Genomic DNA, 576,716 nt, shown 5'->3' on the forward strand with positions numbered 1-576,716 from the left:
AAAAAGCATTTGACTCAATTTGGCATGTGGGTATGATATGACATTATAAATGTCATATCATATGACATTATAAAATCAATGTACACAAACAATAAGTGTGCAGTTAAAATTTGCAATAAACACAGATGTATTTTCCATTGGGGCAGTGGGGTGGGACAGTGATTCAGTTTGAGCCCCATCCTCTTCAACATATACACTCAGTAGTCAGTTTATTAGGTACACCCATCTCGTACCGGGTCGGAACCAACCTTCGCCTCCAGAACAGCCTGAATTCTTCAGGGCTTGGAAACGTTGTTCAGTTGGTATCAAGGGACCTAACGTGTGCTCGGTTGGTATCAAGTGACCCCCACACCATTACACTACCGCCACCATTCTGTATCATTGACATCAGGCAGGATGGGGCCATGGACCAAATCCTGACTCTGCCATCAGCATGATGCAATAGGAACTGGGATTCGTTGGTCCAGGCAATATTTTTCTACTCTTTAATTGTCCAATTTCCCATTGGTGCCTCTTCTTCTTGTTTTTAGCTAATAGAAGTAGAACCCGGTGTGGTCGTCTGCTGCAATAGCCCATCCGTGACAAAGACTGATGAGTTGTGCGTTCCGAGATGCCGTTCTGCACACCATTGTTGTACTGTGCTGTTATTTGCCTGTTTGTGGCCCGCCTCTTATCGTGCACGATTCTTGACATTCTCCATCGACCTCTCTCATCAACGAGCTGTTTTCGCCCACAGGACTGCCGCTGACTGGATGTTTTTTGATTGTCGCACCATTCTCGGTAAACTCTAGATACTGTCTTATGTGAAAAGCCCAGGAGGTTGGCCGTTTCTGAGATAAGGGAACCAACGAGCCTGACACACGACAATCATACCACGCTCAAAGACGCGTAGGTCTCTCGTTTTGCCCATTCTAACGTTCAATCGAACAGCAACTGAATGCCTCGATCCCTGTCTGCCTGCTTTATATAGCAAACCATGTGACTCACTGTCTGTAGGAGATAACCATTTTTGAGAACGGGTGGTGTACCTAATACACTGAATTGGCGAAGGCACTAGAACAGTCTGCAGCGCCCAGTCTCACCCTACTGGACTCTGAATTCAAATGTCTACAGTTTGCAGATGATCTGGTGCTTCTGTCCCCAACCAAGGAGGGCCTACAGCAGTCAGACTTAGGCCCTGACAATGAATCTCAGTAAGACAAAAATAATGGTGTTCCAAATAAGTTGCCAGGACAACAAATACAAATTCTATCTAGACACCGTGGCCTTAAAGCACACAAAGAACTATACCTACCTCAGCCTAAACATCAGTACCACAGGTACACAAACAAAAGTATGTGGACACCCCTTCAAATGAGTGGATTCGGCTACTTCAGCCACACCCGTTGCTGACAGGTGTATAAAATCGAGCACACATGGACAAACATTGGCAGTAGAATGGCCTGTACTGAAGAGCTCAGTGACTTTCAATGTGGCACCGTCATAGGATTCTAATAAGTCAGTTTGTCAAATTTCTGCCCTGCTAGAGCTGCTCCAGTCAATTGTAAGTAATGTTATTGTGAAGTGGAAACGTTCCACGCATTCCACAACAAAGCCCTCAACTACAGAGAAATGAACCTTGAGAAGAGTCCCCTCAGCCTGCTGGTTCTGGGACTCAGTTCACAAACACAAACAGACCCCACAGAAATCCAGGACAGCAACTCAATTAGACCCAACCAAATTATGAGAAAACAAAAAGATAACTATTTGACACACTGGAAGGAATCAACCAAAAACAGAGCAAATTGGAATGCTATCTGGCCCTAAACAGAGAGTACACAGTGGCAGAATACCTGACCACTGTGACTGACCCAAACTTAAGGAAATCCTTAACTATGTACAGACTCAGTGAGCATAGCCTTGCTATTGGGAAAGGCCGCCATTAGGCAGACCAGGCTATCAAGAGAAGACAGGCTATGTGCACACTGCCCACAAAATGAGGTGGAAACTGAGAGGCACTTCCTAACCTCCTGCCAAATGTATGACCATATTAGAGACACATATTTCTCACAAATCACAATGACCCACAAAGAATTTGAAAACAAATCAAACATGTTGTTTGTTTATTTCACTTGATTTGGCAATGTAAACATATGAAAGAGAGAGAGAGAGAGAGAGAGAGGGAGACAGAGAGAGAGAGAGAGAGAGATAAAGGGGTAACTGTACACTGCAATCAGCAATAGGCCTTCCTCTATTTGAGACCAAAGAAGTATTTCAAAACATTTACTTTTTCTCCAGGACTAAGCTCTGTGAATGTAAATCTGTCTTTGGGGAGTATAATTGAGAACCATTCTCATGTCAGTTGAGTTTGTATCTTTATGACAGAGAAAAGTAAACCAACTACTCTCATTGATACACAGAGTGTATACAGAGCAGTGTGTCATCATAGCTAGCAGTTTCTCACACATTCTGTTGAGTATTGCACAATCATCGGAAATAACTATTTATCAGACTTGCCCGAGTTCGAAAAAAGAGGGAAGGAATATATATTTTTTCTTCTAATTTAACAGATTCTAATACATGTTAGTGTTAAAAGAGGGGAAATGTATACAATCAGCAGAACAAGTGTTCTTTGTACAACAAACCCCTAAAAAACTATGGTGAATACCACACGGACTATGTCATTATGTGGGATTTATTTGGAATAGGTTCAGATAACAACTGGTATCTTTTTAAGGGAATGGTTGGTTGTGGGGGAGGGCTTCTGGATACCTCAGACTGCAGGGTCCTCATTTATAACCATTGCATACATTTTACACTAAACATCTGCACAAAAAATATTGAGATTTATAAACCTGGCGCAGCCATACAAACACATTTCCTGTTATGAATCAGACCAGTCGTAAAAATGTGCGCGTGTTACTCCGCCGGATAAACACCCATCATTCACCTTTTATGGTGACAATTAACGCCCTTATTTGCTGTATACTTTGAAAGAATTGGAATCAGGCCAACACAGTATGGCTAAAGGAAATATCAATGGTGAACTTGATGAAATGTCTTTGGAAGTATTGGAATCAGGTCAACACAGTATGACTAAAGGAAATATCAATGGTGAACTTGATGAAATGTCTTTGGAAGTATTGGAATCAGGTCAACACAGTATGACTAAAGGAAATATCAATGGTGACCTTGATGAAATGTCTTTGGAAGTATTGGAATTAGACCAACACAGTATGGCTAAAGGAAATATCAATGGTGAACTTGATGAAATGTCTTTGTAGGTGTTGGAATCAGGCCAACACAGTATGGCTAAAGGAAATATCAATGGTGAACTTGATGAAATGTCTTTGTAGGTGTTGGAATCAGGCCAACACAGTATGGCTAAAGGAAATATCAATGGTGAACTTGATCAAATGTCTTTGGAAGTATTGGAATCAGGCCAACACAGTATGGCTAAAGGAAATATCAATGGTGAACTTGATCAAATGTCCTTGGGGATGTTGGAATCAGGCCAACACAGTTTGGCTATAGGAAATATCAATGGTGAACTTGATGAAATGTCTTTGTAGGTGTTGGAATCAGGCCAACACAGTATGGCTAAAGGAAATATCAATGGTGAACTTGATGAAATGTCTTTGTAGGTATTGGAATCAGGCCAACACAGTATGGCTAAAGGAAATATCAATGGTGAACTTGATCAAATGTCCTTGCAGGCGTCGGAATCAGGCCAACACAGTATGGCTAAAGGAAATATCAATGGTGAACTTGATGAAATGTCTTTGGAAGTATTGGAATCAGGCCAACACAGTATGGCTAAAGGAAATATCAATGGTGAACTTGATGAAATGTCTCTGGAAGTATTGGAATTAGACCAACACAGTATGGCTAAAGGAAATATCAATGGTGAACTTGATGAAATGTCTTTGGAGGTGTTGGAATCAGGCCAACACAGTATGGCTAAAGGAAATATCAATGGTGAACTTGATGAAATGTCTTTGGAGGTGTTGGAATCAGGCCAACACAGTATGGCTAAAGGAAATATCAATGGTGAACTTGATGAAATGTCTTTGGAAGTATTGGAATTAGACCAACACAGTATGGCTAAAGGAAATATCAATGGTGAACTTGATCAAATGTCTCTGGAGGTGTTGGAATCAGGCCAACACAGTATGGCTAAAGGAAATATCAATGGTGAACTTGATCAAATGTCTTTGGAGGTGTTGGAATCAGGCCAACACAGTATGGCTAAAGGAAATATCAATGGTGAACTTGATGAAATGTCTTTGGAGGTGTTGGAATCAGGCCAACACAGTATGGCTAAAGGATGAAATGTCTTTGGAGGTGTTGGAATCAGGCCAACACAGTATGGCTAAAGGATGAAATGTCTTTGGAGGTGTTGGAATCAGGCCAACACAGTATGGCTAAAGGATGAAATGTCTTTGGAGGTGTTGGCAGAATGTTTTCTTTTGTAGTGACATTTGCTTTATCTGACCGTTTCTGAAAGACAAAAACAATTGCAAATAGTTGTGGACCTGTAAACAGATTGTTTGAATTCAATAATGTTTTGCATTTCATTTTCTATTCTGAAACATTGTCTACTTGATCGTTTTACAGTAGTCCTACTTACAGTGGTAGCCAAAAACATACAATTATCAAATAAGCCCAAGTAAATGGGATGTGCATGGTCATTTGTTGTATGGCTAATTCGGGAATATGAACTCATCATGGCCAGAAAAGGTGAGGAATTTAGTCTGTAATAGTTATGACAGGTATATTAATTATGCATTATGTTTATGAATTAAATATTGTCTACTTGAGAAATTTGGCATTACAGTATTCAGATGTAGACCAGCCTAAAAACGTCAATGGAAAAGGTGAACAGTCTGTTCCACAGTTAAACTGCGCTTTGGATCGCAACGCATAGAGCAAAATACTTAAAATAGCTTATTTATTTACTACTGTGAAGTAGGTCCAATTTCATGAGAGATGGGAGGAATGGTGGCCTTTCCTAACTTGTTGTAGGCCTATAGGCTATTTCGTGGGAATGAAACCATCCCAGTCAGAAAAGGTGAGGAATTTATTCTGTAATGGTCATGGAAATAACATAAACAATAGGACCTGGATGCCGATTTATAATTATTTTAGAACACAAAGATAAAATCAATAGATTTTTGCTCTTCTCACTAATGGCAAATGATTGCATCTTATTATATTTATCTACCAGTTTTTTGGTATGAATAAGAGTGTCATCATATATTCATGCACAAGGCTACTAGGCCACTGTCTCCTTGTTGCAATGCAATACTTCAACCACAAGACACTGTGTGAAGAAAGCATTTCCACAGTTTGCAGGAAGATAAGCACATTCTCACATCAAGTTCAGTTTTTATAAATGCCAACTTTTGCGTGAAAACTGGTGCATGCATGTTTTGGTGCATATTTTGTGCGTATTCAACGTTTTAGTGAGACAGATCTCCTGGAGGGGTATGGAGACAGATCTCCTGGAGGGGTATGGAGACAGATCTCCTGGATGGGTATGGAGACAGATCTCCTGGAGGGGTATGGAGACAGATCTCCTGGAGGGGTATGGAGACAGATCTCCTAGAGGGGTACGGAGACAGATCTCCTGGAGGGGTACGGAGACAGATCTCCTGGAGGGGTAGTGAGACAGATCTCCTGAAGGGGTAGTGAGACAGATCTCCTGGAGGGGTAGTGAGACAGATCTCCTGGAGGGGTAGTGAGACAGATCTCCTGGAGGGGTAGTGAGACAGATCTCCTAGAGGGGTAGTGAGACAGATCTCCTGGAGAGGTAGTGAGACAGATCTCCTGGAGGGGTAGTGAGACAGATCTCCTGGAGGGGTAGTGAGACAGATCTCCTGGAGGGGTATTGAGACAGATCTCCTAGAGGGGTAGTGAGACAGATCTCCTAGAGGGGTAGTGAGACAGATCTCCTGGAGGGGTAGTGAGACAGATCTCCTGGAGGGGTAGTGAGACAGATCTCCTGGAGGGGAAGTGAGACAGATCTCCTAGAGGGGAAGTGAGACAGATCTCCTGGAGGGGTAGTGACACAGATCTCCTAGAGGGGTAGTGAGACAGATCTCCTAGAGGGGTAGTGAGACAGATCTCCTAGAGGGGTATGGAGACAGATATCCTAGAGGGGTAGTGAGACAGATCTTCTAGAGGGGTATGGAGACAGATGGTGTGCGGCCACCGTGCAGTGCCACTTCCTTTTGGCCAGCCCAGTGTCGTCACAGTCACACACAGCTGTCCATTTGTCCTCTGATGTGAACCCCACTTGGAGGGTAGTCTGAAGATTAACAAACTCCACTGGGCTGCTATAGTCCACACTATCTGCTATATCACTATAACCTAGGAACACCAGAAGAAACTCAATAGGAAAATACAGAGCCAACTGGCTCAATGACAGAGTCAGTCTGAATAGGCAGTCTGATAGAGTTAGTAAGAACTGTAGGTATGATGCTGTTGTAGTGTGTGTGTGTGTGTGTGTGTGTGTGTGTGTGTGTGTGTGTGTGTGTGTGTGTGTGTGTGTGTGTGTGTGTGTGCTATCTGCGTGACTGACTACACTTAATGGAGGGCTTCAGAGCCAGGGGACCGCATGTCAACCATCCAGCCAGCGCCCAGGACACAAACGCACACACACGAACACACACACACACACACACACACACACTCTTCCCGACCACATCTGGGAGCTGTAAATCTCTCAACGCCACTGCTGCTCTCCACTCCCCCCTTCTCCTCTCCTCCCCCCTTCTCCTCTCCCCCTTCTCCTTTCTTCCCCTCCCCTTCTCTTTTGCCCCCCTTTCCCTCTCCTCCCTTCTCCTCTCCCCCCACCTTTTCCTCTCCTCCCCTCCCCTCCCCTTATCCTTTCCTCCCCTCCCCTCCCCTTCTCCCCCACCTCCTTTCCTCCCCTTCTCCTTTCCTCCCCTCCCCTTCTCCTTTTCTCCCCTTCTCTTCTACTCTCCTCTCTTCTCCACCCGTTCTCCTCTCCTCCCCTCCCCTTCCCCCTTCTCCTCTCCCCCTTCTTTCCTCCCCTCCACCCTTCTCCCCCATCTCCTCTCTTTCTCCTCTCCCCCTTCTCCTGTCTCCAATACTGAGAATATTGTTGTTGTTCAGCCGGCTACTTGCAAATGTATTTTTATATTTTAAGGTACAAAAAACATGTTTTTTAATGAAATACAATACTTTGCAAAAATATGTTATATTTTATTTTGTTACATTGGTCTTTATGGAATTTTGTAATTGTCATTTAATCCTGTGTGTGTGTGTGTGTGTGTGTGTGTGTGTGTGTGTGTGTGTGTGTGTGTGTGTGTGTGTGTGTGTGTGTGTGTGTGTGTGTGTGTGTGTGTGTGTGTGTGTGTGTGTAGTGGTGTAAAGTACTTAAGTAAAAATACTTTAAAGTACCACTTAAGTCGTTTTTTGGGGTATCTGTACTTTACTTTACTACACTGAACAAAAACATAAATGCAACACGTAACATTTCCTAGAAATGTCCAACATTTTGTGCACATATTTGTTTACATCCCTATTAGTGAGCATTTCTCATTTGCCAAAATTATCCATCCACCTGACAGGTGTGGCATATCAAGAAGCTGATTAAACAGCATGATCATTATTCAGGTGCACCTTGTGCTGGGACTCTAAAAGGCCACTTTAAAATGTGCAGTTTTGTCACAAAACCCAATGCTAAAGACGTCCCAAGTTTTGACAGAGTGTGCACTTGGCATGCTGACTGCAGGAATGTCCACCAGAGCTGTTGCCAGAGAATTTAATGTTAATTTCTCTACCATAAGCCTCCAACGTCGCATTAGATAATTTGGCAGTACGTCCAACCAGCCTCACAACTGCAGACCACGAATAACCACGCAAGCCCAGGACCTCCCCATCTGGCTTCTTCACCTGTGGGATCGTCTAGGGGGGGGGGGGGGGGGGGGCGTGGGTGGACCTGGTCCTTCTCAGTTCCATTTTAATTTGTTTAAAAACGGTTTAACTGGGAATCAAGAAATGTTAAATTGGCATGCGGCATCGGGTTTTCCAAAGCAGCTGTTATAGGAGTGCCCACGTCCCAAATCTGTTAGAGCGTCTGGCTCAGCCTTACCCATGTAGACCAGAGATATGGGCATGTTCCATGACACAACCACACTAGCACTTGATAGTTGGTGAAACATGTATTATATCACTGATTATAGTTTTCTCAACACCACACATTCCCTCAGTAATAAACCATACATCATGTCTGGGGGGCATTATTGTATGTGTTGACCTACAGCATAGTACAGTGATGTTACAGCAAGTAGGCCAAACCCTTTCGGTGATATTAAAGGATATCACACACAAAAACATAATTCACTTCTAAACACTATCAAAACACAAGCCTAGGCAGTGAACTACTACTACAGTGTAACTTCATACACTGGAACATGAACAGTACTGTAACTACACAACTACTGTACCAATAAAACATACAGTAACTGGAGTACATCAGATATGCTTTTGCAGCTTTAAATGAAAGGGAACATAGCTACACATAGTGGTTGAACTGAGTACACTGAGTACAGTTCACCCACTGTGAGATGAATAAACTGAGTACAGTTCACCCACTGTGAGATGAATAAACTGAGTACAGTTCACCCACTGTGAGATGAATAAACTGACTACAGTTCACCCACTGTGAGATGAATAAACTGAGTACAGTTCACCCACTGTGAGATGAATAAACTGACTACAGTTCACCCACTGTGAGATGAATAAACTGACTACAGTTCACCCACTGTGAGATGAATAAACTGACTACAGTTCACCCACTGTGAGATGAATAAACTGAGTACAGTTCACCCACTGTGAGATGAATAAACTGAGTACACTGAGTACAGTTCACCCACTGTGAGATGAATAAACTGACTACAGTTCCCCCACTGTGAGATGAATAAACTGAGTACAGTTCACCCACTGTGAGATGAATAAACTGACTACAGTTCACCCACTGTGAGATGAATAAACTGACTACAGTTCACCCACTGTGAGATGAATAAACTGAGTACAGTTCACCCACTGTGAGATGAATAAACTGACTACAGTTCACCCACTGTGAGATGAATAAACTGACTACAGTTCACCCACTGTGAGATGAATAAACTGACTACAGTTCACCCACTGTGAGATGAATAAACTGAGTACAGTTCACCCACTGTGAGATGAATAAACTGACTACAGTTCACCCACTGTGAGATGAATAAACTGACTACAGTTCACCCACTGTGAGATGAATAAACTGAGTACAGTTCACCCACTGTGAGATGAATAAACTGAGTACACTGAGTACAGTTCACCCACTGTGAGATGAATAAACTGACTACAGTTCCCCCACTGTGAGATGAATAAACTGAGTACAGTTCACCCACTGTGAGATGAATAAACTGACTACAGTTCACCCACTGTGAGATGAATAAACTGAGTACAGTTCACCCACTGTGAGATGAATAAACTGAGTACACTGAGTACAGTTCACCCACTGTGAGATGAATAAACTGACTACAGTTCCCCCACTGTGAGATGAATAAACTGAGTACAGTTCACCCACTGTGAGATGAATAAACTGAGTACAGTTCACCCACTGTGAGATGAATAAACTGACTACAGTTCACCCACTGTGAGATGAATAAACTGACTACAGTTCACCCACTGTGAGATGAATAAACTGACTACAGTTCACCCACTGTGAGATGAATAAACTGACTACAGTTCACCCACTGTGAGATGAATAAACTGACTACAGTTCACCCACTGTGAGATGAATAAACTGACTACAGTTCACCCACTGTGAGATGAATAAACTGAGTACAGTTCACCCACTGTGAGATGAATAAACTGAGTACAGTTCACCCACTATGAGATGATTAAACTGAGTACAGTTCACCCACTGTGAGATGAATAAACTGAGTACAGTTCACCCACTGTGAGATGAATAAACTGAGTACAGTTCACCCACTGTGAGATGAATAAACTGAGTACAGTTCACCCACTGTGAGATGAATAAACTGAGTACAGTTCACCCACTGTGAGATGAATAAACTGACTACAGTTCACCCACTGTGAGATGAATAAACTGAGTACAGTTCACCCACTGTGAGATGAATAAACTGACTACAGTTCACCCACTGTGAGATGAATAAACTGACTACAGTTCACCCACTGTGAGATGAATAAACTGAGTACAGTTCACCCACTGTGAGATGAATAAACTGACTACAGTTCACCCACTGTGAGATGAATAAACTGAGTACAGTTCACCCACTGTGAGATGAATAAACTGACTACAGTTCACCCACTGTGAGATGAATAAACTGAGTACAGTTCACCCACTGTGAGATGAATAAACTGAGTACAGTTCACCCACTGTGAGATGAATAAACTGACTACAGTTCACCCACTGTGAGATGAATAAACTGAGTACAGTTCACCCACTGTGAGATGAATAAACTGACTACAGTTCACCCACTGTGAGATGAATAAACTGAGTACAGTTCACCCACTGTGAGATGAATAAACTGACTACAGTTCACCCACTGTGAGATGAATAAACTGAGTACAGTTCACCCACTGTGAGATGAATAAACTGACTACAGTTCACCCACTGTGAGATGAATAAACTGACTACAGTTCACCCACTGTGAGATGAATAAACTGAGTACAGTTCACCCACTATGAGATGAATAAACTGACTACAGTTCACCCACTGTGAGATGAATAAACTGAGTACAGTTCACCCACTATGAGATGAATAAACTGACTACAGTTCACCCACTGTGAGATGAATAAACTGAGTACAGATCACCCACTGTGAGATGAATAAACTGACTACAGTTCACCCACTGTGAGATGAATAAACTGAGTACAGTTCACCCACTATGAGATGAATAAACTGAGTACAGTTCACCCACTATGAGATGAATAAACTGACTACAGTTCACCCACTATGAGATGAATAAACTGACTACAGTTCACCCACTGTGAGATGAATAAACTGAGTACAGTTCACCCACTGTGAGATGAATAAACTGAGTACAGTTCACCCACTGTGAGATGAATAAACTGAGTACAGTTCACCCACTGTGAGATGAATAAACTGAGTACAGTTCACCCACTGTGAGATGAATAAACTGACTACAGTTCACCCACTGTGAGATGAATAAACTGACTACAGTTCACCCACTGTGAGATGAATAAACTGACTACAGTTCACCCACTGTGAGATGAATAAACTGACTACAGTTCACCCACTGTGAGATGAATAAACTGACTACAGTTCACCCACTGTGAGATGAATAAACTGACTACAGTTCACCCACTGTGAGATGAATAAACTGAGTACAGTTCACCCACTATGAGATGAATAAACTGAGTACAGTTCACCCACTATGAGATGAATAAACTGACTACAGTTCACCCACTGTGAGATGAATAAACTGACTACAGTTCACCCACTGTGAGATGAATAAACTGAGTACAGTTCACCCACTGTGAGATGAATAAACTGAGTACAGTTCACCCACTGTGAGATGAATAAACTGACTACAGTTCACCCACTGTGAGATGAATAAACTGACTACAGTTCACCCACTGTGAGATGAATAAACTGACTACAGTTCACCCACTGTGAGATGAATAAACTGAGTACAGTTCACCCACTATGAGATGAATAAACTGAGTACAGTTCACCCACTGTGAGATGAATAAACTGACTACAGTTCACCCACTGTGAGATGAATAAACTGACTACAGTTCACCCACTGTGAGATGAATAAACTGACTACAGTTCACCCACTGTGAGATGAATAAACTGAGTACAGTTCACCCACTGTGAGATGAATAAACTGACTACAGTTCACCCACTATGAGATGATTAAACTGAGTACAGTTCACCCACTGTGAGATGAATAAACTGAGTACAGTTCACCCACTATGAGATGAATAAACTGAGTACAGTTCACCCACTGTGAGATGAATAAACTGAGTACAGTTCACCCACTGTGAGATTAATAAACTGACTACAGTTCACCCACTGTGAGATGAATAAACTGAGTACAGTTCACCCACTGTGAGATGAATAAACTGAGTACAGTTCACCCACTGTGAGATGAATAAACTGACTACAGTTCACCCACTGTGAGATGAATAAACTGAGTACAGTTCACCCACTGTGAGATGAATAAACTGAGTACAGTTCACCCACTGTGAGATGAATAAACTGAGTACTTAGGCGTTCAAGTACTGTACAAGTGTCACGACTTCCGCCAAAGTCGGCTCCTCTCCTTGTTCGGGCGGCATTCGGCGGTTGACGTCACCGGCTTTCTAGCCATCGCCGCTCCATTTTCTCATTGTTCCATTTGTTTTGTCTTGTTCCCTGCACACCTGGTTTTCATTCCCCAATCACACTGCATGTATTTATTCCTCTGTTCCCCTCCATGTCTTTGTGTGAAGTTGTTTCGTGTTATGTGTGTTATGTGACGCGCCAGGCTGGTTGTCCAATATCCGTGTTTATTTCACGAAGTATGTTATTTGGTAAACTATAGCTTTTGTGACTGTTTGAGCGCTTTGCACTTTTGCCATTGTTGCTGGAGGTTTTGACGCAATTGCGTCCGTCTGCTGTTTGCTCCTGCCTCAATAAAGTGTGCGCCTGTTCACAACTCTCTGCTCTCCTGCACCTGACTCCGCTACCAGTACGCACACCCGTGACAACAAGAGTGTAAAGGAAAAGCGCCATCTACTGTTGGGAGGGAGAAAATTATAATTTGAGCTTTAGACACGTCTTCACACATCCCTTATAAAAGATCCAAGACATCTTCTATTATTCACATGATCTCATATGATCCCCTTCATATGTGAAGTGTTCAAGGCCAGCAAACAGCCATATTCAACAGCGTAGTGTTCAAGGCCAGCAAACAGCCATATTCAACAGTGTAGTGTTCAAGGCCAGCAAACAGCCACATTCAACAGCGTAGTGTTCAAGGCCAGCAAACAGCCATATTCAACAGTGTAGTGTTCAAGGCCAGCAAACAGCCATATTCAACAGCGTAGTGTTCAAGGCCAGCAAACAGCCATATTCAACAGCGTAGTGTTCAAGGCCAGCAAACAGCCATATTCAACAGCGTAGTGTTCAAGGCCAGCAAACAGCCATATTCAACAGTGTAGTGTTCAAGGCCAGCAAACAGCCATATTCAACAGCGTAGTGTTCAAGGCCAGCAAACAGCCATATTCAAGGGCGTAGTGTTCAAGGCCAGCAAACAGCCATATTCAACAGTGTAGTGTTCAAGGCCAGCAAACAGCCATATTCAACAGCGTAGTGTTCAAGGCCAGCAAACAGCCATATTCAACAGTGTAGTGTTCAAGGCCAGCAAACAGCCATATTCAACAGCGTAGTGTTCAAGGCCAGCAAACAGCCATATTCAACAGTGTAGTGTTCAAGGCCAGCAAACAGCCATATTCAACAGCGTAGTGTTCAAGGCCAGCAAACAGCCATATTCAACAGTGTAGTGTTCAAGGCCAGCAAACAGCCATATTCAACAGTGTAGTGTTCAAGGCCAGCAAACAGCCATATTCACCAGCGTAGTGTTCAAGGCCAGCAAACAGCCATATTCAACAGTGTAGTGTTCAAGGCCAGCAAACAGCCATATTCAACAGCACATAAGGGAATGCTACATAAAGTAGATTATGGCGTTATTGTGGACACAGTAATAGAGAAAATTTGGATTTTGTTAAAACAATATATTGCCAAGGGAATCCGAAACTGCATGACAGTCTTCTAAACTTCATTGAATCATTTTTCCATGGTTGGAACTATCAGATTTGTGATGCTCAATACCATTTGGATAGTTGTTTGTCAGCTTATATAAGATGTCACACTTCAGTCACTCCGTTTTGATGCAGATGGAGTATATCATTAGAGTATAGGGGGTGGGGGGTTAGTGGGTTATAGTAATAGTGTAAAACCAAGCATGCAGTACAGTACCTTCTTGAATTCAAGTGGTGAGTTGAGACTGAGTCCTGGACCTTTGCCATGAACGGGCTGGTCAACAAACTGCAAGAGAGAAGCATTTGTGTTCCTTTTACAAAATCTCTAGGCTGGGTGTTTGTCAGGAGAGGAGGAGGGAGGGAGGGAGGGAGGGAGGGAGGGAGGGAGGGAGGGAGGGAGGGAGGGAGGGAGGGAGGGAGGGAGGGAGGGAGGGAGGAAAGAGATTGAATCAGAGGAGGAATGCAGAATGAGAATGGTGTTAGAGGTGGTATTGGATTAGCTGGGCTGGGGAAGAGGTCAAGAGGAGAACAGAGAATGCCTACTGTGTGGTGTGTGTACACACTGAGAGAAACACACTCTCACACACATTCACAAGCACAAATGCACGCACACACACGCTCCCCTTTATACTCGAGTCCATCGCATGTCTGTGCTCCCCCTTCCCAAAAAAGGAAATTACATATAAATACATTCAATTTGTGTAAATAGGTTATGTCCAACACTTCACTCTACAAACTCTGCCATAGATGGCTAGTAATAGGGTTAAGAGATGAAACGGCTCAAGACAAATTACAACAGATTTCCTAATTAAACACATTTCTAGCTGAATTCTCTGTGATTTTACAGTCTTTCTTGACCCCCCAAAATAAAACAGCCCAGCAGACCACTATCATCATGTAACAACTAGCCAACTAGTCACCTTGTAAACATGTCCCCAACAAACTGGGCTGTTTTCTCCAACTCTAGGATAATCCCTTATTTACCGTTGTAATAACCAGGGTTTCAAGCACTCAATATGCCATTTAACCCTCTAGTGAGTTGAACAGAGCAGCTTTCCATTGACAGGAAGGGCACTTTGGCCTAACAAAAGGCTTTATGCCCTATGGAGTAGGGATGTACCTCTGTAAGGGGCAGGGAGGCATCTATGGGGTAGCCCTTTATGCTCATACCCGTATGTATACAGGTTGAAAATGGCAGATTTGGACACTGATAAGCGCCTAAATTGGAACACAGTGGCTGCACAGTAACAGCAAAACATGACATCAAAGCTCAGGGTCTCCGCTTCAAATCTCTGTATGGTTTATGACTGACAGCCGTTCTGAACTTGAGCACCATCCCTCACGGTAATTGGGCAACTTTTGGAAATGTTATGTTGTCTGAGTGAGGGAAATGCTGTAAATTATGAGGATTTGATGTATTTTGAAAGATAAGACGTTGAGGATGATAATAAATACCACTTTGATGTCATTCAAGCAAGACAAACAACACCCTTGAGAACACATTTCCATATCATAAAACTCAGATAATATAAAGTGTCAACATGTAGTATCACTATGTTTGACGTACAAGATGACATAGGGTTATACCATGGTTTTCCTGAACAGAATGAACTGTTGTTTGTTGTATTGTGAAGAAAATTTGCTGCAGCACACGCATCTGAATGCCCTCATGACTCCAGTCTATGTGCACCAAAATGACCATCTGCTTCTCTGAATTTCCTAGTGAAAGCCTAACACTGTAAGATCGTATTTAATAACTTAGCTAGTCATGTCGGCAATAGAACAAGCTTTCAAATGATGCCCACCTGACCCAGACCGCAATTTATAATGGACCGATTTTGTGTAAACATCAACAATAATTCTGTAAGGTCCGGATGCAGGGTTGTGTTCCAAACAAAACAACTACAAGTGTGCTTGCTCTAGTTCCTCAACGGCAGAGCTAAGAGAGCTAAAAAAAGCACCTTATAGTTAAAGATTTCTTTGTGTCATAAAAGTGCATTGAAATGACTTAGGAACTGTGCACACTTTAGAGAGGTGTGTGTCCACTTGGAGACACCAGTTAGTCCTCTCACTCAAACCCTTGTCATTTGTATTGTCTTATGTTGCACCTACAACACATTTTCTTATCATGTTACTGAACGTTTCAGAATATTTCCAGATTTTGTTATCAACAAATGTGGCGAAAAGTACAGTACATGTAAAATGCACATATAATCAACAGTGTAATTTTGGATTGTTTTGTCCTCACCTTTAGTCTAATAATTTTCCCATAATCTCCAAACTGTTCCCTTTTAACTGGTGCCATGGTTATACATATGCTTTCCATATTTCTTCTGTAAGAAACATTTCAATTTAGCCCTATCCATATAGGCCAATTCCCACGAGTGTAAGGGGTTAAAAAGTTCATACGGGTAAGAGCATGGGTACAATACAATGGCTGTATGGAAGAGGAATGTGAGGTAGATGTTCTGTAGTGTAGTGAGTGACGGGGTAGTTAGGTACTTACTGTGATGCGTCTGTCACCACGGGTAAAGGTGTGTCTTCGCTGACATAGTCCATGTCATCACTCAAGCTGTTGCCCCGGGAGATGCCTATGGAAGGCCCGTCCAGGTTTTTCTTAACTGTGCGAGACAATGCAAGAGTCTTGGTGACATATTCAAGGATTTAGTTCAATGCAAGTTCCAATTTTCTAAGTGAGAAGAAAATACACTCTTAGAAAAAAAGGTTCTATCTCGAACCTAAAAGGGTTCTTCGGCTGTCCCCAAAGGAGAACCCTTTGAAGAAACATTTTTGGTTCCATGTAGAACCCTTTTCACTGAGGGTTCTACATGGAACCCAAAATGGTTCAATCTAGAACCAAAAAGATTTTGATTTAGAACCAAAAAGGGTTCTCCTATAGGGACAACAGAAAAAAAAAACTATTTTGGAACCCTTTTTTCTAATTTATAGGCGTATTTATTGAAAAGTAAAGAGAAAGTACAGGATAGCTAGTAAAGAAGTGTAAGGGTCTACCTGGAGAGGCAGTACAGCTCAGATTGAAAGAGGACCATGAGTGCTGAACGCCTGCAGTCAACAGCAAGAAAGAAAGAACGTGTGAAAGACAAGTGGAATAGACACACAATGTGCTGACTAGTCAATGAAGTGTACAGTCCACCATTGTATTGTATCATCACACTAAGATGAGGTTGTTTTGGTGTGTGAACATGATGATTGATAACATCCCTTCCAAACCTCTACAGCAGGTTTGGTTAGTGCAACTAAAAACCATTGCAAAGGTTTGTAAGGACCAGGTCCAACAGTCCGCAAAGCCTACCATCTCATCCTCCAATGGAGACGTTTCTTTAGAAGTGCCTAATTGTCTTTTTGTCTATTGTACTTTGTTTCTTGAGTATGCATACATGTGTATAGATGATGTAATGTATTATATATCACACCTGTGCCATGTTTGACTATGATAGTTTTTTAGTGTCTCAAAACTCCATTTGAGTGGTCCACAATGTGCATTAAAAATAATCTGTATTATTTATTATTGTATCATTGTGGAGTGACAAACTTTTCTAATCTAATCTAGTTTCAGGAACTGGGTTCTGTGCAGCTACTCCACCTCTCTCTCATTCAAGGGGACCGGGGACGCGAGCGGAATTATCTGCTACACAAACACTGCAGGCTTATTAATATCTGGCTTGTCAGAGCAAACACACACCCCAGAGAATGAAAACAAGCAGGGCCCAGAGAGAGAGAGAGTGGGGGGAAAGAGGGAGACAGAGAGAGTGAGAGAGTGAGAGAGAGAGCAGGAGACTGGCTGGAGAGAGAGAGCCCCATTGAGAAGGGAGATTCTCACAGACGACGGCCGGGCCAGAGGGCCAGACAGATAAGTGGAGCGATAAGCCGGACGTTGACTAAATCAAACAATGCCCAGTTTATTTCTGACCACTGGAGCTCCACAATGGCCTCTTATCACCCGACCTCCCTCCCAGTCCCCCGGCCCTTGGCCTCTGTCCCCTGTTCCAGCCCTCACCCCGGCTGGTGTTGGCTGGACAGACAGAAAAGAAAACACCAGGGCTGATCGATAGGACAGGAGGGAGTCCAGAGCCTGCCTGCGTCGGTCTCTCTGCTGGCTTCCAGTTTGCTCCGGTTTGTGACAAAGCGCCAGTCTAATTAAAATAGTGTCTGGGCAGTTGTAAAAACCAAATAACTAATGATTAACACAGAGGATCTCTTAAAAGGACAAAGGATTGAGTCATTAACTGTGTGAGTTGAAGCTGGAGTGCGTCAATAAGACTGGAGACCATGGAGTGATGTCATCTAGGAGATATTACACTTGTGACACGTGTTAGAGAGATAGTGTTAGTGGGAGGAGCTATAGGAGGACGGGCTCATTGTAATGGCTGGAATGGAATCAATGGAACAGTATCAAACACATCAAACATACGGAAACCACGTTTGACTCCGTTCCATCATTTCCATTCCAGCCATTACAATGAGCCCGTCCTCCTATCGCTCCTCCCACCAGCCTCCTTGGTTACAGAGAGGTGGAGGACTCACCTGTTTGTCTGAACATCCGGATGATGCCTGAGGAGGAAAATAAATAACATTTCAAAATGATGTCCTCAAAAACACTAGCTTAATATGACATAATGTTTACAGAGAAATCAATCTACACAACCGATGGCGTGGGATATGGACAACACGAGATCACTTTTGAGGTCAGAAAACATATGATAAACTTAGATGTTAGCATCATATATGACTTTAATTATGGATGTAAGAGAGTGCAAATGTCATTGCTGTTCTATAAACCCTTTTCATCAGCAACACAGTTAACACTTGGTTTCTGCAACAAAATAATCCATTTAAACAACCCATCATCTGCAAGGACATTTGAATCTGAAGATGTCTGTTTTTCTGCACTGTTAGCAGTAGAACGTACACCATGTTGCCTGGACTCTAAATATTATCATTAGTGACAACATGCTGTTGAGAGTGTGGTGAGCATGGCTACTTAAAAGTCTTTATGACATCAACAGACAGCCTTTCAAAAGCCGTGGCTCCACTAACTAGCCTCAACATCCAAAAAACATGCAATTTGACAAATGTGCATTTTTTCCCCACTCTAAAGTTCAAAGGCAGTGAGACATATGTTCCTGTTCATTATCTAAGTTATATCCCACCAAACAAGATAGCATTTTCCCCCATAACTCCTTTTTCTACTGGTGACGTTCTGCGTTTATGTCCCTCTCCCTCCTTTTATGATTATGTGCTTTGACAGGAAAAACTCATAAAGGACACTTATTAACCTCCAGACTGGGACGATTCATTTGGCAGGGGTTAGAGGTTTACACAGGAAGTCCCCCCCACCGGTAGATGGTGCAATGGAAAAGTCCAATCTATCATTAATATGGAGTAATGGGCCTCAGCAGCACCAGTATGGACCACTGGATTTCATCTGGAGGTGGATGGACAGGGCATGAGAGTTTGGGAAAATAATCATATTTTTAGATAGCAACTTAGACAACAACAGGTTAGACTACGTGGTCTATCAGGTGAATACTGAGTAACTGAATGTAAAATCTGTGGGAATGTAATCACTTATTCAACACAAAACACTATAGCTTTCTGACTGACTCTTGCCACAACAGGTCTACCTCCTAAGTATTTTTTTATTTAAAAAAAATGTACAGTACCGTTCAAAGGTTTGGTGTCACTTAGAAATGTCCTTGTTTTTAAAAGAAAAGCTAATTTGTTGTCCAATAAAACAACATCAAATTGATTAGAAATACAGTGTAGACATTGTTAATGTTGTAAATTACTATTGTAGCTGGAAACAGCAGATTTTTAATGGAATATCTACATAGGCGTACAGAGGCCCATTATCAGCAACCGTCACTCCTGTGTTCCAATGACACGTTGTGTTAGCTAATCCAAGATTATCACTATCAAAGGCTAATTGATCATTAGAAAACCCTTTTGCAATTATGTTAGCACAGCTGAAAACGGTTGTCCTGATTAAATAAGCAATAAAACGGACCTTCTTTAGACTAGTTGAGTATCTGGAGCATCAGAATTTGTGAGTTCGATTACAGGCTCAAAATGACTGGAAACAAAGACCTTTCTACTGAAACCTCTCAGTCTATTATTTTTCTGAGAAATTAAGGCTATTCCATGTGAGAAATTGCCAAGAAACTGAAGATCTGGAACAGCGCTGTGTACTACTCCCTTCACAGAACAGCACAAACTGTCTCTAACCAGAATAGAAAGAGGAGTGGGAGGCCCGGGTGCACATCTGAGCAAGAGGACAAGTACATTAGAGCGTCTAGTTTGAGAAACAGACGCCTCACAAGTCCTCAACTGGCAACTTCATTAAATAGTACCCACAAAACACCAGTCTCAACGTCAACAGTGAAGAGACGACTCCGGGATGCTGTCCTTCTAGGCAGAGTTCCTCTGTCCAGTGTCTGTCCCTTTGCCCATCTTAATATTTTATTTGTATTGGCCAGTCTGAGATATGGCTTTTCTTTGCAACTCTGCCTAGAAGACTAGCATCCCGGAGTCGCCTCTTCACTGTTGACGTTGAGACTGGTGTTTTGTGGGTACTATTTAATGAACCTACCAGTTGAGGACTTGTGAGGAATCTGTTTCTCAAACTAGACACTCTAATGTACAGTTGTGGCCAAAAGTATTGAGAATGACACAAATATTAATTTTCACAAAGTCTGCTGCCTCAGTTTGTATGATGGCAATTTCATATACTCCAGAATGTTATGACGAGTGATCAGATTAATTTAAATTAATTGCAAAGTCCCTCTTTGCCATGCAAATGAACTGAATCCCCCAAAAACATTAGCACTGTATTTCAGCCCGGCCACAAAAGAACCAGCTGCATGTCGATTCTCTCGTTAACACAGGTGTGAGTGCTGATGAGAACAAGGTTGCAGATCACTCTGTCATGCTGATTGAGTTCGAATAACAGACTGGAAGCTTCAAAAGGAGGGTGGTGCTTGGAATCATTGTTCTTCCTCTGTCAACCATGGTTACCTACAAGGAAACACGTGCCGTCATCATTGCTTTGCACAAAAAGGGCTTCACAGGCAAGGATATTGCTGCCAGTAATATTGCACCTAAATCAACCATTCATAGGATCATCAAGAACTTCAAGGAGAGCGGTTAAATTGTTGTGAAGTAGGCTTCAGGGTGCCCAAGAAACTCCAGCAAGCGCCAGGACCATCTCCAAAAGTTGATTCAGCTGTGGGATCGGGGCGCTACCAGTACAGAGCTTGCTCAGGAATGGCAGCAGGCAGGTGTGAGTGCATCTGCACGTGCAGTGAGGCTAAGACTTTTGGAGGATGGGCAGCAAAGAAGCCACTTCTCTCCAGGAAAAACATCAGGGACAGACTGATATTCTGCAAAAGGTACAGGGCTTGGACTGCTGAAGACTGGGGTAAAGTCATTTTCTCTGATGAATCCCCTTTCCGATTGTTTGGGGCATCCGGAAAAAAGCTTGTCCGGAGAAGACAAGGTGAGCACTACGATCAGTCCTGTGTCATGCCAACAGTAAAGCATCCTAAGACCATTCATGTGTGGGGTTGCTTCTCAGCCAAGGGAGTGGGCTCACTCACAATTTTGCCTAAGAACACAGCCATGAATAAAGAATGGTACCAACACATCCTCCGAGAGCAACTTCAACCATCCAGGAACAGTTTGGTGACGAACAATGCCTTTTCCAGCATGTTTGAGCACCTTGCCATAAGACAAAAGTGATAACTAAGTGGCCCGGGGAACAAAACATAGATATTTTGGGTCCATGGCCAGGAAACTCTCCAGACCTTAATCCCATTGAGAACTTGTGGTCAATACTCAAGAGGTGGGTGAACAAACAAAACCCCACAAATTCTGACAAACTCCAAGCATTGATTATGCAAGAATGGGCTGCCATCAGTCAGGATGTGGCCCAGAAGTTAATTTTACAGCATGCCAGGGCAGATTGCAGAGGTCTTGAAAAAGAAGGGTCAACACTGCAAATATTGACTCTTTGCATCAACTTTATGTAATTGTCAATAAAAGCCTTTGACACTTATGAAATGCTTGTAATTATACTTCATTATTCCATAGTAACATCTGACAAAAATATCTAATGACACTGAAGCAGCAAACTTTCTGGAAATTAATATTTGTGTCATGCTCAAAACTTTTGGCCACGACTGTACTTGTCCTCTTGCTCAGTTGTGCACCCGGGCCTCCCACTCCTCTTTCTATTCTGGTTAGAGACAGTTTGTGCTGTTCTGTGAAGGGAGTAGTACACAGCGCTGTTCCAGATCTTCAGTTTCTTGGCAATTTCTCGCATTTCTCAGAAAAAGAATAGACTGACGAGTTTCAGAAGAAAGTTCTTTGTTTCTGGACATTTTGAGCCTGTAATCGAACCCACAGATGCTGATGCTCCAGATACTCAACTAGTACACAGCGCTGTTCCAGATCTTCAGTTTCTTGGCAATTTCTCACATGGAATAGCCTTAATTTCTCAGAAAAATAATAGACTGAGAGGTTTCAGTAGAAAGGTCTTTGTTTCCAGTCATTTTGAGCCTGTAATCGAACTCACAAATTCTGATGCTCCAGATACTCAACTAGTCTAAAGAAGGTCCGTTTTATTGCTTATTTAATCAGGACAACCGTTTTCAGCTGTGCTAACATAATTGCAAAAGGGTTTTCTAATGATAAAATAGCCTTTTAAAATGATAAACTTGGATTAGCTAACACAACGTGCCATTGGAACACAGGAGTGACTGTTGCTGATAATGGGCCTCTGTACACCTATGTAGATATTCCCCAAAAAATCTGCTGTTTCTAGCTACAATAGTCATTTACAACATTAACAATGTCTACACTGTATTTCTAATCAATTTCATGTTATTTTAATGGACAAAATATTAGCTTTTCTTGAAAAACAAGGACATTTCTAAGTGACCCCAAACTTTTAGTGTAGGTAAAATCGGTAGCGTAGGTAAAATCGGTAGTGTAGGTCAAATCAATCAGATAGTGTGATTGTCTGATGTCTGTGAAGTGTACAAGTGGAGCAGTAAAGAACTTGTATACATAACATCTAATCACCACTGACTCGAATGACTTCCATTTTGCTTGTTCTGGCCCTGCTGGGGCTGGACCCTAACCCAGGCACGTGGCAGCCATCTTGTGTCTGACTGTCTGTCACACGGTCCCTGTGCTGTTCTCTGAATGACTGACTGACATTCAAGCTCTCTATCTTGAGAGGCTAGTTAAGGACCATATCACCTCCATCTGCGCCGATATGCTAGACCCACTGCAATTTGCATATCGCCCCAACAGATCCACGGACAACGCAGTCGCCATTGCACTGAACACTGCCCTATCCCGCCTGTACAAGAGAAATACCTATGCAAGAATGCTGTTCATTGACTACAGCTCAGTTTTTAACGCCATAGTACCCTGATCATATTACTCCAGTGCTAGCTTCCCTACACTGTCTTCCTGTCAAGGCAAGGGCTGATTTCAAGGTTTTACTGCTAACCTACAAAGCATTACATGGGCTTGCTCCTACCTATCTCTCTGATTTGGTCCTGCCGTACATACCTACACGTACGCTACGGTCACAAGACGCAGGCCTCCTAATTGTCCCTAGAATTTTTAAGCAAACAGCTGGAGGGCAGGGCTTTCTCCTATAGAGCTCCATTGTTATGGAATGATCTGCCTACCCATGTGAGAGACGCAAACTTGGTCTCAACCTTTAAGTCTTTACTGAAGACTCATCTCTTCAGTGGGTCATATGATTGAGTGTAGTCTGGCCCAGGAGTGTGAAGGTGAACGGAAAGGCTCTGGAGCAACAAACCGCCCTTGCTGTCTCTGCCTGGCCGGTTCCCCTCTTTCCACTGGGATTATCTGCCTCTAACCCTATTACAGGGGCTGAGTCACTGGCTTACTGGTGCTCTTTCATGCCGTCCCTAGGACGGATGCGTCACTTGAGTGGGTTGAGTCACTGATGTGATCTTCCTGTCCGGGTTGGCGCCCCCCCTTGGGTTGTGCCGTGGCGGAGATCTTTGTGGGCTATACTAGGCCTTGTCTCAGGATGGTAAGTTGGTGGTTGAAGATATCCCTCTAGTGGTGTGAGACTGCTAACCTATGTACATAGTCATTGAACACTGGTCACTTTAATAATGTTTACATACTGTTTTGCCCACTTCATGTGTACAGTTGAAGTCGGAAGTTTACATACACTTAGCTTGGAGTTATTAAACTCATTTTTCAAGCACTATAGTTTTGGCAAGTCGGTTAGGACATCTACTTTGTGCATGACTAAATTGTCTGTGCCTTTAAACAGCTTGGAAAATTCCAGAAAATGATGTCATGGCTTTAGAAGCTTTTGATAGACTAATTGACATAATTTGAGTCAATTAGAGGTGTACCTGTGTATATTTCAGGACCTACCTTCAAACTCAGTGCCTCTTCGCTTGATATCATGGGGAAATCCAAAGAAATCAGCCAAGACCTCAGCGAGCAATTTCCAAATGCCTGAAGGTACCACGTTCATCTGTACAAACAATAGTACGCTAGTATAAACACCATGGGACCACGCAGCCATCATACCGCTCAGGAAGGAGACGCGTTCTGTCTCCTAGAGATGAACATGCTTTGGTGCAAAAAGTGCAAATCAATCCCAGAACAACAGAAAAGGACCTTGTGAAGATGCTGGAGGAAACAGGTACAAAAGTATCTATATCACAGTAAAACGAGTCCTACATCGACATAACCTAAAAGGCCGCTCAGCAAGGAAGAAACCACTGCTCCAAAACCGCCATAAAGAAGCCAGACTACGGTTTGCAACTGCACATGGGGACAAAGATCATACTTTTTGACCTGATGACACAAAAATAGAACTGTTTGGCCATAATGACCATCGTTATGTTTGGAGGAAAAAGGGGGATGCTTGCAAGCCGAATAACACCATCCCAACCGTGAAGCACAGGGTTGGCAGCATCATGTTGTAGGGGTGCTTTGCTGCAGGAGGAACTGGTGCACTTCACAAAATAGATGGCATCATGAGAAATGAAAATTATGTGGATATATTGAAGCAACATCTCAAGACATCAGTCAGAAAGTTAAAGCTTGGTCGCAAATGGGTCTTCCAAATGAACAAGGACCCCAAGCATACTTCCAAAGTTGTGGCAAAATGGCTTAAGGACAACAAAGTCAAGGTATTGGAGTGGCCATCACAAAACCCTCACCTCAATCCTATAGAAGATTTCTGGGCAGAACTGAAAAAGCGTGTGCGAGCAAGGAGGCCTACAAACCTGAATCAGTTACACCAGCTCTGTCAGGAGGAATGGGCCAAAATTCTCCCCCAATTTATTGTGGGAAGCTTGTGGAAGGCTACCCGAAACGTTTGACCCAAGTTAAACAATTTAAAGGCAATGCTACCAAATACTAATTGAGTGTATGTAAACTTCTGACCCACTGGGAATGTGATGAAAGAAATAAAAGCTGAAATAAATCACTCTCTACTATTATTCTCACATTTCACATTCTTAAAATAAAGTGGCGATCCTAACTGACCTAAAACAGGGAATTGTTACTTGGATTAAGTGTCAGGAAATATGAAAAACTGAGTTTAAATGTATTTGGCTAAGGTGTATGTAAACTTCCGATTTCAACTGTATATACTGTATTCTAGCCATGGCTAATCCTATATAACTTGTATTTTTCTGGGTTATGTGTGTATTTTAATTTTAATTTGATTTTTTATGCTAGTTATTACTGTACTGGTGGAGCTAGAAACACAAGCATTTGCTGCACCTGTGATAACGTCTGCAAATCTGTGTACGCAACCAATCATCATTGATTTGATTTGTATCATGAACAACCAGCTTCACAACACCTCAGTCAGTCCTCATCCCTACCTACCATCCCTATTCTCTCCCTCGCTCTCTTTATGGGGAAGGAGAGAGTCAATCACACCACTGTGTCATGTCCCATCCACATGACATATATTGCACAGATTCATCATTACTTACAATTTACACCATGAGCATTAAACTGGATGGTAAATAGCTACGGATAAGAACATTGTATCCTCACGTCTGAAATATAGTCTACTCCCAAGGGGATTGAGTTCCTCCTATTTCTATATCACTGTTGGAATCTCAAACAGAGGACTCCAACTGTGCCATGCAAATGTTTGTCTCTCTTGTCTCCACTGGCCCCTAACCAGTCAAGTCACCAGGGTTTACTCACCAAGCATCCAATATCTCTGTTTTACTGAAATGATGGATTTTCAATGCGCAAAACATAAGGCTGCATGACATCATTTCAAGGGGCATTTAAATACATTATTTTGTCAAATGAAGTTTGAAAAGGAAGAAAAAACTGTTTCATAACTGTGGTAATTCACTTTGGAAAATTCTCCTCATAGGACATCTGCTTCTATCACAGCTGGCTCAAACATGCATGACCCATGGTTATTTCTCTGAAAAATACCTCAACACCATTCAACAGTATGCCATGCTCTCAATTGAGACTTATCGTCAATTAAGGCATGGGAGTCCGTTTGTAATGTACTGTAGTGTCAAGTACTGGTTTTCAGTTCATAGTTTTAACAGTTCCTAGAAAGCACTAGTATTGTATATGCTGGTTCAAGTAGTCTATGTGTTCCTCGTAAAACAAACCACTACATATTACACATTATAAACTGGGAGGTTTGAGCCCTGAATGCTGATTGGCTGATAGCCATGGTATATCAGACCGTATACCACAGGTATAACAAAACATTTATTTTTACTGCTCTAATTATGTTGGTAAACAGTTTATAATAGCAATAAGGCACCTCAGGGGTTTGTGCGTCATGCATAAGAACAGCCCTTAGCCGTGGTATACTGGCCATATAGATCCAAGAGGCATCTAAACATATATATATATATATATATTTGAACTGCATTGTTGGTTAGTGGCTCGTAAGTAAGCAATTCACTGTAAGCAATTCACCTGTTATATTCGGCGCATGTGACTAATAACATGTGATTTGATATATCACACCCCCTTGTGCCTTATTGATTAATTCCAATACCAATGAGCTTGTTACCTATACACCTTTACACACAATGTGTTCAGATATGCCCAGTATAGCAGTATCTATCTTCACTTGAAGACAAGCAATAGGAGCATCTGTAAGATGACCAACTGCATATGTACAGAAACTAGGGCCAGGACGATACCACTATACCACTATCGCAAACTGTTTGGTCCTTTTAAAAAACTGCTATATGTAAAATAGCATGTGCTATAACTTGGAAAATAAATGAAAGTGACTCTGGATTACAACATAATGATGTTTGTTTCCAGCATTAGGGCTGTTTTCCAAAATAAGTTAAATCCGCTTCGTGTTTTGATTCAAACTCCCTAAGAGAGGGGGTGACCTCTTTATTGTTAAAATGAGAGGCTGCCTGGATCTTTAACTTAAAGACCCTTGCTCCCTTCGGTCTCAACGTAGACTTTGATCTGAAGCCATTCTTGTGATTATTGTGACTTTGCCATTGTAATTGTTTGTAAGCTTGTGTAGTCTAAAATGAATCTATGGTCGTATGCTATCCATTTGTTGTTTGTATGCTGTTCTTTGTATGCCATTTTAATATTTGAGAATTAACCAATGATATTAGGCCACTCTTGGCCATGATTACAGGCACCTGTGTGTCGAGTCTTCCCGCAGTGTTTGTGACTATACCCTGATGAAGACAGCTTGGCTGTCGAAACGTTGGTAATTCAATTTTTGCATCTGAGCTCCTAGAGTGTACTCTCTTTTAGAGTGTGCTCTCTTTTATTTTCAAATTGATTCAGTTATATACCTTGGGGTTCTTCTAGAAAGAAGGGGACCTCTTTCTTCTCGTCGTTATCTTCGATGTGGTCGAAGGTGATCTGAGGAATGGACATCTTCCTCGCTCCAAGGATGGTCATGGAGCCATTGTCACGAACCATCTTCAGTTTCCTCTTGGTGCGCTTGATCAACACAGACAGACACAAGAATGCATCACCAGGGCTTTCCTGAACACAAACTCAGCATTGGTTAAACTCAGGGCCAGGAGTTTTCCTAGTCAGGTTAATGTTCTCCTGTTTAGAGGAAAGTCTTTGTCCTCAGGCCTGGAGGGAAGCCAAAGTAATTCCGCTACCCAACAGTGGTAAAGTGGCCTTTACTGGTTCTAACAGCAGACCTATAAGCTTGCTGCCAGCTCTTAGCAAATAGTTGGAAAAAATTGTGTTTGACCAAATACAATGCTATTGTTAAATGCGGAAGACAGATTTCAGTTGTACAACTGACTAGGTATCCCCCTTTCCTTTAATAAACTGGTCCTGAACAGCATTGTATTTGTACAAATCATTCATTTTGTTCTAGACCTGGTAATGAATGGTGTGGCTGTTGAACAAATTGAGGAGACTAAATTACTTTCCATTACCTTAGACTGTAAACTGTCATGGTCAAAACATATAGATTCAATGGTTGTAAAGATGGGGAGAGTTCTGGCCGTAATAAAGAGATGCTCTGCTTTTTTGACACCACACTCCAAAAAGCAAGTTCTGCAGACTCTAGTTTTGTCTAATCTTGATTATTGTCCAGTCGTGTGGTCCAGTGCTGCAAGAAAAGACCTAGTAAAGCTGCAGCTGACCCAGAACAGAGCGGGACGTTCTGCTCCCCATTGTAATCAGAGGGCTGATATAAATACTATTCATGCCAGTCTCTCTTGGCTAAGAGTTGAGGAGAGACTGATCACTTCTTTTTATAAGAAACAATAATGTCTTGAAAATCCCAAATTGTTTTCATAGTCAACTTACACACAGCTCTGACACACACACTTATCCCACCAGACATGCCACTAAGGGTCTTTTCACAGTCCCCAAATCCAGAATAAATTCAAGAAAGTGTACAGTATTATATAGGGCCCTTATTGCATGGAACTTCCTTCCATCTCATATTATTGCTCAAATAAACAGCAAACCTGGTTTAAAAAACAGATTGACCTAGATAGTTAGTGTGGATGCATTGATATGTAGGCTGTGTGCTTAAATTTTTTAAAATGTAATTCTGTCCTGCTGTTCTTGTTTATTGATGTTCTGTATTATGTTTAATGTTTTGTGTGGACCCCAGGAAGTGTAGCTGCTGCTTTTGCAACAGCTAATGGGGATCCTAATAAAATACCAAATACCAAGTCACATGTGGCCATTGCCTACCTTCATATGTTAGACAAGTTGTTGTGGTTGTGTTTTTATGGTTTAGCACTATCACTTGTCATTCATTCCTGATTTGCTATTTTCTAACATGGCTTATACTACCCAGTAAACTTTGATTCCTAACCATTCAGAACACAGAAACCTCAGTATCTGTTTTGTAAGCAATGATTTGTGCACCTTTAAACCTTCAAATAATACACTGTGTTAGTAATTTCTTCTTGTACTATAGCATGGTGATTAAGGCCATGTCTTCAAATCTGTGCTGGTTTAACTGAGGTCAATGCTCTTTGAGTCTCTGAATTCCTCGGGGCCTTCATTGTGCTCCACTCCATCACCTAGAGGCAGCACGTCACTAACTGACTGCTTTATAGAAACACAATGATTTTTACTCAATGACACACACAGTGTCCTGGCATTGACACTGGCCCATAGTCCTGTCCAAATACCAGAATGGGTCTGAATCCTGAATGACTCATTAGGAGCAGAGGGGAGAGAGAGGAGAGAGAGAGAAAGAGAGAAAGAGGAGGGAGAGAGAGGGAGAGAGAGAGAGGAGGGAGAGAGAGAGGAGGGAGAGAGAGAGGAGGGAGGGAGGGAGGGAGAGAGAGAGGGAGAGAGAGAGAGAGAGGAGGGAGAGAGAGAGGAGGGAGAGAGAGGGAGAGAGAGAGAGAAAGAGGAGGGAGAGAGAGAGAGAGAGAGAGAGAGAGAGAGAGAGAGAGAGAGAGAAAGAGAGGAGGGAGAGAGAGAGATAGAGAGAGAGGGGAGAAGTCACATGCCGAAACAGAAAGTGACAGAAGCAGCCTTCACTCTCCCCAATGTGTGGGTTCAATGCCAAACAATTTTTGTTGTTGTTGCTGTTCTACCAACACAAAGGTTTCCTCCCATGAGAAAGGCGGCAATGACATCATCTCAACTGACTGTGTCTTTGTGTGGGGGAGACAAAGGCCCGGAATCATCCTGGGGGGCTCAAACACGAGACGTATGTGGCAGGGTCTACAGTCAATCACGGATTACAAAAAGAAAACCAGCCAAGACATCAACGTCTTGCTCCCAGACAAATTAAACATCTTCTTTGCTCGCTTTGAGGACAATACAGTGTCACTGACACGGCCCGCTACCAAAGCCTGTGGCCTCTCCTTCTTCGTGACCAACTTGAGTAAAACATTTAAACGTGTTAACCCTCGCAAGGCTGCCGGCCCAGATGGCATCCCTAGCCGCATCCTCAGAGTAGGCGCAGACAAGCTGGCTGGCGTGTTTACAGACATATTCAATCAATCCATATCCCAGTCTCCCTATCCCAGTCCCCACATGCTTCAAGAAGGCCACATTGTTCTTGTTCCCAAGAAAGCTAAGGTATCTGAACTAAATGACTATCGCCCCGTTGCACTCACTTCTGTCATCATGAGTCTAGTCAAGGAGCATATCACCTCCACCCTACCTGATATTTGCCTACAGCCCCAATTGGTCCACTGACGATGCAATCGCCATCACACTGCACACTGTCCTATCCTACCTGGACAAAAGGAATACCTATGTAAGAATGCTGTTCGTTGACTACAGCTCAGCATTTAATACCATAGTATCCTCTAAACTCGCCATCAAGCTCGAGACCCTGGGTCTCAACCCCACCCTGTGCAACTGGGTCCTGGACTTTCTGATACACCGCCCCCAGGTGGTGAAGGTAGGAAACAACATCTCCACCCCACTGATCCTCAACACTGGGACCCCACAAGGGTGCGTTCTCAGCCCTCTCCTGTATTCCCTGTTCACCCATGACTGCATGGCCATGCACACTTCCAACACAATCATCAAGTTTGCACACGACAATACAGTGGTAGACTTGATTACCAACATCAACAATGAGATGGCCTACAGGGAGGAGGTGAGGGCCCTCGGAGTGTGGTGTCAGGAAAATAACCTCTCACTCAACGTCAACAAAACAAAGGAGATGATCGTGGAGCACCCCCCCTATGCACATCGAAGGGACAGTAGTGGAGAAAGTGGAAAGGTTTAAGTTCCTCGGCGTACACATCACGGAGAAGGAGAAGTCACAGACAAACTGAAATGGTCCACCCACACAGACAGCATGGTGAAGAAGGTGCAACAGTGCCTCTTCAACCCCAGGAGGCTTAAGAAATTTGGCTTGTCACCTAAAACATTCACAAACTTTTACAGATGCACAATCGAGAGCATCCTGTCGGGCTGTATCACCGCCTGGTACGACAACTGCACTGCCCTCAACCGCAAGGCTCTCCAGAGGGTGGTGCGGTCTGCACAACGCATCACCGGGGGCAAACTACCCCGCTATCATCCAGAAGGCGAGGTCAGTAATGGTGCATCAAAGCTGGGACTGAGAGACTGAAAAACAGATTCTATCTCAAGGCCATCAGACTGTTAAACAGCCATCACTAACATAGAGAGGCTGCTGTCAACATACAGACTCAAATCTCTGGCCACTTTAATAAATGGACTTAATAAAGGTATCACTAGTCACCTTAAATAATGGCACATTAATAATGTTTACATATCCTACATTACTCATCTCATATGTATATGCTGTTCTGTACCATCTACAGTACTGCACCTTGCCTATGCCTATCATTAGTCACTTTAAATAACGCCACTTTAATCATGTTTACATATCCTACATTACTCATCTCATATGTATATACTGTACTCTATACCATCTACTGCATCTTGCCTATGCCGCACGGCCATCGCTCATCCAGATATTTATATGTACATATTCGTATTCATCCCTTACATTTGTGTGTATAAGGTAGTTGTTGTGAATTTGTTAGATTACTTATTACATATTACTGCATTGTCGGAACTAGAAGCACAAGCATTTCACTACACTCGTCTGTCTGTCTGTAGGATGGAAGGCTCATATCACCAGCAAACAGCTTTTTCCTGAGGGCAGCTCTCTTTCTGACATCTCCTCTGGGAATTGAGACAGGATACAAGCTCTCCAAGAGACAGGTTGACAGATATGTTAGCTGTTGATTGACAAAGCAGCTATAGTGCATCATTAGAATGCCTCTCTGAACAGGGATAAAGGTGTATAAAGTGTGTATAGACCTGCAGTATTATGTTTGTTAGAACTGAAGAAGTGAGGTAGTGTTTACCTTGTTTCTGAGGTTTGGGTTGTTGTTTTCAGAGTTCATGGGGGGAATGTAGTCTCCGGTGAGGACATACATCTTCCAGGTGGCGGGACAGCCTTCTCGTTTCTCTGCTGCATAGCAGCGCCACAGCGTCTGAAAAAGAGGATGGACAAACTGAACCAGTGTGATAAGTGTCCTAGCATATTTACCCACGGTAAACACAGATGGTGAGCTGATCACCTGGACATTATCTCAGCTCTGGGTAGAAGCTGCCCTCAGGCACAGATCTAGGATCAGACCTGTCCTAACCTTAACCATAAGGGGGACAACAGCTAAACTGACCTTGGATCAGCAACAATGTGTTCTGACAGAGAAAACTCTTCCCTCTGAAGTAGATTCCTGGTTTAACAACTTCATATGGCCATTCATATGCCCAATCACATGTAGCCATTCACATATAAACATTCACACATAGCCATTCACATATAGCCATTCAGATGTAGCCATTCACATGTAGCCATTCGCATATAGCCATTCACATGTAGCCATTCACCTATAGCCATTCACATATAGCCATTCAGATATAGCCATTCACATATAAACATTCACATATAGCCATTCACATGTAGCCATTCACATATAAACATTCACATGTAGCCATTCACATATAGCCATTCACATATAGCCATTCAGATATAGCCATTCACATGTAGCCATTCACATGTAGCCATTCACATGTAGCCATTCACATGTAGCCATTCGCATGTAGCCATTCACATATAAACATTCACATATAGCCATTCACATATAGCCATTGACATGTAGCCATTCACATATAGCCATTCACATATAGCCATTCACATGTAGCCATTCACATATAAAAACTCAGATGTAGCCATTCGCATATAGCCATTCACATGTAGCCATTCACATATAAACATTCACATATAGCCATTCACATGTAGCCATTCACATATAAACATTCACATGTAGCCATTCACATATAAACATTCACATGTAGCAATTCACATATAAACATTCACATATAGCCATTCACATGTAGCCATTCACATATAAACATTCCCATATAGCCATTCACATATAGCCATTCACATATAGCCATTCACATGTAGCCATGCACATGTAGCCATTCACATGTAGCCATTCGCATGTAGCCATTCACATATAAACATTCACATATAGCCATTCACATATAGCCATTCACATATAGCCATTGACATGTAGCCATTCACATATAGCCATTCGCATATAGCCATTCACATATAAACATTCACATGTAGCCATTCACATGTAGCCATTCGCATATAGCCATTCACATGTAACCATTCACATATAAACATTCACATGTAGCCATTCACATATAAACATTCACAAATAGCCATTCGCATATAGCCATTCACATATAGCCATTCACATATAAACATTCACATATAAACATTCACATGTAGCCATTCACATATAAACATTCACATGTAGCCATTCACATATAAACATTCACATGTAGCCATTCACATATAAACATTCACATGTAGCCATTCACATATAAACATTCACATGTAGCATTCACATATAAACATTCACATGTAGCCATTCACATATAAACATTCACATATAAACATTCACATGTATCCATTCACAAATGGCCATTCACAAAAGGCCATTCACATATAGCCATTCACATATAACCATTCACATATAATCATTCACATATAACCATTCACATACAGTATAACCATTCATATAACCATTCACATACAGTATAACCATTCACATACAGTATAACCATTCATATAACCATTCACATACAGTATAAACATTCATATAGTCATTCATATAACCATTCACATTTAACCATTCACATACAGTATAACCATTCATATAACCATTCACATACAGTATAACCATTCACATATAACCATTCACATATAACCATTCACATACAGTATAACCATTCACATATTACCATTCACATACAGTATAACCATTCACATATAACCATTCACATATAACCATTCACATACAGTATAACCAGTCATATAACCATTCACATACAGCATAACCATTCATATAACCATTCACATACAGTATAACCATTCACATATAACCATTCACATACAGTATAACCATTCATATAACCATTCACATACAGTATAACCATTCACATACAGTATAACCATTCATATAACCATTCACATACAGTATAAACATTCATATAGTCATTCATATAACCATTCACATTTAACCATTCACATACAGTATAACCATTCATATAACCATTCACATACAGTATAACCATTCACATATAACCATTCACATATAACCATTCACATACAGTATAACCATTCACATATTACCATTCACATACAGTATAACCATTCACATATAACCATTCACATATAACCATTCACATACAGTATAACCAGTCATATAACCATTCACATACAGCATAACCATTCATATAACCATTCACATACAGTATAACCATTCACATATAACCATTCACATACAGTATAACCATTCACATATAACCATTCACATACAGTATAACCATTCATATAACCATTCACATAAAGTATAACTATTCACATACAGTATAATCATTCACATATAACCATTCACATACAGTATAACTATTCACATACAGTATAACCATTCACATATAACCATTCACATACAGTATAACCATTCATATAACCATTCACATATAACCATTCACATACAGTATAACCATTCATATAACCATTCACATACAGTATAACTATTCACATACAGTATAACCATTCACATATAACCATTCACATACAGTATAACCATTCATATAACCATTCACATATAACCATTCACATACAGTATAACCATTCATATAACCATTCACATACAGTATAACTATTCACATACAGTATAACCATTCACATATAACCATTCACATACAGTATAACCATTCATATAACCATTCACATATAACCATTCACATATAACCATTCACATACAGTATAACCATTCACATATAACCATTCACATACAGTATAACCATTCACATACAGTATAACCATTCACATACAGTATAACCATTCACATACAGCATAACCATTCATATAACCATTCATAAAACCATTCACATATAACCATTCATATAACCATTCACATATTACCATTCACATAAAGTATAACCATTCACATATAACCATTCACATACAGTATAACCATTCATATAACCATTCACATACAGTATAACCATTCATATAGTCATTCATATAACCATTCACATACAGTATAACCATTCATATAACCATTCACATATAACCATTCACATACAGTATAACCATTCATATAACCATTCACATACAGTATAACCATTCATATAGCCATTCATATAACCATTCATATAGCCATTCATATAACCATTCACATACAGTATAACCATTCACATATAACCATTCACATACAGTATAACCATTCACATATTACCATTCACATACAGTATAACCAGTCATATAACCATTCACATACAGTATAACCATTCATATAACCATTCACATACAGTATAACCATTCATATAGCCATTCATATAACCATTCATATAACCATTCATATAACCATTCATATAGCCATTCATATAACCATTCATATAACCATTCACATACAGTATAACCATTCACATTTAACCATTCATATAACCATTCACATACAGTATAACCAGTCATATAACCATTCACATACAGCATAACCATTCATATAACCATTCACATACAGTATAACCATTCACATATAACCATTCACATACAGTATAACCATTCATATAACCATTCACATACCGTATAACCATTCATATAACCATTCACATACCGTATAACCATTCATATAGCCCTTCATATAACCCTTCATACAACCATTCACATACAGTATAACCATTCACATAACCATTCATATTACCATTCATATAACCATTCACATACAGTATAACCATTCACATAACCATTCATATTACCATTCATATAACCATTCACATACAGTATAACCATTCATATAGCCATTCCATGTTTAGCTCTGTACCGTCATCCTCATCATCATGTAGATTCAGTGACTCTATGTTTCTTAAATGTCAGCACAATAAGGAGTCTCTTTGTAAATGTAGCTGTGGGCTTCTTTGTATGTTCAGAGTCAATGTGATCCTTGTGATGGCCAGCTCCTGGTGAATAAACTGGCTGCTATTTGCCTGTCTTCTCTGCCTAGGAGAGAACAGGACAGGACAGCTCACCTTTTCCAGGACATGTGCAGACTACAAACACTGCTACTCATCTATTTGTACTAGACTGCTTTTTGAAGCTTACATTGGCAAGATTTGAAGGGAACAAATGTGTTATTTAAAGAATTCAGGAAATGTAGTGGTCCTGGACATGTTAAATTGAACCTCTCCTGGCCTGGAGTTGTTACATGAGTAGAGCACTGAATCAAAGATGGCGTCCGTCAGACCAGACCAGACCTGGCCCTAGAGAGGTTCAGCGGCCTACAGTAGGTCCCATGTGTCATCACTGTGCTTAAGCACTTTCTACACACTCATTCCTATACATATTCTCTCCTATACACAGCTGTTGAGATCCCAGACAGGACAGAGTGATTGTTTGACTGCAGTCTGTCTGTCTGTCTGTCTGTCTGTCTGTCTGTCTGTCTGTCTGTCTGTCTGTCTGTCTGTCTGTCTGTCTGTCTGTCTGTCTGTCTGTCTGTCTGTCTGTCTGTCTGTCTGACTGACTGACTGACTGACTGACTGACTGACTGACAGTACCTGGATTAGTGAGGCTGCAGCCGGGATCTGTCTGTTGAAATGTTTCTGTCTCTGTTTCTGCTGCACCTTCAGAGCAAAGCCCGAGCCCAGTATACCCTGGAGAAGGGGAGAGGGAGAGAGAGAAAGAGAGAGAGCTGCATCATGACACTGAAACCACAGGACAACCTGGAGCTGCACACTGATGCTTCCCCTCAGAGGACTAACTGGGTTACTCACCAGACAACACAGTAATGATGGAAGGCAATATTGTGTATTATGAATTATGTACACATTATGCTATTTAGTTTATTGTGGAAGAAGAGGAGGAAGATGAGGGGTAATTACTGCAGGCAGAGCGAAGAAGGAGATGGCGAAGATGCTGAAGCAGGAGGCAATGCACTTCCCTATCCACGTCTGAGGAATCTTGTCCCCGTAGCCAATGGTGGTCACCGTCACCTGGGGGCAGTGAGGACGGGATAGGTTAGGGAAAACAAGGCAATGTTTCCACACACTGATGTTATTTTTATTTACACGATCATTTCCCATTATATATATCTTTTCACCATTATTACATTTACATATGTACTAAATAGGTAAAAAAAAGTTTGTTAAAGGCTTCTAATAATGAGCTACTTGGTCGTAAAGAGGTAATTGAGCACAGTTTGGCGATAACAACAAGGAGCAGACCATGAGGAGAAAGTTCATCACACGTATTGGCCTGCCTCCAAAACTGTCACCACTCAGCATTTGAAATTCACTCAATAGGAATACGATTCTGACTGGGACTAATCCTCGGTGAGGAGAGGATTCTGGGACTAATCCTCAGTGAGGAGAGGAATTTGGCCAAGCGGAGCGCAGAGGAAAACAAATACCCCTGCATTTCCATGTACATCCACTCTGAAAGCTGAGCCAATTGTGACACATTGAGAGAAGCACAGTGGAGTGTCTTTGGGGCGCCGTGTGACCTTGTGCTGTGTGCTTATACAAAGAGGGTGATGTAAGGTGAGATACTTAAAACTTTTTGGGAGTAAATAGGAAGAAGGAGGGAGGGAAGAAAGGAGGGAGTGGGATGGTTAATCCTCATCTACACATTCTATGACTAAACAATGGGCCTGACGTCAGTGTGGAATAGTCCACTCAACAACACCCCCGCATTCAAACCCCTGGTGTAAGCGCTGCACTCCAAGTGTGTGGCGAAGGCTCTCCATGTCTTCACAAAGGTCAAACACACCATCTTGAGTTCTCATTGGGGCACAGTCCATTTACTCTTTCTCCCTCTCTCTGTGGAAGTGTGTGTCATTGCCACACCACACCTGCCATCATATGGTTCATAGTAAACACCATACACCCTATAAACAACATCAACTAAATCTCTCTCTCTACCCCTCTCCCTATCCATCCAGATATCAATTGCTTCTCTGTCTCTCCCATTTTCAGAGGTTGAGCAGAGTGCTGGTGAATCTCCAGATCAAACACTCTTCCCTTAACAACCTCTGAGTGTGAGGCAGATGAGAGGAGAGGAGAAATATGAATCATGCCATTAGCCTGTGGGCTCTGGGCCTGTCCTACAGCTGTGCCCTGCACCTGCACACCCCACAGTGGAAAACAAGCTGACAGGGAATACACTGGGAAACACGCACACACAACACTCTCCAAACAGGCTCTCCCTTTACTGCTGGACAAACTGATCTCAGCACACACACACCACACACACACACACACACACACACACGAGTGACCAAACCTATTGGCACGGCATATCACAAGTCTCAAGTTTACAGTCTCTGTGATTAACAAAGGAGAGCAAAGTTCCTATTGGGCTGTTTTGTTCATTGTGGCTATGACACACAAAAACAGCTTTTCTTCATGGTTCCATTGGGCACCAAGGACCCCTGAACCTTTCTAACTCTCATTACAAAACAGCTAGTAATCCTGCAATTATAGTTTTAATTAAAGGAACTGACACTTTATAGTGGCAGAGTAAAAGGTATTTGAGACAGAGAGCAGTGAGGTGGTTTATTGCGTGTAGATCCCTCTAGCACAAGACTACCATAGGTTTTTTATTACCCACAGCCTTACATTGAACTGTTTAATTAACTGAACTGGAAACTTGACCCGCCTGATGGAAACAGCCAAAACAGCCTTCACTCGGATGCTGGGTTGTTTAGATGACCCAACTGCTGAGTTGCAAGCATTGGGTCACTTAGTTGTATTGTTTTCTTTAAAAAGAGCAGGGTTGGGTTGTTGATCAAAACAAATCAAATTGTATTTGTCACATATGCCGAATACAAGTGTAGACCTTACCGTGAAATGCTTACTTACAAGCCCTTAACCAACAATGCAGTTCAAGAAATAGAGTTACGAAAATATTGACTTAATAAACTAAAGTAAAAAATAAAATAAAAAGTAACACAATAAAATTACATAACAATAACGTGGCTATATACAACGGGTACCGGTACTGAGTCAATGTGCAGGGGTACAGGTTAGTCGAAGTAATTTGTAGGTAGGGGAATTGGGACTATGCAATAGATAATAAACAGCGAGTAGCAGCGGTGTAAAAACAAGGGGGGGTCAATGTAAATAGTCTGGGGGGCCACTTGATGAATTGTTCAGCAGTCTTATAGCTTGGGGGTAGAAGCTGTTAAGGAGCCTTTTGGACCAAGACTTGGCGCTCCGGTACCGCTTGCCGGGACTGGAGTCTTCGACAATTTTTTGGGCCTTCCTCTGACACCGCCTAGTATATAGGTCCTGGATGGCAGGGAGCTTGGCTCCAGTGACGTATTGGGCCGTACGCACTACCCTCTGTAGCGCCTTACGGTCGGATGCCAAGCAGTTGCCATACCAGGCGGTGATGCACCCGGTCAGGATGCTCTCGATGGCACAGCTGTGGAACCTTTTGAAGATCTGGGGACCCATGCCAAATCTTTTCAGTCTCCTGAGGGGGAAAAGCTGGTGTGCCCTCTTCACGACTGTCTTGGTGTGTTTGGACCATGATAGTTAGTTGGTGATGTGGACACCAAGGAACTTGAAACTCTCGACCCACTCCACTACAGCCCCGTCAATGTTAATGGGGGCCTGTTCGGCCTTCCTTTTCCTTTAGTCCGTGATCATCTCCTTTGTCTTGCTCACATTGAGGGAGAGGTTGTTGTCCTGGCCCCACACTGCCAGGTCTCTAACCTCCTCCCTATTGGCTCATTGTCAGTGATCAGGCCTACCACTGTTGTGTCGTCAGCAAACTTAATGATAGTGTTTGAGTCGTGCCACACAGTCGTGGGTGAACAAGGAGTACAGGAGGGGACAAAACACGCACCCCTGTGGGGCCCTGGTGTTGAGGATCAGAGTGGCAGATGTGTTGCTGCCTACCCTTACCACCTGGGGGCGGCACATCAGGAAGTCCAAGATCCAGTTGCAGAGGAAGGTGTTTAGTCCCAGGGTCCTTAGCTTAGTGATGAGCTTCGTGGGCACTATGGTGTTAAACACTGAGCTGTAGTCAATGAACAACATTCTCACATAGGTGTTCCTTTTGTCCAGGTGGGAATGGGCAGTGTGGAGTGCGATTGAGATTGCGTCATCTGTGGATCTGTTGGGGTGGTATACAAATTGGGTCTAGGGTTTCTGGAATGAAGGTATTGATGTGAGCCATGACCAGCCTTTCATAGCACTTCATGGCTACCGACGTGAGTAGTCGGTAGTCATTAAGGCAGGTTTCCTTCACATTTTTTTACATCAGTTTTTCATTCATCAACTCATAATGCAGAATAATGGTCCTTTAAGTATGTATGACCGCAAGGGCCAGGCCATGAAGTTATATATTTCACAATCATATACCCTTGAAAGCGCCTCGGCTACAGCATGTTAGTTTGTCTGTAAGGGTACAAATTATCAAGGAACCTACCAGGTACAACCCTAAATCCATAACCATGGGCACCCTCTTACATATCATCCTGACCAACTTGCCCTCTAAATACACGTCTGCTGTCTTCAACCAGGATCTCAGCGATCACTGCCTGCATGCGTAATGGGTCCGCGGTCAAATGACCACCTCTCATCACTGTCAAACGCTCCCTTAAAACACTTCAGAGAGCAGGCTTTTCTAATCAACCTGGCCCGGGTATCCTGGAGGGATATTGACCTCATCCCGTCAGTAGAGGATGCCTGGTTTCTCTTCAACAGTACTTTCCTCTCCATCTTAAATAAGCATGCCCTATTCAAAAAATTTAGAACTAAGAACAGACATAGCCCTTGGCTCACCCCAGACTTCCCTTGACCAGCACAAAAACATCCTGTGGCGTTCTGCATTAGCATCGAATAGCCCCCGCGATATGCAACTTTTCAGGGAAGTCAGAAACCAATATACTCAGTCAGTTAGGAAAGTTAAGGATAGCTTTTTCAAACAGAAATTTGCTTCCTGTAGCACTAATTCCAAAAGGTTTTGGGGAATTGTAAAGTCCATGGAGAATAAGAGCACCTCCTCCCAGCTGCCCACTGCACTGAGGATAGGAAACACTATCACCACCGATAAATCTACAATAATTGATCATTTCAATAAGCATTTTCCTAAGGCTGGCCATGCTTTCCACCTGGCTACCCCTACCCCGGCCAACAACACAACACTCCCTGCAGAAACTTGCCCAAGCCACCCCCCGCTTCTCCTTCACGCAATTCCAGACAGCTGATTTTCTGAAGGAGCTGCAAAATCTGGATCCGTACAAATAAGCTGGGCTAGACAATCTGGACCCTCTCTTCCTAAAATTATAGGCCAAAATTGTTGCAACCCCTATTACTAGCCTATTCAACGTCTCTTTCGTATCACCTGAGATCCCTAAAGATTGGAAAGCTGCTGCGGTCATCCCACTCTTCCAAGGGGGAGACACTGTAGACCCAAACTGTTATAGACCTATATCCATCCTGCCCTGCCTTTCTAAAATCTTCAAAAGCCAAGTTAACAAACAGATCACCGACCATTTCGAATCCCATCGTACCATCTCCACTATGAAATCTGGTTTCCGAGCTGGTCATGGGTGCACCTCAGCCTCGCTCAAGGTCCTAAACGATATCATAACCGCAGTCGTCTTCATCAACCTGGCCAAGGTTTTCAACTCTGTCAATCACCACATTCTTATCAGCAAACTCAATAGCCTTCACTGCTCAAATGACTGCGTCACCTGGTTCACCAACTACTTCTCAGATAGAGTTCAGTGTGTCAAATCGGAGGGCCTGTTGTCTGGACCTCTGGCAGTCTCTTTGGGGGTGTCACAGGGTTCAATTCTTGGGACGACCATTTTCTCTGTATATATCAATGATGTCGCTCTTGCTGCTGGTGATTCTCTGATCCACCTCTAACAAGATGACACCATTCTGTATACATCTGGCCCTTTTTTGGACACTGTGCTAACAAACCTCCAAACGAGCTTCAACGCCATACAACACTCCATCCGTGGCCTCCAACTGCTCTTAAATGCAAGTAAAACTAAGTGCATGCTCTTCAAATGATTGCTGCCCGCACCCTCCAGCCCGACTAGCATCACTACTCAAGACGGTTCTGACCTAGAACATATGGACAACTACAAATATCTAGGTGTCTGGTTAGACTGTAAACTCTCCTTCCAGACTCAGATTAAGCATCTCCAATCCAAAATTAAATCTAGAATCTGCTTCCTATTTTGCAACAAAGCCTCCTTCACTCATGCTGCCAAACATACCCTCATAAAACTGACTACCCTACCGATCCTTGACTTCGGCGATGTCATTTACAAAATAGCCCCCAACACTCTACTCAGCAAACTGGATGTAGTCTATCACAGTGCCATCCGTTTTGTCACCAAAGCCCCATATACTACTCATCACTGCAACCTATATGCTCTCATTGGCTGGATCTCACTACATATTCGTCGCCAAACCCACTGGCTCCAGGTCATCTATAAGTCTTTGCTAGGTAAAGCCCCGCCTTATCTCAGCTCACTGGTCACCATAGCAACACCCACCATTTGCACGTGCTCCAGCAGGTATATTGCACTGGTCATCCCCAAACCCAACACTTCCTTTGGCCGACTTTTTTTCCAGTTCTCTGCTGCCAATGACTGGAACGATCTGCAAAAATCTCTGAAGCTGAAGTCTTATATCTCCCTCTAACTTTAAGCATCAGCTGTCAGAGCAGCTTACCGATCACTGTACCTCTACACAGCCAATCTGTAAATAGCACACCCAACTACCTCATCCCCATATTATTACTTACCCTCTTGCTCTTTTGCACCCCAGTATCTCTACTTGCACATCATCATCTGCACATCTATCACTCCAGTATTAATGCTAAATTGTAATTAATAAATAGGCGTCTATGGCCTATTTATCGCCTACCTCCCTATTCTACATTTGCACACACTGTACATAGATTTTTCTATTTTTATTTTCTATTATGTAATTGACTGTACGTTTGTTTATGTGTAACTCTGTGTTGTTGGTTTTGTCGCACTGCTTTGCTTTATCTTGACCAGGTTGCAGTTGTAAATAAGAACTTGTTCTCAACTGGCCTACCTGGTTAAATAAAAAATAGTTTTGTGTAAAAGTAGCTTTGTGTAACTGAAACTGGATTAGCAACTTGTTTCTTTATGGTATTCCAGAACCACTCAAGCTAGAGGGGGACCCCGACAGATACACACCACAAAACAAGCGCAATGGTGGAAATTGTTGTTTAATTCCTTACTTACCTACACACACACACACACACACACACACACACACACACACACACACACATTTTTTTTGTACTATTGGTTAGAGCCTGTAAGTAAGCATTTCACCTGTTGTATTCGGCGCAGGTGACAAAAACACTTTGATTTGAAATAGAGGAGATTCAATCTAGGGTTGTGGGTTTGAGTCCCGCTTGGGTCACATATACTAAAATGTGCAGTGTATTCTGAAAGTATTCAGACCCCTTCCCCTTTTCCACATTTTGTGACATTACAGCATTATTCTAAAATGGATGAAATTAAAAGTGTTCCTCATTAATCTACACACAATACCCCATAATAACAAAGCAAAAACAGGTTTTTAGACATTTTTACAAATGTATTAAAAATAATGCACTGTATATCACTGTTCTGTAAGTTGCCTTGGATAAACGTGTCTGCTATATACAGTACTATCCTATTACTATGCCTTACCACCAGTGGTGGCTGGTGGCACTTTAAATGGGGAGGACGGGCTCATAGTAATGGTTGGTTTCCATGTGTTTGATGCCATTCCATCATTCCATTCCATTGATTATTTTGAGCCGTCCTCCCTCAACAGCCTCTTCTGCTTACCACGCCCCACCACAGGACATCAGCTCTAATACTATGCCTTACCACGCCCCACCACAGGACATCAGCTCTAATACTATGCCTTACCACGCCCCACCACAGGACATCAGCTCTAATACTATGCTTTACCACGCCCCACCACAGGACATCAGCTCTAATACTATGCCTTACCACGCCCCACCACAGGACATCAGCTCTAATACTATGCCTTACCACGCCCCACCACAGGACATCAGCTCTAATACTATGCCTTACCACGCCCCACCACAGGACATCAGCTCTAATACTATGCCTTACCACGCCCCACCACAGGACATCAGCTCTAATACTATGCCGTACCACGCCCCACCACAGGACATCAGCTCTAATACTATGCTTTACCACGCCCCACCACAGGACATCAGCTCTAATACTATGCCTTACCACGCCCCACCACAGGACATCAGCTCTAATACTATGCCTTACCACGCCCCACCACAGGACATCAGCTCTAATACTATGCCTTACCACGCCCCACCACAGGACATCAGCTCTAATACTATGCCTTACCACGCCCCACCACAGGGCATCAGCTCTAATACTATGCCTTACCACGCCCCACCACAGAGCATCAGCTCTAATACTATGCCTTACCACGCCCCACCACAGGACATCAGCTCTAATACTATGCCTTACCACGCCCCACCACAGGACATCAGCTCTAATACTATGCCTTACCACGCCCCACCACAGGGCATCAGCGTAGCTGGAGAAGCCAGTCTTTCCCTCCTCGTCCACAGCATCCTTCTCCGCCAGGTACACAAAGTAGGAGGAGAAAATGAGCCCCAGGAAGCCGATGTACAGCGTGGTGATCAGCTCCTACAACAGAGGAAATGCAGATAGAGAGTGGAGTATGTCACTTGTAATGTGCAGTAGACCATGTATAGGTGTTACATGTATTTACATTATTTACACATTTTACATTGCAAGTGTGAATCAAACTAAAATGATATCTGTCCATAACATCAATCATTACAACACATAGTCGGATCAAGACTAGAGCGTGCAATGACTACATAGAAAGAGGAGGCATATGACTCTCTCTCGATCATTTAACACAGACAGAATAATTCATCTTTAGGAAGAGTAGCTGCTGCTTTCCCAACAGCTAATGGGGATCCCAATAAAATACCAAATTCCTAATCTCCCCTATTTATATAAACCCTAAATCCTCAACCCTAAAAGAATAGCAGTAGACCCATTGCACATCACAGAGAAATAACCCACAGCTTCCTGTTAAAGATAGAAAAAAAAAACAGAAGAGGATGTCTTCAAAAGAACCCCAGGTGACTGAAATGAGAATACAAACTCTCTACCTCTCTCTCCTTATAAAGCCTTGCAGGTCCTAGTGGGAGTATCAGAGGAATCTGTGATTGTGCAACGGGCCCTGTGATAATCACTGGTGGCAATATAGCATGGACAACATGGACAGACGTCTGCCTCAGTCTACCCATAACCAGACAAGCCAGGCAGGAGGCAGGGCAACTCAGACAGAACAAGTGCACTAATCCTTTGGAAGAGATGGCAGCAATGTGAACCCATCATCTGACCACAGTGTCCTTATTTGGTTAAGAAATGTCCAACAATAGTTGTTTTATGTTTTATTTTCAAAGCCATGACTAACCACGTCTTTAGCCATCTCATCTACCTTGCTTTTTATTTTAATCTGCTTGATTGACTGAGGATTTATGAGAAGCCTACTCAGGGTACAGTAGACAAGTAGATCAAGTTAGATCAAGTAAGATCAAGTAAGATCAGGGTAGATTAATTCACTCTACTAAAAACAGCATTATACTCCAGATTACCTTTTGATATTTAACTTCATGTAAGCTCATACTACTGCACATCATTATGATATGAAATGAGCCAACAGATGTAAAGGGATCTCCACCTGTCTATGGATGAAGACTACCGATCCAAGAAGCCTCCATGTTCCTCCCTGACGATCCACGTGCAGCATGCGTAGAATCTGGAGGAAGCGGATTCCCCTGGAGACAAAAGGCAACCAATGTCAATCAAACCTTAGCCTAATATACCTCTACTCTCTTCCACCTGTTTTATTCTGCAACAAAAACACAATTACAGTACAACACAAAATGTTACACTAATATCACAATATTATATTATTTGTAATTATGGTTGCAAAATTGCAGGAACTTTCAATACATTTCCTGGTTTTCCCTAAATCCCGGTTGGAGGCTTTCCCGCAATCAGGAGGTGAATAAGCAGGATAGCTGGGATCCTCCAACCAGGATTTCTGGAAAACCAGGTCAAATATTCATTTTTACCACACCCAGTACCTGATAGCAGATGTGGCAAACACTTGGCCATTGGAGCCTACACCCAGCACTACGACGGAGGCAATAACCACTATCAGATCTGGGGGATACAGGGATACACCTGTACATTAGCATTGCCATCTAGCTCATAATCTTCAAATGTTTAAGTTGCCATTGAACAACAAAAGTAGTAGACATAATAGTAGAAGAAGTAAGAAGAGAGCCGGGACGAAAGTAACACAGGGCATAATTAACACACTGCTCCCTGCAAACCCCCCCCCCCCCCCCATTTAAAAAAAAAATTAAGCACAGGCCATTGTCTCCTCTAGTTTATATTGCTTTTATAATGTTAGCAAAATATCAACAGGTTAGAAAATTATATATGACATCATTAGAATTATGCCTTAATCAAATGACTTGATGGATCAGCTTCCAACATAAGCTTTTATTGACATGTTAGTGGTTAAAAATATATATGATTCTGGGGGTTAATTACCTTGTGTCAAGCCATGGAAATGTGATAAGCCTGATTACTTTGCAGTTTGGGAAAATAATACAAACGTTTACTCTATCAAGACACGAGGAGCGGCATGACAAGGACAACTGGAGCACAGCTGATTGGTAGGGCTAAGCATGAATAATTGAAAATGTTGAAAAACCTCTCCTACTATGGTTAATGTAGCTATTATTTGATCAATTTTAGTCTGATTAATATTGTAAGGCAAAATATTGTGGTTGCGCAACATTGAGATGGCTCCTTTTCATACATGTCTAACCTATAGCATGAATTATTCATGAAATGATGGCTGATAGTACTTTTGAAAGTAAAGAGCACTACAAACCAGAAACATGGAGATAAGATCCTAGAGATATTGTGCACTTCTCGCCAGATGTTACTCCCAAGGCTGTTACTCCCGCCCCAAGGCTGTTACTCCCGCCCCGCCGGCAGGTGCAAAAGTAACTATGCGGCAGTCTATTTAATTTCATCTCACTTACCTCAGAAATGAAATTACAGTTGCTAATGGTAGAGGACATACACAAGTTGTTTGTCATAAAATATAGTCTCTCTAGCGCTATCGATCTGTGAGTAATTAAGAAACAAAAAGTGATACTTTTGTCCCGGTTCTCCCCTAGTAGACATAACAGCAGAAGTAATCAAATTTGACCCCCAAAAAGAAGGGGTAAAAACATGTAACAACGGTTTCTGACTGCATGTGGCACGGCTGTGTGAGATTTAACAAAGGATAAGCCAGGTGCACCTATGATAGAAATGGGTTTCCTGATGAAGCGGAGTCGTCCCTTGATCCCTGCATATTTGCTCCTGCAGCCGGCAGACCAGAGCCGCACCACGTACTCTGTCCCAAAGAACAGCACCAGGACAATCTCCTGTGGACCAGAACACAAGCAGTTACAGACAACAATTAGGAGAACAGGGCTGGGGAAGAAGGGGAGAAGACACAAAACATTCAAACTAGTTCATTAAGACCAAAGCATATTACTATCACATTTTATTAAGACTACTACACACACACTATCTATCTACCATTTCATACTATGAAAGTAATATGAGTGTTTTTCTAAGTCCAGTGCCAAGCAATGCATTGAGATGTCAGGCTTGATAAGAGCTTGGTGGGACTGGGACTTGACAGGTGTGCTGACAGAGAGAGGCTGAGGTGGTCTAGTAGTAAGGGAACCATTCACACCAGCCCACCCAGAAGAAGGTTAGATAGCATCTCTGATGACAGAGGATATTGAGCCAGGGTCAATGGCTCAGTGATTTGAGCCTCATGGCTGTGACAGTGCCTCAGCAGGATGTGCAGGTAGGATAAATAGTAAATCAGCTGGGTTGTGTTGGAGCCCTTTCCACATCTGTTGGGTGGTTCAAATATAATAGGTGACATTTTGCCACAGTGCAAATATTGTGTGTATGGTGGAGAGGTGGGAGTGTGTTTGTGTGTGTGTGATAATTCTTCATGAACCAATATCTTTTTCATTAGCACCATGACTCCATAATATTTTGCCACCTAACACTCAGTAATAGCTGTCTTAGTGTGGGTGGCCATCCCATTGCTTGCTTGAATTGGCTGCCCTACCAGCCCCCCTCCCCCTTGTTGAAACCTAATACCACAGGCCCTGCTGCAACAACATAGCTCCATAGTCACAAAAACAATCCCCTGACTGTCACTCACCCTATAGACACATTCACTTACTGCGAATGCAGTGACAGTGTCCTTCCTTTCCTTAATAATACTGTGGCTTGGACTGATCCTACAGGAACAAGTAGCACTGTTGCGTGAATTTAACATAAATAGCTACCGTGTTTGTGACTGAGGGAAAAAGTGAGAAGTGGGTTAATAACATCTATTTCAGTTGGACTTGACCGACCAGGCACAGCCCTACTTGTGTATACCGCGGAGAGAGTGAGAGACCAAATTTCATGGCTCTGTGCTGTGTCTATATAACATTGCACTATTTGTGGGTATTTGTGTCTTAAGGTTGGCCAAGGCAATTATCCCACACCTGTCCAAACTGCTCCCCAGTGGCCAGCACCTCTACACAAAAAAAAGTGCTATCTAGAACTTTAAAAGGTTATTTGGATGTCCCCATAGGAGAACTATTTGAAGAAACGTTTTTGGTTCCAGGAAAGATTTTTTTTTATTCCAGGTATAACCCTATTCAAATCAAATCACATGTTATTAGTCACATGCACCGAATACAACAGGTGTAGTAGACCTTACAGTGAAATGCTTACTTACAAGCCCCTAACCAACAATGTCGTTTAAAAAACATGAATAAGAACTAGACACAAAAGGAACAAGTAATTAAAGAGCAGCAGTAAAATAACAATAGCGAGACTACATACAGGGGGTACCGGTACAGAGTCAATGTGCGGGGGCACCGGTTAGTCGAGATAATTGAGGTAATATGCACATGTAGGTAGAGTTATTAAAGTGACTATGCATAGACAATAACAGAGAGTAGCAGCGGCGTAAAAGGGGGAGGGGGGCAATGCAAATAGTCTGAGTAGCCATTTGATTAGCTGTTCAGGAGTCTTATGGCTTGGGGGTAGAAGGTGTTTAGAAGCCTCTTGGACCTAGACTTGGTGCTCCGGTACCGCTTGCCGTGTGGTAGCAGAGAGAACGGTCTATGACTTGGGTGGCTGGAGTCTTTGACCATTTTTAGGGCCTTTCTCTGACACTGCCTGGTATAGAGATCCAGGATGGCAGGAAGCTTGGCCCCAGTGATGTACTGGACCGTACGCACTACCCTCTGTAGTGCCTTGCGGTTGGAGGTTGAGCTGTTGCCATACCAGGCAGTGATGCAACCTGTCAGGATGCCCTCGATGGTGCAGCTGTAGAACTTTTTGAGGATCTGAGGACCCATGCCAAATCTTTTCAGTCTCCTGAGGGGGAATGGGTTATGTTGTGCCCTGTTCACGACTGTCATGGTGTGCTTAGTTTGTTGGTGATGTGGACACCAAGGAACATGAAGCTCTCAACTTGCTCCACTACAGCCTCGTCGATGAGAATGGGGGTGTGTTCGGTCTTCCGTTTCCTATAGTCCACAATCATCTCCTTTGTCTTGATCACGTTGAGGGAGAGGTTGTTGTCCTGGCACCACACAGCCAGGTCTCTGACCTCTTCCCTATAGGCTGTCTCGTCGTTGTCGGTGATCAGGCCTACCACTGTTGTGTCATCGGCTCACTTAATGATGGTGTTGGTGTTGTGTCTGGCCGTGCAGTCATGAGGGAACAGGGAATAGAGGAGGGGGCTGAGTGTGCACCCCTGAGCGGCCCCTGTGTTGAGGATCAGCTTGGCGGATGTGTTGTTACCTACCCTTACCACCTGGGGGCGGCCCGTCAGGAAGTCCAGGATCCAGTTGCAGAGGGAGGTGTTTAGTCCCAGGGTCCTTAGCTTAGTGATGAGCTTTGAGGGCACTATGATGTTGAACGCTGAGCTGTAGTCAATGAATAGCATTTTCACATAGGTCCAGGTGGGAAAGGGCAGTGTGGAGAGCAATAGAAATTGTATCATCTGTGGATCTGTTAGGGTGGTATGCAAATTGGAGTGGGTCTAGGGTTTCTGGGATAATGGTGTTGATATGAGCCATGACCAGCCTTTCAAAGCACTTCATGGCTTCATGATGCTTACTACTTTAATTTTTGCTTGTAAGCAGGAATCAGGAGGATAGAGTTATGGTCAGATTTGCCAAATGGAGGGTGAAGGAGAGCTTTGTACGCGTCTCTGTGTGTGGAGTAAAGGTGGTCTAGAGTTATTTTCCCACTAATTGCACATTTACCATGCTGGTAGAAATTTGGTAAAACTGATTTAAGTTTCCCTGCATTAAAGTCCCCGGCCACTTGGAGCGCTGCCTCTGGATGAGCGTTTTCCTGTTTGCTTATGGTGGAATACAGCTCTTTGAATGTGGTCTTAGTGCCAGCCTCAGTCTGTGGTGGCATGTAGACAGCTAAATCAAATCAAATGTATTTATATATCCCTTCTTACATCTGCCATTATCTCAAAGTGCTGTACAGAAACCTAGCCTAAAACCCCAAACAGCAAGCAATGCAGGTGTAGAAGCACTACAAAAAATACAGATGAAAACTCTCCAGGTAGATAGTGTGGTCTACAACTTATCATGAAATACTCTACCTCAAGCGAGCAAAACCTTGAGACTTCTTAGATATCGTATACCAGCTTTTGTTTACTAATATACATAGTCTTCCACCCCTTGTCTTACCAGACGCCGCTGTTCTATTCTGCCGATACAGCGTACAGTTGTTAATGTCCCGTTGTAGGTCGTCAATTTTATTTTCCAATGATTGCACATTAGCTAGTAGAACGGAAGGCAGTGGGGGTTTATTCAATCGCCTACAAATTCTCAGAAGGCAGCCCAACCTCCGCCCTCTTTTTCTCCGTCTTCTCTTCACGCAAATGGGGATTAGGGCCTGTTCCTGGGAAAGCAGTGTGTCATTCTCGTCGGGCTCGTCAGACTCGTTAAAGGAAAAAAAAACTTTGCCAGTTCATGGTGAGTAATCTCAGTTCTGATGTACAGAAGTTATTTTCAGTAATAAGAGACGGTAGCAGCAATATTATGTACAAAATAAGATAGAAAATAAGTTACAAACAACGCAAAAAAATGAACAAAAAACACAGTGGGTTAGGAGCACATAAAACGTCAGCCATCTTCTCCGGCGCCATGATACATGATGGGTACACTTGGGTTCCATGTAGAACCCTTTCCACAGGGTTCTCCTATGGAGACAGCCAAATAACCCTGTTGGAATCCTTTTTTCTAAGAGTGTAGGAGACAAGTCTTGCTGTGAGATTTAAAGGAACCCAAGCTAGAGTGGGGATACGTGATGGGAACAGCAACATGAACAACAACATGAAAACGTAGGTGAACTACCAGGTCAGGTCAGTGCTGGGTGAGAATAAAAACTGGGTCATGTTTTATTGTAGAGTCCTATTTCACCTTGTGTTTAACTGATGTTACAGTGGGGCAAAAAAGTATTTAGTCAGCCACCAATTGTGCAAGTTCTCCCACTTAAAAAGATGAGAGAGGCCTGTCATTTTCATCATAGGTACACTTCAACTATGACAGACAAAACATTTAAAAAATCTAGAAAATCACATTGTAGGATTTTTAATTGATTTATTTGCAAATTATGGTGGAAAATAAGTATTTGGTCACCTACAAACAAGCAAGATTTCTGGCTCTCACAGACTTCTTCTTTAAGAGGCTCCTCTGTCCTCCACTCGTTACCTGTATTAATGGCACCTGTTTGAACTTGTTATCAGTATAAAAGACACCTGTCCACAATCTCAAACAGTCACACTCCAAACTCCTCTATGGCCAAGACCAAAGAGCTGTCAAAGCACACCAGAAACAAAATTGTAGACCTGCACCAGGCTGGGAAGACTGAATCTGCAATAGGTAAGCAGCTTGGTTTGAAGAAATCAACTGTGGGAGCAATTATTAGGAAATGGAAGACATACAAGACCACTGATAATCTCCCTCGATCTGGGGCTAAACGCAAGATCTCACCCCGTGGGGACAAAATGATCAAAAGAACGGTGAGCAAACATCCCAGAACCACACAGAGGGACCTAGTGAATGACCTGCAGACAGTTGGGAGCAAAGTAACAAAGCCTACCATCAGTAACACACTACGCCGCCAGGGACTCAAATCCTGCAGTGCCAGGCGTGTCCCCCTGCTTAAGCCAGTACATGTCCAGGCCCGTCGGAAGTTTGCTAGAGAGCATTTGGATGATCCGGAAGAAGATTGGGAGAATGTCATATGGTCAGATGAAACCAAAATATAACTTTTTGGTAAAAACTCAACTAGTCGTGTTTGGAGGACAAAGAATGCTGAGTTGCATCCAAAGAACACCATACCTACTGTGAAGCATGGGGGTGGAAATATCATGCTTTGGGGCTGTTTTTTCTGCAAAGGGACCAGGACGACTGATCCGTGTAAAGGAAAGAATGAATGGGGCCATGTATCGTGAGATTTTGAGTGAAAACCTCCTTCCATCAGCAAGGGCATTGAAGATGAAACGTGGCTGGGTCTTTCAGCATGACAATGATCCCAAACACACCACCCGGGCAATGAAGGAGTGGCTTCGTAAGAAGCATTTCAAGGTCCTGGAGTGGCCTAGCCAGTCTCTAGATCTCAACACCATAGAAAATCTTTGGAGGGAGTTGAAAGTCTGTGTTGCCCAGCAACAGCCCCAAAACATCACTGCTCTAGAGGAGATCTGCATGGAGGAATGGGCCAAAATACCAGAAACAGTGTGTGAAAACCTTGTGAAGAAAACGTTTGACCTCTGTCATTGCCAACAAAGGGTATATAACAAAGTATTGAGATAAACTTTTGTTACTTATTTTCCACCATAATTTGCAAATAAATTCATTAAAAATCCTACAATGTGATTTTCTAGATTTCTTTAAAATTTTGTCTGTCATAGTTGAAGTGTACCTGTGATGAAAATTACAGGCCTCTCTCATCTTTTTAAGTGGGAGAACTTGCACAATTGGTGGCTGACTAAATACTTTTTTGCCCCACTGTATGTATAAACTATGTACAAGAAATGGGTATTTTCTGGTTCTTCACTATCAAATAATTTCATTATAACATAACTATTTGACCATGACATTTCCAGGTAAAACCAGGTGAACATGGAAATCAAATCGGATTACAATAAATCCCCAAAATTCTAAAATGGTTCACCTGGATGTCCGAAGGATTTTGGTGTCACGAACCGGTAACTCGAAGTTTGCAGAAAACAGCTAATAGTTTCATTTTGTAGTGTTCCCTAATCTCATAAAACTAGGACAGAGCTGATTCATAGGCCTGGGTATTAGCAATCTGAATGTAATTAGATGGATTAGAGATGGATTGGGCCATTTGGAAACGTTTGAGGGAGCTCTGTGTTAATATGGTGGAATGATGGTGGAGGCCAGTTTCTGATCAGATGTTTGGTGGTGCCACTGTGCCACATAGCTGTGACATTAATGGACCTGGAGTAGACTGGAGGACAGGACAGGAGAGAGAGACGAGAGCGTGTGACACATGATGGATGTCGGTGCGTCCTGCTGGGCCTGGCTAACTTTACTTTGGCAGCTGTCTTGAAAGCCAAATATCCTTAAGGACTAATGTCCTCTCTGCCATCCAAAACAAGCACACAGATTCATGGATGTCAGCTAACCCTGAACTCGCTAAGTATAGCCACTTCACCATAAGTACGTGCCATGATGCCAAAGACTGTCTCTGACTCACTCACGCACGCAAACACACATACACGCAAACACACACAGAATATATGAAATACACAAACACTATTACATCATACACACACATGCAGGTGCACATAAAATGGGGTTGAACAGTTTAGTAACTAAAATATTCCCCTCAGGACATTGCCACCTGTCTTCCTTAATAATACTACCTTGTAGGTTTTGCAACTCTCATGTTTTGAGTTACAAATGTTTTGTTACAATGGGTAACTCTACCTCTAATGCCCTAATGTAACTACTGCTTCCTAGCTCATCTGTTATAGCTTTCTTCTGTCCTACCCACTGGGTTACTACCTACTGTTCTAACTGTCTGTCTTCTGTCCTACCCACTGGGTTACTACCTACTGTTCTAACTGTCTGTCTTCTGTCCTACCCACTGGGTTACTACCTACTGTTCTAACTGTCTGTCTTCTGTCTTACCCACTGGGTTACGACCTACTGTTCTAACTGTCTGTCTTCTGTCCTACCCACTGGGTTACGACCTACTGTTCTAACTGTCTGTCTTCTGTCCTACCCACTGGGTTACGACCTACTGTTCTAACTGTCTGTCTTCTGTCCTACCCACTGGGTTACGACCTACTGTTCTAACTGTCTGTCTTCTGTCCTACCCACTGGGTTACTACCTACTGTTCTAACTGTCTGTCTTCTGTCCTACCCACTGGGTTACTACCTACTGTTCTAACTGTCTGTCTTCTGTCCTACCCACTGGGTTACTACCTACTGTTCTAACTGTCTGTCTTCTGTCCTACCCACTGGGTTACTACCTACTGTTCTAACTGTCTGTCTTCTGTCCTACCCACTGGGTTACTACCTACTGTTCTAACTGTCTGTCTTCTGTCCTACCCACTGGGTTACGACCTACTGTTCTAACTGTCTGTCTTCTGTCCTACCCACTGGGTTACGACCTATTGTTCTAACTGTCTGTCTTCTGTCCTACCCACTGGGTTACTACCTACTGTTCTAACTGTCTGTCTTCTGTCTTACCCACTGGGTTACGACCTACTGTTCTAACTGTCTGTCTTCTGTCCTACCCACTGGGTTACTACCTACTGTTCTAACTGTCTGTCTTCTGTCCTACCCACTGGGTTACTACCTACTGTTCTAACTGTCTGTCTTCTGTCCTACCCACTGGGTTACAACCTACTGTTCTAACTGTCTGTCTTCTGTCCTACCCACTGGGTTACTACCTACTGTTCTAACTGTCTGTCTTCTGTCCTACCTACTGGGTTACTACCTACTGTTCTAACTGTCTGTCTTCTGTCCTACCTACTGGGTTACTACCTACTGTTCTCGATCTAACCAAACTGCTGATAGGAGAGCTCTTCTTCCAGAGTGCAATAAATGAATAACTCAGCAGCCAGGGAATCCTCCAAAGGGCACTTGCCAAAAGTTTAGAGAACACTCTGTACAATCCTGTCTTCTGATTGCCCCCACACTGGTGAGGTGAGTGTGTGTGTGTGTGTGAGCATGTGTGTGTGTTTAGATGCAACGCATGATGCAAAGTCTTTATCCTGCACCATATCAGTATTTCTCTACCTGTGAGAATAGGACTGATAGCACTGAGAGTAACAGTAGCCAATATAATGTACATCAACCAAAATCCCCAACAGTAAGCTCTGAAGCATGCCAATAACTAATAGATATAGTCTCATGCAACTATATAGACCCTTTCCATTTCATTTGAGGTTCACAATTTTTATAATACTGTTGAACACTGAACTCGAAGTCAGTGGAATTTAAGATGGAGGTTAGTCTGCGTCCCACTCAATATGTTCTACTCCCATCATGTGGATGTGGATGGTATTACAATAAAACAAAATCAAAAGGTAGGTCACTGATTTGGTGAATCCATCCCAAATCCACTCACCATCACAAAGAGTGTTCCGCTGGCAAAATCGGCATAGTGTTCTATGGTGGACAGGACACTGAAGATAAGGCATACCAGGACCATGAGGAAACTGTGGAGGGAAGAAACACATGTCAAACTTAGAATCACGTATACAGTTGAAGTCGGAGGTTTACATACACCTTAGCCAAATACATTTAAACTCAGTCTTTCACAATTCCTGACATTTAATCCTAGTAAAAAGTTCCTGTCTTAGGTCAGTTAAGATCACCACTTTATTTTAAGAATGTGAAATGTCAGAATAATAGCAGAGAGAATGATTTATTTCCGCTTGTATATTTTTCATCACATTCACAGTGGGTCAGAAGTTTACATACACTCAATTAGTATTTGGTAGCATTGCCTTTAAATTGTTTAACTTGAGTCAAACATTTCGGGCAGCCTTCCACAAGATTCCCACAATAAGTTGGGTGAATTTTGGCCCATTCCTCCTGACAGAGCTGGTGTAACTGAGTCAGGTTTGTAGGCCTCCTTGCTCACACACGCTTTTTCAGTTCTGCCCACACATTTCCTATGGGATTGAGGTCAGGGCTTTGTGATGGCCACTCCAATACCTTGACTTTGTTGTCCTTAAGCCATTTTGCCACAACTTTGGAAGTATGCATGGAAGTTAAATTGTCCATTTGGAAGACCCATTTGCGACCAAGCTTTAACTTCCTGACTGATGTCTTGAGATGTTGCTTCAATATATCCACATAATTTTCCTACTTTTTAAATGTATTTTACCTTTATTTTACTAGGCAAGTCAGTTTAGAACAAATTCAGTGTTAACTGAACAGTGGGTTAACTGCCTGTTCAGGGGCAGAACGATGGATTTGTACCTTGTCAGCTCGGGGATTCATTTCGGGTTACTAGTCCAACGCTCTAACCACTAGGCTACCCGGCTACCCAACTCATGATGTCATCTATTTTGTGAAATGCACCAGTCCCTCCTGCAGCAAAGCACCCAAACAACATCATGCTGCCATCCCTGTGCTTCACGGTTGGGATGGTGTTCTTCAGCTTGCAAGCATCCCTCTTTTTCCTCCAAACAGAACGATGGTCATTATGGCCAAACAGGTCTATTTTTGTTTCATCAGACCAGAGGACATTTCTCCAAAAAGTACGATCTTTGTCCCATGTGCAGTTGCAAACCTTAGTCTGGCTTTTTTATGGCTGTTTTGGAGCATTGGCTTCTTCCTTGCTGAACAGCCTTTCAGGTTATGTCGATATAGGACTCGTTTTTACTGTGGATATAGATACTTTTGTACCGGATTCCTCCAGCATCTTCACAAGGTCATTTGCTGTTGTTCTGGGATTGATTTGCACTTTTCTCACCAAAGTACGTTCATCTCTAGGAGACAGAACGCTTCTCCTTCCTGAGCGGTATGACAGCTGCGTGGTCCCATGGTGTTTATACTTGCGTACTATTGTTTGTACAGATGAACGTGGTACCTTCAGAACCTGGACTTGAACTCGATCGAACATCTCTGGAGAGACCTGAAAAAAGAGGTGCAGCGACGCTCCCCATTCAACCTGACAGAGCTTGAGAGGATCTGCAGAGAAGAATGGGAGAAAATCCACAAATACAGGTGTGCCAAGCTTACCCAAAAAGACTCAAGGCTGTAATCACCGCCAAAGACACTTCAGTAAAGGGTCTGACTGCTTATGTAAATGTAATATTTCAGTTTTTTATTTTTAATACATTTGCAAAACTGTATAAAAACCTGTTTTTGCTTAGTCATTATGGGTTATTGTGTGTAGATTGATGGGGGGGGGATGTAATCAATATTAGAATAAAGCTGAAATGTAACAAAATATGGAAAAATACTTTCCGATTGCACTGTAGGTAGATCAAGGCTATGTCGATAAATCAACTTTTGACAAAAATGCAGATAGAATCTTATATTTTCAAGTTCTCGATCAGAGAGAAGGGGGGGACTAGAATACTGCTAAAGGCAATGCTAAATTCTCCAAGTGCTGAGTTGTAGCCATTGTAAATCCTATGAACTGAACAGAACATGGAAGTAGAATTCCAGTATTTAGGCTATGATGGATTTTCATCAAACATGTATGGTTTTATACATTTACTGATGTTGGGATTAATAAACACACTTATGGAGGAATCATGAAAAGAGAATAAAGCATTTCTGTAATCTGAAAATACCTGTCTTTCAATACCCTTGCCCTAGTACAGTAATATTATGAACAAAGTAATTGTTGTGGTTTCATCTCTTGGTGTAATTTTTGTATTTCCTAACATCTGGGGAGGAAGTGAAAAACTGAAATTAAAAATAATCCCTTTCTCTTGTCATAACACAGGATCATCTTAACTGGATTTATAAAAATACAAATATGATGTCATATGTCATTGTTAGTCAGGTTATACACAAGTGTAAATTTTCTGCAAAAACACAATTCCCCTGAGAAAATGACGTTATGCAGCAGTATGAAACACGGCGTATCCTTTCGATGTTGTTTCTAACTCTAATTTCCCCAAAAATTATTTGTACTGTAGACTGCTGACATTTCCGGTTGTGTAGTAATACCTGCAAGAGTATCAATACAAAAACAACACAAATTAATAAAGAAATGGCCAGTCAAAGCTCTTGGAAGAACAAAATGAAGGGAGCTACTAGCTACTGTAGTAAAGTGATAAATTGATGGGACTGAAGTACATGGAAGAGAAAACGACCGACTCCTGACCTCAGCAATATCAATAACACTTACCCACTGGAGCCAAATATGTAGCACCTTCCAAACCTCTGAGTGACGTCTGGTAACAGCATAAATGCAGAGTACGATATTGAAGTACTACACAGAGTAAAACCAAACTTCAAGCCCGACATGTATCCAAAGTTCATACACTCTAAAATCACTCATGCCTACAAAAACAGAAGACCATAAGACTTAAAAAAGCAAAAACAGAAAACAAATCCTCCTGATCAAGGTCCCATGCCGAAACAATCACAATTACATAAGACAAACTGTCCTATTTTAATTCTCAAACTCTGAAAAAAGCATATTTGGGTTCCAGAAAAGCACCGTAAAAATACTATGTATTATTATTTGTTTATCATTTATATCATTTTTTAAGCTGGAATCCTTGATGTTAAAACTGACACATTACAACAACAAAGAAGCTACAGCAAACAACAAAAACAGTGTTTTTTCCATTCGGGAGTCATTGCAGCTGTGATAGAACCGCAGAATATGTACTTTGTTTCTTTTTTTACTGGGTGGCGCGATGCTCCTCACCTCTGCGTTGTCAACAAAACAATACCAATGACCGTGGGGCAGACAGTGGCGCTGTTTCCCCTACTGCGGATTCTACTTACAGCACTTTGTGATTGTTATACAATGGAATTTTACTGTTTAATTTAATTGCATTGAATGCATGTGAAGTGTCAGTCTTGCCCATCTGCCATCTCACTGCCAAAAATGGGGACCACAATGGAAATAAGCTTCCGGACTGTATAGTGTTTTTATCTTCAATAATAGTTGTATGTTTGTAATGATGTCTCCGGCTGGAGCAGCCTACTACTTTTAATGATCTAATAAATGAAATCAATCAATAAATCAATATCAGCTAGACTGAGGTACTGTTTATTCCTCCTACAGTAATATCCTAAAGGACCTAAAGCCTCTCTGTGTGTATCCTGACGCCCCAGGAGGTTTTGTTTTAGAGTGGGGACAAACCAGGTCACAACCAGGACAAAACCCCTGGGATCTGATTAAAACAAAACAGCTGGTGGTTGATCCAGCATTATTACAATAACTGCATATCCCTCAGACCCACTACAGAGAGCGTGCAGTGGAGTCCCGATCCCCCCCTACAATATGAACCATGACAAAAACAGTAGTTTCTGTGTGCGTGTGTACAGTGGGGCAAAAAAGTATTTAGTTAGCCACCAATTGTGCAAGTTCTCCCACTTAAAAAGATGAGAGAGGCCTGTCATTTTCATCATAGGTACACTTCAACTATGACAGACAAAATGAGAAAACAAAATCCAGAAAATCACATTGTAGGATTTTTAATGAATTTATTTGCAAATTATGGTGGAAAATAAGTATTTGGTCACCTACAAACAAGCAAGATTTCTGGCTCTCACAGACCTGTAACTTCTTATTTAAGAGGCTCATCTGTCCTCCACTCGTTACCTGTATTAATGGCACCTGTTTGAACTTGTTATCAGTATAAAACACACCTGTCCACAACCTCAAACAGTCACACTCCAAACTCCACTATGGCCAAGACCAAAGAGCTGTCAAAGGACACCAGAAACAAAATTGTAGACCTGCACCAGGCTGGGAAGACTGAATCTGCAATAGGTAAGCAGCTTGGTTTGAAGAAATCAACTGTGGGAGCAATTATTAGGAAATGGAAGACATACAAGACCACTGATAATCTCCCTCGATCTGGGGCTCCATGCAAGATCTCACCCCGTGGGGTCAAAATGATCACAAGAATGGTGAGCAAAAATCCCAGAACCACACGGGGGGACCTAGTGAATGACCTGCAGAGAGTTGGGACCAAAGTAACAAAGCCTACCATCAGTAACACACTACACCGCCAGGGACTCAAATCCTGCAGTGCCAGACGTGTCCCCCTGCTTAAGACAGTCTGAAGTTTGCTAGAAAGCATTTGGATGATCCAGAAGAAGATTGGGAGAATGTCATATTGTCAGATGAAACCAAAATGTAACTTTATGGTAAAAACTCAACTCATCGTGTTTGGAGGACAAAGAATGCTGAGTTGCATCCAAAGAACACCATACCTACTGTGAAGCATGGGGGTGGAAACATCATGCTTGGGGCTGTTTTTCTGCAAAGGGACCAGGACGACTGATCTGTGTAAAGGAAAGAATGAATGGGGCCATGTATCGTGAGATTTTGAGTGAAAACCTCCTTCCATCAGCAAGGGCATTGAAGATGAAACGTGGCTGGGTCTTTCAGCATGACAATGATCCCAAACACACCGCCCGGGCAATGAAGGAGTGGCTTCGTAAGAATAATTTCAAGGTCCTGGAGTGGCCTAACCAGTCTCCAGATCTCAACCCCATAGAAAATCTTTGGAGGGAGTTGAAAGTCCGTGTTGCCCAGCAATAGCCCCAAAAACATCACTGCTCTAGAGGAGATCTGCATGGAGGAATGGGCCAAAATACCAGCAACAGTGTGTGAAAACCTTGTGAAGACTTACAGAAAACGTTTGACCTCTGTCATTGCCAACAAAGGGTATATAACAAAGTATTGAGATAAACTTTTGTTATTGACCAAATACTGATTTTCCACCATAATTTGCAAATAAATTCATTAGAAATCCTACAATGTGGTTTTCTGGATTTTTTTCTCATTTTGTCTGTCATAGTTGAAGTGTACCTATGATGAAAATTACAGGCCTCTCTCATCTTTTTAAGTGGGAGAACTTGCACAATTGGTGGCTGACTAAATACTTTTGTGCCCCACTGTATGTGTTTCACAGAAGAGGAGTATTCCTGTGGGGTAGCGATGCCTGTGCTGTGTGTATGGTGGTATACCTAATAAATAGGGCTGTGACGTAATTGGAAAAACCATGTTACTGATGGTTATGGATGAAGATCATCATGAAAATAAAATAAACAGTAATTTTAGGATTACTAATCCCGGAGTCGCCTCTTCATTGTTGACGTTGAGACTGGTGTTTTGCGGGTACTATTTACTGAAGCTGCCAGTTGAGGACTTGTGAGGCGTCTGATTCTCAAACTAGATACTCTAATGTACTTGTCCTCTTTCTCAGTTGTGCACCGGGGCCTACCACTCCTCTTTCTATTCTGGTTAGAGACAGTTTGCGCTGTTCTTTGAAGGGAGTAGTACACAGCGTTGTAAGAGATCTTCAGTTTCTTGGCAATTTCTCACATAGAATAGCCTTCATTTCTCAGAACAAGAAAATACTGAGTTTCAGAACAAAGTTCTTTGTTTCTGGCCATTTTGAGCCTGTAATCGAACCCACAAATGCTGATGCTCCAGATACTCAACTAGACTAAAGAAGAACAGTTTTATTAACTGTTTTCAGCTATGCTAACATAATTTCAAAAGGGTTGTCTAATGGGTTGTCTAATGATCAATTAGCCTTTTAAAGTTATAAACCTGGATTAGCTAACACAACGTGCCATTGGAACACGGGAGTGATGGTTGCTGACAATGGGCCTCTGTACGCCTATGTAGATATCCCATAAAAAATCTGCCGTTTCCAGCTAAAATAGTCATTTACAACATTAACAATGTCTACACTGTATTTATGATAAGTTTGATGTTATTTTTATGGACAAAAAATGAGTTTTCTTTTCAAAAACAAAGAAATTTCTAAGTGACCCCAAACTTTTGAAAGCAATTTCTATACCACAATGCAATTGTGAGCATACAAGGCATTCTAAATTATACTACAACATCAGTCTAACTGAATATGGATGTTGTATTGGTTGAATGTTCCAGAATGTTCTTCAGCTGGTGAACCTCTTCTTGTGTTCGGTCATGGCAGTTAGAAACACAGACATTTTGATATTTCTCACATCAATTGTATACACATCCACGGGGCAGTCCTCAACGTCTTGAAATACACATTGAATTCTGGATATTGTGGTTTGCTTACAACCAGGAAATGTATCTGGCCCGTTTCTACTGGTGAGATGCAGAAACGCTCGTATTTAAATTTAGCAGAAGCTCTTATCCAGAATGACATACAGTTAGTGCATTTATCTTAAGAAACCAGGAGGGCCAACCACATCTCACAGTCATAGTTGGCTCCCGAGTGGGGCAGCGGTCTAAGGCACTGCATCTTAGTGCTAGAGGCGTCACTACAGACCCTGGTATGACAACCGGCTGTGATTGGGAGTCCCATAGGACGACGCACAATTGGCCTAGCGTCGTCCGGTTTAGGGTTGGGCCAGGGTAGGCCGTCATTGTAAAATAAGAATTTGTTCATACAGTGAGGGGGAAAAGTATTTGATCCCCTGCTGATTTTGTACGTTTGCCCACTGACAAAGAAATTATCAGTCTATAATTTTAATGGTAGGTTTATTTGAACAGTGAGAGACAGAATAGCAACAACAAAAATCCAGAAAAACGCATGTCAATAATGTTATAAATTGATTTACATTTTAATGAGGAAAATAAGTATTTGACCCCCTCTCAATCAGAAAGATTTCTGGCCCCCAGGTGTCTTTCATACAAGTAACGAGCTGAGATTAGGAGCACACTCTTAAAGGGAGTGCTCCTAATCTCAGTTTGTTACCTGTATAAAAGACACCTGTCCACAGAAGCAATCAGAAGCAACCAAACTCTCCACCATGGCCAAGACCAAAGAGCTCCCCAAGGATGTCAGGGACAAGATTGTAGATCTACACAAGGCTGGAATGGGCTACAAGACATTCGCCAAGCAGCTTGGTGAGAAGGTGACAACAGTTGGTGTGATTATTCGCAAATGGAAGAAACACAAAAGAACTGTCAATCTCCCTTGGCCTGGGGCTCCATGCAAGATCTCACCTCCTGGAGTTGCAATGATCATGAGAACGGTGAGGATTCAGCCCAGAACTACAAGGGAGGATCTTGTCAATGATCTCAAGGCAGCTGGGACCATAATCACCAAGAAAACAATTGGTAACACACTGCGCCGTGAAGGACTGAAATCCTGCAGCGCCCGCAAGGTCCCCCTGCTCAAGAAAGCACATATACGGACGGCAGGATAGCCTAGTGGTTAGAGCGTTGGACTAGTAACCGGAAGGTTGCAAGTTCAAATCCCTGAGCTGACAAGGTACAAATCTGTCGTTCTGCCCCTGACCAGGCAGTTAACCCGCTCTCATTGAAAATAAGAATTTGTTCTTAACTGACTTGCCTGGTTATATAAAGTATATTTTACCTCAAAAAAGTAGCTATCAGAAAAGTCAGAACTAGTAAGGGGTTCAAAAAGTTGAGTGTTAGTTCACAAAAGCTGTGGGATTATTTAAGATACTCTTTGAAGAGGTAGGGTTTCAGATGTTTTCGGATGACGGGCAAGGGACTCTGCTGTCCTAGCTTCTGAGTGAAGCTGGTTCCACCAATCGGGTGCCAGGACAGAGAAGAGCTTGGACTGGGCTGAGCGGGAGGACCAAGGGACCAGAGGTAGCAAAACGGAGTGCTCGTGTTCGGGTGTAGGGTTTGAGCATAGCTTGGTTGGAGGGGGCAGTTCCTCTTGCTGCTCCGTAGGCAAGTACCATGGTCTTGTAGTGAATGCGAGATTTGACTGGAAGCCAGTGGAGTGTGCGTAGGTGCTCGGTGACATGGGAGAACTTGGGAAGGTTGAACACTCGGTGGGTATTTGCGTGAAATGAGGAAATTCAACATTTTTATGACATGGACATATATGGACGTATATAGTTAAATAGAGGAGGGGTGACGTTTCCCTTAAAACATCTCATCTTTCCAACTGTCCTTTGATGTTGGACCAGCTGATCTGCTACTTGCACAGGGATGTAAAGTGCTATAGGCTCAAACGCATCAAACTAAAAATAGTTTGATGCGTGGACATTATTTTATACAATGCATGTTTTCATTGCTTGCGAGTAAATAAATAAATTGATCTTCTTTTAAAAAAGGTTGAATGTGTCTGATTATATATGAATTATTCAACAGCAGTGGACAAGGTTGTTCTGGCTCTGAGGCCTATAATGCGATAATGTTGTGTCCAATAGACAATTCGTCAGTCTTCTCCAAACTGGCATGGTATAATTTGATACAGAATATTTTTTTTAATTTATAGACTAATCAACCTTTCTTTTGCTGATCAGGCCCGATTCTGGCTGATATGCCCCCCTAGGCGCGGCAAAAAAAATGGCCACGCTCCTATCCCCACACAGTACAATAGTAGCCTAGGCTATCTTCATACTAAAGAATAGCTGTCCCCTTCATACTTTCCTTGTCAATTCAAATCTTATAGAATAATTCCAAAAATCCGAAAGTTTTTTAATGTGTTTTATGGAAAGGATAAATATTGCTTGTGTCTGACATACACTGATGGCTTTGATTGACTGGTGCTTTTATAGGAGTGTGCGTGTGTCCACTTGACTTATTCCACATTTTGCTGTGTTACAGCCTCAATTAAAAACTGATTTAATTTTAAATTGTCTCACCCATCTACACATTATACTGGATAATGACAAAGTGAAAACATGTTTTAAGAAATTTTTGCACATTTATTTAAAATGAAATACAGAAATATCTCATTTGTGTAAATATTCTCAAAACGAAGTAAATACTTTGTAGAAGCACTTTTGGCAGCGATTACAACTGTGATTCTTTCTGGGTAAGTAATTAAAGAGCTTTCCACAGCTGGATTGTGCAACCTTTTCCCAGTAATCTTTTCAAAATTCTTCGAGCTCTGTCAAATAGTTGTTGAGCATTGCTAGACAACCATTTTCAGGTCTTGCCATAAATTTTCAAATCTGTAACTCGGCCACTCATGAACATTCACTGTCTTCTTGGTAAGTAACTCCAGTATAGATTTGGCCTTGTGTTTTAGGTTATTGTCCTGCTGAAAGGTGAATTAATCTCCCAGTGTCGGGTGGAAAGCTGACTGAACCAGGTTTTCCTCTAGGATTTTGCCTGTCCTTAACTCCATTCCGTTTATTTTATATCCTGAAAAACTCTCCAGCCCTTAGCGATTACAAGCATACCCATAACATGATGCAGCCACCACTATGCTTGAAAATACGGAGAGTTGTACTCAGTAATGTGTTCTATTGGATTTGCCCCAAACATAACATTTTGTATTCAGGACAAAATGTTAATTGCTTTGCCACATTTTTTGCAATATTCCTTTACTGCCTTGTTGCAAACAGGATGCCTGTTTTGTAATGTTTTTTATTCTGTACAGGCTTCTTTTCACTCTGTCAATTAGGTTAGTATTGTGGAGTAACTACAATGTTGTTGATCTATCCTCAGTTTTCTGTTTTAAAATCACCATTGCCCTCTAAGCGGTTTCCTTCCTCTCTCGCAACTAAGTAAAGAAGGACACCTGTATTTTTGGAGTGACTGGATGTATTGGAAAACCATCCAAACTTCAATGAATAACTTCACCATGCTCAAATGGATATTCAATGTCTGCTTATTTTCTTTTACCCATCTACTGTACCAATAGGTGCCTTTCTTTGCAAGGCTTTGGAAAACGTCGCTGGTTTTTGTGGTTGAATCTCTGTTTGAAATTCACTGCTTGACTAAAGGACCTTACAGATAATTGTATGTGTGGGTTATAGAGATGAGGTAGTCATACAAAACATGTTAAACTATTATTGCACACAGAGTGAGTCCATGCAACTTATTATGTGACTTGTTAAGTTCATTTTTACTACTGGGCTTGCCATAACAAAGAGGTTCAATACTTATTGACTCAAGACATTTCAGCTTTTCATTTTGTAATCATTTGTAAACATTTCAAAAAAGATAATTCCACTTCGACATTATGGGGTATTGTGTGTAGGCCAGGTATAGAAACATCTAAATGGAATCCATTTTAAATGCAGGCTGTAACACAACCATATGTAGAAAAAGTAGTGCTAGGCGATTATTTCTTTTTGAGGTCGGTTCGTTTAAAAATAATCACGGTTTTCAATTTCAATTATTTAAAAAAAACATTAAATGCACTATGCAACACAGAATAAAACAATTGATAAAGGTCCCGTGATGGTAGGGGCTGCCCATTACTGCTTATCACTTATTAACCATAATTTATTCACATTACTTTAATAAAATATTGCAGTTGTTGTGTAGCCTATATTACATTTGTTTTATTTGATTACTTTATTATTTCATTCCAAGTCATCATCTCATCTCCATAGGGCTGCTGCCTATGCTGTCTGACAAAATCACTATTTTGTATTCCTTCAAAGTAAATAAGGAATACTTTTATGACTGCTGAACACCAAATATCAATCATTTAGATCATGTATTTTCAGGTAGAGATACCTGGGCAAAGCATCAGGCTGGGTCTGATTTATCTCTAGAGAAACTGTGCAATGTGCGCATTGAGCTAAAAACAATTAGTTGAACAATTAGTTGTTTAAAAATCTAAAACTAATTCAGAATGTTTCCTAAAGTAGCCTGTCTTTAAATGTTTAAATGTTCCGGTCATGATTTAATCTTGTAAAATGACTATTTTCAGTAGCTTAGGCTACGTTACTTCTCTCATTACGGAGTCCTCTCTTTGAAGAACATAATGCCAATCCCAATGCCACTGCCATTGAATGACCGCAGCAGCAGGGTTTGTGAAGATTTGCAAATATTTCAGGAAAAATGGGTGAAAACCCATCAGACTTCATTCGAATGGTTTTGTGCTTTGAAATAGGATCTGTATTTTTATTATGCAGAAAATCCAACAGTCAAAGACAAGGTAGAAATATATATTTATTTTGACTCAGTTAATGTGTCAATACGAATATGGGAGAGATCCTCTCCAACCTGGCATTTCTTCATTTGTTGATAAATATTTATAAGTAATAACCTGAATAATAATAATGAAATGCCATGATAATAATGAAGTGTAATGGCTAGTTTCTCATATCCATGTAAACAAGTGTACACACAGAATTGTGACCTCCCCTTTATTGAACAGTTATGTTGGTGACCGTGTACAACCTCAAATTCCAAGACCCTCACAGCCATAGTAATAAATGTAGCCTATTGCATCTGAGCAATAGATTATTAGGGACATCCATCAATGGCTATCTCCCTAATAAATTACAGCTTTTTCCAAATGAGGATTTCTTAATCAAAGTGTGAAATTATGAATCAGCTTATGTAACTGGAAAGATACTGAGATACAATAAGATAATGCTAGGTCAGCTGGCAAGTGTCTTCACTGACATTTTCAACCGCTCTCTGACCCAGTCTGTAATACCTACATGTATCAAGCAAACCACCATAGTCCCTGTTCCTAAGAACACCTATGTAACCTGGCTAAATGACTACCACTCACATCAGTAGCCATGGAATGCTTTGAAAGGCTGGTCATGGCTCGCATCAAAACCATCATCCCAGAAACCCTGGACCCACTTCAATTTGCATTCCGCCTCAACAGATCCACAGATGACACAATCTCTATTGCACTCCACACTGCCCTTTCTCACCTGGACAAAAGGAACTCCTATGTGAGAATGCTGTTCATTAAAGCACAGTGTTCAATGCCATAGTGCCCTCCAAGCTCATCACTAAGCTATGGACACCTCCTTCTGCAACTGGATCTTGGGCTTCCTGACGGGCCGCCCCATGTGGTGAGGGTAGGCAACAACACACCTGCCACACTGATTCTCAACACGGGGGCCCCTCAAGAGTGCGTACTTAGTTCCCTCCTGTACTCCCTGTTCACCCACAACTGCGTGGCCACACACGACTCCAACACCATCATTAAGTTTTCCGACATCATGACAGTGGTAAGCCTGATCAGCGACGACGATTAGACAGCCTATAGGGAGGTCAAAGACTTGGCAGTGTAGTGCCAGAACAACAACCTCTCCCTTATCGTTAACTACTGTCACACCAGCCTTAGCTTTGGCTCCCCCTCCTGTTCAGCACAGGCTTTGGGCGTTGCCAGTCTTCTAGCTGCTGGCAAACGCCCTTCACTCATCAACCCCGGACTTGTCTCGTCATCATTACACACACCTGATTCCAATCCCCACTATATCACTGTATATATATATACTCCCTCTGCCATTTGTCTTTGTCGGTCATTGTAAATGTTGCTTGTTTTCCTGAGAGGAATTGTATTTTTATTTATTTTTATTTCACCTTTATTTAACCAGGTAGGCTAGTTGAGAACAAGTTCTCATTTGCAGAGTTACACATGGAATAAACAAACATACAGTCAATAATACAGTAGAACAAAATAAAACAAACGTCGATATACAGTGAGTGCAAATTAGGTAAGTTAAGGAAATAAATAGGCCATGGTGGCAAAGTAATTACAATATAGCAATTAAACACTGGAATGGTAGATCGGCAGAAGATGAATGTGCAGGTAGAGATACTGGGGTGCAAAGGAGCAAAATAAATAAATAAATACCAGTATGGGGATGAGGTAGGTAGATAGATGGGCTGTTTACAGATAGGCTAAGTACAGGTGCAGTGATCTGTAAAATGCTCTGACAGCTGGTGCTTAAAGCTAGTGAGGGAGATGTGAGTCTCCAGCTTCAGAAATTTTTGCAATTCGTTCCAGTCATGGGCAGCAGAGAACTGGAAGGAAAGACAACCAAAGGAGGAATTGGCTTTGGGGGTGACCAGTGAGATATACCTGCTGGAGCGCGTGCTACGAGTGGGTGCTGCTATGGTGACCAGTGAGCTGAGATAAGGCGGGGCTTTACCTAGTAGCAGAGACTTGTAGATAACCTGTAGCCAGTGGGTTTGGTGACGAGTGTGAAGCGAGGGCCAACCAACGAGAGAGTACAGGTCGCAATGGTGGGTAGTGTATGGGGCTTTGGTGACAAAACGGATGGCACTGTGATAGACTGCATCCAGTTTGTTGAGTAGAGTGTTGGAGGCTATTTTATAGATGACATCACCGAAGTTGAGGATCGGTAGGATGGTCAGTTTTGCAGCATGAGTGAAGGATGCTTTGTTGCGATATAGGAAGCCGATTCTAGATTTAATTTTGGATTGGAGATGCCTAATGTGAGTGTGGAAGGAGAGTTTACAGTCTAACCAGACACCCAGGTATTTGTAGTTGTCCACATATTCTAAGTCAGAGCCGTCCAGAGTAGTGATGCTGGACGGGCGAGCAGGTGCGGGCAGCGATCGATTGAAGAGCATGCATTTAGTTTTACTTGCGTTTAAGAGCAGTTGGAGGCCACGGAAGGAGAGTTGTATGGCATTGAAGCTTGTCTGGTACTATCTGGTAGTTAGCTGGCTAGCTTCAGTTGAGGGATTCCAGATCCGAAGTAAATATAAATACTTTAGGGGGAAAAAAGCAGATCCACGCCACATTGGGTGAGGCGGGTTGCAGGAGAGTATATGAGATGATGAGGTTTAGCAAAATATTTTATATGTATATAAGGATATGTATAAGGATATGTGACGAAAAATATGTAAAACGATACATACAAGGGACACGACAGGACAAAGACGTCTTGACTGCTTCGCCATCTTGGGGGAAAAAAAGACGGGAATCTCTCTGACTATTTCCTGAGTACTTTATACTTTGCACTTTGGGTTGTTTTTTGTTTATGAAGATATATTTTGAGCACACCAGCGTTTGGGTTTCGTCCCGCTTTGATCTATGGTCCTTAAATAAATTCAGTAGTTCTAAACCTGCGACTGCCTCCTGCTTACTCCTCCCTACACCAGTGACAGAAGGACCGACCCAAGAAAACAGGAAGCAGCAGGACATCCCAACCTCTCCGCTGTATAAGCCACCACCACGACTCGTGCCTGGAGCCCTTCTGGACTGCCATGGACGAGGTGCTCCGGGCCGTACACCAACTGCAGGCTACACCACCACCTTCCCAGCTCCCTGCGGTCGTTCCAGCCACCCCACCACCATCTACATCACCCGGTCCGATCAGCAACATCCACCTGCTACTCCCGGAGCCGTTTGACGGAACCCCAGCTCACTGTAGGGGATTTCTCCTGCAGTGTGACCTCCACCTGACCCGTCATGCAGAGACGGCCTCAGAGAGGGACAAGGTGGCCTTGGTGATCTCGGTGAGACAGGCCGGACTCTGGAGTGGGCGCACGCCATCTGGGAGAGGGACGGACCAGAAGTGCAGTCCTAGGAGTGCTTCACCCAACTCCTCCTTACCGTCCTCGACCATCCTTCAGAGGGCCGAGAGGGAGGTGAGTGTCTCCTCCGACTACACCAGGGGTCCAGGCCAGCGTCAGAGTACGCTCTGGATTATCAGATGGTGGCTGCGTACACTGGCTGGAACAACCAGGCCCTGTTGACGGTTTTCTGCAGCGGGCTACAGGCATGGCCATCCGCCTGGATAAACTCCTGCATGCCCGTCGTTGCCCATCCCGGGGGTTCAGGTCTCTCCCAGGAACCTCCAACCAGACTGAGCCCATGGAGGTGGGCATGACGCACCTTCCCACTGGGGAACGTCAACAGGGTCTCTGCTCCTACTGCGGGGAGTCGGACCACCCCTGGAACACCTGTCCCAGAAGGAGAACCAGGCGAGGAAGCAACGGGCCGAGGAGCGCTCCTGCACCTTCCCAGGTAGGCATGGACATGACTTGCTCCTCTCTGTCCACCCAGCCCGTCCTCCTCCTTGTCACCTTCCCTGACTATCCTGGTCCCCCAATGAGTCCTGCCCTAGGGGACTCAGATGCTGCAGGCAATTTCCTAGACCGGTCAGTGGCCTTATCATTACGCATTCCTCTAGACCCTTTACAACCCCCTATCCCAGTCCATGCCCTAGAGAACTGTCCCCTAGGAACAGGACTGGTGCTCCAGACCACGATTCCCATTTCCCTCACAGTTACTCACAACCACCATGAACGCATCACTTTACTCATCTTAAACTCTTATGCACACCCCATAGTTTTAGGTTTCCCCTGGCTACAGTTGCATAACCCCAGTATATCGTGGACAGAGAGGAGGTTGTTGGGTTGGTCGCAGGAGTGCAGGGGAGGTGTCTCTCTGTGTCAATATGTGCCACCTCCGTGGAAAGTCCGGACCAGGCCACCCACGTCCTATCCTGGAGGAGTACCGGGACCTCAGGTGGCCTTTTCGAAGCCTCGTACCACGTGCCTGCCCCCACATCTCCCATGGGACTGCACTATCGACCTACTGTCTGGTTCTACCCTCCCTCGGGGGCACATCTACCGTCTCTCGCATGAAGAGACTGAAGCCATGGAGGCCTACGTCCAGGAGGGACACACCCAGGGGGCATTCTTTTTCGTGAAGAAGGAGGGAGGTCTCCACCCTTGTATCGATTACATGACACTAAGGCTACTGCTAAATTCAGTTATCCCCTGCCTCTCATACCCACTGTGATCGAACAGATGCATTGTGTGAAGTACTTTACTAACTTGGATTTAAACAGTGCCTACAACCTGGGGCGCATCAGAGGGGGATGAATGGAAGACCGCCTTCAGCACCAGCTAGTCAGCACATAGCTGACTATGAAATAGTGTATGCCTATTCTGATCATAACATCTGACCAGCAGCCTGCTCTGACAGGCCCTCACCCATTCACCATGGGTTTAGGCAGGATACCTCAGTGTCCACAGCAACAGAAGAATCCTCCTCGCTTAGTTATGTAGCTGAAGATGAATAGATGGAAAGATCAGAGATAAGCAGCATCACAGTTCACAGCCAGCCAACCTCATAGGTAAAAAACAATAATCAACTGTGTGTGGTTGTATCAGCTGTGTGTGGTTGTATCAGCTGTGTGTGGTTGTATCAGCTGTGTGGTTGTATCAGCTGTGTGTGGTTGTATCAGCTGTGTGTGGTTGTAAACTGCATTCAGTGGTGTAAAGTACTTAAGTAAAAATATTTTTAAAATACTACTTAAGTCGTTTGTTGCAGTATCTGTACTTTACTTTACTATTTATATTTTTGACTACTTCACTACATTCCTAATGAAAATAATGTACTTTTTACTCCATACATTTTCCCTGACACCCAAAAGTACTTGTTACATTTTGAATGCTTAGCAGGACAGGAAAATGGCCCAATTCACACACTTATCAAGAGAACATCCCTGGGCATCCCCTGCCTCTGATCTGGCAGACTCACTAAACACAAATGTTTCATTTGTAAAGGATGTTTGCGTGTTGTAGTGTGCCCCTGGCTATCTGTAAATTAAAAATAAAATACAAAATTGTGCTGTCAGGTTTGCTTAATATAAGCAATTTGAAATTATTTATACTTTGACTTCTGATTCTTAAGTATATTTTTGCAATTACATTTGATGCCTAAGTATATTTACTGTTACTTGAGTAATTTTCTATTAAGGTGTCTTTACTTTTACTCAAGTATGACAATTTGGTACTTTTTCTACCACTGATTGCATTTCCCCATTGGGGGCTACGTCAGTCCACTGCCATTGAGGAAAGTGAGAGGCTTGGCAAGCCACGGATCAAAGGAGCCTGTTTTCTGAGGGGCTGAGTGAGGCTGAGGTAACACATGTCTTATCCCCTGTGTTAGGTAATGTTATATAAAAGACTCACATCTACTGGGTACTGCACAAGACATGTTCGTCAGAGATCCAGGGTGTCTGTTCTCTGGTGAGCCTGCAGCGCCTGCTGACAGCACTGCATAATACTCTTTATTTAACTAGGCAAGTCAGTTAAGAGCAAATTCTTATTTACAATGACAGCCTACCCCGGCCAAACCCTAACGACGCTGGGACAATTGTGCTCCACCCTATGGAACACCCAATCACGGTCGGATGTGATTCAGCCTGGATTCAAACAAGGGACTGTAGTGACGCCTCTTGCACTGAGACGCAGTGCCTTAGACTGCTGTGCCACTCGAGACACACCGATCCTGTAGAGGTTTTAACCTCAAGTTCAACACCCCCTGTTTAAGTCAATAAACAGTAGAAGCGGTATTGTCCAACCTCTTGAATGATAGGGCAAGAATTAGGATCCCGCCTAAATAGACATACCCAAACGTAATTATTTTTCATGAGATGGCCATCAACAATAATTGGTAAAGTTGCCTAGTTTTAGAAAGGTCTGGAACTCACCTTTCTGAGAAAAATAGTTCTAAATTGCTAAGGTGTACTCACTTTTGAGGACACAAGCTCAAGTACATAGTACAAATATTAACAAAATATGAAAAATCATACATTATTTTTTACTATTCAACAAATGTGAGGAAATAGGAATTTAAATGACTGAAACGCTCTCTAAATATATTAACAATCAAATTATAAAATACTTACTATAAGATTTCACCTTTGTCATAAATGTAAAACAAATATGATCATACTTAGGGACAGTACAATATTGGCACTATTTCATATAACTGACGACAACATCCACTGAGCAACTCAGAGACCCCATTCAAATGTGTGCAGACTCGTTACAACTTCAGCTTTAAGCACAAAGTGATTTAGTCCATCTGTGACCAAGAGAAATGGATCTTGTTTCAATTCTATTAAATTATTTTGTATTTTTTCATGTCAAGACTGTTTCATATGCGCTATTGCAAGCGCAGCTGTGAGTGTCACAGGCACAGGAAATTGTTCCTTTGTCTGGATAGGCCAGAAAATGTGACACGTCACTCCCTATGCAAATGTGGAGGGGGGTTCAAATAGAAAATGTGTGGCTTTCAAACATTGCAGAAAATGTAAATGATAATATTCATAAAGATATATTTAGAAATTAGTGTTTTTTAGGGCAGTGGTTGACACACCTTGATATAGAAAATTCTGCGGCTCACCTAAAATGTCCTTATTAATTTATATAGTGGTAATGACCTCCCTCTCATCTGAACCATACTGCAAATTATCTATTTTCTGTGACAAACTTTTAATAGATCAAATAGTGTTTATTTGAACTATTGTAATAGTTTACATAGTTCCTTACTCATGGTGATTCATTTGTGTGTACCCCTTTAAGAGCGTCCCGCAATCCACACCAGAAAGAAAAAAATGTAGCTCTGGTAAAATATGTCTTCAGTTTTGAACAGTTTGAGCTGGAGACGAGAGGTTTTCTGCATTGTAAAAGGTGCAACCACGGACACAAGGCCATGCTCTGTTTTCTATCTATGGCAGAAACTGTAGTATAGCTAAGCTTAGTCCGACTTGCATATGCTAATGATTCTCACAGGTGAAGTCAAATTATACAAATGACTTTGCTCTTCATGCGCCCCCCTCAGATGATTCAAATGTAACAGCCTGAGCACAACAGACTTGAAACAATAATACAGATGTAATCATGCGCAGTAAAATGTATTATCTGAGCGGCAGTCAAAATAACATGTACATTCCACAGGTCACATTTGTGAGATACATTTTTTTAAATCAAGAGTAGCAAAAAATGTATGGCACACCTGAGAGTTCCTCAAGGCACACCGGTTGAAAACCACTGATCTAGAGAAGCTGTCTACCCACTGGGCACAGATGTCAATTCAAAATCTATTCCACGTTGGTTAAATGTAATTTCATTGAAATGACGTGGAAACAATGTTGATTCTACCAGTGTGTGTCAAGTGGGTAGCCCTTTAGCTGCCTACATGTATGTTAAAGTGACCAGCAAAGGATGAAAATGTACTGTAGGTACTCACACCAAGAAGTGGTAGAGGAAGCATCTCCATCCAGCGGGTCTCTCTAGGAAGTTGTAGACATCCCCCTGCATGCTAGTCTTGGTGACGTAGGGGCTCTGGGAGTGTATGGTGGAGCGCAGCCGGATGGCTGGAGGGAGAGGAGGGTTAGGGCAGTAGGCAGGGGGCCGGCCGTCGATCTGCAGCGGTAGGTCCTTTGTGTCCGTCTGCGGGCTGCATGGAGTGTCTGACCTATTATTCACCACTGTGGGCTCCAGTTTCAGTGAAACAGGAGAGTAACGTGTACTGTCAGCAGTAGCAGCGGCAGCCTCATCCAGGGCCAGGGACCTGTCACTGTCCATGGTGCCCATGCCTTGGCTCCTCCTACCCATGGGGCTCGGTCCCGGGTTGGTGGTGGCATGACCATTTGGCCCGAAGGTCTTGGATCCTCCACCACCACTACCATCGTAGTCTCTGTGCGCACGGTTCAGCAGCTGAAAGGGACATCCTCGCTTCTCGCTCATACTGCCAAAGAGAACAGTTCGGTTCAAAGGAGCAGGAGGCTGGGTTAAAGGTCAGACAGGTCCAGGTGGGAGGAGATAAACAGCTAATGACGAGGCACGTCCACCCCAGAGGCTAACGAACTCTTTGTTAGGCTACAGAATTGCAGAGGAGCAGAGGAGATCAGATAGGTTAGATCTAATGGGCAGGGTGATCACAATGACAGTTGAACCTTGTAACACAGTACAGTACCAGTCACCAACCCGCTGAGATGGTTGGCACTTTGCAGGCTTTGGTTCTGACCAAGCCCGACACTTAAACCCTAAATAGCAACTAATGAAATAATAATTAAGACCTTGATTAGATGAAATAGGGTATTAGTGCTGCACTGAAGCAAAAGCTGACAGCCACAACATGTAGCTCTCCAGGAACAGCCTTTCAGCCTCCGACCACAAGGACTTGTTTCCATAATCTGTTCACCACTTTTAAGACCCAGGTCAGTCTCCTTAAGGAAAAGGTATTACCCCTACTATACTGAACAAAAATATAACCGCAACATGTAAAGTCTTGGTCCCATGTTCCATGAGCTGAAATAAAAGATCCCAGAAATGTTGCATAGTGACAAAAAGGTTATTTCTCTCAAATTTTGTGCACAAATTTGTTTACATCCATGTTAGTGAGCATTTCTCCTTTGCCAAGATAATCTAGCCAACTGACCGGTGTGGCATATCAAGAAGCTGATTAAACAGCATGATCATTACACAGGTGCACCTTGTGCTGGGGACAATAAAAGGCCACTCTAAAATGTGCAGTTTTGTCACACAACACAATGCCACAGATATCTCAAGTTGAGGGAGCATGCAATTGGCATGCTGACTGCAGGAATGTCCACCAGAGCTGTTGCTAGAGCATTGAATGTTAATTTCTCTACCATAATCCGCCTCCAACGTCATTTTAGAGAATTTGTCAGCACGTTCAACCGGCCTCGCGCCAGCCCAGGACCTCCACATCTGGCTTCTTCACCTGTGGGATCATCTGAGACCAGCCACCCGAACAGCTGATGAAACTGTGGGTTTGCACAACCAGGAATTTCTGCACAAACTGTCAGACACCGTCTCAGGGAAGCTCATCTGCATGCTTGTTGTCCTCACCAAGGTCTTAACCTAAATGCAGTTCGGCGTCGTAACTGAGAAGTGTGCTCTTCACGGATGAATCCCGATTTCAACTGTACTGGGAAGATGGCAGACAGCGTGTATGGCGTTGTGTGGGCGAGCGGTTTGCTGATGTCAACGTTGTGAACAGAGTGCCCCATGGTGGTGGTGGGGTTATGGTATGTGCAGGCATAAGCTACGGACAACGAACACAATTGCATTTTATCGACTTCATGTTTCAGCATGATAATGCACAGCCCCATGTCACAAGGATCTGTACACAAGTTTGGGATGCTCTTGATCGACGTGTATGACAGCATGTTCCAGTTCCCGCCAATATCCAGCAACTTCGCACAGCCATGGAAGAGGAGTGGGACAACATTCCACAGGACACAATCAACAGCCTGATCAACTCAATGCGAAGGTGATGTGTCATATTGCTTGAGGTAAATGGTGGTCCCAACAGATACTGACTGGTTTTCTGATCCACGCCCCTACTATTTTTTTAAAAGGTATCTATGACCAACATATGCATATCTGTATTCCCAGTGATGTGAAATCCATAGATTAGGGCCGAATGAATTTATTTCAATTGACATATTTTCTTATATGAACTGTAATTCAGTAAAATCTTTGAAATTGTTGCATGTTGCGTGTAATTAGTGCATTTTCCTATTCAGGTGGATGACGCTAGAGAAGGAGATGGAGAGACAGAGGGTAAAGGAGCTTGGATATGATAGACTATGCCTGAGATGGCATATCTTACCTTGTATTCATCCTTCATATGTGCCGTTGCTATAACTCACTTGTTTACAATAGTAAATCAGACATTAACACTTCCAGGTCTCAGAATCTCAGAATGTTCTGTTCTTGTCGTCAGATTCATATTTGAACTTTGGACTTGTGCCTGTACATAAGTAGAAGTCACATCACAGGCCTGAGCCCTGAGAGCTCACACAGAGGATTCTGGTCCATTAATGTTGCAAGGGGATGAGGACGGACAGGGGATTACCATTGTGACTATGGATTTGGAGAAGTGTGTCATCTCTATGCGTCATCATTATAGCTATCTCCTTTCACATGTGATCTGTTTACATCAACACAACCAACAGACACAATACTGGTAACTTTACTCAAACTGGTAATGATGATGGATGTCAAGCGGTCCGAAGTTGAGAGGCATTAGACCATCTTGGTAACAGATGTGTGTGTGTGTGTGTGTGTGTGTGTGTGTGTGTGTGTGTGTGTGTGTGTGTCACCCTGCATGATAGATTCTTTAGCCAATGGTAGAGACCAGAGGTCACCACACACAAGGTCTACAACACATTTATAGAGGATCACACAAGAGCTTTACCTCAGGTGTAATACCACCCTGATAGCATTGACTGAATTTAGGCCATAGTCCATCATGTCCAAGCTCCTCTACCCACTCTCTCTCCCTTTCCTTCTTATTCTCTAAAGACCAGCATCAACCACCATAAAAGTCATGGCCACTATTCAGTAGGCGTCAAAACCTTTTCCTTAAGGAAATTGACCTGGGTATTGACCTGGGTATGAAGTGAACGGATCATGGTCACTAAATCCATCGGAAACAAGTCTTTGTGGTGTGAGGCTGTAATGTAACAGGTTAGCAACCCTCCACCGTATCTGTCCTCCACAGCAGATAATGCGATGACAGTCTGTTCTCACAAACACTGCTGTTGTCACCAGGCCATAGATTGAGTTTCTCTGCTACGCTGGACAACCATCAAACACACAAAAACTCTGTCAGGCAATGGAGTCCTTTGGCACAGGAGTTACCTTCAGTTAATCCATCATCAATCATTCCATATAGGAATATCTTCTTAACCTTACAGTAGCATCTTATTACTTTGAATATTCAAATACTTAGGACCAAACATGGTTATGCAAAACACGTTTGTGAGAGGATGTTGAAAATGGTCTTGGAAGTGAATTAGAAGCTATTTGAGCCACTGTAACAATGATGATTAGAGCACATCTGTCAATATGTTTCTCTTTACCTGTATAAGAAACTGACAACCGACCTATAAATGTATGAGCCATCAAACTAACAGATCAGATGTGTTGGATGAGCTTTCAAAAAAAGGTATCTGCCAGAGAACACAAAATACAGAAGTATTTGCCATGGAATATTAGGATGTTTCAGCTATTAGTTTTTTAAAATGTCCTATAGGGATATAACTCTTCACATATTTTATTGTAATAAAGTAATAATTTCAGATAGCCCAAATTCATTTAATGTAAAAAAAAATTTAAAAAAAGAAGAAAAGTGAACTTACCTTTCAGCTGAGGACATTCAGTTAGCCTATCTTCCCTTCAAAGTGGTACCCAGATGTAAGACCTGTTTGTGCGTAAATTACAGTGGACACCATTGAAAGTTGGAACATTAGAATACAGAAATTAGAAGAAAAAAACAACTCAGGTCATTGTTTCTATCCTTTCGCAGCTTGTCTCTGAAGTGCGTCTGTCACGAACTGGATAGTGTTGTGCTTGCTAAAAGCAACAGCTGGTGGCAGTACGCGCACGGCGGCAGTGATGCTGCTGAAATACACTGGAACCTTTCATCTTGTGCTCAACATGATCCACCTGACGCACGTGACCTCAGCGGCGCAAATAAATTGTATTGTCTACCAAGGATGAACCAAGTAAGATTATGAATACAATCAGAAACACTAGCGTACTTTTTTAGATAATTATCAAACTGACTTTAGTCTGCCATCTTCAAATATGAATATTCTGATTAAATATTAATCTTATTCGATAAACCTCACACCTATCCTCCAATCACAACGATTATGCAAATATTGGAACACCTTTTTTTCTCCACAGAACACGTTGGTATCCGGTTGCTAAGCAACATTTTTCTGTTTGTCCAGAGATGAAACTGGTCTGTCAAAAGTTGCTAACTCATGTCTAAATTCTCAAACTAAATACATACTGCAATTCCAACCACAAAACGTCTTAGGGTTAATTTTAAGCCTCGAAATACAACAACTTGCCTAGCTAACAGGTAAATGTTTATTTTTGACGTTGTTATACATTCTAATTATATTTTCTAGGCTGGAATTGTTGCCATTGAAAATAGTCATGTTATATCCAACAACCAGTGAGCAACTCCGTTGTAAATCCAGCACATATTGAACATTGAGATTGCTGAAAGGCCAGTATCTTTGGTAAGGAGTGGCATGAACAGGTTGGTAAGGAGTGGCATGAACAAGAGTGGACTGTTAGCTGAGGAGACTGGTACTCAAACTACATAAACACAATGAAATGTTATTTGAGCTCGTAAAATGTAGTCTAACAGATAAAGAAATTAGGAAATTCTAAAATAGGCCTACATTTTTCGAAATATATAATAAACCTTTGTTGGCTAAATTCTTTCACCTGTTCGCAAATTGCAGTTCATTATCTATATCAAAGGGGGGCACTGATACCAATCTTGTCTGCGCGTTCTGTTTCGCTAAAAAAAACTGTCCCTCTCGACTTGCCATAGGTTGACATAACATGGTCAAATATGGCTGCACACACAATGAACAAATACATTTTGTCCTTAGGACAAATAAATGGTCGCATTTATGGAATTCATGCACGTTAAATAGGGCTACATACGCGACGGCCTTGTCTACTAATAATTCTAGTCAGAATAAAGGTGAGTTTACATGCAATATGCTGTCACGACGAGGAACCTGCTAACATGGTCCCGATTATGTCTAACTGTTTTCTAAGAAAATGAGACCTGGTTAGCTTAATTTATTTTACTAGGCAAGTACGTTAACAAATAATTTTGCACGCCCAATTTTTCAGTTTTTGATTTGTTAAAAAAGTTTGAAATATCCAATAAATGTCGTTCCACTTCATGATTGTGTCCCACTTGTTGTTGATTTTTCACAAAAAAATACAGTTTTATATCTTTATGTTTGAAGCCTGAAATGTGGCAAAAGGTCGCAAAGTTCAAGGGGGCCGAATACTTTCGCAAGGCACTGTATATAGACTACACAACCCAACAAGCATGCCAACATGACTCTTTCTGGCTACAGCACATTGTGGTCCCTGGGTAGAGGTTCACGTCATGAAATCAGCCCAGATAATTTACCAATAAAACAAATTGTGAGGAATGTATTATCAAGTTTAGACGAAGCTGTATATTGACAGAAATAAAGCTATATTTTGAAGTTGTGACATCTCTAATTAGTCGTCTTTTTCTCTGTTCCCTGTCTCCATGGTGTGTCATGCGGGTGACCCCAGGACAGATAGGATGCTTGTAGACCAGGACTGGACAGCAGTGTACCTGACCGCTGCCCCCTTCAGACAGGGCTCTGTGCCCCTGCCTGTCCGCATGGGCTTCCCAGTGAAGAGAGGGGTGCCTCCGGAGAAGAAGGGCAACCTAGAGCTCATCAAGGTCAGGTTGGAGGTGAGGAACTGACATGTCAGAGCTTTTGATTATGCATTGGGATGGAAATCATTTGTACCATTTAAGGCTATATATTGTGCTGTCAGATCATACAGGCATTTATGAAAACTCTTGTCTGTTTCAGATTTCAAACTTTTTGCTCTTAACTCCAGCAGCCACAAAGAAACACTGTGAAGCTCTGAAGCGTAAGTCAAAGTGCTTATTGAGTGGTAGTATTTAATAAAAAATTATACAACGGGTGGGTCTAATCCTGGATGTTGATTTGGTTAAAACCGCGTTCCAGCCGGTGTCTATTACACAGTTGAAATCTGACTGCGCAATCCACTGTCATCAGCCCAGCCAGGCAGGTTACTAGATCTCCACTGTAAAAAAGCATCTAGATATTATCTCACTTTTTTTTTTTAGACTAGCGTTTGGTTTTCAACAGCGGAGATTTGTATTAAGCTTGCTGTCTTTGAAATTTGCAACATTGTTTCAATATTGAAATTCGACCTCCAGCTGTCCCATAGTTCTGATTGGGTCAGGACGAGACAGATTTTCTCAGCCAGTCAAAATCATTTTTTATTTTACCTTTTATTTAACTAGGCAAGTCAGTTAAGAAGAAATTATTATTTTCAATGATGGCCTAGGAACAGTAGGTTAACTGGGACAGAACAGATTTTCTTTACCTTGTCAGCTCTGGGATTTGATCTTGCAACCTTTCAGTTGCTAGTCCAATGCTCTAACCACAAAGGCTACCTGCCGCCTCATGAATTGGCATCATTTTGTACACTACAATTCAAAAGGTTGGGGTCACTTAGAAATGTCCTTATCTCGAAAAGTTTGTAAAAATGCATCCATTACAATAACATCAAATTGATCAGAAATACAGTGCAGACATTGTAAATGACTATTGTAGCTGGAAACGGTAGATTTATTTTTTTCCTAGCTACTGTGCTACTTCTGCATTGCTTGCTGTTGGGGTTTTAGGCTGGGTTTCTGTACAGCACTTTGTGACATCAGCTGATGTAAAAAGGGCTTTATAAATACATTTAATCTTTAATGGAATATCTACATATGTGTACAGAGGCCCATTATTAGCAACCTTCACTCCTGTGTTCCAATAGCACGTTGTGTTAGCTAATCCAACTTTGTTTTAAAAGGCTAATTGATCATTAGAAACCCCTTTTGCAATTATGTTAGCACAGCTGAAAACTGTTGTGCTTATTAAAGAAGCAATAAAACTGGCCTTCTTTAAACTAGTTGAGTATCTGGAGCATCAGCATTTGTGGGTTCGATTACAGGCTCAAAATGGCCAGAAACAAATAACTTTCTTCTTGTTCTGAGAAATGAAGGCCATTCCATGTGAGAAATTGCCAAGAAACTGAAGATCTTGTACAACACTGTGTACTACTCCGTTCAGAGAACAGCACAAACCGGCTCTTAAAAAAAAGTGGGAGGTCCTGGCGCACAACTGAGCAAGAGGACAAGTACATTAGAATATTTAGTTTGAGAAACAGATGCATCACAAGTCCTCAACTAACAGCTTCATTAAATAGTACCCCGCAAACACCAGTCTCAACGTCAACAGTGACGTTTAGCAACAAAAAGACTGGCAACCGAGCCGATAGAACGAACGACCAGCCGGCTTGGGTAGCAACCCTAGATTTGTGTCGGACTATATCTCGTGGAAGGATGAGATGGTATGAATAAATTAATAAATCAGTATTTGAATATATTGGTAACACATTGAAAAAAGTGATAATGCCCTCTAAGCCGGTGTTTGGAGGATACAGTGCCTTGCGAAAGTATTCGGCCCCCTTGAACTTTGCGACATTTTGCCACATTTCAGGCTTCAAACATAAAGATATAAAACTGTATTTTTTTGTGAAGAATCAACAACAAGTGGGACACAATCATGAAGTGGAACGACATTTATTGGATATTTCAAACTTTTTGAACAAATCAAAAACTGAAAAATTGGGCGTGCAACACCTGTGCCAATATATCCTCCAAACACCGGTTTCTCTGGCATTATCACTTAATTGTCTTTCTGTGTTTCTACTTTCCCTGCAGCATTCTGCACAGAGTGGCCCTCTGCCCTGGACACAGATGCTAAATATGATGAGCACTTCCCTGTCAAAGTAAAGAGCAAGGACTACATGTCTGCCGGCACCGCCCTCAGAAACCCATCTACCCGCATAGTCCACCTCAGAGTGAGAGTCTGTCTTCCTGTGTTGTAGGCATACATGGTCTGGGATTTGGGGGTTTGAGGTAGATTAAAATGTTAGCTAAGAGTTCAGTTAGACTCTGACCTGTATTTGACCCTTCTCAACCAAATCCATATAAAGTGCAGGGTTATCCTCTTGTGTTGAAGGGATCTAGAGGTTCTCTAAACAGCTCTCATCTCATGTCTGGTTGACCTTTCAGGAAATTACTCCACTGTCCGGATCTATGCTCTTAAACGAAAAATCCATCCAAAACCACTCATTCCTATCATTTACAGTGTTAAATAACACTGAGAACAATATTTTTTTGTGAACAAATGTTTCATTTTGACGTTTATATTAAGGTTGGTAGAAATATGAAAATCGTTGTGGAAATCCATAAATGCAATGCTCTTTGGGCTGGCTGGCTAGCTAGCTAGCAAATGTAGCTACATAAACTCAGCAAAAAAGAAACATCCTCTCACTGTCAACTGTGTTTATTTTCAGCAAACTTAACATGTGTAAATATTTGTATGAACATAACAAGATTCAACAACTGAGACATAAACTGAAAAAGTTCCACTGACATGTGACTAACAGAAATTTAATAATGTGTCCCTGAACAAAGGGGGGGTCAAAAGTAACAGTCAGTATCTGGTGTGGCCACCAGCTGCATTAAGTTCTCCAGTGCATCTCCTCATGGACTGCACCAGATTTGCCAGTTCTTGCACCAAGGGACCTGCAAGTTCCCAGACATTTCTGGGGGGAATGGCCCTAGCTCTCACCCTCCGATCTAACAGGTCCCAGACGTGCTCAATGGGATTGAGATCCGGGCCCTTCGCTAGCCATGGCAGAACACTGACATTCCTGTCTTGCAGGAAATCATGCACAGAACGAGCAGTATGGCTGGTGGCATTGTCATGCTGGAGGGTCATGTCAGGATGAGCCTGCAGGAAGGGTACCAGATGAGGGAGGAGGATGCCTTCAACGCCCAGCGTTGAGATTGCCTGCAATGACAACAAGCTCAGTCCAATGCTGCTGTGACACCGCCCGAGACCATGACAGACTCTCCACCTCCAAATCGATCCCGCCCCAGAGTACAGGCCTCGGTGTAACGCTCATTACTTCGACGATAAATGCGAATCTGACCGTCACCCCTGGTGAGACAAAACCGCGACTCGTCAGTGAAGAGCACTTTTTGCCAGTCCTGTCGGGTCCAGCGACGGTGGGTTTGTGCCCATCGGCGACATTGTTGCGGGATGTCTGGTGAGGACCTGCCTTACAACAGGCCTACAAGCCCTCAGTCCAGCCTCTCAGCCTATTGCGGACAGTCTGAGCACTGATGGAGGGATTGTGGGTTCCTGGTGTAACTCGGCAGTTGTTGTTGCCATCCTGTACATGTCCCGCAGGTGTGATGTTTGGATGTACCGGTCCTGTGCAGGTGTTTGTTACACGTGGTCTGCCACTGCGAGGACGATCAGCTGTCCGTCCTGTCTCCCTGTAACGCTGTCTTAGGCGTCTCACAGTATGGACATTGCAATTTATTGCCGTGGCCACATCTGCAGTCCTCATGCCTCCTTGCAGCATGCCTAAGGCATTTTCAGATGAGCAGGGACCCTGGGCATCTTTCTTTTGGTGTTTTTCAGAGTCAGTACAAAGGCCTCTTTAGTGTCCTAAGTTTTCATATCTGTGACCTTAATTGCCTACTGTCTGTAAGCTGTTAGTGTCATAATGACCGTTCCACAGGTGCATGTTCATTCATTGTTTATGGTTCATTGAACAAGCATGGGAAACAGTGTTTAAACCCTTTACAATGAAGATCTGTGAAGTTATTTGGATTTTTACAAATTATCTTTGAAAGACAGGATCCTGAAAAGGGGACATTTATTTTTTTTGCTGAGTTTACAATAATACAAAAGACACTATCAGCAGGTGAGGTAGCCAGTTAGCGGTAAAATCACTTAAACAACGACACTATCAATTTAGGAGTCTACAATCTCACCATGTTCAACTTGCAGATTGATGTGCCACAGAGTAGACTTTGCAATGACACCATGCAATGCACCCTGGACTGAAGAGGCAGACACAGGAGAAATTTGCTAGATCCTCTTTTAAATAACACATTTCTTGAGGTAGGAATAACGCAAAAGTATGATCAATGGCTCATTCGAGAGAAGACAACCTTGCGAGTTGACATTGGCCAGTATTGAAATCTAACATGTATGATAGACAATTTCCCCATCTAAAAGTCTTTCTATTAACTTCCAGTGTAGTGAGAGTGGCTTTATTGTAATGCTACTTCATACCGGCCAAATGTCTGCCTGCTTGAACGCCAATACCTCCGATAAACATGAAATGACCTAGGGAATCGATAGGACATTACTCAGATGCACAAAAACAATAACATTCAAAATGGGTGAATCTTTCCTTTAAGTCTTTAAAACGCTGCTCTAAGATACTTCTACAATGCATACCTTTTTCATAGCGCTGTATGACTGCAATATTCCATCATATGAACATACTTGTCACAAATGGAGAATGGCAATAGGCGTGGAACTTAAATACAATTGACAGTTATCTCTAGAAGAATTTTGTGATTAATCGCCAGCCATCTGCTCCACTGACACTTTCCCCTTAGATTACGGCCTCGACACAGGAATTATTTAGCCATTAATCCCCCTAGATTAGCATGAGAATCAAAGATAGATTGCAGGATAAGCAGGGTCCAGGATACAGCCGGAACAGACTGATACCATTTCAGCCCACTGTTCTCAGGCTTGCCACACAAAACTCCCAGTTTTATGATATAATCTGAATGAAAAGATAATACTCCTGCATCCCTTTTAGTTGCTATCCAACTAAGTATTCAGACTCTTTACTATGAGACTCTCAGCTGCATCCTGTTTCCATTGGTCATCCTTGAGTTTTCTACAACTTGATTGGAGTCCACCTGTGGTAAACTCAATTAATTGGACATGATTTGGAAAGGCACATGCCCATCTATATAAGGTCCCATAGTTGACAGGGCATGTCAGAGCAGAAACCAATCCATGAGGTCGAAGGAATTGTCTATATAGCTCAGAGACAAGCTTGTTTTCGAGGCACAGATCTGGGGAAGGGTACCAAAACATTTATGCTGCATTGAAGGTCCCCAAGAACACAGTGGCCTCCATTTATAAATGGAATAACTTTGGGACCACCAAGACTCTTCCTAGAGCTGGCCCCCCGGCCAAACAGGGAAATCAGGGGAGAAGTGCCTTGGTCAGGGAGGTAACCAAAAATCCGATAGTCGCTGACAGAGCTCCAGAGTTCCTCTGTGGAAATGGAAGAACCTTCCAGAAGGACAACCATCTCTGCAGCACTCCACCAATCAGGCCTTTATGGTAGAGTGGCCAGACAGAAGCCACTCCTCAATAAAAGGCACATGACCGCCTGCTTGGAGTTTGCCAAAAGACATCTAATGGACTCAGACCCTGAGAAACTAGATTCAAGCGTCACGTCTGCAGGAAACCTGGCACCATCCCTTCAGTGAACAGTGTTGGCAGCATTCTGTTATGGGGTTGTTTTTCAGTGGCAGGGACTGGGAGACTAGTCAGGATCGAGGTAAAGGTGAACGGAGCAAAGTACAGAGATCCTTGATGAAAACCTGCTCCAGGGCACTCAGAACCTCAGACTGGGGGCGAAGGTTCACCTTCCAACAGGACAATGACCCTAAGCGTATAGCCAAGACAACGCAGGAGTTGAGTGGCCCAGCCAGAGCCCGGACTTGAACTTGATCAAACATCTCTGGAGAGACCTGAAAATAGCTGTGCAGCGATGCTCCCCATCCAACCTGATCTGCAGAGAAGAATGGGAGAAACTTCCCAAATACAGGCGTGCCAAGCTTGTAGCATCATACCCAAGAAGAGGCTGTAATCGCTGCCAAAGGTGCTTCAACAATGTACTAAGTCAAGGGTCTGAATACTTACACTACTGTTCAAAAGTTTGGGGTTACTTAGAAATGTTCTTGTTTTGAGGACTTCTGTTTCTCAAACTGTTAGCTTCATTAAATAGTACCTGCATAACACCAGTCTCAACGTCAACAGTGAAGAGGCGACTCCGGGATGCTGGCCTTCTAGGTAGAGTTGCAAGGAAAAAGCAATATCTCAGACTGGCCAATAAAAAGAAAAGATTAAGATGGGCAAAAGGACAGAGGAACTCTGCCTAGAAGGACAGCATCCCGGAGTCGTCTCTTCACTGTTGACGTTGAGACTGGTGTTATGCAGGCACTATTTAATGAAGCTGCCAGTTGAGGACTTGTGAGGCGTCTGATTCTCAAACTACTAGACACTCTAATGTACTTGTCCTCTTGCTCAGGTGTTGCCTGGGGCCTCCCACTCTTTTTATTCTGGTTGGAGACTGTTTGTGCTGTTCTGTGAAGGGAGTGGTACACAGCGTTGTATGAGGTCTTCAGTTTCTTGGCAAGGTCTCCCATGGAATAGCCTTCATTTCTCAGAACAAGAAGAAAGTTATTTGTTTCTGGCAATTTTTAGCCTGCAATCGAACACAAAGGCTGATGCTCCAGATACTCAACTAGTCTAAAAAAGTTGTATTGCTTTAATCAGGACAACAGTTTTCAGCTGTGCTAACATAATTTCAAAAGGGTTTTCTAATGATCAATTAGCCTTATAAAATTATGAACTTGGATTAGCTAACACAACATGCCATTGGGACACCGGAGTGATGGTTGCTGATAATGGGCCTCTGCACGCCTATGTAGATATTTAAAAAATCTGCCGTTTCCAGCTACAATAGTAATTTCCAACATTAACAATGTCTACACTATTTCTGATCAATTTGATGTTATTTTAATGGACAAAAAATGTGCATTTCTTTCAAACAAGGACATTTCTAATTGACCCCAAACTTTTGAACGGTAGTGTATGTAAATGTGATATTTCAGTTTGCCAAATTTTCTAAACAGTTTTTGCTTTGTCATTCTGTGGCATTGTGTATAGATTGGTTGGACAATTTGAATACATTTTAGAATAAGGCTGTAACCTTGCCTTGCAAAAGTATTCGGACCCCTTGGATTTATTCACATTTTAATTTATTACACGGTGAAAAGAATACAAATATACAGATGATAAATAAATACAGAACTTGCATGTTGTATGCAACAAGGCACTAAAGTAATTCTACAAAAAATACACATCATAGCCTAAATGCAAAGCCTTACGTTTGGGGTAAATCCAACACATCACTGAGTAACTTCCTCATTTTCAAGCCTGTTGGTACCATCATGGTATGGGTATGCTTGACATCATCAAATACTGGGGATTTTTTAAGGATTAAAAAGCATAATCCTAGAGGTAAAGCAGATTGAAGTAGGTTTTCAACAGAGACTGGGAGAGGAATTCACCTTTCAGCAGGACAATAACCTACAACACAAGGTCAAATCTACACTGGAGTTGCTTACCAAGTAGACAGTAAATTCTTGAGTGGTCAAGTTAGTTTTTACTTAATTATGCTTAAATCTAGGGCAAGACATGAAAATCGCTGTCTAGCCATGATCTCTAACATCTAAATTAAAATAAAAAAATAAATAAAAAAGAATGGGAACATATTGCACAATCCAGGTGTGCAAAGCTCTTATAGACTTACCCATGAAGATTTACAGCTGTAAACGATGCCAAAGGCATTTCTAACATTTAATGACTCAGGAAGCGGAATACTTATGCAATGACTATTTTAGTTAGTTCATTTCCGTGCACTTTTGTTTTTAACATGAATTCTTCCACTTTGACAGAGTATTTTGTGTAGATTGTTGACAAAATGATAAATCAATTTGAATCTCACTTTGTAACACAGTAAAATGTGAAGAAATCCAAGGGGTCTGAATACTTTTGCAAGGCACTGTATGTACACGCATTTCCTGTCAACACGCGTGGCAACCGGTTCTCACACACTCACTCACTCACTCACTCACTCACTCACTCACTCACTCACTCACTCACTCACTCACTCACTCACTCACTCACACACACACACACACAGTTGTAGAACATGCACACGTGTGTACATGTCACATTTCTATAATATACTTGTGAGCCTTGTGTATAAACTCTCCCATGTGAGGTACATGCATAGTACGTGTGAAACCCATTCCTAAGCCTGAAGTGTTCCCACTTGCGCTGCCGAATAGCTAGCTTCTCCGAGGCGTGAATATTCTCTGGTTTCTTTCTAGGTTCCTAACTTTTCTAGGGAGTTTTTCCTAGCCACTGCTTATGCATTGCTTTGGGGTTTTAGGCTCGGTATCTGTATTTCACTCTGTGCCAACTGCTGTAAAAAGGGCTTTAGAAGATGCATGACATTGATTGTAAGACGCTTCAGGAGGGTGGTTACATGTGTTTGCAAGGCAGATATCCTGTGTTTGAGTGTCCGTATGAGCCAAATCAGAAGGAAGTGGTACTTGCTAAGCAAGCAGCGCAATGTCCGTTAAGACCTGCAGTAATCTTTTGTTTTCCACCCGATCTGCAAAGGGCTTACTGATCACTCAGTAGCATGGCCTCTCTTTAAATAACTATGTGACTAATCTGATGAAAGTAAGGAGATTTGACCAATGGGGGTAAGGGTCTTAGTCTCAATAATGAGAAATGTGACCTTTTTTAAGGTTTTGTTTTGGTTGACATTGTGCTGGAACAATGCGAGAGAATAGCCTATAATCCTTCTCCTGAAAAGCCTCTTCACGTCTCATTATTCACTTCTTCTCTTCCATGAACTTCAGCTGTCACAAAGCTGTAAGGAGGAACAATGCTTTTTGCAGCATGAACCATATCTGCTTGTCATTTTCCATGATTTAAATTCCATTCAGTAGACTGAGTTTAAACATTAACTGACTTACCGCTGCAGAGTTTCAATATTTAGTGTGGCACAGTGCATATTATTTCAGATTGAGGGATGACTGCATCTGTTTCTGGTGTGTTTCTGGTTTTATTTGAATCAATTTGCCAAAGCCAATAAGTTTCAGTATTATAATGTCAGATGTATGTGTCTTTGTCCACTCAGGTGAAGCTCTCCAGTCTGAACTTGGACAACCATGCCAGGAAGAAGATAGTTAAACTGGTAGGAGAGAGGTACTGCAAAGACAGACACACTCACCATCACCACTGACAGGTAAGCAGCACCCCCTGTTGTTCAATGTGCTGTTACCAATAAGGTGTTGGTCCTTCACTACAGTTGCTTTACAGTAATATATTTTAAATGGGGGCTCTATTTCAACTAATACTATTTTCTGAAATGTTTTTCTTTCTTTTCTCCCCTTTGCTCCTTCAGCTGCCCTGTGAGACAGCAGAATTATGACTACGCCATGTACCTCCTGACTGTCCTTTATCACGAGTCCTGGGTAAGTGTCTAATTCTACTACTCTGACTAGTCAAGTCCAGAGATGTGCTCAACAGGACAGAATATGGAAAGGTCAGATGTACAATAAATTCCCAGCTCTATTCATGACATGTCTAGCTGCTCCGTTCAGTATGTAGCATCCTCCCAAATGTGACCCTGGTCAGTACCAAAGAGCTTGAGTAGTCATGATCCTCCGCCTAACCTCACTACCCAGCCAGCCCATCTGCTAATAGGTAGACAGTGAGTGGACAGATGGTCAGGCAGCCAAGGCCATCACTGTGCAAAGCATCAGAGACCCCTAATGGACTAGGAAAGAGATACATGATACCATAAACCATCCCTACAGGTAAAGGGCGTGTATAAACATTAGGGCTTTGTAAATAGAAAGTGTTACAGGCTTTTATGTTGCCTTTCATCCAAGTCATTTCAGGGATTCACTATTCAAGTGAATCATTATTTCTCCCCTTCGTGTGAAAGAGTAAGGCCATAAGGGAGGTATGATGCATGAGGAGAATAGGCAGAGGGATGGCATACAGCAGCATTGTCACCACTGGCATTTCCCCTCTAAACAGGAGAAAACAGACTCCAGTATCTGATGCTGACCCTGCCACTTATTCACAGCACTCCAACCAACACCTGAGATCTCCACCGTCAGGGTCACCAGCACAGGCTGTTTTCACATGAGAGTACAGCCACAAGGGACTTAATGGCTCTCCCTATTGTGCCTTTGGTAGTTCTCTCACCAAGGCAGCAGGATTTAGCTGGTTAAAAAGCCTTGGCTTTTTGTCTCTCTGGGGAATGGCGTAAAAGCCGGGAAGCGGAACACTGTCTGCTGCCCTTTGCATACACAATGGAAGGCACAGTGCAGCCCACCGGTCGGGGGAAGCTGTGCTCAGGTAGTAACGCTAGCCCACAAAGAGGCCGCTTGTTAGCCGCCGCTTGGGTGATTCTATCTATTCACTCAGTGAGACAGACTCTGGGCCTGTTGCTAATTCCACTGTGGGCTGTTGATCCAAACCAGTGCTCCACTGTGACAGAGCACAGTCCTCCACCACAGCACAGCATGTGCCTCTAGTGCCCAACATCTCCCCTGTTGGGCACTAGAGGAACTCCAATCCCCAAGAGACTATTTCATCTGTCCATCTCTTATTTGAGTGCTCCAGTACTCTGTGCTCCACTCCTCTGTGCTCCACTCCAGTAATAAAACCCACAAATGTCCTCCTGTAAATATATATATATATATAAAATGTATATAAATAAATATATATATATATATATATATATATATATATATATAAAATGTATATAAATAAATATATATATATATAAATAAATATATATATAAATATATTTATTTATTTATATATATATTTATATATTTTTTTAATAATATATATATATATATTTATAAATATATATATATTTATTTATATATATATTTATATATATTTTTTATAAATATATTTATATATATTTATAAATATATATATATATATTTATAAATAATATATATATATATATATATATATTTATATATATTTTTTATAAATATATGTATATATATTTATAAATATATATATATATATATATATATATATATATTTATAAATATATATATATATTTATATTTATAAATATATATATATTTATAAATATATATATATATATATATATATATAAATATATTTATATATATAAATATATTTATATTTATAAATATATATATATTTATAAATATATTTATATTTATAAATATAAATAAATATATTTATATATATATATATATATAAATATATATATATATATATAAATATATTTATATATATAAATATATTTATATTTATAAATATATATATATTTATAAATATATTTATATTTATAAATATAAATAAATATATTTATATATATATATATATATAAATATATATTTATATATATATTTATATATATAAATAAATATATTTATATTTATATATATATATATATAAATAAATATATATATTTATATTATTTATACATACATACATGCATACATACATACATTGGATAGGTGCAGTGAAATGTCTTGTTTTACAGGGTTAGCCATAATAGTACTGCACCCCTGGAGCAAATAAGGGTTAAATGCCTTGCTCAATGGCACATCGGCAGATGTTTCGCCTTGTTGGCTTGGGTATTCGAACCAGCAACCTTACTGGCCCTACGCTCTAACTGCTAGGCTACCTGCCGCCCTGTCATCACCCAATAGAAGATATGGAGTCTGTCCGACCAATGGTCACCTACCTGTTTTAACTCGGATTGATTAAAACGTGAACTACTGTATGCTGAATCAAATGGCTTAGATTCTAAAGCAAACTAACTGAATCGATGTGATTGAAAGGGACTGCAACACTAGTTGACCCTGTGAAGATAGTGTAATGACCCTGACAGTCAGGCTAAAGAGGAGAGAATCTCTTCTCCAGCCATCCCCATCCTACCACCCTGTCCGCTGGAGGGGTTGGGCCTCAGCCAGCCTGGATATTAGGAACCATATAGATGTAATGAGGGTCATTAACCCCAAACACCAGGGCTGCAGGGGATCTGATGAGGCTGTGACTGCCCCTGCTTTAAGCTCCCACACAACGGGCCTATTGTCCTCTGGGGGATGTGATCGGACAGAGACAGGCTGTGATGGAGGAACTCCGTACCACGTATGGAGAAACCCTATCTCTTTGAGAGGACAGGAGAGCCGAGCATCACATCACTGACCAGGGCATTCAAGGGGTTCCACACTGCTCTGTCCCCAAACCCACAATCCCAAGAGGGGCAATCGCAGACCGTTATCTTAATGTTTCACATACCTATCATTTGTCATATATTGAGTCATAAACTGATGAATCCTGGTTAGCATTTTGTTTGAGCTTATGTAGCGGACAATGTTGTACTGTTCCACTTACTCTGTCTAGAAAGCGGAGGCCTGGGAGTCTGAGAAGACTGTGGCAGACATGGAGGAGTACAGCTGGGAGAACAGCCCCTCTCAGAAGAACGCCCTGTCCACGTTGGTCCACATGGGGTTAGCAGGGGAGGGAGGAAAGCCAGAGGTACAGGGACTCTGTGACCAGACTGAAGAACGAGGGTGAGAGTGAGGGAAGCGTGCTCCAGTACAGAGAAGCTGTGAAGAAACTACTGAAACTCTAATATGTCTAACACACACTAAATACTTCATTTGAATCCAATCAAATTTACAAAAAAAGGATCCAAACATTTCAAAGGTCCCTGTATGCATGACACTCAAAGGTACAGAAAGCACCTCCTTCTCCATACAGCTAGGCTGCCCACAACAGCTGAAACAGAGCAGTACTTAGCCAATTGCTTTACCCTACCCAAATATCAGCTTGCACCTCCACCCGAGGCTGGTGTGCCACGAGGGACTGGTATTTAAGCAAGCTTCTCAGCAAAGGTCTGCGCCATGTAGCCATCAAATGAGCAGCCCACTTCCAAAATGAGCTGGCACACATAAAAACACATCAACATCAAACCAGCTTCCCCCTTGCACAAGAATGTTTATGCGTGTGCTGTTGGTGAGACAGTCTCACCTCGCTGGCTATCAGGTCAACAAAGTGTGTCATGTCTAGCAATGTACAAGTCCTTGTATGAACAGCAGCCCTTCACAACAACAATGGACTCCATTACATTTGACTCATGTAGAATACAAAATTGCTCATGGTTTGCAGGGTACCAGAATGCTAGATTATATTTTGTTGGTAGAACTTGCAGCCTTAACAGTAAACAGGAGGCTTCTGTCACCCATGATGGAACATCTCATCCTACATCCAGGACGACACTCCTTGGTTTCAGACGGATGCAGCTACTGCAGCACTGGACTGTGCTGACCACTCTGTCTCCCATTCCATGTACCAGAATTCTGCCATTGGCGAGGACATTCTAACAGTGTTCAATTTTCCATTGGCCAGTGGAACCTCTGTAGGTCCAGAAGTAGGGAGGCTCTGGCTGACTCCCTAACTGTCACATCGTCACTATATTGAGCATGTTCAACAGGTGAGTCAACAGTAGCAGCGTAAATCCACTCAATATTCGGGACACCTAAACCCCCCTTTGGCTCAGGAAGACATCACATGGTTGTTAAGCATAGTTTAAGCAACTGGCTGTGTTTTAAGCATAGCCACCTCACCACTTGAACAGTTTTGCAGCGTTATCACTTCACGTCCAATTGTGGGACAGTGTAGTTAAAGGTAGTGTAGTACAAAGACCAGCATTTAATTTCCACACCCTGATGTTGACCGGTGCAATGTTAAGAGACCAACCTCTCTGATTTCACCACACAGCATTTGATACCTGTAACTGTCTGTTGTGAAATATTTGACCAAGCCCCTCCGGCTCAGGGAGAGAAAGAGAAGCACCCTACTGAAAGGACGCATTCAACAATGTGCCAATTTTTAAATAAAATGTAAATATTGAGGCAAGTGACCTCATGCATCAGCAGTTACTCCAAGTCTCAAGCTATTACCTCACAACAGTAACCACGATCCTCACAGCAAATTTGATCTTACAGTTTTGACACGTTCTTCAATTTATTCTCTATGCAGCTCATCTCTCCAAGAACACAAATATAGTTAGCGATACAGTTGCATGAAAATAAGTTGCAGGACTATCTACACCACTAATGGTTCCTGGATGATGTAGGGGGCAGCTGTGGTGGGGGCATAGGTCCCCAAGGTGGGCATTACGGTGGAGGAGGGGGTGGATGTGATGAATCGTGCCCTGAGTAGAGCTCTGGGGTGCGATGGTGGCGCTGGGCATCCTGCCCTGCTTCTAACCAGGGCTACGGGGTGGTGGTCAGTTGAACTGGCGCTTGTCTGAGGCCAGGGGCTCTGAGGCATTGAGTTTGGTGTGGAGGTGGAGTAACACCCGCACGTTGGAGGTAGAGTACTTCCCAAACACCAACAGGTCTGGAAACACACCAGAATGAGACAAGAAAACTAACCCCACAGTCAAACTGTGTAGCAGGTGATAGGTCATCTCACTGAAGCCTATAGGCTACATCTCAATCACTCAATGTAAGCTATAACAGTTTATAAATGGTTTTCAATAAGTACATGATTAAGCTTTTTAAATGTTTTATTAACAGAAATAAACATCAGTTTGTCTTGTTTTATTATAGAAACAATCACCACTAAAGTAGCCTACAACTTAGTTCCAGTGTCTAAATTGTATCATATGGAGGCTCACCTTTCGTGATGTTGTACAGGATAAAGTATGTGTGGCTGAGGATGCAGCTCTCCAGTGTTGGACAGGGCAGATGAAATGCAAAACTGAACAAATACAGTAAACTTACAATGTCTCGTAAGGCAACAGTTTCGGCTGCATTTCAGAGCTGCCTCTTGGTAATAATTCAGAAGCTGTGCCGCCTTCTGAGATTCTTCACTATCGACGAATTCAACAGTATAGTAAGAAGTCGGTGAACACCTCAATTCCGTGTGGTACACCAAACTCATAATTGTTATCAAACTGCATGGAACAGTCATTGCGCGTGTAATATGTAATCAAATTATTTTAAAATTCAAGTTGAAGAGAGGACCGTGAACATTTTCAGACGCATCTGCAAGGTTTCTTGAACTTGGTCGATTGACAGAAATGAAGTCTGACTGCATGCACCAGCTATGAGTGTCCCTTCTCATGTGTGTCATGACTACATAGGCTACCTCGAGATAAGGACGACCGGAATCTCTCCATGCTTCAAAACCTAAATGTTTTCTTCACTTCTAATTGCAAGGGCATTGTCTGATCTCTGCAACCGATTTTAATTGATGTACCCTACTACTAGTAGCAGTACACAGTGTAAACGTACATTTGTTAGCAGTTGCTATTCGCATTATAGACTAATGCCGAAAAAGCATTTGAATACTTCCTTTGGCGTATATTATTAACTTTAAAACAACTCAATTCAGTAAACCTGATATTTTACCGTAATAGATGATCAGTGCACACTCAGCACTAAGGCAACCTGACCCTCCCTCAATGCAAGTAAGCAGTGAGTCTAGAGAGGGAATGCCACAACCCATTGTTCCCCCTCCCCACAATACCTGCTGTTTTTAGAGGCAGACAGAGGATTACCGTAATTATAGCTAGCAGCCTATTCTTAACTAGATTAGGAGATTTAATATTTCTCCCTTGCTCTCTTTTGTTCCACTCGCTTACAAACTGCCATGTTTATGCAGGGTTTGGAGTTCAGCTCTCAGGGTGAGGGAGGGAAAGGATTTTAGTAGTAACATGGACCCTTTGAGACTACACAGTAATGTAGTCATGACATCAAATGTTGAACCCACCGATCAGTTCAATGGTCCAACATTTTAAATGTTTAATATTGCACATTTATCTACCTCATCAGAGGATTGTTTTGCATAGAAGCTTTCTAACATCACAAACTAGAAAACTGTCAAGAAAGAGAGAACACGTAAAGACACTTCAATGAACAAGGTTATCAACATTTATTATGTTGTGAATAAAACACACCATCCCTGGATGAAGACAAAATACAAGGTTAATTTATATGAATGGGCCCACTTAAGCATATCAATCATTGCATCTTAATTGTCTCTCCCATGTGAGTACTTTTTGGATTTGTGTCATTCCTGAAACATCAGTCATCAACACGGCAATGATATCATTTCTCCCATGTGAGTACTTGTGTATCTTTTGATGGTCAATCGGATTGAAGCCTGTGCCACAGTTAGGGCAGTAACAGTCTTATTTCTCCTCTGTGTGAATTAATTTGTTGATCGAGCTGTAACATTAGTGTTTTGCCACAATCAGGGCAGTGAAATGGCTTCTCTTCCCCCCGTACAGGGTTGGGGTTAATTCCACAAATTCAGTTCTAATTCAATTCCCTCTCCCTGTAAATTCCATTTAATTAAATTCAAATTCCAGATCAGTAATTCAATTCCTCCCAATTCCAATGTTAGGTAAATTCCAAGAACTAAATTCCCAATTCAATATTATCCCCAATTCCACAAATTCCAATTCGAATTAAATTCATTCAGGCTTCTTTCTGGCTGATCATGTCACTGTTCAGTGTAAATATATAATTACAAGTTGAAATGATTTAAAACAAATCCTGCAATAAAAAAATGCTAAGTGCATAAATTCCATACATTTTCATTCAATTCCAAAGATTAAATGTTTTTACAATTCCAACTCAACAGTCTAGTTCCATTACTTAAAGATTGTTGAAATTTGAATTGAATTCAATGTAAATTCTCGAATTGAAATTTCTAACTAAATTGGAATTGACCCAAACCCTGCACCTGTGTGAATCCGTATGTGTTTTTTCAGATTACTGCTGTTGCAGAATCCTTTGCCACAAAAATGACAGTGATAAGGTTTCTCTCCTGTGTGAATCCTCATGTGTCTTTTTAGATTTCCATTCTGGTTGAATCCTTGGCCACAATGACGACAATTAAAAGGTTTCTCCCCTGTGTGAATCCGCATATGTATTTTTAGATGTCCACTCCGAATGAATGTTTTGCCACAATCATGACAATAATATGGATTCTCTCCTGTGTGGCTCCTCATGTGTCTTTTCAGATCTTCATTCTGGTTGAAGCATGTACCACAAACAGGGCAGGAACAACAATAGGAAGTAGCATGACTTTGACTGGGTGATTTCAGGAGGGAGAATTGTGTCGATGTCTTACCCTTAGTATTGATACGGGACCTTTGTCCTTTTGCCATCTCTGATCTCTTTGATATGACTGGCTTAAAACCTGACAGAGGTCCTCCAGTCTCCATACCACCTACACTTTCAATGTTTTCACTCTGAGCTGCATCTGGATTTACTGCAGAGAGGGGCTGGGAGACACTGATTGGTTCTGATTCTATGTACTCTCCATCAGGTTGTGTTGTGATCTGTTCAGTTGTAGGGTCTCTCTTGCCATTTCCTTCCTTTTGGGCTTGATAGAGATGTGAGGGATGAGTTGGGTCCTCATCACAGTCATTTTTCACACAGCCAGCAGTGAATATGGAGTCTTTAGTATCATTCTCAAACCCATGAATCTGCTCTTCCTCCTGAGTGGTCCTGAGTTCCTCCTCTTCCTCTTTAATCTGTATGGGCTCTGTGTCCTCCGGTCCCAGACTGGGGCTCCACTCCTGCTCACACTGCTGCTGCTCAGAGGGAACCTCCTCTTCAGATACAGAGAGAGTACGCTGTTGGAGGTCTGGAGGAAAGGAGAAAGGATGAAACAGAGAACTTAATACTGACATTATTACATTTAGGTCTACCCGCTAACTTTAATATTACACTTACCAAAGTGTTTGGACCTTTAAAAACCCTGCTGTATGTAAAATAGTGTGCTTTGAATTGGGAAATAAATCAATGTGACTCTGGATGACAACATAATGATCGCTTCTCGGCCTTTTGGCTCAGATCAAGTGTAGTATCTGTTCTTATCAGTTTAATATCTGATACGTCCCCCATCGGGGGACTACATATTAAATGGATTTTTCGAACAGGGAGTCGGAAATGGGGCTTGCTCCGTCCGCTCCACGCATCGACCCGGTATTGCAGTACCTCCGGGAACGGTGCAACACTTTCAAGCATTTCGCTACACTCGCATTAACATCTGCTAACCATGTGTATGTGACAAATAAAATTAGATTTTGATTTGATAATGAACATAATGTTTACAACATTAGGGCTGTTTTCTTAAAGTTACATCCACTTCGTGTTTTGTTTACTTGCCACGGTACTAACGAGTATCACTGAAAGCGAAGATTCTCAGGAACATGAGTCTTCGGTTTCCCTCTACAATGCTCATAAGTTGCAAAGGACTCCGCACAGAATGACTGGGGGAGGTTAATTGGATGCAGTTGTGATCTTCTTCCTATGAAATGTTTGAACGGTTTGGGCTATTGGCAATTATGACCCCATCCCTGAAAGCTAAGACTCATGAACATACAGGTAACTGCATCCAGTTTTCATAACTTTGACCTTAATTGCCTACCGTCTGTAAGCTGTGTGTCTTAACGACCGTTCCACAGATGCATGTTCATTAATTGTTTATGGTTCATTGAACAAGCATGGGAAACAGTGTTTAAACCCTTTACAATGAAGATCTGTGAAGTTATTTGGATTTTTATGATTATCTTTGAAAGACAGGGTCCTGAAAAAGGGACGTTTCTTTTTTTGCTGAGTTTATACAAATGTGGACACCCTCTAAATTAGTGGATTTGACTATTTCAGCCTCAACCATTGCTAACAGGTGTATAAAATCGAGCACACACCCAAGCAATCTCCATAGACAAACATTGGCAGTAGAATGGCCTTACTGAAGACCTCAGTGACTTTCAATGTGGCACCGTCTTAGGATGCCACCATAGGATGCCAAGTCAATTCGTCAAATGTCTGCCCTGCTAGAGCTGCCCCGGTCAACTGTAGGTGCTGTTATTGTGAAGTGGAAATGTCTAGGCGCAACAATGGCTCAGCCACAAAATGGTAGGCCACACAAGGTCACGGAACGGGACCGCCAAGTGCTGAAGTGCGTAAAAATTGTCTGTCCTCAGTTGTAACACTTCATGAAATGGGTTTCCATGGCTGAGCAGTGCCACACAAGCCTAAGATGAGCAATGCCAAGCATCAGCCGGAGTGGTGTAAAGCTCGCCGCCATTGGACTCTGGAGCAGTGGAAACGCGTCTTCTGGAGTGATGAGTCACGCTTCACCATCTGGCAGTCCGACGGAGTAATCTGGGGTTGGCAGATGCCAGGAGAACGCTACCTGCCCCAATGCATAGTGCCAACTGTAAAGTTTGGTGAAGGAGGACTAACGGTCTGAGGCTGTTTTTCATGGTTTGTGCTAGGAGTCCTTAGTTCCAGTGAAGGGAAATCTTAACGGTACAACATACAATGACATTCTAGATGATTCTGTGCTTCCAACTTTGTGGCAACAGTTCGGGGAAGGCCCTTTCCTGTTTCAGCATGACAATGCCCTGTGCACAAAGCAGGGTCCATACAGAAATTGTTTGCTGAGATTGGTGTGGAAGAACTTGACTGGCCTGCACAGAGCTCTTACCTAAACCCTATTGAAATGCAGACTGCGAGCCAGGTCTAATCACCCAACATCAGTGCCCAACCTCACTAATGCTCTTGTGGCTGAATGGAAGCAAGTCCCCGCAGCAATTTTCCAACATATAGTGGAAAGCCTTCCCAGAGGAGTTGAGACTGTTATAGCAGCAAAGGGGTTTTGGAATGAGATGTTCGACGGGCAGGTGTAGTGTATATTTGTGTTATTTATAAGGTGCATTGAGCTACTGTTGCTTCAGATGTCACGTGTCTTTGACAGTACACTGTTTACAGTTGCGCACTGTAAATGTAGCCACCAGTTCTAAGGACGCACAAAGTTACTTATTTTCAAGCTCATTTTCTGTCTCATGGGATATGGGTTGCGTTTTACATGAAAATACATTTTACTATCATACCGCATTTAGCCCTCCATTCAGCCATGACAATTGTATGCTATTTTCCCAACTTCAAATAGCAATTAGCCTACAGCTGTGCACCAACGGAGGGTCCAAGACTTGACACTGATCAATGAAAAACACTCACCAGAAAGTTTAAAAAACAGAATCAGTTCCATGATGGTGAACATCATCTCAGCCGAGGAAAAAAAACAAACATATTATTCAAATAGTGAAATAATTTCAAATTCCCATCCCTAGTTAATAGGGAATTAATGTTACACAGAACATGCTTAGTATTCAGAGGATTGCACTGTACTTCAGCACTGTAAAGGTCTGCCACATCTGCCTCTGGCTCTCACCATACCTAAAAAGTGGTTATCAATCAGAGCCCTAATTAAGGTACTTGTCAAACCTGATAGATCAATGTCATCACAAAATGCAGCCTAAATATAACATGAATTAGCCAATAACTCCTCCTTCAGATAAAGGCCTATGCAACTCCTGTTTTGAGCACATCATAAGCTGAGGGTATAAAACTAGTGTTCAACTTGAGCCAACAGTGATTTAGCCACAACTTTTGAACATGGTGCCATTCTTTAAAAAATGTTATGGTTAGAAGGGCAATGGGTCATGTCAAAAAATGTTGAAATGCAATAAATTAGTTTTAAGTGGCAGAAATTTGAGTTGCGATGAGTGTCCACCAACGACATCGAGTCGGTTAGAATCTATACTTGAAAATGTCCATTCTTTATTTATTTCTTTGTACCTATGTTTGTGCCGTATAGCTGCAAGCTTTTCTTTGCGTGCTGAAATCTGTATGTTTATTTTTAGAGTTTTACCCGACCTCTGCCAAGGGAGGCTTTGTTTCTTAATGGAGAAAGAGATGCAACGATGCTTTCTTTTTTGCAAGGGACACAAACATTTTAAAAATCAAAAAAACTATAGATTCCAAATCCAACTGACAACTCTATAACAATCAGGACAAGCACAAGTAGGTAGTAAAAGCTTTAAATAACATTGGATTATGGTGCGCAGTTTAAAAGTCAGGGTCTAAATTTACTATTGAGAATTAGAAAAGTAGAATAGGTAAATAAGGTGCGATTAAAAATAAAATAAATATTGTTCTGACAGTCACTCAATTAGCCCATGTTTTAGCTGGCTTGACTAATTTACCAATCTAAATTAGTGGTAATCATGGTTGAATTACCGACTGGGGAGCCACCATTGATTTTGTTATTCACTGTCACTCAATACCATAACCAAAAACATTGCACACATTTCTCACCACCCTATGGCAAAATGTGTAGAATTTAAGGAAATTAGCTGTAAAACTGCAAATTGTTCTCTACGCCCCATGGCAAGATGAGTAGAATTGCAGTAAATTAACAAACAAAACAAAAAAACATTCTCTCTGTTGCCTGTATACTTTTCTCAAAAGTCACTAGAAATTAGCATTTAAAACCTGTTTTTCAACAAACCAAAAAAGTCTGGGGGCATGCCCCCGGAACCCCGTAGCAAAGTGTGTCTCACCCCTAGGATTTCACATTTTGGGGAATATTGACAGGAATATATGGGAAATAACAGAAATATATGTAAATATTAACACAATTTAAATGCTTTTTACATTGGATATATTTACCATATAATATGGAGACAGAAACAAACATTTTACCTTATCATAAGTACACACATTTGCAAATGATTAAATCTTTCCAATAGAAAAAAAACCAAATCATTTTAGTTACGAAATTGAACTTTAATAAAATTATATGAATTATATGGGATGATTTCACTGAACAACTAAAGGGAATATTGAATGATCCCCAATGATCCATCGCATCTCCCAAAACGTTTTCAACATACATCTGTAAAATGATGTCTAGAAACTAAAGCTTTGGTTGTCTTCCTCTCAAGCTTCACGTCTTCTCCCTGGACCTCAATGTCCACCTCATGACCATCAGACTCTGAGGCCTCATCTTCACTGTCACTTTCCATTTTGTATTGGTCAGCCTGTTTCGTGCTTTGGTGTGTGTGTTCGCAAACAAGGACCAGTTGTGCTCTGAGGCGGCTGATGTTGGTGGGATTTGGAGGATGATGGAGGCAACAGGGGAAAGAGCCTCAGATCCACAAAGTCCCTTCCACCAAGTGGCTGATGAGGTATGTTGGCATGACTGCCATATGCATCTCCATCCCAAAGCCCTTGCTTGGAAGTGTACTTTGCCAGACTGCCAAGAACCTTGCCCTCATCCAGGCGGCAAGACACGGTAGTGATGACACCATAGGCCTTGTTGATCTCTGCACCAGACAGGATGCTCTTGCCAGCATACTTTGGTCCAGTATGTATACTGCAGCTTTTATGGGCTTCAGGCAGAAGTCTTCATGTTTTTGATGTATTTCAGAACTGCAGTTTCCTCTGCTTGGAGCAACAGTGAAGGGCAGTACAGATTTCTTCTCTTAAATCTAAACATCAGACAGGATGGCATTGTCTCCCTCAATCCATGCAATGGCTACTGCTATAGGTTTCAGGAGGATCCTCTAGATGGGGCTGTCCATATCAGCAGACTGTGATATGGCCATTTCTTGGAGATACTCATTACCCTCCAGGAGACTGTCAAACATGATGACAACACCACCCCAAAAGGTGTTGCTGGGCAGCTTCAATGTGGTGACCTTATCTTCTCACTTTTTACCTTATTTACAACGATGGCCTAGGAACAGTGGGTTAACTGCCTTGTCCAGGGGCAGAACAACAGATTTTTACCTTGTCAGCTCAGGGATTCAATCCTGCAACCTTTCGGTTATTAGTCCAAGGCTCTAACCACTAGGCTACCTGCCGCCCCCTCACTTTGCTTGGTGAGGTAGATTGCTGCTATAACTTGATGACACTTCACATACCTAACCATTTCCTTGGCTCTCTTGTAGAGTGTATCCATTGTTTTCAGTGCCATGATGTCCTTGAGGAGCAGATTCAATGCATGAGCAGCACAGCCAATGGGTGTGATGTGATGTGAGGGTAGGACTCCTCCACTTTAGACCAAGCAGCCTTCATGTTCACAGCATTGTCTGTCACCAGTGCAAATACCTTCTGTGGTCTAAGGTCATTGATGACTGCCTTCAGCTCATCTGCAATGTAGAGACTGGTCTGTTGTCCCTTGTCTGTGCTCTTGTGGAATACTAGTTGAGGGATGGAGATGATGTAGTTAATTATTCATTGCCAACGACCATTTGACCACCCATCAGAGATGATTGCAATACTGTCTGCTCTCTCTAAGATTTGCTTGACCTTCACTTAAACTCTGTATCCAGCAAATGAGTAGATAAAGCATTGGAGGGTGTTGGAGGGGTGTATGCTGGGCGAAGAACATCTCTTCCAATACACATTGCCTGTGAGCATCAGAGGTGAACCAGTTGCATACACAGCTCGAGCAAGACATTCATCAGCATTTCTCTGACTACGTTCATCCACTGAGTCAAAAAAGCATCTGATTCCAGGAGGACCATGAGCTGTTGCTATCAATAAGGTGTCTGATTCATCATTTTCACCTCGAATAGAAGAAGAGGGACTTTTGTCAGAGGTTGCTTGTTGTGAGCGCTGAGGGAACTTTATGCACTTGGCCAGATGATTCTGCATCTTTGTTGCATTCTTCACATTTGATCTGTTACAATATTTGCAAATGTACACAGCTTTTCCTTCTACATTAGCTGCAGTGAAATGTCTCCACACATCAGATAGGGGCCGAGGCATTTTCCTGTAAAGATTAAGAAAAAAAATATTTTAAAAAAAAACAAATACAATTCCATATACAGATAAATAGTTAAGCAGTAAGATAAATGTTCTAAAATGAAACATGTATGGAATAGAGGTCGACCGATTAATCTCCATGGCCGATTAATTAGGGCCGATTTCAAGTTTTCATAACAAATCGGTAAATCTGCCTTTTAGGACCCGATTACATTGCAATCCACGAGGAGACGGCATGGCGGCTGACCACCTGTTACGCAGGTGGTCAGTGCAGCATCAAAAGGACCTTGTGGCTGCAAGGAGCCAAGGTAAGTTGCTAGCTAGCATTAAACTTATATTATAAAAAACAATCAATCAATCTTCACATAACATGTTACGCGTGCTCCCTCTCCGGCCTCTAGGTCACCAGGCTGCTCGTTATGGTGCACACCTGTCACTATCGTTACACGCACTGCGCGTCATCAGACTCACCTGGACTCCATCACCTCCCTGATCACCATCCCTATATGTCACTTCCTTTGGTTCCTTCCCCAGGTGTTATTGTTTCTGTTCTTGTGTCAGTTCTGTGTGTTGTTCGTGTTTCTTATTTTTGTATTATGTTGTGTTTAGTTATTAAAACACTCACTTCCTGAACTTGCTTCCCGACTCTCAGCGCACGTCGTTACAAATCACTAGTTAACTACACATGGTTGATGATATTACTTGGTTAACTAGCTTGTCCTGCGTTGCATATAATCAATGTGGTGCCTGTTAATTTATCATCGAATCAAAGCCTACTTCAACTTCGCCAACCGGGAGATGATTTAACAAAAGCACATTCGCAAAAAATGCACAAACCATAAACATCAATGCCTTTCTTAAAATCAATACACAGAAGTATATATTTTTAAACCTGCATATTTAGTTCAAGTTAGCAGGCAATATTAACTAAAACAGCGCTGTTTATGACTTCAAGCCTATCAACTCCCGAGATTAGGTTGGCAATAATAAAGTGCCTATAAGAACATCCAATAGCAAAGGTATATGAAATACAAATGGTATCGAGATAAATAGTCGACACGTATATTTCCTATGATAACTACAATCTAAAAATTCTTAACTGGGAATATTGAAGACTCATGTTAAAAGGAACCACCAGCTTTCATATGTTCTCATGTTCTGAGCAAGTTAGGACAAATTCTTATTTACAATGATGCCTACCCCGGACGACGCTGGGCCAATTGTGCGCCGCCCTATGGGACTCCCAATCACGGCCGGATATGATGCAGTCTGGATTCGAACCAGGTACTGCAGTGTGTTAGACCACTGTGCCAGTCTGGAGCCCAAATGTGTATTGTATGTTGACATTGACATGTTGTGGCTTTCGGATTTACAATATAAATATAAAGACTCGTATTTCACTTACCAGTTTAAGGTAATGTTAGCGTCCTCTCCTTTAGCTGTTGTCTATGACACTTTCCCGGTAGATTTCTGCTAGAATATCGTCCAAAATCTGTATACCTGGACTTTCATTTAGCTTTTCCAGTATTAGTAGCCATATTGTAAGTTCAACATTTGCAAAACAGTTTTCATAACTCACAGATGTGCAAGAATATGTCGAAGCAGGTTACGCATAAATGTCCAAACAGAACTAGCCTCCTGGTGCGCTAGGTTAGCTGAAAGTTTGTGCGCCGGACAAAGGGTTTCCACTAGAGGTCGGCCGATTAATCGAAATGGCCGATTAATTAGGGCCGATTTCAAGTTTTCATAACAAATCGGAAATCTGTATTTTTGTTCGCCGATTTTGCCGATTTGTTTTACATCTTTCTTTAACTAGGCAAGTCAGTTAAGAACACATTCTTAGTGTCAATGACGACCTAGGAACCGTGGGTTAACTGCCGTATTCAGGGGCAGAACGACAGATTTTTACCTTGTCAGCTCTGGGATTCAATCTTGCAACCTTACGGTTAACTAGTCCAACGCTCTAACCACCTGCCTCTCATTGCACTCCACGAGGAGCCTGCCTGTTACGCGAATACAGTAGGAGCCATGGTAAGTTGCTAGCTAGCATTAAACTTATCTTATAAAAACAATCAATCATAATCACTAGTTAACTACACATGGTTGATGATATTACTAGTTTATCTAGCGTGTCCTTCATTGCATATAATTGATGCAACGCTGGGGGATGATTTAACAAAAGCGCATTTGCGAAAAAAAGCCCGACTGTAGCTAACCATAAACACCAATGCCTTTCTTAAAATCAATACAGAAGTATATATTTTTAAACCTGCATATTTAGCTAAAATAAATCCAGGTTAGCAGGCAGTATTAACCAGGTGAAATTGTGTCACTTCTCTTGCATGCACCCTGACAATGAATGAACGCAACAGTTTGGCCAGCCTGGCTCATTGCGAACTAATTTGCCAGAATTTTACATAATTATGACATACATTGAAGGTTGTACAATGTAACAAGAATATTTAGACTTAGGGATGCCACCCGTTAGATAAAATACGGAACGGTTCCGTATTTCACTGAAATAATAAACATTTTGTTTTCGAAATAATAGTTTCCGGATTCGACCATATTAATGACCAAAGGCTCGTATTTCTGTGTGTTATTATGTTATAATTAGGTCTATGATTTGATATTTGATAGAGCAGTCTGACTGAGCGATGGTAGGCAGCAGCAGGCTCGTAAGCATTCATTCAAACAGCACTTTTGTGCGTTTTGCCAGCAGCTCTTCACAAGCACAGCGCTGTTTATGACTTCAAGCCTGTCAGCCTAATGGCTGGTGTAACCGATGTGAAATGGCTAGCTAGTTAGCGGGGTGCACGCTAATAGCGTTTCAAACGTCACTCGCTCTGAGACTTGGAGTAGTTATTCCCCTTGCTCTGCAAGGGCCGCGGCTTTTGTGGAGCGATGGGTAACGCTGCTTTGAGTGTGGCTGTTGTCGATGTGTTCCCGGTTCGAGCCCAGGTAGGGGCGATGAGAGGGACAGAAGCTATACTGTTACACTGGCAATACTAAAGTGCCTATAAGAACATCCAATAGTCAAAGGTATATGAAATACAAATGGTATAGCGAGAAATAGTCCTATAAATACTATATTAGCTACAACCTAAAACCTCTTAAGTTGGAATATTGAAGTCTCATGTTAAAAGGAACCACCAGCTTTCATATGTTCTCATGTTCTGAGCAAGGAACTCAAACGTTTTTTTACATGGCACATATTGCACTTGTACAACACTTTAACACATGATTTAAACCAAATTGAACATGTTTCATTATTTATTTGAGGCTAAATTGATTTTTATTGATGTATTATATTAAGGTAAAATAAGTGTTCATTCAGTATTGTTGTAATTTTTTTGGGGTCCTCCAATAATCGATATCGGGTGTTGAAAAATCATAATCGGTCGACCTCTAGTTTCCACATAGCCAATGAGTATGAGAGTATCTAGCTAGCTTGGTTTCAAAACGATTTGACAAAGATACAGTCAATCAAGGGAACACAGCCCGTATCATCGGCGCGCAATGATGCCATATAGCCATGATGTCTTCCTAGCTAAAATTGATTTCCCAGTGGATTGACTGAATGCAGACTGATCTAGCAAAGGTTGGTTACTTTTTCACTTGTGAGGAATAAATACGAATGTAATTTGACTGGTTGAAACAACGTTTAGCGTTCGATTTTCACAGATGTCTTTCTTTGCAAGTTGAACAAGTGGAAATACAAAATAGATAGTGCATACTTTATGGATTTGTATCTCTGGGACCCTTAGGATGACAAATCAGTGCAAGACTTTCAGAATGTAAGTAAATATTTTACCTTCATATGTGAATGTATCAAACCTGTTGCGGTGAAAAAAAGTGTTTTGTTGTTCTGCACTCTCAAACAATAGCATGGCATTTTTTTGCTGCAATAGCTACTGTAAATTGGACAATGCAGTTAGCTTAAAGTTCTTGAGGAACTGCAATTCCTTTCTGCCCATATAAGACACATGTTTTTTCCTTGCTAAAAACTAGGTTGGTACCTATGTTGTTGACACATTATGCTAATTGAGTAACAACTGTCCCGTAGACGGAACATCGATCTCTACATATTTAACAAATTATTTTCTACCTTCAGTCTGACTTCTACTAAAACTCCATATCTAACTGGGTGATCAATACATCATGGGATTTATGTCAGTTGCTAGGTTCTAGCAGGTGAATGATTCATTTAATCTAATGATTATGCTAGCTAGCTAGCTAGCTGTGGCGCCATACAGAATCAAGCTTTAAATAGTTTGTTTTCGGAAGCTAGCGTCAGACTATAACGTAAGAGTTCAACTCTTTAACAACAATGACTTGGACAATTGCTTTCAAACACCTATTACAAAATAGAAAATAGCTTGTTACCTATCCATGAAAGAAAGACATTTAAACTTACCGGCCATAACTAACAGCTGGGCTTCTTTGGTGGACATTGTGCAAGCAGTCTCAGTGGTAACCTAGTAATACACGTCGTGATTGACAGGTGGTTGCGCCAGACAACACAGTGAGCTGTCACCAACCAACCAGTGTAGAGTATGCTGGTCTATCAAAAACCTCATCTGATTGGTTAGAAGAAACAGGTCTCTCTCTGCCAAAATTCTGTGCTTGCGAAATTGACATGTGCAGGTGTACAGATGCAATTATTGCTTGCAAATATTATGTTAAACGTTTGCGAATCATAGGTTGCAAATGCCATTACAACCACATCCCCCCCCCCCCCCCATTTTCACAACTCATCAGTTACGTTTGAGAACGTGTTTACAACTACTGTACAGATTATTATTTCATGTTGACAACTCATCAGTTACCCTTTCAAATTGTGTTTACAACTATAAAACTATTCTACACACTCACATCATTATGTCAATGATTTACCTCCATATATATGTCGCTATTGCGCCCCTTAATTAGAAAGACGTATTGAGTAGCTAACAAACCTGCTCTGTGTAGCTTTAACGTTATATCAGGCTCAGGTTGAAGAACAATGTCGAGCAGCCTCTGTAGACGGACAACTTCCTCCTGATACTCTGCTACCGTTTTTTCAACGACCCCGAATATCTCTTCAGCAGCAGCTGTTAATCTCTCGTTGAGAAAAACCCTCAACAACTGTATTTTAAACATTTTTAGATAATGCAAGTGGAGTATTCACGAGATAGCAAGCGGTGTTGTTTTCATCACGTGGCACGGCATGAAAGACAAAAGCATCCTGTAGGTTATCACCGTCTCGTCAGCAACACTTTAAAGTACTTCTGGGTCACGGAATTTCTCAAAATAAAAGTCTTCCACATAATAGTAGAAACGTGTCAATAACCTGTGATTATGAATGATATATGAAAAATAATTGTCTAAACATTAACAATGATTCATATTTGTTCATATTTAAGTCACATGTGCATTAAAATGGGGTTTTTAAAACATGTTCCAAAGTCAAATCACTGTACATGGAATGCATATTGGCTTACAAAGCAACTATTCTGGGTTCCACAGCAAAAAGATATTGTAGGTAATACTCAGAAGGGTCTGTAGAATATAAACATTCCTTTTTCAGGACCCTGTCTTTCAAAGATCATTTGTAAAAATCCAAATAACTTCACAGATCTTCATTGTAAAGGGTTTAAACACTGTTTCCCATGCTTGTTCAATGAACCATAAACAATTAATGAACATGCATCTGTGGAACGGTCGTTAAGACACTCACAGCTTACAGACGGTAGGCAATTAAGGTCACAGTTATAAAAACTTAGGACACTGAACAGGCCTTGCTATTGAAAAACACCAAAAGAAAGATGCCCAGGGTCCCTGTTCAGCTGCGTGAACGTGCCTTAGGCATGCTGCAAGGAGGCACAAGGACTGCAGATGGGGCCAGGGCAATAAATTGCAATGTCCGTACTGTGAAATGCCTAAGACAGCGCTACAGGGAGACAGGACGGACAGCTGATCGTCCTCTTAGTGGCAGACCATATGTAACAACTCCTGCATAGGATCGGTAAATCCGAACATCACACCTGCGGGACAGATACAGGATGGCAACAACTTACCCGAGTTACACCAGGAACGCACAATCACTCCATCAGTGCTCAGACTGTCCGCAATAGGCTGAGAGAAGCTAGACTAAGGGCTTGTAGGCCTGTTGTAAGGCATGTCCTCACCAGACATCACCAGCAACAACGTCGCCTATGGGCACCAACCCACCGTCGCTGGACCAGAAAGGACTGGCAAAAAGTGCTCTTCACTGACAAGTCGCGGTTTTGTCTCACCAGGGGTGATGGTCAGATTCGCGTTTATCGTCGAAGGAATGAGCGTTACACCCAGGCCTGTACTCTGGGGCGGGATCGATTTGGAGGTGGAGGGTCTGTCATGGTCTGGGGCAGTGTGTCACAGCATAATTGGACTGAGCTTGTTGTCATTGCAGGCAATCTCAATGCTGTCCGTTACAGGGAAGACATCCTCCTCCCTCATGTGGTACTCTTCCTGCAGGCTCATCCTGACATAACCCTCCAGCATGACAATGCCATCAGCCATACTGCTCATTCTGTGTGTGATTTCCTGCAAGACAGGAATGTTAGTGTTCTGCCATGGCTAGCAAAGAGCCCGGATCTCAATCCCATTGAGCACGTTTGGGACCTTTTGGATCGGAGGGTGAGGGCTAGGGCCATTCCCCCCAGAAATGTCCTGGAACTTGCAGGTCCCTTGGTGGAAGAGTGGGGTAACATCTCACAGCAAGAACTGGCAAATCTGGTGCAGTCCACGAGGAGGAGATGCACTGCTGTATTTAATGCAGCTGGTGGCCACAACAGACTGTTACTTTTGATTTTGACCCCCTTTGTTCAGGGACACATTATTCAATTTTTGTTAGTCACGTGTCTGTGGAACTTGTTCAGTTTATGTCTCAGTTGTTGAATCTTGTTATGTTCATACAAATATTTACAGGTTAAGTTTGCTAACAATAAATACAGTTGACAGTGAGAGGGTTTATATATGGTGTCATTTCATGGGCCTCTGAATAACACAGTGTTGCTGGCCTTTTACTCCACCCATTCCATCAGCGACAATGTGAATTACTGTATATGGAATACTTATTGGCTTATAGAGCAAGAACTGTTCTGGGTGCCGCAGTAAAAGTATTGTAGGGAATACTCAGAAGGGTCTGTGCCTTCAGAAAGTATTCATACCCCTTGACTTATTCCACATTTTGTTGTGTTACAGCCTGAATTCAAAATGGATTACATGTATTTATTTTTCGCACCCACCTACACACAATACCCCATTACGACAAAGTGAAGAAATGTTTTCAGAAATGTTAAAAATGTATTGAAAATGAAATACAGAAATATCACATTTACATAAGTATTCCCACCCCTGAGTCAATACATGTTAGAATAACCTTTGGCAGCGATTACAGCTGTGAGTTTTTCTGAGTAAGTCTCTAAGAGCTTTTCACACCTGCATTGTACAATATATGCACATTATTATTTTTTTAATTAATCTAGCTCTGTCAAGTTTGTTCTTTATCATTGCTAGACAGACATTTTAAAGTCTTGCCATCGATTTTCAATCCGATTTAAGTCAAAACTTTAAGTAGGCCACTCAGGAACATTCGATGTTGTCTTGGTAAGCAACTCCAGTGTATATTTGGCCTGGTGTTTTAGGTTGTTGTCCTGCTAAAAGGTGAATTTGTCTTCCAGTGTCTATTGGAAAGCAGACTGAGTGAAAAAAAGAAAATGTACAGCAAACTGGACAAGGTTTTCCTCTAGGATTTTGTGTGTGCTTAGCTCTAGGGATATCCTAGGATATTCAATGACTCTTCCAATCTACCAATAGGTGCCTTTCTTTGCGAGGCATTGGAAAAACTCTCTGGTCTTTGTGGTTGAATGTGTGTTTGAAATTCACTGCTCGACTGAGGGACCTTACAGATAATTGTATGTGTGGGGTACAGAGATGAGGTAGTCATTCAACATGTTTAACAATATTGTTGTCCATGCAACTTACTATGTGACTTGTTAAGCACATTTGTACTCCTGAACTGATATAGGCTTGCCATAACAAAGGGGTTGATACTTATTAACTCAATTCATTTCAGGGTTTATTATAATTTATTTTATAAACATTTTATTACATAATTCCACTTCGACAATATGGGGCATTGTGTGTAAGCCAGTGACACAAAATCCCAATTGAATCCATTCGGAGTGTTGCTGGCCTTTTACTCCACCCATGCCATTGGACACTATATGGTACAAATATAGCACTGAACAGGATAAACGATTATCTGTGCCAATGTAAAAGTGAGGTGGGGAGTACTAAGTAGGGTCTGTAGAATCTATATATGGTATCATTTTTGGGGGACTGATGTCTATATGCCCAGCAACACTTTCTACTCCACCCACTCCATTGGTCCTAAAGCAATACACTATAGGCCTATACACTGAGTATATAAAACATTAGGAACACCTGCTCTTTCCATAGCATAGACTGACCAGGTGAATCCAGGTGAAAGCTATGATCCCTTATTGATGTCACTTAAATCTATTTAAATTAGTGTATATGAAGGGGAGGAGACAGGTTAAAGAAGGATTTTTAAGCCTTGAGACAATTGAGATATCAATTGTGTATGTGCCATTCAGAGGGTGAATGGGCAAGACAAAATATTTAAGTACCTTTGAACGGGGTATGGTAGTACAACGCATCACCGGGGGCAAACTACCTGCCCTCCAGGACACCTACACCACCCGATGTCACAGGAAGGCCATAAAGATCATCAAGGACATCAACCACCCGAGCCACTGCCTGTTCACCCCGCTATCATCCAGAAGGCGAGGTCAGTACAGGTGCATCAAAGCTGGGACCGAGAGACTGAAAAACAGCTTCTATCTCAAGGCCATCAGACTGTTAAACAGCCACCACTAACACTGAGTGGCTGCTGCCAACACACTGACACTGACTCAACTCCAGCCACTTTAATAATGGGAATTGATGGGAAATGATGTAAATATATCACTAGCCACTTTAAACAATGCTACCTTATATAATGTTACTTACCCTACATTATTCATCTCATATGCATACGTATATACTGTACTCTATACCATCGACTGTATCCTTATGTAATACATGTATCACTAGCCACTTTAACTATGCCACTTTGTTTACATACTCATCTCATATGTTATATACTGTACTCGATACCATCTACTGTATCTTGCCTATGCTGCTCTGTACCATCACTCATTCATATATCCTTATGTACATATTCTTTATCCCCTTACACTGTGTATAAGACAGTAGTTTTGGAATTGTTAGTTAGATTACTTGTTGGTTATTACTGCATTGTCGGAACTAGAAGCACAAGCATTTCGCTACACTCGCATTAACATCTGCTAACCATGTGTATGTGACAAATAAAATTTGATTTGATTTAGTAGATGCCAGCCGCAATGGTTTGTGTCAAGAACTGCAATGCTGCTGGGTTTTTCACGCTCAACATTTTTCTGTGTGTATCAAGAATGGTCCACCACCCAAAGTACATCCAGCCAACTTGACACAACTGTGGGAAGCGTTGGAGTCGACATGGGCCAGCATCCTTGTGGAACGCTTTCGACACCTTGTAGAGTCCATTCATTTTCTGGACCCCAATTCTCGGCGGTGCAAATAGGCCTTCTCATGAGTCCTTCTTTAACTACCTACCACTACTTTCTGAATGAACCCTGTCCCATTTGACAGGAGTCAACGTAAACACACAATTATTTGGAGTGGTAAACCTGAACCCTCCAAAACTTACATCATCTGACAAAACACATTTCAGTGAATCGTTGTTTATTTCGACGTCAATCTCTCCAGTTACATGCTGCTCACCTGATTCAGTTGTCATAGAGCTTACGATTTCCTCATCTGATATACCTCTACCACAACGTTCTGTCTCCAAGTGGTAGTATTCATTCCCAATATCTTGGGTGTCTGAAATTTGATTGGGTTGCACACTTGACACTCCATCATATGAACTCTTTTGCTACATCATGATGAAGATCAGAAGCAGGTTATTTATCCTATAAAGAGTGTATATTTTGCATATTAAATTGGCAGTCTGAGGGTCTTCTCTGAGCAGTTGACATTCCCTCATTTAAACTCTCTACAATAGGTTTTTGTACCTGAGCTTTATTTACATTCTCTGTTTGTGCAATTTTGTTTCATTTCACTTTGTCACCAGCAATATAATTTATAAATGTTACCTCTATTCTTGTCCCACATATTCCTAAGATTTTGTGACACTAAGTTTAGTGGCAATGGGTTTTCCAATTGGCCATTGCAAAGTTTTCGCAACTTAATCTTAAAATTGAAAATCACATTTTTCATGCTGCTGCATAACTTAATGCATTGCCATTGAACTAGCATGGTAATCCCCCTCCCCAAAATTGTGTTAATTTTTGTTGTTGTTGTGATTCTTAACTTTCTGATCCTCCCCAACATCCCTGCCACCCCCATACAATTTAGATGTCATATTTGGTGGTTCAACAGCATTACACAACAACAATCATCTGTTGTGTTAAATTATTATGATCTATGCATTTATCAGTATTGTCAACTCCACAGTTAACTCTATCACCACAGACAACAGTGTCACTATCAGTACAGTCAACTCTTACTATAGCACTCGGTCCACCCTTTGCCTCCACCCATTACCAGTCCCTACACAGATATATTGACTTTTTTGGACAAATCAAAAAAGATTTTCAGAAAAGCCTTTGACTCGCTTCCTGAAGTGCCACAGCCATTGGTTAGGCAGCACAAAAAGTTTACATCAGCAAGAGCAGGGCAGGCCAGGGCTCATGATTAAGATATTAATTGCAGTGTGTAATATTAGTCTAGCCTAGTTTTATTTACACCATCCCAGCAGTGAAAAAACTCGTAAAGAAAGTACATTCTTTTTTTTGAGTAAGAACGTCACAGACGCACAAATATCATACCCCCAAGACATGCTAACCTCTCACCATTACAATAACATGGGAGGTTAGCATTATATATCATACCCCCAAGACATGCTAACCTCTCACCATTACAATAACATGGGAGGTTAGCATTATATATCATACCCCCAAGACATGCTAACCTCTCACCATTACAATAACATGGGAGGTTAGCATTATATATCATACCCCCAAGACATGCTAACCTCTCACCATTACAATAACATGGGAGGTTAGCATTTTGGGGACGATATGATATTTGTGCACCTGTAACTTTCTCACTCACCATTATTCACAATTCATTCAGAACTATCTGTAAGTGTTTAGAAACATATTATATTCTTATTTACAATAAAAGTGAGTCCAAAATCACAAAATGCATGATTTACCATTCATTTCTATTGGTCACAAAATAATCTGAAACATAACCAAAACAAACAACAAATGTATCCAACAAGTTTGTAGATTCACAAACTTAATGTAATCATTGCGTGCTAAGAATATGGGACCAAATACTAAACTTTTGACTACTTTAATACACATAAGTGAATTTGCCCAAATACTTTTGGTCCGCTAAAATGGAGGTTTTATGTACTGCTGTAATTTCCAAACGGTTCACCTGATATGGAAAATACCCTCAAATTAAATCTGACAGTCTGCACTTTAACGTCATAGTCATTGTACCATTTCAAAGTGCTGGAGTACACAGCCAAAACAACAACAAATGTGTCACTGTCCCAATACTTTTGGAGCTCACCATAGATTTTACAGACCCTAGTGCAGGGTCCCCCTGACCATCCCTGGGGTGGCAGGGTAGCCTAGTGGTTAGAGCGTTGGACTAGTTACCAAAAGGTTGCAAGATAGAATCCCTGAGCTGACAAGGTGAAAAATGTGTTGTTCTGCCCCTGAACGAGGCACTTAATCCACTAGGCTCTCATTGAAAATAAGAATTTGTTCTTAACTGACTTGTCTAGTTAAAAAAATAAATGTAATCAACCTGTCTAGTTATTGATCCCTGTCCTGGTGAGTAATCCTAACCACACTGTATTGCATTGAGACCAATGGAGTGTGTGGAGTAGAAAGTGTTTCCTGGGCATATAGACATCAGTCCCCCATGAAATAATACCATATATAGATTCTACAGATCTTACTAAGTACTTCCCAGACAGTTTTTACATCGGCGCAAATAATAGTTTTTTTCTGAATAGTTCTATATTTGTACCCCATTTTAATCTGTTTGACCACAGCAAAAGGCCCCATGAAATGACACCATATAGATTCCCAATTCCCAATCCCACTTTTACATCAGCACATAGAATGTTTTTTTTCTCTGTAAGACAATATGTAATTTATAGGCCTACATTGTATTGCATTGGGACCAATGAAATGGGTGGAGTAGAAAGGGCTGCTGGCTATGTAGACCACGATTATCCAGGAAATACACCATATCATAGCACATATCTAGTGCTAGATCAATCGGGTCTGTAGAATGTTATCTTCTTTACATTCGTTTTCTTAAGCTACAACCATTTCTCAATGTGCTCCACCTTATAATATTATTTATTTTATATAAAGTAATAATTGTCTTTAGCTGAGAATGTTATTTTTTTTTTTACATTGTGCACTATGAAAAGTTGAAAAAAATATTGATTTTGGAAAAAACACATAGCGTTTTACTACAGACTTTTATTTTGAAGGCAAAATCAGAAAACAGGAAGTATTAATTTTGCTACCTGGACACTGAGGTTGCTGCAATGCGCGCTCTTGGTGGCGCACGAGTAAACAAATGTTCCCTATCGCCACCTGCTGCTGGAGTGGAGTGTGAAAAGGTCAGTTAGGCTTCTGAGAATAGTCAGGGCGTTTGGGACCATTGAGCTATAAATAAGGTCGGGACCCAGTGAGAAACCCCGTCACTAGTTAACTTACCACAAACACAGTCTTTCTACGCCTGTTACGTTAGGTTACAAAGTCATAAACCCCGCCCATTTCTTCTACCGGATACTGTTGTTGCCGCACAGACGCGATCTCTGAGAAGCCAGCAAGAATAAGCAAGACCTAACAAGAAATAAGACCGTGACCTTGGCGATTATCCTTCAAAAAAATTGTACCGCAATGAAGATGGTAAAAAGTCATCCAAAATGTAGAAATTTGTAACATTTTATCAGTGGTGGAAAAAGTGCCCAATTGTCATGCTTGAGTAAAAGTAAAGACACCTTAATGGAAAATGACGAAAGTAAAAGTGAAAGTCACCCAGTAAAATACTACTTGAGTAAAATTATTTGGTTTTAAATATACTTAAGTATCAAAAGTAAAAGTATAAATCATTTCACATTCCTTATATTAAGCAATGCAGACAGCATGATTTTCATGTTTTTCTGGCAGATCAGAGGCAATATGGATGACCAGGGATGTTCTCTTGATAAATGTGTGAATTGGACCATTTTCCTGTCCTGCTTAGCATTCGAAATGGAACGAGTACTTTTGGGTGTCAGGGAAAATGTATGGAAAAAAAGTACATTGATTCCTTTAGTAATGTAGTGAAGTAAAAGTAGTCAGAAATATAAATAGTAAAGTACAGATACCGCGAAAAAACAACTTAAGTAGTACTTGAAAGTATTTTTACTTAAGTACTTTACACCACTGCATTTTATTTATGTTAGCAGACTTAGAATTTAGTTTAACAATATCAAAAAATAAAAATAGATATGAGCCTTAATAGCACAAATACTATTATTGAAAGTAATAGTTAATGAATAAAAAAATCCTAAAGCTCTGAGCTCCAACAGTGCAGGTGTAAATGAAACAATAATAAAAATAAAAATATAATCTATACAATACAATAATATATACAATCAGATAGTTATGGTAACAACATTAATACAAATAGCAAAACATGATTTATAAGGCTACTATGAATAATAATAGTAATAACAATGTTAATAATATTATTATCATCATTATTATCACTATAATTATTGTTATTATAATCAACCTTAGAAATCCCATTTAAATCCCATTTTTATTTAGCCCATTCATATTGCACAATGTTCAGTAAGTTTTTCATATTGGACATACTGTACATACTTGACATACATATAGTGTTGCAGTAAAAGAGGGGGTCCATTTTATTCATGAGCACCTCTAGTTTCCAAATCCCAGAGGAGCATCAATGCTCATTTTGCGGCCAATCAGTTTAAATACAATCAGTTTTTTTTTTTCATATTGGCCATACATATTGCACCATGCACAATTTTCTGTACGATGTGTCGCAAAATGTGTATCCTCTGAGTGTAAACTCTGTGGATTTGGAAACTACAAGTACTTCCGAGTAGAATGGACCTCCCTTTTACTGTGGAATGATGTACAGTGTACAGTGCAATAAATGATACATACACAAACAAAAAACATTGTCGATTTAGGTTTGAAAAAATAAGAAGAAAATTGTATTGGTCACATACACATATTAAGCAGATGTTATTGCAGATGTAGTGAAAATGCTTGTGTTCCTAGCTCCAACAGTGCAGTAATATCTAACAATACACACAAATCTAAAAGTAAAAGAATGGAATTAAGAAATATTAGGATGAGCAATGTCAGAGTCCGGAGTATAAATATGTATATATATATATGTGATGGGATGTATAAAGATTATGGAGAGTATGTGGATAGAATATGTAGTATATCTAAAGAATACATAGGATAAAATAGTGTACAGTATGTTCAGCAGTAGTCGAATAGGATGGGCTTGACTAGAATACAGTACATACATATGAAATGGGTAAAATCACAGTTTCTTATGGAAATACTTTTAATTATTCGTTGTGCTAACTAGTATAAAACAGATCGATAATTTTGAACATTCTCCATAATTTTCGCCCTAATTATTAATTTACAACGTATATAGGACGGTACTCTTATTTTGAAGGATTCCAACGTTTCGTAACTCGGAAGTACATAGTTATGCTTGCCTGTTTAGTAGCGGTATGGATATCTAAAGCAACACAGCTATCAATTTGCTTATCAATTTGAATTGTCTAAACATGTCTCAAATACGGTTGTTGAGGGTTTTTCTCAACGAGAGATTAACAGCTGCTGCTGAGGAGATATTCGGGGTCGTTGAAAAAACGGTAGCAGAGTATCAGGAGGAAGTTGTCCGTCTACAGAGGCTGCTCGACATTGTTCTTCAACCTGAGATTAACATGCCCAGAGCAGGTAGGCTAACTATGGCACAAAGAGGAAGAGAGAGGCCCAACTCGGTGTAAAAATCTGTCTACCTCCAGCAGGTGGCGTTTTTTCGTTGTTTCGCCCACTGTTTGTATGTGTTTAACTCACGTCGGAGAGTTTGGTAAAGTTCAAGCATAATCCTTTGCTCAAGTATAACACGTTACAGGTCACAACATCCTAATCAGACACTCATAATGCAGCTGTTTTATACATCCTAGATAGGGGCCCCACTAGCGCCATCTCTGGGTTGGCATTTCGTCCATTATCTTAACATCTTCCTTTTCATATATAATTAGCTCGAGCACTTCATACCATTTTAATACCACAGTGAAAATACCTATTTATATTATCAACACTCTTTTTTATAAATGTTTATATAAGGTTTTTAAAAAATGGTCCATCTCTTAAGGGACATCATACCGTCCCCATACCGCAGGGGCGGTCTTACGTTAGCCCTTGTCCTAGTGTGTCGCACTGGTACCATATTGGGCACCTCTGGGACGTTGGGCACCTCTGGGATCCTCAGGTCCTCTCCTGGCTCTTCGACAGCCTTCTGAAATTGTGAAGGCACAGTCAGCAGAGAACTGCTCTGGTGGGGTCTTCCCCATCTCCTCATTATGTATCCTGCCCACACCATCCAGAGGATATTCCCAGTCTTCCCATGTGGCCCTCCTGTGCCCTATGCTCTCCTGAACTGGGCGTATGACCTTATGGTTCCTTCAATACTTTCGGCCCTTTACTTCCACTTCATATGACCTTGCGCTGATGTGCCCTATGCATGTGCCAAGACTCCATGTGGCATCCCTGGCGTGAGGTGACAGGAGCACTCTAACAGCATGGCCTTGTTTTATTACAGGCAGATATTTTTTTTGTGCTGGTCATAGTAATGTTTTGACTTGTCCTGACGTGCACGTTTGTGTGCCTGAACATCCTCAATTACTTTTGGTGCGAGGAGCTTGGGAGTTGTTGGCAACAGAGAGCGTGTGCGTTTAGACATGAAGTGCTGTACAGGACTGCTGCCGAAGCCCTCTGTGGTAGTATTTCTCCACGCAAAAATGGCTTGCCACACATCTGTGCCTTCCTGCATTGCCTTTGTGATGAGAGTTTTCACTGCTATTTTCAATGTTGACTCCGCCTTACCATTACTCTGACTGTGGTATGTGGAAGAGGTCACATGATGGAACTCCCATGCTTCTGCAAAGTCTTGATTCAAACTGTGGCCATTATCCGTAACTACACCACTGTCAGGTATGCCATATCTGCTAACTGCAGCGTTTCTGTTGGCTGTTTAGGTAGATTAGCATTACATATTCTGCACACAGCCACAAAATGTTTAATTTCTTTTCATACTGAGTCTCTGACTTTCCTGAGACTGGCTTCGACCCCTGAGTGCCCTGCATGGATATGAGTGAGAATCATTGGGCGTAGAGTTTCTGGCACTACCACCCTGTTGCCTTTGTAGATGACCTCTTCCTGCATTGTCAGTTCGGCTCTGTATGTCCAGTAGTCCATCACCAGGATGGGCGTACTCTTTCTTGTGTCCGGGCCAGCCTCTTAGGATAAAAGACTGAAACATTTGAGAAGTCTTGTCCTCTGCTGAATGAGTTTTAATAGCATCCTGTGTCTGCGGGGAGATGTTTTGATCACTAGCATGGTTCACGTCTTCAAACTCCGCCTGTACAGCATATACTGTCTCTTTTGTCCGATATTGCGGGTGTCTAGTTGTTGGTAGTGCTGCTCGAGACAAGAAATCTGCAATGTGAAGCGCTGTTCCTTTCTTGTATACTACCTGTAGTTGATAATGCTGAAGCTTTAGCATCATCCTTTAACGTCACTTCGGGGCAGATAGAATATGTTTTTTGAAGATAACCTCAAGTGGCTTGTGATCAGTGCGCACTGTGATAGAGTGCCTACCTTGAAGGTATTGATCAAAACAGTCACAGGCAAACACTATTGCTTGGCACTTCTTTTCAATTTGGGCATATCCTTGCTCCGTGGGTATCAATGTCCTTGAAGCAAATGCAATGTCCTGCCCCTTCTGCAGGAACGCTGCCCCTAGGCGTTTGTCACTTGCATCACATCTTGCATCTGTAGGTGGTGGCATTTGCTGTACTTCAGCTGTCAAAATATGTCCCATGTATGTAATACTTGTGAGCCTGAGTTTAACTTTGTCTTTATTCAGCTTTAGATTCATCTCCCATGTTCTTTGTAGGGGCTGAGTCAGGTTGTGGTCATGGTCCTGCACTGCTTCTTCCATTGTACCACCACAGCCGTATATCAGGATGTGCATCATGTTGCCTTCGCTGATATTCCTCTGCAGCTGGTTTCACTCCAAAAGGTAACCTTGTCCACCGGTATCTACCATGTGGTAAGGTAACTGCTCTATTCATCCAAACGTACCTGCCAGTACCCAATTTTTGCATCCATAACCGAAAAGATTTTAGCTTTTGCCAGGCTTGGCAGTATCTCTTCAATGGCATTTGGTAATGTGCCCTACATAAGGCTTTGTTCAGAACACTTAGATCGAGGCAGACTCTTATTTTGCCAGGCTTTCCCACCACAACCATGTTGCTTATCCACATAGTAGGTTTTGTGGCCTTCGTAATGACACCCTGTTCCTCCATTGAATCAACAGCCTTTAGTATCGTTTTCTTCAGTGGAATGGGGATTCGACAGGGAAGCTGTTGAACTGGTCTAACAGGTTCATCCACCACAAGATGGAGCTCACCTGGCAGAGCCCCCATCCCTTCAAAAACGTCATCAAACTGTTTCAGTATTGCCTCTGAGGTGTTCAAGTCTGATGGAACCTTTTGTTTTTCTTTAGTGCTAACATGATGAATGACATGTTGATGGTTGAGCTGTAGCAACTTATGCTTTTCACAAGTTTCTGCTGAATGAGAGGCTTTTGCAAGGTTTTCACCACTTTAGCACATTTCCCCATCATGATTGGCTTGTAATTCACACTCCCCTACTGGTGTAACAACCGAGCCACCGTACAGCCTTCGCCTTGCCTTGCTTGGTTGTGGCTTTGCATCTCCATCCTACACTACTTGCATAAAGTCTCTGTAGCTGAGTATATTGACAGTTGAGCCACTGTCTAACTGGCATTTGATAGTGCTGCTTGGATCATAATCACAGTTATCACATGTTAGTAGGATAAGCTTTAAGTTTGTAAACCATTTATCTTTGCCAAGTTGAACAGAAATAACATCTGTCATGTATAGCATGTCCGCTTCTTCATCATCATTATGATCACTGCATGTAGCTTGTTCTGACCACTAAAACGCAGTACAGTTTTGGAAACATTAGTAACATATCTGTCATATCACAGAGAAATATATATATTTTTAAAAGTTTAATTACTACACACCTTTTTATAGGGTTAGGGTTCCCACACTGCCATTTTTCCATGTTACAGCGCTTGTTTACAGAAAACAGACAGAATAGAGAGGTGTACCTGTACTAAATTGCTATCTGTAAGTCCAAACACCTGTGTGTAAATGGAAGACAGACACCACTAGACACCACCAGACACCACTAGACACCACCAGACACCACTCCACCACAAAAGTCTTGTCACTGAAAAATACTGTTAGCTGAAACGGTGTTAAATCCGGTTAAAACAGTGTACAGTCTCAGTATATTTTGGATATGTGAAATTATTTTGATGTGATATGAAGGTAGGGGGCTTTATGTTTCTAGAACTATACCACAATTAAGAATCAAATCAAATTTGATTGGTCGCATGTACATACAGTGCCTTGCGAAAGTATTCGGCCCCCTTGAACTTTGCGACCTTTTGCCACATTTCAGGCTTCAAACATAAATATATAAAACTGTATTTTTTTGTGAAGAATCAACAACAAGTGGGACACAATCATGACGTGGAACGACATTTATTGGATATTTCAAACTTTTTTAACAAATCAAAAACTGAAAAATTGGGCGTGCAAAATTATTCAGCCCCCTTAAGTTAATACTTTGTAGCGCCACCTTTTGCTGCGATTACAGCTGTAAGTCGCTTGGGGTATGTCTCTATCAGTTTTGCACATCGAGAGACTGAAATTTTTTCCCATTCCTCCTTGCAAAACAGCTCGAGCTCAGTGAGGTTGGATGGAGAGCATTTGTGAACAGCAGTTTTCAGTTCTTTCCACAGATTCTCGATTGGATTCAGGTCTGGACTTTGACTTGGCCATTCTAACACCTGGATATGTTTATTTTTGAACCATTCCATTGTAGATGTTGCTTTATGTTTTGGATCATTGTCTTGTTGGAAGACAAATCTCCGTCCCAGTCTCAGGTCTTTTGCAGACTCCATCAGGTTTTCTTCCAGAATGGTCCTGTATTTGGCTCCATCCATCTTCCCATCAATTTAAACCATCTTCCCTGTCCCTGCTGAAGAAAAGCAGGCCCAAACCATGATGCTGCCACCACCATGTTTGACAGTGGGGATGGTGTGTTCAGTGTGATGAGCTGTGTTGCTTTTACGCCAAACATAACGTTTTGCATTGTTGCCAAACAGTTCAATTTTGGTTTCATCTGACCAGAGCACCTTCTTCCACATGTTTGGTGTGTCTCCCAGGTGGCTTGTGGCAAACTTTAAACGACACTTTTTATGGATATCTTTAAGAAATGGCTTTCTTCTTGCCACTCTTCCATAAAGGCCAGATTTGTGCAATATACGACTGATTGTTGTCCTATGGACAGAGTCTCCCACCTCAGCTGTAGATCTCTGCAGTTCATCCAAAGTGATCATGGGCCTCTTGGCTGCATCTCTGATCAGTCTTCTCCTTGTATGAGCTGAACGTTTAGAGGGACGGCCAGGTCTTGGTAGATTTGCAGTGGTCTGATACTCCTTCCATTTCAATATTATCGCTTGCACAGTGCTCCTTGGGATGTTTAAAGCTTGGGAAATCTTTTTGTATCCAAATCCGGCTTTAAACTTCTTCACAACAGTATCTCGGACCTGCCTGGTGTGTTCCTTGTTCTTCATGATGCTCTCTGCGCTTTTAACGGACTTCTGAGACTATCACAGTGCAGGTGCATTTATACGGAGACTTGATTACACACAGGTGGATTGTATTTATTATCATTAGTCATTTAGGTCTACATTGGATCATTCAGAGATCCTCACTGAACTTCTGGAGAGAGTTTGCTGCACTGAAAGTAAAGGGGCTGAATAATTTTGCACGCCCAATTTTTCAGTTTTTGATTTGTTAAAAAAGTTTGAAATATCCAATAAATGTCGTTCCACTTCATGATTGTATCCCACTTGTTGTTGATTCTTCACAAAAAAATACAGTTTTATATCTTTATGTTTGAAGCCTGAAATGTGGCAAAAGGTCGCAAAGTTCAAGGGGGCCGAATACTTTCGCAAGGCACTGTATATTGCAGATGTTATTGCAGGTGGCAGAGAAATGTTTATGTTTCTAACACCAACAGTGCAGTAATACAAAACAATACACACAAATCAAACAAATGTAAATAAAGAAATGAAGAAATATCAGGACGAGTAATGTCTTAGTCCGGAATATGAATATACATGTATATAATTTTGTGTATAGACATTATGGACATGAATAGAAAATGTGTCTACAGCAGTAGTTATATAGGATGAGCCTTGAATAGAATACAGTATATACATATGAAGTGGGTAAAACAGTATGCATACATTATTAAACTGGCTATGTACATAGGGCAGCAGTCTCTACGGTGCAGGGTAGAGTACCGGGTGGTAGCCAGTTAGTAACAGTGACTGGGTGGAGGCTGGCTAGAAGTGACTATTTAACAGTCAGATGGCCTGAAGATAGAAGCTGTTTTTCAATGTCTTGGTCCCAGCTTTGATGCACCTGTACGTACTGTCTGCTCCTTCTAGATGGTAGCAGGGTGAACATGCCGTGGCTCGGGTGGGTAAGGTCCTTGATGATCTTCTTGGCCTTCCTGTGACACCGGGTGTTGTAGATGTCCTGGAGGGCAGGCAGTGTGCTGCGTTGGGTTGACCGCACGACCCACTGGAGAGCCCTGCTGTTGAGGATGGTGCAGTTGCTGTACCAAGCGGTGATACAGCTTGACAGGATGCTCTCAATGGTACATCTGTAGAAGTTCATAAGGTTCTTAGGGGCCAAGCTGAATTTCTTTAAGCCTTCTGATGTTTAAGAGGCACTGTTGCACCTTGTTCGCCACACTGTCTGTTTGAAGGGACCATTTCAGGTTGTCAGTGATGTGCATGCAGAGGAACTTGAAGCTTTTGACTGTCTCCACTGCAGCTCCGCCGATGTGGATGGGGGTGTGCTCTCTCTGCTGTCTCCTGTAGTCCCTGATCAGCTCCTTCATTTTGTTGACGTTGAGGGAGATGTTATTTTCCTGGCACCACTCCACCAGGGCCCTCACCTCCTCCATGTTGGCTGTCTTGTCGTTATTGGTAATCTGCATGCTTGATGATTGAGTTGGAGACATGCATGGCCATACAGTCATGGGAGTACAGGAGGGGGCTGAGCACGCACCATTGTGGGGCCCCCATGTTGAGGATCAGCGTAGCAGAGGTGCTGTTGCCTAACACCACCTAGGATCGGCCCTTTAGGAAGTCCAGTTGCACATGGTGGGGTTCAGACCCAGGGCCCCCGAGCATAGTAATGAGCTTGGAGGGCACTATGGTGTTGAAGGCTGAGCTGTAGTCGTTGAACAGAATTCTACCATAGGTATTCCTCTTGTCCAGATGGGATAGGGCAGTGTGATGGCGATTGTGTCGTCCGTTAATCTGTTGGGACGGTATGCAAATTGTAGTGGGTCTAGGGTGTCGGGTAAGGTGGAGGGGATATGATCCTTAACTAGCCTCTCAAAGCACTTCATGATGACAGAAGTGAGTGCTACGGGGCAATAGTCATTTAGTTCAGTTACCTTCGCTTTCTTGGGTACTTACTGCCAGGGGGGGTCCCCATACATTGCACGGAAAAAGAAAGCTGGAGGTGTATGTTTATGGTTAACGTACAATAACTGAATTTTGTTTGTTCTCCCTATCTGGAATGCCTCACCATCAAATGCCGACCGCATTATCTTATCTTATCTTATTATTAATTCTCTTCAGTCATCGTCACGACCATGTATTTTCACATTTAGATGGAATATTTGGCTGTTTTGGCGGCCTGAGCCAATTCGCCTCTAAGAAGAACATATAAGGTCCTTGGACTATAAGGAGTAACGTTAGGCTCCTTTAGTTTATTATTGGGCTACCCAGGCCCATGTTGTGCATCTAAAGGTTAAGAACATAAATTGTGGATGAATGATATTGTTTTGTATTGTATTGTATTGCGCCCTCAACTTTTTCCACTGATCCCTTCTCCAATATTCATGTAATCTGTTGTTGCTAGCGATATTCATAAAAAATACAATTCTATTTATATTTTGAGATCTGGTTGCGGACTCCCTGCAGTGTCGGACCCACTTTGGGAACCCCCGGCTAACTCGTTAAGTTTGTCTAGCTCAACCTTCATTTTTTAAGACATTGGATGTCAAAGGTAGTTATTTTTGTGACAAAGTTCAGGATTAAAGTTAATTTATTTTAGATTAGTAGATTATTGCAGGCGTACCAGACAGGAGGTAGGTCTACATGCCATTGAGTTCTCTGTTTTATCCTTTCTCCTTTCCTCCAGACCTCCAGCAGCGTACTCTTTCTTTCTCTGAAGAGGAGGTTCCCCCTGAGCAGCAGCAGTGTGAGCAGGAGTGGAGCCCCAGTCTGGGACAGGAGGACCCAGAGCCCACACAGATTAAAGAAGAGCAGGAGGAACTCCGGAGCCGTCAGGGGGAAGAGCATATTCAAGGGATTGAGGCAGATACCATAGAATTCATATTCAATCCTGTCTGTGTGAAAAGTGATCGTGATGAACACCCAACTCATCCCTCACATCTCTATCAAGCCCAAAACGAGGGAAACGGAGAGAGAGACACTCTACCCAGTACTACAACTGAAAATATCAAAACAGAACCTGATGGAGAGGACTATAGGGAATCAGAACCAACCAGTGTCTCTCAGCCTTTCTTTAGTGTAAATCCAGACTGTTCTGCAGCTCAGAGTGAAAACAGTCAAAGTGTCAGTGGTAGGGAGACTGGAGAACCTCCTTCAGATTTTAAGTCAGTCATATCAAAAATAAAGATGATAAAAGGACAAAGGTCCCACATCAAAACTAAGGGTAGGAAATCTACACAGTTGTCCCTCCTGAAATCACCCAGTCAAAGTCTTGCTACACCTTGTTGTTGTAAGGTGTGTGGCAAGTCTTTTCATCACATGGGTACATTAATTAAACACGTGCAAATTCATACAAAGGATGAAGAAGGTATTTGTGGTGTGTGTGGAAAATGTTTTCAGTCTACAGAAAGTATGAAAGATCACTTCCAAACTCACATTGCAGATAGGTTTTGTTGTCATGTTTGTGGTAAAGGTTTCACCTTAAACAGTAATCTAAAAAGACACATGAGGAGCCACACAAGAGAGAAACCATATGGCTGTCATTATTGTGGCCAAGGATTCAGCACTGGCAGCACTCTGAATAGACACATTAGGATCCACACAGGGGAGAAGCCATTTTGCTGCCCTGATTGTGGCAAATCATTCACTCAGAGTGGACATCTAAAAATACACATGAGGACCCACACAGGGGAGAAACCCCATAGCTGCCCTGATTGTGGCAAAGGATTCAGCATTGCCAGTAATCTGTCAGTGCACATGAAGATTCACACAGGAGAGAAAAGACAAAAGGATTCAGCACTGGCACCAATCTGAAAGTGCACATGAGAACTCAGGGGAGAGGCCATACTGATGTCCTCATAGTAGAAATGTATTTCCCAATCAGGTACATTAAATAACAGACACACCAAGGAAGCACTTTAAATGTGTGATACTGGCAGTAGTTTTCTAAATGATAGAACTCTGATAAAGTAACATGAAGAACAATCACAAGAGGAGAAAACATGACAGTGTGCTGTTTGGGGAGAGGTCTGGAGACAGAAGATTGAGAGGCACATTGTACAGTGCCTTTAAAAAGTATTCATACCCCTTGACTTATTCAACATTTTGTTGTGTTATAGCCTGAATTTATAATGACTTAAATAAATGTAAAAAATCCCCTCACACATCTACACACAATGCCCCATAATGATAAAGTGAAAACATATTTTTTTTTAGAATTAAATCTCATTTACATAAGTATTCACACCCGAGTCAATACTTTGTAGAAGCACCTTATGTATCTGCTTTGCACATCTTGATATGGGAATTTTCTCCCATTCTTCCTTGCATATTTTCTCAAGCTCTTAAGTTAGATGGGGAGTAGTGGTGAACAGCAAGTCTTTCCACAGATTTTCAATGGGATTCAAGTCTGGGCATTGGCTGGGCCACTCAAGGACTTTCATATTCTTGTTCTGAAGCCATTCCAGTATTACTTTGGCTATATGCTTGGGGTCATTGTCCTGTTGGAAAGTAAACCTTTGCCCCAGTCTAAGGTCATTTGCACTCTGAAGCAGGTTCTCATCAAGGATTTGCCTGTATTTGGCTCCATTCATTGTTCCATCTATCCTTACCAGTCTCCCTGTCCCTGCCGCTGAAAAGCATCCCCATAGCATGATGCTGCCGCCACCATGCTTCACGGTAGGGATGGTGTTAGACAGGTGATGAGCTCTGTCAGGTTTTCTCCAGACATAGCACTTTGCATTCAGGATAAAGAGTAAACTTTTTGGCTCATCAGATCACAGAATCTTTTGCCTTATGCTCAGTCTTTCATGTGCCTTTTTGCAAACTCCCTGCTTGCTGTCAGGTGCCTTTTTCCCCAGGAGTGGCTTCTGAAAGGAATTTTATAACATCTGTACATTATAGGACCACCTGTAATTACAAAAGTACAATGATTAATGTTTTGCTTTAGCTTGAGATTAAGAATCAGTGGTAGACACTGTAAGTGCATGATGAAGAGGTAAACTCTACAAAAGTCATATGCGTGTTTGTTAAAACTATACTTTCAGTTCCTGTTGAGGCTGTGTTCCAGTCTTACTTCTGCTAGCACATGATAGCAATAGGAGGAAGAAGGATTGGGAAACGAACTGCAAATTACAATGAACTCCGCTTAGCAGAAACATCTTTGTATTTGCAACTATTAATTATGAGCTTATATGGTATTAAAGTTAAGGGACATTACCCTGGGTGAGGTGAACCTCAGTTGGGGATAAAAAGGGAAAACACCATCTTTTGAACTGTGTTACTTGCAAATTACTGTAAGTGTATACTCCAGGTTGGAATCCGGCTTGCAATCCTTATTAAACAAACTAACCTCTGATCAAGGAAGTTTCCCGTGGTCTCTTGTATGAACATAGGGCAGAATTCCCTTGCATTTCCATCTGGTCACTCTCCCATAAAGCCCAGATTGGTGAGGTGCCATAGAGACTGTTATCCTTCTTGCAGGTTCTCCCATCTCAGCCAAGGAACTCCGTAGTTCTGTCGGAGTGGTCATTGGGTTCTTGGTGTCCTGCCTGATCAAGGTCCTTCTTGCCCGGTTGCTCAGTTTGGTCGGACGGCCAGCTCTAGCCAAAGTCAGGGTAGTTCCATATTTTTTCAATTTCCCAATGATTGAGACCACTGTGCTCAATCAAACATTCACACTATAAATTGTTTTATACCCTTCCCCAGATATGTCTCATCACAGTGGAGCTCTACGGACAATTCCTTGGACTTCATGGTATAGTTTCTGCTCTGACATGTACTGTCAACTGTAGGACCTTATATAGACAGGTCTGTTTCTTTCTAAATCATCTCCAAACAATTGAATTGGCCACAGGTGGACTCCAAGTTGTAGCGATATCTCAAAGATGATCAAAGGAAATTGGATGCACCTGAGCTCAATTTAGAATGTCATAGCAAAGAGGTGTGAATACTTTTGTAAATTAGTTATGGGTGTGTTTCATTTTCAGTAAAAACATGTTTTCACTTTGTTGTAAGAGGGTATTGTGTGTAGATAGGTGAGAATGATTTATTTAATCAAATTTGAATTCAGGCTGTAACACAACACAATGTGGTATAAGTCAAGGGGTATGAATACTTTGTGAAGGCATTGTATATTCCACTCTTAGGTGAATAAAATATGACTGAATTACAACTTCAACACCACTGTCTGACAGAGAGCAGTCTGTATTTCTGAACGACAGTAGTCCCTGGTCATTAGTTATAGGATGACAGAAAGACATTTGAAACTATGTCCTCCATCTCTACATAAAATATGTTTTTGTCAATATGTTGAAATTTGCCACATTACATCTGTTATGAAGTTGTTAAAGGGCAATTCCATGGTAACTCTACGCACAAGGACCACCTTTTAACAATTTCCACAGAGGATTTTACAAAAACACATTTACAGAAAGAACTGTGCAGATCCAAAGTGTGGTAACAGAATAAAACTGAGTTTTATACTGTAATTATGTTACCAAACTTGGCATCTGCACAGTTTTTCTAGTAAATGTGTTTTTATTTTATTTACTGTGTAAATTGTTAAAAGTAGTCATTGTGTATATAGTTGTATGGTTTGTTAAACTTAGGAAATCAATGGTTTTGGTTTGGCAGAATTCCGTTACCATGGAATTGCCCTATAAAGTAGTTTTCGCAATATCAATAACTTTGTATATCAGTTAGGAGCTGAAATAATCTTACCATTATTATTACCTCTGAGCTTGATGCCAATATCCACTCTGAGGGAAAATACATTTTTATTTTGTTTCCATGTTTTGACAAGCATTAGGAAAATTGTTGTGCTATGCTCAAGTGGACCCATTCATATACTGTAAATGAACCTTCTGAAACATGTTTTTTTAAATATTCTAGGGATTGTACATTTTATCTGCCTTTGTATAACAGAATAAATGTTGATAACACATGTTCATTGTGAGGTGTCTTTACCTGCACATTTTTCTTTCCCCTGACTGTTCATTGCACTTTTATGAAACATTGGAACCATTGAAATGCCAAACTGAGAAATCGGGGGAGAAGGGTCTTAGTCAGGGAGGTGACCAAGAACCCGATGGTCACTCTGACAGAGCTCCAGAGTTCCTCTGTGGAGATGGGAGAAACTTACAGAAGGACAACCATCTCTGCAGCATTCCACCAATAAGGCTTTTATGGTAGAGTGGCTAGACGGAAGCCACACCTCAGTAAATGGCATATGACAGCCCACTTGGAGTTTGCCTAAAGGCACCTAAAGGACTCTCAGACCATGAGAAACAAGATTCTCTGGTCTGATGAAACCAAGATTGAACTTTGGCCTGAATGCTAAGTGTCACGTCCGGAGGAAACCTGGCACCATCCCTAAGGTGAAGCGTGGTGGTGGTAGCATCACGCTGTAGGGATGTTTTTCAGCTGCAGGGACTGGGAGATTAATGAGGATTGAGGGAAGATGAACGGAGCAAAGTTCAGCGAGATCCTTGATGAAACCTGCTCCAGAGCGCTTGAGACCTCAGTCTGGGGCGAAGGTTCACCTTCCAACAGGACAATGACCCTAAGCACACAGCCAAGACACTGCAGGAGTGGCTTCGGAACAAGTCTCTGAATGTCCTTGAGTGGCATAGCCAGAGCCCGGACTTGAACCCGATCTAATATCTTTGGCGAGACCTGAAAATAGCTGTGCAGCGACGCTCCCCATCCAACCTGACAGAGCTTGAGAGGATCCACAGAGAAGAATGGGAGAAACTTCCCAAATACAGGTGTGCAAAGTTTGTAGTGTCATACCCAAGAAGACCCGAGGCTGTAAGTGCTGAGTAAAGGGTCTGAATACTGACAGTTGAAGTCGGAGGTTTACATTGACCTTAGCCAAATATATTTGTCAGGTTAGATGGGGAGCATCACTGCACAGCCATTTTCAGGTCTCTCCAGAGCAGTTCTATTGGGTTCAAGTCCGGGCTCTGGCTGGGCCGCTCAAGGACATTCAGCATTGTCTTGGCTGTTTGCTCAGGGTCGTTGTCCTGTTGGAAGGTGAACCTTTGCCTCAGTCAGAGGTTGTGTGCGCTCTGGAGCAGGTTTTCATCAAGGATCTCCCTGTACTTCATTCATCTTTCCCTCGATCCTGACTAGTTTCCCAGTCTCTGCCGCTGAAAAATATCCCCGCAGCATGATGCTGCCACCACCATGCTTCACCGTAGGGATGGTGCCAGGTTTCCTCCAGATGTGACACTTGGCATTCAGGCCAAAGAGTTCAATTTTTGTTTCATCAGACCAGAGAATCTTGTTTCTCATGGTCTGAGTGCCTTTTGGCAAACTCCAAGCGGGCAGTCATGTGCCTTTTACTGAGGAGTGGCTTCCGTCTGGCCACTACAATAAAGGCCTTATTGGTGGAGTGCTACAGAGATGGTTGTCCTTCCTGGAAAGTTCTCCCATCTCTACAGAGGAACTCTGGAGCTCTTTCAGAGTGACCATCGGGTTCTTGGTCACCTCCCTGACCAAGCCCCTTCTCCCCCGATTTCTCCGTTTGGCCGGGCAGCCAGCTCTATGAAGAGGCTTGGTTTTTCCAAACTTCTTCCATTTAAGAATGATGGAGGCCACTGTGTTCTTGGGCACCTTTAATGCTGCAGACATTATTTGGTACCCTTCCCCAGATCGGTGCCTCGACACAGTTCTGTCTCTGAGCTCTACGGGCAATTTCTTTGACCTCATGGCTTGGTTTATGCTCGGATAGTCTCGTAGCAAAGGGTCTGAATACTTATGTAAATAAGAGAGTTCTGTTTTTTATTTTTTATAAACTAGCAAAAAAAATCGAAGAACATTTTGGGATTTTTTTTTATCGGGTATTTTGTGTAGTTTGCTGCAGATTTTTACATTTTGTATCCATTTTAGAATAAGGTTGTAATGTAACAAAATATGGAAAAAGTCAAGGGGTCTGAATACTTTCTGAAGGCACTGTATATATCGTACTTTAACAAAGGCCTTTTCAAAGTCAGCTATGAATACCAGGCTTGGTTTCCCAGATGTTTCATAGTGTTCTATTGTTTCCAGTACTTCTCTTATATTATCTCTGATTAGGATGAATAACATACAACAACACCTTTTTAATTCTATGTGCTATGCATTTTGCTAGGATTTTGGCATCACAACACTGAAGTGTAAGGGGTCTCCAGTTTTTTAGGTGGACTGGGTCTTTATATTTACCATCTGGGTCCTGTTTCAGTAATAGTGAAATCAGACCTTCCTGTTGAGTATCTGACAGTCTTACATTTTTATAGAAGTGGTTAAAACATGTTAATAACGGACCTTTGAGTAAAAATTTTTTTTTTTGATATACAGTACCTTAACTGGTATGCCATCCAGCCCTGGAATTGTCCCAGACTTGAAGGCTTTAATTTAAGAATGATAGTAAAAAGCTTTGGGGCACCATAAATTACATTTTGGGGAAAAAAGCCAGCTCGGCTCCATCATTCACTGAATCAGATGACTCAATCATCACAAAGCCCACTGATATTGTCAACTATTTTAATGACTTTTTCATTGGAAAGATAAGCAAACCTAAGGATGACATGCCAGCAACAAATGTTGGCACTACAGATCCAAGTATATCGGACCAAGTTATGAAAAACAATAATTGTACTTTTGAATTCTGTAAAGTCAGTGTGGAAGAGGTGGAAAAAAATGTTGTTGTCTATCAACATTGACAAGCCACCAGGGTCTGAAATTTCTGAGGATAATAGCAGACGATATTGCCGCTCCTATTTGCCACATCTTCAATTTAAGCCTACTTGTGCCCTCAGGCCTAAAGTCATTCCGCTACCCAAGAATAGTAAAGCCCCCTTTACTGGCTCAAATAGCCGACCAATCAGCCTGTTACCAACCCTTAGTAAACTTCTGGGAAAAAATTGTGTTTGACCAGATACAATGCTATTTCACAGTAAACAAATTGACAAACAGACTTTCAGCACGCTTAAAGGGAAGGACACTCAACAAGCACAGCACTTACACAAATGACTGATGATTGGCTGAGAGAAATTGATTGGCTGATAATAAAATGATTATGGGGGCTGTCTTGTCAAATGCTACACTGAAGTCTAACATTTGACATGATCGGTCATAGTCTGCTGCTGGACAAATGTATGTGTTATGGCTTTACACCCACTGCTAAAAGCGGATAAAGAGTTACTTGTCTAACAGAACACAGAGGGTGTTCTTTAATGGAAACCTCTGAAACATAATCCAGGTAGAATCAGGAATTCCCCATGTTAGCTCTTTAGGCCCCTTCCTTTTTACATTTTTTGTTACTAACGACATGCCACTGACTTTTAATAAAGCCAGAGTGTATATATATGCAGATCACTCAACACTATACACGTCAGCTACTACAGCGACTGAAATTACTGCAACATTCAACTAAAGAGTTGCAGTTAGTTTTAGAGTGGATGGCAAGGAATAAATTAGCCATAAATATTTTTTAAACTAAAAGCATTGCATTTGGGACAAAACATTCACTAAACCCTAAACCTCAACTAAATCTTGTAATAAATAATGTGGAAATTGAGCAAGTTGAGATGATTAAACTGCTTGGAGTAACCCTGGATGGTCAAAACATATTGATACAATAGTAGATAAGATGGGGAGAAGTATGTCCAAAATAAAGCGCTGCTCTGCCTTCTTAACAACACTATCAACAAGGCAGGTCCTACAGGCCCTAGTTTTCAAAAATGTTATTGATTTATTTCACCTTTATTTAACCAGGTAGACCAGTTGAGAACAAGTTCTCATTTACAACTGCGACCTGGCCAAGATAAAGCAAAGCAGTGCGACACAAACAACAACAACACAGAGTTACACATGGGATAAACAAACGTACAGTCAATAACACAATAGAAAAATATATGTACAGTGTGTGCAAATGTAGTAAGGTTAGGGAGGTAGGGAAATAAATAGGCCATAGTGGCAAAATAATTACAATTTAGCATTAACACTGGAGTGATAGATGTGCAGATGATGATGTGCAAGTAGAGATACTGGGGTGCAAAGGAGCAAAAATAATAATAATATGGGGATGAGGTAGTTGGGTGTGCTATTTACAGATGGGCTGTGTACAGGTTCAGTGATCGGTAGGCTGCTCTGACAGCTGATGCTTACAGTTAGTAAGGGAGAAATAAGTTTCCAGCTTCAATGATTTTTGCAATTCGTTCCAGTCATTGGCAGCAGAGAACTGGAAGGAAAGGCGGCCAAAGGAGGAGTTGGCTTTGGGGATGACCAGTGAAATATACCTGCTGGAGCGCATGCTACGGGTGGGTGTTGCTATTGTGACCAGTGAGCTGAGATAAGGCAGGGCTTTACCTAGCAAAGACTTATAGATGACCTGGAACCAGTGGGTTTGGCGACGAATATGTAGCGAGGGCCAGCCAACGAGAGCATACAGGAAGCCGATTCTAGATTTAATTTTGGATCGAAGACGCTTAATGTGAGTCTGGAAGGAGAGTTTGCAGTCTAACCAGACACCTAGGTATTTGTAGTTGTCCACATATTCTAAGTCAGAATCGTCCAGAGTCGTCTAGATTTATCGGTGGTGACAGTATTTCCTAGCCTCAGTGCAGTGGGCAGCTGGGAGGAGGTGCTCTTATTCTCCATGGACTTTACAGTGTCCAAAAACCTTTTGGAATTAGTGCTACAGGATGTAAAGTTCTGTTTGAAAAAGCTAGCCTTAGCTTTCCTAACTTACTGTGTATATTGGTTCCTGACTTCTCTGAAAAGTTGCATATTGTGGGGGCTATTCGATGCTAATACAGTACACCACAGGATTTTTTTGTGCTGGTCAAGGGCAGTCAAGTCTGGAGTGAACCAAGGGCTATATCTGTTCTTAGTTCAACATTTTTTGAACGGGGCATGCTTATTTAAGATGGTGAGGAAAACACTTATAAAGAACAACCAGGCATCCTTTACTGACAGGAAGAGGTCAATATCCTTCCAGGAAACCCGGGCCAGGTCAATTAGAAAGGCCAGCTCGCTGAAGTGTTTTAGGGAGTGTTTGACAGTGATGAGGGGTGGTCGAATGACCGCGGGCCCATTACAGACGCAGGCAATGAGGCAGTGATCACTGAGATCCTGGTTGAAGACAGCAGAGGTGTATTTAGAGGGCAAGTTGGTCAGGATGATATCTATGAGGGTGCCCATGGTTACGGATTCAGGGTTGTACCGGGTAGGTTCCTTGATTGTTTGTGTGAGATTGAGGGCATCTAGCTTAGATTGTAGGACGGCCAGGGTGCTAAACATATCCCAGTTTAGTTCACCTAACAGTATGAACTCTAAAGATAGATGGTGGGAAATCAATTCACATATGGTGTCCAGTGCACAGCTGGGGGCTGAGGGGGGTCTATAACAAGTGGCAACAGTGAGAGACTTATTTCTGGAAGTGTGGATTTTTTAAAGTAGAAGCTCAAACTGTTTTGGCACAGACCTGGATAGTATGACAGAACACTGCAGGCTATCTGCAGTAGATTGCAACTCTGCACCCTTTGGCAGTTCTAACTTGAAGGAAAATGTTGTAGTTGATGGAAATTTCAAAATTTTCGGTGGCCTTCCTAAGCCAGGATTCAGACACGGCTCGGTCATCGGGGTTGGCGGATTGTGCTAAAGCAGTGAATAAATCAAATTTAGGGAGGAGGCTTCTGATGTTAACATGCATGAAACCAAGGCTTTTACGGTTACAGAAGACAACAAATGACAGCACCTGGGGAATATGTGTGATGCTGGGGGCTACTGGGCCTGGGTTAACCTCTACATCACCAGAGGAACAGAGGAGGAGTAGGATAAGGGTATGGCTAAAGGCTATAAGAACTGGTCGTCTAGTGCGTTGGGAACAGAGAATTAAAGGGGCAGATTTCTGGGCATGGTAGAATAGATTCAGGGCATAATGTACAGACAAGGGTATGGTAGGATGTGAGTACAGTGGGGGTAAACCTATTTATTGAGTGATGATGAGAGAGCTTGCATCACTGGAGACACCAGCTAAGCCAGGTGAGGTCTCCCATGTGTGAGGTGTGTGACAAAATAACTATCTAAGGCATGTTGAACTGGACTACCAGCTCTAAAGTGAAATAAAACAATAACTAACCAAAACAGCAGAAGACAAGGCATATTGACATGAGAGAGGCATATGTAGCCGAGTGATCATAGTGTCCAGTGAGCAGCAATAGTTTAGTCTGGGAGCCATTCGGTAGTCGCTACTATGCTCGGCGATCGGGAGGCACGGTGTTCAGAAAGCTAGCAGGCCGGGGATAGTGGATGGGTCTTCGGTAACATCGCAACGGAATAGCCTGTTGAAACCGCATCTGACGATTACGTCGGCAGACCAGTCGTGATGGATCGGCAGTGCTCCGTGTCGGCAATAAAGGGTCCAGGCCAATTGGCAAAAGAGGTATTGTAGCCCACGAATTAGCGGGTATACCTCTTCGGCTAGTCGGGAGATGGGCCTAGCTCGAGGCTAGCTCAAGGCTAACTGATGCGTTCTTCGGGACAGAGGCGTTAGCCAGCGGTAGCCACTCGGTTGCAGCTAACTAGCTGGAATGATCCAGTGTAATGGCCCAGAGCTTGCTGCAGGAATCCGGTGATGTGGTAGAGAAAAGCAGTCCGATATGCTCTGGGTTGATATCGCGCTGTGCAGACTGGCAGGTATTGCCCGAACTAATGCTAGCTGGTGTCTGAGCTAAAGGTGAAGACCGCTAGCTGTGGTTGACAGTGACTACTAGCTAGTAGCTAGTTAGCTGGCTTGCTTCTGATGGAGGTTCCAGTTATAACGTATAAAAATCGCAGATCCATACCACATTGGGTGAGGCGGGTTGCAGGAAAGTATATTTAGATCATCGATGGAATGTGAGATTAAAATAATACGGAACAAAAATGATGAAACCGACTATTTACATGGGACAAAACAAACACACGTCCAACTGCTACGACAACCAAATGTTTTCTGTAGTGTGGGAGCAAATAGAACACATAGACAAACGCATAAGATGTATAGGACAGCTGGACACACTAAAACTAGAGGAGACACACAGTCTATTGATCCGAGATAAAGACACACATTGAGCTAAGTGCAGGGACAAAGCAAGCCTATAGCATAGAGGAATGTGTAGTATTTTTAGTATAGCTGAGCACGCTAAACTCAGAGGAGACACTTAGTCTCCTGATCCCAGATAACACACATACAAAGGAACGCATTAAGCTGAGTGAAGGGACAAAGCAGGGGTCTTGTCATCATTGTGATCTGACGGAGGGCAGATGTGGGCGTTGTTGGGCTGAACAAGCAGGATGCACGAATTGGAATGTAACTTCATGTGCTTGTAGGATGGGCTTATGTATGTGTATAAAGTCAGAGCCAGAAAACTCTGAAAAGTGTGTGTTCCGCGGAGCACTCCAGCTTGCTATACTCTTGTATTAAAGGTCTATAATTGAATTCAAAGTTCTTGATTATGTCATATTTGAACCGATTTTCTACCACAGTAGTTGCGGATCAGACGTGCACAATGGTCCGGAGGAATTTTGGACCATTCCACTTTATAAAACTGTTTCAGTTCAGCAATATTCTTGATCCGTGTAACAGTACTCGTCTTGACCGTCCCCTCGCCCATACCCGGGCGCGAACTAGGGACCTTCTGCACACATCAACAGTCACCCTCGAAGCATCGTTACCCATCGCTCCACAAAAGCCGCGGCCCTTGCAGAGCAAGGGGAACTACTACTTCAAGGTCTCAGAGCAAGTGACGTCACTGATTGAAACGCTATTTAGCGCCCACGCTAACTAAGCTAGCCGTTTCACATCTGTTACATCCGCAACAACTTAAAACGTTTGGTTGAGGTTATTGCTGCCAAAGGAGGGTCAACCGGTTATTAAATCCAAGGGTTCACATACTTTTCCCACCCTACACTGTGAATTTTTACATGGTGTGTTCAATAAAGATATTAACATGTAATTGTGTGTGTGTTATTAGTTTAAGCAGACTGTGTTTGTCTATTGTTGTGACTTAGATGAAGATCATATCAAATTGTATGACCAATTTATGCAGAAATCCAGGTAATTCCAAGGGTACACATACTTTTTATTGCCAATGTATGTGATGGTGGTGGAATAGTGGCCTGAGGACACACAGTGTGTTGTGAAATCTGTGAATGTATTGTAATGTTTTTAAAATTGTATAAACTGCCTTAATTTTGCTGGACCCCAGAAAGAGCAGCTGCTATCAATGCAGCAGCTAATGAGGATCGGTCAGAAATACAAATACAGAAATTGCATCTAGAGGTTCCTCCTTTGTAATTAGGCCTTCACATGAGTCTTTCTGTATAGCTGTTCAATTTACACTATTAATATAAAACAATCCTTACAATGAACTTCAATTAGTGGAAATGGAGGAGACTGAAATGAAAACATATAGTATCTATTACTCACACCACTCCTCTCAGGATCCCTCCCCCTTGACCCATCTTTCTCTACTTTTTCAGGACCCTCTCTCCGACACACTGCTGCCACATGCCCATAAGCATGTATTTGGCACAAAAGCTCATTCAGGATAACTTATATAGATAGCCTAACATCCCTTGGCAAATGCTATCGAGCAGCGCGCTTTGGCATTGATCAACCAATGATGTGTTAGATGTGTATATATATTTATGTGTGCATTTATTTATTTATTTTTAATTACAGTAGATTTGGTCCGCCATACATTTCCTCTCTTTGAAGGGAAATTAGGTCGAGGGGGGGTACTTTAAGAAGAGGAATTGTAGAAATAGGCGGGATTTAGCCATTATGAAGACTTTGTGGCTGTAGTAACTAGTGACGACCTTTCGCAACCGGATGCTTTTGTCGCTGATGCCGGACGTGATGAAAACAACACAACGCGCTATCTGTCTGGCAAACTAGCTACTTAACTTGCATTTTCTACAAATGTCTAAAATAAAGTTATTGAGGGCTTTCCTCAACGAGAGATTAACAGCTGCTGCTGAGGAGATATTAGGGGTTGTTGAAAAAACTATTGCAGAGTATGAGGAGGAGGTGTTCCGTCTACAGAGTCTGCTCGACATTGACATTGTTCTTCAACCTGAGATAAACCTACACAGAGCAGGTAGGCCAACCCATTACGTTTGTCTAACTCAACCTTCATTTTATAGGACATTGGAGCAAAGGTGGTTATTTTGTAGATTAAGTTTAGGATTAGTCAATCAAAAAGGGGACTTTTTTGGCCGCACCTTTTTTAATTTGAACGAAACTAAGTTAGCTACATGTTTGTCCATGGCAAAATGGTAAGAATGTGAATATTGGATCAGAATTATCAACCATTCGGAAGGTAAAGGCAAAGATTGTATTGACAGGCGCGGTCCTGGCCGTTCTGCCGCCTTAGGCGAGACAAAAAATTGTTGCCCTCCTACAACCCCGCAAATGACAATAGGGAAGTGTTGTCTAGAGACTTTGAAGTTAATTTAAATTTCTTGATGAAATGTGAAAATACATTTTCTGGGCGTTTAAAATGCATATTTTCTGGACGTTGAACATCTATTTTCCGGAAGTTGAAATCGGGTTCATTTTCGGTTTTGAATGAACGTTAGAAATATATAATTACTGCACCACATCTGAACCAAAGATAGAGATGGAAATGTATATATGTCCATCCATGTAGTGGGCCTACCTTTAGTAAAACAGGTAGTTGCATTGGCTTTATTAGTCCGGATTCCTGTGACTAATCAATTTGGCATTTTTTTTTATTTCACCTTTATTTAACCAGGTAGGCCAGTTGAGAACAAGTTCTCATTTACAACTGCGACCTGGCCAAGATAAAGCAAAGCAGTGCGACACAAACAACACATGGGATAAACAAACATACAGTCAATAACACAATAGAAAAATCTATATACAGTGTGTGCAAATCTAGTAAGATTAGGGAGGTAAGGCAGTAAATAGGCCATAGTGGCAAAATAATTACAATGTAGCAATTAAACTGGAGTGATAGATGTGCAGAAGATGAATCTGGAAGTAGAAATACTAGGGTGCAATACTGGGGTATAATAACAATATGGGGATGAGGTAGTTGGGTGGGCTATTTACAGATAGGCTGTGTACAGGTGCAATGATGGTAGGCTGCTCTGAGTGCTGATGCTTACAGTTAGTGAAGGAGATATGACTCCAGCTTCAGTGATTTAAATACATTTTGAAAAAATAAAAAATTGCAATTCGTTCCAGTCATTGGCAGCAGAGAACTGAAAGGAAATGGCTTTGGGGATGACCAGTGAAATATACCTGCTGGAGCACGTGCTAGGGGTGGGTGCTGCAATGGTGACCAGTAAGCTGAGATAAGGCTGGGCTTTACCTAGCAAAGACCTATAGATGACCTGGAGCCAGTGGGTTTGGCTACGAATATGAAGCGAGGGCCAGCCAACAAGCGCATACGGGTCGCAGTGGTGGGTAGTATATGGCGCTTTGGTGACAAAACAGATGGCACTGTGATAGACTACATCCAATTTGCTGAGTAGAGTGTTGGAGGCTATTTTGTAAATGACATCGCCGAAGTCAAGGATCGGTAGGCTATTGTTTGGCAGCATGAGTGAAGGATGCTTTGTTGCAAAATAGGAAGCCGTTTCTAGATTTAATTTTGGATTGGAGCTGCTTAAGGTGAGTCTGGAAGGAGAGTTTACAGTCTAACCAGACACTTAGAATATGTGGACAACTACACATACCTAAGTCAGAACCGTCCAGAGTAGTGATGCTAGGCGGGCGGGTGTGGGCAGCGATCGGTTGAAGAGCATACATTTAGTTTTACTTGCATTTAAGAGCAGTTGGAGGCCACGGAAGGATTGCTGTATGGCATTGAAGCTCGTCTGGAGGTTTGTTAACACAGTGTCCAAAGAAGGGCCAGAAGTATACAGAATGGTGTCTGCGAAGAGGTGGATCAGAGAATCACCAGCAGCAAGAGCGACATCATTGATGAATGCAGAGAAAAGAGTCGGTACGAGAATTGAACCCTGTGGCACCCCCATAGAGACTGCCAAAAGTCTGAACAACAGGCCCTCCGATTTGACACACTGAACTCTTATCTGAGAAGTAGTTGGTGAACCAGGTGAGGCAGTCATTTGAGAAACCAAGGCTGTTGAGTCTGCCAATAAGAATGCAGTGATTGACAGAGTCGAAAGCCTTGGCCGGTTCGATGAAGACTGCTGCACAGTATTGTCTTTTATCGATGGCGGTTATATCGTTTAGGACCTTGAGCATGGCTGAGGTGCACCCATGACCCGCTCGGAAACCAGATTGCATAGCGGAGAAGGTATGGTGGGATTCGAAATGGTCGGTGATCTGTTTTGTTAACATGGCTTTCGAAGACTTTAGAAAGGCAGGGTAGGATAGATATAGGTCTGAAACAGTTTGGGTCTAGAATGTCTCCCCCTTTGAAGAGGGGGATGACCATGACAGCTTTCCAATCCTTTAGGGATCTCAGGTGATAAGAGAGCTTGAACAGGCTAGCAATGGTGGTTGCAACAATTGTGGCAGATAATTTTAGCATGAGAGGGTCCAGATTGTCTCGCCCAGCTGATTTGTAGGGGTCCAGATTTTGCAGCTCTTTCAGAACATCAGCTATCTGGATTTGGGTGAAGGAGAAATGTGGAGGCTTGGCCAAGTTGCTGTAGCGGGTGCAGAGCTGTTGACTGGGGTAGCCAGGTGGAAAGCATGGCCAGCCGTAGAAAAATGCTTATTGAAATTCTCGATTATTGTAGATTTATCGGTGGTGACAGTGTTTCCTAGCCTCAGTGCAGTGGGCAGCTGGGAGGAGGTTAGGTTGCATAAACATAACCACATGTAACATGGATTTTGAATACGCATCCAAGAATTAGAATCCGCATCAATATTACAAATGGAAAGTTACACCTCACTTACATAAAACTGATCAGAATTCAGAAGAATGTGAGGGTCATGCTGGAAAAACATTTTGTGGCGTGTGACGTAATACTCCCTATAATGTAAACTCAAATGTTTAACTTACAATTAAACAAAATTGTTTGCGCTTATGAATACTGGTTTCAGTAAAACCTTCTGCCTACTCAAAAGCAAATACTTTATGAATTTGTCACAAATCAGCTTGTGGTGTTGCTAGTCAACTAGCCTGCTAATGTTAGCCCGATCAGCCTTACAGCTACATTAAAGTAAACCAAAGTTTTGGAAAAACATAATGCCATCGAACCGATGTTACCTGTATATGGAGGTATGTCAGCCAGCTAAAGTTAGCCTAGCCAGCTAAATAACATAGCTAATCAACCATCATAGTTGACATGGTTGAGTAGTAAGCCAGAGAACAACTAGTCTAGCACACGCAGGAACCCACAGAACACAACAACATAAAAGCCAGCAGAAATAAAGTAATGAGAGCGGAGACTAAGATTTGACGGCAGAGTTAGCTACCAAAGTCAAAGAAGAGCCACGGAGAGGCCATTTCATATAGTGAGGTTAGTCCACATTGAATTTACCCGGTTTATCTCCATTACTGCTGACACAGCGATGTACCGGTAGGATACAGAGATTGCAGGCTTCACATTCACGCACTGCACAGCACCTGGTTTCAGTCAGTCTCGTTCCAAATCCTGACTTCCACTGGTTATACTAAGCCATCGAAGTCTTCCGTGGTCCCTGTGCCTAAGGAAGCGAAGGTAACCTGCCTAAATGATTACCACCCCGTAGCACTCACGTTGGTAGCCATGAAGTGCTTTGAAAGGCTGGTCATGGCTCACATCAACAGCATCCTCCCAGATACCCTAGACCCACTCTAATTCGCAAACCGCCCCAACAGAGCCACAGATGACACAATCTCAATCACTCTGCCATTTCCTACCTGGACAAAAGGAACACCTATGTGAGAATGCTGTTCATTGGCTACAGCTCAGCGTTCAACACCATAGTGTCCACAAAGCTCATCACTAAGCTAAGGAACCTGGACTAAACACCTCCCTCTGCAACTGTATCCTGGACTTCCTGACGGGCCTCCCCCAGGTTGTAAGTGTAGGCAACAACACGTCTGCCACGCTGATCCTCAACACTGGGGCCCCTCAGGGGTGTGTACTTAGTCCCCTCCTTTACTCCCTGTTCACCCACGACTGCATGGCCAAACACGACTCCAACACTATCATTAAGTTCACTGACGACACGATGAGACAGCCTATAGGGAGGATGTCAGAGGACAACAACCTCTCCCTCAATGTGAGCAAGACAAAGGAGCTGATCGTGGACTACAGGAAAATTCAGTCCATTAACATCAACAGGCCTGTAGTGGAGCGGTTCGAGAGTTTCAAGTTCCTTGGTGTCCACATCACCAACAAACTATCATGGTCCAAACACACCCAAGACAGTTGTGAAGAGGGCACAACAAAACCTTTTCCCCCTCAGGAGACTGGAAATATTTGACATGGGTCCCCAGATCCTCAAAGTTCTACAGCTGCACCATTGACAGCATTCTGACCGGTTGCATCACCGCCTGGTATGACAACTGCCCGGCATCATACCAGCACCCTTATTTTTCCCAGAGGGATGTTTATTTCTGTCGGCGCGACGCACAAAGATTCCCGTTGGCTGTACCGACTCCGACAGCATATCCCGAGAGAGCCATGTTTCCATGAAACAGAGTATGTTACAATCCCCGATGTCTCTCTGGAAAGCAACCCTTACCCTAACTCGTCTACCTTGTTATCTAGAGACTGTACATTAGCAAGTAATATACTCTGAAGTGGTGAGTGGTGTGCGCGCCTCCGAAGTCTGACCAGAATGCCGCTCCGCCTACCTCTTCTGTGGCGACATTGTTCTGGGTCAGCCTCTGGAATCTGTTCAGATGCCCTGGGTGGTTTGGACAAAGGATCCGCTTCGGGAAAGTGGTATTCCTCGTCGTAATGCTGGTAAGTTGACGTCGCTCTGATATCCAATAACACGTAAAGTTTTCTGGGCTAACAATTTAAGAGATAATACAGAAAAAAACAAAATACTGCAAAGTTTCCTAAGGACTAGAGGCGGCCCTCTGTCGGCGCCATCTTGTACATACATCAAAGCTAGCTTGACGTTTTTGCGCCACAAATGAGAAGTAACTCCATCCTTGTGGGTATTACTGCACTGTGTTGCTATTAATCAAATCAAATTTAATTTGTCACATACACATGGTTAGCAGATGTTAATGCGAGTGTAGCGAAATGCTATTACTGGACTAGCTACAAATGAAGGTAAACTACTACAATCCTCACTCGATTACCACTACCAAACGCACAGGAGAGGAGGAGATGCAGGTTTTTTTTATATGGTTTCTACTTTCTGGATGTACAGTGCATCCGGAAAGTATTCAGACCCCTTTTTCCACATTTTGTTACGTTAGTCTTATTCTAAAATTGAATAAATCCATGTTTTTCCCTCATCAATTTACACACAATACCCCATAATGATAAAGTAAACCGTTTTTTTGAAAATGTATTAAAAATAAACTGAAATACCTTATTTACATAAGTATTCAGACCCTTTGCTATGAGACTGGAAACTGAGCTCAGGTGCATCCTGTTTCCATTGATCATCCTTTATGTTTCTACAACTTTATTGGCGTCCACATGTGGTAAGTTATATTGATTGAACATGATTTGGGAAGACACACACTTGTCTATATAAGGTCCCACCGTTGACAGTGCATGTCAGAGCTAAAACCAAGCCATGAGGTCAAAGGTATTGTCCGTAGAGCTTCGCGACAGGATAGTGTCGAGGCACACATCGTGGGACGGGTCCCAAAAAATGTCTGCAGCATTGAAGGTCCCCAAGAACACAGTGGCCTCATTCTTAAATGGAATAAGCTTGGAACCACCAAGACTCTTCCTCGAGCTGGCCGCCCGACCAAACTGAGCAATCGGTGGAGAACGGCCTTGGCCAGGGAGGTAACCAAGAACCCGATGGGTACTCTGACAGAGTTCCAGAGTTCCTTCATGGAGATGGGAGATCCTTCCAGAAGGACAACCATATCTGCAGCACACCACCAATCAGACCTTTATGGTAGTGGCCAGATGAAAGCCACTCCTCAATAAAAGGTACATGACTGCCCGCTTGGAGTTTGCCAAAAGACAGATAAAGACACGCAGACCATGAGAAACAAGATTCTCTTGTCTGATGAAACCAACATTGAACTCTTTGGCCTGAATGCCAAGCATCACACCTGGAGAAAACCTGGCACCATCCCTACGGTGAAGCATGGTGGTGGCAGAATCAAGTTGTGGGGATGTTTTTTAGCGGCAGGGACTGGGAGACTAGTCAGGCTTGAGGGAAAGATGAATGGAGCAGAGTTCCTTGATGATAAACCTGCTCAGGACCTCAGACTGGGAAGAATATTCACCTTTAACAGGAAAACAACCCTAAGCACACAGCAAAGACAACGCAGGAGTGGCTTTGGGACAAGTCTCTGAATGTCCTTGAGTGGCCTAGCCAGAGGACAGACTTGAACCCAATCAAACATCTCTGGAGAGACCTGAAAATAGCTGTGCAGCGACACTCCCCATCCAACCGGACAGACCTTGAGGATCTGCAGAGAAGAATGGGAGAAACTCCCCAAATACAGGTGTGCCAAGCTTGTAGCATCATACCCAAAAATACCTGAGGCTGTAATCGCTGCCAAAGGTGTTTTTAACCAAGTACTGAATAAAGGGTATGAATAGTTGTGTGAAATTTCTGTTTTTAGATTTAATAAATGTGCAGCTATTTAAAAAAAAAAAAAAAATATTTGAACGTTTTCTAAAGAAATGTTAAAAATCGTTTTGCAACCCTGTTTGTAAACTTTCAGCTTATATTTTTCAGTGATGAAGAAAGATATGGTTGTCCCATGATAGGGTTGGGGTATGCAAAATGGGTTAACTTTGTTTTGGCATTCATGGGCAAAAATGTATGGGATGTTTTTTTGTTAAAATCAAAAGGGGTGCAGTCAAAAAGGTGATTTGAATTCATATGGAAAGACCCATTTCTTTATACTTTACTAGCAGAAGTTAATTATTGCAGGCGTACCAGACAGGAGGTAGTTCTGCAATGTCATTGACTTTTCTATTTCATCCTTTCTTCCAGATGTCCAGCAGCTCAATCTCTCTGTCTCTGAAGAAGATGTTCCCCCTGAGCAGCATCAGTGTGAGCAGGAGTGGAGCCCCAGTCTGGGACAGGAGGACCCAGAGCCCACACAGATTAAAGAAGAGCAGGAGGAACTCAGGACCAGTCAGGAGGAAGAGCAGATTCAAGGGCTTGAGGCAGATGCCATAGAATTCATATTCAATCCTGTCTGTGTGAAAAGTGATCGTGATGAAGACCCAACTCAGCCCTCACATCTCTATCAAGCCCAAAAGGAGAGAAACGGAGAGAGAGACACTCTACCCAGTACTACAACTGAAAATATCAAAACAGAACCTGGTGGAGAGGACTACATAGAATCAGAACCGACCAGTGTCTCTCAGCCTTTCTCTATAGTTCAGAGTGAAAACAGGCAAAGTGTCAGTGGTAGGGAGACTGGAGGACCTCCTTCAGGTTTTAAGTCAGTCAAATCAAAAATAACAAAGATGGTAAAAGGACAAATGTCCCATATCAATAGTAAGGATAAGAGATCTACACAGTTGTCCCTCCTGAAATCATCCAGCCAAAGTAATTCTACTCCCTGTTGTAAGTTGTGTGGCAAGTCTTTTCATCAAATGGGTTCATTAATTAAACATGTGCAAACTCATGAAGATAAAGAAGGTATTTGTGGTGTTTGTGGTAAATGTTTTCAGTCCACAGAAAGTATGGAAGGTCACTTCCAAACTCACATTACAGCTAGTTTTTGTTGTGATGTCTGTAGTAAAGGGTTCAGCAAGAACAGTAAGCTGATAGTGCACATGAGAAGCCACACTGGGGAGACTCCATTTCGATGTTGTCATTGTAGCAAAGGATTCAAACAGAATGGAAGTCTAAAAATACACATGAGAATTCACACCGGGGAGAAACCTTTTTCATGCCCTATTTGTTGCACATGTTTCAGTCAGAATGGAGATCTAAAAATACACATGAGGATTCACACAGGGGAAAAACCATATAGCTGTTGTCATTGTGGCCAAGGATTCAACCAGAAGGGAAATCTAAAAACACACATGAGGACCCACACAAGAGAGAAACCTTATCGCTGTCATGATTGTGACCAAGGATTCAGCACTGGCAGCGCTCTGAAAAGACACATTATGATTCACACAGGGGAGAAGCCTTTTTGCTGTCCTGATTGTGGAAAAACATTTAATCGGAGTGGACATGTAAAATTACACATGAGGACCCACACAGGGAATAAATAATATTGCCATTTGTGGCAAAGGATTCAGCACTAGTGGCCTTCTGAGATTAAAAACATTTGGATTCATACTGGAGAGAAACAGTATCCATAGTGACTGTGGTAAAGGATTCTGCACTGGCACCAATCTGAAAGTGCCCTTAAGGACTCAGAGGAGAGAATAGATACCCTCAATTTAGAAAATTATTTCCCCAATCAGGTACGTTAAATAACAATCAGACACAAGGGAGAACTTAACGGTGTGCTGTTTGGGGAAAGGTCTGGAGACTGAAGATTGAGAGTCGATGTCTCAGAACACTACTCGTGGGTGAATAAGATATGACGGAATTACTGCTTGAATGTAAGAACTCCATCACTATCTAACAGAGAGCAGTTGTTAGTTATAGGATGACAAGTCATTTGGGAAACTCCTCCCTTTGTACTTAAAACATTTTTGTTTTTGAAATCTTATACATTATGTACACTGAGTGTACAAAACATTAGGAACACCTGCTCTTTCCATTAAATAGACTGACCAGGTAAAACCAAGGTGAACGCTTTGGTGCCTTATTGATATCACTTGTTACATCCACTTCAGTGTAGATGTTTTGTATACTCTATGCTTTGACGGAGTAGCGCTCTCGTGAATAAACATTTTTACTATCATAGCTGGGCCTCCCGTCTGTTTCATTCAACCAGTATCTTACAAATTCTGGGTTGCAGACTGAGTAGTTTAATTGAATTGGGTTTTGAATATTGAGAACATAATTCTCGTGACACACGTAGTTTCTCTGTCCTGGCGATGCAGAGAAAACCCAGCCAGCTCTATATTATGTGTCGTTGTTCAGTCACAACTCGGTGAAACATAATACACTGCTCAAAAAATAAAGGGAACACTAAAATAACACATCCTAGATCTGAATGAATGAAATATTATTATTAAATACTTTTTTCTTTACATAGTTGAATGTGCTGACAACAAAATCACAAAAATTATCAATGGAAATCAAATTTATCAACCCATGGAGGTCTGGATTTAGAGTCACACTCAAAATTAAAGTGGAAAACCACACTACAGGCTGATCCAACTTTGATGTAATGTCCTTAAAACAAGTCAACATGAGGCTCAGTAGTGTGTGTGGCCTCCACGTTCCTGTTTGACCTCCCTACAACGCCTGGGCATGCTCCTGATGAGGTGGCGGTCTCCTGAGGGATCTCCCAGACCTGGACTAAAGCATCCGCCAACTCCTGGACAGTTGGCGGATGGAGCGAGACATGATGTCCCAGATGTGCTCAATTGGATTCAGGTCTGGGGAACGGGCGGGCCAGTCCATAGCATCAATGCCTTCCTCTTGCAGGAACTGCTGACACACTCCAGCCACATGAGGTCTAGCATTGTCTTGCATTAGAAGGAACACAGGGCCAACCGCACCAGCATATGGTCTCACAAGGGGTCTGAGGATCTCATCTCGGTACCTAATGGCAGTCAGGCTACCTCTGGCGAGCACATGGAGGGCTGTGCGGCCCCCCAAAGAAATGCCACCCCACACCATGACTGACCCACCGCCAAACCTGTCATGCTGGAGGATTTTGCAGGCAGCAGAACGTTCTCCACGGCGTCTCCAGACTCTGTCACGTGCTCAGTGTGAATCTGCTTTCATCTGTGAAGAGCACAGTGGCAAATTTGCCAATCTTGGTGTTCTCTGGCAAATGCCAAACGTCCTGCACGGTGTTGAGCTGTAAGCACAACCCCCACCTGTGGACGTCGGGACCTCATACCACCCTCATGGAGTCTGTTTCTGACCGTTTGAGCAGACACATGCACATTTGTGGCTTGCTGGAGGTCATTTTGCAGGGCTCTGGCAGTGCTCCTCCTTGCACAAAGGCGGAGGTAGCGGTCCTGCTGCTGGGTTGTTGCCCTCCTACGGCCTCCTCCACGTCTCCTGATGTACTGGCCTGTCTCCTGGTAGCGCCTCCAGGAGACGCCTCCATGCTCTGGACACTACGCTGACAGACACAGCAAATCTTCTTGCCACAGCTCGCATTGATGTCCCATCCTGGATGAGCTGCACTACCTGAGCCACTTGTGTGAGTTGTAGACTCCGTCTCATGCTACCACTAGAGTGAAAGCACCGCCAGCATTCAAAAGTGATCAAAACATCAGCCAGGAAGCATAGGAACTGAGAAGTGGAACTGAGAAGGAACTGAGAAGTGGTCTGCAGAACCGCTAATTGCCTATTATTTCCACCTTTTGTCTATTCCATTTGCACAAAAGCATGTGAAATTTATTGTCAATCAGTGTTGCTTCCTAAGTGGACAGTTTGATTTCACAGAAGTGTGATTGACTTGGAGTTACATTGTGTTGTTTAAGTGTTCCCTTTATTTTTTTGAGCAGTTTTATATTACAGTTTTTAATGTCCCGTTGGTAGGATAGTCTTAATCGTAGATTACCATTTTATTTTCCAATGATTGCACGTTGGCCAATAGAACGGATGGTAGTGGTAGTTTACTCACTCGCCTACGAATTCTCAGAAGGCAGCCTGACATTCGCCCCCTTTTTCTCCGTATTTCCTTCACGCAAATGACGGGGATTTGGGCCCGTTCTCGAGAAAGCTGAATTTTCTGTAAGGGCTTCCTTCTTTTCAATCTGTTATTTAGGATAGTATTGTAGAGTAACTACAATGTTGTTGATCCATCCTCAGTTTTCTCCTATCACAGTCATTAAACTCTATAACTGTTTTAAAGTCATCATTGGCCTCCTGGTGAACTCCCTGAGTGGTTTCCTTCGTCTTCAGCAACTGAGTTAGGTAGGATGCCTGTATCTTTGTAGTGGCTGGGTGTATTCATACCCCATTCAAAGTGTAATTAATAACCATAATGCTCAAAGGGATGTAAATGTTTTATTTTTACCTATCTACCAATAGGTGCCCTTCTTTGCGAGGCATTGTAAATCCTCTGTTCTTTGTGGTTGAATCTGTCTTTGAAATTCACTGCTCGACTGAGGGACCTTACAGATAATTGTATGTGTGGGGAACAGAGATGAGGTCATTTAAAAAATCATGTTAAACTATTATTTCACACAGAGTGAGTCCATGCAACTTATTATGTGGCTTGTTAAGCACATTTTTACTCCTAAACTTATTTAGACTTGTCATAACAAGGTGGTTGAATAATTATTGACCCAAGACATTTCAGCTTTCATTTTTTATTAATTAGCAAAAACATCATTCCATTTTGACATTATGGGTATTGTGTGTAGAACAGTGACAAACAATCTCAATTAAATCCATTTTAAATTCAGGCTGTATGTAACACAACAGAATGTGCAAGTAAATGAGTGTGAATACTTTCTAAAGGCATTGTATTCACTGTTAGTCTACACCTGTTGTTTACAAAGCAAGTGACACATTTTATTTGATTAAAGACTTTAATCTCAAGAGAAAATGGGTTAAACGTAAATTGTTCAAAGTAGTCATCTTTACACAGCAAATTTCACAAAAACACGTACTGGAAGAACTTCGCAGATGCAAAGTTTGGCAACAGAATTGCGGTAAAAATCCCTTTGTTTTTTAATGCAACCACGTTTTCCAAAAAACGTACATTTCCATTTTAGTCATTTAGCAGACGATCTTATCCAAAGCAACATATTTAGTTAATTAATCTTAACTCCTCTAAGGGGACAGAAGTGTCTGTCCAATACATTTTACAGAAACACATTTACAGGAAGAACTGTGAAAAAACTGAGGGATATTTCAATTTAATTCTGTTAACAAACTTTGCATTTGCACACTAAATGTATTTTTTTCTGCTGTGTAAATATTTCAAAGTAGTCATTGTGCATAGAGTTGTATGGTTTGTTAAACTTTGAAATCAGTGTTTTTTGTTTGGCATACATTTCAAAGTGAAAAATGTAACTTTAGAGTCTCGGCATAATTCCATTACTGTGGAATTGCCCAAATACAAATACATTTACAAAAAACAATCATGGTAAGTGATTTCTCTTCCAATAAACCACATGGACCTCAAAGCCAGCAAAGCCTTTCCAAATACATGAAACTAACTTAAAACTTAACTTACACATTAAATATTGTCAAACATCAATAAACTCACTGAAGGCCACAATCAGGTTCAAATTCCAAGTCGGAGTGTATCAAAATTGTGTGGTTTTAGGCTGTCCCTAAAAAATGTGGCTCTCTCGGTTGTGCACGAATACACCTATTTTGCTTTATCGCCACCTGCTGGAGTGGAGTGCGACAAGGTCAGTTCGGCTTAGAAGAGAGGGCATTAGTTCAAATAGCATACTGGCAAAACCCACCAACCTTGAGTCCTCTACGGGATCGGTGTACCCCCGTGGGACGGTTGAGCTAACGTGCGCTAATGCAATTAGCATGAGGTTGTAATTAACAAGTACATTTCCCAGGACATAGACATATGTGGGCAAAAAGCTTAAATTCTTGTAAATCTAACGGTATTGTCCAATTTACAGTAGCTATTACAGTGAAATAATATAATGCTATTTTTTGAGAGTGCACAGTTATGAACTTGAAAATGTATTAATAAACCAATTAGGAACATTTGGCAGACTTGATACATCCTGAACAGAAATGCAATGGTTCATTGGATCAGTCTAAAACGTTTCAAATATACTGCTCCCATCTAGTGGCCAAAATCAACATTGCGCCTAAACTGGAATAATAAATTGTGGCCTCTCTTGCATTTCAAAGATGGGGAAAAAATGCATGTTTTTTTTGTAGTATCTTTTACCAGATCTAATGTGTTATATTCTCATACATTAATTTCACATTTCCACACTTCCAAGTGTATCCTTTCAAATGGTATCAAGAATATGCATATCCTTGCTTCAGCGCCTAAGCTACAGGCAGTTAGATTTGGGTATGTCATTTTAGGCGAAAATGTAAAAAAGGGTCCGATCCTTGAGAGATTTTAAGAAACATATGCAGTAAACAATAGTATATTCAGGGCAAATAAAATACAATTACAGTCAATCATATGGCCTACGAGCCTTTGCTAAATGCAACTTGATAGGCCTTTATCGAGCATAAAACATTGCATGGATTGGTGACTAGATAACTGTCAAACATTTCATGAACACAGAGGAAAGAGAAGTGTGCAGGTAAAGACACTTCACAATAAACATGTTAACATTTATTCTGTAAAACAAAGGTTGATAAAATATGCATAAATATATTTTGAGATGAAAAAAAGCATGTTTGAGAAGGTTCATTTACAGTGGGGCAAAAAAGTATTTAGTCAGCCACCAATTGTGCAAGTTCTCCCACTTAAAAAGATGAGAGAGGCCTGTAATTATCATCATAGGTACACTTCATCTATGACAGACAAAATGAGGAAAAAAATCCAGAAAATCACACTGTGGGATTTTATATGAATTTATTTGCAAATTATGGTGGGAAAAAAGTATTTGGTCAATAACAAAAGTTTATCTCAATACTTTGTTATATACCCTTTGTTGGCATTGACAGAGGTCAAACGTTTTCTGTAAGTCTTCACAAGGTTTTCACACACTGTTGCTGGTATTTTGGCCCATTCCTCCATGAAGATCTCCTCTAGAGCAGTGATGTTTTGGGGCTGTTGCTGGGCAACACAGACTTTCAACTCCCTCCAAAGATTTTCTATGGGGTTGAGATCTGGAGACTGGCTAGGCCACTCCAGGACCTTGAAATGCTTCTTACGAAGCCACTCCTTCGTTGCCCGGGCGGTGTGTTTGAGATCATTGTCATGCTGAAAGACCCAGCCACGTTTTATCTTCAATGCCCTTCTTTCCTTTACACGGATCAGTCGTCCTGGTCCCTTTGCAGAAAAACAGCCCCAAAGCATGATGTTTCCACCAACATGCTTCACAGTAAGTAGGGTGTTCTTTGGATGCAACTCAGCATTCTTTGTCCTCCAAACACGACGAGTTGAGTTTTTACCATAAAGTTATATTTTGGTTTCATCTGACCATATGACATTCTCCCAATCTTCTTCTGGATCATCCAAATGCTCTCTAGCAAACTTCAGATGGGCCTGGACATGTACTGGCTTAAGCAGGGGGACACGTCTGGCACTGCAGGATTTGAGTCCCTGGCGGCGTAGTGTGTTACTGATGGTAGGCTTTGTTACTTTGGTCCAAGGTCTCTGCAGGTCATTCACTAGGTCCCCCCGTGTGGTTCTGGGATTTTTGCTCACCGTTCTTGTGATCATTTTGACCCCACAGGGTGAGATTTTGCGTGGAGCCCCAGACCGAGGGAGATTATCAGTGGTCTTGTGTGTCTTCCATTTCCTAATAATTGCTCCCATAGTTGATTTCTTCAAACCAAGCTGCTTACCTATTGCAGATTCAGTCTTCCCAGCCTGGTGCAGGTCTACAATTTTGTTTCTGGTGTCCTTTGACAGCTCTTTGGTCTTGGCCATAGTGGAGTTTGGAGTGTGACTGTTTGAGGTTGTGGACAGGTGTCTTTTATACTGATAACAAGTTCAAACAGGTGCCATTAATACAGGTAACGAGTGGAGGACAGAGGAGCCTCTTAAAGAAGAAGTTACAGGTCTGTGAGAGACAGAAATCTTGCTTGTTTGTTGGTGACCAAATACTTATTTTCCACCATAATTTGCAAATAAATAAATTAAAATCCCTACAATGTGATTTTCTGGATTTTGTTTTCTCATTTTGTCTGTCATAGTTGCAGTGTACCTACCTTTTTAAGTTGGAGAACTTGCACAATTGGTGGCTGACAAAATATGTTTTTGCTCCACTGTATATGAATGGGTCCACTTGAGCATAGCACAACAATTTTCCTAATGCTTGTCAAAACATGGAAACAAAATAAAAATGTATTTTCCCTCAGAGTGGATATTGGCATCAAGCTCAGAGGTAATAACAAAAATGGTAGGAATCTTTCAACTCCTGTGGACACTTGAAGAAACATAAGTGCAAAGTAATTGATATTGTGAAAACTGTTAACTATAAAACAGATAATATAGCAGAATTCAATACTTTAACAAAACACTTTCACTCTAAAAACAAAAACATGTTTCATGTAGAAAGGGAGGACATAGTTTAAAATGTATTTGTGTCATCCTATAACTAATGCTCAGAAATCCACAAACGGCTCTCTGTAAAACAGTGATGGGGAGTTATTATGTTTAAGCAATAATTCAGTCATATTATTTTCACCCAAGCCTGGCCCTCATACCACCAAGGCCACCTAATCATCCCCAGCTTCCAATTGGCTCATTCATCCCCCTTCCTCTCCCCTGTAACTATTCCCCACGCTGTTGCTGTAAATGAGAATGTGTTCTCAGTCAACTTACAGGGTAAAATAAAAAATAAATAAAATAGTGTCCTAATGGGCATCTCCTCTCACAGGTGTAGGTTAGAATGTGAGTCTCAATATTCTGTCTCTAGACCTTTTCCCAAACAGCACATTGTCATATTTTCTCCCTTGTGACGGTTATTCATGTAACTTTGTTGGAGCTCTATCATTTTGAGAACTCCTGCAATCATTGCACCTATACAGTGATGCCTTGGTGTGTCTTTGATTGTTATTTAATGTACCTGATTGGGAAATACATTTCTACCATGAGGACATCAGTATGGTCTCTCCCCTGAGTTCTCATGTGCACATTCAGATTGGTGCCAGTGCTGAATCCTTTTGTCTTTTCTTTCCTGTGTGAGTCTTCATGTGCACTGACAGATTAGTGGCAACGCTGAACCCTTTACCACAGTCAGGACAGCTATGAGGTTTCTCCCCTGTGTGGGTCCTAATGTGTGTTTTTAGATTTCTATTCTGTTCGAATCCTTTGCCACAATGACAACAATGAAATGGAGTCTCCCCAGTGTGGCTTCTCATGTGCGCTATCAGCTTACTGTTCTTGCTGAACCCTTTACTACAAACATCACAACAAAGACTAGCTGCAATGTGAGTCTCAGATATTTCCTCCTTTCTGTGGATTGAAAACATTTCACACACACCACAAATACTTTCTTTATCCTTTCTATGAGTTCACACGTGTTAAATTAATGAACCCAGGTGATGAAAAGACTTACAACACATCTTACAAAAACAGGTAATAGCATTACTTTGACGGGGTGACTTCAGGAGGGTCAACTGTAGATTTCTTACCCTTACTATTGATATGGGACCTTTGTCCTTTTATCATCTTTGATTTGACTGACTTAAATCCTGATTGGGGTCCTCCTGTCTCCATACCATTGACACTTTGACTGTTTTCACTCTGAGCTGACGAACAGTCTGGATTTACTGCAGGGAGGGGCTGAGAGATACTGGTTGGTTCTGATTCCCTATAGTCCTCTCCATCAGGTTCTGTTGTGATCTGTTCAGTTTTAGTACTGGGTAGAGTGTTTCTCTCTCTCCTTTTCCTTCCTTTTGGGCTTGATAGAGATGTGAGGGATGAGTTGGGTCCTCATCACAGTCACTTTTCACAGACAGGAATAAATGTGATCTCTATGGTATACGCCTCAATCCCTTGAAGCTGCTCTTCCTCCTGACTGGTCCTGAGTTCCTCCTGTTCATCTTTAAATTGTATGGGTTCTGGGTTCTGCTGCTCAGGGGGAACCTCCTCTTCAGAGAAAGAGAGAGTGAGCTGCTGGTGGTCTGGAGGAAAATAAAAAAGCTGAAACAGAAAACCCAATGACATGTAGACCTACCTCCTGTCTGGTACACCTGCAATAATTAACTTCAAATATAAATGAACTGTAATCCTAAACTTTGTCAAAAAAATAACTACCTTTGACATTGCTCCAATCAGAGGTGAAGCCATGGCAGGGCCTGGCTGGGACCAGACCCTGCCAGATTGAATACTGGCCCACCCAATCAGGATGGCTTTAAATATAGTTAAAACATTTAAAATAATAACTTTAATTTGTTTATTTTGAAAAATGGAGGAGGTTCCTGAGATCTAATTGGTTAACCTCTTTGGGCTGAGATCCCACTAACGGGATCGATATGACAACAGCCAGTGAAAGTGCAGGGCGCCAAATTCAAAACTACAGAATTCCCATAATTAAAATTCCTCAAACAGAAGTATTTTACACCATTTTAAAAATACACTTCTTGTTAATCCCACCACCGTGTCCAATTTCAAAAAGGCTTTACAGCGAAAGCAAAACAAACGATTATGTTAGGTCAGAGCCAAGTCACAGAAAAACACAGCCATTTTTCCAGCTAAAGAGAGGAGTCACAAAAAGCAGAAATATAGATGAAATGAATCACTAACCTTTGATGATCTTATGAGATGACACTCATAGGACTTCATGTTACACAATACATGTATGTTTTGTTTGATAAAGTTAATATTTATATAAAAAAATCTGTTTACATTGGCGCGTTACGTTCAGTAGTTCCAAAACATCCGGTGATTTTACAGAAATACTCTTAATAAACATTGATAAAAGATACAACTATTATGCATGGAGTTATAGATACACTTCTCCTTAATGCAACCGCTGTGTCAGATTTCAAAAGAACTTTACGGAAGAAGCACACCATGCTATAATTTGAGTACGGCTCTCAGAGACCAAAACAACCCAAACAGATACCCGCCACGTTGTGGTGTCAGTAAAAGTCAGACATTATAAATATTCGCTTACCTGTGATGATCTTCATCAGAATGCACTCCCAGGAATCCCAGTTCCACAATAAATGTTTGTTTTGTTCGATAATGTCCATCATTTATGTCCAAATACCTCCTTTTGTTAGCGCGTTCAGTTCACAAATCAAAATTCAGGACGCGCGTTCATTAGGAGCAGACAAAAAGTCAAAAAGTTCCGTTACAGTCCGTAGAAACATGTCAAACGATGTATAGAATCCATCTTTAGGATGTTTTTAACATAAATCTTCAATAATGTTCCAACCGGAGAATTCCTTTGTCTGTAGAAATGCAATGGAACAGAGCTCACTCTCACGTGAACGAGCGTGGTCAACTCATGGCACTCTGCCAAAGCCCTGACCCATTCCCCTCTCAATCGCCTCCACTTCACAGTAGAAGCATCAAACAAGGCTCCAAAGACTGTTAACATCTAGTGGAAGCCATAGGAAGTACAATATGACCAATATCCCACTGTGTATTTGATAGGCCAAGAGTTGAAAAACTACAAACCTCAGATTTCCCACTTCCTGGTTGGATTTTTTCTCAGGTTTTTGCCTGCCATTTGAGTTCTGTTATACTCACAGACATGATTCAAACAGTTTTAGAAACTTCAGAGTGTTTTCTATCCAAATATATAAATAATATGTATATCTTAACTTCTGGGACTGAGTAGCAGGCAGTTTACTCTGGGCACCTTATTCATCCAAGCTACTCAATACTGCCCCCAGCCACAAGAAGTTTTAAAGAGTTGCCATCCCCCAAATTAAACTCTAAGGTATATCTATTACATCAATAAACAGTCACCTTATTAATCATTACCTCTTGTCATTTTGAACAGTGGTAACCTTCTTGAATCTGAAAAAACCCTGGCCTTCCTCATGATTCAGTACTACACAAATTTGTTTAATTATTTATTTACTTGCTAACTAAATAACACAGAATAAACATACCTACTTACTACATGAGACAAAGGTCCCTAGCAGACTGAGACAATATGGCTTTTACACAACGACATCGAGAGGGTAAAAGAGAAAAAGACACTTATCGCCGATACATTTTCAAAACTATTCTCACAGTAATCATATAGTTTTACTATATGATTACTGTTTGGAATAAGAAATCAAGAATGTATTTACGTGTGAGTGCCTTTGTTCGCCGTTTATCTCTTTCGGAACCAGCCCTCCTTAGGAAGGTTGTTGGCCTTTCAGCGGCAAGCTTGTATGGCTCAGATTGTCCGAAAGGGGTCTCCTCTTTCCCATCTTCTACTGTTGTTCACTCTGGAACATAGCTAGCCAACCGTGTCGACGGTTCCCATCCCATATTGAAGTTTTGGATAGCTACAACCTTGACATTTTCCATAACATCAATAGACTACTAAGGGCCATCATCACCCCTTCTATGACTTGTAGTGTTGAGAGACCCTTCTCCACTACAGGCCATATCCAAACATCCATCCAATCTTGCATGCTGACTGCATGTCAACAATCTAGCTCTGTTGTTCTTTGAAAACAAACTCAATCAATGAAAGTGATGGGGGCATGTGAGCATGTTACTTGAAGGTGATTTTTACCATTTAAAAAAAACAACATGCTCACATGGCCCCATCTCTTCCATAGATGTTTAGCTAGCGGTGGCTAAAGTCAGCTGTAGTTCAATGGCTGTTTAAAGAAAACTGAATAAGTGATTACAGTTTCTCCTGCTCCATAGACTACTTTCAGGGTGAGTCCTTTAATGAAAACACATTCAGGGCTTTCTATTTATATTCTTCCTTTCTTCTTTGTGCAATAAGCTATTTGCACATATTCCTGTGCCGAGCTCCTGGTGTCCGACCCGCTGACCATGGTCCATCTTCCGAAAACATCTGAAACCCTACCTCTTCTTAAAAAAGACTTCTCAGTTCCCCCACCCCTTTGCACTTGTCTTTTCCTACAAAACACTCACTTTGCTGATAGCTCTGGATAAGAGTGTCTACTAAATTAGTAAAATGTACAAACAATGTAATATACTGAACGCTTATTTCTCCATATTTTGTGACAGTATAACTTTTCCCATTTTATCACTGCACTTTGCTGCTGTAGAATCTCTCTCTCTCTGAATTTGTAGGTGTTAGACATTTGTATTTCATTATTAAGTTAGTTTACTGTCGGACTTGGACAGTCGGCCTGAGGGGTATACTACAAAGCAGAATCAATGAGTTAGCCAGCTAACTTTCCTAAATATTCTGAAATAAATGCAATTAACACAGAGGAAAAATAATTGTGCAGGTAAAGACACCTCACAATAAACATGCGTTATCAACATTTATTCTGTTATACAAAGGCAGATTAAATATATACATTCCTTGATTAAACAAACATGTTTCAGAAGGTTCATTTATATGAATGGGAACACTTGATAGATAAAAGAAGATAATTCCTCAGAGTGGATATTGGCATCAAGCTCAGAGGTAACAACAAACACGATAAGAATTATTCAGATCCTGTGGAAACTGGAAACATAAGCACAGAGTAACTGATATTGTGAAAACTACTGTAGGACAATTCCACGGTAACAGAATTACGCTGAGACTGAATTTCACTTTAAAATGTATGCCAAACAAGAGACATTGATTAAACATTTTAACAAACAGTACAACTCTATGCACAATGACTGATTTGAACAATTTAAAATTTAGAATTTACTGTAAAAACAAAGTTTGGTAACACATTAAGGTAAAATCTCCCTCAGGTGAATTGTTATTAAACTTTGTACCGGCACAGTTCTTCCTGTAAATGTGTTTTTGTAAAACTTTGCGGAGATTGTTAAAAGTAGTCATTGTGAATAGAAAATGGTTTGTTAAACTTTGGAATCAATGGTTTTTGTTTGGTATACATTTTAAAAGTGTCTCAGCATAATTCCGTTACCATGTAATTTCCCTTTAGCAACATCAAAACAGATGTAATGTGGAAAATGTTTACATCGACTACACGTAAAACATGTTTTATGTACAAAAGGGAGGACATACAGGTAACAGCCAAAATAAAGGAAACACCAACATAAAGTGTCTTAAAATAGCGTGGTGAGGAGTCGTCGTGTACCGTGTCCGGAAGACTCCATCATTTATTTCTGGATTCAGGGTTCACTCAAACATAGTTTTAAGCGTTGTTATACTATTGACAACTACAGCTGATTTCAGGATAGTATATCGATTCGCTCTCCTTAAATATTTGTCATCTGACATATTCGTTTGTCTCTGAATTGTTTAATCAAACTTTCCACAGCCAGCTCCTGATAGAGCATACAAACTACAAATCGGTCTCCTGAATTAGCCTAGTGCGCATAGCTAGATCCTGTCCCGAGCTTGTTTTACCTGGCTAAACTAGCTGAACAATGCTTGTTTATGTCCTCATTGCAAAACTCCAAAAATACTTCACCCTCAACTTTAAAACTCCTTTGCTAGTTATATAATCATGAAAGAAAGACACCACGGATACAAGTTGAGTTTTGAGATCCACCTGCATCATTAGCGTAGGGTTACTTTGACATTTCTGACTGGTCTTGGAAAGGTGACAACGGGCAGCCTCTCCCTGCTTGGCTCGATGAGATATGTTGTGATTTTACCAACAGACATATGTACAGTCTTGTACCCTTAACCTATTTTATATATATATATATATATATATTTTTTGCCTTTATTATTTTACCCTAATTCTACCACCCCTCCCCTAATTGGAGTAAAATAATTGACTACAATACTTAGGCTTCTACTTACAGCTTATACATACTATATACATTTTATGACACGGTATATTTTACATTAGTTATCTTTGTTTGTTAGTTTTTAGCCCCGCCCTTCAGTTACCCTCAACCCCTCCTATCAATCTCTGAAAACCATACAGTTTTCATTTCTAATTGCCATATTTTTCAATTGTGCTGTAATGTTTCACAAAAGTTCCAGTACCTTTCTATTCTCATAGTTTCTACAGATTGTATATTAAAGATGAATATTTTTACTAAAAGTACTACTATATTACTGATCAATTGACTATGGCTTTTCAAGTCAACCAGCAGTGGTTTTTGCAGTTAGCTCCAGGTAAATGTTGCAATTCTTCAGCCATTCCTGAACCTGCGAGCAAAAACAAGCTATATACATATGTGCAGTACCAAAACAAGTGATCAAATTATTCGCAGCAAAATCTGCAGTACTGGGATGGTTGTATCCCCCCCCCCCCCATATACAGTACCAGTCAAAAGTTTGGACACACCTGCTCATTCCAGGGTTTTTGTTTATTTGTACTATTTTATACATTGTAGAATAACAGTGAAGACATCAAGACTATGCAATAACACATATGGAATCATGTAGTAACCAAAAAAAGTGTTAAACATATCAAAATATTTTATATTTGAGATATATAAGTAGCCACTCTTTGCCTTGATGACAGCTTTGCACACTCTTGCCATTCCCTAAACCAGCATCATGAGGTAGTCACCTGGAATGCATTTCAATTAACAGGTGTGCCTTGTTAAAAGTTCATTTGTGGAAACAGTTGAGCCAATCAATTGTGTTGTGACAAGGTAGGGGTGGTATACAGAAGATGGCCCTATTTGGTAAAAGACCAAGTCCATATTATGGCAAGAACAGCTCAAATAAGCAACGAGAAACGACAGTCCATAATTCATTTTAGACATGAAGGTCAGTCAATCCAGAAAATGTCAAGAACTTTGAATGGTTCTTCAAGTGCAGTCGCAAAAACCATCAAGCACTATGATGAAATTGGCTCTCATGAGGACCGCCACAGGAAAGGAAGACCCAGAGTTACCTCTGCTGCAGAAAATCAGTTAGAGTTACCAGCCCCAGAAATGGCACCCAAATAAATGTTTCACGTTCAAGTAACAGACATCTCAACATCAACTTGAGATGGTTTGGGATGAGTTGGACCGCAGAGCGAAGGAAAAGCAGCCAGCATGTGGGAACTCCTTCAAGACTGGAAAAGCATTCCTCATGAAGCTGGTTGAGAGAATGCAAAGAGTGTGCAAAGCTGTCATCAAGGCAAAGGGTGGCTACTTTGAAGAATCTAAAATATATTTAGATTTTTTACACTTTTTTGGTTACTAAATGATTCCATATGTGTTATTTCATAGTTTTGATGTCTTCACTATTATTCTACAATGTGGATGTTATTCTACAATGTAAAAAATGAAGAAAAACCCTTGAATGAGTAGCTGTGTCCAAACTTTTGATTGGTACTGTACATAACATTCTATTGGTTGCAATAATTTTCATAACACGCCATTTACACCAAAAATAGAGATTTGGTTATAAAAAACGTCCCCTTTAAGGAGAATACATTTTTCCCCGCTTAGTCAGAAATAGTCATATTATATTAAGACAAGTAAAACCATTAATTGATTACATCAATTGGAAACAAATAAATACTCCTACACCATAATTTTTCAATTCATAAAATGTGTAGGGTAAGCTACATTGCATTGTATATTTGCCTTGGTAAACGAGGAAATCAGTTGTTCGGAAATAGTCAAATAGATAAATGGCCCTTAGTCAATTTAAAATTGCAGGATTATATTGTTACGATGATAATACCCACCATTGGGCAAAATCATCTTGAAAAATGTTGGTTGCAATCAGAACCAAAAGATAAGCTTGACATCTGCGTTAAAGGAGCGGTAAATCGGTAGCTAACAATGGTTGCAATTGAGATCAGCTGTGCGGGTGATTTTAATGCGTATTGATGGTTTAATGACAGATCAGCTGGATATAGTCTGGTGGCCATAGATGGTGCCTATTGCTATTCAATGTACCCGATTGGAAAATTAATCTTCTACTATAGGGACATCAGTATGGTCTCTCCCCTGTGAGTCCCCGTGTGCACTTTCAGATTGGTGCCACTGCTGAATCCTTTGACTTTTCTCTCCTGTGTGAATCCTCCTCATATGCACTGACAGATTACTGGCAATGCTGAAACCTTTGCCACAATCAGGACAGCTATGTGGTTTCTCCCCTGTGTGGGTCATCATGTGTATTTTTAGATGTCCCTTACGAGTGAATGATTTGCCACAATCAGGGCAGCAAAATGGCTTCTCCCCTGTGTGAATCCTAATGTGCCTTTTCATAGCACTGCCAGTGCTGAATCCTTGTCCACAACAATAACAACGATATGGCTTCTCCCCTGTGTGGATTCTCATGTGTATTTTCAGACCTCCATTCTGCATGAAGCATGTACCACAAACAGGGCAGGAAAAAGGTTTCTCCCCTGTGTGGCTCCTCATGTGCACTGTCAGCTTACTGTTTGTGCTGAACCATTTACTACAAACATCACAACAAAATCTAGCTGCAATGTGGGTTTGGAGGTGATCTTTCATACTTTCTGTGAACTCCATACATTTTCCACACACACCACAAATACCTTCTTTATCCTTTCTATGAGTTTTCACATGTTTAAGTAATGAACCCATGTGATGAAAAGACTTGTCACACACCTTACAACAACAGGGAGTATCATGACTTTGACTGGGTGATTTCAGGAGGGACAACTGTGTAGATTTCTTTACACAGGAGCTTTGTCCTTTCATCATCTTTGTTCTCTTTGATTTGACTGGGTTAAAACCTGAAGGAGGTCCTCCAGTCTCCATACCACTGACACTTTGACTGTTTTCACTCTGAGCTGCAGAACAGTCTGAATTTACTGTAGAGAAAGGCTGAGAGAGACTAGTTGGTTCTGATTCTACATAGATGTCTCCATCAGGTTCTGTTTTGATCTTTTCAGTTTTAGTACTGGGTAGAGTGTCTCTCTCTCCGTTGTCTTCCTTTTGGGCTTGATAGAGATGTGAGGGCTGAGTTGGGTCTTCATCACGATCACTTTTCACACAGACAGGGTTGAATATGAACTCTATGGTCTCTGCCTCAAGCCCTTTAAGCTGCGGTTCCTCCTGACTGGTCCTGAGTTCCTCCTGTTCTTCTTTAATCTGTATGGGCTCTGGGTCCTCCTGTCCCAGACTGGGGGTCCACTCCTGCTCACACTGCTGCTGCTCAGGGGGAACCTCCTCTTCAGAGAAAGAAAGAGTACGCTGCTGGAGGTCTGGAGGAAAGGAGAAAGGATAAAACAGAAAACTCAATGACATGTAGACCTACCTGCTGTCTGGTACGCCTGCAATAATTAACTTCTACTAGTCAAATATAAATGAACTGTAATCCTAAACTTTTAATCCTAAACAGTTAGGATTAGAATAAGGTTTAGGTTAAGGGGTAAGGTTAGGGTTAGTAGATAGATGGAATTTTACTGATGGACTATCCAAATAAAGTGTTACTGAAACATATATTTGCATTCCTGAAACATTATTTTGAAGTATAATTTGATCTAATTGATTGTACTCAAATTGGCCCTTTTAATTTATAGTGTTGATATAATCTTCAATAAATATAGTTCCATCTAACAATGAGTAAGACATGAGGAATCCAATAAAATGATCAAAAGCCACCAATGACCGAGCCCAGGCTCTGTCGCAGCCGGCCGCGACCAGGAGGTCCATGGAGCGACGCACAATTGGCCTAGGGATATCCTTGTCTCATCGCGCACTAGCGACTCCTGCGGCGGGCCGGGCGCAGTGCACGCTGACCAGGTCGCCAGGTGCACGGTGTTTCCTCCGACACATTGGTGCAGCTGGCTTCCGGGTTGGATGGGCATCGTGTCAAGAAGCAGTGCGGCTTGGTTGGGTTGTGTTTCGGAGGACTCATGGCTTTCGACCTTCGTCTCTCCCGAGCCCGTACGGGAGTTGTAGCGATGAGACAAGATAGTAACTGCTAACAATTGGATACCACGAAATTGGGGAGAAAAAGGGGGTAAAAAAACATTTAAAAGAAGAAAAAAGCCACCAATGGATCCCTCACACCCCACGCCAGTCTCAACCCAACAACTGCTATACACTGTCAGTTCTCTGTGTCTCACAAGTATTATGGAGCTGTGGCTTAGACTATGGTTTCTTCCTCCGAGAGCTGCCATTTGTTGCAGTATTCAAGGAGAGATTGGTTTAAGCATTAGGTTGCCTAGAGATGGGTTTCCCAAACTCGGTCCTGGGGCCCCACCTGGGTGCACATTTTATTTTTTGCCTTAGCACTACACAGCTGACTCAGTTTGGGAAACCCTGGCCTAGAGAAGGACCAACTGAATTACTTTCATGAAGAACAGGCTTGGCTTGTTGTGAGGATGACCATAAGTTATTTTCATGATGAGCAAAAGCTACTGGTTTTCTACTCAAAGTTGCAAAGAAAATGTTATGATAAATGTAATAAACACAAGAGACCAACAACACTTATAAAAGAGTGTGGCAACAGCAAAAAGAGCAGCATCTAGGAGGCAAAACCTGGTACTTTCACAATTTATTGTAAATACGGGAAGAAACGTCAATGACTATTTTCTCTGAACTGGGTTAAGAAAATATAAATCTGATTCACTACTTGTCAAACATAGAGAAGTGATACTTTGTACTGGTGGTTGGAGTGGGATTGGTGTGGGGGATCATGGGTGACTTTTGACCATTTTATTAATTAACGGTGGGAAGAATTATGGTCCAAATCAGATGTTGCGTACTATATTTATTGACAGTGTTGGGAAGCTACTCTGAAAAGATAGTTGACCAACCTGCCAAATACTTCACACTGGAAGAAGTTAAGCAGCACTAAAGCTACCCTTAACAAAAATATAGTTTACTAAAGTTACTTAAAAGTACATCCAAACTACTTTGTAAAACATTATCATATGTAAATCTGAAATGTCATAGACCGCAAGAAGAGATCAATTTGGGGTCAAATGTTAACAGCAGTGTTTTTGCTGCAGTCATCTAGCCTTGGCACTGCGCCACAGCTAAATCATTGTTGCCACCGTCCCAAAACTATGGAACATTAAAAAATATATTTCTGCCGAGATGCACTTTGAAGATTCTAGAACAGTCCATGTTTACTTTTTCCTTGCAAACAAAACAACTAATGACTAGAAGAATCTGACAACCCCATAGCAGAATAGTTTATGTTTTTAACTAGTCGGCTTGTTGTTCTATGCGAGAGAAATGTTTCTCTCGAGGTGCACTCAAGTTACAAGAGCAGTAGGGAGGGAAACAATGCTCAACAATTCTTGCAATCATAGGGGAAAACAGCAGTTTTAATGTCCTTTGTTAAAAAAAGGGGGATCCCAGCTTTCCATTGCTACTTTATTTATTTTTTAACTGATAAATATGTGCGGACTGCACCATTTTAAACTCAAGAGTTTCTAGCACTGGCATGGTTAATTAAGCAAGTTACTGCTCAGCAATTCCCTGTGAGTGCATATGGGAGAGTGGCGCTGAATTTAACACGGGTCAATTGTAAGGTAACTTGGGGTAAAACACCACCCTACCTCAAAATAGTTTTTTGGGAGTGACTTAAAATTGTGATGAAACATTACATTTTTAGTTGAGCAAGAGTAGTGGCAACCAGGGACAGTGTTAGGGGGGGGGGGGGGAAACTGATAAGTAGTTTCTGTGACAAGTAAAGTCAGGGGGAGTGTTACCCCGGGTGGCGGGTTAACCCGGGTTAACCCAAGTTACCCTAACATATTCCAGGGAAAGGGCACCTAGGTCAGTTGTCCAACAATGTATTCAACTGAAATGTGTCTTCCGCATTTAACCCACCCCCTCTGAAACAGAGAGGTGCTGGGGGGCTGCCTTAAATCGACATCCACGTCTTCGGTGCCCGGGGAACAGTGGGTTAACTGCCTTGCTAACTGCCAGGGGCAGAACGATAGATTTCTACCTTGTCAGCTCGGGAATTCGATCCAGTAACCGAAACGCTCTAACCAATAGGCTACCTGCTGCCCCATTCACTGTGTTTATGCATGTTTTCTGCTAAATAGTTAGTTAAAATATCCCATTTGGGATCTGGGTAATGATTAGACCAATAAGGCCCTGCCAATAAGGCCCTGTATTCAACTCTTACCCTAAGAGGTCCGGAGCCTGCTGGTTCTCTCTTCTACCTGATAATTAACTGCACCCACCTGGTGTCACAGGTCTAAATCAATCCCTGATTTAGAGGGGAACAATGAAAAAACGCAGTGGAACAGGCTTCGAGGTCCAGAGTTGAGTTTGAAGGCAATAGGGTAAATGGCGATAGGCTGAAACATGGGATTGCCTATTTATTAATAGCCAATATTCTGCATCAGTTCGGCTACAGGTGATGATGCTTATATCTAGCCATTGATCATGACTCTCAGTTCCATTACATTACACATAAGAGTCAGAGTCATTGGACGAAGGTGTCTTCTGTACGGGGGAGTTTTTTTAATAGCCCTGACACCCAATCTGAACATTAACACCCGTTGCTTCGGTACGGTTTTGCTTGTGGTACGGTTTTGGAAGCATTTTGGAAGTATTCTGTGTGTTAGCTTCGTCAGATCGAAGCACACATAGCTGTATGAATCTGTGCTCATTTTAAAAAATATATTTAAGATTCTTTCTCGCTGATTAAAGATAAAGGCCATTTTTTTTAAAGCTGTATTGCAAGCAATGATTATTGACATGTTTTAAATGTTAAAATACGTCGGGCTTGTAGTTTGCATGAGTCAGTCGTGGGTGAAGTTAATGGCTGAAAACTGGCTAATTTTCGAATGCTAGCTAATAGCATACCTGATAATATGGACCATGCATAGGCTATACGCATGGTTCAACAGGTTAAAATAATACATCATTTTATCAATATGTTATTGTTCTCATTTCTGGAAGTGGAAATTATATTTTAGATGTCAGCATCATTTCCCCCCCCCCCCCCATTCATTTTGGAGTAGAATGTCCTTTCAAAAAGTCACCAGAACCGAGCTTCTCAGTCCTTCTATAATGAACCAAAATATAAAACATGCAGCAATTTCAGACTTTACTGAGTTACAGGTCATATAAGGAAATCAGTCAATTTAAATAAATGCATTAGGCCCTAATCTATGGATTTCTTCACATGACTGGGAACACCAATTTTTTTTTTTTAAAAGGTAGGGGCGTGGATCAGAAAACCAGTCAGTATCTGATGTGACCACCATTTGCCTCAGGCAGGGTGACATCTCCTTCACATACAGTTAATCAGGTTGTTAATTGTGGCCTGCGTAATGTTGATCCCACTACTCTTCAATGGCTGTGCAAAGTTCCTGGATATTGGTGGGAACTGGAACACGCTGTCGTACACGTCGATTCAGAGCATTCCAAACATGCTCAATGGGTAACATGTCTGGTGAGTATGCAGGACATGGAAGAACTGGAAGATTTTCAGCTTCCAGGAATTGTGTACAGATTCTTGCGACATGGGGCCGTGCATTATCGTGCTAAAACATGAGGTGATGGAGGTGGATGAATGGCACGACAATTGTCCTCAGGATCTCATCACGGTATCTCTTTGCATTCAAATTGACATCGATAAAACGCAATTGTGTTGTTGTTCGTAGCTTATGCCTGCCCATACCACAACTCCACCACCACGGAGCACTCTGTTCACAACGTTGACATCAGCAAACCGCTCGCCCACATGACACCTTACATGTGGTCTGCAGTTGTGAGGCCGATTGGACAAACTGCCAAATTCTCAAAAATAACATTGGAGGCAGATTATGGTAGAGAAATTAACATTACATTTTCTGTAAACAGCTCTGGTGGACATTCCTGCAGTCAGCATGCCAATTGCGCACTCCTTTTGTGTGACAAAACTGCACATTTTAGAGTGGCTTTTTATCGTGCCCAGCACAAGGTGCACCTGTGTAATGACCATGCTGTTTAATCAGCTTCTTGATATGCCACACCGGTCAGTTGGATGGATTATCTTGACAAAGGAGAAATGCCAACAAACAGGGATGTAAACAAATGTATGCACAAAATTTGCAAGAATGGAACATTTCTGGAAGCTTTTATTTCAGCTCACGTTGTATTTATATTTTTGTTCAGTGTAGTTCACTACTCCCAAACCCTGTTTAATGGATATTATGTCAATCCTGTATAAATGAAAAGGGCCAATTTGGGTGCAATCCATTAGCTTAATTTCTGAGATCAAATAAAATGTAAAACAAAATAATGTTGTATGAATGTTAATATTATCTGTTTCTAACTACATAAACGACTTCAGAACGATCAGAGATCGCCATGGCTTGTTCAAACATGGAACGACTCTCAGTTAAACTGCAACTTTTATGCTATTTTCGTCGCACTCTGAAGTAGGGGTTGTGTTCTGATATTCAAGGAAGTGCCTGATGATTTTTTTTACCACAAAAGGGGTACCCGGCGCAAAAAAAGTTTTGGGAACCCCCGAGTTAGCCTACCTGCTCTGTGTAGGTTTATCTCAGGTTGAAGAACAATGTCGAGCAGCCTCTGTAGACGGACAACTTCCTCCTGATACTCTGCTACCGTTTTTTCAACGACCCCGAATATCTCCTCAGCAGCAGCTGTTAATCTATCGTTCAGAAAAACCCTCAACAACTGTATTTGAGACATTCTTTGATAATTCAAGTTGATTAGCTAGCTGTGTTTTTATTTTAGTTGTTATCCCTGTCCGTGCGTCATCAACAGAATCCGGGCTATACTTAAAAAAAAAACTCCACCTTTAGTGCACGTTCAAGTTATTACATTGTTGCGCTATAGCCACCTGCTGGACTGGAGTGCAACATGGCATTTCTCTGTCCTGCAAAATGAAGATTGGTTAAGTTATATTAACGTTGAGTAAGAAACATGCACTGTGTAGCTTTATCTCAGGTTGAAGAACAATGTCGAGCAGCCTCTGTAGACGGACAACTTCCTCCTGATACTCTCCTATCGCTTTTTCAATGACCCCAAATATCTCCTCAGCAGCAGCTGTTCATCTTTTGTTGAGAACTCCTCAACTCTATTTTAGGCATTTTTAGATCATGCACGTTGATTAGCCATCTAGCTGTTCTGTTTTAATCATGTGCGGCATCTGCGACAAAAGATCATCACTATCATCACCAGCTTCCACACCACAAAGTCATAAACCCCGCCAATTTTTACAATTTCTCTGACCATTTTATTTTAAAACTAACCCTTAGAAAATATGACAAATACAATGTGTTTAGGATTCTCTCAACTCCTGTGGACACCAGAGGGCACATAAGCACAAAGTAACCAACATTGTGAACACTACTTTAACAACATCAAGAGATATAATGTAGCAGATTTCAACATATTGAGAATTTTGACTCTCGAAACAAAAAACATGTTTTATGTACAGATAGAGGACATAGGTTCAAATGTCTGTTGCGTCATCCTATAACTAATGAGTAGGAACTACTGTTGCTCAGAAATCCACTAACTGCTCTTTGTTAGACAGTGATGTGGAGATCTTATGTTCAAGCAGTAATACAGTCATATCTTATTCACCCAAGAGTTATGTCCTGAGGTGCATCTCCTCTCGCAGGTGAAAGTTAGTGATTTCTTACCCTTGGCATTGATATGTGACCTTTGTCCTTTTATGATCTCTTCTCTCTTTGATTTTACTGGCTTTAAACCATTCTCCATACCACTTTGAACTGCAGAACAGACTGGGTTGACTGCAGAGAGGGGCTGAGAGACACTGGTTGGTTCTGATTCCCTGTAGTCCTCTCCATCAGGTTCTGTTGTGATCTGTTCAGTTGTAGTACTGGATAGAATCTCTCTCTCTCTCTCTGTTTCCTTCCTTTTGAGCTTGATGGAGATATGAGAGCTGGGTCCTCATCAGTCACTTTTCACACAAGCAGAAGTCAAAATTGAGTTTTAAAAAAACAAACATTTTTTATACATTTTTATTTAAGCGCACATAAAGAACATGTACCATACATACACAACATATATTTTCTGTCTTTACAAAGGAGCAAAACTACATTCACACGTTAAGGGTACATTTTGGCTGTATAGAGCATTTCAAGAGCCTGAATAAGAAAAAGCCACAGATAAAGCCTCAGAAAAACAACAAAAAAAGAAATGACAGAATAAGACCAGTACAATATGTCAGGAACGCCGACCAGACACCTTCATACCTATGCTGTCTATGTTGCAAGGTTGATGTAATTCTCTCCATGTCAGCAAGTTCCCCACATAGACCTCACCACATATCTTTTGAGGGTGCATGTTCATTTTTCCAGGATTTTGTTACACATTTCCTTGCTGTTGCTGCTGCTAAAAGATCATCTATCCATTTAAGTGGAAAGGATTGGAGTGTATCCACAGGGACAATACCTAGAAGGAGATCACATGAGTCTGGTTGAACAGTAATACCTGTGGTGTCCTGTATAACATGGAGAATTTCAGACCAAAAAGACCAGATTCAAAATGAAGTCTTTAGTATCAATCTCAATCCCCTTAAACTGCTCTTCCTCCTGTCTGGTCCTGAGTCACAACAGTTGATACAACAGTAGTAGGCTTGATTACCAACAATGACGAGAGAGTGATTCCACAATTGAACGTCAGTATGTCATAAATCTTTATTTTATTAGGAAAATGTTTCATACGCAAATCTAAATTTAAGAAGAATTTAAAAACATCTGATTTGGAAAACTATTTAGAATCATTAAAACGTATGCAAAACAAAATATTTAAAAGATTTGATTTGATATTATGTGGATTTGTATTTTTTTCTCTTCCTTATTTCTTTGTGTAATCCCTCTGGCTGTTCTGTTTTTTGTGTTTTGCATGTTACTGTTCAATAATAAAAAAATATATAATAATAATTAACACTAAAAACAAAATTATACAAATATAAAAAAATATAGATTAAAAAAACAAATAAAAAGAAAGGAAGCAGTGCAAGGGTTTACTCCTCCCAAAATCTGACCACGAATTTCATATATTTTTTTATGGAGGTCAATTAGTGTTGAAATTCTGCAAATAAAAAATGTAATTGCTAATTTGCTACGTGAGAGCAGTGGTGACCTGTCATTTTGTGTCCCAACTGCATGAGGGTTATTTGATTTAGGTTTCCTTTCATTCCTTATCGATTTGTGATTGTTGCTTAGCTCATAGTACTTTGTTCTACATTCCACTTTGTCGTTATCTAAATCAAATCAAATCAAATGTTATAGTTTCACTCTGTGCTAGGGGGTTAAGAAATAATGTTCACGCAGTAATAACTGGGAGCTTTTTAAATATGAGGTTGGAAAATATTTAAGAAAATATGGGACTTGTCTTGCCAAGACAAGGAGAGCTGAAAAAGAAAGTGTAATTACAAAGATCACCTTTCTTGTTCAAAAGCCTGTTGAAAGTCTCTCAGAGGAGGACAAGTCTGTTCTGTTTGAGCTGTAACACAGGTTGGATAATATGTATGAACTGAAAGCAGAGGGAGCCTTTGTCAGATCTAGGAAGACGTGGCTAGAGTAGGGTGAACAACATTCATCTTATTTTTTCAGGTTAGGAAAATACCACTCTAAAAATAATACAATTCAACAATTAAATATTAATGGTCTCATCACAGATGATCCCAAATTAATCTCTAACTTTAGTTGTAGGAATTTATATAGTTCTAAGTATTGTGAGGTTTCCTCAACTCTTTTTTTGACTCTCTGGGGGATGTGAAAACAATTGGGGAGGCTGAGAGGGAACAGTGTGATGACCCTATTATAGTTGAAGAGATCATTTATTCTATTGAACACCTTCAAAATAATAAGTTGCCTGGGACTGATGGTATATCTGCTGTTTTACAAAACTTTTTTTCAACAGTTGGCCCCATTTCTGTTGGAGGTCTTTTCTGAAAGCATTACAAATGATGCTCTCCCTCCCAGTTTGACTCAAGGTCTGATTACATTAATACCTAAGCCCATAAAAATCCTTCCGTCTACTTGATAATTGGCGTCCAATCTGTCTGCTCAATAATGACTACAAAATATTAGCCTCTATATTTGCAAAAAGAATGAAGGCACTATTGGACTCAATTATAGAAGAGACCCAATCTGGCTTCATGAGGAATAGACATATATCTAATAATATCCGACTGGTGTTAAACCATACTGACTATTCTGATTTAATCTTCAAAGATAGTTTTATTGTCTTCATAGACTTTTGTAAAGCCTTCGATACAGTGGAACGCGAGTTTCTATTTCTCTCCCTTGAGAAATGTGGTTTTGGGGAATTATTTTGTAGTACTATTAAAACTCTTTATACGAATGGGAACAGTTCAATTAAATTAAATCATTGCACTTCTCCTAGATTTGATTTGAAAAGAGGAATTAGGCAAGGTTGCCCATGAAAAATCCTACAATGTGATTTTCTGGATTTTTTTCTCTCATTTTGTCTGTCATAGTTGAAGTGTACTAACTATGATGAAAATTACAGGCCTCTCTCATCTTTTTAAGTGGGAGAACTTGCACAATTGGTGGCTGACTAAATACTTTTTTGCCCCACTGTATATGCAATATTCCAGTCAAGGAAAAAGTAACATTCTTTGGGATTACCATATCTACGGATCAACAGGAAAGATGCTCATTAAATGTTATACCTATTATTGAAAAAAACAAAAAGAAGTTGAACCATTGGTTGCAGAGGGATTTATCCTTGAAAGGTCGAATATTGCTTTCTAAAGCTGAAGTTAGGTAAAGCGGTTAACCAGGTGCTTTTCAACTTCATCTGGAAAAATGGTACACATTGTATTAAGGAAATCTGTCGTTATGAACTCATATAAATATGGTGGTCTCAATTTTTTAGATTTTCCTACTTTGAATAATAGTTTAGATAAATTGGGCTAAACATTTTTTAAAGAATCCAACTTCAATTTGGAATTTCATCCCGCATTATATCTTCTCCCATTTTGTAACTGTAACATTGATAAGACTCCTGCAAAATGATCTGCTTTTCATAAACAAGTATTCATAGCATGGTCGTTAATATATAAACATAATTTTTCCTCGCATAGGTATTTAATTTGGAACAATAAGGAAATTTTGTATAGAAACAAGTCTTTCTTTTTTAAGAACTGGTTCAATGATCATATCCTGCTGGTGAGTCAACTTTTTAATGCAGAATGATTGTTACTCAATTATGAGGAATTTTTATCTTGTTACAATATCCCTGTAACACCTAGAGAGTTCGCCATAGTCTTTGATGCTATTCCATCTCAAACTCTCATGTTATTTAGTGGTGTATCCAGACCTCACCTTCTTGACCTACCCTCAATTAATCCAGTTGACTCTCCAATAGGGTAAATATGTTTCTCCTTGCTCCCTCAGAACAACAGATGCTTTATTTCAAAGGGATATTGTCTCCATTCCTTATGTCACAACTTAGAATACATTGGTCACTAATATCTGTTGGAAAAAAAGTCTGGTTATTACCACACAAATACTTGTTAACACGGTCAAGGTCTCTTTCAGAATGATCCATAAGTACTACCCTGAAGAAACTCAAAGAATACATTAACATTGATTATACTTTTTGTGTTAAACATCCAGAAAATGTTGCATTCATTTTGGCATTGTCTATATGTAAAACAATTATGGAAAGATATTCACAGTTTTATAATTGTTAATATTCTTGATGACTTTTGTTTTCCATAAGGAATTCGAGCAGTACATTAAGACCATTCTACGTTATTCTAATAAGAAAGCTGTTAAAACAATCAATATGTGCGTTTCTTTTAAGGTCTTTGTATAATCTGTAATTTGTTGTACCCCCTAGCATATGTTATCATTGTCTATTTATGTACTTATTGCATGTATACAGACTAAAAACAAAAATAGAAAAAAATAAAGGTTATTTGATTAAATAGAAGTTTCGTAATGGTTAGGATGTTACGAAAACACTGATACAGTATAAGTAGACAAATGTAGCATTTTGGCAACTTACATCAGAGTAGTTAGTGCCTGTTCACACGTGCATCTGACCTCTCATTGGCTGGTATCACCTGATCTTGGCTCCTCCTCCCGCCTGCCTTCCATCTTTGAGGACATGTCCATATATTGTTGGAGCGGTCACTCAACTATATTGTCAATGTAATAGATCATCTTTGCCCATAGTCCTTCTCCGGTGAGAGTTTGGTACTGGAAGTTCCTCTGTGCGTGTGTAAGAGATGTTTAGGGTGTGGTCCATTGTTTATGAAAAGGTATGCGTTGTTTGGCCAGCAGTGAGTTTGATGTTTGACAATATTTAATGTGTACAGTATGTAAATATGTTTTCAGTTGGTTTCATTAGAGAGGCTTTGCTGGCTTCAAGGTCCAAGTGATTTATTGGAAGAGCCCTCCCTTACAGTGTTTGTCTTTTGAAGATGTATTTGTATTCGGGCAATTCCATGGTAATGGAATTATACAGACTCTTTTGAAAGTGAGATTATTTTCATGTTAAAATGTGTCAAACAAAAATCATTGATGTAAAAACATATATATATATTTTTCAAACCGTACAACTCTCTGGGGACGACGACAATGGAAATAGTCTGGGTAGCCGTTTGATTAGGTGTTCAGGAGTCTTATGGCTTTGGGGTAAAGCTGTTTAGAAGCCTCTTGGACCAGGATTTGGCACTCTAGTACTGCTTGCCGTGCGGTAGCAGAGAGAACAGTATGACTAGGGTGGCTGGAGGAAAGAGAAATCAGAGGAAAGACAAATGTGCAGGTAAAAGACACATCACGATATACATGTGTTATCAACATTTATTCTGTTATACAAAAGGCAGATAAAATGTACAATCTCTGGAAAAACACGTTTCTCAAGCTTCATTCATATGAATGGGTCTACATGAACATATTACAACACATTTTCTTAATTGTCAAAACATGGAAAACAAAATAGATACAAATATTTTCCCTTCAAAGAGTGGATATAGGCATCAAACATCGGTAATATCAAAAATGGTAAGATTCCTTCAGCTCCCGAGACTAACAAAAATCAACTGTTATTGTGAAAACTACTTTAACAACATCAAACAAGATATAAATTAGCAGATTTCAACATTTAACAACACATTTAACTCTAAAACATGTTTTATGTACAGATGGAGGACATAGGTTCAAATGTCTGTGTCATCCTATAAGTAATGAGCAGGAACTGCTGTTGCTCAAAAATCCACTAGCTGCTCTGTTAGATAGAGATGGAGAGTTCGTATGTTTAAGCAGTAATTCAGTCATATCTTATTCACCCAAGAGTTGTGTTCTGAGAGACATCTCCTCTCACACATGGAAGTTAGAACATTACTCTCAGTCTTCTGTCTCCAGACCTTTCCCAAACAGCACATTATCATGTTTTCTCCTTTGTCATGATTGTTTATGTAACTTTGTAGTTCTATCATTTTGAGAACTCCTGCAATCATTGCACCTATACAGTGATGCCTTGATATGTCTTTGATTGTTATTTAATGTACCTGATTGGGAAATGCATTTTCTACTATGACATTAGTATGGTCTCTCCCCTGTGAGTCCTCATGTGCACTTTCAGATTGGTGCCAGTGCTGAATCTGGTTCTCCTTTTTCTCCTGTGTGAATCTTTATGTGCACTGACAGATTACTGGCAACGCTGAATCCTTTTCCACAATCAGGACAGAGATATGGTTTCTCCCCAGTATGGGTCCTCATGTGTCTTTTCAGATCTCCAGTCTGCATGAAGCATGTACCACAAACAGGGCAGGAAAAAGGTTTCTCCCCTGTGTGGCTCCTCATGTGCACTGTCAGCTTACTGTTCTTGCTGAACCACTTACCACAAACATGACAACACAACCTAGCTGCAATGTGAGTTTGGAGGTGCTCTTTCATACCTTCTGTGGACTCCATATGCTTTCCACACACCCCACAAAGTGTTTCTTTATCCTTAGTATGAGTTTGAACATGTTTCATCAATGAGCCCATGTAATGAAAATACTTACCGCACACCTTACAACAAGGAGTAGCATGACCTTGACTGGGTGATTTCAGGAGGGACAACTGAGTAGATTTCTCACCCTTAGTGTTGATACGGGACCTTTGTCCTTTTACCATCTCTGTTCTCTTTGATTTGACTTGCTTAAAACCTGATGGAAGTCTTTTATTCTCCATACCAATTTGAACTGCAGAACAGACTGGATTTCCTGTAGAGTGGGGCTGAGAGACACTGGTTGGTTCTGGTTCCCTATAGTCCTCTCCATCAGGTTCTGTTTTGATCTGTTCAGTTGTAGTACTGGGTAGAATGTCTCTCTCTTTGTTTCCTTCCTTTTGGGCTTGATAGATATTTGAGAGCCGAGTTGGGTACTCCACACAGTCACTTTTTACACAGGCAGGAGTGAATATGTAATCTTTAGTAACAGTCTCAATCCGTTGAATCTGCTCTTCCTCCTGAGTGGTCCGGAGTTCCTCCTCTTCATCTTTAAATTGTATGGTTTCTGGGTCCTCCTGCCCCAGATTGGGGCTCCACTCCTGCTCATAGTGCTGCTGCTCCGGGGGGATCTCCGCTTCAGAGACAGAGAGAGTGAGCTGCTGGAAGTCTGGAAGAAGGATAAGACGGAAAATTTAACGACATGTATGTAACAAGGTAGGAATCAAAGTATTGGTCAGTGTTTCATGTGGGACCCTAATTAGTGATCAACTTGGGAAATGTATAAAAGCACCCCATTGTCCTGAACAGGTGAGAGCTTTGTACTGGAAGTTCCTGTATGTGTGTATTTTGAATAATGTAGTAGTAGTAGAAGTAGTCATCGTAGTCGTGTGTCCGCCCCGTCTGCCGAAGTTGGGACTTGGGATTGATAACATTGAGCACACAGCCATGCAATCTCCATAGACAAATATTTGGCAGTAGAATGGTCTTACTGAAGAGTTCAGTGACTTTCAACGTGGCACCATCATAGGATGCCACCTTTCCAACAAGTCAGTTTTACACATTTCTGCCCTGCTAGAGTTGCCCCAGTCAACTGTAAGTGCTGTTATTGTGAAGTGGAAACGTATAGGAGCAACAACAGCAGCTTAGCAGTCACAGAACAGGACCACCGAGTACTGGAGTGTGTAGCGTGTAAAATGTTTTGTCCTCAGTTGCAACATTCACTACCAAGTTCCAGACTGCCTCTGGAAGCAACGTCAGCACAAAAACTCTTAGTCAGGAGCTTCATGAAATGGGTTTCCATTTACAGAGCAGCCGTACACAACCCTAAGATCACCACGCACAATGCCATGCCTGGGTTGGAGTGGTGTAAAGCTCGCTGCCATTTGATTCTGGAGCAGTGGAAATGCATTTTCTGGAGTGATGAATTACGCTTCACCATCTGGCAGTTCGACGGACGAACCCTGGCGACAGATGTGTGTTTTATTAAGACAGTATGCATATTTTCCCTGTTTTCTTGCACCGACGAGCCATTAAATCACGTTAAGGAGGAAACACCTTTGCAGCCTGAATGGATGACGTACAAAACGGTCACCGGGGAGACACGAGTGTATTACCGGCTGGGCACATTAATCCCAGACGATAGTGAGGATCAATGGAATGCTCCTCAGAGGAGAAAAGGGAGGACCATCCTCCTCAGTGAATTTCATAAACATAAAAATTGTGAAACATTAAAGTTATCCTTTTTAGATCAAACCACACAAAAAATATTAACATTGCCAAATAATTGATTAAAACACAGTTTTACAATGAAGGTCAACAGTAGTCTCAGCAGCACTCTGTAGGGTAGCACATTGGGGTAGCCGGGGGACAGCTAGCTTCTGTCCTCCTGTGGGTACATTGACTTCAATACAAAACCTAGGAGGCTCATGGTTTTTCACCCCCTTCAAAAGACTTACAAAAGTAATTATGACAACTTCCGGAGGAAGTCCTCCAACCAAAGAGCTCTTTTAGCATGAACTCATGTTGTCCACCCAATCAAAGGATCAGATAATGAATCTAGTACTGAAAGCATAATCTACTGCTAGCTAGCACTGCAATGCAATGCAAAACATGTGGTGAGTAGTTGATTCAAAAAGAGAAAGACTATAGTTGAACAGTTTTGATTAATTTCTTCCAAAATTAAGAAGCAAGAGAGAGAGAGAGAGAGCTACTGTATATTTCGTAGTACATTTTATTTCACTTTCACCTAGCTAGCATCTGGCTCAAACAGAGAGGGATGCTATGTTAGCTAGCAGAATATACAACACTGGAACTTTTCCAAGTCGAGGTAAGCTTTTGGTTTTATTAATTTATTGCCACTGGGGCCTGCCGGTGTAACTGCTAAACTGCTGACTGTACTGCATGATTGTAGTGGCTTTATTAACTTGTTAGTTCTAGTAGCTACGTTAACTATGACGTGACAACTATGTTGGCTGTGTGTGGTTAGAGGTCATGATATGGAAATGTTGTACACTGAAGTCCACAAGCAAAGGGAAAAGGTGAGAGGAGGATAGCGCGTAGACAGATGCAAGAAGGAATATATATATATATATATATATACACACACACATACACGCAACAAGCTGTTTGTATGTGGCTGCTATGAAAGTGAACTGTGTTTGCATGTGATGAGTTTGCAAGGCGGTATTGCATGTCTGTCACCTTGATTACTTAATTATCTCGACCTGTGCACCTACATTGTAAACTTTCATTCAGAGGCTAGGTTGTAGCAACCTCATGATGGGTCCAGGGAAAATTTGAGCATCATGTATTAGCCTAAACCTTTCGATGTTACATTGAGCTGGGTGAATGGAATATATGAATGACAGTCATCCGATATGTTGTAATAGAAATTAGGCCACGCTCATAATAATTTTTTTTAAACATCCTCCCTCATCTTAAACGGCACTGATCACGAATGGTGAGGATTCAAAACGCCCACCCTGGCTAGGCTTGTTGAAATTAAATGGAACAACTGCTGGCATTAGGTCATTTAGGCATACCCGATCATTTTCATATTACACTTCCTCTAAAAAAAAAAAATAACCAACTCGGGTATTGCTCCTTTATTTCGTAAAATTGAGTTTGAGTTAGTTAGACAAACGTCATGAGTAACAAACCTGCTCTGTGTAGGTTTAACGGTATCTCAGGTTGAAGAACAATGTCGAGCATCCTCTGTAGACGGACAACTTCCTCCTGATACTCTGCTATCATTTTTTCAACGACCCCGAATATCTCATCAGCAGCAGCTGTTAATCTATCGTTGAGAAAAACCCTCAACAACTGCATTTTAGACATATTTAAAGAATACAAATACATTAGCTAGCTAAGTGGCTGTGCTGTTTTCATCCCATCCATGTCCGTGCAAAAACAACAACATCCGGCATTACTAAGTAAAAACGGGAATCCACTGTTCGTGCGCCTTCAAGTTAACCGATTTTGCGCTTTCGCCACCTGCTGGACTGGAGTGTAACATGGCCAATGTACTGAGTAGCACGTGTCAAACTCATTCCACGGAGGGCGGAGTGTCTCCGGGTTCTCTCTCCTGTGTCCGTAAATTCACTCTGGCTATCTACTCCGATTTCAGGAACTCCCCTGGTTGTCTAGGGGTGCATTCGTAAATTCACTCTGGCTATCTACTTTGATTTCAGAGCGCACTCGTCTGAGTGTGCCAGAGCGCAGAATAACTGATGAATTTACAAACGCCGTTGAATATGGCCGGTGTCAGTAAACGTTGGCAAAAAAAAGCGTAATTAAATTGTTGCAATCATCACAGTTAGTCACTAACGCACTGGATAACATGATCATAGCCTAACCAGCTCTGCTAGGTCGAGTAAAATGGTAAGAGTAGGGGTTCTCTTATTTGTGTCTGGAAGTAGCTAGCAAGCTAGTCAACACCAGCCAGTTAGCTTGACTAACATTGTGAGGTCAGAGCGCTCGGATCAACCCTACTCCTCGGCTAGAGCGTCCAGGGTGCGCTCTGAATGCTCAGAGAGCAAAATGCTCTGAATAATTTACAAACTGACAACTCTCTGAATTTAGGAACGACCAGAGCGCACTATGCGCTCACTCTGACATTCCAGATTGAATTTATGAACACCCTAGGTCTTAATTGAAAGTAGAAACCAAAAACCATCAGACCCTCCATGGAATGAGTTTGACATCTATGTAGCAGCACATGTACTAGTAGTAACGGTTATCAAAACATTTTTAAATGGATAAAACACAATTCATTACCCTCTCTCCTTTGTAGCGAACTAGCTAACCTTAGATCTCTCTCTGTCGATCAGAAGCAAAGATGGTTATGTACCGCCGGATTGTAACCACTACTTTGATAAGCACATGCATTTTATCGTTTTCCAAAGCTTCGCTGGAGCCGTGTGATTAGGTAAGCCATGGTTGCTTGCTGCTAATGAGCAATTATGTTAGGTTAACGCTCTGCAGTTAGCTAGGTTCTAGCTAGATACCCACCGAATGTGTTACGTGTACAACGCACAATACCGCCCTTACAAGTAAAACTAAAACCAGCATAGGCTACCATAATGACTGTTGTTACCTTTTTATTGACAAGTATTTAGTGATTTAGCCAGTTACTTTTTTACGTGGTCACATGCTAGCTAGCGTTAGCCCACCAGGGAAAGGATATTTAGCTAGCTAGTTAACGTGTAGTCAGACTTGCTAGCTAACGTTAGGCTGGCGCCATGGCAAGAATAGTTGGTCATCTAGCATGTCACCACTTAGAAAAGTCTGACTACAAAAACGTTAAGCTAATGCTACCTAGCTAGCTAAAGCCTGGTGGGCTAGTTAGTTAGGCACCTTGGTTGGCTAGTTAGCCACATTAGCTAAAGTTGACTAGTTAGCTGACAACGAACTTATGGGATCAATGTTTTCCCATAGAAAACACATGTTTTTGTTCCACGAGTGCATCTGTTGTACATGACTAATAAAAAATGACTGCTGAATTTAGTTATACATGTCAGCAGGGATGGCAATTAAGCTAGCCGGAGTCTAATTCTGACACAGCAGTGAAATGTTGCCTTTACAAACATCGCATGCCACAGATGTAGGACCTGAATGTAGAAATTGTTGGCTGCTGGCCAGTGCCCAAAATCCTTTGTTACATTACTGCATGTCAGTCCCTTTCAGATGATCCCCCTATCACTGTTGGTCCTCCTCAGTGACCTCACGGCAGAGGGTTTTAACTTTCCTCTTGAGAATTTGAATCAGAAGTAATCGTATGACGCATTGCAATATTTCACCTCTTTGGGCAAATAGGACCCTAGATTGTCCAGATCATCTAGTTGAGCATTCTAGCAGAAATGTCCCATCCACATAGTCAGATTTTAGATGTGCAGATAGCCCGGTCTATTTTACCAATCTGAAGAAGCTGTTTATTGGGAAACGAGAACAAACAATGAGGCGTGAGGATTGGGTGCTGAGGGACCACTTGTCACATGGTGGGTTTGTGACATGATAAACAAAGCATTTTCTGCCATGATAAAGATGTTGATACAGCATTGAAAAAGACCCACCACTGACTAAATGTCTATTTGTTTTCCAGACCAACAGGAGTGCATCCCTCAGACCATCTGGTGCATGGACATCCTGTGCCAGTGTGATCCAGTTGTGGAGACGACAGCACATCGAGCCTGTGGACGAACAGGTCAGTAACTCATCAAATATGATACAATATTGTGTAAAACAGAATTTGTATATGCATTGAAAAATGGATTGGAAGAAAACCTCAAAGTAGGAACAAAAACAATGTGCATAAACTATTTACAAGTTATTTACAGATGTTCACTGTTGCAGTGCCAACTTCGGGAGCATGTGGTCCTTGAAAAACTCATCTAGTCCAGCAATAGGAGTCTGCCAGAGGTCGTCACGCTGGATGGGGATGGTGACAGAGGCTTTGGTGGTCCACACAATGAATAAGCAAGTGTCCTTTCCAGTGTTGTGGAGCTGCCCTTAACCTGCTGCCATTAAGGATGGTATTCACGGAGTCTGTAAGACCCTCCCTTCTGGATATAGAAATCCTTTGACTTCACTGCCTCTTCAATGTTAAGGTAGGGACCACTTAACCTAGGGACCACTTAACCTCCACCACTGCTGTGGTGCCCACTCTAGCTATCTACCACCAGACCATCCGGTGAGGCACCCAGGATCCCAGACCCCGTGACCAAAAGCCTTGACTCCTGCCCATCCATCTCTGTAGCCATTTTGAATGCCTTGATGTCCTTCGTTATCTGTGCCCCATTTTTACCACATTCAACGTCTCAACACCTTTAAATGTATTCCTTGTAAGAAATGTGCAATATAAAGTTTTATTTGATAACATTGATAACATGTAGAATATTTCATAAACTGTCATTTTCATATAAGGGCAAGTACAGTTTTTCTATAAACTTTTAATTGATAACTTGGGATTTTATGAGTTGACATAGCATATAGTGGGAAGGATCCTATAAATCAAGACTGTGTGAATTCATGTACCACTCTGAATAAATAAACTGTGCCTTTTGAAGATTTGTCTCTGGTCATGAAAGTACAATACAGACTGGATGTCTAAACAAAGTACATTCTGAATGTGAATAGATTTGTATATTCATTCTCATCAATGACAACATTCTAGAACTGAGTTATCACTCATCGAAGTCTGGTATCTGGAATAATCTGGTTAATGATTGTATAATTGATTAAGTGTCTATTTCCTTGTAGGATGTTGACAGCCTTTTAGAAAAATGTTTATTGCAAAGATGCTCAAACTTAACTTAAAAAGTTTTGACTAAAATTATATACCCAAATCTAATTGCTTGTAGCTCAGGCCCTGAAGCAAGGATAAGCATATTCTTGGCACCATTTGAAAGGAAACACTGACGTTTGTGAAAATGTGAATGTAGGAGAATATAACACTATAGATCTGGTAAAAGATAATACAAAAAAAAAAAAAGGTCTTTGGTATTTATTTTGTACCATCATCTTTGAAATGCAAGAGAAAGGCCATAATGTATTATTCCAGCCCAGGTGCAATTTAGATTTTGGCCACTAGATGGTAGCAGTGTATGTAAAAAGTTTTAGACTGATCCAATCAACCATTGCATTTCTGTTCCAAATGTTGTATCAAGACTGCCCAAATGCGTCTAATTTGTTTATTAATAACTTTAAATGTTCAAAATTGTACACTCCTCAAACAAACAATATGGTATTATTTCACTGTAATAGCTACTGTAAATAGGACAGTGCAGTTAGATTAACAAGAATTTAAGATTTCTGGCAATATCAGATATGTAATGGGAAATGTTCTTGTTACTTACAACCTCATGCTAATGCTAATCACGACACAGAATCAATTTTATCCCTAATGCTGGCCCTGACCAAACTGGTAAGTTTCCCCTCACTATAGCTGCACTTCTCCACATTGCCAGACTTACAGTTGAAGTCAAAAATTTACATAAACGAGTTTTAATGACTCCAACCTAAGTGTTTCAACTACTACACCAATTTCTTGATAACAAACTATAGTTTTGGCAAGTCGGTTAGGACATCTACTTTGTGCATGATGACACAAGTAATTTTTCCAACAATTGTTTACAGACAGATTATTTCACTTATAATTCACTGTATCAGAATTCCAGTGGGTCAGAAGTTTACATACCCTGAGTTGACTGTCATTAAACAGCTTGGAAATTTTCAGAAAATTATGTCATGGCTTTAGAAGCTTCTGATAGGCTAATTGACATAATTTGAGTCAATTGGAGGTGTACCTGAGGATGTATTTCAAGGCCTACCTTCAAGCTCAGTGCCTCTTTGCTTGACATCATGGGAAAATCAGAAAAAATTGTAGAACTCCAAAAGTCTGGTTCATCCTTGGGAGGAATTTCCAAACGCCTGAAGATACCACACTCATCTGTACTAACAATAGAACACAAGTATAAACACCATGGGACCACGTAGCCGTCATACCGCTCAGGAAGGAGACGCGTTCTGTCTCCTAGAGATGAATGTACTTTGGTGCGAAAAGTGCAAATCAATCCCAGAACAACAGCAAAGGACCTTGTGAAGATGCTTGAGGAAACAGGTACAAAAGTACCTATATCCATAGTAAAACGAGTCCCATATCGACATAACCTGAAAGGCCGCTCAGCAAGGAAGAAGCCCCTGCTCCAAAACTGCCATAAAAAAGCCAGACTACGGTTTACAACTGCACACGGGGACCCCAAAGATTGTACTTTTTGGAGAAATGTCCTCTAGTCTGATGAAACAAAAAATATAACTGTTTGGCCAGAATAACCATCGTTATGTTTGGAGGAAAAAGGGGGACGCTTGCAAGCCGAAGAACACCATCCCAACCGTGAAGCACGGGAGTGGCAGCATCGTGTTGTGGGGGTGCTTTGCTGCAGGAGGGACTGGTGCACTTCACAAAATAGATGGCATCATGAGGGTGGAAAATAATGTGGATATATTGAAGCAACATCTCAAGACATCAGTCAGGAAGTTAAAGCTTGGTCACAAATGGGTCTTCCAAATGGACAATGACCCCAAGCATACTTCCAAAGTTGTGGCAAAATGGCTTAAGGACAACAAAGTCAAGGTATTGGAGTGGCCATCACAAAGACCTGACCGCAATCCAATAGAAAATTTGTGGGCAGAACTGAAAACGCATGTGCGAGCAAGGAGGCCTACAAACCTGACTCAGTTGCACCAGCTCTGTCAGGAGGAATGGGCCAAAATTCACCCAACTTATTGTGGGAAGCTTGTGGAAGGCTACACGAAACGTTTGACCCAAGTTAAACAATTTAAAGGCAATGCTACCAAATACTAATTGAGTGTATGTAAACTTCTGACCCACTGGGAATATGATGAAAGAAATAAAAGCTGAAATAAATAATTCTCTCTACTATTATTCGGACATTTTACATTCTTTAAATAAGTGGTGATCCTAAATGATCTAAGACAGGGATTTCTATTCTGATTAAATGTCAGTAATTGTGAAAAACTTAGTTTAAATGTATTTGGCTAAGGTGTATGTGAACTTCCGACTTCAACTGTATAGTGGTCTTATCCCTTTTAATGCTCATCCTTGAAAATTGACAAGGTCTGAAATAGACACCAAAGTCGACATCTGTACAAACAATTATCTAGGCTATGTAAAACAAAATGATTGTTTGATTTACTGCTCTGATAACTAGCTAGCTAAAGTGTAGTCTTCTGCTAGCTAAAACAGAGAAAGGAGACGCAAAGTTCATGGGTTGGGCACAAAGGTCTCTGAAGGCGCTCGTGAACTGTAGCTGACAGTGTCGGCTAGAGATGGCGTGCAGGAGCTTCCTGTCTCAACGTCAACAGTGAAGAGGCGACTCCAGGATGCTGGCCTTCTAGGCAGAGTTCCTCTGTCCAGTGTCTGTGTTCTTTTGCCCATCTTAATATTTTATTTTTATAGGTCAGTCTGAGATATGGCTTTTTCTTTGCAACTGCCTAGAAGGCCAGCATCTCGGAGTCGCCTCTTCACTGTTGACGTTGAGACTGGTGTTTTGCAGGTACTATTAAATGAAGCTGCCAGTTGAGGACTTGTGAGGCATCTGTTTCTCAAATTAGACTCTCTAATGTACTTGTCCAAATGAAAGTGACTGCTTTATCTGCCTTTACAATGAAAACGAGTTAGAAAATGTGAACATACACTGAGTGTACAAAACATTAAGAACACCTTCCTAATAATGAGTTGTACCCATTCCTTTTGACTTCAGAACAGCCTCAATTTGACGGGGCTTGGACTCTACAAGATGTCAAATGTGTCCTTTGGGGGGTGGACCATGCTTGATACACAAGGGAAACTGTTGAGCGTGAAAAACCCATCAGCGTTGCAGTTCTTGACAAAGACCGATGTACCCATTCAAAGCCACTTACATTTTTTGTCTTGCTCATTCAACTTCTGAATGGCACACATACACAATCCATGTCTCAATTGTCTCAAGGCTTAAAAATCATTCCCGTCATCTACAGGGATTGACATGAATTTAACAAATTACATCAATAAGGGATCATAACTTTCACCTATGTCATGGAAAGAGCAGGTGTTCTTAATGTTTTGTACACATTGTATATTTTATGGAAAAGAGATGTATGTTTCTGGATGATGTGCCATGCTGCCTTGTTGACAAAATGACTGAATGGTGCAGTTTACTGTTCTATTAGAGAAGGGCACTCCTCCCTCACCACTTTTGCCCGGTCATGTCACAGGCCACAGACCGGTGCACCACGGCTCAGGTTAATAGAACTCTCACTGTTTCTCCCGTGTGAGCCCTCATGTGTATCTTTTAATCAGGGCAGTAACATAGCCTGATTTCTCCTCTGTGTGAATCCAAATGTGCATTTTCAAATAGTGCCTGTAGCTTTTGCCACAATGACTGCAATGTTATGATTTCTCCCCTGTGTGGATCCTTCTGGGATATTTCAGAGTCCCACTCTGATTGAATGTTTTCCCACAATCGGGGCAGTGATATGATTTCTCCCCTGTGTGGCTCCTCATGTGCACTGTAAGTTCATTGTTTAAGGTGAACCATTTACTACAAATATGACAACAAAACCTGCAAAAAATCTGCAATGTGAGCTTGTTTCCGGGTGACTACCTCATGAAGCTGGTTGCGAGAATGCCAAGAATGTGCAAAGCTGTCAAGGCAAAGAGTGGCTACTTTGAAGAATCTCAAATATGTGTAACACTTTTTGGGTTACTATATGAATGTGTTATTTCCTATTTTTGATGTATTCACTATTATTCTACAATGTAGAAAATAGTACAAATTAAGAAAAACCCTTAAATTAGTAGATGAGTCCAAATGTTGACTGATACTACAAATCATTGGTGTGTCATTTCAGTGAGAAATATAATTAATAGAATAAACCTATCCCTTTAGACAACTATAATCATTGAAAATGTAAATGAATTGAAATGTTAAGTTTCAATTCACACCACAAATCTTGAATGGGAATGTCTATTCTATTATCAGATATGAAGGTAAACCCCAGATGCAGAACACATCAAATAAACAATAGTTTAATATTCCAACAGGGGCAGGTAATAGACAGGTCAAGGCAGGCAGGGGTCAGTAAAACAGAGATGGGGCAACGGTACCGGGCAGCAGGCAGGCTCAGGGTACGACAGAGGTCGGTAATCCAGATAGGGGCGAAGGTACAGGTCGTCAGGCAGGCTCAGGGACAGGCAGGCGGGCTCGGAGTCAGGACAGGTCAAAACCAGGAGGGCGAGAAAAGAGAGACTGGAAAAAGACGGCGCTGCGCCACAAACCACTGGTTGACTTGAACAAACCAGATTCACCTTTCAGCAGGACTATAACCTAAAACCCAAGGCCAAATCTACACTGGAGTTGCTTACCAAGAATATGTTTCTAAGTGGGAGATATACAGTTTTGACCTAAATCTACTTAAAAATCTATTGCAAGACATTAAAATAGTTGTCTAGCAATGACCAACAATTAATTTGACAGCTTGAAGAATAATGGGCAAACGTTGCACAATCCAGGTGTGCACAGCTCTTAGAGGTTTACCTAGAAAAACACAGCTGTAATTGCTGCCAAAGGTGCTTCTAGAAATGATTGACTCGGGGGTGTCAATACTTACGTAATTAGACATTTCTCAAATACATTTGTATTAAATTTGCAAACATTTCTAAAAACATGTTCATTTTTCATTATGAGGTATTGTGTGTAGATGGGTGAGAATAAAACGATTTAATCCATTTGGGATACAAGCTGTAACACATGTGGAATAAGTAATGTGGTATGAATACTTTCTGAAGGCACTATTTAGGTAAACTGACAACTTCACGAAAACAATATGCACGCTTCAATGGGGCAGAAGACCGATGAGTTGTAATTCTGGATGGCCAGATAGCTATCAACAATGACAAGAAACTGCCATGTGGGTAATCGTAAATGACTCGTTTAATCTTGTCCTTGATACCATGTCTTGTTTTGAAGTGTTTTATCGGATTTCATGTTCAGTGCTCCTTTTGCACATTTATTTGTGTCATCACACTCCCTCATCCGATTGGTCGAGTAGGCGGGCCTTCTGACTTTGTGACTGTGGTAACTAGTGACAACCTGAGGTGTCTCACGTCATCTGTCTCTGGTATCGCTCTAGTGTCGATCACAATGGGCTTGTTCGACATTGCTACTGACAGACTGATCTACCGATGATACATTACGGTTTTACCCGTCTCGAACACGGCCTCTGAGCTAATATGGTCAAATAACCGCGAAAGTAGTAGAAAACACATTTTGCTGTATCGCCACTCTACATTGAGATGCAGTGCCTTAGACCGCTGCTCCACACAGGAGCACCAAAAACATGGATGCATTTTGTGTTATGTTTGAAACTTACCTGAGAACTCATTTGTATCATCGTTTTATTACAGGTATAACAATAGTATGACATGTTCATATATTAGTCTCAATAGATCACATTAGGAACAAAAATCAAGCAACCTGATCTGTTAAGTATGATATGTGAAGGGTAATTCCATCTTAAACTCCAGTTCAGTGCCAAAGATAGATTACAGTTTCTTCATACTGTAGCTAGTCAACTTCAATTACAGATAGCAGATTCAACCCAGAGTCAGGTTCAAGCAGAGTTATCTACTGTATGTGAGTTGTGCTCAATTTCATTCAACAATAGTCCAACATTTAATTTGATCATCAAACTAGGCAGATACAATATTTATTTAAATCATAATCTTCACTCATTTTCAGCAATAGAGATTATTCTTCAGGGGAGATAGCTGTGGTACTGTACATATTTTTACTCAAATAATAAACATTGGCACCAAAACAATACTATTAATGTGCAGTCTTGCTTTCCAGTTCTCCTTTCGTCCTCTTGCCCTGTGTAATATACATTAGAAGTCACTAGGTGGCGCCCATAGACAAAACAAATCCCGCTCATGCAGCTGTCTAAAATGAAACTAAATCAAAACAAGCAAGCACTAGTAAAATGAGATGAAAAACAACAATTTCTCATGCATTGTCTTGACATTTGGCTCCCCTTGTACATACAGATATACCACAATGAAGGTTCCCACCCTCTGCTCCTCTTTCACATAACAGTGGTATAGTTCACTCCAGCTCCCAAGCCAACTCTTCCACATTAGTTTCATTGGGCAAGCAACCCGCCCAGTGCTTCTTTGGGTCCTGACAGACAATCGTATTGTGCTTGCAGCTTACAGCGGAGATTGTCCATGGTTGGGGTGTTGTTGGTCTATAGTGGTTCTCTGTCCACAGGGCTGTCTCAGTCTTTGACCAGCCGGTAAATATGGTGCTGGGCTCCATGCTCACTAGTAGACACCTCAAAGACATAGGCTATACACAGCAGGGTCTCCAGTGTGTCCCTGTTGATCACAACCTGCAGAGAGACAGACCCACATGCACAGTTATTTTACACCACTAACTAACTATAATACTACTACACACATTTCTCAAAAATATACATTTTTAAGCAATACAAATGAGTTTATTTTGCATACAGGTCGTTTTCATCTCTCACTGACAGAGTGGTACAAGCAATTACACAAAAGTGTCATGTCAAAAAAGCGAACTGTCAAAATGTATGAGCTCCTTTTGAGAACAATACTTTCACCATATCATTGTTCTATCCCTAAAAGAAGCACTTGTTGCATAATCCATAGCATTGATACGCGTGTGTGCAGCTCATGTTTAATATGGGCTAAATCAGCCCATTGAGAACCTAATAACATGTTGCGATGTGATCTGCTGTGTGGTTTCAATATGGTCATTGTGTCTGGACTGCAGTTGCCAATGGAATGGACCGTGACTTGAACCCTTATATTGATGACCACATTGTTACTATGGTGGTACTCTCCTTGCTCTCAATCACTTCTGCTTCTGTATTGAAAACTCTTCAAGCAGGTGGTTGACAAGTCAACAGTTGTCTGCTACAATATTTTAATGATAGATGGTAATTGTGTGCGTGCGCCTTTACCTGCAGGATGGTGAAGTTCTCCAATACACTGTTCATCATGTACTTCTCTGGCAGGTGTTTGAGCTTGTGGATGAAGTTGATCATGTATTCACACAGTGGGGACCGGTGGATCCTGAACACATACCGCCCATTCTCAAACCGTGCATACTCCGTCTGGACACACACACACACAATGTATCCAATATATGATATACTGTATGTTCAATATACCAGGACATGGTCCTAGAGATATCACATTAAAAATAAATTATAGCCCTCATAGATGAAATTAAAGGCATGTCATATGTACCTGATAGATAACACTAATTATAAACTGGGTGGTTCAAGCCCTGAATGCTGATTGGCTGACAGTCGTGGTATATCAGGCCGTATACTACGGGTATGACAAAACATTTATTTTGAATGATCTAATGACGTTGGTAACCAGTTTATAATAGCAATAAGGCACCTCGGGTGTTTGTGGTATATGGCCAATATACCACAGCTAAGGGCTGTATCCAGGCACTCCGTGTTGCGTCGCGCTTAATAACAACCCTTAACCATGGTATTGGCCATATACCACAAACACCCCAGGTACCTTTTTGCTTAAATATAGTCTATAGATAATAGCTACCATAATCACTGTTGAATGTTATTACATTATAGTAGATGACTGGCCTGGCTTCCCCTCAATATCCATGTGAATATGTGTATGTGTTTGAGTGTTGTACAACATCTCTGTAGGGATAACAGTGATGCTGTGGTGGACAGGCAACACAGAACAAAGGTGTTCTGTCCCAAATGGAATCCTTTTCGCTATAGTGTGCACTACTTTTGACCAGGACCTATAGGGCTGATCAAAAGTGGTGCACTAACTAGGGAATAGGGTGCCATTTGGGACATGCTCAGTGAGTCAGGGTGAGGAATGTAAGTGTTGTCTTGTGATGTCTGTTCTGGACCACAGAGCAGGAGAATAGTGAGTTGAATCCATCACAGCCACTGGTTGGGTTATTGTTCATTCGCAGAGGGATAATAATCACAGTCATTGACCTCAAATGTTGACCCCGCCTATCAGTTCAACTGTCAATCATTCAAATCCCCTTATATTTTAGTACCAGGTCAAATACTTACCTAAGGTCTACCAGCATACTAGAACCTGTGTTCTATCAGCAGTCAAGAGTCAGTAAGTGTGGAGAGATAACAGGTCTAAAATATCTATTTTTTTATGCCAATCCTGGACCCAAAGCTCTACATAATCCATATCTGTTACTGTATCTACTGTACCTACACCAGTCTATCTACATCTATGGTATGCATTTCTTCATTGTTTGTTTTTTTACAAGTACTTTTTAGTCTCTACTGATCAAATCAAATATATTTATAAAGCCCTTCTTACATCAGCTGATATCTCAAAGTGCTGTACAGAAACCCAGCCTAAAACCCCAAACAGCAAGCAATGCAGGTGTAGAAGCACGGCGGCTAGGAAAAACTCCCTAGAAAGGCCAAAACCTAGGAAGAAACCAGGCTATGAGGGGTGGCCAGTCCTTTTCTGGCTGTGCCGGGTGGAGATAATAACAGAACATGGCGAAGATGTTCAAATGTTCATAGATGACCAGCATGGTCAAATAATAATAATAATCACAGTAGTTGTCGAGGGTGCAGCAAGTCAGCACCTCAGGAGTAAATGTCAGTTGGCTTTTCATAGCCAATCATTAAGAGTATTTCTACCGCTCCTGCTGTCTCAAGAGAGTTGAAAACAGCAGGTCTGGGACAGGTAGTGATGGAGCTAGAGTAATCCTGCTGGTGTCTCTCACCTCTACTTTCTCCACCACTTGCTTTCCAAAGGAGCAGACCTTGGTGGAGGAGGTGATGATCATGTTCTCAGAGCTCTCGTACTGACTGGACACGCCGTAGAAGAAACCTCTGTCTTCCTGCAGGTTGGCACTCAGATCGGCCTGCAGAGAGAGAAAGGAACCACACAGTCAACAACAACCTCCCCCCTCTCTTTTATTGAACAGAGGACAGTATAGGAAAGACAGGAGGTGGTCCACACAGGCCACACACACAACCTGTCAGTCTTAGCAAGAGGATAAGGCACTGTTCGAACAACCTGCCAGTCCATGACGAGACACATTTTTAGTTCTGGACAGTTCAATCAAAAACCTCAACAGAAATCTACTTCAGTCGTTATACAGCAATCTTTCTTTCAGTAATGTCCGGTTCTTCTAATTTAATAGACTTTGTTTCAAGGAACAGGGAAAAGTGTGTGTGTGCTTCTGTTGGCTTCCTGAAACATGTTACCCAAAATGTGTGACGGCTCAACAAAGCCTGCAACTAACGCTCTGCAAAGCCAAGCAGCATCTATTGGCCTGGCCTGTGTTGACTTAATTTAGGCTGCCAATCCAGCCTCTGCATTCCCAAGATGCTGTGTCTAGCTGTGGCGTTAGTGCCAGACAGGACTCTCTTCGTCAGGTGCATCCAACCTCATGTCTGTCTAAGAAGGCAGAATCTGCTCCTAGTCACTGATACTGGGTCAGATATATTTTTATCCCTCCTAATGGTTAAGGGAATGATGGGGGTGAGGGTAATCTGATACTATATAATATTTTACATCGAGACGAGGCGTCCTCTGTCATGGTAGAGGAGTACAGACACAGAGGGCTTTACCTTTTCCCCTCTCAGGCCCTTGTCTCCTAATGGGCCATTAATACAGCGCTCAGCCTCTCTTCATCGCCCCGCTCCTCGTCTTCATCCCTCGCTCCTGTGATTCTCTCATTTGTCTTCATCCCCGGGGCCCAGTGACCCTCCCCGAACCTGCGCTCCCCACTTCCCTAACGGCCTGCGAGGGAATTCATCCAATTATAATCAACAGCCCTCAATTGGCTGATTAGATCAGCCAGGCCGGGCTCCTGTGTAACAATTTACAAGGGCCGGCTCAAATCGGATTCTCCGGGCACTTCAAAGGCGCGAGACAATCCGTTAGGACAGGGCCACGGGCGCTGTGGGGAGAAGGCAGGGCCGGTCGGGGAGCTGGAAATTCAATCTAGAATGCCATAGCTTTGGAGACGGGCCAGCAGCCTGTCACAGTCGCCATGACAACTAGCCAGAGCCTCAGGACGCCCCCAAGTCATGCCCGGGTGGCTGGCTGGCCGCCTCGATGGAACTGGGTTTTCTTTCTCACTTTATGAAGGCGGAAGAAGGAAACGAGGTATAAGTCACCTCAGATAAGGTTGCTTTTTATTTCTTTTTTGTACTCAGCGTAGCAGTTGAAATGTCCAGATGTTGGTTGGTTGTTTGTCTGTGTGTGTTTTGTCATGGGTGTCATGAGGGTTGGAGAGCCCCCTCAGGACAATCAGACCCACTATAATAAGATATGTTGAGGTGATGCATCTGGCACTAGCAGCAGTCATATGGGCTTGTTTCTCCAGTCAGTCTGGGATAGCTGCATACAGTGCCTTCAGAAAGTATTCATAACCCTTGACGTTCCACATTTTGCTGCTGCAGGCTGAATTTAAACTGGATTAAATAGATTTCTGTCTCCCACCAACACACAATACCCCATAATGACAAAGTAAAAACATGTTTTTAGACATTCCTGCAAGTGTATTGAACATGAAATACAGAAATCTCGGATTTACATAAGTATTCACACCCCTGAGTGTTAGTGACATGTTAGAATCACCTTTGGCAGCGATTACAGCTGTGAGTCTTTCTAGGTAAAGAATTATTCAAGCTCTGTCAAGTTGGTTATTGATCATTGCTAGACAGACATTTGAGGTCTTGCCATTGATTTCCATGCCGATTTAAGTCAAAACTGTAACTAGATCACTCAGGAACATTCAATGTTGTCTTGATAAGCAACTCCAGTGTATATTTGGCCTTGTGTTTAAGGTTATTGTCCTGCCGAAAGGTGAATGTCTCTTAGTGTCTGTTGGAAAGCAGACGGAACAAGGATTTTGCCTGTGCTTAGCGCTATTCCATTTATTTTTATCCTAAAAATAACTCACTAGTCCTTGCCAATGACAAGCATACCCATAACATGATGCAGCCACCACCATGCTTAAAAATGTGAAGAGTGGTACTCAGTGATGTGTTATGTAGCAATTTCCTCAAACACAACACTTTGTATTCAGGACAAAAAGTTTATTTCTTTGCCACATTTTTTGCAGTATTACTTTAGTGCCTTGTTGCAAACAGGATGCATGTTTTGGAATATTTTTATTCTGTACATGCTTCCTTCCGTTCGCTCTGTCAATTAGGTTAGTGTTGTGGAGAAACTACAACGTTGATCCATCCTTAGCTTTCTCCTATCAAAACCATAAAACTGTTTTAAAGTCACCATTGGCCTTACAATGAAATCCCTAAGTAGTTTTCCTTCTTCTCTGGCAACGAAGTTAAGAAGGATGCCTGTATCTTAGTAGTGACTGGGTCTATTGATACACCATCCATAGTGTAACTAATAACTTTATCATGCTCAAAGGGATATTCAATGTTTGCTTTTTTAAATTTATATCCATCTACCAATAGGTGCACTTCTTTGCGAGGCATTGGAAAACCTCGTCTTTGTAGTTGAATCTGTGTTTGAAATTCACTGAGGAACATTTCTGATAATTGTATGTGTGGGGTGCAGACATGAGGTAGTCATAAAAAAATCATGTTAAACACCATTATTACACACAGAGTGAGTCTATACAATTTATTATGTTTGCCATAACAAGGTGGTTGAATACTTGACTCTAGACATCTCAGCTTTTCATTTGTGATTAATTTACAATCATTTATAAAAACTTAATTCCACTTTGACATGAGGTATTGTGTGTAGGCCAGTGACACCAAAATCTAAATGTAATCCATTTTAAATTCAGGCTGTAACACAACAAAGTGAAGAAAGTGAAGTCAGAGGGTGTGAATACTTTCTGAAGGTACTGTATGTCATGGGTTCTGGAGTCTATCAGAGCTCTGACATGAAGTTAGCGGGTGTGAATACTTTCTGAAGGTACTGTATGTCATGGGTTCTGGAGTCTATCAGAGCTCTGACATGAAGTTAGCGGGTGTGAATACTTTCTGAAGGTACTGTATGTCATGGGTTCTGGAGTCTATCAGAGCTCTGACATGAAGTTAGCGGGTGTCCAATTGATGAATGGCTTATCGGACACAATGGGTTTCTGTCACTCACTAATGTCTTATATCACTCTACAATAAATAACTTCACAAAATAGTATGTGAGGGTGACTAACACATGTACAAGCCAACTGGGGAAGAGATCATAATGGAATATAGAGTTGGAATGTAAAGGTGTGACTGGAAACATGATAATCAAGCTCTGAAAATCTCTATTCTGTAGAATAGAGCCTGTATGAGTTGTGTTTCTGAAGTAAGTTATCCACATGGGAAAGAAGTGATCAGAGGAGATGGACACAGTGGACTCTGTTCTCTCTCTCATGTCCTTTTCTAACTACCCCTGCATCCCAGCTCCTCGTAACACTACACACACTTTTCTCCCTTACACTCTCTCGCTCTGAGGGACCTATAAATAAGTGGATCCAGCCTAATAGCGAGGGGACAGGTGCCCAGGCTCAGATTTCCCCAGTGAAAGAGAAGCCCTGCCACTCTCACACCAAAGGCTGCGGTCACACACGCTACAATGTGCCCTCTACCCACTGTACCCATGAGCAGAAAACAGCCAGGTCTTAATCAATGACTTAATTTGCTTCAAACTGAAATCGTTACTAAATTCCTTTAGCTCCAGTGCTAAAGTTATCCCAACACCTAACACATTTAGGTCATTAACTACCGAGGAGAGTGCTACAAAAACCTTTACCTTACAAAATACTCTCTCAGTTCCCCTTTTGTGCTGCGACTAATTCTTTGTTTCGAGTCCCTTTCCATTATTCTATTCAGAAAGCAGAGACTCACCCACACACACTACAATGTGCCCACTAACACACACCTCTGATTTGATTCTGCTTGGACTCACCCAGAACTTGACAAGAAAGAAAGTGTCTGGCTGCCCCTTCTCAAACAGCTCCTTCAGCCCTCCCTTCTTCTCAGGGAACTTGTCGTAGATCTGACGGATGTCCACTGCCTCCAGGTAAGGGTCACTGAAGGTGGGGTTGGACTGACCGATGTGCACAAACAGGTGCTTGTTGAACTGGAAAACAGAGAGAGATGTTGATTACTTTCAGAGCACTGATTCAGTTCATGGTGTGAGGAAGTTCACAATACAGCTTTAGGGAAAGGGTTGGATGAAAAGGAAGAGATTGTTTATCTTTATGTCTCAAACTTTTACATTGATGAGCACTGAAAGGGTCCCTATCAACTAAGTGAGATGAATATGAATGGGGAGGCTTATTAGGCAGGGCGAGTGGCTACTAAATTACTACTCACGGTCTCTGGGTCTTGAGGCTGCTCCAGGAAGGCAGAGAACTCCAGCATGCGGAGTTTGGAGCTGGCGATACTCCGCCCCTGCCACGGGGGGGCGCCCGGTGACATGGACAGGCCTGCCATGCTCTCATAGCCTGAAGAAGAGAGGGGGGGGGGGGCGCAGAGTAATAGAACATACCATAGGTTTGAAAAATGTTGTTGCATACTGTCAGTTTCTCTGAGCTTTTTTGGAGCTCTTCGTCACTTGCAGACCATGACAACGTCTGTCGACACATGGGGACATGAAGGGAAGCTGAGAAAACCCACCTGTTATGGGGGGTGGGCCGGACGTCTGCATGGCGTAACTCTGCTGGGAAAAGGGCTTAATGCTGGAGAGACAAGACAGGCAGTAGACACATTACACCCTGACCCCTCGCACACACGACTAGACCGGCAGACTGTTAAACACACTGGGGGCTCGGGTTCATTAACCAAAGTGCCATTTAAATAAACGTGTTAAGATGTTACTCTGTCACATTCAGTTTTGACAGATTGTGATTTCTATTTATTCAGTGGCAGTAGGCCTATGCCTTTTTACTGACAGTCAGAGAGGCTCACACGCAGGCATAGGGGATCATTACATTTTGTCAGCTGGTTATGGTCATGAAAATGACTGCAGGTCTCGCGGTAATTTATCGTTAATTAATATAAACATGTTTAGCATCTCCAGGCCTCCACACATACAAGCCTCTGATGTGCATTTGGAACATCTACAGTTTAATAGAGTCTAATAATATACACCACCACAACAAATCTATTATTTATTTTAGGCAGGTTTAAAGAAACATGCTATGAAGGAAATGTATTTCAGAAGAACAGAATCTGAGTTGGCCTACTGTATGTTATCTGGCTATGTTCCATGATATAGGCTAGTTCATTTAGCTGACAAGATATGCTTATAAGTCCCTTGCAATTACTTTATAGTAAGAAGAATCTATTTGAACGTAGCTTAATGAAATAGAAATCATATTTTTCCCATTCCAGAGCAAGTGCGCATATGAAATGGTTATGTTGAGCGGAAAAGCGACCATTTGAAATAGGTCCTATACGCTAGATTTAGAGTTATTTGGCAACTTTAGTGAAATGACACAAACCTGAGAATGTCTTAGAAGTCAAAACATTTATGGGCTGCATGAAGCGACTCTAGGATATTGATGACTGGAAAAAGTCGCAAAAAAATAAGTAGTTGGGATCCTGCTCTTTTTAGTGGCAACCATCAAAACTCGGCTTTCACAAAGGATTGCATATAGAAAATCCTGGGCTTATGTCACATCTACTTCTGCTCCCCCCCCTCGGTGCTCGAGGTTGCGGGTCTACTAATCACCGGACCTGGCAACCCATCATTACGCACACCTGCGCCTCATCATTAGTCGCACCTGGACTTCATCACTTCCCTGATCACTCCCCCTTTATCTAGCACTCCGTTGTTGTCACCCATCAGGTAGTATTGTTTCATGTCGAGATGCAACGGGTGGTTGTAGTTTCACGCTATGTTCGGTCATATTAAACTCACTGGTTGCCTGACTCATTGCGTCTTCGTTACATCTTATAAGAATGCATGTTTTACTCCACGTGTCAACCACTTTTTGAGGGCTTGCAGCTGATATTCTGCCCAATTTGGCCAAACTGTATGCCATGGGTTCTCCAACCCTGTTCCTGTAGGTACCCCGTACTTAATTTGGGGAACAAAGTTAAATCTGTTTGGAAACATTAGTAACACGTTTTCACAAAACATTTTATTAAACAGTTGACAGACCTTCTCTGTGCGCTTGAGAAAGGAATGGAGGAGATGGAAACGCACAGGGGTGAGATATTCTGTCTTTTTTTTTAATAAAAAAAAAACTTTTTTTTTACCCCTTTTCTCCCCAAGTTCGTGGTATCCAATTGCTACAACTCTTGTACGGGCTCGGGAGAGACGAAGGTTGAAAGTCATGCGTCCTCCGATACACAACCCAACCAGCCGCACTGCGCATCCAACCCGGAAGCCAGCCGCACCAATGTGTCGGAGGCTACACCGTGCACCTGGCAACCTTGGTTAGCGCGCACTGCGCCCAGCCCGCCACAGGAGTCGCTGGTGCGCGATGAGACAAGGACATCCCTACCGACCAAGCCCACCCTAACCCGGACGACGCTAGGCCAATTTTGCGTCGCCCCACGGACCTCCCGGTCGCGGCCGGTTACGACAGAGCCTGGGCGCGAACCCAGGGACTCTGATGGCACAGCTGGCGCTGCAGTACAGCGCCCTTAACCACTGTGCGGGAGGCCCGAGAAATTCTGTACTTGAAGGTAACGTGTCAGCCTATTAATTTAGAAAATAAAAATAATCACGGCATTCAAAATCAAATAAAAACTCACTATAATTTTAGGCTAACTAAGTCGCACTGCACAATCAGACTATACAGCAAGTTTGGAGTGTAGCAGAAGGTAACATCCAGTATGCATAATAATACAGTTCACACTCAAAGGCCTTTACTAGAATTGTTTACATTTTGGAGCATAGGCTAGACCAGTTATGTACCAAATACATCTTAAATCTGTGTTTAAAATAATAATATCGCGCAGTGGGTAATATGCTGTAATTCCTTATTTTTTTACGGACATGGGCTCATATTTTGGCCAATGCATAAACTCTAATAAGCTGTCCATTTCGTTGGGTTTGGCTTTGAAACAACATCCACAACGATCATGTTTTCCACTGTTTCAACCTGTTGTTGAACTTCTTTCTTCAAATTGATCGATCACAGTAAGGTGAGTTTCAAAAGCACACTGTATTGATAAGTGTTTGATGTGATTTTGCATTGATGTCGGAGTGGTTAAAGGGACAATAGAACGCTGGGTACCAGGCAATTAGTGACCTGACAGTCTTTAGCGAGTTGGATCGTTAGCGAGTACCAACGCATGTCCAGAGTGCATAAGAGGAGATTACCGTGGTTTACTGGTCATGTGGAATTTTACTGCGGTCATGACTCATGACTGCCGGTCTTGCAGAAATATGGTCACCGCAACAGCCCTATACACACACACACACACACACAGGGTTGTAACTTACTCTTCAGGACCGCCATGCCAAAACTGGGAAAAAGAAAACATGGAAACATATTTTATTACATACACTCTATATGACACCACCTATCTTTCTACTGTATATGTATCCCCCAGTGTTGCTCAAGGACAGGGTGTGTGTGTCTCTGTCTGTCTGCGCACACTACTCACACCACCAGCAGTGGGGTACGGTGGCCTGGACAGCCCCTGCAGAGCCATCTTGTTCTGGAAGGCGGTGGCGGAGATGGTGGCCATACTCTGGAGGGCCTTGTCTTTGGCAGCCTGGTCCTGCAGACACACACAGCAAGGCCCAGGGGTCAGGTCACGCTCTCCATTATAGTCAGCACCCTGTGGGAATACTAGCCTCGTTATGTTGTTTGTTGGGTGGGAAATGAGGGGTGAAAGCGAGGTTGATCATAGGGGCTGGGCTGGGAGGATGGGTAATATTGCAGTCAAGATCCCCGAGGTTGAGAGTAAGGTTTATTGCTTTGGCAGAGGCCGGGGGGTGTTGACAAGTGGCCTATGTCTCTGCTAGAGGTCACAGTGAGAGCTGGGTCGAGCATGTCGGAGGGCTAGCTCTATGCTAATGGTAATGATCAAGCTAGTTTGTGGCTAAATGCTAACAGTAAACAGGTGACATGGTGGCTACCAGAAACAGCAGTCATTCCTGTCTATGATATAGCGTTATTGTTCTGTTGTGCGTGTGTCCATCATGCCGACTTGAGCAGTTTCCAACTCATCGAGGACTACCAACACTCTCAGCCACATAATGCTAGGCCACATGGCACAATCTTGTTCCCAGAACCAGCTGACACAAGGGCATAGCTGAAATATGGGGAGTACATTTGGTAGTGTTCTCAGTTACAAGAAAGATGTATTTAAAAAGGCCTGTCGGAGGATGCCTTGTGACCAATGCTGGGCCCTGCCAGCTGTGGCCCAGTGGCCACTGTCCAAGGTGACGGAGAGCTGTGTTGTCTTGTGTGTGTGTGTGTGTGTTTGCGTGCATGTCTGCGGTAAGAAACCTAAACTAAGAAAGTGCTAGGGGCGGACGGTGTTAGGAAAGCTTTCACCCACCAAACAGGAACACTTTTATTGAGATACTTACCAAATGAAATGCCTGGAAGGAACAATACAAAAATTAATTTCTCTCCTGACAAACGCATTTGTTCATATCGTGCACAGCAAGCCTCAGGCCAGGGATGCTGGAGCGTATCCACATTTACTGTGGTCATTTGTAGATATGCATCATAGGACTAAGCATTCCATATAACACCCACATGAATTAAGGTGGTGCTATTAAATACAACCCACTCTCTGTTTGTCATTGTTTTGTCTTTCCATATTGTTTGTACTGAAATGTAGGAATGGGAACCATTAGAAATTCCATATCGAATTCATGGCTATCAAGGCCATGGTATATTGAGTAATTTTTTTTCATGGAATCAAACCTAAAAATGAGAAGAGAATAACATGGCATGAAGGTCACAGGAAGCCTTCCTGATGATCTGCACTCTGTGGCTTTAGAACAACACCATGGCTACAGCCAAGCAGCACCACAGCCTCCCCAACAACACAACTTCACACTTTAAAATAGGCTTTTTAAACCTTTTCTTGCCCAGGAGAATCGGTGACCCAGGGTGAATGGCAAGGAGAGGTAATCAACATCTTAAAATGAATGGATTTGATCATTTTTTAAAATTATTTTGACCTCCCACATCCATATAATTGGAAGAGGAAGTGTAAACTCTAACATAGCCTAGTAGCTAGAAAGGTAACTCCAAACACATTTTCACTAAGAACAGCTGTTTAGCTGGTTAAATGAAGGTTAGCTGTGTGTTGGCAAAACATTAATCAAGTCAAGAAAGCTTAGCAGCAGCCAGCGGCACTTTCTGCACTGGTAGCGGGTGTTTTTTCAAAGCCCATGTCAGATACTCCATTGAGTGTAATTGAATCAAATCAAATTTTATTTGTCACATGTGCCGAATACAACAGTGTAGACCTTACAGTGAAATGCTTGCTTACAAGCCCTTAACCAACAATGCAGTTCAAAAAAAAAAGTGTTAAAGTATTTACTAAAATAAATTGAAGTTAAAAAAAAGTTTTAAAAATAATAATTAAGGAGCAACAATAAAAGAACAGTAACGAGGGGGTACAGGGGGTACCGGTACAGTCAATGTGGGGGAGTAAAGGTTAGTCGAGGTAATTCAGGTAATATGTACATGTAGGTAGAGGTAAAGTGACTATGCACAGATAATAAACAGAGTAACAGCAGCGAAAAAATGGGTGTGGGGTGGGGACAATGCAAATAGTCCGGGTAGCCATTTGATTAGCTTTTCAGGAGTCTAATGGCTTGGGGGTAGAAGCTGTTAAGAAGCCTTTAGGACCTAGACTCTGTGCCAATGAGTGTAATTTGCTCAATATTTGGATTGATAAATAAAATTGACATAATTAGAAAGAAGATTCTTCTCTTTTCTACTGTAGGTATGTAATTCAACATTTCTTTATTCTGTTGTTGCTAGGGATATATTTTTATACAAATCTTTTTTTGGACCCCCTGCAGTACCTCTGTGGACTCTTAGGGGGGAGGCAGACCCCAGGTTGAATACCCCTACCTTAAAAACATCAGCCACCAGCACACTACTCCAAATGATCTGCATAGCTAGTGCTGTAGCAGTCATACAATTGGAATGGGTAGAATGGTAGACATTGACATTCCCATTGAAAGCAAGGTCCCTACTGTAACACCATGGTATGTGGCATGGCAGACATTGGAGAGGTTGTTCAGAATGTGGATGACTTGTGTTCTAAAAGGTCGAATTGCTCCGTTATATCGGTGGATCCATGTAAATCTTCCAGAATTTAGAACCTGTTTGATTCGTTTTTCTACCCATTCCATTGCTATGGTACTAGCCGTTCAAGCCAACCCACAATGCAGTGCACAGGTTCAAGATTCAAAAAGGGGGGAGACTCACGTAGCGTACCTTCAGCTTCACCTGGATCTCCCGGGCCTTCCGTCGCGCTAGCACCTGGATGTGACTGGACACCTGGAGGAGAGAGAGAGGGATAGAGAGAGAGATTAGGTCTGATCAGGTCTATGGCAGACGTGCTGTACAGGGTTCGGCCAACTATCCTCCATGTTGGCGCCAAATGTACAACAAACAATAATATTCCTTTTCTCATTCTATGATGTCATTGTCTTGAGACTTTTGGTACCAATATGTCACTTATTAAGAACGGCAAACTGAATTGTTCATGGCCCTGGCCACTGCTAGACCAGCAGGTGTCCCCCTTCCCCTCTCACTCTACCCTTCCTCAACTCATTGTCAACTCCAACCCTCTTTCCCCCCCATCACATCTTCACATAAAGGGACACAGATGGACCCCTTTCCTTCTCTCTCTATATAATGCAACATCAGTCAGTGTCAATATGTCAGTCAGTCCCTCCATATCAAATCAAGAGCTTGGAACAATAAGGTTCTCTGCATTTTTGTCAAAATGTTATTGACATAGCCTTGTTCAGTTCAATGTTCTTTGCCTATATAGTACTCTAACTACCCCCAACTCAAGTTGTTAAGTTCAAAATAATATGAGGGTTTGGAACTTTAAAGCCAATTATCTCAGAATCATCTTTTGCAGATAAAACCTTATAGTCCCAATCTCTCGAAATCCCATGTCCCAGATAGGGTCCAAATCTCTGCCCCATCCAGCCCTCTACAGTGTCCTCTCTGCCGTAAAGATCCTGTATTCCTCTGCTTCTTGCTCTCCTAATGAGGCTGGGCCACGTGCTAGGTGAAGAACACGCAGTCGTCTGATCCTATAGCACCTGTGCATTGGGCCCCGGCCCTCTAAATCACTCGAGAGGCCCATTTCAGCATGAGAACGGGGTTGGGGCTCGGGAATGTGTCGGAGTGACAGCAGCATCATTTCCTGCTGTCATGGCTTTCCCCTAGCCCTCTCTGGGTTTTTTCCAGCTCCTGATTGGAGACAGCTTGGACAGACATGGAGTGAGTGGGTTGTTTAAGGGGTGCACATGGTTTGGGAGAAAGGGAAGGAAACATATAGGGGAAAAGTGGAGTGGTGTTACGAAACCCACCTGCTTTCTTGTCCGCGTCTTCCCTGTGCGTAGCTTGATGTACCGTGCTATCAGTTCGTTTCGTCCTGAAAGAGCCAGCACATTGACATTAAAAACATTATTTGCATTAAGAAAATGTAAAGTTATTCAATATACAATGAGATATTTGTGGATTTGTTTACATGCAAAGTTTGATTTAGTTTATTAGTTCATAGTGATATGTCCAACAGTGTAAATCCTTGTTGAATGTCTGTAAATGCAACAGGCTTGGCATGGTGTCAGTAGGAGGATAGGTCAGCTAGGGGATGATGAGGTACTGCTAACTTATCATCAGCATGCTGGTTGGCTAGGAAAATCAGCTGCAGAGGTGGGAGGGGTGTCTGAGTCTGTGCTAATGTGTCCTGTATGTGTTTGTATTGGTGTAAGTGTGTGTGTATGTAGATGTGTTATCAGTAAAAGTGTGTATTTGTGTAAACGCAAGTGTGTGGGTGTGTATGTGCAAGTACGTACATGTGTGTGCAACCGCACTTGTGTGTGTGTGTGTGCTTGCCCTGGTCTGTGTACCCTGTGGGGTTGGTGCTGCTGAAAGACAGGTCACATTGGCTGAGCAGGTGAAAGGGTATAGCAGCCATGCGATCCCAGGCCGGGCTCAGAGGAGACACCACAGCCACAGAGAGTGACGAAGGAGGCCTGGCCTGGAGAGGCCGCTCGGCAGCTGGTCTGTGTGTGTCAATGTTTATAGAATACGCCTGCAGTAAATCTTAGGCTTGTTCCTCCATCAAGGCTTTGGTTACAGGGCAAAGGACTTGGTTCAATGGTCATGTGGCCTCTCACCTCTTTCCCTGGACCTGTACACACATGCACACACACACAGTACCAGTCAAAAGTTTGGACACACCTTCTCATTCAAGGGTTTTTCTTTATTTTTATTATTTTCTACATTGTAGCATAATACTGAAGACATCAAAACTATGAAATAACACATATGGAATCATGTAGTAATCAAAAAAGTGTTAAACAAATTAAAATATATTTTAGATTCTTCAAAGTAGCCACCCTTTGTCTTGATGACAGCTTTGCACACTCTTGGCATTCTCTCAACCAGCTTGAGATAGTTTGGGATGAGTTGGACCGCAAAGTGAAGGAAAAGCAGTAAACAAGTGCTCAGCATATGTGGGAACTCCGTCAAGACTGTTGAAAAAGCATTCCAGGTGAACCTGGTTGAGAGAATGCCAAGAGTGTGCAAAGCTGTCATCAAGACAAAGGGTGGCTACTTTGAAGAATCTAAAATATACTTGAACACTTTTTTGGTTACTACATTATTCCATATGTTATTTTATAGTTTTGATGTCTTCACCATTATTGTACAATGTAGAAAATAGTACAAACAAAGAAAAACCCTTGCATGAGTAGGTGTCCAAACTTTTGACTGGTACTATATGCACACACACACACACACACACACACACACACACACACACACACACACACACACACAGCATGCCTCCCAGCTGTAGAAGAGTCGAGTTTGCACCACCTCTTAAACACTGTAATTTTTCCCTGTCACACCACATCTCCATGTGAATTAACACAGAGATCAGTCACGCAACGCAATGTGGAACAACCAGCATAATTTTTCCTCACATAGTGATGCTTGGGTCAGAAAACCAGACCCTACCCCGTCTGACCAATCAGAATGCCCAGTTACGTCGAGGAAGAAGCCCAGAAAAACTGGTAGGCAATAAAAGTGATAAGATTCAGCTTGAACTCCAAAGGGTACCCTATTACCAGAGCCCTGGTGAAAAGTAATGCACTATATAGGGAATAGAGTGCCATTTGGGAAGCAACCTCCGAATGGAATGCAAAACATAGTTTCTCCAGCTCTCTTCTGAGCCTCGCTGCTGGGGATAAGGTTCTAGCAGAGGGTGTTTGTTCCGACATACAGTAACTTTCCACTAATCAATCTCTAACAGTGTTAAAGTTTAATAGGGGACTAGTCCACTGCAGGCAAATTTACGACTTATGAAAGTGGCAGCTGTTAGCATTAGAGGCCATTGCGGTGAATTTGGCGGTGATGGTTTTCTGTGAAGTGGCGACATGTTCACAAAATGGTTTAAATTAAGGAGGGCGATTGTAACCTCTTTATGCACACAAACACAAACACACACACACACACACACAGCTGTAGGGCTCCCTTTGTGTCATGCTTTTATGGACTTAAACCTTTCTCTCAGTCTCCTTATGTCTCCACACACAGCCCAGTCACGGCACTCATTCACTCTGAATCTTATTTTCATTTCCGGGCTGGAACTGCTCAAGCATTCAGTGTTTATCAGAAGGTGCACTCGCTCGCCAATTGTTTGAGCACCTCAATGCATATTTCTTTAATCCCTTTGGATTAAAAAAAGTGTTCCACATTTCTTGTGCACTTTGCAGTTGCTGACTGAAAACAGGCAAATACTTTTTGAGAGGTCACTGTGAAGACTTGGTGAGGTCACTGTGAAGACTTGGGGAAGTCACTGTGAAGACTTGGGGAGGTCACTGTGAAGACTTGGGGAGGTCACTGTGAAGACTTGGGGAGGTCACTGTGAAGACTTGGGGAGGTCACTGTGAAGACTTGGCGAGGTCACTGTGAAGACTTGGCGAGGTCACTGTGAAGACTTGGCGAGGTCACTGTGAAGACTTGGCGAGGTCACTGTGAAGACTTGGGGAGGTCACTGTGAAGACTTGGGGAGGTCACTGTGAAGACTTGGCGAGGTCACTGTGAAGACTTGGCGAGGTTACTGTGAAGACTTGGCGAGATCACTGTGAAGACTTGGCGAGGTCACTGTGAAGACTTGGCGAGGTCACTGTGAAGACTTGGCGAGATCACTGTGAAGACTTGGCGAGATCACTGTGAAGACTTGGCGAGGTCACTGTGAAGACTTGGGGAGATCACCGTGAAGACTTGGGGAGATCACCGTGAAGACTTGGGGAGATCACCGTGAAGACTTGGGGAGATCACCGTGAAGACTTGGGGAGATCACCGTGAAGACTTGGGGAGATCACCGTGAAGACTTGGGGAGATCACCGTGAAGACTTGGGGAGATCACCGGGGTGACTTGGGGAGGTCTCTGGGGTGACTTGGGGAGGTCTCTGGGGTGACTTGGGGAGGTCTCTGGGGTGACTTGGGGAGGTCTCTGAGGTGACTTGAGTGGAATCCAGATGTTTGGCATTGTGCTTATAAAATAATTTGAGCCAAGATTTGGCATTATGTTCACATACTGTCACACAAAGTCTCTACACACATGACATCCTCCCAGTCCACTCAGCCCATTCAAAATTAGCATCCTGTATTTGTTAGCATTAAACCTAGTCATTAATGAGCTGTTAAAGAGGCTGGTGTTCATGTGTTTACAATGCATTGGGAAAGTATTTGGACCCCTTGACTTTTTCCATATTTTGTTACAGCACAGCCTTATTTTAAAATTGATTAGTTTTTTTCTCCTAATCAATCTACACACAATACCCGATAATGACAAAGCAAAAACAGGTTTTTAGACATTTTTCAAATTTACATAAGTATTCAGACCCTTTACTCAGTACTTTGCTGAAGTACCTCTGGCAGTGATTACAGTCTTGAGTCTTCTTGGGTATGACGCTACAAGCTTGGCACACCTGTATTTGGGAAATTTCTCCCATTATTCTCTGCAGATCCTCTCAAGCTCTGTCAGGTTGGATGGGGTGCGTCGCTTCACAGCTATTTTCAGGTCTCTCCAGAGATGATTGATCGGGTTTAAGTCTGGGCTCTGGCTTGGACACTCAAGGACATTCAGAGACTTGTCCCGGAGCTTCTTGTGTATTATCTTGGCTATGTGCTTAGGGCCGCTGTCCTGTTGGAAGGTGAACCTTAGCCCCAGTCTGAGGTTCTGAGTGCTCTGGAGCAGGTTTTCATCAAAGATCTCTCTGTTCTTTGCTCCGTTCATATTTACCCTCGATCCTGACCAGTCTCCCAGTCCCTGACGCTGAAAAACTTCCCCATAGCATGATGCTGCCACCACCATGCTTCACCGTAGGGATGGTGCCAGGTTTCCTCCAGATGTGATGCTTGGCAATCAGGCCAAAGAGTTCAAGCTTGGTTTCATCAGACCAGAGAATCTTGATTCTCATGGTTTGAGAGTCCTCTGGGTGCCTTTTGGCAAACTCCAAACGGGCTGTCATGTGTCTTTTACTGAGTAGTGGCTTCCATCGGGCCACTCTACCATAAAGGCCTGATTGGTGGAGTGCTGCAGAGATGGTTGTCCTTTTGGAAGGTTCTCCCATCTCCACAGAGGCACTCTGGAGCTCTGTCAGAGTGACCATCGGGTTCTTGGTCACCTCCCTGACCAAGTCCATTCTCCCCCGATTGCTCAGTTCTTCCATTTAAGAATGATGGAGACCACTGTGCTCTTGGGGAATGCTGCAGAAATATTTTGGTACCCTTCCCCAGATCTGTTGTTCGACACAATCCTGTCTCTGAGATCTACAGACAATTCCTTCGACCTGATGGCTTGGTTTTTGCTATGACATTCACTGTCAACTGTGGGACCTTTATATAGACAGGTGTGCCTTTCCAAATCATGTCCAATTAATTGAATTTACCCCAGGTGGACTCCAATCAAGTTGTAAAAACATCTCAAGAACGATCAATGGACACAGGATGCACTTGAGCTCAATTCCGAGTCTCAACAAAGTGTCTGAATACTTATGTAAATAAGGTATTTGTTTTATATTTTTTTTATAAATGTGCAAAAATTTCTAAAACCCTGTTTTCGCGTTGTCATTATAGGGTATTGTGTGTAGATTTTTATTTAATTCATTTTAGAATAAGGCTGTAACGTAACAACATTTGGAAAAAGTCAAGGGGTCTGAATACTTTCCGGATGCACTATATATCAGATGTCCCTGGCACTCCCAGAAATGGACGGGTGGTATGATTTTAAAATTATCTAGACAGATCGGAGACACTGAGAAGTAGTCATTCAATAGCACAATGATGAGGTCATTATCGTGTGATCGTGTGACTGTGTCAACTGAATGGGTGGTGTCTAGACTCCAGAGGGGGCGACGGAGCAGCAGCCTGTCCTTGGCCAACTCAGTGGTTTAGGTCAGGTAGGTTAGAGACTGGGATCAGGAAATAGGATCCAAGTTCTCCAGAGCAGAGCAGTGACCGACTCTGGGAACGCGGCTGGTCTAGAGATCATCTGGGAGCTCCAAGAAACACCCATGGTCCCCTCACCCTCACATCCTCAGGGAAAGGTCAGAGGGGTTAGTGGTGGGTGCAGGATGTGTCACGCGAAGGTGCAGGGTGCAACCCTCCCCTCCATCCCTGTCATAAATCTGCCTCCTCTCACAAGGCAGGGTTCCTCTCTGTCCCCGAACGGTCAGTCCCTGCTCTCCCTACTCTCTGTGCTCTCTCCTTCCCAGAGCATTCCTCACATACCAACACCCTGACTGCCCTGCCTTCTGCAGCACTGGGCCTGCATCTGTTCTCTCTGCTGCCTGCCCCATGGGGGCGTACTTGGTTATTATGTGTGTGTGTGTATTTGTACTTGTGTGTGCGCACGCAGCTACACCACTTGACCTCTGTGTACAAACACTCACTCCCTCATGACGCTAGAGGACATCCACTCACACCATAGCACATAGCCATCCCAGCCTCGCTAGCCACTCCAGACTCCAGCACAGATGACAACAGAGGACCCAGCTTCTTACGTCTACTCTCCATCTATTCTGAACAGTGGCGTTCCATGGGATCGACATGATTAGGCCAAACATGGCAGCCACTTTGTAACACACAAACCATCTCTGTTAGACAGAGAGCACACGTGCACACACAGCAAGCCGCTTTATGAACACACATCTGCCAGCCGCACGGCTTCCGACAGCCTCTCTGTCTCTGGGCGATAACTAAGGTCAGATTTAGGCCGCAGGCAGGAATGTGTTGGCAGGGTGCGATTTCCCCTCGGATAGGATAGCTAGCCGAGAGATTTGGAGTGGTGGCGTGGAGACTCCTGACACAGGCCCGTCTCTGAAGCCACTGGCTAGCTCACTTCTCTCTTACTGACACTATCTGCTATGGCGCTGTCCATGCAAAGCTGTTCACTGTCAGTCCTGGAGGGCCAAAACACTTCTGGTTTTCATCCTCTTCTTCTAATAAGGGACTGATTCAGACCTGGGACACCAGATGTGTGCAATTAACCACCAGGTAGAAACAAAAACCAGAAGCGTTTTGGCCGTCCAGGACCGGAATTGAACAGCCCTGCTGTAAAGACTGGGATTTAAAGATACAGGATGTGAACATTGCGTTTCAAATGTGAAATCACTGTAACAGCAGCAGCAACCGTACCTCTCCACCGGTTACATAATATTATAAACTGGGTTTGAGCCCTGAATGTTGATATGCTGACAGCCGTGGTATATCAGACCGTATACCACGGGTATGACAAAACATGTATTTTTACTGCTCTAATTATGTTGGTAACCAGTTTATAATAGCAATAAGGCATATGGGGGTTTGTGAAATATGGCCAAAATACTACGACTACAGTTGAAGTCGTAAGTTTACATACACCTTAGCCAAATACATTTAAACTCAGTTTTTCACAATTACTGACATTTAATCCTAGTAAAAATTCCATGTCTTAGGTCAGTTAGGATCACCACTTTATTTTAAGAATGTGAAATGTCAGAATAATAGTAGAGTGATTCATTTCAGCTTTTATTTATTTCATCACATTCCCTGCGGGTCAGAAGTTTACATACACTCAATTAGTATTTGGTAGCATTGCCTTTAAATTGTTTAACTTGGGTCAAGCGTTTTGCGTAGCCTTCCACAAGCTTCCACAATAAGTTGGGAGAATTCTGGCCCATTCCTCCTGACAGAGCTGGTGTAACTGAGTCCGGTTTGTAGGCTTCCACGATTTTTCAGTTCTGCCCACAGATTTCCGATAGGATTGAGGTCAGGGCTTTGTGATGGCCACTCCAATACCTTTACTTTGTTGTCCTTAAGCCATTTTGCCACAACTTTGGAAGTGTGCTTGGGGTCATTGTCCATTTGGAAGATCCATTTGCCATGAAGCTTTAACTTCCTGACTGATGTTTTGAGATTTTGCTTCAATATATCTACATAATTGTCCTTCCTCATGATGCCATCTATTTTGTGAAGTGCACCAGTCCCTCCTGCAGCAAAGCACCCCCACAACATGATGCTGCCACCCCCGTGCTTCACAGTTGGGATGGTGTTCTTTGGCTTGCAAGTGTACCCCTTTTTCCTCCAAACATAACGATGGCCATTATGGCCAATCAGTTCTATTTTTGTTTTATCAGACCAGAGGACATTTCTCCAAAAAGTACAATCTTTGTCCCCATGTGCAGTTGCAAACCGTAGTCTGGCTTTTATGGCGGTTTTGGAGCAGTGGCTTCTTCCTTGCTGAGAGGCCTTTCAGGTTATTGCAATATAGGACTCGTTTTACTGTGGATATAGATACTTTTGTACCCGTTTCTTCCAGCATTTTCACAGGGTCCTTTGCTGTTGTTGTGGGATTGATTTGCACATTTCGCACCAAAGTACGTTCATCTCTAGGAGACAGAACACATCTCCTTCCTGAGCAGTATGATGGCTGCTTGGTCCCATGGTGTTTATACTTGCGGACTATTGTTTTGTACAGATGAACGTGGCACCTTCAGGCGTTTGGAAATTGCTCCCAAGGATGAACCAGACTTGTGGAGGTCTCCAATTATTTTCATAGGTCTTGGCTGATTTCTTTTGATTTTCCCATGGTGTCAAGCAAAGAGGCACTGAGTTTGAAGGTAGGCCTTGAAATACATCCACAGGAACATCTCCAATTGACTGATGTCAATTAGCCTATCAGAAGCTTCTAAAGCCATGACATAATCTTCTGGAATTTTCCAAGCTGTTTAAAGGCACAGTCAACTTAGCTTATGTAAACTTCTGACCCACTGAAATTCTGATACAGTGAATTATAAATGAAAGTCTGTCTGTAAACAATTGTTGGAAAAATGACTTGTGTCATGCACAAAGTAGATGTCCTAACCGACTTGCCAAAACTGTAGTTTGTTAACAAGAAATTTGTGGAGTGGTTGAAAAGCAAGTTTTAATGACTCCAACCTTAGTGTATGTAAACTTCCAACTTCAACTGTATCTATCCAGTCATGTCAGATCTTGGGATACCTAATGAGAGAGAGCATTCGATCAGGGCATTAGACAGAGGTGAGATGCATGTCAGAGCCAAGCAGACAGCCATGTCTGAATTCTGGAGGCACCTTAGTGGACATACAGTGAAGATTCCTCAAAGTCCCAGAGAGGATCTAATCGCATGTGAGAGTGAAGGTCAAGACAGGGGCTAGGGCTACAGAGCCGAGGTCAGGTTCAGACTCAGGACCTCCCCCATGTGACTGCTGTGCTGTGCCCCCTGCACCTCCCAGCCTCATCCTCAGGAGGGCTCAGGTGTCGCCACTACCCACTCACTACCAAGCAAACCCCTGACCTGGCCATGCCTTCAAGTACTCTCGCTGGAGACCGCAAACAGTGACCCCACTGCAGTAGTACTCAATAATGATATGGTGACTGTACTGAGAACTCTGTCCTGTCTCAGCTGCAATTACAAAAGAAACATGACACAGGAGCACTTTATCAAAAGGCTACTAGCTACTCACAGCCTTCTGTCAGTGAATCTCTCACTTGACTGGAAAGGTTGGGACCTGGGTGAGGAGGATAATTATTTATTTCCCTTGGGCCTTTCCTTTACATCACTGTTATTAATGAGGGTTGACAGAAAAAACTGCTGCTCTCTGTTTTCAGGGCACGTTGGCGTCTACACAAGAGAAACAAACATGTCAAGATGTTTGTCGGCAATAAAACCCTTGCAATGAAGGCCAGAGAAAACAGATGTTCACTATAGGAGGTATAGCGGGAGAGCAGGTGTGAAAGAACATGATGACTGAATAAAATATTATACTCTGTCAGTTATTTTTGCATAAGGCATAAGACTATTGCCTTTTTCTGATTATGTAAATAATAAAAGTGATTACAAGAAGAGTTATGAGTAATTATCCAATTGGTGGGTCTAATCCTGAATGCTGATTGGTTAAAACCGAGCTTCTCGGGCATTATCACTTAATTATTCAATCACTGTAAATAAACAACCAACATTTCCACTATCAAATGTGTTATTTTCATATACGGCCTATATGGGTATCCTATACCTTGGGGCAAAGCACTTATCCAACTGTCCATCCCTCTTCCCCTATAACACACATAATTTGTCATCCCAGCTCTGAAAAGCCTTTCTACTCGGTGGATCCCTGTTACTTTACACGCCGGACGTTAGTCGGATGGGGCAAAGCACAACTGGGACCCATGGAAGCCAGGACATGTTTTCATTGGCACTGCAGGTCGAATGACTGCCACACAAAAACCTCCACAATATCCGTGACACTGTCTTAATAAGCAAGCTAATAACTGCAGTGAGTAATAAGCATGACGGCCACACTATGATGAGAAAAATGCCATGAATGCATGAGGAAATATGACACAAAAACATTCCTCTCGATATAAGAAATTACAATTGGATGAAGAGGATCTACACGCATACTACAAAATGAACAGTTCCCCATCTCAATATGGCATTGTTGCCTCTGGAATGGCACTTGTTCAGTGTTGTAGACAGGAAATGCATTCAGGAAAAGTATTCAGACCACTTGACTTCTTCCACATTTTGTTATATTAGACTTATTCTAAAATAGACTGATTAGGGTGGAAAAAACTATTTAATCTACACACCGTATCCCATAATAACTAAGCAAAAACAGATTGTTAGACATTCGGATCCTTTACTCAGTACTTTGTTGAAGCAGCTTTCTCATTTTCAAGCTCTCTCATGTTGGATGGGAAGTGTGTGCAAAGCTGTCATCAAGGCAAAGGGTGGATATTCAAGAATCTCAAATATAAAATATATTTGGATTTGTTTAACACTTTTTTGGTTACTACATGATTCCATATGTGTTATTTGATGTCTTCATTATTATTCTACAATGTAGAAAATAGTCCAAATAAAGGAAAACCCTTGAATGAGCCGGCGTTCTAAAACCTTTGACCGGTAGTGTATTTCCATAGGTTTTCCTCTCACTTCATGTAATGATATACTTACATTTTAAAACCTCAACCTGAGAATGAAATTAACATAGCTTTAGGTTGAAATGAGTTGAGTTGTAGCAATGTGTCGAAAGGTCTGTCAATGACCCTGACAGGGCTGATTAAACAGGGTGGGGGGTCAGTGTGGGGGGTGGGCTTAGCTGTTTAGGGGCTGATGGGGTGCGGGTGGGCAGCGGGTTCAGTCTTGTCTCTTTTCTCATGTAGTAAATTTTATCTGGCCGTGAGGCTGTGGTGAACTTGGGGAGCAGTTGGAGGTTAGCTGAAAGGCAGACAGACCCGCTGAGAGACTGACGGACTGACGTACAGATGGGGGGGGGGGGGGGGGGCAGAGTGCATGATAAATCCCAGAAATAGCAGCGAACAGAGGAGGGAGGCATAAACACACACACACACACACACACACACACACATGAAACAGGGACAGGTGCAGAATGCCCCGGAGCTGCACAAGACACCGCCGCTGCCTTGGTGTTTATTTGTTTCCCTCCCCTCACTCCAAGCACTCAAAGGGTAAACGTCTATTCTGGTATAGGGTTACAGCGGAGCTGCCTTGAACCCCGGTTCCAAGCGCATGCCATTCCTAACGGCCCATCGTGCTCCCTGGCACGCATCACCCGCCCCTGACCCCCGTGGGGAGGAAGGGGCACCTCAGCGCGCCCCCCCAGCTCTCACCACCCTCCCCAGCCTCTCTTCCCCTAAAACAGAATGTGACACCTGCCCCCTCTCCTCCGTCCCATTATTGCAGGCTTTATAAGGGGTTAGAGTTGATCAGGGGACGGCTGTGAACTCGCCGGGCCCAGATAGCCATTAGCCGCATGCTAGGCTAAAGGAGCTCGCTCAGAGAGGGGAGATGACAGACCTCCTCTGAAAAGCACACAACCACCTGCTCCGTTTGGACCCAACGCTTTTCCACCACCAGCAGACGAGCTATCGTTATCGCAAGCCATCTGTTAGCAGATGTCTACCAGCAAGACCTAGTGTGTCCTATCAAATCAAAGTTTATTGGTTGCGTACACAGATTTTTAAAAATGTAACCTTTATTTAACTAGGCAAGTCAGTTAAGAACAAATTCTTATTTACAATGACACTCTACCAAGAGGCAAAAGGCCTCCTGTGGGGACGTGGGCTGGGATTAAAAATAAAAATGTAGGACAAAACAAACATCACAACAAGAGAGACACCACAACACTACAAAAAGAGAGACCTAAGACAACAACACAGCATGGCAGCAACACATGACAGCATAGCATGGTAGCAATACAACATGACAACACGGTAGCGAAACAATATGGCAGCAGCACAACCTGGTAGCAGCACAAAATTGGTATAAACATTGTTAGGCACAGACAACAGCACAAAGGGCAAGAAGGTAGAGACAACAATACATCACGCAAAGCAGCCACAAGTGTCAGTAAGAGTGACCATGATTGAGTCTTTGAATGTAAAGATGGAGATAAAACTATCCAGTTTGGGGCCTCCCGAGTGGTGCAGCGGTCTAAGGCACTGCATCGCAGTGCAAGAAGTGTTCCTACGGGCTGTGTCACAACCAGCCATGGCCGGGAGTTAGGCGGGTTATGTTTCGGAGGACACATTACTCCACCTTAGCCTCTCCCAAGTCAGCGATTAGCAAGATCAAAAAGGGGTTACAAATACTAAATAAATAAACTGTCCAGTTTGAGTGTTTGTTGCAGCTCCTTCCAGTCGCTAGCTGCAGCGAAAAGACGAGCGACCCAGGGATGTGTGTGCTTTGGGGACCTTCACCAGAATGTGACTGGCAGAACGGGTGTTGTATGTGGAGGATGAGGGGTGCAGTAGGTATCTCAGATAGGGGGAGTGAGGCCTAAGAGGGTTTTATAAATTAGCATCAACCAGTGGGTCTTTTGCCGGGTATACAGAGATGACCAGTTTACAGAGGAGTATAGAGTGCAGTGACGTGTCCTATAAGGGGCATTTGTGGCAAATCTGATGGACGAATGGAAAGAACATCCAGCCGCATGAGAGCACCCTTACCTGCTGATCTATAATTTACATCTTCATAATCTAGCATGGGTAGGATGGTCATCTGAATCAGGGTTAGTTTGGCAGCTGGGGTGAAAGAGGAGCGATTATGATAGAGGAAACCAAGTCTAGATTTAACTTCAACCTGCAGCTATGAAAATGTGCTGAGACAAGGACAGTGTACCATCTAGCCATACTCCCAAGTACTTGTATGAGGTTATGACCTTATTAAGAGGTGACTGACTACCTTATTAAGATCTAAACCCTCAGATATATTAATCACACCAGTGGGGAGAGGGGCATTTTACAGATGTTATCCCATATGTAAGAAATATCAGAACAAGCAATGTCAGAGTCCAAAATATGGAAAAAGTCAAGGGGCCTTTTTACAAATGTATAAAAAAGAAAAAACTGAAAAGGTACACATTTACATAAGTAGTCAGACCCTTTACTCAGTACTTTGTTGAAGCACATTTGGCAGTGATCACAGCATCAAGTTTTCTTGGGTATGACGTGACAAGTATTTGGGGAGTTCCTCCCTTTCTTCTCAGCAGATCCTCTCAAGCTCTGTCAGGTTGGATGGGGAGCGTCGCTGCACAGCTATTTTCAGGTCTCTCCAGAAGTGTTCAATCGGGTTCAAGTACGGGCTCTGGCTGGGCCACTCAAGGACATTCAGACACTTGACCCAAATCCACTCCTGTGTTGTAATGGCTGTGTGCTTAAGGTCGTTATCCTGTTGGAAGGTGAACCTTTTTCCCCAGTCTGAGGTCCTGAGTGATCTGGAGCAGGTTTTCATCAAGGATCTGTACTTTGCTCTGTTCATCTTTGCCTCGATCCTGACTAGCCTTCCAATTCCTGACGCTGAAAGATATCCCCAAAGCATGATGCTACCACCCCCATGCTTCACCGTAGGGATGGTGCCAGGTTTCCTCCAGACGTGACGCTAGGCATTCAGGACAAAGAGTTCAATCTTGGTTTCATCAGACCAGAGAATCTTGTTTCTCATGGTCTGAGAGTCTTGACGTGCCTTTTGGCAAACTCCAACAGGGCTGTCATGTGCCTTTTACTGAGGAGTGGCTTCCGTCTGGCCACTCTACCATAAAGGCCTGATTGGTGGAGTGCTGCAGAGATGGTTGTCCTTCTGGAAGGTTCTCCCATCTCCACAGAGGAGCTCTGTCAGAGTGACCATTGGGTTCTTGGTATTATGGAGTATTATGTGTAGATTGCTAAGGAATTTGTTTTGATTTAATCCATTTTAGAATAATGCTGTAACGAAACAAAATGTAGAAAAAATCAAGGGGTCTGAATACTTTCCAAAGGTACTGTGTGTATATATATATATATATAGCCTGCTGTCCTGTACCTTTGCCCCACTACTCTGGATTACCGACCTCTGCCTGACCTGACCCTGAGCCTGCCTGCCATTCTGTACCATTGCCCCACTACTCTGGATTACCGACCTCTGCCTGACCTGACCCTGCCTGCCATTCTGTACCTTTGCCCCTCTACTCTGGATTACCGACCTCTGCCTGACCTGACCCTGAGCCTGCCTGCCATCCTGTACCTTTGCCCCACTACTCTGGATTACCGACCTCTGCCTGACCTGACCCTGAGCCTGCCTGCCATCCTGTACCTTTGCCCCACTACTCTGGATTACCGACCTCTGCCTGACCTGACCCTGCCTGCCATTCTGTACCTTTGCCCCACTACTCTGGATTACCGACCTCTGCCTGACCTGACCCTGAGCCTGCCTGCCATCCTGTACCTTTGCCCCACTACTCTGGATTACCGACCTCTGCCTGACCTGACCCTGAGCCTGCCTGCCATCCTGTACCTTAGCCCCACTACTCTGGATTACCGACCTCTGCCTGACCTGACCCTGAGCCTGCCTGCCATCCTGTACCTTAGCCCCACTACTCTGGATTACCGACCTCTGCCTGACCTGACCCTGAGCCTGCCTGTTTTCCTGTACTTTAGCCCCACTACTCTGGATTATTGACCCCTGCCTGCCTTGACCTGTCGTCTGCCTGCCCCTGTTGCTGTAATAAACACTGTTACTTCGACACAGTCTGCATTTGGGTCTTACCTGAAACGTGATAGTATGTCCGAAACACATTGCTTATCTAAATATTTTCCCTTATCATGGCATATAACTTTTTTCTCCACCTTTATTCCAAAATGTTAATTGAACTGCAACACTTAAAAGCCCATGATGTAACATAGGTATGAAAGCCAACAAGAAATTAAGTAATGTATGGCTGACATAAATGTATGACTGATAATGAGATATGGCAAAACGGGGTAAACAACATGCCCTCGCCATAGTTATGTAATCGAATAGTGCAGTAGGTAACCTAGTGGTTAAGAGTGTTGGGCCAGTAATCAAAAGGTCGCTGGTTCGAATCAAGGCACTTAACCCTAATTACTCCTGTAAGTCGCTCTGGATAAAAGAGTCTGCTAAATTACAAAAATGTCAATGAATACTAGTATAGTACAGAAATGGCTGAGGGAGAGAGGGAAGGTGAGCGGATTATGTCAAGTATCAATCAGAACGTGAGTAGCAGCATGGAGGCGTGTGACATCCATGGTGCCATTACACGCTACTCAGCCACGTGGATGGAGGGGAGGGACAGCTGGGCAGAAACCCAGCATGGTGTGTGTACCAGAGTGCTGTGAGTGGTGGTGGTAGTGAGAGGGTGTGTGGAACTATGTGTGTACTCTGGGATACTGCCATTTATCACTCACAACATATAAGAACTACGTGTGTGTGTGTGTGTGTGTGTGCAACTGTGTGAAGTAAATGTGTGTATACGTATGTAGGCCTTATTTGTGAGGGAAAGTGGTCAGTGGAGATACAACTGGCATACTGGCATATCTTCAATTTCAAGGGACATGGGTCCAAGAGTGTATGTACATGAACGTTTGCGTTTGAGGGCACAGCATATAGTCAGTCATCATATAAAGCCAGGGAATAGATGGGAAAAGGGTAGGGCATACCATACATCTTTCCCTCGTCGGAGAGGATAATCTTCCTGCGTCCGCAGGGCGGGTAGATGGACAGGGCCTCATGGAAGCTCTGTTCGATGTCAGGGCTCCACACGCCCTCCGCATCGTTCTCCAGAGCCTTGTCCAGAGGCTCGTTCAGCTCCTCACTGCTGCCCCCAGGGGAGGGGGCCGGCACCCACTCCGCAGACGTGGTGGGGGCAGGGGGGGACCACAGGACAGGGCTGGGGTTGGAGGGATCGGGGGGGTAGACCCAGGAGGGGGAAGGGGGTTGGGGTGGGGTGTAGATGGTGTCTTCCAGGGGCCAATGACAGAACAAGACAGGGGAGAGTGATCCTGAGAAAGCAAAATACATAACATTTAGGTCAGGTGAGGTTGAGTCAAGGAGTGCTGGCTAGAAGAATGTTAGGCCAAGAACAAGAGCATAGGAAGGTAATACCCATCGGAAACAGTGAATGACCATATTATATGCTTTAAAGGATAACAAGGATTGCTTTCAAATATTGATTATGCTGCTAAGTATTTGATACTTTGAATTGTCTTGGTATCCATAGTTATGTACTGTCTGTGACTATGTATGATAAGCTATTCCCATGCTAAAAACTTGCCAGATCTTCCTCAAACCATACGTTCAAACATCAAGAAACTTCCTGGTAAAATTAAGATGAAACAAAAATCACAACAGAATTCTGGTCATTTGACGTCAGCCCAAGGAGGTCGAACTATCTAGGAAAGCGATAGCTATGTCAGCTGAGTGTGGTCATATGAAGAGCGGCGTGCGCGCAAATGCTATGAAATCTTAGATCACATCAATGGGGAGTTGCTAATACTACTTGGATAAAGCACCTCGGACCAGAAATTAGATTATGGAGCCATGAAAACAAACAGCATGGCACCTAGAGGCCAAGGAGATGGCTGAAGAGATGGCTGACGAGAGGGCCGGAGAGAGAGGGCCGAGGGACAGGGCCAAGGGAGAGGCAGAGGAGTAACAGACTGGGAAATACATTAAACTGGGATCTCGAACACACCGCCATTGATATTTTCAAATACTTTATCTGTGCTCGATTGAGCTTGCCTGGCTTAATGGACCAATAAAATAGTACCAAAACTGTAAACTCTGCCCATCTGGCAGTCTACAGGCAAGCTGAAGCAAACGTGCAAAGTAGAGGTCGACCGATTAATCGGAATGGCCAATTAATTAGGGCCGATTTCAAGTTTTCATAACAATCGGAAATCGGTATTTTTGGACACCGATTTTTAAAATATTTTTTACATTTTATTTATTTTTATTCCCCTTTTATTTAATCTTTATTTAACTAGGCAAGTCAGTTAAGGACACATTCTTAGTGTCAATGACGACCTAGGAATGGTGGGTTAACTGACTCGTTCAGGAGCACAACAACAGATTTTTACCTTATCAGCTCGGGGGATTCAATCTTGCAACCTTACAGTTAACTAGTTCAATTATCTAACCACCTGATTACACTGCACTCCACAAGGAGCCTGCCTGCCTGTTACGTGAATGCAGTAGAAGCCAAGGTAAGTTGCTAGCTAGCATTAAACTTATCTTATAAAAAACAATCAATCATAATCACTAGTTAACTACACATGGTTGATGATATTACTAGTTTATCTAGCGTATCGTTGCTCCAATGTTTACCTAACCATAAACATCAATGCCTTTCTTAAAATCAATACACAGAAGTATATATTTTTAAACCTGCATATTTAGCTAAAAGAAATCCAGGTTAGCAGGCAATATTAACCAGGTGAAATTGTGTCACTTCTCTTGCGTTCATTGCACGCGGAGTCAGTGTATATGCAACAGTTTGGGCCACCTAATTTGCCAGAATTTTATGTAATTATGACATAACATTGAAGGTTGTGCAATGTAACAGCAATATTTAGACTTATGGATGCCACCCGTTAGATAAAATACGTAACGGTTCCGTAATTCACTGAAAGAATAAACGTCTTGTTTTCGAGATGATAGTTTCCAGATTCGACCATATTAATGACCTAAGGCTCGTATTTCTGTGTGTTATGTTATAACTAAGTCTATGATTTGATAGAGCAATCTGATAGAGCAGTCTGAGCGGTGGTAGGCAGCAGCATGCTCGCAAGCATTCATTCAAACAGCACTTTCGTGCATTTTGCCAGCAGCTCTTCGTTGTACTTCAAGCATTGCACTGTTTATGACTTCAAGCCTATCAACTCCCGAGATGAGGCTGGTGTAACCGATGTGAAATGGCTAGCTAGTTAGCGGGGTGCGCGCTAATAGCGTTTCAAACGTCACTCGCTCTGAGACTTGGAGTAGTTATTCCCCTTGCTCTGCATGGGTAACGCTGCTTCGAGGGTGGCTGTTGTCGATGTGTTCCTGGTTCAAGCCCAGGTAGGAGCGAGGATAGGGATGGAAGCTATACTGTTACACTGGCAATACTAAAGTGCCTATAAGAACATCTAATAGTCAAAGGTTATATGGTTATATGGTATAGAGAGAAATAGTCCTATAATTCCTATAATAACTACAACCTAAAACTTCTTACCTGGGAATATTGAAGACTCATGTTAAAAGGAACCACCAGCTTTCATATGTTCTCATGTTCTGAACAAGGAACTGAAACGTTAGCTTTCTTACATGGCACATATTGGAATTTTACTTTCTTCTCCAACACTTTGTTTTTGCATTATTTAAACAAAATTGAACATGTTTCATTATTTATTTGAGGCTATATTGATTTTATTGATGTGTGATATTAAGTTAAAATAAGTGTTCATTCAGTATTATTGTAATTGTCATTATTACAAATAAATAAATAAAAATCGTCCGATTAATCGGTATCGGCTTTTTTTGGTCCTCCAATAATCGGCATCGGCGTTGAAAAATCATAATCAGTCGACCTCTAGTTCAAAGTATGTGAAAGATTTCAAATAGTATTTGAACCCAGGTTGGGGATAGACAGAGACATTTGGTCAGACACATCAAGGAGGAGGTCATATCATATCAGGGTTATTTAGGTAATTACACTTCGAAACACTCAAGGAAATGATCAGGCTAGATGTTTGAGAACTGGTCAGGACATGGGGTCAGGGAAAAACTCCTAGCTCTCCAAACGTCTCATCACAAGAAATGGATGAATCTCAATCATTATTTGTGTTCCTCCAGAGGCAATCTGGGCTGCCAATTAAGGCTATTGACAGTGTTAGTCAGTATGAAGCATGATTTGCCTGGTTGTATTCGGCCCTCCTGTTCGCCACAGTGACAATATTTAGCTTAAGGCAAATTTCCTGCAATTCTACACATTTAGCCATGTGGCTGAGATAACATTTGCTGTTTTAAGTTTACACTGAAAACGTTTTTCCATTCCGATCTACTGTTTGGATAAAACAAATGCTTAGGCAGCTCCCCCATTACTTTTCTGTGCAGAAAAACCCAGAGTTAGTAACGATCTCCATCCAGCCAGTCACCCTCTCTTACTCTGAGCCCCCTGACGTACCAATGGGCTTCCCGTAAATGAGTTGGCCAGTTAACCATACACGTACACACACACACAACATGAACACACACACATGACCAAGATAACTAAAATACACAAACCAAACAAACACATGAGACAATGCATCTATTCAGAGGTCATGGGGCAAACTGACCACACACAGATCAACATCCATACACAAACAACAAGAGGTCGACCGATTAATCGGAATGGCCGATTAATTAGGGCCGATTTCAAGTCGGAAATCGTTATTTTTGGGTGCCGATTTGCCGATTTTAAAATTATTATTATTATTTTTTTTACATCTTTATTTAACTAGGCAAGTAAGTTAAGAACACATTATTATTTTCAATGACGGCCTAGGAACCGTGGGTTAACTGCCTTGTTCAGGGGCAGAACGACAGATTTTCACCTTATCAGCTCGGGGGATCCAATCTTGCAACCTTACAGTTAAATAGTCCAACACAATAACGACCTGCCTCTCTCTCGTTGCATTCCACAAGGAGACTGTTACGTGAATGCAGTAAGCCAAGGTAAGTTGCAAGCTAGCATTAAATGTATCTTATAAAAAACAATCAATCATAATCACTAGTTAACTACACATGGTTGATGATATTGCTAGATATTATCTAGCGTGTCCTGCATTGCATATAATCTGATTGAGCATACAAGTATCTGACTGAGCGGTGGTAGGCAGAAGCAGGCGAGTAAACATTCATTCAAACAGCACTTTCGTGCGTTTTGCCAGCAGCTCTTCGTTGTGCGTCAAGCATTGCGTTGTTTATGACTTCAAGCCTATCAACTCTCGAGATGAGGCTCGTGTAACCGAAGTGAAATGGCTAGCTAGTTAGCGTGCGCTAATTGTCGTTTTGTTGCTGGTTCGAGCCCAGGGAGGAGCGAGGAGAGGGACAGAAGCTATACTGTTACACTGGCAATACTAAAGTGCCTATAAGAACATCCAATAGTCAATGGTTAATGAAATACAAATGGTATAGAGAGAAATAGTCCTATAATTCCTATTACTACAACCTAAAACTTCTTACCTGGGAATATTGAAGACTCATGTTAAAGGGAACCACCAGCTTTCATATGTTCTCATGTTCTGAACAAGGAACTGAAACGTTAGCTTTCTTACATGGCACATATTATACATGGAACATATTGCACATTTACTTTCTTCTCCAACACTTTGTTTTTGCATTATTTAAACCAAATTGAACATGTTTCATTATTTACTTGAGGCTAAATTGATTTTATTGATGTATTATATTAAGTTAAAATAAGTGTTTATTCAGTATTGTTGTAATTGTCATTTTTACAAATAAATAAATAACAAATCAGCCGATTTAACCGGTATCGGCTTTTATGGTCCTCCAGTAACCGGTATCGGCTTTTATGGTCCTCCAGTAACCGGTATCGGCTTTTATGGTCCTCCAGTAACCGGTATCGGCTTTTATGGTCCTCCAGTAACCGGCATCGGCTTTTATGGTCCTCCAGTAACCGGTATCGGCTTTTATGGTCCTCCAGTAACCGGTATCGGCTTTTATGGTCCTCCAGTAACCGGTATCGGCTTTTATGGTCCTCCAGTAACCGGTATCGGCTTTTATGGTCCTCCAGTAACCGGTATCGGCTTTTATGGTCCTCCAGTAACCGGCATCGGCTTTTATGGTCCTCCAGTAACCGGTATCGGCTTTTATGGTCCTCCAGTAACCGGTATCGGCTTTTATGGTCCTCCAGTAACCGGTATCGGCTTTAATGGTCCTCCAGTAACCGGTATCGGCTTTTATGGTCCTCCAGTAACCGGTATCGGGTTTTATGGTCCTCCAGTAACCGGCATCGGCTTTAATGGTCCTCCAGTAACCGGTATCGGCTTTTATGGTCCTCCAGTAACCGGTATCGGCTTTTATGGTCCTCCAGTAACCGGTATCGGCTTTTATGGTCCTCCAGTAACCGGTATCGGCTTTAATGGTCCTCCAGTAACCGGTATCGGCTTTTATGGTCCTCCAGTAACCGGTATCGGCTTTTATGGTCCTCCAGTAACCGGCATCGGCTTTAATGGTCCTCCAGTAACCGGTATCGGCTTTTATGGTCCTCCAGTAACCGGTATCGGCTTTTATGGTCCTCCAGTAACCGGTATCGGCTTTTATGGTCCTCCAGTAACCGGTATCGGCTTTTATGGTCCTCCAGTAACCGGTATCGGCTTTTATGGTCCTCCAGTAACCGGCATCGGCTTTTATGGTCCTCCAGTAACCGGTATCGGCTTTTATGGTCCTCCAGTAACCGGTATCGGCTTTTATGGTCCTCCAGTAACCGGTATCGGCTTTTATGGTCCTCCAGTAACCGGTATCGGCTTTTATGGTCCTCCAGTAACCGGCATCGGCTTTTATGGTCCTCCAGTAACCGGCATCGGCTTTTATGGTCCTCCAGTAACCGGTATCGGCTTTTATGGTCCTCCAGTAACCGGTATCGGCTTTTATGGTCCTCCAGTAACCGGTATCGGCTTTAATGGTCCTCCAGTAACCGGCATCGGCTTTAATGGTCCTCCAGTAACCGGTATCGGCTTTTATGGTCCTCCAGTAACCGGTATCGGCTTTTATGGTCCTCCAGTAACCGGTATCGGCTTTTATGGTCCTCCAGTAACCGGTATCGGCTTTAATGGTCCTCCAGTAACCGGTATCGGCTTTTATGGTCCTCCAGTAAACGGTATCGGCTTTTATGGTCCTCCAGTAACCGGCATCGGCTTTAATGGTCCTCCAGTAACCGGTATCGGCTTTTATGGTCCTCCAGTAACCGGTATCGGCTTTTATGGTCCTCCAGTAACCGGTATCGGCTTTTATGGTCCTCCAGTAACCGGTATCGGCTTTTATGGTCCTCCAGTAAACGGTATCGGCTTTTATGGTCCTCCAGTAACCGGCATCGGCTTTTATGGTCCTCCAGTAACCGGTATCGGCTTTTATGGTCCTCCAGTAACCGGTATCGGCTTTTATGGTCCTCCAGTAACCGGTATCGGCTTTTATGGTCCTCCAGTAACCGGTATCGGCTTTTATGGTCCTCCAGTAACCGGCATCGGCTTTTATGGTCCTCCAGTAACCGGCATCGGCTTTTATGGTCCTCCAGTAACCGGTATCGGCTTTTATGGTCCTCCAGTAACCGGTATCGGCTTTTATGGTCCTCCAGTAACCGGTATCGGCTTTAATGGTCCTCCAGTAACCGGTATCGGCTTTTATGGTCCTCCAGTAACCGGTATCGGCTTTTATGGTCCTCCAGTAACCGGCATCGGCTTTTATGGTCCTCCAGTAACCGGTATCGGCTTTTATGGTCCTCCAGTAACCGGTATCGGCTTTTATGGTCCTCCAGTAACCGGTATCGGCTTTTATGGTCCTCCAGTAACCGGTATCGGCTTTTATGGTCCTCCAGTAACCGGTATCGGCTTTTATGGTCCTCCAGTAACCGGTATCGGTATTGACGTTGAAAAATCATAATCGGTCGACCTCTAGTAATGACACTCACACTCCTTCCATATTTATTTTTTATTTAACCTTTATTTAACTAGGCAAGTCAGTTAAGAACAAATGCTTATTTACAATGACAGCCTAGGCCCTATTGTCTGTCTCTCTCTCTCTCTCTTTTTTTATCTTACTGTTTCTCTCTCTGTCTCTCACTCCCTATTGTCTGTCTCTCTCTGTTTCTCACCCCCTCCCTCTCGCTCTCTCAATTTTTGCTCTCTGTTTTTCTCTCTCTGTTTCTCTTTCCCTCTCCCCCCTCCCTCGTTCTCTGGACTCTCCATACTGAACTATAGTTTAGTGAGTTAACAAAATAACCCAGGAATGTACAGGCTACATGGACACTATTAACCTAATTGAAAAATCTGAATGATGGGGATAACACTACAGAGGGGTATACTACAAAGCAGGATCAATGAGTTAGCCAGCTAACTTTGATATACAACCAGAAATAACTGCAAATGTTATGGTTCATTAAGAAAGCTAAACTTAAATATGTGTTTATCATTGTTGAGTAAACTGGATAATTTCCATTTCAAACTTATCTTTCTAAAAAATAAAAAGTTATGTCAGAATATTTAGGCAAGTTAGCTGGCAAACTAATTGATCCTGCTTTGTAGTAGCCCTCTGGTCTCATTACTATTGACTGACCCTAAAGAAGCACTGAACTAAAGCTCTGTCAAGCACACCATACTGAGTGTGACAGTGTTTACTCCAATCAGTTTGTTTAGGGTGGGCTTTCTGGAATAGTTATGAAACTTGTTGTAATGGAATATCTGTCTCGGCCAAACCCCTGCTAAGGCCTTGTCATAATAACACCAAGTAAAACAACTGAGTAGGGCAAACTTACACTGTAGAGCCCCTTTCGTCGCTCTGGTGGTGAACCTTAGTAACTTTTTAAATAAGGGGTCTATGGTGAAATGGTTTTTGTGGTCATTGTATCTTTGCTGAGTATGTTTCATAACTTTGCTCACAAAGTAACCTGGAGTAACGGACAACTGTAATTACAATGTAATAGTCCAATACTGATAAAGAAAGAGAATGTTTAGTGCAGTGAGATCTGTGGGGCATAAAGCCATTAGAGTGCTGGTTAGGTTCCTAAGTCAAAGTGTCCAGCAGGGTTAATTGACCTAAGCCCCTTAAACCAGGCTGCCCCTTCCACGGCGCCCTTATCCCCTACCTCGGCCCCTCTCCCCTGGGCCTGCTCAGCGGGATAATCCCCCAGCTGGTGCTGCGCTAAGGGGCCCCTCCCAGACACAGACACACACATACAGACGAGCACACACACACACTTTCATTATGAAAACTGAAATACACATAGGCCCACTTATTCAAACTATTGTGTGTTGCCCACTCAGTGTGCTGTAGGTTGGGAAGGTCTATGGGATGCAGGGGCACCAACTGAGGCCCACGCCAGAGAGGGTTGGCAGGTGGAGGGGTGTATGGGGGCAGCAGAGAGGGGGAGGGGCTCCTCTGGACACAATCTCCTCTAATCGGGACCGGAATGTAAAGCTTGAAAACCTACTCCCACATAACGCCGTGGCCGTCATCCCAAATGAAAACATACTCTCACATAACGCCGTGGCCGTCATCTCAAATGAAAACATACTCTCACATAACGCCGTGGCCGTCATCCCAAATGAAAACATACTCTCACATAACGCCGTGGCCGTCATCCCAAATGAAAACATACTCTCACATAACGCTGTGGCTGTCATCCCAAATGAAAACATACTCCCACATAACGCCGTGGCCGTCATCCCAAATGAAAACATACTCTCACATAACGCCGTGGCCGTCATCCCAAATGAAAACATACTCTCACATAACGCCGTGGCCGTCATCCCAAATGAAAACATACTCTCACATAACGCCGTGGCCGTCATCCCAAATGAAAACATACTCTCACATAACGCTGTGGCCGTTATCCTAAATGAAAACATTCTCTCATATGATGATCAGGAATCAGGCTGGGAGTGGAAAAGCATCGGGAGAGAAAGGAACGTATTTGTATGGCATGTTTTCTGCTGAGAGCACATGGTCTCTGACACGGTGTCCCACTGTGCTGCCCTGTAAGGAGCAGATCAACTTTGCTCTCTGAACCCCGCCCCCCCCCACACACACACGTACAGACTCATGTGCGCACAAACACACACAAACACACCAGAGGGAAAATAATTCTAGATCATCTGAACTCCACACACAGAGACTCGTACAAAGCTCTCTCTCGCCCTCCATTTGGTAAATCCGACCACAACTCCATCGTTCAGATTCCTGCTTACAAGCAAAAATTAAAGCAGTACGTACATACCCCAACCAAAAGCCATGGATTACAGGCAACATTCACACTGAGCTAAAGGGTAGAGCTGCCGCTTTCAAGGTGTGGGACTCTAACCCGGAAGCTTACAATAAATCATGCTATGACCTGTGACGAACCATCAAACAGGCAAAGCGTCAATACAGGGCTAAGACTGAATCATACTACACCGGCTCCGACACTTGTCTTATGTGGCAGGGCTTGCAAACTATTACAGACTACAAAGGGAAGCACAGCCGCAAGCTACCCAGTGACACGAGCCTACCAGGCGAGCTAAATCACTTCTATGCTCGCTTCGAGGCAAGCAACACTGAGGCATGCGTGAGTGCATCAGCTGTTCCGGACGACTGTGTGACCACGCTCTCCATAGCTGGCGTGAGTAAGACCTTTAAACAGGTCAACATACACAAGGCTGCGGGGCCAGACGGATTACCAGGAAGTGTGCTCTGGGCATGTGCTGACCAACTGGCAGGTGTCTTTCACTGACATTTTCAACATGTCCCTGATTCAGTCTGTAATACCAACATGTTTCAAGCAGACCACCATATGCCCTTGTGCCCAAGAACACAAAGGCAACCTGCCTAAATTACTACAGACTTGTAGCACTCACGTAAATAGCCATGAAGTGCTTTGAAAGGTTGGTAAAGGGCTCACATCAACACCATTATCCCAGAGACCCTAGACCCACTCCAATTTGCGTACCGCCCAAACAGATCCACAGATGATGCAATCTCTATTGCACTCCACACTGCCCTTTCCCACCTGGACAAAAGTAACACCTATTGTGAGAATGCTATTCATTGACACCATAGTGCCCTCAAAGCTCATCACTAAGCTAAGGATCCTGGGACTAAACACTTCCTTCTGCAACTGGATCCTGGACTTCCTGATGGGCCGCCCTCAGGTGGTGAGGGTAGGTAGCAACACATCTGCCACACTGATCCTCAACACTGGAGCTCCCCAGGGTTGCGTGCTCAGTCCCCTCCTGTACTCCCTGTTCACCCACGACTGCATGGCCAGGCACAACTCCAACACCATTAAGTTTGCAGACGACACAACAGTGGTAGGCCTGATCACCAACAACGACGAGACAGCCTATAGGGAGGAGGTCAGAGACCTGGCCGGGTGGTGCCAGAATAAAACCTTCCCTCGACGTAACCAAGACTAAGGAGATGATTGTGGACTACAGAAAAAAGAGGACCGAGCACGCCCCCATTCTCATTGACGGGGCTGCAGTGGAGCAGGTTGAGAGCTTCAAGTTCCTTGGTGTCCACATAAACTACAAACTAAAATGGTTCTAACACACCAAGACAGTCGTGAAGAGGGCACAACAAAGTCTATTCCCCCTCAGGAAACTAAAAATATTTGGCATGGGTCCTGAGATCCTCAAAAGGTTCTACAGCTGCAACATCGAGAGCATGGTTGCATCACTGCCTGGTACGGCAATTGCTCGGCCTCCGACTGCAAGGCACTACAGAGGGCAGTGCGTACGGCCCAGTACATCACTGGGGCTAAGCTGCCTGCCACCCAGGACCTCTAAACCAGGCGGTGTCAGAGGAAGGCCCTATCAATTGTCAAAGATCCCAGCCACCCCAGTCATAGACTGTTCTCTCTGCTACCGCATGGCAAGCGCTACCGGAGTGCCAAGTCTAGGACAAAAAGGCTTCTCAACAATTTTTACCCCCAAGCCATAAGACTCCTGAACAGGTAGTCAAATGGCTACCCGGGCTATCTGCATTGTGTCCCACCACCCGCCAACCCCTCTTTTACGCTACTGATACTCTCTGTTCATCATATATGCATAGTCACTTTAACCATATCTACATGTACATACTACCTCAATCAGCCTGACTAACCAGTGTGTGTATGTAGCCTCGCTACTTTTATAGCCTCGCTACTGTATATAGCTTGTCTTTTTACTGTTGTTTTTATTTCTTTACTTACCTATTGTTCACCTAATACATTTTTTGCACTATTGGTTAGAGCCTATAAGTAAGCATTTCACTGTAAGGTCTACTACACCTGTTGTATTCGGCGCACGTGACAAATAAACGTTGATTTGATCAGAATCAAAGACATTGCCCAGCCTTATTATATGTAACACCTCAACCCTCCATGTACCTCCACTAACCCAAAACCCAACCCATAATGAAAATCCTACACTATATTCCAGTCATACTGTACCTCATAATAATCACATAGGGTACAGGGTCAAGAGGGAGACTGGTCTGCATGAGATCAGTCCAAGATAATCCCTAAAGAGAGATGTTCACTTCTGGCTAATATGAACTTACACTACTACAGCCCGATGACCTGTTGGACATACAGTATGTACAGCCTAGAGAGGAGGATGGTTGGTAGAGTTGGTGGGGCTTGGAGGCCAGGGGATTTGTTTGTCCTTAGGGACTCATATCTAGGACATTATTCTGCTCTCTCGTGCGAGTGGAGGAGGAATGCTCGCTATGTGGGATGAGCACACTGAACAGTCTCCTCAGCACAGGGCCAGTCTCAGGGCAGACACACACACAAAATGAGTTTTGATAAATTGATAACATGGCACAAAAAGCAAGTTAGCAATACCTTTCACTCCTAACCTAGTCATTAGTAGGCTACTGTATGGTAAAAACTGTAAGGTAAAAACAGACAAGGACAGAGTGAACCCAGAGACCCCAAGACAGAAAAACAAAGAAGTGAGGAAGGGTAAATAAAATCAACATCACACTAAAGGGTGTGTGCTTTGTCCATGCCCCCTACCTGTCCATGCCCCCTACCTCTTCCTGCCCCCTACTTCTTCCTGCCCCTACCTCTTCCTGCCCCCTACCTCTTCCTGCCCCCTACTTCTTCCTGCCCCGTACCTCTTCCTGCCCCTACCTCTTCCTGCCCCCTACCTCTTCCTGCCCCCTACATCTTCCTGCCCCCTAACTGTCCATGCCCCCTACCTCTTCCTGCCCCCTACCTGTCCATGCCCCCTACCTCTTCCTGCCCCCTACCTCTTCCTGCCCCCTACCTCTTCTTGCCCCCTACCTCTTCCTGCCCCCTACTTGTCCATGCCCCCTACCTGTCCATGCCCCCTACCTCTTCCTGCCCCCTACCTCTTCCTGCCCCCTACCCCTTCCTGCCCCCTACCTCTTCTTGCCCCCTACCTCTTCCTGCCCCCTACTTGTCCATGCCCCCTACCTGTCCATGCCCCGTACCTCTTCTTGCCCCCTACCTCTTCTTGCCCCCTACCTCTTCCTGCCCCCTACTTGTCCATGCCCCCTACCTGTCCATGCCCCGTACCTCTTCTTGCACCCTACCTGTCCATGCCCCCTACCTGTCCATGCCCCTTACCTCTTCTTGCCCCCTACCTCTTCTTGTCCCTACCTGTCCATGCCCCCTACCTCTTCTTGCCCCTACCTCTCCATGCCCCCTACCTCTTCTTGCACCCTACCTCTTCTTGCCCCTACCTGTCCATGCCCCCTACCTGTCCATGCCCCCTACCTCTCCATGCCCCTTACCTCTTCTTGCCCCCTACCTCTTCTTGTCCCTACCTGTCCATGCCCCCTACCTCTTTTTGCCCCTACCTCTCCATGCCCCCTACCTCTTCTTGCCCCTACCTCTCCATGCCCCCTACCTCTTCTTGCCCCCTACCTCTTCTTGCCCCCTACCTCTTCTTGCCCCTACCTGTCCATGCCCCCTACCTGTCCATGCCCCCTACCTCTCCATGCCCCCTACCTCTTCTTGCCCCTACCTCTCCATGCCCCCTACCTCTTCTTGCCCCCTACCTCTTCTTGCCCCCTACCTCTTCTTGCCCCCTACCTCTTCTTTCCCCTACCTGTCCATGCCCCCTACCTCTTCTTGCCCCCTACCTCTTCTTTCCCCTACCTGTCCATGCCCCCTACCTCTTCTTGCCCCCTACCTCTTCTTGCCCCCTACCTCTTCTTGCCCCCTACCTCTTCTTGCCCCCTACCTCTTCTTGCCCCTACCTCTTCTTGCCCCTACCTCTCCATGCCCCCTACCTCTCCATGCCCCCTACCTCTCCATGCCACCTACCTCTCCATGCCCCCTAGCTCTTCTTTCCCCTACCTCTCCATGCCCCCTACCTCTCCATGCCCCCTACCTCTTCTTGCCCCCTACCTCTTCTTTCCCCTACCTCTCCATGCCCCCTACCTCTTCTTTCCCCTACCTGTCCATGCCCCCTACCTGTCCATGCCCCCTACCTGTCCATGCCCCCTACCTGTCCATGCCCCCTACCTCTCCATGCCCCCTACCTCTTCTTGCCGCTACCTCTCCATGCCCCCTACCTCTTCTTGCCGCTACCTCTCCATGCCTCTGGCCCAATCCACGTGTTGCTCCTGTGGAATACACACCCTTTCCCTTGTCCCGTGGGAGGACAGACTATCACACACACCACTCTAACCCTGCACTCGGACCAAAAATACTCTCTCACACACCATGTCAGCACCACCATGACCAGCAAGTCTACAAAGTTTATCCACTCACTCCACTACCAAACCGTGTGTGTGTGTGTGTGCGCGTGTGTGTCTTCTCACTGCCCACACACAATGCACACAAACACACATATGCCAGGTAGCAGTGGTTGGATTGGTGACTCAAAAACAACATACTAAGTACCTTACATCGTGAACCAAGCAAAAATAAAATGATGCTTGAAATCTATAGAAAAGTGTTAGCCTGATATACAGTAAATACATTTAGCTTGGACACAGATACAATACACAGTAAACCACATTTTGTTTATGTAACAGGCATTCTCTAAATGTATGGTATGTGGACTTTTCACACAATATATTAACATGTATGATGATCATGGGAACTAATGTCAGAGGCTTATAACAAATAAAAATAATGAATATTAAAACAAATACCAATAATAATAGGCTAATCATAATAACCATAATTACAATGCACATTCATCTCTAAGTATATTTATTGAGTATAATATATCTCATGTATTATATGACTAGTAATAACTGTAGTTATTATTAGTATCAGTCATTCATAGTAATAGTTGTTATTATTAATAGGCTGGTATTTTATTTTATGACACAAAAAAACTCCAAAACAATACACACACATGTGGCTATTACTTCGGAAACATTCTGACATGTGACATTCTCAAAAATTATGCAATTGAAATAGCTATTTCGTAAACATATTAGTCGCCTCACCCAGACAAGCGCTAATGTTTAACTGCGTGCCTATGACGTTATTAGTTTCCTTTAAAAAGTTCCGGCCGAAACGCAGGAAGTAGTGCAGGGATAAAAATGTGGGAATTCGAGAGAAAAAAATGTCAGAAATGTAAAGAATGTTTTCCTTGTACAGTGAATGAAAGCGTATTAGAAACAACGTAACCGGCAGACAACTGTACATAGAATACAACTGACCAGTAACGCTGAAACAGAAAGTTTGGTCACCCTCAATGTACTGCTTTTAAAAGAACACTGATGTATGTTCACTTACAAAACAAATAGACAGATAGAATATTTTGGAAACTTACCTGTTGAAGGTCAAGCAACAGACAACACCGGTGGGTGGGTCAGGCAGGGAAGTGGAATTTTTTGGGGCAGGTTTCTGTGAAGAAATATCAGTATTTGTACCCCCTTGGAAGCGCAATGGAGGGCTGGAATTTCAGGAATTAGCTGTGGTATGACATGAAGCCTGGAAGGCAGAGAAAAAGACGAGGGGAAAGAAGGAGGCAGGACTGACCGGTCAACATGTAATGAGGGAGGGGGATCAGAGGGGAGGGACAGGGCTCCGAAAAGCAAAAGAAAGCCAGCCTCGGAAGGGAAAAGGAAATCCATCAAGAAAAACGTGTGGATTATCATTGCCGCTGTAAGGAGAGGGACAAACACACAAAGGGACAAAGCTATTGCGAAACCTTATCAGCCCTCTTATAATTATCTAAAGTTGTGAAATAACCCTAAATAAATATTAAAATACCCCTATTGGCTTTTTTTTATATGACACTATTCGAATAATAAATGGGATAAATAGTACAAATTACTAGGACTTTACCTATAAATAGGTTGTGTACTTAAAAACAATGCCTTTGGCAAAATATGTTGATATATTTCGTTTAGTTTAGAATAATGATTTTTCGTTCGATATCATTAGTTATTTATTTATAGCAAACGTGGAAAATCGATTGTGCAATTCATCTTTACAGAAAGGATAATACCTTGAGCACTGACGGTTAACTGGACTCGGAACAACTGGAGCCTGTCAGGTTTGAATTAAATAGATAATAGAGCGCCCTCCAGTGGATAATATAGGTAATTACCTAACAGGTAAGGTTTCAGTTGTGCATTGTACAGTTCCATCTGAAATCAAGTCAGTAACCTTTTGCATGTCTGTTAAAATGAAAACAATTATGTGACCTATAAAACACATAACATATTTGAATAAGTAGTTTATAACATTGTGATAGCTGTTTGTCTATAACATCCTCTGCAAGATCAAACACAATCGAATAAACTTAGGGTATTTCTTAATTAAAAATAATACAAGTTTATGGTGAAACTAGTGGTGTTTTAGATTGACATATATTGATTGGTCGTACATACTGAACATATTTTTCTACAACATCAAGTCCATCTTAAACATGTCTCTTTTCATGAGATCTGATTTCACACTTCACCCACTCGATTCATTTTTGCCTTCATCCAGGAATGATTTTCGGATCATTCCCTTCTCTTTTTCCTCTTTTTGGTGTACACCCAGTCCACTCCATAGTTCACTCTCCTATCACAGTGGTACATTTCCTCAATAGTAACCTAGAGTGCTCTACAATCGATCGTCTGATCAGACTACATAAAGTCCATCACAAACTACAGGAGATTTTTTTTGCTTTCATTTGAAGGAGAAAAAAAGGAAGAGAAAGTTATTCTAGAAACTATACAGTATAAATTAACGTATAAGCCTCCTGTTAACAAAGAAGTTGTACTATTTTTTTTAAAGACAAAAGAAATATGTGGAATGTTTAAAAGCTACTGTACAAAATTGAATTATTCTTAAGCCACCCAGCAACATCCTCAGGTTCTCATTGGTGCCTTTCGGGATCAAGGGTGGAGTCAGTCATTCCTGAGTGACATAGAGGGAGGACCCTCTATATACCAACTCTAGGAAGGGAAATGGGCTGTGCTATACAGTACATCAATGTACACTATAAAGACTGACCTCTTCACAAAAGTAAGCTCTCCACAATAGAGGCAACGGAAAGACACTCAGTAACCTCAATGGAGAAAGATGTTCCTTAATGGGTCTGTGTCTTCAGGCTAGGACAATATTAATGTTTTTTGGTCCGATTCCTAAACCAGGGAGTGTTCAGTCCTTGCCCAGTATGTGTCCATAAGCTTGTGGACACACAGAATCCCCTACTCCATGCATTCCACAGGGAGTTCAGGTCCTTAGACTTCTTTAGGCGAAGTGGTTTGTTCCTCTACCTCTCTTGAACATGCTCTCTCTCTCATGGAGTTCCTTCCCGAGGCATCATTTCTTGGACAAGAATTTCATCTTATTTCCTGAAAATGAAAACAGGCAACAGAACCGGATCAAAAAAACGTTGGTGTGAGAGGCAAGTTCTGGCAACCTTTTCATACATTGAGGAGGAATGTAGTTTCACTAATGTATCACAATTTACAATGACAATTGAATCAGAAACTATTATCCAGAGTGACTTGGCATATGATCTATGTAGGTACTAGAGTGGATAGGGTGCATGGGAGGATTTGGGCCTCACCTAGACCCTTGAGGAACTTGTTGACCCCACGTTGCTCGCTCCCTGGGAGAGAGTCCAGGTAGTCTTGTGACCTCACCTCAAACAGACCTGGACACACAACAACAGTAGAATAATGAGAACACATACAACTGTTAGACAATTGTGCAAAATTGTCGTATAATTATGCATTTCAGACAGACTTACAGATTCCAAAAGCAGACTTATCTTATGGCGGTGCCCATAACCTGGTACTGTTCCCCCTCTCTCCGTACCTCTTAGACACTGCCTGGCTGTACCCCCTCTCTCCGTACCTCTTAGACCCTGCCTGGCTGTACCCCTCTCTCCATACCTCTTAGACCCTGCCTGGCTGTACCCCTCTCTCCGTACCTCTTAGACCCTGCCTGGCTGTACCCCCCCCCCCCTCCGTACCTCTTAGACCCTGCCTGGCTGTACCCCCCCTCTCTCCGTACCTCTTAGACCCTGCCTGGCTGTACCCCCTCTCTCCGTACCTCTTAGACCCTGCCTGGCTGTACCCCCCCTCTCTCCGTACCTCTTAGACCCTGCCTGGCTGTACCCCCCCCCCCCCCCCCCGTACTTCTTAGACCCTGCCTGGCTGTACCCCCTCTCTCCGTACCTCTTAGACCCTGCCTGGCTGTACCCCCTCTCTCCGTACCTCTTAGACCCTGCCTGGCTGTACCCCCCCCCCTCTCCGTACCTCTTAGACCCTGCCTGGCTGTACCCCTCTCTCCGTACCTCTTAGACCCTGCCTGGCTGTACCCCCTCTCTCCGTACCTCTTAGACCCTGCCTGGCTGTACCCCCCCTCTCTCCGTACCTCTTAGACCCTGCCTGGCTGTACCCCCTCTCTCCGTACCTCTTAGACCCTGCCTGGCTGTACCCCTCTCTCCGTACCTCTTAGACCCTGCCTGGCTGTACCCCCTCTCTCCGTACCTCTTAGACCCTGCCTGGCTGTACCCCCCCTCTCTCCGTACCTCTTAGACCCTGCCTGGCTGTACCCCCCCCCTCCGTACCTCTTAGACCCTGCCTGGCTGTACCCCCTCTCTCCGTACCTCTTAGACCCTGCCTTGCTGTACCCCCCCCCCCCCCCCTCCGTACCTCTTAGACCCTGCCTGGCTGTACCCCTCTCTCCGTACCTCTTAGACCCTGCCTGGCTGTACCCCTCTCTCCGTACCTCTTAGACCCTGCCTGGCTGTACCCCCCCCTCCGTACCTCTTAGACCCTGCCTGGCTGTACCCCCCCTCTCTCCGTACCTCTTAGACCCTGCCTGGCTGTACCCCTCTCTCCGTACCTCTTAGACCCTGCCTGGCTGTACCCCCTCTCTCTCCGTACCTCTTGGACCCTGCCTGGCTGTACCCCCTCTCTCCGTACCTCTTAGACCCTGCCTGGCTGTACCCCCTCTCTCTCCGTACCTCTTAGACCCTGCCTGGCTGTACCCTCTCTCTCCGTACCTCTTAGACCCTGCCTGGCTGTACCCCCTCTCTCCGTACCTCTTAGACCCTGCCTGCGCTGCTCTCTCTCTGCGACGAACCCAGCGAACATCTGGGTCTCCATGAAGACCTCCAGGAACCTTTTCAGACTCTTTGAGGTGACAGCCTTGCGAAAGGCCTCGCGCTGAAAGTAGGACGGCGTGGGGGAGGAGGGGGCTCCAGACTCATCCTCTCGATCCCCCCCGCCCATGAAGAGAGGGTAGTGGCCCACCATTTCTACGAAGAAACATACAAAGGCCTCCGACACCACGGTACTGAGGGAGCTTGAGTCTGGGGAGGGAGGGAAGGGGAGAGAGCGAGAGAGGAGAGAGAGAGTAAGAGAGCCTTTCAACACGGAGGTCATATGCTTGCGTAATAAAAATATTGGTTGTCACATAGACCTTCATCAAGGCTGTATCGGTCACAACAAGACCCTTCTGCGAGACGTGTTAATATAGTAGCACTGACTCACCGGTGGGCATCTCACTGGCCAGTTCCTTCCTCTTGTCCAGAACATGTTCCAGAGCAGCCTGCAGTTTATGAGGCAGAATGGAGTCCTCGTCATCCAGCTGGATAGGAAAGACCGAGGTGTGAGATAAAAGGATGACCGTGTCCCATGAGCATAGAGGCGTTGCTACATATATAGCTGTGGACAACTGTTTAAGAGATATACAGTATGTTGTTGGTCTGTTGCTATAGGTACTGTTGTTAGAGGTTTATACCTGTCTGAGGAAGCGGCTGTTGCCGAGGTCGACCACCAGGACCTAAGGAGAGAGCAAAGGGCAGGGTGATGTCATTTCCTGTCAGTTTGGCAGCCTCAGCCTCAGTAGAGACCATTGTTTAATGGAGGAAAGAGTTGAGGTCAGGGGTACACACACACACACACACACACACACACACACACACACACACACACACACACACACACACACACACACACACACAGTCAGCTGGGCTCGGGAGTCTGGTCTCACCTCCTCTATGGGCAGCTCTTTGAGACTGGGCAGGGAGCTGGATAGCAGACCCACAATGAAGGGTGTGGGGGTACACACTATGTCCAGCATGGCAGGGGGCAGCACGGGGATGTAGGTGTGTTGCCAGGTGAAAGGGTAAAGTAGAGCAACCACCGCATGGCAGCACTGAGACAGAGTACTGCAGAGAGGGGAGAGAGAGAGCAGGAGAGCGAGGCAGAGAGATGACTATTGTTGATCAAGCACATTGCTCATTTGTAATACTCATATATATTGCTTTGGCAACAGTGGCAACCACCCATTCATGCGTATATAGCAGTTGTTGAATTGAGAGAGAGATGGGAGATGTATATTTGGAAAGAGAGAGAGAACAGCATGTCTTCAATGTAGTTCCCGTTTCTACCACAAGATGGTGTTAGCAGATTCAAATGTGATTACCTAATACTTATTTTGGAACATAAAACTGAACATTGCATTTTTAAGCTTGGCTTTAATGTATGAGGTATTGTAAAGTTTTTTTTTTTAAGGGAGTGGGATTTAACACTATAAAATATATACTGCGGGAGCGAATGAACTAACACCACACTGTTAACTTAATGCCTCCAATATGTGTGTCTGTTTTCATTTAATTCATTCAAAAACAATCAGTGATTGCGAGGCCAGGTTTCCACTCGTTTCAATGCAACAGTAGAAAAATGTCACAGTGGAACGACACACAATCTATTGTGGATTCACAGGCATTTCAGGTGGGCTTTTAAAAAGCAATGAAGTAGCACACTACACAGAGCAATGTACTGTATATCCAAGAAAGCCTACAGTATTTAGCATGTCAAGAAAGACCAGCGTAGCAATTCAAGGGTTTATCTCGCGGCGCCCATCAATAGCAGGTGATTAGTGGATGCTAGTGTGTCAATTGGTTGCACAAACACCAGTCTTACAGCTTAACCTCCTACACTAACCCTGTCTCTGGCTTCCATGACATATTTCCAGAGAGAAATTATTGTTCCCTAGACGACTGTATAACACAACAGCATTCCTTCCTTAACACACTTTGTCTCTCTTTCTCTCGTCCAGGAGTCATCTGTCTCGTGTGTCTGACCGTCCGTCGGTCTTGTGTGTGTCTGTCATATCCTTTTCACTGTCCGCTGCCTCTCACCTGATCCCACCTCACAGGTCCCAAGTCAGTAGAGGAGTAGCTAGAGAAGGTTGACTGATCAATAGCCCTGGCATAAACCCCCAAGCCCCTGGTTCCTGTCCCTGTCCCAATAGCCCCCAGAAGTTTCAGTCTTTTAAACATTTGAATGAACTGGATAGGTGTAAGCTACTGTATACGGTAATATCTCCTCCTTATATAGGGGCTATTGTAAGGGTCTAGGAGAGGGGGGGGGTCTTTTTGGACAGTGTCCCACCTGAGTTTGTCAGCGGTGAAGAGGACCCTGCGCTCCAGAAGCAGAGAGGCAAAGACTCTGAGGAGCAGACGCAGCGACAGAGAGGAGAACAGACACTCAAAATCTACATGCTCCAGACGAGAGTCAGACGGACGACACAGCTCTATCACCTGCAAGAGACAGAAGGAAAGAGAGAGAGACAGAAAGAGGGAGAGGGGAAAAGGAGGGAGAGAGGGATGGAGAACAAGAGAGAGATCTATATAAATACCCTATACACATCTAGACAGGATTCAGAAACACACACAGGGTTAAGCACCAAATACACATACATAGACAAAGTGACATACTACCTAGATAAATAAGACCTCAAGTCAATTATGTTTTGAATACAGTAAAGTGACATGGCCAGTTGAGGTCTGTGCTCTAGCCCCCCAACCCTGCTGTGCACAGCTATTCCCCCTCACCTCAGTGCCTGAGCCAGGCAGGAAGTTCTTGACAGTGATGGTTCTTCCCGGGGCTGGGAATGGAGCCTCCATGATGCCCCTCATGAAGGGCTGCACAAGGGCTGGAGAGATGGCCCTCCTCTTCTCCACCTCATCCAGGATCTGTGGAGTCAGACACAACATATACATCATTCAATATGGAATAGAGTACATTACAAAGTAAACTAAGCATTCTGAATACATACTGTATACACTATACACTCACACGCTCCCCTACATCCACAGATGTTTGCACATGCACGTTCACACAGATGAATCAGTAGCTCATTACAGGGGAGCCTAACCCACTATTCCACTGCGGTAACTACTTCAGCTGGGGTTCATATGTGTCTCTGTGTACTGGGGCCAGGGCAGCAGCCCAACAAGCCGTGGTGGGAAAGTGGCAACCAGGGAGAGGGAGGGTGGGGCTCTGTGGATGCATAGGGTGGTCCCTCCCTGTGGGGTCCTTTATGTTGGCTCCAGTCCCTCTCCCTGTGGGAGGCTGTGGGTGGCTATACTGAAGGCTGGGGGAGAATCTCAATTGCATACTCCTCGCGTCCTGTCTCCTCACTTCTTTCTCAAAACCCATTGGAGGAGAAAGCCAGAGGTCAAATCAAATCAAATCAAATCAAATTTTATTTGTCACATACACATGGTTAGCAGATGTTAATGCGAGTGTAGCGAAATGCTTGTGCTTCTAGTTCCGACAATGCAGTAATAACAAGTAATCTAACTAACAATTCCAAAACTACTGTCTTGTACACAGTGTAAGGGGATAAAGAATATGTACATAAGGATATATGAATGAGTGATGGTACAGAGCAGCATAGGCAAGATACAGTAGATGGTATCGAGTACAGTATGTACAAATGAGATGAGTATGTAAACAAAGTGGCATAGTTTAAAGTGGCTAGTGATACATGTATTACATAAGGATACAGTCGATGATATAGAGTACAGTATATACGTATGCATATGAGATGAATAATGTAGGGTAAGTAACATTATATAAGGTAGCATTGTTTAAAGTGCTAGTGATATATTTACATCATTTCCCATCAATTCCCATTATTAAAGTGGCTGGAGTTGAGTCAGTGTCAGTGTGTTGGCAGCAGCCACTCAGTGTTAGTGGTGGCTGTTTAACAGTCTGATGGCCTTGAGATAGAAGCTGTTTTTCAGTCTCTCGGTCCCAGCTTTGATGCACCTGTACTGACCTCGCCTTCTGGATGATAGCGGGGTGAACAGGCAGTGGCTCGGGTGGTTGATGTCCTTGATGATCTTTATGGCCTTCCTGTGACATCGGGTGGTGTAGGTGTCCTGGAGGGCAGGTAGTTTGCCCCCGGTGATGCGTTGTGCAGACCTCACTACCCTCTGGAGAGCCTTACGGTTGAGGGCGGTGCAGTTGTCATACCAGGCGGTGATACAGCCCGCCAGGATGCTCTCGATTGTGCATCTGTAGAAGTTTGTGAGTGCTTTTGGTGACAAGCCGAATTTCTTCAGCCTCCTGAGGTTGAAGAGGCGCTGCTGCGCCTTCTTCACGATGCTGTCTGTGTGAGTGGACCAATTCAGTTTGTCTGTGATATGTATGCCGAGGAACTTAAAACTTGCTACCCTCTCCACTACTGTTCCATCGATGTGGATAGGGGGGTGTTCCCTCTGCGGTTTCCTGAAGTCCACAATCATCTCCTTAGTTTTGTTGACGTTGAGTGTGAGGTTATTCTCCTGACACCACACTCCGAGGGCCCTCACCTCCTCCCTGTAGGCCGTCTCGTCGTTGTTGGTAATCAAGCCTACCACTGTTGTGTCGTCCGCAAACTTGATGATTGAGTTGGAGGCGTGCGTGGCCACGCAGTCGTGGGTGAACAGGGAGTACAGGAGAGGGCTCAGAACGCACCCTTGTGGGGCCCCAGTGTTGAGGATCAGCGGGGAGGAGATGTTGTTGCCTACCCTCACCACCTGGGGGCGGCCCGTCAGGAAGTCCAGTACCCAGTTGCACAGGGCGGGGTCGAGACCCAGGGTCTCGAGCTTGATGACGAGCTTGGAGGGTACTATGGTGTTGAATGCCGAGCTGTAGTCGATGAACAGCATTCTCACATAGGTATTCATCTTGTCCAGATGGGTTAGGGCAGTGTGCAGTGTGGTTGAGATTGCATCGTCTGTGGACCTATTTGGGCGGTAAGCAAAATGGAGTGGGTCTAGGGTGTCAGGTAGGGTGGAGGTGATATGGTCCTTGACTAGTCTCTCAAAGCACTTCATGATGACGGATGTGAGTGCTACGGGGCGGTAGTCGTTTACAGTGCCTTGCGAAAGTATTCGGCCCCCTTGAACTTTGCGACCTTTTGCCACATTTCAGGCTTCAAACATAAAGATATAAAACTGTGTTTTTTTGTGAAGAATCAACAACAAGTGGGACACAATCATGAAGTGGAACGACATTTATTGGATATTTCAAACTTTTTTAACAAATCAAAAACTGAAAAATTGGGCGTGCAAAATTATTCAGCCCCTTTACTTTCAGTGCAGCAAACTCTCTCCAGAAGTTCAGTGAGGATCTCTGAATGATCCAATGTTGACCTAAATGACTAATGATGATAAATACAATCCACCTGTGTGTAATCAAGTCTCCGTATAAATGCACCTGCACTGTGATAGTCTCAGAGGTCCGTAAAAAGCGCAGAGAGCATAATGAAGAACAAGGAACACATCAGGCAGGTCCGAGATACTGTTGTGAAGAAGTTTAAAGCCGGATTTGGATACAAAAAGATTTCCCAAGCTTTAAACATCCCAAGGAGCACTGTGCAAGCGATAATATTGAAATGGAAGGAGTATCAGACGACTGCAAATCTACCAAGACCTGCCGTCCCTCTAAACTTTCAGCTCATACAAGGAGAAGACTGATCAGAGATGCAGCCAAGAGGCCCATGATCACTCTGGATGAACTGCAGAGATCTACAGCTGAGGTGGGAGACTCTGTCCATAGGACAACAATCAGTCGTATATTGCACAAATCTGGCCTTTATGGAAGAGTGGCAAGAAGAAAGCCTTTTCTTAAAGATATCCATAAAAAGTGTTGTTTAAAGTTTGCCACAAGCCACCTGGGAGACACACCAAACATGTGGAAGAAGGTGCTCTGGTCAGATGAAACCAAAATTGAACTTTTTGGCAACAATGCAAAACGTTATGTTTGGCGTAAAAGCAACACAGCTCATCAGCCTGAACACACCATCCCCACTGTCAAACATGGTGGTGGCAGCATCATGGTTTGGGCCTGCTTTTCTTCAGCAGGGAGAGGGAAGATGGTTAAAATTGATGGGAAGATGGATGGAGCCAAATACAGGACCATTCTGGAAGAAAACCTGATGGAGTCTGCAAAAGACCTGAGACTGGGACGGAGATTTGTCTTCCAACAAGACAATGATCCAAAACATAAAGCAAAATCTACAATGGAATGGTTCAAAAATAAACATATCCAGGTGTTAGAATGGCCAAGTCAAAGTCCAGACCTGAATCCAATCGAGAATCTGTGGAAAGAACTGAAAACTGCTGTTCACAAATGCTCTCCATCCAACCTCACTGAGCTCGAGCTGTTTTGCAAGGAGGAATGGGAAAAAATGTCAGTCTCTCGTTGTGCAAAACTGATAGAGACATACCCCAAGCGACTTACAGCTGTAATCCCAGCAAACGGTGGCGCTACAAAGTATTAACTTAAGGGGGCTGAATAATTTTGCACGCCCAATTTTTCAGTTTTTGATTTGTTAAAAAAGTTTGAAATATCCAATAAATGTCGTTCCACTTCATGATTGTGTCCCACTTGTTGTTGATTCTTCACAAAAAAACACAGTTTTATATCTTTATGTTTGAAGCCTGAAATGTGGCAAAAGGTCGCAAAGTTCAAGGGGGCCGAATACTTTCGCAAGGCACTGTAGCTCAGTTACCTTAGCTTTCTTGGGAACAGGAACAATGGTGGCCCTCTCCTTCAATGGGTTTTGAGAAGGAGGCACAGAGAGAGGATGCGATGAGTATGCAATTGAGATCTTTCCAGGAGTTTGGCCTGACCATGTGACCTGACCAGGAAAAACTGTCTCTCTTTGACCTAGGTGTATAGATCTATACACAGCAAATTCTCCAGTGTTAAATCAATGCTGTGTTAAATGTAACACTGTTCCAGGGTCTATACAGGTCCACACTTTTCAGTGCTAAATGAACACACTGCTTAGTGTAAAGCCTTATTTGCACATTTCCCAGTCTGCCTTTCGAGTGAATTGAGTTACCACCCATGACTGACTGTGTTTATTAGTGGCAGAGACATGATTGTTGCATTCATTCATTTTCAGTCCTGTGGCCTTCACCAAGTGAGATCCTAAGCAAATATGTTATAATTAAAATATAATTATTTAAGACAATACAATACGTATTTCATAAGGCCTAGTTATACCCTAATACAGTGGCCTTATTGCTGGCTTGTAAAGTAAAGTGTAATTGCTATTGGTATCCAGCCAGAACTTCTTTCTGAACTCAACCTGCATTCAGAATGACTGCCAGGGTTGGGAAGACTAAGATAAAAGACTACCTAAAGCATCTAAACTGGAACAACATTTCAGTTACGGGGGCAAATAAGTCCAATGTACATGCAAAAACATAGAAAATCTTCTTTAAAAAAAGAAGAAGCTACCTGCAATAGAGCATGCTGGGAAATATGATAATGATGGACCTGGTTTTGGTTTTGGTTCAACTCTGTTTATTAACACCAATGAATGTTAAACCAATGAATGTTAATTTAACATCACATAGTTCATTTAACTCTTGAATAAACACTATAAATGTTACATTGGAAAATCAACACTATGTAAAATTGGCCAATTTGCTGTGTTCACATAGTATACTGTACCTTGGAGAAGAGGTCGAAACAGCCCAGCCGACTGACGATGCAGTAGACCTCTGGCAGCCTCCGGCTTTTCCCAGTGGGCTGTGGATAGTTAGACAGGGTCAGAACAAACAGCACATCAGAAGACATGAGTACCCAGACAATACTTGGATTAGACCTGTGTAAATAAGGCTCTCAGTCTTGAACTTATATCAGTGCTTTACCTGGACTGAAATACTGTAGGTGATGGTACTCATTTTGGGTACCGGTAGTATTTCTATTTAGGTGAAGGAGCTCCACAATACTTTTGAGCAAATATTCTAAAAGAGGAACAGGAGCTCAAGCAGTAGAAAATGTCAAGAACTGATTTAGATAAATAGAGTAACACTGTGTTTCCAATCACTATCATCACTCAGGTAGGTGACAGGCCTACACATGGAAGTGGATAAGGTGGAAATTCAAAAAGTAGCCATTTTTAGTTGCCTACCAGTAAACGACGACAGTATCCAAACCGTCTGCTCCCGTCCTCACCGGTCAGGACGAAGGAGAACGTTTCACTGGAAAATAACATAATTCACACAGGTTGGAAACTAATCATATATTGGAACGATAAAACTGCTAAGAAATGGAGTGAGTTGTGTGTTGAGAATAGAGCACTCAAACCACTGTCAGGGTTGTATTTCAAAAAACAACCTCAACCAGCCAACTTTGAAAAATGTACTCCTTGCTTTTTCTGATTTAGGTCACTGACTGTGTGTGTTGAGTCAGTTACAGCACACCTCTTTTAAGGTGACCTTATTCATCAACTAGACGTTGAGTTTTTGAATATCTAAAACAGTTGGCTGCATAGCCAGCTCATTGACCTTGCTTTGAGGAAAAATCCAACCACCCTGTTAAAATCAAACCAAATCAAATTGTATTTGTCACCTATAACAGGTGTAGATAAAACAGGTGTAGAAATAATGTACTGGGTCAATGTGCGGGGGTACAGGTTAGTCAAGGTACTTGAGTTAATATGTACATGTAGATCGGGGTAAAGTGACTATGCATAGATAAACAGAGAGTAGCAGCAGTGTAAAAAAAGGAGGGGTTTAATGCAAATAGTCTGGGTAGACATTTGATAAGCTGTTCAGCAGTCTTATGGCTTGGGGGTAGAAGCTGTTAAGAGAGCTAGACTTGGACCTAGACTTGGCGGTACCGCTTGCGTGCGGTAGCAGAGAGAACAGTCTATGACCAGGGTGGCTGGAGTTTTTGGCCTGACACCGCCTGGTATAGAGGTCCTGGATGGCAGGAAGCTTGGCCCCAGTGATGTACTGGGCCGTACGCACTACCCTCTGTAGCGCCTTGCAGTCAAAGGCCGATCAGTTGCCATAAAAGGCAATGATGCAACCAGTCACTATGCTCTCAATGGTGCAGTTTCTGAGGACCCATTCTAAATCTTTTCAGTCTCTGGAGGAGGAACAGGCTTTGTCGTGCCCTCTTCACGACTGTATTGGTGTGTTTGAACCAGAACAGTTTGTTGGTGATGTGGACACCAAGGAACTTGAATCTCTCAACCTGCTCCCCTACAGACCCGTTGATGAGAATGGGGGCATGCTCGACCCTCCTTTCCCTTTGTCTTGATCATGTTGAGGGAGAGGTTGTTTTCCTGGCATCACACTGCCAGGTCTCTGACTTCCTCCCTATAGAATGTCTCATCGGGTGGTCTAAGGCACTGCATCGCAGTGCTAGCTGTACCACCAGAGACTCAGATGTTTCGAGCACAGGCTCTGTCGCAGCCAGCTGTGACCGGGAGGTCCATGGGGCGAGGCACAATTGGCCTAGCGTCGTCCGGGTTAGGGAGGGTTTGGCCGGTAGGGATATCCTTGTCTAATCGTGCACTAGCGACTCCTGTGGCGGGCCGGGCGCAGTGCACGCTGAACAGGTCGCTAGGTGTACGGTGTTTCCACCGACACATTGGTGCGGCTGGCTTCCGGGTTGGATGCGCGCTGTGTTAAGAAGCAGTGCGGTTGGGTTGTGTTTCGGAGGAAGCATGGCTCTCGACCTTCGTCTCTCCCGAGCCCATACGGGAGTTGTAGTGATGAGACAAGACAGTAACTACTAACAATTGGATACCACGAAATTGGGGAGAAAAAGGGGGTAAAAAAATAAATAAAATAATGTCTCATCGTTGTCGATGATCAGGCCTACCATCGTTGTGTCGTCGGCAAACTTTAATGATGGTGTTGGAGTTGTGCTTGACCACACAGTCATGGGTGAAAAGGAAGTACATGAGGGGACTAAGCGCGCACCCCTGAGAGGCCCCTGTGTTGAGGATCACCGTGGCAGATATGTTGTTGCCTACCCTTACCACCTGGGGGTGACCAGTCAGGAAGCACAGGATCCAGTTGCAGTGGGAGGTGTTTAGTCTCAGGGTCCTGAGCTTAGTGATGAGCTTTGAGGGCACTATGGTGTTGAACGCTGAGCTGTAGTCAATGAACAGTATTCTCACGTAGGTACTCCTTTTGTCCAGGTGGGAAAGGGAAGTGTGGAGTGGAATAGAGATTACATCATCTGACAATCAGTTGGGGTGGGTCTAAGGTTTCTGGGATGATGGTGTTAATGTGAGCCATGACAAGCCTTTCATAGCTCTTCATGGCTACAGATGTGAGTGCTACGGATTGGTCTCCATTTAGGCAGATTACGTTGGTGTTCTTGGACACAGGGACTATGGTGGTCTCTTTGAAACGTGTTGGTATTACACACACGGTCAGGGACAGGTTGAAAATGTCAGTGAAGACACTTGCCAGTTGATCAGCGCATGCTCGGAGTACACGTCCTGGTAATCCATCTGGCCCTGCAGCCTTGTGAATGTTGACCTGTTTAAAGGTCTTACTCAGATCGGCTACGGAGAGCGTGATCCCACAGTTGTCCAGAACAGCTGGTGCCCTCATACATGCTTCAGTGTTGCTTGCCTCGAAGAGCGCATAGAAGTAATTTAGCTCGTCTGGTAGGCTCGTGTCACAGGGCAGCTCGCGGCTGTGCTTCCCTTAGTAGTTCGTAATAGTATGCAGGCCCTGCCACATCCGACGAGTGTCTGAGGCGGTGTAGTTGGGTTCAAAGCAAGAATCAGGAGGATAGAATTATGGTCAGATTTGCCAAATAGAGGGGGATGGAGAGCTTTGTATGCATCTATGTGTGGTCTACAGCTCATCATGATATACTCTACCTCACGCGAGCAAAACCTTGAGACTTCCTTAATATTAGATTTCGTGCCCCAGCTGTTATTGAAAAATAGACACAGACCGCCACCCCTTGTCTTACCAGAGGCAGTTCTGTCTTGCCGATGCACGGAAAACCCAGCCAACTGTATATTATCTACGTCGTCGTCAGCCACAACTCGGTGAAACATAATATATTAAAGTATTTAATGTCCTGTTGGTAGGATAGTCTTGAACGGAGCTCATCCAATTTATTCTCCAATGATTGCACGTTGGCCAATAAGACGGATGGTAGAGGCGGGTTACCCACTCGCAGATGAATTCTCACAAGGCACCCGGACCTGCGTCCCCTGTATTGGCGTCTCTTCTTCAAGCGAATGACGGGGATACCTGGTCCGGTATCAGCGTTAAATCTTTTGCGTCCGACTCAACTGTAGTTCGAGGTGAGTAATGGATGTTCTGATATCCAGAAGCTCTTTTCCATCATAAGAGACTGTGGCAGAAACATTATGTACAAAATAAGTTACAAACGAAGCAAAAAACAACACACAAAATAGCACAATTGGTTAGGAGCCCGTAAAATGGCAGCCTTCTCCTCCAGCGCCATTCTGCCAATCGTTGCTTGATGTCGTTAAAACCAATAAGGCCCTACTTTGTTCTTCAGTCCTACTCTCAGGGCAGCACCCACACAAAGACAACTCCAAAGACAGCTCCAGTCTGCCTGACAGGTGTGCGTTGACCAACCCTGGCTCTCTGACAGGCAGTGTGTCAGCCAGCTCAATGTCTTTGCCTTGCAAGTGTGTGTTTGAGGGGGCTCTGTCTGTATCTAAAATGGCACCCTATTCCCTATATAGTGCACTACTTTGACCAGAGCCCTATGGTAAAAATATTTGTTGGGGCATGGACCCCCAATTTGTCGAGGAATGGACTTTACAAGGTGTTGAAAACATTCCACAGGGATGCTGGCCCATGTTGACTATAATGCTTCCCACAGTTGTGTCAAGTTTGCTGGATGTCCTTTGGGTGGTGACCCACTCAAACCAATGCGCCTGGCACCTACTACCATACCCTGTTCAAAGGCAGATCTTAAATCTTTTGTCTTGCTCCTTCACACTCTGAATGCCACACACACACACAATCCATGTGTCAATTGTCTCAAGGCTTAAAAATCCTTCCTTAAACTGTCTCCTCCCCTTCATATATACACTGATTGAAATGGATTTAACAGGTAACATCAATAAGGGATCATAGCGTTAACCTGGATTCACCTGGTCAGTCTATGTCATGGAAAGAGCAGGTGTACTTATTGTTTTGAATACTCAGTGTACAGGGAATAGGATCCCATTTGGGTTGCAGCCTGTCTGCTTGTGCTAACATTCCAATGGCCCCTGTAGGACCTATACCATTCAAGTATATACTAGAGGAGTTTTATTATCTGTCTCCCCTCAAAAACACAATGTCACTTCTGGGAACAAAGCAGTGCTTGAGAGATTGACCTGGGTCTAGGTGCTATTGGGTAAAGAAGAAGTGACTGGTGCTCTCCTAATACGAGGAGCAAGGGGCTAAAACACACGATTAGCAGGTCACTAGCCTACCATTCATAATTTGTCAAGACCTTATTTATGGGTTGAGTGTGTGTGTGTGTTTGTGTCTGACCTGGGGAAGTTGTCAACGGGGGCCCAGTCCCTAGCGTCAGGGAAACAGAACTGGGGGATGACCTTCAGTTGGTCCTCTGTTTCCCGCATGAACTTGAAGCTTCTCTCCAGCTGACACAGGGAGAATAACAGGTCAGCTGCAGTACCACATCTGATATTATCTCACACACAAACTCTAGACAGAGAGCACACACAATTTAACACAACTACAGGGATGCATGTGTAAAACTCACAAAGACACATTCTGGTCTGGTAGGTCACATACAAAAACACCAGACACTTACTTGTGTTTTATACATCATTTTTTCACTGATTATATGGCCAATGCATATCCAGTTGGTGGAGGACTAAGTGTCAGCTCTGCCTACCTTCAGGGGGAACTGCTGAGTGACCTCTGGTAGGTAAGGAGCTCCAGCCTGGGTCTTATGGAGGGCCACCACTATGAAGTACTCAAACAGCTTCCTTTCCTGTAGGTCCATCAGGTCCCTCTCCAGTGTCCGGTACCGCCCCGTCTGCCTCAACATGGACTGCACTGACGACAGACGCTGGCTGTGAACTGAAACAACAACATACACTTTAACCAAAGGAAGGACATCCTCCAGACAATAATGCCCCCTCTACAAAGGAGAGAGTCCTATACACGTTTGTTTTACTATCCTTGTGAGGACCAAACTTTTGATTCACATTTAAAATCCTATTTTCCCTAACCCCTAACCCTAACCCTAACCATTAACCTAACCTTAACCTTAACCCCAAACCCATAACTCTAACTCCTAACCTTAACCTTAAACCTAACCCCTAAGCCTAAAATAGTAACTTTCTTTGTGGGGACCGGCGAAATGTCCCCACATGTTTAAATGTTCCTTGTTTTAATATCCTTGTGAGGACTTCTGTTCCCCACAAGGATAGTAAAACCAAAAACACACACAGATATTTGAGATCTCCTCACCTTTCAATTTCTCCTCTGTGTCACTCTCCGACTCACTGTTCTCATCTGTCACTGCATCAAAGACAAAAAAGAGTGAGGTTCAGCTCTTGTTAACTTGAGGCCCCCCTTGATGTTCCTGGAAGGTCTCCCCCAGCCTCACCTCTCCCTGAGTTGGACTCAGTAGACTGAGACACCCTCTTCATGCGTTTCTTCCCTCTCCTTGCTTCAAAGATGCTGTTGATCTTCAGCACCATCTGTATTGAGGAGAAGCAGGACAACAACAGTCAGCAACCTTAGCTTCTCAGAACCACCCACTCACTACATAATTAACCTGGAACTGGGTGCCAGGCTAGTTCTGCTTTATTAGCCAACTCGTTTGTCATTACCATGCCAAAAAAGGCAATTACGGAGGTATTGTTGGCAGAGGCATTAGCAGACTGGCAGCCAGACTGGCAGGAACCACATAATGCCATTCAGAGCTTTTGGGAGACATTCTCTCTAGAGAAAATATATTATCAAAAGAAATCTTCTCAACTGTCTGTCTCCTGTCTAACCACATCATTTTAACTGTCTCTGTCCTTCTGCACTAGATTGGGACATATGAGAGTAGTAGACTGCCTGGAAATCAATGGGAATGGGGGGAAGTTTCAGTAGCCTAGTATCCCCCTCCTTTACCCTGGGGATCTTCCTGCGCCTGCGGTTGTAAGGGTCTCCTGAGAGGTTTGGGGTGTCGTCAGGGCTACTGGGGGTGGAGGGGGGGCTGATGCGGGAGGGTGAGGAAAAGCCGGTGTCCCGGTTGGTCTTGCGCGGGTCCAGGAGCTTGAAGCTGCGACGTTCTGAGTTCTGCCTGAAGAAAACTGGCTTTGAGGAGAGCTGGTGGGAGATAGAGGAGGAAGAGCAGGAGATATAGGGGGAGGGGGAGGAGATGTGTATCAATATGTATGTTTGTTCACTTCTCTTGAAATTGTGTAGTGGGCCTTTATTGCCTTTGAAGATTAGTTCACAATCTAATCACTATAAGAGGTTGATCACTATGCTGTAACCACATTCACTATACGCAGAATGCACATTACTAGCAAGGAGAATTCATTCTAGTGTATCGTCTTATGTACCTTGGTTGGTGTGTCGGGGACTGGGCCTGACGGGGAGGAGATGGGTAAAGAGCACTTGTTTCCAAGGCAACTTCTCTCCAACTCTATATCTTCGTAAGGGTTCTCCTTTGACGGAGGGTCTATAGAGGAATCAGAACAGAAAGCATCCCATTAACACACAGCAACTGTCACCTCCATTCTACACTTAGCGACACACTGTGATCCTACCGAACCACGGTTCTAATGTCCAACGTTATTCATTTGACGCCAATTTTCTCAAATGAGTGCTCTAATTCATTGATGGTATGTTTTGGTTGTTTGCTCCAGATTTGCGTATGTACAGACCTGCCAGCAGCAGAGCTTGCTTGCAACCAAGCTAATATTTCACCAAGATAAACTGCATCAGTATGTGACTGATCCTTCCAGTAACTCTAAACATGGCTGTGTGTGCAGATAAGATTAAGGCAGGGACAGAGAGGCCCATTTTCCAGAGCCGGGGCTCATCTCTTCTCCCCTGTCGATTCATCCACCAGATGGACCTGTTGGAGGGGGACATCAGATTGGGACCACGACAGCCAGCTCCTCTCCTCTCCTCTCCTCTCCTCTCCTCTCCTCTCCTCTCCTCCTCCTCCTCCTCCTCCTCCTCCTCCTCCTCCTCCTCCTCTCCAATCCTCTCCTCCTCCCATCCTCTCCTCTCAGAAAATCAAGGAATCAGCTAGATCAATGGCTGTTTCAAGTGACTAATATCACTGACTGACTATACTACTCAAAGTCTGTGCTACTGAGATTTAACTTAGTGAGAGTTATTGCTCTCTTTATCTGTAACAGCACACTGGAGTTGTGTAGAGTTGTTAAGAGTATGTATGGTGTAGACTATAGACGGCCCTATGAGAATACACTCAGACCTAGCCCAGTTATCATAATGCACTGTCCCGCCTTTGTCTCTCTCTCTCTGTAGCTCCAGCTCTAGCTCTTTCTCCAGTTGGCTCTTATGAGTTACCTAACCCATGGGCAGCTGGGGGTTCGGTGGACCATGTCGGAGAATTCACTCTAAGTACTACACTGTGACACTGTAAGAAACGACAGACTAAGTATAGGCATCATCTAAATGCAATTAAAAACACCATTTGATTGTTATGGTTAAGCCCTACAGCACTGACCTGAATATACCTTACATGTAACAAGCAATCCTCATAACACAACAGTGTGAGTGATGAAAACCATAGAAATATGGATAATGTTGCTAAAAATGCCCCGGGGGACTAAGTCACGCAAATATGCCCCCCACAGCAGCCTCAGAGACAATCACACAGCAGACCAGCTCACCTAAGACCTCACAAAACATGGAAAAGGCAGAAGGTGGGGTTAGTATAACAGAGAAAACAATAACGCAGGAACGTAGGTAAGAGCAGCTGCCATTACAAATAACAATTCTGAAGCAGCGTGCCTCTTCTAAATTAAAAGGCTACAGAAACACAGAAAGAACACGCACAAAAGAAAACATAACCTTAGTTACACCTGGGTCGTGTTCAGTAGGTAGAAAACTTTTTGGTACAGAGTGAAATGGGGAGGTACTACCTAAACATGTCCAATAAAAGCGTTTTGCTACGGTGTACCCTACTGAACATGACCTCGAACTCTGTGGCAGTGACTTTTCTCTGAACTCTTTGAGCAGAGGGGCCCATGGCCCAAGTCAACCCTTACAGAGGGCTTCCACTGTTCTACAGTGTTAGGAACATATAGGAATACCGGCATATGTGGTCCATGCAGGAAACCCACAGCTATGGTGTTGCAAACCAACCAACAACTCCAACCAACTGAGAAATAGTTATACAAACATATATTTAAGACCAGAGTGTGTTACCTAGGATATCCTCGTAGACGTTCTCCTCTGATAAAGTGCGTGTGAGGCCAAGTCGTGACTGAGCGTACCAGTCCACCCTGCTGCTCTCTGACGACGACTGCAGCAGATCCTCAAACTCATAGGACTTCCTGTAGGAGAGACACACATACACACACACATATCAACCAGGTGGGAAATATATAATTGTGTAAGCGTGAGTCATCTCTGGTCCTCTGTAGCTCAGTTGGTAGAGCATGCTGCTTGTATAGCTAGGGTAGTGGGTTTGATTCCCAGGACCACCCATATGTGCCCCACCAGTATGCATGCATGACTGTAAGTTGCTCTGGATAAAAGCTAAATGGCTTATATTATTATTATTCATAATATTTTACTTTCAGGGTCACAAATAATGCAGGTTGACGTTTATTGTCATGAGTGTTGTCCTGGATGCAGAACTGAGCGATTTCCCCTTGGATAGGCCAGTTGCAAAGTCAAAATTGGCTATAATATAGAAATGAATGAAAACAAAAATAAGCTTTTTGGTCTTAATTTAAGGTTAGGGTTAGCAGTGTTAAGGTTAGGGTTAGGTTTAAAATCAGATTTTATGATTTTGTGGCTGTGCCAGCTGGTGACCACACTGCAGAACTGCCTTCGGAACAAGACTGATGAAGAAAAAGGCTAACCTGCACAGATAATCTGGCTATGGCTCAACTGTATTGGCTCGCGGTGAAAAAACGCAAGATGAACTGTTTGCATATTCTCTCTCTACTTCTGGGACCTGGGTAAGAGCTAAGAAAGACACACATTTCTGTCTCGAACAAATACCCATCCATGTAGATGGAAAAGGTGTGTTGTGTGTGCCTGCGTGTGTCTGCCTGCGCATGTGTGTGTTGTGTGAGACGGACGGACGGACGGACGGACGGACGCACGCTTCTCTTGGACAGCTCTGAATGCCCGTCTCTGTGTGTTCTCCAGAGCTGCCTAACAGTCTGGCCCAGTGGGGAAACAGACAGCATCTCTTCCAATAGTCCAGCTATTGTACTGTAAAACTTCTAGAGAAAGACTAAGGCTGCATCCAACATGACACCCTATTCCCTGTATGGTGCACTACTTTTGACCAGAGTCCCAAATAGGCTCTGGTCAAAAGTAGTGCACTATTTAGGGAATAGGGTGCCATTTTGGGCACACACTGACTGAGGTTGACTTCACAAAGGTTTTTGAAAATACAGACCTCAGCAGTGTGAAGCCTCCACATATGGTTTGGAATGTTACACAGCCAGACTTGGGCTAACAATACTGCAGTCTACTGAAGAAATCAATTGAAACATTTGAATCCACATTTGTACTTTCGTTGGATACTTGAAAACATGTATTGTGTTTTTAGAAGCCTTTTGTTTTTGCAGGTTGAGTTTATTGGGATGAATGATTTCCACTAGATAGGCCATCCATAAAGTCAGAATTGACAATGTATTATCAAAATTCCTGTGGCCGATACGTAAACTTATTAAATATCGGTGATACTATCAAGAGCAGTGTGCGGTTTCCTTTTTCCTTCACATTATCAAAATTCCTGAAAACAAAAATGTGCTTGTTGTCTTTAATTTTACATATAGGGTTAGTATTAAGATTAGCATTGTGGTTAAAGTTAGGGTTTAGGTTAGGGTTAGGTTTCAAATCAGTTTTTATGACTTTGTGGCTGTGCCAGCTAGTGGCTACCTTTCAGAGCTGCCTCCAATATATGAGTCATCCCAATAAATGGCAACATCCGCCTTTAGTGTCTCTTGTAGGACAGTTTAAGAACACACATTACACACGGACACTTCATGGCTAGCTGCTCATAGTTGAAAATGGAGCCATAGAATTACTCATACATAAGCCATTGATATTCCAAGGGCCACTCTACCACAGACACACAATGTAATATGTTATTGTTTCCTGCCAGGAGTCTCTTGGCATGGTTCAGTGGTCCATGTGTACATTCCACAGCTCCAACCAATGACCTCATCCTCTAGAATGATGAGTAGAATGAGGATGACATCATCACCCCCTCTGATTCATTGCAGATGTGCAGAATGAGAGGCTAAACTGGATGACAGGATAAAGTATGCGGGGTTGGGGAAAAACATGTACGGGCAAAGATGTCACTAAGTTTCACTGAGTTTACATAAAATGCTGTACGGATAGAAAATACTGTACCACCGACCTTTTGCTGTGTAGCAATGAATTAATCTGAATCTGAGGGTGCTGTATTGCCTCCCATTTCTGTCTCATTTCATCTCTGTCTGGTCTCTTACCTATTGCTGCTGTCTCTGGTTCTCTCTGCCCAGGGTCTCCTGCAGACTCCTGGAGGGGGGCAGGTGGGTAGGGGGGGCGGGGGGATGGAGGGCAGAGGGGGCAGGTTACGTCTCCCCTTTCCAAGGCCCAGGCCTGAGGCGGGGGTGCTGGGTGGGGTGTGGTGCTGGAAGGTGCGCTGGGGTTTGGGTAAGGGGTTGATGGAGGGACTGGCAGCACCAGGCTCAGTGTACACATTCTCAGGGTCACCTGACCTCCGCCGGCGCGTTGACCCCGCAACTTCCAGCGTCCCAAATATGGGCTCGTTCCCCTTCCTCTCCGCCCCCTCCTGCTCCTCCTGGGAAGGGGGGCAGAAATAGTTCCCAGGCAACACCAAGGAGGGCTTGGTGGAACCCTCTTTCATTGCCTGCTCCAGTTTCTTAATGTGAATCAAAACAGACTTCTTGTCCTTAGCTGTCTCAGTGGATTTACTACTGCCTCTGAGGGGTCCTCTATCCAGTATCACCTCTCTGTCCCTGGTAGTGGGGGCCTCAGGAGACTTAGGCCGTAAATCCCCCAGCTTTCCTGAGTTCTCCTTCCCAGAGTCCTGCCTATCCCTGGCCAACCACTTACTGTCGGACCTGTGGACCTCTGAGGTATTGGTGGTCTCCTTCTTTCGCACAGTCTCTGGTTCCTTCTGCGCTGTGTTCAGCGGGCATAGACCACTTCCAACTACAGGGGAGGTAGAAGAGGTAGGGGCGGTCTCCTTCTTTCCCTCCCATTGGGAGATCTTGTCCCGGATGCTGGCGCTGGTCTTCAGACCCGCCGGGGTCTTGTTGAGTTTGCTACAGCCGGCCAGTCCATTCTCCATGGTGGTACGGGGGTCCGAGGTGGGTCTTTTGTGAGCCAGCATTGTGTCAATGGTGCCTGGCCCGTCCAGAGAGGAAACCAGGGGAGAGAGGGGCCGCTTGGAGGTGTCCCTGTCCCTGCACACCACGTCTGGCCTCTGGGGGACCACAGACTGAGCCTCAACCTTCAAGCCGCAGCACTGGAGCCTACACACACACACACACACACACACACACACACACACATTAGAGAAAGCAGTGCCAAACCCTTCCTGGTCAAAATAACTGTGAGCACCACACTATTTATCATATGAGTGGACATATAATTACTGAGCACGGTTAAATGCACACAATAATACAATTGTGGATAGTCAGATTAATATAAGTTTGTTTAAAACGTTTACATGCTTTGCAAAAACGATTTCCCTAATAATCCTGTTCACATGGACACATCTAAAATCAGAAATTTTGATAAATGTAGAAAATCACCAATCCAAATAAACGTTCTACCAAAATGACCATAAAAAGGTCAGACATATAACGTGTGTATGTGAAAACTATGATGCAAACTTTCAGTTTTTCCGAACTGACTTCACTCGCAAATAAGAGGCTGCTGGTACAGATCAAGTCCTCCGCTGGAACACATTTATGCTGTTTACGTGTCCTAATATTTCAAAAGACTGCTCAGAAAACCAGGTGTTTTAACCGGCGTATGCTCACTTTCATTTTGACCTTATGCCGACTAAAATAAGCAGAGTAAGGTATTTACAGGACTATTTCCCTACTCGGCCTACTGCCCTAATCAGTTTAATATCAAATTATTAGTGTGCATGACAGCTTTCAGAAGGACATATATTTGAGTACACAAAGCATTGTAGTTATTGACAGCTCCTAATTATGGATATCCACATAATATCTCTGTCATAAACCTCTAGCCAGGTCAGATACAAAACAACTTGATTTTATGGAGTAAATGAGTAGGAATTCTCGTAAAACAACAACCCCCAGTAGAACCCAATTTGTGTCATTTCTGCATGATGACTGGGTGCTGACAGTTTGAACTCAAGGTTTTAGGTCAAAGTTTACAAGCAGCACAGCCATTTCTGGGAGGATGAAAGTGTACACAGCAAATGGAGAGGCTGGGGTAGAGACATGCATTTTGTCTAAACTAAAGCTGAACCACTAACTGACTCCATCTTGGATCAAAGCCAGTTCAAATGATTTGGCTTTAAAACAAACGGAGGAAACGTGGCCTCTGACTGCAACTTCTGATGATATCGCATTATTGTATGTATGAAATTGAAAAGTCCTGCAATTTTGAGGGAAACTTAAAGGAAACGGACTGTTCAATCGAGTACATGCTTAACTGAACGAACGACAAAGATGGAATGCAATATGTCATTTTTGGGGGAAAGGAGTTCCAATGACGGAGCTTAAGGTGCTGGATAGTTGTCAATAATTGTTGATGAAAAACGGCAAATGAGAGAATAAGGGCAAGTTGACATATGAACACAGTACAAGCCAAGATGGTTGAGAGAGAGGAAGGTGATAATTGCAAGAGTGAGCCCAGGGTTGAACAACAATTGTGAGGAATGTGCATTTTTGTGCCGTGCTTATAGGCTATAAGGTAAATAGGTGAATGACATTCCACACATGGCTAATAGGAAAGAGGAGAAGAAACAGGAAGCTATGCTGATGATGATGATTTGTTTGTATTACTGGATGAAGTTAGACAAGCATTTCGACCAGCCTTCCTGATAAAACGTAAACTACATTACAAATTCCCTTCAACTCCCTTACATTTGAATGATAAATGGTGTTGAAATATTATAAAATTACGATTATGAACAACAAGGGTGAGTGGGGCAACAGATTCTCATTGTTTTATTAGTAGTTTGCTTTCTCTGCCTTCAGTTGAGGCTATAGTTTTTATGAAGCATGGAGCAGCAGAGGGGGGAAACTAAGTCAATCTGCAAAGCCAAGAAAAAGAGAAAGAGAGTGTGAGGGGAGGGGAGGGGAGGAAAGGAGAGGAGAGGAGGGTGGAAGAGCAACAGACGGAGGGAGGGAGGGGGGATCAATAGTGTTCTCTTCTTCTTGGCAGGGGAATGGCCAGTTTCATTAAGAGAGCCTGGCTAAGAGCAGGGAACTATGGGAAGACTTCCTCTCACTCACAGACAAGGAGGGGTGGGGATTGGACGGTGGAGGCAGAAGGTGGGTACAACAACCATCTCTGACCAGCGGAGCAACAGAGGACGGGGAGACAGAGGAGGAGACAAGGGGAACAGGTTCAACTGGGTGAAGAGGAGTTGCATGAGAGGGAAAAATTGATCTCTGTTGATTGGACTTTTCTGATATTTTGGTATTTCTTTAAGCTGTGCCATCCATGGCTCATCAGCACTAGCGATAGCAGGGTGCCCAGTAACAGTATCCAGCTGTCAGGTGGAAACCTTTGCCCTGCTGCCCTTCCATTGTTGGAACACCACATGGGACCGTCTGACTGGCACTGTTGGCCTCAGATGGTTTCTAAGGGGTTCCATGGAGTGGATTGTAAAATGTATACAGGAAGTAGTAATGCAATACATACCCGTTGACTGATTGGTAGATACAGTTGTCAGTGTTGGTACAGAGCAGCAGGGCCCTCCCACCAGTCATTGTGCTAGCAGCTGGCATCCTGCAATGAGAGAGATACAGACAGACCGACACAGTCCAGTTAGCAGAGTTGGACTGCTAGTTAAGGATCATATCACCTCCACCTTATCCAACACCCTAGACCCACTACAATTTGCATACCACCCTAACTGATCCATGGAGGACGCAATCACCATTGCACTGAACACTGCCCTATCCCATCGGGACAATATGAATACTTATGTAAGAATGCTGTTCATCGACTATAGCTCAGCCTTCAACACCATAGTGTCCTCCAAGATCATCACTAAGCTCAGGACCCTAGGTCTGAACCCCGCCCTGTGCAACTGGGTCCTGGACTTCCTGATGGGCCGACCCCAGGTGGTGAAGGTAGGCAACAACACCTCTGCCATGCTGATCCTCAACACTCAGCACCCTCCTGTACTCCCTGTTCACCCATGCGTGGCCACGCAAGTCTCAAACTCAATCAGCAACTTTGCTGTCGACACACACACAAAAAAATCTCTCCTTCAACGTCAACAAAATGAAGGAGCTGATCGTTGACTACAGGGGACAGCAGAGAGAGAACGCCCCCTTCCACATCAACGGGGCCGCAGTGGAGAGGGTGAAAAGCTTCAAGTTCCTTGGCGTGTACGACAGTGTGGTGAAGAAGGCGCAACAGCGGCTTGGTCCCCAAGACCTCACAATCTTCTACAGATGCACCATTGAGAGCATCCTGTCGGGCTGTATCACCGCCTGGTACGGCAATTGCAACCGCAGGTCTCTCTAGAGTGTGGTGCGGTCAGCCCAACACATCACCGGGGGCACACTGCCTGCCCTCCAGGACATCATCAGCACCCTGTGTCACAGGAAGGCAAAAAAGATCATCAAGGACCTCAGCCACCCGAGCCAGGTCCTGTTCACCCTGCTACCATCTAGAAGGTGGAGACAGTACAGGTGCATCAAAGCTGGGACCAAGAGACTGAGAAGCAGCTTCTATATCCAGGCCATCAGACCATTAAACAGTCACCACTAGCCGGCATCCAGCCAGTACCCTGTCCTGATCCTTAGACACTGTTCTAGCTGGCTACCACCCGGTACTCTCGGAAATTATTCAGACCCCTTGACTTTTTCCACATTTTGTTATGTTACAGCCTTATTCTAAAATTGATTAAACTTTTTTTTAAATATCAATCTAAACACAATACCCCATAATGACAAAGTGAAAATAGGATTTTTGCACATTTATTAAAAATAAAAACATAAATATCTTATTAGTCAGACACTTTGCTATGAGCTCAGGTGCATCCTGTTTCCATTGATCATCCTTGACATGTTTCTAGAACTTGATTGGAGTGCACCTGTGGTAAGTTCTTTTGACTGGACATGACTTTGAAAGGCACCCAACTGTCTATAGTTGACAGCACATGTCAGAGCAAAAACCAAGCCGTGAGGTCAAAGGAATTGTCCGTAGAGCTCCGAGACAGGATTGTGTTGAGGCACAGATCTAGGGAATGGTACCAAACCATTTCTGCAGCATTGAAGGTCCCCAAGAACATAGTGGCCTCCATCACACTAGAGTTGGCCGCCCGGCCAAACTGAGCAATCGTGGTAGATGGGCTTTGGTTAGGGAGGTGACCAAGAACCCAATGGTCACTCTGACAAAGCTCCAGAGTTCCTCTGTGGAGATGGGAGAATCTTCCAGAAGAACAACCATCTCTGCAGCAGTCCACCAATCAGGCCTTTAAGGTAGAGTGGCCAGACGGAAGCCACTCCTCAGTAAAAGGCACATGACAGCCCACTTGGAGTTTGACAAAAGACACCTAAAAGACTCTCAGAACATGAGAAACAAGAAGCATGGTGGTGGCAGCATTATCTTCTCTTGGGTAGGGGGCAGTATTTAGAAGTTTTGATGACAAACATGCCCAAAGTAAACTGCCTGTTACTCAGGCCCAGAAGCTAGGATATGCATATGCATGGTAGTATTGGATAGAAAAGTTTCTAAAACTGTTAAAATAATGTGTGTGAGTATAACAAAACTGATATGGCAGGCAAAAACCAGAGGAAAATCCATCCAGGAGGTGGGATTTTTTTTATGTGAGTTGTTTTCCATTGAATGCCTATTGACTATGTTATGGGTTAGGGCCCAGATTGCAGTTCATATGGTTTCCACTAGATGTCAACAGTCTTTAGACATGCTTTCAGACTTGTATTTTGAAAAGCAACGAGTAAAATACCTTTTGGCCAGTGGACAGGGGAAGTATGCAGAGCTGGATTGGGCGCGTGACTGTGAGCGCGCCGTTCGTTGTTTTTCCTTTCTATTGAAAATGCTATTATTGATTATTTAGACAATAGACAACCTGAGGATTAATTCTAAACATCGTTTGACATGTTTCGATGAACTTTACCGGTACTATTAGGATGTATTCGTCTGCATGTTTTGACCGCCCTGGAGCCAGTGGATTACTGAACAAAACGCGCCAACATAACAGAGTTTTTGGGACATAAAGAGGGACTTTATCGAACAAAACAAACATGTATTGTGTAACAGGGAGTCTTGTTAGTGCAACCATATGAAGATCATCAAAGGTAGGGGATTAATTTTATTGCTATTTCTGACTTTTGTGACTCTTCTACTTGGCTAGAAAATGTTTGTATGCTTTTGTAAGTGGGGCGCTGTCCTCAGATAATCACATGGTATGCTTTCGCCGTAAAGCCTTTTTGAAAACTGACACAGCGGCTGGATTAACAAGAAGTTCATCTTTAAACTGATGTAGAACACTTGTATATTTTATGAATGTTTATTATGAGTATTTCTGTATTTAGAATTTGGCGCTCTGCAATTTCACAGGAAGAAGTTATACTGTGGGGATGTTTTTCAACGGCAGGGACTGGGTGACTAGTCAGGATCGAGGGAAAGATGAACGGCGCAAAGTACAGAGAGATCCTTAATGAAAACCTGCTCCAGAGCACTCAGGACCTCAGACTGGGGCGAGACAAGCACCCAGCCAAGACAACGCAGGCACGGCTTTGGGACAAGTCTCTGAATGTCCTTGAGTGGCCGAGCTAGAGCCCGGACTTGAACCCGATCGAACATCTCTGGAGAGACCTGATAATAGCTGTGCAGTGACACTCCTCATCCAACCTGACAGAGCTTGAGAGGATCTGCAGAGAAGAATGAGAGAAACTCCCCAAATACAGGTGTGCCAAGCTTGTAGTGTTATACCCAGGAAGACTCTAAGCTGTAATCGCTACCAAAAGTGCTTCAACAAAGTACCGAATAAAGGGTCTGAATACTTATGTAAATGTCATATTTCATTTTTTTTTTTATTGCTTTGTCATTATGGAGAATTGTGTGTAAATTGATGAGGGATAAAAAATATATATATTTTAGAATAAAGGTGTAATGCAACAACATGTGGAAAAAGTCAGAACACTTCCCAAATGCACTGTACATAGAGTCATTGAACACTGGTCACTTTAATAATGTTTACATGCTGTTTTACCCACTTCATATTTACAGTATATACTGTTTTCTAATCAGTAGGCTAATTCTGATGCTGCTGGTGGTCATTAGTAGCCTACCAAACTAACTGCCTGGTACTCAGCACTCTATTGTCCCTATCATCACCCTGACATCAATGAAAATGTAAGAGGAATTGTAATCAAACACTTCATGAGAGCCCATGAGCTCATGTTGCGCAACCTTTCTATAGGCTAACATTTATATGTGCATGAGAAAACTGTTTTTTTTAAATAGGAAGATCCCATCAGGTTTCTATAGGCTAAGCCTACTATATTTATTTCTCAACTTTCCTAATATTAAGCACATTGCTTCTCTTTAAAACAGGAGTATAGCCTACAGCCAGGTAGTAATTTTGCACACCCAATTTTTCAGTTTTTGATTTGTTTAAAAAAGTTTGAAATATCCAATAAATGTCGTTCCACTTCATGATTGTGTCCCACTTGTTGTTGATTCTTCACAAAAAAATAAGGTTTATATCTTTATGTTTGAAGCCTGAAATGTGGCAAAAGGTCGCAAAGTTCAAGGGGTCCGAATACTTTCGCAAGGCACTGTATGTAAATGAGATCTTTCTGTATTTCTGTATTTCATTTTCAATAAATTTGTCAAAATGTCTAAAAACATGTTTTCAGTTTGAATTCAGGCTGTAACACAACAAAATGTGGAATAAGTCAGGGGGTATGAATACTTTCTGAAAGCACTTGTATTCATATTTCTAGACTCTGACATTGTTCATTCTGATATTTCTTAATTTTTGGTATTTGGCTTATTGTTTTGTATTGTTAGGTATACTGCACTGTTTGAGGTAGATGCATAAGCATTTCTCTGCACCTGCGATTACAATCAGCAAAATATGTATACACGACCAATAAAATTGTATTTTATTTTATTGCTATTGATCTGTTAAATAACAGAGTGTTGTGGATGACCTGTATGCTCCCCATGAGTACCTTAAAATAGTTTAAGTCAAGTCAGTCAAAGAATTGGCCTGTCACCCAGAGACTAGTCTTGCATAGATATACCTCCAAATCACGTTGTTGTCACGCCTCCTTTGAGACATAAGTAAATACTAAGAGTCATACAGAATAATGGGGTGTATACTGGTTTTAAGCCTCTAGCTTATTTCTGAGAGCCATGAAACTCCCCTAATCCCAGACTGCAGAGGAACAGACCTCACGGGTTCTGAGGCATCTCCCCAAACTGCAGTTCCTAGATTCCTACTTGATTAGTAATTGGAGGATGCACTTGAAAATAAAGATTTAAATGATGTTGAACCTGCAGGAGTAAACGAAAGAGACGACTCTGAGTCCATCTGGCACACAGAAGGAAACATTTGGAAAATACTGGAAATTCCCCCATGTACTGTAATGCAGTTAAGGCCAATTAAGAAATTGTCAGCAACATTCCAACCCAGAAGAAGGGTAATTCAGTTCAACTTGAGAGGAACGTTGTTGACTTGATAACCTACTGTATCACACAATCTATCCTCTTCACTGACTACCTCTCCAAAATCTCTCAAGCAAGGACCTGAAATGTTTTTAACAGAGGTTCTGACCCGTATTGTTTTAGCTTGTTAACCCTCCATCCAAAAAACAGTGCCAAGGTTAGTGTGAAAGACATGCTGAGCCAGTTTGAAATTATTACTTGGTCCATTAGTCAAAGCATGAAGCCAGGTCTTGTTGGGCCGTAACCACACAAGCTCTAAGTCCCTCATCTCACAGTTACTATGCTCCCAGTCCCAATGCAGACTGGGGATGTGTCCTAAACGGCAGCATATTCCCTATATAGTGCACTAGTTTTGACCAGAGTCCTATGGGTCCTGATCAACAGTAGTGCATTACATAGGGAATTATGAATAGGGTGCTATTTGGGACCTGGCCAAAGCAGAGCACTCAACAACTAGGCCCATAAACACTGATAAAGCGACCTGGCTTGAATTTGGCCCCAGGTCTCGGCCCCTGATTTGACCCAGGTGTTAACATGGCAGGGGACGAGCCTGGGCATACGCCTGTTAGCACTTTGTCTTCCTGTCTGGTGTGAGTAAACGCTGACAGACAGACAGGCGGGTAGACGGACAGACAGACAGCTGGATGGACACACACACACACACACACGTAGCTGGAAAAACAGCGTCCAACAGATAGGGGATTGCGCGTGTGTGTGTGACCAGATGTGCTAGAGGGCTTCAAGGCATCCATGGGCCGTTAAACATTTCCTGAGCACTGCCCACTCCAACAAACGCTCCTTCAACCCCCAATAAATATGCATCAGCTAACCCTGCTGCCATCCATCCCCAACCTTCAGTATGCAGCGATTGCCTCCCCAGTCGGGTCAAATTCCACACATTGCTGTCCCCAGAACAGCTGAACAAGTCAAGGAAGAAAATATGCCACAATTTGGCTGAATTACGTTGTTGACTAGCTGAACTATTCCTTGGCTGAGTCAACTGTGTAATTGGCCCAGTGGGTCTGTCCAGCGCTTTGAAACTGCACAGCTCACGGGTTGTTGTTTTTTTCACTTAAGTGTGTAATTATAACTTGACACTGTGGAGAAATTATGCTTTTGGCTGATAAAATGTACTTGCTTACGGTTAAGAGGTTTATCTCTCTGTCTCTCTTTCAGTTTCTCTTTCTCTCTCTACTCCTCCCTCCCTCTCTCCTCCCTTTCTCCCACTCTCTGGTATCTGTTGGAGCAGTACTGGGCTAGCCCCCAGAGAGAGAGGAGGAGGTTTGTTTCAGCCCCTCGCCTGCCAGCCTGCAGGCCCAAATTATTTTCAGCTGTGAGCTAAGCGCTGGTTACATGTTTGAGGGGAAACATCAACATTTTTTCCCCCTTCCCTCTCTTCTCTCTCTGCCTCTTTTTTCTCTACTGAAACCAAACAGGAAAAAATTCAGAATAGAAATCCAGTGGACGGGGGTGGGGGGAGGGGACATAAGAAGAATGTATGTAGCCTCAGAAAAATGTGTAGTTTTACATTTAATTTGTTTTCTGGGTCAGCAAGAGGGGGGTGAGCATCACAGAGGAGGCGAACAGGGGGGAGGAGAGAGTAAATGGAGGGAGAGAGAGAGGAAAGAGGGAAGGAAAGTAGATATTGTGAAGAATATTATGAGTATAACGTTACACTGTGAAAAAGTTGAGGGTTTCAGCTCTCATTCATTGTTTGGAGCCCCAGGGTGAGAACACAAAGTGCTGTTCTATGAGTTCTGTTTGGCTCACTAAAGCACAGTATTCCCTACAGTTGAACCTGTTCCATGGACCCTGAGGAACACTTTATTGTTGAGTTGAATGTTGAGTGTAACTCATGTTGACCATTACAGGCTCCAGGTTTCTGAATGAGTCATCAAACCTGGCATTAGCAGGCAGCTCCATATGAAACTCCCCTTCACTCTGAATGTGACAGGCAGTGAATCCATACCTAATAATGTTGTAAATCTGTGTTGCCAGGACGTTGCATTGGTGCCCGGGCTGTTACCGTGGTAACTAAATTCATTGGAGCAATAGAGGGGAGAGATAGGGTCAGCAGCAGGGTATCAGGACCCATCAGTTGCATAACAACTTTTCTTTTTATTTAACCAGACAATTCAGTTAAGAACAAATTCTTATTTACAATGACATCCTACCCCCTACTTTACCAAACCCGGACGATGCTGGGCCAATTGTGCACCACCCTATGGGACTCCCAATCACAGCCAGATGTGATGCAGCCTAGATTCAAACCAGGTACTGCAATGATGCCTTTGCACTGAGATGCAGTGTCTTAGACCACTGTGCAACTCGGGAGCCCCAAATTTGAGCTGTTCTTGCCATAATATGGACTTGGTCTTTTACCAAATAGGGCTCTCTTCTGTTTACCACCCCTACCTTGCACAACTGATTGGCTCAAATGCATTAAGGAAAGAAATTCCCCCCAAAAAAATTTAACAAGGAAATTAAATGAATTCCAGGTGACTAAATCATGAAGCTGGTTGAGAGAATACAAAGAGTGTGCAAAGATGTTATCAAGGCAAAGGGTGGCTACTTTGAAGAATCTCAAATATAAAATATATTTTGATTTGTTTAACACTTTTTTGGTTATAACATGTGTTATGTCATAGTTTTTATGTCTTCGATATTATTTTACAATGTAGAAAATAGTACAAATGAAGAAAAACTCTTGAATGAGTAGGTGTTTCCAAACCTTTGACTGGCACTGTACATACATACTAAATACACGTTATCTGTGACCTTACGTCCCAATATTAACATTCACACACAATCTTCCTTGTCTTACATCCCTTACGTTACTCCAACCCCCTGCAGTTTCCTATTAGGCTCACTCCTGTGTTGTTTATGTCACTGGAGCTGCCTCCAGATGCAGTGACCATCCATCCGCTGATAGGAATCTGAGTGCGTTTGCCATGGGCTTGTCAGTGATTTTGTCAGTGCCAGTATGACTGGTGTGTTTATTGGTGTGGAATCAGCATTTATGACTTGATGTGATGAGCTCTGGTGATGTCAGTGAAATGATCTAGAAGGTCCCTGAAGGGATGTTCAGTGTCAGTGCTGATGGGCGGCAGGTAGCCTAGTGGTTAGAGCGTTGGGCCACTAGCCTAAAGGTTGCTAGATTGAATCCCCGAGCTGACAAGGTAAAAATCTGTCGTTTTGCCCCTGAACAAGGCAGTTAACCCACTGTTCCTAGGCTGTCATTGTAAATAAGAATTTGTTCTTAACTGACTTGCCTAGTTAAATAAAAATACATAAATAAAAGGTCCAGTGTTGAGTCTTGCTGTTGTTAGTTCTGTTGTCAGTGTTGAGTCTTGCTGTTTTTAGTTCTGTTGTCAGTGTTGAGTCTTGCTGTTTTTAGTTCTGTTGTCAGTGTTGAGTCTTGCTGTTGTTAGTTCTGTTGTCAGTGTTGAGTCTTGCTGTTGTTAGTTCTGTTGTCAGTGTTGAGTCTTGCTGTTGTTAGTTCTGTTGTCAGTGTTGAGTCTTGCTGTTGTCTGTTCTGTTGTCAGTGTTGAGTCTTGCTGTTGTTAGTTATGTTGTTGTCAGTGCTGAGTCTTGCTGTTGTCTGTTCTGTTGTCAGAGTGGAGTCTTGCTGTTGTCTGTTCTGTTGTCAGTGCTGAGTTCTGCTGTTGTCAGTGCTGAGTCTTGCTGTTGTCAGTGCTGAGTTCTGCTATTGTCAGTGCTGAGTTCTGCTGTTGTCAGTGCTGAGTCTTGCTGTTGTCAGTGCTGAGTTCTGCTGTTGTCAGTGCTGAGTTCTGCTGTTGTCAGTGCTGAGTTCTGCTGTTGTCAGTGCTGAGTGCTGCTGTTGTCAGTGATGAGTCTTGCTGTTGTCTGTTCTGTTGTCAGTGCTGAGTTCTGCTGTTGTCAGTGCTGAGTCTTGCTGTTGTCAGTTCTGTTGTCAGTGTTGAGTCTTGCTGTTTTCAGTTCCGTTGTCAGTGTTGAGTCTTGCTGTTGTAAGTTCTGTTGACAGTATTGAGTCTCGCTGTTGTCAGTTCTGTTGTCAGTGTGAAGTCTTGAAGTGGTCAGTGGAGTTGTCAGTAATATTGCCAGTGATAGGTCTCGCTATTGTGAGTAGTGTTGTCAGTTTTATCTGCATGGCCAGTGTCTTAGAGCTCTGGAGGCCTGCCTGGCGCTCCTCACAGCTGCTTCACATAAAGATTTCATCCTACTGACCGTCCTGTCCCGTAGGAACTAACACCATGACATCACCTCTCTTCTCAGGGAGCCTCCAGAATAGGGGAGCGCTCAGTAATTTCCACATACCTAAAAAGGACAAGGCCCCAGATATCCCAGCTAGCCAGAAGGGCCGCTACACCAAAGAGGGACTGTCCTTGGATGATGATTCACTATAGTGGTTGAACTCTAATTGCTGCCCCAAGGAGACGGACTACAGTAGCAGAGCAGCAGAGCCAGACGGAGAGAGCTGCTCAAAACTGCAGAAGAGATTTGCAGTTTTTTTTCGCTCTCTCTCTCTCTCTCTCTCTCTCTCTCTGTGTAGGGCCGTATCCATCCTCACACAATGTGTTTTTTTTAAACACATGCTAAAGCCTCGTCTGCAATCAATTTAACTCACCACTTCACATTTAGCAATCTCTCTGTGGAACAGTGAACTTTGCAAACATTATTTTCTTTCTTTCTTCCCATCCCTTTCCTTCGCTGTAGGAAAGCAATATGATGGGGTGTATGTGGGAGGGATGGAGGGATTTCTAATCCTGTCTTTCTTTTTACTCTGAAGGAACTACTCCTTGAACAAGAGTATGCCAGAGGTAATGCTCAGCCAATTTGCTGTCAGCCCTGCAGGATCACAGAAAAGATATGACACGATGTGCCAGTTCAAATGATGTGCTGGGGATTTCACCGGATCACATGCTGACTTGACCTGCTTCAGTCTGACAGAGAATCATGAGAGGGGGGAGAGAGGGAAGAGAGTGGGGAAAGAGGCTGGTGAAGGTGAAGGCTGTATGAGAGAGTGAAGGAAGAGGGGGTGGGCAAATAAACAATGGAATTTCAGTCAGTCTCGCTCTCTCCCCTCCTCCCCCTCTCTACGGCCTGTCCTGTCCAGGGCCCCAGCCTCTCTCCCCTCCTCCCCCTCTCTACGGCCTGTCCTGTCCAGGGCCCCAGCCTCTCTCCCCTCCTCCCCCTCTCTACGGCCTGTCCTGTCCAGGGCCCCAGCCTCTCTCCCCTCCTCCCCCTCTCTACGGCCTGTCCTGTCCAGGGCCCCAGCCTCTCTCCCCTCCTCCCCCTCTCTATGGCCTGTCTTGTCCAGGGCCCCAGCCTCTCTCCCCTCCTCCCCCTCTCTACGGCCTGTCCTGTCCAGGGCCCCAGCCTCTCTCCCCTCCTCCCCCTCTCTACGGCCTGTCCTGTCCAGGGCCCCAGCCTCTTTCCCAAGCCGATTCCATAGCAGAGGTCTGGCTAGCAGCCAAGCAGGTCGACCGTAAGTGCAACAGGCCTCTGGACTTCTCTCTCCCTGTCCTTCCCCTCTCACTCTTTTATCCCGTTACCCTTTCCCTTGCTCCCTCTCCCTCCCGCCCCCCCTCTCTCTCTCTCCCTTGCCATCTACCTCTCTCCAACCATCCCTGCATTTCCTAGCTGGATGTAGTAAACATCCCTATTAGGCAACCCAAGGGAACACAGAGGACACACACACACACACACACACACACACACACACACACACTCTCCACTGCTCATGTCCCATCCCAGGCCCAGCGGGACACCCCCTAGCATGGCGCACCTCTGCTCAGTCCTGTCGCCCCTGCCCCCTCCCTCCATTGTTAGCCAATGTTAAAGGATGGACAGCAGACAGAAACAGAACTAGGTTCGCCACAGAATGAGACAGGAACTCAAGGGGATAGCACAAACAATACAATGTTTCAATCCAATCTAAAAATAACATTGACGTGCATTTTTCACACCCAGTACCACATGTATTGTTATTGTATAAGGGATATACCAAGTCAGTTGTTCAACTGAATGCATTCAACTGAAATGTGTCTTCCACATTTAACCCAAAACCTCTGAATCAGAGAGGTACAGGGGGCTGCCATAATCGACATCCACGGCACAGTGGGTTAACTGCCTTGCTCAGGGGCAGAACAACAGATTTTTACCTTGTCAGCTCAGGGATTTGATCCAGCAACCATTCAGTTACTAGCCCAACACTCTAACCACTAGGCTACCTGCATAAAGCTGTAAGTAGTCCCTTATAAGATAAGGGTGTCTAGTGTCTACCCCACAAAAAAACTGCAAGAGTGAATGAAATATTACCACATTGGGTCCCCAATAGCCAACCTCACAGGATATAGAGTAATTATAATGAACAGCCATAACCCCAGAGACTCTGCCATTTCAGAAGCCATGTATTGTTTTGTTTGTCCTTGTGTTTTTTGATGACAGACACCTAGACAGAGAGGAAGTGTGGATGACAGGATGTGGGTTAAGAGCACTACTTCCTGTGCCCTCGCCATCCCACTCACTATGGTGTAGGCAGATAAACTCCCACTGTAAGAACCCAGAGACCTCTTTTGACAAATGGGACAGTTCCTCTGCTCTGCTCTCCACAAGGATACAGAAGGCGGTTCCATGGTCAATGAAAAAGGCCTGATTCCTCTCCACCTGTCAAAGCTGAGCTTGTAAATGTGCAGAAAACCCCACAGTTATCAGCCAGGAAACCGTAACAGGCTTTTAATAGTAAGGGCTTCTCTTCTATTCCTAGTGCAGCCCATTCCACATCTGACTGGCGCTGCAAATGGTGCGGCTAGCAGGCTAACAATGTGCTTAAAGACTAGGCTCCAGATGCAGAGGGTGAAGTTACTGACACCATGGTCTGATAAGCAGAGAAAAGAAGAAGAAGAAACTGGTGTGGGCTCAACTCTACTCCTTGGTCCTAAGTATAGAAAGTAGGGATGTGTACAGTTCTTACAATATTAGAATATCTGAACGGACAGTATTCATTTTTGTGTGAACATAATTCTTTGCGAGAAAAAAAATTCTAGCCTATTATAGGCCTATTTTAACCTGATTTTAACACTGAAAAGGCATTTTCTAAATTAAATTTGATGTTACATTGTTACATACAATGATATACATCAGGTATATTTCACTGGTCATCCCCAAAGCCAACACATCCTTTGGCCGCCTTTCCTTACAGTTCTCTGCTGCCAATGACTGGAACGGAAAGCTAGAGACTTATATCTCCCTCATTAACTTTAAGCATCAGCTGTCAGAGCAGCTTACCGATCATTGCACCTGTACATAGCCCATCTGCAAATAGCCCACCCAACTACCTCATCCCCATGTTGTTATTTTTTTGCTCTCTCTACTTGCACCTCATCATCTGCACATCTATCATTCCAGTGTTAATGCTAAATTGTAATTATTTCGCTACTATGGCTTATTAATTGTCTTATCTCCCTAATCTTATTACATTTGCACACACTGTATACAGATTTTTTATATTGTGTTATTGACTGTACGTTTGTTTTTCCCATGTGTAACTCTGTGTTGATGTTGTTGTCTCACTGCTTTGCTTTATCTTGGCCAGGTCTCAGTTGTAAATGAGAACTTGTTCTCAACTGGCCTACCTGGTTAAATTAAGGTGAAATAAAAAAATAAAAAAATGTACCATGGCATTTCTAATGATTCATTTCATAAAGCAAACTTTTCAATGTAGTTTTATGATGTGCACGATGCAAACCATAAAAAGACCGATAGCCAACTGCCGTGTAGCTTGTCGGTAACATCAACATGTTAAATGTGCAACCAGAGGGGGAAACAACCAGAGGGGGAAACATTTTTAGATCACCTGTACTCCACACACAGAGACGTGTACAAAGCTCTCCCTCGCTCTCCATTTGGTAAATCTGACCACAACTCTATCCTCCTGATTCCTGCTTACAAGCAAAGATTAAAGCAGGAAGCACCAGTGACTCAGTCTATAAAAAAGTGGTCAGATGAAGCAGATGCTGCACTACAGGACTGTTTTGCTAGCACAGAGTGGAACATGTTCCGGGATTCTTCCGATGGCATTGAGGAGTACATCACATCAGTCACTAGTTTTATCAATAAGCGCATCGAGGACGTCATCCCCACAGTGACTGTACGTACATACCCCAATCAGAAGCCATGGATTACAGGCAACATTCGCACTGAGCTAAAGGGTAGAGCTGCCGCTTTCAAGGTGCGGGACTCTAACCCGGAAGCTTACAAGAAATCCTGCTCTGCCCTGCGACGAACCATCAAACAGGCAAAGCGTCAATACAGGGCTAAGATTGAATCATACTACTCCGGCTCTGACACTTGTCTTATGTGGCAGGGCTTGCAAACTATTACAGACTACAAAGGGAAGCACAGCCGCGAGCTGCCCAGTGACACGAGCCTACCAGGCGAGCTAAATCACTTCTATGCTCGCTTCGAGGCAAGCAACACTGAAGCATGCATGAGAGCATCAGCTGTTCAGGACGACTGTGTGATCACGCTCTTCATAGCCGACGTGAGTAAAACCTTTAAACAGGTCAACATACACAAGGCTGCGGGGACAGACAGATTACCAGGACGTGTGTTCCGGGCATGTGCTGACCAACTGGCAGGTGTCTTCCCTGACATTTTCAACATGTCCCTGATTGAGTCTGTAATACCAACATGTTTCAAGCAGACCACCATAGTCCTTGTGCTCAAGAACACAAAGGCAACCTGCCTGCACAAGCATTTCGCTACATTCGCATTAACATCTGCTAACCAAGTGTATGTGAGAGCTTCAAGTTTCGTGGTGTCCACATCAACAACAACCTAGAATGGACCAAACACACCAAGACAGTCGTGAAGAGGGCTCAGGAGACAAAAAATATTTGGCATGGGTCCTGAGATCCTCAAAAGGTTCTACAGCTGCAACATCGAGAGCATCCTGACTGGTTGCATCACTGCCTGGTACGGCAATTGCTCGGCATCTGACCGCAAGGCACTACAGAGGGTAGTGCATACGGCCCAATACATCACTGGGGCTAAGCTGCCTGCCATCCAGGACCTCTACACCAGGCGGTGTGAGAGGAAGGCCTTAAAATTGTCAAAGACCCCAGCCACCCCAGTCATAGACTGTTCTCTCTACTACCACATGGCAAGCGATACCGGAGTGCCAAGTATAGGACAAAAAGGCTTCTCAACAGTTTTTACCCCCAAGCCATAAGACTCCTGAACAGGTAATCAAATGGCTACCTGGACTATTTGCATTGTGTGCCCTCCCAACCCCTCATTTTACACTGCTGCTACTCTCTGTTTATCATATATGCATAGTCACTTTAACTATATATTCATGTACATACTACCTCAGTTGGGCCGATCACCCAGTGCTCCCACATATTGACTAACCGGGCTATCTGCATTTTGTCCCGCCACCCGCCACCCACCAACCCCTCTTCTATGCTACAGCTACTCTCTGTTCATCATATACGCATAGTCACTTTAACCATATCTACATGTACATACTACCTCAATCAGCCTGACTAACCGGTGTGTGTATGTAGCCTACGTTTATAGCCTCACTACTGTATATAGCCTGTCTTTTACTGTTGGTTTATTTCTTTACCTACCTATTGTTCACCTAATACCTTTTTTGCACTATTGGTTAGAGCCAGTAAGTAAGCATTTCACTGTATTCGCACACGTGATAAAAAACTTTTCTTTGATTTGATTTGTTTATGTTTGCCAATCAACGTGGCAAAGACGCTCAATGTGTAGCAAGTGAAGTGAGAGTTCACTAATGCAATGCACCGATGGAATAAAATTATGGAATTAAAAGTTAGCAAAATGAGAAGGAGTAGGCTATCTGAATGGGTTTGGGGAGAAAGCACAGCATGTGGCCTCATTTAGCCTAAATAGCTATAGTTGGTTAGCTTAGCTAGCTAGCCTGTCTAATGTACTCCAGTTAAGACAGGCAATGCTATATGAGATGACAAATAACATTGTGGTGGATACAAGTTAGCTAGTCTTGGTTGTGGCAAAGTTTGCTAGTCTTGGTTCTCCCTCCGTCAGCTCGCTACACACACCACCCTATATAACCACTGCCAGCTGCAGCAATAGGTCACCAGCCTCTCCCTCGTGCAGCAGTGCTCAGGTTAAAAACTTAGCTATGTTTATAAAAACACATCTATTTTGAATATCCAGATATCAGACGAAAATGAATTATACTTTTCGAATAGTGAAATCATTTCAAACCCCCATCCCAAATGGAAAGAGTAACCTTGAGAGCAGAGGAGAAGAGGAGAGGTGACAAGAGGAACAGAACAAGGGAAAAGAGACAGAACAGAGAATAGCAAGAGAATGGAAGAGAAAACAAGAGAAGGAGAGGAAGATGAATTGGTGAGAGAGAGAAGCAGAGAAGTAAACAATCCCTATTCAACCCATCTGGATCACACTCCTACACACTCCCTCCATCCCCTCCTCTACAGGCCTGTATTCCCCTCCTCCTTGCAGGCAGAGACTTCTGCATGTTGCTGCTCCTCACTCATCCCAATCTGCTATCAATTACCCTCCTGGCTCCACTGACCACAACCAATGCCAGCCAATCCCAAAGCCTGCTCTACTGAGTACATCTAGTTAGCTACAAATCTGGCCCTCGTTTCCCAGTTGCAATGTAATTTAAGGGTTATAATGTACCAGAGCGTGTTTAGAGTGTTTCCCAAACAAGCACATAGAAAGAATGTTCGCTAAGTGCGTTGTTAGACGATATATGTGATAGGATCGAAAGAAAAGCAGCGCTGCTCTCGGGTCAGCTTTCTCTATTCAAATCTTACCTTAATAACATTAGAATTATTCCACAAGACTGATGATATATCAGCTTCTAGAGCAAGGGTCGAAAACAGGCAGCCCGCAGGCCAAAACTGGCCAGGAAGGGATTTTTTTTGCCCCCAGGAATTCAGCAAAAAAAATGTTTAATTCGCTAAGACAAAAATCTGAATATACATCTCTCCGGTAAGAAGGGTGGGGTTATATGTTTCATGATTAACGACGATGATTGTTACGATGGTGTAATCGTAAAAACATACAGAAACTGAAGTCCTTTTGTTCACCTGACCTAGAATTCCTCACAATCAAATGCCTACCGTATTATCTCCTAAGAGAACTCTCCTCGGTTATTGTCACAGCAGTGTATATCCACCCTCAAACCAAGACAAAGACGGTCCTCAAGGAACTTCACTGGACTTTATGCAAACTGGAAACCATATATCCTGAGGCTGCATTTATTGTAGCTGGGGATTTTAATTTGAGAACTAATTTGAGAATAAGGCTCCCTAAATTCTATCAGCATATCGAACGCAGTACACGAGCGAGTAACACACTCTAACTTCCACGATGCATACAAGGCCCACCCCAGCCCTCTTTTTGGCAAATCTGATCATGACGCCATCTTGTTGCTCCCTTAATATAGGCAGAAACTAAAACAGGAAGCACCGCGCTTAGGTCTATCCAATGCTGGTCTGACCAATCGGATTCCACGCTTCAAGATTGTTTCGATCACGTGGACTGGGATGTGTTTAGGGTAGCCTCAGAGAATAACAATGAAGTATATGCTGACTCGGTGAGCGAGTTTATAAGGAAGTCTATAGGAGATGTTGTACCCACTGTGACTATTAAAACCTTCCCTAACTAGAAACTGTGGGTGGATGGCAGCATTCGTGCTAAACTGAAAGCACGTTCCACTGCATTTAATCATGGCAAGACAACTGGGAATATGGCTGAATACAAACAGTGTAGTTATTCCCTCCATAAGGCAATCAAACAAGCAAAGTGTCAGTATTGAGTCCAAGTGGAGTCGCAATTCAACAGCTCAAACACGAGACGTATATGTGGCAGGGTCTACAGACAATCACGGATTACAAACAGAAAACCAGCCCCGTCGTGGACATCGACGTCTTGCTTCCAGACAAACAAACACCTTCTTTGCCCGTTTTGAGGATAATACAGTGCCACTGATCCACTACCAAAGACTGTGGGCACTCCTTCTCTGTGGCCAACGTGAGTAAAACATTTACACATGTTAACCCTCGCAAGGCTGCCGGCCCAGACGGCATCCCTAGCCGCGTCCTCAGAGCATGCGCAGACCAGCTGGCTGGCTGGTGTTTACGGACATATTCAATCAATCCATATCCCAGTCTGCCTTTCCCCACATGCTTCAAGATGGCCACCATCATTCCCAAGAAAGCAAAGGTAACTGAACTAAATGACTATCGCCCCGTAGCACTCACTTCTGTCATCATGACGTGCTTTGAGAGACTAGTCAAGGATCATATTACCTCCACCCTACCTGTCACCCTAGACCCACTTCAATTTGCTTACCTCTCCAATAGGTCCACAGACGATGCAATCACCATTCCACTGCACACTGCCCTATCCCATCTGGACAAGAGCAATACCTATGTAAGAATGCTGTTCATTGACTACAGCTCAGCATTCAATAGTATAGAACCCTCAAAACTCAACCCCACCCTGTGCAATTGAGTCCTGGACTTCCTGACAGGTGATGAAGGTAGGAAACAACATCTCCGCTGATCCTCAACACTGGGGCCCCACAAGGGTGCGTTCTCATCCTCCTCCTGTACTCTCTGTTCACCCATGAATGCGTGGCCTCGCACGCCTCCAACTCAATCATCAAGATTGCATATGACACAACAGTGGTAGGCTTGATTACCAACAACGACGAGACGGCCTACAGGGAGGAGGTGAGGGCTCTCGGAGTGTGGTGTCAAGAAAATAACCTCTCACTCAATGTCAACAAAACAAGAGATGATCGTGGACTTCAGTAAATAACAAAGGGAGCACCCCCCTATCCACATTGATGGGACAGCAGTGGAGAAGGTGGAAAGTTTTAAGTTCCTCGGTGTACATATCACAGACAAACTGAAATGGTCCACCCACACGGACAGTGTGGTGAAGGCGCAACAGTGCCTCTTCAACCTCAGGAGGCTTAAAAAACGTGGCTTGAATTAAAAAACCATCACTAACTTTTACAGGTGCACAATTGAGAGCATCCAATTGTTTTACCACCTGGTACGGCAACTGCACTGCCCACAACCGCAGGTCTCTCCAGAGGGTGGTGCGTTCTGCACAACGCATCACCGGGGGAAAACTACCTGCCCTCCAGGATACCTACAACACCCGATGTCACAGGAAGGCAAAAAAGATAATCAAGGACAATAACCACCTGAGCAACTGCCTGTTCACCCCACTTCCATCCAGAAGGCGAGGTCAGTACAGGTGCATCAAAGCTGGGACTGAGAGATTGAAAAACAACTTCTATCTCAAAGCCATCAGATTGTTAAACAGCCATCACTAGCACAGAGAGGCGGCTTCCTACTTACAGACTTGATATCATTGGCCACTTTAATAAATGGAACCCTAGTCACTTTAATAATGGCACTTTAAGAATGTTTACATATCTCGCATTACTCATCTCATATGTATATACTGTATACTGTCTCCTTCACTATATATTCTATACTATACTATACTATTGCATCTTAGCCGCTCTGTCACTGCTCATCCATTTATTTTATATATTCTTATCCCATTCCTTTACTAGATTGTGTGTATTAGATTTTGTTGTGGAATTTTTGACCTGTTATTATCTGTTAGATACTGCTGCACTGTCGGATCTAGAAGCATAAGCATTTCGCTACACTCGCAATAACATCTGCTAACTATGTGTATGTGACCAATAACATTTGATTTGATAATGAAAGACATTGAGGCAAAGATGACAGGCCTAGTCGCAAACTAGAACTCAATTGATTGAACACAAAGTTTATTTCAATATGATTGAAATAGGTTATATGGGCCCATGTAGCCTATGTATATTTAAATGCAGTCATTTCGGTTTTCATTTTAAGCATAATTTTATCCTTTCTTTTATCCTTTTTGGTAATGATTGCAAATACTTTGACAACTTGTACAGTTGAAGTTGAAGGTTTACATACACCTTAGCCAAATACATTTCAACTCAGTTTTTCACAATTCCCGACATTTAATCAGAGTAAAAATTCCCTGTCTTAGGTCAGTTAAGATCACCACTTTATTTTAAGAATATGACATGTCAGAATAATAGTTGAGAGAATGATTAATTTCAGCTTTTATTTCTTTCATCACATTCCCAGTGGATCAGAAGTTCACATACACTCAATTAGTATTTGGTAGCGTTGCCTTTAAATTGTTTAACTTGGGTCAAACATTTCGGGCAGCCTTCCACAAGCTTCCCACAATAAGTTTGGTGAATTTTGGCCCATTCCTCCTGACAGAGCTGGTGTAAGGTTTGTAGGCCTCCGTGCTCGCACACGCTTTTTCAGTTCTGCCCACACATTTTCTATAGGATTGATGTCAGGGCTTTGTGATGGCGACTCCAAAACCTTGACTTTGTTGTCCTTAAGCCATTTAGCCACAACTTTGGAAGTATGCTTGGGGTCATTGTCCATTTGAAAGACCCATTTGCGTCCAAACCTTAACTTCCTGACTGATGTCTTGAGATGTTGCTTCAATATATCCACATAATCTTCTTGCCCCATGATTCCATCTATTTTGTGAAGTGTACCAGTCCCTCCTGCAGCAAAGCACCCCCACAACATTATGTCGCCACCCCCGTGCTTCACGATTGGGATGGTGTTCTTCGGCTTGCACGCCTTCCCTCTTTTTCCTCCAAACATAACGATGGTCATTATGGCCAAACAGTTCTATTTTTGTTTCATCAGACCAGAGGACATTTCTCCAAAAAGTACGATCTTTGTCCCCATGTGCAGTTACAAACCATAGTCTGTTTTTTTTTACGGCGGTTTTGGAGCAGTGGCTTCTTCCTTGCTGAACGGCCTTTCAGGTTATGTCGATATAGGACTCGTTTAACATTGGATATAGATACTTTTGTACCTGTTTCTGCCAGCATCTTCACAAGGTCCTTTGCTGTTGTTCTGGGATTGATTTGCACTTCTCGCACCAAAGTACGTTCATCTCTAGGAAACAGAACGCGTCTCCTTCCTGAGTGGCATGACAGCTGCTTGGTCCCATGGTGTTTATACTTGCGTACTGTTGTTTGTACAGAAGAATGTGGTACCTTCAGGCGTTTTAAAATTGCTCTCAAGGATGAACCAGACTTGTGGAGGTCTACAATTTTTTTTCCGAGGTCTTGGCTGATTTCTTTAGATTTTCCCCTGATGTCAAGCAGAGGCACCGAGTTTGAAGGTAGGCCTTGAAATACATCCACAGGTACACCTCCAATTGACTCAAATTATGTCAATTAGCCTATCAGAAGCTTCTAAAGCCATGACATCATTTTCTGGAAATTTCCAAGCTGTTTAAAGGCACAGTCAACTTAGTGTATGTAACCTTCTGACCCACTGGAATTGTGATACAGTGAATTATAAGTGAAATAATCTGTCTGTAAACAATTGTTGGAAAAAATGACTTGTGTCATGCACAAAGTAGATGTCCTACCTGACTTGCCAAAACTATAGTTTGTTAACAATACATTTGTGGAGTGGTTGAAATTTTAACGACTCCGACCTAAGTGCATGTTAACTTCCGACTTCAACTGTATGTGAAGTCAACTTCGTTCTGAAGTTATCGTCAGTCAGTCAGACAGATATACTCTTAGAAAAAGAGGTGCTATCTAAAACCTTGTGCTTCTACATCTGCATTGCTTGCTCTTTGGGGTTTTAGACTGAGTTTCTGTATAAGTACTTTGTGACATCTGCTAATGTAAAAAGCGCTTTATAAATACATTTGATTGATTTGATTGATTGGTTCATAATCTGTCCCCAAAGGAGAACCCTTTGAAGAACCCTTTTTGTTTGTAGGTAGAACCGTTTTTGGTTCCAGGTACAACCCTTTTGGGTTCCATGTAAAACCATTTCTACAGAGGGCATTATGTAGAACCAAAACGGGTTCTCCTATGGGGACAGCCAAAGAACAATTTTGGAACCCTTTTTTCTAAGAGTGCAAAGGTTTTTAAGAGCCACGTTACTAAGGAAGACTCTGGGAAACAACCCGGCTACTAAAGATACATCGTTAGAAGAGGTTCTGACGATGATCTAAACGCTACGAAGGCACTTGTAAAGCAGGCTCTGGCCTATATTAAATGATCCAACCTTGTTCTACTGAATAGCCTACGCCTACAACTCTAGCGTTCTTTAGTGGAGCCGAGATTTCTTTCTAAATACATCTAGCTACAACTTCGGCATGCATAAGCTGATCCAAACCTGCAGGGCCTTCTTAATAAAGCTACAACTTTGTCTGATGCAGCATTAGTTAATCCATTCCTGCTCTTGTGTTCACTGCATCAGACTTACTCAAGAGTTGTCTTTTCTAGATCCACAACATCAATCAGAAAGTATTGCGCAACACAGTGCTTTGCTGTGGATACATCAAGCTATAATGTAAGTGAAAGTGCAAAGTTCATAGGGCTGTAAAAAAAAAAAAATCACCCAGTGACAGTCAGGTCATTAACTAAAGGGCTTGCCAAATAAAAGCAGCGTTGGAAGTTATGGAAGTGCTCCTGGCTGTGAGTTTCCTGTGTGGAGCTGAGGCTGTGGATATAGGTTTCACAAGGGGTGGGATACGCTATGCAGCAACAGGTAAAAACATATGCAGCTCACACACCCGATGAAGCTAGATGAGGTTTCACCTGCCCTCAACCACAATGAGAGGAGTGAGAAACATGTCTTATATTTCAGATAATGCTAGTACCTATTGTTGGAAGACCCAACTGCTCCACAAAGGAAATGTGCTATTCAATACTCTAACCCAAGATCAAACAGCTGATGGAAAAACAAGTTTTATTAAGAATTAACTGTTGTCTCTTGAAATTATTTGTGTTACTTTGAAAGTAGAACATTACCGACATAAACTCCTTGCTGCTAGTTCTCACTACGGCCAATCAATTAGACCTGATATAGTCCTGCATATCCCTTCAACAGTGTATATGGTGCATTGGAACTTCTTCACTTGTTCTCTGGTCCAGGATCAGTTTTCTCCTCCTTGCCACAGTCTCCCTCAGATGAGCTCACTGACAAATTTCGCCCACATTTCTGGGGTTCTGCCTGAGAATTCCCAGCAGAATTCCTGTTCCCATCCCATTCCCACTCCACACGCCTGTGCAGAACCGATTTTTATAATTCCCTGGCTGCTTCCAGAGGGCTGGTGCAAGGTGAGAGCTTGGGAAAATGGTCTTCTGGAGACAAAGCGCAGCAGAGCAAATGATTTTGACCCCTACACACCCAAAGCCCGGCAACTGTGAGCATAAGCTAAGAGAGAACTCAAGAGAGATAAAACCTAAATAATAAAACAACACAGAGTGTAAGCCAAAAGAGAGCTCATAGAAAACTGAAACAAAATAGTTGTGCAGCAGGTTTTATTTATCCGTTATTTTACCAGGTAAGTTGACTGAGAACACGTTCTCATTTGCAGCAACAACATGGGGAATAGTTACAGGGGAGAGGAGGGGGATGAATGAGCCAATTGTAAACTGGGGATTATTAGGTGACCGTGATGGTTTGAGGGTCAGATTGGGAATTTAGCCAGGACACCGGGACGCCAGGACACCCCTACTCTTACGATAAGTGCCATGGGATCTTTATTGACCTCAGAGAGTCAGGACACCCGTTTAACGTCCCATCCAAGAGACGGCACCCTACACAGGGCAGTGTCCCCAATCACTGCCCTGGGGCATTGGGATATTTTTTTAGACCAGTGGAAAGAGTGCCTCCTACTGGCCCTCCAACACCACTTCCAGCAGCATCTGGTCTCCCATCCAAGGACTGACCAGGACCAACCCTGCTTAGCTTCAGAAGCAAGCCAGCAGTGGTACGCAGGGTGGTATGCTGCTGGCGATTTCCCCCCACATTTCCCCACAGGTAGTGTGATCTTGTTGGAGACAGACAGACACTGCAAGCGATCAAAGGCAGGATCAAAGGTGCCAATCTGCAGTGTGTGTCTACTGGCTAGACTACTAAAGCCAAGCTCATTAAGGTGTTACACCTGGGTGAATCTCCAGACATTCTTTGAATTCTCATCAAACAGTGGATCTGTAATTGTCAGCAGCATTCTTTTCAACAGTTTCTGTTTTCTGTTTTAAAAAAAAACTGTAATTAGAAGTTTGACATTATATTTGGTTTATTTGGATCTTTTAACTGAAACATTGGAATAGAAAGCGCTACAAATTGTGTCAAAAATAATAACTTAAGATGCCCCCTATTCTCCAAACAAGATGGTATATTCCATTAATTGTGGTAGTTGGAACAACCGAGAGCCAAAAGTAGGCTACATGTTTTATTATACATGGAATAATATTATTTTCCACCTTTACTGTGAGCCCAGCGCAGAGCATGGCCACAGCAGCCAAAGTCAACAAGCTGTGTCCTCGGTGTAGCCACACGAGAACGACCCTCTGGGTAGAGTTGCCAGTTCTGCTTCCAAACACACACATTCCTTCCAAACAAGAACGTGCCCAATACTCTAATTCTCCCTCTGTGGCGGTGGTGGCGAAAGGGACTGAAGCCCAGGAAAAAAAGTGTGCGTGTGTGTGTGTCCGCACATGTGTGTGTGAGACACTGCCAGTAGACACACAGGCTGCAGAGTTGCCCAGAGCCAGCCAACAACATTGGGGTTTGGATGGGCCACATTATGACTGGTTAGCTCTTCTACCCCACATCTAACAGGGTGCTGTACAGACTTACCTGACTCTGCCTTCTTTCCCCTGGTAGGCTACGCTACAGTACTACTGTAATGCACTGTAGTTACTCTATGCAAACAAAACAGCAGGGAAGCGATATTAGCTGTCATGTCTTGTTAAATGATCTAATTGAAATCACAGCACCAATTTCCCCACAGCCACAGTCTGTCTTCCTTTTACTGCATGCTTCAACACAGCACTGAGGCACTGAGTCGCTGTGGAACTTAACAGGCTACGCTGTCCTGACAGTATTTTGATATGGTCTTGGATGGTGTGTGTGCATGCGTGAGTGCATGCCTGCATGCATGTATGTGTATGGTGAGTGTGGGCTACAGATCAAGCCTTAGTGTGATAATGACTAAAGCTTTAGGCTCGCCCTACCTCTCAGACAATACACCAGAGCACATCAGGAATTCCTTCACTAACACCGCAGGACACATTCGGACTGTGTCGCCATGGTAACCACAGCAGCTTGTCCATGGCAGCAGTCTGTGGGCCCCAGTAGGTTCCTGTAATAGGGCGATATGGCCATGTCCTGCTCAAAGACCTGCTGTCACTGTTCTAAACTCAGAATAATGGACCTCTGGTGAGAGGGGACACGTCACATATGTCACACACACACTATAAATGCATCGCATAACCCTACTGCTTGCGAAGAGACAGCTTGCTCTGTCATTGACGAAGTCCCAGTGGGCACCGATGATAACAATTTAGGACTTTTGGCCCAGCACTGTTATGACTCAACACATGTGATACACAGAGATTAATTTATCCAATACAAGATGGTTTCACAAACTAGCTAGGATTCAATTGTGACATATGACACAGTTGACACGATATTAAACATCTGTCTTTTGAGTTCCTTGAAAAAGAGGTTTACAATGTCGCTGTATTGAGAAAACATTCTCCAAACATCTACTGGGATTTGAGACTGCACGAACTCTTTCATTTGCCTTTTGGTTTTATGTCTGTGTGTGTGTGTGTGTGTGTGTGTGTGTGTGTGTGTGTGTGTGTGTGTGTGTGTGTGTGTGTGTGTGTGAATGATTGAGTAAGTGTCTGGCTGGGGAAACCTAAATCTACAAAGGGAAGCAGCGAGCAGCATTGCGCCACATAGAGTCATCCTGCTATTCTCTTTCTCCACTCCAGAGACTGTTAACAGCCCTTCCAATCAAACAGCGCAGTATGTCTGATAACAACAAATAAGGGGTTCTTGCTCCCCAACAGTCCTGACTTACTACAGGATTATAGGTAATTTAGTACCATGACCTCTGTAGCTCAGTTGGTAGAGCATGGCACTTGTAACGCCAGTATAGTGGGTTTGATTCCTGGGACCCATACTTAAAATGCATGCATGACTGTATATCACTCTGGATAAAAACTTCTGCTAACTGGCAAATTATATATATATTATGTTACAAACCAAAACAGAAAAACAGACTCTCTCTCACTAACGGACTACAGTACTTCTCACCACAGAACAAAAGGCACTCTTGAAACAGTACAAAAGTGCCCTGCAGTACAGAACTCCTGGTTGAATTAACTAAAGAGATAATCAAGACCTTTGAAATATCAAACTAGCTATCATGACCACAAAAGAGCAACCCACTGGGCACACACTGGTTGAATCAACGTAAACTTAACATTAGATTGTCTTCTGTGCCCAATGGGAAGACTCATGACATGTCTGATGGAACTCCAGTTGTCAATATCCCACAAAAATCCAGTTGTTTATGAAGGAACATAGAAAAGCAAATGGAACGTTGCGCAGTAGGAATTAGTGAGGACCTGGGGGAGGTCAAAACCATTTAAGATTATGAATGATAGCTATCTTTTAAAAGCAAGTCCTGTAAAAACTCTGGAGAGGTTCCTGGTAAACTGTATGCCATGACATCACACATAGCTTTCTATGTCTCTCGTACATCTTTCAAACCAATACGTTTTTCGTCTACTTTTCTTTATATATGTACTGTATTGCCAGCGACAAACCCTATACTTTTATTTCCACTAACCGACCTAGTCATGATTGAGGTAAAGGTCAGGCACTGACGTTGGGCGATTAGGCCTGGCTCACAGTCTGCGTTCCAATTCAACCCAAAGGTTTTTGATGGAGTTGAGGACAGGGCTCTGTGCAGGCCAGTCAAGTTCTTCCACACCGATCTCAACAAACCATTTCTGTATGGACCTCACTTTGTGCACGGGGGCATTGTCATGCTGAAACAGGAAAGGGCCTTCCCCAAACTGTTGACACAAAGTTGGAGGAACAGAATCGTCAAGAATGTCATTGCATGCTGTAATGTTAAAATTTCCTTTCACTGGAACTAAGGGGCCTAAGTCGAACCATGAAAAACAGTCTCAGACCATCATTCCTCCTCCACCAAACTTTACAGTTGGCCCTAGGCATTGGGGCAGGTAGCGCTCTCCTGGCATCCGCCAAACCCAGAGTCGTCCATCTGACTGCCAGATTGTGAAGCGTGATTCATCACTCCAGAGAACGCGTTACCACGGACCCAGATTCCAATAGTGGTGAGCTTTACACCATTCCAGCTGACGCTTGGCATTGCACATGGTGATCTTAGGCTTGTGTGTGTCTGCTCGGCCATGGAAACCCATTTCATGAAGCTCCCAACGAACAGTTCTTGTGCTGACTTTGCCTCCAGAGAAAGTTTGGAACTCACCACTTAGCTCCTAGACATTTCCACTTCACAATAACAACACTTCCAGTTGACCGGGGCACCTCTATTAAATTTGATGAACCGACTTGTTGGGAAGGTGGCATCCTATGACGGTGCCATGTTGAAAGTCACTGAGCTCTTTAGTAAGGCCATTCTACTGCCAATATTTTCATTCAGTCCAGCTTTCCTTGAGGAAGCCCCCAACTGGTGTTATGGTAATTGTATTGTGTAGCAGCATTGTTAACTTCAGTTCACCCTACTTCTCCAGCCACCATTGTTTCCACCAAACAGTTTATATCGCAACAAACTCTTGTGCTATACTACCCAGAGCTTACCTTCACAGGTTTAATGAAAAGTCAACAGAGTAGCTACCTCTTCCTCCAGAGAGAGAATGAGATGCACAGCCAGGGCTGAACTGCTCTCTCTCTTGCTCCCTTGCTCTCTCTCTCTCTCGCTCTCTCTCTCTCGTACAGTAGAGTTCAGTACAGTACAGTAAAGTAGAGTATTGTTCAGTACAGTACAGTACTTTATTGTACTCAACTCTAGTGTGCTCTACTGTGTATTGTACTGAATTCTACTCCACTCTACTCTACTGTACAGTACTGAACTATACACTACTTGTTTTTACTGTACTGAACTATACTGTGCTTTTCTTTTCTTTACAATACTGTACTCTACTGTGCTCTACTGTACTGTACTGTACTGTACTGTGCTGTCCAAACTTGTGAAACATAGACGTCTATGATTGGTTTTTCAGAAAGATGATTTTTCTGGAAGATGTGTTCTAAGATGTGTTCTAAGACCCCCTTTTCATCTGTTTGACCAGAAATCAAAGCCCTTGCTTATTCTTAATTTCTAGGATGGAAAATTGTATATATATTTTTTTATACATGCCTTAATAATTAAAAAAATAAAATTAGACACAGCTTTCATTTGATACCCAATTTGACATGCTCATACGAACTTTACATGTTGGTGGTCAAAGTACTATCAAAGTACTGTACAAACATATACAAAAGCACACGTGAAAACACACAAGCTCACATGCATGCATTGCACACAGCCACACACACCCACATCTGCATTAACCCCCTTTTTATTTGCACTGACTCTATGCACACTCACTGAACTCTGTTTATTGACGCCACACACGCACACACGCACGCACGCACACACACACACACACACAGTACTCTGCTGCTACTCTGTTTATTATCTGTCCTGATTGCCAAGTCACTTTTACCCCTACCTACATGTACATAATATTACCTCAATTACCTCGTACCCCCAGCACATTGACTCAATTGACTGTTTTATTCTGTTACAAATCCCATGAAAATGTTTAGAAAATGTTTCTGATTTGATTTGACATATACGCATACAACCGACACAAAGATACTATACCTGTGCATAGTGTGTGGAGTTCAAAATATACAAAACAGTCAAACTTACAATAAATACACCTTAAATATGCATTTTACTGTTTCAGTCCCATAGTAAAAAAAAAAGATTCACAGAAAGTACAAAAGGAAATCCCCCCAAACCAAAACACATACACACACAGTTAACACACACTGTTTAAAGGCTCATTTTGCCATACCTTTCTCAGCTGGATGAGCCCTGTAGAAGTGCTCTTGCACTGGTTTTTCATTTTGTGAAATCTGACACTGGATGAGGCAGCATTCACTCGCATGATTTCCTTTAGATCAAAATGTCATTTATCCCCTTTCTCCTTCGGTTTTACACCCCTACCCCTGCCTCCGAGCTGCTCTCTCACTTAACATAGCCCCTTGCCTCTTCTTCCAAGCAGCCAAAGAGCTTCTCCAAGTTTCTCCACAAACTTGTTTGAAAAAGGACTAGGCAGTCCCTCCCCTTTCAGCCTAAATGTTTTCAGTTATTCTCTCTCAAACACTCACTCGGACTATCTTCTCTTTCAATGATGTTGCCTCTCTCTCTCTCAAACTTTCCCACCCCTCCTCTCATGGCCCCCTCCCTCCCTCTCTATAGTACCTCCCTCCCTCCCTATAGTACCTCCCTCCCTCCTCCTCTCCATTTCCATCATCAGCTCAACCCATACCCCCAACCCCCCCACCGCTGAACTAATCTGCAGCTGGCTGGGAGAATGAAGCCCTGGTTTCCAGGGAAACGGAGTGTCCTGCTCAAAGGAGGAATGGAGCAGGAAGGGGCAAAACTGAGAATAACTGAAAACATAAATAAGGGCCTCCTCCGGGAGCCAATTAAAAGCTCTGAAGGGCCTCTCTTCCTCTCTTTGAGGGGACAGTGGGGGCTTGGCTTTCCTGCCCTCCACTGTCTTTATCTCTTATAGTAGCTTTTATTTACTGACCAGTGACCAGTCCACAAACCACCCAATAGAACCACAGCAGCAACATGTGTTTAATGCAATATGTTTTGGTAGCTACAAATGGCCCGTTGTTCCTCTGCCCTAACATGGGATGGCAATGTTTTGGTTGATTTCCAGTAATTCAGTAATTGCAGGTGAATTAATGGTTTTAAAGATAGTTTATAGTTACCTCACTAGATGACTGACACATGAGACTCCCACTGTCTCAGAAAAAAAAGAGAGACAGATTGAGTGAAAATGTAAGTTAGATGTGAGTCTGACATTTTGATGACAATTAAGGCTAATAAAGGCATAGGAGTGTATTTTTATTGTATCTGTAAAACATAACTACTTGTTTGGTTCAGCGGAGGCTGCTGAGGGGAAGACAGCTCCCGATAATGGCTGGAATGGAGTCAATGGAATGAAATCAAACACATCAAAGACATGGTTTCCATGTGGTTGGTACCCTTCCATCCTCCCCTCAGCAGCCTCCACTGGTGTGGTTATAGTCTCGCTGGGTTCTCACTGAGAGAGTTCAATGAGTTGAACTAGACTACCTTACCCTTTCCTAGGCTACCCTTCACAAATATCAGTGACTCCAACATGGCATAGAACCACAGCAACAAACTCTGTGACCTTCAGGGCCAAGGTCTGACCTCTCCATTTGAAGTGCAGGAGAGATTTGAAAAGCCTGCATTTCCCCATCAATGGCTGAGGGGACAGGATGGTGGCAATAACATCTGTTTGGCATTTCTCCAAAATTTTGTGTGGATAGATCCCCATTTCCTTGTCCTCTCTACTCAACAGCTGGGATGTGGAGGCCCTCTGTCCAGAGACACGCACCATGACTAGGAATGATACTATCAGTTTTTGATAGATGAAGCCCTATCGATGACAACATGTTCAATTAAATAATTGATCTAATGATAATGCAAACACTTGGACAGCTATTCTAAGCACTGAAACCATTGTCTGTATCTCACCTTCTCCTCTGTCTCCCTCTTTTGGACAACCCAACAACTGCACAGTGAATGTGTGAATTCCTGCACAAAACATATGTATTTGATAAAAAGTTTTTTAAAAACGTAAAAACCTAAGCTTAATGTATTGAAATAACTTGATCATGTTGGGGGAATATTACCTCACGGGGAGTTTTCCCCAACCCATTACATTATTATATGGATGTGGCTGTTTTTTTATTAGGTGCCTATCGCTTTAAGACGTCGGCATCTGGGGTGCAATCATTACGCAAAACAGTTGCAAACGTGAAACGAAAACTAGCGTTTCTATTGACAGATTCGGCTAGGTCCCGCCCTGTTTGATGAACCTATCCAATAGAAACGCTAGTTACTGTTGCACAATAAAACTTTTGCAACTATTTGGATAAATGATTACACCCCTGTAAAGTGACGTAGACACCCGGAAGTTCCCGTTGTTTTGCAATTATGTTTTCAATGAAAATATATATGCTAGTTGAGGTTGATATCTTCTATTGAATGATTTGATAATATATTAGCTAGGGTTGAGCGTGCTGCATGTTGACTGAAGAAAGGACATGACAGTTTGATTGGTCACGTACTCATTTTGAGGTAATATGTGTTTACATGGCAATAGACTAGTCATATTACTCGTAGCTAAGCAAGCCTCTGTATCACAGTTCAGCTATATAGCCTAGGCTTAATGACTGTAGCCCCTTAAATTAATGTCAAAATATACCTTGCAGTCCTTTGATACTAGCTAGTTGAACTTACTTGGAATTCTTCTTGATTTGCAGTGGGACATGTTTTCAAAGAGGACATAGGTGGGCTATGTCTGTCCTCAGCTATGACGCATCTGTGGAATTGTGAGCAAGCAGTTCGAAGGGGCAAGGATTGGAAGCCAATTATCAATATCTGTCAGCAATTGAAGCTGTAATGTGGATAACTTCCAAACAGTAATAGCTATGTTTAGTCACTATTGTGAAAACTTGTGGACAATGTTTTATCTATAATTTTAGACTTTTTCAAATCTACTTTTTAAATTACGTGTTAGCGATATTATCATCATAGTTATGGCTGCATTGAGTGCCAGAAGCTTCCTCTTAAACCTAAGGTACACCGTCCATAGAGTTGGAAGTTCTGTAAGAGTCCGACTCATACCTAGCACCAGAACATGTCTTGTCAAAAGAGGCCAGATTTTAACCCAGATGCCAAAAGTCACCCTGCTGTGCTGGGGAGCAGTGAATGCCACATCCTGTATGGCAAGATGCCAAGAGGCCTCCCTGGCACCCCAGACTACAGAGAGGAAGTCTGTAGCCAAAGTCCAGGTGCACAAGCTGGTGTTCTTCTTGCGCCTAAGCCTGCGCGCCCTGGTGTTACTCCTGAAGTTCGGCCCGCTCCTGTTGCTCTATCCTCTGACTGTCATCTCCTCTTACTGGGCCTCTCGCTGGCTGGATGCCCTGCTGTGGGTCACTGAGACCTCTGGTCCTACCTACATTAAGCTGGGCCAGTGGGCCAGCACACGCAGGGACATCTTCTCCCAGGACTTCTGTGAATGTTTTTCCAGGCTGCACGTGCGTGTGCGTCCCCACTGCTGGGCCCACACCAAGCAGTGTCTGCGCCGAGCATTCGGGGAGGGCTGGAGGAGGCTGTTTGTGTTTGAGAGCAGGGAGCCTGTAGGGTCAGGATGCGTGGCTCAGGTGTACCGGGGATGGGCCAGGGTGGACAGCGTGGAAGACACAGCCTTCCAGGCCCTGGTGGAGGAGATGGAGAGAGAGGATATGCTGGAGGCCTGGGAGATCCTGGGACTAAAGGGTGTCCTGGGGACTTTTAGGGGGCTGTGGAAGGGGAAAGAGGAGGACGAGGGCCATCATGAAACCAGGGAGAGGAGCTACACAGACGCCCCTAATGGGGACGGTACAGAGAAAGAGCATCTGATTCCTGTAGCTATTAAGGTGGGTATCAATCAACATGAGGGAAAGTATATTTTTTGACTGAGGAGCCTCCAGAATAAGCTGGTCTGTGGCTTATTGACAACTATCTCCTGTTAGAGAGACAAGGCAACCTCCAAAGTGTTCCAAGCAGAGGACTGTATTGACAGAATGGGAATGTACATGGATAACTGACAGCACAAGTAGAGCAACAAGGCTATAACCAAGGGAAGGACTGAATGGAAATCTACGCAGTGCATTCAGACTAGAGGTCGACCGATTAATCGGAATGGCCGATTTAATTAGGGCCGATTTTGTTTTCATAACAATCGGAAATCGGTCATTTAACGAACCTTCATTTAACAAAGTCAGTTAAGAACACATTCTTATTATTTTTTACACCTTTATTTAAACTTTATTTAACTAGGCAAGTCCATTAAGAACGCATTCTTATTTTCAATGACGGCCTAGGAACGGTGGGTTAACTGCCTTGTTCAGGGGCAGAACAAGATTTTTACCTTGTCAGCTCAGGGATTCAATCTTGCAACCTTACAGTTAACTAGTCCAACGCTCTAACCACCTGCCTCTCATTGCACTCCACTGTTACGTGAATGCAGTAAGCCAAGGTAAGTTGCTAGCTAGCATTAAACTTATCTTATAAAAAAACAATCAATCATAATTACTAGTTAACTACACATGGTTGATTATATTACTAGATATTATCTAGCGTGTCCTGCGTTGCATATAATCTGACAAAGCATACAAGTATCTGACTGAGCGGTGGTAGGCAGAAGCAGGCGCGTAAACATTCATTCAAACAGCACTTTTGTGCGTTTTGCCAGCAGCTCTTCGTTGTGCGTCAAGCATTGCGCTGTTTATGACTTCAAGCCTATCAACTCCCGAGATGAGGCTGGTGTAACCGAAGTGAAATGGCTAGCTAGTTAGCGCGCGCTAACTAGAGGGACGGAAGCTATACTGTTCCACTGGCAATACTAAAGTGCCTATAAGAACATCCAATAGTCAAAGGTTAATGAAATACAAATGGTATAGAGGGAAATAGTCCTATAATTCCTATAATAACTACAACCTAAAACGTCTTACCTGGGAATATTGAAGACTCATGTTAAAAGGAACCACCAGCTTTCACATATTCTCATGTTCTGAGCAAGGAACTGAAACGTTAGCTTTCTTACATGGCACATATTGCATTTTTACTTTCTTCTCCAACACTTTGTTTTTGCATTATTTAAACCAAATTGAACAAGTTTCATTATTTCACAGGATTTTATTGATGTATTATATTAAGTTAAAATAAGTGTTCATTCAGTATTGTTGTAATTGTCATTATTACAAACAACAACAAAAAAAGTCGGCCGATTAATCGGTATTGTCTTTTTTGGTCTTCCAATTTTCGGTATCGGCGTTGAAAAATCATAATCGGTTGACCTCTAATTCAGACCCCTTGACTTTTTCCACATTTCGTTACTTTACAGCCTTATTCTAAAATGGATTCCATTGTTTGTTTTTTTCCCATTTATCAGTCTCCACACAATACCCCATAATGACAAAGCAAAAATAGGTTTTTAGAAATGTTTGCAAATGTACTAAAAATGTGCATACGTATTCAGACACTTTACTCAGTACTTTGTTGAAGCACATTTGGCAGCGATTAAAGTCTTGAGTATGACGCTACAAGCTTGGCACAACTGTATTTGGGGAGTTTGTCCCATTGTTCTCCTCAAGCGCTGTCAGGTTGGATGGGGAGCATTGCTGTACAGCTATTTTCAGGTTTCTCCAGAGATGTTCGATTGGGTTTAAGTCTGAGCTCTGGCTGGGCCACTCAAGGACATTCAGAGACTTTTTCCGAAGCCACTCCTGTGTTGACTTGGCTGTGTGGTTAGGGTTGTTGTCCTGTTGGAAGGTGAACCTTCGCCCCAGTCTGAAGTCCTGAGCGCTCTTAAGGAGGTTTTCATCAAGGATCTCTCTGTACTTTGCTCCGTTCACCTTTCCCTCGATCCTGACAAGTCTCCCAGTCGCTGCTGCTGAAAAATATCCACATAGCATGATGCTGCCACCACCATGCTTCACCGTAGGGATGGTGCCAGGTTACCTCCAGACATGACGCTTGATATTCAGGCCAAAGATTTCAATCTTGGTTTCATCAGATGAGAGAATCTTGTTTCTCATGGTCTGAAAGTCCTTCAGTTGCCTTTTGGCAAACTCTAAGCGGGCTGTCATGTGCTTCCTTCTGGCCACTCCACCATAAAAGCCTGATTGGTGGAGTGTTGCAGAGAATGTTGTTATTCTGGAAGGTTGTCCCATCTCCACAGAGGAACTCTGGAGCTCTGTTAGTGACCATCAGGTTCTTGGTCACCTCCATGACCAAGGCCCTTCTGCCCGATTGCTCAGTTTGGCCGGCGGACACCTCTAGGAAGAGTCTTGGTGGTTCCAAACATCTTCCATTTAAGAATGATTGAGACCACTGTGTTCTTGGGGACCTTCAATGCTGCAGGCATTTTTTGGTACCCCCAGATCTGTGCCTTGACACAATCCTGTCTCGGAGCTCTACAGACAATTCATTCGACCTCATGGCTTGGTTTTTGCTCCGACATGTGCTGTGAACTATAGACTGGTGTGTGCCTTTCCAAATCATGTCCAATCAATTGAATTTACCACAGGTGGATTCCAATCAAGTTATAGAAACATCTCAATGATGATCAATGGAAACAGGACGCACCGGAGCTCCATTTTGAGTCTCATAGCAAAGGGTCTGAATACTTTTATAAATAAGGTATTTCTGTGTTCATTTTTTATACATGTGCAAAAATTCTAAAAACCTGTTTTCGCTTTGTCATTATGGGGTATTGTGTGTAGATTGAGGAAAAAATACATGTAATCAATTTTAGAATAAGGCTGTAATTTCACGATGTGGAAAAATTCAAGGGGTCTGCTTTCCGAATGCACTGTATGCTCCTTGCACATATTACAATACAGCTATACATAAAGGCAGCATACAACAATTGTGTTGAGGAGAGACTGACTGCATCACTTTAAAAAAAATGTACGCACTTTTTCTCCCCAATTTTGTGATATTCATTTGCAATCTAATTCCGATCTTGTCTCATCGCTGCAACTCCTCAATGGGCTCGGGAGAGGTGAAGGTCGAGTCATGTGTCCTCCGAAACATGATCCGCCAAACCGCGCTTCTTAACACCCGCCCGCTTTACCCGGAAGCCAGCTGCACCAATGTGTCGGTGGAAACACTGTTCAACTGACGACCGAAGTCAGCCTGCAGGCGCCCGGCCCACCACAAGGAGTTGCTAGGAGCACGATGAGCCAAGTAAAGCACCCCCGGCCAAATCCTCCCCTAACCCGAATGACGCTGGGCCAATTGTGCCTGGGATCGAAGCCTTGTCTGTAATGACCCCTCAAGATCACTTCATTTTTTAAACCAGGTTTGCTGTTCATTTGAGCAATATGAGAAGGTAGGGAGTTTCATGCAATAATGGCTCTATATAATACTGTACACTTTCTTGAATTTGTTCTGGATTTGGGGACTGTGAAAAGACCCCTGGTGGCATGTCTGGTTGGTGTGTGTGTCAGAGCTGTGTGTAAGTTGACTATGCAAACAATTTGAAATTTGCAACACGTTTCTTAACAAAACGGATAAAGCAACACCTCATGGCACAATGCCACTCTCCCCTATTTGACCAAGATAGTTTGTGTGTATGTAGGTTACTTGTGCCATTGTTTCTGTAGTTAGAAACAGAAAAGATTAGCATTCCTGAAACAATATTTTGTTGAAATATCATTGGATCTAATTGATTGCACCTAAATTGGCTATTTTAATTTATTGGATTAATATAATCGGCAAATATAGTACCTAACATCCAATTTGGACAATATTGTTCCTAACAATGAGTAATAAATTAAGAATCCAATGACATGGTCAAATGCCACCCACAGACACCCAACCCCAACCACCAGTATACCGTATCAGTTATCTATGTCTGACAAGTAGTATACAGTTTAGAGGTCGACCAATTTATGATTTTTCAATACCGATACCGATAATTGGAGGCCCAAAAAAAGCAGATACCGATTAATCGGACAATTTTCTTTCAAATGTATTTGTAATAATGACAATTACAACAATACTGAATGAACACTTATTTTAACTTAATAAATAAAATCAATCAATAAAATCAATTTAACCTCAAATAATGAAACATGTTCAATTGGGTTTAATTAATGCAAAAACAAAGTGTTGGAGAAGAAAGTAAAAGTGCAATATGTGCCATATAAGAAAGCTAACGTTTAAGTTCCTTGCTCAGAACATGAGAACATATGAAAGCTGGTGGTTCCTTTTAACAGAAGTCTTCAATATTCCCAGGTAAGAAATTTAGTAGTTATTATAGGAATTATAGGACTATTTCTCTCTATACCATTTGTATTTCATTAACCTTTGACTATTGGATGTTCTTATAGGCACTTTAGTATTGCCAGTGTAACAGTATAGCTTCCATCCCTCTCCTCGCCCCTACCTGGGCTCGAACCAGGAACACATCGACAACAACCACACTCGAAGCAGCATTACCCTTGTAGAGCAAGGGGAACAACCACTCCAAGTCTCAGAGCGAGTGACGTTTGAAACGCTATTAGCTCGCACCCCGCTAACTAGCTAGCTATTTCACATCGGTTACACCAGCCTCATCTCGGGAGTTGATGGGATTGAAGTCATAAACAGCGCAATGCTTTAAGCACAGCGAAACGTATGAAAGTGCTGTTTGAATGAATGCTTACGAGCCTGCTGCTGCCTACCACTGCTCAGTCAGACTGCTCTATCAAATCATAGACTTAATTATAACATAATAAAACATAGTAATACGAGTCGTAGGTTATTAATATGGTCGAATCCAGAAACTATCATCTCGAAAACAAGACGTTTATTCTTTCATTGAATTACGGAACCCGTATTTTATCTAACGGGTGGCATCCATAAGTCTAAATATTCCTGTTACATTGCACACCCTTCAATGTTATGTCATAATTATGTAAACTTCTGGCAAATTAGGTGGCCCAAAATGTTGCATATACACGGACTCTGCGTGCAATGAACGCAAGCGAAGTGACACAATTTCAACTGATTAATATTGCCTGCTAACCTGGATTTCTTTTAGCTAAATATGCAGGTTTAGAAATATATACTTCATATATACTTCTGTGTATTGATTTTAAGAAAGGCATTGATGTTTATGGTTAGGTACACGTTGGAGCAACGATACGCACCACATTGTTTATATGCAACGGAGGACACGCTAGATAAACGAGTAATATCATCAACATGTGTAGTTAACTAGTGAGTATTATTATTTTTTATTTTACCTTTATTTAACCAGGTAGGCTAGTTGAGAACAAGTTCTCATTTGCGACCTGGCCAAGATAAAGCATAGCAGTGTCAGCAGACAACACAGAGTTACACATGGAGTAAACAATTAACAAGTCAATAACACAGTAGAAAAAAAGAGAGTCTATATACATTGTGTGCAAAAGGCATGAGAAGGTAGGCGGATAATTACAATTTTGCAGATTAACACTGGAGTGATAAATGATCAGATGGTCATGTACAGGTAGAGATATTGGTGTGCAAAAGAGCAGAAAAGTAAATAAATATAAACAGTATGGGGATGATGTAGGTAAAATTGGGTGGGCTATTTACCGATAGACTATGTACAGCTGCAGCGATCGGTTAGCTGCTCAGATAGGGTAGGTAAAATTGGTTGGGCTATTTACCGATAGACTATGTACAGCTGCAGCGATCGGTTAGCTGCTCAGATAGCAGATGTTTGTTGTTGGTGAGGGAGATAAAAGTCTCCAACTTCAGCGATTTTTGCAATTCGTTCCAGTCACAGGCAGCAGAGAACTGGAAGGAAAGGCGGCCAAATGAGGTGTTGGCTTTAGGGATGATCAGTGAGATACACCTGCTGGAGCGCGTGCTACGGGTGGGTGTTGCCATCGTGACCAGTGAACTGAGATAAGGCGGAGCTTTACCTAGCATGGACTTGTAGATGACCTGGAGCCAGTGGGTCTGGCGACGAATATGTAGCGAGGGCCAGCCGACTAGAGCATACAGGTCGCAGTGGTGGGTGGTATAAGGTGCTTTAGTAACAAAACGGATGGCACTGTGATAAACTGCATCCAGTTTGCTGAGTAGAGTATTGGAAGCTATTTTGTAGATGACATCGCCGAAGTCGAGGATCGGTAGGATAGTCAGTTTTACTAAGGTAAGTTTTGCGGCGTGAGTGAAGGAGGCTTTGTTGTGGAATAGAAAGCCGATTCTAGATTTGATTTTAGATTGGAGATGTTTGATATGAGTCTGGAAGGAGAGTTTACAGTCTAGCCAGACACCTAGGTACTTATAGATGTCCACATATTCTAGGTCGGAACCATCCAGGGTGGTGATGCTAGTCGGGCGTGCGGGTGCAGGCAGCGAACGGTTGAAAAGCATGCATTTGGTTTTACTAGCGTTTAAGAGCAGTTGGAGGCCACGGAAGGAGTGTTGTATGGCATTGAAGCTCGTTTGGAGGTTAGATAGCACAGTGTCTAAGGACGGGCCGGAAGTATACAGAATGGTGTCGTCTGCGTAGAGGTGGATCAGGGAATGATTGATAGATTTTTATAAATTAAGTTTAATGCTAGCTAGCAACTTACCTTGGCTTCTACTGCATTCGCGTAACAGGCAGGCAGGCTCCTCATGGAGTGCAATGAAATCAGGTGGTTAGAGCGTTGAACTAGTTAACTGTAAGGTTGCAAGATTGAATCCCCCGAGCTGACGAGGTAAAAATCTGTTGTTGTGCCCCTGAACAAGGCAGTTAACCCACCGTTCCTAGGCCGTCATTGACACTAAGAATGTGTTCTTAACTGACTTGCCTAGTTAAATAATGGTGTAAAAAAAATAAAAATGGCCAAATTGGTGTCCAAAAATACAGATTTCCGATTGTTATGAAAACTTGAAATTGGCCCTAATTAATCGGCCATTAAGATTAATCGGTCAACCTCTAATACAGTTGAAGTCGGAAGTTTACATACACCTTAGCCAAATACATTTAAATCAGTTTTTCACAATTCCTGACATTTAATCCTTGTAAGAATTCCCTTAGGTCAGTTAGGATCACCACTTTATTTTAAGAATGTGAAATGTAGGAATAATAGTAGAGAATAATATATTTCAGCTTTTATTTCTTTAATCACATTCCCAGTGGGTCAGAAGTTTACATACACTCAATTAGTATTTGGTAGCATTGCCTTTAAATTGTTTAACTTGGGTCAAACATTTCGGGTAGCCTTCCACAAGCTTCCCACAATAAGTTGGGTGAGTTTTGGCACATTCCTCCTGACAGAGCTGGTGTAACTGAGTCAGGTTTGTGGGCCTCCTTGCTCGCACACGCTTTTTCAGTTCTGCCCACAAATGTTCTATAGGATTGATGTCAGGGCTTGGTGATGGCCACTCCAATACCTTGACTTTGTTGTCCTTTAGCCATTTTGCAACAACTTTGGAAGTCTGCTTGGGGTCATTGTCCATTTGGAAGATTCCATTTGCGACCAAGCTTTAACTTCCTGACTGATGTCTTTAGATGTTGCTTCAATGTATCCACATAATCTTCCTGCCTCATGATGCCATCTATTTTGTGAAGTGCATCAGTCCCTCCTACAGCAAAGCACCCCCACAACATGATGCTGCCACCCCGTGTTTTACGGTTGGAATGTTGTTCTTCAGCTTGCAAGCCTCCCCCTTTTTCCTCCAAACATAATGATGGTCATTATGACCAAACAATATTTTTTTTGTTTCATCAGACCAGAGGACATTTCTCCAAAAAGTACGATCTTTGTCCCCATGTGCAGTTGCAAACCGTAGTTTGGCTTTTTTAATGGCGGTTTTGGAGCAGTGGCTTCTTCCTTGCTGAGCGGCCTTTCAGCTTATTTTGAAATATGACTCGTTTTACTGTGGATATAGATACTTTTGTACCGGTTTCCTCCAGCATCTTCACAAGGTCCTTTGCTGTTGTTCTGGAATTGATTTGCACTTTTCGCACTAAAGTACGTTCATCTCTAGGAGACAAAACGCTTCTCCTTCCTGAGCGGTATGACAGCTGCGTGGTCCCATGGTGTTTATACTTGCGTACTATTGTTTGTACAGATTTGGAAATTGCTCCCAAGGATGAACCAGACTTGTGGAGGTCTACATTTTTTTCCCTGAGGTCTTGGCTGACTTCTTTTGATTTTCCCTTGATGTCAAGCAATTGCTTTCATGGAGGACTGTCTTGACTTCAGGATGACCACACAATTTATTTTCATCATGAGCAAAAGCTATTGGTTTTCTACCTAAACCTGCAAATGGTTAATTGAACAGGGAAAAAAACAACACTTGATTCACAGGGAATACATTACATAGGATGAAAAAGCAATACCCATATTACTTGTCAGATATAGAGAACTGATACTGTATGGCTTTTGACCATTTTATTGGATTCCTCACGTCTTACTCAGGTAGGAAAAATGTTGGTTCAAATCAGATTTTGGGTACTATATTTGAATATTATGTGAATCCAAATAATTTTAAAAGGGCCAATTTGGATGCAATCAATTAGCTTAATTTCTCAGAGATCAAATTACATCTGAACAAAATAATGTTTCAGGAATGCTAATCTTATCTGTTTCTAACTACAGAAACAATTTCAGCACAATCTGAGATTGGGGGGGGGGGGGGTGTTTTTGAATTGACATGGAAGGACTCTAGGGCCAGAGGTGTGAAGGGCCAGTTTACTACCCATAACCTAGGCTCTAGAGGGGAAGGGGAGCCTACTGCAGGAGTTTGAAAGTTAGAGTTTGTGTCCCTGAGAGAGGGTGTGCTAAAAGTCACAGGCAGGGAATTCGTTAAATGTTTTGAGGTGCCAATAACTGCATATCTGTACTCAAATTGAATTATTATATATGGGACATGATTTTGTTAGAAAACAACATGCAATAAATGCCCTCCTCTTTCTTAATCTCCTCCTCTTCTCTCTGTCCAGGTGCTTCATCCAGGGATCAGGAGACAGGTAGAGATTGACATGCTACTGATGAGGGCAGGCAGCTGGCTCATCAACTGTCTGCCTGGATTCAAATGGCTCAGCCTGCCTGAGATAGTGGAGGAGTTTGAGGTGCTCATGACCAAACAGGTAGACAACTCCAGTACACACACACTTTGAGTTCCAATTGAATAGCTGTAGATTTGAACAATTTCAAGTGCAGTTTTTAGGGATATTAGGGATGTTTTGGGATGTTTTATTGCAGATTGACCTGCGGTTTGAAGCCAATAACATCGAAAAATTCCGGGAGAATTTCAAGGATGTTGATTTTGTCAAGTTCCCAACTCCTCTTCGACCATTTGTCACCAGGTCAATTTTAGTGGAAACCTTTGAGGTGAGTTGAGACGGCACCTTCACCACAATGCCAAATATGAATAGAAGAAAGTAATGACACAACACCAGTAAAAAAATCTATGGGAGAGGTCGAATAATAGTGATGCGCAGTTCAAACTATTCGTTCTTTTTGAACTTTTTGAGTCGAGTCACGTTTTGGCCTGCTTGCCACAATGAGTCCTACAGCAGGATTAATACAAGCTCCTCCGGCTCAGCGGCTCCAGACGACGTGCTCTGACCAACAACTGTCTATCATATGTGCAAAAATAGATCATGCTGCAGGCATCATAGAGAATGCAGACATGCTTACAACTGATTGTTGATCACATGGTGCTAGAATGAATACAATCGATTGATTATGGATTGTTATGATGGGCACAGCGTTGTAGAAGCAAAACATACACAGTCTCTGCTCAATGAACTTGAACTCGAGAACTAATTGTTTGGGGGGCTGCTGCAGTTCGCCAAGCGATATTGTGCTTATCACCCTCACGACAGTCAAGCAATTGCATTCCGTCATGAGTCATTCACACTCTAGTCAAGTTGCGGCCGCAACTGGACCTTGTTTCAAAGGAACCAATAAATCATTTTATTTGTATGTCTAGCAGGCACAAATGCCAGTTGATTAAAGCACACTTTTACAAGTCTCAGTCACAAATGTCAGCGGCAATATGCCCCCTATGGTGAACGAGTATTCTGTGTTAAGTTTTCAGTTCATCGTCTGCCAGTAGTGGGTCCTGTTTGCTCTGGGCATTACTGAATCAAATGAATGATATTAGTCGAAAGAGACAACTTAACCATCGCTATTGAATAAGTAACGTGTTTAGTGTTTCAGGAGAGTGAGCCCATCTCCAACTACCTGAGACCGGAGGTCCCTCTAAAGGTGAAACAGAGAATTGCCAGGATGGGAGTAGAGACACTTCTCAAGATGGTGAGGGCCTAAGCATGTCCCTCATTGTGACATTTGCAACTGGAAATACATATTTGAAACCCTTCATATACCTTCTTCTTTCTTAACATTGAATCAAGCTTACCAGCTCCATATCCTCCTATGTGTGTTTGTATAGGTGTTTGTGGATAACTTTGTGCATGCGGACCTGCACCCGGGTAACATCCTGCTCCAATGTAGCGGGGGTGGAGGGGACAACGACCCCCAGGAAAGGGTCACCCTGACGGACCTGTGCGACACAGTGGTGGTGAGCATGAGGCCGGCCCCGGCCCCTCTGCAGCTGGTGCTTCTGGACGCTGGCATCGTGGCACAGCTCAACGACAGAGACCGTAGGAACTTCAGAGCCGTGTTCACCGCCGTGGTGCTACGACAGGTGAGAGAGATGCACGCATCACACACAAACATGAATTTAGAACTTGCCCTAGAAGCTCCAGAGTAGGCCAAAGAGGGTTTATGAGGCTTCTCACTTGCCTTGAACATTGGGATGGGGTATCCAATGATGTCATGAGCTTCTAACATCCATAGCTGTTATGTTTAGGGGGAACAAGTGGCAGAGCTGATCCTGAACCATGCCAGGACCAATGAGTGCCAGGATGTGCCACGGTTCAAGAAGGAGATGGCAGAGCTGGTGGACCATGCCCTCAGCAACACTCTCTCACTGGGGAAGGTCCAAGTAACTGATTTGCTATCCAGAGTCTTTGGATTGCTCATCACCCACAAGGTAAATAAAACCAGTCCTGGAGTGAGAGAGTCTAGTTTCAAAACCACCAACCTTTTCTGTAATATCAATAGTCATGGCTAGACATCTCACATTGACTTAATTTACTGAATGTACAGTATATGAGTCTATTACCAAGACTCCTGTTGACCTTGTGGTTTGTTTGCCCCTCAATCAGGTGAAGTTGGAGAGTAACTTTGCGTCCATTGTGTTTGCCATCATGGTGCTGGAGGGGCTGGGGAGGTCTCTGGACCCGAACCTGGACATACTGGAGCTGGCCAAGCCTCTGCTGCTCAAGAACGCTGCCTCCCTCCTCTGACCCTGACTCCTCTCACCCGCATACCACCACATCTGAGCAACACAGAAATAGGCAGTGTTTGAGAGCATCACCGACTGAGCAGGCTGACATACAGTAGGGCAAAAAAGTATTTAGTCAGCCACCAATTGTGCAAGTTCTCCCACTTAAAAGATGAGAGAGGCCTGTAGAGGCCTTTTCATCATAGGTACGCTTCAACTATGACAGACAAAATGAGAAAAAAAAAATCCAGAAAATCACATTGTAGGACTTTTAACTTTTAACTTTTTCCTGTGGTTGTTAGGGCCCAGTATTTCTTGGTCACACGGTCTGTAAAAAAATGTTGGCCCTCTGCATGTTTACATTAGTGACTGACTGAATATACCTTGTAGTGTGTACTTTTTACCTGTGAAATGTGAATAATTGGTTGATTAAAGTATCCAAAAATCTCAATAACTACCCATGTAAACGGTTCCTTACCTTACCCATAGTCAGATTAACTGTCATCATTTATACTTAAATGCCCATGTGATTTCCGTGTTTAAAAAAGAGAATGTTGTGCTTACACTATTTGTCAGCACTACAGACTATTTTTCCATTTAATAAAATAGAAGTGAGTTAACATATCTGAATTAGTGACAATCCTTAGTATATCGTTTTATACCATTCTAGCAATCTCAGGGTATTGTTAGGACAAAGTAATGTGTTTAGAATCATGTCTGATGGCTAGCGAAAATCTTCCTTTTAGTATGTATTAGAATATACCAAGGTGTGTCAAGTCAACTGACCTCCCCATTCTCTATGATAACACTACATTGCCATTTTATAAGTATTTTTTACACTCGCTAGTGAAATATATTTTATATGGTTAGATCATTAAATAATGCATCAAAAACTTTGCCTTTCTCTCTTTTCATTGTCTTGATAACTACTTTTTAAATTAGTTAGGATATTACTAGCATTTATAAAAACTGCTCTAAACTGTCAAAGACCACAAGCCAGAGGACTCCATTAATTTACAATTTTATTAAATCTGTCAATGAAAAACACAGACAAGAGACACAATTCTGTCAGGAAGAACAGTCAGCATGGCTGAAAGAGTGCGATCAGGAGCTTTTGGTGACAAAAAAAAAATCCTAATTGAAAAAAATGTTCTTCACTGTCACGAGTCCAAACAGAGCAGCGTTGTCCATATAGTAGGGGAGGAAGAGGTAACAACTGAGTAGAAAATAACTCATCAGAATAATAGTGACAGTAATAATAATGACAAAATAAATGAAAAACATCTCTAAACAAACCAACACAATCACCTCAATAGGACGAGAATCGGTCACTGTCACAACAGAGAAATTTGCTTCTTTATTTCCTTTTTTTTTTACATTAAATTAAATAGTTTAAAAAATATCTCACCCTTTACATACTCATTTTAATTTTATTGCGAAAAATAGGCAACTGGACTCTTAATTGTGATGAGCGTGAGAGAGCAGTGGAGTGGAACGTTTGGAGCATTGGAACTGAGAGATGCTGCACTGCATCAATGCAGTACCCTCATCAGCCACAATGTGGCACAGTTTCACATTCCACTTAGTGGCCTCCAGAGTGGTTTAGTCTCTCGCCACTGTCTGCTCTGGGGGTGCAGGCCAGTGTCCGTGACAGCCTCTTTTAGGAATGATGCGTGCATTTGTTTCAAATCTGTCGGTCGATCGTCTCTCCGGAGCCGGATCTTAGAGTTATGTACAAAGGTAATTCCCGTGTGGCTCAGTTGGTAGAGCATGGTGCTTGCAACGCCAGGGTTGTGGGTTTGATTCCCACAGGGGACCAGTACGAAAAAGTAAAATGTATGCACTCACTACTGTAAGTCGCTCTTACTAAATGACTAAAAGGTAAAATGTAAAGGTAAATCCCTGAACGACATCCTACAAAGACAAGTGCAACCTCCATTTGACGAACCCCTTCTGGAGAAGCTCAGGATCAAAGATGGAGAGTTTCGTCTGTAGGTAATAAGGGGGATAATCAGATCTGGTAAAGCTGCCACGCCACAGGGACTCAAGGATTGTTCTTGTTTTTGGGATACAGAGGAAGAGAGGAATGGTGTGACTGGATCAGGAATGTCAAAGGTTAAAGGGAGGAACGATTTGAAAAAGTGAACATGAGGTGCCTCGTGTGAGGAACTTCGCTATCCTCACACGAGGCACCAAAAAGGTTAGCGCAAGTGGCACCTTTACCTTCAAAATAAAAGGAGGACAGGAGAAGAAAACAAAAACATAGATAAAAAATAAATGAACCAATGAAACGCACAACTAAGTAACACCTGTCCATCATCATCATCCCGTCCTGTCAATCAATCAGCCTCTCCATGCATTTAACTCTTACAGAAGAAGCAGTCCGGTTCATCGATCATCAGTCTTTTAGGATCTTTGTTTGTTCCGTGCCCTGTTTGTCTGTCTGTGTGGCAGCGTTTCAGTTCTGGAGACCCCTGGTGGGCTGGCTGCCCTCCGTGTCTCTGCAGTGGCTGGGACTGGCATGCAGCTCAGTGTTGGTGGCTGGGTAGGGAGGGGGCTGTATGGGGCAGGGGACTGGAGCTTTGGGTGGGGGGGGGGGGCTGTAAACAGTTCAGTGACACTGTTTCAGTCCTGGGCATGGAGGGGGGAGCAGGGGCCTGAGGTACCCCTACAGAGAGGGGGAGTGGGGCAGGGGCTGGAGAGAGAGGAGAGGAGAGGAAGAGTAGGGTAAAAGGGCAACTCCTAATCTGAAAGTGTTGTTGCTTCTCCTTTGTAGGAGAGAGACATTCACACACACCTACAGACTGGGCAGTGTAGACACACACTAATAACAAACACTCACATATATACACAAGCACACATATACACACTTCTGCCTCAGCAGGTTTGGGCTGTGCTGCTGTAAGGTCAGGCAGATGGAGCAATCACACAGTCAGCATTCTGACAGAGGTTCTTATTGACTTCTAATGGGAAACCCATTATGCTCCGGATAAGACAGGAGAAGACTGGACAGGAGAAAACTGGCCGAGATATTGCAGAGAACCCATTCATATGGGTAGCTTAGTCTCTGTTTAGACCATGGCTGCTCATGTTGTGTAGGGATCTCTGTCCTGCCTGTTTAGAACTGTGGGAGTTTGACTCCATCCAACTCCCTTCCTGGGGCCCTCTATTCTTCCTGTGAGGGGTTGTATGGGACCTATGGGGAGGACAGCAGAAGGAGCAGCCTCTCTCTGTCTGGTCTTTGACAGCTTTGTGGTTTCTGCTGAGGCTCTGTGGGCATCTGTGTTGTATGTGTGTATGCCTATGTGTATGTGTGTGGCGTGCTCAGGACAAGGCAGGGAGGGCCCGAGAAACGGGAACCCCGTGTACCCCCCCCTCCCTCCCTCTCTCTCCAGCCTCGAGTGCCTGGCTTTGAGCAGGTTGTGGAGGCTGCCGCTAGTGGGGGGGGGGGGGCTGGTGTCGCTACGAGTTGAGCCAGGGGTGGCTGAGGCAGTCCCCGGCTGACGCCCTCTTCTCTGGGACCATCTCCAGCATGGGCAGCAGGAAGTGGGTGAAGTGGCCGGCGTCCTCTGGTGCCCAGCCGTACTTCTCCACCAACACATCAAACAGAGACCAGGGCTTCAACTTGGTGATGTGCCTCAGTTCACCTACAGCGGGAAGTAGAGAGAGAGGGATGGGGGGAGGGAGTGAGAGAAAGACCGAGAGAGAGACAGAAATGAAGAGTAATAAGTTACAGTGCGATGCTATTTAAAGACTTACAATGAGAAAGAGAGTGAGTGTGCAGTACAAAGAGAGAGAATAAAAAAAGAAGAGACAGTAGAACTCGGGCCGCATCTCAATACTCCGTAGTGGCATCCTTTCTATGTGTCTTTGCTTTCATCAACACTGAATGGGTGGAAGCAAGGCTTCCCCATATTGCTTTCACTGACCTTATTATTTATAATTATTTACAGTGTAGATGAAGGAAAGGAAACAATATTCTGACTATTGAGAGACAGCCCAAGAAAGGCAGATCAAGAGCCTGGAGCAGTGTCTGACTGGGAGTCAGTCAGAACACATGAACACCATAGAGAGATAAAAGGAGTGAATTAAGACATAATTTAGAGCCGACAAGACCTTTGAGGGAGAGAGAGCATCAATCAGAATATTAGAGCCCCATGAGAGAAGCAGGGTAGAAGCAGGGTAGCATGCTGTTTCTACCAGCCAGGTCACCCGTGATACAAGTCAGTATTCAACGTCCATCCATGTCTGAGGACATTGGGAGATGTGGAAGCCAGCCACTAGGGGCAACGGTGAGCACTGTTACCTTCAAGTAGGGTTCAGTTTTGCTACTGCGTTGTGGACGAAGTGGTGCCAAAGGTTGCATGTTCGAATCCATCCAGTTGTTTTTTTATTTTTGTTTTAAGCCTATCTCAAACCTTAACGCTTACCTTAACCATTCAGAGTTAATGCCTAACCTTAAAAATTCAGAGTTAATGCCTAAACTTAACCTTAAACACTTGAATTTTGACGTTTGGAACAACTTCGAATGTTTGACATTTGAGAAACATGGATGAACGTTTAATTTTGACGTGAGACTGTGAGAGCTAGATGGTTTCTACAGACACACCACTTACCAGGAGCAGAGACCGGCAGAGAGAGAGACAGGTGTAACACACAGACTGGCAGACAGGCCGTAGACTCAGGGAGGATAGTACTCAGAACTCAGTCAAGTGGCTGGGAATATGACTATTGTATTACTGGTGTAACTAGCTAGATAACTAGATAACTAAATCTAAATCTTGAGAACTCAACTTAAACTACACTCTTACAAAAAAAGTGCCATCTAGAACCTAAAAGGGTTCTTTGACTGTCCCCATAGGAGAATCCTTTTTGGTTCCAAGTAGAACCCTTTTGGGTTCCATGTAGAACCCTTTCCACACAGGGTTCTACATGGAACCCGAAGGGGTTCTCCTTGGAAACAAAAAGGGTTCTACCTGGAAACAAAAAGGTTTTTTTTTCCCTTTTGGAACCCTTTTTTCTAAGTCTAATGTTAGGCACAATTTCTAAGGAATTGTATGTATTTCTAGGTGGACACCCACCACTACTACTGCAGACTCAGTGGAGGCTGCTGAGGGGAGGACGGCTCATAATAATAGCCAGAACGGAGCAAATGGAATGGCATCAAACACCTGGAAATAATGTGTTTGATGTATTTGAATCCACTGATTCTGCTCAGGTCGTCACCACGAGCCCATTCTCCCAAATTAAGGTGCCACCAACCACCTGTGTGCAGACTACAAGATTTGTTACAAGTGTAACAATGGTGTAAACCGTGTATGTACATGTACTAATATTTAGAGATATACCGTTCCTGTCATTGCCTCATAGGGGTAGTGACTCATCGTGACGTTACCTTTCTTGGAGAAAAACTCTCGGCTGTACTTCCCGGCGGCGACCACTTTGCGTGGAACCTTCCCCAATAGCTCCATGATCAGAGCGATGTGATCTGAACCCCGGCCATCACAGGCCACACCACCAAAGAACAGGCACGGCACAGCATTACATCACAAACATACGCACACGCTGAAGGGACGGACGGACACACTGCTGCCTGGACTCACCACACTGACTAACAGACAGACTGACTGACAGGACGGTAAGTCTCTCAAGAGGTTGGTGGAGAGGACTATGCCTAAACTGGTTTGATAGTGTGTGTGTGAATTACATACAGTACAATTCCCTCTTTATGTCCTTTCTATCTTTAACAACTGTTCACAACAATGGTGTGTTGGCCATTTGCTGCAAAACCCCTTATTGCTTTTGGACTTCTTATATCATTCCCATTCCACTCTATTAGTATTCCTGTGTGTCCATCTGACTGTCTGAGTCAGTGTGTGTGCTCAGGCGTCTGTGTGTCTCCGTCCCACCAGCACTTTCCCTCAGTGCTACCTCTTCGGTTGAAGAACTCCCGGGAATATTTTCCGGAGAGTGCAAAGTGCCGTGGAATAATGCCCAGCAGCTCAATGATGTGGGCTATATGGTCTACAGAGGAGAGAGGGAGAAAGGAGGAAGAGGAACACGAGGAGGAGGAGGAGAAGGGGGAGGAAGAGGAGAGAGGAAGAAAGGAGGAAGAGGAACAGGGAAAGGAGGAAAAGGAGAGAGGGAACAAGGAGGAATAAGAAAAGTAGGAGTAGAGGGAGAAAATATAAAGGAGAGAGAAAAAGGAGGACAAGGAACCGGAGAGGAGGGAATGGGAGATAAAAGAGAAGAAAGGAGGACAAGGAACCGGAGAGGAGGGAATGGGAGATAAAAGAGAAGAAAGGAGGACAAGGAACCGGAGAGGAGGGCATGGGAGATAAAAGAGAAGAAAGGAGGACAAGGAACCGGAGAGGAGGGCATGGGAGATAAAAGAGAAGAAAGGAGGACAAGCAAGGAAGGGAGAGGTAAGAGGAAAAGGAAAGAGGGGGAAAGTGAAAAAGAGGTAGAGACGGAGAGCTCAGTGTTAGTGACCCTACATCAGAGGTGGTGAGATGGAGTAGAGAGTGCAGTGGGTTTGGAGTAGAGAAACATGCATCTATTATCTTTCAATCTGAGAGACTCATCACCAAATAATGGTCTGATTCTAACTGAACACAATTCAGTGGCTCTCATTGTCATCAATTAAGATATCATGGCAGTATCTGTTTATACATATTTACTACTTGCCATTTATATTGATAGTATGGTGAAATATGTATGGGGTCAAATGTGGGTGGCTGGACATCAGATCAACAGGAGGGCTGATGTGACACTGTGCAGGATGTCAACTGGACTAGACTCAGGGATGGACAGGATGGTGGAGCTATGGGGTGGGTGGGGATTCAGACAGGAGCCAGAATAGATGGGGTTTAGGGAGCGAGAAGGTGTGGATGTGAAGGTTTTAACAATGGCGCCAGAGGACATGGCTGCAAATTTTATGAACTCCTAACCAATTGTGCTATTGTGTGTGTTTTTTCGTGTTATTTGTAACTTATTTTGTACATAATGTTTCTGCCACCGTCTCTTATGACCAAAAAGAGCTTCTGGATACCAGGACAGCGATTATTCACCTCGTATTGGACGAATAATTTTTCTTTAACGAGTTGGACATGAAGGATTTACTCCAGACACCTGACAAGGCCCAAATCCCCGGTTATTCGCATGAAGAAGAGACAGAGTTATCGGGGACGTAGGCCGGGGTGCCTTATAAGGATCCGACAGCAAATGGGTAATCTGCCTCTACCATCAGTCCTATTAGCCAACGTACAATCACTGGATTACACAAATATCCTACCAACGGGACATTAAAAACTGTAATATCTTATGTTTCACCGAGTCACGAAGTCTCAAGGTTTTGCTTGCCTGAGGTAGAGTATCTCATGATAAGTTGTAGACCACACCATTTACCAAGAGAGTTTTCATCTATATTTTTCATAGCTGTCTATTTACCACCACAGAACGATGCTGGCACTAAGACCGCACTCAATGAGCTGTATAAGGCCATAAGAAAACAGGAAAACGTTCGTTCAGAGGCGGCGCTCCTAGTGGCCGGGACTTTAATGCAGGGAAGCTTAAATCCGTTTTACCAGCATGTTAAATGTGCAACCAGAGTGGGGGAAAAAAACTCTAGACCACCTTTACTCCACACACAGATGCATACCAAGCTCTCCCTCACCCTCCATTTGGCAAATCTGACCATAATTATATCCTCCCGATTCCTGCTTTACAAGCAAAAACTAAAGCAGGAAGCACCAGTGACTTGCTCAATACAGAAGTGGTCAGATGACGCAGATGCTAAGTTACAGGACTGTTTTTCTAGCACAGACAGGAATATGTTCCGGGATTCCTCAGATGGCATTGAGGAGTACACCACGTCAGTCACTGGCTTTATCAATAAGTGCACTGAGCTGCCGCTTTCAAGGAGCAGGACTTTAACACGGAAGCTTATAAGAAATCCCGCTATAGCCTCCGACGAACCATCAAACAGGCAAAGCTTCAATACAGGACTAAGATTGAATCGTACTACACCGGCTCCGACACCCGTCAGATGTGGGAGAACTTGCAAACTATTACAGAATACAAAGGGAAGCACAGCCGCGAGCTGCCCAGTAACACGCTCCTACCAGATGAGCTGAATAACTTCTAGGCTCACTTCGAGTCAAGCAACACTGAAGCATACATGACAGCATCAGCTGTTCTGGACGACTGTATGATCACGCTCTCCGCGCATGCTCAGTTCCCTCCTGTACTCCTTGTTCACCCATGACTGCATGGCCAGGAATGACTCCAACACCATCATTAAGTTGCCGATAACACAACAGTGATAGGCCTGATCACCGACAATGATGAGACAGACAATATGGGGAGGAGGTCAGAGACCTGGCTGTGTGGTGCCAGGATAACAACATTTCACTCAACGTGGTCAACACAAAGGAGATGATTGTGGACTACAGGAAAAGGAGGACCGAGCATGCCCCCATTCTCCTCGACGGGGCTGTAGTGGAGCAGGTTGAGAGCTTCAAGTTCCTTGGTGTCCACATCACCAACAAACTAACATGGTCCAAACACACAAAGACAGTCGTGAAGAGGGCACGACAATGCCTATTCACCCTCAGGAGACTGAAAAGATTTGGCATGGGTCCTCTGATCCTCAAAATGTTCTACAGCTGCACCATCGAGAGCATCCTGACTGGTTGCATCACTGCCTGGTATGGCAACTGCTCAGCTTCCGACCGCAAGGCACTACAGAGGGTAGTGAGTACGGCTCAGTACATCACTGGAGCCAAGCTTCCTGCCACCCAGGACCTCTATACCAGGCGGTGTCAGAGGAAGGCCCTAGAAATTGTCAGACTCCAGCCACCCTGGTCATAGACTGTTCTTTCTGCTACCGCACGGCAAGAGGTACTGGAGCACCAAGTCTTGGTCCAAATGGCTTCTTAACAGCTTCTACCCCCAAGGCATAAAACTCCTGAACAGCTAATCAAATGGCTACCTGGACTATTTTTTTATTTAACACTTATTTTGATTAAAACTAGATTGTTGGTTAAGGGCTGGTAAGTAAGCATTTCACCTGTTGTATTCGGCGTATGTGACAAATAACATTTGATTTGGGATGTGAATATGGGGATAGGGAGAGTTTAGGGAGCAAGAAGGTGTGGATGTGAATATGGGGATAGGGAGAGTTTAGGCAGTGAGAAGGTGTGGATGTGAATATGGGGATTTGGAGAGTTTAGGGAGCGAGAAGGTGTGGATGTGAATATGGGGATAGGGAGAGTTTAGGCAGTGAGAAGGTGTGGATGTGAATATGGGGATAGGGATAGTTTAGGGAGTGAGAAGGTGTGGATGTGAATATGGGGATAGGGAGAGTTTAGGGAGTGAGAAGGTGTGGATGTGAATATGGGGATAGGGAGAGTTTAGGGAGCGAGAAGGTGTGGATGTGAATATGGGGATAGGGAGAGTTTAGGCAGTGAGAAGGTGTGGATGTGAATATGGGGATAGGGAGAGTTTAGGCAGTGAGAAGGTGTGGATGTGAATATGGGGATAGGGAGAGTTTAGGGAGTGAGAAGGTGTGAATGTGAATATGGGGATAGGGAGAGTTTAGGGAGCGAGAAGGTGTGGATGTGAATATGGGGATAGGGATAGTTTAGGGAACGAGAAGGTGTGGATGTGAATATGGGGATAGGGAGAGTTTAGGGAGTGAGAAGGTGTGGATGTGAATACTGGGATAGGGTGCGACAAGGTTTTAATGTGGGGATTGGATGAGTTAGGTCAGGTAAAGATGTTGAGTCAGGTATAGAATGTGAGGATAGATAAATAGATAATAGCAGATAGGGAAACTAGAAGGGACTATACTAAAATCTGCTGGACATCTTTAGTCCATGATTTGGGCCCATTGTTATAAAACAATTTACAATCAAGCTTTCATAATATCTACTACTACGACAGTGTATTACTATATATAACGTATCATCTAATTCAGTTGAGCAAATCTCACATGACAGTGCTACAACAGTTGTACCTACACAATTACTCAGTCTAAACACATATTAACAATACAACGACACATATTAAACAGCTATTTCTACATCACTACATAGATAAACATGTACTACTGTGTTTAGTATGAGGCTGGTCTATTAGGAGAACAGTGTGTATAGACTCACCCTCATCCCTGGAGTAGTCCTCCCCAGAGTGAGGCTCAAACAGGTAGTCTCCTGTAGCCAGCTCAAACGCCTGCAGGACACAGACCGGATAGTGTCATCAGTCAGTACTGATGTGTGTTTGTGTGCACAGGCATGTGTGTGAGTGTGTGTGTTTGTGTGCTCACCATGCATGCGGTGCTCCAGATGTCAGCAGGAGTGCTGTACCCAGCTCCTATCAGGACCTCTATGGAGCGGTACTGTCTGGTTTGGATATCCTCTGTGAAGTGCTTGTGCTGAGAGACAGTGAGGAAGAGATAGGAGAGAGAGAGGATAAAGAGAGAGGAGGAAGGAGAAAGAGAGGAGAGAGAGGAGCGAGAGAAAGAAGAGAGAGAGAGGGGAAAGAGAAAGGAAGAGAAAGAGCGAGAGAAAGAGGAGAGAGAGGAGATGGATAAACTATACTGTACTGTATATTATGCATCTGTGTCTATTGCAAAACACCCGTACACATACTGTGCACCAGGGCTCTCCATCTGTTCCTGGAGAACTACCGTCCAGTAGGTTTTCACTCCAACCCTAATCAAGCACACCTGATTCTAATAATTAGCTGGTTGAAAAGCTGAACCAGCTTAGTTACAACTGGGTTGGAGTGAAAACCTACAGGAGGGTAGCTCTCCAGGAAAAGGGTTTGAGAACCCTATACACACACAGTCATATACCTCCGCGTGCGTGCATACACACACACACACACACACACACACACACACACACACACACACACACACACACACACACTTACCACCCAGCAGGCGTTGCCCAGGTCAGCTATCTTGACTCGGAGTGTGTCAGCGTTGCGAGGGTCCAGGGGGTTGACCAGGAGGTCTGCTGCTTTGGCCTTGGCTAGAACTACATCATCTAGTTAGGATAAATGTGTTATTGTTGGGGAAAAGGTCTATGACTTCATGTCAAGTCAAATCAAATCAAATGTGATACAACCTTACAGTGAAATGCTTACACATGAGCACCTAACCAACAATGCAGTTTAAAAAATACAGATAAGAATAAGAAAAAAAAGTGACAAGTAATTAAAGAGCAGCAGCAAAATAACAATAGTGAGACTATATACAGGGGGATACTGGTACAGAGTCAAGGAGCGAGGGCACCGGTTAGTTGAGGTAATATGTACATGTAGGTAGAGTTATTAAAGTGACTATGCATAGATGACAACGACAGAGAGTGCAGTGGTGTAAAAGGGGGGGGGCAATGCAAATTGTCTAGGTAGCCATTTGATTCGGTGCTCAGGAGTCTTATGGCTTTGGGGTAGAAGCTGTTTAGAAGCCTCCTTGGATCTAGACTTGGTGCTTCGGTACCACTTGTCATGCGGTAGCAGAGAGAACAGTCTATGACCAGGGTGGCTGGTGTCTTTGACAATTATTAGGGCCTTCCTCTGACACTGCCTGGTATAGAGGTCCTGGATGGCAGGAAGCTTGGCCCCGGTGATGTACTGGGCCATTTGCACTACCCGCTGTAGTGCCTTGTGGTCGGAGGCCAAGCAGTTCTCCTACCAGGCAGTGATGCAACCAGTCAGGATGCTCTCGATGGTGCATCTGTAGAACATTTTGAGGATCTGAGGACCCATGCCAAATCTTTTCAGTCTCCTGTGGGGGAATAGGTTTTGTAGTGCCTTCTTCACGACTGTTTTGGTGTGCTTGGACCATGTTAGTTTGTTGGTGATGTGGACACCAAGGAATTTGAAGCTCTCAACCTGCTCCACTGCAGCCTCGTCAATGAGAATGGGGGCATGCTCGGTCCTCTTTTTTCTGTAGTCCACAATCATCACGTTGAGAGAGAGGTTGTTATCCTGGCACCACATGGCCAGGTCTCTGACCTCCTCCCTATCGGCTGTCTTGTCAGTGATCAGGCCTACCACTGTTGTGTCATCGGCAAACTTGATGATGGTGTTAGAGTTGTGCCTGGCCGTGAAGGCATGAGTGAACAGGGAGTACAGGAGGGGACTGAGCACGTACCCCTGAGGGGCCCTGTATTGAGGATCAGCGTGGCGGATGTGTTGTTACCTGCCCTTACCACCTGGGGGCGGCCCGTCAGGAAGTCCAGGATCCAGTTGCAGAGGGAGATGTTTAGTCCCAGGGTCCTTAGCTTATTAATTGAGCTTTGAGGGCACTATGGTGTTGAAAGCTGAGTTGTAGTCAATGATAGGCACTCTCACATAGGTGTTCCTTTTGTCCAGGTAGGAAAGGGCAGTGTGGAGAGTAATAGAGATTGTATCATCTGTGGATCTGTTGGGGCGGTATGCAAATTGGAGTGGGTTTCTGGGATAATGGTGTTGATGTGAGCCATGACCAGCCTTTCAAAGCACTTCAAGGCTACAGACGTGAGTGCTGTGGGTCGGTAGTCATTTAGGCAGGTTACCTTAGTGTTCTTGGGCACAGGCACTATGGTGGTCTGCTTAAAACATGTTGGTATTACAGACTCGAACAGGGAGATGTAAGTGAAGGCACTTGCCAGTTGGTCAGCACATGCTCGCAGTACACGTCCTGGTAATCTGTCTGTCCCTGCGGACTTGTGAATGTTGACCTGTTTAAAGGTCTTTCTCACATCGGCTGCGAAGAGCGTTATCACATAGTCTTTCGGGAACAGCTGATGCTCTCATGCATGTTTTAGTGTTATTTGCTGCGAAGCGAGCATATTAGTACTGTAGTTTAGCTCATCTGGTAGGTAGTCTTGTGTCACTGGGCAGCTCTCGGCTGTGCTTCCCTTTGTAGCCTGGTTTGCAAGGGCATAGTGGGATTTCTTATAAGCTTCCGGGTTGCTCCTTGAAAGCGGCAGCTCTAGTCTTTAGCTCAATGCTGGATGTTAACTGTAATCCATGGCTTCTGGTTGGGGTATGTACTAGAGTTCGACCGATTAATCGGAATGGCCGAATTAGGGACGATTTCAAGTTTTCATAACAATCGGAAATCGGTATTTTTGGACACTGATTTGGCCAATTTGTAATGTTTTTTTTACATCTTTATTTAATCTTTATTTAACTAGGCAAGTCAGTTAAGAACGCATTCTTATTTTCAATGACGGCCTAGGAACGGTGGGTTAACTGCCTTGTTCAGGGGCACAACGACAGATTTTTACCTTGTCAGCTCAGGAATTCAATCTTGCAACCTTACAGTTAACTAGTCCAACGCTCTAACCACCTGCCTCTCATTGCACTCCACGAGGGGCCTGCCTGTTACGCGAATGCAGTAAGCCAAGGTAAGTTGCTAGCTAGCATTAAACTTATCTTATAAAAAACAATCAATCAATCAATCATAATCACTAGTTAACTACACATGGTTGATGATATTACTAGTTTATCTAGCGTATCGTTGCTCCAATGTGTACCTATCCATAAACACCAATGCCTTTCTTAAAATCAATACACAGAAGTATATATTTTTAAACCTGCATATTTAGCTAAAAGAAATCCAGGTTAGCAGGCAATTTTAACCAGGTGAAATTGTGTCACTTCTCTTGCATTCATTGCACGCAGTCAGTGTATATGCAACAGTTTGGGCCGCCTAATTTGCCAGAATTTTACGTAATTATGACATAACATTGAAGGTTGTGCAATGTAACAGGAATATTTAGACTTATGGATGCCACCCGTTGGATAAAATACGGAACGGTTCCGTATTTCACTGAAAGAATAAACGTCTTGTTTTCGAGATGATAGTTTCCGGATTCGACCATATTAATGACTTAAGGCTCATATTTCTGTGTGTTATTAAGTTATAACTAAGTCTATGATTTGATAGAGCAGTCTGACTGAGCGATGGTAGGCACCAGCAGGCTCGTAAGCATTCATTCAAACAGCACTTTCGTGCGTTTGCCAGCAGCTGTTTATGACTTCAATCCCATCAACTCCCGAGATGAGGCTGGTGTAACTGATGTGAAATGGCTAGCTAGTTAGCGGGGTGCGCGCTAATATCGTTTCAAACGTCACTTGCTCTGAGACTTGGAGTGGTTGTTCTCCTTGCTCTGCATGGGTAACACTGCTTCGAGGGTGGCTGTTGTCGATGTGTTCCTGGTTCGAGCCCAGGTAGGAGCGAGGAGAGGGACGGAAGCTATACTGTTACACTGGCAATACTAAAGTGCCTATAAGAACATCCAATAGTCAAAGGTTAATGAAATACAAATGGTATAGAGAGAAATAGTCCTATAATTCCTATAATAACTACAACCTAAAACTTCTTACCTGGGAATATTGAAGACTCCTGTTAAAAGGAACCACCAGCTTTCATATGTTGTCATGTTCTGAGCAAGGAACTTAAACGTTAGCTTTCTTACATAGCACATATTGCACTTTTACTTTCGTCTCCAACACTTTGTTTTTGCATTATTTAAACCAAATTGAACATGTTTCATTATTTATTTGAGGCTAAATTGATTTTATTGATGTATTATATTAAGTTAAAATAAGTGTTCATTCAGTATTGCTGTAATTGTCATTATAACAAACAAAAAAATGTGATTAATCGGTAGCAGCTTTTTTTTGGTCCTCCAATAATCGGTATCGGCGTTGAAAAATCATAATCGGTCGACCTCTAGTATGTACCTTCGGTCACTGTGGGGACGACGTCATCGATGCACTTATTGATAAAGCCATTGACTGACGTGGTATACTCCTCAATGCCATCTGAAGAATCCCGGAACATATTCCACTCTGTGCTAGCAAAACAGTCCTGTAGCTTAGCATCTGCTTCATCTGACCACATTTTTATTGATCTAGTCACTGGTGCTTCCTGCTTTAATTCTTGCTTGTAAGCAGGAATCTGGAGGATAGAATTATGGTCAGATTTGCCAAATGGAGGGTGAGGGAGAGCTTTGTATGCATCACTGTGTGTGGAGTATAGGTAGTCCAGAGTTGTTTTGAGCAATAGCTCAAGACTTCCTTAGATATCGTGCACAAAAATACATAGTCTGCCGCCCCTTGTCTTACCAGACGCTGCTGTTTTATCCTGCCGGTACGGCGTATATCTAGCCAGCTGTATGTTGATAGTGTCGTCGTTCAGCCACGACTCCGTGAAGCATAAGATATTACAGTTTTGAATGTAATTTAATTTATTGCGTAGGTAATCGATTTTCTTCTCCAAATATTGCATGTTTGCTAGCAGAATGGAAGGAAGTGGGGGTTTATTCGATCACCTACGAATTCTCAGAAGGCAGCTCGCCCTCCGGCACTTTTTCTCTGCCTCCTCTTCAAGCAAATCACGGGGATCTGGGCCTGTTCCCGAGAAAGCAGTAAATTGTTCGCGTAGGACTCGTCAGACTCTGACGTCCAGAAGTTATTTTCGGTCATAAGAGATGGTAGCGGCAACATTATGTACAAAATAAAAAAAAAATGTACAAGTTACAAACAACGCAAATTAACTAACAAAAAAACACAATCTGTTGGGGACACACTTCACTACCTCCTCCCCCACACGAGAATGCCTTCTTCTCCGGTGCAATTTTAGCTGTATATGCACATCAGTGTCCATGCATGTGGGTGAAAGAGTGAAAGAGAGAGAAAAATATAGAGAAAGGAGAAATATCTGACCTTTAGGCGTGTCCCCAGTGCTTGAGGACGACACAGTACGACTGCGGTCTGCAGTGGGGCTGTGAGGGGATGTCCTGGACCCCGGTTGACCAGCTTCGCCCACTGTGACGGGGCTACCCGGGTCAGGGTCCAGAGGCAGGTCAGGGAAACGTGGCGCCGTGCCCCTGTGGCGCTGCGCCCCGTTGGTCAGGCCTGGCGTGACCACCTCGCCATTGAAGAGCTCGTAGGAGGAGCTGAGGGAGCTTTGATCCCTGTCCGTGCAGCTGATCTCTGACTCTACCAGGGGGCAGTGCAGAGGGATGGGGGAGGAGGTAGGGGCTGGGGGGTTGGCTCTGGGACATCTCTCCCTGTCCCTCTCCTCACCCCCTAGGTGGACATGGCCATTGGTTTTGGTGGTGTTGTTGTTGTGTCCCATGGTGGTGGAGATGGAGTTAATGAGGTCGTCAGCGCCTGTTTCTGTTTCATCAGCATCGTCGTCTTCATCATCATCGTCATCATCATCATCGTCATCATCATCGTTGTCGTCATCATCCTCCTCCTCTTCCTCTTTGTCCTTTTCCTGCTCCTTGGTCTCCTCACCCTTCACCTCCTCCTCTGTTCTTGGTTCCTCTTTCTCATCTTTTTCGGCAGGAGCTGTAACCAAGTCCTCTTCATCGTCATCCTCTTCTTCCCCATCTTCCTCCTCCACCTCCTCATTGTCATTCTCTTCCTTGACCTCCTCTTTCTCCCCCTCCTCCCCCTCTTCCTCTAGGTTCGCGGTAGCTCCGTTGCCATCCCCAGGTGTAGTGGTGGTGGGTGTGGGGTTCTGTGTCTCGGTCTCTGGGGTAGTGCTGGGGGTGGGCTCCCCCTCTGGCCCTGCTGCTGCCTCTGGGGTGGGGGGCACCTCTGACTGCTCCTGAGGTGTGGCTGCACCTGAAAGACAGGGGGAGAGAAAGAGTGGAGGAGTGAAAAAGAGAGAAGGGAGAGAGGGAGAGAGAGGGGTTGGGAGGAAAGCGAGAGCTTGGGTTAGACTGTAGTTGTTTATGAATCCGCCTTGCATTTCTCCCACGCAGTACACTCTAAAACAATTCAGGGTTGTTTGGATGACCCAACTACTGGGTTACAGGCATTAGGTCACTTAGTTATTTAAAAAAAAATTAAGAGCAAGGTTGTGTTGTTGATGCTGGGTTTATTCTGGGTTATTGAGTTACGACCCAGCGCGTCAGATTAGAAGACTGGAGCCGTGGCTTAATAGGGCCATGCTTTCCGGTAGTTATTTTTAGTCACCTGCAAGAGTAAATGTTATTCCGGTAAATCTGTTCTGTTGTATTGGTATCACATGTTAAGGTTGAACATTGACATTGTTGTAGATTCAATGATGCTTACAGAAGTGTATGAGTTCCAAAACTTTTCTGCAATATGTAAATAATATGTTATAATTTTATTTCTCAGCATATGTATTGTGCACAAAGGAAAATGTTATTTTGTAGTATACAAACTTAACATGATGAACAGGAATTAAATTTACACTCACGGGTAGCCAAAAATTATTAAAACCCACGGCCCTAATAGGCCAAACCTCTTGAAAATAACCTATGAATTACATTAAAAAAGACTCAGGTGCTGGGTTAACCCAACACGAAAGTCAACAAAAACCCAATTGATGATTAAATTAATCCATGTTTGGGTAATTCAACAACCCAACTGGCAGGGTAAAAATAACCCAGCATGTGTTTTGTCCAATATTTACCCAGCACTGGGTTACCAAATAAACCAAATGTTGTTGTTTTTAACCCAGCACCTTTTAGAGTGTCGGCCTAGAGTGGGTGGAGAGGTTGGAGACTGGCTCGTCCTCCTCCAGTTCTCCATTCAATTCTATTCACTCTCAGCTTGGTACAGAACTCTATCCACACAGCTCTGACACACACACACACAATGGAATGAGTGAATAAGCAACACATTGAGTGAATGAGTATAAAACCATCACCACCACCACCACACTGATTTACAATCACACCATGTAACTCACAGGTGTGATTGGTTAGCCTGGTTGGCCTCTCCCTCTCTGTCTCCCCTTCCTCCTCCTCGTCTCCATCCTCTTCATCGTAATCATCGTCGTCGTCATCACTCTCGCCGAGTGCGACGGCGGGCCCCAGGGCCGCGTTGCGGGGTGTGTGTTTTGGGGAGTGTGTCCCCCCCTCACCATCGGGGCCCTCTGTGGCCCTCTGTTTCTCAGCCTCTCTCTCCAGGGCCTCGATCTCCCGCATGCGTATCTCCAACAGCTCGGTCTGACGCTTCTGTTTTTTCTTCAGCTTCTTCTTCTTGTTCTTAGAGATCTTCCCTACCTAGAGAAGAGGAGAGAGGAAGAGTCTATTAAAATCACTGACTTACAACGACCTATGGGCTGAGTGACTAGAATTAGATAGAAAACATTGTATATTCTGCTCTGAGATTTATACAGAACATTGTGGTACTCACCGGTTTGGCCTGTGGTGCTGTGCTGACTGTTGGGATGAAAAAGAGTCAGAGTCAGGAGAAAGTTCACCTTCAAACATATCATCCCCACAAAGTCCTATAATAATAATATACAGTGCCTTGCGAAAGTATTCGGCCCCCTTGAACTTTGCGACATTTTGCCACATTTCAGGCTTCAAACATAAAGATATAAAACTGTATTTTTTTGTGAAGAATCAACAACAAGTGGGACACAATCATGAAGTGGAACGACATTTATTGGATATTTCAAACTTTTTTAACAAATCAAAAACTGAAAAATTGGGCGTGCAAAATTATTCAGCCCCCTTAAGTTAATACTTTGTAGCGCCACCTTTTGCTGCGATTACAGCTGTAAGTCGCTTGGGGTATGTCTCTATCAGTTTTGCACATCGAGAGACTGACATTTTTTCCCATTCCTCCTTGCAAAACAGCTCGAGCTCAGTGAGGTTGGATGGAGAGCATTTGTGAACAGCAGTTTTTAGTTCTTTCAACAGATTCTCGATTGGATTCAGGTCTGGACTTTGACTTGGCCATTCTAACACCTGGATATGTTTATTTTTGAACCATTCCATTGTAGATTTTGCTTTATGTTTTGGATCATTGTCTTGTTGGAAGACAAATCTCCGTCCCAGTCTCAGGTCTTTTGCAGACTCCATCAGGTTTTCTTCCAGAATGGTCCTGTATTTGGCTCCATCCATCTTCCCATCAATTTTAACCATCTTCCCTGTCCCTGCTGAAGAAACGCAGGCCCAAACCATGATGCTGCCACCACCATGTTTGACAGTGGGGATGGTGTGTTCAAAGTGATGAGCTGTGTTGCTTTTACGCCAAACATAACGTTTTGCATTGTTGCCAAAAAGTTCAATTTTGTTTTCATCTGACCAGAGCACCTTCTTCCACATGTTTGGTGTGTCTCCCAGGTGGCTTGTGGCAAACTTTAAACAACACTTTTTATGGATATCTTTAAGTAATGGCTTTCTTCTGCCACTCTTCCATAAAGGCCAGATTTGTGCAATATACGACTGATTGTTGTCCTATGGACAGAGTCTCCCACCTCAGCTGTAGATCTCTGCAGTTCATCCAGAGTGATCATGGGCCTCTTGGCTGCATCTCTGATCAGTCTTCTCCTTGTATGAGCTGAAAGTTTAGAGGGACGGCCAGGTCTTGGTAGATTTGCAGTGGTCTGATACTCCTTCCATTTCAATATTATCGCTTGCACAGTGCTCCTTGGGATGTTTAAAGCTTGGGAAATCTTTTTGTATCCAAATCCAGCTTTAAACTTCTTCACAACAGTATCTCGGACCTGCCTGGTGTGTTCCTTGTTCATGATGCTCTCTGCGCTTTTAACAGACCTCTGAGACTATCACAGTGCAGGTGCATTTATACGGAGACTTGACTACACACAGGTGGATTGTATTTATCATCATTAGTCATTTAGGTCAACATTGGATCATTCAGAGATCCTCACTGAACTTCTGGAGAGAGTTTGCTGCACTGAAAGTAAAGGGGCTGAATACTTTTGCACGCCCAATTTTTCAGTTTTTGATTTGTTAAAAAAGTTTGAAATATCCAATAAATGTCGTTCCACTTCATGATTGTGTCCCACTTGTTGTTGATTCTTCACAAAAAAATACAGTTTTATATCTTTATGTTTGAAGCCTGAAATGTGGCAAAAGGTCGCAAAGTTCAAGGGGGCCGAATACTTTCGCAAGGCACTGTATACCCCTGAATAAGATAACACCCCATTCAATTATTTATACCCTCTTATAGACTTCATACATAATCTTTATTTATACCCTGTTATAGACTTCATACAGAATCTTTATTTATACCCTCTTATAGACTTCATACAGAATCTTTATTTATACCCTCTTATAGACTTCATACAGAATCTTTGGATGAACTGTGAGTTGAATGGAATGCCCACATACATATAAGTCATCGTCATTCCAGCCTGACTCATAGGTGTGTGAGCAGTATGAGGATGTCTGGAACAATACTGATTTCTGAGGAAAAGTCAGTCATGGAATTACCGTTAATTACAGAGGGTTCCTGTTGGTTGAGCTGAATGTGATTGACAGACAGCTCATGGAGGGCTTCATGAGGAGTTCATGAGGGGGTCAAGACCCCTTGCTTTGACTACATTCGTGTGATGTCAAGACTACTTGACCCCTGACTGCCAGGGAACACACGTGACAGGACAAACAAGTAGTAAAGTTTCAGGGAGAAGTTGAAGGAACATAGGCCAAGACAATAGGGAAGTGTGCGCTGGCCAGATAAGAATGCTTAAAAACTCTGCTTCCACCCTTTCCTCCTTGCTAAAGGCACGTTTCCGTGATCACTCTCACAAACATATAGCTTTTAGTGGAGCCACAAGCTCTCAAGCAATCTCTGTGCCTATCAAATCAAACTAGGAGAGAGCTCTCATCAGATTGATTGGTTGGCTCAGGCTGGCAAGCTGAAGCAACAAACTAAGAGACCGCCCAACTGATTGATTCATCTGATTGATTCATAGATTCCTTAATGGTGTGACCGGTGTACTGATACACAGCAGGACACTCCAGTTATCAGAACCGCCGATAGATTCATCTACTGCTAGTAGGATAGTGGTTAAAAACAGTGGAACAGAGACTTCCCTACACTAGCATTAGACCTTGTCTTTAAGTAAGCAATTGGTCATAAGAATCAAAAGGTTCATGATGAATTACTCTCATACCTCCTCTACAAAGAGCGCACTGTACCGATTCAACTAAGACTGAACCTCAAGTCAAGCAGCGAAAGATATCTCTACACAGGTTTAGGGTAAAACAGTCCTAAGTACTCCTTTAAAATATATCTGACAGGCTTTATTCACTCTTCACTGTTGGACTCCCAAAACACTTCAGTTTGAAATGAGGAGAAGGCTACAATAACTAACTATTTGGATAACGCTTAGAGGGATAGTTCACCTTCAAATTTTGTCAGATGGCTTAGGAAAAACTGTTATTAAACCTGTTATTTTCTTCTACAGACAGTGAGTTAGCGGGTGAGGTGGTCTGTACCCTACCTGCAGATCCAGAGGGCGGGGGCGCCCCAGCCTTCTGCCACTCTGTGGCCTCCACGGCCATGCGGCGGACAAACGCATCGTCCACACACATCAGGATGTTCTCCGGCTTGATGTCTGTGTGGATGATCTTACACTTGCTGTGGAGGTAGTCCAAGCCCTGCAGAACCTACATGAACACAGGAACACAAGCATGCACAAATGCGCACACACACACAAACACAGACACACGTGTAAGCAAACACAAACACACACACACAAATCCCAGATGAAACACCACTGATGCTCTCACAACGCTAAATGAACCATTCCTTAGATCTTAGTCATCCTTCATCGGGGACAAGGCTGCTGTTGTTGTTTTGTTTGGTGTGTGTGTGTGTTTGCCAGTGTTTGATTTTAGGGGCTTTTGTATTGAAGTTGAGAGCAGTTTCTATTCATCTTCAGTGGGCTTTTCAAGTGGGAGGCAGCAGAGATGAACAGATAACTTTAATTCACATGCTGCTCTGCCCTGGTCTTCAGGGGGAAGGCCTGTGAAGGCCTTGTGAAGTCAACAACACGTATTGTACTGGACTGGACTGACCTGCAGTAGTGCCTCTGGCTGCCAATATCACTTCTCTTCCTCTCATTGTTGGTGCTAATAAAGAGTGTTTATGGAAGTGAAAGTGATGTGTGTATGTGAATGTGTCTGAGTCAAGTAAATGAGGATGTGTGAGTGTGTACTTGCGTGAGTGAGTTTGTGCCCGTTCGTGCATGAATGCGTGAGTGTGTGTTAGTGCTTTTTAAGGTCTGTTCGGTTTCGGTTAGATTATTTACAAAATAGTCACGGTTTTGGATTAATAAATTATTTTTTTAAACATTAAAGGCACTATGCATTATGTGGGTTGAATACTGTGACAACACAGAATAAAACAATGAATACATGTCCTATGACAGTAGTGACTGCCCAATACTGGTTATCACTTATTAACCATAATTTATTCACATTACTTAAAAAAAATATGTATGTTGTGTATATCCCTCTAGTGGTGTGGGGGCTGTGCTTTGGCAAAATGGGTGGGGTTATATCCTGCCTGTTTGGCCCTGTCCGGGGGTATCGTCGGACGGGGCCACAGTGTCTCCCGACCCCTCCTCTCTCAGCCTCCAGTATTTATGCTGCTGTAGTTTAAGTGTCGGGGGGCTAGGGTCAGTTTGTTATATCTGGAGTATTTCTCCTGTCTTATCCGGTGTCCTGTGTGACTTTAAGTATGCTCTCTACAATTCTCATTCTCTCTCTCTCTCTCAGACCATGCCTCAGGACTACCTGGCATGATGACTCCTTGCTGTCCCCAGTCCACCTGGCCGTGCTGCTGCTCCAGTTTCAACCGTTCTGCCTGCGGCTATGGAACCCTGACCTGTTCACCGGGCATGCTACCTGTCCCAGACCTGCTGTTTTCAACTCTCTAGAGACAGCAGGAGCGGTAGAGATACTCTTAATGATCGGCTATGAAAAGCCAACTGACATTTACTCCTGAGGTGCTGACTTGCTGCACCCTCGACAACTACTGTGATTATTATTATTTGACCATGCTGGTCATTTATGAACATTTGAGCATCTTTGCCATGTTCTGTTATAATCTCCACCCGGCACAGCCAGAAGAGGACTGGCCACCCCTCATAGCCTGGTTCCTCTCTAGGTTTCTTCCTAGGTTTTGGCCTTTCTAGGGAGTTGTTCCTAGCCACCGTGCTTCTACACCTGCACTGCTTGCTGTTTGGGGTTTTAGGCTGGGTTTTTGTACAGCACTTTGAGATATCAGCTGATCTAAATTTGATTTGTATTATATTTGTTTATTTTATTAATTTATTATTTCATTCCAATTCATCATCTCATCTCTAGAGATGTTGCCTATGCTGTCTGACAAAATCCCTATTTTAGTAGTTCTTCAAAGTAAAGAAGACATACTTTTATGACTGCTGAATACCAAATATCAATCACTTCGATCATTGACTTTCAGGTAGAGATACCTCGCGAAGCAACTGCACTCTATCCCTCTCTCGTGTTCTACTGTCCCTTCTCTCCCTTCCATGTCTGCCCCACATAGACCAGACAAGTAGGTGGTCACCGCTCAGCACTAGCGTGTGTGGCATACCTGTTTGATAATGCTCTTAACACAGGGAAGAGGAAGGCCCTGGTAGTTGGACTTGATGATCCACTTTAGAAGGTGGTGTCCGAGAACCTCAAACACCATACACACATCTGGGACAGCTGGTCAAGGAGGACCACAGCTTCATCACTGAGATACATATGCAGATACATACGCAGATATAAAGAGCATATAAGTATACACACACATCCACACACAACCTCTGTAGACAAGGATACGTATTCCGTTGATTCCAGAGATCTTGAAGTCATCTATCAGCTGAACCACCATTTCTTTGTTTTGGTCAGAGGGGTCACTCTCTCTCACCTGGAGATGAACGACAAACAATAGAGAGATCAAGGCGGAGGGTGTGAGAGAGGTGTGCGAGGCATGGGGAAACGAAACACACACACAAACACACACACACCCAGAGTCACTACTCACACATCTGAGCAGTTTGATCTCATCCAAGGCTGTCTCTGTGTAATGCTGAGCACTCTTCACCACCTTCATCGCCACAAAGTTCTTCACCCTGAAACAAGAAACACATAACACACAGAGATCCATATCACAACATGATGGACTACAGCAGAGCTAGCCATGCAACACTGGAGTTGAACCAATCAATCACAGATTGTGGAAAAACACACTGTTGGGGAAGATGTTTACTGGTAATGGTTTCATATCCAAGGACAATGTCCATGTGAGTGAGGAACAGTGTACAGTGTATGATTGTGTAATTGATTTAATTGGGGCTAATTGAGGATATGGGCGAGCTGTACGACGTAACCTAGTGAACGGTGATATTCTGACACTGAGACTGTTAGGCATCAGTGTGGTTAACACTTTGGCACTATGTGTCATTACACTGCAGCTGCTACTGTCTACTGTGTCACTGTGTAGGAGTGGTTTTGTTGCAGCCGTTGTCATGGTAATGAGTTGGTAATAGTGGTGACCCGTCTGACTCCCGTTGACAGGTGTGTGTGTGACTCACTGGATGTCCCAGCACAGCCATACGGTGGAGAAGTGACCCCAGCCCAGCTTGCGGATCACATGATACCTCCCATTGAACAAGTCCCCTATCTTCACCGGATGGTATCCACCTGAGAGAGATAGAGAGAGAGAGAAGAGAGAGAAGAGAGGGAGATACTATTAGAAAAACCTAGATAATCAAGATACTGATACGTCGAGCCGAGCTACTGAATCTATGCTATCAGTAAGAGGGAGGGCGTGAGAGAGGATTAAGAAAGAGAGTGAGTGAGTGAGTGAGTGAGAGAGAGAGAGTGAGTGAGAAGGTCCTCAGTAGGTCCTCACAGCTATCAGGATATCAGGCTCCTCAGTGGAAAGACCACTCCCTCTTGGCACAGACAACAACCTTGAGCCTTGGTGCTGGTGCCAAGCATATAGAGCTTCTGGCAAGTCACACACTGCTGCAAATGACATTAGGAGCCAGCAGGGATGATATAAGAGACAGAGTAAGAGGTAGAGAGAGAGAAAGGAGACGAAGATATGGGTTTAAGTGTATTGGAGTTTGTGTAAGGCTGCATGCTTCCCAGCCGAAACAGTATTATGATGACATTTTGTGAGGTTTTTGTTCGTTTTGGACTTCGTGTTGAGGCACACAACATTTCTTATAGAGGCAGGCCATAGTTTGGAGCCCTTTTTGTTTGGTCAACAGTAGAGATTCTTCAATAAAGTATTTGTTGTCATTCAATGAGAGACAACTCATTTTCATGCACATTTTTTCTTTGAGAAATACAGCACCAAACATTTTGTTAGATGTAAAATTGTTTGACAGATATCCTCGGAAAAAACGTCAAAATGAACAACACATTTCTTTAGTTACTTTAGATAAATTCGGACTATTTTGATGTGAGCATATACTGGCTACAGCATCTCAAAATGGACAAATAATACTATTGCCGCTTTTTTCTAGTTTTTCAAGCGAAGGCCTTTTGAGGGAGTATGCAAGCACACTCGGCTAGGCGCCAGCCGAACTTAAGCGTGCTGACGCCTTCAGTGAGTGTGTCTAGGGAGGGGGGTGTATGTGGCATGTGTGTGAGAAAGACGGGAGAAATAAAGAGTGTAGAGGTAGAGAGGTAAAGAGAGAAAGGGAGAGGAGATAAGAGTTACGAAGACAGAACTGGATACTTGTGTATGCATGTATAAGCTTTGGAAGTTCTACACGTGTGTGTGTGTGCGTGCATGCGTGTGGGGGTTTGTGAGTGTGTATTATCTCCCCCACCTTTGCAGTAGTCTGTGGGGTCCTCCTGCTCCTCATCGTCAGAGCCTAATATCTCCTCCTCTGGCTCTGGGGGGACGGCCGGCTCAGGGGGGGCTGGAGGGGGAGGTGGGGCAGACACCGGGGCTTTTTGCTGGGTCTCAGGCCTGACAGAGAGAGAGAGAGAGATACTGTTAGAACCTGAATTGGTTAGGGTAGGAACAACCCTTTCCGCGTACAACATACTAACACACAATTACACTAGAATCATCACTGCAGCCGATATGTTTAGCTGGATGCCATTTCTCTTTAAGATCTGATTCCATCTCGGAGCCCATCCTCAATCCTTTTCCCTAGCCTTTGGTGTTCTCAGATCTGAAAGGATTGGAAATGGAACGAGGCCCATGAGGAAGAGAAAATATACATGTCTGCTATATTTTTAAGGGCTTAGTATCTTATCAATAAGACAGTGTGTGACTTCTCTTCCCCCTGTGAAAAGTCTGTTCCAGCCTGAGAGGGTGAGCCACTTTAATTCAGTGTTGTCTGTATGTTCAATGTTTAGCTATGCGGTGTGATGTTGAGGAGGAGTGAGCTAGTTCCATAGCATCAATGAGGAGCGGCAGGGTAGCCTAGTGGTTAGAGTGTTGGACTAGTAACCGGAAGGTTGCGAGTTCAAACCCCCGAGCTGACAAGGTACAAATCTGTCGTTCTGCCCCTGAACAGGCAGTTAACCCACTGTTCCCAGGCCGTCATTGAAAATAAGAATTTGTTCTTAACTGACTTGCCTGGTTAAATAAAGGTTAAAAAAAAAAAAAAATAAAAAAAAAAAAGGAACCCCCCCAGAAACAAGAGTGTCTATTCATTTAGATGACATAACATTATCATAACATGAAATAACACACAAACTGGACAGTTGTATCGCCATCTCTCATTCAAAGACTCTATCATGTATTGTTGTCTCTATCTTCTTGCCCTTTGTACTTTTGTCTGTGCAAAATAATGCTTGTACCCTACCATGTTTTGTACCCTACCATGTTGTTGTCATGTTGTGTTGCTACCATGCTGTGTTATGTGTTGCTGCCTTGCTATGTCTTAGGTCTCTCTTTATGTAGTATTGTGGAGTCTCTCTGATGATGTGTGTTTTGTCATATTTAAAAATAAAAACGTTTTATACCAGCCCTCGTCCCCGCAGGAGGCCTTTTGCCTTTTGGTAGGCCGTCATTGTAAATAGGAATTTATTCTTAACTGGCTTGACTAGTTAAATAAAGGTTAAATACATTTTTTACAAAAAATGTAAAGTATTGTTCAACATTAACCAGACGAGTCAGAATCTTAAGATGTTGTTCTGGTGTATCTCTGAACACGACTCTCTCAGTAGCATCCTCAGAAATATCTCTATCAGTTATAAAGGCTAAATAGATTGTGTGAACAGTGCCAATGTCTGTCTAATAGATTCTGCTCAAAATATCAGAAATAGGATCAAACACAAAACACACACACACACACACACACACACACACACACACACACACACACACACACACACACACACACAGAGAGAGCTAATGGGCTGTGATAAATCATGGTCACAGGCACAGGCACATACAGGCAGTTACTCTTCTGTTGACGCCTTCTTGTGTGATCAGCTGACTTGAGGTTAGCTTTGGGATGAGAGAGAGCATACAGATAGCTAGGACAACACAAGGCTCCTCTAATGTCTAATACAGCTTGCTAGGACAACACAAGGCTCCTCTAACGTCTAACACAGCTAGCTAGGACAACACAAGGCTCCTCTAACGTCTAACACAGCTCCATAGGAAAACACAAGGCTCCTCTAACGTCTAATACAGCTAGCTAGGACAACACAAGGATCCTCTAACATCTAATACAGCTACAGTGCCTTGCGAAAGTATTCGGCCCCCTTGAACTTTGCGACCTTTTGCCACATTTCAGGCTTCAAACATAAAGATATAAAACTGTATTTTTTTGTGAAGAATCAACAACAAGTGGGACACAATCATGAAGTGGAACGACATTTATTGGATATTTCAAACTTTTTTAACAAATCAAAAACTGAAAAATTGGGCGTGCAAAAATATTCTGCCCCCTTAAGTTAATACTTTGTAGCGCCACCTTTTGCTGCGATTACAGCTGTGAGTCGCTTGGGGTATGTCTCTATCAGTTTTGCACATCGAGAGACTGAATTTTTTTCCCATTCCTCCTTGCAAAACAGCTCGAGCTCAGTGAGGTTGGATGGAGAGCATTTGTGAACAGCAGTTTTCAGTTCTTTCCACAGATTCTCGATTGGATTCAGGTCTGGACTTTGACTTGGCAATTCTAACACCTGGATATGTTTATTTTTGAACCATTCCATTGTAGATTTTGCTTTATGTTTTGGATCATTGTCTTGTTGGAAGACAAATCTCCGTCCCAGTCTCAGGTCTTTTGCAGACTCCATCAGGTTTTCTTCCAGAATGGTCCTGTATTTGGCTCCATCCATCTTCCCATCAATTTTAACCATCTTCCCTGTCCCTGCTGAAGAAAAGCAGGCCCAAACCATGATGCTGCCACCACCATGTTTGACAGTGGGGATGGTGTGTTCAGGGTGATGAGATGTGTTGCTTTTACGCCAAACATAACGTTTTGCATTGTTGTCAAAAAGTTCAATTTTGGTTTCATCTGACTAGAGCACCTTCTTCCACATGTTTGGTGTGTCTCCCAGGTGGCTTGTGGCAAACTTTAACCGACACTTTTTATGGATATCTTTAAGAAATGGCTTTCTTCTTGCCACTCTTCCATAAAGGCCAGATTTGTGCAATATACAACTATTGTTGTCCTATGGACAGAGTCTCCCACCTCAGCTGTAGATCTCTGCAGTTCATCCAGAGTGATCATGGGCCTCTTGGCTGCATCTCTGATCAGTCTTCTCCTTGTATGAGCTGAAAGTTTAGAGGGACGGCCAGGTCTTGGTAGATTTGCAGTGGTCTGATACTCCTTCCATTTCAATATTATCGCTTGCACAGTTCTTCTTGGGATGTTTAAAGCTTGGGAAATTTTTTGTATCCAAATCCGGCTTTAAACTTCTTCACAACAGTATCTCGGACCTGCCTGGTGTGTTCCTTGTTCTTCATGATGCTCTCTGCGCTTTTAACGGACCTCTGAGACTATCACAGTGCAGGTGCATTTATACGGAGACTTGATTACACACAGGTGGATTGTATTTATCATCATTAGTCATTTAGGTCAACATTGGATCATTCAGAGATCCTCACTGAACTTCTGGAGAGAGTTTGCTGCACTGAAAGTAAAGGGGCTGAATAATTTTGCACGCCCAATTTTTCCGTTTTTGATTTGTTAAAAAAGTTTGAAATATCCAATAAATGTCGTTCCACTTCATGATTGTGTCCCACTTGTTGTTGATTCTTCACAAAAAAATACAGTTTTATATCTTTATGTTTGAAGCCTGAAATGTGGCAAAAGGTCGCAAAGTTCAAGGGGGCCGAATACTTTCGCAAGGCACTGTAAATAGGACAACAAGGCTCCTCTAACCTCGAATACAGCTAGATAGGACAACAAGGTTCCTCTAATGTCTAGCTAGGACAACACAAGGCTCCTCTAATGTCTAGCTAGGACAACACAAGGCTCCTCTAACGCCTAATACAGCTAGATAGGACAACAAGGCTTCTCTAACGTCTAATACAGCGTAGATAGGACAACGTCTAATTGTAACGTTCGTCGTTGGGAGAAAGAGAGGAGGACCAAGGTGCAGCATGGTAAGTATTCATTATGCCTTTTAAGGAAAACGAATACTCAAACAAAACAACAAAAACGATAAACGAAACAGTCCTGTCTGGTGACATACACAAAGACAGGAAATAATCACCCACGAAACACAATAGAAAACAGGCTCCCTAAATATGGTTCTCAATCAGGGACAACGATTGACAGCTGCCTCTGATTGAGAACCATACCAGGCCAAACACAGAAATAGCAAATCATAGAAAAACTACCACCCAACTCACACCCTGATCATACTAAAACAGACATAACAAAATAACTAAGGTCAGAACGTGACAGTACCCCCCAAAGGTGCGGACTCCGGCCGCAAAACCTGAACCTATAGGGGAGGGTCTGGGTGGGTGTCTGTCCGCGGTGGTGGCTCTGGCGCGGGACGTGGACCCCATTCCACCATAGTCCTTGTCCGCCTCTTAGCCTCGCCGCCGTGGCCTCTTTAGAGCGGCGACCCTCGCCGCCGACCTCGGACTGGGGACCCTAGCCACGGGTCCCGAATGGACGGGAGATTCCGGCAGCACCGGACAGGCGGGAGACTCCGGCAGCTCCGGAGTGAAGGGCGATTCTGGAAGCTGACGAGCGGCTCTGGCGGCTCCTGGCTGACGGGCGACTCTGGCGGCTCAGGACAGACGGGCGACTCTGGCGGCTCAGGACAGACGGGCGACTCTGGCGGCTCAGGACAGACGGGCGACTCTGGCGGCTCAGGACAGACGGGCGACTCTGGCGGCTCAGGACAGACGGGCGACTCTGGCGGCTCAGGACAGACGGGCGACTCTGGCGGCTCAGGACAGACGGGCGACTCTGGCGGCTCAGGACAGACGGGCGACTCTGGCGGCTCAGGACAGACGGGCGACTCTGGCGGCTCAGGACAGACGGGCGACTCTGGCGGCTCAGGACAGACGGGCGACTCTGGCGGCTCAGGACAGACGGGCGACTCTGGCGGCTCAGGACAGACGGGCGACTCTGGCGGCTCAGGACAGACGGGCGACTCTGGCGGCTCAGGACAGACGGGCGACTCTGGCGGCTCAGGACAGACGGGCGACTCTGGCGGCTCAGGACAGACGGGCGACTCTGGCGGCTCAGGACAGACGGGCGACTCTGGCGGCTCAGGACAGACGGGCGACTCTGGCGGCTCAGGACAGACGGGCGACTCTGGCGGCTCAGGACAGACGGGCGACTCTGGCGGCTCAGGACAGACGGGCGACTCTGGCGGCTCAGGACAGACGGGCGACTCTGGCGGCTCAGGACAGACGGGCGACTCTGGCGGCTCAGGACAGACGGGCGACTCTGGCGGCTCAGGACAGACGGGCGACTCTGGCGGCTCAGGACAGACGGGCGACTCTGGCGGCTCAGGACAGACGGGCGACTCTGGCGGCTCAGGACAGACGGGCGACTCTGGCGGCTCAGGACAGACGGGCGACTCTGGCGGCTCAGGACAGACGGGCGACTCTGGCGGCTCAGCACAGACGGGCGACTCTGGCGGCTCAGGACAGACGGGCGACTCTGGCGGCTCAGGACAGACGGGCGACTCTGGCGGCTCAGGACAGACGGGCGACTCTGGCGGCTCAGGACAGACGGGCGACTCTGGCGGCTCAGGACAGACGGGCGACTCTGGCGGCTCAGGACAGACGGGCGACTCTGGCGGCTCAGGACAGACGGGCGACTCTGGCGGCTCAGGACAGACGGGCGACTCTGGCGGCTCAGGACAGACGGGCGACTCTGGCGGCTCAGGACAGACGGGCGACTCTGGCGGCTCAGGACAGACGGGCGACTCTGGCGGCTCAGGACAGACGGGCGACTCTGGCGGCTCAGCACAGACGGGCGACTCTGGCGGCTCAGGACAGACGGGCGACTCTGGCGGCTCAGGACAGACGGGCGACTCTGGCGGCTCAGGACAGACGGGCGACTCTGGCGGCTCAGGACAGACGGGCGACTCTGGCGGCTCAGGACAGACGGGCGACTCTGGCGGCTCAGGACAGACGGGCGACTCTGGCGGCTCAGGACAGACGGGCGACTCTGGCGGCTCAGGACAGACGGGCGACTCTGGCGGCTCAGGACAGACGGGCGACTCTGGCGGCTCAGGACAGACGGGCGACTCTGGCGGCTCAGGACAGACGGGCGACTCTGGCGGCTCAGGACAGACGGGCGACTCTGGCGGCTCAGGACAGACGGGCGACTCTGGCGGTTCAGGACAGACGGGAGACTCTGGCGGCTCAGGACAGACGGGAGACTCTAGCGGATCAGGACAGATGGGAGCACCTGTAGGGAGGAGACGGAGAGACAGCCTGGTGCGGGGGGCTGCCACCGGAGGGCTGGTGCATGGAGGTGGCACCGGATAGACCGGACCGTGAAGGCGCACTGGAGGTCTCGAGCACAGAGCCTGCCCAACCCTACCTGGCTGAATGCTCCCCGTAGCCAGGCCAGTGCGGCGAGGTGGAATAGCCCACACTGGGCTGTGCTGGCGAACCGGGGACACCATGCGTAGGGCTGGTGCCATGTACCCCGCCCCGAGGAGACGCAATGGAGACCAGATGCGCTGAGCCGGCTTCATGGCACCTGGCTCGATGCCCAACCTAGCCCGGCCGATACGAGGCACTGCTATGTACCGTACCGGGCTATGCCTGCGCACCAGGGACACTGTGCGCCTCACGGCATAACACGGTGCCTGCCCGGTCCCCCTCTCTCCACGGTAAGCACGGGGAGTTGGCGCAGGTCTCCTACCCTACTTCGCCACACTCCCCGTGTGTGTCTCCCCCCCCCCCCCCAAGACATTTTTGAGGCTGCCTCTCCGGCTTCTAGCCACGCTGCCGTGCTGCCTCCTCATACCACCGCCTCTCGGCTTTTGCTGCCTCTAGCTCAGCCTTGGGGCGGCGATATTCTCCAGCCTGTGCCCGGGGTCCCTTGCCGTCCAGAATCTCCTCCCATGTCCAGGAGTCCTGAGATCGCTGCTGCTGCCCGTTACCACGCTGCTTGGTCCTTCGGTGATGGGTGATTCTGTAACGTTTGTCGTTGGGAGAAAGAGAGGAGGACCAAGGTGCAGCATGGTAAGTATTCATTATGCCTTTTAAGGAAAACGAATACTCAAACAAAACAACAAAAACGATAAACGAAACAGTCCTGTCTGGTGACATACACAAAGACAGAAAATAATCACCCACGAAACACAATAGAAAACACGCTCCCTAAATATGGTTCTCAATCAGGGACAACAATTGACAGCTGCCTCTGATTGAGAACCATACCAGGCCAAACACAGAAATAGCAAATCATAGAAAAACTAACATAGACAACCCACCCAACTCATGCCTTGACCATACTAAAACAAAGACATAACAAAAGAACTAAGGTCAGAACGTGACAGTAATACAGTTAGATAGGACAACACAAGGCTCCTCTAACATATAATACAGCTAGATAGGACAACACAAGGCTCCTCTAACGTCTAATACAGCTAGATACAGCTTTCTTCATATTTTCAAACAGTCCATTTATATTTTCTAACGGGGCTATACATTTTGGTGAGTTTTTTCTCTCTCGCCCGAGTAGCCTTGTTTCACTACCAAAAATAAAATTAAACCATCTAGTGTTCAGTGAAATAACAACACAATGTCACATACAGGTAGCCTAGTCAAATAATTAACATCCAATCACATTACTGTTACTCTGTCGCGGGAATTCCACTAACGGTCTGTATGTAGCGAAACGTAGCTACTGCTCATGTTGGTATCTGTACTAATGGCGCAAAAGCCATGACAGGGAGACATAGTGGAGTGGTAACGTGCATTCAAGAAGTTGCTCCTGACGCCACTTGGGTACACTGCAGCATCTACCGAGAGGTTCTTGCTGCCAATGGAATGCCTGACAGCTTGAAAGACATTTTGAACACCACAGTGAAAATGGTTAACTTTGTTAAAGTAAGGCCCCTGAACTCTCGTGTATTTTCTGCACTGTGCAATGATATGGGCAGCGACCATGTAACGCTTTTACAACATACAGAAAGAAATGAGCTGGTTATCAAGGAGCAAAGTCTTGACATGTTTTTTTTTAAATTGAGAGACGAGCTTAAAGTTTTCTTTACTGACCATCATTTTTACTTGTCTTAACTGCTTGTATGATGACGAGTTTCTCACACAACTGGCCTACGGGGTCATGTTTTTTCTCTGAATGATCTGAATCTAGGATTACAGGGACTCTCTGCAACTATATTCAATGTGCGGGACAAAATTGAGGCTATGATTAAGAAGTTGGAGCTCTTCTCTGTCTGCATTAAGAAGGACAACACACAGGACTTTCCATCATTGTATGATTTTTTGTTTGCAAATGAACTCAAGCTTACGGACAATGTCAAACGTGATACAGCGAAGCACCGGAGAGACTTAGATGCTCAATTATGCAGGTACTTCCCTGAAACAGATGACACAAACAACTGGATTCCTTATCCCTTTCATGCCCTGCCTCCAGTCCACTTACCGATATCTGAACAACAGAGCCTCGTCGAAATTGTAACAAGCGGTTCTGTGAAAATTTAATTTAAATCAGAAGCCACTGCCTGGATTGGGCTGCGCTCAGAGTATCCTGCCTTGACAAATCGCACTGTTAAGATACTGATGCCCGTTGCAACCACGTACCTACACTACCGTTCAAAAGTTTGGGGTCACTTAGAAATGTCGTTGTTTTTGACAGAAAAGCACATTTTTGTCCATTAAAATAACATCAAATTGATCAGAAATACAGTGTAGACATTGTTAATGTTGTAAATGACTATTGTAGCTGGAAATGGCACATTTTTTATGGAATATCTACATAGGTGTACAGAGGCCCATTATCAGCAACCATCACTCCAATGGCATATGGCATCACTCCAATGTTCCAATGGCACATTGTGTTAGCTAACCCAAGTTAATACTTGTAAAAGGCTAATTGATCATTATAAAAACCCTTTATTTTGCAAATATGTTAGCACAGCTGAAAACTGTTGTTCTGATTAAAGAAGCAATACAACTGGCGTTCAATGCTGTGTATTACTCCCTTTACAGAACAGCTCAAACTGGCTCTAACCAGAATAGCAAAATGAGTTGGAAACCCCGGTACACAACTGAGCAAGAGGACAAGTACATTAAAGTGTCTAATTTGATTAACAGACGCTTCACAAGTCCTCAACTGACAGCTTCATTAAATCGTACCCCCAAAACACCAGTCTCAACATCAACAGTGAAGTGGCGACTCTGGGATGCTGGCCTGCTGGTCTGTGTTCTTTTGCCCATCTTAATATTTTCTTTTTATTGGCCAGTCTGAGATATGGCTTTTTCTTTGCAACTCTGCCTAGAAGGCCAGCATCCCGGAGTCGCCTCTCAACTGTTAACTTTGAGACGGGTGTTTTGCGGGTACTATTTAATTTCTAAGTGACCCCAAACTTTTGAAAGGTAGTGTATGTGAGAGTGGATTCTCAGCACTCACTAGCATGAAAACGAAATACAGGTACAGACTGTGTGTGGAGAATTATTTAAGACTGAGACTCTCTCCAATACAACCCAACATTGCAGAGTTATGTGCATCCTTTCAATGTCATGTGCTTGGCAGTCGTCTAGCTGCCACCGATCCCTTTTCCTTTTTCGTTTGGTTTTGTCTGTCTTGTGTTCACCTGTGTCTAGTTTAGTTAATCAGTGGGGTATTTTATCTTGCCCTACCCGCTAGGTTTTGTGCGGGATTGTTTGTATTACTGTCATTGGCTTGGGTTGCGTTTTTGTTTTTACTGTTAAGCAGGTGTATTTTCATGAGACTGTTTCGCCCGCACGTTAGTTTAGCAGAGGAGTGTTTCCTCCGCTTTGTTTACTAGACTGCGTTCCTGTGTTCTTGTGGCTACGTTAGTGGTCTTGTACCTGTTGTGTTGGACAGTAATAAAACGCCCTTCTTGGATATTCTTGCTCTCCTGCGCCTGACTCCACACCCACCTCTCCTAGGGAGATTCTGACAGTTATTCACAATTTTCGATGAACAAATACGGTTTTATATGTAAGATGGTTAAATAAAGAGCCAAAATATTGATTATTATTATATTATTATTTGTGCCCTGGTCCTATAAGAACTCTGTCACTTCCCACGAGCCAGGTTGTGACAAAAACTCACACCCATTCTTATGTTTAATAAATGTATTGTATAGTGTGTGTGTGGCAGGCTTACAATGATGGCAAAAAACAACATTTGAGAATGTGCTGACCCTGTAGCTAGAGGGGGTACGCACATGGAGGTTGAATGTTTGAAGGGGTACAGGACTATAAAGAGTTTGGGAACCACTGATCTAGGGCAACAAATGGCTCGAAGACGTGGATGTTGATTAAGGCTGGCCCCCTGCACACCTCTGATTAAAAGGGGTTGGGTTAAATGTGGAAGACACATTTCAGTTGAATGCATTCAGTTGTACAACTGACTAGGTACACAACTGAGCAAAAGGACAAGTACATTAGAGTGTCTCATTTGATAAACAGATGCCTCACAAGTCCTCAACTGGCAGCTTCATTAAATCGTACCTGCAAAACACCTCAACATCAACAGTGAAGAGGTGACTCCAGGATGCTGGCCTTCTAGGCAGAGTTCCTCTGTCCAGTGTCTGTGTTCTTTTGCCCATCTTAATCTTTACTTTTTATTGGACAGTCTGAGATATGGATTTTTCTTTGCAACTCTGCCTAGAAGGCCAGGATCCCGGAGTTGCCTCTCAACTTTTCCTTTCCTCCAGTGTCTAATACAGCATAGCGTTCTGCAAAGGACAACATAGACACTTAGCATTGAGATTCCTGCAGTAAGTGACACACGCGCTCTTACAAACACAGAGGTACATGTAGCTTACTTACTTCTCGTGTTCTTCTTAGTTCTTATTTTTATTTGTCGTGTGTTTTTGTTCTACATTAAACATGTTAGTACTACATTGATATTGATTACTGCATCGTTGGGTCTGGAGCTAGCAAATTAGGCATTTCACTGTACTGTGCATGTGACATTAACACCCCCCCCCCCCCCCCCACACACACACACAATAGACTTAGGCTATGTACACACTCATACACATGCACACACCCTCCATGCTTGGATCTGTGCCCTTGCAGCAGGATGGTCCTTAACCAAAACAGTCACGTACTATATCATAGATCACTTCCACGGGCTCAGTGCTTTTAAACTTGAGCCTGCCACACACACACCTAGCCACAATAACTCTGAGCCCACCCTACAGCAGTAGCCACCCTACAGCAGAAGCAGTAGCCACCCTACAGCAGTATAGTAGCAGTAGCCACCCTACAGCAGTAGCAGTAGCCACCCTACAGCAGTAGCAGTAGCCACCCTAAAGCAGTATAGTAGCAGTAGCCACCCTACAGCAGTAGCAGTAGCCACCATACAGCAGTAGCAGTAGCCACCCTACAGCAGTAGCCGTAGCCACCCTACAGCAGTAGCAGTAGCCACCCTACAGGAGAAGCAGTAGCCACCCTACAGCAGTAGCAGTAGCCACCCTACAGCAGTAGCAGTAGTCACCCTACAGCAGTAGCAGTAGCCATCCTGCAGCAGTAGCAGTAGCCACCCTGCAGCAGTAGCAGTAACCACCCTACAGCAGTAGCAGTAGCCACCCTACAGCAGTAGCAGTAGCCACCCTACAGCAGTAGCAGTAGCCACCCTACAGTAGTAGCATTAGCCACCCTACAGGAGAAGCAGTAGCCACCCTGCAGTAGTAGCAGTAGCCACCCTACAGCAGTAGCAGTAGCCACCCCACAGCAGTAGCCACCCTACAGTAGTAGCAATAGCCACCCTACAGCAGTAGCAGTAGCCACCCTACAGCAGTAGCAGTAGCCACCCTACAGCAGTAGCCACCCTACAGCAGTAGCAGTAGCCACCCTACAGCAGTAGCAGTAGCCACCCTACAGCAGTATAGTAGCAGTAGCCACCTTACAGCAGTAGCCACCCTACAGCAGTAGCAGTAGCCACTCTACAGCAGTAGCCACCCTACAGCAGAAGCAGTAGCCACCCTACAGCAGTATAGTAGCAGTAGCCACCCTACAGCAGTAGCCACCGTACAGCAGTAGCAGAAGCCACCCAACAGCAGTAGCAGTAGCCACCCTACAGCAGTAGCCACCCTACAGCAGTAGCAGTAGCCACCCTACAGGAGAAGCAGTAGCCACCCTACAGGAGAAGCAGTAGCCACCCTACAGCAGTAGCAGTAGCCACCCTACAGCAGTAGCCACCCTACAGCAGTAGCAGTAGCCACCCTACAGCAGTATAGTAGCAGTAGCCACCCTACAGCAGTAGCCACCCTACAGCAGTAGCAGTAGCCACCCAACAGCAGTAGCAGTAGCCACCCTACAGCAGTAGCCACCCTACAGCAGAAGCAGTAGCCACCCTACAGCAGTATAGTAGCAGTAGCCACCCTACAGCAGTAGCCACCCTACAGCAGTAGCAGTAGCCACCCAACAGCAGTAGCAGTAGCCACCCTACAGCAGTAGCAGTAGCCACCCTACAGCAGTAGCCACCCTACAGCAGTAGCAATAGCCACCCTACAGGAGAAGCAGTAGCCACCCTGCAGTAGTAGCAGTAGCCACCCTACAGCAGTAGCAGTAGCCACCCTACAGCAGTAGCCACCCTACAGTAGTAGCAATAGCCACCCTACAGCAGTAGCAGTAGCCACCCTACAGCAGTAGCAGTAGCCACCCTACAGCAGTAGCCACCCTACAGCAGTAGCAGTAGCCACCCTACAGCAGTATAGTAGCAGTAGCCACCTTACAGCAGTAGCCACCCTACAGCAGTAGCAGTAGCCACCCTACAGTAGTAGCAATAGCCACCCTACAGGAGAAGCAGTAACCACTCTAAAGCAGTAGCAGTAGCCACCCTACAGCAGTAGCAGTAGCCACCCTACAGCAGTAGCAGTAGCCACCCTACAGTAGTAGCATTAGCCACCCTACAGGAGAAGCAGTAGCCACCCTGCAGTAGTAGCAGTAGCCACCCTACAGCAGTAGCCACCCTACAGCAGTAGCAGTAGCCACCCTACAGGAGAAGCAGTAGCCACCCTACAGCAGTAGCAGTAGCCACCCTACAGCAGTAGCAGTAGCCACCCTACAGCAGTAGCCACCCTACAGCAGTATAGTAGCAGTAGCCACCCTACAGCAGTAGCAGTAGCCACCCTACAGCAGTAGCCACCCTACAGCAGTAGCAGTAGCCACCCTACAGGAGAAGCTGTAGCCACCCTACAGCAGTAGCAGTAGCCACCCGACAGCAGTAGCAGTAGTCACCCTACAGCAGTAGCAGTAGCCATCCTGCAGCAGTAGCAGTAACCACCCTACAGCAGTAGCAGTAGCCACCCTACAGCAGTAGCAGTAGCCACCCTACAGCAGTAGCAGTAGCCACCCTGCAGTAGTAGCAGTAGCCACCCTATAGCAGTAGCAGTAGCCACCCTACAGCAGTAGCCACCCTACAGTAGTAGCAATAGCCACCCTACAGGAGAAGCAGTAACCACCCTACAGCAGTAGCAGTAGCCACCCTACAGCAGTAGCATTAGCCACCCTACAGTAGTAGCATTAGCCACCCTACAGGAGAAGCAGTAGCCACCCTGCAGTAGTAGCAGTAGCCACCCTACAGCAGTAGCAGTAGCCACCCTACAGCAGTAGCCAACCTACAGTAGTAGCAATAGCAACCCTACAGGAGAAGCAGTATCCACCCTGCAGTAGTAGCAGTAGCCACCCTACAGCAGTATCAGTAGCCACCCTACAGGAGAAGCAGTAGCCACCCTACAGCAGTAGCCACCCTACAGCAGAAGCAGTAGCCACCCTACAGCAGTATATTAGCAGTAGCCACCCTACAGCAGTAGCAGTAGCCACCCTACAGCAGTAGCAGTAGCCACCCTACAGCAGTAGCAGTAGCCACCCTACAGCAGTAGCAGTAGCCACCCTACAGCAGTAGCAGTAGCTACCCTACAGCAGTAGCCACCCTACAGCAGTAGCAGTAGCCACCCTACAGCAGTAGCAGTAGTCACCCTACAGCAGTAGCAGTAGCCATCCTGCAACAGTAGCAGTAGCCACCCTGCAGCAGTAGCAGTAACCACCCTACAGCAGTAGCAGTAGCCACCCTACAGCAGTAGCCACCCTACAGCAGAAGCAGTAGCCACCCTACAGCAGTAGCCACCCTACAGCAGTAGCAGTAGCCACTCTACAGCAGTAGCAGTAGCCACCCTACAGCAGTAGCCACCCTACAGCAGTAGCAGTAGCCACCCTACAGCAGTAGAAGTAGCTACCCTACAGCAGTAGAAGTAGCCACCCTACAGCAGTAGCCACCCTACAGCAGTAACAGTAGCCACCCTACAGCAGTAGCAGTAGCCACCCTACAGCAGTAGCAGTAGTCACCCTACAGCAGTAGCAGTAGCCATCCTGCAGCAGTAGCAGTAGCCACCCTGCAGCAGTAACCGTAGCCACCCAGCAGCAGTAACCACCCTACAGCAGTAGCAGTAGCCACCCTACAGGAGAAGCAGTAGCCACCCTGCAGTAGTAGCAGTAGCCACCCTACAGCAGTAGCAGTAGCCACCCTACAGCAGTAGCCACCCTACAGTAGTAGCAATAGCCACCCTACAGGAGAAGCAGTAGCCACCCTGCAGTAGTAGCAGTAGCCACCCTACAGCAGTAGCAGTAGCCACCCTACAGCAGTAGCCACCCTACAGCAGTAGCAGTAGCTACCCTACAGGAGAAGCAGTAGCCACCCTACAGCAGTAGCAGTAGCCACCCTACAGCAGTAGCCACCCTACAGCAGTAGCAGTAGCCACCCTACAGGAGAAGCAGTAGCCACCATACAGTAGTAGCAGTAGCCACCTTACAGGAGAAGCAGTAGCCACCCTACAAGAGAAGCCAGCCCACTTCAGTGTGTCTGTGTACATGTACAGTGGGGCAAAAAAGTATTTAGTCAGCCACCAATTGTGCAAGTTCTCCCACTTAAAAAGATGAGAGAGGCCTGTAATTTTAATCACAACTTCAACTGTGACAGACAAAATGAGGAAAAAAAATCCAGAAAATCACATTGTAGGATTTTTAATGAATTTATTTGCAAATTATGGTGGAAAATAAGTATTTAGTGAATAACAAAAGTTTATCTCAATACTTTGTTATATACCCTTTGTTGGCAATGACAGAGGTCAAACGTTTTCTGTAAGTCTTCACAAGGTTTTCACACACTGTTGCTGGAATTTTGGCCCATTCCTCCATGCAGATCTCCTCTAGAGCAGTGATGTTTTGGGGCTGTTGCTGGGCAACACGGACTTTCAACTCCCTCCAAAGATGTTCTATGGGGTTGAGATCTGGAGACTGGCTAGGCCACTCCAGGACCTTGAAATGCTTCTTACGAAGCCACTCCTTCGTTGCCCGGGCGGTGTGTTTGGGATCATAGTCATGCTGAAAGACCCAGCCACGTTTCATCTTCAATGCCCTTGCTGATGGAAGGAGGTTTTCACTCAAAATCTCACGATACATGGCCCCATTCATTCTTTCCTTTACACGGATCAGTCGTCTTGGTCCCTTTGCAGAAAAACAGCCCCAAAGCATGATGTTTCCACCCCCATGCTTCACAGTAGGTATGGTGTTCTTTGGATGCAACTCAGCATTCTTTGTCCTCCAAACACGACGAGTTGAGTTTTTACCAAAAAGTTATATTTTGGTTTGATCTGACCATATGACATTCTCCCAATCTTCTTCTGGATCATCCAAATGCTCTCTAGCAAACTTCAGACGGGCCTGGACATGTACTGGCTTAAGCAGGGGGACACGTCTGGCACTGCAGGATTTGAGTCCCTGGCGGCATAGTGTGTTACTGATGGTAGGCTTTGTTACTTTGGTCCCAGCTCTCTGCAGGTCATTCACTAGGTCCCCCCGTGTGGATCTGGGATTTTTGCTCACCATTCTTGTGATCGTTTTGACCCCACGGGTGAGATCTTGCGTGGAGCCCCAGATCGAGGGAGATTATCAGTGGTCTTGTATGTCTTCCATTTCCTAATAATTGCTCCCACAGTCAATTTCTTCAAACCAAGCTGCTTACCTATTGCAGATTCAGTCTTCCCAGCCTGGTGCAGGTCTACAATTTTGTTTCTGGTGTCCTTTGACAGCTCTTTGGTCTTGGCCATAGTGGAGTTTGGAGTGTGACTGTTTGAGGTTGTGGACAGGTGTCTTTTATACTGATAACAAGTTCAAACAGGTGCCATTAATACAGGTAACGAGTGGAGGACAGAGGAGCCTCTTAAAGAAGAAGTTACAGGTCTGTGAGAGCCAGAAATCTTGCTTGTTTGTAGGTGACCAAATACTTATTTTCCACCATAATTTGCAAATAAATTCATTAAAAATCCTACAATGTGATTTTCAGGATTTTTTTCTCTCATTTTTGTCTGTCATAGTTGAAGTGTACCTATGATGAATTACAGGCCTCTCTCATCTTTTTAAGTGGGAGAACTTGCACAATTGGTGGCTGACTAAATACTTTTTTGCCCCACTGTATGTGTGTATTGGAGCATGCAAATGTGTGTGGATATGTGTGTGTGTCACATGAGGTTGGTGGCACCTTAACTGAGGAGGATGGGCTCATGGTAACGACTGGAGCGGAATCAGTGGAATGGTATCAAATGCATCAAACACATGGTTTCCATGGTTTCCAGGTGTTTGATGCCATTCCATTCGCTCCGTTTACAGCCATTATTGTGAGCCGTCCTCCCCTCAGCAGCCTCCACTGGTGGGTGTAACGTGCATGTGTGTGTTAATTCATACTGTAAGGAACAACGTACATCCTAGAACACACACACAGATGTGTGTTTGTGTGTCTATCGCACACCCAACACCACTGTGACCACTCATACACATAACAGCAACAACATAACCAAAATGTTTCTGAGAGCATGGAAAGCCCATGTCAAACAACAGCAGCAGCAAGGCAGGAACTAACTCTTAGCGTGCATTCCAAATGGCACCCATATTCCCTATATAGTGCACTACTTTTGACCAGGGTGCATCAACAGTAGTGCAGTATGTATGGAATAGGGTACCGTTTGGGACACAGGCTTAGACAAAGCAGCTGATTCAGAGTAGTTGGGTTAAATGCGGAAGACACATTTCGGTTGAATGCATTCAGTTGTGCAACTGACTAGGTATCCCCTTTCCCTTTCACACTGGCTGCCATTCTCCTCATTGCAGACATGCCAGTCCAGGCTGTAGTCAGCTGACACAGCAGCAAGGTGATGCATATTTTGGGGCACTGAGCAAATTCTAAACTTGAAAGTTGTGAGAATTTTGTTCAAATTCCGGCACGCGTTTACAGTGAACACTGACGCTGTACTCTTACAGTTTTAGACAGTAGCCAATAGACTATTGCGGCTATTTAAGCATAATGTCGGCCTACCAACAAAACCAATGGAGCAAATCTCAAACTTTTAAAATGGAAATAGCTTCTGATTTCTGTGGTGTTCAATGCAGGCCGACATTACATGATAATTATTTGAATGTTTTTACATTATGAAGGGCTTGACATGAATGATTTGTTTTACTTGGTCTGTAACGCCATGGGTCAAATAGGTGACTGTACATTGCATTGTATTCTGTTATATGATGCACAAAACCACTTTACAAAATAAAAGTCATTATTACTACTGTACAGAGAATTAGACAATGTGTAGGCTATCCCTCTGCCTATTGGCTTTTTTGCATATGTCTCAAAATTAAACACTGCCCATTGAATTAAGACAAACTTTTTACCTGACTGGCTTTTCAAATATATGTAGCCTACACGTGTTGTGCTCTTGTAGGACACAGTAACTCCCCATTGCTGACCTATACTTATCTATAACTGGACTAGTAATGCAGAGAATATCAACAAATGAGCACATGTGCAGTCTGAACTGAACTGATCTGAAAAGAGCATTCACTCCAGGATGATTGAAAGGCAGGAACGACCCCTGCCAAAATTACAGACTCAATATTTCAAAGTTAAATTTGTTTTGGTTTGTTACATTGAAAAGAGGTTGATATACTATTGACTCTAATCTATATAGTGCAAACTAACGCGGCGAACTCAGAAGTTCAATCTCTTGCGTCTTTGCGAGGCCTGGCATTTCCTCTGTGAGCCGCAGTGCTGGAGGAGGTGGGCGCCGCACACACGCGCAGTTTAGAGGGAACATTGGGGATAAACATATCTTATTTTTCCACAGGACTAATGCATTAACACTTTGTTTTGTGGCTAAACAGGGCTGTAGGTTTTGTAGATGGTTAAGTGTCACATTGCTAGTAGTGTAATTACGTAAGGGATAATCAATGAGGGGGCATTGCGTTCTATGGAAAATAATGAATGACGTATAAGTTGTGTTCCATGACATACTAGCTGAGTGGAACTGACCTTCCACAGAGTTGCATTATTTTCCAGAGAAAGCATAGAGCCCAGCGTTGATTATCCCTTTTATACCATGGCTAATATTTAACACATTTGCTACTAGAGATGTTCATTTGCTGGTTGAAATGTGTTCAACATCCACTGAAGTAGCTAGCAAGTTTACTAGATAGCTACAGTAGTTACCAATGATAGCTAAACTAGAACGTCTGTTAGGGTGGTGTCCCATAGGGTGGTGCACAATTGGCTCAGCGCCGTCCGGGTTTGGCAGGGGAAGGCCGTCATTGTAAATAAGAATTTGTTCTTAACTGACTTGCCTAGTTAAATAAAGGTTAAATAAAAAAATTAAAAACTGCCATGGTATAAAGCACATTATAAACTGGATGGTTCCAACTGTGAATGCTAATTGGCTGACAGCCGTGGTATATCAGACCGTATACCATGGGTATGACAAACCTTTTTACTGCTCTAATTATGTTGATAACCTGTTAATAATAGCAATAATCTGGGGTTTGTGGTATATGGCCAATATACCATGGCTAAGGGCTTCACATGTGTGTGTGACCATGTGTGTGTAAACAACGCCTCGTGTGGTATGCCCTGTAAGTGTGTTTGTGTGTGTGTGTGTGTGTGTGTGTGTGTGTGTGTGTGCGTGTGTGCGTGTGTGTGTTGAGCAGGAGCTGAGCTGGGGGTTGGAGAGGGATTAGAAATGGAAAAACAAACAGAGGGAAACTCCAGCATTCTTTCTCTCTCCAAACTCCAGCATTCTTTCTGTCATCACACTCCAGGGACAAAAACATGGAATAAAGAGGAAAGGCAAATGCAAGCGTGCACACACACACACACACACACGCACACGCACACGCACACACACACACACAGCGAGAGAAAGAGCAAGAGAAATTTACTGGTAGTTGATTAAGTATATACTGTATGATAGCAGAGCACAAAGACCTCTTATTCAGGAAAATAGTTAAACATTGTTTATCATTCTCCTGCTAAATGGGAGAGGAAGGCAAACTCTTCTCTCTAACGTCAGGAGAGAAGAGTCCCTGCCCATCTCCGAAAAAGAGGATCTTAAATCAGATGTCTGAGCCCCCCCCGAAAAAATAAAATAAAAAGTGTTTTTCTTACTATTTGCCTACTTGCTGACTTTGTTGGTAACTTCTTTATTGACGAAGAATGAACTGACTATGCCTGTGACATGTGGTTGTCTTACCTAGCTATCTGTATACTAACTGTAAGTCGCTCTGGATTAGAGCATCTGCTAATATAATAAATTTTTTATAATTTTTACAATAAAAAAAAAATTACATTGGAAAAGTTGAGAAGCTGTCTTTGTCAGCTCAAAATCCCTAATTCTAGGGGCCTCCCGTGTGGCGCAGCGGTCTAAGGCACTGCATCGCAGTGCTTGAGGCATCACTACAGATCCGGATTCGATCCCAAGCTGTGTCGCAGCCGGTCATGACCGGGAGACCCATGAGGCGGTGCACAATTGGCCCAGCGTCGTCCGAGTTAGGGGAGGGTTTGGCCGGCCGGGATGTCTTTGTCCCATCGCGCTCTAGTGACTCCTGTTGCGGGCCGGGCACATGCACGCTGACACAGTCGCCAGTTGTACGGTGTTTCCTCCGACACATTGGTGCGGCTGGCTGCCGGGATAAGCGAGCAGTGTGTCAAGAAGCAGTGCGGCTTGGCAGGGTCGTGTTTTGGAGGACTCATGTCTCTCAACCTTCACCTCTCCATACGGGATTTGCAGCGATGGGACAAGACTGTAACTACCAATTGGATAACATGAAATTGGGGAAAATGTAAATAAATAAAAATGTTCCTAATTCTGTGCAAACCCATTGCAGTTATATGGACATGGTTCTATGCACATTGTGTGCAATTAGTGATGGGGGAGGGGATATATTGCAATATTATTTTTGCGCTAGTTTGCTGTACCTGCACCAAAACTCAAGTATCTACACTTGTTCTCCATCTTCTTTTAAAATAGGGAGTACATTTGTTTTCAGCACTTTTATTTCCATGACTGATCAAAACCCATTTTATCATGGCTCTCTTGTCCCTCTGCAGCAGACATATGGTGAGCAATATGTTTGGAACATTGAATTACAGTAAAATCACAATAACGAATCTCAATACATATAGAATCCTGAGAATCACAATACATATAGAATCCTGAGAATCACAATACATATAGAATCCTGAGAATCACAATACATATAGAATCCTGAGAATCACAATACATATAGAATCCTGAGAATCACAATACATATAGAATCCTGAGAATCTCAATACATATAGAATCCTGAGAATCACAATACATATAGAATCCTGAGAATCTCAATACATATAGAATCCTGATAATCACAATACATATAGAATCCTGAGAATCTCAATACATATAGAATCCTGAGAATCACAATACATATAGAATCATGAGAATCACAATACATATCGTATCAGCATTTAGGTATTGTGATAATATCATATTGTGAGAACCCTGGCAATTCCCAGCCCTATGTGCAATGAACATGAAGTTTAGTAATATGATGTTGTATGAGATCTCAAGGCTTGTCAACAGCCTAAATATCTGTAGCAAGGAAAAGGGGGCTGTGTGCCTCCTCCTTTCAGATAGAACAACCTCAGTGTACCCCTGGTCATTCAGTAACATTTGTCCTTAAAAATCATTGTCACATATTGTCAGACCGTCACCAAGGAAACATATTGATTCCCTAGCACCTACTCTATATCACTAAGGTAATGTACTGAATGCTGAGCATTCTCGTTGCCAAGGTAACACATTTAATGTGGATGGAACTGGATGTCCATGCTCCCTGCTCTAGAAAGAGTGCTGAAAATGTGCCACTGAAATCCTTTTTTATTTCTGAAGACAAATGCCCTGTTGTCCTGCGAACAATGTTCGAAGATCCACTGACTGAACTTTGGCTGGCCTTTGTCCATGGAAACCTGACCGTATTCAGTGACACGATCAAGATGCTTGGAGGCCAGGACCACTATGCTGTGGAGTCCGCTGCATTTTTGAGAAACGTTGAGGCAAAATTGACTGCAAAATTGACTGATGACAACTTCATTCCAGTTTTGGTCAGAGGACTTCTGAGAGAACTAGAGGAAAATGGAGCCATGTATAAAGAGAGCTTTCTCAAAACATCCCAATCATTCTTCACTACGGCTGTGAACTACTTGCAAGCATGGGGAAAGCACACAGATAATCTAAAAGATTTACATTGTCTCCTTTTAAAAAGGCAACCTCAGCGTGAAGAGATCCAGAAGGCAGCAGCCACACTACAGGAAAAATGCCCCAATGTGACCATCAATGAGGATGCATTGTGTGAGGATGCATTGTGTGACGAGGTTACTGGCCTGCAAGAGTTCCTAAAGGGGGATCGCTTGAAGAATGGAAAGCATCTGAGACACCGCTTAGTCAGAGATGAAGCACGGTGGTTACCTACTTCAAAGAGAACGACATCCCACACACTAACCTGGCTAGATTAGCGTCTGTTGTCATGTGCTTACCTGGAAGTAATGCACCAGTCGAGAGAGTGTTCTCCCAAATGAATGATATATGGACAGCAGCAAGAAATGGGTTCACTGTTCCTAACATCAAGGCCATGCTTATTGTGAAGATAAACTTCAACCTCCCCTGCCAGGAGTTCATGGAGAAGCTGGCCAAAGACAGAGCAATCCTGAAGAAAATACATTCTTCTGAGAAATATACAGATTAGGTTGGTATAAGTATATTATGCAGTTACGAATCTCATCAGCATCTTATTTCTTTATTATGTTAAGTATTTCACATATACTATTGTCTGTTTTTTCTATTTTGCTCATGTTCTCTTCTGCTCTTATTCTACCCAGACTACCAGGACCACTGTTCAGATCGGACAGTTCTGTCTTGTCTGTAGTGTTTCTGTAGTATAGTTGTTTTCTCTATCACAATGGGCCTGTTAGACTAAATACATGAAACCGGAATTGTCCCTCTTTTTAATGTCATAGATAATAACATTGGATATTTTAATGATATATTGACCACCAAACTGGAAATGTCCCTGGTTTTCATTTCAGAAATCTTAACCTAGGGGTTTACCCATTTCACCTTGGCAACATAGACCTAGCGCTAACTGAACACACTGATGTCACCTAGTAGGTAATATCATAGAAACAGGGAATATGGATTATATTTCTATCGGTAACACAGATCACATAATTCAGTGAATTATAGGATCTACATTATATAGGTAACACTGATACCTGAACACAACTGATAGTAAACTATGGAATGCCGCTGTCATCTCCGTTACGACTGTCCACTCAGTGAATACCAGCCTCTCTCTGTCAGAACCAAAACATTATCCCATTCCCCTGGTAATAGGCTACCACTCTCTCTTTTACTGATTCATCATCATCCCTCTCTGTCCATATCTCTCCATCTGTATCAGTCTCTCCCAGCAGCAGGCCAGCTGACTCATTCGCTCCTCTCCTCCTGTATGTCTGCTCTGCACATGCCAAGGAAGAGAGATCTCACTGCTATTTCAGTCTGTGGCCTGCCTGCCTGACGTCACACAGCACTGCCCCCACACTGTCCACACCTGCCATGATGAATCTGTACATTACCACTTACAGTTGAAGTCAGAAGTTTACATACACCTTAGCCGAATACATTTAAACTCAGTTTTTCACAATTCCTGACATTTAATCCTAGTAAAAATTCCTTTAGGTCAGTTAGGACCACCATTTTATTTTAAGAATGTGAAATGTCAGAATAATAGTTGAGAGAATTATTTATTTCAGCTTTTATTTCTTTCATCACATTCCCAGTGGTTCAGACGTTCACATACACTCAATCAGTATTTGGTAACATTGCCTTTAAATTGTTTAACTTGGGTCAAACGATTCGGGTAGCCTTCCACAAGCTTCCCACAATAAGTTGGGTGAATTTTGGCTCATTCCTCCTGACAGAGCTGGTGTAACTGAGTCAGGTTTGTAGGCCTCCTTGCTTGCACACACTTTTTCAGTTCTGCCCACACATTTTCTATAGGATTGAGGTCAGGGCTTTGTGATGACCACTCCAAAACCTTGACTTTATTGTCTTTAAGCCATTTTGCCACAACTTTGGAAGTATGCTTGGGGTCATTGTCCATTTGGAAGACCCATTTGCGACCAAGCTTCAACTTCCTGACTGATGTCTTGAGATGTTGCTTCAATATATCAACATAATTTTTCTTTCTCATGATGCCATCTATTTTGTGAAGTGCACCAGTCCCTCCTGCAGCAAAGCACCCAAACAACATGATGCTGCCACCCCCGTGCTTCACGGTTGGGATGGTGTTCTTTGGCTTGCAGGTCTCCGCCTTTTTCCTCCAAACATAAAAATGGTCATTATGGCCAAGCAGTTCTATTTTTGTTTCATCAGACCAGGGGACATTTCTCCAAAAAGTACGATCTTTGTCCCCATGTGCAGTTGCAAACCGTAGTCTGGCTTTTTTTATGGCAGTTTTGGAGCAGTAGCTTCTTCCTTGCTGAGCGGCCTTTCAGGTTATGTCGATATGGGACTCGTTTTACTGTGGATATAGATACTATTGTACCTATTTCCTCCAGTATCTTCACAAGGTCCTTTGCTGTTGTTCTGGGATTGATTTGCACTTTTCGCACCAAAGTACGTTCTTCTCTAGGAGACCGAACGCGTCTCTTTGTATGACGGCTGCGTGGTCCCATGGTGTTAATACTTGCATACTATTGTTTGTACAGATGAAGGTGGTACCTTCAGACGTTTGGAAATTGCTCCCAAGGATAAACCAGACTTGTGGAAGTCTCCAATTGTTTTTCTGAGGTTTTGGCTGATTACTTTTGATTTTCCCATGATGTCAAGCAAAGAGGCACTGAGTTTGAAGGTAGGCCTTGAAATACATCCACAGGTACACCTCCAATTGACTCAAATTATGTCAATTAGCCTATCAGAAGCTTCTAAAGCTGTGACATCATATTCAGGAATTTTTCAAGCTGTTTAAAAGACACAGTCAACTTAGTGTATGTAAACTTCTGACCCACTGGAATTGTGATAAAGTGAATTATAAGTGAAATAATCTGTCTGTAAACAATTGTTGGAAAATGACCTGTGTCATGCACAAAGTAGATGTCCTAACTGAGTTTAATTGACTCCAACCTAAGTGTATGTCAACTTCCGACTTCAACTGTACCTCCCGCAGAATTATGGATCTTAGGCTACAATACATTACCATAAATCTACCATTACGAGTCTGTAGTGCAATATATTACTGTCCACACAACTAGCCCGCCATTTTGGCTCTCTCTGTGTACAATACATAAAAATAACCTCAGCCCTTCCATTAGCATATACTGTCCATCATCACTATGCATCAACTTTGGTGCAGACCATTATACTAATCTTCCACTAACCAACTAAACACAGCAACCTGGCTATTACAATAACCTATGTTCAATACCACAGGGAAAAAACACCATGGCTTGTTGACTTCAGAGAGATCATGGAGATGAGAGAGAGTGGGTTGTTTTGCAGACAAATCAATGTATAGTATTCATAGGTTGCACCTCCGTCACATCATGCCATTGTTATGAATGTCCTCAAGTCTCCCTCTCCCGGCGGCCCAATATAGGTGCCCTAAAGTCGTGAAAAGCCCAGTCATTCTGAACGCAGGCTAAAGACTGTTAAATATAAATTACACTATAGTGCCTGGAAATACGATGACATTGCTAAAGTGGTCAAATATTTCGTAGGAAACAACTCTGCCAGCATTATCACGTTGTCTAATTTACTTTAGACAGATAGCACCGTTGTCATCACCAAGTAAAGTTTGTCAAAAAATAGCTAGCAATGTTAGCTAGCAAAAAAAAATCTTAGATAAATAGCTTACTTTATACTGCTTCTTAAGTCAATCTGGCGACATCAAAGTGATGACAAAAGGTTTTCCTACTAATAACTAGTCTCCTATTGAATGGCAATGCCAAGCCACTGTAATGGCTACATTGATTAAATCTTCATCAGCGCTCATTGACAACGCATTGAGTAGAATGATTAGTCAGGCATCAGTGCAAAACGAACATTCAAAACAATATTGTGACGAAACATGCAAACCATGAATAGGCCCAGTTCATACTGTACTGCCACTATAGAGTACACAAAACACAGACAGAAAAATGTATATAAGAACACACACACCAGCTCTATGCTGCAGGGCTCAGTACACACATGTCAATAGCTGCTGATTAGACTGTTACTCTATTTTCCAATGGGCAGCCAATAGATACTGTACTACATGTTGCACTACACTGACCTACACACTACTACACACAAAAACATACACGCAAGCACACACTAAAGCCAATACAAACATCATCACTTAATGCACACTCCCATTATACTGTATCTAGCTCCCACACCCCCATTATACTGTGTCTAGCTCCCACACTCTCATTATACTGTATCTAGCTCCCACACTCCCATTATACTGTATCTAGCTCCCACACTCCCATTATACTGTATCTAGCTCTCACACTCCCATTATACTGTATCTAGCTCCCACACTCCCAATATACTGTATCTAGCTCCCACACTCCCATTATACTGTATCTAGCTCCAACACTCCCATTACACTGTATCTAGCTCCCACACTCCCATTACACTGTATCTAGCTCCCACACTCCCATTATACTGTATCTAGCTCCCACACCCCCATTATACTGTATCTAGCTCCCACACTCCCATTATACTGTATCTAGCTCCCACACTCCCATTATACTGTATCTAGCTCCCACCCCCATTATACTGTATCTAGCTCCCACCCCCATTATACTGTATCTAGCTCCCACACTCCCATTACACTGTATCTAGCTCCCACACTCCCATTACACTGTATCTAGCTCCCACACTCCCATTACACTGTATCTAGCTCCCACACTCCCATTACACTGTATCTAGCTCCCACACTCCCATTATACTGTATCTAGCTCTCACACTCCCATTATACTGTATCTAGCTCCCACACTCCCATTATACTGTATCAAGCTCCCACACTCCCATTATACTGTATCAAGCTCCCACACTCCCATTATACTGTATCTAGCTCCCACACTCCCATTATACTGTATCTAGCTCTCACACTCCCATTATACTGTATCTAGCTCTCACACTCCCATTATACTGTATCTAGCTCCCACACTCCCATTATACTGTATCTAGCTCCCACACTCCCATTATACTGTATCTAGCTCCCACACTCCCATTATACTGTATCAAGCTCCCACACTCCCATTATACTGTATCTAGCTCCCACACTCCCATTATACTGTATCTAGCTCCCACACTCCCATTATACTGTATCAAGCTCCCACACTCCCATTATACTGTATCTAGCTCCCACACTCCCATTATACTGTATCTAGCTCTCACACTCCCATTATACTGTATCTAGCTCTCACACTCCCATTATACTGTATCTAGCTCCCACACTCCCATTATACTGTATCTAGCTCCCACACTCCCATTATACTGTATCTAGCTCCCACACTCCCATTATACTGTATCTAGCTCTAATGCAGGAGTAGCAATGCTTTTTTTATGACATCATGAATGAATCAAACTGGCCTGAGCCCATAGAAATAAGAATGAAGGTCTGAGCCAGTCATCATCAGGCTGTCACTCATTACTCATCAGGCTGTCACTCATTACTCATCAGGCTGTCACTCATCAGGCTGTCACTCATCACTCATCAGGCTGTCACTCATTACTCATCAGGCTGTCACTCATCAGGATGTCACTCATCAGGCTGTCACTCATCAGGCTGTCACTCATCAGGCTGTCACTCATCACTCATCAGGCTGTCACTCACGTACCAGGCACGGCCAGCAACAACAACAACAACCGCTTAAACCGGGACTCACTCTTTTCACCCCACTTCGATACAAAGTTATTTTTTCGTAGCAGGTTAGGAGAGCATTTTCGCTAACCCTTTTTCTAACCTTAACTGTCTCCTAACCTGCTACGTAAACTGCTATGAAAAAGTTGGATCAGTATCCAAGTGGCGTGAAAAGAGTGTTTCCCTAAACCTGTGGTATCCTAACACCCTCACTATCATCAATAGCCTAGCGATGACAACATGGACACGACAACAGGGACACATCAAAAGTGACAGGCTAGTTGTGCTGGAAGGACAGCAACCGTAATCTGCACACTCCGTGGAGAGAACACTTTTTGTAAAACACAGACACGTCCGATAGAAAGAGAGCAGTCACACACAGCATCCCGTTCATAAAGCTAGTAGGCCCCCAATCATAACAAAAACACAACCATTCAGCATTTCCAAATCGATTCAACTTTATCAAAGGAACTGGTGATCTAAGGTTTAAACGCAACAATGTTTCCCACACATCAGTTTGAAAGAGTTAACCGCAAGAGAGCTGCAACAAACAGTGACACTCACCAAAGAGGATCATTTGTATGTTAACTTCTTGCTGAAAGGTTCATCTTGAAGGGAGAAATGAACAAATCAGCAGAAACATCCTCCTTGATAACACTTGTGGCTGCAGCTGCCGCACACTATCTACAACAAAAGTTAGCTAGAGCGTGGGAAAAACAGGCTACAGGAGTGAGGTGTCTATGCCTTCCAGAAGGCGGAAGTGTAAAAAAATAAATATTGTCAAAACAGTCCTACCCATTGGAAGTCAAAATGTGAAGGGTTGATTTCCCCCCAATTCTGCCCTAATACAGTTGAATAGCAGATGCCTTCTGTCTAGCTTCTGAGGGCGTAGCTAATGGCTGACTTCTGAGGGCGTAGCCAATGGCTGACTTCTGAGGGCGTAGCCAATGACTGACTTAGCGAGCTAGATTTTTCTCGCCAGAAACCACCAAATAAAAATCCTGATTGGATATTTTTTTCCCTTCAGTGTTAACCCCATAGAAAAAAATAATGAATAGAACAGGGTTTGGAACCTCTAACCCTGGCAATTTGACTGGTAAACTCATGGGTACACTCGCAGTGGCTTCCTGGTATTGTTAAGTAATCATTTCCATGGTAATGTAGAATGTTTATTCAGATGATGATAACTGATGCAATGTAATGTATTCTTTGTAATGTAATTTGAGTTGATTGAACAAACCACAGCACAGATTGATAAACATCATTTTGGGGTGTATTTTTCTTAAAACTGCATTGTTGGTTAAGGGCTTGTAAATAAGCACTTCACGGTAAGGTCTACACTAGTTGTATTTGGCGCATGTGACAAATAAATTTGATTTGATGGGTACACTTCCTGCTTTGACTTCCTGCTTTGCTCCTATGGGTACACTTCCTGCTTTGTTCCTATGGGTCCACTTCCTGCTTTGCTCCTATGGGTACACTTCCTGCTTTGTTCCTATGGGTCCACTTCCTGCTTTGTTCCTATGGGTCCACTTCCTGCTTTGTTCCTATGGGTCCACTTCCTGCTTTGTTCCTATGGGTACACTTCCTGCTTTGTTCCTATGGGTCCACCTCCTGCTTTGTTCCTATGGGTACACTTCCTGCTTTGTTCCTATGGGTCCACTTCCTGCTTTGTTCCTATGGGTCCACTTCCTGGTTTGCTCCTATGGGTACACTTCCTGCTTTGTTCCTATGGGTCCACTTCCTGCTTTACTCCTATGGGTCCACTTCCTGCTTTGCTCCTATGGGTACACTCACAATGGCCACCAGTCCACCCATTATGCCACCATTGACTTGAATGGGGACGCCTGTTCTATTCATTCTTGTTTCTATGGTTAACCCTTCTCTTTCCAACACAAACTAAAGATGAAATAAGAATATAATTTAAATTACAGAAAAAATTAAATAGAAATTAAAACAACATGTATATTTTAATTGTATAAATCCTTAGGCCTTCTCTGAAGGTGTAGAAGGCCCTTACGATTCCCCATTGATAAAATGCAAGGGCACCGAGCCACACAAGACCACATACTCACTGTCACACTACAGCATAGTCAGCCACCCATCCACAACTGGATGGGACTTTTGTTCCGTAAAAGTGCTTGATATTGAATAATATTTGCATTGTGAAACTGGCCTAAAAGCCGGCATGCTAACTCTTACTGAGGCCACAGACTGTTCCCATGTCACTGGTCCATGTCACAGCACACACAAACACAAACACAAAGACACACACACATGCTTGTGCGCACACGCATACACACAAACAAACGCGCACACACACACGTCACACAGTTGAGGCACACTGACATGACTGCACACCCAGCATAAACACGGAGGGCCAATTCTGCCCTATTGACACAAGAGGCAAGACACTTTTGTGTGTGAGATGTTTACTACACAGGATGTGTGTGATGTTTACAACACGGGATGTGTGTGTGATGTTTGCTACACAGGATGTGTGTGATGTTTACTACACAGGATGTGTGTGATGTTTACTAAGCAGGATGTGTGTATGATGTTTACTACACATGATGTGTGTGTAATGTTTACTACACAGGATGTGTGTGTGATGTTTACTACACATGATGTGTGTGTAATGTTTACTACACAGGATGTGTGTGTGATGTTTACTACACATGATGTGTGTGTAATGTTTACTACACAGGATGTGTGTGATGTTTACTACACAGGATGTGTGTGTGATGTTTACTACACAGGATGTGTGTGTGATGTGTACTACACAGGGTGTGTGTGGTGTTTACTACACAGGATGTGTGTGATGTCTACTACACAGGATGTGTGTGATGTGTACCTCCTGCACATGCATTGCTAAACATCAAGACATTAGCCTTGGCTGTGATCGTGTGATGTGCCCACAAACAACCCTGAATAGTTACAGTATAATATCTGCATTCCTCCATTTATACTGTATCAAAACACATCACATAGGAACAGTATCCAGCTGCAGCATAGCACTAGTGAATAACTCGTCTCCACTCAACCACGCACACAGTCTCTTCACAGAGTCATCCAGTGATGTCAAACGGAGCCATGGCCATTGTGGAGGTCTGTTACTCCCAAGCTGGAAAGAGGAGGAAGACTGCTGCATGCTGGCCTGGCTCTGGAAGAGAAACACAGTAGCCTGGGCTGCTCTTAGTGTGTCTCATGGAATTCTACTCACAACACAATAACCCCCTGGGTGTTTACAGTTTGTGTTTTGGTTGTGTAAAAAGCTAAACATTTGAACAGCGAATTTTGTTTAAGTGTTGGATGAGGGTTTAGGGTAAATGTTTTCAGGACGTCATTGTAACAATATGGAGGCAACATCCCCACCAAACGATGTTGTTTTCCCATTGTGAATGTGTTTTATCATGTGGTCACATGCTGCTGGACTTTAATAGACTGGGTTGGCCAAGCAGAGAGGGTCAGGCCCAGAATTCCAAGCCCAGTCACGTGGTGCCCTTTCACCTAACTGCTAATGGCCCTGCCTATCACGCATCAGACCTCAAGTGACCACACACACACACCGTGTGTGCCGCTGCTATATACATATAGGGGAAACACTGATTACCTACAGTATGAACTTATTCATGTCTAACTTAGATGGAGATTATTACTACTGAATGGTGGGAGGAGAGATGAAAGGTCTGGGAAAGTTGTTCCACCATGCAGAGGCTCTGTTTCTACTCTCTATGCGTCTCTGTTTCTACTCTCTATGTCTCTGTTTCTACTCTCTATGCGTCTCTGTTTCTACTCTTTATGCGTCTTTGTTTCTACTCTCTCTGTGTCTCTGTTTCTACTCTCTCTGTGTCTCTGTTTCTACTCTCTCTGTGTCTCTGTTTCTACTCTCTCTGTCTCTGTTTCTACTCTCTATGTCTCTGTTTCTACTCTCTATGTGTCTGTTTCTACTCTCGATGTGTCTCTGTTTCTACTCTCTATGTCTCTGTTTCTACTCTCTCTGTGTCTCTGTTTCTACTCTCTCTGTGTCTCTGTTTCTACTCTCTCTGTGTCTCTGTTTCTACTCTCTCTGTGTCTCTGTTTCTACTCTCTCTGTGTCTCTGTTTCTATTCCCTTTGTCTCTGTTTCTACTCTCTATGTCTCTGTTTCTACTATCTATGTCTCTCTGTTTCTACTATCTATGTGTCTCTGTTTCTACTCTCGATGGGTCTCTGTTTCTACTCTCGATGGGTCTCTGTTTCTACTCTCGATGGGTCTCTGTTTCTACTCTCGATGGGTCTCGTTTCTACGCTCTATGTGTCTGTTTCTACTCTTTATGTGTCTGTTTCTACTCTATGTTTTTGTTTCTACTCTCTATGTCTCTGCTTCTACTCTCTATGTCTCTGTTTCTACTCTGTGTCTGTTTCTACTCTCTATGTCTCTGTTTCTACTCTCTATGTCTCTCTGTTTCTACTCTCAATGTCTCTCTGTTTCTACTCTCTATGTCTCTCTGTTTCTACTCTCAATGTCTCTGTTTCTACTCTCAATGTCTCTGTTTCTACTCTCAATGTCTCTGTTTCTACTCTTAATGTCTCTGTTTCTACTCTCTATGACTCTGTTTCTACTCTCTATGTCTCTGTTTCTACTCTCTATGTGTCTCTGTTTCTACTCTCAATGTCTCTGTTTCTACTCTCGATGGGTCTCTGTTTCTACTCTCGATGGGTCTCTGTTTCTACTCTCGATGGGTCTCTGTTTCTACTCTCAATGTCTCTGTTTCTACTCTCGATGGGTCTCTGTTTCTACTCTCGATGGGTCTCTGTTTCTACTCTCGATGGGTCTCTGTTTCTACTCTCGATGGGTCTCTGTTTCTACTCTCGATGGGTCTCTGTTTCTACTCTCGATGGGTCTCTGTTTCTACTCTCGATGGGTCTCTGTTTCTACTCTCGATGGGTCTCTGTTTCTACTCTCGATGGGTCTCTGTTTCTACTCTCTGTCTCTGTTTCTACTCTCGATGGGTCTCTGTTTCTACTATGTCTCTGTTTCTACTCTCTATGTCTCTCTGTTTCTACTCTCAATGTCTCTGTTTCTACTCTCAATGTCTCTGTTTCTACTCTCAATGTCTCTGTTTCTACTCTTAATGTCTCTGTTTCTACTCTCTATGACTCTGTTTCTACTCTCTATGACTCTGTTTCTACTCTCTATGTCTCTGTTTCTACTCTCAATGTCTCTGTTTCTACTCTCGATGGGTCTCTGTTTCTACTCTCGATGGGTCTCTGTTTCTACTCTCGATGGGTCTCTGTTTCTACTCTCGATGGGTCTCTGTTTCTACTCTCGATGGGTCTCTGTTTCTACTCTCGATGGGTCTCTGTTTCTACTCTCGATGGGTCTCTGTTTCTACTCTCGATGGGTCTCTGTTTCTACTCTCGATGGGTCTCTGTTTCTACTCTATGTCTCTGTTTCTACTCTCGATGGGTCTCTGTTTCTACTCTATGTCTCTGTTTCTACTCTCGATGGGTCTCTGTTTCTACTCTGTCTCTGTTTCTACTCTCTATGTCTCTGTTTCTACTCTCTGTCTCTCTGTTTCTACTCTCTATGCCTCTGTTTCTACTCTCTATGCCTCTGTTTCTACTCTCTATGCCTCTGTTTCTACTCTCTATGCCTCTGTTTCTACTCTCTATGTCTCTGTTTCTACTCTCTATGTCTCTGTTTCTACTCTCTATGTCTCTGTTTCTACTCTCTATGTCTCTGTTTCTACTCTCTATGTCTCTGTTTCTACTCTATGTGTGTCTGGTGGATCTCTGGACCTATGGGGCTGTGTATCTGGGAGGGGGAGTCAGGGGGGATCTAAGAGCTGTGTAGTAGGCCTTCATGCTGGGCACTTACAGCCACCTGGGACAGCACACACACGCACGCACGCACATACACGCACACACATGAAAGAACTCACATTCACACACACAAGCTGACACACACACAGAAACAATCAAACAAATAGACCATTATCATTCCTGTGTGTTAATATAGCAGCTATGTCAGCCCAGATATTAGGTCTCTGCTGACCCAGCGTTTACCCCTACTTTCCTAATCTGTAAAGAGCTCTCTCTCTCACACACCCAGACACACTTTCACACTTGTTGCTGCTACTCTGTTTATTATCTATCCTGATTGCCTAGTCACTTTGACCCCTACCTACATGTACATAATATTACCTCAATTACCTCGTACCCCCAGCACATTGACTCAGTACCAGTACTCCTTGTATAGTATCGTTACTGTTATTTATTGTGTGCGCAAATATTCTTACATTTTACCTCAGTATTGTTGGTTCAGGGCTTGTAAACAAGCTTTTCACGGTAAAGTCTACACCGTTGTATTCGGCGCATGTGACAAATAAAATTATATTTCATTTTGATATTCTAGCTGATTGTTAGATGTGGTACGTGTACGACTACCTCCACCATCACCACCGGCATAACCTCTAGCACCACCTCCACTACCACCCCTTCATCCATCACCCCCACCATCACCACCGGCATAACCTCTAGCACCACCTCCACTACCACCCCTTCATCCATCACCCCCACCATCACCACCGGCATAACCTCTAGCAGGGTGGCAGGGTAGCCTAGTGGTTAGAGCGTTGGACTAGTAACCGGAAGGTTGTGAGTTCAAACCCCCGAGCTGACAAGGTACAAATCTGTCGTTCTGCCCCTGAACAGGCAGTTAACCCACTGTTCCCAGGCCGTCATTGAAAATAAGAATTTGTTCTTAACTGACTTGCCTGGTTAAATAAAGGTAAAATAAAAAATAAAATAAAATAGCACCACCTCCACTACCACCCCTTCATCCATCACCCCCACCATCACCACCGGCATAACCTCTAGCACCACCTCCACTACCACCCCCTCATCCATCACCTCCACCATCACCACCGGCATAACCTCTAGCACCACCTCCACTACCACCCCCTCATCCATCACCTCCACCATCACCACCGGCATAACCTCTAGCACCACCTCCACTACCACCCCTTCATCCATCACCTCCACCATCACCACCGGCATAACCTCTAGCACCACCTCCACTACCACCCCTTCATCCATTACCCCCACCATCACCACCGGCATAACCTCTAGCACCACCCCCTCATCCATCACCCCCACCATCACCACCGGCATAACCTCTAGCACCACCTCCACTACCACCCCTTCATCCATCACCTCCACCATCACCACCGGCATAACCTCTAGCACCACCCCCTCATCCATCACCCCCACCATCACCACCGGCATAACCTCTAGCACCACCTCCACTACCACCCCTTCATCCATCACCTCCACCATCACCACCGGCATAACCTCTAGCACCACCTCCACTACCACCCCTTCATCCATCACCTCCACCATCACCACCGGCATAACCTCTAGCACCACCTCCACTACCACCCCTTCATCCATCACCTCCACCATCACCACCGGCATAACCTCTAGCACCACCCCCTCATCCATCACCCCCACCATCACCACCGGCATAACCTCTAGCACCACCTCCACTACCACCCCTTCATCCATCACCTCCACCATCACCACCGGCATAACCTCTAGCACCACCTCCACTACCACCCCTTCATCCATCACCTCCACCATCACCACCGGCATAACCTCTAGCACCACCTCCACTACCACCCCTTCATCCATCACCTCCACCATCACCACCGGCATAACCTCTAGCACCACCTCCACTACCACCCCTTCATCCATCACCTCCACCATCACCACCGGCATAACCTCTAGCACCACCTCCACTACCAGCCCCTCATCCATCACCTCCACCATCACCACCGGCATAACCTCTAGCACCACCTCCACTACCAGCCCCTCATCCATCACCCCCACAATCACCACCGGCATAACCTCTAGCACCACCCCCTCATCCATCACCCCCACCATCACCACCAGCATAACCTCTAGCACCACCTCCACTACCACCCCCTCATCCATCACCCCCACCGGCATAACCTCTAGCACCACCTCCACTACCAGCCCCTCATCCATCACCCCCACCATCACCACCGGCATAACCTCTAGCACCACCCCCTCATCCATCACCCCCACCATCACCACCAGCATAACCTCTAGCACCACCTCCACTACCACCCCCTCATCCATCACCCCCACCGGCATAACCTCTAGCACCACCTCCACTACCAGCCCCTCATCCATCACCCCCACCATCACCACCGGCATAACCTCTAGCACCACCCCCTCATCCATCACCCCCACCATCACCACCAGCATAACCTCTAGCACCACCTCCACTACCACCCCCTCATCCATCACCCCCACCGGCATAACCTCTAGCACCACCTCCACTACCACCCCCTCATCCATCACCCACACTGGCACCACCGGCATAACCCTTAGCACCACCTCCACTACCACCCCCTCATCCATCACCCCCACAAGCACCACCGGCATAACCTCTAGCACCACCTCCACTACTACCCCCTCATCCATCACCCCCACCGGCATAACCTCTAGCACCACCTCCACTACCACCCCCTCATCCATCACCCCCACCGGCACCACCATCACTTCCGGCACCACCGGCATAACCTCTAGCACCACCTCCACTACCACCCCCTCATCCATCACCCCCACCGGCATAACCTCTAGCACCACCTCCACTACCACCCCCTCATCCATCCCCCCCACCGACATAACCTCTAGCACCACCTCCACTACCACCCCCTCATCCATCACCCCCACCGGCATCACCTCCACTGGCACCACCATCACCACCACCACCTCCGCTACCACCTTCACCACCACCAGTACCTGAAAACCAGTCAGGTGTAAGAGAACCTCAGATGACAAAGAGAAAAGAGAGAAACTAAAAGAAGGACAGGAAGAGAAGTGCGATATATTTTATTTATATTTATTTATTTGTATTTAACCTTTATTTAACTAGGCAAGTCAGTTAAGAACAAATTATTATGTACAATGACAGTCTACCAAAAGGCCTCCTGTCGGAACGGGGGCTGGGATTAAAAATTCAATACAATATAAATATAGGACAAAACACACATCACGACAAGAGAGACAACACCACACTATATAAAGAGAGACCTAAGTCAACAACACAGCATGGTAGTGACACAACATAAAAACAGCATGGTGGCAACACAACATAAAAACAGCATGGTAGTGACACAACATAAAACAACATGGTAGTAACACAACATAAAAACAACATAAAAACAACATAAAAACAGCATGGTGGCAAAACAACATAAAAACAACATGGTAGTGACACAACATAAAAACAGCAAGGTAGCAACACATCATAAAAACAGCATGGTGGCAACACAACATTAAAACAGCATGGTGGCAACACAACATAAAAACAACATTGTAGTGACACAACATAAAAACAGCAAGGTAGCAACACATCATAAAAACAACATGGCAGTGACACAACATAAAAACAGCATGGTGGCAACACAACATAAAAACAACATGGTAGTGACACAACATAAAAACAACATGGTAGTGACACATCATAAAAACAGCAAGGTAGCAACACATCATAAAAACAACATGGTAGTGACACAACATAAAAACAGCATGGTGGCAACACAACATAAAAACAACATGGTAGTGACACAACATAAAAACAACATGGTAGTGACACAACATAAAAACAGCATGGTGGCAACGCAACATAAAAACAGCAAGGTAGCAACACATCATAAAAACAGCATGGTGGCAACACAACATTAAAACAGCATGGTGGCAACACAACATAAAAACAACATGGTAGTGACACAACATAAAAACAGCATGGTAGTGACACAACATAAAAACAGCATGGTAGCAACACATCATAAAAACAGCATGGTAGCAACACATAATAAAAACAACATGGTAGCAACACATCATAAAAACAGCAAGGTAGCAACACATCATAAAAACAACATGGTAGCAACACATCATAAAAACAGCACGGTAGCAACACATAATAAAAACAACATGGTAGCAACACATCATAAAAACAGCAAGGTAGCAACACATCATAAAAACAACATGGTAGCAACACATCATAAAAACAGCAAGGTAGCAACACATCATAAAAACAACATGGTAGCAACACATCATAAAAACAGCATGGTAGCAACACATCATAAAAACAGCAAGGTAGCAACACATCATAAAAACAGCATGGTGGCAACACATCATAAAAACAGCATGGTAGCAACACATCATAAAAACAGCATGGTAGCAACACAACATAAAAACAACATGGTAGCAACACAACATAAAAACAGCATGGTGGCAACACAACATAAAAACAACATGGTAGTGACACATCATAAAAACAGCATGGTAGCAACACAACATAAAAACAACATGGTAGCAACACAACATAAAAACAGCATGGTGGCAACACAACATAAAAACAACATGGTAGTGACACATCATAAAAACAACATGGTAGTGACACAACATAAAAACAACATGGTAGCAACACATCATAAAAACAGCATGGTGGCAACACAACATAAAAACAGCAAGGTAGCAACACATCATAAAAACAGCATGGTGGCAAAACAACATAAAAACAACATGGTAGCAACACAACATAAAAACAACATTGTAGCAACAACATAAAAACAACATTGTAGCAGCAGAACATGGTAGCAGCACAAAACATGGTACAAACATTATTGGGCACAGACAACAGCACAAAGGGCAAGAAGGTAGAGACAACAATACATCACACAAAGCAGCCACAACTGTCAGTAAGAGTGTCCATGATTGAGTCTTTGAATGAAGAGATTGAGATAAAACTGTCCAGTTTGAGTGTTTGTTGCAGCTCGTTCCAGTCGCTAGCTGCAGCGAACTGAGAAGACGAGTGACCTAGGGATGTGTGTGCTTTCGGGACCTTTTAACAGAATGTGACTGGCAGAAATGGGTGTTGTATGTGGAGGATGAGGGCTGCAGTAGATATCTCAGATATGGAGAGTGAGGCCTAAGAGGGTTTTATAAATAAGCATCAACCCGTGGGTCTTGCGACTGGTATACAGAGATGACCAGGTTACGGAAGAGCATAGAGTGCAGTGATGTGTCCTATAAGGAGCATTGGTGGCAAATCTGATGGCCAATGGTAAAGAACATCTAGCCGCTCGAGAGCACCCTTCTAGAATGAAGAGGAGAGAGGAGAGCGAAAGAGAGAAAGCGTGAGAGAGAGAAAGAGAGAGAAAGAGAGACAGAGAGAGACCGAGAGAGACAGAGAGAGAGAGAGAGAGAGGGAGAGAGACAGAGACAGGGACAGACAGAGAGAGAGAGAGAGAGAGACAGAGAGACCGAGAGAGACAGAGAGAGACAGAGAGAGAGAGAGAGGGAGACAGAGACAGGGACAGACAGAGAGAGAGAGAGAGACAGAGAGACCGAGAGAGACAGAGAGAGACAGAGAGAGAGAGAGAGAGAGAGAGAGAGAGAGAGAGAGAGAGAGAGAAAGACAGAGAGAGAAAGACAGAGAGAGAAAGACAGAGAGAGAGAGTAGACTAACACACACAAACTAACCATTTCAAGTACAGCAGAAGGGGAGGGAAGAGGGAATAGTTTGGATGATCACGATGCCAGACCTTTATAATTATAAGAGTACCAGGCAGATGCCAAAATATATTTACAAACGTGATTCTTCATAGCGTGATCATGACATGGACAGAGCCAATGAGAAATCATCTATAGACAATTGAACAGAGGTTGGATATATGACTGTGCTGTGTAAGGAAGGCCTTGCCACATAGTGACAAGGAGTTGGCATGATAGCACAAACAGACTGGTGCTAAGGCTATGGAAGAACTCCTCTGTCCCCCAAACATCCCATTTAACCCTGGACTCCATGCGAACCCTAGCGACCTGTATGTGACTCATCCTGTAGATCAGGTCACTAAAGCCACATCACATGACCAATCCTATGGGGTGTTGTGTGGTGTGTCTGGTTCATTCTGCTCAGGGCCCTGTTTGACTCAATGCTTCCCATGTTCACAGGTCAGACACATTTAAAATTAGAATTCAATTGTAATTCACCAAGCCCTTTGAGTATACAGACTGGCACTAGCTGACAGACAACAGTCACTTCTTCTGCTGCTACACACAGAGGCCAGTTGAGCCTTATCTGGGCTGCTACTGACCCTTCTGACACACACAGGACAGAGACAGAGAGGACAGAGACAGAGACAGAGACAGAGACAGAGACAGAGAGAGAGAGAGAGAGAGAGAGAGAGAGAGAGAGAGAGAGAGAGAGAGAGAGAGAGAGAGAGAGAGGACAGGGGAGAGAGAGAGAGAAGACAGGGGAGAGAGAGAGAGAGAGAGAGAGAAGACAGGGAGAGAGAGAGAGAGAGAGAGAGAGAGAGAGAGAGAGAGAGAGAGAGAGAGAGAATTTAGACAAAGAGATGGATACATACAGCTAGCCAGAGAGAGAAATGGAAACAGAGATGGCAGCTGGCCAGACACACTTATTTCATCTTTATTTAACCAGGTAGGCTAGTTGAGAACAAGTTCTCATTTACAACTGCGACCTGGCCAAGATAAAGCATAGCAGTGTGAACAGACAACAACACAGACTTACACATGGAATAAACAATAAACAAGTCAATAACACAGTAGAAAAAAAAGAAAGAGTCTATATACATTGTGTGCAAAAGGCATGAGGAGGTAGGCGGATAATTACAATTTTGCAGATTAACACTGGAGTGATAAATGATCAGATGGTCATGTGCAGGTAGAGATACTGGTGTGCAAAAGAGCAGAAAATTAAATAAATATAAACAGTATGGGGATGAGGTAGGTAAATTGGGTGGGCTATTTACCGATAGACTATGTACAGCTGCAGCGATCGGTTAGCTGCTCAGATAGCAGATGTTTAAAGTTGGTGAGGGAGATAAAAGTCTCCAACTTCAGCGATTTTTGCAATTCGTTCCAGTCACAGGCAGCAGAGAACTGGAAGGAAAGGCGGCCAAATGAGGTGTTGGCTTTAGGGATGATCAGTGAGATACACCTGCTGGAGCGCGTGCTACGGGTGGGTGTTGCCATCGTGACCAGTGAACTGAGATAAGGCGGAGCTTTACCTAGCATGGACTTGTAGATGACCTGGAGCCAGTGGGTCTGACGACGAATATGTAGCGAGGGCCAGCCGACTAGAGCATACAGGACGCAGTGGTGGGTGGTATAAGGTGCTTTAGTAACAAAACGGATGGCACTGTGATAAACTGCATCCAGTTTGCTGAGTAGAGTATTGGAAGCTATTTTGTAGATGACATCGCCGAAGTCGAGGATCGGTAGGATAGTCAGTTTTACTAGGGTAAGTTTGGCGGCGTGAGTGAAGGAGGCTTTGTTGCGGAATAGAAAGCAGATTCTAGATTTGATTTTAGATTGGAGATGTTTGATATGAGTCTGGAAGGAGAGTTTACAGTCTAGCCAGACACCTAGGTACTTATAGATGTCCACATATTCTAGGTCGGAACCATCCAGGGTGGTGATGCTAGTCGGGCGTGCGGGTGCAGGCAGTGAACGGTTGAAAAGCATGCATTTGGTTTTACTAGCGTTTAAGAGCAGTTGGAGGCCACGGAAGGAGTGTTGTATGGCATTTATGGAAGCTTGTTTGGAGGTTAGATAGCACAGTGTCCAAGGAAGGGCCAGAAGTATACAGAATTGTGTCGTCTGCGTAGAGGTGGATCAGGGAATTGCCCGCAGCAAGAGCAACATCATTGATATATACAGAGAAAAGAGTCGGCCCGAGAATTTAACCCTGTGGCCTGGGTGTAGTGATGTAATGTGGGTCACACTGCAGACTGAAGATGGAGGGAGAAAATAATGGACTGTTGGTATGTGAAGGATCATGGCGGCTCCAGATGTGACTGCTGCTGCTTCTGGGCTGACTGGGCTTCATGGACAGCTGGCTGAGGTCCAACACTCTATTTCAACAGCCTCTTCTTGTCTCATTTCACTTTCCCTTAGTCTTATAATCCTATTTCAGATAAGTGGTCGAGGGCACATGAGAAGAGGGAAGTAGGCTGTTTGAGATTCTTGGGATGTGCGTTTGTCTCGGTTTCTGTCTGTGTCTGACCTTCACTGGCTATCAACTCGTGTCAGATCAGTGGTGATTTGGGAAAGGAGGCTTGCTGACTAGAACCAATGCGATGTGGTCTAGGACTGTGCTGTCTGGCCATGACTGATGGTTCAAACAACCACTGTTGGTGAAGGTGGGAGGAGCTGACACCATTCTGTCTATCACTGGTGTCCTTTTGTGTGGTCTCGCTCGCTCACTCACTCACTCACTCACTCACTCACTCACTCACTCACTCACTCACTCACTCACTCACTCACTCACTCACTCACTCACTCATTCACTCACTCATTCACTCACTCACTCACTCACTCACTCAGAGTGGCAGCTCCAGTAATCACAGTAAAAACACGTTGGCTTCTCCAATTTCAAGTGGGGGATACACACCACCCACTCACAACACACTAACACACCAAGGTTTCACAGAAACACACACCACCCACTCACAACACACTAACACACCAAGGTTTCACAGAAACACACACCACCCACTCACAACACACTAACACACCAAGGTTTCACAGAAACACACACCACCCACTCACAACACACTAACACACCAAGGTTTCACAGAAACACACACCACCCTCTCACAACACACTAACACACCAAGGTTTCACAGAAACACACACACCACCCACTCACAACACACTAACACACCAAGGTTTCACAGAAACACACACCACCCACTCACAACACACTAACACACCAAGGTTTCACAGAAACACACACCACCCACTCACAATACACTAACACACAAAGGTTTCACAGAAACAAACACACTAACACACAAAGGTTTCACAGAAACACACACCACCCACTCACAACACACTAACACACCAAGGTTTCATAGAAACACACACCACCCACTCACAACACACTAACACACCAAGGTTTCACAGAAAAACACACCACCCACTCACAACACACAAACACACAAAGGTTTCACAGAAACACACACCACCCACTCACAACACACAAAGGTTTCACAGAAATGCACAGAAATGCACAGAAAAACACAAATGTATTTACGAAAGTTCAATCAGTAAGGCTGGTCTTTTTCTTGTTATTTCACCTTTATTTAACCAGGTAGACCTGGCCAAGATAAAGCAAAGCAGTGTGACAAAAACAACAACACAGAGTTACACATGGGATAATCAAACGTATAGTCAATAACACAATACAAAAATCTGTATACAGTGTGTGCAAATGAAGTAAGGAGGTAAGGCAATAAATAGGCCAAAGTGGTGAAGTAATTACAATTTATCAATTTACACTGGAGTTATATATGTGCAGATGAGGATGGGCAAGTAGAAATACTGGTGTGAAAAAGAGTCTCAATGGATCATCACTTCATTCATCTATTAAACTCTATAATTCACATTGCTTCCTATCTCACTCATAAGCACAGCAGGTATCCATTGTAGTATTATTATGGTAACTCATAAGCACAGCAGAAATCTGATTTAGTGTTCATTATGGAAAAACTCATAAGCACAGCAGGCATCCATTGTAGTGTTCATTATGGAAACTCATAAGCACAGCAGGTATCCATTGTAGTGTTTATTGTGGTAACTCATAAGCACAGCAGGTATCCATTGTAGTGTTAATTATGGAAAAACTCATAAGCACAGCAGGTATCCATTGTAGTGTTCATTATGGAAAAACTCATAAGCACAGCAGGTATCCATTGTAGTGTTCATTATGGAAAAACTCATAAGCACAGCAGGCATCCATTGTAGTGTTTATTGTGGTAACTCATAAGCATAGCAGGTATGGTATGGGATATGGGAGTGCCCATGTTGTCCCATCCACAAAGCAGGTATTTAATAATGTTACCTCATCAGGACAGCGTCATGTCTCTCCTCCTCTTTGCCCTTAGCAAGTGTGCAGAATGTCATTGTCCTATTAACTTCAGCCAATGAGCATGGCACTAAGGCAATTCCACCACACTTGCTGATTCATCTATGGGCTCACTCATGCAATAATCACTTCTCCCTCCGTCATCCGATGACTACATCTAGGGGACTATTTATGTCAACTCACCCCTTGTCTCATACTTTATGTTTTTCAGCAACAGTCTTCCAACGACCTTCCACCTCCCCACCAGCAGCATAATAACCTGAAGGCTCGTCATCGGAACCCCATTCTCCAAACTATTCAATAAACTTCCATATCATATTCTGTCTCGGACACACACACACACACACACACACACACACACACACACACACACACACACACACACACACACACACACACACACACACACACAGATCTCAGAGCATAAAACACAGTAGACTAGAGAGCTACCAGTCTCATTCATACAGTCACAAACATCAATCATATACATTTATTCAGAGGACTAGCATACTGTAAAATCAAGGTCCAGCTGCTTGGCTGTGTGACATAAACAGAGATGTATACCCTGTAAGCTCAGTGGCTGACAGAACCTTTCACAGAGGCTGCAGGCTCTAATCATAAATACTGACTGGTTAAAACCGCATTCCAGCTGGTGTCTATTCCACATGTTACCACCGGCTAAATCTATGACGATAAACTGCCTATTTACTCTGTTCCATCTGACTGTGCAATCCACTGTCTCATCAGCCCAGCCAGGCTATTTATGTACTTGATCTCCACTATAAAAGTAATCTAGACATTATCTCATATTTCTTTTAGACTAACATTTCGTTTTCAACAGTGGAGATTTGTATAAACCTTGCAGTCGGTCTCTCCAACATTTGCAACATTGTTTCAATATTCAAATTCAATCTCCAGCTGTTCCATAGTAATGAACGTGTCGGGACTAGACAGGCAGCATTTCTCAGCCAGTCGAAATCATGAATCAGCTGGCATCATTTTTACGGATATAGTTGAAAAAAGGTCAAATGAAACACAGCTAATTTGCAGTCTTTCCTGCTTCAGTTTGAAGTGATTGTGTTACTGTAGCTGTGTTGTTGGCTAGCTCCTCTGAACAACAGCGTCCTGACGAATGAGCACATTTTCAATGCCAGGTGAAATCGCGCCTCATTAGCTCATTGTTATGGATGCATCCCGATAAATGTCACTAGAAAACAGCTTAAACAAATGCAGCTCCTTTGCTATTATTCTGGCTGCTCTTTTTGACGTGACTGGAAGTTAGACGTAGTTGGCTAGCTAGCAAGCAAGGGATAAGAACGTTGCCAGCCAGTAGAACAAATGACTGGGATGTGTCTATAGATACAGAACAAAAAGACTGAACAGGGCAGCGTCTCTAGCAACCCTAGATTTGTAACAGGACAGTGGAAGGATGAACTAGTAGGAATAAATTAATTTGTTTTTAATGAAAATATGTCAATCAGCCCTACACCATAATGAGGTAACCTACAGACAACACTAACGACAGACATCTATCTATCTCTCTACTGTATCTGCCTCTCTTTTTCTCACTCTTTAGCTTTCTCTCTCTCTCTCTCTGTCTCCTTCTCTCTGTCTCTTTAGCTTTCTCTCTCTCTCTCTCTCTGTCTCCTTCTCTCTGTCTCTTTAGCTTTCTCTCTCCCTCTCTCTCTCCTTCTCTCTGTCTCTTTAGCTTTCTTTCTCTTTCTGTCTCCTTCTCTCTGTCTCTTTAGCTTTCTCTCTCCCTCTCTCTCTCCTTCTCTCTGCCTCTTTAGCTTTCTCTCTCTCTCTGTCTCCTTCTCTCTGTCTCTTAGCTTTCTCTCTCTGTCTCCCTCTCTCTGTCTCTCTCTCTCGCTGTCTCCCTCTCTGTCTCTTTAGCTTTATCTCTCTGTCTCCTTCTCTCTGCCTCTTTAGCTTTCTCTCTCTCTCTCTCTCGGTCTCCTTCTCTCTGCCTCTGTCTCCCTCTCTCTGTCTCTCTGTCTCTGTCTCTCTGTCTCTCTCTATCTCTCTGTCTCTCTCTGTCTCCTTCTCTCTGCCTCTTTAGCTTTCTCTCTGTCTCTGTCTCTCTGTCTCTGTCTCTCTGTCTCTCTCTCTCTGTCTCTCGCTCTCTGTCTCTCGCTCTCTGTCTCTCGCTCTCTGTCTCTCGCTCTCTGTCTCTCGCTCTCTGTCTCTCGCTCTCTGTCTCTCGCTCTCTGTCTCTCGCTCTCTGTCTCTCTCTCTCTCTGCCTCTTTAGCTTTCTGTCTCTCTCTCGGTCTCCTTCTCTCTGCCTCTAGCTTTCTCTCTCTCTCTGTCTCCTTCTCTGCCGCTTTAGCTTTATCTCTCTCTGTCTCCTTCTCTCTGCCTCCTTAGCTTTCTCTCTGTCTCCTTCTCTCTGCCTCTTTAGCTTTCTCTCTCTCTCTCTGTCTCCTTCTCTCTGCCTCTAGCTTTCTCTCTCTCTCTGTCTCCTTCTCTCTGCCTCCTTAGCTTTCTCTGTCTCCTTCTCTCTGCCTCTTTAGCTTTCTCTCTCGGTCTCCTTCTCTCTGTCTCTTTAGCTTTCTCTCTCTGTCTCCCTCTCTCTGTCTTTCTCTCTCGGTCTCCTTCTCTCTGCCTCTTTAGCTTTCTCTCTCGGTCTCTTTCTCTCTCGGAATCTGTGGAAAGAACTGAAAACTGCTGTTCACAAATGCTCTCCATCCAACCTCACTGAGCTCGAGCTGTTTTGCAAGGAGGAATGGGAAAAAATTTCACTCTCGATGTGCAAAACTGATAGAGACATACCCCAAGCGACTTACAGCTGTAATCGCAGCAAAAGGTGGCGCTACAAAGTATTAATTTAAGGGGGCTGAATAATTTTGCACGCCCAATTTTTCCGTTTTTGATTTGTTCAAAAAGTTTGAAATATCCAATAAATGTCGTTCCACTTCATGATTGTGTCCCACTTGTTGTTGATTCTTCACAAAAAAATACAGTTTTATATCTTTATATTTGAAGCCTGAAATGTGGCAAAAGGTCGCAAAGTTCAAGGGGGCCGAATACTTTCGCAAGGCACTGTAGGGTCAGATTACCTGGTCACAATAATCACCATAACCATTAGGGACGAAAGAAAGATATCTGATCAAGAACCAGTTCTACCTCCTTTCCCCTGCCATGCCTCTAGTGCCATCTTACACAACAGCCGTCGTCAAAATCTGCCTGCCTGCTGCTTTAAAAAAAAGTGTCAGAGGCAGAGCACCATTACGCTCACAGATCTCCTCCTACCACACTTCTTCCATCCCTCCCTCTATCCCCCATCCTAATTCACACAGAAGTAGATAGGCTGCTCCTGCTGCTGGCATCTCAGCTAGTCAGCTCAACTGACTGATGGCTATCACAGTTTAGCTCAATCTAACTCAGCAGTGTGTGTGTGTGTGTGTGTGTGTGTGTGTGTGTGTGTGTGTGTGTGTGTGTGTGTGTGTATGTATCTGTGTATCTGTGTGTGTCTCTGTGTGTGTGTATTCCTCTGGCCCAGATGGTACTTTAAAAATAAAGCAATGATACCCCAAACACAGGCCCAATATAGTGATTTGGCACAGATATCCAGATAAAGCTCTCAGATGACATGAAATCAAATATAATAATGAATAGGCCTATTGCTGATACACTTCAAATAATCTGCCCTCTTACACAAATACATTAGCCCATATAAACCTGCTCACATATTAGCATTAATACACTTGTATACCGTCTGTTGGCATAGATACTTATATTGCATTGTATATCACTGATAATGCATTAGGCATAATATAAGCCGGCTTTGTTATGACATTAACAAACACATTCTGGATGCCGTCTTATTTAAAAAACAGAAATAACTCACGATGTTAACAGTTTTGGCATTAATTCCAAGTGGTTAAGGTCAGGGCTATGGTTTTGTTGAAGGCTCTGCAAACCAACCGACCTCATACCATAATGGATACAGAAGGCATTCTGCAGCAATACGCCATCTCATCTGGTGTGCTCTTAGTGGGACTATCATTTGTTTTTCAACAGGACAATGACCCAACACACCTCCAGGCTGTGGAAGGGAAAGTTGACCAAGAAGGAGCGTGATGGAGTGCTGCATCCGATGACCTGGCCTCCACAATCACCCAACCTCAACCCAATTGAGATGGTTTGGGATGAGTTGGACCACAGAGTGAAGGAAAAGCAGCCAACAAGTGCTCAGCATATGTGGGAACACCTTCACGACTTTTGGAAAATCATTCCAGGTGTAGCTGGTTGAGAGAATGCCAAGAGTGTGCAAAGCTGTCATCAAGGCAAAGGGTGGCTACTTTGAAGAATATAAAATATAAAATATAGAACCCACAAAACACCAGTCTCAACGTCAACAGTGAAGAGGCGACTCCGGGATGCTGGCCTTCTAGGCAGAGTTCCTCTGTCCAGTGTCTGTGTTATTTTGCCCATCTTAATCTTTTTTTTTTATTGGCCAGTCTGAGATATGGCTTTTCTTTGCAACTCTGCCTAGAAGGCCAGCATTCTGGAGTCACCTCTTCACTGTTGACGTTGAGACGGGTGTTTTGCGGGAACTATTTAATGAAGCCACCAGTTGAGGACTTGAGGCATCTGTTTCTCAAACTAGACACTCTAATGTACTTGTTCTCTTTCTCAGTTGTGCACCGGGGCCTCCCACTCTTCTTTCTATTCTGGTTGGTGACAGTTTGCTCTGTTTTGTGAAGGGAGTAGTACATAGTGCTGAATGAGATCTTCAGTTTCTTGGCAAATTCTCGCATGGTATGGCCGTCATTTCTCAGAACAAGAATAGACTGACGAGTTTCAGAAGAAAGTTCTTTGTTTCTGGCCATTTTGAGCCTGTAACATAATAATATGCTAACATAATTGCAAAAGGGTTTTATAATGATCAATTACCCTTTTAAAATGAGACAGAATGCGTCTCCTTCCTGAGCGGTATGACGGCTGCGTGGTCCCATGGTGTTAATACTTGCGTACTATTGTTTGTACAGATGAAGGTGGTACCTTCAGGCATTTGGAAATTGCTCCCAAGAATGAACCAGACTTGTGGAGGTCTACAATTTTTTTTCTGAGGTCTTGGCTGATTTCCTCTGGTTTTCCCAATATGTCAAGTAAAGAGGCACTGAGTTTGAAGGTAGGCCTTGAAATACATCCACAGGTACACCTCCAATTGACTCAAATGATGTCAATTAGCCTATCAGAAGCTTCTAAAGCCATGACATCATTTTGTGGAATTTCCCAAGCTGTTTAAAGGCACAGTCAACTTAGTGTATGTAAACTTCTGACCCACTGGAATTGTGATACAGTGAATTATAAGTGAAATAATCTGTCTGTAAACAATTGTTGGAAAAATTACTTGTGAAATTACGTGTCATGCACAAAGCAGATGTCCTAACCGACTTACCAAAACCATAGTTTGTTAACAAGAAATTTGTGGAGTGCTTGAAAAACAAGTTTTAATGACGCCAACCTAAGTGTATGTAAACTTCCGACTTCAACTCTGTACACACACACACACACACACACACACACACACGCACACACACACACGCACACACACACACTCCAGAATCTGACATTGCTTGTTCTGATATTTCTTAATTTACATTTGTTTGATTTGTGTGTATTGTTTTGTATTGTTAGGTATTACTGCACTGTTGGTGTTAGAAACATAAACATTTCACTGCCACCTGCAATAACATCTGCAATATATGTATATGAACAACAACATTTTCAGGTTTTTGGGGGATGGTTGTAGGAGGTCTGTTGTTCGGTTGTTGTCATGTGTTTTGAGATGTGCTGCTGGTGATGTGTTCGTCATTTGAAGTGTGTTTTGTCCTGCTGAGATGTGCTAGTGGCTGTGCTAATGTTGACATGTTGACAGATATGCAGATATGCTGTGCAGGAGCAGCCATCATCATACAGACAGACAGACAGACAGACAGACAGAGATGGTTTGATTGGGTGGCTATGTGTTGTTGTCTTTCCACTGGCTGTATGAAAAGCTACATCAGCATGCAACAATTGACCACTGCGCCTTTTTCCTCACCGTGTCAGCACACTGCACCCTCTACAAACAATAGCAGACGACAACTGGCTAGAGATGGACAGAGATAAGGATAGACGGAGAGACAGATGGATAGAGAGAGAAGGAAGGAGGGTGGGTGGGGAGGGAGGGAAGGATATGGGGGAATTCTGGAGCAGAAGACAGAATGACAGTCAGCCAGACAAAATGCAGGGGGGCAGGGGAGGACATGTTACCTTTCGGGGGACGAGGATTTCTCTGAGTTCATGGACATGAGCGGTGCCTGTTAGCCGCTCGCTCGCCGAGGGACGACAGAGAGACGGCAAGGAACAGGCTCTCTTTTCTCTGCTTCTCTCCCTTCGTTCTGTGCCGTGTGTCTGTGTAAGGGGGAGGGGGGGGCTGCCTCCCCTCCTCCTCCTCTCTTTCTCCTTCTAGCTCTCCTCCTCTTGCTCAGAGGAGAAGAAAGGATGGAGGACAACGCTGCAAGAGTAGTAGGGGGAAAAAAGCAGATATGGGCTGTCTGAGCAGAAATCTTCCTGCGTGTGAAGCGAGACAAGCAATGTCAGACACCTTTCCTCAGACCCAGCTTCCTCCCTTCCTTTACCTCCTTCACCCTCTATTTCACTTTCGTTTTTTCACTCTCTTTCCTCGTGTTCTCTGTCCTCCTTGGTTGGTTCTTAAATGGTGATGAAATGAACACACAAGCTCCCACAGTCTCAATCCGCTTTGTCTGTCCTCCTCTTCCTTTTCACCCTCTCTCCCTTTCTCTCTCTCTCCCTCTTTCCAAAACAGCAGCAGTGCAGTAGCTGGCTCTAGCAGGCATTCTGCAGCTCTGCACAACAACAGAGCCCAGAGCGAACTGGAACAAACCACTGCCTGACAGAGAGAGGGGGGTGGGAGGGCTGGGACCAATGGCAAACCAAACCACTTCTCCTTGAGGTCTCTCCTACTCCTCTCCCTGCGTGGTCCGTACCTCCCTCCTTCCCTCCATCCCCTTTGCCTTATTATGACATCTTGTATCTCGGGGCAACGCCACACAGATCTGACTCCCCGTCTCTCTATCTGCCATACTCCTCTTCTCCCCCCTCCTCTTTTCTCTCGTTGTCTCTCAATCCATTTTCCGATGTCTTTTCTGCCTCTATGGCTGTAATGTGTATGGTTGTAATTATCTTTTCTCTCTACATTCCCTCTCTCTCCCAGCAGACGGGTATATTTCTGCATGAGAGAACAGCACAGAGAGGTAGCCAGAGGGTGTCATGACAGGGGGTCTCTCTCTACTGTCCTCCCCCATGGCTCTACTGTCCTCCCCCATGGCTCTACTGTCCTCCCCCATGGCTCTACTGTCCTCCCCCATGGCTCTACTGTCCTCCCCCATGGCTCTACTGTCCTCCCCCATGGCTCTACTGTCCTCCCCCATGGCTCTACTGTCCTCCCTCATTGCTCTACTGTTCTCCCCCATGGCTCTACTGTCCTCCCCCATGGCTCTACTGTCCTCCCCCATGGCTCTACTGTCCTCCCCCATGGCTCTACTGTCCTCCCCCATGGCTCTACTGTCCTCCCCCATGGCTCTACTGTCCTCCCCCATGGCTCTACTGTTCTCCCCAATGGCTCTACTGTCCTCCCCCATGGCTCTACTGTCCTCCCCCATGGCTCTACTGTCCTCCCCATGGCTCTACTGTCCTCCCCCATGGCTCTACTGTTCTTCCCCGTCGCTCTACTGTTCTTCCCCGTCGCTCTACTGTTCTTCCCCGTCGCTCTACTGTCCTTCCCCGTCGCTCTACTGTCCTTCCCCGTCGCTCTACTGTCCTTCCCCATCGCTCTACTGTCCTTCCCCATCGCTCTACTGTCCTTCCCCATCGCTCTACTGTCCTCCCCATCGCTCTACTGTCCTCCCCCATCGCTCTACTGTTCTCCCCCATGGCTCTACTGTCCTTCCCCATCGCTCTACTTTCCTTCCCCCATCGCTCTACTGTCCTTCCCCCATCACTCTACTGTCCTTCCCCATCACTCTACTGTCCTCCCCCATGGCTCTACTTTCCTTCCCCCATCGCTCTACTGTCCTTCCCCCATCACTCTACTGTCCTTCCCCATCGCTCTACTGTCCTTCCCCATCGCTCTACTGTCCTTCCCCATGGCTCTACTGTCCTTCCCCATCGCTCTACTGTCCTTCCCCCATCACTCTACTGTCCTTCCCCATCACTCTACTGTCCTTCCCCATCGCTCTACTGTCCTTCCCCCATCACTCTACTGTCCTTCCCCCATCACTCTACTTTCCTTCCCCCATCGCTCTACTGTCCTTCCCCCATCACTCTACTGTCCTTCCCCATCGCTCTACTGTCCTTCCCCATGGCTCTACTGTCCTTCCCCATCGCTCTACTGTCCTCCCCCATCACTCTACTGTCCTCCCCCATCGCTCTACTGTCCTCCCCCATCGCTCTACTGTCCTCCCCCATCGCTCTACTGTCCTCCCCCATCGCTCTACTGTCCTCCCCCATCGCTCTACTGTCCTTCCCCCATCACTCTACTGTCCTTCCCCATCACTCTACTGTCCTTCCCCATGGCTCTACTGTCCTCCCCCATCGCTCTACTGTCCTTCCCCCATCACTCTACTGTCCTTCCCTCATCACTCTACTGTCCTTCCCCATCACTCTACTGTCCTTCCCAATGGCTCTACTGTCCTTCCCCATCACTCTACTGTCCTTCCCCATCGCTCTACTGTCCTTCCCCATGGCTCTACTGTCCTTCCCCATGGCTCTACTGTCCTCCCCCATCGCTCTACTGTCCTTCCCCATGGCTCTACTGTCCTCCCCCATCGCTCTACTGTCCTTCCCCATGGCTCTACTGTCCTTCCCCATCACTCTACTGTCCTTCCCCATGGCTCTACTGTCCTTCCCCATCACTCTACTGTCCTTCCCCATCGCTCTACTGTCCTTCCCCATGGCTCTACTGTCCTTCCCCATGGCTCTACTCGCCTCCCCCATCACTCTACTGTCCTCCCCCATCACTCTACTGTCCTCCCCCATCACTCTACTGTCCTCCCCCATCACTCTACTGTCCTCCCCCATCACTCTACTGTCCTCCCCCATCACTCTACTGTCCTCCCCCATCACTCTCTCGCTCTCTCATGCGCCGAATATAACAACCTTACCGTGAAATGCTAACTTACAAGCCTTTAACCAACAATTCAGTTTTAATAAAATAAGATTTAAGAAAATACAAGTAAAAAAAGTAACACAATAAAATAACAATAACGAGGATACATACAGGGGGTACCGGTACTGAGTCGATGTGCGGGCGTACAGATTAGTCGAGGTAATTGAGGTAATATGTACACAACATGTAGATAGGGGTAAAATTACTATGCACAGATAATAAACAGCAAGTAGCATCAGTTTAAAAAGAGGTCTATGCAAATAGTCCAGGTAGCTGTGTATGTCTGTCTGTGTGTGTGTGTGTGTGCGTGTGTGTGTGTGCGTGTGTGTGCATTCTGAGGTTACGGTTACTGACTAGCCTACAGTTACTGACTAGCCACCCTCCGTTTACACACAATGGAATTGCACGAGCAGGTAAGAGTCTGTACTGTCTGTACAAACACATACCCACGGCACACACAAACTCACACACGCTGCTGAATGCATTCCATGCCGAATGTATTCAAGCTTTACAAAAACATTTGGGTCAGGCAAAACCATTGCATAATGCACATGTACTTTAAAGTTCATGAAACATAGGCTACAGAGAAAGTAAAAGGCTTTCCAGTAGATATTAGCCCTGGGTGAAACCGATGATGAAAAAACCCTGGATTGCTGATGCTATGCATTGGCCAATGAGAGGCTTTGAAGCCACTGGTCAGCCATATTGGCATTCCCCAGAAGAAGCAGTCCTCCATAGGAATGAATGGAATTCTACAATTATTTAAATTAAATTCTTCAAGGACAAAATTACATGTATTTAAGTCTTTTTTGTTGTTGTAGTGGAGACAGTAACATCAGAACTTTAAAAAAGACATACTCTTTTAAATATGTTTTGCTAACGTAATATGATTTTTTATTTTCCCAAGTGGTGAAGGTGTCTGTAATAGAATAAACGTGGCAAAAACAAGTATAGATATTAATAAATGCATTTCTATAGTTTCCAAAATCATTTTTACAACGGTGGGAGAGTGCCAAGATGGAGGCTTGGGGCTTCAACACAGCGCCCCCTGTCAGTCATCTAGTATAGCACTAGCACATTAGCACATGAACAAAAGCTCTGTATGAATGAGACTAGTGTTGTGTGATGGTATGATAATTTAATGGGGAAATCCACATGCAATCCATATCTGAGGACATAATTAACTGCCTCTAAGAGTGTGAGATTTAACATGCTCAGATACGAATCGAAAACACACACACATGCACCCACGGACACACATACACATACACGTGCACGTTAACATACACACTTACACGTGCACATTAAACACACACACACCTTTCTATAGTGCCACACACAGCATATAACACACTAAAACAGGATTACATTTAAGCAAACATGAGAGTGACCCATCCAATTGTCCTCATTCTCTGTGGCTGTGGGCCAACAGGGGGGTAAATACTAATTCACTATGCTGCCTCATAGCTGATCATCTCATTGTATTACTAATAGAGCTAAGGACTCCCCTCCACTACACACAGCTGAAGGTACATATTTCCATAAAGGAGGGAAAGAACTGAGACTAAAGACCTGTCACCCATTTTAAAGAGTGACTGCCCTTAAAAAACAACGAATCCCTTTGACAACGGCCTATGTGGCATCAATAGGAGTGAGAAATATTTATTCTAGTGTGAAAATGTGGAAACTCAGAGCGTCACAACGAGTAAATGAAGGTTGGGTTTGAATTACATTTCTGTCAACAAGTCATCCCCCCTTTTGCCAAGCTCCACGTGCAAATCGCCCCTCTGTCTACTTCACTTCCCTTCCCTTCATTGAATGGACCTCTGTTGTTTCATCGCCCCCAACCAACGCATTCAAAGGATCACGGCTGTTTGAAACTGAAAAGACCCATGCAACGCACTCTTCCAGCTCGGGTTGAAGATGGGTATATTTTGAACGTAGGCTTCCAGCAGGATGCACAGCCAACAACAATGGTGTGCATGCCATGCTGAAGGACCTCCATCATGCAGAGCAGGTGGTTGGAGGGCATTGGTCCCCAGTGATGGTGAGTATACCGGATACTAGACCATAGACCAGGGTTCCCCAACTGGTGGCCTGTGGATTTATTTGGCCCCCCATGATTTTAGAGCAAAGAAAAAACAATTATATACTGACCAAAAATATGAACACAACATGCAACAATTACCACGATTTTACTGCGTAACTGTTCATATAAGGAAATAAATTAATTAGGCCTTAATCTATGGATTTCACATGACTGGGCAGGGGCTCAGCCATGGGTGGGCCTGGGATAGCACAGGCACACCCCACCCACTTGGGAGCCAGGCCCAGCCAATCAGAATGAGTTTTTTCAACAAAAGGGATTTATTACAGACAAGAATAGTCCTCAGTTTCATCAGATGTCCGGGAGGCTGGTCTCAGATGATCCCGCAGGAGGACCTGGGCTGGTGCGGTTACACGTGGTCTGTGGTTGTGAGGCCGGTTGGACAGATTATTTCACTTATAATTCACTGTATCACAATTCCAGTGGGTCAGAAGTTTACATACACTAAGTTGACTGTGCCTTTAAACAGCTTGGGAAATTCCACAAAATGATGTCATGACTTTAGAAGCTTCTGATATGATAATTGACATCATTTGAGTCAATTGGAGGTGTAACTGTGGATGTATTTCAAGGCCTACCTTCAAACTCAGTGTCTCTTTGCTTGACATATTTGGAAATCCAGAAGAAATCAGCCAAGAATTCAGAAAAAATTATAGACCTCCACAAGTCTGGTTCATCCTTGGGAGCAATTTCCAAACACCTGAAGGTACCACGTTCATCTGTACAAAAAAATAGTACGCAAGTAAGTATAAAGACCATGTAACGTCATTCCTCCTCCTCTTCTGAGGAGGAGTAGCGAGACGGATCGGAGGACCAATGCGCAGCGTGGTAAGTGTCCATAACGTTTATTTTAAGATATAAACTGAACACTATGAAATATAAAACAATAAACGTGAACATGAACGAAAACCGAAACAGTACCGTGTGGCAACAAACACTCACACGGAAACAAACACCCACAACTCAAAAGTGAAACCCAGGCTACCTAAGTATGATTCTCAATCAGACAACTAACGACACCTGCCCCTGGTTGAGAACCATACTAGGCTGAACTCAAAACCCCAACATAGAAAAACACACATAGACTGCCCACCCAACTCACGCCCTGACCATACTAAAACAAAGACAAAACAAGGGAACTAAAGGTCAGAACGTGACAGACCATGGGACCACGCAGCCGTCATGCCACTCAGGAAGGAGGCACGTTCTGTCTCCTAGAGATGAATGTACTTTGGTGCGAAAAGTGCAAATCAACCCCAGAACATCAGCAATGGACCCTGTGAAGATGCTGGAGGAAACAGGTACAAAAGTATCTATATCCACAGTAAAACGAGTCCAATATTGACATAACCTGAAAGGCCACTCAGCAAGGAAGAAGCCACGGCTCCAAAACCGCCATAAAAAAGCCAGACTACGGTTTGCAACTGCACATGGGGACAAAGATTGTACTTTTTGGAGAAATGTCCTCCGATGAATGGTCTGATGAAACAAAAATAGAACTGTTTGGCCATAATGACCATCGTTATGTTTGTAGGAAACGGGGAGGCTTGCAAATCGAAGAACACCATCCCAACCATGAAGCACGGGGGTGGTAACATCATGTTGTGGGTGTGCTTTGCTGCAGGAGGGACTGGTGCACTTCACAAAATTGATTGCTTCATGAGAAAGGAAAATTGTGGATATATTGATGCAACATCTAAAGACATCAGTTAAAGCTTGGTTGCAAATGTGTCTTCCAAATGGACAACAACCCCAAGCATACTTCCAAAGTTGTGGCAAAATGGCTTAAGGACAACAAAGTCAAGGTATTGGAGTGGCCATCACAAACCTGACTCAGTTACACCAGCTCTGTCAGGAGGATTGGGCCAAAATTCATCCAACTTATTGTGGGAAGCTTGTGGAAGGCTACCTGAAACTTTTTACCCAAGTTAAACAATTTAAAGGCAATGATACCAATGACTAATTAAGTGTGTCAACTTCTGACCTACTGGGGATGTGATGAAAGAAATAAAGTTTAAATAAGTCATACTCTCTACTATTATTCTGACATTTCACATTCTTAAAATAAAGTGGTGATTCTAACTGACCTATCACAGGGAAATTGTCCTTGGATTAAATGTCAGGAATTGTGAAAAACTGAGTTTAAATGTATTTGCCTAAGATGTATGTAAACTTCCGACTTCAACTGTATATATATTTTAATTGTTGGACATAACGACTGTAAAAACACCAGTAAATCCACTCCAAGTGATTTAAATGTTTCTAATCTGTAGGCTTCTCAGAGGAAGAAGGGGAGGACCATCCTCCTCAGTGAATTTCATAAAAGATTATTAATGTTATCCTTTTTAGATAAAACCATACTAAATATATTCAAGACACCAAATAATTGATTAAAACACACTGTTATGCAATGAAGGTCTACAGTAGCCTCAACAGCACTCTGTAGGGTTGCACCATGGTGTATCCAGAGGACAGCTATCTTCCAACCTCCTCTTGGTACATTGACTTCAATACAAAACCTAGGAGGTTCTTGGTTCTCACCCCCATCCTGAGACTTACACAGTAATTATGACAACTTCTGGAGGATGTCCTCCAACCTATCAGAGCTCTTGTAACATGAACTGACATGTTGTCCACCCAATCAAAGGATCAGAGAATGCTAGCACTGCAGTGCATAACATGTGGTGAGTAGGTGACTCAAAGAGAGAGAAAGACGATAGTTGAACAATTTTCACAAATTAATTTCTTCAAAAATTAAGGAGAAGCAAGAGAGAGATTGCCAAATGTTTTACTTTCAGTTTAACTTACTTAGCTACCAAATGCAGCTGGCTAGTTTAGTTACTCAAACACCCAGCTCAAACAGAGGGATGCTATGTTAGCTAGCTGGCTATGACTATCCGACACAACACTGTAACTCTTCCAAGTCAAGGTAAGCTTTTGGTTTTATTAATTTATTGCCACTGGGGCCCGCTGGTGTAACTGCTTACTAACCATTAACTGTAATCCTACTGCATGATTGTAGCGGGTTTACTAACACATTAGTTTTATTAGCTATGTTGACTAGGATGTTACTTTAGCTAATATGGGGACAACAATGTAGGCTGTGTGTAGCGATTATGACATTTATTTTACATTTTATTTCACCTTAATTTAACCTGGTTTGGCTTGGAAAGGTTTTTTCAAAAAATATTTCTTACACAGAAGCAAACAAAACGGTGATAAAAAAATACCCACAAACTGTGGATTAATGTTCACACCCTAGATAAACTAGATGCAGGCAAGAGCGTCCAAGGCTGTATTGAATGGGTCACTGTCTGTCCATGTGTTACTGTCTATCATCTCAAATCTCTCAACCTGTGTGCACCTACATTGTAAACTTTCATTTATAGGCTAGGTTGTAGGAAACTCATGATGGGTATAGGGAAAATTAGAGTTTCATGTAGTAGCCTAAACCTATTGGCGTTAAATTGAACTGGGTGAATGGAAAATGAATGACAGTCATCCAACATGCTGTAATAGAAATAAGGCCATGGTCATGGAGAAAAACTAAATAGTCCTTTCTCATCATAAGCGCCACTAACTCCCACGCATAATAGAGAAACACGTGCTCGCATACAAATGTAAGCAAGGTTTAAATGATGTTGTTTAGTCAAATATTATATCTGTTATGTTCCATCCCCCCGACCATCCGTGGCTGAATCTAGTTGATGATCCCTGCCATTGACTGCTGGTTATGTATCTGTATATGTAGCTATATTTGGATAATTATTATCACTATCATTGGTAGCATAGCTGTTGTTAGCTAGCGAGCTACATACCTACCAAGCTACCTACTTACCTAGCAATACAACTCTGATTTGACTTGGAAACACCATAACATTTCAAAAGAAGGCAAATTATACGTAGGAAAACTTTTGGCACGATTGTGATGTCGCCAGATTGACTTTAGATGCAGTATCATTTTATCCAGCTAAGATTGAGGGGACAACCGTATTTTAGCTCGCTAACATTTTTATTTTTTTTTAAATTTATTTTATTTCACCTTTATTTAACCTTAACATTAACATTGCTAGCTATATTTGACCAACTTTGCTAGCTTGCAACAGTAATGGCAACTTGCCATCTCTCTAAAGTAATCTGGACAATATCATAATGGCAAAGTTTTTCCTACTAATTATTTGCCTACTTTAGCAACGTCATCGTATTTCCCCTCTAAATTAGGGTAATTTACATGAAACAGTCACATTAGCCTCCGAGGTGCAACCCATGTCTAGGGCGCAAATAAATATTGGATGCAGCTATGGGTGTACTAGCTAATTCATGCCTGACTACAAAAGTGTACTAACTAGCAGAAACAACCTAAAAAACAAAACCAGGGCCATAGAAAAACATATCACAGTTGGTTGCAGAGCGTAACGGCGTCACCGGCCAGAATCTAATCTAATCTGGAGCCAGTCAGTCTATATCTGTAAAGCATAGCATTAGCTTCCATACAAGATTACCTTATTTCTCAAGCTGTTTATAATTGAGGGATGATGACACTCTTTGACCCTGTTTTTCTGTTAAACAAAGTGCACAGTTGGGTGCCAGACTGATCCCTTGGTTATGAAGGGATGCAGGGACCTACCAGAAGGAGCAACGGTGGGTATCATAACATGTCCTGCAATGTGATTGCAATGGTTTAGCAACCTCCAAAAATAATTTAATTCACTGTTCACTTGCTATTTTCACAGCTTGTCAGGCAATACCTCAGAATAAAAGTGTACCCTTGTGACACGTCCTCCATTGTTGGCCGAGTCTTCCTTACTGCACTGATGACACAGACAGCTTCATCAACAACTACAGGTAATGTGTGCTATTTGAAGTGTGAAAAGTTGTATTAAAAAATACCCAGCTTGATAAAATAGTGGGTTAATTCCCCAGCCAAGCAGATACAGCTAGTAGTCATTTTGATTGGGTAGTGTATTAGCAAAAAGCGTTGTCCTTTCTTTAGAACAAAAAGCAATTATATCACCGTCATAGCCCCTCCCAACACCACCTAATAAGATTGCCTGCTGCAGTTGTTCGAGAGATGTCCAGTTTGCAGCTGAACATGCAGCATAGAGAAGACCAGCAAGGGGGCCCTCATCAGCATCATGCAGACATGCCCTCACTGTGAGGATTCCTATGAATAGAACAGACAGGCATGCCCTCACTGTGAGCATTCCTATGAATGGAACAGTCAGTCACACGTTGGCAAGTATCCGGCCAGCAACATTCACCTGTCGGCGACAACAGCTTTCACAGGCTCATCATTTGTACAAATACAGAAGATAACCCACTTCATTACTTTGATACATTTGATAACCCAATTGTGAAAATAGATTTATGTAAACTGACATTATTTGTTGCTTATTTAGATATAATGTCCAGGGCATAACCAGCCTGATTGCTGTGTTTACCATTGTACAGTATTTCACTTCACATTTGATGATATCTGAAGTGAAATAGAAAGGTGAAAGCAGTGATCAGATTGGTTCCACCAGGCTAATGATAACCACCATTTATAATATAATCAGTGCTCTGTGTGTGTCTGTGTGTGTGTGTGTGTGTGTGTGTGTGTGAGTGACTGCCCAGTATCTTTGATGAGGGGCCAGGAGCTGATCTATGCTGCTATACTTGATAGGGCCTTGGCATAGACCTCACCTCCAGTCTCACTTCTTGCCTGCTCACCAACGGTTGTGTAGAGGTGGAGAACACAATTAGGTACATTTAGTCTGACTGCATAGTATACGTGTGTGTGTCAGATATCACCTATCCCTAACTGCCATTGGTAATAGAACAGTGACTGTGTGTGTACAGTATGTGTTCACAGAAACATTGAGGCAGCACATGCAGACAAGCAAGCATTTCACTACACCCGCAATAACATCTGCTAAACATGTGTAAGTGACAAATAAAATTCGATTTGATGATGTGTTGAAGTCCAGACTGACACACAGGCTTGATACTGATGTCTCTGAATGGAGAGAGAAATGGCACTCAACTTTTACTTGTATTGTCTTTTTTAATTATTGAATTAAACGGTATCAGTCGATATAGGAGGAAGAAACCCTGTATATTCTGTACCAGGATCAGGGAACTACTGTTGTATTCAGGACACTACACAGGAAGGTATGATGTGTGGTCAAGCTCATCACTAAGCTCAGAAGCAGGGTCTGAAACCCTCCTTGAGCAACTGGGTTCTGGACTTCCTGATGGGCCTACCCCAAGTGATGAAGGTAGGCAACAACATTTGCGCCCCACTGATCCTCAACACGTGGGTCTCAATGTCAACAAAACGAAGGAGCTGATCGTGGACCACAGGAGACAGCACACCCCCATCGAGCTTCAAGTTCCTGCAGCTTCTCTGGAGGCTGAAGAAATCTGGCTTGCCCCCTAGTACCCTAACACATTTCTACAGATGCACCATTGAGAGCATCCTGTCAGGCTGTATCACCGCCTGGTAAGGCAATTGCAGGTCGCAACCGCAGGGCTCTCCAGAGTGTGGTGCGTTCAGCCCAACACATCACCGGAGGCACACTGCCTGCCCTCCAGGACATCTACAGCACCCGATGTCACAGGAAGGCCAAAAAGATCATCAAGGACATCATTCACCCGAGCCAGGTCCTGTTCACCCTGCTACCATCTAGAAGGTGGAGACAGTACAGGTGCATCAAAGCTGGGACCAAGAGACTGAGAAGCAGCTTCTATATCCAGGCCATCAGACTGATAAACAGTCACCACTACGGTTTCACCCACTTGATATGTATATACTGTATTCTAGTCATGGCTCATCCTATATAACTTTGTAATTATTTTTTATGGATTTTCACAGGACCAATAAACTTTTGTTTGATTTTATGACCACTCTGACATGTTTGCCAAGGTATCCCCATTACCATTAGAACACTGCTTCTATGGTATCATGTAAAGGGTCATTTATTCTAGAGGTCGACCGATTAATCGGAATGGCCAATTAATTAGGGCTGATTTCAAGTTTTCATAACAATTTGGGCGCCGAATTTGCAGATTTTTTAGATTTACATTTTTTTAATATATTTTTTTATACCTTTAATTTAACTAGGCAAGTCAGTTAAGAACACATTCTTATTTTCAATGACGGCCTAGGAACCTCACCTTTTCAGCTCGGGGGATCCAATCTTGCAACCTTACAGTTAACTAGTCCAACACAATAATGACCTGCCTCTCTCTCATTGCACTCCAAGGAGACTGCCTGTTACGCGAATGCACCAAGCCAAGGTAAGTTGCTAGCTCGCATTAAACTTATCTTATAAAAAACAATCAATCATAATTACTAGTTAACTACACATGGTTGATGATATTACTAGATATTATCTAGCGTGTCCTATAATCTGACTGAGCATACAAGTATCTGACTGAGCGGTGGTAGGCAGAAGCAGGCGCGTAACCATTCATTCAAACAGCACTTTCGTGCGTTTTGCCAGCAGCTCTTCGTTGTGAGTCAAACATTGCACTGTTTATGACTTCAAGCCTATCAACTCCCGAGATGAGGCTGGTGTAACCGAAGTGAAATGGCTAGCTAGTTAGTGCGCGCTAATAGCGGTTCAAACGTCACTCACTCTGAGCCTTCTAGTAGTTGTTCCCCTTGCTTTGCATGGGTAACGCTGCTTCGATGGTGGCTGTTGTCGATGTGTTCCTGGTTCGAGCCCGGGAGGAGCGAGGAGAGGGACGGAAGCTATACTCTTACACTGGCAATACTAAAGTGCCTATAAGAACATCCAATAGTCAAAGGTTAATGAAATACAAATGGTATAGAGGGAAATAGTCCTATAATTCCTATAATAACTACAACCTAAAACTCCTTACCTGGGAATATTGAAGACTCATGTTAAAAGAAACCACCAGCTTTCATATGTTCTCATGTTCTGAGCAAGGAACTGAAACTTTAGCTTTCTTACATGGTACATATTGCACTTTTACTTTCTTCTCCAACACTTTGTTTTTACATTATTTAAAACATTTGAACATGTTTCATTATTTATTTGAGGCTAAATTGATTTTATTGATGTATTATATTAAGTTAAAATAAGTGTTCATTCAGTATTATTGTAATTGTCATTATTACAAAAAAAAATAATAAAATCGGCCGATTAATCGGTATCGGCTTTTTTTGGTCCTCCAATAATCGGAATCTGCTTTTTTTGGTCCTCCAATAATCGGAATCTGCTTTTTTTTGGTCCTCCAATAATCGGTATCGGCGTTGAAAAATCATAATCAGTCGACCTCTAATGTGTTCTACATTGACATGTTACTACATTTGAAAATGATCAAAACATTTAGTTCAGAATATCTTGTTACTGTTACTCATTGTGTATTTAATTATCCTGTTATTATTTTTCTATTCTTTTTTTCTCTCTGTATTGTTGGGAAGGGTCCATAAGTAACAATTTCACTGTTAGTCTACACCTGTTGCAAGCTCTCACACTCTCACACACTCGCTCTCACACACTCGCTCTCACACACTCGCTCTCACACACTCACAGGTCTAGGATGTCCTTTCTGCATGTTAGGCCATATCTTTCAGAGGGATTGAAGCTCTAGGTGGAGCTGTGGCGAGAAAAAGGAGGATAGGGAAAAAAAGAGGATGAGAGGACCTGTCTCCTGGCTATATGAGAGAGAGAGAGTAGAGGGTCTCTCTAGCAGTGATATTTTGGGAGCCAGTATTTTAGTGGCCTACTTCTCTCAATGCCTGGTGTTACTGAGGAAAGGAGAGAGTGACAGATGCAGAGAAGGCAGAGAGAGACAGAGAAAGAGAAGACAGATCATGGCAGAGAGTGAGAGAGACAGAGAGAGCGACAGAGAGAGAGAGCAATAGAGAGAGCTAGGCAGAGACAGAGAGACAGAGAAGGCAGATAAGGACACAGAGACAGAGAGAGACAGAGAAGGCAGATAAGGACACAGAGACAGAGAGAGACAGAGACAGAGAAGGCAGATAATGACACAGAGACAGAGAGAGACAGAGAAGGCAGATAATGACACAGAGACAGAGAAGGCAGATAAGGACACAGAGACAGAGAAGGCAGATAAGGACACAGAGACAGAGAGAGACAGAGAAGGCAGATAAGGACACAGAGACAGAGAAGGCAGATAAGGACACAGAGACAGAGAGAGACAGAGAAGGCAGATAAGGACACAGAGACAGAGAAGGCAGATAAGGACACAGAGACAGAGAGAGACAGAGAAGGCAGATAAGGACACAGAGACAGAGACAGAGAAGGCAGATAAGGACACAGAGACAGAGAAGGCAGATAGGGACACAGAGACAGAGAGAGACAGAGAAGGCAGATAAGGACACAGACAGAGAAGGCAGATAAGGACACAGAGACAGAGAGAGACAGAGAAGGCAGATAAGGACACAGAGACAGAGAAGGCAGATAAGGACACAGAGACAGAGAGAGACAGAGAAGGCAGATAAGGACACAGAGACAGAGACAGAGAAGGCAGATAAGGACACAGAGACAGAGAAGGCAGATAGGGACACAGAGACAGAGAAGGCAGATAAGGACACAGAGACAGAGAGAGACAGAGAAGGCAGATAAGGACACAGACAGAGAAGGCAGATAAGGACACAGAGACAGAGAGAGACAGAGAAGGCAGATAAGGACACAGAGACAGAGAGAGACAGAGAAGGCAGATAAGGACACAGAGACAGAGAGACAGAGACAGAGAAGGCAGATAAGGACACAGAGACAGAGAAGGCAGATAAGGACACAGAGACAGAGAAGGCAGATAAGGACACAGACAGAGAAGGCAGATAAGGACACAGAGACAGAGAGAGACAGAGAAGGCAGATAAGGACACAGAGACAGAGAAGGCAGATAAGGACACAGAGACAGAGAGAGACAGAGAAGGCAGATAAGGACACAGAGACAGAGACAGAGAAGGCAGATAAGGACACAGAGACAGAGAAGGCAGATAGGGACACAGAGACAGAGAAGGCAGATAAGGACACAGAGACAGAGAGAGACAGAGAAGGCAGATAAGGACACAGACAGAGAAGGCAGATAAGGACACAGAGACAGAGAGAGACAGAGAAGGCAGATAAGGACACAGAGACAGAGAGAGACAGAGAAGGCAGATAAGGACACAGAGACAGAGAGACAGAGACAGAGAAGGCAGATAAGGACACAGAGACAGAGAAGGCAGATAAGGACACAGAGACAGAGAAGGCAGATAAGGACACAGCGACAGAGAGAGACAGAGAAGGCAGATAAGGACACAGAGACAGAGAGAGACAGAGAAGGCAGATAAGGACACAGAGACAGAGAGAGACAGAGACAGAGAAGGCAGATAAGGACACAAAGACAGAGAGAGAGAGAGAGACAGAGACAGAGAAGGCAGATAAGGACACAGAGACAGAGAGAGAGACAGAGAGAGACAGAGAAGGCAGATAAGGACACAGAGACAGAGAGAGACAGAGAGAGACAGAGAAGGCAGATAAGGACACAAAGACAGAGAAGGCAGATAAGGACACAGAGACAGAGACAGAGAGCGACAGAGACAGAGACAGAGAAGGCAGATAAGGACACAGAGAAGGCAGATAAGGACACAGAGAGAGACAGAGAAGGCAGATAAGGACACAGAGAGAGAGAAGGCAGATAAGGACACAAAGACAGAGAGAGACAGACATAGACAGAGAAGGCAGATAAGGACACAGAGACAGAGAAGGCAGATAAGGACACAGAGACAGAGAAGGCAGATAAGGACACAGAGACAGAGAGAGACAGAGAAGGCAGATAAGGACACAGAGACAGAGAAGGCATATAAGGACACAGAGAGAGACAGAGACAGAGAAGGCAGATAAGGACACAGAGACAGAGAAGGCAGATAAGGACACAGAGAGAGACAGAGAAGGCAGATAAGGACACAGAGACAGAAAAGGCAGATAAGGACACAGAGACAGATAAGGCAAATTAGGACACAGAGACAGAGATGGCAGATAAGGACACAGAGACAGAGAGAAACAGAGGGGGAGAAGGAGGGATGGAGAGGTTGTTGAACACTGTTGAGTGCATCTTGATTCCCTAGAGATAGGACAAGTAAGCCCTCTATCTGCTTACTGTGACTCATTACACTAGAGAACATACTGCGTACAGACAGACAGACAGACAGACAGACAGACAGACAGACAGACAGACAGACAGACAGACAGCCCGACAGACAAACAGACAGCCCGACAGACAGCCCGACAGACAGACAGACGGGGGCAGTATGCAGTCTCATTAGCTAAGTGGTATGTGTTTAATTGATGGATATTGGCTGATGACCTTTGCCCTCTCCCACCCTTCACTCTGACCTCTTGTCAGGCAGCTGCAGCTTCATTAAACCACAGCCATTATATCTGGCACATTATTAGGGACTCTGCTCAGGATTGTCTCGAACGGAGGGCTCTGCTCAGACACAAAATGGCTGACACTCAATGCCATTTAGACATGCACTTTCAGATATCCACTCTACCTTCACAGTTTCACCCATAGATATGTCACATGTAATGTCTTGATATAAGGCACGGCAGCTATGACCTACTAAGATTTCACTAGGTATCATGGTTCTCATGCACACTATGCACAACAACAACAGCAGCAGCAGCATTCAATTCATGTGTTTGTTTTGGTCTACACAAAGCCTCTATTCCCCAAAAACAGCAGAACTGGATCAAACTGGATGGTGTCATAGAGCCCTCTGGTGTTCACTGAGAGAACTGCACTTTGCCTGCACCTCAAATTGAACACAATATTATTTTGACCAAATAGAAACCATTGAAACGGCAAACCAAGGCACTGGGGAGAAATAAAACAGTCATGGGGTAGGGAAACAGACTAATTCAGACAAACCAAGGTACTGGGGAGAAATACAACAGTCATGGGGTAGGGAAACAGACTAATTCAGACAAACCAAGGTACTGGGGAGAAATAAAACAGTCATGGGGTAGGGAAACAGACTAATTCAGACAAACCAAGGCACTGGGGAGAAATAAAACAGTCATGGGGTAGGGAAACAGACTAATTCAGACAAACCAAGGTACTGGGGAGAAATAAAACAGTCATGGGGTAGGGAAACAGACTAATTCAGACAAACCAAGGTACTGGGGAGAAATACAACAGTCATGGGGTAGGGAAACAGACTAATTCAGACAAACCAAGGCACTGGGGAGAAATAAAACAGTCATGGGGTAGGGAAACAGACTAATTCAGACAAACCAAGGTACTGGGGAGAAATACAACAGTCATGGGGTAGGGAAACAGACTAATTCAGACAAACCAAGGCACTGGGGAGAAATAAAACAGTCATGGGGTAGGGAAACAGACTAATTCAGACAAGACTCTGTTTAATACTTCCATAATGTATTAGTAAAGCTTAAACATCCCTGCTACAAGCTGCATGGTGCACAGTACACAACAATGAGAGATGTGAGAGATATGTGTCACAACTCATTTCTCCTTTGCCAAGATAATCCATCCACCTGACGGTGTGGCATATCAACAAGCTGATTAAACAGCTTGATCATTACACAGGTGCACCTTATGCTGGGGACAATAAAAGGCCACTTTAAAAATGTACAGTTTTGTCACACAACACAATGCCACAGACATCTTAAATTTAAAGGGAGCGTGCAATTGGCACGCTAACTGCAGAAATATCTGTTGCCAGAGAATTGAATGTTAAATTCTCTACCATAAATTGCCTCCAACGAATGTCGTTTTAGAGAATAAAGTAGTACGTACCACCGGCCTCACAACCACAGACCACTTGTAACCACGCAAGCCCCAGGACCTCCACATCCGGCTTCTTCACATGTGGGATCGTCTGAGGGAATGCTGAGGAGTATTTATGTCTGTAATAAAGCCCTTTTGTGGGGAAAAACTCATTCTGATTGCCTGGGCCTGGCTCCTCAGTGGGTTGGCCTGGCTGCCAAGTGGGTGGGCCTATGCCCTCCCAGGCCCACCCATGGCTGCTCCCCTGCCCAGTCAAGTGAAATCCATAGATTAGGGTGTAATGAATTTATTTCAATGGACTGATTTCATTATATGAACTGTAACTCAGTAAAATCATATAAATTGTTGCATGTTATATTCATATTTGTGTACAGCATAATTGCTATATCATTGATAATACATAATGATTGTCTAATGTGATTATTGTGTGTAATTTCCTTATTTTTCTGGATTATATTTGTTTATTATTTATTTTTTACTTTTTTATTACTAGGTATTACTGCACTGTTGGAGCTAGAAACACAAGCTTTTCGCTGCACCTGCGATAACATCTGCAAATCTGTGTCCGCAACCAATAAACTTAGATTTGATTTGAGGTTCTTTGAGACAAATAGAGGAGAGAGAGACACGCCCACCAATTGTATTATTGGCAGGTAGGCTTAGAGCTGCTGGTTAATCCTGAACCCAACAAGAACAGACACGCGCACGTGAACACACACACACACACATTAGTGGATGGGAGAGTTTTACACTAACCCATTGACTAGGTCAGATACATACGGTCATATAGGCAAACACATAGCACAACACTGCCATCACGATGCCTAGGCAGTTGGCAGACGCCTTCAACTGCCTTGGTTGTGATCACACAATGTATGAGGCACAACATCTCTTGTTATTTCTCTCACACACAAGCCTTAGGCTTATTCTATTTGCAGCTCTTCTCAGAATATCAGAAACTCTCATGATCAGATATGGGGCCACGCTTATAAAAGAGAGGAGGATGGTCAACTACATGAACACAATAACACCTCTTTTTTCTCTCTCACCGCTTCACATTTAACCACCAGCAGAGGGCAGGTGAGAGCTATTTCTTGAGTCTTCACCCTCACTGGCTCTGGCATCCTCTGTGAGTGAATGTGAACACAGAATTACATGCCCTAATGCCTCTATCTTCCCTCGGTGGCCTGGCTGCCCGGCCCTGGCTGGAACTGGACTGCAGCTCAGATATGTTATGAGAGGCAAACTGATTGAATGTAGGTTACCCTCCAGTACAACATCTTATATACCCATGTATGATGATCCATGCGTCTCATCACTCCAGTAGTTTTACAGGACCAGAAGCCTGTCTGATCTTAGTAAGCCGCAACTACACTACATCAAAACATTTTTCAAAATCCACCACCAAATCCTGAGGAGAACATGGTGCCAGTGCCAGGCCTAATCATTAGGCCTTAATGTGGATTAAATGGATAGGCTAGCCGCTGGTTCTACCAAATATGGGTCATCCTTGTTTTGTGGATTTGGCAGTAATCTGTGGATCCTTATAATCAGCAACCAAAATGGGTTAACCTACTTACCCACAGTTAACCATCATTAATATCGAGTATAAAGATATATAAGCTAAAGAACCCCTGTTAAAATGCTCAAAATAATAATGTCTAAATCAACTCAACATCACTTCAAGCCCAGTGTAGACGAGCCCAGTCTGGACTCTAGACATGAATACCCAGAGCCCTACCTAAAACACTCCTGGTGCTTAATCCACTGGTGGTGCAGTTCCACAATCCACATTCAATTAGCCTCCATTCAAATCAGTACTACTCTTTCCCTGTGTCCTACCTGAGGAGAACCTTCAGGAAGACGTTGTCACACACTGAGACCTTATCATCAATATGATGTCGCCTTATCAAATTCAAATAAACCATTCTCCCTGTGAGAGATATCTTAGCTATTCTGTCCACTGCATATACCAAAACAGAGGATTCCTCCATATTAGTAGATTGCTTTCATATAGCCTACCCAATCGTTATACAGTCATCAGTGTGAGCTAAACGGTAAGAACAACTGATCTAGATATCATGACACAGCCTGCATTGGCCTATGGTTTAGCTGGTTTTATATTACAACTGTAATATTTGACAGAGGCACCTCAGTACATCTTATTGTCTTGAAAGTGTCTGTTGACAACCAGAGTAGGCTACTTAATATAATCTCATGTTACCATAACAAGCCCAGAAGTGAGTGGGTGTGTGAGGATTATGGGCTTGGCTTTAGCCTCATGCTCCCGACTGTGAATTCAACACAAACAGCCTTTAGATGGCGCTGCTGTGGATAGCTATTTTATTTGTTTTTGGACATCAGAACAGCGATCACTAACCTTGATTTTGATCATACTTTCTATTTCAACGAGTTGGCAGCTCTGGACGTTCTGCTTACTCCGGGCCAGACCCCAATCCCCAAGACTCAAATTATAAGCGGCGGCTCAAAAGAGGCATATGAGCCGGCATCCTGACAAGACTACGTTGGCGAGCCAATAATCTGCCTCTACCCTCCATTCTATTGGCGAACGTACAGTCACTAGAGAACAAACTGGACAAGCTCCGTTCGAGACTATCCCATCAACGGGACCTGAAGAACTGTAATATCCGATGTTACATCGAGTCGTGGCTGAACAAGGACATGGATAATATACATCTAGCTGGTTTTTCCAGGACGGCAGCCTCGGTTAAGACAAAGCGGGGAGGAATGTGTTAAAAACAGCAGGTGCACGATCTCTAATGTTAAGGAAGTCTTGAGTTTTTGCTTGCTTAAATTAGAATATCTCATGATAAGCTGCAGACCATACTATTTACCAAGAGAGTTTTTATGAAGGTTGTGCAATGTCAATGTAACAGCAATATTTAGACTTAGGGTTGCCACCCGTTCGATAAAATACGGAACGGTTCTGTATTTCACTGAAAGAATAAACGTTTTGTTTTCGAAATGATAGTTTCCGGATTTGACCAGATTAATGACCAAAGGCTCGTATTTCTGTGTGTTTATTATAATATAATTAAGTCTATGATTTGATATTTGATATAGCAGTCTGACTGAGCGGTGGTAGGCAGCAGCAGGCTCGTAAGCATTCATTCAAACAGCACTTTCCTGCATTTTCCAGCAGCTTTTCGCAATGCTTGAAGCACAGCGCTGTTTATGACTTCAACTCCCGAGATTAGGCTGGCAATACTAAAGTGCCTATAAGAACATCCAATAGTCAAAGGTTAATAAAATACAAATGGTATAGAGAGAAATAGTCCTATAATTCCTATAATAACTACAACCTAAAACTTCTTACCTGGGAATATTGAAGACTCATGTTAAAAGGAACCACCAGCTTTCATATGTTCTCATGTTCTGAGCAAGAAACTGAAACGTTAGCTTTCTTACATGGCACATATTGCACTTTTACTTTCTTCTCCAACACAGTGTTTGCATTATTTAAACCAAATTGAACATGTTTCATACATTTTGAGACTAAATTGATTGTATTTATGTATTATATTAAGTTAAAATAAGTGTTCACATTCAGTATTGCTGTAATTGTCATTATTACAAATATATATATATATATATATATATATATATATATATAAAAATCATCCGATTAAATCGGTATCGGATATTTTTGGTCCTCCAATAATCGGTATCAGCGTTGAAAAATCATAGTCGGTCAACCTCCAGTCATCACACACCGAGACAGTCGTGAAGAAGGCACAACAACGCCTCCTTCCCTCAGAAGGCTGAAAAGATTTGCCATTGGCCCTCAGATCCTCAAAAAGTTATACAGCTGTACCCTTGAAAGCATCTTGACTGGCTGCCTCACTAGTTGGTAAGTCAACCGCTTGGGTTCTGACCACAAGGCGCTATAGAGGGTAGTGCGTACTGCCTAGTACATCACATGGGCCAACTACTCTGCTGAGCTGTGGATATCAGATCCATTCAGCCAGGCCACAGTATCGATGAAGCAGCATTGGCTGAGCAGATCTGTCCAGCAGGGATCGAACTCCTGAGCTTCCCCCTCTTGCTCACTCACACTCGAATCCACTTGCCTTTGACACAATCTCAGTCCATATATCTCTGACCAGGGACATATACTGATAAGGCCAATATGGCACAGCCCTCCATAGCTAGCAATTTGAATTGACAATCTACACAAACAAACCGTAAACAAGTGCATATAAGCTTCAGGTCACTGATGTCCAGTCAGCAGAACCAACCAACAAGGTCTGGTCCAAAGTATTGGCTCTTCACCATCACTAAGTGATCCTCTCTGGGAATCAATTAAATGAATGAATTAACCTAAGTCAGCGGTTGTGCTGAGGTCTGCTCAGACAACGTTGAAGCCTGTACCTAGTCCTCTGACTTCCATAGAAGAACCACCACAACGTAGTCAGGTCCTCTGTAGCTCAGTTAGTAGAGCATCTCCCTAGCAATGGCAGGATAGTGGGTTCAATTTCTGGGACCACCTGTATGTAAAATGTATGAGAGTAGTTTGCTTTGGATAAAAGTGTCTGCTAAATGGCTTATTATTATTATTATTATATATACCTATTTATAACTTTGACTTAACTCCAAGAGGGGAAGTTTTAAGCTGGAGCAATATTATTCAGCTACCGCAGAAAAAACATTTGTCTGAATTCCAGAGAACATTACGCTACCTGGCTGCCTCACTCCACTGCACCACACACAGTCCTGTTCGCTAGCCTACTCCCATCTTCCATCAAATGGCGAAACACAAGACAAAAATCAATGCTGTTGATGTAGCAACATCAATCAGACTGCATTGGGCTCATACAGGCATCTACATTACAGCAGTACACAGGGAGGGAGCAGAATTATACGACACACACTGTTAGCACTGAGGCTGGGATATTTATAGGAGTTAGGAGTTATGATACAGTATCACTAACAACACAAACGCTGTGATACACAGAATTATGGCAGTGTCATTGAAGCTCTGGCGCATGGGTACTCAAGCACTATTTGAGAAGGTCCGGTCACACACAGTTTATACGGTGCATTCAGAAAGTATTCACACCCTTTGACTTTTTCAACATTTTCTTACGTTACAGAAATATTCTAAAATGGATTAAATAGTTGTTTTTTCTCTCTCATCAATTTACACACAATACCCCATAATGACAAAGCAAAAAAAGTTTTTTAGAAATGATTGCAAATTTATAAAAGATTTAAAACTGAAATATCACATTTACATAAGTATTCAGACCCTTTTCTCAGTACTTTATTGAAGCACTTTTGGTAGCGAGGTCCTCTAGGGTATGACACTACAAGCTTGGCACACCTGTATTTGGGGAGTTTCTCCCATTTGTCTCTGCAGATCCTTTCAAGCTGTCGGGTTGGAAGGGGAACGTCACTGCACAGCTATTTTCAGGTCTCTCCAGAGATGTTCATTCTGGTTCAAGTTCGGGCTCTGGCTAGGCCACTCAAGGACATTCAGCGACTTGTCCTGAAGCCACTCTTGTGTTGTCTGGCTGTGTGCTTAGGGTCATTGTCCTGTTGGAGGGTGAACCTTCGCCCCAGTCTGAGGTCCTGAGCACTCTAGAGCAGGTTTTCATTAAGGATCTCTCTGTACTGTACTCTGTTCCATTCATCTTTTGCTGAAAAACATCCCGACAGCATGATTCTGCCACTACTATGCCAGGTTTCCTCCAGACATGACGCTTGGCATTCAGGCCAAATAGTTCAATCTTGGTTTCATCAGACCAGAGAATCTTGTTTCTCATGGTCTGACAGTCCTTTAGGTTCCTTTTGGCAAAATCCAAGCGGGCTGTCATGTGCCTTTTACTGAGGAGTGGATTTTGTCTGGCCACTCTACCATAAAGGCCTGATTGGTGGAGAGCTGCAGAGATGGTTGTCCTTCTGGAAGGTTCTCCCACCTCCACAGAAGAACTCTGGAGCTCTGTCAGAGTGACCACCGGCCCTTCTCCCCCGATTGCTTAGTTTGGCCATGCGGCCAGCTCTAGGAAGAGTCTTGGTGGTTCCAAACTTCTTCCATTTAAGAATTTTGGAGGCCACTGTGTTCTTGGAGACCTTCCATACTGCAGAAATGTTTTGGTACCCATTTTAATCCATTTTAGAGAAAGGCTGTAACCTAACAAAATGTGTAAAAAGTAAAGGAGTCTGAATACTTTCAGAATGCACTGTGAGTGGCAAAGGTGGCAAAGGTTTGGATGAATATTGTAATTTATCGGCATAGTAACAAACCGCCAACACACAACCCATGCAACCCCAAACTGTTCACACCCCTCTTATTGGCAGAAAGAAAATGTTGCTGCAATTCTACACATTTTGCCATGGGGCGTTGAGAACATTTTGCCGTTTTTAAAGCAAATTTCCTGCATTTCTACCCATTTTGTCATGTCTTATGGGTGTTCATATGACACTGGAGTGACTCAACAAAAAGAAAATGGGGGACCCCTGGCAGTCAAGGCCCCTGGGCACGTAATCTGGTTATAATAACTACAATTTTTTAAGTCGGGACCTGCGGTCCGGATTGACCCCGTTTTGGACCACTGTCCACCAGTTGAGTATGGCTTCTCTAGTGGTTCTGAGTTTAATGCTAGCAGAAATCATAAACTCAGAATTGAGATGACTGAGTCATCTCGAGCCATATCTTTAGAGTTAGGGGAGGTTTAGCCATCATTCATCTCAGTGTGTTAACCTACAAATCTATCTGATAATGCATATAAAGTGCAAAAACAAACTACAAACAGGTATAATCATCATGTAATAATTCTGTCAGCATTGATGCTGGACATGGAAAGGTTGATCCATGACTCATTCAGGCAGTCGCCCAGGCAGTCATGCCAGGATAAGTGTGAGCATGCAGCCTCCTGTATGCCTGTGTGAATGAGTTGGTGATAGCATCACATCACTAGTTAATAACTGACTGTAAACCACTGAATAAATAAGCAACAGTTGGATGAAAAGTGCATGTTGTGATAGAAAGAAGTGAACCTCTGGTCAGGATGATGAACAAATCCCTCTATCCCTCCGCCCCCACACACAGTCAATACCTTGTTCATAACATAGACCATAAAACAAATCAAAGATGAAAGATTCTATCAAGTCACATGTTATGTCTTGCAGAAATAACTGGCTGCCAAGGCCTAAAAAACTGCCCCCAGAAACCATTTAAAGGGCAGTGAGCAAACTTAATCTGTCAAGAGGCAGCATGAATGAGACAGATGGAACAGAATATGAGGCACTCAGGCCCAATTCAGACTGTCTGCAGAACATACTCTATTTCAGAACCATCCCATCTACATAACCTAACACAAATGTACACATGGACATGACTCACACACACACACTCTGCACCACACCAAGCAGCACTCTTCCTGTGTGTGTGTGTGTGTGTTAGTGTGTGTGCCCTGTTCTGTTTCGCTGTAGCTGTTGCTGAGGATCAGTGAAAGGAGCCTCTGTTCTTCCCAGCTTTATTGTGATCTTCCTTTCTCAGGCCCTGTGTTGTTCTGATTGCAGGGTGTGGCCAGGTCATATGTCAGCCAAATAGGGTGGGCGTAACCCTCCAGGGGCTGGGGGGTGCAAACAGAAGAGAGTTCTCTCCATATGAATGGAGAGGAGGCTGTGATGTGGGTCAATGGTACTACTGCTTTGCTTTGGCCCTTTGGTTTCAGATAGGTCTTGATGAGCCTCCTGTCTGTAGCAGTAGACAGACATGTAGACATAGTCCTACCATACACAAAACAACATTCACACGTGGGCTCACATGATAAGCTTATATGCTAATGCGCACGTGCACAAACATGCACACATACAGAAAATGTATGGACAGGAAGGACAACTTGTTGCCTGAGTATTGCTATGATGTCACCTGAGAACATGTCATGCGTTTGTTTGTTGTGGTTTCCACTCCGGCTCAAAGCATGTCTCTACAGAGAGATTGTTCCCAGCAGCAGCCAAGCTTTAACAAAACACACAGTTATGACATTGAAAGGTGGCAAAGGCCAAGATAGAGTGTGATACAGGTTAATTTTTAAGGTCTCTTTCAGAGCAATGTCAATACTCATAAAGTCACACATGATGTCAATAGACCCAATATAAATCAACTGAAATTGATAGATACACTGTAATAGATCCATTAAAACTAGGGATGCACCGATATGACATTTTTGGCCGATACCAATATCCAATATTTTCCTTGCCCCCCCCCCCCCAAAAAAACAAATACCGATACCGATAACCGATATTTAAAATTGTAGCTGCCTTTTAAGCATTCTAATACAGTTAAATAGTTGAAACACACACACACACACACACACACACACACGCACACACACACACAGACCAAAAAGTTATTTTGTTGGCATTTAAGTCCCCATTACAAGTAAAACATAATCAAAACCTATTTCTTTCACTTACTTGCTGTGCTGTTTTGTTGTTCATTTGTTCAGTCGTTTCATTCTCAACCAGGATTTCATCATACATGTGAAGCAGTGAAGTTTCAGCTCTGTCTGTCCGTGGCCTCTTCTGTCGTGGGTCCTCTTCCTCGGTGTGCACTGTCACTGTGTCCGTTTCCATCTTGTCCAACTGTGTCTAACATTTCACGTAAACCCTGTTTCTTGTCTGCTTTGAAGTAGCGGGCCTTGTACCTAGCATCGAGCAAGGTGGCGACTCCGTAAAGCGGCTCAGAGAATGACACCGGATCGCTTGTTCACAGCTTCTACTAGAGTACTTTTGCAAGTTTTAACCCCACTGTCTGTCAGCAGTTTTGTAGAGCAGGTGTTTCAATGCCATGACCGAGGGTATCCCGTCTGCTGCAGTCGCATTATTTCTTGAGTTAGTTATTCGAATGGTGCTAGGAGTGTGTTCATGTTTCAAACATGTTCTCAAATGCCATTGAAATGGCAGCAGCAGTATGAGAACCAGCACATTCTTGAGCATGCAGTACGGCTTTCCTTCAGTACGAAATCCTCATCGACCCACTGTGCTGTCAGACTCAGCATGCTCATGGGGCTGACATCTCTGGTCCAAATGTCAGTTGTGAAGCTAATAGCAGTAACACCCATAGCAAGCAGCTCATGGATGTGCATTTCAACAATTCTGTGTAACTTCGGTAGGGCAACATCTGAAAAATAGCGCCTACTTGATACAGTGTACTGGGGCTCGAGGTGCTCGTCCAGTCGGCGAAAGCCAACATCATCCACAACAGAGAACGGTTGATTGTCAAGGGCTTGAGTTGTCTCGCTGAAATGCTCTTACTCTTTCGAATGACTGCTCGACTTGAACTTGTTTAGTTGCTGGAAGTGTGCCCTTAGTATTTTTCTGCTTTTGTTCTAAGTAGTCTCTGAACGTCTGGAGGTGATGCACTTTCAAATGAGCAATTATGTTTGTGGTATTGAAAGATTTCACCCTCTCCCCTCCTCGGGAAATAATAGCAGTACAAATGTTTCATATGGCCTTTTTGTTATCTTCCTTTGAAACTTCAAAATAGATCCACATAGCAGACATTGTGGGCTAGGTTAGGACTGCTGTGTTGCATGTGTAACGTAGTATTTGTTGTGGCGTCATTACCTCATCTACCTATGTTACATAGCTATGACAACGGTTTTGCACATTGCCGTTAAACTAGACATCGGGCCGATGCCGATGTTAGCATTTTTAGCTAATATCGGCTGATTCCGATTTCCTTAGCGATATATCGTGCATCCCTAATTATAACAGCATGATAACAAGATACATTTCTAACATCATTCAATTAATGGCCAGAAGAAGAAAAACAGTGCTTCAATACATTTCTATTTGACATGTTTGTGAGTGACGTGCGGAATCATTTGGTGAATGTTTCCTGAAGCAACAGCGATTCCAGACCCTTCCACAGCGCACCTGTGTGGGCGGAACCTTGGTATGGAGTCACCTAATTGTGGCCAGTGACTACACCGGTGACTTTGGTCCAATAGCATTGTGCCATGAAGTCTGCTCCTCTCTCTCCAGACCAATTCGTATGCACTTTACAGGGCCAATGTGCCGTCGTGCGCATACCAACTACTGCACTTCATCATAACCGGCTCACGCACCATGCAATAGACAGCACTCACACACCCAAACCAGATCATTCTCACTCTAGTAGAAGTCCTTCGTCTACACAAACACTCACACTCTGTTAGGCTACATCACCAACAGCCATCTAGCAGCCACAGACCCTGGTGTGATTCACATATAGTGCCTTTAAATCGACGAAAGTAGCTAGTTTATTCATTTGGGATGCTCATCGGTCTCTGTGCTGTCATTACTGCAAATAGGCCGAGGAAGCCTGTCACATCAGTCAGATCTCTTTTACAACCCCCAAACAAGGCTCAGGGTTTCAGTCTCAGTTGCAGCTGAAGTAACCTAGCACAGAAAAAAAATACTGGGTTGTTTGGTTCACACAACTGCTGGGTTGCAGGCATTGGGTCACTTAGTTGGGTTGTTTTATTTAAAAAGAGCAAAGTTGGGTTGTTGATGGTGGGTTATTGGTGCTGGGTTATTGAGATATGACCAGATCCTATAGCTGTACATCAAATCAGCAATCTGTTCTAGCTCAGTCCCCAAAAAGGAGTGGTTCCGACCCCTGCGCACACACGTGCTCAAAGGGCGAACAACGTGTGCATAAACGCTGTGCAAATGGAGTCTGTCATTACAGCCATAAACAGTGATACATTTATTTTCAAAACACAAGATACCGAAATAAACTGTGTTTTACAACTGCATTTTGATCTGAAAGTCATTCATGTTTGCAGTCAATATCAACTAGGGATAGCGTGTCACATTGTCACTTCTCTGGAGTCCAGAGCAAGCAGGATCATATGGCCTACCTCTATGCAGCGGAGGTTGCAGGATCGGATGGAAAGCACGATCTGTCCGTCACCTTTTTCTTCCTCACAAATATCATAATAAATTTGCCTGAAAGATACATCTTCCTCCCGTAAGTATTGAAGGTAGTGTGATGTTACAGCTATCTTTAGACATATAGCCAGTACCCACCACTGAGGTATATAATTGTAACACACCCAAATTAGGCCTAGCTGAAATATGTAAATGATCAATGAAAACATCAGATAGCCTATTGTTGCAACCTGGTCTCAGAGCATTACGTATTAATCTGTATGTAAAACCAAAACACTCCATTTAGTATGATATGTTATGAATTACAATTCGTATTATCATGTTTTGAATTGCAACACGTACAATAGGTTACAAATTTGCAAAATGTACAATATATTGCGAATTTGTTAAATGTATGATATGTTACGAATTCTAGCTAGGTGGCTAGGTTAGCTAGGTTAGGTCTTAGGGTTAGAGCTAAGGTTAAGTTAAGGAGTTAGGTTAAAGTTTATGGCTAGGGTTAGGGGATGGGTTAGCTAAAAGGATAAGTTTAGGGTTGAGGGAAGGGTTAGCTAACATGCTAAGTAGTTGCAAAGTAGTTGAAGAGTTGCTAATTAGCTAAAATGCTAAAGTTGTCTGTAATGAGAGTTGAAGTCACAATCTTTGGGTTGCAAGAAGTGCTAAAGTTGTCCATTTTGAGATTCTAAATCACAACCTTTGGGTTGCTAGATGTTCGTGTTATATGCTCACCCACCCCGACCAACCACCCTACTTTAGTTTTTGCCTTAAGTAACCATCTGTCTTATTTAACCATACCAAACGTAAAACATCATACTAAGTCTAGTGTAGTCTATGACACCAAGCTGATTGTTGTAGCAAAGATGCATGCAAATGGATAATATCAATTTAGGTAGGATACTCTATTTTTGACATGCAAAATTGTAGAAAATTAAACAAGCGCTTTCTGGTCACTAATCTGTATATGTGCGCCCGCCTTTGCGCATCATTGCTGATGACTGGTAAACAGTCAAGAACCGCAACTTTTTGGTTGAGAAGCACAGATTAGATGTTTTTTTTAAACAAGAATTTGGTGCAATGCAGATCAAATAAGCAAAGGCTATTCTGTATGTAGCCTATTAGAATATGTATGAATTGTTTATATTTTTCCCATTGTTTCACTCTAGCAACCCCACAAAAGCTTCTCCTTGGGGGGGGGGGGGGGGGGGGGGTTGATTAATCCGTGTAGGCGTGTTTTGCATCAGCTGAAAGTTTATTGCGTTCAATTTGGAACTGGGCTGGATCCCAGGCGTGAGCCAGTTCAAAACCCACAGTGAAGTTGGCTCTAAACAAAGTGACGTAATTAATCACGTGTAGTAATTACTAGGATTCTGTGTTTTCCCATGCAAAAGGGATTGCTTTTAATAAAAACGCCTTATCTGCCTTTCCAATGAAAACAAGTTAGAAAATTACAACATGTATTTTATGGAAAAGATGCACCATTTTGCTTTGTTGACAAAATGACAGAGTTGCGCAGATTACTGTTCGATTTGAGAAGGGCACGCCTCCCTTCTCCGCTTTCGCCTGATAGTTTCAAGTCATCAGTCTCAAGTCAAAGTCGAGGCCCGAGTCTTGAAGCTCCGAGTCAAAGTCAAGTGATTTTATTTTCTATCTTGTGGAGTCCAAGTCAGACTCGAGTCAACACCTCTGGTAATAAATCATCTTTATATTCTAAAAGAATGTGTAAAAATGCTAAACATTTTAAAGAAAATGTTGATTTGCAGTATGTAAATGTAACATGATGAACAACAACTACATTTACTCTCACAGGTTGTCAATAAGAGCTTTCTGAAAGCCACACCCCTGATAAACCACGCCTCCTGAAAAATAACCTAACGATTACATTCAAAAAGACCCAGCTGCTAGGTCAACCAGCATGAAAGTAAAAAAATATCCAACTGATGGTTAAATTAACCCATGTTTGGGTAATCCCAACAACATGTTGGGTTTTCACAGAAAGAGTCAGTCATTGCCGATGTATTAGGCCTGCTATATACAACTCCAGCATGCAATTCATATCCTCCTTGGGCAAAAAGCCATTCCAGGCACGAGATATCCATCGACCTATCCATACACAAGGGGGCCCGAGGGACGTTGCCAATGGCAACTTCCGACACCACACAGTTGGAGCGTCCAGGCGAGCTGGACCAGCGTTCCCGTACCAGCACCTGCACCACCGCCCTCGCAATATGCCTGCCTATGTGTGCGTTTTGCCATACCTGCCCAAAACAGACTCTTCCCCCGTATGTTGCCTTCGCACCAGCTACTCAACCAGCCACTGCCAACAATGACAGCTTAGCTGGCTGACGTTCTATGGAAAGCTTAATAACCGCTGTCACGACCTGACACAAGAGACATAACAAACGAGCACAGCACCACCAAATACCACTCCATTCCGAACACCGCTCTGCTTACCTCCTTCCGTGGGCTGCTTTGTCTTTTTTCCCCTTGGGCCTTCTCTTTCGGGCCTGGATTGCCATCACTAGAAGAGATTAGATTAATGTAGAAGTAGGTCCGAGCACCGAGAAGGGACAGAGAGAAAGAACAACACATCAGTCTCGAGCTTTAGCTGGCCCGGCCAAGCATCATAACCAAAAAGGTTGGAAACCCCCGCACGCGCGTAATTTCACCACCTCTTATCAAAACCAACAAAAGCTGTCCCGTAGTCGGAATATTTGAAAAATAGAACATATTTTCATACCTTTCCTGGAGCTCATGATGTTTTCCTCCTTCGCTTCAGCAGCAGCGGCAGCTCAACGGCAGCAGCCGAGATCTCACACTCTCTCGTCTCCAGCCTTCTCTCTGGAGAACGCGCACTCCCTCTGTCGTTAGGAGGAGGAGGCGCGCTCAAGAACTGGAGCTCTATACTACGTGGCCGCGCACAACTGTCACAATTGAGGTTAGCGCGAAAAGGAGCGCTTAAATTGAAAGAACCAAAACCAGAAAGACTGAGTCCCTACGGACAACATTAGACTATCCCCATTTTATCAATGTCTCTGATGTCTTGAACATTAAAATATTTCCCCTGCCCGCTTCCCTATTTATCCCCACGCCAAAGCACTATTAGCTCAGTAGGCCTCTATCTAGAACCTAAAATAGTTATTTCCGCTGTCCCCATAGGATAACCCTTTGAAGAACCCTTTTTGGTTCCAAGTAGAACCCTTTCCACATAGTGTTCTACATGGAACAAAAGGATTCTAACCAAAAAAGGTACAGCCGAAGAACCCTTTTGGAACCCTTTTTTCTGAGAGTGTAGGTTAACTGGGGCGTATCATGAGCAAAGGGAACCCTGAATAACACAGAGCCTCCTGCTGAATTGTCCACCCTATTTTATATTTTTTTCAAAACATGTTATTGACATGCTGGTTCTGGGAAAGTTTCCTTCTTTAGGATCCCATCCAATGTTCAAAGCTGTTTAGGATTCTGGGGAATGACTAGGCCTATCTCAAATGGACCCAGAATAGGCTTAGCAGGTTAGGTCAATGAGTTTCAAAAAGTATCTGCAATTTAGTTATCTGTTGTGTCACCCGATCAATCCATAGCTGGTGGGTCATATTATGGCAAACCTAATCAGTTATTATCTCACCCTGGATCACATATATAACCTTATCTGACCCAGAACAACAATTATCCTGCAAATAGGCCTATTTCTCAACGACATCTGTATTTTTTAGATTTACATTTTAGAAAAGGCCTGGCTGCGATTGGCAAACTGCGATTAGCCTACATTTTATTATTATAGGCCTAGTTATTACTAGACTATTAGAAGTATAAAATATATAAACTATAATCGGCATTGAACACTATGAGGCAGCTGAATTATAAACTATTCATAAATGAAAGATAGCGTTATATTGAAACACTGTGTCGTTTGGCCAATATAACCCTAATTCTGATCCAAGTCGGCGGATTCGATTATGCTGGGCAACAGTCCCGTAAGAGAAACGGGCAAAAGGGGTGAGTGACCTTCTCAAAACGAACAGTAATCGGCGCTGCCCGGTTGTGAAAAAGGCAGCATGGTGCATCTTCCAGAAACATACATATCTTTTCCATAAAATATATGTTTTAATTTTCGAACTAGTTTTCATTAGGAAGGCATATAAACGCGTTGTTATCAAAGCAATCATTTGTATTTGAAAACACAGAATCTTACTAATTACTCCACGTGCTAAATTACTTGTTTCGCTATCATATGCTATCTGTGGGCCCCGACCTCTCATTTTAGACAGCTCCATTGGAAATATCCATACACCCGGGATACCGGGCCATGCTTAACGAGTACCACTACCGTTAAAGAAACGAGAGATTTCTTTATTGACATGTCCTTCAGCCAATAAGTGTTGATATGGGCGGGTTTCAAGACATGACTTTTTCCGGATTCGAGCACACACACACACACACACGTGTGTAGGAAAACTGGGGTACTTCGCTGTGCGTACTCTACTGAATAAGTAGGTGAATCAGATTTCAAAGTTAAATAACAGTTTATGTCAGTATTTTATTTGGCATTCATGTAACGATGCATAGCTTTTCCATGGCTAAGCATGTGTTGGCTCCTTTAGCAAGTCATGTTACGATTTAGGTTATTGTTATGCGCTAATATCTATCGTTAGCTAGCTAGCAACCAAGCTACCTAGCCAGTTGATGATGCCAAAAGACAAATGTGAAATTAAACACGTCTCCTAACCATCTGCCATTTATTTGCAATTCGACAGTTGGATGGAACTGTACCAACAATGTCTTTACATCCTAGTCACAGGGTGAAAAGTTGTTGTTACACTGTTTCAGCAAGGAACCCCGCTAGCTAGCACAGAGTACTTACTGTCTTTGATTATAGCCAACCAGAATAATTATCATGTTATGTTTACATTGATACTAACAAGTTACACTGAACAAAAATAAACGCAACATGCATCATTTTCAAATGTTAAATATATTTTTTTTAAGTCAGTGTTTGCCACAACTCTACCAATAATTAGTGTAAGAGAAGTGTCTAGTAGTGGTGGGGATGTTGACCTATTCATTCACATGTCATCTTCTCTTGACCCTCAGCTTGTGTCCTATGGCGGATGCAGAGCCCATGCTGGTCCCTTCCCCTGGGGGGGAGAAAAGGGCCTGCCCTGCCTTGGAGGATGAGGTGGCCCACAGCACCAAGAGACCCAGAGTCCAGAAGGATGAGAACAACAAAGGAGGACACTCTCACAAGCCAGCCCAGGATGAGGCAGAAGAGCCAGAGGGGGAGGAGACAGAGCCACTGGAAGAGGAGGATGGAGAAGGGGCTGGGTTAGGTTCTGGAGAGGCTTTTGCAGAGATGATGAAGCATGGGCTCACAGAGCTGGATGTGGGGATTCTGAAATTTGTCAGTGAACACAAGGGCTTCTCTGGGATCCTCAAGGAGAGGTTTGTACTGATTCCAGTCAGGCTGTAGTGTGATCTGATCCATGGCGTGATGTATATGTGTTGCTGTGTGCGTTTCACTATGACAGAAAATCTAATACTCTTTATTTAGGTACTCTGACTTTGTCGTACATGAGGTCAACAAAGAAGGGAAGACAGTGCAGTTGGATGATCTCTCGGTCCCTGAGGAGGCTGAGGTGAGCTAACAATGTATCAGTAGAACTGTCTTTCGTCTTGCAGTTTTAGAGTGAAACATAATCATTCCTGAAGTTAAAGCTTGACTCCGTAGCCCTTTACACTCGTACCCGTATACGTGATTGAGATGGAAGATTTGAGCACTAATAAGCACCTAAATTGGAACGTCGTGGCTGTACAGTAACATGCTATACGTGACGTCAAAGCTATTCCTCTGCACTTCACAGTGCTGTATGGGTTTTGACTGACAGCTGTTCTGAATTTGAGCACCGCGCACAACAAGAAGTTGACCTCATCCCTCCTGGTAATTGGGTAACTTTAGAAAATGTTTTGTCTAAGTAAGAGAAATGCTGTAAATTAAGAGGACTCTGTGTATTTTGAAAGATGAGATGTTAAGGATTATAGTAAATACATCCTTGACAAGCAAGCCAAACACCCGTGAGTCCCAGTCCCATCTCACTTCAAAATTCATGTCATATACAGTGTCAATATTTATGATTTCTATGTTTGAAGTCAACTTACAAGATGAAGTGTCGTCATACCCTGGGTAGTTCTGAACACAATGAGCATATGTTATATTGTGAAGAAAGCACACGCACCTGAATGCACTCATGACTTCTTCCTAGCTGCACCAAATTGCCTTGTGTAAGATCATATTTTATAACTTAGCTAGTCACGTTGGCAAGAGAACAAGCATAGAAATCATGGCCACCTGACTCAAATTGCAATTTATAATGGGCCGCTTTTGGATTGCGTAAACAACAACAGTAGTTGTGATTTCAGGGATGTAGGTTGTGTTCCAAACAAAACTACAAGTGTGCTTGCTCTAGTTCCTCAGCAGCACAGCTAAGAGAGCTCCAAAAAGTACCTTATAGTTGAAGATTCTTCTTCGAATCATAAAATTGCTTAGGGACAACTGTGCACACTTTGGAGAGATGTGTGTGGCCACCTGGAGACACCAGTTAGTCCTGCTTCCCCAACTGTGGATTCCATCTTTAAACTGATGTTGGGTTTGTCTTGTGCTAGGAAGCCAGTGTGGCAGAGCAGCCAGGGTCTGAGGTTTTCACAGAGGAGCAGAAACACCAACTTGAGCAGCTGCAGCTCTTCAAGAAAAAAGAGGGCAACGTGTCCATAGAGGTAAATACGCTGACTTTCTCCAAACCCATTAATTAAGTCTGAGAATTTAGTAGTAGTTTGTTATCCACCTTGATCAGTGGGTTTATATAACGTTGAATAGTTCACCTATCTTGAAAGGTGACCAGTTGCTTCTGGTTGAACACAGATGGCGGATGACACCAAAGAGAAACGGACCCTGGTCCACAAAGCTGTCAAGACCCTGTACCCTGGACTGGAGACCAAGACAGAGGAGCAGGAGGGAAAGAAGTTCATCGTAGCCTACCACGCAGCCGGGCAGAAAGCACTCGCAGGTAGAGACAAGAGAATGGGAGATGGGTGTAATGGACCTTTTCTGGGTTTGTATCTCTCTGGTTTATTTTCGCAGGGTGAAATCTCTGTAACGTCTGTCATAGAACAGAATCAAGTCGCTCTCAAGTTTGTGTCTCTTGCTTCAATAAAGAGTTTACATTTCAGAATAAGGAAAGTTATTGTTGAATGGTTGGAAAGGGTTGTGCTGCATGCCCTTGTTCAGCTTGGCCTCTTTGGTTCTCACTGCATGTGGTTCTGTCTGAGCCGAGTAGCTACTGCCTAGTTAAATAAAATAAAAAATACTGGGTTGGCTAGCGTATGGGATAAAATGCAGGCTGCATGAATGAACAGGTGCATGTGCAATGTCAACACAACAAACCTGCATGAAGATCCTGACCAGGCCCATGGCCTGTGAGAGAGCACATAGATCTTGACTTTTAGGCCCAACAAATCAGCAGAATCTCCTTGACTGGCCTATTTTGAGATCAGTTAAGACATTGACATTATTCACATCAATAATATCCTGTGAATTCAGTAGCTTGTGCAAAAAGAGCACAGCACTGTTGTCATAAAATAATTGCTTTGTCATGCCCTTGGCACACGACTTGCTGCACAGAAATGGTTTGACACAACAGCACTCCAAACCTGCATGCTGGTTCGCCACCCCCGTCGGTCTGTCTGCCTAACGGTCCATAAACTTATTTTAGTAACAGTCTTTTATCGTTTATATTCTATTCCTTTTGCTCTTCTCTGTGTGGACAGAGGTCAAAATCGCTGCAGGTAAGAAATCCTTGTCCACACTGCTCAGAAAAAGAGAGGTATATGCAATTTAAAGGTTTCAGGAGACTAGTCTAAATGTTTGTAGCCTCACATCTGATTAAGTATCAGCTCCTTATCTGTCATGGCATCATCAGTCTTGCACAATTGTCTTTATGGTAAATAAATAGTCATGACTATTTTCAGGGTGTGATGAACTGTTATCATATTGTTCAGGCTAAGGGAACAGAACCTCAGTTGGTTAGTTTATACTTTAGAGCAATGGGGAATGAGTGTTCAAGTGCAGCATTTAAATTATTCAGACATCTTGGGACATGCAGGATGCTCCCGGCATAATTTGTTAGAGAAGTGGTTAATGCTGTATGTGTTGGGGCCCGTAACGAAGCTGCTTCCACCCAAAAAGATGAAAGCGCCAGGTAGTTTCAGTAACTTATCAAAGGCCTGAACACTGATGAGGATGTATTCTCTGCTGACAGAAGGTGTTAGATATCTGATCCTCTGCCTGTGTCTCCACGACTTACTCCTGTGTCCCTGGACAGCCCCCAGGAAACACTCCTGGCCTAAGAGCCGTGGGGCCTTCTGCCACTTTGTCCTTTACAAAGAGAACAAGGACACCATGGAGGCCATCAACGTGCTGTCCAAGTTCCTCAGGTAGAACACTTGTTTTTTTTCTCATAGCATTTCTCACAGGATGTGTAAGAAAAACTTATACTAAACTGTACAACCCCTGACTGACATTGTGCGTCTGCTTTTCTCTAGGATGAGGCCTAATGTGTTCTCTTACATGGGGACCAAGGACAAGAGAGCCATCACTGTGCAGGAGATTGCAGTTCTCAAGTGAGTGTGGTTGCCTGCCACTCATCAAACTGACAAACATGTAATTATGTTCTTATTAATTAAGTCCAACGCAGCCATTTCTGGGTAACAATTAAGTACATTAAGGGCTCTACATTGTCTATGCAATGGAACTGCAACAGATCCATCGGAGGTTTGTCTACGTAGCTCTACGTAGTTCTACATCCTCTATGCAATGGAACTGCAACAGATCCATCGGAGGTTTGTCTACGTAGCTCTACGTAGTTCTACATCCTCTATGCAATGGAACTGCAACAGATCCAACGGAGGTTTGTCTACGTAGCTCTACGTAGTTCTACATCCTCTATGCAATGGAACTGCAACAGATCCAACGGAGGTTTGTCTACGTAGCTCTACGTAGTTCTACATCCTCTATGCAATGGAACTGCAACAGATCCAACGGAGGTTTGTCTACGTAGCTCTACGTAGTTCTACATCCTCTATGCAATGGAACTGCAACAGATCCAACGGAGGTTTGTCTACGTAGCTCTACGTAGTTCTACATCCTCTATGCAATGGAACTGCAACAGATCCAACGGAGGTTTGTCTACGTAGCTCTACGTAGTTCTACATCCTCTATGCAATGGAACTGCAACAGATCCAACGGAGGTTTGTCTACGTAGCTCTACGTAGTTCTACATCCTCTATGCAATGGAACTGCAACAGATCCAACGGAGGTTTGTCTACGTAGCTCTACGTAGTTCTACATACTTTTGTGATGCAGGATTTTGGGAACCCGGCACAAACGGAGCTCTGTAGCTCTATTTGACTATGAAATCGCTGTGGAGAGCCTTTACTGTGATTGTTTTCAATTAAAAGGTTGTTTAGATATATTTTTTTACAAAAATTGCTTCTTAGCAAAGAGCAATTCCTCAAGCAAGAATTTTACTAGGACTGTCTGGGAGTGGTCTGAGTGAGGGGCCTAATTGGAGGGGTATTTTACCTGAAATCGATCTTATTGGTCTATGAACTTATACTGCCTGGTGATTGTTGCCAGACAGGCCAAAACTCCACCCACGCAAAACAAGCAGAAATTTCAGGCACTCTTTTCAAACACCTCTTACACTAAAAAGCATTATCACAATTTTCACACTATTATTCTAGCCTCCTTGTGTGGAATTGTATATAGAACACAGGCAAATCCTGTTTTTGACTGCACTGGGCCTTTATGTTGCCTGTGACTTCAGGGTCACAGCAGAAAGACTATCTCACCTTAACAAGTGCCTCAATAACTTCAAGCTGGGAAACTTCTGCTACAAGAAACACCCTCTGAAACTGGGGGAACTACGGGGAAATCATTTCACTGTGGTCATCAGGTCAGTGAATACTAGCTGTGTGTGATGTCTGTCTTTGCTATAACATTCTTTGTAACTATAACTACTCCCCAATCCCCATTTATTCAAATAGCAACAACTTTTAATCTGCTCGGTGTTGCTGTTTTGTTACTGGCTGGTTGTCTCCCACAGGAACATCACCGGGACAGATGACCAGGTCCAGCAGGCCATGACCTCCCTCAGAGAGACAGGCTTTATCAACTACTACGGCATGCAGCGCTTTGGCACCACTGCCGTGCCCACACACCAGGTTGGCAAGTAAGGACAGACACACACACACGTGTGGCTGGTGGCACCTTAATTGGGGAGGACGGGCTCATAGTAATGGCTGGTATGAAATATGTGGAATGGTATCAAACACAATACCATTCCAGCCATTATTATGAGCCGTCCTCCCTTCAGCAGCCTCCCGTGACATACATAGGGTATAGGGTATGCAGGCAAGAACATGACTACTCTGTGCATGGTGTAACTGGCCCACGGGTATGGGGTAGGCAGGGGATAGGTGATTTGACTGTTGTTGTGTCTGGACCAGAGCCATCCTGCAAGACAACTGGAATGAAGTGATAGATCTGATCCTGAAGCCTCGCCCTGGAGGTAAACAACCACTCTCCTTCATTTGACTCGGTTTTGAATGTTTTTCATGTAATGTCAGCTACCAGATGGCCAAAGCATTATTGCAAGATCATGTGTTCAACTTAATTTGCCGTGACCTTTCTCTACAGCGGAGAAAGGTTACCTAGTGAAGTGTCGTGAGGAGTGGGCCCAGTCCCAGGACCCAGAGGCAGCGCTTAAGAAGCTACCTGTGAAACGCTGTGTGGAGGGACAGCTGCTCCGAGGCCTCTCCATGTACGGCAAGAAGAACATCATCACTGCATTTGCCATGGTGAGCTGAGCCAGCTTTTACAAACTAACTGGCAAATGCACTGTTATGACTAATCGGGAAGTAATGGGTGACTTGCACACACTTTCCAAACATCGTGTACATGATTTATTTATCCCTGTGTGTTTCCAATGGATTCTATGTTATTAAATGTTGTAAAAGGTGAGAAACAAACTTGACCGCACGGGTCCACTGTTGATTTGTTTGATTCATTCAGTCTGTTTTCGTCAGGTTTACTTACGGTGGGTTAACTCCCTGTGTTGGCCCTCATCTTCTAGATCCCTCGTAACAACCGGCTGATGTACATCCACAGCTACCAGAGCTTTATGTGGAACACCATGGTCAGCAGACGCATTGAGGCCTTCGGGCTGAAGGCTGTGGAGGGAGACCTCGTGCTCAGAGGAGGTGGGTCCTATCTGTCTTGTGCGCCTTCGTGTGGGTGTATTTGGGGACAACTGAGTTTTAAATCCTTTGTTAAATCTTCTGTAGAGGACGAGCACACAGCCCAGTGTGCCTGTCTCACAGATGGCTCTCAAGTGTGATAATCCACGTCGAACAGAGGGCTTCAAGACCACCTGCTAGGCTGGACTGAGTTAGTGTTTATTCTATGTAGGGGCTCAAACCAACTAATGTACACATCCTATTCGCCCTCTATCTCCAGGCACTGCGTTCGTGCTGTCTGCAGCCGAGGCAGAGACCCACTCTATTCAGGACGTGGTGATGCCCCTACCAGGGTTTGATGTCATCTACCCCACTCACCACGGTAAGAGAGCCCTGCATTCTCCTATCCTCCATGCTAGGGCACAGTTCCCACACAACTGCTGTTCTGATGCCTGTTGTTTGTGGGGGTAGAAGCAGAGGAGGAGAAGAATTTCAATCTCTGGACTACTATATCTCTGGAGTATACACTTCTATTTAGATATGTGGGTGAGGTGTGTGTTTCAGATGTGATTGTGTCCTTTCCTCCTGTTATGTAACAGTGGGGAAGGGCTACAGGGAGAAGCTGAGTACAGATAACCTGGACATTGACAACATGAGACACAGGGTGAGGGACTACTCTCTGGCCGGGGCCTACCGTCGCATCCTCATCAAACCCAGTGACGTCAGCTGGTCTGTAACACTCACTATCACCTCGGTATCAAGTAATATAACATTTTTCTGTCATAGCTAACTAGTAAAGAGCTATCTAATAGTATTATGCAAAATGTCGTTACACATTCCAAAGACATTAAAAAGGAGCTGAGGATTTCTTTATTTAATAAAAATTGTGCGTGAGTGTGATATGCAGTACCAGTCAAACGTTTGTACACCAGGACGTGGTGTATTCAAGGGTTGTCTTTATTTTTTAAATTATTTTCTACATTGTAGAATAATGGTGAAGTCATCAAAACTATGAAACGCATATGGAATCATGTAGTAACCAAAAAAAGTGTTAAACGAATCAAAATATATTTGAAGTAGCCACCCTTCGCCTTGATGACAGCTTTGCACACACTTGGCATTCTCTCAACCTGGTTTACCTGGAATGCTTTTCCAACAGTCTTGAAGGAGTTCCCACCTATGCTGAGTGCTTGCTTGTTGGCTGCTTTTTTTTCACTTTGCGGTCCAACTCATCCCAAACCATCTCAATTGGATTGAGGATGTGTGATTGTGGAGGCCAGGTCACCTGAACTCTGAAGCATTTATTTGGGCTGCAATCTCTAATGACCTTATCCTCTGCAGCAGAGGTAACTCTGTCTTCCTTTCCTGTGGCGGTCCTCATTCAGAGCCAGTTTCATCATAGCACTTGATGGTTTTTGTGACTGCACTTGAAGAAACTTTCTTGACATTTTCTTGACTGTTTTTCTTTACTTATTTGAGCTGTTCTGATTGGCTCAACTGATTCCACAAATGAACACGGCACACCTGTTAATTGAAATGCTGGTTGAGAGGGAATAATCTCAAATGTAAAATATATTTTGATTTAACACTTTTTTTTGCTTACTACATGATTCGTGTGTGTTATTTCATAGTTTTCATGTCTTGACTTTTATTCTACAATGTAGATACAATGTAGATAATATAAACCCTGGAATGAGTAGTTGTCAACTTTTGACTGGTACTATGTGTTTTATTTATTTATTAGGGCAACAGGTAGCTTGGTGGTTAGAGCGTTGGGCCAGTAACTGAAAGGTTGCTAGTTTGAATCCCCGAGCTAACAAGGTGACAGTTTTCAATGTGCCCTTGAGCAAGGAACTTAACCCTAATTGCTCCTAGGTCACCACTGATAATGGCTGACCCTGGCTGTGACCCCCCGCTCACCACGGGTGTCTCGGGGAGTTGGGATATGCAAAAAACACATGTCCAATTTACATGTGAATAATACACACTTGTACATGTGTGATACTGGACAAATGTATAAGCACCCACCTAATAATTATTGAGGCTTTTGTTAAATGCACTTCAAATACATTTTTTGATAATCTGTCCTCAATTTCTTCAGGTACAATGTTGAGTTGTATTTCTTGTTACGTCTCCTTGTGTAGGGAGGTGATTAACTATGATGACCCTCGTATCTCTCTGGTTCACACTGATGTGGAGAAACTAGAGGACCAACCTCCTCCGGTCTTCAACAAAGGTCTGTTGTAGCTTCATGTTGCTGTACATTGATCACTTGTGTTCCTCCTCAACTTGGCTTGTATGTGTACCCCCATTTTTAAGTGGTAGAGAAAAACAAATAATTCTTGACAGCCCGCTTTCTGGTGAAGTTTCTGCCTCACTCTTTTTTTCTTCATCATCCCTCCTCTCTTCTCTTCCTCCCACCTCCAGAGGGGAAGTACAGGGCTTTGAGGATGGAGTTCTCTCTGCCTCCCTCTACCTATGCCACCATGGCCATCAGAGAGGTGCTCAAGATGGACACCAGCATCAAGAACCAGACCCAGCTCAACACCATCTGGCTCAACTAACACAACACGGAACAATGTTTTACTGAGCTGTATCCAGCGACGTCGAACATTGCAGATAGAAATTTAATGAATAGAGCTGACACAATTCCCCTATTCGATATGACGATCATATCTTGTCTACGCGATACATTTCTATCTGAACCTTCTGTATTGTTACTTTCTCCTCAATAAGCCCTTGAACTACATTGCCTAGACTACTGGGCTGTTTTTACAGGCTGCAGAGCAGTCCATACTGTATGCGAGTATCTGTAGACTGTGGGAGTGTGTTTGGTACTTTGCCAAGCCAAAAGTCATTCCTCAAGGTGTGTCATAGTGATGATGGAAATCATCAGAGCCACCCACACAACCAAGAGCAACATCTCTGTTGTTATTTCCTTTTTTTATCAGGAGGTTTTAAAGCGTTCCTGCACTGGTGGGGTTCAGAGATATGATTTTGAAATAAGTGATGTGTTTCTAGGAGTTTCTCAGTAACCCATGGGGGTGTTCTGAGGTAGGGCTGGGACGATAAACCTAAAATGATCGATACGGCCACTTTTGCATGCAGCATTTTGCTGATACCATTCACTACCATAACAGTAGCTAATATGGGTGATGGCTACAACAAACTAGTAGTAATACTAAACAGTGGTGCACATTACTGTTCTATGTATTGTTATCGTATCAATTCAGGCAATCTATCGCAATATCTATTCTCTGGAACTGGTAGAAAGGTTTCCTCTTTAAGGGCCACCACCTCGACTCTGTCACCCACTTCCCCAAAGACAGATAAAAAAAACTTGACGCCCCTGCTACTTCCCACAGGACTACAATGAACTGTCTCTGATTGTACGCAATTATCCTTTGCTTTATTTAACTAAAATGTTTAGCTTTTTTTTTTTTTTTTTTTGAAACAAGCTCTTTTTTCTCTCTTTTTTTTTTTTTACAGAGCGAGAATTAAAATGTTGAGTGAAGACTGTTGGAGAAGGTTTGTTTCATCAGACATTTGAGATACAGCATTCTGTTCCAACCTGTGTCACTTTCAGAGTATCATGATGCCTATAGTAACTATTCAGACCAAGAAGATCAGTCCTATGAATTACAGTCCTGTCGTCAAACAATGGGAGCATTTACTGTCATAAAACTAATGTTGCTTGACAAACACTTTTATTCAATAGACATTATCATGTATAGTAGTGTTGTGCTTTGGGGGTACTTATTTCTGGTTGGTGGCAGTAAAGATGCATCTTGGCAATGAAAGATCAGTTTTCTGTTTTGGGTTCTAGTCGGCACTGAGACAATGCCCCGGTTGCTGCTGGTCATGGCAGGTGCTGTGGAGCTTACCGTCTGGCAGGGTGGCTCTTGCCAGCTGGCAGTAGTTATTGTAGTGATTGCCTGCTATCAGTGCCATGGCTCCAATCTGTGTTTGACAGGATCCAGTCACCAGCCAGTTACCCTGGTATACTGAGAAGGATCTCATGCAGTTTTACTTAATGTTCTGTTATGTCATGCTCTGAAAACAAATCTCTGTAACGGAGCACTTCAGATTTGTTTATATATTTGAATCTGTGTTAGTGTGATTTTCTTCCATATCCCCCTAGCACATTATTTTCTAGCAGGACTGGTGTAACCTTGTGAGTGACCACCATATTTTTTAATTTTTTTTACATGGCCTAAGTAAGATATTATACCAACTCATACCACAAGGGAGAGAAGTTTTGACTTTTACTTAAAAAACATTTTTTTACCTCAACATCTGCACGTCACACTTTATTCAATTTCATTAACAAAATTCAAAATATGTAAATGTCCACGTTCCTTGTTATGAAAACCAATCAAAACTGTCCTGTGGTCAGGTGACACAAACATCTCTAATAAATACACAATGTGTTCCTCTAAATCCAATATAAAGTTGTATTGCTCTGCAGCGTGTTTTACAGGTACAGCTATTTACATTCCCTTAACTTTGCTTTAAAGTCCTTACAACTCTGTTGAAAGAGATCTGGAACGGCTTTGATTTATGAGCAGATGACCCGCTACAAACTCCTATGTGATTCTCCATCCTTATTGTACATAATGTTGTTCTATGCACACTGCAGTATGGATAAGTCTACTTCTAACCAGTGAGATGAACTGGGCTATCTATAATTATCTTTATTGTCCCAATTGAGATATGTGTAGTGCAGTCAAGGTAAAAACAACAAAACAATATATTTTTAAAAAACACGACTGAAACTGACAGAAGCAGAGGCTAGCTAAGGTGTCGGATATCTTGGTCAACTGTAGAACATCTACCACTGGTGGACAGTGTGATGACGGGGAAAGTGAGGAACGGTATGGCTCTGGTCAGGTGAGTCTGAAGGGACAGGGAACAGGATGTGGGGTGAGCTGTTGTAACTTTTCAAGGGATGTGTTCTGTGTTGCACTGTGACGTTATGCCTTTCATAGACTCCTGTTATGTCTGCACCCTAACACAAGGTCATTGTGTTCTGGAACTGTTGCTTGTATAAAATAACCTGCCTAAATAATATGATTGTGTTATCACCTCCCACTATATAAGAGACATGGAACCATTTACTCCTGAGTTCTTCCCTGTGAAATCAGATCTCCCTCCCCTGCAGTTGCTTGATTAAAGTTATTATACAATTGAATACTCTGCCTTAATCTTTGGATTACATTTTCCACAACAATAATAATAATAGGTTAATATAATTTTGGGGGTAAAAAACAAACAGCATGTACAATGTATTCTCAGAGGATAGCACTTACAATTCATAATTAAACACTTGTTTCCAAAGTGGTCTTTGATTTATATAAAGAGATTAGCCCTCAGCTGTTATGTTTACAATGCCCCTCGAGGTGTCATGGACTTCATGTATGTCAGTTAACAGTATCTGGTAGTTGGTATTCTCTCCCTCCTATCAGACCCCCAAGACACCACAGTCTGGCAACGGCTTCTGTGTTTTTACAACAAGCCATCGCTGCCCACTATGCTAAGAAACACTAGAATGTCAAGAGGTGAGCAGGACCTGGATAGAACCCACTCCTAACGGATTCCAGTGTATGCCTTTGAAAATAGAATAGGAGAATGTGTGGTGCAACTTAACCTGGAACCAGGTCAATGCCATAGAAGTAGAATTCTAGAAGTCATTTCAATTCTAAGAAGACCTTGTTTCTTCCTCAGTAGCATTATGCCTTCAGTTCTCATTTTATCTCTTGAGTGGTTACAGGTGAGGAAGGAGAACAGTGATTACCTTTCCGTCTTCCATGTTCTCGCATATGAGGTGAGGCATTCTCCTGCATCTGCAGCACTCACAAAACATGTCTGATGATCAATCTCTACATTTCAATCTCAAATGATGACTGAATTAAATCAATGCTCTTTGTTTCAGTTCAGCCCAGGTTTGGTATTTGTTTGTGCTGACTTTGACTCTGCCATTGGAGACCCAGAGGTAAGGCATTCAACCTTTCTATGAATAACCATTTGAGTGTGGAGGGATTGTCATTTTATTGTAATGAATGTCTTCCATGTTTTGTCCCAGGGTCATGTGTGAAACCCCAGACATCTTTGCCCACCAGACCCACCTCCCGATGTCCCTGGCTGGGGGGGAAACTGTGTACAGTCCTGGAGGTGACTGTCACTCATAGACTGTGATATTTAACAGTGTCACTCTCTTGACCTCACTAGCCCAATCAGTGTGCCAGACCGTCCAAACCTTACTTGGAGATCCTGCCCCCCAAACAACAGAACTGAACGGCCCATATGAGAGATTGGCTAGTTTCTCAAGGCATTTCTTCAACTTTAAAACTGCTATAACATAAGTACCACTTATAAGTAGGATGCAAGACTGTAAGTCGCTCTGGAGAAGAGCATCTGCTCAATGACAAAAATGTAAATGTGAAAATTATGTAGCTTGTACCGTTACAGGTGGGTTTTAATCAGATTTATAGCTGAAAAGCTTCTCTCGCAAGAAACACGGCTGACTGGTGTAACAACAGAAATCTTAGAAAGTCGAAAGTGCTCATGGAAGACCTTTATAAGGGTTCTCGAAACACAACAAAGTCCAGGAGAGTAGACGGTCTGTCCCTTCCACTTTTCTCTCTCCTATCAAGAAGCAGCTTGGTTTGATGAACCTCATGTTTGAGGTCCTCTAAATCTGACTCAAAGGTCTGAGCAAAGGCAAACAGGCTCCTTATTCAAGAATGTTGTATTCTTTGGGTTGAGAGACTGGACCCCTTGCATTATCTCGCAATTCTTCTTTGAAAAACGCCTCTGTAACTCAGCTGTGAGACTGTCAAGCACCTGATAATAGATAGATCTTTGGAAGCTCTCAACATCACTTTGGTCACAATTTTTCTGTGCTACAGTGCTCATCATCAATGAGTCGTGAAATCTTAAGCTTGTTTTAGGCTGTCTTTTACATGCTGTTTGTACACTTATTTTTCAGTGCTCTGCAATCTCTTCCCATAGTTCTCCAAAGTAACCCTCACTTCTGTAGTCCTGTAATGTGTAAGGGCACCTACTAGATCCACAGCCCTTGCTAGGTCAAGAGAGTTCGATTGGAGCATGTCAGAAAGACATTTGGCATCACCAAGCACTTTATAAAAGGTAAACAAAAGCCCTATGAAATGTAAATCTATCTGAGAAAGAAGGCCCCTTGCCTCCACTGATCTATCACCACTATTTTCAAGTGTGATATCCTGAAGCACTCTCAGAACTGCTGGAAGCCTGTCCCTCAGATTACGGCATGCCATGTATCTGCATGCCCACCTTAAGTCTCTATAGTTCCCTGGGCTGCTGCTGTGGATACATCTCTTTCTGAACTGCAAGCCACTTGAGATGAGCGTATGAGCCAGATACAAAGTTATAAAGCTTCTGCAGGAGAGCAAAAAAGTGAACTGCCTCGGGCACTGATTTTACAACATCGACAAGAACCAAATTCAAACACTGTGCATTACGGTGCACATAAAATGCTAATCTCGCGCTGTTTTTAATCCGTGCAGACACAGCAGAATGCGTTCCACTCATGACGGATGTGTCATAGCCCTGCCCCAGAAGATTATTTCTGTAGTACAGACCATGTTTTTCAAGGCAATCGATTATAATTTATGAGACCTGCTGCATCTAAGCTTTCAGCTGATCAAAAGTGTAAAACTTTCGTGGATGCTGAGAGGAACATGCTGAACCCAACTTCCAGAGAATCCTACATTGAAAGATCTTCAGAGGGTTGGTGACTTATCCACATCTCTCAGTAGTGTGTATCCCTTTATTTTGAGAACATACACTGATGCTAAAGGATGTTGCTGTGTCCAGGTGTTATTAGACTGGATCAACAATGAGCTGGAGGAGGACAGGATCATCTTCAAAGACTTGGAGGAGGATTGCTATGATGGACAGGTGCTCTAGAAGTTATTTGGTAAGGAATCATTTGTTTGTACTCTGTGTAGTGTCTGTCTGTGGCTGAGCTTGGTGTTTTTCTGATGAACTATATAATATTTTGATGCTATCAACATCACTGTTTTCAGTTTCTTTGATTCGGATAAATGGTGTAACTGTTTAGGGTGAGTGTTTATAAAGCATTTGCAGTGTATGTGTGTTTGTGTTTATTATGATGCTCTGAGCGACTGCTTTATAAGTCCCTGTGTGTCTCTTCTCTGCTGGTGACAGAGAAGCTGTCGGGTCGGAAGATAAATGTGGCTGAGGTGACCCAGTCAGAGAGAGGACAGAAGCAGATGCTCCAAACTGTACTGGAGTCTGTCAACCAGCTGCTCAGGCCTCACAGCTGGTCCATTGAGTAGAGCGTTGACTGTGAGTTGTATTTTACAGTCTAAGACCAAACATTGATAGGTGCCATTCAATTGCCAGTCCGAGTGGCTAACACAACATTTAACACACTTAATAATACATTCTGCATTGTGATCAGTTATCTTTGATATCATGCTAACAAAGTATCTAATAAAAATCCTAATTTTACCATTAAATTTACCTCTAGAAAGCACTTCATTAAACATTTTACCTTAGTACCGGTAGTCACAATTAAAACCTGGTGAATGCTGACAGCTCCCTCTGCTGGTCCCCTCCTCCATCCACAGCTATCCATACTAAGAACCTGGTGGCCATACTGTACCTGCTGGTGACTCTGGCCATGCACTATCTGTCCCCCATCAGGTTGTCTAAACACATGTCTGTACAGGTGGTGGTGGTCAAGGTGAGGAGACACAACACATATCTATTATCTGTTGCACATCATGATTGTAAATGAGAACTTGTTTTCAACTGGCCTACCTGGTTAAATAAAGGTGAAATAAAATAATAAATGATGACTCATTGGGAGAATCTCAATTGCATTCATCCTCGCTTGGGAGGGACCTCTGGCTTTCTCATCCAATGGGTTTTGAGGAGACGTGGAGATAGGACGCAATTCCGATTCTTCCACTGACCTGTATAGATTGTTTGTTTTAGAAAAGGGAGGGCGTACTGCAGACGCCATGTGACCAAGGAGCTGACGAGCACTACAGAGTAAGTACTATTGTTCAGTTTTTGTTAGGTTTCTTTTTTGGGGGGAGAGGGGGATCCTTATTGTATACGTAGGTATGACAATAACATTTCTGTTTTCTATTCTTTTTTTCTAGAATGATGATAGGTAGATTTGGTGAGTAGATGTTGGTTGAACATTGAGGCCTGTTGCATTAATCACATTTTACAGAGTTTAAGATCTTGATTTCTTGATTATTATTTTTTTTACTGCATCTCAGAAAGGGATGCATCTGACACACTCTTGGATCACACACCTGACAAGCTCAATGTTATGAAGGAGGTCAAATATTTGAAGAGATTTAAACATGCGTTCCTTTACACTTTAGGGGTTGGCGGTTTAAGTTGAGCCATAGGGGTAAGATCAGCCAACCTTGTTTCTAGGAAACCACACACAGAATTAATCCTTTGACCAGGAAGCGGTCATCATTTCATGGAGTCTGTGAAGGAAGAAACCACATGAAAACTGATTAAACTTTCTAGCTCTCCCTGTAGATTTTGCAGTGATCTAGTGTCCCCATGAGTGACAGAACATTGAGCCAATCATGGCTCAACTACAGAAGATTACCAACCCCTACGCTCTGTACTTTCCGCTGGGCCGCTGAGCTAGGCTGAAACACCTGCATTTTGGAGCTGCCTCACTCAAGAAAGCAACAAATAGACCATGTTTGTATGCAGCTTTGTTAACTCAATACATTTTTTTTTACATTGTTTACAAACTGATATGTGACACGTATTAGTGCTAAAATAACAAGCAAGTACATATGACTATAATACTTTTTTGCTAAACAGGTGGGGTTCATAACAGGTGGGGCTCTGCCCTGGTGGGGTTCATAACAGGTGGGGCTCTGCCCTGGTGGGGTTCATAACAGGTGGGGCTCTGCCCTGGTGGGGTTCATAACAGGTGGGGCTCTGCCTTGGTGGTGTTCATAACAGGTGGGGCTCTGCCCTGGTGGGGTTCATAACTGGCCCTGAATGATGGGTCGCCACTGCTTCTTCCATATCCTCATGTGTTGCCAATGTTTGCCAATCCCAGTTTGCTGATGGTGTGTATCTGGTTCTGCTGATGGGACTGCTGGAGGACTACTTTGTCCCCCTCTACAACTTCTTCCTCACACCGGAGAACTTTGAGCAGAAGGTAGGTAGGACTTGTAGAAGTGGTGTTTCTCTGTGAGAGGTGGACTTGTAGAAGTGGTGTTTCTCTGTGAGAGGTGGACTTGTAGAAGTGGTGTTTCTCTGTGAGAGGTGGACATGTAGAAGTGGTGTTTCTCTGTGAGAGGTGGACTTGTAGAAGTGGTGTTTCTCTGTGAGAGGTGGACTTGTAGAAGTGGTGTTTCTCTGTGAGAGGTGGACTTGTAGAAGTGGTGTTTCTCTGTGAGAGGTGGACTTGTAGAAGTGGTGTTTCTCTGTGAGAGGTGGACTTGTCGAAGTGGTGTTTCTTTGGTCGACCGCTAGCAGGTTCATCTTGTTCATTCTCTCCCCTGGTTCCCCTCAGGTCCACAATGTGGCATTTGCCTTTGAGCTGATGCAGGACGGCGGCCTGAAGAAACCCAAAGCCAAACCAGACGGTACAGTACTGACACAATATATAACATCAGTGTTTCCCAAACTAGGGGTTGCGACCCCATGTGTTTTTGCCTGATTTAAAAATGGGGTTGTGAGAGAAAATGTGCAATGATGTTCTTTTCTACACAGAATATCATACAACATTATTGCCTGATGATCTTCTGAACATCCCAATACCTTTCTGATGCATTTCAGACACTTCAAACCATACTTCCTTCAGATGGAAATACTGTCAAAAGTAATGTCAGACTGATTTGTAATAGATTGTAATAACCCCAATTAAAAAAGTAAACATTGGCTGTAATTTTTTTTACAAAGTTTGGGAACCCCTGCATTAGATGAACAGGGAGAGCGGTTACACATGGGGAATGCAGGTAGTGAACTTTCAGTAGAAGAGGGAAGGAAGCCTTCTGAATCTAGACTGTCATCGGAATGCTCATCAAGCTTGAGTATCTTTAATGTCTTAAATGTCCAGTAGGTGGAGCTCTTTTCTCACTTTAGATACTTGAACATTGATGTAAATCTAAGCCAGCATGTGACCCAAACACACCCAACCTCACCCCGCCAGCTTTTGTCTTCCTGAATATAAAGTCTCACAGGATGAATTGTCAAAAGAAAAGTGTTTATTTTTATGTTTGTATACCAATATTACCCAGAATCAGTCAAGCAGCATGAGGTTTTCTTTGTGTTTGTGATTTTCTCCCTCGGAGAGAAGTTTATTTTTGTTTTTATAAATAATGAATTACTTATTTTGTGTGCATTGTTTGGTTATAGACATTGTGAACCTGAACTTGAAGTCCACCTTGAGGGTGTTGTACAACATTTTCACCAAATACAAGAACTCTGAGTGACATCTGCCTGCCAGACACAGTCGCACGCAGTCACACACACAGCTACAGTGTGAGGAGAATGAAGGCACTGTGCTTGTGCCCACTTTGAGCCTAAACAATGATTGAACCCACGGGAAATAGACTAAATTCACCCCTTGTATCAGTGCCGTGGGACTACAGATACCCCCGAGAACTGGCCTGAAGAGACAGATGGTTTGTATTTAATCTCCCCCAATGTCAGTATTTAATTCCTCCTTTATGCTAACCACAACCCAGACTCCAGCACACTTATGTTTTAATACTCAGTCAACACTGGAGAATGTATTATGCAATTGGAAAACATGGACAGCAAATTCTCCAGCGTTAAAAACAAAACAAAAATATAGCTGAGAGTGTTAAATCAACACTGAAAGTGTTGAGTCTGTGGACCAATATAGACAGTGGAACAGTGTTAAATTAACACACTGTTTTGTGTGAAACCTTGTTCAAATATTTCCCAGAGTTACTTGTAATTTCGAGTAAATTTGAGTTTGACCCATGATTGTATTTGTTGGTGACAGAGATATGGTTGTTGCATTCATCCATTTTCAGTCCTATGAACTTAACCAAGTGAGATCCTAAGTGAGTATGTATCATAAAAAAATAAGCTTTTTAACAAAATATAATAAGTATTACACAAGGCCTTACTTTGAAGGCCTATTTTTACCCTAATCCATGGGCCAGAAACTCATACAAATCACTTTGAACCAAAACCACCATTATCACATTTTCCAGCATTTTTTTTTTTTTACTTTACAGGGTACCATTACAGTTGCAAGTGTTTGTACCCCTTTAGGAACAAATCAAACCCATTTTTTGTGTAATACAATGGCCTGAAACTCACGCAGTGTGTTAATTTAAAACTGTTCCAATGTCTCTATGGGTCCACAGACTCAACACTTTCAATGTTGATTTAACACTCTGTGTTCATTTTGTTTGTTTTTTTACACTGGAGAATTTGCTGTGTGGGTGTGTATTTTCTGCAAAAAGCCTCTACTGCTTTATAAGAAGATATGTGTCATGCTGTATGTTTTATCTCATAAAGCTTTATACAGTATATTATTATTGATGTACTTCTATTGTATCTATCCTGCCAATGACTGGAATGAATTGCAAAAATCACTGAAGCTGGGGACTTATATCTTCCTCTCTAACAATAAGCATCAGCTGTCAGAGCACCTTACCAATCACTGTACCTGTACACAGCCTATCTGTGAATAGCACACCCAACTACCTCATCTCCATATTGTTATTTATTATTTTGCTCTTTAGCACCCCAGCAGCTCTACTTACACATCATCATCTCCACATATATCACTCCAGTGTTAATGCTAAATTGTAATTATTTCGCCTCTGGCCTATTTATTGACTTACCTCCCTAATCTAACTACATTTGCTCACACTGTACATAGATTTTTCTATTGCGTTATTGACTGTACGTTTGTTTATCCTGTAACTCTGTGTTATTGTCGCACTGATTTGCTTTATCTTGGTCAGGTCGCAGTTGTAAATGAGAACTTGTTCTCAACTGCCTACCTGGTTAAATAAAGGTGGGGGAAAAAATATAAAAGATAAATTAATTGTAACAGTGCTATTTTATTATTCTCTGACTGACTATATTGGACAGGTTCAAGCCATATTTCTTGTTGCCGATCCTGTTGCCTTTCACCTTATGTGCAATATTATTTATTCTCCTTCTGTACCACAGAGCATCATTGTGTTGACCTGCCCTTCAGATGAGCAAGAGAGTGAAAGAAAGCTGAATGTACAGGAGTCCACTCATGCATTTTAGACCATGGGTAAATTATTAAGTGGTCAAGTCTGGATCGCCAGGAGACAGGCTGTTCAATGGAAACAACTCGCCTCCCTTCTTGTGTGTATCTGCCTGGACGTATCTGTCTATCAAGAAATAAATGTTTGAATTCAGAGAGCCGGTGAATGTGTTTAATTATACACTTCACACCACTGGAGGCTGCTGAGGGGAGGACGGCTCATAATAATGTCTGGAACGGAGCGAATGGAATGGCATCAAACATATGGGAACCATGTATATGATACCATTGCACTGATTCCACTCCAGTCATTACCACAAGCCTGTCCTCCCCAATTAAGGTGCCACCAGCCTCCTGCGCTTCACACATGTACGGTAGCTTTCTTTGTCTTCAGAAGTGAATCAGAAGTGTGGCGGAGATTGGAACTCACAACACAAGCCTTCTGGTTTTGGTTTAGCCAAAGGAATGATGGGGTTTATTTTAGGACTGTCTTTATTTTCTTGTCTATGGTAACCATGACTACTACTCCTTTTCCCTTTTTTCCCTTTTCTCTTCGGGTTGATGGAGTGTGCGTGTTTCCTCTGCTCCTCTGACGTAGAGATGGTGCACATGTTGTCTCTTCTCTCTCTGTATATGATTGAGGAGTGCTGGAGGACAGACTACAGCCATGATACAGCCACTGGGCACAGACGTCAATTCAACGTCTATTCCACGTTGTTTCAATGCAATTTCATTGAAATTATGTGTAAACAATGTTGATGTTTGTTTTGGCCTCCTGTGGTATGGTTGCCATTCCTATTAGGTGAAGTGACCTCACTTTCACCTCTAAGCAGTTGTCTCTATCCAAATGCTCTAAACTATAAGTCTGGACCACTTGGCTTCATATACATGGCCTCTACTCAGAACACACTGTGTGTAACAAAACCAAGGTTTACTTATGCTTACTTCTTCCCTTCCACATCCTCTCATTTCTCTTTTTACTGTTTTCAGTCCTTCATTCTGACCTTCTGTTTCTCACAAATTGTTATTTTTGGTCCTGAATTGTATGAAGACTGTTTGTGCTGCTATCCTGTAACACGTTTCTGGAGAAGTGCTTGTCAGATTGGGTGTATTTTACTCTGTCGCAATGCTATTTTGATTGATTCAGTGTTGACATTAGTCAGGAAGCAGAGTACAACAGCGTTATTTCCTTATTCTATCTGTTTGTTGCTACTGCTCTGAAGGTATGATTATTCAATTTGCCTTTTGTTGTCAACCTCAGACAGAGAAGAGTACATCACAAAGACAGATATGGGACAGTGAAGCTACACTCTAGTCTCAGGAAGACACTTTGACATATTGTTGGTCACATTAAATCCCAGTCAGGTTAGTGTAGAGTCAGGATGCATTCCTCTGAGTTTGATGTTGTGTGTTGTTTTGGGGCCCAGAATCCCCAAAAAGCATTCAGAGGGACATGATGTTATGGGGTTATAGCCATGTTGCTCTATTCATGCTATTTGTGTGTGCTCAGCTTTGTGTGTGCTCAGTGCGCAGAAGTGCACTCACAGAAGGAAGTGATCAAATCAGATACTGAAGTTTGAAGTGGTCCCTTACATGAATTGAATATAATTGAATTTGAATTATTCCTGAACTATTATTTCAAGTGTAGGCTACACTGATACCAGGTACAGTCACTTGATATCTTGCTCAGCAGAGGGGATATGGAGGGTTTTCCTGATATGTAGAAGGGGAAAGACCCTGAAGTCTACATTCAGCTGTATTCCAGCTCACGTCATCTGTTGGATATAATATTTTCCTTCCAAAATGGTTGTTAAGTAGTGTGCTTCTCAACTTCAAATGTATGTGTTGAAACAGGTGAGTGGAAAAACATTGTTCAGCCAACATCTTTGAAAGATCCCAAACTTGAGAAGTTGAAAGTGATAAGATTGACCCTTGTTTTACATTTCACTCCCCATCACCAGCCAAGTTCTTCTACTCAAATGATCATCCATCATCAAAGCCCAATGATAGCACATTATTATACTACTATACCAATGATAGCACATTATTATACTACTATACCAATGATAACACATGATTATACTACTATACCAATGATAACACATTATACTACTATACCAATGATAACACATGATTATACTACTATACCAATGATTGCACATTATTATACTACTATACCAATGATAACACATTATTATACTACTATACCAATGATAACACATGATTATACTACTATACCAATGATAGCACATTATTATACTACTATACCAATGATAACACATGATTATACTACTATACCACTATACCAATGATAGCACATGATTATACTACTATACCAATGATAACACATGATTATACTACTATACCAATGATAGCACATTATTATACTACTATACCAATGATAACACATGATTATACTACTATACCAATGATAGCACATTATTATACTACTATGCTAATAACACATTATTATACTACTATACCAATGATAACACATGATTATACTACTGTACCAATGATAAAACATGATTATACTACTATACCAATGATAACACATTATTATACTACTTTACTATACCAATGATAACACATTATTATACTACTATACCAATGATAGCACATTATTATACTATAATACCAATGGTAACACATTATTTTACTACTATACCAATGATAAAACATTATACTACTATACAAATGATAACACATTATTATAATACTATACCAATGATAACACATGATTATACTACTATACCAATGATAGTACATTATTATACTACTATACCAATGATAACACATTATTATACTACTTTTCTGTAGGACCATGATACCTTTGGGTGATATGGGTAGAAGATAATTGCTACACAGAAAATACGTTACAAACAAAATAAAAATGAAAGTATCAGAGAGGATGGTGGACAGATCAGAAAGTCATTGCTCGGGCAAGGTAGTAGTTGTGGATGCAGACTTTCTCCCTAGACCCTCAAAGAGGATTTGAAATAGAAAATATACTTCTGGAATAAATTAAAGTAAAATCTAATTATTGCTGTGTTTATCAATTAAATAAGTATAATACGGTATAGACCTAAATGGCTGTGTTACACAGGCAGCCCAATTCTGATAATCTTTCCACTAATCGGTCTTTTTTTATCACATCAGATCTTTACCTGAGCTGATCTGATTGGTCAAAATCTGCCTCTGTAAGCGCAGAAGGTATGGAAAAGAAAAACACCCCTACAAATTCTATGGCCGTCTACACTTGACACTTACATGCGACTTCTACTATCAGAATACAAAGATCGCATTGAAAAGACAGGTCTAGATGCACAAAAGCCGCATAGGTGCACTGTCTTAATAAAACTACATTTTCTGATTTTCTGACAATTTAGGATGTTGGACACCGTTGGCTGAACAAGATGTGCAACATCCTAAGTTAAAGAAAATCTGAATATGGTGGTGGAAAATGTAGTTTTATTAAGACATTACACAGATTTTTTTAGGCTGCTCACCATTAATGCTAGTTAAGGAGGAAAATTCTGCCTTTACAGCCTGAATGGAGGATGCTTTGTGTACGAGCCAGTCCACGGGGGACTCGAGTGTATTACAGGGAATGCACATCAATCCTAGAAAGTAGCGCAGATCTAGCGCCCTCTATCGGCTGCCTGGGCTACATAAATGGTAGCCAGCTAGATAATATTTACAAAAAATAAATAAATTGTTTGGTCATAGAATCCCTTTAGCTTTGCTTGCTGACTAGCTACAGAGGTTAGCTGGCATTTGAATATAGCACCGGAAAAGGGAATCCGGACACAATGTAGACATGGTGGACACATTTAAATGTAGGGGTTGATTCAATGATGTGTTCGGAATTCCTTGATCAGAACTCCATGATCAGAATACAAAAACTGTATTAACTGTCAAGTCTGACAGGTCCTTGTAATCTCACACCTGCTCTCTGTAAAAACCTCAATAACACACAAAACACTCATCATTTAATAGAAATATAAGTGGACATTATCAGACATCATCAGAATCTGCTCTAAATTGATAAGTAAAGGTATACAAAGATGAACTACAGGAGATACTAATGTACTGATATCTGCACCCAGAACCTAATCTCTACACTGTTTGATTTGGTACATTTCTGTAAAAGTAGGACACAAGAGACTAATATCACTTTATTCGTCAACTGTACACAAGGTCCAACCGAAATTTAACTTCCGCTTCCAACACCTCCTGAAAACACATACAGGATGAAGCCACATTGGGCACCCGTGCAGCAGTTGTGGAGGGTTAAGTGCCTTGCACAATAGGATTTGATACCAGAAACCCTCTTAGTTGCCAGCTTACTTTCTGCCAGATTTTTCATGTCAGACCCAGGATTCAAACTGGCAACCCTCCAGTATAGCAGGCTACCTGCCAGCAGAATTACAGAATTATAGCACCCAGTTATTAATATCACTCAATATAACTGACTATTATGGTGAACTCTGGTCTCTGCAGGTGTTGGTTGACTGGATCAACAGCACTTTGAAAGAGGAACACATTGTGGTGCAGAGTCTCGAAGAGGATCTTTGATGGTCTGGTCCTCCATCCTCTCCTAGGTGAGACACGCAAGCACACACACATGCACGTACGCACACGCACGCACACACTAACTAACTACTCAGAGTCGCCTCTTCGTTGTTGACGTTGAGACTGGTGTTTTGCGGGAACGATATAATGAAGCTGCCAGTTGAGGACTTGTGAGGTGTCTATTTCTCAAACTAGACACTAATGTACTTGTCCTCTTGCTCAGTTGTGCACCGGGGCCTCCCACTCCTCTTTCTATTCTGGTTAGAGACAGTTTGCACTGTTCTGTGAAGGGAGTAGTACACAGCGTTGTACGAGATCTTCAGTTTCTTTACAATTTCTCGCATGGAATAGCCTTCATTTCTCAGAGCAAGAATAGACTAATGAGTTTCAGATTATAATTTTTTGTTTCTAGCCATTTTGAGCCTGTAATTGAACCCACAAATACCGATGCTCCAGATACTCAACTAGTCTAAAGAAGGCCAGTTTTATTGCTTCTTTAATCAGAAAAACAATTTTCAGCTGTGCTAACATAATTGCAAAAGGTTTCAATTAGCCCTTTAAAATGTTAAACTTGGATTAGCTAACACAACGTGCCATTGGAACACAGGAGTGATGGTTGCTGATAATGGGTCTCTGTACGCTTATGTAGATATTCCATAAAAAAATCTGCCGTTTCCAGCTACAATAGTCATTTACAACATTAACAATGTCTACACTGTATTTCTGATCAATTTGATGTTATTTTAATGTACAAAAAATGTGATTTTCTTTCAAAAACAAGGATATTTCTAAGTGGCCCCAAACTTTTAGGTCAACAGAAATGGAATAAAATCAAAAAGAGACATTGAGATTCTTACAGATGAAAGGTTGGTAAATTATTTCTGATTATGATGGGTGCATGTTCGTCAGAAAATGTATTCTGTTTCAGAAGATTGAATTTTCACATACTTTGTTCTTTATTTCAACAGTGATTCAACTACAGACTCGCTGAGCAGTTCAGACAGTGAGTAAGATATTCACGGTCATCGTTGAGGTACTGTACTGGGTTTTATCCAGAACATTGCACAGATAAATGCTCTCCTCCCTGTCTCTTCATCATGTTGAGTATTCCGTTGAGCAGCTGCTGAAGCTGGACTCCCACAAGGTTTACACAGTTAAGCAGGTAATAGAGAGAAAAGATGGGTCCTCCATCCCTGCTGATCTGTTGTGTAAGCTGGACTACTGCGTTATTAAACAGCGTTAGGACTGATTATAGGACAAGCGTATATTGTCTAGATTTGGCATGGGCCCTCAGATCCTCAAAAAGTTATACAGCTGCACCATCGAGAGCATCTTGATTGACTGCATCACTGCTTGGTACGGCAACTGCAAGGCACCCCACCGAAAGGGGCTACAGAGGTTGGCGAGTATGGCCCAGTATATCACTGAGGCCGAGCTCCCGGCTATCCAGGACCTCTATACCAGGTGGTGTCAGAGAAAGGCCCAAACAATTGTCGATGACTCCAGCCACCCTAGTCATAGACTGTTCTCTCTGCTACCGCATGGCAAGCGGTACCAGTGCACCAAGTCTGGAACCAATAGGACCCTGAACAGCTTCTACCCCCAAGCCATAAGACTGCTAAAAACAGGACAGCTAAATAGCTTATCAAAATGCTACCTGCTACTGTCTATTATCTATCCTGTTGCCTAGTCACTTTAACCCTACCTACAGTATATGTACATAGCTACCTCAATTATCTCTTACCTCAGCACATCGATTCGGTACTGGTCCTCCCTGTATATAGCCATGTTATTTTCTACTCCCTGTATATAGCCATGTTATTTTCTACTCCCTGTATATAGCCATGTTATTTTCTACTCCCTGTATATAGCCATGTTACTTTCTACTCCCTGTCTATAGCCATGTTATTTTATACTCCATATATATAGCCATGTTATTTTCTACTCCCTATATATAGCCATGTTATTTTATACTCCATATATATAGCCATGTTATTTTCTACTCCCTGTATATAGCCATGTTATTTTATACTCCATATATATAGCCATGTTATTTTCTACTCCCTATATATAGCCATGTTATTTTCTACTCCCTGTATATAGCCATGTTATTTTATACTCCCTGTCCATAGCCATGTTATTTTATACTCCCTGTCTATAGCCATGTTATTTTCTACTCCCTGTCTATAGCCATGTTAGTTTCTACTCCCTGTCTATAGCCATGTTATTTTCTACTCCCTATATATAGCCATGTTATTTTCTACTCCCTATATATAGCCATGTTATTTTCTACTCCCTGTATATAGCCATGTTATTTTATTCTCCCTGTATATAGCCATGTTATTTTCTACTCCCTGTCTATAGCCATGTTATTTTCTACTCCCTGTATATAGCCATGTTATTTTCTACTCCCTGTATATAGCCATGTTATTTTCTACTCCCTGTCTATAGCCATGTTATTTTCTACTCCCTATATATAGCCATGTTATTTTCTACTCCCTATATATAGCCATGTTATTTTCTACTCCCTGTATATAGCCATGTTATTTTCTACTCCCTGTCTATAGCCATGTTATTTTCTACTCCCTGTATATAGCCATGTTATTTTCTACTCCCTGTATATAGCCATGTTATTTTCTACTCCCTGTATATAGCCATGTTATTTTCTACTCCCTGTCTATAGCCATGTTATTTTCTACTCCCTGTATATAGCCATGTTATTTTCTACTCCCTATATATAGCCATGTTATTTTCTACTCCCTGTCTATAGCCATGTTATTTTCTACTCCCTGTATATAGCCATGTTATTTTCTACTCCCTGTATATAGCCATGTTATTTTCTACTCCCTATATATAGCCATGTTATTTTCTACTCCCTGTCTATAGCCATGTTATTTTCTACTCCCTGTATATAGCCACGTTATTTTTACTCATCATTGTTATTGTAACGGTTTTCTTGATGAGAAGGAGAGTCGGACCAAAATGCGGCGTGTCTATTGCAATCCATGTTTAATGAAGTAACACACTAAACACAAACACTACCAAAACAATAAACTTAACGAAAACCGAAACAGCCTATACTTGTGTAACCTAACAAAGACCAATGACATCAGGACACTAAGGACAATCACCCACGACAAACTCAAAGAATATGGCTGCCTAAATATGGTTCCCAATCAGAGACAACGATAAACACCTGCCTCTGATTGAGAACCACTTCAGACAGCCATAGACTTAGCTAGAACACCCCACTAGGTACAATCCCCATACATACACACCACATACAAAAACCCATGCCACACCCTGGCCTGACCAAATAAATAAAGATACACAAAATACTTTGACCAGGGTGTGACAGAACCCCCCCCCCCCTAAGGTGCGGACTCCCGAACGCACCTCAAAACAATAGGGAGGGTCCGGGTGGGCGTCTGTCCATGGTGGCGGCTCCGGCGCGGGACGTGGACCCCACTCAATCAATGTCTTAGTCCCTTCTCCTCGCGTCCCTGGATAGTCCACCCTCGCCGCCGACCATGGCCTAGTAGTCCTCACCCAGAACCCCACTGGACTGAGGAGCAGATCGGGACTGAGGGGCAGCTCGGGACTGAGGCAGCTCGGAACTGAGGGGAAGCTCAGGAGTGAGAGGAAGCTCAGGAGTGAGAGGAAGCTCAGGCAGGTTGATGAATCTACCAGATCCTGGTCGACTGGCAGATCTGGAAGAGTCTGGTCGACTGGCAGATCTGGAAGAGTCTGGTCGACTGGCAGATCTGGAAGAGTCTGGTCGACTGGCAGATCTGGAAGAGTCTGGTCGACTGGCAGATCTGGAAGAGTCTGGTCGACTGGCAGATCTGGAAGAGTCTGGTCGACTGGCAGCTCTGGCTGCTCCATGCTGACTGGCTGCTCCATGCTGACTGACAGCTCTGGCTGCTCCATGCTGACTGGCAGCTCTGGCTGCTCCATGCTGACTGGCTGCTCCATGCTGACTGGCAGCTCTGGCTGCTCCATGCTGACTGGCTGCTCTGGCTGCTCCATGCTGACTGGCTGCTCCATGCTGACTGGCTGCTCCATGCTGACTGGCGGCCCTGGCTGCTCCATGCTGACTGGCGGCCCTGGCTGCTCCATGCTGACTGGCGGCCCTGGCTGCTCCATGCTGACTGGCGGCCCTGGCTGCTCCATGCAGACTGGCAGCTCTGGCAGCTCCTTGCAGACTGGCAGCTCTGGCGGCTCCTTGCAGACTGGCAGCTCTGGCGGCATCCTGCAGACAGGCAGCTCTGGCGGCTCCTTGCAGACTGGCAGCTCCTTGCAGACTGGCAGCTCCTTGCAGACTGGCAGCTCCTTGCAGACTGGCAGCTCCTTGCAGACTGGCAGCTCCATGCAGACTGGCAGCTCCATGCAGACTGGCAGCTCCATGCAGACTGGCAGCTCCATGCAGACTGGCAGTTCTGAACAGGCGGGAGACTCCGGCAGCGCTGTAGAGAAGGAAGGCTCTAACAGCGCTAAACAGGCGGGAGACTCCGACAGCGCTGGAGAGGAGGAGGGCTCCGACAGCGCTGGAGAGGCGAGGCGCACTGTAGGCCTGATGCGTGGTGCTGGCACTGGTGGTACTGGGCCGAGGACACGCACAGGAAGCCTGGTGCGGGGAGCTGCTACCGGAGGGCTGGGGTGTGGAGGTGGTACTGGAAAAACCGGACCGTGCAGGCGCACTGGAGCTCTTGAGCACCGAGCCTGCCCAACCTTACCTGGTTGAATGCTCACGGTCGCCCTGCCAGTGCGGCGAGGTGGAATAGCCCGCACTGGGCTATGCAGGCGAACCGGAGACACCGAGCGCAAGGCTGGTGCCATGTAAGCCGGCCCAAGGAGACGCACTGGGGACCAGCTGCGTAGAGCCGGCTTCATGGCATTAGGCTCGATGCTCAATCTAGCCCGGCCGACACGCGGAGCTGGAATATACCGCACCGGGCTATGCACCCGCACTGGAGACATCGTGCGCACCACTGCATAACACGGTGCCTGTCCGGTCTCTCTAGCCCCCCGGTAAGCACAGGGAGTCTGCCCAGGTCTCCTACCTGGCGTAGCCATACTCCCTGTTAGCCCCCCCCCCAAGAGATTTTTGGGGCTGCCTCTCGGGCTTCCTTCCGCGCCGCCGTGCCTGCTTCGCCAACTCCATTCTCTGATAACCTTTCGCGCACTGCTCCATCGAATCCCAGGCGGGCTCCGGCACTCTCCCTGGGTCGGCCGCCCACCTGTCGATCTCCTCCCAAGTCGTATACTCCATACTGTACTCCTCTTTGGGCTGCTCCTGTTGTTTCTTCTCCTGCTGCACCTTGGTGCGGCTACACTCCCCTGGTTTAGCCCAGGGTCCTCTCCCATCGAGGATTTCCTCCCATGTCCAGAAATCCTTATTGCGCATCTCCTCGCGCTGCTCCTGCCTGTTGACACGCTGCTTGGTCCTTTTGTGGTGGGTGATTCTGTAACGGTTTTCTTGATGAGAAGGAGAGTCGGACCAAAATGCGGCGTGTCTATTGCAATCCATGTTTAATGAAGTAACACACTAAACACAAACACTACCAAAACAATAAACTTAACGAAAACCGAAACAGCCTATACTTGTGTAACCTAACACAGACCAAGGACATAAGGACACTAAGGACAATCACCCACGACAAACTCAAAGAATATGGCTGCCTAAATATGGTTCCCAATCAGAGGCAGGTGTTTATCGTTGTCTCTGATTGGGAACCATATTTAGGCAGCCATATTCTTTGAGTTTGTCGTGGGTGATTGTCCTTAGTGTCCTTATGTCATTATTCTGTGTTAGGTTACACAAGTATAGGCTGTTTCGGTTTTCGTTAAGTTTATTGTTTTGGTAGTGTTTGTGTTTAGTGTGTTACTTCATTAAACATGGATTGCAATAGACACGCCGCATTTTGGTCCGACTCTCCTTCTCATCAAGAAAACCGTTACAGTTATTCGTTATTCACTGTGAATTTATTTCTTGTGTCACTATTTCTAGTTTATTTAACTGTTTTTATCTTTAACTCTGCATTGTTGAAAACGATAAGCAAGCATTTTACTGTTAGTCTACACATGTTGTTTATGAAGCATGTGAAAAATACACTTTCTTTCATTTGATTTCTATACTGGTTCTGATTCAGGGCGAGGCTGATTTGTGTTTAAGGGTGCTATGTAGATGAGATGTGTGACAGCATGAATAATACATAGAAATGCCCCTGATCACTCTTACCGTGTCTGACTGCCTGAGCATTGCACCGACCCTATACAACTCCAATATGTTCTCATTAGAGTCTGTCAAAAGAGTGACTTTGAATGTTGTTGTTATGGTTAAATGACAACATATTTCTAAGGAGATATGTCTGTAATATTATATCTTTCTATTTTAGGCCATCAGGCATTTTGTCAACAAGATAATGTCAACCCTGGGACTACAGATGACAGACATGGAGAAACAGGTATGTTTACTGTAGAAAGGCTTTGGCCATTCTGTTTGGATGGGTATTGATCACTACCAATGGTGTGAATTAAAAAGGAATCAATACTTTTCCCTTCTGTTGTGTAACACCACACCCACTTGGGTAAGATCAACAAATGGTGTTCTTTCTTTATCCATTTATCCATTCTCCTCCTGCTGATTGGACAGTTGGAGCAGTTGTTTGTTCCACTCCATGATGTCAACCTCACCCCAGTCTATAACAATGAGATGGTAAGGATCTCATACATGTTCCCGGATTCAGAGACAGAATGAAATGTTTAGGGGATGAACCTGGAGGCAACCCAGGTGTCTTCAGGTGTCGTCTGAATATGTCATGGTGTGCTGTGTCACTCATGTCATTATGTGGCTCAGATGGTAGAGAATGATGTTTGCAAAGCCGGGATTGTGGTTTCAATTCCCACTGGGTGCCACCCATGTGGAAAATGTATGAACGCATTTCTCACTTTGGAAAAAAGCGTTGGCTAAATGGTGTATGATTATCCCTCTCTGTGGTTTAGCTGTACAATCTGGACCTCCTGAATGACATTGAGCTACCCATGCCCAATGTTGACCCCGAAGGTACAGTAAGTACAGTGGCAGGGTAGCCTAATGGTTAGAGCGTTGGATTAGTAACCGAAAGGTTGAAAGTTGGAATCCCCGAGCTGACAAGGTACAAATCTGTCGTTCTGCCCCTGAACAGACAGTTAACCCACTGTTCCTAGGCCGTCATTGAAAGTAAGAATTTGTTCTTAACTGACCTGCCTAGTTAAATAAAGGTAAAATAAAATAAGCGTGTTCATATTCTGTGGCACCCATAGTTGACCTACCTATATCCTCACACCAACTTGGAGCCAAATTGGTCTTGTGACAGTGTACTTACAGTAGGAGCCTAAGGAGAATAACAAAAATACCACAGGAAATAGGAATTTGACCAAGATTGCTCAGGGCTGTAATCTCCACAGCACAGAAATGGTGCTGTGAGACAGTAATATCAAACTAATTCAGAAGATTTCCTGTATCAAAGACATTTATCAAGGACGATAGTGATATGCCACAGACTGTTCACATGGCAAGTTGAAGCCAAAATAAGTACTGATGGTTTGAATTAAGCCCCATCGCTACACACTAAAAACAAATGGTTCTAATGTAGTGCCAAATAAGGCTTATTTGGCTTGTAACCATGGTTCTATATAAAACCTTTTTTTTAAGGTTCTATAAAGAACTATGCTCATAAGGTTCTAAAATAAACCTGTATGGTGCTATAAAGAACCCTTTTCTAAGGTTCTATAAAGAACCGGTTCTACATAGAACAAAAAAGGTGTTCGCTGTGGTTACAACCCTTTTTGGGGCTATATAGAAGCCTTTTTTTTATGGGGAATGCTTCTATAAAGAACCTTTCTCAATCTCAGGATATTTGGTTCTCAATCTGAAGCTTTTTTGTATATCCTTTTCAAGAACCTTACAGGTTTTTAATTTTGGTTAGCCATATTATATTGTTAAAATTCCTTAGGTTTTATTATTGTGTTAATTGACAAGTTGAATTAGGTATGAAAGCTCTGGTAAAGCTGCGGGTCGCTGAGGAGAGAATTGAGAAATTGTAATCGTTGTTGGTGGAATTAGACCAAGATGCAGCGTGGGCTAGGTTAATCATATTCTTTAATGATAAGCCACAAAACAAGAAAGAGAGAACCAACGAAATGTACCGCCTTGTAGGGCTCAACAGCAACAATACAAGGACAAGATCCACAACATAGGTGGGAGAAAAAAAAAAGTCTACCTAAGTATGATTCCCAATGAGAGACAATGATAAACAGCTGCCTCTGATTGGGAACCACACTCGCCAAACACAAAGAAATACAACACATAGAATGCCCACCCAAATCACACCTTGACCAAACCAAATAGAGACATAAAAAGGCTCTCTAAGGTCAGGGCGTGACAGAAATGACTGATTTAGACAACTGTTCTCAAGGCCATACGTGTTTTTCACAAGACACTGGCCATAGTCATACATAACATGTAATGGCATTAAACAACAGATAAAATAATCTGGTTGACACTCTCACTCACGCTTGCACAAAAATAACTGTGCGGAAACCACTCCTCAAAATATTTGAATGAACCGCCGCCCCTCCATCTCATTCGGCGCCTATATTTACTGTACATTTGAATTGTCACTAAAAGAGCAAAGAACCCTTTTGTGAACTGCAAAGAACCATTGCAGGGCTCAAATGGTTCTTTGAGTCATTATGGTTCCACATAGAATCATAACCCTTCCCAAAGAACCCTTAAGGACCCCTCTTTTCTTAGTGTGTATGCATGGTGATATGAGTAGTGTTCTGAGGGAGAGCTGGGATTCCGTTGGAATATGAATGAATATGATGATTATTGCTCTGGATGATTGGCTAAAGGGTTTGTCCAAAATGGCACCCTATTCCCTATATACTACACTGATTTAGTCCAGAGCCATGTGGGCCCTGATTAAAAGTAGGACACTACATAGGGAATAGGGTGCCATTTGGGACTAAGACCCACTCTGAGGTCATAATCATTCATTTCGAGGCTCTCTCAGGCTTGAAACCTCAAAGGGAGAATGTCACTCTATCTGCTAGCTGTTGATTGACCTTTCTCCACCATACACTGCAATGCAGAGAGATAGAGAGTTACTGTTGTCCTGTTGACAATATTGATTATTAATTATGTTCATATTTTAAATGTCCAAAGTAAGCTTTGGCAATATGTACATTGTTATGTCATGCCAATAAAGCTATTTGAATTGAACTGAGAGGATTAAGAAAGAGAGAAAGATAGAGAAAGGGAGATAGTGGGTTGAATTGAGAGAGCGAGTGAGAGAAAGAGCTAATCAAGATATTGATACTTCGGAACTATGCCATCACTGGAAGGGAGTGAGAGAGAGACAAATATAAAACAATTAGAGAGTGTCATTTCCCCAAATTTGAAATCCTTATTCAAGATTTCAAAGACCTCTCTGATGAGAATAGGCGACCCGTCCTGTTGGGGGAGTACACAGAGAGCTGTGGGTTGTCAGCGCACACAATGCTGCCTGCCATAAAATGAGAGTCTGAAAAACCAACCAGCCTGCACATGTCCTCCATGCTTATTGTTATTGTTCAATGTCTGGTTATTTTGACCCCTGGTTATTGTTGTTGACAATATTGATTATTAGTTATGTTCATATTTTAAATGTCCATCGTAAGCTTTGGCAATATGTTCATTGTTATGTCATGCCAATAAAGCTATTTGAATTGAACTGAGAGGATTAAGAAAGAGAGAAAGGGAGATAGTGGAAAAAGATAGATAGGGGCTGAGTTTACAAACCTGTTCTACTAACACACTGAAGCCTCAGGACCAGAACATCCAATCAATCAGAATAAACCAAATTACAACACAGTCAAAACCAAACTACATTACCTATTGGGAAACACAAGCACAAAGCAAAATGCAGTGCTATCTGGCCCTAAATCGACAGCACACGGTGGCAAACTATTTGACCATGGTTACTGATCAAAACCTTTGAAAAACCTTGGCAATGTACAGGCTCAGTGAGCACAGCCTTACCATTGAGAAGGGTAGACACAGGAAAACCTGGCTCCCTGTAGAAGAAAGGCTGTGCAACCACTGCACCACAGCAGATCCTAAGACAGAGCTGCATTTCCTGGCAAAATGTTTAAAAAATATATAAAACAATTAAAGAGTGTCAGACCTCTCTGATGAGAACAGGCGACACGTCCTGATGGGGGAGGATGCAGAGAGCTGTGGGTTGGCAGCACACTACATTGCTGTCTGCCACAAAATGAGGGACAGTTTCTGACAGACCAACCAACCTGCACATGTCCTCTATTGTTATTGTTCAATGTCTGATTATTTTGACCCTTGGTTAATGGTGTTACTGTTGTCCTGTTGACAATATTGATAATTATAATTGTATTTATTTTTTTTTTAGAGAGAGAGAGAGAGAGAGAGAGAGAGAGAGAGAGAGAGAGAGAGAGAGAGAGAGAGAGAGAGAGAGAGAGAGAGAGAGAGAGAGAGAGAGAGAGAGAGAGAGAGAGAGAGAGAGAGAGAGAGAGAGAGAGAGAGAGAGAGAGAGAGAGTAAAAAAAAATTGTGTGTGTTTTCTTGATTTTGCTTCTGGAAAAAACGTAAATGTAGAAGCTCTGAGTGCTTAATTTCTTTGTAATAATACAATAAGCTGGTTAATTTACTTGGCAGCATAACCTGTCATTTAAAAGTAAAGCTTTGAGTTGATAACTGTTAATGGTTGGACTGGCACAATTCATTCAACCCAGGAATAAGTGGCTGATTTAATTAGTTTTTTAGCATCCTTTTAATTATGGGCTAATCTCTGTGATGGAATAAGGAATCCCACTGCTCCAGGTCTACAGGTACACACCAGTGTGTGCATTAATTAGGTTAGCAGGAACTTGAGTCCATCTTCATAGTGCATTCATTTAATTATTGTGCATTTATATCTAATGAATAATTATCACAGAGGGAAGAGTGATTGTTGTTGTATCTAATATTACCATTTAAACATTGATTAGATTTGATCTAATGTTGTTTTTGGTAACATTTTGTGACCCACTTTAAAGGAAAACTCCACTGAAAAACTATATTTTGTTATTTGTTTCATTAGTCCATTGTTGACATAGTCCCAAAATATTTAGCATAGTTTTCAAGATGTGTAACTTTCAAAATACAGAAATACAACTGGTATGATGCATTTTGCATCATATGATTGTAACGGCAGATCTCCTCTTCGTCTGAAGAGGAGTAAGGATCGGACCAAGATGCAGCGTGGTAAGTGTCCATAATGTTTTTAATGAAGACAAATGAAGACTCGAACAAAAACAATAAACGATAACGTGAAATCTACAAAAACCGTGTACCGTGTGGCGACAAACACACACACGGAAACAAACACCCACAAACCAACAGTGAAACCCAGGCTACCTAAGTATGATTCTCAATCAGAGACAACTAACAACACCTGCCTCTGATTGAGAACCATACTAGGCCGAAACAGAAACCAAACATAGAAAAACAAACATAGACTGCCCACCCCAACTCACGCCCTGACCATACTAAATAAAGACAAAAACAAAGGAAATAAAGGTCAGAACGTGACAATGATGCTGCATTTGACTTTTTGTGCCAATGTCGCTAAATGCACCCACCTGACCCCCATTATCAACGCTCTAGTGGTTGTAGGTGCTGTCAAAGCATAAATCAGTCTTTGACTGCCTCTCTCCTAGATATAGGAGGTCCTATATGCTCTGTTTAAGAGCAGATGAGAATGGACAGAATGTGGAGGAGGATGTAACAAGGTGAAAACATGGGAAGTCCTTTGTCTCTTTTCTTTTCTTTTCTTTTCTTACTTGGCCAAAATAAAGATATACATATTTTTTAATATGAATGATTTTCTATATCAAGGTTTGTGAACTGTTTCAATAAAGTTATAGTTTCAATAAAGTTATGAATTATAGTTCCTCGTATTGTAGCTAGCTGAACTGAAATAGTGAACGTATGTGTGAGTGTTTGAGTGAGTATCATATTGTGTTGTAAGAATCTGAGACTGATGCTCAGGCACACGTTCATTACAGCTCAATGTCACACTTCTCAGAGGGCAGACAGAGAGAGAGGGGTCCTGGGCAGGTTTGTGTTCCCCCTCTTCATCATGTAAATAGCCCGTTTCAGCAGACAGTTTAAGTGTGCTGTCAGGTCACCAGAATGGTTTCTCTTCACTCAATGTTTTTTGGGCCAGCCTTCCAATTTACTGCCCTTGAACTCCCCCGTCTCAGGGGATTGGCAGTTAGATTTGCCTGATGAAAATTGTGGACATTCAAAACATTTAAGACAGGCATAGCAGATGGTCAGAGGTCAGATCCTTGAGGATTCTCAGCACTTAGTGGTAGACACAAAGGTCTGAAATTACAATAAATGGAATAGTGAATAAGGGCTGTCAGTCTTGTTTAAGGCGGAGTTCAGTTGATGGGAAAATAACTTTGCGACCTTTTGCCACATTTCAGGCTTCAAACATAAAGATATAAAACTGTATTTTTTTGTGAAGAATCAACAACAAGTGGGACACAATCATGAAGTGGAACAACATTTATTGGATATTTCAAACTTTTTTAACAAATCAAAAACTGAAAAATTGGGCGTGCAAAATTATTCAGCCCCTTTACTTTCAGTGCAGCAAACTCTCTTCAGAAGTTCAGTGAGGATCTCTGAATGATCCAAAGTTCAAGGGGGCCGAATACTTTCGCAAGGCACTGTAGGTTGGCATTTATTGCATGAATCTTGACCTGGAGGCAACTAGGCATAATGGTCACTAGTAGGCCTGTGCCTAAGTTATAAAATCTACTTTTAAACCTAGCCCTGACCGTAACCACACTGCTAACCTTAATGCCTAACTCTAACCTTAAAATAAGACCAAAAGTGACATTTCTTATAATATAGCCAATTTGGACTTTGCAGCTGGCCCATCTAGCAGAAATCGCTCAGTTCTGCCTCCAGGGCAAGATTCATGATAATAAACGTCAAACTGTGGAAAATAGGGCTGACTGTGGAGGCAGTGCAAAGATAGCTACAATATTTATTGTTTATGCTTGGTGCTATTATGAAGATATTCATCTACACATGAAAGTTATCTGATTAAGGGAGACAATTTGACTAGTTTACCGATATTCACAATCGGCTACTTCAGCTCTCCTCTCTTCTGCTCTTCTCCCCTTCCTCCCCCCGCTCCCCCTACCCACTTCTCTATTCTCCACCCGCTGTGGGTGTCTCCCTCTTTGAGTGACATCTGATCACCAATGGCACTGTAATGATAATCTGATAACAGTGGGCCGGATAGGGCCTTCCAAATGGGCTTTATCACATTACATTTAGACAAATGGCATGAAATGGCAACATTAAGATCCACTTAACGTGGGCTCTGCGCCACAGAAGGGCTCTCTGCCTGCCTCAGAGAGGGCTGAGTGGGCAGGGTGGTAGATGCTAGCGATGGGACGGTCTAATGGGGTTTTGATAGATGGATGCCATCATGCCAGCAGCCAGAGTGATGTTTTGCCCTGCTCCTCTGGAACAGTGGGAGATCGAAGAAATGTTTTGTTTTTCATAGTGATGAATGGGATTAACTAGCGTACACTGTTTATTATGAAGTCTTTGTCCCTCTGGTCTTTTCCCACAATAATGCTATCATAGCAATGAAACAGGGAGGGAGGAAGGTCTCGGAAAATGTGGAAGTGATGGGGAGCAAAGCAGATGGATGTGTTTAGGAGAAGAAAAGGAAGAAAGGAAGAGAGTGAAGGACAGACTGGTGGGATGAGGAGAGAAGAGAAAATGCGTATTGAACAGTCGGAGGTAAAAAAAAAAAAAAGTGAGAATTTTGGCGAGAAAGAGAAAGCTGATTAATGAAAAAGCTGAAAATACTTCTTGCTAACAAACCTTGCCATCTCCTTGGATACTCTGGCATCTGAGACCCTTCTTCAGCTGTGGCAGACAGGATTCTAATTTAGAACAAGGTATTTAGGCGTGACATGACTGTCTGTGTCTCCGTCTGTCTGCTTCTCTCTGGCCTGTCATCTCCTGGCCTTAATGATGTCTCAGGTCCTAGTCTGGCTGCCTGGGTTGTGTGATTCACCAGGCTAGGGGTGGCAGCTACAGGCCACTGCTTTGACTCAGACAGAATGCTCTAGCCAAACACAACATCTGGAACAAACTTTATTCTACTTTTATGTTTTGGGCTTTGAGATTCTGAGTTTAAAAAAGAGCAGCATACACACAGAAATGTTTAAACACACTGGAAAAGATACAACTTTATTTCTCCCTGGTGGAACAATACAAAGTTAACAAGTGCAGAAACAATTCAACTCATAACTCTACGTTATCATCATCACCACACCCACAGTGAGGTACCGACAAATCACTACAAAGCTTCTTTGTACAGGTGGAGATTTACTCTACGGCAACCTCAAGCAAGAGGTACCGATACACCAAGTCTAAAACCAACAACACCCTGAACAGCTTCTACCCCCAAGCCATAAGACTGCTAAACAGTTAGTCCTGGTAGCTATTTGGTTAAGTAGTTAACTATCTGCATTGACCCATTTTGCACTCACTTTTTTGACTCATTACATACGTTGCTGCTACTGTTCACTATGTCACTTTATCCCTAGTTATACGTACATATCTACCTCAATTACCTCGTACCCCTGCACAGTGACTCAGGACTGGTCCTCCTTGTATATAGACAAGTTATTGTTACTCATTATGTATCTATTATTACTTTTAATATTACGTGTTTTACTTTGTATTATTTCTCTATTTTCTTTCTCTCTGCACTGTTGGGAAGGGCCATGAGTATGCATTTCACTGTTAGTCCACAGCTGTTGTTTACTAGATGTTTAACTGAAGTCTGTGCGCCCAGTGGGTTGCTAGGCAAGGGGCATTTCCCTATTTATCACGACTACATATTGTTGATGGAAAAGGAAGTCCCTGCTCACAGTAGCTTTGCTTTGTTACAGCAGCACAGCACTGTGGCTCCAGAGGAGACGTGTGTTCCCTAGCATATCTGATCTCTGCCATTTCCCCTGCTTTGAGCCCAATTAAATCCCCTTTGTATTGCAGCAGCTGTTTAAAATTCCTGCTCCTCCCAGTTTCCTAGCTGCTGCCACTGCTCTCTCTCACTTTCTGCAGGAGGGAGTGAGGGAGGTAGGGAAGGAGGCAGCGGACGGAAGAAGGGAGCGGGGGAGAGAGAAGAGAGAGGGGGAGAGAGGGAAAGGGGGAGGGAGAGATAGGAGAGGGAGTGACAGAAAGAGAGAGGTAGTGACAGAAAGAGAGAGAGAGAGAGAGAGAGAGAGAGAGAGAGAGAGAGAGAGAGAGAGAGAAGAAATGAAGGAAGGAAAGAGGAAGAGAGAAAGAGATAGCTTGCCAGTCCAGTCCAACCCAATTATTTCAGTTGGTCACATCTTATCTCAGCACTAGGTACAAGTCAACTTATATCGCACTTCTTGTGTTTTAAAAATGATATATTTCTATGATTATCCATATTATTAGTACTGCACTGTTGGGAAAGAGCTCTTAAGTAAGAATTTCTCTGTACTGTTGCATTCTGTGCACGTGGCGAATAAACGTTGAAACTTGAAACGTATCAGCACAGGATACAAGTCCACTGGAGCAGCCACGCAGTTAGATTGTAGCCTTTTAGTGTACGGAAGTTAACTCAAACTGACCAAATCTGAAGTTTATTGCTGATTACAACAGATTATAATGTCAGCAAGGATCATTCTTATAACAGAAATGTGTATAGTTCTGCCATTTTTATTGGCCCCTACCAAGGACACTGCAGTGCTGCATGGCTGGTACGGTCCAGGAATTCTCTGCACGTAATGTACTGGCTGTGCAGCTGCCAGATATCCAGGTTACAGCTGCAGAATCGGGGTAGAGTGAAGAGAGACACACCCCTGTACTGCACTGTATACGCTCTTAGAAAGAAGTGATTTCTGGATCCAAAAAGGGTTCTTCGGCTGTCCCCATCGGAGAACCCTTTGAAGAACCCCTTTTGGTTCCAGGTAGAATCCTTTCTATTCCAGGTACAAACCTTTTGGGATCGATGTAGAACCCTTTCCACAGAGGGTTCTATATGGAACCCAAAAGAGTTCTACCTGGAACCAAAAAGGGTTCTCCTATGGGGACAGCCGCAGAACCCTTTTGGAAGCTTTTCTCTACGAGCGGGCCTCCTGTCTTCCTCCATCACAATCCTTTCGCCTCCCAGCCTGCTGACACAAACATATGCTTTATTCTCTCTCCCCCCTCCCAACACAACAAGGCTGTACTTTATGTATCAATCGGAAAGTACAGTATATGTCAGCAATTAGTTAAGCGCTGAGCACAGCTTTATTCCATCCCTGTGCGGTTCCTAACACCTTTCTTTTTCACTGAAGTGATTATTTTGTCTGCACTCCACTCTTGCTCATTGCTAAGCTGACAAGGTGGCTTGAAGGGGAAGACCACTGTGTTCAGTAAGGTTTTATTATGTTGACATATTTCTTTTCCATAGACTTCACCTTGTAATTAAATCTATCCTGCAGAGAGAGCCTGGGTCTACATCCCAAATGGCACCCTATTCCCTATATAGTGCATTACTTTTGACCTGAGCCCTACCAAATGTAGTGCACTATATAGGGAATAGGATGCCATTTGGGATGCAGGCCTCAGATTCAATTCAGTGATTGCTCTGTGTGTGAGATGGTCTATGTTCTCATTTAGGTCAGGGCTCTCAATGGCTATTACCGGTATGGGACATTGGTGCTTATAATTTAAATGAACCAAATTAATATATATTTTTATCATTATTCCTAATGGGTCTCTTTAAATAAAGCCTGGACAGGAAAGGGACTGGACATCAATTTGTGAAGGTTGTAGTAGAGGAAACTTCACCAACTTATGTTTAATTAGAAAAATAATAAGATCACAAAATACACACAAAGGCCTTTTCTGAAGACAGGCTGACACTGTAGAATAGAGATGTCGCTCGATTCAGGTGAGTCTGTCTTCAAGATGCTCATTGTCAACCTCCATGGTGAATCGTCTAGGATGTTTACCACTCATAGAAAGTCCCTGACTAGTTTACTTTAAATACATCCCCACTAGATACAGTACTCCCACAACTTCTTCTGACTACTACTGAATTTAACCCCACACAGCAACCAAGCGCAATCAACACTCAAACACACAAATCAAACAAAGCCCCCTCGTTTGTAACCACATTTTATCCAGTCCACTTCAAGTCTCCATTGGTTTCTTATTAGAACAGTCCCAGCCCATGCAGGGGTATACATGGTCATTTTCAGTGCCTGTGGCCTGTTCCTTAGCAGTGTTTGGGTAGCAGCAGCTCCATTCACCTGGGCCTTCTGTTGTAGTCTAGACGTTTCGTCATACTCTATCCTCCAATGCCCTGTGTGTAGGAGCTCAGAGGAATGGAGGTGAGCAGGAACTGCTAGCTAGCCACTAGCCTCCGTAGGGCCAGCCACCCTGTGGTATGTTACTGTGTCAATAATCCAGGCAGACAGAGACAGGTGTCTGAGCCGTGCTATCCTCTGCCCGGCGTCGCTGCTCTCTACTCTTCTACTCATTCATCCTCTTGCAGCTTCACTCTGAATGGAAAAAAAAGACAGTGATACACTATTAAAACCCTTATAACGATGGTATTGACAGTTCAAGCAACTAAATTAATTAGAAAATATGTTGTATACTCTAGTTTCAGCGTTCTCCGATGTTGTATGTTTGCATTGGACAAGGCCAGTGGGGAAAAGGCAATTCATCATTACTGTTGTTATCTTTTTTTAATTACAATGGAGTGAACAATAAAAGCAACAACCATTCCTCTCTATGGTGCTTCCTCTCTACCCGGCTGTTTTTAGTTTTTTCTACAATATATTTATTAACAATATATTTATTAACAACCCCCCCCACACACACACACGGCAGACTTCACTTGATTGAATTTATTCACTACCCAAACGTTACCACGCAAACCCATTCAGCTGCAGTAGTGGTTCAAAGATACAATGTGAATATGCAGGAAATAGACACACGCTTTGGGGACAAAAGAAATGACATGAAAGATATTTGAAGCGCCCAAGCTTATTTCTGGAGAGAATCTGGCATTAGTAAGTGGTATCTTTATCAGATTATTATGTCACACTGCTCAGGTAGACTGGCAGGCAGATGACTGCTGTTAGTGTGTCTGTTGCCGTATGGTCAAGTTTGGTCAAAGCAATGTACCTACCATACATTGACCATCTGTTGAATCAGAAACCAGTGTGCCAGGCAATAGACTTGCTGATACAGTGCCTTGCGAAAGTATTCGGTCCCCTTGAACTTTGCGACCTTTTGCCACATTTCAGGCTTCAAACATAAAGATATAAAACTGTATTTTTTTGTGAAGAATCATCAACAAGTGGGACACAATCATGAAGTGGAACGACATTTATTGGATATTTCAAACTTTTTTAACAAATCAAAAACTGAAAAATTGGGCATGCAAAATTATTCAGCCCCTTTACTTTCAGTGCAGCAAACTCTCTCCAGAAGTTCAGTGAGGATCTCTGAATGATTCAATGTTGACCTAAATGACTAATGATGATAAATACAATCCACCTGTGTGTAATCAAGTCTCCGTATAAATGCACCTGCACTGTGATAGTCTCAGAGGTCCGTTAAAAGCGCAGAGAGCATCATGAAGAACAAGGAACACACCAGGCAGGTCCGAGATACTGTTGTGAAGAAGTTTAAAGCCGGATTTGGATACAAAAAGATTTCCCAAGCTTTAAACATCCCAAGGAGCACAGTGCAAGCGATAATATTGAAATGGAATGAGTATCAGACCACTGCAAATCTACCAAGACCTGGCCATCCCTCTAAACTTTCAGCTCATACAAGGAGAAGACTGATCACAGATGCAGCCAAGAGGCCCATGATCACTCTGGATGAACTGCAGAGATCTACAGCTGAGGTGGGAGACTCTGTCCATAGGACAACAATCAGTCGTATATTGCACAAATCTGGCCTTTATGGAAGAGTGGCAAGAAGAAAGCCATTTCTTAAAGATATCCATAAAAAGTGTTGTTTAAAGTTTGCCACAAGCCACCTGGGAGACACACCAAACATGTGGAAGAAGGTGCTCTGGTCAGATGAAACCAAAATTGAACTTTTTGGCAACAATGCAAAATGTTATGTTTGGCGTAAAAGCAACACAGCTCATCAGCCTGAACACACCATCCCCACTGTCAAACATGGTGGTGGCAGCATCATGGTTTGGGCCTGCTTTTCTTCAGCAGGGACAGGGAAGATGGTTAAAATTGATGGGAAGATGGATGGAGCCAAATACAGGACAATTCTGGAAGAAAACCTGATGGAGTCTGCAAAAGACCTGAGACTGGGACGGAGATTTGTCTTCCAACAAGACAATGATCCAAAACATAAAGCAAAATCTACAATGGAATGGTTCAAAAATAAACATATCCAGGTGTTAGAATGGCCAAGTCAAAGTCCAGACCTGAATCCAATCAAGAATCTGTGGAAAGAACTGAAAACTGCTGTTCACAAATGCTCTCCATCCAACCTCACTGAGCTCGAGCTGTTTTGCAAGGAGGAATGGGAAAACATTTCAGTCTCTCGATGTGCAAAACTGATAGAGACATACCCCAAGCGACTTACAGCTGTAATCGCAGCAAAAGGTGGCGCTACAAAGTATTAACCTTTGGGGGCTGAATAATTTTGCACGCCCAATTTTTCAGTTTTTGATTTGTTAAAAAAGTTTGAAATATCCAATAAATGTCGTTCCACTTCATGATTGTGTACCACTTGTTGTTGATTCTTCACAAAAAAATACAGTTTTATATCTTTATGTTTGAAGCCTGAAATGTGGCAAAAGGTCGCAAAGTTCAAGGGGGCCGAATACTTTCGCAAGGCACTGTATGATACACTACATGACAAAAGTATGTGGACACCTGCCCGTCAAATATCTCATTCCAGAAACTTGGGCATTAATATGGAGTTGGTTCCCTCCTTTGCTGCTATAAGAGCTTCCACTCTTCTGGGAAGGCTTTCCACTAGATGTTGGAACATTGCTGCGGTGACTTGCCTCCACTTCAGCCACAAGAGCATTAGTGAGGTCGGGCACTGATGTTGGGCAATTAGGCTTGTCTCGCAGTCGGCGTTCCAATTCAACACAAAGGTGTTCGATGGGGTTGAGGTCAGAGCTCTGTGCAGGCCAGTCAAGTTCTTCCACGCCAATCTCTACAAAACTTTTCTGTATGGACTTCACTTTGTGCACGGGGGCATTGTCATGTTGAAACACGAAAGGGCCTACTCCAAACTATTGCAACAAAGTTGAAAACACAGAATCGTCTAGAATATCATTGTATGCTGTAGCGTTAAGATTTCCTTTCACTGGAACTAAGGGGCCTAGCCTGAACCATGAAAAACAGCCCCAGACCATTATTCCTCCTCCACCAAACGTTACGGATGGCACTATGCATTCGGGCAGGTAGCGATCTCCTGGCATCTACCAAACCCAGAGTTGTTGGCCTGCCAGATGATGAAGCGTGATTCATCATTCCAGAGAACGCGTTTCCAATGCTCCAGAGCCCAATGCCGGCTAAATTTACACCACTCCACTGACACTTGGCATTGCGCATGATGATCTTAGGCTTGTGTGCGGCTGCTCGGCCATGGAAACCCATTTCATGAAGCTCCTGATGAACAGTTATTGTGCTGACGTTGCTTCCAGAGGCAGTTTGGAACACAGTAGTGAGTTTTGCAACCGAGAACAGACGACTGTGGGCTTGTGTAGCTTCACACTTCTCGGCTGAGCTGTTGTTGCTCCTAGATGTTTCCACTTCACAGTAACAGCATTTACAGTTGACTGGGGCAGCTCTAGCAGGGCAGAAATTAGACGAACTGACTTGTTGGAAAGGTGGCATCCTATGACGGTGCCACGTTGAAAGTCACTGAGCTCTTCAGTGCAGGACATTCTACTGCCAATGTTTGTCTATGGAGAATGCATAACTGTTTGCTTGATTTTATAAACCTGTCAACAATGGGTGTGGCTGAAATAGCCAAATTATAGCCAAATAGCCACATTTTTTAGGGGTGTCCACATACTTTTGTGTATCTTAGCCACAGGGGGCTGACTGGAAATGACTGTCAGGTGACGGTCAGGCAGACGGCTCAGCTCTGAGTCAGGGCCTATGATTGTGGTGACAGATGCTACCTCGTTTGGTCAACTCTGCTATAGATGACCCTAGCTGGCCTGGTGAGGCAGCCTGGCATGCAGGCAGGCATCACCCAGGAGTTGGGTGGTCCATATGGCACCGGGCCTGGTTGCTGTGATCCGATGCCAAATGTTCTGGTGATAATCACCATGGAGATAGAGCTTCATCTCTCGCTATGGTTAACATGCATTAATATGATATGAAATGCTGCTGGCTGCCTATTCAGTTTTCACACTGTCGATGCTACAGTAGTTTGCATTTCCTGCTGTACAGGAAAATTCTCAGCAACTAAAGAGTGATCAAATTAAGATCCTACATCTGTACACACCAAGCCCTGAGCAGCTTGATCGTCGCTCACATACTGTATTATAAAGCCTAAAACCTAGATTCTGACCTAAATTATATTGCAGTTCAGGTATTTTTTTTATAACGCTCTGAGGCATCATACTAAGTTAGTATCAGTATGGGAACAAGAGGAATCCAAAGAGCAGCACTAATCATAGAAAAGGGAAGGCTCAATCTGCCAACATCACAAAACTGAATCCAGGACCTTTCTCTGGTAAGGGGTCCATCACACATGTGCGATCCGATGGTATCAAGAGAGTTAAGGGTTATCACCCCACCCCTGGGCAGGGACAACTGGCCTTGAGGCCAGGCACCACACCCTCAGAGGGTCATTTTCCCCCCTTAATCATACCACAATCAACTTTTCCCCGTTTCATTTTGTATACATTTTTTATGATATGTACCCATTGATTCTTGAAGAATATAACTTACAAATGCCTCATGAGCTTAGTTCAACAGCTGTACCCTATCAGAAATGAAATTATAAGCGTGTTTTACTACAATGTTTGTAAACAAAGTAAATGTAAACAAATATTATATAGCATCAAAACATGGTTAAACTATACATTTTATATAATTCCTTAGCACTTTCTATGAATTTGAAAGTGGTTCAGTTTCTCCAGGCCTTTCCCTTAGCTTTTTATAAAAACCGGGGCAGAGAAAACACTTTATTATTGTTTCAACTGCTGAATGACCCTTTAATGTAGTGAGCTTTGAAATGATTGGTGTATGTTCATTCTAAAGTGATTCAAATGCATTCAAATGTTAATGACGGTAGTATGATAAACGAAAGAAAATATAAATTGTTCAAGTTTTTTACATTTTTATGTTGACTTTTTGAAAATACTAATATTAATGGCCCAAAATACAAACAAATATAAATACTGACAGCTAGATGCAAAAATGTCATTTCAGCATGTGGTGCTTGGCCTTAATATGACCAGACATTCTAACCAGATCTGAGACATTGTACAGATGCAGGATCTTAATTTAAGACAGTTTGCTGTAGCAGAAAAATAATCCTACAGCAACAGCAAATGTGAATTATTATGTGCATTATAATGAATGGACATTTTTGTAGGGGTTGATCCTTTTTTGTAAGGGGAAATCAAGTCAAATGTGAAATGGAAATTACAAACGTCAGAAGCCTTTTTAAACCTAAAAAGTATTACCTTTTCTGAAAGTTATCCTGCAACAGGGTGACCAAATTAAGATCCTACATCTGTAACTGTCAGGAGGAGATTCCGTTTCATTATTGAGCTCTGAGTGTTTTTTATTTGCGCTGTGCTGGGAGCTTCCAGGAACAGCTGTGTGTGTTTACTGCTGTGTAAAGGCTTGCTACAGGGCCCCAGTGGACCACAATGTCAAAAATATATCAGTTATGTGGCCATGTGTTCATGTGCTCTCCATGCAGAAATTGTCAAAGAAAGCGTACCAAAGCCTTGGATCTTTTTCCTGTTATGAGCCAATATAGTCCACAGCTTCTTATCAATCATGGCATACTTGATACTGTCATGATCCCACTGTGCATATTATTTGTTCCACTTAACCAATGGGGACTTGTTGTCTGTTATCTATATTGGACCCATCGGTTCCTGTAAATACATGACTGTGCATGAGTAACTGATTATGCTTTCTGCTCATCCATGCATTGCGACTCTTCCTTTTAGCTAGAACATACAGTACCTGGTTAAGCATTCTGTATTTGTTTAGGCTGACTTCAATACCTGAACAGCAGAATTTTTATAAATCTATCCATGGAGAGAGAGTAATATCAGATTCCCAGACCGCCTACGCTGAGCCAATAACAGATTTAAGTCTGTGCACACATAACAGCCTTCTCAAGTAGAATCCCAGCTAGAAAATGTGGTTCCTTAGAAGTTGTAGGAACGTACGCTTTTGGTTCCCCATTGGTTCTGGGAACGAAGCCATAAGTTTCCTGACTGAACGTTTTTTAAACTTTCTGAGAACCGAAGTGAACATTTTGCCTGTTCTGGTACTGTTAATCTTTAGGTTGCAGGGAGGTTCTGAGAACATTTTACTATGGTTCCCTGAAAGTGTTCCTGGGAGGTTTTATTAACGTTCTGAGATTGGAAATTATAGGTTATTTGACAGTAACTAAATAACGTTCTCAGAACATGTTTCAGAAAGACTTTTAGTAACGTCAGTGAGATTCAAACCAATGCTCTTCTGTTCTCTATCCATGGAATTAGTCCACTGCGCACCCAGGATGGAGCTGGCGTGCAATGTTTTTTTAAACTTATACAAAGCTGTTCATTTTTGTCTATTCAAACAGACCCCATTTCAAAGGAAACAAGCACTCAATCAATAAGATCACACACTTAACAAGATAGAGGATAGAGATAGTTTTGTTGGGACTGAAAACGTAATGTATATGTTTTTAAATAACATTCTTAGTGTCACGCCCTGACCTTAGAGATCCTTTTTATGTCTCTATTTTGGTTTGGTCAGGGCGTGAGTTGGGGTGGGCGTTCTATGTTTTGTGTTTATATGATTTTATATTTCTATATTTTGGCTGGGTATGGTTCTCAATCAGGGACAGCTGTCTATCGTTGTCTCTTATTGGGAACCATACTTAGGTACCCTTTTCCCCACCTGTGTTTGTGGGAAGTTGACGTACTTTATGGCACTCAGCCTTAAGCTTCACGGTTTAGTTTTGTAGTGTGTATTGTTTTGTTTTGCGTCTTTTCTTAATTAAAGAACACGCTGCACCATGGTCCAGTTCCTTCAACAGTCGTGACACTTAGAACGTTATTTGAACATTACTAATGTTTTCTTGTGTTTTTTTGTGGAAAGTTTTCTTAATTTTCTGAGAACTTGACTTTAAATAGAACCATGGAGAGAATCTGTAGAAAAACATTATGCTGAAGCACTGAAATTCCACAGAACATTGTTTTTTAATACTCTCTGAATGTTCTGAGATCATGACTTTGAATAGAACCATGAGGAAACCTGTAGAAAATTATGTATGTTACGTTATGTACTGAAATTCCCACCTAAGAAACATGGTTCTCAGAACATTATGTGCTAGCTGGGTATCCTGCACCATTAACCAGAGCGTTGTGGGAAGGTTGTATGCAAAATAACAAAACAACCACCATGTTCTCACCAAGCTCTAAGAAACATATGGTTCTCACAACGTTATCTGCTAGCTGGGATTATGGTAAACAGTGTTCCCACACATTAACTTGCCATGCTGCAATTCCTCCCCACAAAGAAATAGATGCAGAGCAATAATCTGATACTTTTGCTGAAGTATTGTTGTGGCAGGTAGCCTAGTGGTTAGAGTGTTGGACTAGTAACCGGAAGGTTGCAAAATCAAATCCCTGAGCTGACAAGGTAAACATTTGTCGTTCTACCCCTGAACAAGGCAGTTAACCCACTGTTTGTCATTGAAAATAAGAATTTGCTTTTAACTGACCTGCCTAGTTAAATAAAGGTTAAAAAAAATCTGACCAACAAACAGATGTTCCTCTAAGTATGAATCTAATTCTCAGCCATTACCCATCATCCTCCCTGTCCCTGGGGTTACGGCTCTGTCGTTTGCAACTTAACTCAAGACCATCTGATGATTGTTTGTGTATTTATTTGGGCAACAAACTTTGGATCCTATTCAGTCACAACCGATTACAGAATTTGCAGTGTAAGACAATAACAATGTTATTTTCATCTCAGACCAGAAAAACAGCTTGTGATTGAACAGAGCCTTTAGCCTCAGTCTTTGAGATTGTATCATCTCAATGTTTGTATCATTTGGAAGAAAACATTTGTTATTCATAACTTGTACAGATTATGAAGATGTCGTACAAATGAATGCTTACTGAAAGCACTCGCTTTGAACTTCCTAAGCCAAAACTCAGCTTACTCTAAACAATCAAACGTTTTGTCAAATATTACATCTTTATTTTCAGAACAAGATCATACTGTTGCTAACACATCCATAACAACCTTACGGAGTCATAATGCAAAGTCTTCACTACCAATCATCTATTACACCAGCACGTATTACCATCAGGTAGCCTATGGATGCTACCTTCCTATAGGCCTACTTTGTCTTTTATCCACAATGTGAATCCTGAGCCAAACCTGATCCATTTTCAAAGACTGTATGTTCTGTGTGAAGCTGTTTCCAGTAGGAGTGAAGCATCCCTGACAGAGACTGATGAGGCCTCTCAGACTGAACGGACTGCTCTCTCTAACAACGGGCCTCTGTGGACATGTCTGGTGGCACAGGTGTTTGACCAGTATTGTCACAGCAAAATAGTCATGCAGCAACATTTAGTCAATATTGTTGCTTGATCGGTGGTTTTAGCTGGCCAAAATTAGGTGACATGGAATACTGTTAATATAACCATGTGCTAGTGCAGGTTCTCAGGGAATTTATGTAAATAATTAAGCTAATCTTATTTTAAGAAAATAAGAGTGGTACAGAAATGAACATTACATTATCTGGCAACAGCTCTTGTGGACATTCCTGCAGTCAGCATGCCAATTGCACGCTCCCTCAAAACTTGAGACATTTGTGGCATTGTGTTGTGTGGCACTTTTTAGAGTGGCCGTTTATAGTCCCCTGCACAAGGTACACCTGTGTAATGATCATGCTGTTTAATCATCTTCTTGATATGCCACACCTGTCAGGTGGATGGATTATCTTGGCAAATGAGAAATGCTCACTAACAGGGATGTAAACAAATTTGTGCACAAAATTTGAGAGAAATAAGCTTTTTGTGTATGGAACATTTCTAGGATCTTTTATTTCAGCTCATGAAACACGGGACCAACACTTTACATGTTGCATTTATATTTTGTTCAGTATAATTAGGCATATATTCATAATTAGGACAGGCTCTATGGACAGGTGTTCCTATGAACATGTCCCACTGGTAGTCACTAGGAATGTGTTCACCGCTAGGACAGATTCTGTCTCAGCTCTCCTGTCTGTGTCAGAACCCTGACTCTGACGGTCTGGTACGGCCAACAAACCCATTTGTCATATCTCTGCTCTCATTAAGTTATCATAGACAGTCAGAGAGAGGGCTTGGCCAGAGAACTGGTGTCTGTCTGTCTGACGTTCTGGCTGTCCGGCTGTCTGGCTCGTAGTGAGAGCTCTGTGTTTTCAATACAAGCCAGCTCCTCAACACCAAGAGAATGTCTGAGACAGAGATTGATCCAATCCTTTGATGAAGATTGAGGTTGTTCTGACTAATATTCTGACTGTGTTGATCCAACCCTTTGATGAAGATTGAGTTTGTTCTTCCAGTTGTTCTTTGAATTCCTTGAAGACAGATATAAAGTGCATTCAAAAAGTATTCATACCCCTAGACTTGTTCCAATTTTTTTTTGTTACAGCCTTATTCTAAAACTGATAAAATATTTTTTTCCTTCATCAATCTACACACAATATCCCATAATGACAAAGTAAAAACAGGTGTTTAGACATTTTTGCAAATTTATATATATAAAAAAATAGAAATACCTTACTTAAATAAGAATTCAGACCCTTTGCTATGAGATTTGAAATTGAGCTCAGGCACATCCTTTTTCCAGTGATCATCCTTGAGATGTTTCTATAACTTGATTGGAGTCCACCTGTGGTAAATTCAATTGATTGGACATGATTTGGAAAGGCACACACCTGTCTATATAAGGTCCCACAGATGACAGTGCATTTCAGAACAAAAACCAAGCCATGAGGTTAAAGGAATTGTCCGTAGAGCTCCAATTGTGTTGAGGCACAAGATTACCAAAACATTCTTGCAGCATTGGAACCACCAAGACTCTTCCTAGAGCTGGCCGCCTGGCCAAACTCAGCAATCGGTGGAGAAGGGCCTTGGTCAGGGAGGTGACCAAGAACTTGATGGTCCCTCTGACAGAGCTCCAGAGTTCCTCTGTGGAGAAGGGAGAACCTTCCAGTAGAACAACTATCTCATCAGCACTCCACCATCAGGTCTTCATGATAGTGTCCAGACAGATTCCACTCCTCAGTAAAAGGCACATGGAGTTTGTCAAAGATGCCTAAACGACTCTCAGACCATGAGAAACAAGATTCTCTGGTCTGATGAAACCAAGATGGAACTATTTGACCTGAATGCCAAGCATCAGGTCTGGAGAAAACCTTGCACCACCCCTGAAGCATGGTGGTGGCAGCATCATGCTGTGGGGATGTTTTTCAGCGGCAGGGATTGGGAGACTAGTCAGGATCAAGGGAAAGATGAACGGAGCAAGGTACAGAGAGATCCTGATGAAAACCTGCTCCAGAGCGCTCAGGACCTCAGACTGGGGCGAAGGTTCACCTTCCAACAGGACAATGACCCTAAGCACACAGCCAAGACAATGCAGGAGTAGCTTCAGGACAAGTCTCTGAATGTTATTGAGTGGCCCAGACAGACCCCGGACTTTAAATCGACCTAATATCTGGAGAGACCTGAAAATAGCTGTGCAGCGACACTCCCTTTCCAACCCGACGAAGCTTGAGAGAATCTGCAGAGAAGAATAGGAGAAACTCCCCAATACAGATGTGTCAAGCTTGTAGTGTCATACCCAAGAAGACTCAAAGCTGTAATCTCTGGCAAATGTGCTTGAAGAAAGTACTGAGCAAAGGGTCTGAATAGTTAGGTAAATGTTATAAACATTTCTAAAAACCTGTTATTGCTTTGTCATTATGGGGTATTGTGATGAGGACTTATTCTTTTTAATCCATTTTAGAATAAGGCTGTAACATAACAAAATGTGGAAAAAGTAAAGGGGTCTGATTACTTTCCAAATGCACTGTATATGTGGGTCCAGGCTGGATGTGTGTCTCCATTGGTTGTCTCTCACTTTCCTCCTCTAAGTGGTGACTGAAGGAGCATGTTGAGACATGATATGGTATAGAGTAGGTGACTGCATGTGAGTGTGGGAAGATGTGACACAAGTGAGTATGTGTGTGTGTGTGTGTGTGTGTGTGTGTGTGTAAGGTTAGAACAGGTGAGGGCATGAGAGTGTGGCGAGGCTAAGTGTTTCTGATTCCCATCATCCTACGAAGCGTTTGGGGGCAATCAAATAAAAGTTTATTGGTCGCTTACACAGATTAGCAGATGTTGTAGAGGGTGCAGCAAAATGCTTATGTTACTAGCTCTAAACAATGCAGTAAAATATAAACTGTACACAGTAATAAAAAATTATACAAATCAAGAAATGTCGGGAACAAATCCAATTAACAACCAAATAGCACTGTAACAGTAATGAAATGGTAAATAATGTTTTGTGTAATTTTGGACCACAACCATTTCTCACATAATTCATTTTGCTGGCACAAAAAGATCCCTCCTTGTCTAGCGTATTTAGTTTTGTCAACAAAAGGAAAGTTTACAGACAAATTAGCTGTTCCCATCAGGCCTGTTGTGCATTTTTTTATCCAACATGTAGGCTACTTTACTTGCATAAAATGGTTGGATGGAAACCTGGTTACAAACATGAAGTTTGTTAACAATTCCAAGAGGCATGAGGGGAAAATTCTACCTTCTCCCGTCCTACAGCCCAGGCTATTTTCCTATCCAGTCCAAATCCCACTTCTCCCAAAATCCCGACTCCTGTCTCACATGAACATTCCTTACTTTATTCAGTAATCCATAGGTTGCATGATCAAAACACCTCTCTCGCCTGCATGATCAAAACACCTCTCTCGCCTGCATGATCAAAACACCTCTCTCGCCTGCATGTCAAGATACCTCTATAACATTTCCTTGCTACTCTGCGCGGTCTCATACTTGCTTAGAGCTTCACTAGAGGATGTGTGATCAACAAATGGTATGAGAGTTTTTAAAACTGAGTTGGTATTTAAACGATTTCCACTCCCCGTTATTCATTAGCTGATCTGCTATCTGTATATGAGATATTCTGTCATTTGTTGAAGGAGGTTATCTAGCAAGCTTAGCAACTTTGGTCATTTGGCTTTTGTTATACAGTTACACAGTTTGTATGATTCGACAACGCTTTGTGTGTCCTGGAGAGCTCTCTGTGTTTTAAATGCTTCATATGTTCCCGGGACTCTAGGGATAAATCCGATTTATTCCCGGTATTGAAACTTGGTCTATGCTGGAGATGCCAAATATTTTCTTAGGGAGAAATATTGTGCTGATGGTTTGCTATGGTAACTTTCACTTAGCAACATTGTAACATTCAATGAGACATAGAGCAAGACAACGTGAGGTGATGAACCCTGAGGGAGAATGTGCTAGGCTCCCTTGTGCTTTCTGCTGTATATAATTAAATCATGAGCACCAAATGGCATTTGAAAAGTGTTACTTTCCTGATCCTGACAACTCTATACAAGTCCATACTGTTTAATGCACAATGAGTCTGAATGGACATCCACTGTGTGACGGAGTGACTCACCAGACGGTCGGTGTGTGGTAGGGGAGGAGTGTCGGGCTCTGGCCCTCGCCTCTGAGGCTGTGTCTGGGGTGGTGGTGACTGAGGGCCATGGGGTGACCCTGGGCCTGGTTCTGGGTCTCACTCTCCTCTCCTGGGACCGGCCGGTGCCACTGGCTCCTAGCCTTCTTCAGCCAGCGCCCACCCAGACCCCACTTCTCCAGGTAAACCCGACACAGCTCATAGTTCATGGCCGAGTAGTAGAGGAAGTCCAGGGCTAGCAGCACCATGACGAAGAAGCCATAGATCCACACTCCTACTAGGGCTGTGTAGTTACTGTAGAGAACAGATAGGTGAAGAGAGAGACAGAGTGAGAATGGCGTGAAATATAATTCAAAATATTTGTATGTTGCATTTCAAGCATATTTTTTTTGTCATTTGATATTACGGTAAAGGGAGTGCTTTACTGAGATGTAAAGGGCACTCTCAAAGCCTATCCATTTTAATAACTTCATTGCTCTTCAATATTTTGTCCCATTATTCAACACCAACACATTTATGTATTTCACACGCCATAAGGATTTATGTGGTGCATTAAACCATTTGCGGGATTCACTCTCCAATCCATAAATCGCTGCAAGGTAAAAATGAGTGCAAATAGTTTCCAATTACACTCTACCTCCACGAACAGCGTTATGAATGAGACTTGTAATAAATGTCTCGGGGATGTGTTACTACGATGATGGTTTTACGGAGCAGAGCTGTGCATTAGAAAAGGGACTACCCAGGAAGACACTACCCATTCCTATTAGAATACAAAACTCCAAAGTCGACATAAAATTATCATTCTGACCAAGAAAGACAGTCGAGAGAGGATACTACGGCCAAAGTGAGGTTTATCATATGGCGGGAACACCAAAGCTTGATGATTAGTTGATTATTATCAGCTGTGTAGTGCTAGGGTAAAAACCAAAACGTGCACCCCTTGGGGTCCCGAAGTCCGAGTTTGGGAAACCCTGGTCTAATGCATAACATGCTGACCAAATAGCTCCTTGGATGGTGTTGTAGATATTTCACAACACCAGGAATAATAAACCCACCATGGTCACTAGCTTTGCAACTGCACTCAAACAAACCCAAATAAAACCCCTGTTTACCTTGTCTCACTTCCCTCGCCGGGCCTGTGTGACATATAGCTGACTGTTTGCATAGCTTAGCAGTCTATGGTGATGTGTAAATCTGTCTGTTTAAGGGCAGTGGGGCTATTCAGGAGTGTATTTAAGTGAACCTAGAGTAAGCAAAGGGGACTGTTTGGACAGCTGTCTGTGTGGAGAGATTGATGAGAGCAGACTCACCACACAGCAACAACAAATGTTAGACAACGTTAAACAAGGCAACTTTCCTAATGCATACACATGAAGTCATCACCTGCTAATACCAGTACATGGTTCAATCATAAGCTACAATAATAGAATAGCTCATGCTCCTAACAGTAGACAGAACGCTCAGAGTCTCAGACCCAGAGCTATTGCCAGTTTAACCTGGGGCCAGTGGTAAATATCACCACTTCAGCTGTGCAGTCCAGAGCGGAGGAGGATGAAATGTCCTCCTATTATGTTATCAGCCACTAGATGAAATATCCTGACCTGCCAGAGGGGCTGTGTAACTGGCCATAGAGAGCACCCGCTGAGAGGGTATTAGAGGAGAGAAAGAGAGAGTGCATGAGAGAGCGCACTCTATGTTTCTGTTTGTCAGGGAGTACTTCTACTGAGCTCCTTCACACTCTGGGAGGTCATTCCTCCCTGTCTGTTCTCTTACTGAGCTCCTTCACACTCTGGGAGGTCATTCCTCCCTGTCTGTTCTCTTACTGAGCTCCTTCACACTCTGGGAGGTCATTCCTCCCTGTCTGTTCTCTTACTGAGCTCCTTCACACTCTGGGAGGTCATTCCTCCCTGTCTGTACTCTTACTGAGCTCCTTCACACTCTGGGAGGTCATTCCTCCCTGTCTGTTCTCTTACTGAGCTCCTTCACACTCTGGGAGGTCATTCCTCCCTGTCTGTTCTCTTACTGAGCTCCTTCACACTCTGGGAGGTCATTCCTCCCTGTCTGTTCTCTTACTGAGCTCCTTCACACTCTGGGAGGTCATTCCTCCCTGTCTGTTCTCTTACTGAGCTCCTTCACACTCTGGGAGGTCATTCCTCCCTGTCTGTACTCTTACTGAGCTCCTTCACACTCTGGGAGGTCATTCTTCCCTGTCTGTTCTCTTACTGAGCTCCTTCACACTCTGGGAGGTCATTCTTCCCTGTCTGTTCTCTTATTGAGCTCCTTCACACTCTGGGAGGTCATTCTTCCCTGTCTGTTCTCTTACTGAGCTCCTTCACACTCTGGGAGGTCATTCCTCCCTGTCTGTTCTCTTACTGAGCTCCTTCACACTCTGGGAGGTCATTCCTCCCTGTCTGTACTCTTACTGAGCTCCTTCACACTCTGGGAGGTCATTCTTCCCTGTCTGTTCTCTTATTGAGCTCCTTCACACTCTGGGAGGTCATTCCTCCCTGTCTGTTCTCTTACTGAGCTCCTTCACACTCTGGGAGGTCATTATTCCCTGTCTGTACTCTTACTGAGCTCATTCACACTCTGGGAGGTCATTCTTCCCTGTCTGTACTCTTACTGAGCTCCTTCACACTCTGGGAGGTCATTCTTCCCTGTCTGTTCTCTTACTGAGCTCCTTCACACTCTGGGACATCATTCTTCCCTGTCTGTACTCTTACTGAGCTCCTTCACACTCTGGGAGGTCATTCCTCCCTGTCAGTTCTCTTACTGAGCTCCTTCACACTCTGGGAGGTCATTCTTCCCTGTCTGTTCTCTTACTGAGCTCATTCACACTCTGGGAGGTCATTCTTCCCTGTCTGTTCTCTTACTGAGCTCCTTCACACTCTGGGAGGTCATTCTTCCCTGTCTGTTCTCTTACTGAGCTCCTTCACACTCTGGGAGGTCATTATTCCCTGTCTGTTCTCTTACTGAGCTCCTTCACACTCTGGGAGGTCATTCTTCCCATTCTTATGGCTATTTAGCAGTCTTATGGCTTGGGGATAGATGCAGTCTCGGAGTCTGTTGGTCCGAGAGCCCATGTTCCGGTACCGTTTGCCAGAACAGTCTATGGCTTGGGTGGTTGGAACAATTTTTCACGACTGTGCAGGTGTGTGTGGACCATGTTAAGTCCTTAGTGATGTGGACATCAAGGAACTTGAAGCCCTCGACCCGCTCCACTACAGCCCTGTCGATGTGGATGGAGGCATGGTCTCTGCTCTTTCTCCTGTAGTCCACAATCAGCTTCTTGGTCTTACCGACATTTGTAGTGTAGTGCAGTATTATAGTATACTATATAATATTATACTATAGTACAGTATAGTAAGATACAGTACACTAAAGCACTTTATTAAACTTTGCTGAGAGATGGCAGCCCACCCACTCACTCAGTAACAAAGCCTCAGCTCTTCACTGCTGTGGTTCTGATTCTCTCTGTAGGTGTAGATCAATGTCAATGTGCCCTTTGAGCACCAGTCAAATGGTGTCAATGAGTGGGATATTGTCAAGGGAGCTAACGGCTTATCAATCACTAACATTTAAAGGCCAGGGATTTTTTTCTCTGTGGAAATGTCTCAATTGTGAGTGAAAAGCTAATGGCTGTTTCCTTGCGGATAACATTTTCTATGTTCTTAAGGTACCCACTAGACCTAATGTAAGTAGCCTAGCAATTTATAATAACAGCACACTGTATAATAGAATCACAATAATTAGCCTACTAACAGACAAGGAACAGTACCACTCCATATATACACTGCCAAAACCTGAATAGGACTCACTTGTGTTTGAAGCCGTCTGTGGTGGTGGTGAGGTTGACCTGCATGACCGTCTGGAACTCAGTCTCCTTACAGCAGTACTTGAAGGCTGTGTTGTTGTGGTGACAGCAGAACATGTAGGTCTTGTTGTCAGAGAGACGAGGGCAGTGGAAACCAAAGTGGTAGCGCCCCTTGTGGTCGGAATATGGTTCACACACTCTGAAATTAGCTGATAGAGCTGTGGAAGAGAGAGAGACAGAGAGAGAGAGAGAGAGAGACAGAGAGAGAGAGAGAGAGAGTCTAATACTGTAGTCTTCTTGGAAAGCACTTACACTTTGTGAGGTAAAAACATTTCTGAATTGTTTTACAAATCTGATAAATGGATTATAATGATTGGGAACATCATGATTCAGCTTGTTGTGATTTCAATTACATTGCAAATGATGGAAAACCAAACAGAAATCAACAGGCATTTACTAATATCTGTAGAAGGATTATACATTTGAAGGATTGAGTCAACCAGAGAGGTGTTTCTCTTTGATGGGAGTCATGGAAACATAATTTGGCAGACTGGACTCATGTAGATGATCACCAATTACCAATCTGTCATTGTAACAGACCAGAGATAATGATTAAGTCTGTATCATATGTCATTGTGGACCAAGACAAAACCACTTGTTAGACAGACACCGTCGCAACCGATCAGGATTGACAATTGACAATTTGGCATATTTTCATATTTTATTCATATATATTATATATATTTTATTATAATATAATAACAGGTAAAAGCGTCCCCCATAGCATAGCTGGGGAAATCCCTTCTAGCATTAGGGTGTGAGTGCTGCCTGCACTAGCAATGACAGAGGACGAGAGGGGGGTAAATTATATATTTCTGCTGCTGATGGTAAAGGTATTATCTAATCCTGTGCAGGCCAAGCAGGAACAGATTGGTCATTTGAAAGGGGAGAACACTCAGATCTAATGAGCTTGGCTTATTGCCTCACTCTGGGCCGGCTGACTGAATGGCTGACTGAATGGCTGACTGACTGGCTGGCTGGATAGCTAGAATTGACTTCCCTCCGACTCGCTCTAATTGTCAGGCTTTTGCGTCCATGCTGAACAGGGAAGTAGAATGAGGAGTGGGGAGGCTGTAATGAAGCCTTACTCCAGAGGTTTAAAGTCAGAGATTGATTTGAGAGACAGAGAAATTGGCTCTTTATTCTACATTGTATCTTTGCTAGGAAATAAGATAAATTTGATTGTATTTGATGAGAAAAGGAAAACTTCATCTTGAGGTTTAATAGTATGCAGACTCTCACAAAAGTGTGTGCACTTAAACACACTCACAGCAGTACATTCACACTCACAGCAATACATATCTCATTACCCTTCTTTATCTGTGAAATAACCTCTCACAAATAGATATATGCCACTTAAGCTTCTGAAATACAATTTTTGTCAGCACTCAAATCTGGAATTCATATACTTGTACTGAACTGATAGAAAAGAGGAGCTTGCAGATGTCACAGAAAAATATAGATGTCATTTGTGCACATTTTCAGGGACAATTTCTCAAACCTGTACAGACCAGACCTGTAACTGTATACTGCAAGATAAAGGTAAATGTGAAGATGATATATAAATCAAACCAGTAACTTCTAAAAGGTCAAACATCAATCCCAAACTGACATTGGAAAGACAGCATTATTTATTCAAAAATATTCCCATTTAACTCCGCCTCTGGTATTCTGATCCTATAGCTAATCTCATAATTGACAGGATATAAAGGAGGGGTCAGCGGTAATAGTAGGGTGAATTGGCAATAAGGAAGCAGAGCAGCTCGGGATCAAAAGTGGACCATAAAGTCCTCTAATGATGCAAGACTTAAAGAGTTAGGGAGAGGCAGACCAGGGGGAAGGCAGTCTCAGTCTTATTAGAGGGGAAACAGCTGGATCTGGTTAGGAAATCATCGTAAACGTTGCCATGTTGTTAATTACATTAACACCTTTACAATTTTAGCATATTACAGTAAGCAGTTTGGCTCTATTGTTACGTTTATAACCTCAACCTGTGAGCTGAAAAATAAAAAATCAAGATAACGTTTGTAGGGTACCGACAGAGTTTCACAAATGCAGTAATCAACAATGATGTTTTACCATGCAGAATACTGTTCCTGAGACAGTCATACACCAGTCTCGCTTGCCAGACTCACAGGCAACTATGGGAAAAGACTACACACTTAAACACAAACACTGTGACGGAGCTGGCCATACCCTGTGCATATCAAGAGGTTCAAATAATAACTGGACTGATAAAAATGGTCAGAATTCAATAAATATTTATTAGGCTATAAAACAGATGTTTTTAAAGAGGTTGAAACCCAGACCATGCTAAAAGGTTATTAAAACAAAACTTTTCCTGCAGAAAATATAGCAAGTCTACCTCTTCCAAGCATTTTTTTCCCACTGTTCAAACAGACCACCTTTCAAGTCACAAACCAACACACCTGAAAACACTGAAATTGACAAGACAAACTACTGAAATGTTGAGGATGAAGTTGATGTTAAATGTACAAATATGTAATGGCTTGAATAATATCCGTTTTGGGCCCAATTAACACATAGGTAACAAAATCACACATTTAAAAAAAGTGAAAGTGAAGATACATTGAATGCAATAAAATGCCATCTTCACACACACACACACACACACACACACACACACACACACACACCATAACAAAGAGGTTAAAACCGCACTGACCTGCGGTGGACAGCAGGAGGAAGATGACCGTCAGGACGTTGAAGGACTGCCGGCTGGTGACAGTCATCTTCGGGTCCTCATATAGGACAGAGGACAGGAGGGGAGATTCTCTGCTTTAGCTGTACCAGGACATCATCTGCACTCTGACCCAAACAATCACATTGCTGCTTCTGTCCGGTGAGCCACCTGGATGCAACAAGAGAACCAATGAATCACTTAATTTGATTAAATGTATGTACATATAAAGCCTGTTGTGGAAGAACTATATCAACAGCTGTCAAAAAAGGGCTACAGAAACTAAGAGTATAGAATCTTTGGATCAAATAACATAAATCTAACCACAGGTTATTTTCTCTGATTGGACAATTGCGCCTTGCAGCATTCACCAAGGACCAAAACGATTTGAAAAAGTGTTTCTCACCCTTCAAATAGTTGTGATCAATAGGAGTGCTTGTGTTGGGAAATGTGGGACTCTCTCACCTAGTGATAAATCATACAAAGTGAGAAGAGGACCCTGTCTGGCTACAGAGGTTGTTCTCGATGAGTCTGCTTGTAGTGATGCATCACAGCAGTTCATGGAGGAAATCTCTCGTTTAAATAGCGAGTGTCACCCGCGAGGCCTGTGTCGTGGCTGCCATTAGCATCGCACCACTCTATCAAACCTGTCCAACATCAGTACACTGTGGCTTAGTGAGATAAATGGCTTTGGAGGAACACTTTTTTTCCCTTCTTTTTTTTCTTTTTTTCCTTTTTTTTCTTAGTGAGGATAGAGGACTGTTTCTGCTCTTGGACAAGTTTTTGCCTCTTGTTTATGCTTAAGTTAAGGATGAAGTGAAATTGGTCACTGTGTGTTCCTGTGGATTTGATGTTAATCTGAGATTGCGAAATTTAAAACCACAGACTTAGTCATCAAACACTCTAAATAACCATGAAGGGTTTTAGTTTAGTGCGACAATCTCCTCTTGCTCGTCTGGGATACAGATACAGAAACACTAATCAGCAGTGTAGCTACATCTGTCAGAGCTAGGAGGAATCCTACATCTCCCAGGGGGAAGAGGAGAAAGCCTGGTGAGGCTGGTTCCTGCTTCATAACATTGACGATGCAGAAAATGTGGATGTCTGTCTGCTGAGGCTGTTGGTCTCTATCACTCTGTGTGATTTCTGTCAATCTACCCATACCTGGTCCTGTTTGGTGCAGTATATCTAGCCCTGGCCTGTATGTCCCTGACAAGAAAGGGGCAATAGGTACTGTTGGAACACAACCAAAGCCAGATGGCCGCCATACTGTATAGTGCAGTATGGAGAGAATACTGTTTGTGCCATTACAGTATAGCAGGGTTTTTTCAGTTTTTGTCTTTAATAGCCCTTTCCTCCTCAGGGAGGTAGTCAGAGAGTCTCTCTAGACTGAGCTTGTTAGGGCAGCCGTTCCTTTCTTTTCCTCTGCCTTATGGAGAGAGAGAGAGAGAGAGAGAGAGAGAGGATGAAGGTATCGTGTTCTGTCAGACAACATGTGACTCGTGGCCAGGGATTCCCATCCTCTGAAAGATCCTCCATCCTCCTCCCCAGGCTGTCTTTCACAGGGTTTTACATGAATTCTGCCTTTTGAATCTTTTTTTAAAATGTGGAATCTCCCCTTTGTGTCATCGGCTGTCCTATTTAAGTCTACATGGTGTAAACAGACATTTATTCTGATAAACAAAGAGTCTGATGTGGAGACAGAAGGTTTACATAATGAGCTTAATGTAAGTGAAGCAGAACCCCTATTCCCAACACACACACAGAATATAATCTCCAGAGTTGAACACATGTACTGCACATGTGAACAGACATGTTACACAAATGAATGGGCAGCAGGCTGTTTGCAGCATGTTAACTAAAGACTGTCCTAAGATGTAACGCAAAATGACAGAATATTCTAGCCATTCTTTCTAAAAACAACAACAAAAACTGAACAAATATTATGCGATGTAAGCATAATTTGCTAAGGAGCAGCACAAATTAAGGAGCAGGCAGAACACCATATTCAATCTATTACAGTATTATGCACAAATTGCATTTTTTTCTGGGCTGGACAGAGAAACAAACAGGAGCAGGAAATGTTACCAATTACTCCTGCATGCTGTCATGCTTTCACCTGTCACCAGAGGGTGACAGAGACTGTCCTAGAGACATTTACGACACTCAGCTGTGTCCTATTTAGAGGTGTGTTTTCTGTGTCTTTTGCTGAAGCTTGAATTATGTGCCAGGTTCGTTTGTCTCTTGAGTGAGTTTATTCGAGACTTAGTGTTTGTTGTTTTCCCATTGATCCTTCCATTACCATTTCTCAGTAAAATATTATGTTTATCCTTAATCGCTGATTCCTTGTCTGGTCTCTTCTCTGCACCTGGGTCCAACCTCACCATGTCACAGCAAGCTTCAGCCCACAACACTTAACCAGCAGAGATCACCCAGATCAAGAATGTTGTAAACCACCAAGGAGCACAGCTGGGGAGGCAGCAAGAACAACTCCTCCAGATATCAGAAACCCTCCAGGCGCTTACCAACTTCCTCCAACCACAGTCCAACCCCAACCCAGGAGGAGCCAATGCCCAAGTCTCATCACCCAGTGCTACAGGTGTCGTCGTAGTTCCTCCAGGGAACCTGCACAGGGAACCCAAGATCCCAGGCCCCGAGCGGTATGACGACAACCTGGGAGAGTGCAAGGGGGTCTTCGCCCAGTGCTCTCTGGTGTTCGAGCTACAGTCATCCTCGTTCCACACCAATCGGGCCATGAATGCCTACATAATCGCTCTACTCTCAGGCAAGGCTCTGGCATGGGCTACGGTGGTGTGGGAGGAGCAGCCACCATCCTGCAGCTCCACATTAGCTTTCACTGCAGAGCTTCAATCACCCAGTCGGAGGACGAAAAGCGGCCAGCCGACTGTTCAACACCCGCCAAGGGGCCAGACCAGTGGCTGACTTCGCCATTGAATTCTGCACCCTTGCCACCCAGAGTGGGTGGAATACGGAGGCACTGGTCACCGCTTTCCACCAGGGGTTGTCTAACTCCATCAAGGATGAACTGGCCTCTCGGGAACTGGGAGAGGACCTCGAGTCTCTGATAACGCTGGAAATCAGGATCAACAACCACCTTTTGACACTATCCTGGTTTCCTGAGCACCCCAACCCCCCGAACCCAGCACTGAGGAGCCCATGCAGCTGGGACGCACACGCCTGAGCCCACAGTAGCGTGACAGGCGCATGCGCGAAAGCTGCTGACTCTGCTGTGGCGGTCTCGGCCATCTCCATGCTACATGCCCAGAACTGACGGGAAACACCAGGGCTCGCCAGGACAAGGGGAGACCCTGACAAGCTGTGCAGTTGCCCCAGGCTACCCAGTCACCGTATGTCACTACCTGCAACCCTACACTGAGACAACCGTCAGCACCAGATTCAAGCTTTTGTGGACTCCAAGGCCGCAGATAATTTAATTGATCAAGACTTCGCCAGAGAATTACAAATCCCCTGCGTGAAATGTCCCATCCCTCTGTAGATTCAAGCCCTCGATGGATGCCCCATAGGCTCCGGCCAGGTGGAATATCAGACCAAGCCCATTCTACTGAAAGTATGGGTGAATCACTCTTAGTTCTCTTTTGATCATGGCTACCGAGAACCCCCTTATCCTAGGGTACCCCTGGCTAGCGCTACATAACCCACTACGCTCCTGGTCCACGGGACACCTACTAGACTGGGGTAAGAACTGCCAGACTAAATGTCTAAGAGCCCCACCTAGAACCTCGCTGTGATCATGATTAAGAACCGTTAACCCCTACCCCTGTTGTGCGCCACCTTGGAGCTGAAGCCCTGTCCCGCCAACACGATGTCTCTAACGAGGAGAGGGGACTCCGAGCCAATCATCCCCAGCTCCCGCATTGTGGCTCATGTGTTATGACAAGCCCAGACCCAAGAACCTGACGCTGGCGGGGCCCCACTAACAAACTTTATTATCCGCGATCAGCCCATTCTCAAGTGTTATAATAGAATCACGCCTCTAAATAATCTGGGCATCCAGGGGTTAATCAGACACTGGAGTTCCTGAGGAGGAGATTCTGGTGGCCCAACATGATTGAGGATGTGAGATACTTTGTTGCGGCCTGTTCCACCTGTGCCCATAGCAAGTCATGACAGCTCCAACCTCTGCCCATCCCCAGCCGACCCTGGTCCCACCTGTCCGTAGACTTTATCACGGGGTTACCTCCATCCCAAGGTCTTACCACTATCCTGGTGGTCGTTGTTCGATTCTCCATGGCAGCCCATTTCATTACCTTACCCAAGTTGCCCTCAGTGAAGGAGACTGCTGATCTCATGATTACCCATGTCTTTTGACTACACAGACTTCCGCGGGACATTATCTCGGATTGTGGGCACCAGTTCATCGCACGGTGTTCGAAAGCCTCCTGCTCAATGTGGGGGGAGGCGGTGAGTCTCTCCTCCGGGTTCCACCTACAGCCGAATGGACAAACGGAGCGGGCCAACCAGGAGCTGGAGAAGTTCCTCCGCTGTTTCGTCTCCACATAGGCCAGCAACTGGAGCAAGTTCCTTGCCTGGACGGAGTTTGCTCACATCCCACTGCCGGTCGCCGTTCGAGTGTCAGTTCGGGTTCCTCCCCTCCCCTGTTTCCTGAACAAGAGGCCGAAGCGGGGGTGCCATCAGCCGAGGCGTTCATCCTCCTTGCTCCTCTCATCTGCACGACACCAACACCAGGCAACACGGCACCGAAGACCTTTTCGGCTCCTCCGACTGGGTCAACAAGTGTGGCTGTCCACCCGTGATCTTCCCTTAAAGGTGGACTCGTGGAAGGTCGCTCCACGCTACATAGGCCCATTCAAGATCCTCAGTCGCATAATCCTGGTCACCTATCGTCTCCAGCTTCACAGGTATATGAGGGTTTGTCCATCCTTCCATGCCTCTCGTCTCAAGCTGGTAAGGACCAGTTCCTTCTCTCCCCCCACACCTGCCCCTCGGCCCCCTCGACTTGTCGATGGTCGCCTGACCTACACTGTCTAGTGTCTGTTGGAGGCAGTACCTGGTGGCCTGAGAGGGCTACAGCCCTGAGGAGCGGGCGTGAGTGTCTGACCGGGACATCCTGGATCCGGGACTCGTTCGGGACTTCAACCAACTATGTGGTGGTTGCCCTGGCTCCGTGGCTGGATCAGCTCCTAGAAGGGAGGATACAGAGACCATCCTAGAGACATTAACAACACCCAGGTGTGTTCTATTTACTCATTATGATTTCCCTGTTAAAAAGGTGTGTTTTCTGTTGTCCTTTGCTGAGGCTTGATTTATGTGCCAGGTGCGTTTGTCTCCTGAGTGAGGTTTTCCCAGTGTTGCCCAGTGTTTTTCCCAGTGTTACCCAGTGTTTTTCCCAGTGTTACCCAGTGTTTTCCCAGTGTTACCATGATCCTTACCATTTCTCAATGAAGTATTATGTTTAATGTTAATTATGTTACGCTGATTCTCTCTTCCCTGCACCTGGGTCTAACCTCACCATGTCACACATGCACTATGAAGTCTGCATTACTACCAGACAGGAGATCCAGATCTGTCAGTTGGTTGATAAGAAACTACTGAAGGTTTCAGTCTGTTTGCAAATTCCGACGAGATAGAGAGAAAGACACACTCTTATTGCATTCTTACGCTCTCTTGTTTTTAATTAAACATTTGCTTCTAGCCAGTGACACATTTTTCTTTCTAAAAATGCTGTTTTGTTTGCTCTTGAGTTTGTTCAGTTAATGCGTTTGCATCTTTTGCGGGGCTAGACAGAATATTCCCTTCTGGATATAGATTTCTATTTGATTTATTGTTGAATGGCTGTTCAGCTGTTAAATCCAAGGAAATGACTTCAACCCCTTTGAACCATTTACCGTATTGTCAGCCTAGGAAGTGCAGCATGTAGGGTATCACTGACTTTTCACCTGTATTTGTCTTGTTGAAATGCCTGCATGGAGCGCTAGCCTTGATGTCTCCTCATTTCCTATAGCCACTCAAATAGCCTTTTTGGTTGCAAGCCGTCTGTCTATCCATCCTAATGTACAATACTACTGTGCCAATCTGTCCCCCGAGACACAAGAGGAGTGAGGTTGTGGGGAAATAAGATTAGCTGTCACAGAAGATTGAGCATTCCGGTCAGCTATCGTCTCCAGGCATCAGGTCCTGGTCTCACTGATGGTCTGATTGATGTTCTTTATGAATTCATATCCGAATGAATTGGATTTTATTCCAGTTTTATGACTTTAGAGTTTCAGCTAGAGGCTGTGCTGTGGTCCGTTATGAGCCAACATTTGATAGCTGTAGTAACGCTGGGATCTAATGACTGTAATTGACACACAAGCCTCGACAGCAGATCATGATCAAAGAGCTTAACGGGGACCGTCCGGTGCTGTGCTTTCATGCTCTGGTCTCTCTCTGTGTGTGTGTGTGTGGTGTGTGTGTGGTGTGTGTGTGTGTGTGTGTGTGTGTGTGTGTGTGTGCGTGTGTGTGTGTGTGTGTGTGTGTGTGTGTGTGTGTGTGTGTGTGTGTGTGTGTGTGTGCATATATTTGTGTGTGTGTGTGTGTTATAAATGTATAAGACTCTTTCCTTTGTAGAGGTGCCATTATTTGGCATGAGTGCATTTTGTTTTCCAGTCTAAATTACCATGCTTGAAATATCAAAAGCACAAAATCCCCCCCCAAATTCGAGGTGCCTTGTGTACATCATACCTGCTGTTCCCGTAGTGACGGCTCTGAAGAGGATGTAGTTCAGTCCTTTTTCTAAAAAGATTAATATTCTCAAAATAAACACAAGGCAGTAGGGTGCAAATGCAAGTGGACTTGCGGCTTGAGGTTGCCTGGGAAACCTTTTCTCACAAAAGAGACGGGGTGGGGGGGGGGGGGGGGGGGGTAGAGTGGTTATTGCTCTATCTAGTGAGTAATTAGCATCTGTGGTAGTGAACAGGAAATAAAAATAAATGTAAAAAATAACACGGCAGGGTTACCATGCCAGGGAGTGTGTTGTGTTTGTGGTGAGTGTGGCCCATGCTACTTTACTGGGCTGCTGTATAGTGTGCCTGCCTGCATGGGAGGATTGTTTTTGGCTTGTAACAGTTTGTTAATTAAAGCTAGAATCCTTAGTTGCTACATACATTTTTTGGACTTATACATGAATTATATATACTAATTGACTCTTGAAGAATATACAGTGCCTTGCGAAAGTATTCGGCCCCCTTGAACTTTGCGACCTTTTGCCACATTTCAGGCTTCAAACATAAAGATATAAAACTGTATTTTTTTGTGAAGAATCAACAACAAGTGGGACACAATCATGAAGTGGAACGACATTTATTGGATATTTCAAACTTTTTTAACAAATCAAAAAATGAAAAATTGGGCGTGCAAAATTATTCAGCCCCCTTAAGTTAATACTTTGTAGCGCCACCTTTTGCTGCGATTACAGCTGTAAGTCGCTTGGGGTATGTCTCTATCAGTTTTGCACATCGAGAGACTGAATTTTTTTCCCATTCCTCCTTGCAAAACAGCTCGAGCTCAGTGAGGTTGGATGGAGAGCATTTGTGAACAGCAGTTTTTAGTTCTTTCCACAGATTCTCGATTGGATTCAGGTCTGGACTTTGACTTGGCCATTCTAACACCTGGATATGTTGATTTTTGAACCATTCCATTGTAGATTTTGCTTTATGTTTTGGATCATTGTCTTGTTGGAAGACAAATCTCCGTCCCAGTCTCAGGTATTTTGCAGACTCCATCAGGTTTTCTTCCAGAATGGTCCTGTATTTGGCTCCATCCATCTTCCCATCAATTTTAACCATCTTCCCTGTCCCTGCTGAAGAAAAGCAGGCCCAAACCATGATGCTTCCACCACCATGTTTGACAGTGGGGATGGTGTGTCCAGGGTGATGAGCTGTGTTGCTTTTAGGCCAAACATAACGTTTTGCATTGTTGCCAAAAAGTTCAATTTTGGTTTCATCTGACCAGAGCACCTTCTTCCACATGTTTGGTGTGTCTCCCAGGTGGCTTGTGGCAAACTTTAAACAACACTTTTTATGGATATCTTTAAGAAATGGCTTTTTTCTTGCCACTCTTCCATAAAGGCCAGATTTGTGCAATATACGACTGATTGTTGTCCTATGGACAGAGTCTCCCACCTCAGCTGTAGATCTCTCCAGTTCATCCAGAGTGATCATGGGCCTCTTGGCTGCATCTCTGATCAGTCTTCTCCTTGTATGAGCTGAAAGTTTAGAGGGACGGCCAGGTCTTGGTAGATTTGCAGTGGTCTGATACTCCTTCCATTTCAATATTATCGCTTGCACAGTGCTCCTTGGGATGTTTAAAGCTTGGGAAATCTTTTTGTATCCAAATCCGGCTTTAAACTTCTTCACAACAGTATCTCGGACCTGCCTGGTGTGTTCCTTGTTCTTCATGATGCTCTCTGCGCTTTTAACGGACCTCTGAGACTATCACAGTGCAGGTGCATTTATACGGAGACTTGATTACACACAGGTGGATTGTATTTATCATCATTAGTCATTTAGGTCAACATTGGATCATTCAGAGATCCTCACTGAACTTCTGGAGAGAGTTTGCTGCACTGAAAGTAAAGGGGCTGAATAATTTTGCACGCCCAATTTTTCAGTTTTTGATTTGTTAAAAAAGTTTGAAATATCCAATAAATGTCGTTCCACTTCATGATTGTGTCCCACTTGTTGTTGATTCTTCACAAAAAAATACAGTTTTATATCTTTATGTTTGAAGCCTGAAATGTGGCAAAAGGTCGCAAAGTTCAAGGGGGCCGAATACTTTTGCAAGGCACTGTAACTTACAAATGCCTCATGAGCTTAGTTTAACTGTCCCACCACATCAGAACCCAAAATATATGTAAACATTATTTGTAAACAAAGAGAACTATAATTTTGATATAATGGATACCTTACATTTCTCCAGGCCCATCCCTCAGCTATCGCTAAAACACAGGCAGGGTGTCCGATCTATTATTGTTTCAATTAAGGATTACAGTTTTAAGTAGACAAAATCAGAGGAATCAGCACTGTAATCAAACTCAATTCAGCTGGAGGCCTGTTGAGATGTGTCTGTGGGGAGAAAACGAGGCCCCTCCCCCATCCCACACACTGCTCATTCTTCTCTCGTCAGAATCCTCAGGGGCAGATATGAAAAGTGGGTTTATCTTTGTTTGGAAGGCTACAAGTGGGGTAATTGTGGTGATATTCTTTCCAAAGGCTTTAAAACAACTATCTCGAGCCTGAACGCATATGGGATGAAATAATATTGTCACATCGCTAATTAATATTTTCTATGTCTTAGAATATCTCAATATCTCAAAATCAATCTGTGGCAACTGTAGCAATATGCATTTAGCACTAACATATTTGAGGTTTCCTCATTTCTTTGACTAGACCAATATTGTGAAGCTTGACTTCTCATTGAATATGGATTGATATTGGCAAGTTGAAAGTGATGGAAATAGGATACAGACATAACTTGATTAAGACGTATCCACATGCATGAACCATTCAAAGGGATATATTAGCAACATGCAAAAGCCACCCAGCGGTTTTAAGCAGAGCTGATCTGAATACTCTCTGGGACAAATTAGAATTAAACTGACAATGATGTCCTTTTGGTGCCAAGCTCACTCAGTAATACAAATATACAATCAGCCGAGAGATTTTCGAATGAACCTGCCACTGGAGTTTAACAAGTTGAATTCGTTATACAATCAAGGTCCTCAAAATAAATTGGGGATTGGAATTTATTAGAACCCCTATCATATTGCAAGTTTTTCTCTGTTCCTCTCTACTATCTACAAAGCCCATGCTTCCCAGAGGATATAAAATACTATGGTCCACTTCTCTGAGAGAGAGAGAGAGAGAGAGAGAGAGAGACAGAGAGAGAGAGAGAGAGAGAGAGAGAGAGACAGAGAGAGACAGAGAGAGAGAGAGATCAGCCAAATTGAATAAGGCTAAGTGGAGTATGATGAACACAAAGGAAGCAGCTGCCTGTATTGCCACCAGTCAGATAGTCAACACTCATGTCTGGCTGCCTGTATTTTTTTTGTATTGTTGTGGGTAGCTTTAAAAATGCAGTCCGGCACTTACAAATTTGTAACATATTGTATAAATTGGAATTTGTAAAATATCCTACCCCAAAAATATACATTATATGAAATGGATGACATAGTACACCATTTTCGTGGGACCCATTTTGGCTCGTGAGCGCTACTTTCAAAACTACTGGCTGAAATTATACAACATCTTAGAAGCATCGCTTATAATGGAAACACATAGGAAGTTTTAAGTATGAATATCTTGTTAGAATTATGTCTCGTTCGAATGAAAGATTTCACTGAGCACCAAAATGTGTTGTAGACTAGATGTACCCACACTAAGCCATTCTCATAAACACCATGGTTGTCTACTGATATGTTCATTGAGAGTGTTGATGTAATAAATCATTAGGGAATGATTAAGATCATCCAGTAGTTATGGATGATTCTTATTTTCATTAATGTCGCATTAATGTGTCTATGATGTTGGATTCCATATTTGAAATTCCTATCTGGCTATTAGTCCACAAGGTTATTGGGGTAGGAGTATATTTAGAGGCTAGGGTCAAAGGATGATGTGGTGGCAGTCCAAGAGAAATTAGTTCAGCCCAAAGCACAGTGTCAGAGAATCCAAACAAACAGTCTGGTTGTGTCTGGGAGATACTGTCTTGTCTGCCCATATCAAAGATCACATACAGGGATAGGACATCTCTCTGGAGGATATTTTTCTGGGTACCCATAGCCTTAGTCCTGCTATTGTGGTTGTCAGACTACTTGCCCAAACTATAAATACTGTAACTGAATTTAACAATAAACATGTTGACTGAGATGAATGACTTGACATCAATCTCCCTTCATATACAGGATCGGTGTCCCTATACCGGGACGGTTGAGCTAACATGCGCTAATGTGATTAGCATGACAGTTGTAAATTACAGCAAACTTTCCAGGACATAGACATGTCTTATATGGGCAGAAAGCTTGAGTATCAAGTCCCTAACAAGCCCCTAAAGGGTACTACATCCTGTTATCAGAAGTGTATGTAGAGGAGTGTTGGGTTTGGCACAGCATATAACCCTCCTTAAACCAAGATACAGAGACACCGCAGAAGATATACACCCAGAGAGCTCAGACTCCACCAGGTCACAGAGGTCACTGGGCAAAGGTCACACACATGCTTCACACACAAACACTGCTTCTGGGAATTACTCTTGCTCTGAGAGAATATCTGTTTTCTATCACTCTACTCTTGGTTTCAAACACTAATGGTGTTTTGGCAGGTGGTTATATGGACTGTTAACTCCAAAAAGTGGAGAGTTGAGGAGAGCTCTTCCAGCTAGAGCCTGTATCCAGAAATTGTCGTGTGAAGTGTTGGGTGGCTGGGCCTTTACTGAGGAATCCCACCTTGTTACTGAGCCTGTCTGTCCTCTTAACCTGTCTGTCCTCTTAATAATACATATATTATCACCTAATGTTCTGTTAGATCTTTTTATCAACTTAAGTTGAACATTACACGTTTTGAACTTCTTTTTGCTATTTCATGGCCTGTAGGCATCATTGACCTGAGCTCATACAACTCGTTTTGAGTTTTAAAAAGTATGGATAAGTATGCATAATGCATGGATGATTTTGACTATAACAAATACTCAGATGAAACATATTGTGCTATTTATCACAGACTAATTTGTGTCAAAGTTTAACAAGGACTCTCTCCTCCTCACCAGTGTCATTATCAAAGATATGATCAAGAGCCTCACATACAGTATATCGTTTGGTCATCGTGCTGCCACAGAATGAATTGTGAACAAGGCCTCAAAAAAGCTTGATTTACCAGAGCTGCGAGAAAAGTTCTATAGATTATTGAAACAATGTTGCAATTGTTTGTGAGAATGTCAACAGGTGTGATTCCCATGGGGCGAAAAATTATATTAGGGAAAGGTTCCGTGGGGGTTGCCATGGAAGCCAAGAAGGGGAGTGAGGTGTGTGTGTGTCTGTGTGCTCAAACACACATGCATGTGGGGGTCTGGGAGAGGAATTGTGTCCATCTGATGAATGGGCATGTGCCTGAACTCAATTTTATACACTAATTGTAGACTCACCCATTAATTTCTAATGACTGGTAATTTTTGATTGGGAACACCACAGGCGTACAAAGGTTAAATAAAGCACCCAAAATGTAATGAAAATCATCTAAATGTATTTTGTGTGTTCAGATGCCCTGTGTGGACAAAGTCATGGAACCTTATGACAATCAGATTACATGAACTACATTTTTCATAGAAAGAACTTGTAAATCGGTCCAATTCGACCGGAACACAGCAGGAGGGTTAATGACCAGAGACACAGCCACAGTGCCTTCAGAAAGTATTCATACCCTTTGACTTATTCAACATTTTGTTGTGTTATGGACTGAATTCAAAATGGATTGAATATATTTTGAATATATTTTCTCACCCATCTACACACATTACCCCACAATAACAAAGTTAAAACATGCTTTTTGAAATGTTTCCAAATGAAATACAGAAATATCTCACTTACACACCCCTGAGTCAACACATGTTAGAATACCCTTTGGCAGCGATTACAGCTGTGAGTCTTATGGGTAAGTCTCTAAGATCTTTGCTTACCTGGATTGTACAATATTTGCCCATTATTCTTTTCAAAATTCTTCAAGCTCTGTGAAATTGGTTGTTGATCATTGCTAGACAACCATTTTCAAGTCTTGCCATAGATTTTCAAGCATATATAAGTCAAAACTGTAACTCAGCCACCCAGGAACATTCACTGTCTTCTCGGTAAGCAACTCCAGTGTACTGTAGGTTTGACCTTCTGTTTTAGGTTATTGTCCTGCTGAAAGGTGATCTCATCTCCCAGTGTCTGGTGGAAAGCAGGCCGAACCAGGTTTTGCTCTAGGACTTGTTCTTAGCTCCATTCTGTTTATTTTTTATCCTGAAAAACTCCCCAGTCCTTAACGATTACAAGCATACCCATAGCATGATGCAGCTAACACTATGCTTGCAAATATGGAGAGTGGTACTCAGTAATGTGTTGTACTGGATTTGCCCCAAACATAACAGTTTGTATTCAGGACAAAACATGTATTGCTTTGCCACATTTTTTGCAGTATTGTTGCAAACAAGATGGATGTTTTGGAATATGTTTTATTCTGTACAGGCTTCCTTCTTTTCACTCTGTCATTTAGGTTAGTGTTGTGCAGTAACGACAATGTTGTTGATCCATCCCCAGTTTTCTCCTATGACAGCCATTCAATTCTGTAACTGTTTTAGTCACCATTGGCCTCATGGGGAAATCCCTGGGCAGTTTCCTTCCTCTCCGGCAACTGAGTTAGGAAGGACGCCTGTTTCTTTGTAGTGACTGGGTATATTGATACACCATCCACGTGTAATTAATAACTTCACCATATTCAAAGGGATATTCAATGTATGTTTTTTTACCCATCTTCCAATAGGTGCCCTTCTTTGTGAGGCATTGGAAAACCTCCCTGGTCGTTGTGGTTGATTCTGTGTTTGAAATTCACTGCTCAACTGAGGAACCTTACAGATAATTGTATGTGTGGGGTACAGAGATGAGGTAGTCATTCAAAAATCATGTTAAACACTATTATTGCAGACAGTGATTTCATGCAATTTATGTGACTTGTTAAACAAATGTTGTCTCCTGAACCTAGTTAGGCTTGCCATAACAAAGGGGTTGAATACTTATTGACTGAAGATATTTCCGCTTTTAAGTTTTTATTCATTTGTAAAAAAAAAAAATACATTGAAAAACATAATTCCACTTTGACATGGGGTACCGTGTGTAGGCAAATATAAAAACATATATACATTTAATCCATTTCAAATTCAGGCTGTAAGACAACAAAATGTGGAAAAAGTCAAGGGATGTGATAACTTTCTGAAGGCACTGTAGTTCACCTTCTCAGTCAAGGTGAGGTGATGGAACTTTATAGAAAAGTAACGTACTGTGATTTCAAAAACACTTCTGACATCATATATTAATAAGAAGATGGGACAACATAGTGTTAGCTTTAGGAACGTATTTAGTAAGAGAAACCGGATATACTTACAGAGCATTATAGATACTGTAGTTCATTATGCTACCGTGATGAAGCACACTGACCCATTCCATTCTGGCATGCTCTCTAAAAAAAAATCGACATCATTTTAACTAAATTTCTGTCCCTTCTCAAAATATTATTTGAAATATACACTTGGCTCTCCAACCCTGTTCCTGGAGAGCTATATGTCACACACTGACACTATTTTTGATTGGTAAATGAGTCTAGACAGCTATCTAAACTTCTAGTAATCATGGCTGAATTACCGACCTGGGCATGCAGGGCACGTGCTCAGGGGCCCTGACCACCATGGGGCCCCCATTGATGTTGTTAGTTACTCTCACTCAGATATCATATTAACATAGCATAAGTCATGGCAAAATGTGTAGAATTGCAGGATGTACTTAAAAAAAAAAAGTGTTATTAAAAATATTTTTTCTGCTAACAGATCCATCTGTTCGTGTACAATTGTAGTTTGTGATCCCAGTTAATGTGACTTACTGAGTAGCGGTTAACTGTTTAGCTAATAGGCTAAGTGTCTGTGGCAACTGTTCTCCGACAGTATTGAGTTTTTAAATTGTATTAGAAATGCAGTAAATGAGCTTCAACTTTCAGCTTCTTAACTTCAGTGTAAAACTAACTGGATTCTGCAACAATTATGGATGATAACGCTCTGAAGGTGTATCAGGGGGAGTTGGGATATGCAAAAAACACATTTCCAATTCACACATGCATATTAATTCACACTTGTGAATGTGCGAAATAGGACAAATATAAGCACCCACCAAATTATTTGTATATTATTCATATTACTATTATTAACGGTGGGGAAGATGGCTCATTATAATACTGTCTGTTCCAGATATCAGGAGTCATAAAAAAAACTGATCTTATAATGAATCACATTCCCTCGATCTTTATCCCAGACAACAAGGCCAATGCACACAACTACAGTCATTACTACAGACATTACTACGGCGGAAATATCACATGTTCTGTTTAATGCACAGACTTCTCAGTGTCATTTTGTGCAGTTTGCCATGAATATAATTTGATTATGAAAAGCAGCTGCCACATACATCAGTAGATCTGGATCAGAAAGAGACAAAAATCGACTCTCTTACAGATGCACCTTTTTTTATTTGATTTGATCTGTGGTTCCCTCTGTCCCTGTGCCATCCTGTCTGTCAGTGTACGTTCACACCAGACCACATGGAGATGAGAACATTGTCAAAGAAGGAAAGTACACCTTGCTCCACTTTTAACCCTGAGAACTATATACCAATCTATCGTTCCAGTCCCACTGCTCTGGTGAGTCACTCTGCCGCCAGTCAACGGACACTTAGAGGGAATAGGGGGAAGTCCTGAACATGCCTCATGCATTGGAATCTAAACTGCAGATATGAACAGCTTGAGTAAAAAGATTATGTTACCCACTGAACATCAATGAACAAATAATGAGAGAAATGTTGTCCCTCTGAGCAAGGACAGTGAGTTATGGGTGGTAATAGCATCCACTCTCTCATGGTTTGTATAAACCCAAACCTTGGATATTACTACTCGTGTTCTGAGTGATGTTGACTTAGAGGTCAGTCCATTTTCTCCAATATAGATAATGATATTCTTGGGAATGAGCTGGCACCTTTGATGGTGGACGTGAGGTGAGGTCACATATTCCCTTCGGTCACCTGGCTGTCACATTGCATGTGGTCAGACACTAGAGAGGCATCAGGGTCACAGCTTTGACTTATCCTTTTATCTGGGGTGAAAAGTTTATCCTGTCCTGAGGGCTTGGTCAAGTTGAGACAAAGAGGCAGCTAGGGGGACTTCATGCCGTAATGCTAACACATTCACCTGTAATCACGAACAGCAGGTGTCAGACATTGACATTCCTCCCTCATTCACTTTTCATTCGATCTGGTGGCATTCGCCTCTGTATACACCTACTGGCTGAGCATAGGTCAGTGAACCTTAAGTCTATTATATGGACAGACACACCCCTGCCTCCCCACTCTCCCCTCCTTACTGAGCTGTCATTATCTGTTTTCTAATACAGGTATAGGGTGTACTGTGACACTGGTCAGTCAAAGGTCAGATCCACTAGTCAAGCAATTGGTCACAGGCAGGTAGAGCAAGTAATGAGTATTGACAACGGGGAGCTGAGCCATTCATTACAGTATGATTCAGACATCGGGCTTTTCAGAACATTGAGTTCCTGCTCCTGTGGATCCATACAGTTTTTTGTAGTATGGATCAAGACATTTTGCCAATGGTAGGAGCATGGTGAGTGGAATGCTGATTCCATGGTATCACAGATGAATTGCTTTCTCGGTCTGATTGTGTTAAAATGCAGAGAAGGCTTCAATAGTACCAATATTAGCACAGTTAATATGCGCCATTTAGCAAAGTGCAGCCATTATTGTAATTCTAAATCTTGTTTATCAATAGGTCAATACTTCCATAGCCAGGTAGTATAGGAAAATGTGATGCATGTTCTGTTGACCCAAAGATGCACTTCTGTACACAGAGCATTAACACAGAAGCACACAGAACATTAGTATTCAAAACTGCCAGTGGGTGAAAATGTCTCTGAATTTCAACATCATGTTCTTTATTTTATTATTCCTGCTTCTCATTTCAGCAAGGCTTAGATACACAACAAGAGAGAGAGAGAGAGAGAGAGAGAGAGAGAGAGAGAGAGAGAGAGAGAAAGAGAGAGAGACACTCTACCCTCGTGTTGGGTGACAAAGCAACCACCCACAAATAATGTTAATGTGTATACTGATGGAATGACATTGTAGTGAAGGGTGACTACAAGCAAATCAACACTATTGACATTTCAGTTTAATGAATGCATTTAATGGATTAATGGAATGTGGTTTTATATGGAGTAAACAACAACGACAAGCTTTTAATTTGCACTGTTTTATCCATTGAGCAGACACGGTAATACACAGCAGTAAACGGTGTCTGAATGCATAGAGTTCTCTATTCCTAGTATCAGATATTACACTTGACAGTGTAACAGGGTAGACCGCTAGCTTACTGCGTCTGGCGTCTAATGGTTTTAAATACAAGGCCCCGCGGGCCCACAGACACAGAGGAAACACAATACAGCTGATGAGATGAGAGTCTATTATACATATATTCCTGCTAGGTTCCTGCTAGAGATGATCATCTGTTGAGTGGAATTGGATACGGGGGAGCATCAAAGGCAATGTCAAGGAACCGACTGCTGTATATGAACTGAGGCTGCCTGCCTGGTTCCGTCAGTCACACAGAGAGAGACAGAGAGAGAGACTCATAGACCCAGCCCAGAAATGGGGAACTCCATATGAACTTTATGCAGAGATAACTTGATAAGACTGATATTCTATATGGTATTCTGCGAATTTCGACTACAGATGTTTATTAAAAGTCATTGACAGTTTTTTTTTTCTTAGCTAACCATCTAAATGGTTTGTTTGTAGACTTGGCGTGCTGATAACCTGTCTGTGTTATCTTAAATAAGACATCTCAGTCTTATCCCCCCCCCCCACCATACAAACGTATACAATTAAATAAACCTTTCACTTTTCTTTGCTGATAGGGGATAAGTGGTTGTCTCACCTAGCTATCTTAAGATTAATGTATTGACTGTAAGTTGCTGCCTATAAGAGTGTCTGCTAAATGACTAAAATGTCAAATGAAAGACATTTGTTGATATAGCCCTATTGGATTGAGGCTATGTTGAGTGCTTTTAATTGACACCTACCCTTGTAGGGCTCAACAGCTGCCCAGACAGACAGGGTTAGACGTGTGACAGCCTGTGAGACATTAACAGAGTCATGACACTCCAAGCTTTTTTTAGCCTTTATCAGACCTACTTCCTCCAGTTCTTTCATTTTAAAGCCTGAGAAGTACATCTGCTGGATCTACTGCTGGCGCTGTCTACTGCCACCTATTCTGCATTTTATTTTTCATTCTGCAGATACTGTTGAAAAACTGTGTTTAAATGGAAGCAAATGGAACGAAACGGGGATAAACATACCTGAATTTGTCCAATGGAAACTCTAATTTGCAACTGTTGGACTAATTATTACACCCTAGATCAGCTAGATGCAGGCAACAGTTTGCAAGGCGGTATTGAATGTGTCACTGTCTGTCACCTTGATTACTCAAAATTCTCGACCTGTGCACCTGCGATGTAAACTTTAATTCATAGGCTAGGTTGTAGCAACCTCATGATGGGTACAGGGGAAATTTGAGTATCATGCAGTAGCATAAATCTATCGATGTTACATTGAACTGGGTGAATGGAATATGAATGACAGTCACCCAATATGCTGTAACAGAAATAAGGCAAAGCTCATTAAAAAAAAATCTTCCTCCCTCATCTTAAAAACTTCTTGGCACACCCATCCCATTAGCGGGATAATTTTCATCAACATCCGCTGAATTGCAGAGCGCAAAATTCAAATGAAATTACTAAAAATATTTAATTTTCATGACATCACAAGTGCAAAATAGCAAAACACAGCTTAGCTTGTTGTTAATCCACCTGGCGTGTCAAATTTCAAAAAAGCTTAACAGCAAAAGCTATCCAAGTGTTTATGTTAGGACATCTTTCAGCAGACAAAACATTACAAACAGCTAGCAGCAAAGTAGATTGGTCACGAAAGTCAGAAAAACAATAAAATGAATCGCTTACCTTTGATGATCTTCGGATGTTTGCACTCACGAGACACAATAAATGTTCATTTTGTTCCATAAAGATTATTTTTATATCCAAAATACCTCCATTTGGTTGGCGCGTTTTGTTCAGAAATCCACAGGCTCGAGCGGTCACGACGGGGTAGACGAAAATTCCAAATAGTATCCCTAAAGTTCTAAACATGTCAAATGTTTTTTATAATCAATCCTCAGGTTGTTTTTACAATAAATAATCAATAATATTTCAACCGGACCGTAGCTTTTTCAATAGGAGAGAGAGAGAAAATGTGTGCTCCAAGTTGTTGCACATGCAAAACTCTGCTGGCACCCAGCCTTCCACTGATGCGATGTGATCCTTCTCGCTCATTTTTCAGAATAAAAGCCTGAAACTATGTCTAAAGACTGTTCACACCATGTGGAAGCCATAGAGAAAGGAATATGGTTGATATCCCTTTGAATGGAGGGAAGGCATGCAATGCAACAGGGAGATTCGTTTCTCTAGGCACTTCCTTGTTGGATTTTCCTCAGGTTTTTGCCTACAATATCAGTTCTGTTATACTCACAGACAATATTTTGACAGTTTTGGAAACTTGTGTTTTCTATCTGACAATTATATGCATATTCTAGATTCTGGGCCTGAGAAATAGGCAGTTTCTTTTGGGTATGTTTTTCATCCAAACATCAAAATACTGCCATCTATACTAAACAGGTTAAATGGTAACGACCGCCACTGGTTTACACTGAGAAATAATGCCCCATGTTCCAACCGAGTGTGTGTTCCTATATATCCTCTCCCTTGTTTAATTAAAACAAGTGAATTCATAATCACTTACAACACTGACCCCCTCAGAGCATTTAATATGAACTTTTCCATTCACTAAATCACGTTCCCTACGTCAGAGAACAGTGTTCTCAGAGAAGGACCCACAGGCGAGCTACTGTGTAAAGCCATCCTGTAAGCATGCTGAAATGCATCCATCAACTAAAATGCAAGAGGGAATATGCTACATGCTCTCAGTGCCATGCCTGAATCATTTCCCAGTTTGCAGTCATTAAATGTGAAGGCTCAGCACTGTGTGCATTAGCCCTAATGGACACATTACCTCAAAATACTCCAAAGGCCACTGTACGCAGACACAATCACAGACATGCACACGTGCACGCACAGACACGCACACACAAGATGCCTCTGGCCACGTTTACTCAAACAAAAACTTGCAACCCACAGGGCACAGACATCAATTCAACGTCTATTCCACGTTGGCTCAATGCAATTTCATTAAAATGACGTGGAAACAACATCTATTCAACCAGTGTATGCCCAATGGGAAACAAAGCCCATACGTTTTTTTAAACTAATTTCTTTAGTGAATTCTAAATCATTAGTCAGTGAGAAGACGGCTTTTTGTGATGTACAAAGGGATTGTCCCTCTCCTCTCTAAATCCTCTCAACGCACCTCCACGCGCCTGATTCCAGGTTACCCACCGACAGCCACTGCCAATCTGCCTTAATTGCCTCACATGTAAAGGGAGAGCTGAGAGACAGAACTTTCTGCCCTCGCCTTTCTTACACTGAGCTCACTCTGCTACCATGGTAGAGAGAAAACACTCCACCTGGATATCAGACAATAAAAGAGCACACCATGTTTACAACCCAACCCAGAGTGTAACTTCTCTCCTCAGTCCTCACAACCAAAGAGGCAGGCATCCCTCAACGATGAAAACAGTGTGTCGTTTGACGTAGTAAGTGTGAACTTTCTCATCCTTCAGTCTCTTGACTGTAGAGCTACTCAACATGATGATGTTGTTTTTAAATTGCTTGCTTTTTGTTGTTGTTTACTTTACAGTTCTTTGAGATTTCTTTATATAATGAATAGTGCTATTAAATCTGAATATATGATTAATATTATTATTATAATAAACTATCACACAAAACCATACACGCTCATGTGTGTCTTCCTGCACGACTATGGAAATACACACTTTTATAGTGAAAAGAAGAGGTCCACACAGAGCAGAAAGAGAGAAAGAGAGAATTACTAGTTATAAGACCAGTTTTTCAACTCACCTTTGTTGAGCCTATAAAGGAGGGTCTTTCCCGTTCCTCCGTTCAGTAAATGTTTATTCTTTGTTTACTCTTCCTTTGTTGCAGCTTGACACAAATACATCCTCACCCTAAGGACATGATCTAAATCAACAGCGCGTGAGGGAGAGAGGCAGGAAGGAAATGCCAAAGAAGAAAAGAGCACTCTCCTCAAGTCCTCTGCACTGTATCCAACCGGTTAGAGCTCAGCGATAGAGTGTGTGAGAGAGAGAGAGAGAGAGAGAGAGAGAGAGAGAGAGAGAGAGAGGGAGAGAGCTAGAGAGATGAAGCGATACTGCGTGAGTGAGTGAGAGAGCTAGCGGCGAGCGAGTAAGAGAGAGAGGAGTGTAGCAAGCAGTGTTCACACTAGGGTGACTCTTTAGCCCCGTTTATACCTGACACTTACATGCGTTCTTCGTCCTGATCTTTTCTTGATCTAGTCTGTTTACACTTGTGAAATCGGGATCACAATAAGTTCACAATGCGTATTTTAATCGTCTACACCTGTCTGAAAATGTGGGTGAAATCGAATGTGGACATTTTCCAGACACAGCACGCATGTTAGCACCAGGTATAAACGGGGCTTCTGTCTTGCTTTGCGTGTGTGTGTTTCCTTGCTTTTGTGCGTGTGTTTGAGTGTGCGAGTTATGGCAATCCTCACATGTTGTCTGAAACAGAAGCCACAGGGTCAGCTGCTGTCACCGCTGCCTCTGTCTCTTATCCCATTCATACCAAGACAAAAACCCGCCAACTTTGGCATGCCGTCTTCTTTTTGCTGCCTTTTCTTTATATCAGAAAGATATTGCCAGTAACAAAGCCTGTACTTTTATATCCACCAAACGAGGTAGTCATGAATGCGGTGTTATGTTTTAAAGTCCTGTCAACGGCTCAGTATAAAATGTAAATCATCTTACCGGCTTTAGCACACATTAAATCATGAACATTCTATTGTTGTCCGACATCGTCCTTGTCAGTATGAAAAAGTATAAACAAATAAATGGGGGATTATATAAACATTGCCCAGCATCTTTTTCTTCTTCAGGCAACATACTGGGAATCCTGTGTGAATTAGTTATCTGTTTCTATCTCACTCTCTATCACAGCTGTCTCCCTCTCTCTCTATTTCCCCTCTCAGTCTTTATCTGTCTCTCTCCCCACACCCTCGCTCTCCCTCTCTCTTCTCCTCCTCGATTCCCTACAGTTAATTTGCATCCCAGCGAGAGTTATAATCTAATCTCCGTTGCAAATGGAAATGAATCACACACAACACACATACGTGTAGTCACACATGCACACACCTGCACACACACACAATGGATGGCTTTGGATTGAATCTCAGAAGCAGTGGACGTTGTTCCCACCCCACCATGAGAGGTCCTTGCTGTCTGTTTAACTGGGCGGGGAATGGCATGGGCATTGTAAATAGCACTCTGTCATCTCTCTACAGGTCTCTGATTTATGATGTGACACATGTTCCCTGTAACAGGATTGAGGCTGTAAGTGCTTCTCTTCCCAGGAGAGTTAATTGTAATGCACAGCACCATGCTACAGAATGCACAGAAAGCCCCTTGCCATCCATATTAGACGTCAAGTGGAAGGTGATTTAGACGCCACCCAACAGACATGGTTGTACAGATGTAGGATCTTAATTTGAGCCAGTTTGCCACAGAAGGAAAATAATCCTGCAGCAACAGGAAATGTGAGTTATTATGAGGATTATAATTAAGGGACATTTTTATAGGGGTTGATACATTTTTTGTAAGGGAAAATCGGGTCAGAAATGTGGAAATGACAAACTTCAGGAGCCTTTTGAAACCTCATATACACTACAAGTTTAAATTGTCCTGCATTGCAGGATCGTTTTCCTGCAACAGGGTGATCAAATTAAGATCCTACATCTGTATATCTGCACTGTGTGTTGATAAAGTGCCATAATTCCCCCTATGCCACACACAGCACCTGAAGATGAAGTGAAGGGGGACCTTTTTAAAAAAGGAAAGATGGGAACATATGGCACTGCTATCATCTTGATGTGTGCATAAAAGTGGTTTGGGTGGCACCTGCATAGTGACTGAGAGACGAGACCCTACAGGCAAAGCGTCAATACAGGACTAAGATCGAATCGTACTACACCGGCTCTGACGCTTGTCGGATGTGGCAGGGCCGGCAAACTATTACAGATTACAAAGGGAAGCACAGCCGAGAGCTGCCCAGTGACACGAGCCTACCTGACGAGCTAAATAACTTCTATGCTCACTTCGAGGCAAGTAACACTGAAACATGCATGAGATGTAAGACCTTTAACCTCTTGGGGCCTTTTTTTTGCCTCTCTCTGTTCCCTACGTTGTCATTGCAAAGGGATATTTCTTAGGAACCTGTTTTCAGTTCCTACTGCTTCCACTCGATGTCACCAGTCTTTGGAATTTGGTTGAGGTTATTCCTTTGTGCAATGAAGAAGTAGGCCAACTAGGAACTGGGTAACACATTTGTGAGTTGCGCAAGACGTGAAAAGTAGGGCTGGTTTGTTTTCATTCCTGTATTGAACACAGATTGCCCTGTCTACAATTTGATTGATTATTAATGTTTAAAAAATACCTAAAGTTGTATTACAAAAGTAGTTTGAAATATTTTGGCAACGTTTATAGGCAACTTTTGAAATATTTTGGAGTGACGTTGCGTTTTTTGTAAGCTGTTTTTTTCTGGATCAAACACGCTTTATAATGGACATTTTGGATATATAAGGACGGAATTAATCGAACAAAAGGACCAATTGTGATGTTTATGGGACATATTGGAGTGCCAACAAAAGAAGCTCATCAAAGGTAATGCATGTTTTATATTTTATTTCAGCGTTTTGTGTAGCGCCTGTAGGGTTGAAATATGCTAACCCCTTTGTTTACTGCTGGCGCTATCATCAGATAATAGCTTCTTATGCTTTCGCCGAAAACCATTTTAAAAATCTGACATGTTGGCAGGATTCACAACGAGTGTAGCTTTAATTGAGTATCTTACATGTGTGATTTAATGAAAGTTTGAATTTTATAATATTTTATTTTAATCTGGGCTCTACATTTTCCCTGGCAATTGGCCAGTTGGGACATTTGCGTCCCGCCTATCCCAAAGAGGTTTTAAACAGGTCAACATTCACAACGACGCAGGGCCAGACGGAATATCAGACATGTACTCCGAGCATGCGCTGACCATCTGGCAAGTGTCTTCACTGACATTTTCAACCTCTCCCTGTCTGAGTATGTAATACCAATATGTTTCAAGGAGACCACCATAGTTCCTGTGCCCAAGAACACTAAGGTAACCTGCCTAAAGGACTACCTACCCGTAGCACTCACGTCTGTAGCCATGAAATGCTTTGAAAGGCTGGTCATGGCTCACATCAACACCATTATCCCAGAAAACCTAGACCCACTCCATTTTGCATACCGCACCAACAGATCCACAGATGATGCAATCTCTATTGCACTCCACACTGCCCTTTCTCACCTGGACAAAAGGAACACCTATATGAGAATGCTATTCATTGACTACAGGTCAGCGTTTAACACCATGGTGCCCTCAAAGCTCATCACTAAGCTAAGGACCCTGGGACTAAACACCTCCCACTGCAACTGGATCCTGGACTTCCTGACAAGCCGTCCCCAGGTGGTAAGGGTAGATAACAACACATCCACCACACTGATCCTCAACACGGGGGCCCCTCGGGGGTGCATGCTCAGTCCCCTCCTGTACTCCCTGTTCACTCATGCCTGCACGGCCAGGAATGACTCCGGCACCATCATTGCGTTTTCTGATGACACAACAGTGGTACAGTCGGCCTAATCACAGACAATGATGAGACAGCCTATAGGGAGGAGGTTAGCGACCTGATCGTGTGGTGTAAGGACAGCAACCTCACCCTCAACGTGATCAAGACAAAGGAGATGATTGTGGACGACAGGAAAATGAGGACCGAGCACACCCCCATTCTCATCGACGAGGTTATAGTGGAGCAGGTTGACAGCTTCAAGTTCCTTGTTATCCACATTACCAACAAACAAACATGGTCCAAGCACACCAAGACAGTCGTGAAGAGGGCACGAAAAAACCTATTCCCCCTTAAGAGACAGAAAAGTTATGGCATGGGTCCTCAGATCCTCAAAAGGTTTTACAGCTGCACCATTGAGAGGATCCTGATAGGTTGCATCATTGCCTGGTATGGCAACTGACCGCAAGGCACTACATCCCCGGGGCCAAACTTCCTGCAATCCAGGACCTCTATACCAGGTGGTGTAAGAGGAAAGCCCTAAACATTGTCAAAGACTCCAGCCACCCTAGTCATAGACTGTCCACTCTGCTACTACACCTGAGTGCCAAAGTCCAAGAGGCTCCAAGAGCCATAAGACTCCTGAACAGCTAATCAAATGGCTACCCAGACTATTTGCATTGCCCTCCCTGATAAATGCCAGTGTCAGTCAGAAAGAGGCAAGAGGCAGGACCAGACCAGAGCATATAGGGATCCCTACAGGGAATGGACGCTACTATAATGCATGTTTTTTATTGTTTTTATTTCACCTATATTTAACCAGGTAGGCCAGTTGAGAACAAGTTCTCTTTTACAACTGCGACCTGGCCAAGATTAAGCAAAGCAGTGCGACACAAACAACAACACAGAGTTACACATGGAATTAACAAACATACAGTCAATAACACAATAGAAAAGTCTATATACAGTGTGTGCAAATAAGGAATGATCAGGGAGGTAAGGCAATAAATAGGACATAGTGGGGAAATAATTACAATTTAGCAATTAAGTGGTGAAATAATTACAATTTAGCAATTAAACACTGGAGGGATAGATGTGCAGAAGATGAATGTTCAAGTAGAGATACTGGGGTGCAAAGGAGCAACAAAAAAAACTGTATGGGGATGAGGTAGTTGGATGGGCAATTTACAGATGTGCTATGTACAGGTGCAGTGATCTGTGAGCTGCTCTGACAGCTGGTGCTTGAAGTTAGAGAGGGAGATATGAGTCTCCATCTTCAGTGATTTTTGCAATTTGTTCTAGTTATTGGCAGCAGAGAACTCAAAGGAAAGGCAGCCAAAGGAGGAATTGGCTTTGGGGGTGACCAGTGAAATATACCTGCTGGAGCGCGTGCTACGGGTGGGTGCAGCTATGGTGACCAGTGAGCTAAGATAATGTGGGGCTTTACCTAGCAAAGACTTATAGATGACCTGGAGCCAGAGGGTTTGGCGACGAATATGAAGCGAGGGCCAGCCAACAAGTGCATACAGGTCGCAGTGGTGGGTAGCAGGATTGGTAGCATAGTCAGTTTTAATTGGGTATGTTTGGCAGCATGAGTGAAGGATGCTTTGTTTTGAGAAATAGGAAGCCGATTCTAGATTTGATTTTGATTTGGAGAAGCTTAATGTGAGTTTGGAAGGAGAGTTTACGATCAAACCAGACACCTAGGTATTTGTAGTTGTCCACATATTGTCCACCATCCAGAGTAGTGATGCTAGACGTGCGGGCAGGTGCGGGCAACAATCGGTTGAAGAGCATGCATTTAGTTTGACTTGTATTTAAGAGCAGTTGGAGGCCACGGAAGGAGAGTTGTTTGCTCGTCTGGAGGTTAGTTAACACAGTTACCAAAGAAGGACCAGAAGTATACAGAATGGTGTCGTCTGCGTAGAGGTGGATCAGAGAATCACCAGCAGCAAGAGCGACATTGTTGATGTATACAGAGAAAAGAGTCAGCCCGAGAATTGATCTCTGTGGCACCCCCTTAGAGACTGCCAGAGGTCCACACAACAGGCCCTCCGATTTGACACTCTGAAATCGGTCTGAGAAGTAGTTGGTGAACCAGCCAAGACAGTCATTTGAGAAACCAAGGCTGTTGAGTCTGCCGATAAGAATGTGGTGATTGACATAGTCGAAAGCCTTGGGCAGGTCGATGAATACAGCTGCACAGTATTGTCTCTTATCGATGGCGGTTATGATATCATTTAGGACCTTGAGCGTGGCTGAGGTGCACCCATGACCAGCTCGGAAACCAGAGTGTATAGCGGAGAAGGTACGGTGGGATACAAAATGGTTGGTGATCTGTTTGTTAACTTGGCTTTCGAAGACCTTAGAAAGGCAGGGTAGGATAGATATAGGTCTGTAGCAGTTTGGGTCTAGAGTGTCTCCGCCTTTGAAGAGGGGGATCTCAGGCGAGTGATCTCAGACGATACAAAAGAGAGGTTGAACAGGCTGGTAATAGGGGTTGCAACAATTTCGGCAGATCATTTTAGAAAGAGAGGGTCCAAATTTTCTAGCCCGGCTGATTTGTAGGGGTCCAGATTTTGCAGCTCTTTCAGAACATCAGCTATCTGGATTTGGGTGAAGGAGAAATGGGGGAGGCTTGGGAAAGTTGCTGAGGGGGGTGCAGGGCTGTTGACCGGGGTAGGGGTAGCCAGGTGGAAAGCATGGCCAGCTGTAGAAAAATGCTTATTGAAATTCTCAATTATCGAGGATTTATCTGGCGGTGACAGTGTTTCCTAGCCTCATTGCAGTGGGGAGCTGGGAGGAGGTGCTCTTATTCTCCATGGATTTTACAGTGTCTCAGAGCTTTTTGGAGTATGTGCTACAGGATGCACATTTCTGTTTGAAAAAGCTAGCTTTTGCTTTCCTAACTGCGTTTGTACATTGGTTCCTAACTTCCCTGAAAGTTGCATATCGTGGGGGCTATTCGATGCTAATGCAGTATGCCACAGGATGTTTTTGTGCTGGTCAAGGGCAGTCAGGTCTGGAGTGAACCAAGGGCTATATCTGTTCTTGGTTCTAAATTTTTTTAAATGGGCCATGCTTATTTAAGATGGTGAGGAAAGCACTTTTAAATAATAACCAAGCATCCTCTACTGACGGAATGAGGTCAATATCCTTCCAGGATACCCGGGCCAGGTTGATTAGAAAGGCCTGCTCGCTGAGGTGTTTTAGGGAGTGTTTGACAGTGATGAGGGGTGGTCGTTTGACAGCAGACCCTTTACGGACGCAGGCAATGAGGCAGTTATCGCTGAGATCCTGGTTGAAGACAGCAGAAGTGTATTTGTGTATTTGGAGGGCAGGTTGGTTAGGATGATATCTATGTGGGTGCCCGTGTTTACAGATTTGGGGTTGTAACTGGTAGGTTCATTGATAATTTGTGTGAGATTGAGGGCATCTAGCTTAGATTGTAGGACGGAGTGTTAAGCATGTCCCAGTTTAGGTCACCTAACAGTACGAGCTCTGAAGATAGATGGGGGCAATCAATTCACATATGGTGTCCTGCGCACAGCTGGGGGTAGAAGGTGGTCTATAGCAAGCAGCAAACGGTGAGAGACTTGTTTCTGGAAAGGTGGATTTTTAAAAGTAGAAGCTCAAATTGTTTGGGCACAGACCTGGATAGTATGACAGAACTCTGCAGTAGATTGCAACTCCGCCCCCTTTGGCAGCTCTGTCTTGCCGGAAAATGTTATAGTTAGGGATGGAAATTTCAGGGTTTTTGGTGGCCTTCCTAAGTCAGGATTCAGACACGGCTTGAACATCCGGATTGGCAGAGTATGTTATAGCAGTGAATAAAACAAACTTAGGGAGGAAGCTTCTAATGGTAACATGCATGAAACCAAGGCTTTTACAATTACAGAAGTCAACAAATGAGAGCTCCTGGGTAATGGGAGTGGATCTAGGCATTGCAGGGCCTGGATTAACCTCTACATCACCAGAGGAACACAGGAGGAGTAGGATAAAGGTACGGCTAAAGGCTATAAGAACTGGTCGTCTAGTGCGTTCGGAACAGAGAGTAAAAGGAGCATGTTTCTGGGCACGAAAGAGTAGATTTAAGGCATAATGTACAGACAAGGGTATGGTGGGATGTGAATACAGTGGAGGTAAACCTTGGCATTGAATGACGTTGAGAGAGGTATTGTCTCTAGAGACACTATTTAAACCAGATGAGGTCACCGCATGTGTAGGAGGTGGAAAAAAGGGTTAGCTAAGGCATATTGAGCAGGGCTGGAGGCTCTACAGTGAAATAAGATAATAATCACTAATCAAAACAACAATGGACAAGGCATATTGACATTAGGGAGAGGCATGCATAGCCGAGTGATCATGTGGTCTAGTGAGTAGGTAGGCGGGCTGAAGACACAGCGATTCAGACAGCTAGTGGGCCGGGGCTAGCAGGCTAGCAGATGGACATTTAGGGGACGTCGCTATGGAGGAGCCTGCTGAAAACCCCCTTGGACGGATTACGTTGGTAGACCAGTCGTGAAGGATCGGCGGGGCTCTGTATCGGCATTAAAATGGATCCAGGCCAATTGGCAATACCAATTGGTATTGTAGCCCAAGGAGTGGCTGATGGACCTCTTCAGCTAGCCGGGAGATGGGCCTAGCATAGGCTAGCTCCAGACAGAGACGTTGGCCAGAAGTATTCACTCGGATAGCAGCTAGCTAGCTCCGATGATCCAGGTGAAAAGGTTCAGAGCTTGAGGTAGGATTCCGGAGATGTGGGAAAAAAGAGTCCAGTATGCTCTGGGTTGAATCACGCTGTGCAGACTGGCAGGAGTTGTCCAGGCTAAAGGTTAGCTGATGACCGCTAGCAGTGGCTAGCTGACTGCTAGCTAGTAGCTAGTTAGCTGGATAGCTTCTGTTGGGGGTTCCGGTTATAAAGTAAAGAAAATAGCAGATCCATACCACATTGGGTGAGGTGTGTTGCAGGAGAGTATGTTGGAGTTCAGGTTTAAAAAATATAAAAATATATATATATTCGAAATATATGCAAAGAAAAAAATATATATATATGGGACACGACAAGACGAAGACAAAGACGCCTGACTGCTACACAATCTTGGATTCGAGGGAAGTACAGTAAACTCAGCAACAAAAGAAACAACCCTTTTTCAGGACACTGTCTTTCAAAGATAATTCGTAAATATCCAAATAACTTCACATATCTTCATTGTAAAGGGTTTAAACACTGTTTCCCATGCTTGTTCAATGAACCATAAACAATTAATGAACATGCACCTGTGGAACGATCGTTAAGACACTAACAGCTAACAGACGGTAGGCAATTAATGTCACAGTAATGAAAACACTAAAGAGGCCTTTCTACAGACTCTGAAAAACACCAAAAGAAAGATGCCCAGGGTCCCTGCTCATCTGCTTGAACGTGCCTTAGGCATGCTGCAAGGAGGCATGAGGACTGCAAATGTGGCCAAGGCAATACATTGCAATGTCCATACTGTGAGATGCCTAAGATAGCGCTACAGTGAGACAGGATGGACAGCTGATCGTCCTCGCAGTGGCAGACCACATGCAACAACACCTGCACAGGATCGGTACATTCGTACATCACACCTGCGGGACAGGTACAGGATGGCAACAAAAACTGCTCGAGTTACACCAGGAACGCACAATCCCTCCATCAGTGCTCAGACTGTCAGACCCCCCCCCCGCTTTGTTCAGGGACACATTGTTCAATTTATGTCTGTAGAACTTGTTCAGTTTATGTTTTATGTCTCAGTTGTTGAATCTTGTTATGATCATGTTAAATTTGCTGAAAATAAACACAGTTGACAGTGAGAAGATGTTTCTTTTTTTGCTGAGTTTATGATGTCCAGCCAACAGGAAATACTGGAGGAGGATAACTGGAGAAGCTTGTATCAAGAGATGTATGCTGTTTCTGCTGTAATGTTACTCAGCCTTGATAGAGAACATTTATTTATCATCTATCTAGAGTTGTTCACCCTTATTATTACAGTTCTTGTCCTTTGCAGAGTGGCAATTGTCATTGCTGGGAAGTAATGGTACCACTTAACAGGGAGGCTAAACAGTCTGACCCCTCCAACAATAAGCCAAACAAAGAGAGCAGAAACACAGTCTACTCTTGATAGTTAGAGTTTATTAGTCACATGTACAGGGACGCAGTTGTAATTGCAGGGTACAGTGAACATCTTATGCTCTGGGTTCCAACAGAGCAGATCAATGAAAAAGTACAAATAAATAAAAGACAAGTGAAAGAGACAAAATAAAGATAGTAATTATTATAATAATAGTAATAATCTATGCACATTTACAACTGCGGGGGAAGGGTAAGAGTCCGTTGGGGAATGTCCATATGGGGAGCAGCAAGGGGGACGTAAAAAGTGAATGAAACAGTAATCATTTTTATTTATTTAACTAGACAAGTCAGTTAAGAACAAATTCTTATTTTCAGTGATGGCTTATAACACTGCTTTGTTCAGGGGTAGAACGACAGATTTGTTTTACCTTGTCAGCTCAGGGATTTGAACTTGCACCTTTCGGTTACTAATCCAACACTCTATCCACTAGGCTACCTGCCACCCCATAATAATGAATGTGAATTATAACAGGACAACATCATAACAACAAGTCATCAAAATGATGAAGAAATATTTGTCTCCTAATACAACTAAATGCAAAGCATCACTTTTTGTTTGTTTCTATATCAGGCTTTTACCCAGCACCACTGCAATAATTTAAATATGTCTCTCTCATCCTCTCTTACCACTCTCGTGAAATATTGACTGTTTCGAAATGTGCTGTGAAAATCAGGTCACGTTAAATGAATGCAAAACAGAGAAGCTTCTGGATTGTTTCCAAAACTCACATGTTGAAGTAAACCCTTTGATGACTATCAGATAACAAGCTTCTCACATGGATGTTGATAGATAATGAGTGTGAGTGTAATATTTACTGTTCATTTTGATTGTTTATTTCACTTTTGTTTACTTTCTACTTCACTTGCTTTGGAAATGTTAACATATGTTTCCCATGCCAATAACGCCCTTGAATTGGTTGGTAACTCTTTGACTCCACTGTAGGTATTAAAGAGTTTCATCATACTGTGCCTTCTCAACAGGGGAGATGCCCAGTGTAGTGAGTTTCCCACTGGCACAGAGTGTTGACAACAACACCTCCTTCACACTGACTTTTAACACAGGGGGCCCCCAGAGGTGTGTCCTTAGCCCTCTGCTGTACTCCCTGTTCACCCACGAATGTGTGGCTTTGCATGAAACCAACTCCATTATCAAGTTGCTGACGACACCACGGTTGAAGGCCTGATAACCAACAATGACGAGTCAGCCTATAGGGAAGAGGTAAGTGAACTGGCATTGTGGTGCCAGGACAACAACCTCTCCCTCAACGTCAGCAAAACAAAGGAGTTGATTGTTGAATTCAGCAAGTAGAGGAGGGAACACACCCCAATCCACATCAACGGGACTGCAGTAGAGAGAGTCAGCAGTTTTAAGTTCCTCTGCGTTCACATCACTAAGGACTTGTCATGGACCATCAACTCTCGTCAAGAGGCCGCAAAGGCACCTCGACTTCCTAAGGCGGCAGAAGAAATTCTGCCAATTCCTCTTCAAATACTACCACTGCACGATCACGGCCTGGTACAGGAGTTGCTCCATCCACGAACGCAAGGCTCTCCATCGGGGTGGTGAAGATGGGGCTGTGTTCTGGGGCTGGGGCTGTGTTCCCACCCATCCAGGACATCTACTTGAAAAGGTGCCAGAAGAAGTCACACGGCATCATCAACGATCCCACACACCCCAGCCATGAGCTGTTCTCTTCCTTACCGTCGGGCAGACGGTATTGGAGCATGAGGTCTGATATTCAACAGAGAGTTTTTGTCTACAAGCCATTAGACTGCTGAACACTGGAACTGGACTGACCACCTGCACTCACTCACTCACTCATTCACTCACTCTTACTGCTGCTACCAGACTCTAATTTGCTATTGCTAATACTACACAATTTAAACATTTGCACCCAATCACCCCTTCATGATAGATGTGCAAATATTGCACTACAAATTGTTCCTTCCTGTATTATACTTATGCTAAAATATTTATTATATTCTACTGAGCCATTTACTTTATGTTCATATTCACATATTTTATTATTTCTTATTGTTGTTGCGTTGTTGAGAAGGAACCTGCAAGTAAGTTTTGTTGGACAGTGCATACTGTACATACGACTAATACAAATTTGAAATGTGAAACTATGTAATGCCCTGTCCATTTCTGTGTTGGTCATGCAGCTGATTTCATTCATACTTCAAAGCTGTGTGTGTACAGCAATGTCCATCGATCATTTTACTCATTGAATTGCTGTGCCTTCGCTTTTGTTCAAAATCAACATTTAACTGAACAGGACATTTTGTCCAACTTGCTCATCTTTGTTTGTAAATCCCTCCATCCTTCAGCGAGTGGAGAGATCCAACTGACACAGTGTATATTTTCTGCAGTGCAATCTTCCCTGTGCTAGTCTGGCTCAAGGAGATTTCTTTGAATCCTTTTAGGAGAGACCATAAATGCAGTGTATCGGCTTACATAGCCAGCCATTAAAACCAGGAGGGTATTTGATACAGATGGAACTTCCAATCTTTAAAAAAGCTCAGTTCCACATTATATTTTCAGTCTGCAAAGGAAACTTATTTTTCAGATGTTTTGTGTGTGTTGTGTTATATGATCACCATTTCTTAGAAAGGAAATAGCCCCACAGAAGGAAAACTCCCACATAATTTGTGCTGTGGCCCGTTCTGGCCGTATAGGTTCTAGGGTGGGTTTATCAAATAAATACTCATGCCTCTAGAAGCAATAGCCTTACCATGAATCACTGACTGACCGGCCCCCGCTGCCGGGAAGTCATTCAGCAACATGGAGGAGAGTGAATCTTCTTGTCAAGCCCCTCTCATGGGCATTGGTGAGGGGGGTAATGTGGAGATCAGAGGGGGAGCATGGAGAGATGTGTGAAGACTTACTGTATCTATTTACAGAGACTTCACACAGCACGCCTGGTGGACTGGGGTTATAAACACCTGAAAGTAACAGCTCTACCTCACTTGATTTGTCCTCTGATGAAATGTTAGCCGAACTCCGTACTGTGCAGGTCAATGGGTTGATTCCTGGATTTCTGAATGTAAGTACAACTCGTGGGTGGCCCTACACTAGGAGGCCCTCCACATGGATCCCTCAATAGTAATTTAGTTAGGCACAGGCCCCATTTTTGGAAAGTCGTTCACAACATCGTCATCATCTCCAGCAGGAGCAGCTCCCCTGAAGGGTTGGTTTCAGAGGGTCTCTCCCCACCCTGAAGAGTTGGTTTCAGAGCATCTCTACCCACCTTGATGGGTTGGTTTCAGAGCGTCTCTCCCCACCCTGATGGGTTGGTTTCAGAGCGTCTCTCCCCACTCTGATGGGTTGGTTTCAGAGCATCTCTCCCCACCCTGATGGGTTGGTTTCAGAGCGTCTCTCCCCACCCTGATGGGTTGGTTTCAGAGCGTCTCTCCCCACTCTGATGGGTTGGTTTCAGAGCGTCTCTACCCACCCTGGTGGGTTGGTTTCCGAGCGTCTCTCCCCACTCTGATGGGTTGGTTTCAGAGCGTCTCTCCCCACTCTGATGGGTTGGTTTCCGAGCGTCTCTACCCACTTGGGGAAGTGCATCTTTCTTATTGCCTGGAAGACATTGTTGTTCTTTACAAAGCTGTAAACTCCATCTTGAAGCAATGGGGTGTCCCTAAACATCAGCAATTACAAGATTCAATCATAGACTGCTCAGCCATCTGAAAGATATTACAATAAAATGTCTCAAAAACAAACAATATTCACGGTGAACATTGCTAATGCTGTTGAACATAGTTTTACCACCCTCTTTGAAAGCTTTTTATCCCAGCAGCTGCATCCCTTAAAACCTCTCTGGCGCAGGCGTTCCCCTAGCGACCCACCTCGACAACATCCGGTGAAATTGCATAGACATAATAAATATTAATTAAATACAAGTGTTATGCATCGGTTTAAAGATTAACTTCTTGTTAATCCAGCCGCTTTGTCAGATTTCAAAAAGGCTTTACGGCGAAAGCATACCATGTGATTATCTGAGGACAGCGCCCCGCTTACAATAGCATACAAACATTTTACAACCAAGTAAAGGAATTACAAAGTCAGAAATAGCAATAAAATTAATCACTTACCTTTTAACCTCTAGCACTTAGCCATCCCGGATCCGGGATCGTGAATACAGCCTCAAGCTCATTACCATAACGCAACGTTAACCATTCATGAAAATCGCAAATGAAATGAAATAAATATGCTAGCTCTCAAGCTTAGCCTTTTGTTAACAACACTGTCATCTCAGATTTTCAAAATATGCTTCTCAACCATAGGAAAACAATCATTTGTGTAACAGTAGCTAGCTAGCGTAGCATTTAGCGTTAGCATTAGCGTTAGCATTCAGCAGGCAACATTTTCACAAAAACCAGAAAAGCATTCAAATAAAATAATTTACCTTTGAAGAACTTCAGATGTTTTCAATGAGGAGACTCTGTTAGATAGCAAATGTTCAGTTTTTCCTGAAAGATTATTTGTTTAGGAGAAATCGCTCCGTTTGGTGCGTCACGTTTGGCTACCAAAAAAAACCCGAAAATCCAGTCATCAAAACGCTGAACTTTTTTCCAAATTAACTCCATAATATCGACTGAAACATGGCAAACGTTGTTTAGAACCAATCCTCAAGGTGTTTTTCACATATCTCTTCGATGATATATTGTTCGTGGAAGTGTGCTTTCTGTCCTGAATCCCAGGAGAAAATGCCCGCAACTGAAGATTACGCACCAATTTAGACAAAGGACACCGGGCGGACCCCTGGAAAATGTAGTCTCTTATGGCCAATCTTCCAATGATATGCCTACAAATACGTCACAATGCTGCAGACATCTTGAAGAAACGACAGAAAGCGCAGGCTCGTTCCTGGTGCATTCACAGCCATATAAGGAGACAATGGAAAACAGAACTTCAGAAATTCTGCTCATTTCCTGTTTGAAGTTTCATCTTGGTTTCGCCTGTAGCATGAGTTCTGTGGCACTCACAGATAATATCTTTGCAGTTTTGGAAACGTTAGACTGTTTTCTTTCCAAAGCTGTCAATTATATGCATAGTCGAGCATCTTTTCGTGACAAAATATTGCGCTTAAAACGGGCAAGTTTTTTTTATCCAATAATGAAATAGCGCCCCAATAGACTCAACTGGTTAAGATCTTCATATGGTTGCAGTCACAAGAGTCCCAGCTACACAATAAATGTAAATTTTGTTCAATAAAGTTCCTCTTTATATCCCAAAAACTCTGTTTTGTTGGCGCATTTTGTTCAGTAATCCACTGTAATCCAAAGGCGGTCAAAACATGCAGACGAATACATCCTAATAGTACCGGTAAAGTTTGTTGAAACATGTCAAACGATGTTTATAACTAATCCTCAGGTTGTCAATTGTCTAACTAATTGATAATATTTCAACCAGACAATAGCGTATTCAATAGAAAGGAAAAACAATGAAGGGCGCACTCGGTCACGCTCGCAAACCAGCACTGCATGATTCTATAGTCCACTGACAGAAAGGTCTCATTCTTCTTCATTTTTCAGAAAACAAGCCTGAAACAATGTCTAAAGACTGTTGACATCTAGTGGAAGCCATAGGAACTGCAATCGGGGTCCTAAGCCATTAGATACTCTATAGGCATTCAATTGAAAACTACCCACATAAAAAAAATCCCACTTCCTGGAAGGATTTTCCACAGGTTTTTGCCTGCCATATCAGTTCTGTTATACTCACAGACATTATTCTGACAGTTCTAGAAACCTTAGAGTGTTTCCTATCCAAATATACCAATTGTATTCATATCCTAGCTTCTGGCCCTGAGTAACAGGCCGTTTACTTTGGGCACGCTTCTCATCCAGACGTTGAAATACTGCCCCCAAGACATAAAACGTTTTTAAGACTGATTTAGTCGTCTGGAGCAAATTAAAAAGTGAGATTAAGTACATAGGCTCCAAGCTGAATATAAAGTGCCTTTGTTACTGCAATAATTCAGAAGCATGACACAATCATTGTATAGATTTTAGAACATAGAGTGCCTTCACAAAGTATTCAAGCCTCTTGACTGATTTTACATCTTGTTGTCTTACAGCCTGAATTTCTCACCCATTTACACACAATACCCCATAATGACAAAGTGAAAACATGTTTTTAGTTTCAATACACGCTAGTCAATACATGCTAGAATCACTTTAGGCAGCGATTACAGCTGAGTCTTTCTAGGTAAGTCTGTAAGAGCTTTACACACCTGGAATGTATTCTTTAAAAAAAATGATGGTTGTTGAAAAATAAATGTTGGTTGTTGATCATTGTTAGACCTTTTTAAGCCTTGCCATAGATTTTCAACCCAATTTAAGTAAAAACTGTAACTAGGCCACTCAGGAACCTTCAATGTTGTCTGAGTATGCAACGGCAGTGTATATTTGGCCTTGTGTTTTAGGTTATTGTCCTGCTGTAAGGTAAATTAATCTCCCAGTGTCTGTTGGAAAGCATACTGAACCAGTTTTTCCCTCTGCTTAGCTCTGTTCAATTTATTTATATCTTAAATATAACTCTAGCTCTTGCCGATTACAAGCATACCCATAACATGATGCAGCCACCGCCATGCTTGAAAATATGAAGAGTGGTACTCAGTGATGTGTTGTGTTTGAATTGACCCAAACATCACGGTTTGTATTTAGGACATAAAGTCAATGACTTTGCTGCAGTTTTACTTAAGTTGCTTATTGCAAAAAGGATGCATGTTTTGTAATATTTGTGTTCTGAACAGGCTTCCTTCTTTTCACTCTGTCATTTAGGTTAGTATTGTGGAGTAACTACAATGTTGTTGATTCAATATCAGTTTTCTCCTATCACAGTTTTCTCCTATAAACTTTGTAACTGTTTTAAAGTCACCATTGGCATCTTGCTAAAAATCCCTGAGCAGTTTCCTTCCTCTCCGGCAACTGAGTTAGGAAGGACGCCTTTTTCTTTGTAGCGACTGGGTGTATTGATAAACCATCCAAAGTGTATTTAATAACTTCACCATGCTCAGAGGTTTATTCAATGTCTGCTTTTATTTTTTCTCCATCTACCAATAGATGCCCTTCTTTGCGAGGAAAACCTCCCTGGTCTTTGTGGTTGAATCAGTGTTTGAAATTCACTGCTCGACTGAGGGACCTTACAGATAATTGTACGTGTAGGGTACAGAGAAGAGGTAGCCATTCAAAAATCATGTTGAACTCTATTGCACACAGAGTGAGTCCATGTGACTTGTTAAGCAAATGTTTACTCCTGAACCTATTTAGGCTTGCCATAAAAAAAAGTGGTTGAGTTCTTATTCACTGAAGACATTTCAGCTTTTAAAATTTGAATTAATTTGTCAAAGATATTTTTTAAACAGAATTCCACTTTGACGTTATGTGGTATTGTGTGTAGACCAGTGTAACGCTCCCCAGCAAAACAAATTAAAATAATGTCGCTCAAACAGAAGGGGGAACTAACAAAGAGTCACTGACTTTAGGAGGGATTCTGAAAGACACTCATGGGGTGTCCACTGAAAGTTGACTAGCAACAACAACTGGAACCTAAAAAAACACCCACCATGAGCGCCCACTAAATTTGCCCAAGAAGAGACAAACAAAATTAAAAACCACACAAAACTGAAAGACAGGAAGCAAACCAAAAAGTTAGGCAAAACAAAAACATGGAAGATCAGACAAAGGCAACCAGCACAGGTGTAACACATACTGACTAAGCAGGTGACATCAATCGGAGCGCCCTATTTTCTAACTTGTTATACGTGCTAAAAGTCCAACCTCAAAACATAAATGGAAAAAACAAAACCTGTAACAGCCATTGGCATAAAATCTAAATGAATCCATTTTAAATTCAGACTGTAACACCACAAAATGTGGAAAAAGTCAAGGGGTGTGAATACTTTCTCAATGCACTGTAGATATACCATATGTTCTATATAAATGTTTTAAAATAACAATGGGCTAGTTTTATTAAATTGTCTTTCTTTTTGTTCTGTCTTATGCTATTGAGAATGTAAACCCAGCATGTGGAATTTATTTTCTATCTACACCAGACTATTTTTTTACTTTGTCACCACAATAAGTCATTCATGTAGACAGATTTGGAAGTACACATCAATTTCTGTTGTGCTTACTGTGAGCCAGTAGCATGTCTAATCCATGACTGTACCCTACTACCCACTGTTCATGGATCTACGGTGACAGAAAAGTACTGGCGTTCTATTGAAATGGCTATGTTCCCTTAGTTCCCTTCACTTTGTCCTGACTTGGTTTTTTACTGTTCTGTCAGCTGTTACTGCACCTCAGGGCCGTTCTGTCTCATTAGTTTTTCTATTGTACCTTTTGCTTACTCTCAGAGCGACTCGTCACATTGATGCAGTGACAGTGGCATCACAAACAACACAAACCCCTTCCTGCTTTCCACATGACTGGACAATATGTTCTGCTGCACAGCATCTACAGTTCATTCAGCTGGTATTCTAGGTATGCACATATGTTGTTATGGGTAAAATTGCCTTAAAAAAGCTACCCAATTGCAAACCAGGCAGACAATGTACATAGAATGTGCATTGTGCCATAAAGGCACCCTCCTATCTGTAGTACAAATCTAAAATGTGTAGAGGACCAAGTGAAGACGTGAGATAAACGGACAGGTCTATCAAATATTTACTACCTGTCTATGATGCACCTGCTCTAGCCTACCCCATCAGTGAGGAAAAAAACATTACAGCCTTAGAAGTGTGTAACCTATCATCTTTCTGCCTTTTTATCCTTTGAGCAATCCCTGGAGGAAAGGGACTGTCCATCAAACTCTGGGTACATTCCATACCTCAGGGGGATAATATCTTTTTACACTCATCTGGAGATTCAGAGGAACTTGGAGAGTCTTTGGTACGACTACGGTGTTCAAAATTAAACAACTGAACTTCCTGAAGTTCTACTACCTTTCTAAAACACCAACATAACTTTATTGAATATGGGTGTGTATCTTGTCATTCGCCGTGTGGATGAAGTTGTTTAGGAGGTGAGAGTAAGTAGCACTTTGCACAGAGAGAAATCACGCCTGCCATGCCTTGCACAGGGATTGATGCTTTTGGAACAGGGTAATTAGTGTGAAAACAATGTAGTGAGAATGGTCAATGCTAGGATCAATTTGACTCAACCAGAGATAGAACTGCATGGATTTCTCTCTATTCATTCAGCATCGGTGGAAATATAAAATGGAGCCTTGGGACTCCATTTTAGCACCATGGCATTACTTATTAGCAGTGAGGATGTAAATTAGAGACATAGCTGAATACATTATCGGTTTTATCTTGTGCATTGACATTTCACACCTAAATGGAGAGCACAAGAGCGAGGGGTAGAGATTGGAGTTGGGATGAGGAGGGGATGGGGGTGTGGTGAAGGGAAGAGAGTTGCAGTAAATGGTGAGTGATGAGGGGTATGGAGGCATAGTTCTGTAGATTCAAGTGATGGTCCAGAGCATTTGTATAATTTCAGCAAGTCATTTTGAGTGTAGTGTTCAGAAGCCTAATTGTGAACAATTTGTGAACAATTGTGTACTATGTAGTCCATTTTGTAGGATATGTCCTGCAAAACGATTAAATAAAGTATAATATTTTTAGGCAATTCGTATAATATAGATATAGGATTTGAATTTGATCCCACTGCAGGAAATGTAACACTTGTGTATTTTCAGTTTAAAAATGCGTCTGAAGTTTGTAATTTCAGACTTAATTTTCCCTTATGAAAAATTGATCAACCTCTAGAATTAATTAATTATAATACACATAATAATTCACATCTGGCTCAAATTTAGATCCTACATCTGTATGTTACAAATTCCAATTTGTACAATGTAACGAATTTGTAAGTGCTTAAAATCCCAGATTGCATCTTTAATCTCGTTGAGGGCTTTTACACGGATTGCTAATAAGAGAGCTGTTCATCAATCTGCTCTGTAAAATCAACAGCTTTCTGTCAACCAACCATGACACCTGTCTCCTCTTCTATCAGTTCTCTCCTTCTATTTCCCTTATTTTTCTTGCCTTTTCAGTTTTAACTTGAGGTGGATAGTCAGATACCATTTTCATGGAAAATATATGAGGCCCTACATCAAGGGATAAAATATAAATCTATTCCAGTTTACCTCTTAAGCCTTGCACTGCACAGTTTACCTCCTTGGCCTGTGCTACCTTTCAGAATAACTTCAGATATGTGGTGTAATGAATTACAAACAGAGCAAAGAAGAAAACAGGAGACCATCCAAGACGATAGAAAACGGTTGAATTACAACCCATGTTGGCAGTCACACAAATATGTCTAATAGCAACATTAGGCTACAAATCAGAGGTAAAGTTCTTTGTTTTGTCTGCCGGAGTCAAATCTAATACACCTGGACGTCTAGCTCTTGTCTTTGCCGAAGCCTCCTCACTGATTCATGGCCGCCCTGAGACGTCTAGTGAAATGTGTGCTCTCGTAGAGGAAGAATAGATCTTCCTCTCAATGAAATGACCTGTTATATCACCCTTTGATCAGGATGAGTCGATCTGGAATGGCCACAAAGGTATCAGAGCCAGCGCTCAACCAGGGGTGGAAGCAATGAGGGAGCTTCTGATGCTTCTGATGTCATATTATCTCCCCTGATATATCATATTATACAGTGGGCTCCAAAATTACTGGCACCCCTGACTGGAAATGCACAAACAATACTTAAAAAAATATAAACAATATAATTATGGAGATAAACTCAAAATACCAACATGTGAGAAATACTGTACTTTATTAATGTTTCAATGGAACCCACCAAAATCATACAATTATTTAATACAAAATACATTTCACCAAAATCAAGGTTTCATAATTATTGGCACTCCTCATTTAGTACTTAGTGCCACCACCTCTGGCAAGGATGACAGCATGGAGTCTTTTCCTGTAATGTTTGACAAAGTTAAGGAACACATTTGGAGGGATTTTGGACTATTCCTCTATGCAGATCGTTTCAAGATCCTTCACATTCTTTTGTTTGCGCTTGGTGGGTTCCATTGAAACATTAATAAAGTACATTATTTTTCACATGTTGGTATTTTGAGTTTGTCTCTCTAATTATATTGTTTATATTTTTTAAGTATTGTTTGTGCATTGCCAGTTTGGATCCGACTGTATAGCAGGCAGGTACTGTGCATATTCAAGGATGCCAGTCTAACTCTAATGATGGGAGTATCTAAATGTGTGGCTCAAGATAGGCTCAAAAGGCAAAACAATTTAACATTGAGAAATTGAAAGACAAGTATTTAGAAGAAGCTAAGAGGAAGGTATCATCCCAAAGTGTGTTGGCTGATAGATGTCGATTTTTAAGAGCTGATGAGCAAACTAAATATAGAAATAAATCAGGCTAAAAGCTCTCAGTGAGATTGTGATGGCTTGTTAGCCTGCCACACTGACACGTTTAGGAGACCAGAACGGAGCTGTCGAGGTAAATATGTCTGTTCAGAATGCGTTTTTGGTCACTCTCAATCTCAAACACTAATCAGTAATGTTGAGATCAAATCAAATCGCATTGGTTACATACACGTAATTGGCAGATATTTAATTTGGTGTAGCGAAATACTTGTGCTTCTAGCTCCGAGAGTGCAGTAATATCTAACAAGTCAAATCTAACAAATTACACAACATATACCCAACGTGTGTGTAGGGCTACTGCTGGATGTCCTTTCCAGCCAGGGGTGTTGCTAATGTGCCCCAGGCCTATCCATATTAATGGACCAGCCTGGTGCATGCCTGATGGTTTATCTGCATCGGTTGCCAATCAAACTGACAAGAGAGAGCAAGTTTGACCTTCGAAAGACACCAGGGGAGCCTTTGGTTTGGTGTCGGAATGTTTTACCATAATCCGTTGACCAATCCTAAAATCAATGATTTATTCTAAGGTAGTTATTATTAGGAATGCTCAGCTCCTCAGCAAGAAGACAGTTGTAGTTTATATTTAGACAAGCAAATCAAAGAATGTTTCAGTGTAATTCCACCAGCAATTTGAAATAGGACAATTTGACAAGTGTTTGAACCACAGGCGCAGTTCTCTCCCTTTCCTTTGATAGAAAGTACAAATCTGTGACAGGAGATGTAAAACAAATGTCGATTATGTAAGAGTCTGGACGTTCAGTGAACATTTCATAATCCACATAAAGCATAGCTGATAACCATGTCTACTGCAAAATCAGAGTCATCAACATCAAGCTCTTTGATTGTACATCGCAAAAATAATTTTTAGAGAAAATTATATGACCTAAGGTCCTCATAGGGATACTGTCACGGCTTTCTTCTGTTGAAGGAGAGGCGGACCAAAACGCAGCATGGTTATTTTGATACATCTTTAACAAAGATGAAAATAGAACAATATACAAGAACCGTGAAAAAACGTAAACAGCCCTATCTGGTATAACAAACACAAAGAGAGGAACAATCACCCACAAAACCCAACACAAAACAGGCTACCTAAATATGGCTCCCAATCAGAGACAATGACTAACACCTGCCTCTGATTGAGAACCATATCAGGCCCAAACACAGAAACAGACAAACAAGACATCCAACATAGAATGCCCACTCAGATCACACCCTGACCAAACAAAACATAGAACATACAAAGCAAACTATGGTCAGGGTGTGACAGATACAGCAAAGACCTATACCTGTACCTGTAAGGCTCAAGGGTTGCAACCAATGATTTACATATATACTAGATGCCTGTAAGGGTGCTCTCTCTTGAAGCCCCAGGCTCCCATCTTGGCACTCTCCCACCATTGTAAAACATATTTTAGAAGCAATAGAAATGCATTTATTAATGTCTATATTCATTTTTTGCCATGTATATTCTAATACAGACACCTTAATACATGCTTTAAAATATATTATGTGAGCTAAACCAACAAAAAAAAAGATATACACCCTTTTCCTAAAAGTATATTTTGAGATTACTAATGGTACTGTCCCCACTACAACTGGAAATTTTGTCATTGAAACAATTCATTTAAATATTGTAGAATTCCATTCATTCCTATGGAGCACTCCTACTAGGGAATGCCAATATGGCCGGCCGGTGGCTTCAAAGCCTCCGAATGGCCAATACATAGCATCAGCAATCCAGGTTTAATATACAGTTGAAGTCGGAAGTTTACATACACTTAGGTTGGAGTCATTAAAACTTGTTTTTCAACCACTCCACAAATTTCTTGTTCACAAACTATAGTTTTGGCAAGTCGATGAAGACATCTACTTTGTGCATGACACAAGTCATTTTTCCAACAATTGTTTACAGACAATTCCATTCACAATTCCAGTGGGTCAGAAGTTTACATACACTAAGTTGACTGTGCCTTTAAACAGCTTGGAAAATTCCAGAAAATGATGTCATGGCTTTAGAAGCTTCTGATAGGTTAATTGACATAATTTGAGTCAATTGGAGGTGTAGCTGTGGATGTACTTCAAGGCCTACCTTTAAACTCAGTGCCTCTTTGCTTGACGTCATGGGGAAATCAAAAGGAATCAGCCCAGACCTCAGAAAAAAATTGTAGACCTCCATAAGTCTGGTTCATTCTTGGGAGCAATTTCCAAACCCTTGAAGGTACCACGCTCATCTTTACAAACAATAGTACCCAACACCATGGGACCACGCAGCCGTCATACCGCTCAGGAAGGAGACGCATTCTGTCTCCTAGAGATGAACGTACTTTGGTGCGAAAGTACAAATCAGTCCCAGAACAACAGCAAAGGACCTTGTGAAGATGCTGGAGGAAACAGGTACAAAAGTATCTATATTCACAGTAAAAGGAGTTCTATATCAACATAACCTGAAAGGCCACTCAGCAAGGAAGAAGCCACTGCTCCACAACCACAATAAAAAAGCCAGACTACCGTTTGCAACTGCACGTGGGGACAAAGATCACACTTTTTGGAGAAATGTCCTCTGGTCTGATGAAACAAAAATAGAACTGTTTGGACATAATGACCATCGTTATGTTTGGAGGAAAAAGGGGGACGCTTGCAAGCCAAAGAACACCATCCCAACCGTGAAGCATGGGGGTGGCAGCATCATGTTGTGGGGGTGCTTTGCTGTTGGAGGGACTGGTGCACTTCACAAAATAGATGGCATCATGAGGCAGGAAAATTGTGGATGAAAAGTTATATGGATATATTGAAGCAACATCTCAAGACATCAGTCAGGAAGTTAAAGCTTGGTCGCAAATGGGTCTTCCAAATGGACAATGACCCCAAGCATACTTCCAAAGTTGTGGCAAAATTGCTTAAGGACAATAAAGTCAAGGTATTGGAGTGGCCATCACAAAGCCCTGACCTTAGTCCTAAAGAACATTTCTGGGCAGAACTGAAAAAGTGTGTGCGAGCAAGGAGGGCTATAAACCAGCCTCAGTTACACCAGCTCTGTCAGGAGGAATGGGCCAAAATTCATCCAACTTATTGTGGGAAGCTTGTGGAAGGCTACCTGAAACGTTTGACCCAAGTTAAACAATTTAAAGGCAATGCTACCAAATACTAATTGAGTGTATGTAAACTTCTGACCCACTGGGAATGTGATTAAAGAAATAAAGGCTGAAATAAATAATTCTCTCTACTATTATGCTGACAAGAAATAGAAGCTGAAATAAATCATTCTCTCTACTATTATTCTGACACATTCTTAAAATAAAGTGATGATTCTAACTGACCTAAGACATGGAATTTTTACTAGGATTAAATGTCAGGAATTGTGAAAAACTAAGTTTAAATGTAGTTAGTTAAAGTCTATGTAAACTTACGACTTCAACTGTACATCATTGGTTGCAGTGTACTGCACTGTAACATCAGTCAATTTTGTGCTGGAGGACAATATATGGATTTTTACCGTTATTCATTACTATTGACTCAGGAGACTTGCTTGGCCTTATTGATCCTCAAGGTGCCTGCATGTGCCTGGCTAGTCAACATGTGTCAGTAACATCAGTTTGTGGTCTGATTGGTGTATTATGGCATTTGAGATGTCTCATCGTGTAACTTACTGATTGAGTGCTGCTGGTCTGTTAAATCCTTTCGTTGAGTCAAATCACTAATAATCCAATTACTGTCATTTTAACATTTGAGTCACTTAATTCTCAGTTACACAAGACAAATTGAATGACATCCACAATACACAATAATGGCAATTTGTAATGACACGTAGAAAAATGTTCTGGTACATTTCTGTATGAAATAGCAAAACCTTGCCAAACACTCAGAAAGCACTCAACATGTTGTAGGGCACTGTCACACTCGTTATATATATTTTTTTATGCACACACACACACACACACACACACACACACACACACACACACACACACACACACACACACACACACACACACACACACACACACACACGCGCGCACACACACACGCACACACACACGCACACACACACGCACACACACAGTACTTGAAATTCCATCCAGGACTTGGTTGCCAAAGGTGAGGAAATTAAAGGCATGCCTGTCAAACAACAAGGAAATCAATAATGGAAACGACAATACAATTGTAGTTGGGAATAGAACAGAGAACAGGGAAAGTAATTCAACATTTTTTTCCAAGGAACAAGAGAACAAAGAACATTTACAAGCAGCAAAATGGGGTCTCCGTTGTTAGTGCTACTTATCAATAGAAAACAAGTGAGTGTAGTATAGATGACATTATAGGTATACAGTGCATTCGGAAAGTATTCAGATCCCTTGACCTTTTCCATATTTTGTTATGTTACAGGTGTCATGACTTTACTTTCATTAATCTGAAGACTGTTATTTATCTAATCAACTAACTATGTTTAATTATTACCCGATTAAATTAATCTTGTAACAATTAACTCATTAGGATTTGGGGCACCACAAGATCGGTTCTTTACCATCTCCCAAATTAAACTCTAAAGGTCTTTACCTATCACATCCATAAACAGTCAACTTATTAATCATAACCTCATATCATGTCGTCATTCTGAACAGTCGTAACCTCCTGCATCTGCAAAAACCAGAGCCATACTTATGATTCAGTACTACACAAATGAGTTGAATCATTTATTTACTAGCTAACTAAATGGCATCACAGGATAAACATACACACTTAATACATTAAAAACAGGTCCAAAGCGGACTGACACAATATGGAGGTTTGTTACAAAAGAGATGGAGGGGGGAGAGATAGGGACAGAGACATAATACTTTGGTACATTTAGAAACTATTCTCATAGTAATCATATACTTTGCACATGAACCGCTGCCCGTTTGGAGTAAGAAATCATGAATGTATTTACAAGTAAATGTCTTGGTTCTTCGTATATTTCTGTCAGAACCAGTCCTTCTTGGAAAGGGTGTTGGGCCTTTGTACGGTTGTAAGGCTCTCATTGTCCAAAAGGGGTCCGGTATCCGGTATCTTGTCGGACTTGTCATTCGGACTTGTCATTATCATGTTATAGGGAAGACCCAGATGTAGACCATGTTGAAGTAGAAAAAAGTGTATTACTAGAACAGGGGGCAGGTAAAACGACAGGTCAAGGGCAGGCAGAGGTCAGTAATCCAGATCAGAGTCCAAAAGGTACAGAATGGCAGGCAGTCTCAGGGTCAGGGCAGGCAGAGGTCAATAATCCAGTGTGATGTGACAAGGTACAGAATAGCAGGCAGGCTCAGGGTCAAGGCAGGCAGAATAGTCAAAACCGGGAAAAAAGAAACAGACAGGAGCAAGGGGAAAAACGCTGGTAGGCTTGACAAACAAAAGGAACTGGCAACAGACAAACAGAGAACATAGGTGTAAATACACTGGGGATAGTGACGTCCTACCTGGGCACATACCTGGTTGACCAGGGTGCCGGCATTGGAAATCAACGATGAGGCCTGGGTCCAGGATGTCCCTGGCGGGGACCCAGCACTTCTCCTCAGGGCCATACCTTCTGCCCAAGATGATACCGGGGAGCCAGGGTCCAATGGCGGTCCGCTTGTCATCGATGCCTGGAGGTGGTCTTGAGACGGTCAGACCGGGCTCTCTTTCAGGTACAACGACAGTTGCAGACAAACATCTGGGATGAAGGTGTGGCGACCTCTTCCTCTTGCTCAGGGAAGAACAGGGTCTGGAAGTGTGTTGCGGGCATATTTGACCCAAACTAGTTGCTGGCTCCACGTGGTGGGTTTGGTGGAGACCAGGCTGTGAAGAGTCATCGCCAGGTCTTGGTTGTCTCACTCCGACTGGCTGTTGGACTGGAGGTGGAACCCGGAGGACAGGCTGGCTAACGACTCAATGAGTGTGCAGAACGCCCTCCAGATCCGGGACGAGAACTGAGGACCCCGGTCAGAGACCATGTCCACTGGGAGTCCATGGATCTGGAAGACGTGCTTCACCATGAGCTGGGTCGTCTCTTTGGCAGAGGGTAGCTTGGGGAGAGGAATGAATTGGGTGGCTTTGGAAAACCAGTCCACTACCGTCAGGATGGTGGTGTTGCTATCAGATGGGGGAGACCCTTGACAAAGTCCAGGGATATGTGAGACCAGGGATGGTGAGGGACAGGCAGAGGTAGAAGGAGACCAGCCGGACTTTGCCGAGAAGTCGTGTTCTGCGCACAGATCGTGCATGTGGAGATGTCAGGAACCATGGTAGGCCACCAAAAGCATTGTCACACAGAGGCCAGGGCCCACTCCAGGACCTAGGAGCGGACGGCATCAGGAACAAACATCCTGTTACCTAGCTAGATAGTCCTCAATGTAGGTCTCCATAGCCTTGGTCTCCGGACCTGACAGAGAGTACAGTCGTCCTCAGGGCAGAGTGGTGCTTGGGAGAAAGTCAATCTTGCAGTCATAGAGTCGGTGCAGCAGAAGCGAAGTGGCCTGGGCCTTGCTCAACACCTCCCGGAGGTCCTGGTACTCAGTGGGAATGGCGGAGAGGTCCGGGGCAACTTCCGAGCCCATAGTAAGACGTCCCGGGGCAGGCTGCGCTGACTTCAAGCAATGAGCGTGGCAGAACGGGCTCCAGCCCATCATGGCACCAGCAGACCAGTCAATAAGGGGAGAATGTCTCTGGAGCCAAGATAATCCCAATGCCATGGGAACCTGAGGAGACTAATAATGAGCAGGAATTGGATCGTCTCGATGTGGTTCCTTGATTGTGGTGACCCGGCCTATAGAGCGCCCGTCCAGCGCTCTAACATCCGTGGGAATGGAGAGGGACTGAGTGGGGACGCCCAGCTCGGACGCCAGGGTAGCGACCATAAAGCGCTCATCGGCCCCAGTCATTGAGTATCTGGAGAGATTTTGATTGGCTCCCCCATAGAGAGGAAAAGTTCTCTGCATGGCCGACCAGAGTACTCGCTTCTACCGGTGAGCCAGGTCTTTTAGTGGACAGGTGGGAGGAAAATGACCAGTAGTCCCGCAATACAGGCAACTCTTAGTGTGAAGAATGGTCAAAACTGGGAAAACTAGAAAAAAGGAACGAGAAACAGACAGGAACAAGGGGAAAAAACGCTGGTAGACAAACAAAATGAACTGGCAACAGACAAACAGAGAACACAGGTATAAATACACTGAGGATAATGGGGAAGATGGGCGACACCTGGAGGGGGTGGAGACAAGCACAAAGACAGGTGAAACAGACAGGGTGTGACAATCTTGTAGTCCTGAACAGAACTACAGAGTGTATTGTCCTTCCATTCGCTCTTGAAGATGTTTATTTGTCAATGGTTCTCAGTGGGGTGATGAGAGTAAGGTACTAGGGTGATTTGAGAAAAGTAGCAAAATGGTCCCACTTAAGTTTACTTTTCTAGATACTTTACTTAGCCTCTTGAAGCTAGGGGGCACTATTTTTATGTTTAGAAAAATAACGTTCCCAAAGTAAACGGCCTATTTCTCAGGACCAGATGCTAGAATATGCATATAATTGACAGATTAGGATAGAAAACACTCAAAAGTTTCCAAAACTGTCCAAATATTGTCTGTGAGTATAACAGAACTGATATTGCAGGCGAAACCCTGAGGAAAATCAAACCAGGAAGTGGCTTCTATTTTGAAAACTCCATGTTCCATAGCCTGCCTTTGCTCCATTTAAAGGGATATCAACCAGATTCCTTTTCCTAACGCTTCCTCAAGGTGTCAGCAGTCGTTAGACATAGTTTTAGGCTTTTATTTTGAAAAAATGAGCGAGTGTTTGGGCAGCCATTGCTTTTCCCTCTCCTACTGAAAAAGACAGTTGTGGTTGATATATTATCGATTATATATTTTAAAAACAACCTGAGGATTGATTATAAAAACGTTTGACATGTTTCTGTGGACATTACGGATACTATTTGGACTTTGTCTGCGTTGTTGTGACCGCTCTTTCCTGTGGATTTCTGAACATAATGCGCCAAACAAACGGAGGTATTTTGGATATAAAAATAATCTTTATGGAACAAAAGGAACATTTATTGTGTAACTGGGAGTCTCGTGAGTGAAAACATTAGAAGATCATCAAAGGTAAACGATTCATTTTATTGCTTTTCTGATTTTTGTGACCAAGCTACTTGATGCTAGGTGTTCATAATGTTTTGTCGAGCGATTGATAAACTTACACAAACGCTTGGATTGCTTTCGCTGTAAAGCATATTTTCAAAATCTGACACGATAGGTGGATTAATAAAAGGCTAAACTGTGTTTTGCTATATTGCACTTGTGATTTCATGAATATAAATCTTTTTAGTAATATTATTTGAATGTGGCGCTATGCAATTCAGCGGTTGTTGATGACAATTATCCCGCTAAAGGGATGGGTAGCGTCAAGAAGTTAAAACAGCTAATCAGCCGTACCAGTGATTTGTCCGTGAGTGACTATTGTCTCTACCTCGTGTTTAGATTCAATGTTTAAACTTTAACTTGAGCTGCAGCTCGACACCTTTCTGGTCTGATATGTTCATTCTTAACCCATCATTCATACAGTTTGTTCAAAAGAGCGGTTCCACAAGGCTGACATGCTCTCTGACCTCACTCAGGGGGCGGTGACTACTTACTATAGAAACAATTTCCTCTTATAGTTTCTAAAATCACATCCCCCTCTTACCAAAAACTCTTTCATAATTTTTCATATTTCATGTACAACGCATCAGATGGACACTTAACGTATTTATTGTGTATACTTTTCATGTTACTGTATTTCCTTTATAACATTTTTAATGACATCACAAAATAACAACCAAACGGACAACAGTGTTCTTTTAGGTCACATCTGCCCATTACCCACATTCTATGTTAGAAAAATTGTTCCAGAACTCGCTTTAGAACTTGTTAGAGTGTCAGCAGGAAAATGTCTGTGTAACAAAGGCACAATTCCTGTGGTGAACATTGGAGAGGGAGAGAGCTGAATGTTCTTATCACACAGGGTGTGAGCTGTCAACCCCCCACCAGCTCCCTTCTCCACCCCTCTTTGGGCGAGAGGGGGTCTGGCCGAAGTCATCCAATGCAAAGCTGATCCAACTCATGTGGTCCTCACAGGACAGTCATGACACAGCCTTATTCTAAAATGGATTAAATACGCTTTTCCCCTCATCAATCTACACACAATACCCCATAATGAAAAAGCGAAAACAGGTTTTTATACATTTTTACAATAAAGAAAAATAAAAAAAAACAGAAATACCTTATTTACAGAAGTTTTCAGAACCTTTGCGACTCAAAATTGAGCTCAGGTGCATCCTGTTTCCATTGATCATCCTTGAAAAGTTTCAACAACTTGATTGGAGTCTACCTGTGGTAAATTCAATTGATTGGACATGATTTGAAAAGGCACACACGTATATATAAGGTCCCACAGTTGACAATGCATGTCAGAGCAAAAACCAAGCCATGAGGTCGAAGGAATTGTCCGTAGAGCTCCGAGACACGATGGTGTCGAGGCACAGATCTGGGGAAGGGTACCTCCATCATTCCTAAATGGAAGAAGTGTGGAACCACCAAGACACTTCCTAGAGCTGGCCACCCGGACAAACTGAGCAATCGGGGGAGAAGGGCCATGGTCAGGGAGGTGACTAAGGAACCGATGGTCACTCTGACAGAGCTCCAGAGTTCCTCTGTGGAGATGGGAGAACCTTCCTGAAGGACAATCGCCTCTGCAACACCCCACAAATCAGGCCTTTATGGTAGAGTGGCCAGACTCCCACTTGGAGTTTGCCTAAAAGGCACCTAAAGGACTCTCAGACCATGAGAAACAACATTCTCTGGTCAGATGAAGGCAAAATGTAACTATTTTGCCTGAATGCCAAGCCTCACGTCTGTAGGAATCCTGGCACCATTCCTACGGTGAAGCATGGTGGTGGCAGCAGCATCGTGGTGGCAGAATCATGCTGTGGGGATGGTTTTCACTAGCAGGGACTGGGAGACTAGTCAGGATCAAGGGAAAGATGAACGGAGTACAGAGAGATCCTTGATGAAAACCTGGTCCAGAGCACTCAGCACCTTGGACTGGGCGAAGGTTTACCTTCAAACAGGACAACGACCCTAAGCACACAGCCAAGACAATGCAGGAGTGGCTTCAGGACAAGTCTCTGAATGCCCTTGAGTGGCCCAGCCGGAGCCCAGACTTGAACCTGGTTGAGCATCTCTGGAGAGACCTGAAAATAGCTGTGCAGCGACGCTCCCCATCCAATCTGACAGAGCTTGAGAGAATCTGCAGAGAAGATTGGGAGAAACTCCTCAAATACAGGTGTGCCAAGCTTGTAGCGGCATTCCCAAGAATACCTGAGGCTGTAATCGCTGACAGAGGTGCTTCAACAACGTACTGAGGTCTGAATTCTTATAGTAAATTTCATATTTCTGGGGGTTTAATAAATGTCAAAGAAACTTGTGGAAATTCTTACACAGGGACACTCGAAGTCAATATTAAAATAATAAGTGTTTATTATCAGCATGCTGGAGAGGTCCCAAAAAACTTGATGCACCATATGTACACATGTCGATCAGGAGCTCTCACATGGCAATCCGTTTAGTTCCCTTATGTACTGGTTACAGAAACGTTACACAGGCATAGTTCATAGGGTTGGTTTCCTGGCATGTGTCTGGCACCGTCTCCTATCATAAGTTAAATAACTTATTCTGGGCGTTCTGCCAAATAGTCTAAAGGAGGGGGTCATGTCCCCCCCCCCCCTCATATCTTTACCAGGCACAGGCAGGAACCAAGGATTATTTATAACACCAAATACAAGATGCACAAAGTAAAATTTCCTTCACATTCCACCCTTTTATCACTTGTGTGATGATAAATCATTACATTTTAAGGTAAGCATTGTTCAACTTCTATATCATATTTCTATTGAAGTAAGGGAAATCAACACATAAAACCAGACACTTCATAATTTAAAGCCCTTCATTCTGGGTTGTACAATCCAATTAGTATGGTAATATCATCATAATAAAGGTTATACTTCTACTGACGGGAGTGAATTTATCAAAAATACACACACATACACAGCATGTTAAATAACACAATTTAGAGAAACTAAGAAAAAAACTTGCTGGAGTCCATTTGGCAATTTGGGATCCACAACTTTCAAACAGGGATTCCAACTGTCACGTCCTGACCTTAGTTCCTTTTTTTATGTCTCTATTTTAGGTTGGTCAGGGCGTGAGTTGGGGTGGGCATTCTATGTTTTGTTCTATGTTTGTATTTCTATGTGTTTGGCCTGGTATGGTTCCCAATCAGAGGCAGCTGTCAATCGTTGTCTCTGATTGAGAACCATACTTAGACTGTTAACGGTGCGTGAATGAGGACCCAAAAGCGAATTAACTTAAACAGAGCTTCTTTAATTACCAAACATAGGTAGGCTCAGACGGACCGGCAGATTCCGACAGGACAAGACAAGGTTACAGCAAACATGACGACAGTCTGGTTCAGGCATGAAACACAACAAACAAGAATCCGACAAGGACAGGAACAAAAACAGAGAGAGATATAGGGGACTAATCAGAGGGAAAAAGGGAACAGGTGGGAAAAGGGGTGACGAGGTGGTTAGGAGGAGACAAGGCACAGCTGGGGGAAAGAGGGGGAGAAAAGGTAACCTAACAACGACCAGCAGAGGGAGACAGGGTGAAGGGAAAGGACAGAGACAAGACACAACATGACAGTACATGACAGTACCCCCCCACTCACCGAGCGCCTCCTGGCGCACTCGAGGAGGAAACCTGGCGGCAACGGAGGAAATCCTCGATCAGCGCACGGTCCAGCACGTCCCGAGAGGGAACCCAACTCCTCTCCTCAGGACCGTACCCCTCCCAATCTACGAGGTACTGGTGACCACGGCCCCGAGGACGCATGTCCAAAATTCTACGGACCCTGTAGATGGGTGCGCCCTCGACAAGGATGGGGGGGGGGGGAAGACGAGCGGGGGCGCGAAGGACGGGCTTGATGCAGGAGACATGGAAGACCGGGTGGACGCGACGAAGGTATCGCGGAAGAAGAAGTCGAACTGCGACAGGATTAATGACCCGAGAAATACGGAACGGACCAATGAACCGCGGGGTCAACTTGCGAGAAGCCGTCTTAAGGGGAAGGTTCTGAGTGGAGAGCCAAACTCTCTGACCGCGACAATATCTAGGACTCTTAGTTCTACGCTTATTAGCAGCCCTCACAGTCTGCGTCCTATAACGGCAAAGTGCAGACCTGACCCTCTTCCAGGTGCGCTCGCAACGTTGGACAAAAGCCTGAGCGGAGGGGACGCTGGACTCGGCGAACTGAGATGAGAACAGCGGAGGCTGGTACCCGAGGCTACTCTGAAAAGGAGATAGCCCGGTCGCAGACGAAGGAAGCGAGTTGTGGGCGTATTCTGCCCAGGGGAGCTGTTCTGACCAAGACGCAGGGTTGCGAAAAGAAAGACTGCGTAAGATGCGACCAATAGTCTGATTGGCCCGTTCTGCTTGACCGTTAGACTGGGGGTGAAAGCCGGAAGAGAGACTGACGGAAGCCCCAATCAAACGGCAAAACTCCCTCCAAAATTGAGACGTGAATTGCGGACCTCTGTCCGAAACGACGTCTGACGGAAGGCCATGAATTCTGAAAACATTCTCGATGATGATTTGTGCCGTCTCTTTAGCAGAAGGAAGCTTAGCAAGGGGAATGAAATGAGCCGCCTTAGAGAACCTATCGACAACCGTAAGAATAACAGTCTTCCCCGCTGACGAAGGCAGTCCGGTGACAAAATCTAAGGCGATGTGAGACCACGGTCGAGAGGGAATAGGAAGCGGCCTGAGACGGCCGGCAGGAGGAGAGTTACCGGACTTAGTCTGCGCGCAGACCGAACAAGCAGCCACGAAACGACGCGTGTCATGCTCCCGGGTGGGCCACCAAAAACGCTGGCGAATGGAAGCAAGCGTACCCCGAACGCCAGGGTGGCCGGCTAACTTGGCAGAGTGAGCCCACTGAAGAACGGCCAGACGAGTAGGAACGGGAACGAAAAGAAGGTTCCTAGGACAAGCGCGCGGCGACGGAGTGTGAGTGAGCGCTTGTTTTACCTGCCTCTCAATTCCCCAGACAGTCAACCCGACAACACGCCCCTCAGGGAGAATCCCCTCGGGGTCAGTGGAGGCTACTGAAGAACTGAAGAGACGAGACAAAGCATCAGGCTTGGTGTTCTTAGAGCCCGGACGATAAGAAATCACGAACTCGAAACGAGCGAAAAACAGCGCCCAACGCGCCTGACGCGCATTAAGTCGTTTGGCAGAACGGATGTACTCAAGGTTCCTATGGTCAGTCCAAACGACAAAAGGAACGGTCGCCCCCTCCAACCACTGTCGCCATTCGCCTAGGGCTAACCGGATGGCGAGCAGTTCGCGGTTACCCACATCATAGTTACGTTCCGACGGCGACAGGCGATGAGAAAAATACGCGCATGGGTGGACCTTGTCGTCAGAGAGGGAGCGCTGAGAAAGAATGGCTCCCACGCCCACCTCTGACGCGTCAACCTCGACAACGAACTGTCTAGAGACGTCAGGTGTAACAAGGATAGGAGCGGATGTAAAACGATTCTTGAGGAGATCAAAAGCTCCCTGGGCGGAAACGGACCACTTAAAGCACGTCTTGACAGAAGTAAGGGCTGTGAGAGGAGCTGCCACCTGACCGAAATTACGGATGAAACGACGATAGAAGTTCGCGAAGCCGAGAAAGCGCTGCAGCTCGACGCGTGACTTAGGGACGGGCCAATCAATGACAGCTTGGACCTTAGCGGGATCCATCTTAATGCCTTCAGCGGAAATAACAGAACCGAGAAATGTGACGGAGGAGGCATGAAAAGTGCACTTCTCAGCCTTCACAAAAAGACAATTCTCTAAAAGGCGCTGGAGGACACGTCGAACGTGCTGAACATGAATCTGGAGTGACGGTGAAAAAATCAGGATATCGTCAAGGTAAACGAAAACAAAGATGTTCAGCATGTCTCTCAGGACATCATTGACTAATGCCTGAAAGACAGCTGGAGCGTTAGCGAGGCCGAAAGGAAGAACCCGGTATTCAAAGTGCCCTAACGGAGTGTTAAACGCCGTCTTCCACTCGTCCCCCTCCCTGATGCGCACGAGATGGTAAGCGTTACGAAGGTCCAACTTAGTGAAAAACCTGGCTCCCTGCAGGATCTCGAAGGCTGAAGACATAAGAGGAAGCGGATAACGATTCTTCACTGTTATGTCATTCAGCCCTCGATAATCTATGCAGGGGCGCAGAGACCCGTCCTTCTTCTTGACAAAAAAAAAACCCCGCTCCGGCGGGAGAGGAGGAGGGGACTATGGTACCGGCGTCAAGAGCTACAGACAAATAATCTTCGAGAGCCTTACGTTCGGGAGCCGACAGAGAGTATAGTCTACCCCGGGGGGGGGGTGGTTCCCGGAAGGAGATCAATACTACAATCATACGACCGGTGTGGAGGAAGAGAGGTGGCCCTGGACCGACTGAACACCGTGCGCAGATCGTGATATTCCTCCGGCACCCCTGTCAAATCACCAGGCTCCTCCTGTGAAGAAGAGACAGAGGAAACAGGAGGGATAGCAGACATTAAACATTTCACATGACAAGAGACGTTCCAGGAGAGGATAGAATTACTAGACCAATTAATGGAAGGATTATGACAAACTAGCTAGGGATGGCCCAAAACAACAGGTGTAAAAGGTGAACGAAAAATTAAAAAAGAAATGGTTTCACTATGATTACCAGAAACAGTGAGGGTTAAAGGTAGCGTCTCACGCTGAATCCTGGGGAGAGGACTACCATCCAGGGCGAACAAGGCCGTGGGCTCCTTTAACTGTCTGAGAGGAATGTCATGTTCCCGAGCCCAGGTCTCGTCCATAAAACAGCCCTCCGCCCCAGAGTCTATTAAGGCACTGCAGGAAGCTGACGAACCGGTCCAGCGTAGATGGACCGACAAGGTAGTGCAGGATCTTGAAGGAGAGACAGGAGTAGTAGCGCTCACCAGTAGCCCTCCGCTTACTGACGAGCTCTGGCCTTTTACTGGACATGAAGTGACAAAATGACCAGCGGAACCGCAATAGAGACAGAGGCGGTTGGTGATTCTCCGTTCCCTCTCCTTAGTCGAGATGCGGATACCTCCCAGCTGCATGGGCTCAGCACCCGAGCCGGCAGAGGAAGATGGTAGTGATGCGGAGAGGGGGGCGACGGAGAGCGCGAGCTCCTTTCCACGAGCTCGGTGACGAAGATCAACCCGTCGCTCAATGCGAATAGCGAGTTCAATCAAGGAATCCACGCTGGAAGGAACCTCCCGGGAGAGAATCTCATCCTTTACCTCTGCGCGGAGACCCTCCAGAAGACGAGCGAGCAAGGCCGGCTCATTCCAGCCACTGGAGACAGCAAGAGTGCGAAACTCAATAGAGTAGTCTGTTATGGATCGATTGCCTTGACATAGGGAAGACAGGGCCCTGGAAGCCTCCTCCCCAAAAACAGATCGATCAAAAACCCGTATCATCTCCTCCTTAAAGTCCTGATACTGGTTAGTACACTCAGCCCTTGCCTCCCAGATTGCCGTGCCCCACTCACGAGCCCGTCCAATAAGGAGAGATATGACGTAGGCGACACGAGCAGTGCTCCTGGAGTAAGTGTTGGGCTGGAGAGAAAACACAATATCACACTGGGTGAGGAACGAGCGGCATTCAGTGGGCTCCCCAGAGTAACACGGCGGGTTATTGATTCTGGGCTCCGGAGATTCGAAAGCCCTGGAAGTGGCCGGTGGATCGAGGCGGAGATGGTGAACCTGTTCTGTGAGGTTGGAGACTTGGGTGGCCAGGGTCTCAACGGCATGTCGAGCAGCTGACACTTCCTGCTCGTGTCTGCCTAGCATCGCTCCCTGGATCCCGACGGCTGAGTGGAGAGGATCCGAAGTCGCTGGGTCTATTCTTGGTCGGATTCTTCTGTTAACGGTGCGTGAATGAGGACCCAAAAGCGAATTAACTTAAACAGAGCTTCTTTAATTACCAAACATAGGTAGGCTCAGACGGACCGGCAGATTCCGACAGGACAAGACAAGGTTACAGCAAACATGACGACAGTCTGGTTCAGGCATGAAACACAACAAACAAGAATCCGACAAGGACAGGAACAAAAACAGAGAGAGATATAGGGGACTAATCAGAGGGAAAAAGGGAACAGGTGGGAAAAGGGGTGACGAGGTGGTTAGGAGGAGACAAGGCACAGCTGGGGGAAAGAGGGGGAGAAAAGGTAACCTAACAACGACCAGCAGAGGGAGACAGGGTGAAGGGAAAGGACAGAGACAAGACACAACATGACAGTACATGACATAGACAGCCTGTTTTCGGCCTTGAGTTGTGGGTAGTTGTTTTCTGTCTCTGTAAAAGACAGGACTGTTTCGTTTGTTCCGTTTTTGTTATTTTTGTTCTAGTGTTCAGTGTAATTAAAATATCATGAACACGTACGTACCACGCTGCACCATGGTCCTCTCCTTCTTCCACCTACGACGATCGTTACACCAACCAAGTTGCAGGCTGGTTGTGGGGAACTATTCTGAGCAACAGTGGCATTTTATTCAGCGAGATCAGTCAAATTATAAGAGTGATCTGGGACAAAAGTACAACAGTTATCGCCAATGATTGCACAGGGGTTCCCTTGACTTAGTCAAGAGTCTTTCTGTTTTGCAGAGCCATTTTACGCAATTCTTATCGTGTTTCCAATTTTCTCGTCGTCTCTAGAGATCTCTCAAATTTGGTGTAGGGCACATGCATATTGACTTTCACAGGGAAGAGAGAGAACACATGTTATAACAGTTCCACACCAACCTTGACAAGAATGAGATTGGGACAAGGTTAGCCCAAGCTACAATTATTATCATTATTTTTTATTTTTTGAATTAGCTAGGCCAGTTGAGAACAAGTTCTCATTTACAACTGCGACCTGGCCAAGATAAAGCAAAGCAGTGCGACAAAAACAACAACACAGAGTTACACATAAACAAACGTACAGCCAATAACACAATAGAAATCTATGTACAGTGTGTGCAAATGTAGAAGAGTAGGGAGGTAAGGCAATAAATAGGCCATAGAGGTGAAATAATTACAATTTAGCATTAACACTGGAGAGAAATGTACAGATGATTATGTGCAAGTAGAGATACTGGAGTGCTAAAGAGCAAGAAGATAAATAACAATATGGGGATGAGAAAGTTGGGTGTGATATTTACAGATTGTCTGTGTGCAGGTACAATGATCAGTAAGCTGCTCTGACAACTGATGTTTAAAGTTAGAGAGGGAGCTATAAGTCTCCAGCTTCAGTGATTTTTGCAATTCGTTCCAGTCATTGGCAGCAGAGAACTGGAAGGAAAAGCAGCCAAAGGAAGTGTTGGCTTTGGGGATGATCAGTGAAATATACCTGCTGGAGTATGGGTGGGTGTTGCTATAGTGACCAGTGAGCTGAGATAAGACGGGGCTTTACCTAACAAAGACTTATAGATGACCTGGAGCTAGTGGGTTTGGCGACGAATATGTAGCGAGGGCCAGCCAACGAGAGCATACAGATCGCAGTGGTGGGTAGAATATGGGGCTTTGATGACAAAACGGATGGCACTGTGATAGACTACATAAAATTTGCTGAGCAGAGTGTTGGAGGCTATTTTGTAAATGACATCCCCGAAGTCAAGGATCGGTAGGATAGTCCGTTTTACGAGGGTATGTTTGGCAGCATGAGTGAAGGAGGCTTTGTTGCGAAGTAGGAAGCCCATTCTAGATTTAATTTTGGATTGGAGATGCGTAATGTGAGTCTGGAAGGAGAGTTTGCAGTCTAACCAGAGACCTAGGTATTTGTAGTTGTCCACATATTCTAAGTCAGAACCGTCCAGAGTAGTGATGCTCGTCGGGTTGGAGGGTGCGGGTAGCAATAGGTTGAAGAGCATGCATTTAGTTTTACTATCATTTAAGAGCAGTTGGGATGCCAAGGAAGAAGAGTTGTATGGCATTGAAGCTCGTTTGGAGGTTTGTTAACACAGTGTCCAAAGAAGGGCCAGATGTATACAGAAGGATGTCATCTGCATAGAGGTGGATCAGAGAATCACCAGCAGCAAGAGCGAAATCATTGATATATACAAAGAAAAGAGTCAGCCTGAGAATTGATCCCTGTGGCACCCCCATAGAGACTGCCAGGGGTCCAGACAACAGGCCCTCCGATTTGACACACGGAACTCTATCTGAGAAGTAGTTGGTGAACCAGGCTAGGATGTCATTTGAGAAACCAAGGCTATTGAGTCTGCTGATAAGAATGTGGTGATTGACAGTTGAAAGCCTTGGCCAGATCGATGAACTGTCTTTTATCGATGGGAGTTATGATATCGTTTAGGGCCTTGAGCGTGGCTGAGGTGCACCCATGACCAGCTCGGTAACCAGATTGCATAGTGGGGAAGGTACAGTGGGATTCAAAATGGTCGGTGATCTGTTTGTTAACTTGGCTTTCGAAGATTTTAGAAAGGCAGGGCAGGATGAACATAGGTCTATAACAGTTTGGGTTTAGAGTGTCTCCCTCTTTGAAGAAGGTGATCTTTCCAATCATTGGGGATCCCAGACTATACGAAAAAGAGGTTGAACAGGCTGGTAATAGGGGTTGCAACAATTTCGGCAGATAATTTTAGAAAGAGAGGGTCCAGATTGTCTAGCCCGCTGTTTTGAGGGATCCAGTTTTGCAGCTCTTTCAGAACATCAGCTGTCCAAATTTGGGTGAAGGAGAAGTCGGGGGTAGGGGGGGCTTGGGCAAGTTGCTGCAGGGGGTGCAGAGCTGTTGGCCGGGGTAGGGGTAGCCAAGTGGAAAGCATGGCCTGCAGCAGAAAAATGCTTATTGAAATGATCGATTATCGTAGATTTATCGGTGGTGACAGTGATTCCTAGCCTCTGGGAGGAGGTGCTCTTATTCTCCATGTACTTTACATTGTCCCAAAATATTTTGGAATTAGTGCTACTGGATGACTGTGTATATTGGTTCCTGACTTCCCTGAAAATGTGGATATCGTGGGGGCTATTCGATGCTAATGCAGAACGCCACAGGATGTTTTTGGGCTGGTCAAGGGCCGTCAAGTCTGGGGAACCAATGGCTATATCTGTTCTTGGTTCTAAATTTTTTGAATGGGGCATGCTTATTTAAGATGGTGAGGAAAGCACTTTTAAAGAACAACCAGGCATCCTCTACTGACGGGTGAGGTCAATATCCTTCCAGGATAACCGGGCCAGGTCGAATAGAAAGGCCTGCTCGCAGAAGTGTTTTAGGGAGCGTTTGACAGTGATGAGGGGTGGTCGTTTGACTGTGGACCCGTAGCGGATACAGGCAATGAGGCAGTGATCGCTGAGATCCTGGTTGAAGACAGCGGAGGTGTATTTGGAGGGCCTACTAAAGCACCTAACCCACCACTGCGACCTGTATGCTCTAGTCGGCTGGCACTCGCTACATATTCGTTGCCAGACCCACTGGCTCCAGGTCATCTACAAGTCCATGCTAGGTAAAGCTCCGCCTTATCTCAGTTCACTGGTCACGATGGCAACACCCACCCGCAGCACGCGCTCCAGCAGGTGTATCTCACTGATCATCCCTAAAGCCAACACCTCATTTGGCCGCCTTTCCTTACAGTTCTCTGCTGCCTGTGACTGCAACGAATTGCAAAAATCGTTGAAGTTGGAGACTTTCATCTCCCTCACCAACTTCAAACATCTGCTATCTGAGCAGCTAACCGATTGCTGCAGCTGTACATAGTTCATCGGTAAATAGCCCACCCAATTTACCTACCTCATCCCCATACTGTTTATATTTATTTACTTTTCTGCTCTTTTGCACACCAGTATCTCTACCTGCACATGACCATCTGATCATTTATCACTCCAGTGTTAATCTGCAAAATTGTAATTATCCGCCTACCTCCTCATGCCTTTTGCACACAATGTATATAGACTCTTTTTTTCTTTCCACTGTGGTATTGACTTGTTTATTGTTTACTCCATGTGTAACTCTGTGTTGTTGTCTGTTCACACTGCTATGCTTTATCTTGGCCAGGTCGCAGTTGTAAATGAGAACTTGTTCTCAACTAGTCTACCTGGTTAAATAAAGGTGAAATAAAATAAAAATATATAGGGCAGGTAATCAAGGAGGTGATGGAATCCAGGTGAGTGTCAAATTGCGCTAATGCGTGTTACAATGGTGACAGGTGTGCGAGCAGCCTGGTGACCTAGAGGCTGGAGAGGGAGCACAAGTTACACTATGAATGTTGCAGTGTGCAGACCACAATCAATCTGATACCCCAAATAAACTATTTTGGATAAGCCTAAATCAATTATGGGCATGGTTGACCACCCCCCTCCCTCCCGGCACTCATCCTTCTGGTGTTTCTTCATAATCTTCTTCAGATAGCGTTTCAGTTCATCCTCCCAATGGCACATGTTCAAAGTGGATAGCCCTTGATAATGTCTCTCACCTGAGCCGCAACTGTCCTTTACAGTCCATTGTGTCTTTGGCCATTTTCCTACCAGTACACCAGCAAGTTTGGACAGGATCTCTCTCCATGCTCACTCCACGTGGACTCATGTCGCACTCCTGAGAAAAAGGCATGAGAGAAAAGGCAGTTGATAGCTTCGACTGGATGCTGTGTACAGGTTGCTGGCTCGGACTCAGGTCTCACGGTACAAGTGGTGGAGGACCATATTGAACCCCAATGTCGCCATTGCTTCAGCCGGTTAAGGGGGTTGAGGTTCACACGGTTCTTGGTCAAATGATCTATTCCATGTATCTAGACTCCATCTGTGGTCACCTTAGCCATAACCTCGATAGAGGACAGACCAGAACGAACAACAGTTTAGTTTAGGGTATTTCTGATTCAGAAAATCCAGACAAATTATTCACTGTATAACAAATTATTACTACTACCTGATTCAGGAAATATAGACAAATTATTTACTGAATAACAAGTGCTTACTATTGCCAATATTCTTAATACAGAATTCTAAATCAATACAGAATTCTTGAACAACAACACAGAGTTGAAAGCATTTTTCGTTCCAAATTGGCTTATACTCCCCTATTATCTTGGCGATCTACACTACAATTCAAAAGTTTGGGGTCACTTAGAAATGTCCTTGTTTTTGAAAGAAAAGCTATTTTTTGTCCATTAAAATAACATAAATTTGATCAGAAATACAGTGTAGACATTGTTAATGTTGTAAATGACTTTTGCTGCTGAAAATGGCAGATTTTTAAAGGAATATCTACATAGGCGTACAGAAGCCAATTATCAGCAACCATCACTCCTGTGTTCCAATGGCACGGTGTGTTAGCTAATCCAAGTTTATAATTTTAAAAGGCTAATTAATCATTGGAAAACCTTTTTGCAATTATGTTAGCATAGCTGAAAACTCTTGTCCTGATTAAAGAAGCAATAAAACTGGCCTTCTTTAGACTAGTTGAGTATCTGGAGAATGAGCATTTGTGGGTTCAATTACAGGCTCAAAAAGTCCAGAAACAAATAACTTTCTTCTGAAACTCGTCAGTCTATTTTTGTTCTGAGAAATTAAGGCTATTCCATGTGAGAAATTGCCAAGAAACGGATCTCTTATAACCCTGTGTACTACTCCCTTCACAGAATAGCGCAACTGTCTCTAACCTGTCTCTAACCAGAATAGAAGGAGGAGTGGGAGACCCCGGTGCACAACTGAGCAAGAGGACAAGTACATTAGAGTGTCTCGTTCGAGAATCAGACGCCTCACAAGTCCTCAACTGGCAGCTTCATTAACCTCTCTAGGGGGTGTAGGACGCTAGTATCCCACCTGGCCAACATCCAGTAAAATTGCAGAGAGCCAAATTCAAAAACAGAAACACTGATAATAAAAATTCAAAAAACATACAAGTGTTATACGTCGGCTTAAAGATGAACTTCTTGTTAATCCAACCGTTGTGTCAGATTTCAAAAAGGCTTTTTTTTCAGTAATCCAATGGCTCCAAGGCGGTCACAAAAGGCAGACTAAAAATCCCAAAAGTATCAGTAAAGTTCGTAGAAACATGTCAAACGATGTTTATAATCAATTCTCAGGTTGTTTTTAGTCATAATAATCAATAATATTTCAACTGGACAATAGCTTCGTCAAATTGAAAGAAAAACAAGAATGGCGCGCTCTCGGTCGTGTGAAGTAAACAGCTCTGGGACACTGCAGGGTCCACTCATTCAGAGTGGTCTTACTCTCTCATTTTTCAGAATACAAGCCTAAAACAATTTCTAAAGGCTGTTGACATCTAGTGGAAGCCATAGGAAGTGCAATCTGAGTCCTAAGTCATTAGATACTGTGAGGCAGTCAATGGAATACTACAAACATAAACAAATCCCACATCCTGGATGGATTTTTCTCAGGTTTTCGCCTGCCATATCAGTTCTGTTATACTCAGACATTATTTTAACAGGTTTGGAAACTTTAGAGTGTTTTCTATCCAAATCTACCAATTATATGCGTATCCTAGCTTCTGGATTTGAGTAACAGGCAGTTTACTTTGGGCACGCTTTTCATCCGGAGATGAAAATACTGCCCCTTACCCTAGTGAGGTTAAATAGTACCCGCAAAACACCAGTCTCAACTTCAAATCAAATCAAATCATCAGCTGACATCTCAAAGTGCTGTACAGAAACCCAGCCTAAAACCCCAAACAGCAAGCAATGCAGGTGTAGAAGCACGGTGGCTAGGAAAAACTCCCTAGAAAAGCCAAAACCTAGGAAGAAACCTAGAGAGGAACCAGGCTATTTGGGGTGGCCAGTCCTCTTCTGGCTGTGCCGGGTGGAGATTATAACAGAACATGGCCAAGATGTTCAAATGTTCATAAATGACCAGCATGGTCAAATAATAATAATCACAGGCAGAGCAGTTGAAACTGGAGCAGCAGCACAGCCAGGTGGACTGGGGACAGCAAGGAGTCATCATGTCAGGTAGTCCTGAGGCATGGTCTTAGGGCTTAGGTCCTCCGAGAGAGAGAAAGAAAGAGAGAAAGAGAGAATTAGAGAGAGAATACTTAAATTCACACAGGACACCGGATAGGACAGGATAAGTACTCCAGATATAACAAACTGACCCTAGCCCCCCGACACAAACTACTGCAGCATAAATACTGGAGGCTGAGACAGGAGGGGTCAGGAGACACTGTGGCCCCATCCGATGACACCGCCGTACAGGGCCAAACAGGAAGGATATAACCCCACCCACTTTGCCAAAGCACAGCCCCCACACACCTAGAGGGATATCTTCAACCACCAACTTACCATCCTGAGACAAAGCTGAGTATAGCCCACAAAGATCTCCGCCATGGCACAAACCAAGGGGGGGCGCCAACCCAGACAGGAAGATCACATCAGTGACTCAACCCACTCAAGTGACACACCCCTCCTAGGGACCGGATGAAAGAGCCCTAGTAAGCCAGTGACTCAGCCCCTGTAATAGGGTTAGAGGCAGAGAATCCCAGTGGAAAGAGGGGAACCGGCCAGGCAGAGACAGCAACTTCAACAGTGAGGAGACAACTCCTGGATGCCGGACATCTAGGCAGAGTTCCTCTGTCCAGTGTCTGTGTTCTTTTGCACATCTTAACCTTTTCTTTTTATTGGCCAGTCTGAGATATGGCATTTTCTTTGCAACTCTGCCTCGAAGACCAGCATTCCGGCCTGTTAAATCTTCTCTGGGATAGTCCACCTGGCCAACATCCAGTGAAAATGCAGAGCGCCAAATTCAAATAAATTAATATAAAAATTTTACTTTCATGAAATCACACATGCAATACACCAAATTAAAGCTACACTTGTTGTTAACCTCTTGAAACTAGGGGGTAAAATAACGTTCCCAAAGTAAACGGGCTACTTTGTCTGGACAAGATGCTAGAATACAGTGGGGCAAAAAAGTATTTAGTCAGCCACCAATTGTGCAAGTTCTCCCACTTAAAAAGATGAGAGAGGTCTGTAATATTCATCATAGGTACACTTCAACTATGACTGACAAAATGAGGAAAAGGAATTTCAGAAAATCACATTGTAGGCTTTTTTAATAAATGTATTTGCAAATTATGGTGGGAAATAAGTACTTGGTCAATAACAAAAGTTTATCTCAATACTTTGTTATATACCCTTTGTTGGAAATGACAGAGGTCAAACATTTTCTGTAAGTCTTCACAAGGTTTTCACACACTGTTGCTGGTATTTTGGCCCATTCCTCCATGCAGATCTCCTCTAGAGCAGTGATGATTTGGGGCTGTTGCTGGGCAACACGGACTTTCAACTCCCTCCAAAGATTTTCGATGGGGTTGAGATCTGGAGACTGGCTAGGCCACTCCAGGACCTTGAAATGCTTCTTACGAAGCCACTCATTCATTGCCCGGGCGGTGTGTTTGGGATCATTGTCATGCTGAAAGACCCAGCCACGTTTCATCTTCAATGCCCTTGCTGATGGAAGGAGGTTTTCACTCAAAATCTCACGATACATGGCCCCATTCATTCTTTCCTTTACACGGATCAGTCGTCCTGGTCCCTTTGCAGAAAAACAGCCCCAAAGCATGATGTTTCCACCCCCATGCTTCAAAGTAGGTATAGTGTTCTTTGGATGCAACTCAGCATTATTTGTCCTCCAAACACGACGAGTTGAGTTTTTACCAAAAAGTTATATTTTGGTTTCATCTGACCATATGACATTCTCCCAATCTTCTTCTAGATCATCCAAATGCTCTCTAGCAAACTTCAGATGGGCCTGGACATGTACTGGTTTAAGCAGGGGGACACGTCTGGCACTGCAGGATTTGAGTCCCTGGCGGCGTAGTGTGTTACTGATGGTAGGCTTTGTTACTTTGGTCCCAGCTCTCTGCAGGTCATTCACTAGGTCCCCCCCGTGTGGTTCTGGGATTTTTGCTCAACGTTCTTGTGATCATTTTGACCCCATGGGGTGAGATCTTGCGTGGAGCCCAAGATCGAGGGAGATTATCAGTGGTCTTGTATGTCTTCCATGTCCTAATAATTGCTCCCACAGTTGATTTCTTCAAACCAAGCTGCTTACCTATTGCAGATTCAGTCTTCCCAGCCTGGTGCAGGTCTACAATTTTGTTTCTGGTGTCCTTTGACAGCTCTTTGGTCTTGGCCATAGTGGAGTTTGGAGTGTGACTGTTTGAGGTTGTGGACAGGTGTCTTTTATACTGATAACAAGTTCAAACAGGTGCCATTAATACAGGTAACGAGTGGAGGACAGAGGAGCCTCTTAAAGAAGAAGTTACAGGTCTGTGAGAGCCAGAAATCTTGCTTGTTTGTAGGTGACCAAATACTTATTTTCCACCATAATTTGCAAATAAATTCATTAAAAATCCTACAATGTGATTTTCTGGATTTTTTTTCTAATTTTGTCTGTCATGGTTGAAGTGTACTTATGATGAAAATTACATGCCTCTCACATATTTTTAAGTGGGAGAACTTGCACAATTGGTGGCTGACTAAATACTTTTTTGCCCCGCTGTATGCATATAATTGACTGCTTAGGATAGAAAACACTCTAAAGTTTCCAAAACTGTAAAAATATTGTCTGTGAGTATAACAGAACTGATATTGCAGGCAAAAGCCTGAGAAAAATCCAATCAGGAAGGGACTCTTATTTAGAAAGCTCTGCGTTCCTATGCGTCCCTATTGAGCAGTGAATGGGATATCAACCAGATTCCTTTTTCTATGGCTTCCCTAATGTGTCTAGTGTCACAATACATAGTTTCAGGCTTTTATTTTGAAAAATGAGCCTGAACGACAACATTGCGTCAGTGGTCAGTTGGAGGCTCTCAGAGTGATTTGTGCGTAATAGACAAATGCGACCATTGTTTCTAAGAAGCCACCTGTCCCGGTTGATATATTATCGAATAGATATTTGAAAAAAACCTTGAGGATTGATTATAAAAAATGTTTGCCATGTTTGTCTATATTATGGATCTAATTTGGAATAATTTTTGTCGTTGTCGTGACCGCAGTTTCCGGTGGATTTCTCAACCAAACGTGAAGTACAAGGTATTTCGGCTATAAAAATAATCTTTATGGGACAAAATAAACATTTGCTGTCTAACTGGGAGTCTCGTGAGTGAAAACATCCAAAGCTCATCAAAGGTAAACTGTTTAATTTGATTGCTTATGTGATTTTCGTGACCAAGCTGCCTGCTGCTAGCTAGGCATAATGCTATGCTAGGCTATCGATAAACTTACACAAATGCTTGTCTTGCTTTGGCTGTAAAGCATAATTTCAAAATCTGAGATGACAGGGTGATTAACAAAAGGCTAAGCTGTGTTTCAATATATCACTAGTGATTTCATGAATATGAATATTTTCGAGTAATATTTTTTGTCCGTTGCGTTATGCTAATTAGTGTCAATTGATGACTATTCTCCCAAATCTGTATGAGGGAGTTCCAAGAGGTTATTAATCCAGCCAACGTGTGTAACGTTCTGGGTATAGTGGGTGAGAAGGCAGGTGCAGGAAGCAGAGAGTTCAGGGTAGTGCTATAGTTAACCTGTTAGAGCTCTAGGGGCGCTATTTCATTTTTGGATAAAAAACGTTCCCGTTTTAAGCGCGATATTTTGTCACGAAAAGATGCTCGACTATGCATATGCAGTTTTGGAAAGAAAACACTCTGAAGTTTCAGAATCTGCAAAGATTTTGTCTGTAAGTGCCCCAGAACTCATTCTACAGGCGAAACCAAGATGATGCATCAACCAGGAATTAGCAGAATTTCTGAAGCTCTGTTTTCCATTGTCTCCTTATATGGCTGTGATTGCGCAAGGAATGAGCCTACACTTTCTGTCGTTCGCCCAAGGTCTTAGCAGCATTGTGACGTATTTGTAGGCATATCATTGGAAGATTGACCATAAGAGACTACATTTTCCAAGTGTCCGCCTGGTGTCCTGCATCGAATTCGGTGCGCAATTGCCAGCTGCTTCTACTTTACCATTTGATTCAGGGGAGAAAGCATGTGTCCAAGAACGATGTATCAATGAAGAGATATGTGAAAAACACCTTGATGATTGATTCTAAACAACGTTTGCCATGTTTTCAGTCGATATTATGGAGTTAATTTGGAAAAAAGTTCGCGTTTTGAGGACTGAATTTTCGGATTTTTTTTGGTAGCCAAATGTGATGTATAAAACGGAGCTATTTCTAATACACAAGGAATCTTTTTGGAAAAACTGAGCATCTGCTATCTAACTGAGAGTATCCTCATTGAAAACATCAGAAGTTCTTCAAAGGTAAATGATTTTATTTGAAGGCTTTTATGTTTTTGTTAATGTTGCGTGCTGGATGCTAACGCTAATGCTAACGCTAAATGCTAACGCTAAATGCTAACGCTAGCTAGCTACTTTTACACAAATGATTGTTTTCCTATGGTTGAGAAGCATATTTTGAAAATCTGAGATGACAGTGTTGTTTACAAAAGGCTAAGCTTGAGAGATGGCATATTTATTTCATTTCATTTGCGATTTTCATAAATAGTTAACGTTGTGTTCTGCTAATGAGCTTGCTGATAGATTTACACAATCCTGGATACAGGGGTTTTTTCATAGCTAAACGTGACGCAGAAAACGGAGCGATTTGTCCTAAACAAATAATCTTTCAGGAAAAACTGAACATTTGCTATCTGAGAGTCTCCTCATTGAAAACATCTGAAGTTCTTCAAAGGTAAATTATTTTATTTGAATGCTTTTCTGTTTTTTTGTGTAAATGTTGCCAGCTGAATGCTAATGCTAAATGCTACGTTAGCCATCAATACTGTTACACAAATGCTTGTTTTGCAATGGTTGAGAAGCATATTTTGAAAATCTGAGATGACAGTGTTGTTAACAAAAGGCTAAGCTTGAGAGCTAGCATATTTATTTCATTTCATTTGCGATTTTCATGAATAGTTAACGTTGCGTTATGGTAATGAGCTTGAGTCTGTATTCACGATCCCGGATCCGGGATGGGGAGATCAGAAAGGTTAATGCACAAAACGGCGAACATAAGCCAACCCCACGAAACACAACAAAACAAATGCCCCAAACACGGTGACTTAAACAGTCCAGCAAAACCCACTAAATGGGTAACACGTAACCCACAGACGTGCACACAAGTTACACCAAACAATCCCGCACAAAGAGCAGATGGGCCTACTGGTAAATAAAGCCTGACTAATCAGCCTAAAACACAAACAGGTGAAACCAATAATCAGAAAGGGGGAAAAAGGATCAGTGGCAGCTAGTAGGCCGGTGACGACGACTGCCGAGCACCACCCGAACAGGAAGGGCAGCCACCTTCGGTAGGAGTCGTGACAGTACCCCCCCCCCCCCCCCCCCCCCGGCATCTCGAGTCCAGAATGGCACGTATCGTGTACACCAGGGACCCCTCGATGTCCACCTTCCTGCAGGGGACCAGCTACCACCGGCCTGAGGAGAGACACATGAAACGAATCTATAACACACCTCATTTATCCTCCTCAGGACTTTGAAGGGCCCTACAGACTGCGGCCCCACCTTCTGGCAGGGCAAGCGGAGGGCTAGGTTTCGTGTCGAGAGCCAGAACCTGCCCCCGGTACAAACACGGGGGCCTCACTGCGGTGGCGGTCAGCACTCCTCTTCTGCTGTCCACGGCTTGTTTGAGGGACTCCTCGACGGCTCTCCAGGTCTCCTTGGAGCACTGCACCCACTCCTCCACCTCAGGAGCCTTGGTCTGACTTGGATGCCAAGGTGCAAGGACCGGCTGGTAGCCCAACACACACTGAAATGGTGATAGGTTCGTAGAGGAGTGACGGAGTGAGTTCTGGGCCAACTCCGCCCATGGGACGTACCTAGACCACTCCCCTGGCCGGTCCTGGCAATACGACCGCAGAAACCTACCCACTCTCTCCACCTGCCCATTACTCTCGGGGTGATAACCGGAGGTCAGGCTGACTGAGACCCCCAGACACTCCATAAACACCCTCAATACCCGGGACGTGAACTGGGGACCCCGATCAGAGACGATGTCCTCCGGCACCCCGTATTTCAACCCGTATTTCAACAGACAATCATATTTCAACCCGCCAGGCGCAACACAAAACACAGAAAATAAATATAATTCATGCCTTACCTTTGATGAGCTTCTTCTGTTGGCACTCCAATATGTCCCATAAACATCACAAGTGGTCCTTTTGTTCGATTAATTCCGTCGATATATATCCAAAATGGTCATTTATTTGGCTCTCTTGATCCAGAAAAAAACGGTTCCAACTCGACTACAACATGACTACAAAATATCTCATAAGTTGCTTGTAATCTTTGTCCAAACATTTCAAACAACTTTCCTAATACAACTTTAGGTATTTTTTAACGTAAATAATCGATACACTATAAGACGGGGTAAACTGTGTTCAATACCGGAGGTCACGCGCCTCTAACAAAGAGTACACTTCTCTCTACCCTTGTTCTGAACAGTGCTACTTCTTCATTTCTCAAAGGAAAAACCTCAACCAATTTCTAAAGACTGTTGACATCCAGTGGAAGCGATAGGAACTGCAACTTAGTCCCTTGGAAATCTAGATTCCCAATGAAGACTCATTGAAAATCAATTTCTAAATGGTTTGTCCTCTGGGATTTGCCTGCCAAATAAGTTCTGTTATACTCACAGACATCATTCAAACAGTTTTAGAAACTCCAGATTGTTTTCCATTATAATAATGATATGCATATCTTAGCTTCTGGGCCTGAGTAGGAGGCAGTTTACTCTGGGCATGCTTTTTATCCAAAAGTGAAAATGCTGCCCCCTATCCCAAACAAGTTAACTTCTTATGGCTGAGAACCCATTACCAGGAGCGATAGAACAACAACCAGTGATAGTACAGGGCGCCTTAATCAAAAGAACAGAAATCTCATAATTAAAATTCCTCAAACATACATGTATCTTATATCGTTTTCAAGGTAGTCTTGTTGTTAGCCCACCACAGTGTCCGATTTCAAATAGGATTTACGTTGAAAGCACCTCAAACGATTATGTTAGGTCACCAACAACTCACTAAAATACACAGACAATTTTACCAGCCAAAGAGAGAGAAAGAGAAAGCACATATAGAGATAAAATGAATCACTAACCTTTGATAATCTTCATCAGATGACACTCACAGGACTTCATGTTACACAATGCATGCATGTTTTGTTTGATAAAGTTCATATTTATATCAGAAAATCTGAGTTTACATTGGCGCGTTACATTCACTAGTTCCAAAAACATCCAGTGATTTTGCATAGCCACATCATTCAAAAGAAATACTCATCATAAATGTAGATGATAATACAAGTTACACACATGGAACTATAGATATACCTCTCCTTAAGGCAACTGCTGTGTCAGATTTCAAAAAAACCTTACAGAAAAAGAAACCCATGCAATAATCTGAGACGGCGCTCAGAAGTAAAAACACCACAGCCGCAAAGATTTTTTTTGGTTAGGGTAAGTCAATAATAACCTTATCTTTATCAAATGATCCATAAAGGGACCTCCCTGAACATTTAATTTAAATACAATTTACACCACTTACGTATGTCTACGTGTGGGTGTACAAGTTGTGTATATATATTTTTCTATATTTACTTCATCAGATCTATAGTGACTCATTACACAAATGTGTTACGTCATAAATTCCTCCTCTACACCAGTGTTTTATTCATACAGGAGTTTGAATATTCACTCTAGTGTCCTATTTAACAGCATATTCGGGAATAATACTCTCTTATCTCCATACAGAATCCCTATATAACATTATACATCTTTAGTTATTCATGTCCACATTGTAGCAACAACCACAGCGCAGCAGCCCGAGAAGTACACATATCATGTTCTCAAGAAAATCTCAGTGTCCAGGGGCATCAATGAACTTCATTGAGCTTACCCATCTCAGCTGTTACCATCTCAAACTTTTCAATGGCTTTCCTGTCAGTCATTTATTACCCAGATTTGAATCAGCCAAATTTCATTCAGCTTAATATGTCATATCTAACAACCACACAACTTTCACATCCACATTCACTCAGTACTATTCCCAAACAGACTTGATCATCTCCCTAATTACCCCATGTGCATCTTCAACAATTCTCTTGTCATTACTTACTATGCACATATAAATAAAACCCTGTATTCAAAAACACCTTGTGTTATTTGTAGTGGTTGCAGACCACGTAGACATTTCTTATAAATGCCTACAGACAGCTGTCAGCGGGGCTTTCCATGGTACCATTACGCCCTCGCTCTAGTCTTCTCATAAGACTAGTGAGTAGCCTTCTCTCCATAAGACTATGGGTAAATCTTTATGTGTTACTCGCCTTGATTACATTTTTTAATCATTTTTTGTACAGATTAACTTAATTTGACTTACTGAAATCAGATGCCATCCCTCAATTGTTCACGGATGATGTGTCTCCTCCTGGGCAGCTCACAGTAAGGGTCTGGTCTGGTCTTGTCTTGTCGTTTTTTGGTCAGACGGGAATTTCCCTCACGTTTCATAAAATGCGCCACCAGTTTTCCTCGCAGACCCCCACTGGAAAGCTCCACAGGCAGAATCAATCATCCTGTTCGTTGATGCCAAATTGTTGTGGAAATTCTTACACAGGGACAGTCGAAGTCAATATTAAAATAAGAATAGTTTATTATCAGAATGCTGGAATGGTTCCAACCAACTCAATGCACCAAATACACATGTCGATCAGGAGCTCTCACGGGGCAGTTCCGTTTAGTTCCCTTATATTCTGATTACAGACACGTTACATAGGCATAGTTCATAGGGTTGGTTCCGGTATGTGTCTGGCACCGCCCCCAATCATAACTTAAATAACATATTTTGGGCATTCTGCCAAATAGTCTAAAGGAGGAGATCATAATGGCACCCCCTCATATCGTTACCAGGCACAGGCAGGAACCAAGGATTGTTTATGAAACCAAAGACAAGATGCACAAAATTTCCTTCACAAATAATTTTTTCCTTTTTCATCATGGGGTATTGTGTGTGGATTGATGAGAAAAAAAACGAACTATTTAAAACCTTGCTTGGGTAGGGGCCAGTATTTTCACCTCTGGATGAAAAACGTACCCAAAATAAACTGCCTGTTACTCAGGCCCAGAAGCTAGGATATGCATAATTTTTGGTAGATTTGAATAAAATTGGTAGATTTGGATAGAAAACACTCTAAAGTTTCTAACACTGTTAAAATAATGTCTTTGAGTATAACAGAACCAATATGGCAGGCGAAACCCCGAGGACCATCCAGGGAAAGAAAAAATTGAGGTCATAGGATTTTCCAATTGTTTTCTATGGGATACCCTTATTATTAGAAACCTGGTTGCAGTTCCTATGGCTTCCACTAGATGTCAACAGTCTTTAGAAACTGTTCGATGTTTTTCTTTTGAGAAATGAAGAAGTAGTCCTATTCATTGTAAGTGTCACTCCAGGAGGACTGTGCACGTGAACTGGAACGCGTTTCACGTTGTTTTTATTCGGTATGAGAAACAGTTTATTCCATCTTAAATTTGATCCATTATTTACATTTTAGGGTACCTGAGGTTGGATTAGGAACGTTGTTTGAAATGTTTGAACCAAGTTTACAGGTAACTTATTAAATACTTTGAAGGCATGTTGGGCGAATTGAAACCGGTGTATTTCTGAATCAAATGCGCCAAATAAATGGACATTTTTGGGACATAAAGAACGACATTATCGAACAAAAGGACCATTTGTGATGTTTCTGGGACATTTGGAGTGCCAAGAAGAAGATCTTCAAAGCTAAGGCATTAATTATATCGCTATTTCTGACTTTTGTGGCGCACCTGCCTGGTTGAAATATGATTTTCATGTGTTTGTATGCAGGGCGCTGTCCTCAGATGATCGCATAGTTTGCTTTTGCCATTAAGCCTTTTTGAAATCTGACACAGCGCTGGATGAAAGTTAAGCTTTATTTTGATGTATAACATATATATTTTCAAGAATGTTAAATACTTGAATTTGGTATTTTTTAATTTTGCGCTCTGCAATTTCACCGGATGTTGGATCGGTGGGACGCTACCGTCCCACTTGCCCATAAGAAGTTAATACATTGTATAGTAAGGGTGTAATGTAACAAAATGTGGAAAAAGTCAAGGGTCAAGGGAAGTAATGCTAACAATGGCAGATACAATTTCAAAAGAGACCTATATGTGTACTACATCAGTGGTAGCCTCAGTCTGCTCTTCTGTGCTGCCACCTTCCATAGCTCATTGACTTCTTGTTTTTCTGGAGCTGATCCTATATCACTTGCTTAAAACTTCTTATTGTCAGGGGTTCCACTAGCAGCACCCATCGACAACATTCCGCTGAAAATTGGCAGCGCGCGAAATTCAAAAATATATTTTTTTTAAATGTACCTTTCAGACATTAACAAGTGCAATACACCAAATGAAAGATCAACTTCTTTTTAATCTACCCATCGTGTCCAATTTCAAAAAGGCTTTACAGCGAAAGCACAACATATGATTATGTTAGGTCAGAGACAAGTCACAAAAACACACACAGCCATTTTCCAGCCAAACAGAGGAGTCACAAAAATCAGAAATATAGATAAAATTAATCACTAACCTTTAATGATCTTCATCAGGTGACACTCATATGACATCATGTTAATCTCAGTTTACATTGGCGCATTACGTTCAGTAATGTTTTGCTTCCAAAACATCCAGTGATTTTGCAGAGAGCCACATGAATTTACAGAAATACTCATAATAAACATTGATAAAAGATACAAGTGTTATTCACAGAATGAACCTTTCTGGGGTAGGCGGGACGCTTGCGTCCCACATGGCCAATAGCCAGGGAAAATGCAGAACGCCAAATTCAAATACATTTCTATAAAAATCTAACTTTCACTAAATTACACATGCAAGATAGCAAATTAAAGCTACACTCGTTGTGAATCCAGCCAACATGTCAGATTTCAAAAAGGCTTTTCCGCGACAGCGTTAGATGCTATTATCTGATGATAGCACAACAGTAAACAATGAGAGTAGCATATTTCAACTCTGCAGGCGCGGCACAAAACGCGGAAATAAAATATAAATCATGCCTTACCTTTGACGAGCTTCTTTTTTTGGCACTCCTATATGACCCATAAACATCACAAATGGTCCTTTTGTTCGATTAATTCCGTAAGATATATAGCCAAAATGTCAGTTTATTTGGCGCGTTTGATCCAGAAAAACACTGCTTCCAACTTACGCAATGTCGCTACAAAATATGCCAAAACATTTCAAACTACTTTTGTAATACAACTTTAGGTATTTCTAAAAGTATATAATCAATCAAATTGAAGACGGGATGATCTGTGTTCAATACAGGAGCAAAACAAACTGACGCTACTTTTCTGGTTACACGCCTCTATCAAAAGGTTCACATGAAGTGACGTTCGTTCTGAGCTATTCTACTTCTTCATTACACAAAGGAAAAACCTCAACCAATTTATACAAACTGGTGACATCCAGTGGAAGCGGTAGGAACTGCAGGAAAGTCGATTAGAATTCTGGAATCCCCATGAAAAAGCATTGAAATGACAGTGACTTCAACAACAAAAAAATCTGAATGGTTTGTCCTTGGGGATTCGCCTGCTAAATAAGTTCTGTTATACTCACAGACGTGATTCAAACAGTTTAGAAACTTCTGAATGTTTTCTATCCAATGCTAATAATAATATGCATATATTAGGATCTGGGACAGAGTAGGAGGCAGCTCAGTTTGGGCACACTATTTATCCAAAAGTGAAAATGCTGCCCCCTACCCCAAACAGGTTAAAGATAGACTTCTCCTTAATGCAACTGCTGTGTCAGATTTCAAAAAGATTTACGGAAAAAGCAAACCATGCAATAATCTGAGTACGGCGATCTGAGACCAAACCAGCCAAAGAAATATCCGCCATGTTGTGTAGTCAACATTAGTCAGAAATAGCATTATAAATATTCACTTACCTTTGATGATCTTCATCAGAATTCACTCCCAGGAATCCCAGTTCGACAATAAATGTTCGATTTGTTCGATAAAGTTCATAATTTATGTCCAAATTCCTCCTTGTTGTTAGCGCGTTCAGCCCAGTAATCCATCTTCATGAGGCTCGAGCACTAGGTCCAGACGAAAAGTCCAAAAGTTCCATTACAGTCCGTAGAAACATGTCAAACGATGTATAGAATCAATCTTTAGGATGTTTTTAACATAAATCCTTAATAATGTTCCAACCGGAGAATTCCTTTGTCTGTAGAAAAGCAATGGAACGCGAGCTACCTCTCACGTGAACGAGCGTCACGAGTTTGTGGCACTCTGCCAGACAACTGACACAAAGAGCCTTTATGAGCCCCTCCTTTACAGTAGAAGCATCAAACATGTTTCTAAAGACTGTTGACATCTAGTGGAAGCCTTAGGAAGTGCAATTTGACCCCATAGCCACTGTGTTTTCGATAGGCCAATCTTTGAAAAACTACAAACCTCAGATTTCCCACTTCCTGGTTGGATTTTTCTCAGGGGTTCGCCTGCCCTATGAGTTCTGTTATACTCACAGACATCATTCAAACAGTTTTAGAAACTTCAGTGTTTTCTATCCAAATACTATGCATATATTACGACTGCGCCATAGAGCTCCTACTAATACTACGCATATATTAGCAACTGGGACTGAGTAGCAGGCAGTTTACTCTGGGCACGCTTTTCATCCAAAAGTGAAAATGCTGCCCCCTATCCCAAACAGGTTTTAAGGTAACTAACGCCATCCTCACACTGACTGCAAGAGAGACTTAGGGTTTGATATTTTTTAGACAGCCATAACCTAGAATACAAAATTGTACAACGGGTGGGTTTAATCCTGAATGTTGATTGGTTGGAAACCCCATTCCAGCCGGTGCCTATTCCACAAGTTACCACCGGCTAAATCTATGATGTTAACATGCCTATTTACTCTGTTCCACCTGACTGCGCAATACACTCTCTCGTCAGCCCAGCCAGGCAATTTATAAATGTAATCTCCACTATAAAATCATCTCCGACATTTGCAACATTGTTTCAATATTCAAATTCAAGTCAGGAGTCGGGATGAAACAGACAGGCAGGAAGCTATTCTCAGCCAGTCGAAATCATGAATCAGCATAATTTGTATGGATATATACAAAGAAATATCAATAGAAAACGGGTAAACGAAATGAAGTGCTGCTAGTTGACAGTCTTTCCAGCTACAGTTTGAACTGTACTATACTTGCTATACTTAACGACTGGATTGCGTCTCTGGCAATCGAACCAATAGAACCAACGACCAGCCTACTAAATTTGTGTCGGTACTATATCTTGTGGAATTATTCAATAGTATGAATAAATTAATCAAAATACATTTTTTATGAAAATATGTAAATCATTATTTGAATATGTTGGTAACCCATTGTATAAAAGAGGTAATGCCCTCAAAGCCGGTGTTTGGAGGATCTATTGGCACAGTTTGCCGGCCCTCGATTTCGTCTCTGGCTTAACACCCATGCCAATATATCCTTCAAACACCGGGTTCTCTGCCATTATCACTTAAATGTCATGTACCGACATGCAGTAAATCCTCTGTAAACACCCCCTGTTTAATTATACATGTCGATACCTCTCATCCAGAGTTCTACAATCTCAGTGTGTGTGTGTGTGTGTGTGTGTGTGTGTGTGTGCGTGTGTGTGCGCGTGCGCATGAGTAAACTTGCTCCAGGTGGAAGAGTTTTTGAGAGCCCTGGGGAAGGAAACATTGTGTATTTGATGTGATTTGTCATGTTGAATTGCAAATCCTTGACACAACAGAGAGCACTGGAACATCTGAAGGTAACAATATCCATGAAGTAGAGAAGAAGGTAGCTACGTAACACAGTGCCAAAATATCCTTTGTAGAAGTGATGACATAAGAAGGTAGACAGAACACGTATGGGGATCCATCTCAAAGTTACAGTATGAGGTTGGCATTATAATGGTTTCTGGTGATCTGTTATATAAATAGATTTATGGTATAGAAATTAATTTGTGGGCATTTAACATGTGACTTCAAATGGATATGGTGGCATTATATTACATTCTCTTCAAGCAGCATGTTGTCATTATTCAGGAAGAATCCATAATCACAACCCATAATCTCATAATCCATAATATAATTGAGCAGCATACAGTCCCAGTTAATATCTTAATTCAATTCCACAAGACCTCACATGGCTTCCTCTACCCTTACATGGCTTAATTGATAAACCGGGACTTGTATCAGGGATAAATTTATGCTAATTGTGTGTGTGTGTGTGTGTGCCTGCACTTGTGTGTGTGTGTGTGTGTGTGTGTGTGTGTGAGTGTGTTTATTGGCAAACAGAATGAAATTAGTGATGGTGCTTGATGGCTCTTTGATATTAATGAAGTAAAAGGTTTGAAGACGGAGGGGCGGTGTCATCAGACTAACCTGGGTTGTCATGGCGAGGCTGACGTAGAGCGGGCCACACAGAGCACACCTGCTGTTATTTTGAGCACCGACCGACCGTTAATTTGGGAGCTCCGGTTTCTGCTCTCTGTCACTCAGGGCAGATGGAGGGGGAGAGTTAGCCTGGAGGTTGCTTGTGATGGTGTGTGGAACAAGGCCCAATGGCAGAGGATGAGGGGCCACTCTAACTAGTCAGACCCCCTTTCAACCCCTGACAAGTGTCCATCTGCATCCAACAACTCTTTCTGGGGTCCAGCAACATTAAGGCAGTCATGTAAAATGTAAAAGATTTCTTGACATTTCATTTCATAACACTTTACCCAATTAATTTAGTGTGTTTCCTCATGCTGATGTTTTTCCTGGAGAGAAGTGACTTCTTTGCTGCCCTTCTTGACGCCAGGCCATCCTCCAAAAGTCTTCGCCTCACTTGTCAATGGTGTATTGGAAGCGAAGTCAGGTGCAGGAATTCAGGGTATAATGAACAGGTGCACTATTATTATTGTTCCAAAATCGAGAGCACTACATAAATCAAACATGCTCAAAAAACGGAACATAAAAGTAAAGCGCGTCAAACTAACACCACATAACATGAAACAATTACACATAAAACATGATGGGAACCAGAGGGTTAAATACAAGTAGATTGATGGGAAAATGAAAACCAGGTGTGTATGGAAACAAGACATAACAAATGGATATATGAAAAATGGAGCAGCGATGGCTAGAAAGCCGCTGACGTCGATCGCCGAACGCCGCCCGAACAAGGAGAGGAGCCGACTTCGGAGGAAGTCGTGACATCACTGTGCGTGCAGATGCACTCACACCAGCCTGCTGCTATTCCTGAGCAAGCTCTGTACTGGTGGTGCCCTGATACTGCAGCTGAATCAACTTTAGGAGACGGTCCTGGCACTTGCTGGACTTTTTTCTTCACAACAATTGAACCACTCTCCTTGAAGTTCTTGATGATCTAATAAATGGTTGATTTAGGTGCAATCTTACTGGCAGCAATATCCTTGCCTGTGAAGCCCTTTTTGTGCAAAGCAATGATGACGTCACATGTTTCCATGAAGGTAACCATGGTTGACAGAGGAAGAACAATGATTCCAAGCACCACCCTCCTTTTGAAGCTTCCAGTCTGTTATTCGAACTCAATCAGCATGACAGAGTGATCTACAGCCTTGTCCTCGTCAGCACTCACACCTGTGTTAACGAGAGAATCACTGACATGATGTCAGCTGGTCCTTTTGTGGCAGGGCTGAAATGCAGTCAATGTTTTTGGGGGATTCAGTTCATTTGCCTGGCAAAGAGGGACTTTGCAATTAATTGCAATTCATCTGATCGCTCTTCATAACATTCTGGGGTATATGCAAATTGCCATCATACAAACTGAGGAAGCAGACTTTGTGATAATTCATATTTGTGTCATTCTCAAAACTTTTGGCGACAACTGTATGTTTTGACCAATCCAGGGTTACTCCAAGCAGTTTAGTAACCTCAACTTGCTCAATATACACCTTATTTATTACAAGATTTAGTTGAGGTTTATGGTTTAGTGAAAGATTTGTCCCAAATATAATGCTTTTAATTTTTGAAATATTTACGACTAACTCTTTGCCACCCATTCTGAAACTAACTGTAGCTCTTTGTTAAGTGTTGCAGGGTAGTAGCTGACATCCGCATGCATAGACACGCTGGCTTTACTCAAGGAAGAAAAAAGTAAGGGGCCTAGACAGCTGCCCTGGGGAATTCCTGATTCTATCTGGATTATGTTGGCTTCAATTAAGGAACACCCTCTGTGTTCTATTAGACAGGTAACTCTTTATCCACAATATAGCAGGTGGTGTAAAGCCATAACACATGTTTTTCCATCAGCAGACTATGAACAATAATGTCAAAAGCTGCACTGAAGTCTAACAAAACAGCTCTCTCTTTTTATCATAAATTTCTCTCAGCCAATCATCAGTCAATTGTGTAAGTGCCATGCTTGCTGAATATATATATATATATATATATATATATATATATATATATATATATATATATATTTACAGTAAAATAGAATCTATCTGGTCAAACACAATATTTTCAAAAGTTTACTATGGGTTGGTAACAGGCTGATATTTTAGCCAGTAAAGGGGGCTTTACTATTCTTGGGTAGGGGAATTACTTTTGCTTCCCTCCAGGCATGAGTGCATACACTTTCTAGTAGGCTTAGATTGATGATATGGCAAATATTATCCTCAGTAATTTTCCATCCAAGTTGTCAGACCCCAGTGGCTTGTCATTGTTGATAGACAACAATCATTTTCCCACATCTTCCACATTCCCGTTACGGAATTCAAAAGTACAATGGTTGTCTTTCATAATTTGATCAGTTATACTTGGATGTGTAGCATCAGCGTTTGTTGCTGGCATGTCATGCCTGGGTTTGCTTATCTTGCCAATTAAAAAATATTTAAAGTAATTGGCAATATCAGTGGGTTTCGTGATGAATGAGTATGCTTTGTATGCATCGCGGAAGTTAGAGTAGCAGTGGGTATTGAGCATGCGTGTAGCGTAATCAATATGCTGGAAGAATTTAGGTAGACTTGTTCTCAAATTTGCTTTGTTTAAATCCCCAGCTACAATAAATACAGCCTCAGGATGTAAGGTTTCCAGTTTGCATATAGTCCCGTGAAGTTCCTGGATGGCCGTCTTGGTGTCTGCTTGAGGGGGAATGTACACAGCTGTGACTATAACTGACCAGAATTCTCTTGGTAGGTAAAATGGCAGGCACTTGATTGTAAGGAAGTCTAGATCGGGTGAGCAGAAGTACTTGAGTTCCTGTATATTGTTATGATTACACCATGAGTCGTTAATCATAAAGCATACACCCCCGCCTGTCCTTTTTCCAGAGAGGTGTTTATCTCTGTCGGCGTGATGCATGGAGAAGCCTGGTGGCTGAACCGATTCCGACAAAATATCCCGAGAGAGTTATGTTTCCATGAAACAGAGAATGCTACAATCTCTGATGTCTCTCTGGAAGGCAACCCTTGCTTGAATTTCATTTACCTTGTTGTCAAGGTATTTACCTTGTTGTCCTGGGTGGTGGTCGAACAGAGGATCCGCTTCGGGAAAGTCGTATTCCTGGTCGTAATGTTGGTAAGTTGACGTTGCTCTTATACCCAATAGTTCTTCCCGGCTGTACGTAGTAAGACTTAAGATTTCCTGGGGTAACAATGTAAGAAATAATACGGAAATAAACAAAATACTTTTTCCTAAGAGCTCGAAGTGAGGTGACCATCTCTGTCGGCGCCATCTCTGTTGCTCCAAAGCTTTTTACTATCATTTTTTTATGTCACTGAGCTTTGTTTCATAGTATAGTTTCTTCTCCTTTTTAATTCAGTTTACTCACATGATTTCTCAATTTGCAGTACGTCTGCCAATTGACTGTGCAGCTAGACTTATTTGCCATTCCTTTTTCCTCATCCCTTTCAACCATGCAACTTTTCAATTCCTCATCAATTCATAGGGATTTAACAGTTTTTACAGTCATTTTTTTAATGGGTGCGTGCTTATTAGTAACTGGAATAAGCAATAAATGTAGCTTCTGTTGGTCCTCATGACACGCCACAGACCACCAAATTGTAACGGTTCTCGTCCCCCTCTTCTGAGGAGGAGTAGCGAGAAGGATCGGAGGACCAATTTGCAGCGTGGTAAGTGTTCATGATGTAATATTTAATTAATCAAATTGAACAGAACACTGGAACAAAACAATAAACGTGAATAAACGAAAACCGAAACAGTCCTGTCTGTCGACATACACAAAGACAGAAAATAAACACCCACAAAACACAGGTGAAAAAAGGCTACCTAAGTATGATTCTCAATCAGAGACAACTAACGACACCTGCTTCTGATTGAGAACCATACTAGGCCGAACACAGAAACCAACATAGAAAAACCAACATAGACTGCCCAGCCCAACTCACGCCCTGACCATACTAAAACAAAGACAAAACAAAGGAACTAAGGTCAGAACGTGACACAAATATTCTTTACATCAACAACATAAGAATCATAACAAAACGTATTGTATTACCTCTTATACACTGTATTAGGCCAAGCCTTTGGTTTTCCTAGATATGGCTACCATATTGTGATCACTACATCCGATGGATTTGGATAACGCTTTGAAGCAAATTTCTGAAGCATTAGTAAAGATGTGATCAATACATGTTGATGATTTCATTCCTAAGCTCTTTGTAACTACCCTGGTAGGTTGACTCATAACCTGAACCTGGTTACAGGCACTAGTTACAGTTGACTGTGATACGCACTTCTAGGAGTAGTGGGTGCGGAGTCAGGCGCAGAGAGCAGAGGGTAAAGGACAATCGTGTTTATTCCGGCACAGAAAATGGTCACGCCAAAACACCAGGCGCATACAAATGACCGGCCCAAAAACAGGACCCAAACAGTCCGGAGAAAACAAGAAAATAGCACAACCACAAAAATGAACAGAGGAACAAGCCCGCACAAAAGCCGGCGGGCATAACTGGCTTAAATAGCCCTAACCAAAACCTAAACAAGAAACAGGTGCAACCAATAAGACAAAACTAACAGAAAAGGAAAAGGGGATCAGTGGCAGCTAGTAGACTGGTGACGACGACCGCTGAGCGCCGCCCGAACAGAAAAAGGAGCCACCTTCGATGGGAGTCGTGATAGACTGGCTTTCATCAAGCTGCTTTCATCAAGCTGCATCAAGCTGCTTGATGAAAGCCAGTCAATATTTAAATCATGAAGAAAATATACCTCTCTGTTGATATCACATACATTATCAAGCATTTCACAAATGTTATCCAGATACTTACTGTTAGCACTTGGTGGTCTATAGCAGGGACACAGGCCCCCATCCTTCTTTCCCACGAAGAAGAAGCCTGGGCCAGCTGGGGAGGGTTGATGAATGAAGCCTGCCTCCAGCGACTCCCGTGGACATAGTCATCCATGGCTGCTGCTTCAGGGGCTGAAAGGGAGTAAAGACGGCCCCAGGGAGGGGTGGAGCTAGGTAGGAGCTCTATGGCACAGTCGTATGGTCGATGAAGAGGGAGGATGGCGGCTTGCTTCATACTGAAGGATTTCCGAATGTCGAAGTATTTGGGAGGGAGAGCGGAGAAGTCTGCAGGGGTACGTGGCAGGCTCTTGGTGAAGGTCTTAGGCATTTAGTCTGGCAGTCCTTTCCCCAGTCTAGTAGGTGTCCCGTGGATGAGGAGAATAGTGGGATATGCTGCACTAACCAGATGAACTGTAGGATAAGGGGATTCTTGGGAGCAGTGATCAGAAAAAAAGAGAGCCTCTGAGTGGTTCACCCTAACCTGAAGTTGATATTCCTCCTGGCCGGAGCCAATGGGGCTCTGAGGGCTTAAATCTGCAGAGGGATGGGGGATTTCCTTCAAGGAATTTGTAATTGGTCCTGATCTACAAAATTATCCGCTGCCCCAGAGTTCACGAAGGCTTGAATTTGGTGCTGATGGTTGTCCCAGTGGAGGGTGCCGAGTATTGACAAGTGGTGACTGGGCAGTCTGAGGGTCACTGCACAGCTCGTCAGGGTCTCCATCTGTCCTGGCGAGCCCTGGAGTTTCATGTCGGTTCTGGGCATGTAGAGTGGAGATGGCCAAGACTTCTGCAGTAGAGGCAGCAGCCTTTGTGCATGAGCCTTTCGCGTTTCTGTATGCTCAGACGTGTGCGTCCCAGCTGCATGGGCTCCTCAGAGCTTGGCTCGGGGGGCTTGGGGTACTCAGGGACCTGGGATACTGGGGCGCTGTCTCACTTGTTCTCGGATGTGGATGTCAATTTTGATTGCCAGTGTTTTCAGGGACTTGAGGTCCTCTCCCAGTTCCCGAGAGGCCAGTTCATCCCTGATGGAGTTAGACAGACCTTGGTGGAAGGCGGTGACCAACGCCTCTATATTCCACCAAGTCTCAGTGGCGAGGGTGCGGAAATCAGTGGCGAAGTCGACCACTGTGTCGCCCCTTGGCCGACTGGGTGGTCGAATACTCGTCGCAACTCGGAAGTGAAGGCTGATATGGAGCTGCAAGATGTTGGTTGCTATTCCCAGACCGCCGTTGCCCACACCAGGGCTTTGCCCGAGGGTAGGGAAATGATGTAGGCGATCTTGGTCAAATGGGTGTGAAACGAGGAGGGCTGTAGCTCAAACACCAGCAAGCACTGAGTGAGGAACCCCTTGCATCTTCCCGGGTAGCCGTCATGCCTCTCAGGGGCTGGAATCTTGGTTTCCCGGTGCAGGTTCCCTGGGGGATCTACGGCGATGACTGGAGCTCTGGGCCCTGAGACTTGGACAGTGGGTCCTCCTGGGTTGGGGGTGCGCACTGGTCAGAGGGAGTTGGTAAGTGCCTGGAGAGTCTCAGATATTTGGGAGAGTTGTTTTTGCTGCCACCCCATCAGTGTTCCTTGGTGGGCTATGAGGTTCTTGATCTGGTCGATCTCTGCTGGGTTCATGTTGGAGGCGGAAGCTTGCTGTGATGTGATGTGGTAGAACACAGGAGCAGAAAAGAGAACCAGACGAGGAACCAGTGGTTTAGGAAAAAACGTAAATACTATACTGGAAAAAGTTCAACAGAAAGTACAAAGCAAAACTGGGAAAACAACAAACACTAAGACTCGAACTCACTCAGGAGACAACGCACAAAGCTAACAAATCAAGCTTCTGCAAATGGTGACAGAAAAAATACCTCTATGAAAAGGAAATCATAATAAGTAACTGAAAACACCTGAGTGCCATAATAGTCTCTAGGGAGGTCTCTGCTGCACTCTGGTGACAGGTGGAACCATGCCAACAACAAATACAATACGGTCTACAGTGTTGCAGTGTGCTTGCAGAGCATGTGTGAAATGTTCTGTTTTTGTTTCCTTTACTTTTCACAAGGCAAATATGTTGATATGCTATTATCATTAACAACAGTTGCTTCTGGATGTTGTGCAATTTTACTGGCTTGGCATTACTGTTGTTGATTGGTGCCCATTGTTGCTAAAATAAGTATGTGTATTGTTTTGAACCATTCATGTGTTTGTCAAGCCTTGCTCACACTGGCAGCTAGTTGACTGCTGTGGCTAGCCAAAAATGACATGTTTTGAAATTTGGATCATCTTATCCTTTGAGGTTTTAAAAGTGTTCTTACACTATGATTCCAAACACTCAAAGCAACTGGAAGACATCCATGGCTGGCATTGTTGTCACCTTAGCTTGCTACACAACAACTTCTGAGTGATAAGAAGCACAAGCACTATCACCAATCAGCCTACACCACTGTACACACGCCCGCCCACCCACCATTACCATGACACCCACCATTACCATGACAAGTAGCATAGCCATGTTAGCAAATTACTACATTCTGAACATACACAAATCTAACTTGGTCAATTGTAACTTGCTGTTTAGACAGTCAGTATTACAAAAATGATTTGTAAAACAAACTGATTTGAGCATTAAGGTCTGCAGTGTGAACAAGGCTATAGTTACGCTGCGAAGACCTTTGGCTGCAACCAGCCAATCTCGAAGAGTCATCACAGGACTATACTGTACAGTACATCCACTGCGCTTCCCCTTCAGACCTAAACACCATGGTACACTGACAACAGATACAGAATGCTAGACAAATGACCCACAGGAATCATGGTGAGAAGGGTGGACGGAAGGGAGTAAGTGAAGCTATTCTAGTGCATTGAATCCTCATCGTTTCAGGCATCAATTTGTCTGGAAATAGCCTTTGTCAGGGAAATGATTGCAGGCGTGAAAGAGTGGAGAGGCCGTGTGTGTGTGTGTGTGTGTGTGTGTGTGTGTGTGTGTGTGTGTGTGTGTTTGTGTGTGGAGGCAGACATTTGGATGTATCTTCTTTGTTTCTAGAGAGAAAGTGAGGCTCTGTGGCTAACCAGGTGGTGTGAAAATGCAGGGTTATTATGTGTGACCTGATCTGGAACCTGACAGAGTTCTGATTCTAAATGACTGCATGATCTGGAACCAAACAGAGTTCTGATTCTAAAGTACTGCATGATCTGGAACCAAACAGAGTTCTGATTCTAAAGTACTGCATGATCTGGAAACCAACAAGAGTTCTGATTCTAAATTACTGCATGATCTGGAACCAAACAGAGTTCTGATTCTAAAGTACTGCATGATCTGGAAACCAACAGAGTTCTGATTCTAAATGACTGCATGATCTGGAAACCAACAGAGTTCTGATTCTAAATGACTGCATGATCTGGAACCAAACAGAGTTCTGATTCTAAATGACTGCATGATCTGGAACCAAACAGAGTTCTGATTCTAAAGTACTGCATGATCTGGAACCCAACAGAGTTCTGATTCTAAATGACTGCATGATCTGGAACCAAACAGAGTTCTGATTCTAAATGACTGCATGATCTGGAACCAAACAGAGTTCTGATTCTAAAGTACTGCATGATCTGGAACCAAACAGAGTTCTGATTCTAAAGTACTGCATGATCTGGAAATCAACAGAGTTATGATTCTAAATGACTGCATGATCTGGAAGCCAACATAGTTCTGATTCTAAAGTACTGCATGATCTGGAACCCAACAGAGTTCTGATTCTAAATGACTGCATGATCTGGAACCAAACAGAGTTCTGATTCTAAATGACTGCATGATCTGGAACCAAACAGAGTTCTGATTCTAAAGTACTGCATGATCTGGAACCAAACAGAGTTCTGATTCTAAAGTACTGCATGATCTGGAAATCAACAGAGTTCTGATTCTAAATGACTGCATGATCTGGAAGCCAACATAGTTCTGATTCTAAATGACTGCATGATCTGGAACCAAACAGAGTTCTGATTCTAAATAACTGCATGATCTGGAACCAAACAGAGTTCTGATTCTAAAGTACTGCATGATCTGGAACCCAACAGAGTTCTGATTCTAAATGACTGCATGATCTGGAACCAAACAGAGTTCTGATTCTAAATAACTGCATGATCTGGAACCAAACAGAGTTCTGATTCTAAAGTACTGCATGATCTGGAACCCAACAGAGTTCTGATTCTAAATGACTGCATGATCTGGAACCCAACAGAGTTCTGATTCTAAATGACTGCATGATCTGGAACCAAACAGAGTTCTGATTCTAAATGACTGCATCCCCTCATCTGACTCTCTGACAATACCTTGTAGAAATAGTCTTCTCTACTACTGTTTTGTCTCGTTTGATATATGTGAAGTCTATGAAAAGGATCTTAATCCCTCATTATATTCTGCATTCATTTGTGGTATATCTTTTCAGATTCTCCTTTCTATGTTTAAAGACATGTATTTCCCTTGAAATGTACAGTGTGTCATTACAGGCCCTTTTCTCCCCTAATAATCTTTGATGGATCACATGCTTTGGGAGTGGGCCATTTAATGTGATTTCTAATGAGAAATGCTCTCTCTCTCTGTGATGCTTTCATGCCTGAGACTAAACCCTCTGCTCTCTGAGAGATTAGAATTTAATCACACAGCCTGGTCTCATAGACTAGACGTAACATTGTAAAAGTAAATCCTAGACACTGAAATTAGTATGATACTGTATGTTATGTTTGTATGGTTACATGAGACAGAATGTTACATAACCTTTTCACACGTACCAACACACGGGTGTGATCCTGCTACAGTGGTCTCTGTAGCTTATGATCAAACTGGTGTGATTAGAACGCGTATTTAGAACGTCCAGTTTTGAATGGCGCAACAATCAGCATTTGAGCTGGCCACACAGTTTTTTCAGAAACATTTAGCACAAAAACAGTCCTCACAAAGTTATGTCCAGAATGTGAGCAGTTTATTTTTGGATGCAATGTTCAGACATTCACAGAGGAAGCTACAGCATAACACAATCTTCCAAATCGGAAAAATGTAGGCTACATTTGTCCTAGCGCTAACTGAGAAAAGATTGATGTAACACAAGCGGTCATATTTTTATCATTCTCAGCTGACAGAAACTACAATATGAATTAGCTAATAGCAATTACTATTTATAATGAATCACATTATGGGTGAGCTCACCATTGATTGAAATAATTGAGTAAAACACTTTGTAGAAATGGAAAGTAATCCGATGATGGGTAGTTTGTGCACGCTGCCATGCCTGTTTTTTTCTCACATCAACCAAATATAATAAGAGGAGACAAGATGAGTTTGGTCTGTTTATAGTATGCACGTTGAAGGGGTTGTGTTGTCCCTTCATTCACTTCCGGAAGTTTACCCGAAAGATGAGTGAACCATTCCTTCACCTCATTATAACATCTTTGGTCTGGCAGATTACGTGACACCCAGAATACATTGTATAATGTCAACAAATACGGCGCCACACATAGCTGGCAAATAGCTTAGGTCATTATAATCAGTGCAACCTTCAGAAAAGTATTTTACACACATCATATGTGTCCATTACAATATATGCAAAAATCGGAATGCATTATTTGTTACCAGTAATTGAAAATGTGAATAAAACTGTAAATACATTATGCTCCATACATACATACTGTATGTACAGTAGACATGCCTACAGTAGACATGACAACACGATATACAGAAAATAAGGAACTTACTTTGACAGGAACACACACATGTCCAAAGTTATTATATGTAAGTAAAGCAACAAGGAAGGCAAAGCGAGTGGCAGCAAGAAAATGTTCCAATTCTTGCAAAACTGAGCAAATATATGCATACTTGTCCTGCTCAAACATGAGTGATGTGCAGTGGGTTCGCCTGGAAGAGAGAAGTTTATCTGGCTCAGGAAAGCCTCAAACATAAATTGTCCTCAACGCTGAAATGGATTACTTCTCTGTGAATTAATGAGGAGGCGGAACACACCTCAATTCAAACTGTTAGAAAAAAAAAAAATAGAAAATAATTTGAAATTGACAAGTTGAAACATAGCCTATAGTTAATTAGCAGGCAGCGTGTGTTGCGTAATAATCACATTTTGGAACAGTGAGTGCATTCTGACATCACCTGCATAAAACAACTCACGCTGGGGTGAATGTTAAAGATATTTGGAACTCACGTGTGAAAAGGTTAAAACAAAAATTAAAGTAGAGTGGTTGGTTGGGATGGATGGGTAGACGTGTAACGCAAACAACTAGCAATCCAAATGTTGCGTGTTTGAATTTCAACAACAACATTAGCATTTTAGCTAATTAGCAACTGCTTAGCATGTTAGCTAACCCTTCCCCTTAACCCTTTAACCTAACTTCTAACTCTACCCTGAACCATAACCCTAACGTTAGCATTAGCCACCTAGCCAACTAGCTAAGGTTAGCCACACCAAATGTGGAATTCGTAATATATAACACGATTAGCAAATTCCTAACATATTGTATTAATTCCAATTTGTAACATATCGTACAGATTGTGATTCGTAACATATCGTGGATGATGGTCATCCACGAATGAATACATAACACATGAAACATAACATATCATACTTATTTGAGTGTACCAAATTTAAATTTGCTATGTTACGTCTACCCCTGAGTTCAGGTTGAATCAAAATGGTATTACAGCAGACTAGAGCAGTCTGTCTCTCAGCTCGCCGAGACAGATTTATTGACATTCCCTCCAAATGCCATTTGACCATTTTTCTTCACAACAGTGCGAGAGATAACAAGAGAGAGCCTGTTTGTAGACGTGTCAACTGAGATTTAAATAACTCACATATTATTGTCCTCCTCACTTCGGATCAAACTTTGATTCATCATTAGGCTCATTAAAGGGGAATAAAGAAAGAGAAAGAGAGAGCGAGAGAAATGAAGAGAACGTTTAGTAGGAGTTCAACGGCAGGAAATAGGAACCAGATGTCCTGGCCCCACTTTCCTGGTCGTAAAAAGCATTTTTGTATATTTTTATTTCTAATAACTGGGCTCCGTGCCTTGTGGTCATTTTCAGACACGGTCTTCAGTCCTTACTGGCAAACAAACACTGAAGCAATTAAGTAATAGCTAAATATCCAACCTAGACCACTGCAAACATTTATACTGAACAGCAATATAAATGCAACATGCAACAATGTCAATGATTTTACTGAGTTACAGTTCATATAAGGAAATCAGTCAATTCAAAGAAATTAATTAAGCCCTTATCTATGGATTTCACATGACTGGGCAGGGGTGCAGCCATAGGTGGGCCAGGGAGGGCACAGGCCTGTCATGCCAAATAATGCCTCCCAGCCAAAAAGTGTCCCCCTCTGCGGCACAATGGGATTTGATAACTATTAGTGTCCGTTGCTATATCAATGGTGTGATGACCTAAAGATTAGAAGTTTGAAGATCATTACAGCCTAAATTACGTTATTTTCATCATCGCTATGCAAACAAGTATTTGTTTAGCTAATAAAATGAAAACATTACTTCCAACTACTTTTGGGTACCTTGTTAACATTACAACATGAACTCCATGTCTTACACATTACTACGTTCAGAAGAAAAAAAACGTGTAATCTGCTTGATATTAAAGTTACTTACCTTACAGATCATGAAGACAGCTAATTTCCACTCCATTCGTATGCAAATCCATTTGATTCATACACTGGTTTGTCTGGCTGTCATGTTTTTATTTTATTTTAACCTGTCATTCACTTATCTACACTGAAATAATATCATTTCAGTAGTTCTCTATTATGATTAATTTTTTCTATCTCGCATAGCTCACTAGTACACCCTTGTGGTTGAATATATATGCATCTATTGTGAATAATGTGGAACAAATAAATAACACCAAAGGATACCTTACAACTTACAACGATGAACACCTTGTGAAACAGCTGTGAAAACCAACCTGGCAATATTTAATATTTTAATACATAAACAGTGATATTTTTTGGTACAGTTCTGTCATGAATTTGTTTTTACAGATTTATTTGTACACTCACATGGAAATTATAGACTAAAATTCTGAATTCTGGTGTGTACAATTTTCAAATCAAATCAAATTTTATTGGTCACATACACATGTTTAGCAGATGTTATTGCGAGTGTAGCGAAATGCTTGTGCTTCTAGTTCCGACAGTGCAGCAATACCTAACAAGTAATATCTAACAATTCCACAACAAATACCTAATACACACATCTAAGTAAAGGAATGGAATAATAATATATAAATATAAATATATAGATGAACAATGTCAGAGCGGGATAGGCTAAGATAATATATATAGTATAGAATACATATGAGATGATTAATGCAAGATATGCAAACCTTATTAAAGTGGCATTATTAAAGTGAGTAGTGTTCCATTTATTAAAGTGGCCAATGACTTCAAGTCTGTATGTAGGCAGCAGCCTCTCTGTGCTAGTGATGGCTGTTTAACAGTCTGATGGCATTGAGATAGAGGCTGTTTAACAGTCTGATGGCCTTGAGATAGAAGATGTTTTTCAGTCTCTCGGTCCAAGCTTTGATGCACCTGTACTGACCTCGCCTTCTGGATGGTAGCGGGATTAACAGGCAGTGGCTCGGGTGGTTGTTGTCCTTGATGATCTTTTTGGCCTTCCTGTGACATCGGATGCTGTAAATGGCCTGGAGGGCAGGCAGTGTGCCTCCGGTGATGCGTTGGGCTGAACGTCCCACACTCTGGAGAGCCCTGCGGTTGCGACCTGCAATTGTCGTACCAGGCGGTAAAATTTCGTGAGGGTTTTAGGTGACAAGCCACATTTCTTCAGCCTCCTGAGGTTGAAGAGGCGCTGTTGCGCCGTCTTCACCAGACTGTCTGTGGGGCCCCTGTGTTAAGGGGCCCCAGTGTTGAGGATCAGTGAAGTGGAGATGTTGTTTCTTACCTTTACCACCTGGGGGCGGCCCGTCAGGAAGTCCAGGACCCAATTGCACAGGGCAGGGTTGAGACTCCAGGGTCTTAAGCTTAATGATGAGCTTTGAGGATTCTATGGTGTTGAATGCTGATCTATAGTCAATGAACAGCATTCTTACATAGGTATTCCTCTTGTCCAGATGGGAAAAGGCAGTGTGCAGTGTGATGGCGATTGCATCGTCTGTGGACTTATTGGGGATCCTTGACTAGTCTCTCAAAGCACTACATGATGACACAAGTGAGTGCTATGGGGCGATAGTCATTTAGTTCAGTTTCCTATGCATTCTTGGGTACAGGAACAATGGTGGCCATCAGACTGGGCAGCAGACTGGGATAGGGAGAGATTGAATATGTCTTTTAAACACACCAGCTGGTCTGCGCATGCTCTGAAGACGCGGCTAGGGATGCCTTGTGAGGGTTAACACGTTTAAATGTCTTACTCACGTCAGGAGAGCCCACAGTCCTTGGTAGCGGGCTGCGTCGGCACTGTATTATCCTCAAAGTGGGCAAAGAAGGTGTTTAGTTTGTCTGGAAGCAAGACGTCGGTGTCCGCGATGTGGCTGGTTTTCCTTTAGTAGTCCGTGATTGTCTTTAGACCCTGTCACATACGTCTGAGTCATTGAATTGCGACTCCACTTTGTCTCTATACTGACATTTTGCTTGTTTGATTGCCTAGTGGAGGGAATGACTACTCTGTTTGTATTCTGCCATATTACCAGTCGCATTGCCAGGGTTAAATGCAGTGGTACGTGCTTTCAGTTTTGCGCGAATGCTGCCATCTATCCACGGTTTCTGGTTAGGGTAGGGTTTAATAGTCATAGAGGGCACAACTGCTCCTATACACTTCTTGTAAACTCACTCACCTATTCAACATATACTATACTATACTATACAATATTATTCTCTGAGACTACCCAGGAACATATCCCAGTCCGCGTGATCGAAACAATCTTGACGCGTGGATTCTGATTGGTCAGACCAGCGTTGAATAGTCCTTAGCATGGGTACATCCTGTTTGAGTTTCTGCCTTTAGGAATGGAGGCGCAAAATGTAGTCGTGGTCAGATTTGCTGAGAGGAGGGCGGGGGAGGGCCTTGTATGCATCTCTGAAGTAACAATCGTCCAGTGTTTTTCCAGCGCGAGTACTACAGTCAATATGCTGATAGAATTTAGGTAGCCTTTTTCTCAAATTTGCTTTGTTAAAATCCCCAACTAACATAAATTCAGCCTCAGGATATATGGTTTCCAGTTTGCATAAAGTCCAGTGAAGTTCCTTGAGGGCCGTCGTCGTATCGGCTTGAGGGGGGATATACAGGGCTGTGACAATAACCGAAGAGATTTCTCTTGGGAGATAATATGGTCGGCATTTGATTGTGAGGAATTCTAGGTCAGGTGAACAAAAGGACTTGAGTTCCTGTATGTTGTTACAATTACACCATGAGTCATTAATCATGAAACATACACCCCTGCCCTTCTTCTTCCCGGAGAGATGTTTATTCCTGTTGGCGCGATGCACTGAGAATCCAGGTGGCTGTACCGACTCCGACAGCATATCCCTAGAGAGCCATGTTTCCGTGAAACATGAGTATGTTACAATCCCTGATGTCTCTCTGGAAAGCAACCCATGCCCTGATTTCGTCAACTTTGTTATCTAGGGACTGGACATTAGCAAGTAATATAATCGGAAGGGGTGGGTGGTGTGCGCGCCTCCGAAGTCTGACTAAAAGATCGCTACGACTCCCTCTTCTCCGGCGGCGTTGTTTTGGCTCGGCCTCTGGAATCAATTAAAATGCCCTGGGTGGTGCAGACAAACTATCCTCTTCGGAGAAGTAATATTCCTGGTCGTAGTGCTGGTAAGTTGACACCGCTCTGATATCCAATAGTTCTTGCCGGCTGTATGTAATAACACTTAAGATTTCTGGGCTAACAATGTAAGAAATAATACAGAAAAACAAAATTCTGCAAAGTTTCCTAAGGACTAGAAGCGAGTAAGCCAGTGGTTGCTGTGTGGGTGGGAGGGTCTGCCTGTCACTTGTTCTCAACAGGCAGCCAGTCTCGGAAGGGGGACATGGAGAGGGAGACTGCAAAGTCCATGCACTGCTGCTCTCTTTTTTTCTGAGGGTTTGCAGTGCTAGTGTTTTTAGTTAATAACAGTAGCTGTAGATGATGTAATGAAAAGATGGAGGGTGGCTGGTAATGAAGGACATCAGGTGGATCCACGTCTGGTTGTTGGGCAGAACCCCTAGGTCCTGGAGAACAGGAGCAGAGTTAGAGAAGACAGAGACGTAAACAAGCAAACACACAGGTTACACTTTACTGTGAGAAAATGTGATGGATTAATGCAGTGCTATAAATGGGAGATATGTACTTTTCAACATTTTTGGAAGGTATAGCCTACCTTAAACTGGTCCCCCTCCGAGTCAGAGCACAGAGAATCACACTGATCCAAACTCACTGGTTCTGGTGGATGGGATACCTCCTGGGGGCTTGAACAGTCGATGGTCCTAAAGTCATTTGGAGAGGTAAATTGAAGAGGTATATTTTATAAGCTCAGCATAACTACCATTTCTTGCTTTCTCAAGTGTCACGCCCTGACCGTAGAGAGCTTCTCTATTGTGGTTTGGTCAGGGTGTGATTTGGGTGGGCATTCTATGTCCTTTTTCTTTGTTTTGTATTTCTTTGTTTTGGCCGGGTATGGTTCTCAATCAGGGACAGCTGTCTATCGTTGTCTCTGATTGGGAACCATACTTAAGTAGCTTTTTTCCACATGGGTTTTGTGGGTAGTTATTTTATGTTTAGTGTTTGCACCTTACGGGACTGTTTTGGTTTAATTTATTATTTTGTTATTTTGTATTAGTGTTCAGTTCAATAAACAAACATGAAAACTTACCATGCTGCGCTTTGGTCCGACTACTCTTCCTCATCCGACAACGAAAGCCGTTACACAAAGCTTAAAATACTTTGTCTATTGGGCGTCACCGAAGTGTAGGGCGTCAGTGCTTTCAGTTGTCGACCGTCCAACTGCTCCAACTGGAGAAGATTGTGGCTTCCACCGAGTTAACCCTAGGAAGACAGAAAAATATCAGTGTTAGGGGAAACTAAAACTAGCTTCAGGTTATTTTATCTGCAAATGCAAATAGTTAATATATGAGATTTTTTAGATTCACCTTAATAGATGGTGACCCCAGCTAGGAGCGAAGAGCAGTGAGGTTTCCCAGGTCTCGCCTTCCTTTCGTCCTTCTTCCAAACCAAGTAATTCGCCCGGATGTCGTAGCACATTGTTCCATTCTAGATTTTGCTCCCGTAGCTTTCCTTCTGTTTCTCCTGTGCCTTGTCGATGTTCAGTCTCACCTTGATTGATAACAGGAATAAATGCAATTATATTTCGTATTACAAATACATTTCTTACATGTCTCTTGGAGGGCCAGAAAATAAATTAACAACGGACTATCATTTTCACCTGGTCGAAAACCTCTACATCCTCTCAGTCCGTGCCTGAAGGTGGTCCTCGAAGGCGTTCTGATCTGGTTTGACAACTTCCACCACATCTGGTGGGGTTTCAGTGATCTGCAAGTACGTCATAGAAAAATAGCAATAGACAAACAACAACACTAAGTCAATTATGGGTAAACTGTGGGTAGAAGATGTCCATCATCGCCTTGGAGGTGGCCTGGCCAGTCTCATTGTTGATGGGTATCATACAAAACTAAAATCTCTTTTTGGTTCCAAGCACCCTTTTTAATGGGTTATACAGAAGGGAATTTAGAGTCAAGCACATTCTCTTCATTTAATAACCTTAATGGGTATTTCCCCCACACACTTGATAAAGTGATCGGTTGCCGTCAGACACCAGTTATTGCCATTCCTGAATTTCGTGAAGGGTCCGATGAGATCCACCCCTGACATTTGAAGTGGTCCGATGAGGTCCACCCCTAACATTCAAAGTGGTCCGATGAGGTGCACCCCTGACATTTAAAGTGGTCCGATGAGGTCCACCCCTAACATTTAAAGTGGTCCGATGAGGTCCACGCCTGACATTTAAAGTGGTCCGATAAGTTCCACCCCTAACATTTAAAGTGGTCCGATGAGGTCCACCCCTAACATTTAAAGTGGTCCGATGAGGTCCACCCCTGACATTTAAAGTGGTCTGATAAGGTCCACCCCTAACATTTAAAGTGGTCCGATGAGGTCCACGCCTAACATTTAAAGTGGTCTGATAAGGTCCACCCCTAACATTTAAAGTGGTCCGATGAGGTCCACCCCTAACATTTAAAGTGGTCCGATGAGGTCCACCCCTGACATTTAAAGTGGTCTGATAAGGTCCACCCCTAACATTTAAAGTGGTCCGATGAGGTCCACGCCTAACATTTAAAGTGGTCTGATAAGGTCCACCCCTAACATTTAAAGTGGTCCGATGAGGTCCACCCCTAACATTCAAAGTGGTCCGATGAGGTCCACCCCTGACATTTAAAGTGGTCTGATAAGGTCCACCCCTAACATTTAAAGTGGTCCGATGAGGTCCACGCCTAACATTTAAAGTGGTCTGATAAGGTCCACCCCTAACATTTAAAGTGGTCCGATGAGGTCCACCCCTAACATTTAAAGTGGTCCGATGAGGTCCACCCCTAACATTTAAAGTGGTCCGATGAGGTCCACCCCTAACATTCAAAGAGAAGATTAATTTATTCTTACCAAATCTGTATCATACAGTATGCAGATTTTCATATTTGTCAGGATACTGACACACACACACACACTCAACTCCGGCGCCACAGTCTTCCTCCTCTCAAACTTCTGGCAGGATAGAAAGGGTACTGACCTTTAAGCAAAAAGTGACAAATTAAAACATTGTGTGGTCTCCGATATGACATTTATTGAAATCAAAATAATTTCAGATATAATAGAATGTGATTGATAAACAAAAGGTTATTTAACTTACCAAACATTCCACCTCCTTGACAATTCTCCATCAGAAGAAGCGTCAGTTGATTTTGGCAATCATGTGCTTCACTCCGAAATGGCCAACATGTATCTCGGTCAGCATGGCCTCCTTCTCCTCCTTAGTAAAAATCACTCTCCTGTGTGGATGGCAATCCTTCCCCCGTTGATACATACAGTGCCTTGCGAAAGTATTCGGCCCCCTTGAACTTTGCGACCTTTTGCCACATTTTAGGCTTCAAACATAAAGATATAAAACTGTATTTTTTTGTGAAGAATCAACAACAAGTGGGACACAATCATGAAGTGGAACGACATTTATTGGATATTTCAAACTTTTTTAACAAATCAAAAACTGAAAAATTGGGCGTGCAAAATTATTCAGCCCCTTTACTTTCAGTGCAGCAAACTCTCTCCAGAAGTTCAGTGAGGATCTCTGAATTATCAAATGTTGACCTAAATGACTAATGATGATAAATACAATCCACCTGTGTGTAATCAAGTCTCTGTATAAATGCACCTGCACTGTGATAGTCTCAGAGGTCCGTTAAAAGCGCAGAGAGCATCATGAAGAACAAGGAACACACCAGGCAGGTCCGAGATACTGTTGTGAAGAAGTTTAAAGCCGGATTTGGATACAAAAAGATTTCCCAAGCTTTAAACATCCCAAGGAGCACTGTGCAAGCGATAATATTGAAATGGAAGGAGTATCAGACCACTGCAAATCTACCAAGACCTGGCCGTCCCTCTAAACTTTCAGCTCATACAAGGAGAAGACTGATCAGAGATGCAGCCAAGAGGCCCATGATCACTCTGGATGAACTGCAGAGATCTACAGCTGAGGTGGGAGACTCTGTCCATAGGACAACAATCAGTCGTATATTGCACAAATCTGGCCTTTATGGAAGAGTGGCAAGAAGAAAGCCATTTCTTAAAGATATCCATAAAAAGTGTCGTTTAAAGTTTGCCACAAGCCACCTGGGAGACACACCAAACATGTGGAAGAAGGTGCTCTGGTCAGATGAAACCAAAATTGAACTTTTTGGCAACAATGCAAAACGTTATGTTTGGCGTAAAAGCAACACAGCTGAACACACCATCCCCACTGTCAAACATGGTGGTGGCAGCATCATGGTTTGGGCCTGCTTTTCTTCAGCAGGGACAGGGAAGATGGTTAAAATTGATGGGAAGATGGATGGAGCCAAATACAGGACCATTCTGGAAGAAAACCTGATGGAGTCTGCAAAAGACCTGAGACTGGGATGGAGATTTGTCTTCTAACAAGACAATGATCCAAAACATAAAGCAAAATCTACAATGGAATGGTTCAATAATAAACATATCCAGGTGTTAGAATGGCCAAGTCAAAGTCCAGACCTGAATCCAATCGAGAATCTGTGGAAAGAACTGAAAACTGCTGTTCACAAATGCTTTCCATCCAACCTCACTGAGCTCGAGCTGTTTTGCAAGGAGTAATGGGAAAAAATGTCAGTCTCTCGATGTGCAAAACTGATAGAGACATACCCCAAGCGACTTGCAGCTGTAATCGCAGCAAAAGGTGGCGCTACAAAGTATTAACTTAAGGGGGCTGAATAATTTTGCACGCCCAATTTTTCAGTTTTTGATTTGTTAAAAAAGTTTGAAATATCCAATAAATGTCGTTCCACTTCATGATTGTGTCCCACTTGTTGTTGATTCTTCACAAAAAAATACAGTTTTATATCTTTATGTTTGAAGCCTGAAATGTGGCAAAAGGTCGCAAAGTTAAAGGGAGCCGAATACTTTCGCAAGGCACTGTATGATTGCCTAATAAGTTGGAAGAGAAGAGTTGTTGAAATACTCTAGTCTAAGTACATTTGCACTGCTGTCTTTATCTCTCTGTTTCTCTCTCTCCATCTCTCTGTCTGTCTTCCACTCTCTTCCCACCTCTCTCTCAACCTTTCTTTCACACTTTCTCTCCCCCCCCCCCCCCCCCCGACTTCAACTGTATGTCTGTTATATTGAGCTAGATACCTCAATATAACAGACATACAGTTGAAGTCGGAAGTTTACATACACTTAGTCATAAAAACTTGTTTTTCTCCCAATCCCAAAACTGGCAGGGTAAAACTGTCTTCTTCCCCTGAGCAAGGCAGAAGATGTGGATGTCGATCTAGGCAACCCCCTAAACCTCTCTGATTCAGAGGTTGGGCTAAATGCGGGAGACACATTTCAGTTGAATGCATTCAGTTGTACAACTGACTAGGTATCCCCCTTTCCTATAAGTGAGAAACCTACATGAAAAGTATAGACCATTGTAGTGGAAATTTCCTGTATTTACCAAATCATGAGAGCAAACCACACACAAGTCAGAGCTATCATAAAGTCCATATTTAATTACATGAGCTCCATCACAACCCTGTGACTCTCAGATCAATTCAGTGTCTATAAATTCATTCTCTGAGAGTCCTTACACATTGCAACTGAGATCCTTTATAGCAAAGACACACATGGCCAGACAGCATTGGCTATAAATTATCGTTCAGCTTTGTCTCCTAAACTATGTTCTTATCTCGCTCTCAGGACCATAAAACAAAACCTCATCAACAGGCATAAATCAAATACACCCCTCCTGGACAAGATCACAGAGACACAGTGAATGGCACACATACATTGTGGAGCCAAGAGATAATTGGTTTAAAAGATATGTTTACATATGAAGACAAGCTTGACCTCTCCCCTCTCTGCAGCCCAAGTAACTGAATCCTGACAGAGAACAGATAACTGCAAATGGCCACCACTATAGTACAACAAGATACATTCTGATGAGAAGTAACTCACAAGCATATAATGAAAATAAAACATCTTATCTATGTTACCCAACTAATTCTGATTTATCCCCAACACCATACAGTTGAAATCGGAAGTTTGCAAAAACTTAGGTTGGAGTCATTAAAATGTGTTTTTCAACCACCACAACTGTCTTGTTAACAAACTATAATTTTGGCAAGTCGGTACAA

The 576,716-nt window shown here is 43.1% G+C and overlaps 12 protein-coding genes, 1 long non-coding RNA gene, 1 other non-coding gene and 2 pseudogenes across 35 annotated transcripts in view; 7 read left to right on the forward strand and 9 right to left on the reverse strand.

The window, feature by feature from the left end:
* The window catches only part of LOC110522744 (potassium voltage-gated channel subfamily KQT member 1-like), a 279,767-nt gene extending 203,613 nt beyond the window's left edge, over positions 1 to 76,154 (reverse strand). For both annotated transcript variants that reach the window (XM_036969009.2, XM_090231282.1), the window contains exons 1-14: positions 75,457 to 76,154; positions 56,205 to 56,295; positions 47,797 to 47,923; positions 46,559 to 46,637; positions 46,150 to 46,246; positions 44,937 to 45,077; positions 37,261 to 37,371; positions 36,937 to 37,032; positions 32,157 to 32,285; positions 27,654 to 27,804; positions 18,340 to 18,366; positions 16,807 to 16,857; positions 16,301 to 16,415; positions 14,012 to 14,080 (exon numbers count right to left, since the gene is read on the reverse strand). In XM_036969009.2, the coding sequence (XP_036824904.1) occupies positions 14,012 to 14,080; positions 16,301 to 16,415; positions 16,807 to 16,857; positions 18,340 to 18,366; positions 27,654 to 27,804; positions 32,157 to 32,285; positions 36,937 to 37,032; positions 37,261 to 37,371; positions 44,937 to 45,077; positions 46,150 to 46,246; positions 46,559 to 46,637; positions 47,797 to 47,923; positions 56,205 to 56,295; positions 75,457 to 75,956 (1,784 nt within the window). In that variant the 5' untranslated portion in view covers positions 75,957 to 76,154. The remainder of the gene's footprint in view (positions 1 to 14,011; positions 14,081 to 16,300; positions 16,416 to 16,806; positions 16,858 to 18,339; positions 18,367 to 27,653; positions 27,805 to 32,156; positions 32,286 to 36,936; positions 37,033 to 37,260; positions 37,372 to 44,936; positions 45,078 to 46,149; positions 46,247 to 46,558; positions 46,638 to 47,796; positions 47,924 to 56,204; positions 56,296 to 75,456) is intronic.
* Positions 76,155 to 80,579: 4,425 nt separating this feature from the next.
* Positions 80,580 to 95,561, forward strand: LOC110521404 (small ribosomal subunit protein mS35-like; annotated as a pseudogene). Its single transcript, XR_016495142.1, has 7 exons — positions 80,580 to 80,754; positions 81,351 to 81,516; positions 81,641 to 81,701; positions 83,572 to 83,711; positions 90,750 to 90,857; positions 91,017 to 91,086; positions 94,028 to 95,561. The product of XR_016495142.1 is annotated as a small ribosomal subunit protein mS35-like (transcript).
* A 1,985-nt stretch (positions 95,562 to 97,546) lies between these two features.
* LOC110521403 (uncharacterized) lies at positions 97,547 to 110,537 on the reverse strand. Its single transcript, XM_021598933.3, has 2 exons — positions 110,235 to 110,537; positions 97,547 to 99,295 (listed from the first exon to the last, which is right to left on the reverse strand). Exons 1-2 carry the CDS (start codon positions 110,416 to 110,418, stop codon positions 98,358 to 98,360), a joined length of 1,122 nt encoding a protein of 373 aa, XP_021454608.2. The 5' UTR covers positions 110,419 to 110,537; the 3' UTR covers positions 97,547 to 98,357.
* On the forward strand, positions 99,480 to 99,670 carry LOC118945892 (U2 spliceosomal RNA). Its single transcript, XR_005041048.1, has one exon. It is a non-coding gene; the product is annotated as a U2 spliceosomal RNA (small nuclear RNA).
* Positions 110,538 to 120,217: 9,680 nt separating the features above from the next.
* Positions 120,218 to 132,388, forward strand: LOC110521401 (uncharacterized). The gene is made up of 2 exons (XM_021598931.3): positions 120,218 to 120,470; positions 128,132 to 132,388. The coding sequence occupies exons 1-2, from the start codon at positions 120,299 to 120,301 to the stop codon at positions 129,256 to 129,258; spliced, it is 1,299 nt and encodes a 432-aa protein (XP_021454606.2). The 5' UTR covers positions 120,218 to 120,298; the 3' UTR covers positions 129,259 to 132,388.
* An 8,912-nt stretch (positions 132,389 to 141,300) lies between these two features.
* Positions 141,301 to 150,442, forward strand: LOC110521400 (uncharacterized). Its single transcript, XM_021598929.3, has 2 exons — positions 141,301 to 141,575; positions 148,559 to 150,442. Exons 1-2 carry the CDS (start codon positions 141,398 to 141,400, stop codon positions 149,797 to 149,799), a joined length of 1,419 nt encoding a protein of 472 aa, XP_021454604.2. The 5' UTR covers positions 141,301 to 141,397; the 3' UTR covers positions 149,800 to 150,442.
* Positions 150,443 to 157,309: 6,867 nt separating this feature from the next.
* LOC110522745 (uncharacterized) lies at positions 157,310 to 159,426 on the reverse strand (annotated as a pseudogene). The gene has a single exon (XR_016495141.1). The product of XR_016495141.1 is annotated as an uncharacterized LOC110522745 (transcript).
* A 2,262-nt stretch (positions 159,427 to 161,688) lies between these two features.
* Positions 161,689 to 171,994, reverse strand: LOC110521399 (uncharacterized). The gene is made up of 2 exons (XM_021598928.3): positions 171,722 to 171,994; positions 161,689 to 166,480 (listed from the first exon to the last, which is right to left on the reverse strand). The coding sequence occupies exons 1-2, from the start codon at positions 171,891 to 171,893 to the stop codon at positions 165,216 to 165,218; spliced, it is 1,437 nt and encodes a 478-aa protein (XP_021454603.2). The 5' UTR covers positions 171,894 to 171,994; the 3' UTR covers positions 161,689 to 165,215.
* A 6,013-nt stretch (positions 171,995 to 178,007) lies between these two features.
* Positions 178,008 to 182,927, reverse strand: LOC110521402 (uncharacterized). The gene is made up of 2 exons (XM_021598932.3): positions 182,312 to 182,927; positions 178,008 to 179,820 (listed from the first exon to the last, which is right to left on the reverse strand). The coding sequence occupies exons 1-2, from the start codon at positions 182,508 to 182,510 to the stop codon at positions 178,799 to 178,801; spliced, it is 1,221 nt and encodes a 406-aa protein (XP_021454607.2). The 5' UTR covers positions 182,511 to 182,927; the 3' UTR covers positions 178,008 to 178,798.
* On the forward strand, positions 182,899 to 185,039 carry LOC110521405 (uncharacterized). 3 transcript variants are annotated; one of them, XR_016495145.1, is made up of 4 exons: positions 182,899 to 183,032; positions 183,482 to 183,579; positions 184,753 to 184,854; positions 185,004 to 185,039. It is a non-coding gene; the product is annotated as an uncharacterized LOC110521405 (long non-coding RNA). The 3 variants fall into 3 exon arrangements; XR_002473132.3 differs by lacking the exon at positions 182,899 to 183,032 and having other exon boundaries at positions 183,440 to 183,579; XR_016495144.1 differs by lacking the exon at positions 182,899 to 183,032 and having other exon boundaries at positions 183,440 to 183,579; positions 184,988 to 185,015.
* A 6,554-nt stretch (positions 185,040 to 191,593) lies between these two features.
* Positions 191,594 to 237,090, reverse strand: LOC110521407 (transcriptional enhancer factor TEF-3). 5 transcript variants are annotated; one of them, XM_036968723.2, is made up of 12 exons: positions 236,726 to 237,090; positions 221,903 to 222,244; positions 206,734 to 206,798; positions 205,613 to 205,684; positions 202,812 to 202,928; positions 202,648 to 202,670; positions 199,866 to 199,927; positions 199,563 to 199,693; positions 199,153 to 199,326; positions 194,990 to 195,130; positions 193,197 to 193,349; positions 191,594 to 192,599 (listed from the first exon to the last, which is right to left on the reverse strand). In XM_036968723.2, the coding sequence occupies exons 2-12, from the start codon at positions 221,907 to 221,909 to the stop codon at positions 192,486 to 192,488; spliced, it is 1,059 nt and encodes a 352-aa protein (XP_036824618.1). In that variant the 5' UTR covers positions 221,910 to 222,244; positions 236,726 to 237,090; the 3' UTR covers positions 191,594 to 192,485. The 5 variants fall into 5 exon arrangements, with proteins under 5 accessions (XP_036824618.1, XP_036824619.1, XP_036824613.1 ...); XM_036968724.2 differs by having other exon boundaries at positions 205,622 to 205,684; positions 236,726 to 237,062; XM_036968718.2 differs by having other exon boundaries at positions 202,812 to 202,988; positions 205,622 to 205,684; positions 236,726 to 237,062.
* Positions 237,091 to 237,321: 231 nt separating this feature from the next.
* On the reverse strand, positions 237,322 to 290,991 carry LOC110521406 (DENN domain-containing protein 2A). The gene is made up of 20 exons (XM_036968715.2): positions 290,580 to 290,991; positions 262,556 to 262,642; positions 259,147 to 260,178; positions 256,874 to 257,001; positions 255,031 to 255,149; positions 254,594 to 254,791; positions 254,079 to 254,172; positions 253,940 to 253,990; positions 253,359 to 253,546; positions 252,992 to 253,101; positions 248,623 to 248,692; positions 248,160 to 248,237; positions 243,254 to 243,394; positions 242,811 to 242,959; positions 241,405 to 241,582; positions 241,153 to 241,194; positions 240,903 to 240,999; positions 240,452 to 240,721; positions 238,967 to 239,053; positions 237,322 to 238,748 (listed from the first exon to the last, which is right to left on the reverse strand). Exons 2-20 carry the CDS (start codon positions 262,639 to 262,641, stop codon positions 238,717 to 238,719), a joined length of 3,150 nt encoding a protein of 1,049 aa, XP_036824610.1. The 5' UTR covers position 262,642; positions 290,580 to 290,991; the 3' UTR covers positions 237,322 to 238,716.
* A 1,722-nt stretch (positions 290,992 to 292,713) lies between these two features.
* On the forward strand, positions 292,714 to 306,546 carry adck2 (aarF domain containing kinase 2). Of its 3 annotated transcripts, none has more exons than XM_021598937.3 (8): positions 292,714 to 292,909; positions 293,095 to 294,252; positions 303,300 to 303,446; positions 303,562 to 303,690; positions 304,525 to 304,620; positions 304,757 to 305,011; positions 305,177 to 305,359; positions 305,535 to 306,546. In XM_021598937.3, the coding sequence occupies exons 2-8, from the start codon at positions 293,371 to 293,373 to the stop codon at positions 305,673 to 305,675; spliced, it is 1,833 nt and encodes a 610-aa protein (XP_021454612.2). In that variant the 5' UTR covers positions 292,714 to 292,909; positions 293,095 to 293,370; the 3' UTR covers positions 305,676 to 306,546. The 3 variants fall into 3 exon arrangements, 2 of the variants coding, with proteins under 2 accessions (XP_021454612.2, XP_090087411.1); XR_016495146.1 differs by having other exon boundaries at positions 292,724 to 292,909; positions 304,517 to 304,620; XM_090231285.1 differs by lacking the exons at positions 292,714 to 292,909; positions 293,095 to 294,252; positions 303,300 to 303,446 and having other exon boundaries at positions 303,591 to 303,690; positions 304,517 to 304,620.
* Positions 306,547 to 306,662: 116 nt separating this feature from the next.
* Positions 306,663 to 412,144, reverse strand: srpk2 (SRSF protein kinase 2). 8 transcript variants are annotated; one of them, XM_090231287.1, is made up of 17 exons: positions 412,016 to 412,144; positions 411,730 to 411,796; positions 380,568 to 380,811; positions 331,269 to 331,411; positions 330,018 to 330,126; positions 329,468 to 329,555; positions 329,263 to 329,350; positions 329,030 to 329,136; positions 326,907 to 327,072; positions 323,843 to 323,868; positions 323,394 to 323,709; positions 321,386 to 322,297; positions 316,592 to 316,707; positions 315,981 to 316,088; positions 315,817 to 315,886; positions 311,049 to 311,141; positions 306,663 to 309,300 (listed from the first exon to the last, which is right to left on the reverse strand). In XM_090231287.1, exons 3-17 carry the CDS (start codon positions 380,603 to 380,605, stop codon positions 309,116 to 309,118), a joined length of 2,565 nt encoding a protein of 854 aa, XP_090087413.1. In that variant the 5' UTR covers positions 380,606 to 380,811; positions 411,730 to 411,796; positions 412,016 to 412,144; the 3' UTR covers positions 306,663 to 309,115. The 8 variants fall into 8 exon arrangements, with proteins under 8 accessions (XP_090087413.1, XP_090087414.1, XP_036825393.2 ...); XM_090231288.1 differs by lacking the exon at positions 311,049 to 311,141 and adding an exon at positions 311,585 to 311,677; XM_090231290.1 differs by lacking the exon at positions 380,568 to 380,811 and adding an exon at positions 311,585 to 311,677 and having other exon boundaries at positions 306,666 to 309,300; positions 412,016 to 412,141.
* A 1,502-nt stretch (positions 412,145 to 413,646) lies between these two features.
* Positions 413,647 to 425,752, forward strand: LOC110521410 (pseudouridylate synthase 7 homolog). Its single transcript, XM_021598941.3, has 16 exons — positions 413,647 to 413,765; positions 414,367 to 414,714; positions 414,824 to 414,908; positions 415,933 to 416,043; positions 416,189 to 416,333; positions 417,648 to 417,759; positions 417,868 to 417,945; positions 419,151 to 419,279; positions 419,430 to 419,555; positions 419,833 to 419,894; positions 420,023 to 420,183; positions 420,459 to 420,585; positions 420,842 to 420,943; positions 421,161 to 421,290; positions 422,706 to 422,797; positions 422,989 to 425,752. The coding sequence occupies exons 2-16, from the start codon at positions 414,377 to 414,379 to the stop codon at positions 423,123 to 423,125; spliced, it is 1,935 nt and encodes a 644-aa protein (XP_021454616.2). The 5' UTR covers positions 413,647 to 413,765; positions 414,367 to 414,376; the 3' UTR covers positions 423,126 to 425,752.
* Positions 425,753 to 455,337: 29,585 nt separating this feature from the next.
* Positions 455,338 to 496,959, reverse strand: shisal1a (shisa like 1a). Of its 4 annotated transcripts, none has more exons than XM_021598942.3 (5): positions 495,966 to 496,959; positions 475,032 to 475,217; positions 472,290 to 472,503; positions 468,451 to 468,762; positions 455,338 to 456,084 (listed from the first exon to the last, which is right to left on the reverse strand). In XM_021598942.3, coding segments are annotated over exons 2-5 (594 nt in total). In that variant the 5' UTR covers positions 475,099 to 475,217; positions 495,966 to 496,959; the 3' UTR covers positions 455,338 to 456,083. The 4 variants fall into 4 exon arrangements, with proteins under 4 accessions (XP_021454617.1, XP_021454618.1, XP_090087418.1 ...); XM_021598943.3 differs by lacking the exon at positions 495,966 to 496,959 and adding an exon at positions 480,097 to 480,231; XM_090231292.1 differs by lacking the exon at positions 455,338 to 456,084 and having other exon boundaries at positions 468,447 to 468,762; positions 495,966 to 496,958.
* Between the last annotated feature and the right edge of the window lie 79,757 nt (positions 496,960 to 576,716).

The sequence above is a fragment of the Oncorhynchus mykiss genome, chromosome 4, assembly GCF_057628025.1.
Source record: "Oncorhynchus mykiss isolate SJ-2025 chromosome 4, ASM5762802v1, whole genome shotgun sequence".
Classification (NCBI taxonomy): domain Eukaryota; kingdom Metazoa; phylum Chordata; class Actinopteri; order Salmoniformes; family Salmonidae; genus Oncorhynchus; species Oncorhynchus mykiss.

Bases quoted from the DNA above. Each gene is read 5' to 3' on its own strand.
- shisal1a (XM_090231292.1), bottom strand. From the start codon at position 475,098: ATGACTGTCACCAGCCGGCAGTCCTTCAACGTCCTGACGGTCATCTTC. The intron at 472,504-475,031 runs GTCAGTGCGGTT...TCTCTTCCACAG, and splicing joins CCTCCTGCTGTCCACCGCAG to CTCTATCAGCTAATTTCAGA. The intron at 468,763-472,289 runs GTGAGTCCTATT...TGTTCTCTACAG, and splicing joins ACAGACGGCTTCAAACACAA to TAACTACACAGCCCTAGTAG.
- LOC110521400 (XM_021598929.3), top strand. From the start codon at position 141,398: ATGTCTAAAATAAAGTTATTGAGGGCTTTCCTCAACGAGAGATTAACA. The intron at 141,576-148,558 runs GTAGGCCAACCC...CCTTTCTTCCAG, and splicing joins GATAAACCTACACAGAGCAG to ATGTCCAGCAGCTCAATCTC.
- LOC110521406 (XM_036968715.2), bottom strand. From the start codon at position 262,641: ATGCCAGCTGCTAGCACAATGACTGGTGGGAGGGCCCTGCTGCTCTGT. The intron at 253,991-254,078 runs GTGAGGCTGGGG...TCTTTGATGCAG, and splicing joins TGAGTCCAACTCAGGGAGAG to TGACAGATGAGAACAGTGAG. The intron at 239,054-240,451 runs GTACGGAGAGAG...TTGTGTGTCCAG, and splicing joins GCGCAGGCAGGGTCTAAGAG to GTCTGTTTGAGGTGAGGTCA.
- LOC110521399 (XM_021598928.3), bottom strand. From the start codon at position 171,893: ATGTCTCAAATACAGTTGTTGAGGGTTTTTCTGAACGATAGATTAACA. The intron at 166,481-171,721 runs GTAGGCTAACTC...CCTTTCCTCCAG, and splicing joins GATAAACCTACACAGAGCAG to ACCTCCAGCAGCGTACTCTT.
- LOC110521410 (XM_021598941.3), top strand. From the start codon at position 414,377: ATGGCGGATGCAGAGCCCATGCTGGTCCCTTCCCCTGGGGGGGAGAAA. The intron at 416,334-417,647 runs GTAGAGACAAGA...GTCCCTGGACAG, and splicing joins CGGGCAGAAAGCACTCGCAG to CCCCCAGGAAACACTCCTGG. The intron at 419,280-419,429 runs GTCAGTGAATAC...TGTCTCCCACAG, and splicing joins CATTTCACTGTGGTCATCAG to GAACATCACCGGGACAGATG.
- LOC110521403 (XM_021598933.3), bottom strand. From the start codon at position 110,418: ATGTTTAAAATACAGTTGTTGAGGGTTTTTCTCAACGAGAGATTAACA. The intron at 99,296-110,234 runs GTTTGTTAGCTA...CCTTTCCTCCAG, and splicing joins GTTAAAGCTACACAGAGCAG to ACCTCCAACAGCGTACTCTC.
- LOC110521407 (XM_036968717.2), bottom strand. The intron at 195,131-199,152 runs GTGAGTCCAAGC...CTCTCTCTGCAG, and splicing joins TCTTTCTTGTCAAGTTCTGG to GCCGATCTGAGTGCCAACCT. The intron at 192,600-193,196 runs GTAAAGGCGCAC...GTCTCTCTGCAG, and splicing joins AGAACTTCACCATCCTGCAG to GTTGTGATCAACAGGGACAC.
- srpk2 (XM_090231290.1), bottom strand. The intron at 323,710-323,842 runs GTGAGTACCACA...CCTCTTCTCTAG, and splicing joins CAGCACCACAGGCCAAACCG to GTAGGGAAGATCTCTAAGAA. The intron at 311,142-311,584 runs GTAGCACTGAGG...GCCGGGGTTCAG, and splicing joins GGAGTTCTTCAACCGAAGAG to ATCACATCGCTCTGATCATG.
- LOC110521402 (XM_021598932.3), bottom strand. From the start codon at position 182,510: ATGTATTTGTATTCTTTAAATATGTCTAAAATGCAGTTGTTGAGGGTT. The intron at 179,821-182,311 runs GTTTGTTACTCA...TCCTTCTTCCAG, and splicing joins GTTAAACCTACACAGAGCAG to ACTTCCAGCAGCTCACTCTC.
- adck2 (XM_021598937.3), top strand. From the start codon at position 293,371: ATGGCTGCATTGAGTGCCAGAAGCTTCCTCTTAAACCTAAGGTACACC. The intron at 304,621-304,756 runs GTGAGGGCCTAA...GTGTTTGTATAG, and splicing joins TAGAGACACTTCTCAAGATG to GTGTTTGTGGATAACTTTGT. The intron at 305,012-305,176 runs GTGAGAGAGATG...TGTTATGTTTAG, and splicing joins CCGCCGTGGTGCTACGACAG to GGGGAACAAGTGGCAGAGCT.
- LOC110521401 (XM_021598931.3), top strand. From the start codon at position 120,299: ATGTCTCAAATACGGTTGTTGAGGGTTTTTCTCAACGAGAGATTAACA. The intron at 120,471-128,131 runs GTAGGCTAACTA...CCTTTCCTCCAG, and splicing joins GATTAACATGCCCAGAGCAG to ACCTCCAGCAGCGTACTCTT.